Raw genomic sequence first — 440,046 nt, 5'->3', positions numbered from 1 at the left:
CAAATCAGGGAAAAATGCAGCCTCCTCGAATAAATCTCACCACAATGCTGAGAAAAGTCCCCAGCGCGCCCTCGGAAAAAAGCAGGAAAAACCTGGTTTCTTTCTGCCCAAAGTGTCTCTCCAAAAGGCAGAAATAGAAAACATTTTAGATAAAAGCAAGCAGGCAGCCCCCCCACGCACACACCCCTCCCTCGCTGAAAAGGACCTCACACCAAGACAGGGTGTAATTCTGACCAGAAAACTGCTTTATTTACCCGGGAAGGGAAAAGAAAAAAAAAAACACTTAGACAACAAGTGGTGAGTGCGAGCTAGAAACTTTTTGCTATTTTCTGCTCGGCCATCAAAAATGTACACCAAGATAAATTGACATTTTAAAAAATATATACATTACAAATAAATAAAATGTACTGTAACATATTCAATTTATTTATTCCTTAATAAATATAGAATTTCATGCCGGTGCCCCTTCAAATGACTCTAAGGAGCCACTTTGGAATCAAAACTTCCTGTTATCTTGGCCGTGCCCTCTGACTCACTTTTAAATCACATTACATGGGCTCCACACGCTCTCTCCTGTGTGACCCCCCCCCCCCCTCCCCCGGCCCCAATCGGGCCCCCAAAAACACACTCAAACATCAAGCTACCGTTTATCAGTGACCTTAATTCATGTTTCCAATCCGCATGATGTCTTTGAAGTGAACACACAAGTTACCCCCCACAGCTGCACCGGGAAGAAGAAAAACATGAAAGAGGGAGACTTGACCTGACCGGAATTCACCGCGAATAAATCGTTCTTCATACGAGAGCCGCGCCGCCTTGTTCAGGGACGGGATTATCCCGGATGAAGCAGGAAAGATTTCCCCCTGCTTAAGATACGGAGGAATGCCCCACTCAGGACAAGGTGAAGGGAAGTGAGAGGGACCAAAGAAGTGCACTTTATTCCTCCTTTTGTGCACCAATTACGAGGAAAGAAATAGCTTGTGTTTCCGCTTTCCTCTTGCTAGGAGATCCATCTTAGAAAACAAGAAGGAGCTGCTCAACGGATATTCAATAGTAATGGAATTTGTTGACACTAAACATAAATCTCAGTATGGACACTTGTTGCTTGGCAGAATTGGCGGGGCACAATCATTTGTGCCCCCAAAGCCGAGAAAACACTTTTGGATTTTTTCCTTGGCAAGTTGTGACGGAAGAAAAGAACAGGGAGAGGTGGCAGATTTACTGACGTTTTGTGAGCAACACTGAAGTCTCTCAAGTCTCATAAATTCAAGTCTCGCGAGATTTGCATATGCCCACCCACAGACTGGGCCATGCTGGCAGCCATGTCAAAACTCTGCAATCACACTCGCTAACTGCAGCCAACTCCCTTTCAGTAGTGTGTGTGTGTGTGTGTGTGTGGGGTTCATGTGTTACGTTACCTTCGTGTGCACTTTGGCCCACCCCGATCACAGCGGCACGCTCCAAACCTCCTCGCGTGGATTGTTTGCTTTCACATCCACGGACTGACAGGGAATGTTTACACACAAACACCATTATTGTTGATATATTCTGTGATTGCTGGACCACAATGAACAACCCAAACCACTGCATTGTTGAGGTTTTGATGATAGCAGATATATGACTCTTCACTTGGCCTCCGTGCGTGCACGTTGAGCGTTTTTATTGGGATTAAAATGACAGCAGTGTTTACATCAGTTGGCAAGCTGTGTTGGATTTTCCAGTGTTTTTCGTAGGAGTCCAAACAGGTGCTTGCCAACATGACGAGACCAGAAGGCTCCCATTTAGGGCACTTTTTCACAGGTACAATACTGACATCTTATGGTCATACGCAGGTGGTGCATATAATTACTATTGCTGACCAGTAATGAAGTGCTTTTTCCAAGCACTTTTTTAACAAGGCGATGAAATGGCGACACCCCTTGGCAGCATTGAGTTACTATCTTACAAGACCGTCAAGCGTTATATTATATATAGACACACTGTCGTCGTTTCGCCACAAGAGGGCGCACTAGACAAGTCAATAATAAGAACATTGGCCAGTGTTTGTTACGCTTGATATAAAATGACTTTTCAGATGCTGATTTTACACAGTACAATGGACCCCCGCATACTCGCGCTTCAGCATCCACATATTCACCTATTTGTGGATTTCTTTTCATTTTTTTCAGATTGTTTCATTTATGTAAATATTTTGCATTTTTGCAAGTCAAATGAGTGTGGCTGCCACATTTCTTTATTGGTTCAAGCACAGTGAAGTGCCTGGTGGGATGTTCTTTATCGAGCAACACATGACACCACACAGCACTCATGTGTCTTGATGCGATCCCACTGTCATCTATCATCTACTCTGGTCACATGACCTCAGGCATGGTTTAAGGATGGGTGACATCATCCTCAGCTATCATTCGTGTCCCTCCCATCCCCCTGGGACTCAGTCGGAATTCGAACATTGACAATGGGATGAGTTTAGAAATAGATGGCCCACACAACTGAATAGTGTTGCTAAATATAAAACATTGTAAGAGCTAATTTGGTACGCGGTGTTACTACTAGCCATTGTATCCTAATATATATATATATATATATATATATATATAATGAATATAGACTACACATAATAACTCCAGGATTCACACATGTAGTGCGAAGGACAGCTGATAAAGAAGATACAGGTGCAGCACCGCCCTGTGACCCCAATGCTGGTTTAACCTCAGCACCCCCCTTCACTCCCAATAGTGTCCAGACTTCTTTGAACGGCAGCTGCACTGTGTTTGTTGTCCCTGCCGGCATATGACTTGACAGCTGCTGTCACTCGGAGGCTTCCCACCCTACACTGGGAAAGACCACCCTCTGCATGGGGGTCTAACTCGGGAGTCAATGCTCTTCTCAAGGGTGTCACATTTTACAACATGGGATTTAGATGAAGAAGCATACAGCATTGTCTGGACAGCCAGCAACGAATCTGGTGAGTTGTCTGGAAAACAAACAGTAATTTTGAGGGAAATGGCTCCCCTCAATCACAAATGTAATATAAATAAATTGTGTTCTTGATTAAAAAGACTAAAAACTCACAAAACAATTGTATACAAGATGTTTTTATTGGACAGTGATGATATTTTATACTTTTATTTTATATTTTGTACGTTTTGTGCAAAAACTTCTGTGCTTTTTGTAGGATTTTGTACAAGTCTTATTCTCTAGTAACAGATCCAATAGGTTGTACGTTGAATAGGATTTTGTACGACTTTGTAGGATATAAGTGTAAAAAATAATTTTTTGAGGCGTTTTTTTTCTGTCATAGCGCAACTCTTCAAAATAGAAAATAAAACATACATGCATTATAAACTTAAGATCTAAAGATGATGTCCTCATCATGTTGAGCATCGTCTTGCTCCTCCTCCTCCTCGTCCTTGCTCCTTTTTTTTTTTTCCTTTTTTAAATTTCACGTGCAGCGCGTTCCCGCCTCACTCAGACATGCTGTCGCCAGTGGCGTGACGTCATGTGCAGCAAGCGCCTCCGCGCCCCCGAGAGAAACTAGTTCCCCTCAACTCCATGCAGTGAACTCCTAAGAAGTATTGCAACGTTTTTCTTTTATCACCAAGCATCATTTAAAAAAATAACTTTAATTTTTTAGTTAGAACTTTTATATGCTGATGCACCCCATCCGCTGCATTTTGCCCTTTCACAAAGACAATAAGATATTTTTGATGCACACAGGACAACCATAAGTAATAATGTTAAGTTATATTATATTTGATTGAAGAAAACAAGAACAATATGTCAAATAAGGTTAGAAAATGTACATGTCTGGCTTGATTTGGCTCATTTCCAAGGCAGGCGGACAAATTCAGGCTGCTTGGCTCTCCTACCCAGGCTGATTTTCTTGCATTTGCCTGCATTATTAATGAGATGCTTTGAAATGTCCTGCTCTTGATAGCGAAGGATTATTATCCAGACTTTATGACAATCCAGTGTATGTGAATATGAATAAAGAAGACTGTTCTTTGCACATATTTAATCTCGCACACTGATCAACACATTTTTACAAATTGCGACGGACATCCTGCACCAAAATCCATCATAATTCAAATTTCATATTCTACTGATCCAGCCCGTTGAATGTCCATTGAAAGACAAGATCAATAAAAGATGATGCACATCACATATCAATTTTAGGAATGCTCTTTGCATTGTTTTTATTCCCATGCGAGCTCGAAAATGAGTGAAAACATGAGACAACCACAGGCGCATCCCACATTTAAATTTATGTTTTTAAAACGGTGACTAACCGCGAAACAGGGAGGAGTGAAAAGACTCCAAAACTGGGCCAACCACTTCAAACTTGGCCACGAGACAGAGCCACAGTTGCATAACTTGCACGATGTGAATGAATGAGACGACGACAAGCTTTCGAGTTGCGTATGGAAAAAAAGTAGGTCTTGTTATTGTCGGAGGCGGCCCGGCGGCGTGATACTGGCGCCGGGGCGGAGGGTGATGAGGCCCCGCGACTGGCTGACGCCAGGCCGAATCACGCCGCCGCGAGGAGCTCCTGCGAGTGGAGGAGACGATAAGCCCGCCGCATCAACACTGGCACAAGGTAACGTCAACTTTCTTTTAAATGCTTTTGTGCAAACTAAAATGCTCGTATTTTTCGGTGTTCTCTTTTCCCCGTCGTTTGTGCTGCAATTGTGTACGAGAGTAGCGCGTTAACGGTTCCCACTCGAAACTTTTCCCTCTTCCCCGCCTCCATAGTTGCACGTTTATCCCCATTTCAAAGTGAATTAAAGTGACATTTTGAGACAGTAACATCAATAACAGTGAGTCTTCTACTGTGTGTAAAGTCATTTGCGTACCTGCCAGCAACACTCCAATGTATCAAAACACCTTTAAACCACACTCAAGTCAGCTCACACGGTATTTACTTTTAGTTTTACACTTATAACCTTTCTAGACAGGTTGCTTTAATTATCTATTTATAACGCACGTCTGTGTCTTATTTATGATTGGAAATCCTTATTTATGGAATAGCAAACCCCTTTAGCGTAGACAAAATGGATGCTCACGTGAAAGGTAATCAATCATTATGATTCATATACAAAATGGATGCCAACATGGATCATTGTCAATTCTATCTATCTATCTATCTATCTATCTATCTATCTATCTATCTATCTATCTATCTATCTGTCTGTCTGTCTGTCTGTCTGTCTGTCTGTCTGTCTGTCTGTGATAAGAAAAAGATTAAATTTTGTGCCATTTTCCGGTCTTAATTAGAATTTAGTGCACATTTTTTACACACGTCCATGCTTGTGCGTGTTCATCATGTGTCAGGGAATTAGTGTGCGAGCACTGACATCATTGAAGGTGACATATCAGATTACTGAAAGAACCTACATTTTGACCTTCCATCACCGAATTGTTGTCCTTTGTGGTCGAAATCGCCTTCAATTGTCTTGGAATACCTGAAACGAAAGATTTGGAAATGTACTCCAGTGCGAATGCAGGTTTGTGGCATTCCGGCATGGAGAGAGGCAGTCACAACATTTGCTAGACGACATTGTACGCCGGCCGCCATGTGTCGCGTTGAGGTGTCCTTCCTAAGGATGCTAACTCCCGTGACGAGTGCCAAGCGTGGTTGGAATAGCTAGCTTGATAGACACCGTCGTCGTGTCGTAGAGGTTTGTGGGTTGATCCCAAAGTCAATGCTGCTAATGTTCTGATCATTATTAGGATAGTTTTCCTAATGTGTGAAAAACGACTCATTGTAGTTCAGTCATGACTTTCTTCTACTTTTTATTTTAGGGGTGTATCTACATGCATTCGCCGCACGACGCTGCCCCCAAGAGGCCAAGGCGAACACAGCAGAAACAGCAGGTATTGATTTGAATATATCCATCTTCATTGCTATTATTTGAACATATTCTTATTTTACTTGTTACTGATTCATTTTCTGGTTGTTCTTTGTAAGTTTTGGCACTGAGTTTTGAAATCAAGGAAGGATAGTTTTTATTAATCGTAATTTCAATATCAATCGATTATTTTCCACAATCGCCCAGCTGTAGCTCGAAGGATCTTTATGGCCGAGATCAGTAGCGATCCCCGCTTAGTGCGTAAGATGTGTGTCATTACTGTCACTTTTGCTTAACGCCGACATAAAAGCTCTTCTGCCGCCATCGCTCTCTCTTCCTGCACTCCAGTGACCCCCTTAAGCGGGGGGCTAATGGATGCCCAGTCCAGGACCCTGCTGATAAATAATGTAGCTTCTTTATAATGCGCCTCCCCTTCCTCCCCCTTCCTTGGAGGACGGCTGGAAAGCATCATTAGTGGCTCATCGTCCCGCGCAGGGCCGGGCCTAAATTGATTAACGGACACTGGAGCGGCGCAAAGCGATCCTCGGGGCTCGCGCGCCGCCGCCCGTGTTGCTGTGGCCAATGTCGGAGTGTTTTTTACGAGACTGTGGCGTAAACGTAAACTTTTATAAGGAAGGCCACGGCTGCCGTTGGCATGTGCTTAACATTTACTCACATGCCGCAGGCAAACCTGAGCTATTTAATTGACAGTATGCTAATTGTTGTGGTTGTGGTTTGGAGTCAGTTTTGGCTCCACAACCTGTATGCATTTAGCGGAACAGCTCCTGTATGAGTTTGAGGTACCAGAGGAAGGAAAAGCAAAAAGCAGGTTTTTTTTTTTCTGTGTTACACGCTCTGCAGCAAATGACCAAGCGCACCTTTCTAAAAATAGAACAGGAGGAAAATGCCGTATTTACATTTCAAATAGCTTTCAGATAACACTGGCGAACACATATCAGGGCCTGCAAGAGCCCAAGGGCGGGTGGAGATGTATGGGGCGGCCAGCTGCAGCGGCAACACAATAGAGGACGCGGAAGCGTGCTGCAGATGTTACACTGCGGCCCTTTGTTGGAATCTTCAAACGTGCGCAGAAACAAATGTGCTTACCTCAGCACTTTTTGTTTTTGCCACCGTCCCATAGGGTTAAAAGTTCCACTTTGTAAGTCACTTGATTGTTGGACAGAGTTGCTTATTCTGTGTGATAAGAGGAATGCTGGAAATGTCCATGTTTTACTGTACCGCTTGTGAAGTTTAGCAACAACGCTAACAAATTCTTACTAAATTACGTGGCCCCCCCACACAGGTCACCCCGCACCTGTGGAAAAAAAGCTGCACTGCTCAGCAAAAAAAAAAAAAACAACCTTGTTGTGATGGTGCTGACAGACGCGAAGACACAACCACGGCATCTGTTTCCTGTTGCTCCACCCGCGGCGGTGCTGATAGTCTCGTCCCACATGGCCCGCGAGCAATTTTTTTCCCGACTTTTCCCAACACGTTCGGCATCTGTTCAGAATCGGCTCGAGGCAAAAAAACACCCCTGACGCACATTCTCCTCGCGAATTTGCGCAGCATCACTCCGTTAGACAAGACAGTCATTTCGGAAGCCGAGCTAAACGTAGCTCCAACGTTCCTGTCAGGATGGTCGTTTTTTAGCAAGTGACCAACGCACCCTGTAAAAAGCACCTGCTCCCGCCATATTTAACCCCCCCACGTTTGTCATTACCGCCTCGTCTACACGCGTGCCGCCCGACAAAGATAGCAATCGGAATTTAATCCCATAATCTGACGGGACCGAGAATAACTAAGGGGGCATTCTTAATCATCCTGCCGGTGGGAAATACAATATAGCGCCGGCTTTACTGTCAGTGATGCGCTCTGAGCCGTGAGTCACTCGCTGCGCATTTATCAACACGCTTGCGGTGGCAGAAAATGTAAAAAGATGACAAAGAGCTTCGCACCGTCTTCTCTTTTAAGAGCTGTGCTCTCTGCGCCCCGCCCGCCCCCTCCCTCCCTCGCTAGCGAATGACTCCCTCGGGAGTCAAACGAATGGACAGATTTAACCGCGCGCTTCCTCCTTATTCTCCTACTCGGGCCGAGTGTTTGCCGGTCGGCGGTGGGGTCGCTCATATTTTCCTCGGCGGACCGCTCGCTGGATTTCCTTTGATAGCTCCGAAGCATTCTTTTGCTATCTCAATGAGATACAGTAGAAGCAAAAAAATTTGGCCTTCACCCAAAATAACTCGAGTCGGTAGGGTGAAAAAGAATCCACGTGGCATATTTGCAGCTGTCGCTCACAAGATTTCTATGTGGCGTCGCCATCCGTTCATAGTCGATACACCGTTTTCGTCTCGTTTTGAGATACTGATCTTGATGATGTGTTCTTGCAGAAAATCTGAGGACTATCTCCCCCAGTGATTCTCTCCTGAAGGATCTCCCCCTCCCCCTGCCGCTCCACCCGGAGAAGGCGGGCGCGAGGGTCGCCCCGTCCATCATGAACGTCACTTCACTCTTCTCCTTCACCAGCCCGGCCGTCAAGCGTCTGCTGGGCTGGAAGCAAGGCGACGAGGAGGAGAAGTGGGCCGAGAAGGCGGTGGACGCCCTGGTGAAGAAGCTGAAGAAGAAGAAGGGCGCCATGGAGGAGCTGGAGCGGGCGCTCAGTTGCCCCGGTCAGCCCAGCAGCTGCGTCACCATCCCCCGCTCCCTGGACGGCCGTCTGCAGGTGTCCCACAGGAAAGGGCTACCTCACGTCATCTACTGCCGCGTGTGGCGCTGGCCCGACTTGCAGTCCCACCACGAGCTCAAGGCGCTGGAGTGCTGCGAGTATCCCTTCGGCTCCAAGCAGAAGGACGTCTGCATCAACCCGTACCACTACAAACGGGTGGACAGCCCAGGTCAGTACGCTCAAACTCACTTTTTGGAACGAGTGACGCACGCATATAGCGGGCTAGCTGCTGGCAAGTGCTAAGCGCTCAACTTGGTGTCCCAGTTTGGACACAGGGGACAATTATGTAGATGTCAAGAAGATGGAGTTTGGTGTATAAACAAGTGGCAAAATGGCTGCTTCTCATCTTCCAGTAAATCCGCCGTTTCATTCGCTCTAATAGCTTTAGCGTATGTTGAGTTGTTTCCATGACTTTGGCGATTAAAACCCACACAGTTAACCTTAGCCACATTCTTTTGTTTCGATAATTGACCTTATCTGTGCGACAAATCAAACCTTGTTTGATCCTTGAACACAAACATAGGGTTGTGTATTTCTTTCCTTCTTCTTTTGGAGAATGCTTGGAGCGGAAAGTCCACCACCGTCCCCGGACAATTGCAGGAAAGACTTGCAGCCTGCCTCGCACACTTTTTGTTTTAGCAGCAGACGCCGTTCAAACCCACAGCCACCTGTCTGTGCACATGACCCCCCCACACACAGACACGCGCTTACATACACACTTCCAGTCGATCAATTTGACGTTCACGTCCCATCTCAACTGCGTTGACCGTTTTGTCTGCAGTGCTGCCCCCTGTGTTGGTACCACGCAACAGCGAGTTCAACGCCAAGCACACGATGCTGCCTCGCTTCCGCAACCCACTGCAGCAGAACGAGCCACACATGCCCCAGAACGCCACCTTCCCCGAGTCCTTCGCTCAGGCCAACCCCGTGCCCTTCCCCCACTCGCCCGGAAACAGCAGCAACGCCACTTTCCCGCATTCGCCGTCCAGCTCCGACCCCGGCAGCCCCTTCCAGATGCCAGGTGAGTCCTTCGCCGCCGCTTTGCCTCCTTTCCCTCCTTTCCCTCCACATGGCATCGAACTGTTTTTTTTTGCCGCTGCAGAGACGCCCCCTCCTGCCTACATGCCCCCGGAGGAGCAGATGACTCAAGACTGCCCCCTGCCGATGGACACCAACCTCATGGTGCCACCTTTGCCGATCGAGGCTAACAACCGGGGAGGTGATTGTAGCCACAACGACATCAAAAGTTGTCATTTCATTTGTTTTATTTAGTTAGGGTTTGATCGTTTTTCTTAATTTTAGTTACTTCGAAAATGCAAGCAGTACGAACTCAAGTAACTCCAAAAAAATTATTTTGAAAACAATTTAAAAACAATTGACAAAAACAGTCCACAGACTTTCAAGTACAGTAAGTGCAGTGCATAACACTTCTTCTGACATTAGATGAGTCACAACTCGTCTTTCTTATGTTCCGAGAGTGTGCCTGCGCATGACCTCTGCTCGTGTTCCCCGCAGTGGATGTGCAGCCCGTGGCCTACGAGGAGCCCAAGCACTGGTGCTCCATCGTTTACTACGAGCTCAACAACCGCGTCGGCGAGGCCTTCCAGGCCTCGTCCACCAGCGTGCTGGTCGACGGCTTCACCGATCCCTCCAACAACCGCAACCGCTTTTGCCTGGGTCTGCTCTCCAACGTCAACCGCAACTCCACCATCGAGAACACCCGGCGGCACATCGGCAAAGGTGCGGGACGCAACATGCCGCTCCAGCGGCCGTAATGAGACCAAATCCATCGACTTAACCGCTCTGATTCCTGCGCACCGCTCAGGCGTCCACTTGTATTACGTCGGCGGCGAGGTCTACGCCGAGTGCCTGAGCGACAGCAGCATCTTCGTCCAGAGCCGCAACTGCAACTTCCACCACGGCTTCCATCCCACCACCGTCTGCAAGATCCCCAGCGGCTGCAGCCTGAAGATCTTCAACAACCAGGAGTTCGCCGAGCTGCTGGCCCAGTCGGTCAACCACGGCTTCGAGGCTGTCTACGAGCTCACCAAGATGTGCACCATCCGCATGAGCTTCGTCAAGGTCGGTACTCGCGCTCAAAATAATCTTATCGCCAGGAAGTCAGTCATTGAAAGAGATTCTAACTTGATTCAGGGCTGGGGTGCCGAGTACCACCGCCAGGATGTGACCAGCACCCCCTGCTGGATCGAGATCCACCTCCACGGTCCCCTGCAGTGGTTGGACAAGGTGCTAACGCAGATGGGCTCCCCCCACAACCCCATATCGTCCGTGTCCTAGACCTTCCTCGGGGTCAGCCCGGCCGTTTTCGCCCAGGTGGCAAGACGAGCAGATCCCAGACCAGTCGACACCCCATTGCCTCGCTTCGATAAAGTGTCTGATTGAAGCACAAGCGGCTGCTCTGGGATCTGCCGAGGAGGCCGGTTGTCTCCCTGGGTTTTCTACTTGAAGGACTTGTGGGCACATAACCCAAACTGGGAGAGGAGCGAGCAGAGAGCATCATGCAACTGGAAGAAACTTGATCTTTGTGACCAACACTAATAATCCAAGCGTCACACTCTTTCTTGGTGAGCGCAGGCGTCCTCCCCAAACTCGTCTCCTTTTTTCGTCGTTGCTTGCATGCCCCCCCCCCCCGTACACGTATTCCCTCCTTTTCAAAGCGGTTAACGCCAAGCTTGGCTTTGCCGTTGTCAAGTTGTGACAGTGTGGTATGACGCCCCGACGAAATGCTGGATTCCCTTCACAGCTGCCGTTTGTTCCTGTTAAAGACAAGTTGCGCAACGTGGCCAAAGGCTCCACGTGCACTATATTGTACTGTATGATTTTTATTAACAGCTAAGGACAAACATGAAAACGGATGCGGGCGAGAATGAAGACTGCAAGTTTCGCTGTTTCATCCACAGGTACATTTGAATGCATAAGAATAGTTAAGTGTTGTAAAACAAGTGCTAGTAGAGTGCGTAAACAGATTCTGACGCTGGCTCAAGACAATGCTAAATACCGAAAATGCCGTCCATACTGCTTCTTTCAAACAAAATCCTCTTTTACACAGAGGTCCCGTCCAAGCCTGGCATTCACCCTACTTTGCCTTTCACACAGAACCCAGCCAAGCAGGTTATGGCTGACACACACCAACTGGACAAATACAACATTTTGGACAGCTACAATTGCTCTCTTCACAAAAAGGCCAGCTCAGGGTTTACTGCTCCTAAACTGAACCGTCCTGCATGGTGGAACTGCGTTTCCACGCACGCGTTGTTACTAGTGTTTTATTTTTGTGCGACATTCCAGGTCACTGGAATTGCAGTCGGATGCTACAATGCAAAGACATTGATGTAGAATTTCCTTCTGTCCTGTAAGGAGACTCAAAGGATGACCAGTGTGAAATTTCAAGCATTTCCTCAAGAGAATATTAGGGACATTTAGGGGCTGGGGGCATTGCACGAAAAAGGCATTTCCGCTATTAAATAAATGTTGCTCATGTTTTATTCTTGTGGTTTCCCCCATGGACTTAGGTTTAAATAGTGTTTCTAGATATCTTCATCTTTAGACAATGGTGCTGTGTTGTCTGGTTTGGCCATGCGTAATTTGGTTAGTGTATTACTAGACGGCGCATTGACGTGGCCAAGGATGGACTGTATTCAACAAAACTAAAGACACATCATGGATGGATGTTTTCAAGGACTGTTAACATGAAAATATTCTAATTGAAATCATTTCACAAAAGGCCCACCCATATCATTTTTTTTTTTAAAATAAAATATGCTGTTCTTACTTTCTTTGATAGGTGTTATACTCCATACATTCTTGTTGGTTTTTTCCGCACTTTTCACGTGTTTCCTCTTCCTTTCATGTTGCTGTTTTTCCACTTTTTTGGCCTGGTCAAACTCCCAGAAAAGCAGTTTTATTCCATGAATATCAAGACTCTACTGGAGTATTAAAATAAGTGTGTTTCAGTATTTAGTATTGTCTTTATTTATGCATCAGTATATGTGTATAGTACAGTATACGTATATGGAGTCCAAAAGAAAAATGGGCCTCTGCTGCCATCTATTGGTGTAAAATGTCACCGTTTCGCAATTTTGCTGTGAGGCGGACGTGCTAAACAGTGCGCCACCGAGCCAATTATGACAATTGTGAGGGCAAAATGTCAGCGTATTCCGTGTCAATTGATGACATGAAAACCTCGGTTAATAGTGCCCCTACTAAGATGGCCGCCAATTGCGCACGTCGCTTGGTCATGTTGATCGAACGCTGGAATTATACTCGATATGTTAGCTATTTATAAAATGTACAATCAATATCATGTTTGATTCTGAATATATGCATATATTTATTGTATTTATTTCTAATACTGAAAATTATAAAACGACCAAAAACAATTGTCGAAGGCGGTATCTACGTCACCGGAAACAGAAAGCGACACCTCCGGAACCAGGAAGCAGGTGAGCCAATCATTTCCACGAAGCTCCCCTCGAGGTCAGCGTTATATTGAGTGTGGCACTTAGTTTATATATTTTAGCCACTAACGAATTTGACATTTTACTAACTAACCGGTAGCAGTCTATGCCACATTGTTGTTACGTTACGTATGCCGTTTTAAAGCTTGAAAACATACCACAGCTTTCGATAGTTTATTCATATTGTGACGCCGTACATTGCCCGGTAATTCCACTTTGCATGTCGTATGTACATTTAAAGGCTGTGTTGTGTTTAATGTCTGTTTTTCTAGAAATTCACTGACTGCCTTCTCTTTTAGGTAAAATGAGACTTCTGCACTGCCCGCTCTTCCGCCACATTACTGCTACCCACTGTTGCCTTTGTCACCCCAAGACTGTGTCCAAGTCCTTATGCAGACCATGGCGGGCTGTGAGCACAGCCTTGAACCAACACATTCATGACCTCAGCGGGCCCGAGCAGAGGTTGCTGAATAAACTCTACACGGGCCTGATCGGAGGTCAGCGAGCTTCTCTGGCCGAGTCCATCACGTTGGTGGAGACGCAACATCCGCGGAAGAAGGAGTTGGCCCAGGTGCTGCTACAGAGGGTGCTGGCCTACAGGGGGGAGCAGGAGAGCCGCAATGGTGGCAAGCCGGTTGCCTTCAGAGTAGGTTCGTGGCTGCTTCATTTTTCTATTGTGGTATATTGGTACCTCAACTTAAGAGTGACACAGTTCTTCAAGATAAATGCTATTGATATATTTTTATTTATTATGCATTCTTCTCAATTTTCAAAGGTCTCTCAGGTCCTCCGGGAGCCGGGAAGTCGACGTTCATCGAAGTGGTGGGCAAAATGCTGACGGGACGTGGACATAAAGTGTCAGTGCTGGCAGTTGACCCGTCGTCCTGCACAACAGGAGGTAACGTCTCAGCCTCACATTTCAAAGGCAATAATTGATGAGTTGTCGATTATCGATTGCACTTCTGATTAAAAAGAATGATACGAGTACATTTTATGAGACTACCTTCCTACTTTCAGGTTCCCTCATGGGTGATAAGACCCGCATGACCGAGCTCTCCCGTGACATGAACGCCTTCATCCGGCCATCGCCCACGTCGGGGACACTCGGCGGTGTCACCAGGACAACCAACGAAGCCGTAGTCCTCTGCGAGGGGGCCGGTTACGACATCGTCCTCGTGGAGACTGTGGGTACGATGTGCAGTCTACAAACAGTCGACGCAATCGGTTGCTTCTCTGTTTATCTTCCCAGAGTTCACTCAAAATGTACATATGTTTATTTTCAGGTGTCGGCCAGTCAGAATTTGCAGTGGCGGACATGGTTGACATGTTTGTGTTGCTAATTCCGCCAGCAGGGGGCGACGAACTGCAGGTAATGTCCTAACGTTACCCGGAGCTTGCACTGCTCGACAGTATTTACGGAACTAAATGATCGTTCAATATGAAGGGCATCAAGAGGGGCATCATCGAAAGGGCTGACCTGGTGATCGTGACCAAGTCCGATGGAGACCTAGTGGTACCAGCCAGGAGGATCCAGGCCGAATACACCAGCGCTATGAAGCTGCTCCGGCGGCAGTCCAAGTCCTGGAACCCCAAGGTCAGTGGTACATATTTGTATTCCGAGTTCACACCCCAAACATTAGGGAAGGGACAGGATGTGGAATTGTCATACGGCCGTCTTATTTGCAAACAAATACAGTGCAGCTCAACCTCTGACCCACAGTCATATCTCCCCTTTTTGTTGGGAAACCGGTGTTTTTGGTGAAACTAATCCATGTTATGATCTAGTCTTTTGTTCTGTGGTTGTTGCGCAAAACACAATATTCTGTGGGCCTTGAAAAATCATTCTATTCGCTAGCGGGAATTCTCACAAGGCGCAACACTTTGGCAAAGAATTTTGGTATCAGCTTTGATTTCACGCCCCACTCCCACTCATATCGTCAGGTGGTCCGCGCGTCCTCGCACAGCATTGAGGGGATCTCGGAGGTCTGGGCCATAATGGAGTCGTACCGGCAGGCCATGTTGGCCAGCGGCGAGTTGCAGGCCCACCGACGGGCCCAGCAAAAGGTGTGGATGTGGACCTTGATCCAGGAGAATGTCCTGGCCCACTTCAAACATCACCCCGCTGTCCGGGAGGCCCTGCCTCACCTGGAGGAGACTGTCAGCCGGGGGGACATCTCGCCCGGCCTGGCCTCGGACCTGCTCCTCAAGGCCTTTCTGTCATCGTCCCCGTAGTCAGTGAGGGCTTCGTCCAGTAGAGGGCGCTTGTGCAATGGATGCTTTCAAGACTTGACAGCCTATCCAAATGGAGGACGTGCGTATTTGTAGACTGAAACTTGGACAATCTTACGACACGAATCACTTTTGGGATGAACCTAAACTTCTTTAGGGCTCATCTTAAATAGACAACTTGCTCTCCAACAAGGATTTGAGCGACAAAATACACTACTAGGCATGGGTCAATATTCCATTTTGATGGTATGATAACTGTGAGCAAAAGTCTTGCGCTATCACCGTAATAAAATTGCAGTGTCTATCGAACACAAGCTATTTTACTTTTATTCTTCTCATGAAGTCGCTGTGTGCCATCACCAGTGAGCTAATTTTAGAACACAACCGTGGGCTACTCATGTTGTCCTTGGGGCTAACTAGTACCTGCTGGTGGTGTTTTTGTATGGCCTTAATTGACAGAAAAAGTTAGTTTCCCTAGCCTCGTCCTTACAACCCCCCACCCCTCCCCTCTCAAAGTCTTAAGTTAAACCGGTTGGGAACTACAACTTTTGCGGGTGCACATTCTTTTGTACTGATGGCCCTCCTGTTTGGTTAGTGATTTTTTTATGGGCTGTATTTTATGCAGAATTTTAAAAAGCCCACCTCCTTCAAATTTAAGTACACATCCCAACTGGCCAACAACACACTGCATCTACTGATGTATGGCATTTCACTCTCCTATCTTTTTGCCACTAGAGGTCGCCCTAGTTCCACTCTCGCCTAAATGGATCCCACGTCCTGGAGCCTCCATGACGCCCATCTTCCAGCAATCCTTCTATTTGGGTCAGTCAGAGGTGAAAACATATAATCAATCACTCTTATGCTTTATCCTTGTCTTTCTACAAGCGCTTACCTTGTCTGGAAATTCACAACCACCCCCCAACGTCTTGAACGGACTCCTGTGGGTTGACGCCGGCGCGCGTTGACCAGGATGCCTGCTGAATGCAGATGGAGTCATTAGACCCGGCGACTCATCTCTGCCATTACCGTGGCACAAAGGCACCTTTTTTTTTTTTAAGCCACTTGTGCAGCTGTGAACCTGCCTGTTAAAAGTTAAAGTCCCAATGATCGTCACGCACACATCTGGGTGTGGGGAAATTTGTCCTCTGCATTCAACCCATCCCCGTGTGATTTTGATCCATCCCCTGAGGGAGAGGGGAGCAGTGAGCAGCAGCCGTGTCGCGCCCGGGAATCATTTGGTGACCTAACGCCCTATTTCCACCCCTTCCACTGAGTGCCAAGCAGGGAGGAAATGGCTCCCATTTTTATAGTCTTGACCTACAGGGTTTGAACCCACGACCTTCCAGTCTCAGGGCGGACTCTACCACTAGGCCACTGAGCCGGTACATGCATTCTGGATGCGAAAGTGTAAAAAGGAGACCAGAACTTTAAAATCTAATGTGTAAAGCCTTTTGAAATGACAAGTTCTGCTGACGGACCGGGCATCAGGATGCCGCGTGCATTCGCTAATTCTGTTGCGATGACGACGCTGCAGGGAGCCAGCAGTCGTACTGCTGTTTGTTGCGCGTAATTTAGCGGGGCTGTCCCTTCGGCAAGAAGGCGCGTACCGAGCCTCGACGCCGGTAATTGGACTTGAGAACTGATTGGGGAGCTTGCCTGACCCCCGGTAATGGATTTGAGTGTATAATTATTTGTAGTTATGGTTACGAGATGATATCGAGGTGGACGGCGGTGGCTCACCCCTGCCGCCAACGCTGCCAGCGCTCAATTAATGAAATCCAGCTGCTCGGGCGCCACGAAAGTCTGCTCGGCTTGGGCGCCATCCCAATACTTCCCTTTTGTGCCACTGGCAAGTCTGTCACAATAGTTATTATAAAATCTTGGTTACAAGACATTAAGCTTGATGATGTGTGTCGCCATTACTTTTGAACACCCTGCGGCGTCGCTGGTGGCGGCCTGGCAGCAGTCATTTTAACAACGGCGCTCGTGGTAGCGGGGGCAGCGCCTCCGCAGGACACGAAAGGCAATCACGTCTTAATCCGCAGCTTTAATTGGCGGCCAAGACCCCCGTTCCGCCGATAACCCGGGCGGCGAAGCAAACGTTTGGTGAACATTGCACTTTATTTCACCTCTTTTGGAAAGTCAACCCTCGAAGCCAGTTACTCCTGGCAACGTGAAATTTGGTAGACATGTTTAGCATGAGTAGATCAGCGGAAAAAGAACAAACATTTTAAATTTGGAGATTTTTGACAGAGGAAACCACCATTTCGGTTGATTTTTGTCCGATTCCAAGAGTCCTTCAAAAGCTAACTTGTCTTTGAGATTTCGTCCGATTGCTCCCAAATCTGAACCTGGTGTATCCGACCGATCCGCCGCACCAAATTGTGAAACATTTTCCTTTTTGTCACTGCTAAAGTGCCATCAAAACTGAATCCTTGCCAGAAAAGGGGGACTTATAATCAGTCATCCCGCCAAGGTCAAAGCTTGAGCAAACGTCTGGGAGCTTTGTTTCTGCTACTAAGTCTTGGCAAGCCTTGCTCTCTTCCCGTCATGAGTCCCTTGGAGCCCCCTCCCCCCTTCCTCCTTCGCCATCCCCACCTCCTCTTCCGCTGATGTGCGTGACCCCTCGTTGCCCTCTTGCCAGTCTCTATTATTTCTGGCTGCCCAGTGGCCTGCTTACACTGGTGCCTGTTATGACAGGTAACACTGAGCCATACACTCTCCAGCTAATGTGTGGCTCTGCCTGTCAGCCCCCTCCCAACCTCAGATGGAGTCCAAAGCCACGTTTCCATCAGGCAACATTGTTCATCAGCCAAATGTTGATCTGGTTTACATTTTCTCCGCGACAAAAATTGTGCGCTATCATAACAGCGCGGTTGTCTCGGTGAAGGTGCCGGCTATCGATTAGCGGTCGACTTGCTAATAACCTCGCGCAGCTTGCTGCGCTGACAGGAAATATATCACACAGGAAATATGTGTTTGTCCTCCGAGTCAATTTGCTTTGACCTCTTTTTAAACACGGCGAGATGCAAAGTTGAATTGATTTCAATCATCTCAACCACCTCTGCCGTGCTTGCAACTGTTACACTTTGCTAAATTTGACCCTCAGCATAACAGGAGGGTTTAAGTTTGCGCTCGGATGGCCTACAGCAGCAATCCCCGGAAAAATCAGATAGGGTTCAAGAACCATTTCTGACCAGACCTCACTGAGAGACTCAACAAAAAAATATTTGATTAATCATCAGTTTGAAAAAAAGTGAGGGCTATGCTAAGGCATCTGTCAAGCTAATTGCTCGCTATGTTGTCCAGTCGTCCTTTTAGGCCAGAACAAGATGTATCGCCTCGGTAGTCCAACGCAGGTTGCTCGCGTGCCCGGCTCTCTGTTTGATCCCGGGCAGCTGCCAGCAGCGCCGCGAGAAGGGCGCCGGGGCCAGCGTGGGTTTTGTCACAGCCGAGCGACATTTCGGAGGCGCTCTGCCAGGGCGGCGCCGCACATTTCTGTCCTCGCCGGACAAGCCGGGGCAGCGGCGAACGGCAACGGGCAGATGGGCGAGTTGTCTGCGCCAGACGCTCCGAAAGCAGGCGCGCCGCTGGCCCCGCCAACTGTCGGCCAGACGTTGGCCTTGGCTGGCACGACTGTGGGGAAGCACAGGTGTCGTCTGTTGGCCGTGTGAACTCCTCTCCTGGAGCTGTAGGATGATATCTTAAGTACGACGCTGTCGTTTTAACAACTCGGGGCTGGGAATCACACAGCGACGCAGATCTTGTAGCTGATTTTCACTTAACCAACTAGTTGTCCAAAAAAGCCACGGATGGACGGCGTTTAATTTGCGTGAGCGAGCCTCTTCTTCAAATGAGGACGGATGAAGGGATTCCTGATTGGAAGATGGATGGCTGTGCGGCTTTTGCTTTAATTGATGGAAGATGGCTGATTCACTTAACGTTAATGAAATCATTAGAAGGCTCATCAGGCGCAGCAGTGCCGCGTAGCCGCCGTAAAACTCGTCTCTTCTGGAGTTTTCTTGGAAGATTTAGGGGGCACGTTGATAAGTAATTCCGTTTGCTTTGTGATTGGCCGCCTTGGGTTGTGAGTAGTCGCGGTGGGTGCGGGAGGGAGGGGCAGGTCAGCCGGGGGAGTCGGCATTCTACTTCATTAGTCAGCGCGGGAAAATGAGAAGCTTGATTAGTTTGGTCTTGACCTCGTAGTCTTCCCTTAATCTCTCCTGGAAGTTCTTGGGCTGGGCCCAGTCGTCTTGGGGATTTTCCTGCGTGTCATCTACTTGAAGAAATTAAATCCTCCCTCAAATAGATGCCTACATTTTTCCCATCAAGCCATAAATAGTGTACTATAGGTACTAGAAAGGTATTTGTATTGTCTGTCATTGGTGGATATCCCAGAGGTGCGCCATCTATGAACTTTTTTTTTATGAAGTTTTTTTAATTATCGTAGTTCATAAAAAGTGGAGGTTCACCAAACCCAATCAAAGAAATTGTCTTCAAGGGGAGAAAAAGTCACCCGGTGACTCATTCATCTGAACAAAAATGCCTCCATCTTGTCACCAATAAAAAAGTTACAGTGGTGACTTGAGATATGACTTGAAATTGTTTCGTGAGCACGCCTCTAAGTCATAACGCTTTCGTCTCAAGTCATCTATTCCTTTGGAAACGAATAAAAGTGACAAGACGCTGGCTGTAAAATGTTCCCGTCTCAAGCCTCCGCCCCAGGTAGTTGGTTTGTTGTTGCTTTTTACAGTTTAAAACTATTTCCTTCTGCCACGTTTATTTAAGGTGTAATTCCATGATCAACCGCTAGAAGGAGCCTTTAACGCTCATGCTGTTGTGTATAAAGCTAATTGTTACTATTCATTTGTATATTTATTCGTCAACGAGACTGCCATTTTGTATTCACTACAATTATTATATACAGTTATATTAATATACAGTTATTAAGTCGACCTGGTAATTTTCCACCTAGGTAGTATAGGCAGTAGCTCCCCTTCCGTTGTGTGGACAGCAATTCTCATTTTTGTTGTTTTATACGTATGTCTCAACAGATACTCCAGATAGATGCAGCAATATCACACAGGCTCCACAAGGAAATGTGGAATCTTACGGCTCCAGCTCGGCAATTTTGCAGAGTCTCTGTGTGAAAGCAGTGATGGGAGAAAAAAAAGAGGAGATAGACACGTGGAAGTGAGCGCGCAGTGGAGCAACAACAAAAAAAAAAAAAAACGGCGAGAGAGGGTTTGCTGGGAGCTCCCGCCGACGCGAGCTCGTGTCTAAGCAGCTTTCCTCAGTCGGCTGGGTCGCGACGGGTCACAGTGGGATTACACTTTTGGCAAACAAGCGGGAGCTCCTGTCTCTCTCAGACTCCCCCGTGACGGCACATAACCGTAATAAAGCCACGCACCTGCTAACAAAAAAATCTAACGCGCAATCGATCCACGCCGGCCGAGATGCTGTCGAAAAGGCTCCTTTGTGCAGACCTGAGATGAGAAAATTTAGCGGAGAAATTTCTCAATTAGTCGCCACCTCTGACGGACAGGATATTGAGTTATAGCTAACCAAAAAAAAAAAAAAAAATTCCATCCATCCATAAATACATTTCCTATACAAAATAATAAAAATGTAAACAAATTTTTTTTTCTAAAATTAATTATATAGCCCTTCATTTTCTTTATTTGTGTAATGTCTTACAGATAAACTAATACAAAAATCTTTATTGATTTATTGTCGATTAATCGATTAATTTTGACACCTCCAAATAAAATTGCACCAAAACCACGAATGGCAACATTTCTGAGTCCGAGTCGTTGGGTGCAAATGGCCTTATTAGTATTCCATTCAAAAAAAAAAACGTGGAGCTGTCTCAAGAGTCGTCCTCCGTGTAGCTAACACGCATGTTTTTAGAATATGTTGGGACAGCATAGCGCCCAAGGAAACATTCGCCTAGCGGGAAAGCTAATGTGAATGAACCCGCTGCAAAGGAAGCAAGCGCTCCTGTCCAAGGTGTTCCATAGCCGCAGGGGCTAACGCTGATGAATGACTCCCTTAATGTCGCCAAACACTTTATCTCTGCTTCATCTGTTTTCATTAGGCAGTGCTGACCTTTGGCTGGCCAGGAACGTGCTAGTGTTGGCTCATGAGTGAACGATTCGTTCAAAAGAACAAATGTTTTCAGTGAACGAGAGTGAACAAATACCTTCCTAAAGTGATTCGTTCTTTTTCCAGGTCATATGACTTCAACCAGTAGGTGTCGGTAATACGCATGGAAGCTGGTGCCACCTCGCCGTAAAACAAAACGAAGAAGAAAATGACATCACTTCCCGTTCACCATCAACTGAACGGATCTGTGAGTGAACGAGTCAGTGAGTGAGGGATTTGCATTTCCAGTTCATCGCGAGAACGGATCAGTGAGGAAACGAGTTAATGGATGAACTGCCTTCCTTCCCCCCGTGCATCAACGGATCAGTCAGTGAACGTGTTGCGTCTCCCTCCTGGCGTGAACTATGTAAGCCAGAATGTCGATTGACGATTTGCCAAGGAAAGAAAGAACAGTGCACTCACACCACTTCTTTTATGCACGTTTTCTCCAAGCTAACGGCTAACTATTGCATGAAGGGATGTGCCGTTATGCAAAAACGGGGAGATTATGCTTCTCTTTGGGTAATCTTTATTTTATGACACTTAAAATAACGTGGATGCATATATACGCCTAAATATTGTTATCCAATATATCAACTGCAGTTTCACATTAGATTGCTGGTTTGAAATTTACTTTTATTATTATTATTTTAATAAACATTAAAACCTGTTAAAACTTGTCTGGTTTTTATTCCTTGTTTTTATTTTTTTGTGCATGAAAACAGAAATCTGACATTTGGGTAACTGCTTTGTATGACAATATGTATATGTGTTTTACGTTGTGTAATATGTGTTGGTGTCCCCCAAAATAAAGAGCAAATACACATTCTTGACATGTACAAAAAATGCCTAAAGTTATTAGGTACACCTGAAAATGGTGGTGTACCTAATGGAGCGTCCGTGTGACGTCACAGATCAACCAGCCAATCAGGAGGTGGGGGTGAGGGCGGGTGTGGCACTTTTCACTTTCAGTTCAACTTCGACCATTATATTTCCCTAATAAAGTGGCCTGTGATTAGGTACACTTGAAAATGGCGGTGTACCTAATGGAGTGTCCAAGTGACGTCACAGATCAACCAGCCAATCAGAAAGTGGGGGTGAGGGAATCTTGGAAAACATGTTGGAATGTGGCCCCGAGGACGAGAGCTTGACACCTGTGACCTTTGACCATGATATTTCCCTAATAAAGTGGCCTGTTATGAGGTACACTTGAAAATGGCAGTGTACCTAATGGAGTGTCCATGTGATTCCCTCGTTAAGTGCACCTGCGTGAAAAGTTTAAGCTCCTGCAGAACGTGAAAGGAGCTAAAAGTTTTCACGCAGGTGCACTTAACGAGGGAATGTTGGAAAACATGTTGGAATGCGGCCCTGAGGACTAGAGCTTGACACCTGACCTTTGACCATGATATTTCCCTAATAAAGTGGCCTGTGATTGGGTACACTTGAAAATGGCAGTGTACCTAATGGAGTGTCTGTGGGATTCCCTCGTTAAGTGCACCTGCGTGAAAAGTTTTAGCTCCTGCAGAACGTGAAAGGAGCTAAAACTTTTCACGCAGGTGCGCTTAACGAGGGTCACTTGGAAAACATGTTGGAATGCGGCCCTGAGGACTAGAGCTTGACACCTGTGACCTTTGACCATGATATTTCCCTAATAAAGTGGCCTGAGATTGGGTACACTTGAAAATGGCAGTGTACCTAATGGAGTGTCCGTGTGATTCCCTCGTTAAGTGCACCTGCGTGAAAACTTTTAGCTCCTGCAGAACGTGAAAGGAGCTAAAACTTTTCACGCAGGTGCGCTTAACGAGGGTCACTTGGAAAACATGTTGGAATGCGGCCCTGAGGACTAGAGCTTGACACCTGACCTTTGACCATGATATTTCCCTAATAAAGTGGCCTGTGATTGGGTACACTTGAAAATGGCAGTGTACCTAATGGAGTGTCTGTGGGATTCCCTCGTTAAGTGCACCTGCGTGAAAAGTTTTAGCTCCTGCAGAACGTGAAAGGAGCTAAAACTTTTCACGCAGGTGCGCTTAACGAGGGTCACTTGGAAAACATGTTGGAATGCGGCCCTGAGGACTAGAGCTTGACACCTGTGACCTTTGACCATGATATTTCCCTAATAAAGTGGCCTGAGATTGGGTACACTTGAAAATGGCAGTGTACCTAATGGAGTGTCCGTGTGATTCCCTCGTTAAGTGCACCTGCGTGAAAACTTTTAGCTCCTGCAGAACGTGAAAGGAGCTAAAACCTTTCACGCAGGTGCGCTTAACGAGGGTCACTTGGAAAACATGTTGGAATGCGGCCCTGAGGACTAGAGCTTGACACCTGACCTTTGACCATGATATTTCCCTAATAAAGTGGCCTGTGATTGGGTACACTTGAAAATGGCAGTGTACCTAATGGAGTGTCTGTGGGATTCCCTCGTTAAGTGCACCTGCGTGAAAACTTTTAGCTCCTGCAGAACGTGAAAGGAGCTAAAACTTTTCACGCAGGTGCGCTTAACGAGGGTCACTTGGAAAACATGTTGGAATGCGGCCCTGAGGACTAGAGCTTGACACCTGTGACCTTTGACCATGATATTTCCCTAATAAAGTGGCCTGAGATTGGGTACACTTGAAAATGGCAGTGTACCTAATGGAGTGTCCGTGTGATTCCCTCGTTAAGTGCACCTGCGTGAAAACTTTTAGCTCCTGCAGAACGTGAAAGGAGCTAAAACTTTTCACGCAGGTGCGCTTAACGAGGGTCACTTGGAAAACATGTTGGAATGCGGCCCTGAGGACTAGAGCTTGACACCTGACCTTTGACCATGATATTTCCCTAATAAAGTGGCCTGTGATTGGGTACACTTGAAAATGGCAGTGTACCTAATGGAGTGTCTGTGGGATTCCCTCGTTAAGTGCACCTGCGTGAAAAGTTTTAGCTCCTGCAGAACGTGAAAGGAGCTAAAACTTTTCACGCAGGTGCGCTTAACGAGGGTCACTTGGAAAACATGTTGGAATGCGGCCCTGAGGACTAGAGCTTGACACCTGTGACCTTTGACCATGATATTTCCCTAATAAAGTGGCCTGAGATTGGGTACACTTGAAAATGGCAGTGTACCTAATGGAGTGTCCGTGTGATTCCCTCGTTAAGTGCACCTGCGTGAAAACTTTTAGCTCCTGCAGAACGTGAAAGGAGCTAAAACTTTTCACGCAGGTGCGCTTAACGAGGGTCACTTGGAAAACATGTTGGAATGCGGCCCTGAGGACTAGAGCTTGACACCTGACCTTTGACCATGATATTTCCCTAATAAAGTGGCCTGTGATTGGGTACACTTGAAAATGGCAGTGTACCTAATGGAGTGTCTGTGGGATTCCCTCGTTAAGTGCACCTGCGTGAAAAGTTTTAGCTCCTGCAGAACGTGAAAGGAGCTAAAACTTTTCACGCAGGTGCGCTTAACGAGGGTCACTTGGAAAACATGTTGGAATGCGGCCCTGAGGACTAGAGCTTGACACCTGTGACCTTTGACCATGATATTTCCCTAATAAAGTGGCCTGAGATTGGGTACACTTGAAAATGGCAGTGTACCTAATGGAGTGTCCGTGTGATTCCCTCGTTAAGTGCACCTGCGTGAAAACTTTTAGCTCCTGCAGAACGTGAAAGGAGCTAAAACCTTTCACGCAGGTGCGCTTAACGAGGGTCACTTGGAAAACATGTTGGAATGCGGCCCTGAGGACTAGAGCTTGACACCTGACCTTTGACCATGATATTTCCCTAATAAAGTGGCCTGTGATTGGGTACACTTGAAAATGGCAGTGTACCTAATGGAGTGTCTGTGGGATTCCCTCGTTAAGTGCACCTGCGTGAAAAGTTTTAGCTCCTGCAGAACGTGAAAGGAGCTAAAACTTTTCACGCAGGTGCGCTTAACGAGGGTCACTTGGAAAACATGTTGGAATGCGGCCCTGAGGACTAGAGCTTGACACCTGTGACCTTTGACCATGATATTTCCCTAATAAAGTGGCCTGAGATTGGGTACACTTGAAAATGGCAGTGTACCTAATGGAGTGTCCGTGTGATTCCCTCGTTAAGTGCACCTGCGTGAAAACTTTTAGCTCCTGCAGAACGTGAAAGGAGCTAAAACTTTTCACGCAGGTGCGCTTAACGAGGGTCACTTGGAAAACATGTTGGAATGCGGCCCTGAGGACTAGAGCTTGACACCTGACCTTTGACCATGATATTTCCCTAATAAAGTGGCCTGTGATTGGGTACACTTGAAAATGGCAGTGTACCTAATGGAGTGTCTGTGGGATTCCCTCGTTAAGTGCACCTGCGTGAAAAGTTTTAGCTCCTGCAGAACGTGAAAGGAGCTAAAACTTTTCACGCAGGTGCGCTTAACGAGGGTCACTTGGAAAACATGTTGGAATGCGGCCCTGAGGACTAGAGCTTGACACCTGTGACCTTTGACCATGATATTTCCCTAATAAAGTGGCCTGAGATTGGGTACACTTGAAAATGGCAGTGTACCTAATGGAGTGTCCGTGTGATTCCCTCGTTAAGTGCACCTGCGTGAAAACTTTTAGCTCCTGCAGAACGTGAAAGGAGCTAAAACTTTTCACGCAGGTGCGCTTAACGAGGGTCACTTGGAAAACATGTTGGAATGCGGCCCTGAGGACTAGAGCTTGACACCTGACCTTTGACCATGATATTTCCCTAATAAAGTGGCCTATTAGGTACACTTGAAAATGGCGGTGTACCTAATGGAGTGTCTGTGATTCCCTCGTTAAGTGCACCTGCGGGAAAAGTTTTAGCTCCGGTAGAAGTGAAAATTACCAAAAACTTTTCACGCAGGTGCACTTAACGAGGGAATGTTGGAAAACATGTTGGAATGCGGCCCTGAGGACTAGAGCTTGACACCTGACCTTTGACCATGGTATTTCCCTAATAAAGTGGCCTGTTATTAGGTACACTTGAAAATGGCGGTGTACCTAATGGAGTGTCTGTGATTCCCTCGTTAAGTGCACCTGCGTGAAAACTTATAGCTCCTGCAGAACGTGAAAGGAGCTAAAAGTTTTCACGCAGGTGCGCTTAACGAGGGTCACTTGGAAAACATGTTGGAATGCGGCCCTGAGGACTAGAGCTTGACACCTGTGACCTTTGACCATGATATTTCCCTAATAAAGTGGCCTGTGAATGGGTACACTTGAAAATGGCAGTGTACCTAATGGAGTGTCCGTGTGATTCCCTCGTTAAGTGCACCTGCTGAAAACTTTTAGCTCCTGCAGAACGTGAAAGGAGCTAAAACTTTTCACGCAGGTGCGCTTAACGAGGGTCACTTGGAAAACATGTTGGAATGCGGCCCTGAGGACTAGAGCTTGACACCTGACCTTTGACCATGGTATTTCCCTAATAAAGTGGCCTGTTATTAGGTACACTTGAAAATGGCGGTGTACCTAATGGAGTGTCTAAGTGACATCACAGATCAAACAGCCAATCAGAAAGTGGGGGTGAGGGCGGGTGTGGCACTTTTCATTTTCATTTAATCTTTGACCATGGTTTTTTCCCTAATGAAGTGGCCTGTTATTATGAACACCTGAAAATGGTGGTGTACCTAATAGAGTGTCCGAGTGACATCACAGATCAAACAGCCAATCAGAAAGTGGGGGTGAGGGCGGGTGTGGCACTTTTCACTTTCCGTGAAGCTTTGACCATGATTTTTGATTATTTGATTTATAAAAACCATGATTTTTGATTATTTGATTTATAAAAAAAATTCTATCACTGCCTTTTTCATTTATTCATCATCCTTGAATTGATTTTTAAAAAAGTCTAAAGTGGACCACCAAAAACTCTGACAGGTGGGCCTGAGTGTCCACATTGCGTCATACTCTGGACCCACAAAATATGGAAATGTAATTTTAATTTGACACCTAAGACACAATTGGGCCCAACAATAATGTTAAGTGACTGAAGGTAATTGTAGGATGTCAAGAAAGTGTGATAAAACAAAAGACAAGACAATAGGACAATATTTGATGTAAGCTTTACTTTGAAATCCTGTTACATTTAGATCCGGCATGTTGAACATAAAAAGAATACCAAAGAAAACAAATACAAAAAAAAAGTACAAATGATCTATTTACCAGTTATCGTCACAACCCTGTACAGCCTTAACCATGGAGTAATAATAATAATAATAATCAGGTATAAAAAAAAAAGCTTTGTACAGCATATACCAATTGTTACCAAAGCAGATGCGGTGGGTTGAGCCTTTTTTTTTGTCTCGATCGTAAAAACGCTGCTAACCAAGAAGATGCTAACTCGGGGACTGAATGTTGAGATGTCATGCTAACAGCAGGGGAGTGCAAAGTAAGCAAACCAAAATTGATGAGGCAATGCTCAAAGAAATACTTATTATTATTATTACTGTGTTTTTTTTAAGGAGGGGGGGGGGGGGCTTGACTGAATTGCAACTAGCGGCTAAAAATAAATGACACTGATAGAGAGTTGGCAAAACAAAACAGGACGTGACGGATTGCATCCTAACATCACGTCCTGCGGCTACGTACGTTTTGGTCGAAAACATTTCTCTCGTCCAATCTGGCATAATTTAAAGTAGAAAAAGCAAAACAAACGATTGAAAATGGACAAAAAAAAAGGAAGAGGAGGAGGATTCCCTTTAAAGACAAGGGATCGAGGCTTTGAAGGCCACATGATGATGTCCAGTAAAAAACATGTAGCTCCATATTTTAAGATATTTGGGGATTTTTTTTCTCCTTTTAAATTTAGAACTTTTGTCCATTAAATAAATTGCTGATAGCTTTTATCCATTTTTGAAAACATCTATTTTTTTAGTATGTTAATGATCAAATTTAGAAAAAAAAAGCTAAACCAAAACTGTTATGTAATTACAAGAAAATCACAAAATGTGGAGATACATGTTTTCACTCAGCAATGAGTAACTTAACTGCTAAAGCTTTTCAAAAATCAAATTGAATTTTAAGTAAAAAGCTCTGCCGCCCTATTCTAGTCAGAACACGTCTATCGAGTCTCATTGTGAAATAAAAGTGCAGCGTTGTGCAAAAGAAACAAAACCCACAAATTTAGCCTGGGGTCCCTTTTAGCTCCCAGGATGACTCTGTGACTCTCTGATTCACACAATTTAATGATAGTATCCGCATGGGCGGAGCTTAATGGTGTCTTGATTGACTTGTTTTCTTTGCCAGCACGTTTGAAGCTTTTTAAGTGCTTTTTTTCTTAGACGTGTTAACGAATGTAAGTGCAAAGTTGATGTTTTAAGGGATGGGGCGAATTTGTGACTATAAGTGATAGGCATGATAATCGATTACAGTCGGTTTACAACAGTTCAGACATTCTTTCCTGATAGCCTTCGCTGTGGTCAGACTTGCTTACAAATTCGGGTTTTGTCATTGCGTACAAAAACAAAATTGAGGTCCTTGGTTTACAACGGTTGCACCATAGGATGTTTGGTGGCACGCTTAGTTAGTGGCGTACTTAATGTTTATCATTTGAAGGTTTTACGTTCTGATTGAGGCAGAAATAGAGTGCAATACTTGACTGTGATGTCAGCTCATCCCTATCTATCATTATTATGGCATTGCAACAGGAGTTCAGAACACTTGGAAAAAAAAGACAAGATTGTTAAATTCTGATTGAATTATGCCCATGCCGTAGTTAGTGTGTCTGCTGGAACTGGATCTGCGGATGTTAGTAAAAATGTATTCCATGACAAAGGCTCAGTAAAAAGAAACAGAAAAAAAACATAAAAAGTAAAAAAAGGCATTTTTCCATCTGTTTACCAGCCCATCCGTCCGTCCCTGTTCACACTTTTTTTTTTACATCAACAAAAATACATTCATTCAAGTCATTTTGGAACTTTTTTTTTTTTCTAGTTATTTAGCTTCTTTTTTGTACATAAAAATTACAAAAGCTTCAAAAAGCACCATTTGAATCGGCTCTGCGGCGACCAACCAAACTCCAGCCGGCCGCCTCTGCTAACCCGTTAGCACGGTATAGATAATTTTATCGTTGGGGATCGGGTTAGTGCAAAAATGATCTTCAATCGGGATGTCAAATTTTTCGTTTTCATTCTCATAGCTTAGCAGAAAAAAGAAGTGACGTCAGGCAGCAGCTAAGCACAACATGGTTTGACCATCGTACAAAAGAAAATGAAAAAAATGTAAAAAGATGGACCAGGGGCTACAAAACTATGTACAAGATTGATAAATAAGTGCGCGGTTTGAGGCGTCTGCTTTGGAAACGAGCCTTTGTCCGTTTCATTGGTTCCGTCCGTCTGTGTTGCACCCGACCAAAAACTCAATGTCAGCTTCCTAAGCTAGCTTGAAACACAGAAAGAGGCATGCTATCTCGATGCAGCTTGAAAACGAGCTGGAGCTAAGCGCTTGTCCAAAATGAAATTCAATCAACTTGGGAGAAGAAAAAAAAAAAAAAGCAGCTTTTGGATATAAATGTTTTTTTTCTGTTAGCATGTACAACTCTTAGAAATGTTTGTGGTGGTCTGATTGAAAAGAAAAGGCAAGTCAAACAGTCTCAGCCCTCTCCGTGAGTCCCAGGTAGGCCATGAAGGAGTGTTTGTGGGAGGCTGGAAAGGGGGCGACGGCGGGGAGGGGCGGGGGGTGGAATGTGAAACTGTGGGTGAAGAGGGTGGTGAGGGGGATCAGGTGCGCTCGCTCGCAGTTCCTGTACGGGTCCGTGTCGCCGCCCGACGGGGGCCGGGCAAGGCGAGGCCCGCCGCCGAGGGTGCGGGTCAAGGCGACGGAGCGCAGCGCCCGGGACGCGGCGAGTCGGCCCGGTGTCTCCCGGCCCGCCCCGCCGCCTCCTTCCTCCGCTGGGGGGGCGGGCGGTGCGTGCTTGAGCCTCTTGTGCAGGTTGAGGTTGTCCTTGCGCTTGCAGCGGTACGGACAGCGGTCGCAGTGGAACGGCCGCTCGCCCGTGTGCACGCGCACGTGCTCGATGAGCTTGTTGGCCGTCTTGGACAGGTAGCCGCAGCGCTCGCAGCGGTAGTGGTTGCCCAGGCGGTGGGCGCGCGCGTGGGCCTCCAGGGAGAGGCGGTCGGGCCACAGTCCCTGGCAGATGCGACAGCGGTGCTCCGTCTGGAGGTGCGTCTTCAGGTGGCACTCCATGGCCGCCGGACGACCGCTGGAGTAGATGCAGAAGGGGCACCTGCAAGAAAGGGGGAGGGATGCACACGAGAACAGTTGAAGGCGGCGCGACCACCGGAGACGTCGACGGAAATCGATAGTGATGGACAGGAGGGGCGTGGGTGAGGAATGTAGCGGCACTTACATTTTTAAATAGCACCTTTCATCTGCTCTGGGCCCCAAAGCGCCTCACAAACCCTGCAGAACAGAATCACAGGGTTTTTCCCGCGTATGAAATTTAGAGGCAGCCATCTCCGCCTACTTTCAGGCCGCCTCCGGTTCGAAAACAGAACATATCTTACTATTTGATCGAACTGGCACTAAATTGGGTTGTCATTTTTAACTGCAGGTGGGAGCTGCTCCAAAGAAGACCGCCAAGAGCAAGATGACAATGATGAAGATAGAGGAAAATTACAATAAAAAGAAGACAGTGAAAAAGATCATTTATATTAAGAAAATAAATAAAGCCTTGCTATACATGGTCATTTAAAAAAAAAGCTGTCCTTTGGTTTTTTTTTCCTTCTTTTAAATAAATTTTTTAATAAAAAGAATTGCTATACATGGAGTGTCTTTTTAAAAAAATAAAAATAAAAAGCATTGCCTTACATGGAGTGCCCTGAGGCAACCCACACTGGAATGGGAAGATGATGCAAATTCCACACAGGAAGGCCACAACCAGAATCAAACCCACAACCTCCGTGCTGGGAGGTAGACATGCAAACCAGTCGACCACTATTCCGCCGCTATCCATTGTTATTTTTAAAAGCCTTATATACATGGGAATTTGTTTTAAAAGCCTGATATGGTCATTTAAAAAAAAAAAAAAAAAAACATTCCGTTAGCGTTCAAAAGCTCTTAACGATCCCTTCCATAGTAGGTAAACATATTGGTATGGTAACACATTGTTCGAGGTAGCATTTTAGCACGGATTAGATGGCGCAATGGTTAGAGCAGATAGTGTGTGTGCGAGCTCACACATGCGAGGCGCTGGTTCAAATCCTGCCACAGGCATGCTTCTTTATCCCTAGTTTGAAATTCTACTTGGAAACCGAAACTCTAAGTTGAAAGATTTAGGGTCTCCAACAAGTACTTAAACTTAAGGCAATGATGCAAATTTGTTGCATTTTTTTTGACACACAACTTGGAGTTCATAAGAGTCCCTAATTAAATACTGAGCGTCATTATCCTGTGGGCTCCCCCTACTGGTGTAAAGCATCATTGACATGTTTGTACTGCACACGATTGTGAATAGCAATTAGCATTGATGCTAGCTTTGTTCATGAGTTCAAACGTGTGTGTGTGATGAGTGAGGGAGGGAGGGAGGGGGGAGGACGGGCGGAGTTTAGGAAAGGTGTGACTGTACTTGCTTTCCTTACTTGAGTCCTCCGGTGGGGACGCTGTGACACTTCTTGTGCTCCAGCAGTTGCTCGGGCGTCTTCAGGAACTTGTGGCACACGTCGCACTCGAACATGCGGGTGATGAGGTGGATCTGCAGGTGGCGCTCATACATGCTGCGCGTCTTGCACACAAATGTGCAGAACACACACTCGAAGCCTGAGCACAGCGATGTCAAAGTTAGCGAGTGGGACTGCTGACAATTCAGACTTTCTTTTACCTTTATCGGCGGATTTGTCCTCCGAGCCCGAGCGGCTCCCGGAGCTGGATTGGCTGCCGGCGGAAGAGGGCGGGGCTAGTAGACTTTTGAGTTCTTCGCCGCCGCTGTGCGTGAGGTCGCCGCCCTCCGAGCTGTTGAGCGAGTCGCTGAGCGCCGAGAGGGAGGACGACGTGCTCTTGGTTTCGCTCAGGGGACTCCTCGAGTTCGGGCCTGGAAGAGATGACAATGGGGACAAGCCAGATCAGAAAACTTAGCAACAAAGATGCAGATGATTTTGAGTCGTCAGATGGTACCAAAATGAACCCTGCAAAATATGCCACTTGGCTCAATAAAGGTTGGGAAGATAAAAAAAACAGTCATTGTGCTGAGCGTTTTATTGTGGCATGCACAACGTCGTTGTCATCCGACAGCGACCCGTAGCCATAACCTCACATTTATCCGTTATGTAGACACACACACACACACATCTGTGATTGAGGCCCCCGCTTTGCTGGCAGACCAATCAAGAAGCAGCATGCTATTATCGATCCACATCTTTCATTCACCAGGAAGCGAGAGCGAGGGAATTAGAAGTGTGGGGGGGGAGGCGTGGAGGAACAGAGAGGGTCACGGCCAAAGATGGCAGAGGCGCGCCTCAACAAAGGGTTTTTGCCAAAGACGTCAGCCATGGGGAAGTGGTCCGCCTTCCCCGCTGAGTCGGGTGGCGTACGCTAGAGTTTGGACTCCGCGGGGGATCGAGCTCCTTGAACTGCAGACGCGGCGCTGAGCTCGGCCGTTCGGATCCACGCACGTAGGCGACGTGGCGCAAACGACTAGAAGGGGGCGTGAAAATCAAGATTTGCACTCTGTATTGTTTCCGTCGCTGCACGTCCAGATGGATCGTGATTTCAAAACTGGACAGATGGACCAAGTCATTAGTACATATATTAAAAAATATATATCTATTTTTTTTAAATGATTTATTATTTTATATATAAGAAATAGTTACCACTCGTGTTTTATGGTCCAAAAAACATCCATTTCATATCCTCCGTATGGACTTTGCATTGCACAGCGCCACCAAAAGAGCTGTTTTTGTCGACACCGGCAAAATCACCCGACAGACGTTTTGAAATACGGGGTACAGGATTTGAAAGAGATGTACCTGCGTGGCCGGTGCTTATGTGACTCTTCATGTCGCCTTCCTCCATGCACACAAAGTCGCAGACGCTGCAGCAGAGCGAGAACATCCACTGCTCCTTGTCCACATGGAGTGACATGTGGCCCACGAACTGGGCGTTGAGCTCCGTCTGGAAGCCGCAAACGTGGCAGCTGCGAGAGAAGAGCGAGAGGGAGACGCCACGTGTCAAGCCAAGCCAGCGCGCATTTGCTAAGTGGCACAGCTTGGCTTCTTTTGAGAGCTTCCATGCAGATCAGGCCAACGATGGATTCGGCAGAAATCATTTCACTTGAAAAAAGCCAGTCACGACACCTGTCTTTACGCTAAGCTATGTCTCTTGGAAATAGAGAAGTGAGCAGAACGTGTACCGATGGCTAAATTATTTTAGTCCTGACAAATCGAGCACTTTATTAATTGGTTTACAGCCAGAACATAAGGATTAAGATCTTTTCATTTGAATGTTTTGGGCCAAATTTTGCACAGCGTCTCCCAACACAGCCAAGACTGAACTCAATTTTCTATCATTTATTGTTAAATAAGTCAAGAGACCTAACGGCCGTTGACGATCACCTGTAATAGTAGGCGCAGTTCTTGCGCTCGGCGCCGTCGTTGACAGCGGCGCTGACGATCTGCTCGGCGTCCGTGTTGACCAGCTTGACGGAGTGGATGGTCAGGTGCTGATTGAGGTTAGCCCTGCACTTGGCGGCGTAGGGGCACAGATGACACTTGTACTTCCTCTCCTCTGCCGCAACAACATACACAAACCTTGTGTCATGTATTAACATAGCGGCACATGATTGCTTTGTTGAAGCACGTACACACTCCATTTGCCCGAAGGACACCAAGCCAGGCAACCTTTATGTCGCTGGGAGACCAAAAAGACCACCACGGTGACATATGCCCTGACTTCTGCTCTCTGTGGTGTGGCCAAGCTGCTCGCGGCCAACACACTCAGATGGTGTGTGTGTGTGTGTGTGTGTGTGTGCGTGTCCAATTGTGTCGGAGGGCATTTTCTACACGGGTCTCAATTTGTGCTTTCTTTGATTAGAAGCGCTAAGCTAACCCGACAGCAGCCCTCTTTTAAAGTGAAATTCGGCAAGCGCGACGAGAAGACGCAACGACTGGTGGATTTGGGAAGTTAAGAATTCTGGCGTGTGTGGATGCATCCTTCAAGAAGGTAATGAGACTAATGACGGTTGTAATCTCTTTAAAGGGAGGCTAATCTAGTCTAGTCACCCTCATTTACCGATGTTCGCACCGGTGCGTGTGCGTATGAATAAAGCGCTTTGCCGATGAACCGTGATGCTCGTTGCAATACCGTTTTTAACGTTTGTGACTATTTTGGTGCGTTGAAACGTCTTGTTACCTGTGTGTAGGGCAAGGTGGCGCGATAACGTCTGTTGCCTCCCAAAGACTTTGCCGCACACAGGGCACGGGTAGAGCTGCTCGTTGAGCCGCCACTTGGCGATGCCGTTGCCCGGTTCGCCGTCTTCCTTTTCGGAGTCTACAACACATACAAAAGGACTGATGCCACCTACAGTCGGAGGACGGCACTGCAATGATTGTGATTTTAGGACCATATTATTTGTGTATCTTTCAGGAATTTGTTTTGCAATTTCAAAAAAATATTTTTTTATACGCATATTTTTCCCCACTGGCGCCAAGTGTTTAGTAGCAGCCAGACACTATTTGATACAATGCAGCATTTTTATGAAAAAGTGTTGAAATGTACGCGGTAAGACAAGTGGAATGAACAAGCGCGAGTGTGTTCACACAAAGAGCTGATAACGACTTAAAAGAGTGGAGTTAAGGGGAGCGAGCGGCACAAGTTCAAACGCACAAGGGAAAATGTGTGTGTGTGTGTGTGTGTGTGTAGGGGGGGTTGAATTAACTTTCAGGCCACTCTTTGACACCCAGGAGCCAATCAGATTTCCATTAACTGGCAGAGGGACAGGTAAAGCTGGCACAGGCTAATTAACCTCTGGACCGCCGGCAGCCACAGGAACGGAGACCGGGGGCGACGCCCCGGGCGAGGGGGGGCACGGAGCCCAAAGGCTCGTTTGAGATCTAAGCGGCGAGCCGGAGCTTGACACAGTGTTGTTAATTGAGATGTGTGTGTGTGTGTGGAAATGCCTTTGTCTTTTCCTGTGTTTTGTGTGTGTAATGGTGTCTGTGTGTGGTACCGTTGAAAGGCGGCCGGGTGGAGGAGCCGGCCTCTGCGGGGGAGGAGCTTTTGGAGCGCGAGTTGAAGGGTGATTGTCGAAAGCACTCGTCCAAGAACGGACTGGAAAAGACGCGGAGGAGACCAAAGCGGCGTTTTACAGCAAGCACTTTTTTTTTTTTGGTTTTGTTTTTCCCAGTCATTGACTCACCTGTTAATTCCCACCATGTTGCCGTCTTTGTGGTTGTTGGCTTTGCTCACTTTTTCTGAAAAAATGAAAACGAGCACATTTAAGAAGGTTACACATGACGATGATCGGGCTAATTTGTCGAGGGAAAAGAAGCCACACGTGCCACTTTCAAGGAGACTAGGAGCATCTTCAAATGCGACGCAGCGTACCCCCCCCCTCGCCGACCTTGCCACCGACGCATCTCTGAGGTCTTCCCGCGGCGGGTAATTCATATTGATTGCTCATTGTGTGACAGCCTTGCAGCAAGACCCCCGCACCCACCCTGCACCATTTCCCTTTGCAGCCAGATCCTCCTTTGTGGCAGTCGTCGCAGTTTGCCAGGCCCCAGAGATGCCCCGGCCTCCCTGGGTGGCACTACCCCCCCCCCACCCAGTTTTGTCACACCGCTCGCCAAGGACAGAGGTCTCCTTTTCACGTTGCCATGGCGATGCGGCACGGGAGAAATGTAAAGGCGGCAGGGAGGGAGGGCGGCGGGCGGGCGGCGCAGGGATGGGGAAGTGTGTGCAGCCAAGTGTGCTTGAGCCGCCATGTCTGAAAACGAGTCAAGGGAGACAGAAGGAGAGGAGAAGAAGCGAAGGATCGGTGCGGACATTTGTACATGCCCGCCGGAGAGCGTGTAAAGGTGGGCGTGTATGCAAGACCACGCGCGTGAATATTGTGGAAAGGAGTCCGGCCAGACGGAGAAATACAAACAAGTCAGCTGAGGGGCCACTTGTGACTTTGGACATGATGGAAACGGAAGGAAAGGCCCATTTTAGTGACTGATGTCCAGGTTTATCAAGACTCAATGTCAGCCGTGTGGTCATACGTCGCGTCCTTGACTTTACGACGGCGCCGCCAAAGGACGGAAATGGAAGGTTTTACAGCTCACGCACACACACAGACAGACAGCCGTCCTTGGTTGCTCAAAACACACCTGACAATTTGAAGAGGAGCTCGGAGGCCATTTTGACCGAGATGTCTTGGGAGAAGAGGTCCTTTTGGGGGCGCGCCAGATGCTCCGGGGGCTCAGGCTTCTCGCGTGGCCCTAAAGTGCCGAAAGGCAGCAGGTGAGCAGGGGGAGGAGCGGGCGACGAGACTTCGGCAGGGGCCGGGTCCACCTCCATGGGCTCCGCTTTGACCTTCACCTTCTGGAAGTGGCCGTCTTTGTTGTTCTCTGTGCGGGAAGGAGACATTTGCTATTCAGGCTTTGAGCACAAAACGGTATTCCGTCGCACAACTAGCGATGCTAACCGTTAGCATGTCAGTGGCATCAAACAGCTTGACACCTCTTTTTTTGATGAGTTCAATATTTGCCAAACTGCTTTTGAATTTGAAACTGTGGTGACTCAAACAAGACTCATCTTTTGTCAAATGATAAATGCAGATAGCTGTCCACCTCCAGTTTGGTAACATCTGCATTAAGACCACAACACACAGCAGCTGTCTTTAAATAGTTTCAAGTCCCTACCGACTCGCATTTAACCTCGGCGAGTCAGTCGCCGGGGACATTCCTAACAGATGCCACATCTCCCTTAACTATTTTTAGCGCGCCTGCTTCTCGTCACCTTTTCAAGTCGACTCGCTCAGCCAATCAAGCCCGTTTGCGCTCAGTCAAGCTAATCGTTGACGTCACGGCTATCGTAAACATTTTGGCCGCCGGGTTCACGCCGAGTGTTTCGCTATTTGGCGTCGGCGGCCCCCTGACAGCTCTGAGCCGCCCTCTTCCCGTCAGACGGCGGCGTGACCTCCCGGTGGCCTCTTGCCCCAATAAACGCACAGCGCCACGCTAAATGGCTAAGCCCGGCTATTTGGACTGCTCCTTGGATTTCCTTTTTTTTTTAAGCTCATTCATTCTCTGGAAAAATCTCCCGCAGGAGCAGGTTTGATTTACTTCTGCTGATACGATTGACAGAGCAGAGAGAGAAGTTCGGACGTACGCAAGGAATCTGTACGATGAATCACATTGTTGTTACGCAGGAATACTAATGTGTGAATATTGCGATGATCATTTGGTTCAAGGCCAAAAAAGCTTCCGCACATTTGACGGCAATTAATTTTGATAGGCTGAATTGGATTTGGTGGCAAACAGATTGCAACAGTTAGACGTGTTAATGAATACACGCCGTGCTTTTTAATTACGTTCTTTTCTGATGGTTTGAGGTTCCTATAGGAGGTCATGAAATGTTTGCCTATAGCAGGATTGTATACAAATGTTTTTGTCATTATAGTACTTTAAGTAACATTTTGTACAAAAACAAGCATCTTTTTTTAAATTAAACTTCACAATTTTTTCAAATTTCCAACTGTAATTAAAAAAAAATCCATATTTTCCAACAATTAATTTGTAAATTTTTGTTTGCAAAGACATTATTATCCCCAAATATCTCAGCAATTTTATTGTATATTATGTAAATTTCCAATTATTTTTAAAATAATTTAAAAATGACCATCTAATGTAAAATTCTGTAAAACTGAAATGACAATGCTCTAACCAATCTGTGCTTAGGCCATAACAAAGCTATAAAGCAACCTATAAAAAAAAAAATTACATTTTTATGCTGGCATCAAACAAACAAAGGCACAAAAAAACCCTTGTGGGGTTCATAAAAGTCCAGGTGTCAGTTTGATTAGAGAGCAGGACAAAGAGAAGAGCCACAGACAAGCATCAAACCCCTCTAATCCCTTAATCAGGTGGTCGTGTTGGTGTAGGAGATGCGGCGGTGGGAGGGGGCCGTGCAGGCTTTAAGGGGGCATGAGGGGTCAACCAGGGGACGCTTGAGCATCCGTCACTGGATCGCCACCCTTAACAACTAGGAGGGGGAAAAAAACAACCCGCTAAATGTCACGGCCGCGAACTCCCACACTTGGCTGACACAAACATGTTTAGCGGCGTTACCCGGCGATGGCACGGTGGGAGCTATCTGCTGGGGAACACCCGTATTCCAAAGTCCACCTGTCATCACATAAAACGAAAACATATGGCTTCACTCCTACGCCCATGACACTTTTTCCGCTGCCATAAAAAGAAGTCCATTGCAAAATACAGTCTAACCCCCAAAATGGTACAATTCGGGAAAAAAAGGAACTCGAATTTGCACATGGCACTTTTTGCTTAGTTCAAGTGAGAGACTCACCTTAGCTTTTATAACACGCACAGGAGTTACAGAGTTGTAAAACATCACTTTTCTGTCCCTTTTGTTAAAGTCAAGTGTTGGAACATTTTAGCGAGAATGCTATAAAATATTGCAAGTCTTCCGAGAGACAAGACTAATTGCAACAGCACGTTATGAAGCTTTTAAAAAGCAAGAAATGTGCTCCCGTCGGGACTGCTAAACATCCCTCGCATAAAAATTTGTTTAATTAATGCGACATAATTTCTGGCGTTTTTTGTCGTCCTTGATTTTGAAGCCACTTGATGCTTTTCTTCGTCGTTTAACCTGTAAACGGGTCCAAGCATTTTCTAGTGTGAAGGTGGCTTGTCGTTGAATGAATATGGAAAAAGGGAAAGAAAAAAACCCCCCGTAATATACAAAATTCTGATCGCAATTAATAAACGATTGATGTAAAAAAAAAAAAAAACTCTATACAGAATAAATAATACAAGAAATAATGAATTAAAATAACTTTTGAGTTCACTTAATGAAAGACAGAAATTAATTACAGGCGGCTAATTTTTTTTTTATTATTTCTGTCTTATATTGAATATATTAATGTGTAAAAAAACCCATAAATCTTTACTAATTGGTTTTGGTTTGGTTGCGGACAGAGTCTGCTGTGCTTCCACTATCAAGTACGAAAAATGAAAAGTTTATAGAACTGTAGGTGGAAACGCAAGTTAAAAAAAAAAAAGGCCCCATTCAATATATTACACATAAATTAGGAATAAATTACCAGTCATTTGTGGTAAAACTAAGTCAGAAAGCGCTGGAGGTTATTATGTTTTGAAGCGATAAACTCTTGACTTGCCATGTCAACAACAAGAGCGCACGTACACTGACGGCAAAACAAAGTCACGGCATTAATAACCAAAATCCGTATCGTCCCAATTTGACGCCTCGGTATGAAAAACCGGGCCGCCGAGTCGGCGTAGGAGTAGACGGAAGGCTAAAGAGAGGGGAAACATTGTCAAGCGGTGCCAGAAAAAGAACACCTGGGGGTAGCGGAGGGGGAGACGGCTCGATTCAAAGTGACAACCCCCTCCCCTACTTGGTACATCCGAGTCTACCCCTGTCCTTGCTCTGTTATTCCGCATCCCTCCCTCCCACCCCCACAAGCACATCTCCTTCCTCCACTCTTCTCTTCTCTCCAACCTGCTCCTCAGACATGGGGTGAGGAGTTCACGCTGCTTCAAAGGGCTGCAGTATGGAGACGGCGTGTCATGTGGGAGCCTGTAGACTTCACACACATCTGCTGCAGCTAACATTGATCGCCAAGCGAAGCAGCCCGCGCCGAGCTTGCGCCCGGCCATAAACACAAGTCACCAAATAAGGTCAAAGCGACAAAAAATGATAGAGAGGGGAAAAAGGGCGGGGGGGCAGGACTTCAGAGATAAGGGGACAGTATGGGGGCGGGTCAGTGAACGGCCACACACTGAAGGGGGCACGGCGAGGACAGCCGCCCAAAGCTAAGCGCAGCTTACGTGTGATGCCAGATTACGTCATTGTTGACGATTGACATGGACGGATGCGAATCATTAAAAAAAAAAGAAGAGGATGAAGTACGTATGAATGTGCAGGCAGGTCAATGGTACTCGAAGTTCCTCAATGCTCGGACTGGCTTTTAATTTGCCCGCTAACGAGCGCCAGTTAAAAATCCTCAGAAGACGACGCGCCCCGTTCCTAAGGGGCGAGCACAACGTGTGATGTCACAGCGATGGCAAGTGACGGCTGTTACCCGCATTGATGCCACTCACCTGGGGCGTATACCAGCCTTGCCCCGCAAACGCCCGTGCCCATCTGCTGGCACGCTTTTAGCCGTCGGCGCCGGGGACTGTTTAGCCCAGCATAATTAGCCCCCAGACACTGCCAGTCTGTTTTTTGTTTTTTTAAGCAGATGTGGAAGACTGCATGAACAATGTTTGATAGAAAAAAAAAAAAGCGAGGAGCGATGGATTGTAGGAAGATGAGGGGGGGGGGGTAGAAGAAGAGGTGACCTAGTTAAAAACGGGATGATGCAACTCACGTTACCGCACAATGTGCAGTAATGATGACAGCATGTCTCGTGTTGATTGGAACCCCTGCTACTATATCGCCGCTGATCTTTTGTGCCAACGCTTTTCAAGCTCTTGTGAATGTCGTCGTTACCGCAGACATGACCAAAGCCAGAAACCAGGTGGGCTGTGATTGGTCGTAACCTGAGCTGAACCGTGATGTCATTTTCAGTCAACGGTGGTGGCAAAATGGCTGTGCCCTGAGATGGATCAAATAAAACTGGGAGGAACAGCTACGAAGGACTAAAAGTTTTAAATGTGTTTGACGCACAGGGGGAGGGGCCGAAACACAACGAGCGTGGATTTTGGAACATAACTCAGCGAGAAATGTGGAAGCGCTGTAACGATGACAACGTGGGCTGCATTGATTTCCCGCACACAGCTAAGACTAACCCCGCTCGGACTCGCCTCCCCTGCCCTCCCCTCCCTCTCGATCTGATTTGCGTATTATGCATCCTTATTGCATTACGGCTGCGCTGCCGCTGACCTTTCCGCAGTGGACACAGAGAGGAGGCGATTGTGCGGACGCCCTTGAACCTCATGACTGTAATCACATGTGACTGTGAACGCGCTGACCTTTCCGTGGCCCCCTTTCTCCTCATCCTCACCCCTCCCCCACCCACCCCGGGGTCACTCCAGGGTCCAGACTCTTGTCAAGGCTGTCACTCTTCCCCAATCCTCTCCGTCTCCTCTCCCCTCGACCGCCCGTTGCCGTGGCAACCAGACACTGCGCTCCGAGGACAGAGAGCGAAGCGTCGGATGAACGTTTCGATATCTCTCGCCTAACCCGGGTCAACCGAGCTGCGGCGCAGACAATCTGACACGAGAGGAAAATAACATGAAAGATACATCATCACAAAGCAAGCCTAACTACCGCCGAAGGTGGTCAACAATTTACTTTTGTGACCGAGAGCAGCTTACAGAAAGTCCGCCTCGCACCAGCGGAATACAAAGGTTGTCTGCTTGCAACATCTTATTACCGAGTTCATTATAAACATGCCACCCGGAACGTTTGTATTTTATTCGGACGTTTTCCAAATACCAAACGGACGCTGAACTTAGCCTCTTTGGCACACGGTTGACATTTTTAAATTGCCTGAGAGTCACTTCGCAGCGGTAGACAAACAACGCACTCCAACTAGAGCCGACATTCGCGGCAGCTCATTTTGGATTAAAACAAGCGGCGGCCCGAGCGATTTAGCAATGACGCATCGGTGTCCGGAGGCAAAATCACTTTGCTCCATTAGCACGTAACCGGCGAGGGGAAGTCTTGGTTGGGTTAAAACGAGCATCTCATTTTCTAATTGTTGGCCTCGCTTAAGAAATGAAAGCAGTCGCAAGTACGTTTTTGGAGGTTGTCGGCAAAACAGTACAAACAATCTGGAACAGACCAGATTCACACTAATTATATAATTTAGATTGCTTTGCTCTCAAGTGGTGTTTGTTTTTCACATCAGCGTGGGGGGAAAAAAAAGCCCCAAAATTATTTTGTTCCTTACATTTATCTTTAAATTAATTTAATTAATTGATTATTAGACTTGTCTGCATTTATCCGAATCTAAAAAAATAAGGAAAAAAAAAAGAATCAACCTACCACAGAAAGAAGAAGAATGCCCTTTTTGCCATTTTTTTTGTTAGTGTGTTACTCGAGGACACGGTCACCTACTCTACCACTGAGCCGTGAGCCTTACAAAATGTTTTAGCCCGGCGGAGTACAACCAAGAATCGAACTTGCTGATCGGCCAAACTCGCGGAACACCACAGTAAAAAATATCAATAGTAGTGCGTGACCTGGAAGCGTCTCGACGAATTCTCTCGGTAAACGCGAGCGTTTAAAGGGATACCTCCACCGAGGAGGTCATGTTGTTGTCAGACGATTTATACACAAACGACTGGCTGGAGGTTGACGTGTGGGTCAAGGAGGATTTTGATCGTTTAACAAAGGACTGGAGATATATTTTATTATGCTTGAAGCGAGCAACAGACTGTAATAAGAATTATTTAAGTCGCATCTTTGATAGCAATCAAGTTCCAAGACCAAATGATGGGATCTTAACGCGGGTTTTTTTTATCCTACCTGATAGCTTGATCAGCAACTCGGAGGCCACTTTCATGTTGATGTCTTGGCTCAATAAGCTGTTGGTAGTCGGGGGGCTCCCTTCCCTCGGTTTGAGGGACCCCGGACGTTCCAAAGCCGCCGACCCCGTGATAGCGTCCTGGCAGAATGTCCCGGGGAAGCTCGACGGGATTTGACACTGGGAGGCCGGTCTAGGACTCAAGGCTTCCTCGGTTTTGGGTTCTTCCTTCACGTGGAAGGGCGACTTCAGTGCCTCCCTCTGGTTGGCCGCTGCGGAGGATAAGAAGTTGTAAATCAGCAATCTGAATTGCGTACATCTTGAAATATTGAGTGAACATTTTTTTTTTTAATTTGTGTTTGAAAGTGGGAAGTCCAAGTTTTGATTCCTTCTGAATAGTTTTACGGTTTTCTGGCTGAGAACATCGTCTGTGCTACTTAGGATTTAGGAAACTAATCCCCAACTGACAATATTGAGTTTGTTGACTTTATTCTCAACTTGCGGCCTCCTACGAGTCTGTGATCCAGTTCCATAACGCCATCCACAAGCAACACCGATGTGAATCACGGCGTCGTCGTCCTTATCTCGCAATCTCTGTAGGAGCTTCTGGAGAAAGCTGTCACACCGTCGCCGCCGCTTTTCAGACGCCTTCAACAGAATCTGGGCCACATCTAATCCGCCTTTAGATGAATAATTAATAATTAGCCACGGAGAAACTTCTAATACAAGTCCTCTTTGTATCACACGTCGCATCTCATTACACAGTGCCGCTGCAACGCAAGACAACTAGCTTCAAAATTTAGCGAACAATGTTTTCGTTCACACAGAATCCCTCTTCGGGGAACATCGCTCACCATCAAACGCTTGTCTGTCCACCGGAGCAGGAATCTGGACCATCTCACCTAACATCTTTAAACAACCAAAGGCCCGCCAACCCCTTCATCCCGCCTCATCCATCTGCGGCGACTCGGGGCCTCTCTGATTAATGGCCCTCATGCCATCGGGGTGGAAGGGTCAGCAAAAAAGGGGGGGACAGGTGCTGGTGTTCCAGGCCACCCGTACGGTGAGCGATGCCACACCATGGCAAGCTGGGATTGTGTGTGCGCTACATGTGAGAGGAGTGAGCAAAAAAAAAAAAGGGGGGGGAGGGGGCTGGTGGCATGGCGACCTTCAAGTTCACGGGCAGTGGCGTGGGGGTCACAGCCTGTACCAGCTGGAAATGTCACGTCGTCGGATGTCGGCGGACAAGCTAAGTATAACCTGGTCGGCACCTGGAAGGACGTCCTCTAATTAGAAGTGTGTCGGGCCATGTTGGATCAGACTGGGGTACAGGACATTTGCACCCCCACTTTACAAAACACCTAAGAAAAAAAACCATGAGCCCATACACACGCTCGGAGGAAAACTGAAGACAAATTAAAGGTGCAAGCAGAAACAAAGAGGCCATTGCTCCCATTCCATTTGTCACAGCCATTGTGTACAGTATAGACCACTGGTATCAAACATATGGCACGGGGAAGGTTTTCTGGCCCCATCGATGACTTGACATCCAAGTTGAATACTATTGCAACTCCGCCACATTTTTTTAAGGAAAGGATATCCTGAGACCCCTGATGGACAGTTCAGACCCTTGCAGATAATAAAGACTATGTGACTGAGTACTGTTAAATTTAATGTCTAAAAGTGCCATTTGTATTAAAATATCAGTTGCTTAAAATTACTCAACGAATCGATGGAGTAACCAATAGTATAATCTAGGGATGCACCGAAATAAAAATTCTTGGCCGAAACCGAAAACCAAAAATGAGGAAACCAAGGCCGAAAACCGAAAGAAATGATTATGTCAGTTATTAGAACCACAGCATTTATGGCTACATGTGTACTAACCTCACTAAAATCAAGGCATTGCAATAAACCAGTTACAAAAGTATGAGAATATTTATTTAGCACTGACATTACAACAATGCACAATATAAATGAAAATTCAAAAATAAAATAAAAATAAAATGTTTAACTTGACCCCACTCGTGTACATTAAATAATAATTTACAGGCTTATAACTGACTGGCCTGCTGAAAGACTGTAAAATTAAATATGTTCTCTTATAAAAACACAAAGTGCATAAGTCAAGTGCCTTTTACATTTTGTTCTGTGTGTACAACATAAAAGTGTATCAAAACAATGGTTACCATAGCCTTTATCAACAACAAATCCACCAAGAATTGTGGATGCACAAACTTAACTTGCCTTTTCAAAAACGTCCGCCACAGACGGAGTGGGCGTGCTCGGTGTCAGTTTCCTTTTCTGTGTCGCCTTCTTCTCATATTCAGAATGGCGATCGGGATGTTTGGATTTCAGGTGATGAATTAAACCCGACGTGGAGAAACTTTTTGCAGATTGAAATTTCAGCATTGCATGTTTTGCAAATCGCTATCCGTGGGTCTTTCTCTGAGCTAGTGAAATCAGTCCACACCGCAGACATGCTGGCTCTTATCCCGTTTTCCCGCGTGCTGGCTGCGCTGTTTGCTCACGTCATCACAAGTTTCGGCCGTGTTGTTTCGGTGATTTAGGTCTTTCGGCCAAAAACCGAAAATGCACTTTTGGGTCATTTTCGGCCGAAAATTTTCGGTGGCCGAATTTTCGGTGCATCCCTAGTATAATCGATTAGTTTGTGACTACCCTAGTTGTGAAAGAAATATGCATTATGGGTCTTTTCTTTCTTAAATTTTTAACGATACTTGCTGACTCAGTAACGGACTTGAAATGTTGGTTATATTGTACTTCCTTACAGCTTGTTTCTAACTTTTAACACCCTTCGAACAAGCAACAATTTCATCCCGACAAAGCTGAGTGAGCTCACACTGCAGCCTTTTGTCTGTCGGAATCTCACCAACACAACACGGGGACGAGCGTCCAGTTTTTCTCGCATGTCATCTTGCGAATCGAGCCGAGAAGCAGAAGGAGGGCACGTTTCTTCGCGACTCGTCATCTCGAGTTCTCGAGTAAGATCTTTTTTTTTTTTTATACGAGTTTGAATGAACATGATGTAAAAACTATTTGATTCTTTTTGCCATTTCTAAATATTTCGATAAGGTATAAAAGTGCCTCTTATGTCAAGGCACCAAGGTAAACGGGACTTTGAGCCAAAATAACAGGACTCCGAATCACATAAACACATCAAGGAGAAGAGCATCGAGTTTTTCCTCGCATGTCACCTTGCGAGGTGAGCCGAGAAGCATCTTTCTGGGTGACTGGCCATCTCCAGTTCCCGAGTCAGCTCCCTTTCTGCCGCCGCCGCGGCGCTATCAGTTTGTCTGCGTGTTATCACAGCCTTGTGACACCTGCCAGCGACGCTACATACATCGGCGTTCTTTTCGCCCGCGCCTCCCACCCCCCTCGGCCGCCTCCTGCTTTTCTCGCCTCGCGCCTCATCCGTCTAGCTGCCAGCCGCTTGTCCGCCGCGCCTCACCTCTCGCTCTGCGGCCAGGCCCGCCGTCAAATAACTTCATTAGCTTTCCACCTCTGTCACGCTGGCCTGCTCTTCCTCTGACAATTGGCTGCTGTTTTATACCGGTGGAAGAAGAAGAAGAAGGAGGAGGAGGGGAAAAAAAAAAAGCGCAGGGCTGCGTCGGGCGGGTTTGAGAACCCAACAGGAGCTGACGGCGTGCAAGACGGCGGCGGACAGCGATGCTGATGGCTGCAGAGGAGATGTATGGACAAGAGAGGTCACGCTCAAAGGGCCTTCCTGTGCATGTGCACTCAGGTGGAAGAAGAAATGGGAAGGCTATTCAGATCCACCACGTATTATATGGACAGCGACAAAGCAGACAAGGACTCCAAATATATCAAGTACAATGTCAGCAAGGACAGACTGTTTTCATTATATCCGTCGCACGCCCACTCCGTTGCACTCGCCCACTCCATTGCACTCGCCCACTCCATTATGAATATTTGTCCAATGCGTTTTGACCTTTTTGTCGACTCGCGTGCGACGCTTTTTAGGTCACCGAACAGACTTGAGCATTCCCAACCTCGTGATTAAACATGCCTTGACTTGCAAGTTTACTTTCATTGGTTCCGTTAGATTTTCTGTAAAGGACTTTTCACGTGATCCAGACACTTTTTAACGATTTGAAATTGTGTTACATAAAATCGACTGGTTTCTCTCCTTTAAGGTTTCGAGCTGTTCTTCATGTGGATGATTAGCTAAGGAGGTCAATTAACTGAATCGTTACTAGCAATTAGGTCCAAATTGATGATGTTCAAATACAAAGCTGCTTCTGTTCTAGATGTGCTGGACGGTGTTAGTTTTCTGCCTGTGTTGCGAGGAGAGAATAATATGCACAGTATTCTCCTGGGGGCAACAATCATAAGAGCGACAACACCTCCCACAATGCCCCGCGTGGCAATTACTCACACCCAGCCAAGGTCGTGCTCACAGTGCCTATGTCAGAGCGGCTGGGGGGGGAGTGGGTGATGTCTGGAGGATGCCCACATGATTAGCTCTGGTCCACTGGGCAAGGGGAAGGGAGGGGGGGAGCGGCGTGGCTTTCATCTCAAAATCAAAATGTGGATCACGCCGGACGGCCGACGGCTGTGTCAGCATGCCGTCGTGCAAAATCAAAGTGGATCGCCGCAATGCTCAATAGAAAGTCCCCTCCAAAATATGCTGCTACTGTTTTTCAAAATGGTGTCAGAAGTAGGATCCATGACACCCTCCCCCTCCCAATATTATGTCATGGTTCAGGGGGAGTTCACTGGCTTGGGGGAAGTGGATGCAACTCCTCGTTTTAACATCTCTGGCTTGCTCAGATGTCACTTCATCTGTCTGGTCTTTATATCTTTCACCCGCCGCCTCCCTTGCTTGGCCTTGGGGGACCGAGGCGAGGCGGGGAACCGGGGGTGTAAAAAGTAGGAGGAATGAGCTACCCGTGAACACACTCAATCTGGCTTGCCAGGGAGAAGTGGAGTCCCGAGAGGAAGTCCCTCACCTTCCCTTCGCTCCCACCGATATTTTAAAAAGATCTGAGCCCTCGTTTCTTCTAAGTAGCCATTTTTTTGGACAAAAGAGATACTTTGTGATCAAAGGGGCGGTATTCATTAAAGTCCATAATCATCTGGACTTCATCTTTTATATCCGCCCACATTCACCTTGAATGACGGCCTCAACGTAAGATGTCCGCCGCCTGACACTGCGCTGACATTGGAAGAAGTCACCGCTGGCTCCTCCCTGGAGGAGCCCGGGCTTGATTGCGCAGTCTGGAAGTGAAGTGCAACTGCCATTTGGAGTCGGGGGCACAAAAGGGGGGGGGGGGGGGGGCGTGGCGGAGTGGGGGGCAGTTAGTTAACCGAGTCCTCCTAGTTCCCCCGGCGCATACTGGCTGGGTCACAGGATGGTGAGCCAAGGGCGCTAATCATTTCAAATTATAAATTCCTTTTTAATTATGAATTATGCATACATTTTTAATTAATCTAATGTTCCTGTTTTTTTTCCCGAAGATCTCAATCTAATTACGCAGCATTAAGCGCGAGATTGGCAGCCGTAGCCTCGACCCCGGCGCCGAACCTCACCTGACCTTTTTCCATCAATCTTGCTGACGTCTCTGAGTGGCTCTTTTTATATTCTGCAACACTACAAAATGCCTCTAAACAGCATCACGGGATAAACATTCCCAAAGAACGACGTGTTTGTCACGTTGGTACAAACTATCTTTGGTTCTTTTAAAACTCAATGGCGATAAAAAAAAAACAATCTCAACCTGAATGGCAGCTGATTATGAAACGTGGAGTCCCAGATTAAACTATTTATATTTTTACACATAAGCCAGGGTTGAAAAGTTTAGGTTCTTTTCTTATGCTCAGATTGCATCTGAAACTGAGAATTCCCCGCTGGTCTCGTAACCTCCGCATGGCATGCTATGAATTTGTCTTCATGCAAAGAATGTTTCACGGTTCAGTGTGAAGGTCTTCAGAAAACAACGATAGATGTGAACTCGGTGTATTTTTTCAGATGGAGTGGAGCTTCACGACGCTCAACAATTTGAAATATTTGTCCGTTGATGCTAATCAATTAGTTGTATGCTAACAATGAGAGCCCAGATGGAAGCGCCTTGATCCACCTGACAATACATGTCAATAGCACTGCGTACTAACCTGATAGCTTCATAAGCAGGTCAGTGGCTGTCTTGGTGGTGATGTCCGGGCTGAAGAGGGAGGCCGTGGTTGGACCACTTGGGCTGGAGTGCACCCCGCCGCCTGCGCCCGGCAGGTCCAAGGAGTTGGCGCTGCTCCTAGGTCGCTCCCTGCCCATGCTAAATGGCGACAGGACAGACAGGTCCCGCTCCAGCGGCTCCTCCTTGACGTTGACGTGATTGGACGACGCCTCGCCCGGCGGGGACGACTGCAGCCGGGCGTCCGGATGCAGAGGGGACAGCCGGTTGCCCCTCGAGTCGGCTGGGCCGCCGGCGTCGCCCATCAGGGAGCCCTCGCCTTCGGTGTCGGTGGTGAGCTCCTCTTTCACCTTGACGTCGGTGCGGGGAAAGTGCTGGTGGCAGCGCATGTGGAGCTTCAGGCTGAAGTGACGGGAGGAAGTGAAGGGGCAGAGTTCGCACTGGAACGTCTCACCCCGGTCTTGGTGCTGATGGACCTGGGAGAAGGAGCCCAGGCGTCAAATTGATTTAGTTAGTTAGTTTAGAAGATTTTGTATTTTCTTTACACGCGAGATCAGATTCGGAAATTTTCAGGGTTTATCGAATAGAGACGGCGACTCACCTTCATGTGGGACTTAAGATTGTCTTTGCGGGCGCAGCGGAAGGGACACAGCGGACATTGGTGGCTTTTCAAGCCGGTGTGGATGACCATGTGTCTCTTCCAGTAGCTCTTGCGCTTGATGACCAGACCGCACACAGGACACTGGAACGGTTTGCCGCCGTCTTCCGGTGAGCCTTGAGGGAAGAGACGGCACGTTTAGAAGTGACATTTACAAAAGCCCAATTAAAAGCAGCCTTTTTATGTACTGTGTGATAATGCTGCAGCTTTGTTCCTGTTAAGAAAATCAAATGGAAAGCCTTTTCAGCGTGAGGCAGGTTGGCAAGAAAATTGAACAAAGACCACTGCGGGAAATGTCAGCTGGAAACACCGGCAAAAACCTGAGGTGTTTTTTTTTTTTTTTTAACGTCTCGATTATTGTTGTTGGCTTTATATCCGGCATCCATTACGGCTTAATTGGTCTTATTAGAAGGAGACATGATGGCATTACAAATTCTACGCGGGGCTGTCAGGACGGCTTCATGAGTATTCCGGCCGTGTTCCTCGGTAAAAAACATCTGGTAATCAGTGTTTGGCGAAATGACTGCGCTCAGCCATTCATTGACCTGAGGTGTAAAAGCTCGAGACTGCCTATTTGCAACAATAAATGGCCATCTGCAGCCAGAGCGGAGAGGCAGGGCGGGATGGGGGCGGGGCGGGGGGACATTAAGCTTCTCGGGTGAAGCAAAAAAGGTACCTCGAGACATTCTAAGATTCCGATGCTAACCTAGCGAGCTAACGTAAGATGAACAAGAAAATGGTGTAGTATGCTAACATGCTTTAGCGACGATTCCCAAGACTAGCATGAAAGGCAGAGTACAAATAAAGAACCCAGAGTGACGTCATTGCGCAATTACGCCTTCAATCTCCAGCGCATTGTTGATTAACACAAGTGCCTTGAAGGGCTTTTGCCGACAGCGGCCCGAGAGTTCGCTGTCTACCACCCGCACTTAAATTGTGTCTTAATAGCTCCACTTCAAAGGTATACGTCTGTGTACGATACATCATGTGCTAGTGTACAACCTTTTAAAGCGCTCACTGGCGCAGTGACCGCCGCAGCCTTCGGAAAATGTACAGAATTAAATCAACGCCTCCGGGCCACAGTGAAAATGAGTATTTATTGCACGGGGTCATTTTTGATGGTGAAGGGCTTTTCCGTATGGCTCCGTTTAGCCCAGGCCATCACTTTGAATTGTGCCGTTGCGAAGATGCATATGCAAATTGTAGCACGTTTGCTTTATGCCGTTAAATCAGTGGACAAACAGATGAAACACCGGCGTGGCGGCGACGCTATTTGGTGTCGCTTTACGTGTGTCGTTTTCCATTTGTTGTTACACCTCAAATGTCTTCTATTAAAAATAATTAGGCAGCAGTCAGTAGACTTTTTGGTCTATTTTATATATTTTTTCTTATAATAATGACAATGTTCCTTGTAGAATTTCTGAGCACTGAGTCATTAAATAGATGAATTTAGACATGTGGAGGTCGACTTTATTATTTTCGAGGAAGAGTGAATTCTCTCACATGATGATTTTCTTCTCCGAAAACCCTTTTCCTCTGCCTTTTCTTCTCGTATTAGCATCCGTTTCAACTTTTATATCCACTTAAACTTCTTTCTTGTCATCACTACTCAATCAATGATTCAAAAAATCCTTCGCTTTTGTCAAATCAACCTGGGAGTTAATTATTTATCTTTGCGGAAGTGCGAGCCCGGAGCGCCAAACAACAGCGGGATGACCGCGAGTAAAATCCAGTGAAGGAAAACCAAAATGGAGTTGGGAGCGCTAAATGGAAAAAAAAGAAGCAGACGGAATGAGCACTAAATGGGCTTTACGGTGCGAGTAGCGCGGGGAAGCTAATAAAAAAACAAGGCATGGCCGTCAATAATCAAGGTCACATTTTTCAGTCTGGCGACCAAACAACATACCTGCATTTTTACAGCAGCAGCGCTCGACCTTGACGGCTCGCCGGGTTACAGCAACCCCCGCCTCCCCCCTTAGCCCCTCTTTCAGCACCACCTTTTTAACATGCAGATCACACAATATTACATCGGCCGCCACATCCGTCTCAAGTCAATTTCATCCCGCCATTTTAGATTTGCTCAGGGCTGCGACACAATCCTTCAAAAAGTGCCCATCCGTCTCTTTGAAAACATTCTGTTCTCCCCTAAAGGTTACTTAGTCTCGCCGTCTCTTCTCTTTCCCCCTGTTTGGGTTACACGTGCGCGTTTTCCAGAATAAACGGCGCGCGGGCGGGCGGCGAATGTACACACATCTGTATCCAGTCAGGGGAAAGGATGACGCGCTCGGCCTTAAGGTCTGCCCTCCCGATCAGCCTACCGACGGCTCCGGCGGACTTGGTACCGCGCGAGGGAGGGCTTCCACCCGCTGCTTATTTGGCAGCCCCCCCTGAGCGCCATCGAGCCCGGCGAGGTCTCGGTCGGGAGCCCCCCCGTGGAGCTCGCCCTGGCCTTTTGCGAGACTTGCTTGGTTGGCTGGCTGATGCTTCAGTGTCTTTTTATGAAGGTAATTAAGACTGCGGCGGCTGAAACAAGTTTCAAGGAGTGTTAGGGCCACACTGTGAAGAAGGGCATTCATGATGCCAAAAGTCCTTGAGGATAAAGTCGTCATATCAAGTTTTTTGTATATTATTTAACTTTTTGAAATAATTGTCTGACCCTATTACTATCTGTCCATCTATCTATGCCGATGACATATAGTGACAGGCAGAACAATTAAATATATTATAAATCTATTTGATATTTTTAAATATTAAATATATTTAAATATTATTTGCATTGTGGTGAAATTATCCCAACAGCAATTGCTGCGTTGGCTCCAAGGTTGGGAAACACTGCAGTAGAAGATACCAATTACCTGCTTGGTTGTTGGGTTTCCCTCTTCCTTTGGGTGTGGAGGGCAACAACAGGTCCAGGCCCTGGTTGGGTGTTGACGGCGTGGAGGTTTTGTGGTTCTTGTCCAGCAGGGGCTTGACATCCTCTTGGAGGATGCCGCCGCCACCGCCCGGCAGGGGGGAGCCTTCCTTCTTCTCGGTGAGCAGGTTCCCCGCCGCCCTGGCCGCCACCTCTTTGAGCAAGGCGGCCGACGAGGTCATGGACACGAACGACAGGAAGGACGTCGCAGAGTTCTGCTGGTCGGCGGGCGCAGCGGGCGCCGACGAACCGTGGCTCCTCTCGCTGACTTTCTTGGAAAGCGCGGCCAAAGTGGAGCTGGCCGACTGCGGGCTGAACGGAGAGTTAAAGGCATCGAAACGCACCACGTCGTCGCCCCGGGCACCGGCCCCTCCGAGGGGCGGCACGACGGACGAAGCGTTGGTGGAGGAGGTGGTGGTGGCGGCCGACACGGCGTTCTTGTCTTGAAGCACCGCGTTAGCCGCCGCTTTTAGCTTCTGGATGGCGGAGTCCGGGGAGAGGCTGGACCCGCTGGGCGTGGAGCGGCCGGTGGGTGGCCACTTGTCGGCGACTCCTGCCCATACAAAGCTACCGCCGTTGCTCTGGGAGTTGAAGTGGTCCAGCGGCTCTTGTTTAACGTTGGTGAGCGAGGGCGCCAACGAGGCCGGCGAGGCGGAGCCGCTGTTGTTGTTGGCCAGCTTGCGAGCCAGCGCGCTGAGCTGTTGAGCGTGGTGTGAAGATGGGGAAAGGGTGAGGGGCGATGCAAGCCCTATGGGCGGGGACTCGCCTCCCCGGGACGCCCGCCCCAGAAGGTCCCCCGCGTCCAGCTTCAGCGACCCTGCCTCCAGGAGGCGACGCAGGTTGCTGCTGAGGGGCTTCCCGAGGGCGCGGGACGCCGCCTCGCCGTACAGCGATGACACCACCGACGAGACGGTGTCCTGCGGTGAGAAGGCGCCGCCGCCCAGTCCCAGGAGTTCCAAGGAGGCGCGGTGGACCGGCGTGGGGCAGCCCGTGGGACTCTCGTGGTTGGCGTCCGGGGACGATCCCCTCGGCAGGAAGAGCTCGTCCTGGGTGTCGCCGTAGGACGAAGACTCCGAGCGCGTGTCGGATGCATTCCCGAACCAGCCTTCGTCCTCCGCAGCGCCGCCGTCAGGCCCTCCTTCGTCATTGCTGTCCACATCTACAGGGGGAGAAACGAAGATTAGACATACGCCCTTATCCTTGCTGCTGTTTTGGTTAGCAACATGAGTGATGAATGCATTCACAGGCTTTTGTCCGTGAACTGAGGTTATCACGGTTATGGGGAGAGTCTGTGAAAAGAATTGGGCCAATGAAAATGACCGCCATTACCTTGCTTAAAATGAGCAACCATTTTGAACATTCACGACACAATTACCACTTTATGTCAAAATTCAACGACCATTTCTCATTCAATTTTTTCCGACATAACCTGCACTCTCTGCAAGAGGCTTGGGAGATGTTTTAAGTAATTTTGAGGTCTCTGACATTATTTTTTTTTAAATTCTTCCCACTCTTGGTCTCAAGGAGTAACGACGTTACCATGACAACCCAATCCATCTGGGAGGCTAGACAGCAAAGATTAGGGTAATGGAGGTTATGGAACCCCATTAATATTCATGAGCCCGCAAGATACCAACAGGGAGCCAATAAGGATAGGGTTAAGTTCACCCGGGGTCATTAATATACACTTTGTGTATCAGTATTCATAAGCAAAATATTACAGCTTGCCAGACAAGGGCGAACAAAAGAGGAGTGAGCATTCCTGATACATATTAACAAAACGGACAAGGAACTGTTTCCCGCCTTTGTATGTTACTGGATGACCCAAAAAAAAAAAATTCGATCCACCCGATTGAGAAAAAGCAATTGTTAAAACATGTCTTCACCTTTCACAGGCCCAGCGGCCGCTCTGTGTTTACAGGCTAAAGCAAAACAGTTGCCAGGAAACGCAGCCCCGGCAGCGGCTGGGATCATTAGAGTTGGCTCGTGATCGGACCCGGAACGATGCGCCGTGGTCGTCAAAAGGTGAGCACAGTCACCGGCTCGCCTCAAAGGGCCCTCCGAAAACTGCAAGTTCCGTTTTGTGACACTTAGTTGAACTTCCAAAATTCCCAATCGGCAATCACGCAAGATCCCAACCAAAGTCACACAAGGGTAGACAATACTCAAAGCTAACTGACTAGCCTAGCATAGCACCATTTTACAATATCGTCTTTTCGGTTACTCGGCAATTCCCACTTCCCAGGATGTCAACGGAAAAGCTGCATCCAAAGGTTACTTTGCAACCCGAGTCGGGTTGACCAGCATTGAGAGAAAGTCGCAGAGAAAAGAGTCAGTGTGAGTCATGCGGGGCAGGACTCGACCCATTTCTACGTGACATGCGGAAAAGCGGCGAGGGCCGCTAATGGCTGTAATGTGGTTAGCGGCAAATCACTAGATTGCTGACCTGAGGCGTCTCAAGCTTTGAGGGTGGGGAAGCATCGCAGCTCCGGCGCCAATCCGGCTTTTTGCGGCTACCCTTTGTGCCCCCCCCCCCCTCACAAGTCAGTCTCATGAACAATAAACCAAACAGGCCAGAGTACCAGGCCAAAAACCGCGAGGCTGACTTGCTTGCCATTACTCGCCCGCGCTAGCCCAGTACATACATTAAAGTCCAAATCACGACACGGACAAGGTTTTCATTTGGCACGAGCTCATCCCTGGGAGCACAGCACACGGAGCCGGAGAGATGATTTAAAGCGGATCGCACACTCGCGACAGCTAGAACTGCTTAGCCTGCGGTCCGGCGAATGGTCCCGCTGCTGACAGAGTGGCGGCGACACGGGTTGCGGCAGCTAGCATCTGCCACAGAAAAGGTTGTGGAGGGAGGGAGAGGGGGTGTTTAGCGTTTTGTCGAGGAAAACGGCCTGCAGGGCGCAGTGGTCCGGACATGTTATAGCTCACGATTCAGCAGCAGCACGGCGGCCAGGAACATTCTCACCCGGGTCGCACGGCCGTTAGAACTGGCACATTGTAGACAAAGTGGGAGCCTTAAGGAGTCAAAGTGCAAACGCCGGCTGCGCAAATAGTGACTCGGTAATATGGGAGACGTAGTGCGGGCCGCAGAGTGCCGTGTTTGCTGTATTAACCTTTCACGAGCCAAGCAGCGGGGAGTCAAAGCCTGGAAATTCAGCTAAAAGGGCCGCTTGCCGTATCACACTCTCTATTTGTGGATTTGGCAACATCATTTCGATGATTTGAGGTCAGCGGGGTGGCATCAGTCAAGGTCATGTCCACAAAAACATGTGTAGCCTGTTTTTTTTCCCTTTTTTTTACTATTTCTGCTCGGTATAAATGGTACAACCTGAAAATTTCCCGCCTTTGGAGGCGCTGCATTTGGGGACCGCTGAAAGAGCAAGTGGAGGGGGAATTCCACAGGGGTGTGAAGTTTAATGCCAATCACTCAATTCTTTGGCCATGTTGAGCTGAAAGCAAGTGTAGCGCACACATTTCATGTACAATGCAGTTGCTGGAATAGAAATCGCCTGCGATCCGCCGGAATGCCCAACGAGGTCGCCAAAAACTAGACCTTAACTAAACTTGCATCGGAACAAAAATGAAGGTGCGCCACTTTTTACGCTGAGCAAAAATCAGAGCCCGTGATGTTAGCTCATAACAGTGAAAGTTAAAGTCAGGAGAGAAAAGGGGGAGAAAAAAAAAAGCAAGGAGTGGACTAAAGGTAGGTCGAGTTGGGGGGGGGGGGGGGTCACCCGCCATATGACTTGTGTTAGGCTGCACACACACACACGCACTCACACACACACACAGATACAAAGCCATTCTGTCACTTAGCCAGGCATGAAAATTGGCCTCACTGACCTCAGGCCCCGAAGAGCGCAGAGGGAGGAGACGGCAAGGCGAAAGGGACGGATGGAAGAATGAGAAAGGGGAGGGCAGGAAAGAAGAGGAGGCCATTAGCCGATTAACGGGGGGAGAGGGGTGCGCATCAATACAGCGGCTATGTCAAAAGGAGAGAGACGTGTCCGAGAGTGAATACAGTGCAGAGGAGGTCGAGGAGGAGGGCGGCAAATGCTGACATCAGAGGATAAGCTAACGTGCCGTTCCGCAGGCTATCCCCCGTCGGCGGCCATTTCGAGAAATACAATTCGACGACCAAACAATTGTTCATTTTTATCAGACTTCATCAAAGGATGGCTTCGACCTAAATGAGGGGAAAACTGGCAGTATGTGTGATTAGCACCTGTTGCTAATAAAAACAGCAGCACCGCCCAAAGCACTTTAGTCTCCATAGTCAAGCAGTAGCACGATGATTATCCTAAATTATGCAATGCGGGTTTAAATTGAAGTGGTTTTTGTGGAATCTGTTTTTCAGCCTCCGGAATCAACTCTCGCAAAGAACTTGACGCACGGCAGGTTAACACTTAACACTAGCCGGCGGTGAGTCACACTTACACCACTGACGAATATGCCACCCATGCTGTTACTTAGATACTTCTTCTTTTTTTAGCCTGACACTGTTATACAGGACAAGTGACAATATTTGTCAAAATGAATGTCGCTCTGCATAAATAGGAGGATGAATTGCATCGGGGCAACAATGTAAATTAGGCTCTGACCCGCTTTAACGGCCATTTTCATTTAAATGTCTGCCTGGATGCACAAAATGGAGGCATTGTGGAATTTACTATTACTGCTGGCGACGCAGTGTGCATATAAACAGCTTGGATTCATATTAACAACTAGCGCACCCTTTTTTTCTTTATTTATAGACATCACCACATGTCTAACACTTGCTCTAGTCGCAAAAAGATGTGCAGGTTTTCAATTTCAATCGTAAGGGAGCACCGCAGAGCGCCATCAAACACTGTCATGTAATTATTATTAATTATAATCCTTGTTTGTAAGATACGCTACTCCTTCAAATCACAATAAAGTTGGCGAATCACATTTTACGTCTCCAACCTCGATGGAAATGATGTGAGAGGGCGTGTGATTATGACACCAGACTGACATTCCACTTCACACTGTCAAGTTGGTGCACCCCCGTCCACTACACTCACCCTGGGGGAAAAGAAAAAAAGTCACGTGTAATTGTTAGACCAGATCTTGGACTCTCAAGTTGCACCCCCAGTTTTAGAATCCCTGTTTTCAAGTCATGCGCACCTTTCCATACAATGACAGATTTGGCGCACCTTTATGTCCCAATTGCACCTCGGGGAAATAAAGCATCTGAGTTGCTAATTACTTAACCAGACGAATTTTGACGGGTGCTTGCACCAGTTTTGGAGGCCTTGCCCTAACTGGATGATTTAACACCATTACTTGATCTATTGTATATTTGGTCAAGTTTTCAAACGCCCCCTCTCTCCATCATTTTAGGCTTGTTGACTCAATGACACATCTAAGGCTATACGAGTGAGTGTACGCTGTGTTTTTCCTCTCCCCGTAACGTGAGATGCCAAAAAATGTAGGAGAAAAATAAACGGGTGGGGGTAAAGTGCACTTGGTCTGCAATGAGGAATTTCAGAGGTCTGGCTGTTTTTTGGGGGACTTTTTTTTAGGGGGGGGGGGGTCTCGGTCCTCTTATTCCCTTCCAAGAACACTTCTCCTTCCTGTTTCACCTCTGGCGCAACGCCCGACGTCGCCACAGACCGCAGAGGCCAAGGCCAAAAATACACAGATGGTAATTTGCGCTACATTTCAATCCAAGTCAAGGACTCAATCGGACTGTCCTATATGGACACAATGCTTACTGTACTTGCTATCATTTCAAGTTACCTTCAAGCCATGTTTTATGTCCATTTAGCTTGACTTGCCCATTTTGAGACGCAACCTACAAGAAGGGTTGCCTCGAATGCAGCGCTCCCAGTTAGCTTCTGCGGATCATGGTGACATTAAAAAGAGCTAGAGAACTAAAGCGAAGGATTCCTCGGCGAAGCCGTTCGGATCCGCCATGTGCCAATTAATAGAATTACCTTCCACCTCGGGAGGAGCGTTATTCATTTGGCGAGACTCGGCGGGCGCCGGCGGAGCGTCTCTCCTACCATATTGTCCGGCGAGCGCTAATAAGGCAGTCCTGACCACCGGGCGCGCTCATTAGCATAGCCCGCAGCCGTAGCAACCCCTGCCAGGGCCCAGCCGGACACTTAATTACTGCCACAGCTCCTTCTTCACGACATCCATACTCGCTGCCTTCCTTCCTGCGTTCTCACCCCCTTGCCCTGACCTTCTTAACCCACAAGCAAGAAAGACGCCACTTCGGGGAAGATGTGTGCTGAAGCATTTTTTCGATGTGAGGGCTTTAGTTAAGTATCTGCTGGTGGTCAAGGGTGAGGAACCTAGGGGTCGTGGGCCATAATGGGGCCGGCCTTGAAATTGCTTTGTTGCTAGCATCATTTTAGATTAGCGTTGCGAGTCCACAGGTGGTGGCTATACTTGAATGTAAAAAGCTGTCAAGATCAGGTTGTGTCTGTGCTTGTTAGCTTTTTGTTGCATCGTTGATCAGGATTAATTGATTCCAACCTAAGTCAAACTAACTGCAGCTTTTACAGTGTCCCAATTATTTCGACATCATGTCATAAGAGACTACAAAAAATAAAAAATTGTACAGTACGTATCCATCTCCAACTGAAATACGGATGGGCAGCAATAAGCGCAAAATGTCCCTTTTTTGCCACTACGGCGATTTACAAACAATACATGGACGCCTCACATACTCCCACCTTCCACCCTCCTACTCGCTCTCACTTTTCTAGCACACACACACACGCATTCGGACACAAACACACACACACAAGCACACAATCACCTCTGTGAGCTGCTTCGGCATGCCAGAAAACTACACAGCAGGGTGATGGCCTGTTCTTTTCACACTTTCCTTGCCCAAAAGAATCGCAGGCTGTCTTTTCGAGATTGCCACTTTGACACTTTCCCGCGTCTGCTGCGAATGAATTAAAACGCCTTTTCATCAGCGGCGGCCGAGTCTTTTTTCGGAGTCGTCACGAGATACGATGTGCCAGTTGAGTGGCATGTTAAGGTAAGTGTAAAAAAAAAAAAGAAAAAATCATTTGGACTTGAAACGAACAACCGCTTGTTTTTATCCGCCGTCTCCGCATGAACGCACTCCCAACGCTTGTCTCTCAGCATCCCCCGCAATCAGCAGAGGAGCCAAGAGGATGAGCGAGGAGGGAAAACCGGGCCGCTATTGGTTTGACATCCGTTTGGCCGGGGCGCCGCTCAAGGACGACGAGAACACTAATCAGGATTTGTCCCGGTCCCTGCTCCTACTAGCACTCCGCAGCCTAAAAAGGCAAGCGAGAGAAAAAAAACAACGAGAGGAGCTAACGGCTAATTTACATGCAGGTCCAGGGAGGATGAGGCAAGTGGGTGGAGGTGTTGTTCTGTTTTCAATCTCCATGTGAAACCAGGACAGCGGATGGGAACGAGAGACATTGTTACGTCCGCACCCGCCTCGCTTTTCCAACATGGAGACGCACGGGCGACGATGCGCTTGTTTACTCGGCTCCGCACCAGGTTGCGACCTCAGGCTGCCGCATTCAAAGGCATCCTTCACTCGCCCGAGCAGGCTCGGTGGCATAATGATCGCTATGACAACCGTCACTTAGAGCCGCGGGTAGGTGGAGGAGACGCGTCAGCTTCTTGTCTCCGCGATGATGATCTCATTTCTGCCTGCCGGATACGACAAGGTCAAAGCGCTCAAAGTGCGGATGCCCGTCACATGCTCAGGACGCAACGGCGTTAGCAAACATTTACGCGGTTCTGGTGATCGGGTGGGAAGACGGAATGCGGTGGGCGGGACTTTATCACGGCACTGGAAGTTGGTTTTGATTGATTGATTGAATATTTATTGATCCCCAGGGGTGGGGAAATTCAGGCCCCAGCAGTATCCATACCACAGAGTGGGTATACAAAAGACACACAGACGGCATGAGCACAACTCAATAGGCTCTCATAAGGCTGCCACAAAGAAAGTCAGAAAGTGCACAAGATAAAAGTCATCAAAGCAAAAACAAAGCTAAAAGACAAAGGAAAAAAAGTAACAGCGGCCAACCAGCACCCCTCAATACAAGAGAACACCCCAAAACACACAAAATAGCCTCCACGGGGTCCATAGACAGGTGTAAGGGCAGTCCAGTTCAACGCCGCCCAATGGACCGTGGTCGTGAATCGGTGAAAAACATCACAAAGCAGGCAAGCGTGTGAGCAGCGTCCTGGGCACCCAGTCGGGTGCACGTGCAGATGGTCACCACGGGGCTAGCATGGCGAAAGTCGTTGGTTCCGACGAGCACGAGGGAGCGGACTCCCCACAGGGGTCGCGGCTGCAAGGCCAAGGATATCACTGGCCGGATAAGCAGGAAGCCGTCGTAGAGTTACGCCGGCCTCGACCGATGATCCCGGTCCCACGAAGAAAAAAAATAAAGAAAAAACATCCGATCCGAAGAGATACCGAGGTGCGGTAGAAGGCACCAGCATCGCCGAATGGACAAAAAGACAGAAAGAAAAAGGAGAAAAGAAGGAAATAAAGAGGAAAAGAGAGAACACTGCTGGGAGGCAGCCACTTACGGCGCCATACCGGAAGAAGAATTTTTACCGAGTAACGCAGATTTCCCAAACTTTTAAAGTCACCTCCTTAATAGAAAATGCTGCATCCCTGTCAACCCATCCCAAAACACGCTATCGCCAAAACGATAGTAACTTCTCTGGATTTTTGCCGGCGGCCAAACACTTTGTCTTTTTATCCAGCATATGTATTTATCGAGGTGATATAGTGTTTCGCCAGAGCGCTACTAATGCGAGTCGATAAAATAAACTAAAAAAACTCCATGCCTGCTCTATGCACTGTCCCCGTTTAACAGCATCACACGGGCAGATGTTAGCAGACCTGGTTAAAAGACATTAGCCCCATGGCTTCCTCTTGACTGCAATGTGAAAACACACTAAGAGGAAAGAGCGAGAAGAGGGTGGCGGCGGCGTAGCCTGGCTAGTGCATTAAAGGCTAAATAGAGGCAGGCCGTGCACGAGATGCCTCCCGCACTCGTCTACCCACACAGGAAGTGAGGTCACAGCACAGTGCCGCGCCAAGCGGAATGCGTTCGTTTGGCAAGAGCGGAGAGGTGGGGGGCAAAAGATCATCGTGTTGGCCTGCAGCCATTTTAAGGAGCCGGCAAATATACGGAATAATATACATCTGCTGATAAGCACTACTTAAGACTTAGATTTTCTGCCACTTTAGTAAGCAGCTCTTGATTAAGTGCACAGCCTTGGTTGCAAGTCGCAACATAACGTGGCGTAGTTGGTGTGGCATCACAAAAAAAAAAAGCTCAGGAAAAAAACAAATCGAGTTTGGGTCATTTTTTTTGTCATTGCCACTTAACTAGGTTAGGATTTGATTGGCGATATTGATTGCTCGTTTGCAACGATTTGAGCCACAAACTTTCCAGTTCCACGCGCCGGTTAGGCAATGTGCATGTTCCGCATTGGCGAAATGGCTCCTCTCAGATGATATAAGCATTTTTTTTTTCTTCCCCCTTACAAAGTCATTTAGCGGCTTTCTAGGAGCGAAACGTGAGCGCCGGGCGATAAATCAGCACACTGTTTAGAGCGGGCGTCTGGCACAGAACACCACCACCACCACCACCTCCTCTACTTCCTCCCCCTCCTCCTCTTATGCTCTCCATCCCTCATGCCTGTTAAAGGCTTGTCCTGCAGGGCCTGGATGCACTTGTGTGGTACAACAACAACAGAGAAACCGCCCAAAGCTCTTAGCGGCTCTTCCTCTCCACTTCGCCGCCACCCCCCCAATCTATCTATTGCGCACTCTCTCCGCCACCAGCAGCATGCTCCATCGCTCTGTCTTTCCCAGCTGCACCGGCGAGCTGTTCCGTGTGTAACGCTGCCAGCTAAAAGCCTCGCTACTCCTGCGAGATTGCCTCTACTCGCCAAAACGGGCAGCTCCGTGAGCTGTGGATCTACATGTTGCGATTTGTCAACATAGGACGGGCGTCATTCGGGGTTCTGTCCGAATGTACGCACTATTCCTTATTTCGTGCACTATTAAGGGGTGACGCCATTAAGTAGGGGTGTCCAAATGTCGGACCTGTCCAAATACTCCCTGCTGCGCTATTTGCGGCCTCTGCGCAGCTCATGCGCAGAAGCTTGCTAATGGACGGCAACTATACTAGGACAAAACAGGTAGGTGACCTAAAAATACGTAAGAGTTTGCAAAGTTGATTCAATTGTAAACGTAATACCATAGAATGTGATATTAGAACTGCAAAGATTTGAAAGTGTGAATATTTGGACAGAGCCTCCAGGGAGTATAAATGTAGGGCACTTACCCACAATGCACTTGGAAAAAAGTAGTGACCATCGATGTTGGCCCGCAAACGAATAGTTTAGATAAGTGAGGAGAATCATTTTCCAAGCCATAAATGCTTGGTACATATAAATATTGCCCAACAGGGTCCAATAAAAGTTGTCATCTATACTCGAACGCTGGACAGCAACAAGATCGACAAAAGTGAAAAAATATGACATAGTTGAACGCGTGAAGTGCACTTTCAAAGTTCAGGAACAAAAGCGGCCGACTTGTCTTGGTGCACTCTCATTTGTCTCCAGCTGCAAATAAGGTTAACATTTATGTGTCGCCATCGATCCAAACATAGGGGCCTTGCTACTTTGGTGAAACCGGGCCCATTAAACCTTACCCTGCTAACTGTTAATCCTCATCAGCCTCAGTGATTTCAGGTACTATCAAACGAAACACACACAAACACACACACGCAGTAGCCGCCTGTGACAGCGCGTGGTGAATTCATTTCCCAGTTCAAGCTTGTGTATCATTATTCGCTTGAGCTCCGATCGACCGACACAGCCAGAGACCCCGATGACCATCCATCTGAGGAGGGGAAGGTGTGGGGGGGTGGTGATAGTGAGGGAAAGGGGGATTCTAGCCAGAAATTCCCCCTTACATTTTATGCCAAGGGTGAAATGGAAACCTGCTCTCGTTTTCCTTTTCTCTTAATCCAACGTTTTCAACTCCAGGCCGCAGCAAGGTCATCATAATCATAGTGAGTGGAAGGCAGCCAGAGAGCCGCCCGGCGTGCCGCTGAGCTGGATAGCGAGAGCAAAGCAGAATTGGTGAGAATTCAACCCGACAACACAATGAGCCCTTCTAAAAAGTCACCAAAGCTCGAACGTACTTCCTGTCTGACCGCCTTCGCACGGACTCAAGACCGGTCCACTTTCCGACCTCAACCGCACACGACGCACTTCCCGCTACATCCTTTGAGATTCAAGACGATGAAAACAAATGATGACCTCGTGGATGATTTATTGAAAACTATTTGGTAGGCATCAAAAGAGTCCGGGAAACTTTTGGTTCCAGGAACAACCGGAACCAAGAACGGCAGATGTGATCGTGTGAAACTACAGCTCCTAATTGTCACGATGCCTTATAAGGCCACACTCTACTGCGAGGCAGTGCCCTTCCCACTTGCGCTTGGTGACAAACAATACTCGGTGGCGGCGGCGTCCTTGTATGATGCGTCCCTCGCGGAATTTACAGACGAGCGAGTAATAACGAAGTAAAAACGACACAAATAAAAAGAGCCCCGCAAGGTCACGGAAGAAGACGAAGAGTGCTTTTCACGGAGGCAACAAAGGTCATGTTTACTTGTCAAGAGTGACGGCGCCATACTGTACCGTGACCTCCGTAGCTGGCTTATGGACTCACACACACATGCTCATCTTTCCAGGCTGTGCACACAGACACACACTTGGGTGAAAAATCTCTCACAAGTTTTACGATACAAAGAAACAGAGAAAACGTACTTACACTCCCATTTGTTTGTTATAAACAAAGTTCTGGGTGATGTTTGTTTGTGGAATATAAATCAAATGAGCAAAATCCACTTGTTTTTAATCCATCACAGGGGGCGGCCATTTTGCCACTTGCTGTCGACTGATAATGACGTCACAGTTGACAGTTTTCACAACCAATCACGGCTCACCAGTTTTCTGAAGATGAGCTGTGATTGGTTGTGACCTTATGACCTAGCTACTGTGATGTCATTTTCAGTCGACAGCAAGTGGCAAAATGGCTGCCCCTTGAGCAGGTACTTCCACAAATGTAATATTAATCAGAACGTGTTTAGACTAGTGGGGGCACATACAAAATATTATTAAGACGTTTTGGGGGATATCTTCCCCTTTAATAAAACAAATGATCCAAACTGAATTTGCATTCATTCCTCCCACAACATGCAAACTCAAAACTGCGTTCCTGGTTAGCTTATCAGCTTCTACATCTGTTTGCTTGCGCAAACCCTGAGTAAATCCAGCCCTAAGTCAACAACAACAATGTAAAACAAAGACGGGGTGGGGAAAAATAGACATGAGGGCAAACATCTGTATGACAGCAGTTTTGCACAATCATCCTGCACATACTCCACAAGCAGCCCCTCACTCCGCACCCAAGAAGGTGACAACGAGTCTGACAAGGACAACCTCTCGTTGTCTGCCACACGTGTGAAATGACAACACGGCTTCTTCCTTTCGCATTGTCCGCCATTCATGTGTGAAAACCGACTTTACGTGACGAGAACACGGCAGGACTCGCAAACAGAAGGACTCAAATTCACCCTACCAGCCACAGAAGCTCCATATTAAAGTCCTTCCACCCACCTTCTTTGAATTAATTCGGGTTCGGGCCCAGCAGTGGCTGGGAATCAAACCCATGTCATGTACCACAACACTACCAGAGCACAAAACGGAGAACGCTAATTTGAGCTGGGGTGGCCGCCACATTGGAAGCCAGCGAGTGCACAATGCAGGGGGACGGGAGGGAAGAACTGAGAAAAAAAAAAAACCTCAGCTCAGGTGCCAATACTTCACGTACTCCCCTCATCCTGTAAACATAAAACATACACCAAAAAATAATAAACAAGACTTTTGAAAAGTATTATGACTAGAAAAGAAGCCATGCTAACTGCTAAACTATCGCAAAACAATCGCCAGAATAAGAGATGGGCAAAAAGCGATTATTTAAAAAAAAGGGGCCAATTAATTCATTTATTTTTACAAAGCCAACAAATTCTAATTGAAAATAAAATAGAGGAAATAACACAGGTGAATTGGATGAACAGGAGCGTGACGCAATTTTGCACCGGTGCTTGTAATTGGTTATACGAGAAAGACGCATCACTTCCATTTTTTTGTGGTGATTCAACCCACGCAGTCCGCAAGTATGTTGCCAGTCGATGCCAAGCAACGATATACAACAAATGTTCTGTACAATAGCAGCGCCCGGGTTTGCCGGATCCTTACACAATTACGACACATGTATCGGCAACTTTTACCCAACCTGCAGCATTCAGACTAATCTTTAAAATTTTACTGTGAAAGATTTGAATAACAAATTCTTGAATTTCATCGAAATGCAACTTAGAGATTCAAACACCAAACCTCACAACTGTGAGACATACATAGTAACCACCGCAGGCCATTTTGTCCCCCAAACTTCGTGCATATTACCTTACAGGTTCTGGGTTAGAATCCCGGCTCAGTGTGAGCCTCTTCAAACTTCCTTTACCCAAAAGTCGGAACCCAAAACAAAGCAGCGCTACACTTCACATGTAACATAACACACACAGTGCAGCATCATAACAATACAAGGAACCGAAAAAGCCTCTCCAGTCATTGCTCCACCATGAACCCATAGCGACCCGAGTGTGCGACCGCAGCCTCCCCTTTCCTCCCTGCCTGTGCCGATCCAAACATATGATGGTGGGTCAAATTTGAAGAGACAAAGTAGGGAGCTCGCTAAAAGAAGAAAAGGGGTGTGGGGAGGGGGGATGGTGTTATTATTAAAAAGAGGGCTACTGCGGCACGACATTGGCATTTGTGTCGCTTCCCCCCTCGTCTAACCGCGTTATTGATCCGATCTGTCTGCAATGAATGCCTGCGAAGGGGAAGAAGAGGAAGGAGGAAGATGAAGAGGAGCAGAAGGGGGGGGGGGGGGACCATGAACTTCAGGTGACCGATCATGGCCACTCTTGACAGGCGAGAAACTAGAAAATGGTGGGGGGAAAAATCTTTTCATACTTTCTTATTTTAAGGAATGAAGTGGAGGTGCTAGCTAATGCTAACCAGGCTTCGGTGGGGGGGAGCAAGTCGAGCCAGACTCGGGCTTGTCTGATCCGGCTGACCCTTCGTTTTATTGCGGCCACACTCCCCGGGTCCTCCCGGAGAAGCCACCTAAGCAGGCGGACATGTTAGCAAAAACACCGCGGTGGCGTTCTCTCTCTCCCCCCCAGCTTGCCTTCGTCTTCTTCGTGCTCCTCTTCCTCCTCCTCTGCTCCCCGCACACATAGAACCCGCAACCTTTGGCGAGCTGTTTTTTTTTTTTTTTTGAGGAGGAAGAAAAATCGATTATGAACGTCTCGCTCGCTTACGGTTCCTCCCGCTGCTCTCGGGGGCTGGCTAAAGCGTCGCCAACAACATGGCTGCCTCGCTCGGACCCGCAAAAAAAAGAAGAACCCGGGGAGGAATATAACCTAGCCTCTTTTGTCTCTTTCACCTCTTTAACCCCACCGAGAATGGCGCACACAAGCCGCGAGACTTACGTGAAGGCAGGCGCTTGGGTTGCTCCTGCTTCCTCCTTGGCATTTTCCTCCCCAAAACGCTTGTTTTTAAATCACATTCTCGTCCTGGCGCGGGGAGACGGAAGAAAAGAGGCTCGCTCCCATTTGAAGGAGACCGGAGGGGACGGACGGACGGCGGGCGGGCGGGCAGGCAGGAGGGCGGGCTGCCGCTGCTCCTCGCTCGGTCTTGCACCTGGCTGGCTTCGCTCGCTTCAGAGCGGGACCGTCGGTCGAAGGGGGAGACGAGAGATAGAGAGAGGCGAGAGGGGGGAAAATAGGGGAGCCCGGGCCGCGGAGGAGGGGGCGCCGCCTGGGCCGCTTTGCCTTGCTCGCTCGGCTGTCTTGACTGCTGTGCGCCTCGGAGCCCCCCTAACTAACACTAATGCGGGGGATCAAAGGGCAGCAACAGCAGAGCAGACGGGCGCGCGCGCGCACGCTCGCTCACACGCGCGCACGCCGTACTGGCTTGCCCGCGCGCGCGCACACACACGCGGCGAGTGGCTGAGGTGCTCGCCCCCGCGACAAGCAAGGTGCCCCCCAAAAGCTTTGTAGTGTACGTACTGTATTGACAACAACAGCCTACTTCCTCACCATATTGTCATCTGCACATCCAATTGGATGAATTGTAATTCAGCACTCCATTTTATTTCACTGTCAAATAATATTATACTTTTCACTTTGTTCAAATATTACTGAGCTATCTATGTATTATAGTTTATTTCGTACTTATTCAACATCATCTTTCTGTCTGTCTGTCTAGTTGTTTTAGCACATCACCTTCCCACTGGTGCATTTCATGAAGCATGTTTTATTACTGCAGTACGACGCTCCACACAGTCTCCACTTTGACGCAGGGCTGCCTGCCCTTAGTCTCCTTTTGTATCAAATCCGTCTTCGATCAAGTAAGCACAGGAGACCCTTGTCCTGTGTTGTTGTTGGCTCGTGTGCCTCCTTACAACTGGCGAGGTCAATCTAGTATTAAGCACCACAGTCTCCACTTTGCTCTAGAGCTGCCCTCAGTCTCCTTGAGGATATTCCATCTTGACTAAAACAAAGTTAATACAGAAGGCCTTTGTTGATGCTCAGCGCTGTTGTTTGTCGTCACGTCTCCTCTCGACTGGTGCATCCAACAAGGCGCTTTTGTCCCGCAGTTTTCCCCACGACTACTGAACCTCCCTTCTAGATAAGTTTCAACTGACCTTGCGTCTATGAGAAATAGAGACTGGCATTCATCACATCTTATTCATACGCCCCATCTTTTCCTCATTAGTCGTGTTTGTCTTCCAGCTGGGAAATCTGAGAGCTGTCAATGGTTACATATCCCTGGAGTGGTGATTAATGACCTTTAGGTGTGCGCCCCCAACAAGGTCGTGGCCACGTTACCATGGCGACTATCAGTGCGCCCTCAAACTGCTGGCGAGCTTTGTCAGAATAGAGCGAAAACAGACTGCAACCTACACAAGAGAGCCAAACTTAAGTAGATGGAAAATGAAAAGTGGTCGTGAATGCCATGGTGATCATAGCAATGTTTGTAAGAGATTAGATCCAGATTAATGTAAAATACGATGAATAGTGATCGGGTTCCCCTGGTGCTTGGAACAGTTTGTCCAGAGAATCGTCTGTTGTAAAAAGTGCAACAAGTGCAAGGCCTTTAAAACCATATTTATCTTGACACTTTTAGTCAAATTCCCAATTTTATGTTCATGGACAAATAAAAAGAACAACAAACATTTTTGGCCGCAGTGGTTTTGAACTATGGCTGACATGTGTTGCTGTCTTTATAACACATCAAAGCAGATGTGGCATCTGGAGAGATGAAATTGAGTTTACTTTAGTAATTTTTGCTTCTGGAGTTTGGAGAGAAAGACAACGAGATAGATCCAGGATTCTCCCAAAGATAGATCGATATTAGGGGTGTGATAATTCATCGATTTAATCAATTTGTCTGCCCTGCAATCCAGGTACATCAATGCACATTGGACTTAACAAAAGTATTCATTTACTTATTTTTACACTTGAATGCCATGCGAGTTAAGAAATAACCTGTCCCATCACATCCTGCTCAGCCCCCGTCTAATCATGTTGTTCTGTTTCCCAATTAGCAGAAAACCCAACGTGTCTTTGTCACCTACAGGCGGCCAAGAGGGTTAATTTGAGTTTTTCCCACTAATTGCCACGGTAACGAGCCTCCTGCGCCGGGCGGGGGAGGCAGGGTGTGAGGTTGAGGCATGGCGGGACGCAAGGAAGGAGGGAAAAGATGGATGGAGGGATGTACAAGAAGGCCGAGGTGTGAACACACGCGGCAGGGCGAGGAGGAGGCGGCCCAGAGGAGTCCAATGGCGACTAGCCTAGTGGGGGGGGTTACATCCTGAGCTGTGAAAAAATACCCCTTTAAAAAAAAAAAAAACAGACCACTCTGATCAGGAAATGAGACGGGATAATTGCTGGACATCTTTATGACACCTCTATTTGTAGCCGTGTGATTTAGGTCTGCCTCCCACATTCTCTTTACCTTGTTAGTTGCTCTTTAAAACGACACTTTTCAGATGGAACTCAGGAGGCAGTCGATACATTAATGGAGGGAGGCCTGCCGTGTATAATAGAGACTATGCGCTGACATTGACAATGGCGACATAATGATAACGTGATGTACAGTAGATGTACGCTTACAGTGAAGCCTCAGTTATGGCTTGGGATACTTTTTATAGGCAGGGCATGCAAGGACACTATACAAATGATTCATAAAAAAAAAAAAAAACTCCTATGAGAAAATTTGAAAAAAAAAAAAGAAAATTGTTACTATGTTTTGATTTAATTAAAAATAAATGTAATTAATTTTCAAACTACATTTATTAAGTTTAAAATTTACATTTAATGTCCAGTTATTTAAAAATGATTAAATTCCTATTCTAAAATAATACATTCAATTTTCAAACTTTAAAAAAAAAAAAAATTGAAATTGAAGAGACAAGCTTTTCAATGGACACCTTCAAAGCACTTTTCATGACCTCACCGTTCACATCTTACCGGAGATAACCTTGCTCAATCATACAGTCAAAGTCTGTGCAAACCACTTCCTCCCTCCTCCTCACTGACACCAGCGTGACAGAGGCAGGTGGCCAACTTCCTGCCCTTTGACCTTCAATGGCTTCTCTCTTCAACACACACACACACAGAGGAGGAGCCTAGGTTGCCCCGGGTGAACTGGGCCAGAGGTCTTGTGAAAGGCCCCCGGAGGGAAGTGAAGGTCCTGTGACACGAGGACGAGTTATTTTAAAGCTTGTAAACAAGGACATATATCATACATACAGTTATATAAAGTTAGCCGGTATATCATATACAATTTGGTCAGTCATTTCTAAAAGCTTCTGCTGAGGACAAACTGTATTTGTTTGTTGGCCTGTTTGTTGCTAAGCAGACTACTTCCTGGTTGATGGTGAACGACAAACAAACGGGTTGCACCATCGTGAATGATTGCAGTGGCGCGATAGTCGAGACTTTCATCATCTCCCTTCTTGAACAAGTGTAAGGAAAAAAAAAAAAAAAAGAATGTTTACTGTGAAATGGACAGATACAAAAGATAATTCAAAATTAAACGGCAAAATGATCAATGTAAATAACAGGATAAACGATTATTCAAATAATTGTTATTTGCGGCCTTACTTTGCTGCATAACTGCTGCAAGTAATGAAGGACAACATGAAGGATGCTTTTAAGGAGGGCTTGGAAGATTTTTTTTTTTTTATATTATCATTATTATCAGCAGGCTGCATGAGAGTATGCAGAAGAGAGCTGTTGCCTCTATTGCTCCCCCAAGCCCCGCCCCCTCCCAGGCAGCCCTCCAATGGGAGCACCTTCAGGTGCTGACCTTATCCAGAGGAGGTCAAAGCCAGGTCAGGGATCTGTCGCTAGGCAACCGTCAGATAAGCGGCGAGGCGGGCCGTTGTCATAATCTGGTTGGTTTGCGGACAGGAACACGGGCTATTGGGGTGGTTGTGTGGGCTGGGGCGGGGGGGCAATTGAAATATTAAAAGCGGCCACGCTGAGCTCCTGGCAGCGCAGCTTGGCAAAGGCGCCGGTTTGACACCCGTGCCAACTGTCACGCAGTAACATGAACCCCTTCGGCGCTTTTGCGTGGCAGCCTCTCTGTTTGTTGTCGGGTCGCTGGAGTGTTTTATTATGATCAAGCTACACTGACGTTATCTACAAAGTAGGACTCACAAAAGTATTTCATGAATTTTAGATGGTTCGGCTTTGAGTTTTGGCTGTTAAGGAAGGTGCCAAGATTTTATTCAACCGATGTCAGAATGAAGTGCCTCAAAGGAAAATTGTTGAGCGCCTGCCCCGAGTCTTCCAGTCCCCATGCTTTATACCCAGCGACTCTTGACCCCATGGCTTTGCCTAACAGCTGCGGGTCGAGCCCCAACTCGCTTGTTCGTCCAGCAGCCCCTATACGGTCACCCTCTCGTTCTTTTCTGGTCACAACCAACTGGCTGTTCTATATTCCGTCGTCGGTAACTATACATTCCTGAAACCAAACCCCGATATCCCGCACAAACAGGTCACTGCCTGACCTGGTACCGTAATTTTCGGACTATAAGTCGCGGTTTTTTTCATAGTTTGGGTGGGGGGGGCGACTTATACTCAGGAGCGACTTATATATGTTTTTTTTCACAAATTTTTACTTGATCATTAACACATCACTTACTTACAAGTATAGTTGACCACTTCACATGTTATTTTTAGTATAGTTGATCACTTCACATGCTTTGATATCTTTATCTTGAACATATTCAAAACATGAAAAATAGAGAGAAAAAATCAGATAAAGTAATTAACACTTTAAAGCGCGATATCCTCTGGACATGACCTCTGTCACCAGGATGACATAAAGGACGAGAAATTTGATCGATGGATTTAATGATTTGGAGTGACACAAAGGGTTTGATAATATTGTTGTTTATGTGATAGTTATTTAAAATATAGTTTATATATCGTTGTATGGGCCTGTGGAATAATTTGAACTGCGGCGCGGCACACGGCATTGTTGACAAAGGACGATCGATAAAAGACGAGAAATTTGATCGATGGATTTAATGATTTGGAGTGACGCAAATGGTTTGATAATATTGTTGTTTATGTGATAGTTATTTAAAATATAGTTTATATATCGTTGTATGGGCCTGTGGAATAATTTGAACTGCGGCGCGGCACACGGCATTGTTGACAAAGGACGATCGATGGATTTAATGAATTGGAGTGACACAGATGGTTTTATAAACGTGTTATTTATGTAATAGTTTTTTTTAAATAACTGAATGTTACGTCAGGCCCGTTCTCAGCTCCTCGTTTGTGTTTGTCACGTTAGCATACCGTATCGTTTAGCCTGTTGTTGCTCGTTCATGTCTGTTCTTGGTGTTGGATTTTGTCGAATAAATTGCCCCCCAAAATGCGACTTATACTCCGGAGCGACTTATATATGTTATTTTTCACATTTTTGGGCATTTTATGGCTGGTGCGACTTATACTCCGGTGCGACTTATAGTCCGAAAATTACGGTACATGACCCCGGCCTTATGAGGGAAACATACAAGAATAGAAGCAGAATTAAAATATACTACGTGTGTGTGTGTGTGTGTATACATACATTTTAGAACTGAGTCGTACCGTATCAAATTGAATAATAAAGCCAGGGAACCGAATGACTCATTCCCTGTTAGAATGTGCTGCCCTTGAATCGTATCTCAGTCCATGTATCAAGATACTGATCAGATTTGCACAGCCCGAGTAGCTTTGCAATTCAAACGTTTGTCCACTTCAGGAAATATTGCGTATTTGGCATTTCCATGATGTACATTAGGAATGTACAGTAGCTATTGGGGGTTTGGGGTCGGAAGGCAACTCGGGGTCTGCTAGCCTTCGACCTTTAAATACAGAACAAAGACTGTTTGACCAGAGATCGGAAGAAGAAGAAGAAGAAGAAGAAGGAGGAAGGGAGGGAGGGGGCTGCGAGAGGCAGACAGATAGAGAGAGAGAGTTGTTGCATCTTCACACAAACATGGTCTGTTCTCCCACTCTGCCATTCCGCCACCTGGACCCAGCTATGTGGGAGCGACACCAAACACGACCATTTTGTGTTTCACGCCGCGCTCCAAGACGATTCTGGCATGGCATCTGTGCGTCGCATCTCGGCTTACTCGTTCTTTTTTTTTTTTCTTTCCCACTACATTCTGTCAGCATGGACCTGCTCGAGAAGTGGACGTCTGAGGCCGTGTATGGACACTCGGATGACGAGGCTTTATATAGGCCCGCAGTAAATAGCAGAAGTCGTATATGTGCGAGTAAGTAAATATGTCAATATCTCAGGTCTTCAGATTCAACTTTTAGGAAAGTCCCAAGTTAGTGGGGGGAAATAAAAACGAAATGTCAAGCAGGTCAAGTTGCAGTAATTACAAAGTAAAAAAAATCTGAAAAATCTCCATCCGTCCGTCCATCCATCCATCCATCCATCCATCCATCCATCCATCCATCCATCCATCCATCCATCCATCCATCCATCCATCCATCCATCCCTCTGGATCTCTGCCGCTATATTGGCGCATTGTGAAAAAGCGCTTCTCCGCCATCTGGATGGCAGCCAGCTGACATTCCGCAGAGACAAATTGAGAGAGAGCGGCGCTCGGGCAGATTTATCGGGCCATTGGCTCGCCTTAGGAATTCGCTTGTAACATGGCACTCCTGCGAAAAGGGATGAGGGAATTAGTGTAAAACATACCCCCCTACCGTCCCCGCCATCGTGCCCACCCCTCTCGCACCATTTTAAAGATCTTCTATTACTTCCATATATCCCCCCCCCCCTCCCACTCCCTGAACGCTTTATATCAGCGCAGATGGATACAAGACGGATGGGTCGTAAGTTTCTTCGATAGCAATGAATATTCAAGAGGCGAGGAAAGATTGCTGTACTGTACTCTGGAGTTCTATTTGGCACTCAAATTCTGTCATGAAATTTGGACTCAAATGTTCTGATTTGTATCTGCTCATGTTAAATTTGTCAGGCAATTACAAGACTGGAAAATGTGGACTTTTGTTCCACTTGCTTAGGTGTCAGCATGGATGGATGGAGGGATGAGAGACGGCCGGATCCTAGCTTATTTTGCTATCCATGAATATTCAAGAGGGTCTGGCGAAGGAAGATTGCTGTACTGTATCCCGGCTGTTGAGTCACAGTTCCACTTGTGGTCAAAAGATGGAGGGGAGAGATGCATGTGTGTGGGCTATGAAAGGAGCTGCTCCCGGCTGTCTCTCAGTTATTCTTCTCTGGCGTGATGTTTGGACAAAAGAAAAGAAAACGGAAAGGAGATGTCTATAGTGTCTATCAAGCAACAAAATAAACGACTTGGTAGCGTTCCACTCAGGGTTATTGGGAATTTTCATTGTCAATTTTTGTTTCAATTCAGATTATTATTATTATTATTTTTTTAAATTAGTTAATTCTAATTAGTTTTAATAAGCTGTGTTAGGTTTAATGAGTTGCATTTATTTCCAAAAATGCTTAGTTTTAGTTTGGTGTCTATTATTATTATTATTTTAAATCTGTATATTTGCTTTGTGTAATTTTATAAAAAGGACATAGAGCAATAGATAGCTAGAGCAATAGCTAGCTAGCGTGCTAGTCAACTAGTGTGATACCTAGCTAGCTAGTGTCGATACAATTGCAGCGTTTAATGAGATCCAGTGCAAGAGCCCTATTAAAATTTCAGCCTTTAACACAACATGGGGACAAAGAAAAGTGAGGGAGATTTTCTCCGTCTTAAATGAGAACACGGGGGGCATTCTTCTTCACGCGGTGGTCTATGAATGTGGGAACACGCCTCCACCCCCGACCCGCCGGCGATCAATAGAGTAATGTAACGGCCTTCACCTCCAAACTGTCTGGAGAACGCCGTCGTCTTCATCGGAGCAGACACGGCACAGCCCATTAATTACTTGTCTTAGCGTCCATTTTGGGAAATAACGTGGGCCGGGGTTTTGCATGCGCGTCATCTGTCAGCGTCTAGAGGTTATCTGCCAACTTGATGAACAGAGAGATTGGCTATGAAACACAAGGTGGGACAGTATGGCAATATGTTATAGTACGCCGGCACAGCTCATCAGGAAAGAGAGGACGAGTGGCTTTGTTCCAAATGTCACCATGCATATTTATGGGCGCGCTGGAGTGGCTTCTTGTATAAGCACCATTCACCATCCATCAAGCAAAAAAAAAAAAAATCCCAACAGCGTCACTCTGACAACTTGGTAGCAGAGTGACAAAGTGGAAAAACGTGCAGGGGAGGGCGGGTTCTATTTGGCGCGCTACACAAATTTGGGGATCATGTAAAGTGCTTTTTGATATTTTCCCGATGAATAATTATGTTGAAATGTTATTTATGATATCTCCATTGGCTGGTACAAAATGAGGTGATGTGAAGAAAGGTGGGGAGAAGAACCTCAAGAGTGTCACGTCTGTGCTCTGTAGCGCAGGCCGGCCAGTCAGACTGTCTGCTCGCGTCGTTCCTCGGGGGACGGAACTCGGCTCCGAGCGGAGCTGCCGGGACCCCCCCCGGGGGAACGAGCATCAAACGGAATTGTCTACGTCACTATTCGGGTCTTGGTTGGGAAGCTACGTATGTTAGCTAACGGTTGGTTTATTTTGATTCAACACAAAGATACCATTCCTGCTTTCATGGTGGACTCCAGAAATCAGAGGTTGAAAATTCCGAGGATTTGGACAAATTTTAATCAAACAAGGTCTGTGAGTTTGAAACTGGAATGCTCCCACATTTTCACTGTCTACAGTAGAAACAGTTGGTCTGTCTTTAAAAATGATCATAGGGGACTCTTGAAACAGGACTAGAGTCCAAGCCTCGGGTACTATATGCGTTTTATTTTTTTTCATGGGACAGCGGGGACGGATTGCTTCCACGGGGGGGTGTTTAAAATAGTCCCTAGAACTGGGTGTGTGTTTCCACCACAATTGCAGCAAAACACACCTGTTGTTCCCTTTATGAGGGACATTTTAGAAAAGAACATGACAATGATCACAAAAACTAAGCAGAAGGAAAATAAGGCATAAACAGAAGTGACCCAGAATAAAATGAAGGTTGTGCCCAGCCTTGCATGGCCCCTCAAGGCCTGTCAGCAGCCAGTTGTCAGAAGCCAGTCAGTCATGGGAAGGGGTGCCATGCGTCATTGGCATGCCAATAATCAGGAGCAAAGCCCAAGGGGGAGGGTAGCATGTGGGGTTCTACGCAGACTGACCGTAACATGTTACATAACCTAAAGCCAACCCGCCTGTAAACATTGACATTGTATCGCTCTATTTAAACGATACAGACTGAGAATGGTCAATCTACCGACTTTGCTAGTCGCATCACAGATTAATTCCCCAATATTCAATTTTAATGATAAATATTGCAAACAATCAAGAGACATTTGGACCATCCTGGGCTATTACAATCCAGTAAAGAGATTTGATAGAAGCAAGTATTCTACTGAGTCTCTTCCAATCCACATATCTGTTTTGATATGAAAAGACCCCCAAGCTTTTCCATTATCCTCCCCATATCAAGTTTCACCTCCAGAGAAAACGTGGCCTCGACGGGGTCACGGCGGTCCAGACGATCGCCTCATCTTGCGCCGACACCAAGCCCCACCTGTGGCCTGCTTATTGCTTTAGGATACACGGCGCCCCAGCCCGGCTCCGCCCCTCCCAACCAGTGCCTTCTCCTTCCTCCCAGCCCTCCACACCGCTGCAATTTCTCCATTTCCAACCTACAATGGAATCTCCGTTCGGCGTAATCTTTCTATTTCACAAGGCACTTTCTTGGGGTTAAGGGGCTGAGAGATGGAGCAAGGATTTGTCGCGCAATTGATAGCGCTGCCTGGCGCTTTCTGTCAAACAGGTCTTATCCGAGGTGGCGAGCAACGGTACACAATATTTTTGTTCCCTAATCATTACGAAGCCTGTACAATCACGTATCACGATGAAAAAAAATAATAAAAAATTCATTTTCAGTTTTATACACAGTAGTTTAGATGTAAATTTGATTTTAAAACTGATTACTAATCCGGCTCGAATAGAAATGTAATGTTTTGGGAAACAAAAAACAGTTTTAGAGGTCATTTAAGAAGAATCTATTTGTTATTTTTCTTCAATAAAAGGTAAAGCACTGAAAGCAGTCGCGAGAGAAATAAAAAACATTGAATATTCATGAGCGCTACCTGTACATGGCTCTCACCCACGAGTGTTTATGACTTAAGGACTTGCTGCGGTGACCCAAGTTGAACGCAGCGACAGATAGCGAATTAACCTCTCGCCTCGCCGGCGCTAGCCATGCCCTGCTAACAAGGAACCTGTCCGAATCCATTCTCTCGCTCTGTGTTTGAACACAAACTCGCACGTCCGTCCTCCTGTATATTTTCGCCCTATTTCCTTCCTGTGACATCGTTTTTCATGTAGCACCCAAGCTGTGCGCCATTTGGGTCACGCACTCCAGTCGACCGCGGCGGCCGCAATCAGATGCGACACCATCTCTTAACCTTTGTCCGACAACCTGGACGACGCAGCAATAACAATGGCAGTAAAAACAGTATATATAAGAAAATACATAATGAAACATCAACATCATGCATTTTTTTCTCAATTCAAAACTGTCCCCAGGTGTCTTAACCTTTGCTTTTAACAGTGATTTTTTTTTCATGTACCCATAGCATGTGCCAGATAAATTTGGTTAATGGCTTCTGTTCCTTATGTAAAATAATTTCCATGTTGTTTTACACTTTAGTTTCGAGATTGTAATCCTTCATAGACCAACAGGTGCATTTGTCTGCAGGAACTTATAAAATCATAGTGGTAAAATAAACAGGTCATGGAACTGGTTGAAATGATCCCAAGAACACTGTCCCCATTGTCTCACGGTCCGGGAAATATATAAATTTAAATTATTATGTTTAAAATTGTATAAATTATAAATATTAATTGCAGGGAAATATAATTGAGCATTATGCTTTCTTCCTCACACTTTGCGCTTTCGTCTATATTGCTCCCGCTCGTCTTCCGTACCATACTCGTATCTGATTGGTCAAACAGATACTGGTCCAGTGCTACGTTCGCATCGTCTACACAACGTTTGAAAGGTACAGTGGGATTTTATCACTAACATGTTATTCAGATGATGCTTAAAAATACAAACTACTGCATGCGCTCTGCAGTATTTAAATTCATTTACACATTATACATATTCACCTAGTCCTCAAGTTGTCCTAACTAATTCGATTAGCCTGTTAGCTGCTAATTAGCAAGCGCTATCTACAGGCATTGAATCCCACCAGTCAAGGCGGTTAGCTTCTACATGCTAATGTCGTGGTACGATGCAAAATTGAGTAAACACGTTATGGCTAACGGTGTAGATATCAACGTCAGTGTAGCAGCCTGTTTGGTTAGCCCAGCTAGCGACTAACGTGGCGAGCAGCTCGTGTGGCTAACCGAGAAAAGACGCTAACGTGTTCAAGTGGAGTTTGTTTAAATGTATACCCTTTTAGGTGAAGTCAATAAATTCTAGAAGTAATTATTAGTCCTCAAATTCAATATATTGCCAATATTTCGATTAGATTATTTTAAATGGATTAAATTAGCTTTTAAAATAATTGTATATTATTTGTATTTAATTCAGTGATTTAGTTTTTGTACTAAAAGAGCTAACCTGACCCATTCTCCTTGTAGCTATCTAACGCTGAGCCAGGATGAGTCTCAGAAAGCAGACACCCAGTGACTTCCTGAAGCAAATCATCGGCAGACCGGTGGTAGTCAAGCTGAACTCGGGCGTCGATTACCGAGGTCAACTAAGCTATTCAACCTCCATCCCTGATTAGTTTTGAGAAGTCTGTGAGCTAATTACTTAAATAATATTGATCCGTGTTTATAGGTGTCCTCGCCTGCCTGGATGGTTACATGAACATCGCCATTGAGCAGACTGAGGAGTATGTCAACGGGCAGCTCAAGAACAAGTACGGTGATGCCTTTCTAAGAGGAAACAATGGTAAGAGTCGCATTACGTTCTCTAACTCATTATTTTTGCCAAGATGTTGCGTAATAATAATAATGATTTATGTCTCCACAGTTCTTTATATCAGCACACAGAAGAGGAAAGTCTAGTGATGCTCTCTTTTTTTTTTTGGGTGCCATTTTGGATTGTTTCTTGTGGCTGTTATTTTAGTTTGACTGCAACACGAGTACTGAAGAATCTTTTGTAAATGTTGAATTGTGAATAAATCCTGAGTTTTGAGTTACATCCTGAGTTTGGAGCCTTGTTTTCATTCTATTTTGTGGGCTTTATGAAAATACATTCATTAACCACACAGGCGGTGTTTTAAATAACATTTAAATAGTCATTGGTGGTACTTGGCGTAATAAGTTGGAGAACTGCTTCCTTTGATAAAACGCCTTAATATCTTGTTGCCGGTGGCAACCTAATGAAGCAATCATTCAGTTTATCCCTGAAGCAAGCAATAAAAAGACTGAATACTGTTTAAAACCGCGTTTCTTCTAGAAGCTAATAATATTGAACTAATTGCTCTCAATGACAGAAACGCATAAGGAATAATATTTTTTTTTTTTTAGGGTGGGGGGCAGAAAATATAACGGCTAGGGACAAATTGGAGATGCACAGTGGTCACGTAGTCTTGACGCCTGTTCACGTGCCGCAAAGTGCGGCGGAAATCCGTCACTTAGACGGCCATTCAAAAATCCATTACTGCTTCTGGCGCGTTAGGAGCGCGACTGCGGGACGCATATAACATGTCAACTTCCACAAGCATTTACGTAGCTGCCGGGGTCAGTTATTGTCTTAACTGCAGAGAGGAACAAGCGTCGATTAGATTAGATACAGTGGAAGCATAAAAATCCGCAAATTGACGCTTGATTGTAATTGATGTAAAAAAAAAGACGACTGAATATTTGCTATGGATTATTTTTTGTCCCCTCAAACTATACAATTTTCTCATTGTCATGTTTGATTTCCCTTGTTTGTCCCGATGTAAAACGAGGCGCCTTATTTGGAGAGGTGCGCAATTTTTATTTATTTTTTTTGTCAAGGCCATTACACTTTGTAAATTGAATACTGTATATCAGGCGGCTATTTTGTAACTTAGTCGCTGTTATGGCCTCATTAAACTCGGACCTCTTTCATGTGATTCATGAGGCTGCATGGTCATCGAGGGAAAAGCATTTTCTCAAGAGGGAGGTGTTTTTTTTTTTATTTTTTACTCCTTTATGTTTTTTCCCTCCTGTTTTACAACCTGTACATGCGTGCTCCGGCCTCTCGGCAGGAGACAAAAGGCTGCCAAGGTCAGCAAGGCCCAGCTTGACAATGAAGGACACATTATTGATCAAACCGTGTGGAGCTACAGCTGTAAAGAAAAAACAAGAGTGCAGGGGTGGAGGGAGGCGGGGGAGGGTTGGGAGGGGAGGGGGGGTATACAGGAAGATGTAGGCATTGACTAATGTGGACACGCATAGAAATGCATTGCGCAGTCCTGAGAGCCATAATGGCGCCTGGTGATAGTGTGAGGCAAATATTTACCCACTGGAGCTATAGCCGAGTGTGACCCCGCGGTGAACCTTTCTAATTAAAAACATTGCACACACGTGACATGACATCATGTGCAGGGGGAAAAAAAAAAGAAAAAGAAAAGACAAGCAAACAGATGCTCTCCCACTCGGGTGTGCGCAATTATACTGTATATGCATCCTTTTTGTTTTTTTTTGTCTTTAGCTGTATTATACATCTTGCTCTGATTTGGTGATTTTGAATGGTTATTAAATGGCAATTCCACACATACTTTGATACGAGGGATCCGATTTTAACGCGGAACGATTCGCTTTGGTTCCATTTAGTGGTATTCCAATCGTAGAAGGTACGAAGGCTCAGTTGGAGAGGTATAATGCAATTATGAGTTTCTGGCTGAAAGCAGACCATTTTTCAATATGGATTAACTTGTCAGTCCAGTGAATGTGGCATGTATAAAAAACGATTCTATGATTCAAATCCGTTTTCATTACACCCCTAATGGTTATGTGTTAGCGGATTGGGGCTGAGCCGAGCAGCGAATAGCAAAAACCGGTGTCATGTTAAAAAAACTTCGACTTCTGGTTGTTTTAATCAAACGTGAGCATGATTATGTTTGTACTGGAAGTCATTAGATTGGCATCCTATGTTTTTTTCTGGAACAAATTTGATCGATGGAGGCGAAAGGACAAAGGCGACTGGTGTTAGGTGGCCACTTTGGAATTGTGTGAGGGGAATGCAATGCTGGGAGCACCACCATCTGTCTAAACCGCAGCACTACACCAATGGATTTGTATGCTATGTGACTCAACAGCTACTACAAAGCTTGAAGTCTGTTGCTAACCAAAACAGCAGCAGCCACTAAAGTATCTAAGAGCCATTTCCTTCCACGTCTTCTTTCTACATTTTGGATTAAAATCATTCCAACTTAAACTGTTATCTCATTCAAGACATTTACCATGTTACTACTTTGCTATTGGTTAGCATATGTACTGCTAGCCTAGCATATCAGCTCGTCATTAGAGATCATAAACCTATCAAATGCTTGCGTTTGTTGCGATTCGAATTGCGTGCGAGGGCCGGAGCGGGTTCTTTATTTAGCAGGAAGGACGGTCGACCTTCAGCAAAAATGCAACCTTCGCCCTTCTTAACGCGGGGAGGGAGTTAGGCCCGCCACGCGTGCCAGCTTCCCCTGTGCCGCCTTGGCCATGCTAGCGGAGACGGGATGCAGATGGCGAGGGTCAGAGGGTGCGTGACCGGCAGGCGGCCTTCGGGGGGCCCGAGAACAAACAATATCCGTACCCTCGCTGCGCCGTCATATGTTGTTGGCTAGTTAGCACGAGCCAGAGCGAGACAAACAGGCAGGAGAACAACTGTTCCGTAGGATATTGTACCAAAACAATTATTTTGTTTGAGGAAAATCGAATAAACAGCAGCTAGCTTGTCCTGATTGTATTGCATAACAGGATTGTTATAATGCGACCAAATAGCATGGAATCAATGTTTAAAAACAGTGGCTTTTTTTTTTTTTTTCTTTCTCCTTGCTAATGGCTATTCGTGCTCTCATCCAGGTTGGCCTGCAATCTGTGTTTGAAACGCAAACTAAGCCAGCACTCAAGCAATTAGCCTCCATTACTCTGGCACCTCAATTGCCAATTTGTCTGCGGTGCGAGGTAATCCACGGCTTGTCTGGCAAGCACCCAAAACTTTAATATGTTTGTACGGTGGGGGGAAAACGAAGGGGGAAAAAAAAGAATAATTTGTTGTGGCTTTCTCGCCAAGATAGATGCCGCAAGCTGCTGCTGTGTCATCGTGCATGAAATGTTGAGGAAGTGTTATAGTACCAACACACCCACCACACGTTAAGTGTCCTAGTGTTCAGATATCCCGTTTCCCCATCCCAGATCCGTCCACAAGAGAAAATTCGAAAGACTAATGAGACTATGATACAATAACATGGGTTTTGTTATATTTGTAACATTAAAGTCGATACTGTACAAAACAGCGGATGAGTCACAAGGTCAAGATTGGAGATTTATGACTGCATGCACATGCAATTTGGATATGAGCCAGTTTTTGTGTGTGTGTGTGCGTGACATCACATTTTATGAACATGTGTGTGGCAATATATTCCGATGCAAACATTCTGTAAGCCAGCTGCTATTTATTTATTTCATTAATGATGGATCATTTATTTACTTGTCATTATTTAAAAAATATTTAAAATAATTAAAAATAATAGAATAAAATAATTTTGAAAGAAGATATTTATCTTTTGGCAAATAAATGTATATTATGTGCCTGTACTTTTTTTTGGTCAAATCTTTTTGGAGCGCTTGAATCTCTATTTTCAGCACCGACCCTATTGCGCTATCTAGCGGCTAATATTGGCATTGCATCAGCCGCTTCCCTTCCACATATTTCTTTCACTGAGGTCTCTTGAATCCTCCTGCCAATTGACCTCGATTTTCCGCCTTTTTTTACGCTGTCACCAAACAGTAAAGAGCCACCAGGAGATGCCAAATTGCTGTCAACGTCTCCCCACGGCTATTTGCTGACACAACCACCATCCCACCCCCCCAAAATAATAATATTAATAATAATAATAAAGATAATGACAAAAAGTGGGTCCCTTTTTCATGAGAAATCTCGTTTGAAGCCACTCGGAAATGAAAAATTTAAAAGACCTGGCTGCTTCAATGCCTCTGCCATGAATAATTAAGAAATACGCATTCCCGGATAATGGAGAAGTGGGACTTTCAAACGCGAGGATGTAAATTCATTGAGGAGGCACATATTTATCTGCGTGTGTGCGCTGCGTGCGCTGTGTGTGTGTGTGTTTGGTTGGTTGTCTGGAGACTAGACTGTAAAACAGTCAGTTCCAGTTTGTCTCAGTGATAAACTTATTATAGAGGACAAAAACGCAAGAGCAGTTTAAAAAAGTAATAAATCAAAATGAGTTACTCAACTGCAGCCGTGGGTGGGCATCTAAGATGGAGGGATTCATCTGTTTATTCTTTTGGTTATTCTTCGGCATTTGCAAATTTTTATGGGGGTGCACCTATTCGTCAAAAAACTCATCTGAATGCTCTTTTTATACTCAGGCCAAAACGATTGGGTTGGTGCTGCTGTTTTGGTTAGCAACAGAGCTCAAAAGGGGCTCCAGTAATTGGCTTTTTGCACAAGGGTCCAATCGTAGATATAAGCTCCACATGGTTGCTGCGTAAATGATGAAGATGTAGCGCATCACCAAGCGCCGTCCCCTCCCGCGCGCTCTAGCGGGCCACATAAAAATCCTCTTTAAGTATGAGTTCTGGCCCGCCGCCTCGTTGGCTTTATTCGCCTCCCTGCTTTGCTCGCAGGCCCCCCTCCTCATCCCTCCCTTGAATCACGAGTCCTCCTTTAACGCGTAGTGACTCACCCACGTCTCAGCTCCTCCACTGTAAAGTCCGCGGACAGCTTTACGAGCATTGAGTGCGTGTGTGCGTCCGGGGCCGAAGAGAAGTGAAAGCTCAGGGCTGTTAAATCAGGACAATGTGCTTTTTGTGTCACTACACTGATGCTCTGACCACATTCTTCGACTGTGTCCTTGTTCCCTCTCTCTTTTGCCTGCTTAAGTGTCCCCTATCTATCTCTCCTTCCCCTCCTCCTCCCTCTGTCCTTCTCACAGTCACTACCACATCCCAAAATAAACGGCAGCCTCCCAAGTGCATGGTCAAGGCCAGGCGAGTTGGCGGCCCGACTGGTAATATTTGCTCTTTAGCCCCCCCTGGCTCTCAATTTATTGAATTCTTTCAAGCGCGGACGAATGGCGTGCAGTGCAGTGCAGCGCCACTAGGGGTCAGGCTGACACCAAATATAATCAAATACCGCAGCACTTCACTTTGTACTGTGACATATTAAAGATCAGGATATTGTATAATTTAATTTAAAAATAAAGAAAGCAATAATATAATATGGCTTTGAAGATGTAATAAATAATAATTTAATACGATTTTTATATTAAAAATAATAATAGGCTTTTTTATGCAATGCAAGACATTAAACATTTGTATTTTTAAAAAAATCAATTTTTGCCTTGTTTATCTTAAATCTTTCCCACTTGAATGCTTATAAAAAGGGGTTTCCGCAAACTTCCTATTTACTATTGATTTGATTTATATTGGTTATTTCTTTCCTCAGATAGTTTACTTAGAAACTCAAGCTGTGACCTACTTATTCAAAATATTTATGTTGTTTAAACCGCATACACTCACTGGACATTTTACATGACATTTAAGTTTTAACCATATCAGAAAAACACAAATAATATCAAGACAAAAAGTCCAATTATTCATATATAGGTCATCTTTTCACCTATCCATGTCAGGGTTCCTTTTGCTCCGTGTATGGCCCACGGGCCGCAGGTTGCCCTCCCCTGCTAGTGACACCTTCCAATGCACTAACAAAGCCCCTTTGTGGTTCACACACAAGATGGTCTCTTCCCCTCTAGTTTTCACTGGCAGCCGGCTAACGGTGTTGTTGCTTAATGGCCGTGCAGGTAGATCGGCCCCTCTGGGCAAAAACACATTAACCTATATGGAGGGCGTGAATTTGTGATGGTGTTATTAGCGGAACACTTGGAGCACCTCCAGCTTGTATGCTCAGCGACGCGTGTGAAGGATCTTTGCACGATCCGTCGGCCTTTTTTCTGGCAAACGGAGCCGGGGTTCAACTTCATTTTCACGAGAGAGGGAGGGGGGGAAGCAATTAAGCTGATGCCATCCAACAACTCCATCCAATTAGCCAATTAAGGCTAATTACAGTTTGAGCGTTTGGCACTTCCCATAATGAGCCATTTATCACAAGGCTTATTCTGCAGAGGACACCCAGACACAAGAAAAAAGGAAGCGGCAAACTCCCACCTCGACGTCCTCTAAATGCCTACTTGAAATTAGCCGAGCAAGGGGGCGGAGCCTGGGGCGAGCGTGGACATTGCCCAAAGAAAAGTGTAACCAAACAAGTTGAATTGTGATTGTCAAGATCTTGACAACTTGACAAAAATTTAGATTGTTTTTCTGATTTTTCTTAATTTTTTCTAAAGTTTAAATTCACATTCTTAGGTTTTCTTTTTTTTGTAACAAATATGTCGCTCACGTCAAGCACAAACCTTTCACCTCCATAATCGTCACTTTTCAGCAGACCCCCAAAATGGCATGTTTGTTCCAAAACTGACTTTTGGACCAAAATGATGTCCAAAAAAATATAGGATGACATTTCTGTTGGCATTTTAACTCAAATATTTATGTGTTTGAACTTTTCAACTTTTGGATCACATTTTTGCTGAAATCTGCAGGTCAGAATTCCAAGTCGTTCCACCTTTGGACCCGATATTGCATCAGAGTTGCAAATTGTTCAACTTTTGGACTGTAGAAAGTCAGAGTGGCAAACATGGGGTCACCAGCAACTCAACTCACAGCACCCCGATTGTACTTTGGCACACAAACTACCTGGAGTCCTCCAGTTTCACCGGTGTAAGTGAATTTCCGTCACCGTGTGCATTATTCAAGCGGCGGGAATTATTTATCCGACGTTCATTATTTATATTTAGACAAGTTAGCTTGTCCGCGGGGAGCAGGTCTCATTTTCAGGCTGCTATTTTGTAAACAGGCAGTCACACGGGCGACAGTTCCTCTGATTTAAAGAGACAGGCCTACTTACGCAGAGTGATGCCTACCTTGAATTCAAATGGAAAGCCCATCAATTTTTCATCGTCCTCTTCCGTGCGACGTTTGCGTCGTCGTGCTGTGCGCGCTCTCTCTTTTGCATCCCCCCCATAATCTGGACAATGGGGGACGGGGAGGTGAGCTGGAAAGGCCACAAGTGAGGGAGGGGCAAAATGGTTTAATTTCTCAGAATATGAAAAGTTACTTAAAAATTAAACCGATGCAATTTTATTTGATTCAAAGCTTAGTAGCACTTGATTTAAACTGTCTGAACGTCTTTTAGAAATCAGGAACTTTTGGAAGACTTTTACGTGTGGTTGTTGTTTTGAGGGGGGACAAGGTTTTTAAAATGCTTATGAAAATTCAACAGTCAGAATTCTAAGATTTTCAAATTTTGGGCCCTGACCTTGGCAGAAGAAAATGTAATCATTTATATCAAGGAAGATTTGTGCAAAAAAACAAAAACACAAATCCAACTGAATTTTTCATAATAATTTGGTCCAAAAGTAGGAAAACGTATAACCTAAAAATTGGCCTAAATGAATAAATAAATTGACAAACTGAAAAAACATTCTGCCAAAAGTTCCATGTAAATATATATATTAAAAAACATACAAACTTATGACATTTTGATTTTTTTGGGTCACATGGACATACATTTTCTTTCCAAAATTTCACCCATTTCCACAAAAAGTAGGAAATATAACTAACATTTCTTAAAAAACGACTCCCCTCAAGATTAACCTCAAAGGGTACTTTCAAAAAGTTCTCATGGACCAAGTGGAGGTCTGCATGTTGGTCCACATTGCAGCTAAGCGGCGGAGTAGAAAGACGGGCCGCATGGTCGGACCAGACAAGCGTGCGCGTGTTTGCTCGCCGAACAAAATGGCTTTTCAAAGAGAATAACGTAGAACAACATCTTGTCAGCTTTGAGACGCGCTTCTATATTTCTTTTCGGGTTGGCATTAATTTTGAAAGGGGGCGTTTTTTTTCCTCTCTTTTTTTTTTTTTAAGAGGAGGCAAAAAAAAAGAAAAAGGCAAACGTCTCCAAAAAAGAAAAGCACGGAAGACACGAAGCGGCGCGAGTGTCAAAATGGCGGTGAAGAATTGATGAGGACAGAGCGCGTCTTTGGGCGTCTGAGAGGACAAGCGCCGCTCAAAAAGGAAAAAGAAGTTCCACACAGATAAATTTTAATGCCCCCCTCGCCCGACTCTTGACAATTCTTTGTCACCCTTCTTCCCTCTTTTCTTTGTCTTCTTCTGCAATGACATCCAAACAGTCACATGTGGCGTGTACACACGGAGAAGAAAGATGATGGAGGAAGACTTGGGCGGGGGTCGGGGCTCTTTATAAAAGATTCATCACAAATGTCTCTAATCCACGACTGCATTGTCAAGAAGATGTTATAAAGCACACATTGTAAATGGATTCTTCCGTCACTGACTAAAGTCGTTTCAGTGCAGACACGGGAGGGGGGGTAACCGGGACAATTGAGGGGGGGGGGGGGGGCAGAAGACGAGTGCGAGCAGATGAGCAGCACTCCGCGTCGGGACGGATTCCGCATTATATGACGTCCCGTCCCCAAGCGCATTCCTGCTAATGTACGAGCTGGCCTTGCTCCCGCTTGGCGAGGTGGGCAGTGCCCCCTTCCCACTCTGGAAAGTAGATTGTTAGCGAGAAATTCAACGTTGTTTGACTTTTGGACTAAATTGTGGCTCAAATTTGTACTCTGAGTTTGAAAATTTAGGCCGGAATTTTTTTGGGGGGTTTTTTTGTTCAAATTTTGAAAAGTTTTGATGAAAATCCTAAATTTGGACTTGCCTGTGTCGTAAAAAAAACAAAGCAAACACTTCATGCTTTGGATGATTTATAACAAACTCAAAGTGTGGTTGTTCCCACTGTGTGGCCGAGCCAAGCGGTCGCTTTGACATCTTCGTGGCCCGCTTCGAAAGCTGAGACCTTTCGGCGCCGCTCGCCCATTTATTGGCCACCGCGGGCAACGGCAGGTAAAACAATATGGATGCTTGATAATGTAAGCTTTGGCTGCGGGCACCCGGCCATCAATATCACACATCCTCTGCTGGAGGACACCAAATTTGAGCAGCAAGGTCCGCGCCGCGCCGCCTTTCATCTCGCATCAAAATCAGGCGCCGTCGTCCCGCAGCGACGTGACACAAAGCCTCTCGTGCTTTTAGTGGCACTTTGGAAGATAAGACCTCAGCGGAGCAAAGAATAATCACGCCTTTCTACTCTCTACTCGTGCCCTCTCGATCGCATTCCATATCACGTATGATTTATTCATTCCTTCGTGGGAGAGATGTGGAAAAAAAGGCAAAGAAGTCACAGCAAAGGTGGTCCCCCCCCACCAATAGGTAATGAACCGGAACGAAAATACAAATATGAAAACACTTGATTGACAAAAGCATTACTTCAAAATCATATTCAAAATGAAGGCAAATTTAAATCGATAATACATGAAACAAATCTGACCTAAAAGTTTAACAAATTTGGAATTCCTTGCAACTCTGAACTAAACTTGAAAAAAAACTTTGGTCAAACAATAAAACTGGGAATTATGATCTAAAATTTGGTCCAAAAATCAAGCAACTGCGAATTCCAACCTGAAAATCGAAACCGACTTCCCCCCCAAAAAATATAAACTAAAATCTTAACTAAACTTGGGTCCTAAAGTCAAACAACTCAGAATTAAATTTGATCCAAAAGTAAAACAACTTTTGGGTAACAAACCTAAAATGTGACTTTCTGTAACCGTAACAAAAAGTGAAAATGCACTTTCATATCCACATCATTGTTTGACTCCTCACCAAACAGGATTTTTGATTTGAAGAACTGCCACAGATCTACAAAGTTTTACAAAAGCATCTTTTTGTATCATTTCTCTATGACTTGTAACTCTTGTCGTGTCCACGTAAGAACCACTTAAGAGCGCCGATCTCCGCCACCCTTCGTCACATCTGTGCCCGCATCTGCGTCCCCAACTGGTGCAATTAAAAACACATGAACTCGGCGCAAGTTAGTTTACGGCGAGGATAATGCAGTTTGTGTGTCACCGTCGATCCGGGGCGCGACGCCCAAACTTTCAAAGCGCATATGAATAATTGGAGAGGAGCGCTAAAAAAAAAAAGGGGGACGAGAGGTTGTCGGCGGGGCTGCGTCGAAGACGAAAAGGAGAAGTGTATGTGAGAAAATGACATTGTTATTCATGCGAGTCTTTGTCACATGTCGAGAGGCGGCGATGCGTTCCCCCAAGGCGGGCTTTGACACGCTGACGTTCAAACAAAGTCAACAACTGTTTTACTCTGATGCTCACTTTCAGTCTTGCTGGAGGCGAGGTTTGCCTGCCTGCCGTACATTTGCCTGGAACTTGAACATCTCCTGCCAGCATAGCGACTTTGCGGTATTTACAGTACATGAAAGGAGCAGGACCTCCGGGGAGAGGGTGTTTAACGTTGGAGGCGTACATCATTGCGGCGTTAACACCGTTACACATTTAATGGTGTCAATAACGTGGAGGGTTGAGTTCACGCCGCTAAAGTTAGCTGATGTTCACTGAGAAAAGTTTACCCGACAACAAGCACCATTCGGAAGAAACATGAGGGTCCAAATTTAAAATGTTCTTGAAGATTAAAAGTTATCATTTTAAGTTGTATCATTTTGAAGAGAGTCAAATGGTTTGGAAAAAAAAGAATCTGGTCCAATAGGAGCGCAAGCTACACATTAAAAAGGACACAATAAATAACACGTAGCTGTAAAATGAACCTATTTTCCTTATTTTTCACTTTCAAATGCAAATTGGCTGCTGCTTCATTAGAACGCGTGGCAAAATTTCATTAGACACATTGATTTTCGGGCGGCAGGCCCCGTGGGCGCAAAGGTTTGTCTCCGTGCTAACTAACGTTAGTCGCGGCTCGGGGCTAGCGCTATGCGAGCGCTATTTGGCACATCTGGAGAGGTAACATTTACATAAGCTTCTCTTTGTAAACGGGAACCTTCATTAGCATCGTGGCGCTTTGAACTGGAGAGAAGGCCGCGAGAGAGGCGCTACGGCGAATTAGCGAGCCGCGCTACCGTTTTCTCGCATCCTGTTTACGACGAGTGTTCCGGGAAGGCGGTGGAGTTTCACCAGTAAAGCAGATACTGATTTTCAATCTATTTTTTTCAATATATATTTTTTCAACAGCTTTCAAGAAATTAAAGCGATAGCGACCTAGCTTTTATGATAACAGACTAGCTGGCTTGACAGCTAGCTGAGATAAGTAAACTAGATTGTTGGCTAAGTTGAAGCTAGCCAGTAAGTTAGAAATTAGAAAGAGAAATATCACATTCGGTAGCAAGATAGCAATGTGGGTTTCACCTACAACCAGTAAACACGTTTTACCTGAGGTCATCCCACCAGTAAAGTTTAATTATTCAACACTTTATGCATGATAGGGCACAAAATCACATTTCCCTCCTTCAGTACGGTCGCTTCATTTCTGCTTTTATTTTTATCTCCATCTCACCAGTGATCGTTTCTCACGTCAAAAGGTCACGACCCGAAGCGTTGGAAATTTAGGCCTGAATCTCTCTCTGAAAAATTGACAGATTGGAAAATGAAGTGAAAGGTTTTCTTTTGGGGATGCTTGCACTCAGTGCATGTGTGTTTGTTGCTTAACGCAGTCTGCTGTACATTTTTAAAAAGCAACACACACCACAAGACACATGGTGAGTAAATTATTGAAATTTTCTTGTCTAAAACCTGTCTAGCTCTTGTAAACAAGTGTAATTCGGTGCACGGTGAGCGCAAATACCGCATGTCCGTGTGTAATTTAGACATCATTTATTTATCCGGCCGCCTCCTGATGGGCTGACAGAGGTGAGAGATGCAATGCGGGATTTTACGCTCTAGGTCCAACACGTGTAATTATAATTTAGGAAGAATATCTTTTTTTTTTTTTCCTGAAAATCTGAGGTATAAAGAGACCAAAGCATCATGTTTCACTGTATTTCAGATTTTTTTTTTTTCTATTTGAGCATGTACCAAATTCAAACATGGAACATGTCGGGTAAGGGACAGGCAGAACGACTATATCGAACCTCTTGTCAAAATGTCGACCTCAGGGCTCAGGATCAAAACGTCCGGGAAAACCCGAAGCTGTTGTTTTAAATCGGATGCTGCGCGACCCTTTCTTACCCAGCCCCAAGCGGAACGATGACAAGCAACCATCCGATTTCCTCCTTCGTCTCCCCTAAAAAACCTCCGGACTCACCCCCTCACCGGCTCCACATATGATTAAGGGTCAAGCGTGCCACCTCATCTCCAGGCACTCATTAAAAAAAAAAGTGGGGTGGGTTGGACAGAGGGGTGTGATCGGCGACAGGGAAGAGAAAGCGAGGCCGGGACGTCTACCCTGGCACACGGGCGCTAATGAAAGCCATGAATCACCGTGTGCTCTTTTTTAAAAGAACATATTAGCGGCATCATTAACTCTGCACAAAGGCCAATAGACAGGTCGCCCCACCAGCAGGCTCCCTGCCCCACCCACTCAGAGCGTTCTTTGCCTTTCATATCCCCTGGAGCCACCCCTCATTAGGGGGACCAGTTTGACTGTGTCCCCCCGGATGGATTTGACTGAGATCTAAGGCATTAGCGCCATGCGCGACATGTTTAATTATATCTATGGAAACGTTAGCAAAAAAAATAAAAACAAAACAAAAAAAACTAAATAGACAGCTAAAGGTATTGGGAACTATAGTTAGCGTGAAAGAGAAGTAGCTAGTTAGCCAGAGAGCGCAAAACGGCGAAGTTGAAGGGCAGCTACAGACAAACATAGCAAAGAGAACTGCTTAGCTAATGAGCTAGCAACTAAAAGCTAACACAAACTGTCCCAACACGTTTGATTATCGTGCAAGTAACTTTTGCAGGGAAACGGTCAGCGTTAGCTATTTGATTTCTCAAAACCCATTTTGGCCGACACGCTCCCGTTAACCTGCCACTTCCTGTTTGCACCAAAACAAGCCCCCCCCTTCCCCCCTGCAGACGCCCTACAGCGCCTGCCTGTGGTGAGTCTTCAGGGGCAGTGACCTTTTCACACAGCCTCAGGACAAAGTGGCTTGCCCTGGAGCGACAACCACCACTTTTTACACCCACCCCCTTTCCCAAATCCAAGTCAACCTCAGCTACTCCAGGACCTGTTGTTATCGCCCCCCCCTTCCAACGTACATTGGGGAGCAGACCCGGGCCTCATTAGGAGCACCATGATGAAACGAGCTGAAAGTCCTGAGCGCTGACTTGAATCACAGCAGCATGAACCGGCAGGGCTCATCTCATCGGCATTAAATCATAGATAACCTTTCTCCCCGCTATCTTCTAACCATCGACCCCCCCCCTTCCCTCGTCTCATTTTTCCAACCCCTTATTCCCCGCTTCCTTCTGCTGCGCCTATTACCGCTACGTCGCACAATTGTTACTCTTACCGCTCGGCTGGCAAAGAGGCATCAAAGTTTAACGCCGACAACTCGCCGCAGTTCTCGGTCGCATTGCGTGGAGTTGGGATTGTCTGAGATTTTCATCATGCGGTGCGATTCCATTTCTTATTCTTAACTTTCCCGCCAAGTAACACGCAACTTTGACGCTAATATGGCGCGTAGGAGCCATATTGCTGCTGCCCCGTGAAATTCACGTACAGGGGAGCTAAAGAAAACGGAATAAAAAAATAAAAAAAAGTTAAAATGAAAATCAAACTCACCACAATGACAAGTCCAAAACTATTATACCCGTTTGTCCACAAACCTGACTAGGTTGTGTGACTGTTTCACTCCTCCGCCCATACAATCTTTATTTTATTTTGGGGGCAAATAATTAATTAGGTCCCTCAAAGAAAAATCAACATTCTGTAAATAGATTTGTCCTGCTCAGCAATATAAATAATTAGTACAAAAAAAAAAAAGAAAAATTCTATATATTTATGCCATTATTATTCTGCATTTTAAGTGTCTTTTTCTTTCTTCCCCCAGTGCTCCTTTGGCTTCTTTAATGTCGCTGCACTTTTTTTTTGCGGGTCGATTATCATATACCCGCTCTTCCATCTTAGGGCTTATTAACCTTTTTGTTGGAATATCTGGAGCATAAAGGGCTCATTAAACATTTAAACACACACTCACCAGTATGAAAAATTAAGAAAGCCAAAGTTTTATTAACCTGTCGTCATACTACCAATAATAATAATCTGCTCCTGTGTCTTTTTTTTTTTGCACATTAAAGGATTTGCGCTGCATAATAAAGTATCTCGTCTTGCACTGATTAACTCCGCTTTAATATAACATTAGGTTTTCCCCCTTAAACTGGCTTTGTCGTAGAATTATGCTTTTAATACAAGGTGCAAACTTAGCAATGCGCGTTGCCCGCGGAAATACAGATTTCTAATTATCAGCCGCAGCTGCACCAATTTTTATGAATAGATTAAGAACGGCAGCCGTCTTGACCCCTGCATAGGTGCAGTTGATCCACGACACTCTGGCATTCCAAAAGCGGCTTTCAATAATTTAAAGGTATAGTCGGTATAACGCTCACGGTCGTTACGCCTCGCTGCTCGCTGATGACATTTTTAGACTTTTGGGCACTTAAACGTGTCGCTGCCGTCTAAAGAAAATCAACCCCCCCCTCCTACCCCGTTCCCGCTCGCTCTGATGGCATATCAAACCAGAGAGGTGTCGCTTTGATTTTTTGGGGCGGTTTGCGTGCCGAGCAGACTGGGAAGGAAGGATGGATACCTGCGGGCGTGTACACCTGCGTGTCAACGCGTGGGAGATATGCTTGTTGGGGGTGGGGAAGCATATGGATGGCAGGGATGGGATGGAGGATTGGGATGGAACAGGCGTGGCTTTAATAGGACAAAAGTTTTGAAGAAATATTTTAGGATTAGGGTTTAGTTAGGGATTATTATTCTCAGGGACTGCCATAACAAATATGTAAAGTAATTATCAGTCAAGTCAGAAAAATAAAAACTAAGCTCTATAAATATGGCAAAGTATGCAAAGTTATGCTGATCTAGTGTGGATACAAATGTACAAAAATATTGGCACCAAAATAATCATAAAAAATAAAATCCTATATTTTAAATTGCATGCAAATGCAAATATTTAAATTGCAAATAAATGAATCCGTGATACAATATAAAAATCAGATCCAGAAATCCATTAAAAGACCATTTATGACATGATTTTTTTCCCATTCATATAAAATAACTTTAATTTTAACCTAATATCATCATGTGAACAATTGAATAGCCATCCACGATGCTCCAGCCAACTCATCAAATCAGACATTTCCATTTTCCCAACTAAAAGCACAGAGCAAAATAAAGCCCAAGAAATGGCCGTCCGGCGGGACGTGTGGGCAAAGCCGAATGTCATTCTCCTTTAAGTCATCTTCCGCCATGAGGCTGCGTTGAAAGCCCCCCAGCCGCCCCCCCACCGTCCCAAGTGCGGCATACAGTATAGCTTGCTTCCTTAATTAACACTCACTCTGTGGTGTAGCGTTGCAATAGCCAATGAATATTTCAGGCCCCCCACGCCGCCGCCATTTTGAATAGGTCTTTAATCGAGACATTCCCGTCGACCGCTCGAGCATGAAAAATGCACCAGCCACTTAAAAGCAATGGCCAGTCGCAAGGAGACACTCCGACACCCCCTCAAGACCCGCCGTCACTCAGTCTCAGATGATGAGGAACTGCGTTTTCATCACACGCGTCCAGCTGGCGAGATTAGCCTAAAATGGTTTGATGGTGAAACATTAACTCCCTTTAAATCTCGCGCCCACCCGGCATTTTTCAAAACGGAACGCCGGGTTAATAATTCAAGCCGGGCACATTCGCCTCCGAAGCCGTATTAATCGTCGTGGCGACCCGACGCTCCTTTTGACGTATTTCAACTGTTATCTTGGGGATGAGCTCATTACCCACAGACAGAGACAAGACGGGCAAATGTGAGCGGGGTCTTAATGGAAAAAAAAAAAAAGAAATTAGCCCGGACACCCAAATTGCTTTAAAATTAAAGTCAAAATATTCAATGGCAGAAAATTTTACTGTATCTCCATGCGGCAAATGATAGCATGTTTGTGCCAAAAAAATTATATTTTCTTTTTTCAAATTTTAAAATAGATTTTTACAATGCATTTGCCTATCTTGCAAAAAATACCTTTGAAAATAAGGGGCTAGCTAGTAGGCAAAATAGCTAGTAGGCAGCTAATACTAGCGGCTAATGTTAGCGGTAAACCGGACTTTACTAGGTATCTTTTTAGCTTCGAAATGTGTATAGGAAATATTTAAAAGTTGAGAGTGACCTCTAGAAACGTCTTGATTTGTTTTAACGTTGGCTTTGTTGAAATAAGGTAAACACTAGTGTCTTCTTTGTCGCTCACATTCTTTTTTTAAAGGCAAGTCAATGTCTCTCACGCTCTACTTTGACCTCCTAAGTCATGTTTGACTTACTGTCAGCTTTAATATTGAAGCGTCTACGCATGCAGGCCTCGTCACATGCTTTAAACATGTCATGTCGCTGTAAACATGCTTGTATGTTGCGACACCTCCTCCTCAGCATTCTGGACTCATCAAAGAGACGTTGCAGTATCTAAAGAGAAGTGCTTTACTGACAAAGGTTGGTGAGGGTAAAAGTCAAACGGAGTTAACAACGCAAAGCTAATGAGGATTTCATAAATGTCAGGAGAAATGGTCACTTTTATGAAGTGGCATTTTGGGGACTGATGAATTCCACATCGCAGTTAGTTAGCCTGTATTGATTTTTGTTGGTTATTCCCATATTTTGCATGCAGCGGCGGCCTGACTTAGAAGTTATATATTTAAAAAATATTTATATTTGGGGTTGTAAAAAAAAAAAAAAGAAAAATTGCCCTATGAGCAGTGTTACATTGACTGTCTACATGTGCTGCTGCACTGTGTGTGTTCAAATCCCCACCATTCACTTTAAAGGTTTATTCTGCATCGATTGATTCATCTATGGCGTTTTGCATTGCGTGTTATCATGACAAAGTACCAACAGGTGTCCTTCTTTACGACCAGCAAGCTATAAAAAAAAAGAGGCAATAAAGCAAACCTTGTTGTTGAAATATAAATAAACCTTAGACATCCCTTAATGAGCGTTGCCTCTTCAGCCTTTTCGCAATCACATCTGGTCCAACGCGTGTTAACACGCGGCGACCCTGCATTAAGGCCTCCCCCCCAAGGTCCGCAACACACGTCCCCCTTTTGTCTCTAATGGACTAGTCGACTGCGACGACGCCAACAAACGGCGACGAGAGTGATAAGACGGGGAGAAGTGAAAGTGATGTGGGTGGGAGGGGGGGGAGTCGGTGGCTGAGACAACAACTGACATCTCAGGGAATTTCACGGCGCCGGCTAATCCAATGTGATCGGCGGAAGATTTTAATATTTAAATAGGCCAGCAGAGGCACCAGAAGTTGCTAATTAAATTATAACTCATGCTTGAAAAGCAAAAGTGCATGTGTTGTGGGAGCCTGAATTATTCACGCCCGCCCTATATCTCGTCTTTCTGTTAACCTGCAGACAAATGGCACTTGCGACGGGGGCTTTTTAGATCTCTCGTTCCCTCTATTTATGTATAGGGTGTGTGTGTGTGTGTGTGGTGGCACTGTCAGATACAAGAGCAAGGCGGCCTTGTTAAAGGTGGGGCTCAGCCATCAGGGCCCAAATCCAAACAGACTGGCCCCTCGATTGAACAAGCTAGGAATTAATGCTGTGCGCTTAATTGATTCCCTATTGCGCAGCAGTGTTATAAAAGTAATTACAGTAACTACAGTAGTGTAGGGGATTACTTATTAAAAGGTGCAATCTCGGTAATATTACTTAAAGATCACAAAAGAATTATGAAAAAAGGAGAAAGAAAAATGCAAATTATACATAAGTATATTGTTCACTAATTGTGATGATCCAGACAGATGAATCATATTTTTCCATATTTATAAAAAGTTGAATATGTCAATAAAACATCATCTCTTGTATAACTGATAAATCCAAAATGTGTTATTTTATCATTTTGTTATGAAAGTAAAAGGCCTAACTGACGATATTTTAAATGTCTCTTCACTTTCAATAGTTATTTGTTTAGATTTTAACCAAGTTGAATGCCTGTAAAAAAATATTTTAATCATGCAGTGTACTATTTTGTCAATGGAAACAATCCCAAAAATGATCTTTATCTTTTCTCCTATTATTGGGTCTTTTTCCAGTGGCTATTGTGCCATTACAGTCATTTTAATAAATCACATAAACATGTCATATTTACCGTATATTAATTTTGCGAATCCCTCAACCCAACATTGCCACATTATAAATAACATGACACGAGTCCGTGTGTTAATAAGGTGCCAGTAAAAATACATTCCAGCGCACTACATCATCCTCCTCCTCACCTGCTTATTAAATCTCCAAAAAGTATCAGAAAAAAAAAGTTTATTAATGAATATGCCCTTGAAGGATGTATGAGACGCTCACAATATCTACGAGAAGTGTGAAATATTAAGCGCGGCCGGCATTCATATTAATGGCAAGATTACACATACGTCGGAGGGATTCAATTAGAAGCGGGAGCCGCCATTGATGGCGTGTTCGTGTCAAGCATATAAATGTACTTATGGCTCCGGGTTACAAGATTTTCATTCATTATTTCATAGATATTTATATATATTTTGTCCTCGGCCAGGTATGTTCGCTTTGGGCTACTCGGCCCCGGCGGCGTTATTCCCGGAAAAAAAAAAAAAAGGAATTACATTTTTGATGGGAACTAATTAGACGGACCCTGAAAATCCTCCAGACTGTTGCGTCTTCCTGAGCCTATCACTTATTGAGGGGTGCTGGCTGTTCTTCCCGGGCCGCCGCCAGTGTGCTACGCATCAGTGGTAAATAAAGACAGAAAAAGTTTGGAATGGCTGTTTGGTTGCAGTCTCTTGAAGCAACGAATCGCGTATGACCTCAAACTTTTCAAAAATATAACAGGACGCAGGAAAAAGTCTTAAAATCACAAGTCAGGAATTGAACAGGCCATTTTAGTTTGGAGGAGGCCTGTTGAGGGCAAATTAAAAGAGAAACGGAGGGGGGAAATTTAGAATAAAAAACAAATTTCTGTTTTACAGATGGAGCTGAAATTGTGTGGCCATGTCTATCATAAAAAAATTAAGACCAATTAAGTGGGCCGTTTTGGTTTGTTGGTGGAAACTTTGACCAAAAAGGGGCTTTGAAATGTAGAAATTTTTTTTTCTCTTAAATTTTACAATTCATGGCTCTCCGGCTTGATAGCTGACATGGAAAAACATTTTATGTTAGCACCCTTCTCAATTTATTTGTCCGATTTTGATGGATCATTTTTTTTTTAGACGTTGATCAAGTCTGACTGATGTCTGGAATAAAAGTTAAACTTGAGAATGTTTATTTGAAAACTTTTGAGGACACGGCAACAAAAGACTTTTGGGTTCTATTGTAGTATCCGAGCAGCCTTTAGCCTCTGTCTCCTCAAATAGAAAATGTGCCCCGCCCTCCCTCGCCTCGGGCACGACAGAAACAAATAAACGTACTCAAATAATCGCCTTTAAGTTTGTAATTGTTGTGATCATAAAGCAACAACTTCTCAAGGAGCTGGCGCCGTTCTTGATTAAAGGCGGCGAGCTACTTGGGTGACAAGGAGGCATGATTAATTGATGGCAAACAGTGGAATTTGTGCGTGTTGCTTTGAATAATGTTCAAAAAGCGGCGGGCTGTAATAAAAGCGCGGCAAGAAATTCCAGCTCATTAACATTTCATGGCTAAATTCTCTTTCATATGAAAGAGCCAATATAGGCTGTCACAATCCATCAGGTGTCCAGAGAAAGTGAGATGACACGCTGAAAGGATGGGGAATATGTCAACTGCGGCGCTCTTTCCACTTGTCACTTTGCCCGTGTTTGCCTTTAAGCCGACGCTGTTAGGAAATGTGGCGGCTTTCAAACACTTGGTGGGGCGGAGGAAAATAAAAAAAGTGGTTTTGCCATCACAGAACCTTTGGCTGACAGGAGCCACGGGAGGCGCACAAAGTCGACATCGCTTGTGATTTATTTCCCGTCAGCTGCTCGTTAACATTCGCCATCGGAGAATCGTCCCGAAACGAGACAATCGGCCGACGACCGTGCCTAATCCGAAAAAAGCGACTGGAATTTGCCAAACTGCCACAAAACGATGATATCTTGTGGCGAGCACTTTGGCTCAAAGTTTATAAAACAAACATTTGCGCTAAGTGAGAAAGAAAAGTACATCGCAGGTGCTGCGTTTCCTGACAGACTTGTGGACTTATGTTTTCGTTTTCAGCAATGTCCAATGCGACTTTTTTTTTGCAAACTTTAGAAGAATATGTAATTTCCGATGAGAATCAATGACGCAATCACACGGCCGTTATAATTTAACGAGAGAGCTCGGTCAGCAGAGAGGCCGAAGCGGAACGAGAAGGCTCCATTACAACACTAATGGCAGCGCACGGCTCTCTAATGGCGCTCGGACGGAGTGGAAAGGAGAAAATAAGGTAATCTTCGAAAATGCTGACCCCGGAAATGAGCCGCTTTGTCATTTTCGACTGTTTGCACCTGCTCGGAGTTCCCGCGAAGGCTATTCCGGTGGACTTCAATGCAGAACCGGTTTGGCTACGACCCAAAAAATGGCAACGCCGACCTCATGGAGTCTGTTTCTGACCGGTTTGGCAGAATTTGTAGAGCGGCTTTGTTGCTGATCTTGCTACGTTACTACACCAAACCCGAAACGCCCCCCCCCCCCCCCCCCCCCGAAAGTTGTTGTAACCTTGTCGCTAACATGCTGTGACCCATTGCCTCCATCACACCCCTCCAGCCATTACCTCTGTCACGCTGCGGCCGCGGGGAATAGCTTGCATTAGTAGGGGGAAAAAGTGTGTAGTAGGTGTGATATGGATGGTCCTCACTTTTAGAACAGTAGGGGGCCGGTAAAGCCACACGAGGGTGATTGGACAACGGACAATCCAAATATTGGCTTTTCATCGTGAGGGAGTTATTATTGCATTCGCCTCATCAACGTTATGACAGTGAAACACATTTTCTTCCTATCAGATAACTCATTTTGAAGTGAACCTCATGGTGGCGTCAAAGCACTACCTTTACATTCGCCATAGCTTTGATTTGACCACAAATACAGCAAAAAAAAAATAATTAGATGAAGGACAGATCCTTCAATTGCGAACACACGTCGGTTGACTGGATTTGAAAATACGATACCGATATATCTGTTTGGATGCTACGGAGAAAAACAATAAATATGCGCAACATCACGCCGGCCTCCACCACACGCAGATAGCGGCACGCTGATTAAGAGCGACTCGTACCTCATCAAGCCTCCTCTCTCCGGAGACGAGAGGGCCTCATTACGACAGACAACAATGACACCGTGACTCTCGTGCTAATGGAGTCGCAAAAGTTGCGTCGCCGCCCCGGACCGAGAGCTCGCGCGAGCGTGAAAGCCGACGCGATGGCAATGCCTCGTGGGCAAGTATTATTCTGACTGTATATCATTAGCGGGAGTGCGTTTTCTAATTAGCGACGGGGCGGAATAATGAATACGGCTCCATTAATCAAAAGGTAATATATGTAAAAGTAGTGTTTCGTGGCCTCGGGGAGGAAAGTGAAAGGTAGGAAAGAGAAGAAGGGGGGGCGGTGTGAAAACAGCAACGGTGACGAGAACATTGCTTTTAATATCCATTTACACGTATTCTTTTTTTCTATTTACGCTCTTCGGGGGCCAAGCGGTAGAAATTTACAAGGCCTTGTGTGCTTTCTCTTCAGATTACGCCACAAATTGTCATTGTTGTGTACTGTGTGTGAATTCCCTCGCTTGGACGTCCCGGAAGGTCCTTAGCGGTCCAAGTCCGGGTTTTTAATTATCCACAGGCTATTCATAAGATGAGGTCCCCGGCGATGTAATCATTAATTAACAGCTTTGTGTTGCCTTGCCTGTGACTTCATCATTGGTGAAAGAGCACTTTGGCTCCATATTTCGGGACTTTTTCTTTTTTATTCAATGGACAAAGAGTTTTAAATTGATAGAAAAATAGCTCCACTTAACTAATTATTATCATTATTATTATTAATTATTATTATTATTTTAATTTAAAAAAATCCATTTAATTTAAGACATTTGACAATAAAGCAGACTTTGACTTTGGCTTATTCCTTACAAAGCCATAATAATTGAATTTGGTGAGATGGAAATGAGTGATTTCTTACTTGCGGTAGATGCAGAGGAGGCTTCACAACAACATCTATTCTAAGTGATTTCCCGGCCTTGGAAGAAGCCTCTTTTCAAACATTTGCACCTCGCGGCCGAAAGTGAGCCCAGCCGTCTCTTCGTGACAGTGGCGGCTTTTCGCCGCATCCTCGGATATAAATAATCTGCAAATGCATAAATCTGTAAAAAGGCAAGATGGGGAGTCAATCCCTTTTGAAATATACATTCGTTTTTCACAGAAAAAGACAGCTGGGGGGAACACAGAAGTCAACTTTGATCACCTCAAGCGACGCGACACGGTTTGTTAGCGTTTCAAATGTATCAACACCTCCCTGACTGTAAAAATGTGACACCGTGTCATTTTATGACATCATTTTCTTCAAAAGCGGCCTCCGCTCCAATTGTCCGCTTGGAGAAATAAAGGCCTCGCCTTGCATAAACAACACACAGCTGGGTGGCCATTTTTCATTCCTAACAACCTTGCTAATTAGCTAACGCGCTAACTAGCCACCTATCTACAGGACTGGAGCAACCAGTTTAAACTCAGATTGAAATGTTTAGCGTGGCGTTGAAGAAGAAGAAGAAGAAGAAGAAAAAGAAGAAGGGCTGAAGCAACAGACAAAAGAATAAACTTTTGCTGGATAATTCTGAAACTGGTCAAATTGGGCGTTAACACATCTTCCAAGGAAGAAGTCAGTATTACAAAATATGCACCAAACTTTATTCTTTGTAGTTTTTAGTTGATTAGTTCGGAAATAGCGGATTTTCCAGTTTAAGTTAGTTCGCAGGGTTACAATTCAACTAAATATAACGTGAAATGAAAATGTTTGCAGAACTGTTTCTTGTGTTAGTATGTATTATATGTAAGATTAATCATAATTATGAATAATGTCACTAAGTTTAATGAATCTGCAAATTAGGAGTTTCACTTTTTGAATTCAACTGCTGACATGTTCCACAAATTGGCTTTTTTTTTTGAGAGGCACCTGTAAACGCCCAAACCCCCTTTCAGCGCACTGTCGGAACAAAAATCCCCCAAATTTAGCCCTCCCCATCACCACCAGATGGCGCTTTTGGCCTTCACATGGCGCTCATGCAAAGCGGCGTTGCCATGAATGAAGTGATCAGGTATCAGGCCCATATGGGAAGATCCGGCGTGATGTTCCCGCACTCCTCGAGGTCCATTATTCATAAGGATGCCTCACGGATGCTAATGAATTCTTTCTGCAATTATTAGCATTCTGTCAAATATTTAGCATTATAGTTTATTCATCCGACACGCTGTAGCCATTCGCTGTCGTGCGTGAATTATGCATACGTCTGCTTTAATGCAGCGTGCGCGTTGACACCGGCAAACTCTCCAGTCAAAATACATCGCATCCTTGTTAGCTGTTTGAATGTAAAGCATTTGTTTTTCTGGAGTATCGGGCGCGCGCGGAGAGCAAGGCTCAAGGAAGCGCCACTTCATGGGGCCCCGATTCCCAGTGGTGGTGATCTGGACACCGACTTCATTACTTGTACTCAAACAGAAGACAGGATAGAACCAGTGATATACAAATATTGTACTTTGTTACGATAATGCTAAGGTGACAGCGATAAAAAGATTCTAAATATCCATCCATTTTTTTAATCACTTATCATTGCTAAGGTCGCATATTGTCTGATTCGCTCTCTCTTATGTGTATACTCTCTCTCTCTCTCCCTCTTGTGTGTACTGTATATACTCTCTTTCTCTCTCTCTTTCTTTCTGGCTCTGTTTCTCTGTCTCTCTCTCTCAAACGTTGGAGATTAATTGAATTTATGATAAGTGATATCATAAGTATAGGTTGTGAGTCGTTCTGCAATGTCTGTGCAAAATGCCAGAGTTGCGACGCAAACAAATGGAATGTCGCGAGCCCACGGCTGCAGCCCTTCACGCTCCCGCGCTCATTGCTAGGCCACCCCGAGGGAGCCGTGTCCTTCACGGGACTTCCACCTTGAGCTGCCCTGTTAGCGCCTTTTGCTACCTGCCTTGACGAGCATTGGAAACAGGAAAAAGGCACAAGGCAGGAGTCGCTAACTCAAATGACGCATGCTTGCCCTCGAGAGGAAAGCAAACGTGTTTTCAGGAACATTTCAAGGGAGTGGAAATTTGGCAATTATTTTTTTCTCCTCCAATTTTAAAATGTTTCATAAAAAACGTAATCGTACAAATAAAATGCTTCTGTGTGCCCGAGCATCGAATGAGCAAACAGTTGTGTTGCTTGCAGAGGCTCAGAGCAGTCTGCCCTCACTCTACCTCCCGAGAGGAGGTCACGGCTCACGTGGCCGACACCAAGGACCACCACAGAGGAGTGCTAATTACGACAATAATGAAGCTGGATCGCGAGTCCTCGTAGGCTACATCTGCGCGTGCTAGCTACCGTCGTGCATTTCGCCTGTTGTTCCAGATTAGCTCGGAGCCGTACCCTGGACGCCACCTCGGAGAGTGTCAAAAAGCAAACGAGCGCTAGCCTGACTTGGCTAGCCCTTAATGAGCAGACGTTAGCGTAAACACACAACAACGCTGTGGGGAAACAGGGAGGGGAGGGTCAGGGAAGTGATGTTAGCGGTAGGGTAGCTAGCAGACCGGAGCTAGGGGTTCCTGATTAGTGCGCATAAATAATGCAACGGACGACGCTGGCGGGAGGAGGTGATTGGATGGGTGCGGTGTCATGATGATGGGGGGGGGGGGGGGGGGGGGGGGGGGGGTCGTAGCTTTTAAGTCAATTAAAAAAAACCTGAGCATGACTACTTTGTGTTAATAAACCAAAGGTTTGACAACCCTGGGAAATGAAGGTTTGGCCTTTCCGGTATTTGCTATGCCTTCATTATGTTTCTTAGCATTTTTAATGAAGACTAATTAACTAATCTGAATGTATTTTGTGTTTGTAATCCAAGTTGAAGCAACTTTTGTCAACTCCGCTTCTTACCTCACATCTTTTGATTGATTAAGCAAAGACTCTCAAAACTGTCAAATGCAAAGACATATATGAAAATGTACTTTGCCCCTATAGCCTCTAGCATTAGCCTCACCTGTCCACTCTGAGAGGACACGGCAGCGCCTCATTGCTTATTAACCCTTGCGTGGCTGCAGGCCGCCGTCACAAACGGGGATGCCGGTCTGCTTGAGAGACAGGGTTCAAAGGTCAAACCCATTACAGAGAATTGAGAGACTTTCTGTTTTTGGTGGGAGGACATGTCAAATGTTGCTATGGAAACACGGACTATGTACTCTGGCCTCTGTGAACTTCAGTCGAGACTGGTGGACTAAAGTAGAGCGAGACACGGATTGGTTGTGGGAGCACTCAATCAATTTGGACAAAAGTAGTTAATGCGTGAGGAGGACAACATGGGCAGTCAGTTGTCACCACAATGCAGAGTTCAGATTGCCTAGCCGAGCTTTCTTTCTCATGCTTTGAGGACCACCTGCTCAAGATTTTGTCCAACAGACTAGCAAAAGCTAATTTGCCAGATTTCTGAACAAATTTCCAACAAACTTCAATATGGAAGAAGAGCAAACTGTGACATTTGTGACAAATCCAAATTCAAATCAATTTTTAAATCCACTGCACAGGTCTGCGCCCTCAAGCTAGAGAGTGCTAGAGGGCCCGGACCTCCGCCGAGGCCAAAATGTCACTTAAGTCTATTTTTTTTTTTTTAAACAAACAAATGAATAAATAAAAACAGGTGAAGGCCGGTACTCTCTTGAGTGGTGTTGTCCAACTATAGTTTTGTTTACACAAGCTCCATACATGTCAATGTAACGATTCAAAAATATATGAATTTTTGTCATATGCATTTTCTCCAAGAGGAGACAAAGGGCAAACAGGAAAGAAAGTGAAACTATAACCTGGGATGGATGATCCGTTTGCAAATTTGAAGGCACAGTTTATGGACAAAGCAACTAAAGATGAAACAACACCAGCAATTGCCAACCAAACGCCGATACAGCCTTTTCCCTGCGTGGGCACACACAATGACAGCCGAGAGTCAAGTCCAGATGAGGGCATGCATCTGTAACCGAGAGCGAATCCATATTACATGTGTAGCGCTCTGTCTGTCTGGGTCCCGGCCATCAATTATGAATAGAAATATACAGCCTGCACAAGGCAGAGGCCCTGGTGTCAGGCCACTTGTAAAGGATTTCATAAAAGGGGCGACAGACACGAGATTTTGTCATTCACATGCAAGCCAGGTGACTTAAGAGACAACCGCCGAAGGTTTTTCCCCATTCCGTACACGATCGATGCCCGGGGAAACTTTCTGTTGCTTTTGTACTAACTGCTCCCCTGTTGTGTCCGGCTTAAATCGGACACTGACGTATACTACATGGACACAAGTCGTGGGACTATGGGAATGATGTTCTGTAGTTGAATGACATTCATTTAAAGTCACAACAAACAGTGGGGAGGAATTTAGAGTGGCATCCCTCAGGGAAGTTCAATAGAGCCAATTGTTTTCTACAGACGATTTAGGTATTTTTATCAATAATAAGATTTATTAATAATAATAATAATAATAATAATAATAATAATAATAATACAGTGCAAGGCTGTTAATCTGCATAAATGAAAACAAAAATGACTCCATTTTGTAGGTGTTGCCAGAAGGTGGTTGGAAAATTCACATTTTGTCCCATTTTACTTTACATACTGTACTTCTTACCTGTCCTGAAACTTTTGTCAATATAGTGTAGTTTGCATACATGATTTTGCACGATGATGGCTCAAACATCTATCCAAAGTAACAACAATAGAACGACAATCATTTTAGAACGGCGTTCCTCAGGGAACTGCACTAGATCCATTTATTTTCTAAAAAGATGGAGCTCCTCCTTTAAAATATAGTACGACGATCACTATCAACACGCTTGAGGGTCTTGCAGCAGTTTCACAAATGTTGTACTGGGAAAAAAAAAGAAGCAGGTACCAACCTTGTACAAACACCACATTTTCTCCAATTTTCAATGAAGTTCAATCAGATGGCGGCTGCAATGACAAGACAACAAAATCCAGTTTTAGTCAAATAACAAACACTTTACCTGGTTGTTTAATTTCACACTTGGTGGGTGGAGGGCCACTCCAAAACCCCAACTATTTATATACTAGCCATTAAAAAGTCAACTATTCTTACTACGTCCCCTTTAACGCTGCCTACGCCGCGTATTGTGCCATTTTGTTCAGACGAAACAACAACAGCATCCAACGAGCTTTGTAGACGAGTCATTAATCAAAACAGTGAACCTCCCGGATGCTCGGCAAGAAAAATAAAACACCCCAAAAATTAAACAAAACACTCCACCTTTGAGAGTGTTTATGTACAAAACACTCAAGTAGAGTAACATGGCGCTTGTCGCCGGCGAAAAACAAATTTGCAATTCTCCTTGTCTTATTCCCAAAGCGCCCCGGTGTACGACACCAGGGGCCCCCGCCGGAGACAGAACAAACAGTGGCTAAGATGTTTAAAAAGCCCTCTGCTGTCTTAACATACCTGTGCTGCTGAATACCAATAGACTGCTCTTACGTCAAGAGGATGAGCAAAAGGGGAGGGGGGGGGGGGGGGTGACAAGCAGCTAGCGAGTGGAACGCTAACTCCTCCGGGTTTCCTCAAGGGCAAAAATGCGCTTAAATGAAAAAAAAATGTCTTTGTGTGGCGGTGTATAAAAAAAAAGTGTGTGTGTGTGTGCGCACTGTGATAACTGGCAAGGCCCCACAAGTGAGACGTATCCCACTGATTTCGAAAAGGTCACTGTCATTATTGTTGCCTGGCAACCAGCCATGGGAAGCCATCGAGGTACAGTAACTTCGTGTGGGTGCGTGCGCGTGTGTGAATTGTAATTAAACATTTGGGAAATTTGGGTTTAAAGGGGAGGCTAAACCTCAACATTTTCAAAGCAGCAATTCAGAGATAATACGGACATTTGTAATCAGAAGAACAATTACGCAGCAAGTTTGAAGACATCGCTGATGCTAATTAGATGATATTGATATGGTCAAATTAATTTCAATTTTTTTTTGGTCCAGGTCTGTTTCATGTCTTTGTTTTTTTCTAAATTATTCTGTTTAAAATCCTGGAAAGTCTTCCCCCATCCTTGTAAAAGAAGTGGTACGGCCCAACCAGCACAATGTGATTTTTACACTTGAGACCCCCAAGAATTGAGCAAAAAATGGTACGATCCAGTCACCAGGATGTAAACACAAGGTAAACCCAGATTTGCCAAGCCGACGCCCCCGAGAGGAGGTGCAGTGCGGCGTTAAAGCCGCACCTCGCCGTGTACACAAGCGCGTTGATGTCTGAGTCATGTCCTATTTGTGGAGCGTGATGGATTTCCCCCCCTCGCTAGCCCGCCTCAGCTCAGCGGGGAGAAGGCCGGGGCCTTATAAGGTGATTTATCTGCCGCCTTTCTGCTGGCCGTAATGGATGACACAACCACCTGAACGCTGAAACTTCATCATCTCACCCATTACACACCTGCACCCCCCCCACCTCCGCCTCGCTCCCGCAGAGAGAGAAATGAAACACACATGTAAGGAAATACAACACCCAAACTTTTTTCCCCTTAACATAAAAAGGAATCAGAAATGATCATGAATTGATATCAAGTCCTCTGCAATATATAAAATATAGATTTTATATATATAAAATTAAAACATAGATTTTATATTTCCTCCAAATCATCATCAATGACAGATGATGGGACAGAAATATTGCTGTCAGGTGCGTGAACATGTCAAATGAAAACATTTTATGCTCAATTTGAAATAAATGAATTGTATATTGAATCGTATTTTTTAATTTCATTATTTTTATTGTACTGGATTTTATTTGAATGATTAACTTATCATTCAAAATCAAATCCAATACAAGTGCATCCATAGCTGTTTATGATTTTCTTTTTCTTTTACAGCGCAGAGAGGGTATCAATTAACCTCGCCGCTGTGCTTCAACGCCTCGGGCCGTCGCCAATGTTTTAACGGGGGAGTGATTGAAGAAGGCGGGAGCAAGGGGAGGGGGGGAGGCGATCAATATCAGATCAAAGTGCGATAGCTCACCTCGCTGCGGAGAGAGACACTCTTGTTTACCGGCCATTGTCAAGAGGAGTTATCATCCTAAATAAAGGATACAAATGATCATACATCAGAGCCGTGGCGGCCTTTCGTGGCGTCTTGGCTTTTCTTTTCTGTCTTTGACTCTCGTGGAAGAATTTCACCATTTCTGTTGCGGGCACGAGAAAAGTAACAACGGCGATGGTGTTACGAAAATTACGTGGAAAATGACACAAGCTCTCCACTGATGGGAGCATTACAATAATTATTATCAATGAATTTATCTTTGATGGTCCAGGAGAAGAACATCTGGACACGCCGTCTCGGCTGTCCTTGTGTGTGCCAAAGGAAACATCTGGCTGAGTGACATTGACCCATGACACCAAGCTCTCCCACATCCTCCGAGCTGTAAAAAGCATGTCTGGAACACGGGCGAGTGGGTGGGTGGGGGAGGGGGTGGGGAAGGTGAAGTGGAAGAGAGGATGAGGAGGAAGGGTGTTATGCTGAGTGTCCGCGGAGGAAAAACCAAAGTGCTAAGATTAGCCGATGATTCAGGACGCTTGTTTTATCCCGGTCGTCATCATCGCAACCTTCGTTTTATCACGTTTGCTTTCGTCGAACCCGACCGCCGGAACCGAGCAGACGGGCGGGACCGTGGCCGTGATTGAGCAAACAAGCGCCCAATCAATGATGCGCCCGAGCGTGTAACACGTGCCAGTCAAAAGCGATTACGTTCAAACTGCCCTCTTCTACTTCCACTCCACTAGCTGCCAGTGGACGGCCACACGGCAACCCCGCCCCCCCTTAGGTGCCAAGTCACCTCAAGGAGACTGACTGGGCTGTCAGAAAAGGCTCCTCTTGATAAAGACATCTTGAGCTTCAGCAAAAGGAATGGGCTTCTCATTTGGGAACTGTCAGATGCTCAAAATATTGTGATGAAAGTGAAAGTCTCAAAAGTTGGGTTTCAAAGTCTCGAGAGCTTAGGACCAAATCTGAACCGCAACACTTAACAAAAATATAGACTTTTGATTGGCTCTCATATTTACGAACGGGCAATGTAAACAAATGCCTAGTTCTCTCAAATATCCTATCGAAATCTCTGCAAGCGATTCTTTCCTCTGCATCCGCCTCAGCACGCTGATCGTACAGGTGCGCCTCAGGTGAATTTGCGAACACGCAGCACGAAAACAGTCGAGCGCCGGTTGGGAAACACACAAAGACGCCCGCGTGTGCGCACGCACGCACAGGAGGCAGGCTGCGAGCGCGCCGGGTTTGCGTGTAGCGCGCCACATGCGAATGAGGCTAAAAGAAGTGAAAGGCGGGCTTTGAGTCAAAGACGAGCTCGGGGCGCGCCGCGGGCGCCGAGCGCGCTCGGCTTGGCAAGCAAAGGCGCCTTCTGTCCGCCGCGGCTTCCGCTCGGCATCTAATGGCGGGCCGCCTTTGCTTTTTGGAGGCTGCCTCTCAGCGTAGTTTTTCATGAGTCGAGTCGCTCGTTCCGATTCAATCGAATCCATCCCCGTTCAAAAGGAGCCATTCCCATTCGCGATACTCCCAAACGAAGAAACCGTTTGCAAATGGTATTTATTTCTTCCTTCCGCATTTCCCGACCGATGCCGACCATTTCGACTTGTGATTCATCCCCGTGTGCAAAATGCCAAAACAAAACTTTGAAATAAAGAGACACTTTCCCTCCTCTTCGCCGAATGGCTTGACCGATTCAAACCATTCCAACGATTCATTTCATTCAAGACCTATTCGGAGTGAGTCCCATTCAAAACATTTATGCCTTTTCAAAATAACCTTTACCTTTAACATTTCGTTTCAATTCATTCCACGGCATTTCACTTCAGCGGTCACATTATTATTATTACTTTTTTTATTATTATTTTCATCACTATTTTCTTCATTATTATTATTATTATGGCTAACATTGTCCCTCTTTTTCCTGTCACAGTATGCGCAAGATTGTTTTTTTCCCCGTTCCTTGCAAGGAAACTTCTTTTGTTTCTGTTCAGAGTTTGAAAACAGGGGCTGCTTCTCAGCGCCGATGCCTTGGAGACTGAGGAGTTTTTTCTTTTTTTCCTCCCCTGCCTTTTTTTCTTTTTAGAAGGAGTTTTATGTATTCTTTATGATGTGATATACAGCCCGGGAGAGAGAACATTGGGTAACAACATCGCCACGCCAGTTTTCATTCTTGGCATGATGCGAGGGATGAAAATAATGCAAGACGACGACGAGCGTGTCCGTCTGTCGGTACCTGAGGTTTTATCTTGAAGCGTGGCCAAGGTTGCGCTATTTTTTTCTTCTTCGTTTTTTTCTTACAAAAGAGTTAATGCAGATCACTGTGGAAACAAGAGGAACTCTCAATACGATTTTAAAGAAGGCTACGCAGACAGCTAGCTTAGATACAGTAGATAGCTTTGATACATAATAATCGTAATAAATTGACATTTCTAGAAATCTAAAATTAATTTACAGGCATTCTTAATTGTTCACTTCCGCTACTACACAATCAAAAATAATATCAAAAAAATAATAAAATGGATTGATTACAAATCTGGCACTATATTGGATTTTTTTTTTTTTCATGATACGGAAACCGATTTGTTCCCGATAAACCAAAAATAACGCCGAGCCACTTCAAAAATGTTGGTACGGGCACCAGTTAGAAGGCACAAAGTAGTTGTAGCGATCTTTCAGGCAGACCTTCTAACAAGTGATTATAGCCAACACTCTGCACTACCTCGTCTCCCGCCTTCCTTTCGCCCCCGGGGGGGAAGGCGACAAGAAAGCGGCGGGCTGGCAACCTCCGTAAACGTGTGTGTGTGCGTGTGTGTGTGCATGTACCCTGCCTGCTTCAGCATATTGTGGCCCTCCAACACAAAAAGATGATTAGGGGGGATTTTCTCCGGGGCTGAACAGCATGCCTTTAAGACCCAGACAGCTGGTAAAAGATGTTCAAAAAGAAAGAGACATTATACACTTGCAGGAAATAGAATTTTAAAAAAAGGAACTGTTTGCCAAGGCTATAGAAACAGCTTTACGCAATGAATCGATTAATCGACAACGCATCGATTATCGGAAACTCGATCCAGGTCAAAGTCGTTTTCTTTGCAAGGAAAATCTTTATAAAAGGTAATTGGATGTCTTTTTTGCTTGCGAGTCCATCCTGCTGCTAATCTCCTGACTTGGACTATTAAGTGCAGGGTGAAGGTGGACCCCCTCTTGAAACGCACATATCGACTTCAATCAAAATAAACTCCTACCCCAATATTAAAACGCCGTCTCGGAGCTCATATGAAGCCCGCCAACAATATCTATGTATTCCTTTATGCAATCTGCCTTTAATAAACATAGTGTCAGAGGGAAACCAAATCACGGGCGGCTGAGAGCATGTAAAAAAATCAATTAAAACCAAGTCAGCGAGCTGGCTGCCCAATTGTCTGTGGCACTTATTTGATATAATATGGTTAATACCACTGGCTGGCTAAATTAACACAATTTCGTCATCGCTCGTGTGCGTGTGTGGGTGAAACGGGGAGGGGGAGGGCACTTGGCTCCAAGGGGACCTCTGGGAGTGAGATTAATGCAACACTTGAAGTCAACAATAGGCCTGACCAGAGAGGAGTTCAGATCTACCAATTGCGGATTTGCAGTTTCCTTATATCACAAAAGATCATTTTAGTGATCAAAAGTGTATTCAATAAAACTGTAAATTAACAAGGATTTTAGCCAAACTGGAAATAAATCAAAAGGAGGACGAGGCGCCCTGGGCATATTTTCCTGAAAATGGTGGCTTAGTTGCTAAATGGCTGACTTCCTATTTGAACTTTCATGGGGCCTTTAATGCTAATGTTATGCTAACAGTGACTACCAGCAGACTGGAGAATCTCTGGTGAACTATTTCACAGATGCCAGGAAGATCAAGACATGAGCCCTTTTCTGCCAGATATTTGTGCCAAAATGGTTATTTGATTACCTTGGCTGGTTTCAACCGGTAGGTGTGCAAAGGTTACACAATAGCCTGACTCAAGTCAACGTATATGCGAAAGAATCCAACAATAGTTTTGACATTTTAAGACCCATTTTTAACGAAAATTAGGGACCTTTGGGGAATTCCTTCATTTTACCACATGGCAAAACAGGAAACAAATTGTCCAAAGTGCCAAAGTGGCTGACAAGCCACACCAATGGTGACACTCCATCTTGACTGTGTTTTAACACTCCCCAGCCACGTGGCTGGTCATTGTTGGTGGTGCAGTATGTGTGTGTGTGTGCACGCAGTGATGCATGGGCTTCACCGGATCGTTTGTATGGTGTTGCAGAGCAATTGATTCCAAAAGGGGCAGGGGCGGTGGGATGAGGTGGGGAGAGTGGAGGGTCCAGCATCCAGCACCTCTACCTCTGGAGGCCTGCTGGGAGTTGGAGCTGCAGGGTGGTACTGACAGAGGGTCACAAGGCATTGTTCACCACCCCCGCCCTACTCCTCTCATGCCGTCTGGAAGCTGTCACACACTTGTAATGGATGGTGAAAGAAACACCGGGAGGGGGGGGTGGGAGAAAGCGATGTGCTTTTGGGAGTTTTTCCTACTCGGCGATGTTGACGAATGGATGATCAATAGGATGGCAGAGATGCCACAGTGTCATAGCCGACCGAAAAAAGATGGCAATTTTAGTTGAATTACACCTAGATAAGCTTAAATGAGGAATTTTGGGCCAATAATATGACACGAATGTTCTGTGGCAGTAGAGTGATGGTTTGGGGCTGCTCTGTTCCTTCAGGACCTGGACGGCTTGCTGAAAATGATGAAACTGCTGCTTTTTCATCAGAAATCAGTTTGTGACCTCAAGCTGAAGCGCAGTCCGCTTTCAGTACAAAACGTCATGTAAACACCCCCGCCTCATGCATACTTGGGGGGGGGGGGACACTGAAATCAAACAAAGCGCCAATGAGGCTTAATGAAGACGCTTAAGCGCGCGATCACAGCCGACAGATGGCTTTCTGTCGCGCGTCCAGCTCGGGACACCTCGCCGAGTTGAAAGCAAGTGCCAAAGGCGGCGCTGCCGGTGGGCTTCCATCCTCGGTGAGGGTCAGCCACAATAAAAGGAGAATCCCAAAGTCGGGGGTAGCTGTGTGAGATCTCAAATTTGAGACTTAGTAAAGCTTTCCTTGCTATCGTCACTGTAAAGAGCTCAAAGACAGCGAGGTGTAGTCACATTTCCAGCAGGCCCTGGGATCAGAGGATTATGTAAACCGGGTGCCGGCTCCGAGCGAAGAGCTCCTCGGAGGTGCGATTTGACAATCCTCATGTCAAAGCATGGCCCCGGCCCGAGCTACTGTACTACGCAAGATGGGCGGACGGCGGCGTTCACATATCCAGAGGGGGCAGCAGGAGAGCAAAGCGATATTTTTCTGGTGTTTACTCGCCCTGTTTGCTCTCCTTGCCGCCGCTGCCGCTCTGTTTGCTGCTTTTGCAATCGGGCTGAAAGGGAAAGAGGACGGATGGAAGGAGACAGGGAAAAGGGGATTTTGTCGTGTCGTTGTACAATTTCAAGCGTTTTAATCGTAAAAATACACCAGCGGTATTCGGGCGGGCTACATGACTAAAACATCATTTTAATGTTTATTCTAAACAACAAAAATATAAACAACTCCATAATAGAACTTTCTGTACTTGTTTTTAGCTTGCAAAGGACAAAGAAATAAAAAATAATGGCTGAGCTATTTGTTCTCTGGTGTTTGAAGTCACTTGTTGCTAGGCAGTGTTTAAAAAATATGAACTTCTTAAAACCCTATTCTTCATTTACCAATTCTATTGTATGTTTTGAACATATATATGTATGTATTCATTTGCTTGAGTTTTCATTTAACTATTTTAAAAACATTAAAATACAGGCTTTTTAATAATATAGTTTGAAGTTCATTATATCGTTCAACAAAACACTTTCAAATATTTATTGGAAATTGTTCTGTGTTGCATGTTAACAAATAAAATGCAAATATGTATGACCTTTCCAACACGTTAGCTATTATGCTAGCTTATCTTGCATAAGTAGCATACATGCAACAAGTGCACACGCGCGCATCGAATCACACAATGACAATGGCCCGTTTGAACTTGTGGCATGGTTGGGAATCAAGCAGCGTCCGTTCTTTTGAAACAACAACAATAAAACAACAAAAAAACAAAAGCTAAAGGTACGCCGCGGCGTGGACTATTCCCGACCGCTGCGTCGCTGTCAACCCAAACGCGTCTCTTCCTGCTGGTCATTTTTAATCCTTTGCCAACAACTGCTGATAAACTTGCTTGAAACGTCCTCGGAATTTGCAATGAATTGCCCAGGGGCGAAATTGTTTCGCTCCCTCCACTCTCCACCCGCCTATACGCAGAAGAAACAAACAAATAGGGAGAATCACAATAAATGAGGATTTTTTTTTTTTTTACCCTTCTTTCATCGAATTTATCCGTCTGGGGGGGTGGCGCTGGGGGTCTTTATGGCAAGGCAGCACTTGTTAGAGAGAGGTAATATCAGGGTATAAATAAATCCTGCGTATCACAGATGTGTGAGGTGGAGCGGGTGGGGGGTGCGGTGGGGGGTGGAAGCATAAAGAGAGCCATCCATCAGTCTCCCAGGGGAGCGGGACAAATTAAAGCCCATAAAAGGGCCTCATTACTGGGGGCAGCTCTCTCCTGTCTCGGCCTCCCCTCATCCTTCCACATCAGCTCGCTTTCTCGCAATCGCTCTCTCTCATTTCTTTCGCTCACACGCACGCACGCACGCACGCACGCACTAAACGTCCTACTATCAGGAGCAAATTATCCACATAAAACAAGGAAGGAATCCAGAGATGCTGCTAATACGGCCGGATGACAATGTCCACAGGCGCACACTGCATTAAGCGCATATATATATATATACATATATATAGTATATATATATATTTTTTATTTGTATATATATATATATATATAAAATTATTTTCATTTATTTATTTATTTTCTGAGAGGCAGGTCAAGGGTGAAGAATAACAAATTGTCCATGAAATTAGCCAGGAGTGTGAGTGCAAATTCCACAATAAGCCTCCTGTAAATAAAAGCAATTCTCCGTCCAATTGGACAAAAGTATCCGCTCAATCCCGCGCAGATCCTGCACATGAATTATTGAAGCGTCGAGGGAAGCGCAGAGCAGTCGAAGCTCCAAAGCACCCGAGGGAAAGCACATTTCATATCTTTTTTTTTTCTTTCTTTCTTATTTTCTGTGTGATGTGTGGAGCCGCCAATCAAGCTATGATTTGGTTCAAGTATCACTTTTGACATATGGCGAGGTAAGAAGCCAAACATCAGGGCCAGGCTACAAATTTTACGTAAATAGTCACGGCAGCCATTGTTGGGTGTTTCTATTTTCTATTTAGGAGATCTTTCCGGAATCCCAGTTGGGTCGTCATTGGTCCAAAATGGTGAAATTTTGGTGCGACAAGTAGCGATTATCTTTACGTCGGTGGGAGGGGCTAAGTAGCTTTGACACATTCCGAAGGTTGAACCGAGAAAGAACGGCGGGATGTAAACCGACGGAAAGTTGACGAGCTGGTGCAGACCTCGTGGGGATTTCCCGGCAGGCACGCGGGCCCCGCGGAGACGCCGGAAAAGAGGCCCCGCGTAACATCTCACTTTATTTTCCTCGACGCAACGCCAAGGCCCCTGCGCTTTCATACTTTTGTCTTAGCAGCTCCAAAAACCCGCGCGTCAAAGCGCATAGGCGATGATTATTTGCATTAAATTATTAATATGCGCATGGTAACCCAGCTGGGCTTTGGAGTCGGCGCAAAAAAATAAAAAATAACGGCGAGCGCATTCTTTTCATGATGAGCACGGCGAGGAGCAACTTCAGAGCCGGTAGCCCCTCATTTAAATCAAGTCAGAGAAAGACGAAGACGGTATTGATTCCACGCTCTCACCCACACACATGCCTTTCCAAAACAGTTTTTTTTTTTAATTCAAGGAGGGGGTGCGCGTGGGGGGGTCCCCATAGAGCTCCAAACAAAGAGGACAGACTTGTTTGAGGGTAATACTCTAGCGCACAGAGTACACTAACAAGAACGAACAGATTGAAGGAAAGGGGGAGGGGGGGGTGCAAACTTCTTCCACTGTACATCTCTGCCCGACAACATTCGTGGTAGAAATGTTTGGATTTTAGGGGTTCTCAACATGAATGCTCCAAAAGTTATTCATAGGTGCCATCATTGATTTTACCAACCGACACTGAATTAGGTGGACCATAATAGGATGCACAAAAAAGTCTCAAGGGCACATAGACAAAGTTCAACAGGAAGTCGGCCATTTTGGTTTTGAAGCAACCATTTTGGGGCGAGGGCCTGGAAAGATTTAAAAAATTATTTTTCATTAACAGGTTAATATTAACATAGAATTGGGTGGACGCACAAAAAAGTCTAAAGGACCAACGTACAAAAATGAACACTAAGTCTGCCATTTTGGTTCTAAGCAGCCATTTTGGGAAGATTTAAAAAAAAAAAAAAAATCACCAGTTTCACAGATCAATATGAAATCTGGTAGACATGTTTAACATCACAGGATGCACCAAAAAGTCTCAAGACGTCATTGAGAAAGTTGAACTGGATTGAAAAGTTCTTTCTATGGTCATAATCTGCTTGTTTGTTAGCCACCAAGATCAAGTCAAGTTTTTGTCAACTCGCGACACGGTGTCCACCATGTGCGCACTCGTTATGAGAGTGGCAGCCTTCCGAGGACTCGGGGCTTATTATTGATGATTTGACGCAGTTTGATGTGCACACTCAAAGCCCCGTTGCAGTGGCTTTGCGAGCGAGGCTTTGTTTATGGATCGCCTGATCAAAGTGCTCGGCGTGTCTCTTTGTTTGTTTCATGTGTACGCAAGCCACAGTTGGGCTCTTTCACCAAGCACAAGGCTGGAGCAAAACAAACCCCCCCCCAAAAAAAGCAATTTTCAGGTCATTTAGAGAATGCTGAACATTTATGAGTGGACTTATGATGACTTTATAAAGCGGAGATTCAGGAGGGAAACTCAGAAAGAAAGTAGAGTTTTAAATTTATCAACCGGACCGTTAATTGTCATTAAAGACTATTTATGGGCTGTAGTAGGTTCTGCTGTTTTGGTTAGCAAAAAAATGATTGTAAATATGAACCTGAGAGTTCCAATGAGATCAGGAGTTAAATAATAAATAATGTAAGTCGCCTGTGTAGAATATTAATTTTTGAATTGCATTTTTGTTCCGTTTACACAGTCAAGCAAGTCAATAACAAAAGGGGTGACGGGATCAAAAGTCTACACACCCCTGAGAAAATGGCACATTTTTATGGTGTACAAAAAAAGAGAGCAGGATAAATCTTCAAACTTTTTTTTCCCCTAAAACAACTGCGATAACATGATTGCAAAAGTGCACACGCCCTGACGCAATCTCAACTAAACTGACTCAAACTCAACTGGAGTCGTTTCATTTTTCTTTGCAGGCTTGCTTTCTTTTTCACGCGTTTTGATTTGTGTTCCACAAGATGCAATAAAACAAATTGACCGGTCGGAATGAATGAGTGCAACCTTTTCCACAAATACGTCTGAGCTGTCGCTTTTAAAAGTCACCGGGTCACACCAGGCGTTTTGATCGTTTTAATTCCGCTCCAAGTGAACACAAGAAGCAATAAATAACCAATTCATCCTGTCGCAGCAACACTTGTTTTTCCGACCTAATGATCTTTTCCGTACACAGCAGACTGACGACAGAAGGAAATGTCACACGTGTATTACCTAGAAAACTATGACAATAGTCCCTTCCCTTCAACATCTACAGAGCTTAAGAAATGTATTCAGTTTGAACATAAAGTATGGTTGATGCCACTGTTAAATATATAAATAAATGAGTAGATAAATATATATATAAATAAATAAATATAAAATAAACAAATAAAATTACCTAAAATTAAATAAATATAAATAAATAAATGGTAATACCTAAAAATTCCAGAATATTAGTTTTCCAAATCATTAAGCCCAAAAATTCGTAGGATGAGCAACACATGTCATAACTACAGGAAAGTTGAAGCCGTTTTTTTTTTTTTTCCTGGAATGAAACATAAAGAGCTCCAGTAAGTGGACACCTAAAAGATAGCAATTAGCATCCAAGGGCCAAATTTCCAAACTTGCTCAATGGGCTTTTTTTGACAAGAGCTTGGGAAGCTGAAATCAGCAGCGCATGCACAAAAATAATATATAGATAGATAGAAATAAAGTAAAAGGGGGAAAAAATCTGGCTGAAACTACACAAGAAAGCGAGTGTGTCTTTTAATGAAGCAACCGTGGTCCTCGGTCGTAATTTTCAAAGAAGCAAGCCCAAGATTAAAGTCAAAGGAGTCTCCCAATGGCTTCAACTCGGCGCTGCTTTGAAAAATACCCCCAGTGTACAAAAATCCCCCCCCACGCCACGCCACTCCACCCCTCCCCTCCCCACCACCTCTTCACCCAGCCCATCATCATCATCATCTTTTCCCTCGTCTTGCTTTCTTTTGGCGCTTGAGCCACCAATTCTCGCCCCCTGATCCCATCATTAAAAAGGCTCAGGCAGAACAAGGGGGCCTCTTTTTTTTTTTTTTTCTGCCAGGCGAGGTGGCGCCCGCCTCTTTAAGTGCAACAGACACCTCCACCTCGGCGACGAAACGCACAACGGCATGAATAATGGATGGGCCCGGGGCTTGACGCGTTAAGAACAGAGGAGGCGTGCCAGTAGCGTTTCACTTCAAATTTGTATTGTCTTTAGTCTCCGCCAGCCATCTACATTTCTAACACCTGCCTCAGTCAGATGTGCGCCGGTGCACTAGCCCCGGAACTACCTTTCATCTGCAGCGCACCGTTGGCGGGGAGAGAGAGCGGCAGGGGGAAAAACACACACTTTCAAGTGATCATTATCGAGTAGGGAAACCAGGACACAAGTTTGCCTCTTTTCCTTTGTAACCTTTTGTTAGATCGCTGCCGTACCTGCAACAGGAAACACGCCAAGCGCTCGACTAAGGTTGACTTTTAAGACGATACGCCGGCGGCTTGACTTGAGTTTAGATCGGCCGCCGGATTGGCTGATCTGGGCCTTCCCGGTGAATTCCCGCTGGGCAGAGTTAATGTAAAATGCTATTAAAATATTCAAATGTCACAGTTAAACAGGTGTGGTAAATAGTGTCTAACGTCCGACTAACTAGCCCCTAAAATGTGAACCCGCCTTTAAATGTACACCGAGTAGCGAGAAGTTTTCTCCCGAAAAGTTCCTCCGAGCTCCTCGACTTGGCCGCCAAGCTTCTTCATCACTACGTAATGTTTTCATGCATTATGAAGTCTTGGCCAGGAATGAAAACGGCAGTCAAAACAACAAGTGATCAAATATCCCGACTTAACTAGCTTGACAGACGCCACGGCTTGACCATAAACACGCCTTCCCTCCCCCCCACAAACTCCCCCGGTGGAACGCGCACCACAACTTCCAGAGTGGGTAAACATTGCTGTAATATTTAACACAGGCAATGCCGAAGGCCTTCCAAAAAAAAAAAAAGTTTGCTACCCGCCACTGCGGTTTTGGGATGTTTTGCCCGCGGTCGGTCGTCATCCCACCATTATGACATCACTCAGGACCCTGCGCAGGAGGACTTATCAAAGGCGTTCATCAATGGCAAAATATTCAGACCCGCCCTCGCCACCCCGAGAAGGGAAGCGTCTCCTTTTTTGCAACGGGGGCGGTCCACTGGCAACACATGAAAAAGTTACAAAACATCAAATGAAGCGCTGAGGGAGAAAAACGGGCATAAAAAAATGATTAAAAATACAAAAACGTCGAGCTTGAAAGGAAGGAAAAGGGAGGAAAAAATTTTGCGTAAAAAGAAGAAATAAATTGTGAAAAAGACGCGATGATTGAGCAGAACTTGATTAATCAGCTTTCGCTTTCCTGGCTAACTGTTCAACATTACTTTTGATTTAACGCGGCGGCGATCAATAGAAAGAGCTGCGGGTGATGTTTTTAATTAAGGTAATTCATGGTCGCACTGATTTGGTAAATTGCGAATGGCTTTGCACATGGAGAGAGCACATTAGGTGGAACCCTAACACCTTTGGAATGGATGTAGATGTTACTTCCTATTTTTTAAGTGTCCACATGATTGCATTTAGTTGGGCAAATATACGAAAAAACTTACCTTAAGTTTGGATCAATATGTTATTTTTTGAGTTCAGTAAATAAACACGCACTGACAAAAATGTCAACATTTGAGGTTCAAATTAATCCATTTATCAATTTCAATTAGTCATATGATAAGAAATAAAATAATAAAACATCACAATATGATTAAATGAAAAATTAATACAATTTTGGTACTTGTCACATGAAAAGATAACACTTTACCTTTACATTTTCATTTTTAGGTAAAAAAACAGGTAAAATCTTACCTTTAAATTTTCCATTCTTTGTACATCCATTATGTAAACCATTTGTGAGCCGGTTTGTTCACTAAAAAGACGAGAGTTCTTTGTTACAGATGTTTACTGTGATCTTGATTCTTTGACATCACAGCCACACCGTCGAACTGGTGAGATAACATATCAAATAAGCTTAGATTTACAAACATACACATCAAATTCAAAAGTAACAGTAAAAGATACATACCACTTTGGCCTGCAAGTGAACAACTGGGTACTTTAATTAACTTATTCAACTTATTAACTTACCGATGTCGCGTCGTAGGTCGGCCGTTAGCTATAGCGCTGTAGCATGACGTCGTCTTCCCGCTTCGTTCTCAGAAACAGGAAGTGCCTTTGAAGTCGGATTTACTTTTCTTTCTATTGTAACTTAACATTAATAAGACACTCCTACAAATTATATACAAACATCAACAAATAAAAATAAATTCAAATAAAAATAATTTGCACACCATGCAAAACTTGAAGCTTCGCCAGAGCCGCAACAGCTCCGCCCAGCGGCGAAAGACACAACTGCTCCGACTTCGGCAGTTACAATGTGTGTACAAACCTATCAGTCATATATATATATATATATCAAAATTGCCATTTAGAAATGAATTTAACAAATGATACACAGATTCAAACTAAAAAGCAACAAATATTTTTCTATTCCAATCTTGGAACCACATTAGCCTGGGTAGAGTTCATTCTCCAAGCTAGGCCTTTCCAGCTAACCGCACAAAAGGCAAATATTTATCGTGACAACCATCCCGCCTGAGTATCTTGCGATTGCTATGAGTCCATTCCATCTCGCCATTACCGAGAAGCGTGTTTGATGCTTTATTACTGGAGAGAAATGCTTTCAATATCTCCCCGCAAGCGGCCTCATCAGCCTGCAAGCGTCGCTACTCGTTGCCGTTCCCCCAAGCGACTGCAAATCACGCTGCTTAGCGTATGTGGAGGCCCGTGATCCGCGCCGAGCGTCAGGAATATGAAATGGCATGTTCTCAAAGTAACAAGGTAGGTTAAGTGGCAAAGAGCGGCGAGGGGAGTGACAGCCGAGCCGCTGCGCTTGCATGCTTATGCCAGCAGAAATGGCTTAAATACACCCGCATGAATATGCAATGACGCGAGGAAGAGTTTGACAACAAAGGAAGCCGGCGCATTGTTTTTGATGAGGCCACATTGCTATGCTTGTGTGTGCCAGGTTCTACCTTTCTAACCTACTTACATGTGTCATCATGTCCAATTAAGCCAAGAGAAGATGTCTGAACTCTATTGTCGACTATTTTTACTTTTGGTATATTATTGACTGAAAATTTTGATTGTATTATTGTCCGAAAATGTGTCTTGGGTGCTTTAAGTTTCTCCGTTTGTGACGTTGAAGTTTGCCAGGGTAAAGATGCTCAATTTTCGAGCGTTATTGTGTCAAAACCAATGAGGTAAGCAAAGCCAGCGGGTTGTTGGAAGCCCATACGTATTAGCAGCATTTGCTAGTAGCTAGCTTAATACAAGATAGCTCTTTCCTAAAATGTGTCTGTGAGTTTTGCTAATTTGAATAATCCCCCCCACACATTTATCCGCCCATAACTTGAAAGGGAGGCTCGTTGAAAATATATATAATATAATATATAATATTTTCAAGAATTTGAAATTAAATTTCAATTCAAATTTGAATTCTGTCCAGAAACCAGTATGACTGCCTTGTTTTGAAAACCATAATAAAAAACAATTACTCCCAATATTGGGTCAAATCAAATGGCCTCCCTTCTTGAGGTGAGGCGTGACAATTAGCATGCCACAATTAGCCTGCTAGCTCCCCATCGGTTGCCTCATACACAGATTGAACCGGCCGCACCATCAATGCCTGACCCCCCCTTTCCTCCCTCTGCCGGAGATTGGCTGCCGTAATTGGTTCGTGCTCTGGAACGCTCACATTCCATCACACTTTATTAACGCCCGTCATGCTGTCCCGGGCTAATCTTTTATTCTGTTTTGCAATTATTGCAAAGTGGCGAGGCTTTTAAATAACGAGGAGGAGGTGGAGGAAGAGGAGGAGGAGATAATGAAATTAACTTCCCTTAACTTAGAGCAATTCTCTGTGGCGCAACAATCACATATTCTCCGAGTCCGGGGAAATGTATGCTAATTTTATGCATCTATCGTCGCCTATTACCACTGCGGCAACATAAAACCCTGTTTTCCGCAACAATTAGACTTAAAACGCCGCATGTTAATCAGGCCGGGGATGCGCGGCTGAGACGTAATTGACAAAGTGTGAAGTGTTGACAAGCGTCTGACAGGTTGTTTACACCCCCGCCGAGTTGGTGTTGCCTTTCAAAAGAGTAGCGCGCTAATACCTGCGAGCTACCTTGGGGAATACTCCAGGGCATTTTCTTTCGTCTGTCTATTGTTGGTATATCAGCATTGTTTTGTTCTTTTTCTGCGTGTTTGTTTCATGGGTGTTTTGTTGTTTGTTGCTTGTTTTTATATTTTTTTTGGAGGGGGTGTTTTTACAATGGGGACGATCATGTCGACCTAAGGCCTCTATTTTGCGAACGGGCATCTTTCAAGAAAACCTGCTTTCAATTGAGGATCAATGGGTTGAAATTCCCTTCTAAGAATTTGTTAAAAAGCACGTTCTGGAATGTGCTACCAAAAGTCTGCTCCAAACCAAAATGGCCGACTTTTCAGCAGGCAACAAAAAATGTAGCGTTTTTGGGCATGATGAGAGATTTTCCCTAAAAAAAAATTCAGGCATGTTTTTCATTGGGCAGAAATGATTTGTGACTGTGATTAATCATGATTGATCTTTGCAAATTGGTCAGTCAATAACACAAATCAGTTGTAATCAGATGTAGGGGCGATTATGTAACATCTTCATTTTAGCAAAGTCAACATTTTTTGCCTTCTTTTTAGGAAAGCGCAACACCAACAGCATGAGCTATCCTGCTACAAAACCACAAATGCAATTTATTATTATTTTTGGTTCATGGATTACCAAAAGCATATCACGAGCCACGACTTTTGTTAGCCAGAATCTGAGCTGCACTGCATTTGTTTACACAACCGCCGTATCTTCCTCATAGAAACATTGGTGGCAAAACGGTTCTAATTAGATATTAGCCGCTCCGTTTCGCCGCAAATTAGCTGGGATTTGCTTAACTAATGACCTCGGCACTCAATAACCGACCTGTCCTCTCGGACCCCTGCGCCCTCTCGCCCCCACCCCCGGCTCATCAGTCACCTCGGGCGGTCGCTCCCTTAACATCCCCCTCCGCCCCCCCCACACCGCTAATGGTTGTTTGATGACCCTCATAAAAGCAGTCAATGTATTGACGGAGCCCTTCGAGGACGCACCTAATTTGGATGAGGATCAATTCACGACAGGGGGAAGAAAAAGGGAGGGAGGGAGGCGGGGCCCGTTCGGGGGTCTGACAGGCACCTGTGACCACGCTTGAAAATATGCTTTAATGGCACTCGGTTGTGTCGCCATTAAATAATTGAATGCCCCCTTTCGAATCCGATTATCACATCAGGAGGACTCGGCGTTGTGGTCGCGGCTCTGCTGTTTGGTTCTGCCACAATAATCCAGGCAAAACGGAAAAAGAAGTTCCAGAAAGGAGCGGTCAGCTTGAATCAGGCGCTGGCGTTCGGGTTCGATCCCTCCAGATATTTTCCCGGGGAAGAATAATCAACGTCTGGCCTCTGCTTGGCTAATGAGACCCCGACGATGAAAGTGGGGGCGCCGTCCTTATCATTTGCATGAGCAGGAATCACTTACGTTGTCCACAGAGACAGAAAGAAGCGAGGTACGAGGAAAAAAAAGAAAAAAAAAAACTCGAGTTGTCTTTTTCAAGTGGTGCAAAAGCGGAACGTGAGAAATAAGGCTCGCCATTGACGGTTGCCAGTGTCGGGTGAAGAAAAGGAGATAAAGATAAAGAAGGTGGTAATTTTTGGGAATGGGATTCAATGACAGGTCTTGATGTTTTTTTTTTTTTGCCCCCCCCTCCCGCCAGTGTCGGCATCTTGTCCAGAAGAGGACGTGATGAGACTGCATGACTAATGAGGCAGCGCTTCCACTCTTGACTCCGCTGAGAGAGCCCCTGCCTTTTCTTATTCCCATTCATCATTTATTCAGCAACGTTGATCATTTCATTAGGACTCTTCTTTTTCTTTCTTCCTTTTACGGCACGTTTTCCAAAGAGCCATCATCAATAAATGATGGCTGACGGACCGCGGGCTGCCCCGACTTAGCTAAACACACTCTAAACTCTTTTCAGTCAGCCTAATGTGTGTGTGTGTGTGTGTGTGTGTGTGTGTGTGTGTGTGTGTGTGTGTGTGTGTGTGTGTGTGTGTGTGTGTGTGTGTGAACACGATGCAGCCATTCATATAGCATGAAGACATTTTTTTTTCTTCAAGGGAATTCAGCGTAAAACTATGTATTAATAATCACTTAAATTATAGTAATACACAGTAACCTGGATTTAACGGACTCATGTTAGCTAGGTGCTAACATGGCTATCACAACGACGCAATTTAGCCAGTAATTTTCAGTGATTCAAGCTAATAAGCATTTTGATCCAAAAGACTCATAATAAAACTAAAAGTACAAGAATTTCTGTTTACTTTTGTTTAATACTAATTATTATTTTTTCATTTTATTATCTGAAAATGAAGTGTACATTACGAAAGATATAGCACCAGAATAGACTCCACTGCAATAGTTGCAATTTGTGATGTCATAAGTAAATAAACCATTATCTAATACACACACTCACACACACAGACAGACACACACACGAGCAGGCGCAGCTCTGAGGGGCAGGATCCAGGGATTACTCTAACCACATTTATTTATTAACTCTCAATTAAATGTAGCTGTCCCAGGGCTTACTAGTGGCTTAGCGAGGAAAGCGATGACAGTCAAGCCCCACCCTCCTTCCTTCCTCCCTCCCTGATCTCACTTCCCTCCATTTTGCTGATTAAATAGAAGCGTTTCATGTGCGGACACAATGCTATTAATTAAATCATTAGACGAGCGCTTCGCTTATGAGCGTTGGGAGCAGCGAGGAGGCACATGAGAAGCTCGTTGCAATAACTACTGAAATATTCATTAATAATGTAAGAAAAAAAATGCCTAAATTCATCGACAAGGATTACATGTGTAGAGACTTTCACTGGGGGTCCCTTTTGGATGACGACGTGAGGGGGATCGAACAGGCGGCCCACACACACACACGCATACAAGGGCGCAAACCTAAAATATTAAGATTTTTGCATTTGAAATGGTTGTTTAATGAAATATGATAGTGGAGTTGTAATGCTGAATTATAAAAGCAAACATAGCGGAAAATATAAACACTGAACTCCAGCAGAACCTCCAAAGCAAAGAAGTAGAAGAAGGAGAAGAAGAAGGAGGAGAAGAAGAAGACATAATGGCAAGAATGGTCCAATCAACTTTATGCCATTCAGGCTAACTCAAGGAACGCAAATGGATCCAGTACGATTCCCTGAGGAACACCACAAAAAATGATTCAGTCTTTGTTTGCTATATAGAGAAAGCTTTTGAGACAGGTGAAGATTCCACCAACAGGAAGTGAAAACAAAGTTGGAAGGGTACAATTGTCCAAAATGGCCAACTCAGGTGAAGAGTTAAGGTTCAGGATTCCAGTCTACAGACCCAGATGGAGTCTGCTGTTGAGCAGGTGTTGAATTACACACCCGGGGTGCTAAAGGCCACGCAGTCAGCATGGCGGCGGCCGCAGCTGCTAGCAGTAGCCACGGCGAAAGCCAAAGCAGGAAACGCCGAAATCCGACAAGCGCCAATAGAGTTGACTGCCAGAGACGCCGGCACGCCAAGGCAACAAAAGCAGAAGAGACGGCTCGATAGAGACGCCGCCGCGCTTTCCAGCATCTGCCGCTTCGCCACCCATCGGGGAGCCTCGGTGGGCTCTTCAAACACCCCGTGTGGGTCCTCCTCTTTTTGATGCTCCTGGAGAGGACGAGCTGGGGTGGAATGGCGGTGCTTGGGTGGAGGGAGGGGGGGAGCGATTCTCCACCATCAGCACGGATGGATAAAACAAGAAAGAAGAGGAAACTGTGAGGAAAAAGATGGGGAATAGGAACAAAAATAGGCAGCAGGAAGATTGTGCCTGAGTGAAGCTGAAATGCTGTCAAGTCACCAAAAATAAAAACAGCAGCAAAGTCTTATTTTTATTAACAGCGACTTGCTTTTAATGGTACAATAGTACTTTTCTTTAATTAGATGAAATTATATTCAGCTAACATTATTTTTTGGGAATTTCTTTTTCTTACTGGATGATTTCAGGCATATCCTATATTATATATATTTTCATTTTCAATATTATTTCCATGGCAATACAACTGAATGGGAGTGAGCTGATTGACCAAAGTGTGAGATGTGAAATGAACCCGCGAGTCTTTTTGGCATCAAACGCCATAAAAGCTACGACCAAAAAAATTACAACAGCGATCAGTTAAACGGACGACAAACCGTCTCCAACGGCAACCGCTCGACTGACGGCTGAGACTGAAAGGTAAACTACGGAGACCGGCCGTCAAACGGACAAAAGGAGAACATCTTACGCCGTGTGATCCTCGGAAAGACGAGACAAGCGGTGTCGGGAGTGCTTTTCAAAAAGTCATTTTTGGCGAGGAGCCACGCTCAGTAGTGACAACATAACAAGTGGCGAGGGACGCCCGTTAAAGGCCTACGTGTCAATAGTCAACACTGAAAAGAGGAACTGATTACAAAACAAAAGTGTTACAATATCAAAGGGGGATGGAGAATATTCAACCTTACTCACGATGACGGTGAGAAAAAGAGCGGCGGGGGCCCCGTCCGGTGAGCGATGGACGCTGTGGGCGAGACATGAATCATGTGTCTGGGAATTATGTCGGCCACATTTAATATAGCCGCCGCGTATTCCTGTTGGGTCGCGCGAGGGGCCCGTGGGCGAGGCGAAAAACAAGTGCGTAATGGGCTGGCAATTGAATCAGGTGTCCGCTCCTCTTAAGGAAATTAAGTTGGGGCTGGAGCGACGCCACTTAATGAGAGGCGGCCTCGCCGACAGTGACGAATGACGACTGACACGGGCGGCCCAGGCCAGATCTGCATTTGCGGCCGGGATGATTTTTCATCTCCGAGACCCCCGAACGTACCCCTCCTCTCGCCCCGTTTCCTCTCACACACACTTTGTCTGGGGGGACGCATTTGTGCCCCGTGTGGTGCCGGCCATTTATTTGCACATATGTTCCCGGAGAATGATGACAGCTAATAAAGAGGGGCATCTTCTTTGCGTGTGTTTCCGCTTTTGACGGTGGCCATTATGTGATGTTGATGGATGCTAATGTGCTATTGTCACGGGAAGCCACGCAGAGCACGGCCCTTCCCATCCAGGATGTGCGACTGGCACTATGAAGCCATATTTTAATATCAACGTTATGGTGTGTTATGCTAAGCTAAGCTAACACACCAAAAGCTGATCAACGTTATGTTACGTTATGCTAAGCTAACACACCAAAAGCTGCCTTAGATATACATTTAATATTGCCAAGTTTAGATAAATTTGGATAGGATAGCATGGGTTAGCTTAGCTTAATGTAGAAAGATCGAAAGATTAAATATATTCAACATAAACAGAAGGAATAAACACTCAAATCTGGCATCTGACAAATCAACATTTATATTTTGGATAGCATAGCATACTTTAGCTTATTGTAGTTTGGTAGTATTGTAGTGCACCAAAAGTGAAAAGCTAGCATAGCCTGGTTTAGCATAGCATAGTTTTGCATACCTTAATGCATCATCGATTTGTTTTTAACAATTTCATATTTAAAGGTGATTAGCCTCTTTTTATACTATATATAGGCAAAGAATGGTTTGACTTGATCTGAGGTGAGTTACATGTGCCGCTGCTGTTTTGGTTAGCAACAGATGTCAAATGGGCACCACATTTAACAGATGGTTGGATAGGTAAGGAAATCCATGTAGTGAGGATTGTTCAAGTTACTCCTCTGCCTGGTGCAACTTTTCTCACACATGGACTTCCGCATCAAAATCTCCTCAACGTAACACGCATGTTCCTCTAGTTGGAGCGAGTGTCTGCAAACTCCACGCCAGTGAACTTTCCCTACTTGTCACATTTCACTCTCCCGCCTTCTTGTATTTGATAACTCCTGCCTCCCATACCCCCCCCAAAAAAATCCATCCAATCCACAAGAGAATCTTTAAAGAAGTCCGTTCTGGCAAGCGGACGGTTCCTGCCTACTGCCAAGCAGATCTGCCACATGAAGCGTGGACGGCTGGAGAAGTGGATCACAGCGCAGGCCATTAAAGATGAAGGACGGGTGGAGGGAGGACACCGAGGCGGGAGTGCGGGCGCTCGTAGCCTCACAAAACCGGGTGGACGCTTCCCCCGGTAATGAGCCAGTGCCCGGAATCCGGGGGTCAATTATTCATAGTCAGTCAGATACGAGCGATGAGGGGCAGAGGGAAGACTACTGATGCCTACACAGCGCCTGCAACTACACAACTTTAAAAGGCATACGTGAGTGACCACCAAATCAAGTGGACGTCCACACAGAGCAAAAATGAACGCTTCCTGATTCAGCCGCCACAAATTCTCCACACCGGTGCGGCCAACTCGGAGAGCTCAAGGGTGTGCAAAAAGTTTGGTGTGAGAAAATATGAGCCAGTCAAATCAACACAGTGATTATTTTAAATAGTAAACAATTTACATTTTTCTACTTCTACTTGATTGGAAATTTACAGCAATGCTAATTTTCAGTAGCAGGTCTATGACGTTTTTCCATTCTATAGTAGCATTAAGCTAGCGGACATACGCAAATGTGAATTGTGTGGATACAAAAAACTTGTCTCACACACTTTCCGGCATCACACGTGGAGGAACAAAAACCTTCGAGCGGCACAAAAACGAACTACAGCATCTTTTTTTTTTTTTTAAATCATGTGTGGAGGAAGGCGCTTATCAGAGCTATTCCTGGTTGCTGCTGAGATTTTGTTGGGAATTTTGCCGAGCTGTCACAGTTATCTCCCCGAGACATTGTTTGAACTGGGAGTGTAAGCGCTGCTGAAAACGGCAGAGCTGGCATATTTACACCCCCGGTCGGCATAGGAAGGAGGGGAGAAGCATTCTTGGGGCTTCTGTCACCTGCTTGACAGAATCATCTCACCACATTGTTTTGCCCCACGCCTCATTAGAGAGGCCGCGGTTAATTGTTTTCTCAAAATGATGCCGGGGAGGGGACAACCTTTGTTTATTCAACATGACCCAAAAGTTGGGGAAAAACAGTTGATCTGAATTTTTTTTTTTCATATGAAGAAGTACCAACTTTGCCTCCTGCACGTAATTGTGTAAATATGTCAGGCAAACAGAGACGATCTCTCCCTCTCACGTTTTTCATCTCCAGTCCTCAGGAGCGTGCCGCGAGCTTTGTGTTATTCCCACACCCTCCTCCTTCCTTTCCCGCCTTCCCTCCTTCCATTCAGCAGGCCCGCGCCGCCGTGTTTTGTTTGGGTTTTTCATCAAGTGCAATTGCATCTCCATCAACTCACTCGTGTCTCACTTTCACGTCTAGCCGGATTAAGACGAGGAGTCTTTTGTGAGGAGTCCTTCCCTCTCGTGAAGGAAGCGGAGAGCCTCTCCTCGTAATTGGAGAGTAAATAGCAAACTAAACGTCAGAGTTCTGCTTTTGAGGTGAAAGCAAAGAAAGAAAGAGGATGGGTGCTAAAAGGGAAATGAAAGCCTCTTTAAACTGTGTTCACAACACTTTTTTACACTGCACACAAGCTCATCCTTTGAAGCTTTTCAAGAAATGAACGTTTCTTATGTATATTATTTCCCATTGCAATGAATGGATGTATGAAGATATATATGGAAAAAATATAATATATAACATAATGAGAAAAATATATAACATACAAAACATAATGAAACAAAATAAAAAAATTGTTTTTAACAGTTTTCATTCCGTACTGGCAAGCCAGCTCCTCTCTCAGCTTTTCAGTACAGCAGTAATATTAGTCATTCTTTGCAGAGGATAAAGAATATATGCCTGTAAATAATAACTGAATGATTTTGTCTTGAATGTGTAGGCCCGTCATATTTATGGGTGAACCGTGGCGGGAACATAATGAAAGAGTAGACGCAATAAAATTACAATAAAACCGAGTCGTAATGCTATGGGCAATTAAAAGGACGGGGGCACGAAAACCCCTCATCCATATGCATGGGAGAAATCCATAGGAATTGCTCAGTCATGCGCCGTGTGTCTAAGGCATCGACACACAATGGCACTTTTATCATATGCTTATCGGCGGCTCTTGTGGAGCTCGATCTCTTGGCCCCCCTCAATCACGGAGCATATTACTCCTCTGTCAGAGCAAAGCACTTCCTAACGACAGCCGGGCCAGCTGGGACCGAGCAGAGGGCAGGAGGCACATGCATTAACATAATAATCCAAGCGCGCTCCCACAGGCCCCGCGGCCAGACAGCATATTAGGTGGAGGAACCCCTCGCGCATGCTTCTCAGCCGCCGGCCGGCCCGCCCGCACGATTCCTCGTGGAGGTCATCGGAGAACCTGCGTGGCGAGAGTGTCAACCTGTGGCGAGGCCCTCGTGATGTGGCCCTTGATGTTGACTGAAGGAAAATCAATGCCAGAGACAAATTGAGTAAATAAATAAATAAAAAAATCGAATGCATTATAATAATATTCACAAATATACGTAATAATAAAAGACCAAGCCAAATGCTATTATGAAAATAAAATATGATTGATTAAAAAACGGACTACAAACAGAATCAAGGGAATTCATGTGAGATCTGTAAGAATTTCACATCTCACCGATGTCAGGAACTCTTTCCAAAGAGCTGCAAACTTGCCGCCATGCTAGCAGTTGCTACGCTAACGTACAGAAGGACGCAGTACTGCCAACGCATTGCAACAACACAAGTCAACACAAATATAGGAAGCATCTCCTCGTCTCACAGCTCATCGGCTTTGAGGACAAGACAGAACAAGGGGTTGGGGGGGTAGGAGGGAGGTTTTGGGGGTCCTTCTTCCCTGTGGCATTAGCTCAGGCCTGTGATCTTTTACACTACCAGTCCCATGCTGCCAAGCTCGGCCGATGAAATCTCATGAGAGCCTTGGTCTTGTTGTTATAATAAGGCAAAAATAGTTTAAAAAAAAAAAGTCATGCAGCTATGTCGCACTGCTCATGCCCGGAGACAAGACAACAAAAAGCACAACGCAACAGCGACAACAAAACAAGCCACAAGAAAGTATCCTCTATTGGAGAATTGTTTCATGCTAAGATGCTAACAAATTGGAGGCTAATGTAGCATGCTGAATGCACTTGATGGTGGAAAAGGTTTTGCAAGGAATTTTAGTTTTGTTTTTTTGTTTTTTTAAATCACAAAAACCTGGCATTTGAACAGGGGTGTGTAGACTTTTTATATCAACTCTATAGGTTAGCCAGGCAGTGAACAGGAGAAGGCCTTGGAGGGTCCATCACAGAGACAGAAAGCAGTCATAATTCTCACTCCAGTAAAAATCACTATAATGCTGTTTAATTGTGTGGGCAAAAGAAGATTTTTTTTTCTTTCAAAAAGAGCATGGTAATTTTAACCTGTTCAATTATTCAGCAGACATTAATAAAAGTCTCGGTGCAGGCTGGAGTTGAGGAAATCTTACCGAGGAAGAGAAAATACAATCTTTTGGCCTATAAACATGACGGGATGCACAGTGTACGGACAATATATGGACACAAAAAAATATATGCTAAGATGTCTCTTTTTTTTTTTTTTTAAATCGGCCAAGTAGACTCACACACAAAAAAAAGGAGGAAAAGGTCACCCGGGGGATGCGATGAAGGGCAGCGTTAACTATGAACTTAAAGAGACGGCGCGCTCAAAAAGAGCAATGCAAATGAGCATTAGCGTGAACTGTGCACGAGGAAAAGGTAATATGCATAATTGGAGAATATGGGGAGTCGTGAAGCAACACTTTGCCTACTTCGAAATGCACTGGAATGTGCCACATAAGATCCTACTACATGTATGTTATTATTTTGGCCATTTTTGTTTCAACTTCAAAATCAGGTCAAAGCGTAAAACGCGTGGGAGATGCGGAAAAAGTCCCGATTAAACCAAAATCTGCTGACGCCTCGTGTGTTTGTTTGTTTACGAAGGGGCAAAGTCAGGAGGTGTTTAAAGCTGATGCTGCTCCTTCAAAGCCGCCATCACCGCCGCCGCATCCGACTTCCTGTTGTTGACGTCCTACAGCGGCCGCCGAAAGAAAGGAGTTAATTAGAAATACAAATTCTCCCAGATTGTTATTAATGGGAAGTGTAGAGTAAGCAAGGCAGTTTTTTTTTTTTTTAGCGCCCGGGAGTAAATTCTCAGGTAGCTTTGATGTGCGGCCCGCGGCGGGTTCGCTCGCTTCTGGGACGTTGCCAGCGTCAGACATCTGGCTACTTTGTTGTCATTGGCTGACGGAGCTCCCGGGGGAGCACTCTGGTGACACATCGGGTCCTGGCAAAGGCTGGATGCTCAGCACATTCGGGGAGTGGATTAGAGCTCAAAGTCTCAAATCTCGACGGGAGGCCGAGGGGGCGGGGCGGCTCGCCTGGGAGTTCCTCAGGGTTCTGTGGTGACCCCACTGTTGATTTGCTATCATTCCGGTTGGCATTTGGAGCATCGTCCGACGCAAAAGAGCTCTGCACGACACCCTGGATTGGTCGCTACTCAATCTCAGGGCATATATAGCGACTACACTGTCATATATATTGTTTTTTATTTTCACTGACTGATGCACTTTTGCCGCTTCCATTCCCATTCATCGCACTTTAGCCTTAAGCGCTCCCGCACTGTCGCTCACTTTTAAAGCGAGACTTCCACCTCAAAAGCTCGCCTGTCATTCCTTCATCCAAAACAGTTGTTTAGAGGTCACAGACAAGAACGCTGCCTAAGCAGCAGAAGCAGCGGCGGCGGCTTCGGCGGAAGGGCGGGAAGCAGCCGCGACATGACAGCGTGAACCTTATTTATGGGATTGATTGAGGTATCCGTGTCTTTTGCCTCGCTTTTTTTCCCTCTCTCTCCCGGCGTTTCCATTTGTGAATACAAAGCTGTGGTGACCCATAAATATTACATGGTGTGGAGATGCAAAGCAGGAATTAATGACTGGGGCGTGCGTGCATGTGTGTGTGTGAGAGGGAAAGAGCGTGGCAGATCCCAGCGGGATTGTGCTTAGACAGGCGGGCATGGTTAAGGGTTTGGTCACACACACATGTGCACACACACACACACTATTGGGAGGGTGCTAACCTGCTTGTCTCTATATGTTCATTCTTTTACTTATCTCTTGAGCAAGGCAGCAGTACAGCTGAATGTGAAATCACTACAACAAATATAACAAAATTTAATCGGGTGATTCAATTCAAAATATATAAAAATGACTTTTCTGGTTTTTTTCTATGCTTTGATTGATTTTAATGAACATTTTGGGACGTTTGCTCCTTGCTTACGTTTCTAGTATTCAAGATTTTATGACGTTTGTCCAAGCCCTGCACACGTCTATAAATAGCAATGTTAGCAACAATGCTAATGGAAACGCATGAGGAGAAGCTAGCAAAATCAACCGATATGACATTGTGACATTATCTGCTCTTCATTCATGAGCACTAGCACAAATCTTAGAAGCAGCGTTAGCATTGCTGCTAATGATAAAATGATCATTTGCATTCTGGCTGGTCCAGTATGGAAGCCTATGAATTCGGATATTTCTTTAATGAAAAAATTGTGACCAGTATGTGATGACATCATGGTGATGCAACACCGAGTATTTACAGTGAAGATGGCGTAAAAAAAATCCTCTTTAGCTTTCTACTTAGCGAGATGAATGATTTGAGGAGGGCCCACTTGACACCTGTCAACCGACCAACCATGCACCATTACCTCTTGGAGGGGAGGACACAAGAGGATCATGGAGGGGAGTTATGGGGGGAGTGACTCGTTCTCAGTGAACCAGCAGAGCGTTTGAACAACATTAGCGTTACAGACCTGCGTTTTCATGGCCCTGTCCAACCTCCTGAACGACTCACTTTGATCACTGCGTGTCATCACCGCTGGCTCTATGCCACTTACATCAAGATAACGTTACATTCACATAGTCGGCAGGTAGCTAGCGTTGTCATCATGTTAGCATGCTAAGGTCGCAGAGAAGTAGAGGTAAGGAAAATGAAAGAAAATGTGGAATTGGTCACGCCTATACAGCTATAATTTGATTTTGAAGGACAGTTTCGATCCAGTACATTTCCCTGAGGGATTCCACTCAAAATGATTTACTTATTTTGGTAGGTCAACTTCATTCAAAACCGTATCTATTGAGACAAGTGAATCCTTATCAATTATATCCTTTCCAAGAAAGAAAAATGCTTCGGAACCTTTTATAAAAAATAAATGGATCTAGTAAAGTTCCCTGAGGAACGCCACCTGAAAAATCCCCCTCCTCATAGGGGCAAGAGGGGTACATTTTTTCCAATGCCTTTCCTGTGGATTTTTACTATTTGCAGACCGGCCTGGTTCCTATTCCTCCGCAAGGATTTGCTCCCACATTTCTGGAAAGGAAAAGCTGCCATTATGCATAAGCTATTTGAGTCGTATGTTTCCCACCGGTCGATTTCTAAATCGCACAACCTCTGGGACCTCCGGATGAATGTAAATGGACAGAAAACTAGCTTTCGATCGTGTCGGGTTAACAACGCTTCATCATCTTTGATAGACAATAAACAAACGCAGGTGAGAGTGACGATGAACAGCGGCGACGCTCGGCTGTGCAATACACACACTCGCACACACACGCTGGCTTGCGGTGGAAGAAAACTGATCATTATAGCTGATGAGGCGGCGATGACAGCGTGACAGGCGAGAGCTTTTTAATTTGTCAGATCACATCGTGACACGCGCCATCACACGGCGGAGGAAATCTTTTCATTTGTGCAGAAGAAAGGGGGAAAGGAGGTCAATTAGCATCACGCCGCTGACAAGCAATGTATTACCGCGCGGGACAGTCAAACTAATGAGGGATGTTCGCCCCGGTCTCAGCTTCACTCCTGCGCGGCATTAATCACTTTGCATGGCACTTGACATGCTTTATGTGTGAGAAGGTGTGACTCGAGTGTCGACGTACGAGGTCAGGTTCACTCAAAGGAACATGTAATGCCTCGTTTGCCCGCGCCTTTAAATGCGCTTCACGGCATGACGTGCTCGACGGTGCGAACGAGCGTTTTTTACGGATTTCCCGGTGGCCACCACGCCCTGTTAGCAACAATGCTTTGTTTGAGCAGAGCTATCAAAATACGAATCCAAACAACTTAAATGTTAGAGACACCCGGGATAAAAAAAATAATAATTCAGAAAATAATATAATGCATTCACTGCCATTGACGCATATAGACGTCAAAGTTCTATTTTAACTTGGCTGCAAGCGAATGTGTTAAGACTGTAACTTCATTTCAGGGGCAGAATTGATTCATCTGTTTAATTAACAAGCAGATGAGAATAATTTTGTCAAGATATGTCTCGGGCGAATCTTTCATAAAACACGTTTCTATCGGTTATTTAAATAGTGTTCATGTCATCAAGCAGACACGTGTGCTATCATATTGTTCGGTGACTTCCATATCTCACAAAGGCAATATGATGGCCACCAGAAGCAGGGAAAGAAAAGATTTCATTTCATTTTTTTTTTTGTCTGCCAGAGAGGTTTTTATTTGAGTGTCCGTCAGGTATTATACGCCTTCATATTGATCCATACTACCTACAGCTATGTGGCACTATTATGAGACTTGACCTTCTCATCTGCTGCCCCAGCAGCCTGTAGGCACGTGGCGCACCGGACGCGGGGAAATCTCAGGCCGCAGAAATACGAGCAACCGACCCACACGATCCCAAAAGGTTGCTTGCTGTTTTGTGGTTTTCTTCCACCACTAGACAGTCGTGTTATCAACAAAACACTAGTATACAGTTAGCATGTTAATTCAGCCACCGTCAAAATGCTGGACTACGAGAATCCGACCATTGCGACCAATTTTTTGACGAAAGAACAAATAAACAAAAAATACATAAAAAATCATACCTAAATCAAAATCTAATAATGCTAAAAGTTTAGATACAAATGACGCAAAAATGTGTGCTAAAAAGTTAAACACAACTGAACTGTACTTCGACTGCAATTCCTTCTCATACCACTAGAGGGAGCCAGCGTGTCACAACATTTGCCGCAAAGATTGAAAAAGATCTTTTTTGACTTACTGCAACTATGACTACCCATCTCCGCCGCATTTTTCCAGCCGTTAGTAGTGATTTGCTACATCATTATCCACTCAAGAGGGGCCCGGCGCCACTTAAGCAATCCCTTCTTTTGGCCCAATGCATTTAAACAACACATTAAAGCCTCGGAGGCATTATCGCCGTCCCAGGTACGGAACAGACGATCAAATATAAATAAAGCCTCCGTTTCCTGACCTCTCGCTTGTAAGAGTTGGGAGGAGGGAGCTCAGAAGCAGTCGGGAGACTTCATTTACTTCTCCCTCTCTCTTCCTCGGTGAGCAGAGCGGAGATTCGGTAATAAAAACAGCTGTCTCGGGTGGTCTCGTGTGTAATTGGGATTGTTAACATGGAGAGCTCCTGGGGGACGATGATGATGGTGGGGGCAGGGGGGGGGAGTGGAGTAGCAGTCGGCGAATCTCTTTGTGTAACGCGGTGAGAGAGTAGAAGAAGCAAAAAAAAAAAAAAGCAAACAAGTCACCTGAGTTGTAGAAGCTTTGCTGCTTGCGCTCGCTCTGTTTTACTTTTATTTTCATACGCTGCACTTTTGCGCTGCCAGAGAGCCTTGAAGTCAACGCTGTGTACTTTTCTTCTTATTTCTCCGAGCGGAACTCCACCGAGGTTTGACTTTTTTAAAAAATGTTTTTTTTTTTTCAACTAAGGTAAGACTGCACACCTCGCAGCCCCTAAAAACTACAAAAAATTTGACTTTCAATTACTGTACGCGTGTGACGGCGCCTGGAAGATGTGAAGGAACAACTGCACCGGGTGTTTTTCAGCTCGGCTTTCCTGGAGGCCTTCTTGGAGTTATTTGAATTTAGCTGAAGCAATCAGAGATTATCATATCTTTATTAACCCCCAATAAATTCATTGAAATAATGTAACTATGTTACAATTTAATGACAAATAATTTGTTTTTAAATAAATACATGCATTGAAATAATGTATATTTTTCTTCTTTCCAGCTTGCATTCAGATCAGTTGTATGTTTACTTTTTAAATGTGAAGTTAATAGAAAGAACTTGACGCAGAATATCAAATAGTCTAAGAAGAGCACATCCGTGTGAAAATGACTAAATTGATTATTATAATATTGAAAATTTTCCGCTAGGTGTGGGAGTGGCTAGTGAGTGCCAAGGGTTGACTGCGGCCACCCCAAGCCACCACCTAGCTCCGCCCCTGATCCATCGTAAACCTACTAAATTTGCTGTGAAGCTGCTCAGATTTTGCCGGAATTCTGCTTTTACAATCATAAAACATCTAATTTTGTATTGACCATTTTTGTGTGTTGGGGGGGGGCATAAAATCTTATTAAATCTGACTGGAATATGCTATATAGTGCTCTGTATTATTGTCAACAACTGCCTTAAATGATATTGCCATTGATCCATTTTCTGACTCCTCACCAGGGTCAAGGTGTTTTATTTTAATAAAATTCATGCATTTTTTTTTTTTTTACAAAATCCAGCCTCATGGGAAAGGTCCAAGCTGATGTGCAGGACAAGACAAATCCCGTACACGCCATATTGTTTTCATAACAGCCATTCATTACAAGATGATGTCTTTTCAAGTCTGTTTTCTACAAATCGACCCTTTTTGTGCAAAATCCTACAAAATCCTTTTGGGAATCGTCTCCATGCTGTTATGTTTTATTCAAGATAATTCCTGTGTTAGCGATATTATTAAATTGTGACATCTAGTCATTATCAGGTGTGTTTTCAAATTTGGACAATTGACTTTTGCACCAAAAAACATTGTTTGGCAAAGTCCTACTAAATCCTTTTGGGAATTGACTCTGTAGTTTTATTGTCATTGAGATATTTAATTTGTGTACTAGCTACATGATATATGATAAAAAGATATTAATATATTCATAACCGCTGCACATTCTCCTTCACCTCATTTCTTTGGTAAAAAGCTAATTGATACTCATAATTATAAATATAAAACAAGATTTATTTGACATATAGGTAGGGATTTTTTTTTCCCTTCCCGGCTCACCCGTGTATGAAAATTTCATATGGGGCGATTTAGCGTGGTGAAATATGAATGCTTTCTTGAAAATTTTATCGGGGGGGGCAGGCGTACATATACGTACATACATGCGAGCAGACACTGATTGGCGTGACGTCACTCATGAAAGCGTTCACTCGCTCCTGAGAGTGGCGAGGGGAGGGGGGGGGAATATGCCTGCAGCGCCCCCTGCCGCACTGGGGGAGGTAACATGGCACCCATAAATTAAACAAATGAGCCGCCTGTTAATTCCATCATTGTTTGACGTTTTAATGCAAAATGACAACCTGCTGTCACATGCATTTTTATTCAACGCTTTTTATTTTTGTTAAAAGCTCTAAGTGTTCACTTGGTTTTTGGATTTGTGAATAAGTGATCATTCTACACCTACTACAAAACATTTTTATTTTTCATTTGTTTCTAAAGACCTTCCAGACGATTTTTTATTTTATTTTACAGTATATTCTATTTTACAATCTATCGTGCCAAATTATTACACAACCTTTGTTCTTAAATATTTACTTAATTGTTTACTTAATAATTGCATTTTTTTTTTTACAGGAGTTTATGATTTTAAAAAACGAATTTCGACAATTAAATAACAGTTGGACTAAATTGTAATGCATTAGAACGATATTAGAAGTTCATAGCTTTTGAGGTGAAAAAGATTGTAGCAAAACAGAGGTACGGTCAAATTGCGCGGAGTCCCCCCTGCGGCGCCAACGATGCGGCGCCTAATGAAGAATAATAAATCATGAAAAAGGGGGGGCTGGAGCAGGTGTGTGTGTGTTACGCGCGTGTGTGTGTGATGGCGAGAGAGAGAGTGTGTGTGAGGGAGGGAGAGAGAGAGAAAGGGGGCGGGGACCGCAGAGTCAGTCTGCCCTCCGCCTCAGAGCGTCGCCACTTGGAGTCCCAGCAGCATTCGGCATTGTGGCGGAGCCTCGGAAGCCAACCTGCGGCCACCTGGAAACTTTCTCTTCCATTAAAAAATCATCCTGGCTAACTCCGATTTTTTTTTTTACGGCTATTTTTTGACATTCTTGACGTCAACAAGGACTCATCTAAAAAGCTTCATTTGATTTGGGGATTTTTTTTCGCGCATGGAAAAAACGAGCTGCATTCGTTTTGAAAAAAACTCGACGTGTACTAACTTTTTTCCCTTCCCTGCATTGATTGAAATCCCAAGAAAGTAGAAGACGAGGTGGAGGCGGAGTCACCCCTTTCCTCCCCAGATTTTTTTTCATTTTTTTTTGTTAAAAAGGGGAGTACGGCCGCTTGCTCGGACCCGCCGCCAACATGATGATGATGTCTCTGAGCAGCAAGCAGCCCTTCGCCATGGCGCACGCCAGCCTGGCCGAAGCCAAGTATGCATCGCTGCACTCCGGCGCCAACATCTCCACCTCGTCCAATTCGTCTTCCGCCACTTCTAACGCGGTATCCTCCTCGTCGGCTTCCTCCTCGGCCTCCTCGTGTGCCTCCTCCCGCCACAGCAGCAGCATCATCACCAGCTCGGAGGCGATGCGACGCGCCTGTCTCCCCACGCCGCCGGTATGTAGCCATATTCTCGCCACTATATCGCGGTTGCGCGTTTAAACTCCCGTTTGCCCCCACCCCCTCCCTATAATGAATTTTTATGACCTTTTTTTTGGGTGGAAATGTGGAAATGGAAGAAGGGGGTTGCCAATTCCCAGCTGAGAGCCGTCATGAGCGCGTTCCATTTGCAATTGCAGAGCAATATATTCGGCGGCTTGGACGAGAGTCTGCTGGCCCGGGCTGAGGCGCTGGCCGCGGTGGACATCGTGACGCAGAGCAAGAGCCACCTCCACCACCATCACCACCACCCGCCGCCGCACCACAGCCCCTTCAAGCCGGACGCCACCTACCACACCATGAACACGCTGCCCTGCACCTCCTCGTCGTCATCGTCCGCCTCCTCGGTGCCCATCTCGCACCCGTCGGCGCTGGGAGGAGGAGGCGGCGGAGGAGGAGGGGGCGGCGGCAACGGCCACCATCACCACCACCATCACCACCACCACCACCAGCCGCACCAGGCCCTGGAGGGCGACCTCCTGGAGCACATCACGCCGGGCCTGGCACTGGGGGCCATGGCGGGGCCGGACGGCTCGGTGGTGTCCACGCCGGGACACCCGGCGCACATGGCGGGCATGAACCACATGCACCAGGCGCTGAGCATGGCGCACGCGCACGGGCTGCCGCCGCACATGGGCATGAGCGACGTGGACGCGGACCCGCGCGACTTGGAGGCCTTCGCCGAGCGCTTCAAGCAGCGGCGCATCAAGCTGGGCGTGACGCAGGCGGACGTGGGCTCGGCGCTGGCCTCGCTCAAGATCCCCGGCGTGGGCTCGCTGAGCCAGAGCACCATCTGCAGGTTCGAGTCGCTGACGCTGTCCCACAACAACATGATCGCGCTCAAGCCCATCCTGCAGGCGTGGCTGGAGGAAGCCGAGAAGTCGCACCGCGAGAAGCTCAACAAGCCCGAGCTCTTCAACGGCGCCGAGAAAAAACGCAAGCGCACGTCCATCGCCGCGCCGGAGAAGCGCTCGCTCGAGGCCTACTTCGCCATCCAGCCGCGGCCCTCGTCGGAGAAGATCGCCGCCATCGCCGAGAAGCTGGACCTCAAGAAGAACGTGGTGCGCGTGTGGTTTTGCAACCAGCGGCAGAAACAGAAACGGATGAAGTACTCGGCGTGCGTTTAAACGCCACGCGCAACCTTTTCCAACTGGACGCTTTGTATCATATAAGTTCCTATTTGAAAACAAACAAAACACTCCTTTTTCATGTCCTTGTGCATAAGAAGAAGAAAAAAAAAAGACAGCGCGTGGGGGGAGAAGGAGTCCCGAAGAGCGTGCAAGTAAGACTTCAAAATTCCACTCATCTTTTGAATTTCACACAAAAAAAAAAAAAAGTGAACGGGGACAGAACGCGGAACAACTGAGAGCACTTGGGAGTCACTGCAGGGTCCACGAGAAATTTAACAATAATAATAATGATAACGAAGACTGCCAAATATTCATCTTTGTAAATGTATCCTTTACACCTTCGTTTTCGTGTCTAAACGTGCAATTTATTCGTATTAATTCCACTTATTGTGTGCGTGTGTGTGTGGGTTGGGGGGGTTGGCAAAATTCATCAGGGATGGGCAGATTTGATCAAATCATCCCCAATGTTTTGTTTTTACAGTCCAGCGTGGGCCTGCTGCTCCTTATGAACTATTTATGGAGTGAGGTCATGTTTACTTCATTACATATTTAGTGGGATTCCCCCCCACACCCTTCACCGCCCCCCCCCCTTCTTCTTCTTGTTTTTGAACGAATTCTCACGTTTTCCACGAACATTTAAGGTGGTACAATCGCTATAAATAGACAGTATATATATAAATAGATATTATTTCCACCCCTTCCCCGCTATTTATTTATTTGTACAAATATATGCGTCGTTTTGCTTGTACGAATCACCTCGTTTGATGAGTTTCGATTGATCGCTTCGTGGAAGCGGGAGAGCGAAATGTAAATAATGTCATCGATTGCACATTTATTCCAATTTTTTTCCCTGTATTTGCTGTTTTAGCTGAGGTATTTTCTGTATGGTGTATGTTGATTTATTTCAAACGAACAAAAACTCCCGGTTAAATTAGTATTAATATTCCCCACCCTCCTCCCCGCTTATAATTTATTCATGGACTTTTATTTAACAATTGCAATGTGTGTTTCATGAGAGAACAAACTTTGCCATTTGGAAGGAGGGGGAAAATCCAACCAGACATGCTAGTGTTATTTTGTATTTATGAATTCATCTGTTTATTTATTGATAAGGTAGGAGGGGAAAACGCTTTATAGCAACACAGCAGTGTGTGCATGCACAACTCCTAATATCAAATAAATAAATTGGGCTACCTATCACACGCTGCGATTTTTGTTGTTAAAATGCAACTTGGATTATGATTTTTTTAAAAGGTGTCACGTGACTGGCGGCAGCCCCATGCACAGCTTACGCTTACCTGAGAGCAAATGCTAATATTCTATTAGAGGCTTAATCAGGGGCTCTACGGAGGCCTGGAAGGCTCCCTGGAGCGGTTCGGGGGGGGGGGGGGGGGGGGAGCTGGGCGGGGGCTCTTGCCAGATGTCAGCCTGCCAGAAAAACAGCTCGCCTGCCAACAAGCCCCCCCCCCGCCCCATTACCCTCTCCCCAAAAATACCTATCTGTGTTTAAATCCGTCCTTTGGAGGATCTGCATGAAGATTATGGAGAGTTTCAACATGCGCGCGCGGGGAGAGCGTCCGACCGAACGTGTCCTTCGAAAGCCATACCGGACACAATCCTAGGTACACCTGATCACATGACGTCAACGCCAGAGGGTGGCAATATTAGAAACACTTCGTGCCATACACCTGCAGGAGATATACTGTGATTTGACATTTGAGAATTTTTCCATTATTTAATCAAGGATATTTGTTTTCTATTTGTAATGCAGTCACAACATTAGGTACATTAAACGGTGTTTTTTTTTTTACTTAAATAATTTCTTCAGAAATGTTTTTTTTATATTGTATAGGTATTTGTGTTTATATATATATATATATATATATATATATATATATATATATATATATATATATATATATATATATATATATATATGCATGCTTGTGTACACACACACACACACACACACACACTAACACTCACGCATACACACACACACATACATTATGTGTATCAGCGTCTAGTTATAATAACATTAAGATCATTTACTATACAATTGGGGTTTTATACCATATGTCTATGTCAAGTGGCTGCTTCTTGGGGCAGAATTGGAAAAATGCGGTTCTCTAGTCTTGAAATGTATTTTAAATGCACAGCACTCACAATCTAGTACCAATGGCTGTCGCCCAAATTCTGCCTTTGAAAACAAAATTATGGTCATCTAAGAAATTGCTCCAAAAATTCAAGTGCTTTGTAAAATAGTCAAGACAACCAAAATATTTTTTTAAAGAAAAAAACAAATGGAGTGTCCCTCAACAACAAACACATGACTGAATTCATACTCATTATTATCATCATCTTTGCAATGGCAAAATTAGATATTTGGTTGTCTTCCTAATAAACACATTGACTGATGTCATCAAGAAGCTCTTTTGTTGCAGACAGCCATCAATTAAAAGATGCTCCCGGTACACCACCCACCTCCACCCCCCTCTCCTAAATGAGCCATTCACTTAATACGCTAATAAGGGCGGAATTATTAAATTACACATGGAATTATGAAAAGAAGATCATTATGAAGCGCCACTTAAGGAGTCATTAGCTTAATTACTGCTGGTCAGGGAGAGCCGAGGAGTGTGTGTGTGAGAAAGAGGGTCTCTTCGGGACGTGAAATTAACAATGATGACAAGCTGCACGCTTGCTGCTTTGGCACCCACGTGAGGGGCGCGAATCGATGATACACAAGCGCACACGCACGCAATATTGTGAAAAACAAAAACTGGAAGAAAATATCAACATCACAGCATACACACATCATGTAATATTTACAGACACCGCTATTTGCGGGAAAAGGACCAAGCCGGTCCGCGAATCGCAAAAATCCGCCTAAATTTGACGTCCTTTGAAAAGTATTGGAAGGAAAAAATGTTAACCCGAATAATTATTTCCCAAAATGTTGATAAACATTCAATACATGTTTGAATACACAAAATAAGACTAGTAAACGATTAGTAAATTGAAGACAAGCTATGAAATTGCAACACATGCAAAAGTCAGGGTGTTCTCAGTCTGCTCCTCGACAAATTAATTTCCAGCAACTGACAACTGCCCACTTCTTTCTCACTCCACCCAAAATAATGCAATACTTAATAAATTTCAAAACAAAATTCCAGATTTATTTCTAAGGGATTTCTCTTCTATGCATGCACATAAGTACCGTGCATTGAAAAATAAAATAAATAAAAATTAAAACAAAGGGCAGCAGTCATCATGACAACCTTTTTTGCTTCTTTTTTTGGTGTATTATTATTATTTATTTTTTATTATTATTACTATTATTATATGACTCTTTTGGTCACAATATATATCCCACTCTATCACTCCTTCTCGCACAACCCCCCCACACGCACGCGCGCGCGCACGCACGCACGCACGCACACAGACACACCCACACACACACGTACACACACACACACACACACACACACACTGAGGGGCTAGTGATGAAATTTTAATGAAGTCAGGGACTGTCGGAGCTCCGCCTGGGGACCCACGAGTGGAATATTTTAACTGTACATTTACGCCAAGTGTCTGCCTTTCAAAAAAAAAAACTGAAAGGAGACGTCGCACAAATTCGACGTCACTGTAATCAAACAAAACAAAAATTTGATTTGTCAACGTGAACATGTGGCCTCTGCAGTTGTTGTTATTTTCTGTGGTGAAATATTAATATCAGAGTTAATATTAATGCATCCGTTAGTGTTTTAGGTGTTTATTTTATACCCCTCACACATACAAACGAATCAGCTATGATTTTTTTTTAGGGGGGGACTACAAGATAGCTTAATATAGACAGTTGTCCTCACTTACGACTGCTAAAGATAATGGTTATCCTATTTTATTTTTTATTCAGACAGAAATTATTAAGTAAATATTTTTACATTAAATTGTAAAATCTATGTGGCGCATTCCCAATGAGAAAGCTAGAAGCTAATTTGGCTAAAGTACTGAACGTATATTTTTAATAAATTATTAACATTTATTTCAATTCTTAAATCCCTAAAACATTCTTTAAAAATTTTAAAAAATAAACAACGTATATGTGACCACCTGCTCACACATGCGTAGACGAGACTTGACGCCTCTGCATTAAACATTTATGACTTCAATGCTTTTAAACACATGAAAGAAATCACACGAGGAAGGCTTTTCCAGTTTAATATAAAAAAAATTGCAGTGAGAGAGAGAAGCTAACAAGAGAGAGAGAAAGTAAAAGCGAGAGCAAGAGAGAGAATGATTAGGATTCTTATTAAATTGTTCATAAGTTAATGAGCCAAAGATTCGAGGTTACAGAAATACAGTGACGTCACCGCTAACACATTTGATTAGAGCACAATATAAAAACATTTGCTTTTCCCATAAGCCTATGTAGCTCTTTGGTTTAATACGCACACAAAAAATGTAATTCTTAGTAATAGTCTTTTTTTTGGTAAAAGAATAATAATTTTCTTATTAGCTGCAGCTAAAAAATAAAGACGAATGAAATTTTAACCTCAATAAAAAAAAAGTAAATAACGGCTACAAAAAACAACAATTTCGTGGCTAGTCGCGTTAGCCTAGCATGAGCTCTGACAGCAACATGGCCGACGCGTTGGGTCAGGCGGGCTGCCATGTGACCTCGCCCACATTAAAGATGGCGTCAAAAAAGCGCCTCTTGGCTATCAAATATTTAACGGAAAAGGGGCCTCGCTCATCAGGCGCCAAACCCCCACTCGCCATGTTTGGGGTGTGTGTGTGTGTTAATGGTGACCCGGACAGGCAGGTTCTGTTGCCAATCTATTAATCATCAGCACAGTGAGTGCTGTATTCACTCTCTTTCTCACACGCATGCACGTGCACACACATCGAGTGGGATCATTTACATAAAGTCCTTAAGGCAAATAACTGTTGGGGGCTCTAATTTATATCTGATCGAAAATTAGCCGTCATTATGCGCGCCATTAGCTGTGTCTTTAATGTGCTTCTAAGTGCCATTTGTCAAGCGGCTTGTTAATATCCTTCAAGTCTTTAAAGTTGAGAGCTCATTAAAAAAGCTGCAGTGCTCCCGTCGTCACGCCATTTCATACGAGGACGAAAAATAGATACAGCTGGGGAGAGGAGAGTCTTTCGAAATGCTTGTTATGAAATTTTGTTCAAGAAATGTCAGAAATACCTTGTATTGTCAAGGTCTACCTTGAGTGTGAGCAATAGAAGACGAGCGATAAATTTCATCCAGAAATGGACCAAAACACGATTAAAGAAGATTGTTTTATCCTCATAGGTGCAAAGACAAAATTGAAGCAGTGTTATATAACAGGATTGGTCCCAGAAATGGGACGACACAAAATATTTCACCCAAAAATAGACTGAAATACATCTGAAAGAAAAGGAAGAAACCAAATATGGTTCTGAATAAAACTGTTATTATAGCAGAAATATTTTGTCAAAAAAATGGGTGAAAACAAAGAAAAATCAAGCTGCAAAATTTTGTTGAAAATAAGCAAAAGTGTAACAACAGCAAAATATTAAAAAGGCAAGTAAATGAAATGTCACCAAAATAAAAAAAATAAAAAAAAAAGGGCACAAAACATATACATAAAATCAGAATGTGGACAGACAGATAAATAAATAAATAAATAAATGTGCCTAAACTCGATTGAAGCAAAACATTTACTTTATAATGGACTAAAATGAAATGGAAGGTTCACTGGCAAGCCATGTCGTCCTTTTTACATCTTCGGTTTTGTGGCTCTGATATTGGTTACAACCCCCCCCCCCCCCCCCCACTCCATTTTACTCCCCCTCCCCTCAACTCGCCTCCCCTTGGTGTAACAGCTTCCTCCGGGGCAAAGCAATAAAGGGAGTAATTAGAATGCTAAAGACAGATGTAAATAAAGGGAATGAGACAGTGGTGAGCGATGAGGCGTTGAGGTCACACACTCGCGTGATCTCATCATCAAAAAAACAGAAAAAAAAAGCCCCACGGCTATGACGAGACACACGCGCTGCTCAAGTTCAACCCGTCAATCAAATTACAAAAGAGCCTATAGGCTACGCGCTCGTGTGACGTCACTTGATCTACTACAGTCGTTTTTCCGCCTTGTGACTTAGAAGCTAGGCTAGATGAAGATGTGCCACTTTCAAGCAGGACTTCACAAACCAAAAGGTAAGCAGAGCTGCAGTATAGTTTATAATAAGCCGCATGTAGCTACTTGAATGTTTACCTGAATTATTTTAATACAAAAAGTCACTTTTGCATAATACGAGACCTTGGAAGAGATGATCTCACCATTTTCTATGGCGAGAAAAAAAAAAAAAATCTCAATCTGTAAAACACGAAGAGTATATGTGCGTGTACAAACGTCACATTAAATATCGCACTCTTGAGATTACACATGCAGCCAGAGAGGCTGTGCGGGAGCGCGGGAGCTGAGGAGGGGGTCTGGGGCTAATTAAAATATTAGCATGATTAAAAATACATCAACGACGAGCGCGCGGTCACATTTAACAAGGCGGGACGTTGGTAAACGACTCAACTTTTGCTAATGACATAAGCGGCGTACGTCGTCAACGCTGGGCTTTGAGGGATAAAGACGGCGTCAAAGTCAGTAAACCGTGTTGGCACCTGTAATGAAGAACTTTGGGAGATCTCAAATGCTTACGTTTGATTTAGTTTGATTATTCATGAGTGTCTCTATAATCCAGTTTTATTAGCCGATACGATTTTCCGATTTGTATTAGCACGAGCATAGATGCTAATAGGACAATTTTTTTAACAATAGTGGTGCCTTTTTTTGTTAGCTGCCTTTGTATTAGCACTAGCATAGATGCCATTTTTTTGTTAGCTGGCTAGATTGTCAGAACTAATTAGAAGTAAACAAAACAAGCTAATAATAATTGTCTGATGTTTGAATAATTGACTGTGTTCAGTTGGGAGAGGGTGCGGAGGTCTTGGGCTGTCAACCTTTGCATATGCTCATGAACAATACATGCGCAAACACGCAATGCTGGAGTTGAGGTCAGTGCCACTTGTATTCCTTTGGGCTGGATAGCCGAATAGCAACACACTTGATGGGAGCCCCCCCCCCTCCCGGCCCCAAGTCCACGATACATTATTCACGATGGTGAGGTGGATGTCTTTGGGCCGCGAACCACCTGCTGGCTTTTATTAGCTAATTAATGGTGATTTATCAGAGCGGCTAAATTGAGCGGAGCTGCTTTGCCTTCAGGTGTGCATGAACGGCACGTGAATTCTGATTGGGAGCGAGAAAAAAGGACGGGCGGTTTGCTCAGACTGAAAAAATTGGAAGAGGGTTTGCAGAATGGACGAGCAGGTGATAAAGCAGCAGAAAGAAACGGAACAAAGATGACTGGGTCGGATGAGATTAGACAGCAGGACAGGAAAAAATAGACAGCATAGGACATTGACCTGTTAAGACAGGATTGGACAGGACAGGGCAGGGCAGGGCAGGAAATGACAAACTGGGGCAGGACAACAAAGGACAGGACAGGGTAAAGTATAGGACTGGCATGATAAAACTAAGGACCAATTAAGACAGGATTGGATAGGATAGGATAGGGTAGGACTGAGAAGGATGGTACAGGAAAGTAAGGGCTAGGACAGCACAGGACAGACTAGGAAAGATAGGATAAAACCAGGTAGGACAGGAAGGGACAATGCAAGACATGATAGGAAAGGTTAAGACAGGACAGGACAGTATAGGACAAGACCGGATAGGATAGGACATGACAGGAGCCAGGTAAGGCTACCAAGGTAAGGCTACCAGTATGTGGGTTGGTTATCCTAACCCTAACCCTAACCCAACTAACCCCAAGTAGGACTAGGATCTGGTATAAATCTGTCAGTGTGTAATACTGTATGATTGGCAGTCACAGGATTGTCCCTATCTACAAGTCACCCCAAAGCAGTTATGTAAAACCACCGGCACCCCAAAGCCTTCATTATCAACACGACACCGAGTGCAAGACTGCGCGAGGCATCAGAGGGCGCTGCCTTCACCCAAGGGAGTCGAAAAAAGAAAAAAAGCAGGTTCGTCCCGGCAGGCAAAAATGTCAGCGTGGCGTCATTAAAGCATCTCTGCAAAACTGGTGAAACGCGGCAGCAGGTTAAAACATCTCTGCCATCCTTTCTTTTTTTTTCCTTCCAGATATCTTTTCATCCCAGCTCAACTAAGAATTCAAAACGGCGGGTAAACGGCGGAATCACACGCCGCCTCCAGCGACGCGTGCCTTGAAAGGGGAGCTTGTTGTGCGAGGTGACGTGTTTGCTCAGCGGGGATGGGATGCATTCAAGGCGTACGCTTTAAAACGCAGCGCAGGTGGAGCTACGAGCGTGCACATCAAAATTACGGAAGCGGGATTGCGCAAAAGCCACCTGGCATTGCGCAATCTCAAGACAAGACAAGACAGGATCCGTTTGAGGCTACGAGCTAATTTAGCTACACGGTTCATTCTTTGATTTATTTTTTTTAAAGTGTTGTCAGTGAGATCATATTGTTGTCAATATATCATAACTATTATTAAAACTAAATCATTCACTTGACACGGCTTTGAGAGTCAATTAGGACGTCAGTCAAGCTGTCTCATCAAAAGCCTCGCATGTCTGTGATTCTAACACTGACCCACAGAGGTCACAGTGTGAGTGTTTGTGTTGGGGGGGGTGAACATACTGAGGACCACCGGTGTCCCAACTCCCCCCCCCACCCTCGGGGGGATGAAAAAGAAGCAGCCCTGAATTATACACACACGTGAACTACAAACTCTGTCAAGGTGTGATGGGTAAAAAATGGAAATGAAGCGCCTCGGTCGGTGCCATTATTTCATTTGACGACCATGGGAAAATGCTCCGGGGACGTCGGGGCAATGAGTCGAGCGTCGGCTGAATTAATGTTGTAATTCTTTATCAAGACGAGTCGCGGCATTACCTTGAACCGGGGCGCCTTCGCTTTTATGCAAAACGCTTGCCGAGCCCTGCTTACTTTAATGATGGTCCTAATTTGTTGGCTCACTCTAAATTATTAATCTCTTTTTTATTCACGCCGTTATTACGTGTCATATATCTACGGGAGAGTAGGGGGATTTAATCGTAGATACTGGACCTTAGGAAAAAAAAAAGGGGGGGGGGGAGCCAGTGCGGGAATGCTATTAAAGATTAATAATGGGCCAAATATTTGCTTCGACACCTGCTTAAGTGACTCGGGAACGGCGGGAGTGGTCACGCCGTCGGCAAACGTTGCCAAGTGGGTTATTTACAGTGATTACAAAATTATATTGTCAGCCTCTAGTGTGATGTAGAAAAATATCATTCGAGATTAATAATTAGATCATAAAAGTACGGCGCCATAACTTGCTTGAAAGTTAGGATTGCTTTCAATAATTGGGCAGAGAAGTGACAAGATCAGGTGTGAAATTCATACCGACTCAGCATTGCGGGGCACAAGGACACCTCGCCCCACCTAATTCCGCATTGTTGCTAACAGCTACCTGGAAAAAATGGCCGACTTTGACAGGTGGCGTATAGGGGGGCTTAAGCCGCTGTCCATCAAATCACCACCACCGAACCATCTGTCAGCACCCCTCCCTACTTCTACCACCCATGGGTGCACCCCCTCCACTAGAAGAGGCCTGAGGTGCTAACATCAACCTCAGCGGCGCGAGGCTAACTGATGTAGCGCACTACCTCATGTCTGGGAGGGGGCGTTAAAAAGAAAAAGATTGTGTGGCGAGTTGGTGGTTTGAGGCGTTATCAGAGCATATTTGTGTTTGTCCAATAAAAGGTGCGCTCTGGCGCTTCACACGCGACACAATTCAATTAATGCTCCACTGCAATCTATTCATTGGAGGCGCCCGTTGAGGAAGCCAGTGGGAGAGTATTGATTAGGCCCGTGTCATATGTGCAGGCGAGAGAGGAGAGGGCTGCCTAATGGAGTGAAATAAAGGAGGTGGGAAAGGCCTGTAATGAGGGGCCACCCCCTACAGGCAGAGGGAGAAAAAAAGAAAACAGCAGCTGGAAAAGACGCCATTTTTACGCTTTTTGTCCGGGTCGCTGTTTGCTGTAAACCGTTTCCTCACAGGGGTTGAAACAATGGAAGGATACAACGACCCAGTTGACATTCTCCGACTTTAATTTAACTGATCCATGAGAGATGATTTAATCGGCGAATATTAGCGCTTTAGAAATCAGAAAATCGGCAAATTTCTTGCTAAAAGTTTGGATCATTTTTAAAAAAAAGTCATGAATACATTACAACCTAAAACATAAATAATGACATTCAGTTTTATGTCAAAAATAAATCACAATAAATAAAGGCCGAAAAGAAAAATCGCCTGATATTTCCCGATTTTTCTCTCAATGCCGGAAAGGCTGGAAGTATGACATTTAAATCTGCCAGAAATCACCAATTTTTGTTTAAAAGGCAAAATCGAATCTTCTATCGCAAGTCTAACGTGCCAAATGAAAGCGTTAAAAGCTATTTTATACATTACAGCAGACACTTGTGATGACATCATCTAATCAGGTGCTTGCGTCATGCAGTGACTGCGCGTGAAATTGCTACGAAGACGTTTCGGACTAATCTGCAGTCTCGGCGCTTCACATTTGAATGGCCTTTGCCTTATTTCTCGGTCGCCTTCAAGCACGTGTCACGGGCGCCGGCCGTAATGATGGCGCCATCAAAGCCCAGCTTGGCTGTCAATCATCCAGTCAACGGTTAAAGGGGGGGGGGGGGCGGTCGGGGTGCTTGGGGCACAGGGCGCACTTCTCCGGCCCGGGCTAATGACTTGTAGTCCAAACCGGCAAATTCCAGAGACTCTCAGGTGGTTTCGTCTTCCTCCTCGGCCCGTGCGGGCTCTGTCAGGATGATGAAAAGCGGGAGATAAAATAAACTGACACTTGCAACTCTTCGCGAGGAGCCGACAGCTACTCCAGCATGTGCTGAGACCCCCAAACCTCCCCCCCCTACTCCTTTTTCACCTCTCAACCTACAGTACTGTACAGCATTACAGAGCTAGTTGAGTGATCCCAAAGTTTACAATCAGAACCGCTGCAGAAATCCAATTTTGGACAATGGATTTTTACAGACAGTGGGAAAGATCCAGAAAAATGGCTCCATTAGTGCCGGAAGAGGAGCTATTTTGCTGCAGAGCCCAGAGATGAGGAAGACAGGAGATTGTTGTCACTAAACAGCCACTACTTGCTAGAAGTTCCTGCAACGGCTTACAATCAAACTTCCAACAGGTCAGGAGGTGCCCACTAGAACTCAGTCGGACTTTTCACAGCTCACCAATTTTCTGGATTTGGTCCCGTGACATTCACAATGCGAGGCTGAGAGCAGTTTGATGTCAATTTTAGTTGCCAGCAGAGGGCGGTATAATGCCATAATGGAAGCCCCCTAAAATAGATTGAAAAGGATAAAATAATCTTCTTAATTATCATTTCACAAATGTACTATTAACCAGAGTACTTTGTTTAGACTAGCAGGAGTTCATAGATTGACAATTCTGAATTTTGAGTTAAAGCAGTAGCTAGCTAAAAAATCCTTGTTATGGTTCAGAATGTTGTTTTCCAAACACATACTGGAGTCAAAGCTGCCATCTTTGAAGGGAGCAAAGGGAAGAGCAGCGGCGACTTCCTCCACGGTATCGGATCACTGAGCATGTCGCTTCCACTCGAGTCGCAACATCGAGGTACCCGTACGCAATTTACGCTAGCTTGCGACAACCGGGTGCCATGCTAACAATATAAAAAAGCTTTAAGTTTATAATTCCACCGTCATAAAAAATAATCATATCCATAGTTTGCAAATGTCTAGTACCCATTAAAACCGCCCAAGACCAAATTTTGCTGTTCAACTAAAATTTCTACTGCAGCCTGTTTATACAGCAAAGCAGCTTGGCCTGAATGATTTGCACCCTCTGCTGGTTGCTTACAAATTTCATGACCGATCGCTTCGTACCCACAAGAGAGCGAAACCTCAGCAATCAATAAACAAAACAAAACGATTCCATCACGCCCGTTGTAGCGCCGGCTAGCGCTTTACGCTAGCGAATGGAGGCTCCACTCTTATGCAGACTACACAATATTAAATATGAATGGTGTTTGGGTGCCGCTTCATTTGCCTCCCAGTCCGTCCGTCCGTCTCCACGTGCCAATCCTTCTAAGTGGATGTAATACCGAACCTTCTCGGATACACGTAAGACAAACAGCGGTTGTAACCTTGACCCCTCTCACACGACGCCCTCAAGCCAACCATTCCCGGGGAATGGAAAGAAAAGGAAAAGCCGGAGAGGAGTAAAATGGTGTGTGTCGAACACACACGGGCGAGACGCGAGTTTGATAGAGTTATTACACGCGGCTGCTTCCAGCATTTGTGCGCCTGAATCTATTATCCGCCCGGGCTAAGCTGGGATTCTGCCGGGACGACTCATCGCCTCGGTGTCACGGGTCAGGTAATTGCAGCAGCCACTGTGTGCTTTTCATTACTAAACTACAAACTTTAAAGGAGTCTTGGTTTTTTTTCCCCCGTCTTTCCCGAGACAGGCTGGTGTTGACTTTAGCAGCCATTAAGGTGTTATTATTTCAAACCGCGCCTCTCAAAATGAAATCCTACAGGCCGCCGTTTGTACTACAAACACAGACGGACAGACGTGCGTGTATTTACTTGGCCTCATTTTGATTTTTCCGCAAAGAAACACGACTATATAAAAAAATCTGTGTCAAAATTGGAAAAGAATCAGATGGGTTATGATGAATTTAACGGTTTATCTGAACACCAATCAAGCCGCCATAATAAAAAAAATAATAATAATAATAAATAAAAAAATAAATAAAAAGAATAAAAATAAATAACAATAAAGAAATAAAAATCTATATTTATCCGCCATGTGTGGAGAGCGTGCACATCCGCCAGGGAGTGAAAATAAGATGCTGGTTATCAGCGAAGCCGCCTCCCCTGACAACTGTCCAATTATGTATATGACGCCGGGCCGTACTGTTTGCATTGCCAGTAATCAATAAAGGATGTGGCTGAGTGCACATAGATTTGGGCAAAATCACTCGCCGGTGAACAAGCCGAGGGTGGCGTCGGAGGTGGAGGGGGGGGCAAGAGTTTGATGGCAGTCTCAAATGGAAAGGGTGACAGGTGGAAGTGGGGATGAAAAAAGGTGGTTTCATGAATAAATGTAAACACAGAGGCATGCAATTACCGCCGCCGGTCAAGTCCTGTAAGGTGCCTTTTCTAATGAAAACACGCAGCTTACTGGGGCGTTTAATTGTATATTTATATACACACTTCACAGCCTGTTGAACGTAAAAAAAAAAAAAAACGCAGCTGGAAAATGGGATTGGATTGGAAGAGGCAGCGTTTGGGTTATCGATCTGGAAGATCATCGTACGGATTGCTGCCCAGTGGAATAACTTCCAAGATGGTTCAGATTTAGAACATGGGCAGATTTAAAAATGACACAAAAGTTGCAGAGTCAGCAAATCTCAGAGCAGCTTGCTAAAATACCGAAAAATTCAAAAGTGTCTTTATATGTATTTTTAATTTAAAGCATAATGACCGCAAGGTAAGTATTGTGGGACAGTTATCATCGAGCCTTATAAATTCTGCCTAGCAACAAGTGATCATGCACAAACAAAACAAAAAAGCTTGAGAGTTGAAATGTATAGGTTTGAATAGGTTTAAAATTTTTAGGGATTTTTAGGTGTTACAGCACTTCAGAATTCTTCTAAAATGATTGTTAAACAGTTATCGTTGAGGCTTATAAATTCTGCCTAGCAACAAGTAATCATGTACAAACAAACAAAAAAAAGCTTGACTGTTAAAATTTCAATCGGTTTAAAATTTGTAAGGATTTTTACGTGCGACAGCGCTTCAGAATTGTTCTAAAACTGTTGAGAAGAAAAAAGTGCGACTTCCTCACCCGCGTGATGTCACAGCGCAAAACGGCACGCCGTCTGAATTTATAGCCCCACTTGATGTTCTCATCTGCATGCATAATATGCCCGCCTTCCCACTGATCCACTGCAGAAGAGGCAGGTCAAAAGCACGCTACAGTTATATCTTTTCTATTACCCGGGATAATCAATAATTCATGGGTCACAATAGCAGGCGGTGCGAGCTGGGGGAGGCAAGTAAATGGGGGGGGGGGGGCGCTTTCCCAAAACAGGAAGAGGAAATCAAAGCTTCTCTCATCTGTCGCAGAATGTCGGCCATATTCGCAAACGTGACGACAACCTGCCGTTTTCCCTCCCTTGTGCTGTTGGAGCATTAATCACACGGGGGAAGGCCTCAATGGCGGGACAGGCGGGCGGCCGTTATGGGCTCCTCGCGTTTCTCGCATAAAAAACACTTAGGCTCGGCGAGATGTTAGCGCATGGTGCATGAAGAAAGCTTTTTGATAGGGTGCTAATCTGCGCCATTACTGTGTGGGGTGATTTACAATCACTTAGACGCCACGCGTGAATGCACGCGTGCACATGCATGCACGCCGGCTGGCAGGCAGGCAGGCTGGCTGGCTGGCTGGCTGGCTGGCTGGCTGGTGGGGCGGATAATAAAGATGCTGGCACATGTGGATCATTAGAGAGCTTAGAGTGTGTGCGTGTGGACTGGATGCGGTGGCATTTGGCTTAATTAGGAAGCGATTTTAACATGAAAGAGACAAAGAGAAGACAACGAGGCGACAGCATGTGCCTGTTCAAAAAAAAAATTTAAAAAAAAGGTGACCAGTGAGCACACTTGCAATTGAAAATTGAAGGACGGATGTGGAAATACGATATGTATTCATTTGTAAAATAAATAAATAAACACATATCTAATAATATGGATTTGTACAAATAAATATGAAATTGACCAAATCACCAACGATCGACTCGAACCGATTCAAATCGTTTCACTTTAAATGATACTGAAATACTTATTAGATCGTCATCTCTTTGGGAGCTAGATTTTTAAAGGAAACATTTACATTTCATTCATACTTGTATGTAAAAGGACAACAAGACACGTCAAACCATCTCGACTGAGACATACGACTTTGAATCGAAACATTCGCATGATTCCACTTTAGAATCAAACCGTCTTTGAATCACGCCATGTATCGAATCATGTTTTCCTATACACTTACATATATACTGTGCAATAGAACACGTAGCCTCCCCTCATAGCCCCAGAAGGTCGAGTAGCGGCGCTTACATGAAACTACATCGGGTGCCCACCTGAGCAGTGATTTGGTTGACACTCCCCACGAGCGGGCATCATGGATGCCCACCCGGTGTTACACCTCGTTTCTTTATACCGTCGTTTCCTCTACGTGTTAAGCCGAGGGAAATTGCATCAATATTTCATGGCGGGGCCGCTCCGATGCAACGGGCCAGGCGATAAACAGTCGGACATTAATAATGCAGCGCGGTGACACTGACCTTATTTTGCGCCTTTCAACCTGCCGTTGCTGATATTTGGGGATGCGCACCGCCCTCCAGTACACACAAGAGGCGGAGCTCTTTTGTTCAAAGTCTGCAAAGAAGAAGAAGAAGGGGGGGTTGAAAAAAAAAACTTGCAGTTCGACAGAGGTTACATTGCATTAACAGAGCGCAGAAGCATATCTTCATTTTCACACCAACGACGCTCGACAAGTGCCGCTGACAGGCGAGCACATGCCTCCGAGGTAGAGCGGGAGAGGCTTTGACGGGAAATGGAATAAAGACAAGGCGCTATACTTCAGGGATGCTCCTTCCAAAGTAGAAAATACCTGGTCCAGGGTGAGGCCTCGTGTGCACAGAAAAGCATCAAAGAATACAATTATTGAGAGAAAGAAAAAACCATTTTGAATATAAAAAAAAAAGGAATTTCTGCTGCCTGTCTGAAAAGCTAGCAAACCCACAGAAATGAATTTCAATAAAAATAGAGTACATTTAACACCGTTCTGCTGCTAGAACGGATTAATTGCCTTTCCATTTGTTTTAATTGGAAACATTGCTTCAGTTTGCGAACTGTTTGCCTCTCGGGGCAAATTAAATTTGGAACATGAGATTCCACTAGCTGTGTTTTCTTGGGACGGCACTAAGAGGCTCGTTTGTACAATAGTGTCGAGCCATATTCATATCTAAACATGAAAATGTCCACATTTCATTTTTCCTTCCTGGTGTCATGTGATGTCGGATGCGAATGGGAAGCAGGTGTGTTAAATTTGCTGCTGTTGCGATCACGCTCTTACCAACAGGTCACTTGAAGTTCAAAATGGCTGAAACAATCCTAAACAATGGCTTGCTGTATTATAAAAAAAAAATGTTTTGTTTTATAAATGTGAATATTACAGACATCAAGAACAAAGTTTTAATGCTATGCAAATTTTAGGGAGAATAAAAAGCCACTCCGGATATCAGGAACCTATTTATGGCGAGACTCCCGTGAATCAGGCTAATCCCATCTAATCCGCGCCAGGTTGCGAGTCCGAGCTCTTTGCAGATGTTCCCGTCCGTCCGTCTATCCATAATTGATGCAACAGGGAGGTCGCGTGTAACGGCCGCTAATAAATGCTTATTGACCAAACAAGCCAGCGTGGCGGCGAGGCGAGGCCAAGAGAAGAGCGAGGAGGCGTCACCAGGAGAGGAGAGGAGGGAGGGAGGGAGAGAGAGGCGGGGATAAGGAGGACTGCGAGGTGAGCGTCGGAGTGCGCCGAGTGCACTGGGCCAGCTGTCCGCTCTCCTTTCATCTGCGAGCTTCACGTCAGATACAATCTACCTCGCTGTCAAGCATCGGCAAACATCTCGTATGCCCCCCCCCACCCTCCTGCTCCCTCTAGCCCACTAGCTCCCCTCTCTCCTCACCTTGCGTACCCCCCCCCCACCACCACCACCATCCATCCATCTCTCTGGTGGCCTTCCTCATTCTCCTTCAGCTGCATCCTCTGACTTTAATGTCTCTCTGTTCATAGCCCCAAAAAAACACCATCTTGCTATTGTATTGGATTCGCTATATCTATAATACGTGCTCTTTACATTTCGTACATTTTTCAATGCATGTGGAACCCGACATAAAAGCTGCAAAGCACAGAACAAAATAGTGCAGTTTTTTAATTTTTTTTAATTGAATATATTTCCACAAAAATCAACTAGTTTTTTTTTTTTTTTATATTACAGAGGTGATACGTTTGTCTTGCGCAACATTCCAAATTGCCAAATAATATATTGGTCCTACTCACATTATAATACAGGGTAAGATCTAGATATGTCCGCCATCTAGTGGTGATTGGTGATATTACACCATAAATCGAGCTCTGCCTTGTTGCAGATTATGTGTATTAACAGATTTTTCTTTCTATTTTCACATTTTGGATATTTTCATCTTTTTAAATTATTATTTTTTTCCGTGGAGAACATATAATGAATGCTTAACAGCATCCGCGTTTTCAAATAAGTAAAAATAAAAAAGTAGAGCAAATACAGTAGATTTTAGAGTTAACTTTTAATGGTCAACACAAGCTAATGATGTCACAAGCGTCTCATTTCTAAGAATGAGCTCGGGAAAAAGGCAAAGAGGACAACGTGTTTCTTTTTTTAGTCCTGATGAAGGAAAAAATAAAAGAGCGAAGCAGTTTTAGGCACAAAAAAGCCTTACACACAAAAAAAAAATCTGGAAGTGAGCTAGTTGATGGCGTCGCCTTCGCCGCCACTTAATTACCGCGCACTGTCATGAATATTTCAGGCGTATGCGTTCCCACTTTGTCATTGGAGTTCGGAACTAAGAGAAACAAGTTCATATGCATATTAATAAGGGGTGAGGAGGGAAGGAAAAGGGAGGGAGGGAGAGAGGAGGGAGGGTGACAGCAGGAGGAAATGGCACTGGTTCCCCGGCAGCTGCTCTTTTTAGATCCCCCCTCAGAGGGAAGTGCCCGAGGAGGGCCTCCACCACAAAGGGGATAAAGGAGATGAGGGCTCTTGATGGAAAAGAGGCAAACAACCACTGGGACCCCCCCCCCCCCTTCATTGCATGCAGACCCCCCCCCCACTTCACACCACCCCACGCCCGCACTTAGCCGGGCCTCGGAGGAGTCGTGGCAGGGCCCTCGTTAGCATTTCTCCGCTAACGCCGAGCTAACGGGCGGCGCTGGAATGACAGACTGGAGGCGATGAAGCGGGGGAGGCGTCGGAGACCTCTTCTGGTGGAAGCAGGGACACACCTTGATTACTTTTTTTTTTTTTTGCGCTCAGGCCAAAGCAATAAAATTGTCACCATCTCGGGGAATATTTGTGTTAATTTTTTGAGGTTTTAAAACTGCGACAATGAATCGATTAATCAACGACTAATTGGTGTTGGAGTGTTGGATTCTGCATTATTCAAATTTTTTTTACCGCAAATAAATATTGGCTCTAAATATTGCTTTACTAATAACCAATATGACCCTTGAAAAAAAAAAGTATGTAGGGGAATAAAGGTATTACAAGAATTAAAATGCTAGCTTGGTCACGTTGCAAAAATGAGCTATTAGCTTGCAGAGCGGAGTTCAAACCTTGGCAACAACTCTTTAAAATGGCTGACCGGACATTGCACCCTCAGTCATGTGCATAATGACACTTGTAGGGCGGGAGGGGGGCACTAAACTGTCTAATTGAATTCCCAGGCCTTTAAAAGCCGCCACTTAGCAGCCAGTGAAGCGTAATGACGCGCTTTATTTAACATATGTAAACAAAGCGCATGAGACGCCATTGTGTCTGTTTAATGAAGCAGTGCGTGTTCTCTTTGACCACATCGTTTTACAAATAAAAGCCTCATCTTGCAAAAATAAAAGCGAAAGTATCCTCTTTCGAGCTAATTACGCCGTTTTTAGCTCGCTCGATTAATTTCACCTCTGTCACATCTTTTGTGCGACTTTTAGTGGCGGGTTCAAGCGGCGCGCTAATTAGTTTGACCTTAGCCGCCACGATTAGCGCGCCTCCCGCCGAACAAAAGCGCAAACGCCGCTGCGGTGCCTTTTATTGAAGCTGTCGGACAACGCAAAATTGCTCACTGGCTCAGGGATAAATAAATAAAAATGACAAAAACACTATTGAAATTAAGCGTTTTCCCTAGAAATAAATAAAATAAATCTGATTTATTAAAATTAACAGAAAAAAAATGGCAATGGAAAATCTTGTTGCCTGCAGTATGAACTTTCTACCAATAGAGGGTGCTAACAAACAGGAAAGTTCATGAAGAATGGGCGTTGTATGTGGCCTGGAAATGGACATTTCGAGTCGACTTCATTTCGTAGTTGACTTTTTTTCCCAGCGCTCTGTTTTATGAGGTCATTAAAATGATAGATGAAGACTTTTGAAAATGTTTGAATAAACCACTAATTCAATACACACCAAGGGAAACTTTCCAAGCGTCACCATCACCGATCACCGTAATCCCGTATTCTTAACATCAACATTCTGGTTTGTTTTTCTTCTACGAGAACAAGACAGAGAAGAACAGCTTTTGTTTTGGTGTCTCTGTGTCTTCACCCCCATCACTCACACATGCACACACACACACGCACACACACACACATGCTGGTTCCCTCTGTGGGGATCTGGTGTGATTATTACACTTTCAGTGGAGGATTTAACCACGGGCCAGTTGGGCCATCGCCTCAGGGAGGCCCCCCAATTTCAATGCGCGTGTGCTACTTTCTCCCCCACTTTATTGCTTCGCCTTTTATTCCGCCAGGCAGTCCCACTGACATCAGGGGGCTCTTAGAATAACTTGCCCGAGGCCATCGGATCCCCGCAAACCTTAAATCAGTCACCGCTACGCCTTCCACATCTGGAAACGGACGCGTCCGACTCGACGGGAAAAGCCACGTTAACGAGGATTTTTTTTCCATATCTTTTTTACCCCGATATTCCAATTTGAAAAAAAAAAAATCTCCATTTTAATTTTTTCAAAATACATACAAGTGATGGACATTTCTAATATTTTGAATTTAGTATTGAGAGACTCTTTGCCACATAAAGAGGTGGCAAGTGTGGTGGGAAGACATTTAGTGAAGGTGGCAGCAGCCCCCCTTGGCCACCCTGTAAAACCGCCTATGCGCGAGGGTCAATCGCTGACTTCTTTTTTTTTTTTTTTCCGCACAACTGTCCAGTTCAGTCGCTCAACAGTCCAAAAGCTAACTCCAAGTTAGTTACTCAACCAGCAAGGCAATGGAAGAGAATCACTTGTGTTTTGAGTTCTTTTGTTCCACTTTCTGTGTTGTTGGATGAATGAGACGTGTCATGGAGCTCTTCTTCATCTTCCTTTTTTTTTTGTTATTTACTTAGATGAACTCATCAAACCTCCACTTTGATGAAAAAGAAAAGGACTCCCTCCAACTGGTGTGAACGGACATGTGCTCCAAAAAAGCAAAGTGATGCAAAAAGGTGAAATCAGCTTTTGGTTGATTCTTAGCTTCTTCCTCACTTACTCCTCCTCCTCCTCCTTTTCTTCGTCTTCTCCGTCGTCCTCGTCACTCTCCATCAGGCTCGCCTGCCAGCGTGTTTGCCTTCTCACATGTGATGTGAGCGCCGTATTCTCTTTCAGACTGCGGCTTTGTGGCGCCCCTGCTGCTGCCCGCCTGCGCTAAAATGCTATTTTACACACCGCCACTTGTATTAAAATTGCAGCCGGGGCCCCCTTTAAGTCGTTTTCATGCGATGTATGTTTTAGAGGGTGTGTCAATTCTTAAAGACGCCCTCGGCTTTTAAGAACGAAGGCCCTATTTTGCTTGCATAAAGCGCATATAACATCTTAAAATTTGCCACTTGAACAGATACGATTGAAAAAGCCATGACGACGCTGCCGGCGCCCCCTACGGTCCAATATTAGCGCCATCGTTTCAACAGTTGAGTCAATGTTTGCGCTGATGACTTTGAAAGACTTTTCCATTCGTTATCTGGTGAGACGACGCAACTTTTGCCTTTAACTTCTTATTATTGACCATTTGATGGAATTTTTGCGTTTTGTGAACCTCAAATCGTATTTTACAAAAATGTTTCATTCGTTTTTGGGGGGGAAAGTGTATAGATTGTGTTGGACCGTCAACATTTCACTTTATATTGTTAAACAAGGGTCAATCAAAAGTGAGCAATAATATATTTGTCGAGGCCAGAATTTTTGCTGCGGGATCTCATTAGCTTGCACAGGTGTAGCTAGCGCTAGTGGAAAATTAATTAGGTTGATACATGGCTGCGGGTGCTCTTGGGGTAATGCAGCATGTCATGATCCCCCCAGCTAAGGGGGGCGAAAAACACGTTTGCATTACAGCTACACTAATTATTTTTAACTATGGCAATTCTGCCCCCGTGTTATAAAACACTATTTTTTTTTTTTTTGAGTGTTCATCCGACACGGCCCGCGGCCATCGAAGACCAGCCGATGCTTTGTTTTATTAACGTCTGTCCGTCAAGCCTCCGGACGGATCTCGCAGTTCGAAATCAAAGTTAGCCAGAAACGTATTTAAAAATCCATCTTTGAATCATATGTAAAGATCCAGCGGCGGCACTTTTCATTGTTTTCAGCTTTAACTAACAAACCTTGCCCCCAGTTTGCAAGGCTGATCCGTAGAGATGGAGGTCAAAAAGTGATGTTGATAATCTGACACGCGAGATAATTACCGTGAATAGATTAAATTGAGATGATTTGATTAGAAGATATTCGAAATTCAGTTTACTATGAGGGAGGCACACTTCTAAGACCTGTTGACACGAATAACTAACTGACTCAACAAAGTCGGCCATCTTGTTTTGTCTCCATACCACGACAGTCGGCCTAATATGCCCTACATCCATCCCATAATAGTCACAACTGTTTGTCTCCATTGTCTTGTCAGTCATGCCTGAAGAACACACACTTGAGCGGTTTTTGATCACACACACATACACACACATGGGGGCAAGGCTTTCCTTTTCATATTCAAATGAGAACATTAACATTAGCCATCAGGCACGGCGCGGTCCCTCTCCGTTAGCGTCTCATTTGAATATCTCATATCTCGGAGACACGACACCACTTGTGACGAGCGAGTCATCTGGGCCTTTATTTTTTGGGGTCCCCGACGTGGGGCGACAAACGCGAACGTGCCACCTCCAGCGTCAGTTCCCTCCGTCTGGTAATTTGTCGCAGGATGAGGATGAAGGGGCTAACGAGCTGTCAAGGTTGTAATGGTGAGCGTAAACACGGCTAATTAATTAGCGGGCGGGTGAGGAAGGGTCAGGGGCCCACGTGCCCCCCCCCCCTTCCACACTCACACGCACACACACCTCCCCTGCTGCATAATTAGCTCATATGTCACATATATAAATAAATGCATCCATATTTTGTATCAAGGGGGAGACCACCTGTAGCAATCACAAAGAAGGTGCGCTTTCCGCATACAAAAAGGCCAGCCATCTTGCATTAGAGATGAAGAAGAGATGCGTGCTAGGTGGCATTGACGAAAGAGTTCGCATTAAGCACATCTTGTGTATCCAAATGGGATATAATGGATGATGTTAAAAGTATTTTCATAAAGTACAAATAATTTCATGATGTTAATGAACTCCAGGAACTCTGGTACTTGTGGAGTGGAACATGTGCATTTGGAAATAATTTTAAAATCACGACAATTCAAAATACTACAAAAAATAAAAATATTTAATTTTTTAGTTATATTTGGTCAAATAAAAAAGTTTTTTTTAAATCCATACATATGACAGCAATAATTAAATAGTAATTTTAGAGGACTCTTGTTATTTTCTGTTGCTATTCCTGTTGTAAACATTTTATATTTTTCCAACGAATTAAAAAACAACAACAACTTGTCGGCATCCATTCTTCTGCTTGGCCATGTCTGGCTTCCGTTATCGCACCGCTCTCCGGTCAAGCAAAACTAAGACGGTTTCCGCACCAGTCATTCAGTGTCACTGATTGGCCTGCAATGTCACTCAGTGAGGGAGGAGGCCTGGTTCTTCCTTGAGGGCTTGGGGAATGAGGTCCCGAGGTAGGGAGGGGGTCTTCTGCCACCATATGGCTGACCCAGGCCCTGCGGCCTCCTCCCGGAGGGTGGGGGGGTATTGTGCCTGGATCAGGGAACGCAAACGAGGACCTACGCACGCTGATCCGTGTTATTTAACCCCATGCAACATCTAAATACAGATGTGTTTAGTGGTAGAGCATACGACAAGAAGTACCACCATGTAAAGAATCCTGTCGAAAAGATAATAGGGGGGTTCCTGTTCCTGCTGACCCCGCCAAAGGGCACAGTGTCATCTGCCCCTATGCTCCATAAAAAATAGTGTATAGTAAATAAAGAGACATTATTCATGCCGTTAAAACAAAAAAAAAAAAATCACACAGTAAACCATAAAATGAAGTTGTAATAAATTCGCCTCTAATTGTTTACTTCACAACACAATAAGGAAAAGTTTCGAAGCTGTTTCAAGCCAGTTAAGTAAAAAAAGGCAGTCGGTTTTTCTAAGTGTGCAGCGGCACCTGTTGGTCAAATGACAGTATTACAGCAACTTGTATGCATGCTGCAGGATGGAAATGCCCCGTCGCTTTTAATACGTTCATTAACACGATTATAACAAACATGAGACTTGTCATACATAATAGATAGCAATTAGGGTGCAAGCGCTCTTCATCTTCTTTTTTAAGACTAAAAAAAATAAAAATAAAAAGTCAGGGGGGTGTTTTTGGACTGTGAAGCAGTCACACACACACACAGACGCACACAGCGAGCAGTCAAGTCAGCCTGTTAGGAATAAAAACAGTGCTTCCTTAGGACATACTAATGAATCATGTATTAAAGATAATCATTATTGGTTTATAAAGCGCCGCTTTTTTTTCTTGCCTAGCGAATCCCTGGTTGTGCAACAACGGGTAATGTTGTAATTAAAAGGGGAAACATGGGAACATTTAAAAAAAATATATATATATATATAATGTTTTTTATTTTATTAGTGTTTTTTTAGTTGCTAATTTTTGTTTCATATTTTTATGATGTACGCATATACAAATAGAATTAAAATTAGGAATCCGTTTTTACTCTTGTGTTCAAATGTGTTAAAAACTTCTTGCAAAGTTTTTAAAATATTTTTCAACCTATCCTGTTGAAGTGAACTGAGTAGCTTCATTAAGATAAAAGTAGTCCTATGATGCCACCCGCATGCAAACTTTTTTTTCGTCACTCAGTCGCAAACTTTCACTCTCGGCAATTTCCTACTTAAGATTTCGGAATATTCGCTTTCTTGGCTCGATGATTCTCCAGCGCATGTTTGTGTCATGACCCAGCAATAGAAACTCATTCCGTAGTGCCAAAAAACGAACACGAGTACGTACAACGGCCCTGGCGCGGAGCGATGTAATTAGCCTCATTAACTCGCTCTACAGATGTATTAGATAAGTGAAATGACTGAAAAGAAGTCATTAACGTTCAACAGGTGCGCCTTGCTCACCCGCCCGCCACACGCGGGTTCTTCGACGTTCACCTTTTCATCCAGCAGCCACCTTTGAACGATCGTGCGCGTATGTGTACGATAAATGGAATAATTCATGACGGCGTCATTAAAAATGAAAACTTTCTTTTCCGTGCACTTGCGACGGCGTTTTGAAATTATACATAATGGACCCGCCGACGTTGTGAAGTTCTCCGAACCTCCTCCAGCTACGGCGCCGACGAATACCGCCCCCACCTCGCGTTTCACCCGGCAGGAGACGAAGGGGGTAACGACCGGGGCTTTAATTATGCGCCGTGCTCGGGGATCATTAGCATGGATGGAGGTGCCGAGTCTCTCCAGTCAAGGCACTGTTCTCGCCCTGGTGTCGCTGACAGCCTTGTTCCTCAAGTGCAGGTTAATAAGCACCTGATGTGAATCCAAGCGCCAGTGCAAGGCCTTGGACTTTTTGACACAAATAAGTACAGGCGAATTTTAGTTCTGGCTCCTTTGCTGACAAGCTGAGTCATTAACCATAATGCCCATACGGAAAAATTAAACACGATATAGCCATGGCTAAAGTACGATTTTGCCGTAATAAATATAATGAATGTATTTGCAGTTGTGATTATCAATGAACAAAACAGTCAGGGTTCCACAATCATGTTCTCTTAAATTGAAAAGAAAAATGGGCACTTCCTTTCACCAATGTCCGACATGCCAAACTCTTTCCACCTGAGATAAACTTACTTTTTAAAAATTAACTAAACTTTTTTTTTTTTAGTATGGTGACCCCTCATCAGACGCTTGATTTCTGTACCATCATCCATTACGAACAAATCTCTCGCAGGAGCAAACTGTCTTGCAACTACTTTATGAATTTAAATTTAAAATGAAGCTGGGCGTTTTTTGTTCTGCACCCCCCTCCCGTTCCGCTCTGTAGCCTCACAAAGCCAACCGTCCCCCCGGCTTTTATTAGACACAACTGACAACGCAATTAACGCGCAAAAACAACTTCATGTGCGCCAAAAAGTGTTTTTATTTGTCTTGAATCACGTACGCATGTGTCTGCCTTGCAGGTAGGTTTAAATTTCATGAGGCAACCGGGGAGTCATTATCATTAGTACAACCGCTCCTATTCAAACTAAAAAAAGAAATTAGAATCGGATTTTCAATGTAGAAAACATGACAATTTCATTCTAAAAACTTACATCCTTAAAATACATTCTACGTTCATATTTGGTCCCCATGATAAGAGTGTGTGTGAACAGTGTTTGTCCCCACAAACACATAAATACAAGAACAGATCAAACCATGTTGAATGGTCCAAAAAAACAACCTCAGCTAACTTCAGAAAAGTTCCCACATTCAAGATTTTTTTGTTCCCACATCACAAACTAAATGTGTCCCTATAATGCTTTATTACAAGAACAGCGATACACACTGAAGATAGGACTGTGTAACTGGACTAAGTCCACACAAAGGTATAAATATCAGAATATATACACTGACCTGGACAAATAACTTTGGACTAGCTCCTGCGTTTTTGTGTCACTGCACCGCATTGACAAACGTGTGTCGACAAACTGTTGTCCCACTAGTAGGAAATACCAGTACACATCAACACACACATTCAAAATCACGTTGAAGTTGAGGCTCAACTCAGCAAGTGACTTTCTTTTATTCTATTTTCATTGAAAGAGTTAATATCCATATCATGATTTCATAATGCCACCGTATAGAAATATTTTCCTTCCCCCCAACCACGAGAAAAGACAACATTTCCTGGTAAACTCCACTTTTTACAAATTCCTTTGACTCCGCCATACACAATTTATAATTCATCTCGGTCTTCTGTATTACAAATGGTCTCGCGATTAGGACAACTCGGGCTTCCTCCAAACAATCAGGAGGGAGATGTTCCTTTTTATTGCTTTTTTTTTGGTATTTTTTTCCCTCGTATGAGACGAGTCAGCTGAGAGGCGGTGGCCCCACGGAGGGGCCCCTCCGACGACGCCTGAATGTCACGGGAGAGGGAGAGAAAAAAAACTATCACTCTGTTCCACTTGAGACAAACACAATTTCATATTAATGAATAATTGAGAAAGTTTCTCAACTAGGTTGGCGTGAACGCGCACCAGCGTCACATCTATCTGTGTCAAGGCTGATTGTGAGGGTGTGTACTGTGTTTGCATGTTTGTGTGTGGTTGTGAGGACTTGGTGACTCTTCCTACAAGGGTCACGACATTAAAACTCATGAAATATGATTTTAGAATTGAGAAGGTTTTACTCTGTCTTATATTCCAGATAAACCCAACAAATTTTATTCAAAGAATTAAATTTTTCAGAATTTATATATATTGCATGAAATGTGCTTAATTCTTACTAATTGTATGGAATTTCAGACAGAATCCAGCTAATTTGTTTTTAGATTTTTGTGTAAAATAATTTGATTTTAAAGAATGATTTAAAATAAATACCGTAATTTTCGGACTATAAGTCGCGGTTTTTTTCATAGTTTGGGTGGGGGGGCGACTTATACTCAGGAGCGACTTATATACATATATATGGTTTTTTTCACTTTTTTGGGCATTTTATGGCTGGTGCGACTTATACTCCGGTGCGACTTATAGTCCGAAAATTACGGTATTAGAAATTTCATACATAATTACACTAACATGCCATTGACACGTTCATGTAAAAGTCTGTGCAGGATCTTACTAAATTCTCAGTTTTGTATAACATTGCACACAAAATCCCACTAAACTCTACGGTTACTTTTCATCAAAAATATAAACGATAAATCTTGTTGGATTATCACAAATGCAGCGTGCTACAATGAAGCAATGTTTCCAAATGACCCTTCTTGTGTGTATGCTAATGCTAGCCTAGCCTGGCGATGCCTCCTTGACCACCTGTTGGGCCGTTCCGCTAAATATTTCACGGCCCCTCTTGCGTTTCCTCGCCGTGCTTTTGATGTTTTTGTTGCTCGTTCTCTGCGCTCGGTGGGGATTGCCACAAAATTATCCAACAGCTTCCCTTTCATGGACAGAAAACTTTGCATTGCATTCGGACGTGGGGGCCGGAGAAGGCCCTTTCCTCCCCCCTCTCCCTTCCCTATGTACGTCTTTGATAAAAGCAACGGGGCTGAAGAGGTACTGCTGGATGCCTTCTAAAGGTCTCTGGGAGGCTGATTAGCATCGGGGAGCCGGCGCGCGGCGGCTTCTTGCTAATGAGCAGAAATGCTGCTTGGCTGCTATTCGACGGCTCGGTCAAGACTTATTACAGCCGACGTTTTCATCGCGCCGCCGCCGCCGCCTGTGCCAAGTAACTTGAAAGCTTCGCTCTTCTGGAGCGATTTTGGCGTAGGACACTTTTGCTCGCCTTTGGGGGGGCAGCTCACATGTGGCTTCACATGTGCGGATGGATGGATGGATGGCAGCTGGCGTCCTGATGTTTACAAGTCCTGTGACCATTATTCTGATTCTCATTTTGTACAAAAGCTTATTTGTAAAATAATTAAAAATAATAATAAATCCCATGAAATATATTCTTAGTTTTTGTCTTATTTTTCCAATTAATAGAAATGGCCGACAAAACTTTCCTAATTAGTTTTTATTTGCAGGTTTGTGTTATTGGAGAAAATGTAAAAAAAAAAATACATGCTAAATGCAAGATTCTTACTAAAAAAATAGTACTAAATTGTGTAATCAGTTTGTGCTGAGGTCTGATGACTCCACATTTGTAATTGTTTTTGGAAATTATGGACATCCAAAGAGTGAAAAGACGATCCAGATTGTTATCAACAAAAAGTTCGCAAAGTGCCATAGTATGAGGTGCAGGTTGCCAATTAAAAAACGGCAAAAAATTAGACAAAAAATAAAAATTATTTAAAATTGTTTTTTTCATAAAACCCAAATTTCAATTCTATCTGCTGCTTCTTGTGAAATTTGCATAAAGTTTATTCCTTGAGGCCTTAGTGAAAGTTCATCCGAGTTTACTCGAGCCTTTTTCTTTGGAGCAACAACGTACAAAAAAAAGCAACTTAATGAAATTCCGAGTCTTGTGCCCCGGTGTCAGGCTTGGCTCAACGACGCCGTACAACGGTACTATTTTTTCCTTTTGTGTCTTTTCCCCTGTTAGCGAATAAAAAAAAAAAAAAGGCGAGAAAGATCTAAAAGCTTTTTTCTTTTCGAGTGAATTTACATCTTCCCCTCATTTCTCCCGCGTTGGAGAATTCTAATGAAGGGCAGAGTGGGATATCTACAGGGATGCGAGAGGACCTGGAGACAGGAGAGGATGCAGCCACGGATGGCGAGGAATTTCCATCAAAAGTACAATCAGGTTGGAATTTTAAAAGTGAATGTTTAAGTAGTCTATGAGACGGGCTTTGATTCGCACTCTGATCAAACCCGAGACGTCTCATTCGGAGAATAATGATTTTCCACCCTTAATTTCTGCGCCTTTTCCGTACAGGTAGAGGGAGAAGCAAAGCCCAGTGGTATTGTGCTCCCTACCCCACCTCACCCCACCCACCGAAGTACGTGAGAGAACGCCAGCCTTTCTTCTGCCACATTAGACACGGGCAAAAAGAATGAGAAATAAGAGCGCACTTCATAGACAACAAAAGTGAAAAAAAAAAAAATCCAAAAAAAAAAAAATTTCAATCATTTGTGATTCAAATATGGATTATATTTTTAAAAAGTGCTTATCTTTTTAGATTTTCTTAGATTGTTTACAGTACAAGCTTTTCAGTGAATTATAATTAAAACTATTCATCGTGATTGTTTTATTATTTCATTTTTCCTCGTTTATTCAAATTTAATTTGATATAAGTATTCTTATGTTATACATTTTAAACTATTTTAATCCCAACTAACATTTATATATGTACAGTATTTTAAGAAAAAGTACAGATTTTTAACATCAACTTTTATGTAGTTATTTTACTTTTATATATTCTTGTTTCACATTTTTTATTATTTTATTCCCAATTAACATTTATATAATATTTATGTACAGTATTTTAAGAAAAAAAAAATACTGACCACTTAGGCCGACTATACTACTGTATGTTAACGGTCGGCATTTGTTTACGTGGGACTTGAGCTGCTAAAAAAGAAAAAAAGGTTCCATTTTGCCCAATTTGGATGAAAGCTCATGGTGATATTTTTTAAGCTTTAACGCACTTGTATACTATCAATAAAGTCCTCTAATTGGACTACCTCCACCTTATAATTGAGCAGTTGAGGAGGCGGAGCCAAGGCCATGCTACTTTCCATCCCCAAAAACTTTTGTCATGTTAGTTTTCACGGAACGTGGCATCTATACGTTCTTTGCTTTCAAAATGCGATCTGTCAGACACGCGCGTTTTGGCTGCGAGCGATTGCGCTTTCATGGCCTCCTTTTGTGTGTGTAGAAGGTTTCTGACCAATTATTTTCAGACAGATGCAGGGATGCAGAATGACTCGAAGCATCAGCTCGTTTTTTTCAACTGGCTGCCTAAGGTAAGGGGAACATGGCCGGAGGCTACGGCAGCCCCCGAGGGACACGTGCGTTTTTTCAAATCAGTTTTTTTAATAGAAACTGTGAAACTGACATCACTAATCTATGACTTGCGCTAAGTAAAACTTTAAAAACATTGACGGCTCTTCTCCTCGAGCTTGGCGCCTGAATGTGTGTTAAGCATTTTATGAATTTCAAGTATTGACTTTTTACGGCAAATAATCAGCGATCCAGGGACCGTTCTTTTGATGTATTCGGCTTGGCAAAATCAATACGGGATGGAACCTATTTTATTCCGTCAGTATATTTATTTCCCTATGAAAAAGGTGCTTTTTTTTTTTTACATATGATTCTCTTTAAATAAAAAAAATTAAAAAAAAGCCTTGCGGGTTGCCTCCAGAAATGTTCCCTTGGTAACGCGGAGGCCTCGTCACGAGGTCACCACGTTTTGAAGGCTGTCACCTCCACTTAGCGTAGCCGCAAACTCATGCGCCACACACGACAGCAACATTCCCACAAGAGCAAATAGGAAATCAAATTAAATAGTATGTGATCCACAAATTGGAGGATTGATGGACAGGCTCGACACTCTTTGACGGGTTTTACGCCAGCCGAATGATAACATGAAGCGCGACGGTTGCTGGGGGTGTAACGACGAGGCGCAATGTGGTTCCAACCATTAAGAAAATGATCAATTCTTTTAAGGTCACTTGTGTATCTAGGACTATGTTTGTCATTAGGGCACCATGAATAATTGAATGTACCCCACGGTATTTGCAGAGTCCAAAGTAAGGCACAAAAACGGGACAATGCCATTTCCCAGTAGACCCGACAAGGCCTCGGGTTCCAGTTGCCAGTTCTTCCAACTTGGACGACCATCAATCGCCATCCCCTATCCTTTATTTTTTCCCAGCCCAACCACTTGAAGACTTCACATAACTTAAACACACTTCAGAAGACCAAATTGACCTCAAGAGTGACTCTCACGAGACCTAATCCATTCTGCTTCTCTCGATACCTCCATTCAAGAAAATGCCCTGAAGGATCACTTGACATGATGATCATCCATGAAGATATGTGGCACAAAGATAAAGGCTTTGACAACATGAGCATTGTTAAGCGTAACAAAAACATACATAGGCAGGCTGATCTAAAGGATAAACTTCAAAACCAAGGAGTCCCTCAAGGCTCCCGTTTAAGTCCCCTTTTTTTGGTTTTGCTAATTCAATACTAAAAATCACACACATGCATGCTATTGCATATTGTTGCCCTGTCTGATGCCCAAAGTACCCCTTGTCCATTTTTTCTAAGTTATTAAAATGCCAGACAAACTCCAAAGCTTGATGAATCTAAGATCGTACATATCGCGGGCGGTGCGCGCGAGACGCTAACAATCGCGGACAGCCAAGTTCAGTGCGGAAAACCAAATCAATATTGGAGCTTCCGCCGATCCGCGAGTAGACGTCGCCTCTTAACAACCCATGCTAATTAGTCCCCGTCTAGTATCGCAGCTAGCTCGAAGGCATCCTGATTTGATTTTCACCTGACAAAATGAATAAAAGATCCTCATGAAAGAAGCATCTCACAGTCGCTCCCGTTGTTTGCCGGAACCGTTTGTTCTAACTTTGGATACTAAACTATTCCCCGATACCTGCCAGCGTGTTCCTGGCCTGTTGCTACTTGTTAGCGCTTTGCTCTTGTACAGCCAAAGAATTTTTGGAGCACATGTTGCACAACAACATTTCACGTGATCTAATCATCCGTTGATACACTTATTGAAAGATTTTAGTGACCACTGATACAACCTGAGGAAGAAGACGGTATGTTTTTTTTTTCTGGCCTTTGGCTGCCTCGCCGTCACTCGGGTCCTCAAAGGCTGACGTTATTGTCTCTGTCAGCCGAGAGGCGGTGCTTTTCCGCCGGCGCCGCTCGCTCACTCGCTCGCTGTCACCCCTCCTGTCAGGCCGTGACCGATAACGCTCGTGCCGGTGCCAATCTCCCTTCTTCAACTCTGCTGGCTGTTCCTGGACTCCATTTCGCCACTAATTAGCTCTTCAGAGATTTCTCCTCATAGAGGCAGGGGGTTGGATGAATGTGGGGGGGGGGGGGGTTGTTGAGAGGGTTATCGGGGGCTTGAGGCACGGTGTGGGGTGGGTGGGGTAAGGAGAGAAGAGGAAAGAGGGAATGTGTGTGGGGGAGCGAATATTATTGGATGTTGTGTCTGCAGTGACAACCCGTTCAGCCCTGACTGGGCTGGCACAAATGAAAGGTCAAAAGGATGGACGGACGGACAGAAAGAAGCATGGTTGGACGGGTGGGGCAGACATGGATGAAGGATGTCCAAGGATGGATGGACAAAACTGTAAAATAAAGAGACTGATGGATAACAAAGGAATGGACGGATGAGACTGCTGAACAGAAAGAAGGTTGTTAGACAGATGGGCGGACGGATATCAGGGGTGTCAAATCAATGAATAACTAGTTTTCAAATCTGAAACAAGTAAAAAAATATTCAAATATTTTGAAAAGATAGATCTAGTTTTTCAAAAGTGAAGACAATTTGCAATTTTAGTACTGACATGAATTTGATTTGTCCTGGCGGGCCACATAAAAGGATGTATCTGGCCCCCGGGCCTTGAGTTTGACACCTGGGGAGTAGATGAAATGGACGTCTTGTTATTTTCAGTCATCCAGGTTATGTTAATCCACAAAAGTCGAATCAACTCTTTTCCAAAAACCTTCACGATTGACTTTTACACTTTGACACAAACTATACGGACGGACCGATGTTACTCGGCTCCCTTGGTCTTTAAGCGGCGTCCGGCCCTCATGTCAAGCGGCCCCCTACCAGGCGATTAACATGTGGACACGGGGGGTACTCGGCACATGAAAAGCCGGCCCTGCTTCTTTGTCTTGCGCCGTGTAAATATCGCGCCGGCGGAATATGAAAGTAGCGCAACGCTGCGCTACAAAAAAACACGGGGAAAAAAAAAGATCAAGAGCGGGTCTCGCATCAAGGAGGACCCCGAGGATGTCTTTGTTGTCAACTTCACAAGCGGCAGATGAGGAAACTGGCAGAAGGGGGAAAGATGCCAGAGAGGAGCTCAAAGGGATCGCGGGCGCCCGGGCGAGGTGATCGGTATTCCTCGGCAGTCTGCCTCCTGGCTCAGATCAGCGGGAGTAAGCTGGCAGCCAAGCCAGAGGGCATAACAGCACAAACACACCTTCAACAGTAGAAGGTAAGGAAGGGGGGGGGGTGTTGGACGAGGGACCAGGTGAATTACCGCCTGGTGAATACGTGCCAGGACTCAACACCGCCCCCTGCGGGACCTCGGCGGTGGTCACGGGTCGGGCAGGACACAACTGTCTTCTGAGCCGTAGACACGGTCCCCGGATGGGTGGGCAGGATGCGCGCTAAGTGTTGTGACGGCTAGCAGATGTTCTGGCAGAGGTCGGCTGCCATCGCGGCCAATCGGTTCGCACGCGCCAGCAACACCTGCCACGCAGCAAGGTGACCAAGCGGATTGCCCAACAAGTTATTAGACGTTTACATGAGTGTGTATGCATGTTAATTGAGACTAATTAAAATGCAGGGTACCTAGGACGGAGCCCTGTGGCGAAAAGCAAAAAAAGTGCTTTTGTGTTTGACGTTTCGGTTCCCCCTCGTTCCCTGGAAAGAATCCAATGATATATGATAGTTTAACATATTTTAACCCGGCCGATGGACATGTTTGCATTAAGTCAAACCAAAGGATTTTTGAAAAATTATTATTATTATTTACAGTGCAAGTGCTGGAAAGCAGATGGAGTAGATGACAAGGAAAAAAATGAATAATGCAAAACTTAAATATTCCAAAATAATAATGCATTTATACTTTGTGTTTATCAAACTTTAATTGAGTGAGTCCTCTTCATGTTATTTTAGACAGAAAATGAAATGAAATGTTTTATGATATAAAAGAAAAAAACACTTTCGAAGTTTGATAATTACATCTTAAACTATGAGGATAAAAGAATAATATATATTACTATTCATATTCATCATTGCATTTGTTTGCCAATATTTTCTCAAGCTGCACTAATAAATGTATGTTTGCCTCGAATAAAATATAAATTAGAATTGCCTATTCCAATCACAAAGTCCTTGAGTTTATGCGAAGGGCCAACTAATTGAACACAATTTATTTTTCATGCTTTAAAAAAAAAAAAAAATCCATTAAGCGTTAATGATATATGATAATATTCACGGTTATTCGGCGTAATGTAACGGATCAATAAGATGATGAGATGAACCTTTAGCGGCGGGCCCGTGGAGACAAACTAACTCGCTTCAAGGCTGTGCTGAGGTCAAACACTGCGTGTCTGATACAATATGAAATTAATAAATTTCATAAACATACATAAGTCATGCCTACAGAGAGGAAATGTGTTTTTTTTTTTTTTCTCCTTCAACGGTCCTAATGAGAGTTTTCCCCTCGTGTCTTCTCTCCGGCTGGAGGTCAAAGCGCTCAGATGATAATATGGATCCGATACATAAATGCAAAGAAGAAGAAAAACAATTACCCATGCATCAATAGCGCGATCAATAACACTGTTGGTAATTATCACTTTTGGGATCGGGGAGATGCTCTTCCCCTCATCGATGAGGCCTAATTCGCAGGTATGACCCGAGGGCTGAAGGAATAAATCAAAACACATCAAGGTAAAGCGCGCACACACACACACACATACGCTCAATTCCTTTATGCCAAGTGTGAATCATTAAATATTATTGCCTGCAAACGTCAAATATAAAAAGTTTAACTTTTTCACGCGTGTGTGTTTCATCTTTCCTGCTTTTATTAGCTCAGTTAGATATAACAGATCGCATGATAGAGGACGGCGAAATTGTCAACGTATTTTAAAAGATTGAAAAATAAATCATGAAATTAAATCACGATCATAAATAGTCAAATGTGTCAAATTACGGTCAATGCAGAAACACACACACACAGAAACCCTAACCCTAACCCACACACACAGTGTCAGACTGTCACTCAAAGTGACGACACACACCCGGACTCACACTCAATCAAATTGTTACGGACACGCAACGTCAAACACACATTCTGACGATAAACGATCAAATGTGACTCAAACGCAGCTTGGCCGGCTGAAAAAACGGATTATCATGACCCCACTTTGACCCTTTTATATACCTGAGCACCATTCAAGCCCGCGCCTCTTGTTGTATTAGTGATGCCGATTGGAGGAGACAATTCAGAAGGTCTTCGCGCGCACACGGATGAGTGAAGGCCCCCATCATCCTCACGTCTGGCGAATGGCTCCATTGATTTTTCGAAAGCAGGCCCGGTTCCTTTCCTTTCCTCCCCTTCTGCTCTCTCGTCTCCTTTTGATGATTAATTCACAGAAGCAAAAGAGCAGTGGCCATTGCTTTGAAATCCTAACTGCTCACTCAAGAACCATCTGAGCATGAGAAGGAGAAGAAGACGATGACTAACGGCGGGAGGGAAGGTGGGGGGGGGGCGCTTAGTAACACGGAGGTCCACTCATCGGCGTGGCTTTCGGATGACTACAATACGTGTTCTGATTAACAGAATCGATAAGTATCGGACTGGTCTCACTTTCGGGAAAAAAAGATGATGATGATGAAATCCGAGCGTAAGTGGACGGAAAATATTGGCTGCCTATGAGGAAATTGACCAACTTGTAGGATTTGCTTTTTTCCCCCGGATGAGTTAAAGATGTAGTAAAGAGATGAAGTAAAAAAAGGGGAGTGGTTTGTGCAATGGCAAAACCAAAAAACTTTTGCGTTGAGCTCGACTCAGCTGATGATACAGGTGTACTAATATTGCGGCCGCTTAGTGTCACTTCCATATTTGGTCGTTAGAGGGAGCAATTACAAAGGTCAAATGACTAAAGTTCACCGTAGTGATATTTCTGGGGCACTTTTAATATTTTCAATGTCGACGAAATTATTATATAAGCTAGAGTTGATTACTTTTACTACATTTATTAATTGTTTGGCAATTTTTGGCCCAAAAAAATGTAATAATCGTAGCTTTACTGCATGATTTGCAATTGAACAGGAAGCGAGCCAATTTGGTTTGCAGCTGACATTTTGCAAAGGAATTCCATTAAAAATGGTTCCAGAAAAGAAAAAAGAAGCCCCCAACAGCAGGCAGTAGCACCAAACTGTTGATGCTCCTCGCAGCAAACTTTGCGAGTAAATCAACTTCGGGCCTGGGTCCAATCCGAGCGCACCAGCTCGCGTTTGATCCCGCTGACTGGATCGTGTTTGTTTGGCCCGCCGAGAGAAACGTTGGGCTCATAAAAGGGTCGTCGGGAAGCTCTCGGGGGTCGCTCCTCGTTCAATTTTTCAACGTGCGATTAAACATATTGATGAATATTAACAATTAGCCGCCCGTCTTATTTAATCCGGCGCCAGATCCAGGCGCTGTTTTTACCCACAAGCCCCGCTCTCCCCCTCCCCTCCCCTTTCCCGAACCTCACTTCCATCTCTTGTTTGAAAGCTCTCTTCCCCACCACCACCAGCAGCATCACATTCAAAGACATGATACAATATACATGCTCCATCTGGTCAAACTTGGTGAACTTAAAGATACCTGTCAAGAGCAACTTTAAAGTGCTAGCTCGGGCCTAATCCACCAAGGCCTTCATTAAAAGGCAAAGCCCCACTTTTCTTTTTCCCCGTCTAAATGAAGAGGGGGGTTTCGCACAGGCTGGCGGGCTGCGAGGCAGACGAGGAGCCGGGGGTCTTCGCTAGTGGGACCCCGGCTCGTGGCTTTCATCACTCACTGCGCTCCTCGGCTGTGAAGTTGCACGGAGAGGCATCTGTCTCGCTCCGAGTGGGAGCCAAAGGACATCACAGCCTGCTTTTGTTCTGACTCTTAACTCATTTATAGACTCGCTCCCCGGCAATCATTTCCACTTTGACGCTTTTTTGGAACTATTTTCGGGTCCAAACGGTGATTGGGAAAAACTTGTTTGTTACCGCCAGTAGTCGAGTTAATGAGATAAAAACATAAAGGAAGTACGTCAATGTTTGATTGCATGCAAAAAAGGAAGAATGCATGGACCGGATAGGTGTTTATCGCGGCACAATTAAATGAAAGCAGAAAGAGGCAGAACTGGCCGAAAAACGGTGCAATGCTGACATCTAGTGTTGCTTTCCAGAAGCGCACATTACATGACAAGCACACATTCATTTTATGCTGTCTATCAATTAGTATATATTTACATGAATTGCAAAAATTATATATGCTATATATTATTTTGCTCAATACGTAAAAGTTAATTAAAATAATATAAGTTATATCATAAGTTCTAAAAAGTTTAAATATTTTATTTATTACATCCTAAATTCCACAGATTTTAAATATTAGACAGCATGGCAAGATAATTATAAAACATAATGCATGTACTTTATTTCATTACTTAAAAATATATTTTAGTGTTATTGCTTGACAGTAAACTATTTTTAGAAGTTGAATTAAGTATGTAAATATACTTTTTAATTATTAATAATTAATCAGCATTACTGAATATTTTTTACTTTACATATTTAGATAGCAAACTGGCCAAGGAACATTTTAGCTACTGGTTAACTGTTGTCCATCCTGCTGTTAAAATCAAACCAATGACATATTTACAGACTATTTTCGACTGCTGTCAAAACATTACACGCTGACGCGCCGAGTGATTCACAAGAAAACAAACTTCATTGCAAAACTTACTCCGTTATGAACGCCGATGAGCGTTTGTTTACAACCACAGTTGAATCGGGGATGACTTCCTGCCATTAATTGTTTATTTTCTCTTTTTTTGCATTGATATTCTAGGCACTGAGCCAAGGCCTGGCTGAACTCTGCAAGCAGTCACAAATTTCCCACGCTAAACTCCAAGTCATTTATAGCCGTTAAATATATAGACAAAACACTGGAAGCCCCCATAAGAGAGTACACTGGGGGAAAAAAAGGTTTCAAGTTGGGCAATCCAACTAAATATTCCCCAGTTATGAAAATTGCTTTCATAAAAAAGTAATAAGAGCTTACAGAATATTTGTACCGCAACTTAAAAATACTTTAGGGTGATTTTTGGTTTTGGGTGGCATTTAAAAAAATATATATAAACCTCAGCAGCTAGGGGGTGCTACAGACCCATTTTATTAACACAAGTCCATTAGCTTAATGCTAGCACACAATGCAAAACGCCATAGACAGACTACAAAAACTAGCATAATGCTACTGCTAGCATGGTTTAATGGCGTTTCCATTAGGCAATGAGCGGTCACGGTACTAATTAAACTCAAGACACCACACCGCATAGCCCTAATTGAAACATCTTCCATGTAAGTGCCCCTCGCGCTGCGGTTTAACTCCGACAGCGGCGCAAAAAGGGAAGCAAAGCTCGAGCGCAAAACACGCAGCAACCCACACACAAACAGGGTGTGTTTTCCTAGCCTAATTAAATCATCCCTTGCTGCGTCTCCCCGGAGAGCCTGCCGAGGCCCCACGCTGACATGACATTCCCCCGCAGGTCAGCAGGGTGCATGTTTTCCTTGGACACGTTTCGTGAGACCTTTACAGGACAACTCCAATTCTCCGGGAACACGGAGCAGTTGTCCGGCTCGGACTCGAACGAGCAACATGGTGGCCTGGCGCCAGGGGTCTCATATGAGGGTCTTTTCATGTGTGCCCCGCTGATATATTCTTTATGAGACTGGTAATGACGTCGTCACGTTTGGATTGACGGCACACATTGCTTTTGGAGAGTTAGAGTAGTTCAGAATTTGGTATGAACAAGAACGTCAACAGAGGAGGAGGAGTCAAAGCGCAGAGATGGCTTTAGATGCTCCTTGAACGAGGATCAATGGAATCTCATTGTCTTCACTACAACAACATGTAACATGAGAGACCTGACGAGGTTTGCTCGTAAGCTCGTCAGGCCACAGAAGGTCCGAAGTGAGGCAAACCTCAGAGAACGACTCTTTACTAAGAGTTCGAGTCCTGCCGGCAAACAATACGATAAGTCCCCCACCCCCCCTGGCCAGGAGTGTTTCTTCAAGCTTCCTGGATTTAATTGTCAACACAGGTGGGCCCCTTAAGTTCCTTTGGCCCTCAGGGTGGAATAAGTTTCCCATTAAGAGGGTCAAAGGTCGCAACCAATCGGAGGGGCGCTTAGATATGCATATGCCGCCAATTGTGGCTAATCAGCGCCATGACGTCCAGCAAAGGTTTTATCTTTTGCTTGGAGTGCGACGGATTTGGTTTGAGTGTTTGGAGACTCGATGGTTTTGTTTGTGTGATCGCAAAAAGTCACCCAGAGTAGAAATTCTCAGTCCAGACGGTTACGGTCTTATCCCAGAATACACACAGACGACATGTCACGTTTGATAAATTAGCTCTTTATCAAAGACTTAACCGCGGCCACATGCTTTTGTGTTTTGTTTCGGCTAACCTTTGACATCTCCCGCTTACTCGCGATAAAGGAGGCCTCGTTCGTGGATCTCCGAAAGAGCCTTTACATCCCAAAAACATTCTCGCCTTTGGTACTCGCGATGAAATACAAACCAAGCATGAAGGTCTGGCGGTACTTTGAAGAACTTTCCCAACTATGCTTTTAATCAACGCCAAAGACAAAACGAGGCGTGGAAAATTGCACCAAGATGCGATTAATCGAGTCAAGATATCGACAGCTAACCACACGGTGAAGCAATCAAATGTCAGCTTTTCCCTTCCCCAAGACAACCGCAATCCCTTTGGTGGGTCTGTGGCGACCAGTCAATGGACCGCCAGGGGTCGCACATCCAGATTTAAGACCACCTAAAGTCAATGTATTTTCAAAATACAGAACCAAATTATCCTATACAATGTTAATATTAATAATTAATAGTTATTAAACCACCCAAAGTTAGCAAAAGAAAAAGGCTAGCGGGGACGACGATAAAATAAAATAAAATAAACGATAGCAGATTTGTAACTGAATAAATAAATTTAAATAAATTAATATATATTATATGAAGATATAATAATAAATATATTATAAATTAATACATTAATAATATAATAAATTTAAAATGAATAATAATTTTCAATAAATACATTTTCATAAATTTGTAACTAAAAACTAAACCCAAACTATTGTGAACGTGTTTCGAGTCTGGCTTCTCGATCTAACACGGTCCAAAGTGACGGCAATAAAAGAAGCCACACACACAGCGTGTTAAAAGGTTGCGGCTGGCACAGATGACTCAGCCTTTAAACACAATGACTTGACGCTAAAAGCCGAGCTGAAAAACAACACCGGCGGCAATCGAGAGGAATAAGTGGAGGGATTAAGTGATCTGCAGGGAGGCCCAGGCGGGGGACCAGTCCAGGAGGTTTGGACCAATTAAAAGAGCAACTGGCTTTGATGGAGACTTGGGAACAGGTTGCAGGAAAGATTGTCGACCGAGTTTATAACCAAAGATAGCCTGCCAGAATTTGGAATTGGCAAGCAACCCACGTCTTAAAAAACATCTTGATTGTTTTTTTTTTTTTAATTTGACTTCATTTTCTGCAGTCACAAAACACCAATTTGCTACGTGGCAATCAGTCACTTCTTGAATCCAAGTCTGTTATTGTCGGTTCTCGCAGCTGTGTTTACAAAAAACACAAATTGTCTGCAGATGGTTTTTTCTTTTCACCAAAACCCGACACGACCAAAGTAAGGACCTTGACCTCAACGACAGGGCCATTTTTTCTTTGATGACATGGACAAATATATTTGAGAAAAAAACGACTTCAAGTTCTGCGTATTCCATGACGTTCTGTTCAAATGATGTCTCAGATAGTCCAAATATGTATTCACAGGCTTTCTGACAAGGGCAGGAAATCTTTTAAAGCGTCAGTCCAACAAGAGCCAGATTGTAAACAAGAATGCGTCCAAGCTGAACGAGTCATGTTAGAGCCTCACTATCAGCACGTCTGTGTTTAGCCTGTGGACACGTCAACGACGCAAGACTGAAGATATCGAGATAATGAAAACGTATGCCCGAGTGAGGACGCAACAATGGAAAGCTTTGCTTAGGATCATGTTACAGAGATTATTTGCTTGTAGTTAGACTTTTGTTTTGTAATCTCAAAGTGCTAGTAACTGAGAATGATATTTACATTGCATAGTGACATTTAAATATATACTTAAAAATATTACAAATATATTTATATATCCATATATACATATAAAAAATGTTATATAATACAGTATATATGTAATATTATATCGTTAGTTACTTTCAAAAGTTACTTTTAAGAGTCAAATGACTATTTGAACGTTTGAGATGAGTTTCCCCAAAATGTAACCAAAAAAAACGCAACTAGCTGTTTTACGTCCGATATCGTCATTAATACTAGCTTGTGGCCTCCCGGCCTCCTAATTAAAGCGGTTTCGTTAGTATATTGATATTTATCTGGAAAAAGTCCGACAAAGATAAAACGACAAGCCGCCGCTCTTGTGTGCGTTATAACTTTTGTTTGCGCCACTCTTATGCCCCAAATTAATGACGCCTGGCAAGATATTAAAATGTCTTCCTTCTGTCACAGGCTGTCACAGTAGAATTGGCCTCAAACCTCCTTCCCTTCTGCCTTTCTCTTGCTGTACTGTTATGTTTTTTTTTGTTTTTGTTTTTTTTTCCTTTTCCCCTTCTTGCAAGTGTCCCAGTTAAGAAATTGCTTACATCCTCTCCAGTCTGGGGCCGGCTTGAAATTTCCCATCGGGCATGTACCGATATGCAGAGAAAGCGAAGGGAGCACGCTTCGACAGATGCCATCAGAGAACAAGCGTGTGAATTACCAGGCAGGCTGCCATCTTGGAGTTCACACGGAATGCCATTAATACCCGATTAGCATCCAAACAACAACAACAACATGAAAGCTGCTGCGGCGCCGGCGTCGACGGGGGACCAGGTAAAGGTTTCATCATTTATATATTAATGGCTTTACTAACAAAGGCTCTGTCGCTAAAAGTTGAAATGTCACAGCAATCAGGGGACTTTGGAGAATTTTTTATTTATTTATTTATTTTTATAAAGGGAAGTGGTGGGCTGCAACTCGCATCCCGATGAATTAAATATTCGCCACTGATGACCATGACTTATTAAGCAGGCACGGCGTATTCATGAGTACAATTAAAGACGACACGATCCTGTTCATTTTGAATGCCGGTAAATATTGGCATTACCCAATTGAGTCACATCGGACGACGGCAGAAGAGCCTGCAAGTGAACCATGAACAAAAGTAAAAAGTTACAACCGATAAAAATAAATAAAGAAGTATATAAAATCATTTCGGTGTTGTAATGCTCTCACACGTGGGCAAGCCACAGTCGCAAGGAGCTGCTGAAGACCACAACTCACGCCGTAACGCTCACATGCAGATTAACCGACCAATCAGACTCCAGCTGCTGATGTCATTAAATAGGCCACACCCCTTAAAAGGTAAATAACACAAAAGTTACAGCATCTAATTACACTTGATGAAATCTGCTTTTGTGTAAGGGGGTACCGTTAATTTTTAACTTAAATCATAGAATTTGAACAGGGGTGTGTAGACTTTTTATAACCGCTATATATATATTTAATCTGCATGATTTTTTTTTTTTTTTTTAATAATGGCACCGAGGGAATATTTCATCTCTTCCGCTTGTTGTAAAAGGTGGACTTTGCCTATTGCCCTCTTCCTGCTCTCAGTACACGTCACAATAAACGGTCCATTTCTAAATCCATAATGGACCTCGAAGCACTTTTCCTCCCTGTGCTACCTTCCATTAAAATGTCTCAGCAGTTCACTCGGTCCATCCGTCATGGCTGAGAGCATCATTTGTCCAGATTCTGGTTTTCGCTTATTTGTATAATTTAGTTTTGCTTTCTCCAAATAGTGAAAAGGTTTTAGGTATAAGATATATATCTTTTTTTAAATCCAGCTGCAATTTGAGTAGACTAGAGGGTTTGCTTCCAAAGGGGGGCCTGCTCTGTTACCAGAGGGAGGTGGAGATTTACTATCCCACCCAGTCAACGTGTCTCACTGGTGCTCACACACACACACACACATAGACCAGAGAGCACACACACTCCACAGGAAACAGTGAGCCATAATGCGACGGTACCTCGGAGCAGACGGCCGCCTTTGCTCAAACCAAGAGGGGATCCGGCTGCGGCTTTGATAGCGCGTTAATTACTCATGTGATGTGATACAGATGTCTGGGGGCTTCAGCTGAAAGTTTGCCTGACGCTTTCCGAGGGGGCCGGGCGGCAGACAATTTTATAAGAAGCGGTAGGTGGAAGAAAAAAAAAAAAGCAAAAACTGTATTTATTATTGATGCGCAGATCAGTTTGCGTGCTGTCACGGGTCCCGGCGGACACGGCGCTGATGCTAAACTGTGATGCTACTTGAAGGGCTGGCTGCTAAATAGTTCTTTGTGTACTTGGTGACAGGCGGGACTTTGAAACAGGAACGACTCGGGGGCGAAGGAGACGCGACATGATGCAAAGGGCTTTAGCAGTCAAGCTGACAGCTTTTGAAAACTTTACCTACTCTTTTCACGTGACAAATGGGAAAGTCTGTCGCCTTTTCTCCCCCCCCCCGCCCCCATGTGGACGCGCTGAATTGATTTGAACAGGAAATAGAGTCATCAGGAAAATGGCTTTTTAGCTTAAGTTTTTAGTGTTTGTTATAGACTGTTGACAGGGCATCAGTCCGGTATAAATTTCATATAAAATAAGAACAATTTTACTGTTTATAAGTTTATGAAATATAAGTTTGTGTTTTATTTCTGTTTGATTGTGTTTCACTATTACATACAAAATTGCTCCTTCGGGACAATAAAGTCAAATGAATTGATAATTATTTCTGACAATCAATTAATCGTTTAGATACTTGTCGTAATATACAATTGCCCAAAATGGGAGGGATTTTAAATTTTCAACAGTAAATATTTGATTGTTGCAGTCCTGAATAGCTTTGTGTTCAATCGAGGGATGGGCGAGTACTGATACCCGGTATCGGGCCGATACTTATGTTGCAAAATTAGTACTCGCGCCTGCCCTCTTGTGGCCGTTTTACGATCTAGAACTAAATTCATGTCTGACAAAGTATGTATATGTACAGAAATAAATGGTTCTTTTTAAGTATCCATACTTGGTATCGGTGTCACTGACGACTCAACCGTTCAGTACTTGTATCGGTCTGAAAAAGAATCAGAGGGATCATTATCATCCTTAATGTTCTGGCAGCATGCAGATGCACAATTCTTCAACTCCTAAACAAACAAACTTTTCTCTTCTTTAGTGATAACCGGGGAGCGGAATCAAAGCGCAGACGACGTTCCATAATGGGGGACGCGGCCTTGCGTGTGTTGCTGCTAATGGTCTGCGTGGCAGCCAGAGGAATGTGTCAGATAAACGGCGCCGCAGCTGAGGAGCCGGGCTATCTCCAGCAATCCTCCACCCTCCGGCCCAGCCCGGGGCCCGCGACCCACCCGGAAGAAGCGGCGGTGGTGGCGTCCAACGCGACGGTGGAAAGGCACCCCGTACCGCCGCCCATGTGCTTGGTGAGGACTTCCATCAACAACTACTTCAAGTACATCAACACGGTGTTCTCCGTGCTGGTGTTTGTGGTGGGCCTGGTGGGCAACGCCACCCTGCTGAGGATCATCTACCAGCACAAGTGCATGAGGAACGGACCCAACGCCCTCATTGCCAGCCTGGCCTTGGGGGACCTCATCTACATAGTCATCGACATTCCCATCAACGTATATAAGGTAGAGTCGCCGTCACATTTTTCCGCGACAGTGTTAGAATGGCGAAACACACAAAAAAATCTGATTATTGCTTTTTTTAGCCTATCCGTAAGATTCCATGAAAAACCGACTCGCTGTTTTTGATCCGAAACTAATTTACTAAAAGTATTGTCTCGTCCCACCCAACAAGAGTAAAATACACAAAGTAAATTTAAAAAAAAAGTACAGACTGGAATGGCCCGGGGTAGGGCGCAAATAGACGGGAAAGCGCAATCAGTTGTGCCGTCGTTATCTTGTCCCCGCCCCCCTCGTGTGGCTACACGGGTGATGAGAGGTGCTGGGATACGCTCGGCTAAAATAAACATGAGAATCCGAGATTTGGCCGCACATGCGTGTTGCCTCTGGCTGACCCGGGACGTTAGTCACTATCCTTATCTGGAGGCCTTGTGAAAATAACCACTCCAGCAAGATAAATCATTTTTTTTAAAGAAAGACAAGGAAAAAAAAGAGGAATGGTTTGTTGATCCCTCAAGCCTTGTTTGATTTAACTATACGTTCTGCTAGTTAGGAACACTCAAGTGTCATTTTTTGTTAAATTCACATTTGTTTCTTGGTACTTTAACAGCTTCAAGTGTTTAGCTAACATCAGTTCTTGATATTAGTATCATGTCTATTCACTTTTTTTTCCAAAAGTGCAAGTTGGAAAAGAAACGTCCCATGAAATTGATGCTAGTTTTGTTAGCTCATCTATGATGTTTTGTATTGCGTGTTAGCATTAAGCTAGCCAATCCCATTCACATATAGTTTTTTTTAAATGTTCAAGTTGGAAAAGTTCCCATGAGATTAAAGCTAGTTTTGTTAGCTCATCTATGATGTTTTGTATTGTGTGTTAGCATTAAGCTAGTCGAGTCCATTCACATATTTTTTTCAAATGTGCAGGTCGGGAAAGTAACTTCCCATCCGATTGATGCTAGTTTTATTAGCTCATCTATGATGTTTTGTATTGTGTGATAGCATTAAGCTAGACGTTGGAAATAACACTTTAAATGATAAAGGCACCGTTTAGTGCGAGGCAACAAAAGGAAGCAGACAATGCTCAAACAATGGCGACGGCACTACTTTAAAGCCTCTTCTACGTCCTCTTCCTTAGAACTGTAATGACGAAGCCCAAAATAATCAAGGCACTCGTGAAGTAAAAACAGTGACGCGAGTGCCTTTCCTCTAGCCTGTGGGAAAACGTAAACACCTGGCGTAAACAATAGGAGGATCCGGGAAGCCGCAACGTGGGGTTCTTCCCTTATCTCGTATCCCCTTGAAGGGAAAGTGCCAAGACGACATCCAGTACGCATCTCCGTAGCCTTCACTCGCTAACTGTGATGGGCTTTGAGAGCGCCAAGTGATTTTGGAACAGTAAAACAGGATGCGTAGGCTATCAAATGAGACATTAAAAGTGGGCTCGGTAATGGGCGAAGCCACGGGGAAGCAATTATGCTCGCAGGAAGGGCCAAGAGAGGGAAATAGGTCGCTGGGTTAAAGTGGTTTGGGAGTTGGCGTTATAGTTCATTTTTTATTTCATTTTAACTCGTTTTCAGTGCAAATTATTTGGGATTACTTTTTTTTTCGTTAGTTTTTATTAGTTTTTAATCTTTCAAAAACGATTCGTCAGTTTTGTTTTTATTACATTTAGTTGTTTTTTTTTGATGATGCGTGTTTATCAAGTACAGGATGCAAAAAAAGCTCACTAAATATTGCGTAATAAAGTCAAATAAAATACAATTTGCAAACGACTGACCTTCCTTTTAAGATGAACAATTCAACACCGATTACAGTTAATTAACATCAATTTACCGATTACACGGTTCGTCCCAGGATTTAAAGTTATTTTTGCGATTCGTCTTTTTCTTCTGCAGCTACTGGCAACAGACTGGCCATTTTACGACAGCAACTTTGGCTTGTTCCTCTGCAAGCTGGTTCCCTTCCTGCAGAAGGCCTCAGTGGGCATCACCGTCCTGAACCTGTGTGCCCTCAGCGTTGACAGGTCAGTTTAACAAAAGAAGAAAATTATTATATTTAAATATTTTCTTCAATTTTTAACAGGTCAATTTCAGTCTGTGGAGTTTTAAAGAGGGGAGCAATCGTGATTTTTTATTTATTTATGTGGAGGTCATCACTTTTCAGGAACCTCGGACTAATTGTACATTATCATGTGGAGGATGATTCATGATCGTTTTGTTTTCATTGGAAACTTCCATTACTGATTAATGGCAGGCTATTTTTGCAACATTAAGTACATGAAAATTGCATATCGGATGTAACGTATAGCGTCCAAAGCGGTCTTAAGAGCGCATACGGTGAGGTTCCACTCTGCTCGTGGTCGTTAATAGAAATAAGCCGATGGAAACAATAATGACGGCCGAGTGCGGCAGACACAACGGGCGAGATAAGAGGCTCTCTGAGGCTCTCGTTTAACGACCTTCTATTATGGGAAACAGAGAGGACGCGTTTGAGAGCTTGTTTTTGCAAAAATTGGTTCGATAAAAAACGATGGAGGGAGGGTTAGTTTAAGGTCATGGTTATTGGAAGTCCCCAGGAAATTAAAGATGGAGTCGATATAATTGGAACACACACACTGAGCAGAATTTTCAGATATCTGTACTTGAGTATTTTTCTGTGTGCTTCGACTTTCTTTTTATCTTTCAAATATAAATATGTGTAGTTGTATATTTCAATATTAGAGGATGATGAGGAAAAAAGGGACGGATTCATTTAGCGTGTCGTAAAATATACATGGTGCCATGTTGTCGAACAGCGAGATTCAAACGCGCCATGAAAAATATATTGTTTTGTCCATGAAATCTTGATGTGTGATTTTACTAAAACATTTTCGACAAGCGCGTTTCTATTAATGAAACAAACAAGCAAACAAGCCGACGGGCGTCTCCGCCAAAGATGGAGGCCGGGGTCTGTTCGGCGGCGGCACGTAAATAAATATTAGATATTTTAAATAAACAATTGATCATCTCTCCGCATGGATTCTTGAAAGTTTGATGGGGCCGTGCTGACTCGACAGTTTATGGTGCTGCTGCTTGGTGCGCTGCCGTTTATAGAGACAGAGAGAGCGAGAGAAATATAGAAGGATATAGATGTGGAGAGTTATGGCTTGATAAGAATATCCTGTAGATAGATATTGATATACAGCTGATAAGGAAATAATATGGATTCAGATAGACAGCACTGTAGTTAGCAAAATAGCTAAAGCAACAGCTTTTTCTTTAGCTAGCTTAATAGTTAGCACAATCGTTATCTACTGTTGTAGCTCAAGAGATAGCTAGCTTACGTTATCGCTAGCTTCAAGGATAGCAAGCACAAAAGAAAAAAAAAAGCTATGTCTGATATCCATTGAAATGCGCAGACTAGCTTCAGGACATATTTGGACAGGAAGCTAAAATCAGATCCTTGTTTCTTCTCATGTGGCAGGTACAGAGCCGTGGCGTCTTGGAGTCGGGTGCAAGGTGTCGGGATCCCACTCTTAACCGTTATGGAGATCCTCTCCATTTGGGTCCTGTCGATGGTGCTGGCCATCCCCGAAGCCGTCGGCTTTGACATAGTCCACTCCGACTACCGCAATAAGACCTTGCACACCTGCATGCTGCAGCCCAAGTCGGACTTCATGGTGGTAAGACGTCATCCCGCGTTTATCATTTGCACTGTTTGGCTTTGACTCGGGGTGAAGACGTGCTTCGTCATATGGAAAGTGTCCCAAAACTTTTGTTTTGACTAGAATTTTAAAAGAAGATAAGAGGCACACCTGCTTGTATGTTTGGATTGGGGGGTCCACATACTATGTTTAGTTTTTGAGTTGATTGCAGGTTGTTGATTTTTCCTCCCAAGGACATAATTGATTACAGGCCAAGTCCTGAAACCTGAAGCCACAAAAAAACTGAGGCCAGGTGCAGATTTAATCCACATGCAGCCTAATGGAGCAATCACTCTTAGACAGTACAAACAACAAACCGGCATCAAAAGTAAAAAAAAAGATAAAGGAAAGGAACAAGCCTTAGAGCTGACTGCTGCAGTGCTAAAGTACAAAAACTTTCTGTACTGAAGTCGAGTTCATATTTACTCCCTACTGTACACTGGATTCCTTTCTCTGTCAATGTTAAAAAGTACAGAGTGTGATCATTTGTGCCTCCTTTAGCAGTACGACAATGACTAATAATAGTTTCCCCAACGGTAGCCCATAACTAAGACGAATGTTTCTTTCCAGGTCTACAGGGATGCGAAAGACTGGTGGCTGTTCGGTTTCTACTTCTGCGTCCCGCTGACCTGCACGGCCATCTTCTATGCGCTGATGACCTGCGAAATGCTCAACAACAGGAACGGCAGCCTGCGGATCGCCCTGACCGAGCACCTCAAACAGGTGGGACCGATTCATTCCAGAACCTTCTTTCTGACCCTTTGACTTTTGCTAACTCCGCTCCAGAGATTCGTTTACTTCATACAAGGTGAAAATAAGATAATCTAAGCAAACCAAAATGCGTCAAGGGAGTGCGAGAATGTAAACAGGAAGAAGGTGTTGGTGTACACAGAGAAAGTAGATAGCACGCAAGATGGGTGGCTTCAGAAATAGCTAGCTCGCAATATAGTTAGCTCGGTAGATCGTAAGATTGATACCAAGATATGTCGGTTGAGCGATGGCTTTCAAAATAGCATTAGCATGGTAGTTCAATATGTCAAGACACAATAAATTAGTGGCAAGATAAATACAGTGGATATCTTGTGAGATAAACAACAAGCGATAAGTTGTGGGATAGCGATCTTGATAGCTAGCTACAGTACCAAGATAAGATAAATAAATGTTAAGCCAAAGTAAAATCAAAAAAGGTGGTGAGCTAACATACGCTATTAAATAAACATCTTGGTAGGGCAAAGCTTTGGATCGTCAAAGCACCGGAGTGTTTCAACGCAGAACTCTTAATGGACCATTTGCTCGTCTCTCGCTAGCTTCTTTGCTATTAAGACACCTCTCCGCTCTAATGGAAAACGTCACGATATTTTTTTTTTCCCCCTCGCTGCAGAGAAGGGAAGTGGCCAAGGCCGTCTTCTGCCTGGTCCTAATATTCGCCCTCTGCTGGTTCCCGCTCCACCTCAGCAGAATCCTGAAGAAGACTGTGTACTCCCAGTATGACCAGACGCGTTGCGAGCTGTTCAAGTAAGTCGGAGAAGTTCACAATATACTCTTGACTTGCAAGTGAAAACTTCTACTGACGGCGTTTTACTATTATTCCAGCTTCCTTTTGGTAATGGACTACCTAAGCATCAACCTCGCAACAATCAATTCCTGCATCAACCCAATCATCCTCTACTTTGTTAGCAAAAAGTTCAAAAATTGCTTTAAGGTAACGTACTTCCTCCGACATACAGTAAACGGCAAACGTATGTGTTTTGTTTGACACAGCGCTAACGACATATGCGCTACTTTCTCCACATGTTCCTCGCAGTCGTGTTTGTGCTGCTGGTGCTACTCAGATAGCCAGCTAAGCAGCATCGGAGCAATGAACGGCACCAGCGTCCAGTGCAAAAGCCCCGAGCCCAACAACCTGCTCCCCGACCGCAGCCTACGGAAAGACAGCGACTGAACGTTCGGCGCTCAAACAGTATTAGCCTTGCAAAATATATGCATCATTATCAGACTTTTTCAGAAATATACCAGGACTACCGACACGGCCTTGCATGAAACTGGTAGAGGCACCAAGGAAAGAAGGTTTCAAAGGAACGGGCAAGTTGCCTGAAGGACTTCGAGTCACCGGATGCATTTGAACTGCGAATTAGCGTCACGGTTCCAGTGAAAAAATAAAAATTAGCATGACGACGCGACACAATGGAAAAGAAGACAACCAGCTGTCAGAGGAAATGACGGGAGACGAGCGCTCGCGTCCATCCCGGGAGTCGGAAAACAGGAAAGCGTGTTAGTGACGATTAATTCTCCATCGAACACGCCCGTGGATGTACTCATTATTCATTTAGCCTCATTGTGTCAACTTTTGAGCTTAAAGTGGCTCGGCATCGTGAATATTTCAAAAACAAACGGTCACAGAAAGTACATAGGAAAGATTTCCTCTCCGAACCAAGCGACGCTGAAAGTATATCAACGATATTTATGATCACGTAATCCACAAAACATGTACATCTAGTATGTCCACTTTTATAAAGTGGCATTATTAGTAAATATTAATCAATGACAAAGGCAGATGTACAGTGGCAGTATTAGTAAATATTAATCAACGACAAAGGCAGATGAACAGTGAAAGTCGTAATAATTCTTATCTTTTTTTTTTTTTTTAATAAGGGCTTACTTATTCATGAATGAGCACATTATCGATTTGTTGACTTGAAGTTACAAGGTTGTACTTATTCGGTGAGGATAGAGTAAACATCGTGGTAATCTAGTTTAGCCTCACAACTAAAACCAACTAGTTGAGCTCTGTCCAACTATCAAATTGTAATACAAATGAAAACATTTCTTTAAAAAATAATATAAAAAATAAAATAACAAATAATAACCCTAAATGCCCGCTAATGAGCTATTATGCTAAGGTAGCAGCTAGCTAGCTGTGACATACAGAAAGCTAATGTCTACTTCTTGGCATGTATTCCCCCATTGCATCACCATTTGCTACCAAAGAAGTATTCTTGCCTTGTATTAAGAGTAAATATACGTTATAATTGAACTTTAGTGTCTCGAAAGATCTAAACGCACCCGTCCAATTGTTCAATGTTTGGTTCTTGTTTGCACTTTTTAGCGAAGGTCAAATTCAGTTCTTTTGTGAAAATTATTTTCTAAAACATTTTTTGGTGAGATTTTTTGTAAGAGTGTTTTACATGTGTATCTTAAGTTGAAGTGTTTTTCAAAGTTTACAGAAGGACCGTCCAAATATGTACAGACGCTGCCATTGCTAACATCGTTAGCATCACTTTTTCTCTCAATAAAGGCAGGTCCTGCAACGCGAGTTTATTTCCCCAGCCTGTGCTAATATAGGTTCCTCGGGGGGAGTCACAAGGAGGGCTCGTTTCCCCGTTTGGAATGTGTGAGAAAAAGACGTCTGGGAGTGATTGCAAGCACACCATGACCCGCTGTGACCGCCGAGGCCCTAAGGCTTCCTGATCTCCGTTCGCAGAGGATGTGGGAATTTGAGACTCGTAACTCAATTGTCACATGTGTTGCCAAAAGCAGGATCAATGGGGAGATTTTAAGATCTTGTCCTTTCTCAGCGCGACGTGGCGGGAATGTTTGCTTCGTAAACATTATCTTTATGGTCAGAAAGAAAACGTGAAATGCAACCTTGGGAAAAGCTCAAGGCTCGATCGACTTGCATCTAACTCGATAGAAGAGAAAGACAATCGTTGCCGCGATACTGTGCACAATATTTTTGTTAAATGAAATTCAACTGAGTACTATAGATCGGTAAAATAATAGTATTGAACAGCTCTAGAATTATTCTCAGCGCTCCTGTGAGAGACACTTTGCATGAAAAGAAAAAAAATCTGGATGGACGCCACATCCTTTAAGCTAAAACACCTTTCGGCTGTGATTAAACGTGACATATGTTTATCCACACTAACCCCGGTGGCTTTCCCCTGCCCGAGCGTCCCTCGGAGGCATCCATTCGCTCGAGTGACTCGTGGCAAAGACAATGTCTTATTCATAAAAAGCCAAAAGGAGAAAGTCAAACATTCATGAACAATCTGTCTGGAAACAACCGAGTGGGTGGGTGCGAAGGGAAGAAAAAGTTCTGACTCTCGTGAAGACAAACATGCTGCACGCAGTAAGAACCTTGAAAGTCGTACAATTCGTAATAGACAAACATTTGGGGGTGAGAAATGCAGGATTATCAGTGGTGTTAAGTTTTAATGACATTTATGATCAAACAGGATAATTTTTACCCTGGTGTGGCAGGTAAAGGGTGTCAACATTTAACCCAAACACTATTTTAATTAAATTATGACTACAAAAGCATTTTAAGATGATTTAGTCTCCTCCTTGGAAAGCAGATGCTTGCATTATCATCAATTTGGTCATCAAAAGGTTCAGAATAAATCTGGTAGTTATTAAGTAGAAAGGAACATGAGATTTATTTATTTTTTTATCTCCAAGATGTTCATTTCCAAAGCCAAAAGCAAACTCCCTGTACTGATTAGCAAATGTTAATGAACATCGCCATCTAGTGGCGAGCGCGCATCACAATCAAACTATCCAAAGCCTCCTGTAAAACGCTCTTCACCGATTGGCCTACAGAAACAATGCAACCAATCACACCTTAGCTTGTAAGGGAGCTAAACCCGGAAGCGGAAAAGTGGCCAACAGAAGGAAACAAGTAAACTTTGAGGCTTGCCACCAAAGAAAAGCAACAGAGTTAAGATGATTTAAATGAGCTCAATTTGGATTGTTTTGAGGATAGCGTTTCACAATGTGCTAAAGACCAAGAGGCTTTCAACCGGCTATTATAATACGGGCACGCACGTCATTTGTTTACATGGCAAAACTACTAGCGAGCTAACACTAGCCTAGCCACTCGGCTGGGGTAAATTTAAATCACGAGTTGACAATTAACATGTCTTCGTAACGAAAACAACGACTTTTACTCACCTGGGTACAAGGAAGCTTTTGGTAACTTGTCTTTATGTCACAATGCCTTGTTCTTGCGGGAATTGGAGAAGATGGATTCGTCCCCTGGTGGTTTTGTTGTATATTTTATTGCTTCTTGTGGTCCTGCCGCTGTGCGTTTGGGAACTTCAGAAGTCGGAGGTGAGTCCCTCATTACCTGAGCGCTGCATTATGGGGCATTTCACACGTGTAAAACAAATATACTGATTGGTTCATTTGAAAAAAACGATTGCTATATGTCATTGTAATGTTAAATATTTGTAATTGTCATGAAACAAAGTTTTTATTACATATGGTGTATTTTAAAGGGGTTTAAAATGAATGGCATTTTTGTCACCTGTTCTGATTGTTTTAAACATTATTTGGGTACCATACTGGTACAGTATTGGGCTTTTCAGAGGAGTAATTATTATTTTTATTTGCATTACTGTAGGTTGGCACTCATAACAAGGCGTGGTTCATAGCCGGGATATTTGTCTTCATGACTATCCCCATATCATTATGGGGCATTCTGCAGCATCTGGTTCATTACACTCAACCTGAGCTTCAAAAACCTATCATCAGGTAAAGAAGCAGTTTAACATTGTCCTTGAAATACTTTTTAACTCTTCCCTGATTTGTTTCTAGAATACTGTGGATGGTGCCAATCTACAGCTTGGACAGTGTAAGTTATTAAAGTACTAGTTAAGTAGCAGTCAAAAAGATAACACGTCATATTATTTTCTAAAACCTCTGCAGTGGATTGCCCTGAAATATCCCCACATCGCTATTTATGTGGACACGTGTCGCGAGTGCTATGAGGCCTACGTGATCTACAACTTCATGACCTTCCTGCTCAACTACCTGGAGAATCAGTACCCCAGCTTGGTCATGATGCTGGAGGTCCAAGAGCAGCAGAAGCATCTCCCGCCTCTCTGCTGCTGCCCACCCTGGCCCATGGGAGAGTGAGTTGACTTTAGCTTAGCGGCTAACATTTCAATTTACAGATGTGTTTTCTTTCCTCCAAAGAGTTTTGCTATTAAGATGCAAGCTGGGAGTTTTGCAGTACACGGTGGTTCGACCTGTCACGACAGTTATTGCACTGTAAGCGATGCGTCTATATTTTTTAAAATATATTATTTGTTGGTTTTAAAGCTTCTATTTATCCTCGGTAGCATCTGTCAACTATGCAAAGTGTACGACGAAGGCAACTTCAGCTCCACTAACGCTTGGACCTACCTGGTTATTGTCAACAACATGTCACAGCTGGTACTTTTAATATTTTTTGTATGAATCATTCCTATATATTATATCATGAGTCATTTGTAGATGATGTCAATCTTGTGTCTATCCAGTTTGCCATGTACTGCCTGGTGCTGTTCTACAGGGCCCTACGAGAGGAGCTGCGTCCCATCAAGCCGGTGGGCAAGTTCCTGTGTGTTAAAATGGTGGTGTTCGTCTCCTTTTGGTGAATACTTTCAAGAGTTTTTCAAGCTTAACATCATTTTATTCAGGGTGCTGTCGCAACAGTGTTTTTTAACGAACATTTTGCAGGCAAGCTGTGCTCATCGCCTTACTGGTGAAGGTGGGCATCATCTCAGAGAAACGCACGTGGGACTGGCAAACCGTGGAGGCCGTAGCCACCGGGCTACAGGTGAACATATCAAGATACTTTTTCTCCATTGTTGTCGGTTAAAGTGGTTTATCGCTTCGATTGTTTGTTCCCGCGACTGTTTGGCCTAACGCTTTTCCTCTCTCAGGACTTTGTGATCTGTGTGGAGATGTTCCTGGCGGCCATAGCTCATCACGTAAGCTTCACGTACAAGCCTTACATCCAGGAGGCCGAGGAGGGCTCCTGCTTTGACTCCTTCATGGCCATGTGGGACGTCTCCGACGTCAGGGCCGACATCTCGGAACAAGTCCGCAACGTCGGTCAGTTAGTCTCGTAACGTAGTCATTGTTGTTATGAAGTCAGTTAACATGACAGTCAGTTTGCTTGTCTATTGCTGATTATTATTATTCGACAGGCCGGACAGTAATGGGTCGCCCCCGGAAGCCGTACTTCGGCGAGGCGCAGAGCTCCGGCGAGCGCTCTGGCCTCCTCTCGACCTCGGCTTCCCAGGACGCCATCGGCGAGGTGGCATCTGATCCGCCGTCGCCCGGGGGGCATTACCAGGGCATGGGGCAGACACCCCACTCTGCGTCGGCTCCCGCCGGCCTCGGACAAGAAGTCAGAAGTGACGCGAGCGATGATGACGCGAGTGATGATGACGCGGGCGGTGACGGCGGAGCCAAAGAGCCAGCCCAAGCGGATCTGATCGTCATCACTTAGAAGAGTCATCGCTAATGAATGGGCGGGACCCAATTACATTGCTAACTGTGGCAATCAATAACATGACAGCTCTAAGAATGTTCTGTGAGGAAATGACACTTAACTTCATCTTATGTTGGATCGCAGTGGACTTGCATCTCATGAAGAGACTTTCTAGTCACATTCTCAAGCAATAGCGCCTTAGCCGGTTAGCCTCATTTGCAGGGATACGCACACATATAGTGTCAAATTACTGGTTGTTATGTTTGAAACGTCATGTAAGAATGTTGAAGGGCCAACCTGAGAAGGCACACTAATAATGACACTACAAAAATGAAGGCGGAATGTTATGAGAAATCTTTTTTTTTTTTCTTTCTTTCAAATATATTTTCTTGGAGTAGGCAAGGCAAAAATAATGAGAAAATAAGACTTGACAATGAACTATGATAATTAAAAAATCATTTTAAAAAATAGGGCTGTTCATATATGATACCAGTTTCAGGTTTTTTTTCTCTTTAAGAATATATTTTAAAATTACATTTACTGAAAAAAGCAACTTTGTTGCAAACCAAGTTTTTTTTTTTTAAATTAAAAACTACAATCCTGGGGGGTGAAAGACAAATATTTTGACAAAAAAGTTCTCATAAGATTCTAACTGCTTGAAAAAATACATGTATGTCTAAAACATTCTTGCCTTTTTGAGTGTGGCCATTAATTCTAATGCCTTCCACAGCTTTCTTTTTTTTCTCTCAATAAAACCAACAATAAAGCACTAATTGTGGTTTGTTTCTAATAAGACAGTAATGTTGATATTTTCCCTTCTGTATTTATTATTAAAATGTAGATTTTTGTTGCTGGTTTTAAACAAGGACGTGACATTAAAAGGCCAAACGGCACTATTTAAAAACAGTCAACCTACCAGATAACACTGGTCATGGCCACACTGTTGGAACATCACTCGTCTTTTCGCACCTCTATGGAGATGCTGCTGTTGCGGAGCCTGACGGTGAGCCGGACTCTCTCCCCAGCTGCCACCAAGTGGGGGCGCTGCAAGACCACGGCGGCCTGCTTCCAGTGAGAGTTTGGAGCCAGTGTGCTGACTCGAGTATCTTCGTCCAGGTGGATGTCGTACCAGAAGGGCACTGCAGTGATTCTGCCCGATGACGTTACCTGGACCTGGAGAGAGCAGTCACATTGTCAAGTTTCGATAAATAAAAAAAACTTTGAATTGGCTCTTATTCGTCTGGACTTTATTCTATGTCTTTATTTTTGTATGATTATTTTTTCATTAAATCCAAAATCTTTTTTGGGTCACGGTAATAATTTAGCTTCTTGCGCTAGCTGCCAGCTAAGCGGGTACTATATTATATTTTGTTTACACGGAGGGATTTGAAAAACAACACCTTCCAGAACCTTGTTTGGAACCCACCTGGATTTCTCTGACCTCATAGTTAGCGTTAGCATCCATGAGGTCTAGAACAAAGAGCTCTGTCGGTTCACTGAGGTGTCGACACGCCAACGTGGAGAAATCCAGGAACACGTGGACCGGCACCTGAAACACAACACATTATTGATTGATTGGCTTGTACAGAATTGGATTTTCTGGCTACTCACAGTGAATTGGTTGATGAACGGCGCGATGTTGAAGCCGAGCGTGGCTTCGCGGCCCTGGACGGCGCTCTCCAGCAGCAGCGTGTCTGATTCCACCAACACACCAAGCACCACCATTTTGTGCGGGAAGACGCGACCGCCGTGCTCCAGCAGACATCTTTGGAAATACAAATATGGAAATTCAACCAAAGATTTGCATATATGCACACCTGAGTCGGACTTTTCGTTTTGCCTCACCTGGCCAGAGACGCCTTCTCCATCAGCTTCTGCCTGACGAGCCCACACGTCTCCACGCAATCCAAGAAGATGGCGCTCCAAAGTTTCTCACGCGAGGGTCTCTGCAGCGCCCCCTGCTCGTCCTCGCCGTGGTTAAGCCAGAACTCTAAACTCCCCTCGGGAACGTGATTGGCGCGCGCCAGGCGTTCCAGCACGTCCTGCTGCTTGCGCTTCTCCACCGAGCTGTAGGCCTTCACTCCGCCGTGGCTGGCAGCGATGAGGGACAGCATGGAGAAGCCTTCCGACACGTCCAAAACGTACAGAGGGTCCGCGGGGCAGGGTTCCTACACATTTGGACATAAATATTACTCAACCTGGAATCTCACCAAATCAAATTCCATACCTTCAAGACATCAGCGGAGGCCTCCAGGTTTTGAGATTGGGCCTTCAAGCGGCTGATGAGCTTAGACAAGGCGGCGGCAAAGCTCCGATGGTAGTCGGAATTGTTCAAGAGCGCCATTTCCGAGCACTCCAGCATGCAGACGTCTTGGTTTTGCCGTGTTTGGAGTGACGCCAGGGCACTGCACAGTTCCGCTTCCGCATTGGGGGCAAAGTCGCCGGCGTCGCGAGGGTCCGGAAACATGCTCAGAGATATTTCCTGACCGCCTCGTAGGACAGCCACGCTGCAAAGCCTCAGGTAGGCGTCCAGGCAGGACACTTCTACGATCAGTTCATCGCCGCTTTTTAGGACAAAACCTGACAGGGGAAAAAAAACCTCAATTAGAGTTATAATATTACAGTTAGTGGTATGATAAAAAGTATAATAAAAAAAAGTTCAACATCAAGCTCAAGTGTTGACTGAGGTGATGATGGAATTGTAAATGAAACGGGAGCGGAAGGAGAGCGATGAGAGTCAAAGGCACAGGGGGGCGGGGGACTCCTTCAGGAGTAACATCTGTTCACGTCTTCATGTCAAGTGGAGAGCAAAATGCATATTTCATGATCGCTAAAGAGTGTCAAAGCCGATCACGGAGCACAGATAACAGCGGACGGAAAGAAGCGGATGGAGCTGACGGACGTGGATGTTGACGGATTCCCGTGACAGCAGCGACGACAATCGAGTCAGCCGCCGTCTGGAGGATGACGAGCTGCGTGTCTGACTCGATTAGCGCCGTTGTGTTCTAAGCGTCATAAGTGATGAAACGGCGCCCTCTAGTGATTACATGTGGAAATGCTTGGCGGATAGAAAACCAGCAATTTATTAGCGCTAATATCGATCGAACTGATGTGAGACACCCCTTGGCGCGATCCTCTGCCCCTTGGAGTTCTTCCCTCACTTATCTTATAATTCGACACTGTGCACTGAATACATTTTTGTCTTACCCTTGCTCGTGTGTTCGGGGTAGATGGCCTGCTCCCAGCAGGTGTCCTCGTGGGGTCCCGTTGACAAGCTGTTTTCTTCATCCAGGTGCAACTGGAACCACACAGCCAGCGCATCCAACTCGCCGTCCCGTACCACCGGCAGGTGCACCCGCTGCACCGGCCTGGAGCTCAGCCCCTCCAGCTCCTGCCGAAAGCAGACAATATTCTTATTTATGACAAAAATATAATTTCATAAAATCTAATTCAATTCAAAGCATTTCGTAAATTGTACTGATGAAGCTACGTCTAGGTTTAGTTTTCCGAACTGAAGTTTCACCGACCAAAAAAACAACTTCACTCTAATTTATTCCTTCTATATCCCCTCTCAAACAAGTTATGTGCGTGACAAGGATCTGAATAAATTAGCTTGGCTTGTCTGCAGTCCAATTGCCCGGCAACGACGGCGTCTGCGCTTGCCTGCTTGCATGATAAACTTGTTAATAATAAAGTCGGGTAGGAGCTAATGAGTGAGGCAATCCCTTCAGGCCGCCTATGATGCAAAATGTTTTGCTTCCAGGAGACCAACGGCAGAGAATTAATTACGGTTTTGATTATTAACCGGTGGAGTCGTTAGATCCTTGGCTCCGGGAGAGACAGGGCAGAAAACAAAAGAGCTCACGGGGACTTATTAAGCATCGTCACCTGTAAAATCAATGAGTGAATTTAGTGTTCAAATCTCAGCTCGCCTGCACGTGGTTGAAGTCGATGTGGAGCACGGTGAGCGGCTCGGTGAGGGCCGAGTAGCCTCCGGGCAGCCTGCTGAGTCGTTCGGTGGTGTACGGTTCCATGGAGTCGTCCGGTTCGGTGCTGCAGCTCACCGGACTGCGCAGGTGCTCAGCTGCCGCCAATGAAAGACCGCCGACGTCGGACACGCAAAGCCTGAATGAAAACAAACAAAAATGGTTGTATTTATCAGCATTTGCGGCCATTATTGTCCATAGAGAGAAAGTCTATGTGTTTAAAGCCGTAAAACCAACATACTTATTATGTCGCCGGATCTCCAGGCACTCCACAGCCATGGCGAATACAGTAGCACTGGCGGGGATGACCCGCCCAGTCGCAGAAGGGTCTCGGGATGCAGCCTCACCCCTCTATGCAAAAAAAAAAAAAAAAAAAACGTGACTCGATGCTACATTGCAAAGTGGCAGCCATTACTGTCCTTCCATGACTGTTTTTGTTGTTACCTGCGGAGGCAGCAGCAGGTGGCGCCAGGCATGGATGAGGCTCTCGATGATGCCTTCTCCAAACAAGCCGGCGTCTACCGTCTCCGTCACCACCAGCGAAACCCTGGCAGGTCAACAAAGAAAATGGAGTGCTGCGATTTAGGAGGGAGCGATTCTTATTTTATTTATTTATTTATTTAAATTTAGTTTTCCTATACTGAGATACGAATTCTCCTATTAGCTGGTGATGCGCAGCTAAAGTAAGCGACAAAATGGCCGCCCCCGTGAGATAGATGGCCATCCTGGCGTGAACTCCCCTGCGTGTACCTATGCGGGATGTCCTTTGGCACTTCCATTTCCAAGGACTTCATGTGGAGGATGCGGATGCCTCCGTCCATCCCATTGGCGGCCACCACCTCGCAAGCCAGCTCGTACATGGTCTTGGAAAGCTCGCAAGCGTAAACCTCGGCGGCCCCCGCCTTCTTAGCGCACATGCTAACAATGAAGACACGTTAGCGATAAGGAAAGACGACGTCACACAAAGCAGACAACAGCGTCCATTTCTCACCCGAGGATCCCCGTGCCGGTACCTATGTCCAGCACGGTGGTGCAACCGCCACGCACCGCCTTCTGGATGGCCTGCTGGTACTTGCGGTTGCGGCCGTGGTCGTTGAGCATCAGGAAGTGCCAACGCTCCACCAGCCAGTTGGCCACACGGTAGAAGTTTTCCCTGGCCTCTGAGAAGTCCGGCTTCAGCTTCAGGGCTTTGAAGAAATGGCCCGCCGCTTCATCTCGGAAGCCCATTCTGGAAAAAAAAATAATAATAATGAAAACACATAACTTTGACTGGGAGCGGCATTAAGCCCCAATTTCACATCATGCGAGATTTCAGGCAATCGTTTATTTTCCAAGTGCACCAATTAACTTTTTTTTTTTAACATGCAGGTTAAGGGTGTTAAGTTGGTACGTTGCATGGACATTCAAATGGAGAGCATACCTGAAGAGGTGCTCGCCCATGCTGTTTAGAATGACCTCATCTGCAGGGAAGAGCTCCAGCGCTTGCTCGTAGCAGCCGAACAGGTCCTGAATGCGGCCTGCCGAGTCCAGCTCCTCGGCCCACTTAAAGAGTGTGAAGCGAAAGGACTCCTGCAAGAAAACCAAGCGAGACATTTTATTTAGAAAATCTATGATTTTTTTTTTTAGCAGAGCGCTCAGAGACATTACCTTAGCAAAGTCCTTGAACTCTGGTGCCAGGTTGAGGACCAAGAGGTAGTGCACAAATGCGGGCCCATAGTCTTGACTGAAGAGGCACTGCTGGGCGCTTTCCAGCGAGCTGGACACCAGTTGATTCCTTGCCGGGTCCTCTCGGCGCCGTCTTCGGGTCCTCCTGCCACCGTGCTTTGGCCTTGCGCTGGCATTAGGCATCCCCTGTAAACAAATCGAAATGATAGTTTTGATTTTCTGAAAAAATGTTGCATCTAGCAATCCTAATATTTCTATCTTGTTAATAAAATGAACAATAATTTTGTAAATTTTTCTCATAATTTCCCCATTTTATTCTCGTAATACTATTAACTATTTTGCTGTTCATCTTGTAAACATCACTTATATTCTCAGGATGGAAAAGTTTTTTTTTTTTTTAAATATTTTAACCATATAATTTCTTGCTGTTTGTTTAGTAAAATCGTGAGAATATGAACATTATGAATTATTTTCTCAAGACATTTCAACTTAATACTTGCAATTCATTGTTTATTTTTTCACTTTATTAGGTAACTTTTTTGTCTTAGTATTCATCCAGTGATATAGTATTCCTCTAGATGTTTATTCTTGCAATATTAAGAATCGGGCAGACAATACATTAGAACACACTGCAATGCTGCTGTTTTGTTTAAAATATCATTATTTCGTAATTTTTCCGAGTGCAACACTCTGGCGTGGACAGACTGCAAAAATGAGATGCTGTAAAGAACAAGTAATGTTTTGATGACAAATTATGTGAATTATTCGTCATGCCCATTAATTAATTTAAAAAAAATCTCGCCACGCGTCACTATTGCTGACATACCGTTAAAGGTTAGATCACAGCAAGATGATCTCAGGAACGACGTACTTGTTTGTTGTCGTTTGGAAAAAAAATTAAACCATTCAAATGACGTTTTAGGTGACGTTACAGATACACTTCATGTCAAAATGTCTTTAATAATAAACCTCCGGAAGATTCTTCTTCTCCAAGAGGTCATCTCGCAGTCGGCTTAAAACAAGCGGAACGAAAGCATCACTACGTAAGATTTTACCGAAATAATAATAAACTGGCTACGTAAATCGGAGCTAAACTGAGCTCTTTGGGTCCTACGATAAAACAGCTCGGGTTTGAAACACACTGGTGAATTTTGTTCCGCATCAACATGTTTTTTTTCTTTCTAAACTATTGTGTGGATTTTAATTCAATATGTTCAATGACTTTAATTTACTCTATTGGAGTGCATTAAGACCTTAAATACCCTCTTCTAAAAATCAATCAATATTTTTTTTATTCCTTGTCCAGAAATGGCAAAATTATGTAATCTGGTGAGCGACATATAAAATAAATTCTAGTCTGAATTCTATTTCTAGTCAAAACCCATTTTATCAACTAAATGACAAGGAACGTTAAAAAGTATACCAATAATAATTATTATTTTAACTATAATAACGAACAAAAAGTATAATTTTCTTGGGTCTGGCTGTATTTGATACGATTCAACCATACAAAACTCCACAAACAATTAAAGTTGTTATTGTTTATTCCATAAACAAACAAACAATCCAGGTGAAGGATAAATCGGGGCAAATTTGGATTCTCCAAAGCTGTTCGACCAGATCAAGAGGCTTCCCCAAACTTTTATCACGATGTCGCATTAGCGAGCTCGTGAGACAACAAGGCTATTTGAACAAGTGACTTAGGTTAGAAGCTTCAACATTAATAACATTAGGACTCTCTTTCTTTCGTAATTTTTTAAGTCGCGTCATGTCTTAATGTTTTGAACTAGTAATTTATTGAGTTGCCGTGCAAAATCGGAAGTGACAAGCGAATACTTTTTCAGCTTGTTGATAAATCTTTGGGCGAAGTCCTCCCGCCTCCTTCTCCCCTACACGCACGCAGATGTCAGCAGAGTTTCTCAATCTGTCACTTTGCTAGGTGGGGTGCGTCTATTGAGGGCAAAGCAAACATGTACGCGGCAACTTTCTGACAACCGCCCTGGTGTGGACCTTATTCTACCGTATTCACCTCGTTTCTTAACAACACAGCACCTCGCTTTTGCCAGCTCCTCTTTGCCCTTAAAATTTGACAACTGAAGAGCAAGACTCGCGCGCGTCATACGAGTAGTGAACCATGCTAACCCACGTTAGCCGCTTCTAGGCTAACTCGTTATGCTGCCCGCCGGCGATTTGTCCTCAAAAGCTTAGGTTTTTATCCCAGAAGTGACTTTTTTCCCCCTTACTTCCAAAAGTTGAGAACCATACGGAGACATGGGACTTCACCCGCTGGAATTCAGCGAATGCTATCTGGACAGCCCCAGTTTCAGGGAGAAGATTAAGGCTCACGAAGCGGAGCTGGACAAAACCAACAGGTTCATTAAGGAGCTGTACAAAGATGGAAAGAACCTCATCAACGCCACCAAACGTGAGTCTACTCCGTAGGGATCAGCTGCACTCGTTTTAATGAACTGTTTGTTGGTGGTGTTGCTTGGTTTTGAACGAGGCTTGCAGAACCACCACCCCCTTTCATACCTGTGCAATTTGTTTGGCTAATATGCAACTTTTTTCTGTGTTTTGCATGAAAAACAATTGACTAGGAATCTGGTGACAAAGTCAACCTGTCAATTTTGTGCCTACCTAGGCAGTTTTTGGAGCCTTACAGGTGATATAATACCTATGTGTAAAGGGAAAGGTGGAAGTCTTGCAGGACATGTCTGGAAAGTGTCCAGGATCTCTACTGTGAAAAGGCTGGGCATGCACATTTTTTAATTGGCTTTCAATGCAGGAGGTGTAAACTCTTGAGACAGCATAAAATGCATTTGTCATGCCCCGTCTGCTCTGAAATTCGTACCAAAATTTAACAAAGTAACAAAACGATCCAAAAAAAGGACCACGGTGTTCTCGAAAGCACCGGCTCTGGAGATTCTTTCCTGAGCCCCTATCCAGCCAGACTGAAGCCAAACCGAAACACTAATAAAAGAATAATCCAACTTTTAAGGAAGATTAAAATGCCACTGACAGAAGAAGCCCAGAATGTCCTGGAATGTCCATATAAAGGCAAATTAGACCCAGCAACATTTATAAACTCATAAAAAAAGAAGCTGACAAGGGTTCTTTTGATATCTTTATCACACAATCTTGGTAAGAATCAAAATAGTCACATGTTTTTATTTTTTTGTGTCTTTTAGTGAGCCATCACTTTTGGACATTGGTTGTATGTGACTTCACTTCCACTTCTGTTGTCCGAGTACCCAGGGACTCACTAGGAGCCCCTTCTCTTCTCCAGTTGATTTAACTTTTTATGCTAAGGATTTCCCAAATCTCTGTGTTGTTAAAACTTGGAAGAAACAAAGTCGATATAAATTTGCCTTTGCGGGCCGCAAAAAAATGATGCAGTGGGTCGGCTCTGGCCCCCATGCCTTAAGTTTGACACCGCTGGTCTACAATAAGCCTCGCATCTTTTGGATATCCTCTCTTGCTTGTGTTGCAGTTAAAAAAAAAAAAAGATGCTCACGTTTTGACCTCGGAACGATGCGTTGTTGTCGTTATGTGACATCTCTCTCCTAGCAACTCCCTTCCACTCCCACAGCTGGGAGGATGTCCCGCTACGGAAAGTCCTTGGGTTCGGAGAGGAAACTTGAAGCGGGGCTGCCGGAGGCCAAAAGAGCGGTGACATGGAAGTGTCTACTAGAAGAGCAACAAGCAGATGGGCTTCTGTTCCTCGGGCTTTCCTCCTCAGGAACCGTGTCCCGTCTCTAACTGTTGTCCTTAGGAAACGCGTTGCTGGAATTACCTGGGAGTTGAAAATCCCAACGTCATTTCCGCAGCCGGACGTCCTCGCGCCACTCGCCGCTCTCCCCTAGGAACGCGTCGGCTTCGCAAGGGTCTGGGTTTTAAGACTAACCGGCCTCCGTGTGTTTTGGCCCGCTCTGCCGCTCGCTGTAATCACATTACGACTTCTGCCAAAAAGCCACATCACAGCCTTTCATTAAACTCGCATTAGCTCCACATTTGAGGTTTTCGTCTCGTACTGGAGAAAACAACAAGACTAAAGAATTGTACTTAGGGGCAAGCCACCGAAAAAAGAGATTCACATCTGCGACCGGCCGCATGGTCATTGTTGCCTTCCAACATGACCTCACTCTCCAGACTTGTTTGGACAACCAGGAAGTGTCAGATGAAGTAATGCGTCCTCGGTAGGCAAGGGGACAACGGCGGGGTCGTGACCTCTTAGCAAGGCTGCGGTGAGGGCAAACGCCGGAGTGGGGGGGGGGAGTGGACTGGAACAGATAGGGGAGCGTGAAACAGGAAGGGGCTGTGGAAAAGCATGCTGCTCTTTGAACGTCCGGCGAGGGCGAGCTGCGACCGATGGGAGCCCAGCAAGCAAAACAAACAGGCCATGTCGAGCAGATACACGGGAGGACATCTTCAGCGCTGAAACTTCGAAACGAACTGAAGATGAATGAAGGAAACCAAACTCAATGGTTTTCATTTGAGTCTCCTGCAATGGATTTGGAAAAAACCCAAAAAATTTCCATCCACACCTCTTTCTCTGAATAGGGGCACACACGTGTTTACGTGACACCACCGGGCCTGTTTATTTCCATGTTTTCAGCCCGGTCGCAGAAAAGAAAAGCTTGCTTGTAACATCAGATGACGGCAAGGTGGAGTCAACTCATGACTCATCGCCTTGAGCCGGAGAAGCCGAGGTCTCTTACTTGTGGCGGAGAAACCAGCCAAGTTTGACACTTCCCAGGTTTGCTCCAAAAAGAAAGAATAAAAAACAATTCTGTCTTGTTGGTCGAAAGACAGCTTCTGGGCAAACTTGACATTTTTTTTTGTATCAAGGACACAAAATCACGTTTGCTTCTCCAAATGGCGCCTGTTGTTGATTAATGCCGGCATCTCGTGTTCATTCCTTGGGTTTGATGTAATGAAGTCCGCACAGCTTGTCCTCATAATGGCCCGCCTGAACCATCCGCCCTTCGCGCTACTCGACACGCACGAGTGAGCCTTGCGTCATCGCGTCCAGCGCACTTGCAAAGATGCCGCCCGTCTTCTTTCAATCTCCAATATTGGTTTTGGAACATCTTATCTACAATTGATTAAATAATTACTCGGGACTCGCTATTGAGGCAGATAATTTGCTAACTAGCATGGCTCACACCAATTAGCTTTAGCTTAATTTGCTAACTAGCATAGCTAACGCCAATTAGCTTTAGCTTTTACGTTACGTCAAAAACCAGAGAACAAAGTATTTAGCTACTCGAATCAAATTTGGTTTGGTGACGATTTGAGGTCAGCAGTCAGGTCATTAAAAATGGTGGATGTATCCCGTTGTGAGTTTTGCGCTTTGCTAGCTTTCCGTTCCAAAATGGCGGTATGGTCCGCAAAGTGACACGTTGACTTTGCAGTGTCACCTTACTTCAAGTTGAGTTTCCGCTTTGTTCAGGCGTGTCAGGGTTCCTTGTTATGTTGTGAAAACACATTTGTGGTATCGGTGCGAGCTGATGAAGTCTCCAAACTGGTTGCAAGAGGTTGAATCAGACAAAGTCAAGCTGGACCATTAAAAAAAAAAAAAAGAACAAGTTGTCCTCCCATGAGACAGATGATGAGTTTAGCATGTTTTTTTGTGTTCCTACTTTCTTAGGGACTCCACCTTGTCGTATGTAATGTTTGACAAGGTGCTAATAAAAACGTTGCGCAACATTTTACAGGAGTTGGTTAGAAAAAGAGAAATCATGAAGTTTCAAACGAGTTGGGGTGCAAGATGGCAGATTTCACTGACGGTTACCATTGGCAACCAAACTGCAGTCATTCCAAGTTGTGCAAAATAAGAGTGTGGCGAGCTCCATGACAAGAGTCACCTTTTATGGACTTGCACACCCTGCTCTGGATTCCAGCACGGTGTGCGCTTCACATTTTGTTTCCAGATGAACAATCAGTCCGTTCAAAGTCAATCTCACTGATCTGTATACGCCACGGTATCTTACGCTGCCAAAACATTTTGCTGACCTGTCGCGGTTACCGTTGGCTGATAGCTGCTACCGATCACTTCACAACATAATGAAATCATTTCTTCTTTTTTTGACGTGAACTTCAAGCCTACGAATTCCAGAGTAGTTAAACACGGCACAAAGTGCATCTACCGTTTTGTCACTTTGGGTTTAAAGCCTTATAAACAATACCCGTAAGCGCTAACGTTGACAATTATCCTAGCATAAAAAATTCTATTGACCGTTTGGTCGCCAAAATGTTTTAAAGTGAAATCCAAAAATGTTTTTTCTAAAATGTATTTTGTGCTGTGTTCTTATTGTTTTTTTGTTTTTTTTTGTGTGTGATATGGATTCTCTTTTTTTTTTAAATTTTATTTAAAGCATTGCCACGGTGTCACAGTGCGGAAACCTCGCTAGTAGTCATGATTGCACCACAATTTTCTTGTATGTCTCGTTCCATTTCCTCCGACTCGCATTTATGTCAACCGCATGTGTTTCTTCTACTTAGATCTGAAGATGATTCCAAAAGTTGTTCATTGGCGGCGTTGACCCCCCCCCCCCCCCCCCCCCCCTCCTTTGTGCTCACGTGTTCCTTAAGGCCAGACTTGAATGCTAATCCACAGCATGTGTTTGCAAATTATCCAAAGAACCTTAAGACTGAAAAGTGACCGCAACGTTTTGTTTGATACTCGGACAGAAAGACACTTTGTATGTTGCCATTGGATTGTTTTCATCGGAGACACGCCAACGTTTCCTTACACTGTGCAGCTCCAGTCTTAAAATACCCTCTTCGGATGCTTCCCAAGGGGGAGGGGGCGAGCACTGGCGTGGTATACATGCCAAGTCAGGGGAATCTCTGGAAATAGGCTAGCTTTGCCCTCCTTGCATGTGAATGCTATTTGCAGAGTGATTTTTTTTTTGGAGCGTGAGCCCACCACTTGACGCGAGTTTTGACTTGCAGCCGGTTGCCCGAGGCCTGCAAGACAAACAGGATGTTTGCATAGACCGCAAAAGCCCTGGCGGCTGATTTATGTTATGCCACTCGAGAGAAATGACGTGGCGTTTTCTGTTCAACATACCCAAGGCAGGGAGAAAAGCGATGATGACCTCAGAACCGTAAAACAGATTGCATTGAAGTCGTCTGGCACACATTGCGGAGAATGATGTCATGGCAATGATTCCAATTTTAGTTTCACCACCAAAAATACAATAACATGCTTATACATTGTCTGATATATTTTTCAGAGTTGGGGATGGCCCAGCGAAAGTTCGCCCAGTGCCTGGGAGAGTTTCAGTTCGAGTACATCGGCGACGCCAAGACGGACGACGAGCGCTGCATCGGTAAGTGCGGCACTCAAAATAAAAACATTTGTCTTCCCTACTCATTTCACGTTCAGTTTAAATCGAATCGCGCTTGAGTGACTCGACAGCAAAGCACGCCGATTTAATTTCGGCCCAAATGTTTTGAATGCTTCTCCCGTGTCAAAACGGAAAAAAAAAAGTCCAAATGATGCCTCGTATCTTGAAAAACTGGCCTCCTCACAAAATATCTGCTTTTATGGACTTTCTTCTCCCCCTTCTTTTCCTTTTTTTGCATCGTTATCAGAAATCATTAAACTCATGTTTTCCAGATGAGTCACTGCAGGAGTTCTCCTCGTTCCTCAGAAACCTGGAAGACCAAAGAGAGCTGATGGTGAGCGCGACCCGTTTGAGCCTGCTTGAAAAAGTCTGGGAAATACCTGCAACCTCTTGCCGCCGCGTATTAATGTCCATATTTGGTACTCGTCCTGCAAGAGTTCCCGGGAGGCGAATTTCATTTTCTCCAGCAGCAGAAAAATGGGGAGGGCTGCTTGGTTGGGGACATGAATGCTGATAGTGTGGTGATTCCTGCCTGCCTGTCTAAGGGTCACTGGCGCTGCACCTTGATGGGAGCGGCTCTATGTGCGCTTTTAAACATAATCCTGCTCGCTATGAGGTCATCCTCATCGTAATTAGAAGACAGACAGAAGCTCGTGACTCGGAGATGACAGCCGATTTGTGGCCGCTGTTGCTCGAGCACCCCTGCGGGAATTAGGGAAAATATGTTGATTGGTTGGATCTCCAAAGGTCATGATGTTTGACCCCCCCACAAAAATGCACACAATGTAGCGTAATTCATAAACGCCTTCATTGGCTAAAGAGTGCCAGTGCTACACTAAAATAAAAATAAAATACACTATGAGATACTTAACTTTTTATTTTTATTTTGGAGCATCTATAATTTTGCCTGTAATAAATTTGATAACTGAATTGAAAAACACATTTTGTCGGCAGAAAATAAAAATAAAATAGAAATAAAAATAAAATACAGTGCTGCACTAAAATAAAAAAAATAAAACACCATGAGATACTTAACTTTTTTTTTAATTTTGAGCAGCTATAATTTTGTCTAATAAATTTGACAACTAAATTGAAAACCACATTTTGTGGACGGAAAATAACATGGGCTCGGGTAACAACCAATTAGAAATTTTTATGAGCTGATTGTGGTCATTCAATGAGCAATAACATGTTATTAAAGGCGTTATTGAGTTTTGTATTTTTGTCTGGGCCTCCTTGTCTAGATGAGAAACATCACAGAAACCCTCATGAAACCCCTGGAGAAGTTCAGGAAAGAGCAACTCGGCACAGTCAGGGTACGTTATGACGACTAATTGCCTCTTCTTTTTTTCCCCCCCCAACATTTGCTTTGTTTCGCCTTCCGCTGACATTTACACGGCTCTTCTCGGTGCAGGCGGAGAGGAAAAAGTATGAGAAAGAGACGGAGAAATACTACAGCTCGCTGGAGAAGCTTCTCAACATGTCTGCCAAGAAAAAGGAGCCCCAGCTACAAGAGGTATTTGGAAAAGCACATTCAATTCATGTTCCCAAAATATTGAGGTGGCAACTAGTGATATTCATAAAACAAACGTGAGGTAATAAGTTGGACCAAATCTCGCGAATAAAAGGTGTGATTTTGAAAATGTCATTGTTTTAAATCACACATAGTAATTCTTTTACATGGTCACTTGTTGCTATGCAGAATTCTAAGGTGGAAAAAATAACCCCATCCCCAAAAACAAATAGAATTAGTTAATTCTAACTAAATTGTAAAAGCTTTATTTTTCATGCTTTAGAGAATGTAAATATTTTCTATTTTAATGACAAATCTAACAACCTCTGTAGTCGTTTAGCCTCCGAGCGTTTTTTGTCTTTTTCTTGTTTGGGTTGCGGTGTTCCGCCGCCAAGCCCCGCCGGACCACTCGAGGCTCCCGGTGACGCACCTCCCAGCGACAATTTTTTTCCTGGCTGCTTGGCAGAGGAAGCATGCACTCTGTGTGACCGTAACACCGAGGTCAACTGCGGCCGCCGCGATCCATAGCGCCATCTGAACGGAGACCCCAGGCCACCTCTCGCTAGCTTGTTTTTGTCGTCCCGTGTGTCCATGTAAGGTGATAAGAGAGGACACTTGAAACTGTTGACGTTGTCTAAACTTTGTGGCAAACGGGTACAAGTCTGCACAGCGGCGTATTTCAAAAGATAAAAATGAATTAAAGCTTTGGCGTTCTTATATGCAAATGAGCTCCGTGTTATGTCATAGCAACATTCAAGCTTGACGCAATTTGGCAGCTAACAAAAGATTTCCTCGGTTGTTTGATTGCAAACTTGATGGCTGGGCTGGCTGTTTTTTTTGTTTCAAGACAATTAAAAAGCCATTTTGACATGTCGTATCCCTTTTTTTTTTTTTTCCGATTGAAGCAAAGCCCAGAAAATGAGGAAATCCTCCCGAAAGCTTTTTATTATTGTTGCTTCATTGACGTGTAAACGGAATTTTACTGCTGATGATAGTCTTCTGCTGTTAGGATCATAACATATAATTATGGAGATTATCTTGTTGGGATTTCCTTCAGTTGCAGGAACATACACAATTGTTACCCAGAGAGGAGAGTCCTTCGGTTTTTCTTTGCTCATATTTTCGTCCACTAATGACACTGGTTGAGTTTATCGCCCTGAGTCAAACCGAATGATTCAGACTCTCCCTGGATCATCGTTTGTTCCCTTCAAGCGTTCCCCTCAGCTCCTTCCAGCTTGTTCTTTGCGGTTATTTCAGCTCAAATTTCAACCTTTTTGATCGAGCGACGACAAGAGGACGCGTTAAGTCGTAACGCCCGCCGCAACATATTCCAGGCTGCGTCTTGATCACGTGATCTTCGCCACGTGTGTGTTCCCTCCAGGCAGACGTCCAGGTGGAAACCATGAGGCAGCACTTCCAGGAGGAGTCGCTGGACTACGTGTGCAAGTTGCAGGAGATCCAGGAGAGGAAGAAATTTGAGTGCGTCGAGCCGGTGAGTGCCCAGCCACGCATGGAAATACTGCTAAGTAAATTTTCGGTGTAAAATGCCAATGTTTCGGAGCAAAAAAAAAAAAACTAAGCTCATTCACTAACGGATATAGACGTCAAAGATCAATTTTAAGATCCATTTTAATCCACTTTACATTTTGTCAACTTGGCAAACAAAAGATCTAACTAAACTCAACATTAAAACAAATCAAATGCAAGAAAAACGAAAATTCCAAAACAACTCTAACCCCGAAAATGTGTCGCACGATGTCCTCATGTAGGTGTGGTCTTCTTTTTGCAGATGCTGGCCTTCTTTCAGACGGTCTTCACTTTTTATCACCAAGGTTTCGAGCTCGCCAAGGACTTCGACCATTACAAACGCGCGCTACAGATCAACATTCAAAATGTAAACATAAAAAAAAAAACATTTTCAATATGAACTCAACCTGAAATTAGATTTTAGAATTGGAGCCATCTGTGCCCACCTGTTTTCTTCTAATTGCAAATGTCACACTTTTCCTCTCCCAGACGAGGAGTCGATTCGAGGGCACGCGTTCGGAGGTCAACGAGCTCATGAAAAGGATCCGAGAGGCGCCTCAAGAGTACCGACAGACGAGCCCCATCAGCTGCGAGGGTTACCTTTACGTCCAGGAAAAACGTACCCATTTGCGTTCCACTTCAATATGCAAATATTTCAAATCCACTTGCAGCATCAGCATCATCTTCTGTTGCTTTTTCAGGACCCCCACCTTTTGGGTCCAGTTGGGTAAAACGCTACTGCACGTTTGTCAAAGAGCAGAAGATCCTACATATGGTGACTTTTGACCACCGATCCGGCGGAAGGAGCGTGAGTCCGCATTTGTACAAACCGGACATGTTAAACTTTCAGAACCTATCGGCAATCGTCTCGTTTTCACCTCCAGGGCGAGACGGAGTCGGTCACGCTCAAGTCCTGCCTCCGCAAAACGACAGATGTGCTGGACAGGAGGTTCTGCCTGGAGCTCGACATTACCGATCGGTAAGTTTGGTTATCTTCGAAATGGCAGCTCGCCTTATCGTGTTTCCACGAGCCTCTATTTGATGAAATGCGCCGTCTTCATCAGGCCCGGCACAGCCCTCACAGTGCAGGCTCTCTCGGAGGGTGACCACAAATTCTGGATGCTGGCCATGGGTGGGAAGGACCTGGTGAGTCAAACAGCTTTGCACTTTGTCATCATCCGCAGCTCACACCAAAGTGACTCCTACGCTCACCTGTGGCCTCGTCGCTTTGCCACACGAACAAAATATGTCTCATTGCAGATTGGACGATATCTTGGGAGAACGTATTCTAAAGAAAGAGGCAGTAAGTGTTGGGATTATGTATTCTTTTTTTTATGAGCCAAAAAGTAGTGGGTCCAATTTATTTTTATTTGATTAAATATACGTTGTTCTCTTGCAGTCGACGCTCAGCTGGATGATGTGGGTCTAACTTTTGTGAAGAACTCTATCAGCGCCATCGAGACACGAGGTGAGCATAATCATGCAGAAAATGTTCCAACTTTATTCACCATTAAGCCTGATGCTACTAAACCGAGAGAGAGAACAAAACCAAGGTGGAGGAACTACTTTGTTGCAGTGTCCGTGTCTGTCCGCCAGGGGACAGGCGTGAGCCACTTTTGGGTCCCGTTAATGTATTTCCTTGCATTTGACAACTTGTCTTACACTTATTTGATGTTTTCTGCTCGTTCTCGTGCCACCAAAGCCTCTGCAATGCCACTCAAGCAACATTTTATGATTATTGCACAGGTATAAACGACCAAGGCTTGTACAGAGTCGTGGGAGTCAGCTCCAAGGTTCAGAAGCTCGTCTCGTTAATGATTGGTAAGATTTTTTTTCTTTTTGTGTGTGTGTGTGTTACACAATTCATAACAGTTCCCAGGTGTCCTAAAGCGGTGTGTGACATGGTTTCTTCAAAATAGGCCAAGGTTAGAGTTTGGCTGTCACTCAAGAGTGCACACACGCACACACGCATTTGTTCGTCTTTGGCCCTCCATATCCTTCCTCAGCCTTCATTTGCCTCGTCGCGTCCCCCCTTCCTCGCCTGCTCTGGCAGACGCGAGACTCACTTTTCCAGCGCTGCATTGAGCATGACAACAAACCCAGGCAGTGGGAGCGGCCCGGCCTGTCTCGTCTTCCCCAAAGCTGCACGCTCACGCTCTCCCATGAGCTGATACTCTACCCAGATTCAATACAAGAAATGTGCCCTTAGAAAGAGAATGATGCTCACTTGTCAGATCAGCAGATACAAATGACTACTTTCCTATTCGCTTTAAATGCTCATTTGTGGCATTTTTTTAAATTATTTAAAAAAAAAAAAGAGAATCGTTTTTACAGAAAAAAAACACCCCGCCCCAAACTTGGTTAAATGGCCAACATTTGTCCAAACTAATCAAATCTGTATCGAAAGGTGTCTGGGTCTGCCCAGCAAAGACTTGCCCCTGAGGCAAAGAAGAAATAAGCGGGATAAAGCATCCAGGAAACGGTGTCGGGCAAAAATAGATGAGGAACGTTCCCCGCGTCTGACGTATGACGCGGCACGCTTGTGCGACTTCCCATTCCCAGCCCGACAAGTCTCCAGAGTACTGGCACAGCCTCTGAAGTAGTGAGGGATTAATTAATCTTGTAATGAGTGCAGAAGTGCTAACTTCCTTTCACATCCGCCGGGACCGAAAGGCCTCCCAGACGCAGCGCTTTTATCGCCTGGTGCGTCTTGTTACAATTTTCACTCTATATATTTATTTTCGCCTCGCTAAGAAAAAGTCCCAATTTGTTCTTAGTACTGATTCAAATCCTTTCCCTAAACACAGTCCTCCTTTTTAAAAAAAATAAAATAATTTTGTCTATTTTAAGTTCATGCTCTCATTAAAAAATATATATATACGTATGTATGTATGTGTGTGTATATATATATATATATATAAAATATTTTAAAAAAAATTATACTATATACTATAGTGAGTATTTTTATTTTCTGCACAATTTCATGTTCCTAAATTTGTTCTAGATGAAAAGAGCAACGACGTGGACCTGTGCACCTCCGAGGAATGGGACGTGAAAACCATAACCAGCGCACTCAAGTTGTACCTCAGGCAAGTTTTTTTTATTTTTATTTTTTTTATGAGCATATACTGACCTCTACCATAGTTCATGTTCAATTTGGATGCCATTTTTTTTCTTGTTGGAAATGGAAATGATGTGTTCTGTAGTCAAAGTATGTCGTAAACCTTTATGAGTGAAAACTTGTGAAATCTTGCAGATTATTATTTTTTTTAGCTATTTTCAGTTGTCGACTGAAAATCTCCACCGTTGACTTTTTTTGTGCTCAGGCCAACGCAATACGATTGTTACTTCGGAATCTTGGCTTTGTGTTTGGTTATTCAACTTAAATCCTCCATTATGTAATACCGTGAATCGAAACGCATGTAATATATTTGCCAATTTTTTTTAAAAGAACTCTCCAGTTCATTTCTTTTCTAAAGTCGATTACTTGGAAGTCTTGCGCTTGACTTGTCTACTTTGTGTCCGGCTTGCTGGGATAAGACCAATGTCCTCAGTTTCCTCCAAGTCTTAAAGTGCCGCTGGATCGCGTCCAACTCGCCAGTGAAAGTACCTTCAGATGAACTTGGTTATCTCAACACGTGCGCCATCTAATTCCCCCGGCCCGGCCCGCATTAATCATGACTGTGCACACACCCCATAAAACAGTTAGGGCTGCTATTTCTGTCCCCCCCCTCCCTCCTCTCCCCCCTCCCTCACTTATTTCGACTTTACTTCTGCCCGTGCAGGAGCCTTCCCGAGCCACTGATGACCTACGGACTTTACAAAGAATTCATCAGCCCGGCGAGTAAGTCCCACCAACACCGCTACCGATCGTGTTTTGCATGTTATGCTAGCATTCGAGAAAACTTTCATTAGATAAAATGATTTGGTTTGGTTAAAATATTGGCCATCAAATATATCATTTTGAATTCTCATTTCTCATATGTCAGTTTTACAGTAAACTGGGCGTGACAGACGGCACACTGTGCGTCTAATTTTAAAATTGTGAATTTAAAGTGAATTCTGACTTAAAATATATATTTTTTTAAAATCAGAAATTATTTTGTATATTTGTATATAAAATTTTTATTTTTTATTTATTATATATTTTTTAATATAAAAGTTGGGATTTGTTGCATAAAATAGCCGCCATTCCTAAAGAGTACTAGCACTTCACCTGAAACTGGATTGGTTGACTTGCAGCGTTCCTCAAAAGTGCTTCCAACACCTCCACTGACTCAGCTGAGCTTTTCTTAACTTTTTCTCACTCGCTTTCCTTTCAGTTTTTTTGTTTTTGTTTTTTTCTTGACACTTGTGAGAGTTGCGCGTCAATGTAGAGTGGCATTCATGAGCCACTCAACTGCGGAACACTCGTGCCTGCCTGTGTGTGTGACTTTACATTTAATCTCACTTTTATTTATTTTTTTAGCCCGCTGTTTCATTTACCTCCAAATGTTCCCTCTGACCTTGAATGGCAACCATCCTCATGATGTTGTTTTTAATTAAATCTGATTGAAAACCAGCGCTTATAATTGGATGAGATTTGACATTTTTATCAGGCGCTCGCAATGAGAGGAGAAGCAGGGTTGAAAAGTGGATTAGAGCCGATTTGTATTTATTTCTTTGACAGATGACGCCATCCTTTTTTCCCTCCCCACATCGACGTTCCCATAGTAATGCTACCCGGCGTGGGCGCTCAGATGCCCATGTGTGAGGAGATATTTAAGCCATTCTTTTTTTTTTTTAATGTAAATCTGTCTCCTCTGCCAGCCCCCCCCCTCCCCATTTTTTCTCCACAGCCAAATTCCAGCAGGCCGTATATTACCATTACACCTCTTAAATGGAAAAGCATCATCCCCTTGCCCTTAACCGCCCCCCCCCCCTCCATCCTGGTAGTTTATTGCCCTCCGATGATTGCGTCCTTAAAGATCTGCTAACTTTTTATTTTTCGGAATGTGTCCTATTAGGCGCTTCGGGCCCGTAAGTGGAATTGATAGGATGATTGCAATCTCTGCTCTTGGCCTTCTGCCACTTGCTTATTCGATTTTTTTTTTTTTGTGTGTGTGTGTTACAGAGGGCGGCAGTCCAGAGTCTCGCATCCAGGCCGTCCACTGCCTTGTCCATAAGCTACCGGAGAAGAATCGACAAGTCCTCGGGCTGTTTATGAAGCATCTGGCCAAGTGAGTGATGGCCGTCCCCACAGTGGTCATAGTTCATGCAATCTGCAGCCTCCCCAGCTCGGAACTGGCTCGGTCCCGCCCGCCTGTCCGTCTCCTCATTCTCACTCCACATGCTTCTTCTTCTTCTCCTTCTCCCTCACTCCCACTCTTCAGTCTTCACTCCCCCTTCCCTGCTGTCACTCCATCTCTTTCCTCGCCACCGATGCCGCCAGCAGCCTCGCTTGTGTTAGCGCGTTTCTTTCGCCTTTTCGTGTATTTTAACAAATAACCGCCAAGGGGTTGTCAATTTGCTCAACTGCAAATGGGAGGGGGAGGCATCTGTTGAGGGAACTGACTATTCGGCAGAAGTTGTAAGACATATTTTGGAAGATCATTAAGCAATAGTGTTTGTAAATTTGACTCTACTGCTTTGTGCTATGATGCGCCTTATATAAAGACCTTTTCAAAAAAATGGACCTATTCTTTAGAAAAATGCCTTATGGTCCAAAAAACACGATGGTGCAAAGAACATATCGTAAAAAAAGGTTTGACTTGACTTCCCCTTTAAAGCCAAAAGCATTTTAATTAATGGAGGCAGTGCGTATGCAAATTAGCTGTGACATCATCACAAACAGGCAAATCTTTTCTATACTAGCAATTAATAAAAAAGGCCCATTTTAATAATTATTTATGAATATATTTGTCAAATAATATCAATTCCCCATACTCGAACGTCCCTGCTCCTGACTTGCCCAACTGCGGGTGATCAACAGTTGCGCGTCACTTTTTATCAGCGAGATTAGATCAGCAAGAAATAACGTTAGCCAACATTACAAGGTTTTACCTCTGCAAGCTTTTTATAAACTTAATATGAGCAAATTGAGGATAAGTAAATAATCCCACTCCTCCCCGCGGCGGCGAAAGTCTGCCGGTTCTTATTTCATAGAATCCCACTGCGAGATCGGGCTCTTGTTGGAGAGGGAAGAAGAAGAAAAAAAAAAAAAGCCAGCGCTATTGAAATTGAATTTGGATTATCCGCCGTGAAATTCTCCAGACTGGAGAGAGTCTGAATATATCTATTTTTTTTTTTCTCTCTTTCCTGAAGTTGGCGCGTGTGCATGTCCTGCAGGGGAAAGGAAGCAGAGCCAAAATTTCACACTCCTATCTGAAATGGTTTCAGAGATGTTATAAATGCGAGTTGTCACCGGCGTTTTTGTCTTCAAAGGAATCATCGGGAGCTATTTAAGAAGCAGTTTTTCCCCTGCAGATGCGCCGCACCGCACTGCAGCAGAATTTCACTGTGAAATCCCTTCACCTGTCTTTTAAAAAAAAAAGAAAAAAAAAAAAAAAAGTCTTCAAAACGGAGCTCTTCCTTCAGTTTTCCACCTCCCAACTCTAAAATGCTCCAATTTTATATAAAACTATTTCACGTCTTTACTATATCCTTTGTAAAAGCAATATTAAAAAGTAATGGCCACCTGTTAGGAAATTGTCCGATTTACTTTTTTCCATGTCTTGACATTTTCGGCCGTGTTTCTACAGCGTGGCTGCGCACAGCAAGCAGAATCTGATGACAGTGGCCAACCTGGGCGTGGTCTTCGGCCCAACGCTGATGAGGCCGCAAGAGGACACGGTGGCCGCCATCATGGACCTCAAGTTCCAAAATATCGTGGTTGAGATCCTCATTGAGCACCAAGAAAAGGTAGCAACTCTCAAAGGGACCAAACTCGGAAGCGTGTTGAAAACAGTTTTATGATTTATTCAATTTTATTCATTTTTTATTGTTTATTTAGTTTGTCTGTTTATTTATTTGTTTATTTATTGAGTTCTTTTGTCGATTTATTTATTCTTTTCTTTATTTTGTTATTTTGCCGTTTAGTTATTTTTTTATTTATGTATTTATTTTTTTATTTGGCTAGTTTTACACTTAACTGTACTTTCAAAGAAAATTGCTACCTTGAATATGTAGGTCTTTATTTAAAATTATCTTTTGTCTTTTTTGGGGGGTGGGTTCAGTTTAAAAATAGTGATATCGAGACTTGATATCGGTATCGTTGACAACTCAAGACATGAGTGATCATACTGGCATCGGTCTGACAAAAAGTGATATCGAACGTCCCTAGTTGAAATTATTGTGCTGAAATCCATTCATCTTGTGCATTTGACATTAATTGACAAAAGTCTTAACGATCCACAATCAATAACACTGCCTTGTGCCCACTCCGGTGAGGGCCTTTTTTGGAAGCCCGAGCGCAGCAACATTTTTGGACTGACGTAGCGACTGCCAGACAGAAACTTTCCACACAGCCAGAGTCCAACTGGAGACTGTCAATCCCCTCCCGATAGCAGAGCAGCCGCGTTTTACATTCACCTCCATCTGCCCACAGAGAGGCAGCCCAAAGTCTCAGCCATATCAGATTTCTCACTTTCTCGCTCTCTCTCCTTGTCTGCCTTGCTCCAACAAACTTTCTCTCTCATGCCATCCTCCCGTGCGTCTGCCTCGCTTTTTCACACTCGCGTTTTCTCTGCCACTTTCTCTCGCCTCGACTACCCCCCCCCCCCTCCCCCTTCATATTCCTCGCACCACCACCATCATCCTCCTCATCTCTGTGATCCTCTCTCAGTGCTCTTCCGTTCTCCTCAGCACACCTATTCTCTTTAAACTCCGCTTCTGAAGTCTGTATGTAAACACTGCTCGGGACAAAGTTTGTTTTATTCTATCACAGACCGAGGCTAGTTTCCCCGTAAGACGATAACGTACTTTAGTTACGTTTTTGGGTTGGGGAGGAGAGTGCTTTTATTTTCCCAACTACGGTGTCTCTCGACATCATCAAATTGTGCTTCACTCGAGATATGCACCTCCCTGCTTATTCCTGAAGTTTCATGCATTATTCAAAAACCAAGCAAAAACCGATGTTGGCAAAAGTTTGAAGAAAAAAATAATAATTTTTTTTAGGAAGTGTGAACACAACAGGTAGACGCATGCCGGCCAGTTGTTTTCAGCTCATCTTCGCATCATGCATTCAGATCTTCACCGATGCTCCCGAGTCGTGCCTTCTCTCACCCGCCGCCCCGACCGTCTCCGCCCCCACGCGGCAGTCCAAGAAGATGAATCGACAAAGCCGTCCGCTGGCCGTCTACAACCCCCAAGTCATGGACATACCGACTGGTAAGAGACGCCGCCCATCTTTCCGTCCGTAGATGGTCGAGCGGCTCATCTGGATGACATCACGTCGATTCATAGCGTCATGCCAATGGCATATTCATTTTAATTCAAATCAAACAAAAACTAGGTTCCAATTTGCTAGGCCAGTCGAACACTGATTCTAAACCCAAAAACTGCGCTCTTGGATTCGCCGCAGTGTGGACACACGGACTTGATCCCATCCATTATTGACACCACAACCTTCCGGAATACTGCGGGAGATGTTCGCCGCCACGTTTTGCTGACAGGTGGCTATTTTTAAAACCGCATTAATGACCAAACTGTAGAGGCTCTCTCGTCTCTAGTTAATGAAAACATTTTTATGTACGGTAACACCATCTCGTTTTGAGGGTTCTCGCTTTCTGTGCAATCATGAAAAGGGACTGGACCAGTTTAAATCTTCGCATTGGCAAATTTTAATATCTGGGCTGGCCGTGGTAATCCCCTTTTAAGCTTTTTAAGCAGCCGCTGATAATGGATTTAGTCTAGGTTGTCTCATCCGGTCGTTGGCTGGTTGAGGGAAATTTAAGGCGGATAAAAAAAAGAGAAAGTGCGACGCTACATGTGTCCGATATCGCCGACTTGAGAAAAAAAAATCTCCTAGATCCTAATGTACACTTGTGATGTCACTGCTAATTAATCAGCTTTGATATGCGAGACTGTTGATTAAGAAATTCTTAACCATCCGTGTCATCATCAGCCTGCGACTCCTCCAACCTCGCCACGGACGAAACGTCAATGGGCAGCAACGAGTCGGTGTCGTCGCAGTCCTCGTCCGCTTCGGCTTCCGAGGCGGCCACGCCGGAGAGGAGCGAGCGTTTGCCTCTCAGCGTCGGCCTCTCCTCGGGCACCAGCAACTCCAGGTGAGTCACACACACACACACACACACACACACACACACACACACACACACACACACACGCGCGCACAGAGCAGCAGCACGGGCCCGTGAATGTCGTCCTGAATGTCGATGCGGCGGATGAATTGTGGCTTCACGCTTCACATCCTTCTTGTGCTGCTGTGTCATGTCTATGAATTCACCTTGAAATCTTTCCCTCGCTCGCCCTTCGCCGACTCCCATCAGCGGCTGACAGAGGGGAAGATTATGCCGCTTCCTCTTTCATTCCGACCCTTCCGCGAGTCCTTCCTCAAGTTATTATGCGATACATGCCCCCCCCTCCCTCTCTCTCTCTCTCTCATTTTGCATAGTAGACACTATGGATGCCAAAAAAGGACTTTCATTTCAATTGTGAATCAAGTCTGGAATTACAGTCCACAAAACATTTTCATACGTAGAAGGCCGCAACAAGCCGGGACGAGATCATAAATCTTCTGGCTTATTTGCTCGGCGGACAGGTGGCCGCGCTTTGGCCGTGTAAATCGTATTGACGTCGGCCAGATATTCATCTTGTTTACCCCCTCGTCGCCGCCCGTCCCCCGTCCCTTCATGAAGACTTCCGCCATATGTCACCGGGTGTCATCCCGACTTTGTTCGCTCATAAATTGAGATGGCGGGCACCCCGGAGCTCCAGCTTCGGCCCGATCCCAAAAAGAAGTGGAATCTGTTCCGTTGCCCTCATGAATGTCACAAAGGGGACTTTGCAAAGGCACAGTCTGACTCAGTCGAATACATTAACTTTTTTTTTTTTTTTAATGACATGATAGATTCCTCGATTATTCACCCTCAGTTGTCATTCGAGTGGTTTTTTTTGTCTTATTTTTATTTTGGTACACTGCATTCAACGAGTTTCATTGTCAGCACTCCACCAACCTTTTTTTTTTTCAAATTGAAAAGGATTAATATCCTCGGCAAGATCACGATCTTAGCAATAGCAATTCTAATTAATCATTTTTTTTAATTAAACCCTCCAAAATCCTGAAAATATTCTCCATCAAATGTTCAACTGAGCTTTTATATCTCCCATCTCTTAATTCTAATACGTTATGCGATCTGAGATACTTGAAGTGTCCGGGTTCAAAGTGTAACATTGCGCGAGTTTTCCACACTAATAATCAGCTTTAGCTTCACAGTTTTGCTAGCAGCGTTTCACAGTGGCATCGTTACTCTTCCTCCTCTTCTACTCCAACACCACTCGTCCTTCCACATGCCGCTGGCGGGCAAACTAGTGCGAATCACAACACGGTGGCTCGCAACTTATATTCCCCGCACACCCAAACCCATCGCGCTTGCCACGACGAGCTCAACTTCTCAGCTTTAGCCCCTTTCTACCAGAAATCCCATCGCTAGCCTTTTTTTTTTTTTTTTTTTCCCCGTTAGCGGAATGACACTCGATCGCCCTCCTCATCCTGTTACTTGGAGCTGCGTGCCGGGATGAAAAAGCCTCGGCTGGTGCGGGGCAGGTTTCCCGTCGTCTTAACGAGAAGCGGCGGTTCTTGTCAGCCGATAAATTCTCGACTGCCGCTAATCTTGACAACTGCGGGACCGTACCGCGACCCAGATCCAAAATCTCAGTTGATATTCAAACCTACCGCAGACATTGACGCAGGAGTAACGACCATGTCTCATTTGAGAGACTAAAATCTTTTTTATATAAGGGAGGAGCCAATTTTAGCCTGGGTTGTTAGCGGAAGATCCAAAAAGTGTTGACGGCATTTGCCGTTACCGGCGCTCAGTGTTCCGGTTCTCGTTGACGTCATATCACATCAGCGGTGCTCAAAGAGTTAAAGTAGTATTAAATATTTTGAAAATGTCAATTCTCTCCATGTCGTCTAAGTGATATCTGTCTATACTTGTAAATATTCCCCACAAGGCCCAAATTGCAAAGTCCCCATTTAAATCGTTTAATCATGTTTACCGAAAAGGCTTAGCTCTCTCGCTGATGGAGGAAAACAACAGATGAGCTCCTGGGGAGAAGAAAAAAAAAAAAACATTGCTATTTTTTGCCACCACAGCGACGGGAATGAGTGATTTCCCTCGCTTTGGCTTAGCCGTAATTGTGAGCGCAATTTTCTTTTTCCGGATGAATCCATTTTACCTCGTCCGCATCGAACGCCTTTCTAGGACGACTACGTGTCCGCTAGTTTGTAATCGCCTAAGCGTCGATTTATTTCAATGCTTTTAATCGTCGTAGATAAACGTCTGTGACTTTCCCCTCATCTGATCCTCTCGACTGCGACGAGGGCAAACAGCGGTTGCGCCGAGGTCCGGGTTAATGAGTGGATTTGCTGCGCGCCGGCGCTCCGTCCCCCACCCCCGTGGCGATGTGATGCAGCTGAGCCCCGCAGTGGGCCAGCGCCGCTGCGGAGCTATAAATCACCCTCAAGCGGGGTCCCAACAGAGCATCCACCGCTGGGTATGGACAAGTTGGGGAAAGGTTTGCAGTATCTCTCATCCTCGTGACCTCCAGCATCCCCCCCCCCCCTCCCCTCTCTGGCTATTCCCTCTAATTCCCTTGATTAGCGTCTCTATGGGAGCGGCAGCTAGGCAGCAATTTGCCCATTTTGTGATGTATTAGCGCTGGCCCTCGGGCAGGCATGCAACGCAGAGGGACGTCTGGCTTCCACTCCCACTCTCCTTTGCATTCACCCGGACCCCCTGTCCGGACCTGGACATTCACGCCCAAGAAATCGGCAGTTCTGACAGCGGGTGATGTAAAGCACAGCCGTAGCCGCTGATGCCCCGGATTAGCCGTGAAGCGGTTTACCGATAAACCGTGATATGATTTGGGACGCTTAGCATTAGCCGTTCAAATTGTAACTATGGTTACAGATGTATTTTGAGAAAGTTGGCTTTTTAACAACAAGACGCACTCGGTGGAAAATGTCAGCGCGACTCGGCTTCACAAATCACGACACAAGGATTTGTTCATCCTAGCAACGAGTCCGGAGTCGAGCACCGCGTGACTTACATGTGCTCATTGATTCCGAGGAAGCGGTTGGTCAAATCGATGGAGTCCATGCGGTCCGATTGCTGGCGGCCTCCATGCTGTTTGAACGTGCAACACACTTGCTTATAGTCAAGTCGAGTGAGGCTCAGTGGAAGGTTCATGCGTGTCGCCATGACAACGGGGCGTCTGCTGTTCTTTGCCATCACTACCGCTGGCTCATGAAATCCCTTATGTCACTTTTTCACAAAAAGACAAACTCTGTAGCCAAAGTATGTTTTTTTTTTTATATATATATATTTTATATATACATATATATTTTGATGTTAAGCTGTCATGTTTTGTTCCGCAGAGCGTCCATGGCAGCAGCCACCTGGTTAGGAGAATGCCAGCATGTCTGCACACCTGACAAAGAAAAGCCACTTGAGAGGTAAAAAAATAAATAAAAATGTCCCCTTCCACTCTTGCTCCTGAACATGATCCTTAATTTGTCATTTGCCCATTTGACTTAAATGCTTCGACCTTTTTTCTGGCCAGGCTGTTAATGTAGAAACAACACAACAAATGTAGAAAATGTGATCGCAAGCCTGTTGCTTTTTTTTTTTCTTTTTTTCCCTCAAACATCTTATCCTCCTTCCTCGCGTGTTGTTGTTGCGGCTCTGCAAGAAAAGAATATGAAATATTTATCGATCGCGGCGCGCGCGCTGGAAGCGCTCGGCGCCTACCTGGCAATGCTGCTGGCTCGGAGATAACACTTTGCGATGGCAGGCAAAACAGTCAAATGTTGTTGTTTTTTTTAATCATTTCCCAGGAATGAACAGCTTTCCTCTATCTCTGTTTTTGCACAAACCAAAATCTGGGCTCCCTATTTTAATTATTTCGACTCAAAGCGTGTGATATGAAGGATTGAAATGACGCAGTTGTTTACGGGAAAATGCGTCAACGGCAGATTAAAGAGAGGAAAAAAAAAAAAAAAAGAATCGGAAATCCTCAAACGCAAAACCAAGATTAAAATGAAATGATAGAATTTCCACTAACAACCCAGGCTAAACTTAGCCCAACATTCAAATCTTATTTCTCAGTCGTCGTGATGTAACACTTCAACTTACTTCTTTGACGCCAATGTACTACTTTCCTACTAGGCAGGGCTTTGGTGGCATCATGTGGCATCTTAGGGCCTTTCAGAAGGAGCACAAAAAACAGGAATAGGTGAGTTTTTCAGCAAGGATCAGGGAGAAATAAAAATGGTGAATTAGCAAGTCACTGTTGTAATCATGAAACCAAAGTGATGCTCATTTCCATCGTGAAAAATAAAAAAAAATACTTGTCAGTTTGCAAACCATAAAATAGTGTCCATCGTGGCCAGTGATGTGATATGAAAGGTTCGGTAAAGGCTCCCCGCCAACTAAGTCCTAAGTTAGATTCAGAGCCAGGAGGATCACGTATTAGGTCTCAATGGAAGCGCTGTCTAATCCGCCAAGCGCACGGCAGCCCCGCTCACTGATTGCCTCCATTTTTCAGCGTCATAGGCAGGAAAGCCAAGGCGGTGTACCCGTGCGAGGCCGAGCACGACTCGGAGCTCTCCTTCCAGATCGGCGCAATTTTCAACGCCGGTAAGTGCATATTGGATCGGGAGGAAAAACGAACTCCCGATCTGATCTTCCGTCTAACACTGAGATAAGACCAAAGAGGGAGGGCAAGGGGATGGCCAGGGTGGGGGGGGGGGTTTCGGATTTCCGACGGAGCCTTAATCACTCCTACAGGAAATGAGAATCTGGGTGTCGTCCTCTTGCTCCAGTCTTAATTGTGACAAATCCCATAACGCCAATCACCTGTCATGTTTGCGTACCACAATGAAATAACTGAAAGAATGAAATGCCGGTTCCATATTGTTCCTAAAGTCCGACGTTTGACATCCTTACATCTCCAAATATCAAAAATATTGTCATAATATCCCCAGCATCATATTAAAGTATGTTAGATTTGGCCTCATTACACTTTTGGAGATCAAAAAAAATATCTTAAAACAGAAATCATAACGCCGACTCCCTTGGTCATATTTACTGGATCATCACGTGTGTTCAAAATGATAAAAATAATTGCGGTCATATTCAGTCGAAATGTTCTTACGAAGAGCAATTCCAGGTGAACTTTTTTGCTGAGATCCAAAAAAAACAAAACGTAGCAGTGCAGTTGCTCACACTCACTTGATTCCCCTCTGCTGTCTTACTCCCGTCCCCCTGAACACCTTACCCCTAAACGCCCTACCACCACCACCACTTCCTTCTGCAGTGACCCAGTCCAGAGAGCCGGGCTGGCTGGAGGGGGAACTGGAGGGCAAGCGGGGCCTCATTCCTGAGAACTATGTGGAGATGCTGTAGCCTCCAAAAATGGACACAATGATGGAATTATCTTACGCTTTCGCCTCACCTGTTGTGTTCTCTCAAGCCATGGACCTATTTGTTTTTCTTCCGCCCATTTATACATGGTATCCATGAGACACCCACCCTCCCCTCACCTTTGCCCCCCTCCCACCGACGTGCCTTGTCGAGCCCTGAATGTAAACGGGTATGTATGGCCATAAATCATGGACAGGGCTTTGCTTGCATATTGTGCACGTTCCAAACGTGGCTTTTGGACTTTCAAAAAAAAAAAAAAAAAAAAAAACGCGTTTTATACAATCGATGCACTCTTTGGCTTTCTTTCAGCAGACATCCAAATATCACGGCCCTCTGCCAATTGTGCCTTTTTAATGCTGGATGACTTTTTTTTTGTCAGCATGAGGACCTAACTATCTATTGAGATTATTTTTTATTATTATCGGAACCAAGTGTTTTTATCCTTAGTATTTTTTTGGCGGGGTTGGTGGTATTTTTTTTAGTTTATTTTTAAAGCAGACACTCCTAAACAATGTCTTGATTTATTATGATTTTATTTCTAAACCAAAAAAAACGAATTTTATGGTAAATATCCTAAAATGCAGTCTTTTAATTAGTGCATTTTGTGTCTTGGTGAGGTTGTTTCACGAGGTTTGATGGTGGAAGCACGTCACTTCAGTTTATGCCACCAGAGGTTGCAATATTTTCAAATGCTGATTTGTGGTGTTATGGTTGTTTGTAAAAGGGTCCTGGATTCATTTTTATACACATTTGATAGGGGCACACTCTCAAGCAATGTTCAATAAGTGTTATTGCGGTGAAATAAATGTTCAAATTGATAACTTTTCAAAGGACTTGTACTAAAATGGTTGTTTCTCGCTCCGGTTACTTCATCAAATACAGTATAAATGGTGATCATTTTTTAATAATAAAACAATCGAGACACGCCATTCTTGCTTTATGGAATATGAGTTAAGTCGTAAACTCAGGCGGCGGCCATTTTGCCACTTGTTGTCGACTGAAAATGACATCACGGTTGTCATCTCCGGTATCAACCAATCACGGCTCAGCTTCAGAAAACTGGTGTAAAAATAATCCTAGCGTGAAGTAGCACTTTGGTGCTTTGGGTGACTTGAGTGTGTTTACACTGTGTACTGTAGCTGTGCTGTGTCATTACGTATAAAAAGTAAGCTAGCGCTAATGAGGTGGGTGACATTTTTTTCCCCCTCCATCACTGTCACCATCCACCCACTGGGCCCTTCATCGCCTATCCCCCTCTCTCTCGGAAATAGTGCTGAATCATAACGGCGACACCAGCCAGACTGTCTGTCAACTCTGCGCCTCCTCCTCCTTGTCCTCTCCAACACTATCTGACTCATGAATACATTCCGACTTTCGTCTCCTCAATGATTTTTCCGCTGATTATTTAATACTTATGCTTGTACATGAAAATACCAAATTATTTTTCATGACAAGATTCGTAGGGTCGCCTTTGTTGCGTTAATATCGGCAATGACTGAAATGTTTGTTTGGATGAAGAGCGGACACGGGCTCGGAAAGTTAAAACCGGACATCTTGGTTTCTCCTTCCTCAACGCTTCCTGGCGGTGTTCCAGCCACGCTTTGATGCAGTGTCCTTCATCCTTCCTCGGCGACCATCGTCACCTCCCATCCATTTTCCCCACTCCATGACTCAGCGGCGTTTACGTCAATGTGCCAGATTCATGGTGACAAAGGTATTCTCATTCTCATTCCGTACAGCTACTTGAGTAAAACAAAAATATTGATAAAAGTCTCAACAAACATCCACGTTTTATTGGAAAGACTGGAGAAAATGGAGGGAGGTGGATTGGTGGCAGGGAAAGTGAGCCAAAGACGCTGCCGCCATGTGCGCGGGCGCAGCCGTGAAATCGGCCTGATCCAATAGATTCTGTTTATCTGGCACGGCAACAAGTGAAAGCGATTGAAAATCTGGGGGAGATTTGGAGAGGGCTTGCGCATTTCAATGGGGAGGAGGCTGGGAAACTACAGAGAAAAATAAAGCAAAACAGTCTGATGCCTTTGCAGATTGGGAGGTCAACGGTGAACCCGTTCTACCTTTTGTCTTGTTGGCTTCCGAGTCGGGCGACGTGGCGCCGCTGCAGCTGGTTTGAATTCAGCCAAAGCTGAATTGAGTTTGGGATTGTGCTCGTCGATTCGACCGAGCAAAACGTGGTCAATGAATGTCACATGACCGCCCCCCAAAAATTTTTTTTGATGTTTTTAAAATTGAATATGAATGCAATACAAAAAAATGCTGAGGCATATAGTTTTATTATGAAATTATGATTGTTTTTATTTCTAGGTTTTAAATAAATAAAGAAAAGAATATATTTTTTAAAAAAAAATCTGTAAATAGGTGAATCAGCGTGTGCCAAATCGTGAGTATGTGGGGGTCCACTGAAAACTTAACTCGCCCAATAAATACATTTTAAATATCTAAATAAATAAATAAACACAAGACCAACAAGGTGTGGTGACTTGTTGATTTTTATTGTGGTGCTGGTCACCAATCGCGCCTTGGATTAGGAAATCATCTCAACAGCAACAACTCGTAAAAACAAAAAAAAAAATGCTATCCATCACTTAACACATTTTGTTACAAAATAAGAAATATTTGTTGTTTTAATTACACGAACATTGATGAGAGAAAAAAAGTAACAAAAAATTGGAGGGAAAAAAGATTCTAGATGTCTTCTGTCTCACATTCAGGTCGTAAGTCTGTCACAATGCAAATCATACATTCATTTCTCCTTCCAACACAGAAAAGTGGGGGTTAAACACATCATTCCGTAAAAATCCTTGACACTCAACAGAACAAGAAGCATTTTTGTCCTATGTACAATAGTGTTAAACTGTAAATTGAGTGCGATTTAAAAAAAGGCACAGGTTTCCCTTTTTTCCTTCTTTCTTTTGTTTCTTAAATACAATGTAAACATCTCGCCCTCGTCATCAAAACGCATGCATTTATTTATCAACATCTTACAAAAAAAAGAAGTTTGCGTTTTTGTTGTTGGTTTTTTTTTTACACAAAAGTACTTAAATATTATTTTCCACCAAAATATAGTTCTCTCAAAAATACTTTCATTCAACCATATTTAGCGTGGGTTCCTTACAAAGGACAAACAAATAGGCGGGATTTGGGTTAGCTTGGGGATGCTCCCTTCCTTTTTTTTTTTTTTCTTTTTTTAAAATACAGTGGAACCTTTTCTTTGGCTTTTTATTCTCAATTTCTTTCAGATTTCAAACATTTACAGTTATAGTACCTAGCGACTCAAGCTAACGTCACCTTGTTTACAATTCACTCGAGGTGGGTTGGTTTTGTAATGCGAGGCTACGATCCAATCTTGCTAGCATTTTTAAAACCGCAACTGTTTCTCATAATCATAAAATGCCACAAGGGTCCGACTGTCTTCCTGTTTCCTCACATTGGATGACTTCAAAATTTGATTAGTCTCACATTTCACAATATTCCTAAATAGGGCATAGCTAATTCTGCCCTATCAATCCTGCCTAGCAACAAGCAAGACCTATTTCTTTCTTACGGGGCCAAAAAAGCCAGTTGAAATTTCGGCAGGATGGGGGTTCCACTGTATTCAAAATGAGCGCCGTCAAGAAGGAATATCCCGATTCCTTAATAGGCTATATCGAAATTGCCCGAGGACAGCGCCCGCTAGCTGTTTCTCAACCATACGTCCTTTGTGCAAAAAAATGAAGCAAATAGGATATGGCTAGTCCAGCAACCAACACTCACATACAGTTTTCACACTGTCAAATTTGGGAAAGTAGTAGTTGGGGGGGGGTCGTGGGGGGTTGCGCTGTTAACGCTTCTCAGTAGCATCACGGTTTTTGGGAAATATACGTAAAGTCCACAAGTGTACAAAATCATACCATGACCGCCCAACTTTACAATAGCTCTCGCTAGTTAGTAGCTGTACATTAAGCACTGCAGATTAAGTCTCCTTGTAAATCAACTGTACAGTGTGTTTTGCGTGCGTGTGTGTTCTCGCTATTCAATGAAAAGCATCAATGTCCACATTTTGTGAGTTCTAACCCCAAGCACAAGTAATAACAGTCGGGTTTTTTTTTTTTTTTGTGGGAGGAATCAAATTAAAAAAAGAAACTAATTATGGATTCATGTTTAAATTCAATTTAAGGCGTTAATATTAGTACTAATAAGTAATGTGCTTATAATTCTAAAAATCAAAATTGCATACAGTTGTTTTTGCTACAATTCTTTTGAGGACTCTTAACTAAAAAAAAAAAAATTTGGTGGGGCTCTAGATAACTCACAAAATTGGGACATCATTGTAGTTGGAGGGTGATTGCGCAAGCATTGTTCATTTAAGGTCACTATACAAATCTTTCGCCCGGCGTGGGTAACAAATGAAGCACCTTAATGAGCGGATTGTTCGGAAAAAAAATAAAATAGACAACTCTTATAAAATGCTTTATTAATTGTGGGAAGAGTCGGGTCACAAAGGGCTGGCTTTGCTTGTGAGTAAAAACAGACGGCAACCGGACTGCTGCTCTGGATAGAACACAAACGAGCGACTCCCATTACCGCCCAGCCGGCCAATTCATTAGTGGCATTTTGTAGTTTTGTTTCTTTTTTTTTTTTTACAAACTGAATCACTCAAAATTCTTGTCTTGATTGTACACCCTCCGTTTACCTTTTTGCATATTTACTTTGCATCGTTTCACTGCACATCTGAACTGCAAAAATGAGCCCAAAATCATTCAAAACAGCCTTCTCCAAATCTTCAACTCGAGTCATGTGATTGGATATTTTTCCAAAACATTGACGTTTTCCCTTCTCTCCCTCCTGCATATTCAAACACATCAAAATTCATGAATCATTTTGGAATTTTCTAACACCAATTGAATTGGAGAGTGAGCTCACGGTGAAGCATGTAAATATGTTATACTTGTACTGTAGCCCTTGGAATATATTCTACTAGACCTTTGGCCGTATAGTCAAGCGTGATTTTTTTTTTTTTGTATTTTCCTGCCCCGTTGTCCTGCTGTAGATGCGCTGCAAAGCAATGTCTATTAGCATAGTATATACTGTATATTGATTTATGGATGTGAAAGACTGCATAAGCCACACTTAATTTGAGTGATTTTGTTTTTTTTTTAGAGGGGGGGGGATTTTTAGTGCATCTGTGTCATGTGTTAGTGTGAATGTAGCACTAGCACATCCTAGGAAATGTATGGCTTTATCTCCATTGAAAAGATAGTGTCTTTGGGGTGCAAAAAGGGTTATGGGAGGGAGGGGGCAGCATGGCAGAGGGAGTATGTTCCCGACTCCGACCCGACAATTCCGGTTCTTTATTTTCCTCCAGCGCGTTCCGGTGCCGCGCTATGGGTGCTCGCTCGCTCGCGGCGCTTCCCCACCTTGCCGTTGCTCCGAGTTCTCGGTCAAGCGTTTTTGAAGGTTTTTGTTGTTGTTGAGTTTTTTGCCCCCTGTCACTTCTTGTGGAAGTAGATGGTGTGGGTGAGGCCCGACTCCACCTTTGGTATCTGGTCGCTGATGATCTCCACCAGCATGTCGGGGAACGCCACTTTCAGGGCCTGCGACTCGCGGAAGGTGTAGAAGCAGAAGTCCAGCAGGTTGGCCACCAGCTGCCGCAAAAACAAAACAAAAGGGAGGGGGAAAAACTTTTTAATTCCATACAGATGAATTTCATTCAGTTTTTTTTATTTATATATTAAATATATTATTATGGTATTAAATATAAATATATTTATTTATATATCTTCATTTTTATTTTTTGTAGGCACAGATGATTCTGCTTTTATGCAGAACACCCAAAACGGACTTTGACTGTACCCTTGTTTATGCAGCGGAATGGACTTTGACCCATTTCCAGTTCGATTTACCTCACCACAAGGGGGCACTTTGGATTTCAGCATCTATGATGCATTAACCCCATTCATCCACTCATTAATGTTGGTGAATTTTGGCAAGCGTGGCGCATTACGGTGACCACAGCTCATTGTGATCCAGAAAACTGTCAGTTGGCATCGATCACCCTTCTGTTCTGGTCTGATTGGGATGCAGTAATCCCTATTTGGAGCTACTGCATCAGCCAACCGCTAAGTATGATCCAAATCCACTCTGCTGCTATTCCAGAAAGCAAAAAAAAGTCAGATGATAATCAGTTGGCCAAAGTTGCCAGCTAACACCTCCCTGCATGCTGCCAAAGGAGGGGCGGTACCATTTGAGGTGGCGGCTGGCGAGGGCGGGGTGGGGGGGGGGATACTTACACCATGCATGGCGTCCAGTAGCTTGGTGAGCTGGAAGAAACGCTGCCAGGTCTGGCCGGAGTTGTTGGTGGCTTTGCCCACAGAGCGGCGGAGCTCCTTGATGTAATTAACTCGCATCTCCTCAAACACCGCCTGGCTCTTCAGACCCTCTTTGGGAACTGCGAAAAAAGCGAGCAGACAACCGGGATGCTTTTAAGTCTAAAATAGAATCGCAAATAGTATTTTTTTTTAAAAAAAAATGACTTTTTGAAATTCAGCAACGGTTTGAAGAGCAAGCAGTGTCGATGGAACGGCTCACCCGTCGGCCACTTTCTGTCAGTTAGCATCGCGTCTGTTTCGAGAAATGTCCGAGGTCAATGTCTCGCGCTTGCGTATTCGTACGATCATTTTCGCCTCTTTCTGCATAAATGAGCAAATATCTCGAGGCACGGCGCACACCAAGAAGATCCAAAACCAGATTGGTGCAGGGAGCCTGCGAGTCGGGCAGTACTAATTTCATGGCTGACATGATGAGAATTTGCTAATACCCAAAAGATGTGTTTAGACCTTTTGTTGTTGTTTTTTTGCTCTCTCTCTCTCTCTTCCTGTTGACCTACATATGCCCTGAATAGAAACTGACCTGGCATTTCGGAGCAGTACAGAGGATACAATCCCCCAAACAGATCATATCACCATAATTGTTTTCAGAGATGTTTTTTTTTTGCTGCAGGTAACGCAGCCTATTCGAAAAGCATGAAACTTTATTTAAAAGTCACTCCGTAGTGACCCCCTAGGAAAACTTTGAAGATATCACAAGAATCCTTACAAAATGCTCCGAGTCCGGAACATTTCAAGCGTTGACTCATTTGCGGTATCATATCTGTACAGAGGTGAGGCGAAAGCGCTCGCCTCGCCGATACCCAACCAGGGTCATCGGACACCGCGGGCTGGCTTGAAACCTAAGCCCAAGGTCAGAGCGCATTAGCAGCTCCTCTCTCGTCCTTTTTATCCCCTCGCGCTTTGGTCGCTTCCAAGCCAGAGGCGCTCATCGTACGGCGACGAGCTCTGACAACTACTACGTAAACACTCCCCTCCCTTTCAGCCAGCTTGCTCTCTGAATGGCTGCGACCGACGCAAAAGTCGCCTAGGAGATGGCGCGCTGGCTTGTGAAAATGACTCACAAGCACTTCCCCCCCACCGGGGCTTCCAAATGCTACAGTCGCACTTTCAATTGAACCTTACCCCCGACCACTTCATTCTTGAATATGACACGTCGAAGTCGATTAGGATCAGTCGGAAACTCACCTAAGCCTGACTCGAAAGCTCGCTCGAACTTGAATCCTGATCTTACACTATTTGGTACCCTGCTCTAGCCAAAACTAAAGTGGCGTCCAAAATGGTGCTGTGCATTGGGGATCTTTTGTGCGCAGCCTTCCTTTCCTAAATGACGTAGAAGTCGAGAAAGAGGAAAATTGCAGGTCTTGGCAGTGCGCGGTGGCAAAGGTCCAGGCAAGCAGCGAGCACCGGAGAGAAAGGCCACGGCAACAGAAGGCCCGCCGCTGACCCCCCTTCGACTCTCCTTTTGTCTTTGTTTTTCCAAGATTGCTTCCCTTTTTGTCCTTAAATGTCCCCTCGGCTCAGATCGGAAGAGTAAGTCTAACAAAATATATCCATTCTACTTCTTGATCCAAACTTGAGTTTGGTAGCTTCTTTACTCATTGGTGTTCTCTCAAAATACATTTTGTCCAATCAGAAGGTCTGGAAAAATCTGTGTCATCTAACTTTTCGGTGCATGCCGCCATCTCCATAAATATTTCCACTGATTGGCACCGGTCTTGGTGGTTCAAAGACGTCTAGCCAGCCTGCAGACTTCTCAAACTTTGCCACCGCGCCGCTTAATCTCGCCGGCTTCTCGTTCCACCACCGCCAGCATGTAAAATGCATGAAGTGCACATCCCCAGTTGGCTTTTGAGTTATTTCGCAGTGTTTAATAGCCGCTGAAGGCTGCGAGCGGTCTGTAGAGGTGACTGCTGAGGAATTCACTCTCTCTGTCCGTCTTACTTGTGCTAAGAAGCAGCAGGACCTTCATGGAGAGGAACTCGTCGTAGGTGAGCTGCAGTCGAACAAACTCCTGGCTCACTTGCCTCATGCCCAGACAAAGGCTGTACATGGCCGACTGTTGCATCCGCTCCCTGGAAATGGGCGAGAAGGACGATCATGGGTTTGGAAATTCTCATCTTTGTGATCATTGTCCTAAAACATCAGTGTCAAACTAAAGGCCCGGGGGCCAGATACGGCCCGTCACATCATTTGATGTGGCCCGTGAAGACAAATTTTGCATCGACTTTGTTTTTGCTAGCAACTTCTATTACCTTTCATCTTTTTAAACTATTTCAGTTTTTACTCGTCTATGATTTCAAAACTAGTTATTCATCAGTTTGTGTCGTGTAGCCTATACCGTCAATAATATAAGGCGTTGACAGTCATAATGGGGAAACTAAGACTATAATGCGGCCCGCGACAAAAATGAGTTTGACACCCCTGTCCGATAATCGACAATATCCGGCAAAGCCAGAAATTAGCTTCCATATCACCTACTCGTTGAAGATGAGGTCCGGGGCGAAGTAGAGCAGCTGTCCGTTGGTGTGTTTGTAGGAGCGCCAACCGAGACAAAAAGAGGACAGACACATCCACGAGTACTGGATCAACGTAATTTGGTCCTCGATGGGCAGGCCCCGAAAACCTGCGGAAAAAAAAAAACACAGCGTCAGTTCTGTTATCACCACTGCTCATTTATAATCCGCACGTCAGAGCGCATCTTCCGGTAATGTGAAAAAAAATAATAATATCCCGGCGAGGATTCCAGTTATGATGCCGCGCGAGGGCCCTCCCGAAATAGAAGCAGGAATGGGAACGGTGCCAAACTCTCAATCAATGCCTGGCGAGGAGCTCCGCATGCGCCACATAACACAAAAAACGCCAAGTGAGGACAGACAAGCGACTTATCCGCCAGGCGCTGGGACTATTTGCGTCTGCGGGGATGTCGCCTTGTTCCTTTTCAAACGAGGCGCTGGCATTCTGTAATACGATACCCCCGTGCCTCAACTTGAGAGCTCCATTGGCACACTTGTAACTCAAAACACTTGGAAAGCATTTTCTTCCACCATTGAAGTGAACCCAAATGCCAAATCTTGATTCTTTTTTTTTTTCTTCTTATCTTCGATTTGACCGGCAATATAAGACGACGGGCTTGAATCCGCCTCTGACTTTCAAGCTAATTGCTTGATATCACCCCACGGAACATCTTTATCTCATCTAACTGCACTTTAATGAGACGCAGCAGAGGCAACATCTGGCCAGAGCATTGATGTAAATGCCTTCACTCTTATAAATCCCCGTTTCTATTTAATGCTCAAATAGGATTTCATTGGTAATCTTCTGGACGATTTGCGCAATGGTTCCCAGGGCCCGAAAGGAAAGGAAAGAAAAGCGGGAGGCCTGTCAGACAACGCGAGCGAGGATGAAAATCGTCTTCATTAAAATATGGAATTGCATTACAAGAGGCTTTTCATTAGCATTTTATTGGACTCGCATTTAGTAGATAGTGGAAGGTTCAACATGTGCCCTGATGGAGTGAATTGCTTGAGGCACTTTAACAAGTGTCAAAAGATGCCTTATGACTAAGAAAAATAAAAATACTTACTCGAGTATGTATACTCTAAATTCATTTTAAATGAAAAAAAACCCACCCTCAAAATAACCGCACCAACCTGGAAGTACTTTGGCCCACTTGACCAGGCGCACCATCTGCTTGCCGGCCAGGCAGTTGAGGCTGGACAGCAGGTGGTCGGTGGTGTCGGGCTGCGTGTTGTCGAAGCCCGAGTACACTTCTTCGGGCTCGATGAGCTCCAGCACGCTGCAGATGGACGGCGGCAGGAAAGGTGTGACCACGCTGGCCCCTCGGGGCACCAGGGCGGCTTTGGTGGCGTTCAACTCCTTCTCCGACGACAGGAAGTCCACGCCGGCCGCCGCCTGGCTTTCCTTGGCTGCCTGCGAGTCATCGCCGATACTCTTTAACTTGCCCAACTTCTTGGATTTACGAGCTGTTGGGAGGAATGCATTGTTAGTCATAGCCGAGTAGGTAATTGGGGCAGAAAACTCAACAGAGGCGAGAAAGTTTTTTTTTTGTTGCAATAATCTAACCTGGAGAAAATTAGAGCATGGATCAGTTTTTCAATCAGGTCTCATATATTTTATTTTGGCTGTAGACTTTTTTGCGCTCAAATTTTTGGCCAAAAAAGCACATAAACAAAATCTAATGGGGCTCAACATTGAACCTTGCGGTGTGCCACAGGCAAGTGTAGAAGTGAGTGAGCAGTGGATCCCGATAGTGACGCAAACATTTGCAAATATCATTGCATCTGGCAACTCCTCACCTCCGAGGTTCATCCCGGCCTGGAGGCACTTGCGTACGCGGCACGCCGGGCAGTTTTTCCGTCGGATCTTGTCGATGATGCAGTCGTTCCTTCCGGCGCAAAGGTAATTGTGCTGACCTATCGGAAGAAATTCCGTGTATGATTTAGCATTTGGGGCAAAGTAGTGCTGCGCCCCACCTGAACCAGCAGAGGGCAGAATTTCAGCTCTTGTGACTGTACATGGCTGAATCTCTGACCCAAACAATGATGACCTTAGTCGGTGATAAAAGTGTCATCATATCAATAAAATGATTTGACACAAGATCTGAGAAAAAAACACAATTTCTAGAAGAACTCACGATGAAGTAGCCATTGCCGTATAAATCACCAAGATATAAATCCCCCAGACTTTATTGCAGCCATAAAACTTGCAATCACTCCTGCAGAATGAAAACAGAGTTAACCCACTCTAGTTGCCACCTAACGTGCTAGTCTCCATCTTCAAACAAATACACTCGGAAATACCGTCCATCGTGCCAAATATGAAAAGCGGACGTTGCCACCTTCCAAAATAAAGCAGTGTACTATTGAATGTCACGTGGAAAGCCAAAGCCTCCAAGGAGAAGCAGGCCGGCGTAACCGTGATGCTTACACGCCTAACGTCTGGCCCTCAGCTACAACCAGTCCGCTCGTTTTTTTCCCTCGTCTATTTATCCATCCATCCATCCATCCCTCGCTCCTTCTTGACTCGGAGGGCCATACGCCTACACATGTATACGCGCACACACACTTACATAGTCCATGCCGCTCCACTTGACGATTTGACAAGAGAAAAAAAAAACACACAATCTTGTATTTCGCCTGTCCAACACTCACACACATAGTTTTTAGTTTTCACATGCACTGTTTTGTACGCCCTGGCGTCAAGCGCGTTTGGCCGTGTGTGTGTATGTGTGTGTGTGCGCGTTTGCCAAAAGCCAAGGAGGCGAGCTGCAGGAGGAGAGGCAGCAGCTGTAGCCCCGCTTCACTATTTCTGGCAAAGTCACATGACTGTTACATAAGCTCATTTTTCCCGCTCTAAAAAGCTGTAAACTGCGACACAGGAAACACATAGCAGGAAGGAGCGGCCAGTGGGCCCAAGACAAAAAAAAAAAAAATCCTTACATGCACACACACGCGCACACAGCGTTGCAACTCTTGACCGTTGGGCTCGTTCCCCAGAGTCGGGTTAATGATTGTGAAGTTGTCACATGGGCAGAAGTCAGTAAATGCGCATGTGTTAGGCCACTATCAGACCAATGCAAGAATGACTAAAATGTCACTTAGCATCAATTATGTAACAATTAGGTGCAACCAATTATTATTTTTTAGCTCAATGCCATTTCTGATATTTGGTGGAATAGCCAATTGCGTTTATTATTATTATTATCAATATTAATATTAACATTATTTAAAAATAATATGTGACAAATATTTTGGAGTATTTTGTTGCCTTCAGTACAAGAAAGATGTCTTAGATACTTTGTCAGGTAGTATTTAACTTAAGAGAGAAAAATTGGCAAGCAATGGACTCTAAAATTAATTAAAAAAATACCCCCAAAAATTGCAAAGAAGCTGACATGCGGGAATTTCTGGCAAGTACTGGCTGCTTAGTTGACCAGTGACAAAAAAATCTCCCTTCTTCTTCCAAGCCTGACTGCATTTTTCAAAAATACACTTGAAGTGGAAAAAGCTGACTTATAAAATGTACAAATATTTTTTTCATTATTTGTAAACGCCTGTAATATTTATATATTTTTTGTGATGATTTATTTCTGTATTTTCATATACCCAAAATATATTGCGAATTATGTAATGTTGCTCTTAGTAATCACCCACTCTTGTGTATCGCTGCATCCTGTTACATCACTGAAAGGGAAACACACACTTAAAAAAAAAATACACTATGCGCACAGACTTTTTGAAGTAAAGCCAAGCTGACATTTTATTTTTAAAGACACAGCAACGTTTGAAGCCTCGAGGAAACAAGGGGCTGCCCCTGACTCTATAGTACAAGAGACGCCATTCAACGCCGCCCCTTTTATCACCCCACGTGCTAAAATCATCAACAACCTGATGATGCATTAATCAATTGACATAAAAAGTGTCAATTGACCGAGGCGGACGACCAACCTCTTTGAAAAGAATGACTTCAGTCATGAGTTGTCCTTTTCACTTTGAACAGATGTGTTCAGGCCTTCCTCGTAAAATGTAGCATATTAGCTTAGCTTCTTTGGTGTAAAACTGTAGGGGGCGCCCTGGAGCTGAACCCATACATGCTTACAGTCTATTTTCCAAGCTGCATTGAACAGAGCCTGCTGCCTCTAACCCAAATACCTTCCAACAATGTGGGTCACACACACACACACGCTTACAGTATCGTTACTCCTGCAACACACACTTGCCTGAACACGAATGTGTGCAAGCGTCTGGATCCTTCGCGATTACGACTTGTATGTTGCTAGACGTGTTGGCGAGGTGGCTGCGCTCCAGCTGTTGTTACATAACCACCCCCCCCCTCCAAACACACACACACACAACCTGAGCCATTCAGTTCCGTGGGAGGCCCCGTCCCGAGCTGGGAAAAAAGGAGCGATTGGACGCCCCGACAGCGCAAGCCAGCGTCCTCGCCTGACCTCTCTTTTTTGCCAGTGGGAGACGTAAGCGGACTGGCAAGCGCTGGTTTTTTAGCAAGGCGGCGGGGCTGTTGCCGTTCGTAAATCTTTGCGCTTCAATAAGAGTGACTGGCAAAAACAAGCCAGGCGGGCTAAAAGGGGAATATTATTGCCGACGCGCCAAGCCGCTGATGACATGTGAATAATGCGCTGGCGTCCCGACGCCGATGCGCAGCGCCGCATGGAGCTGTTTATTGGGCGCAGCTGTTCTTTATTAAAATACAGAGAGAAAAAACTCAACAGGAGAAGCGTTTGGCTGTTTCCGCAGTTCATTAACAACAACGATGCGAGTTTTTTTTAACGTGTCATGCTGTGAAAGAAATGCCAGATGATGGGCAGAAGTTAAAATGGAAAGGCTGCTTCAATTAGAAATCCAGAATGTTTGATTTGGGTTCTTGAGACTCTTCCGTGCCTATTCTATTGATAAACACGTCCACCAAATTTCGTCTGAATTGGCGAGACCGGTAAGAGGGACTTTGACTTTCTTTTCCTGGCCCCTTTTCATGGAGTTGGCTCCAAAATGCCTGCCCCAACCCCAATGACCAATTTCCTGTTTAATTTCGGGCATGGGTCCTAGAGACTTTGATGGACATGACCACCAAATTTTGTGTGGATTGGTGAAACTGGTGATGGAAGCTAATTATTTTTCCTGCGTCCTTTTTCGTGTTATTCACCACAAAAATGCCTGCTTCAAAGAAAAAAGAAAAAAAAATCTAGACCCCATTTTTATAGCTTTACTCTGAAATTGCTACTTCAAAACAAAATGGCCGACAACCGCAGAATTAGGTTTCCTTGGTAGTGACACAATATGGCAAAATAATGCGAGTCCCGCATTTGCCGTTGAAGTTCCGAGGACTCATTATGGGGAAAAAAAATCTCCCGACGTGTTTTGGTCCAGCTTTCGTCGTTTACCCGCCGCAGTCAGACGAGTGCAACCGTTGAATGCTAATTACTTTTGCAGTTATGAGTCGGCTATTCGTCGCACCCCCTCCGGGCAGGAAGTGCTGAAAGAAATCAAACTGAGGGTCAGAGTCTTCTCTGTTCCCCTTGTACACATGCCCGCTCTCTGCTGTTCATCTCCATTGGCCAGTCAGAGGGGGAAATAGTGCAATAAAAAAGGGGTGGGCGGGGCGGGGCGGGATGTCACGGTGCTGACGCATGGCTTCCCATCCCTCTCAATTCCCCCCGCCTCGTTATCTGTCTGACTTTTCCTTCGTCCTTCCTCAACGCTGCCTGGCTGTCCTCTGTCTCTCCTCGCTTGGCCGCATCGCTTCCTCTCTCTATACACTTCGGGCTGCAGATGACGGGAGGGGTCAGGCGAGTTGCGATGGCCGGCAACCTTCACCGAGTGCCCTCATAACGGCGGCTGTCGAGAAACAGCCATCATTTTTGCCGTTGTTATTTTCGGAAGGTGTAGGACGGGGAGTCGGTCTCCCTGGCGACGGTGTGTAAACATCATCAGGCTTAAATGGGCATTTGATTTGGAAAGGGCGCAATTGCTCTTGTTGAAATTGTCAGGAAAACACCCCAAGGCGGCCGACCGTCACAGCGGCTCTGCTTTTTATTCATCAAATGAAAAAAAATAACCACTTAAATGTTAAGAGAACAAATTTAACCTGACCTCACATCGCCCTTTTTCACAGTGAATCTTTTTTTTGGGTGTAAGCAAAACAACAGCAATGAAAAGCTCTCTAGTACAGTAGCCACCCCTCAAGGGATAATAAAATAAAAAACCTGAACAAGCTTCATGTAAGCAAATCAGTCTGGGGTTCATCGTTTTTCCTTCCTAACCTTTTTTTCTTTTAAATAGAATTAGGTCCCAAAATGGCTTCTTCCAACCAAAAACTTTCCGTTCAATTTCACACGTGACCTTGTGACTTTTCCTGTCATGATAGACATGTACACTCAATTTCAAATCGATTTGTCTTTTTTTTTTTTCTAATCTCCTAAAACCCAGAAAAAAATGAAAACTGCCACGATGCATCGTTAATATACCAGACCAAGACGCCACTTGTAATCTTGCGCCCCCTTTTTCAAGCTCCCGACAAAATTAGCGCAACAGTTTTATCCGTACGATACAAGCTTAGCATCCTACCTTCCACGGCTCTTTTGAAGAAGACTTTGCAGCTGCCACACGTCACCACGCCGTAATGGCAGCCCGACGCTTCGTCCCCGCACACTAGGCACACCTTGGCTGTCGAGGAAGGTTGCCTGAGCGGCGAGCTGCAAGGACATAACACAAATACATCAGACATTGGTGAGTCACCAGCATGTTAAAAATCCCCCAAATGAACGCCGGCCGCAACCCGACCAGGCAGTTTGCAGAGTGCCTGCTAGTTCCTGTTAGCCACCGCTACCCAACCAGGCAACTTCTAGTTTCTTCATTGTGCGTTTTGCACCCCAAAAAATATAACCTCATTTTCTGGGATGGCTGATTTTCAAGCATTTCGCCCAGTGCCCTTTAAATGGGATACTCGAATAACCCGCACGAACGTTGCGTGCAGACACACGCACACATGTAGATGGGTACGCACCGATGAGAACACCTTGTATCAAAACATCCAAAGTGGCCTCAGCTTCCCTCTCCTTTGCTGTACTAATTGCCCCTCTAGCATCTAAATCAATGAGATGCAAGGTGATTGTCTGGTTAACATTCTCCTTCCATCCTTCATCAAGGCAGCTGCCAACCTCTCTCTCTCTCTCTCTCTCTCTCGCTCGCATTTCCTCCAAGCTGGGAAGGGCTCCGGCGTCGGCGGCGCACTCGCTTGCAATCAGGAGCGCTGATCTAATTCCCCCTCGTCCATCTACACACACATTCAATTTGTTAGGACGCTTAGAGGAGTCTCTGGTGAGGTGTTTGTCTGACTCCCTGGCACGGGGCCGTGTCATTCCCCATAATGTCAGTGTGTGTGTGCAAATCCAATCCATGTCCAGCCATGTTTTTCAGCATGTTAATCTACAGAACACACATGCAAGCCATACGCCGGGCCGGGCCGGGCCTTATCACACAGTCGCGGGCGTTGACATCACAATCAATCGCTCTGCACTGTGACGAAAGGCAAACACACGCACGACACGTGCGTCTAAAGAGCCAGCCGGTCTGCCCGTCCAGCAGCAAGGTGACTTTCCCTCCCCCAGAGGAGTATATAGGTCAGTCACTGCGCGCTTACGAAAGCAGAGCTGATAGAACAGGCTGCAGTGACTGTGCACAAACAAACCAAAAAAAAACAAATAAATGCTCCAAACTAAACACCAGCCGCTACCTGACTAAGCAGCTGGTGTGAATGTTGCTCGGTTCGAAATCGATCCAAATGATACAAACAAGCAAGATAAGGAAATAAAGAAAAACCTTTTCTGGTTGTAGTCACGTGACATCCGCAAGGTGAGCTGTGATTGGTCGTTGAGTAGATGATGCTATCAAATGAATTATGGAGATAATGTGAACTTTTTAGTGCTGAACATTGAGACAAGTTGGCGCGAAAAAAATTTCACACAGCATTTGTTTTCTCCTGCTGCACATATGCTAGAAAGCGCCGAGGTTCGAATCCCGGAAAATGTCCTTTTCATCATGTCGTGCGACCATGCCACCCTCCGATGTTGTGAACTGGGATCTTTCCACCCAGACCCTCGTCATGTCTCTATTCCCAACGCGTTTCACTCAATGGGACCAACTGCACGGATCAAAAGGTCTCATTCTTTGCTCCGCTTGCTTTTTTTCTTCTCCCTCTTGTTTTCCTTTTATTTTCTTCCTTCCCCGCAGAAAGCCCAGGGCGGCCGCTTCATTGTTTTCTGCGTCCTTTCATCTCTTAAAGATAACACACAAAGAGAGCTAACTGGTGTTGCTGATGTTTATTTCCCCCGACCGGCGCGGGTACACAAGGCCTCCGGTTCTTCTTAGACCGGCGAGGGGGGGGCTGCTTACACGCAGGATAAGAATAGAAGTTAAGGCCCACTGTAACACACGACGATGTTTGGGCCGAGACTTATCCTCTAGCTTTTCCTCAAGTAATCTGCACGCTGGAAGAAAAAAAAAAAAAAAAGGCCTTGCAGCAGGGAAGTCCCGAAAGTGATTCATCACAGCTTCCACTCAAAGCCACTCCATCATGGACGTTACAGTAACTTACAGCCTGGCAACATGGCTGCAAAAGCTGCCTTGCGGATGCTAGAGGCTTCTTTTTTTTTTTTTGTCATTGCTGCCTTGCCTGTTCTACACTGTCCGATATATAATAATAAAATAATGATAGGAGCTGCCTGGACGGGTTGCGGTGGCTAACGCTAGTACTGAAATGGGGTACACAGGTCAAGCTTAGTAATTGGACGTGCAAGGAAATTCTCCAAATTCAACATAAATGTTTAGTTGGAAGAAGTCATTTTGGGAGACATTTCCATAAAAAAGAGGCCTGTAAATAATAAATAATTCAATCAATAAATACACAAATTTAAAAATAAATAAATAATTGCCCCTGACACCAGTTTCATCCATCAGTCTGAAATTTGATCTATCAAAAAAAAAGACTAAAACGTCAGAGGGACCCATGAGAGAAATTGAGCAGGAAGGTGGCCATTTTGGAAATGAAATCCACATTACTTGTAAATTAATACTAATATTAATAATAAATTAGAATTGAGAAATCGGCCTGGCCTGGAAATGTGGCCACTCTGCGAACGGCTGGCCGACGTGCGCAATGAATTCACTGTTGTTCTGCACGACTTCTTCTGTACATTAGTGTGTGTGCGTGTGTGTGTTTGTGCACTTTAGCTGTTTGTTTACGGACGCGGCGGACTCGCTAATGTGCTTATGTGGGTCAGCGGGGTTCGTCGGAACCACGTGAGCCCTGCCGACCTCCGCCGCCACCTCACGGCTCATTATTGGGCCCTAACAATGTTATCTCGCCGACGTCGCCACCATCGCCGTGACTTTGACTTGCCGCGCATCTGTTTGCTGAGATTAATCCGGCTCGTCCTTGCTCTGCCTTTTTAGCGCTTTCATTCGTCATTCGGACATTGGGAATAGTACGACACATACAATTGGAAGCAAGGACGATAAAGGGATAGATAAATAAGCAGATAGATGAATAAACAGATAGATAAATAGCTAGCCAGCTAGCGAGATAGATAGATAGATAGATAGATAGATAGATAGATAGATAGATAGATAGATAGATAGATAGATAGATAGATAGATAGATAGATAGATAGATAGATAGATAGATAGATAGATAGATAGATAGATAGATAGATAGATAGACTATATTTCCGCATGAAATATGCAGACTTTGAAATATCAGATGTGTCAACTGTACATGCTTAGTCACTCATCCTTGACTTTACACACCCAAGCAGACCTCAAAATCTATTTATACCGCCCTCGACTTTGCATATTGACAAAGTGAACATAGCAAAACTAAAGGGGGGGGGTAGTGGACGAGAGGAAGAGAGGGAGGGAGGGAGCTTACATAAGACCGTCTAAACATTTAGGTTGACCCCCATTCGGCAGAGGAGAACAGAGAGAGACAGAGAGAGAGGGCACAGGAGAGCCTAAGGGGATTGGGTTACCTTCGCCAAGGTGACCCTGGCATCGCGCTGGCTGGCCCGCCCGCCCGCCCGGCCGACTGGCACCCGGTTCGACCGAAAGGCGAGACTTCCCCTTTGTGACTTTGCTACTTCATTGCGCTCTCAAGGTGGATGCCAACTTTACTCATTTGCATTTTTCCCTTCTATATGGGCCTCGGAATTATTTTGATGGCACACCAACATGCCATATGTCTCCTGATTTTTGTGGGATGTCATTTTAATGTGACACGTGATGTCATTATTGCCACCTACCAGCCACGTTTATGCACGCAAACTCCGAGTGACCTTTCCCAAAATCATGATCATCACTCTCATGAACAAAGACAAGACTGTTTGGAGCGTAAACAAAAGCAAGCTCCCGGGGGAGCTGGTTCAGGCCGCGGGCAGCGAGACGCTCAAGAGCCACAACAAACTAAAAGTGACCCTTATCTTACATTTAAAATCCGTCTCGAACTTAAATGCCAACTCTACGCATGCGTTTCAGGCCAGAGGGGGCGCCAGAGGGCATCAGAAGCCATTTTTAATATCTTCCACATTTAGTGTTACCTCCAAAAAATAAACTGAACTCATTACTTGATTTTAAAAGTAACTTAGTTGTATCATAATCGTTAGTTTGGCATATTGTAGTCCAATGCCTTTTTCTACTTCCTCAGTAACCCAGGCAAAAGGAAATAATTACTGAAAAAGATAAATTACCCTCTATTAAAACAATAGCGCTATTCATCCGCGCAACTCTTTCGCCGCCTCATTGAGCCATCCCCAACGGCACAGATTTTTTTTTTTTTTTTTTTAAATATCTTTAGCAGCGCCAAGGGGTCGGTGCTTCACGTGCGCCTCACGTGCGCTCATCTGCTATTGATCCCTGGCCACGGCTGTTTTTAGCTGGCCGTTTAAAACGGAAGCAAACAGCCGCACGGAGGGTGGCGCGGTCTCCTCGGAAACAATGGAAACTGGCAAAATGATTAACACGTGTTGGAATGTCCATGATAAGAAGACAAAGATCCCTACTTGTCGGCCAAAATCTCCCAAAATAGGCACGTAGCATAAACACCGCGCTTCAAAGCTGCACTGGGTCGGCGTGGATCAACTCCAGACTTTGATTTTGAAGCCAGCCGCACACCTCACTTGCCGAGAAGGAACCGGACAATTGCAAACAAATTACAGTTGGCCCCGAGCCGCTCTTGCATTTTTGAGTGTTAGCGTTAGCATGCCACTAATTCTGATTGCAACGACATCTCAGCCAAATTAATTACAGAAGGTCGGCAAGTCGTGAAAACTAGCCGGTGTGTGTCCGGCTTTAATGCTTACGTCGCTTTCTCCCGCACGGCGCATGACTGATTGGGTCCGGGCAACAGGTGACCTCCGAGAGCTTAGAGGTCCCCGGCGGGACAAATCCCTGGAGAGGAAGATTATGTTGAAAGGGATCAGCCTTGACCTGAGCCACCTCGACACCGCGCATGCACGCGCACACAAAAGCGCACTCCTCGTGCACTGCTCTCCAAATTTGCCCTGTCACAACGAAATGCATTTTTCTTCCCACCATTCAAAACAGTTTCCAGGTAATAATTAAGTCTGACATTCATTTGCTAAAATAGGATAAAAAATTACAGTGTACTTTACACAACCCAGTTATTGTGTTGTTGAAATTAGCTTGTTTTGAGTTAGCTTGTGTTTACCTATCTTCTTCAAATGAAAGGGCTTTTAGAAGGACTAGCACCATGGACTGATGTGATAACAACCACTTCACTGCGTGCCCTGCTTTTACTGCTAAAAGTCAGCTGGAATAGGCACAAGCTCACCAGCAACTCTAACAAAAACAGAAAATGGATGGTTGGTTGATAGATACCTCAACATCAAAAAAGCAAGTGGGCAAAGTCAAAGTGAACATGCCAAAAAGCATCCCTTTCAAACGGCGACCTTTCCATCTCACATGTGACAAGAGGGAAAAAAGGCCTGTCGCCAAATGTGGGTTAACGTCGGCTGACACATGTTACCAGCGAGCCTGTGCAGTCACTGTCACATGTCATCATTCTCTATTGCCACCGGTCATTTAGCATCCCGACGTGGTTTGAGCAGACCTTAGACTTTGTGGGTTTTACACACACACACACACTCAGACCGACTAAATGACGGCTAAATTTAGCCACGTCGGGGGTGTTTATTGTTTGTCCACTTAACAGCCGAGCGGCCGGCTGAAGTCGGACGGCTGCAAAAACCTCCAAGACCAAAAAGAAGTGGGCTGTAAGCAGCTGGCTCCCGTCCAGGCGGTTAGCACCGCCATTGCACATTCTGCACGTCGGCTCGAGAAGTGCTCGCTCGTCAGCGCCTGGGAAGTAACTGACGGCACGCAGTCAGCAAAGAAATATGCGTGGAGACAGAGATGGACGTGATTGACTTGCATCGTTTTAGCCGTGCGTCCATGTGACTTTGTGTGACTGCCATTTTGATTTATCAGCAGATTGTGTCATGCTGTTTATCCCCCTCAAAAACAAAATCACTAAAGGTTGTATGGATGGCTGATTCCTGTCAATTTTGAAATAGCCACCATTTGGTTTGTCAATACTAACGCTAAGCTAATGCTAACTGAGTCACAGTTTACAGCCACATTTTGATCAAATTCAAAAATTGAATGATGACATTTTGATACGGAGAGAGCACGAAACGGAAGGACAGGATTACAGGAAGTAGACATCACTTTTATAAAATGTCAACATTACGCTAAGATTGCGACCTGGTAAGCTAGCACAACATACGCTAGGAAAAGAAAGTTGTAGGGTAAAAAACACACACACACACACACACACACACTCACATGGGAGTGGTGTGGTTAAGCTAAAAGTGTCTGCGCAGTGACCTTTTTCAAATTCAGTTTGTTCACCTCCGAAGGATTACGGGCCCAGATGGCCGACGGATGAACAATGCAGCACCTGCTGAGGGACATAACGCTATTAGCTTTGACTGAAAAAATACCGCAAAAAGCGAAAACCGCTGTCCGCGCATATGGACAGAATGTCCTCACGAGAGTTTACTTGGAAATGGTACAAAAGGATGAGCACTAATTGCATTCAGAACCTTTTACCGCAATATGAGCGGGCTAACCGAAGGCTCAATAAAAGCTAGGATTTGCCACACAAAAAAACCCCACCATGTTTGACCGTAATTTTTAGCACCTTAGTTATTTTCATAGCATTCAGAAGTTGTATTTCTACGTTTAGCCGGTTAGCTAAGTTTAGCCAGAAATTGGGAAAAACGCCTATTAAGTACGAACAACCAAATATTTCTAAAAAAAACAAACAAACCCATCCAAAACGGCAAAGTTCCAAACATCAAATTTATCCAAAGTATCTGTGACAAGTCAGCAAATGAGAATGTAAAGTCGGCTAGCTTTCAATTGGCTAATCATTAGCCACTCCGCGTGTTCAGTGACGGAATCACATATGACCCTCAGAATGTGCTTGGATTTATTCTATTTCGTTATCATCTGTGCAATCAAGTACACAAACAGCTTTGTCTATTTTCCTCTGAGACTAACAAACCACTTGCGGAAAGAATTGCAATTCATTCGGCCTAGCAGTGCTCGGCTATATGCTATTAGCTAACAATTTATTTAACCTCAGTAAATTGGCAAATTAGAAGACGGGATGCCCGAAACATTAATGATTAGTTGACTTCAAGCTTTTAACGCAAAGTCGTAAAGTCGACTCGTCGATTAGTCAACGACTCGCTTTTCAAAGCAAATAGGTAGAAAGCCAACACGGGTCATGTCGGGGTGACCTTGACTCAGGTGAAAGCTGCCTCACACTTTTGTGATGTATATTTAATAAGGCGCGGCATTTGCAGTGGTGCATGTGGATGCCCTTTTCCACAGTCTCCCTGCAGGTCTGCAGGGGATTTCGGGATTGAAGGACATGTCGGGCAAGACTGAAAAAGTACCGTCTGAAATAACATTACATTAAGAAGTCCCAGTGTCGTCCCACCACGACTATTTAATCATTTAGGTTTCTTAAAACCTTTGGACGGACGTTGCAATTCTCAAACTGAACTCTCTTCGGCCAGACTTAGCATTAGTGCTAACGTAGCACGTAAGGTTACTCGCATACGTTTGGATGGAAGGCGAGCGTGTTGGAAATGCAACCTTACGCGCTCGCTGTCATCTGACCCGAGCGTCCTTGGCCTCTCGCCCGAAGCTGCCACAGTCATGTGTTAAGCTCGTGTTTCGCCGGCACAGACGTGCATGTATGAACTTCTCTCCACAAACTTGTCATTTATTCCCCCGGCCCCGCCCCTTTTAATTAATCATCAAATCTGGCTTTGGCACAAAGACGCCGTTCAAACGCAGTTATCGCCCAAGCTAACACTCCTCTGGCTGGGAATTACGCCACGTTTCCACGGAAAGGAAAACTGTTGAGTCATTCACTTGCTTCTTTGCTCTTTTGCGTTTTTACTTCTTTATGGGATGTGTGAAAATGTTTATTTTTGAATTTGCACAAAAACTCTAGTTTGGCCCTGAACTGCAAAATCTGTCTTTAAAGTCACAGAAAGGATCAAGATCAAGTGGGCGTGCAAACCTCATCATATGAGCGTGTACATTTTCTGTATTTCCTCTCATTGCATTTGCTATTTTTAAAACAAAGTCATTCCACTGTCACAAGGGTCTCATCGTGAGCATAATAGGATTATGGCGCAATGCATAAACAACTATGAGACGCAAAAAATTAGCTTCAGTATGATGAGAAGTATCATCAAGACGTGTAAATACATTTTGGAAGATACGTGCGCCGCCGTTTGCACATTGAGTCCCACGCAAATGAATAACAAGTCTGTGAGCGCCAAAATGGCTTTTGGCTCTTCATTGTGTATTAATGTCCAGATGGTTGGCCGTAATCTGCCCGACTTCCTGTTTACAGACAGGTAGGGTTATAAAGTGTCTAAATATAACGAGGGCTTTATTGAAAAGGCTGTAGACGCTGATAAACGCGCCGGCGGAGGCTAACAAGGATGGCTGGAACCAATGCTAGCTTTATTTGCTGATTTATTACTGATTCATTTTCATGACTTGGTCAGTTCAAATGTGTCAATGCCAAGAGACGTCATTAATTACGACTGATTTATCACAATTGTAATCCTACTTCCATCGATCATGAATTTGTTTAGGTCTTCTTAGGAGAAACTGTCAAGTTAGCAAACAAGCTAACCACCATGTTGGCTAATAAGTTAGCATGACTTGAAAATAGCATGCAAAATGTTTCTCAGAAGCAAACAGTGCATAAGGAGAATTATAGAAATATTGAATTTATACAGTATATTATACATATATGGGAATGTTCTAGGTCTCAAAAGTCAACAAATTAGCGCTAAATCTGGCCAAAATATTTGGGAAAACACACTTTAACGTTGCACAAAACCTAAAGTAGTGTTTCAGAAAAATACAAAATGTTTCAAAACCAGGCCAATAGGCTTCCAGAGCTACATAAAACCTTTTTTATAAGTACTTGGCAATTTTTCTTTACCATTCACATTTGCCAGCGTGATGCTAGCCAGGGATAAATAACACTGTGGCGTGTCAAATTTAGAAGACATTATTTTCATTTTACAGGGATTTTAATAACACTTATTTACTGAACTTTAAGTATCACTCATCTAATACTTTAAATCTCTGAATCTTGTCAAATGACGCAGTAAGTAGCTCACACAACTACTACACTGTATGCAGTCCCATTATGAAAATCAGACTTGCACTGTGAGTGCAGCTGCACAGGCAGCGTTTTCTAGGTCAAGCGCGTACACATCGCCAGTCGTGCATATTTCCAAGCAGCAGAGTGCAATTTGCCAAGAGAACCTGCTTGCCTCCAATATTCCTTCAAACTTTTTGTCAGGTTAGCATGAGGGGGGGGAGGCTGTCGATAGAAACGTCTCACGGGGATCGACATGCTACGTCGGTCCCGCGCGCTCCATGTCACTCCGTTTTAGCATCACGGAGATTATGTCAGCGCCAAGCCGCCCGCCCCCGCTCCCCTTTTCCCTTCTACCCCACCTCTGAAAGTCTTCGAACATCCTTTTGGATTGTGAGGCTTACATGTCATTCCGGTGCTATCGCTGCCTTTCACATTAAGCGCCTTAAACGTGGTGTCAATGCATAAATGTGGGCCAATGAGTGGGCCCCCCGCTCAATCCAATTAGCCGTAATGAAGGCGGGGGATCTCTGAAGCGACACTTTCTAATCGTTTTTCGCCACATGACTTATAGAAAAATACTCCGTCTTTAAATAGCAGGTTTTTAGTCAAGCATTGGACCGTTGCCATTACAGTCAAACCCCACATGTCGTTACAACTTTACGTTTTTCATTTCCTGGACCGAGTTATGGCGCTTTTGGAAACAAGATGGCGACGAAGCGTTCCTAATAGGAAACTAGTAATTGTGTCAAGAACATTTTATTTAAATAATACAGCTTTGTATGTCACGAAGGAGATAAGTTAAGCCTGGATGCTTAAAAAATAACTTACATAGACAGCAATGCGAACCCAATTTGGTTTGTCGATCATCAAGCTACGCTAATACAAAAACAAGCGGTTGCTTGTTTGTTTGTAGATGTATTTCCTAGAATACATGGTTCAAATTCAGTGGCAACCGCAAAAAAAGTCCCCAGGATTCCTAGAAATACTGTCGCCGATTTGACCTTAAAAGTGGCAGCTTCAAACCAAAACGTCTATTATGTTTTTGGGCATGACTCCATGTGACTGTTTTTGTGGGTCTACTCATAATGGACAAATTTCATGTTGCTAAATTTAACGGGCTTCGGGGGCTGATTTTTTGTTTCTCGCGCCTACTTCAAAGTATTCTCGAAAAACTGTGAACGACAAGAAATCGTGAAAAAAGCAAATTAAATTCACAATTTTTAATAGCCTGCTTGCATCGAGGCTAACTGGGGGCAGTGACCCATGCCGAAGTTCATTCTCATATTTAATAAAGTGACTCATTTTTGCTGTTTCATAGAATCCTCATCTTTATTTATGACAAAGCAGTATTCATAAAAACATAATAATATCAGTTCTGGTCATGAGTTTATTTACTGATACATTCAGCACTAAAATATGCCCCTGTTTTTTATTTTCTGTAAATGTCAATTTTCAATGCGAAATCTCTGAAATGAATAGCAAATCAGTGGAAAAGATTTAGCGACACTCATAAACTTAGTTTCCGTCTCAGCCGTCAATTATTTTCCTCCCGCCGATGAATTAGGCTCGCATTTCATCAATAAATCATCCGAAGTCAACTTTTAAATGGAACGTTGTAAAACGAGAAGAAGTCCCGCACATTGGCATCGACACAGCTGTTGTTTACAAAATGTCACCAAGCTCACGTAAGCCCGTGTGGATCCACAAGTCCCCGGCAAATCTGAGACCTCCATCTGGGAAGCAAAGCCCACTTTTGCTGCCCTTACTTATCATCTGCTGGCTTAATAACAGAGTAAGTCAGGAAGAAACTGAGAGATGTAAAATGATCCCAAACTATTTATCACGCATTATTTTCATTGGTTTCCAATCACTGCAAAATGCTACAATATACAAATCTACAATCTTTTTTTCAAACATCCACAAACGGCCATCATCCCCTAGATTTCATCATAAAAGGTGCGAGAGGTTTTTGTGGACTGGACTTCAAATGACCTGACCCGTGATGAGACATTCAGTACATTGTCCAGATTCTCCTTAGGACACCTCAACCGCCAGCAAAGACGTTCATAACGAACTGTTGACAAGTCAGAATGTTCCTGGGTGTCCACGGTGTCTGGCGTCACGACCCCCGTCGCCTTGAAATAGAAGGCAGGCCTTCTAAAAAAAGAAGCCGCATGCATTTTGCGTTTGGACGCCTCCCGTGTTTGTAGGCACGCTCCTTCATCCAAGTTCTCAAAATGTTATTGTGACATCGCAACGCCGAGCAGTCATTAAGTTGTTCCCGAAAGTCAACAAAGAAGTTAGAAGTTTGGGGAGTTTTCAAAATGTCATTTTCATGTTGATAATACTTTTTTAAATATTCAAGGAAGCTAACAAAATAATTGCCAGGAAAGGTGTGATGCTAACCATAGAACAAGTTCGCATTGTCCTATTTGATTATCATAATTCAATCATTTTTTTATATTGCATGCTTATTTAAAATACAAGGAAATGTCATATTTACATCAATGTTTTATATAATTTTTGTGATTACTGGAAAAGTATCAAACATGTAGAAACGCATTTAACTGTTATATTGCAATTTAAAAAAAAAAGTGAGTTAATGAATTGAATTATGATTCAAATCTTCATATCTTTTTATCTTAATTCCAGATTTCAATACCATATTTTAAGAAAAAATAAAACAGGTGCAAATAGATTGAACTGCTCTAATAGCATGTGGCTAATTGCTAACATCAAGCCTTAGAAATTACAGTTGACATTGACATTTGTCAACCAAAAGCCAAAAAAAAAAAAAAATGGTAGCATTCCTCTAAGGTCAAACCACGTCCTATCGCTGGATGGTAAATTAAGATCATAAAATGATATGACGGCAAATGAGAAGCCGCATCGGAATGCCAGCATGCCCACATCGCAGCTGGGTTTGTTTACAAGTATGAGTGTATGTGTGTGTGTGTGTGTGTGTGTGCTGGCCACATGGGGACCCAAAGCAAAGGGAGCCCTCTGAGGGGAATCACTCAACCACTCATCCATATCGCAGATGTCCAATAAATTCCATCATGGCAAAAGTATCGGAAACATTCCGGCATTTTCTTTTTTAAATAGAGGCGCATCCTGTTGTGTTATTGTTACCTGAGCGACCCTGATAAGACTAAATCCCCCTCTTAGTAAAACACAAAAACATCCACAGTAATAAATTATCATCTCATGAAATGAAAGAAAAAAGAGCTTGCTAGCTCTGACGAACCACCGCGGCTACAAAAACCCGCCGCTGTCAATGTGACCTCGTTTTGAACCTGATAATCTCGAAGCAGAAAAAAAAACGTGCGAACTTTTCCATATAATCGACATGAGAAGGAACACATGAACAAACGAAAAGCGATCCAAACCACATCAACAAAAATCCGTCATGACATCGTTAAGTGGTTTCACGACTCATAAAAGGGCGCTGGTCGGCTTTCAGGTGACTTTTTTGGAAGAATCTAAAATGCACTATGACCTTTATGTCCTGCAATTTTGTCCACCGGCTACCACATTTAAACTCCACGTACCAGACAGATGCATTATTCATAAATTTGTGTATTTTTATTATTTTATTCCACCCTGGAGGAACGACTCGATTCATACTTGACCGTTCGCCGCAGCCGTGGTTGTCCGGGCATATTTTAAAATAAAATCTAGATTTGACATGCAACATGGACCTTTTCTAGCCATGTCTATCATGACTCTCAAAGTCAGGAATTTAGCTTTTGACCTCACTCACAGCTCATGAAAGAAAAACTATTATAATAAAGTACCGGGAGTGATTCACTCCTTGTCATTACTGATTCAAGTCAATCGTGAAAGGTCAAAAAAAAGACACATCATTTTCAAACCACTTATCATGTCCATCGCCCTGCTTGCGGGTTGTGTAATTACTGTCGCATGACGTGCAACATACTCCAACAAGTAGTTTTATGCAAATCTGTAAGGTGAACCTGTTGACCACTGCAGCATGAAAGAGAAAAAAAATGCTACAGTAACACAATATTTCCGTCTCTCGCTAGCTGCTAGCTAAACGTAGAGCGACTGTTAGCATCATTGAGTAATATTTATTTAAAAAAAATGTAATTTAGTTGATGTTTTTTATAGTTCCCCATTTCAATGTCAGTGTATTAATATTCTTGAGGAATTAAAATTGATTTTTTTTCAGAAAAATAATTTACATTAAATATTATATCAGAGGCGGCTCGGTGGGGCACTGGGTAGCACGTCCGCCTCACAGTTAGGAGGGTGCGGGTTCAATTCCACCTCCGGCCCTCCCTGTGCGGAGTTTGCATGTTCTCCCCGGGCCCGCGTGGGTTTTCTCCGGGCACTCCGGTTTCCTCCCACATCCCAAAAACATGCTTGGTAGGCCGATTGAAGACTCCAGATTGTCCCTAGGTGTGAGTGCGAGTGCAAATGGTTGTTTGTCTCTGTGTGCCCTGCGATTGGCTGGCAACCGGTTCAGGGTGTCCCCCGCCTACTGCCCGTTGACGGCTGGGATAGGCTCCAGCACGCCCGCGACCCCCGTGGGGACTAAGCGGTTCGGAAAATGGATGGATGAATATTATATCAGTGGCACAAATCAAATGATACATTTGTCATAGCATTTATTGTGAAAGTTTCTGGGAGAATATATATGGTCCTAAAAAAAAAAAAAAACATTGTGTGAAGGGCCCGTCCATTTTTCACTTTTTGAAACAGTAACTAAAAAAATCAATAGATCAGCAGATTGAGATTTGAACTGTAGAACTACAGAAGTTGGAAAGACGGCCCTGAAACGTTTAGCCGCTCACCATCTCTGGCCGGCGTCCAACATAAACATTGCGCCGATAAGCTTATCCACCTGGGCAAGAATCTAGTTCAACTCTGAAAAACCGGTTCTCCCGTGACGGAGGGCCCTGGAGCCACAAGATTTGCTTGCGGTGCAACGCTCGGCAGGCGACTCGTAACTGAAGCGCCTGATGCCTCCTTGTCTCTGTGATCACACCAAACGTGAGCTTTAATTTTTCCCCTGAGACAAGAAAAAGGGCAAGGCGGGCGAAGCAAGATGATGCCATGATTAAATATTTAGGCCGAGGGGGATTATGTAACATTGAACTTTAGTGAGACATTCCTTTCAAAGCTTGGCGAGCTGAAAAATCCCATTTAGGATTTCTTTGCTCGCCCTCCCGTCAGATTCTCCCAAGCGTCAAATGTTTATTATTCATAAATAATGCTGCTCGGGGGAATTTAAGAGTGGATTCAAAGTTAGCATCAAAGTTAGCATGTTGCAGCCATGGCTAAAATTTTACATTTGAATTATTCTTTATGAAAATTTCAGTTTCATTTAGCAATATAAAGTTTGGTAGACATTTCTATTGCAGGCGTTACCCGAGGTGTTTGTCGTTTCTAGACAGCTAGCTACGTGCTTAGCATACTCGTCTGCCTCAGCCATATGCTAAGCTAGTGTTTATAAGAACTCCATTGCAAATATTTGTCTGAGTATTTTAAGCAGCAGGAGATCCTGAACGATCTCTTTTCTGTCGCCAACTGATATGACGTGAGTTCACCTCCAAGGCATCAGTGGTACAGGTGGACCAGAAACCTCCCCATCTAATTTGTTAGCTAAAATACGCCCATGGGCCGAGTATACGTAATATTAGCGTGCGTGAGTACGATTACTCCCGTAATTAATCTCATCAAAGGGCGTTCGGTTTGTCATAAAAGATTTTGACTGTGCTGCGTTCAAGACCGAAAACCTCGATAGCGAAGCAGCCAGCAGGCATTTGGAAGTTTGTGTGAAGCGGCGAAAACAAAAAGCAGGAAATGGGCAGTGTTGCTAATTACCTTGAAAAAGTAACCTAATTACTTTGCTGATTCATTGAATTTCTTCTAGATGAAGTATCGGATCCTGGTATCACAGCACCCTTAAATACCCCCCAACTTGAAAATAGGCCTTTTATCTGCCCCCTACTTGGTATTAAAGCTCGCTAATTCCTTGTTTCCCACTAAGACATTCCAAAACTCCCTCAAAAGTTTGGCGGTGTCACTGAAGCTCAATCAAATCCAATTTTGGCTGGTGATTCAAAGAAAGGCCGCCTGCTGCAAGCTTGGGTGTGTTGGGGAGAGTCCAGACTACCTTTTGATTTGTCTTTAATTGCAACGGTTTCTTGCAGATTGCAATGGCACGATGAGTCATTTTGTGATCTCATGCTTAACCCCTGTGTCAGTAAAGCAAAACCTGGAGCTGCCATCTGATCCTCACACGCCTCTTTTTTTTTTTTTTAAACCTGCTGGGTCAGTGTGTCATGCCGGCTGCCTTTAAAGTCATTCTCCGGAAAACCATTTAGCAGGTCGCTAGCTACGTATAAATAAATGATATGTAATGTGCAGTTTTTGCAATTTTTCTTTCAATGATTTGCCTCAAACCAAAAAAAAAAAATTCGCTGCTCTGTAAGAAACCATCACGCTTTATTTCAATAAGCCTTAAAAAAAATTAAAAACAATAATATTGGGTTTGTTGTGTGCTCCATTTCCACGAGTCACAACATGACATGACACAAAATACTGAAAACGTTAAAAAACACAATGACTTCATTTGTCTGTGTGACTAAAGTCAACTTTGTCTAGCGCACTTCAAAAAAACTAAACAAAACCACAGCCGTAAGTGGTGTGATGTACATAATAAATCAACTAATAAAACCAGCAACCCAATAAAATAACTAATAAAGCCAGTAAAATAAAAAAGACAATATTGTATTAGATCACAATTTCCTTTTTGTAATTCCTTCTCCAAAGATCTGTGTTACTTTGTATTATTGAACCGCCAAATCATTCTTCATTTTTTCCAATAATTGATGCTAACATTAGCTAGCTTACTAGCTTAGCCCGTTAAAAAAAAAACGTTAAAGACGCACATAATCAAAGACGCCAAAAGGCCAACCTAGGTTGGTGCCATTAAGGACGCCTTGGATTATTAATTCACACCTACATCCCATTTATTTTATTTTTGCCACCACAAATGAACACCTACTGCTTATTCAGGTATTTTAATGGCGCTAATTGAATGGCATCATGGACTAATGATACTTTGAATGGCCGTGACATTTCCGTGAAACGCTTTTACCCAAAGTGACGTCCCAAGGCGAAAACAGCGACAGAGCGACGCCGAGTCAACAATTAAACGCTAAACAATGATCGAAGGTGTGGTCAATCACACAGGACCTTTGTCTTTATGTCAAAAGCAGATTGAATGATGGACTTTTTTTCTCTAAAACAATATCCGAACGGCGCCAAGCTGGCGCAATCACAAAAACATTAACCGTAATTTCATGAGCTGTCACACAAGCGTGGGCAGTAAATTATCGGAATAATTTGTGAATGAATGGGTTAAAAATGATCAACCGTTCTTTGCACACTTGTGGCATTGTTTTCCACACTTGAATGAGTCTTGGTAAAAAGTTTCTGCCATTCTTTTGTCGAAACATACCAAAGATATTCGACACCGCACAAGAATATGACATTATTTATTTTAGATTTCAACACAAATAAATACATTTAAAAAAATGGATGCACTCACATATTAAATAAAAACTGATTTTTTTAATCGAAATCCGTTTTCGTTAGTATGACTGAAAACATTTATAATATATTATTATTTATAATTATTGAGTAGAAGTAACCTTGTTTTTAGAATTTCTCAAACAAAAACAAACATCAACGGAAAAGTCTCTAACTTGAAAACAACAAAACAGAGCAAAAGCAGCACCAGCCTGTCAACAATCATTTTCATCCTTTGAGGAAACCAGTGACTTGAAAGTCAATAAACGCATTTCACGTCACCAAAGTGGGCCGATGGGGTTAAAAGTGCAACTCTGGCTCCGAACTGGCATGAAAAGCCGGTCCTCTTGTCACTGGGCCGTATTTTTAGGGAACGGCCCCTTCCCCCGGCCCCTTCCGAGCACACCCCAGCCAACAGCGTCACACTTTTATTGGGGTCCGGCCTGCGTTGTGTGAATGTTAACGTGACTTCTTCTTTTAGCTTTCAGTATGTGCACAATGGTGGCAGCTATAGTAGCACTCACTCCAAAAAAAAAAATTTAAATCTTGTGTTACAAGCTGCAATTGGGTGACCTCGTAAAAAAAAACTTATTTTACTGTATACCTATTTTCTTATGAATGACAATTACTACCTGATGAATGAAACGACTTGAAGTTTTTTTTTTTGTGTAGCTCTGCAACAACAAAGACAGGCTAATGCATTTCGACATCAATGACAATGGCGGCGTACGTCTCCCAACACGTGAACGATGGTGAATATTGCCAGAAGGGGAATGATTCATTTGTTCAGTAGTTTGCTTAGCCAGTGGGAAATGCGTCACGGCTGTCGGCGAGGAAGAAAAAAATATATTTTCATTCCAAAAAGAGTCTTCAATGCGACAAGCGTCGGGCTTTCGTTGAGCGTTACCGGACCGGTGCGCTAACTATTCATGAGCTCTAGGTGAACGCTTCCATAGAGGGAAGACCGGAGGCGGGACGGGGTGAGGCGTGGTGGGTCGGCGGGGAATAACCTCATTCTTGCTTGCAGCCAGAGTGATTTATTCATGCGCTCGCCCCAACGCAGAACAAGACATCTTCAGAATATTTTTGCTAACTCGGGGAAAAGATACTGAAAAAGTCTACCAATGTCACTCTTATGAATGGTAGCGACTTGCGCAAAAGCCTTGGGGAACGCCAGAATAAATTGGAACCCGGCGTGCAACAGATGAATGGCAAAAAAAAAATTAGGCCTTTCGTCCATCATTTTAATTCATGTGATTGGATTTATCACGTCCGGTGTTCCTCAAGGCTCTGTCTTTAGCCCACCAAAGTATTAGGTGTTCCTCAAGGCTCTGTCCTAAGCCCACCAAAGTGTTATTCTAATATATAATGAAAATAATTCAAAACCTCACTTTCTCAGTATTTCAAAATATATTTCGGCCAAACCTTAAGTGTCTGTACCATACGACTCTACGATTTGCTATGTTTCGTTATACCGCCTTGCACATGAATAGAAAGCAATTTAATTGACTTTCATTTTACTTTAATGAAGAAAAAAAACGACAATTAAAAACAAAATAAATAAAAAGAAAACTTAATTCTATTACAATTGTCATAAACATAACCCGGTGAGGATAAACTAGTTGCAAATAACAAGCACTACAGAAATATTACGCCATTAAAAACAACGGGCAGGAGGCCACAATGCATCGGGAGTCCGCTTGTGCACGCGCAAGCTTTAATTGGCAATTTAGTATCCAGCTGTGTCTGGATTCATCAAATCATTTGCATCCATTGATTTAGCGGAGGAACATACAATTAAAGGCTCATTAAGACGCTCTCTGGAGTACGCCTTTTCGGCCGCTTCGTAGAACATTGAGGGTTGGACGGCGTCCAGTGCGAGTCGTTCGCCTTGCTTGTCGGCGACATCGATACTTCCATCTTAATACAAAGTGGGCGTCTTTGAAATACGCGCCATTCAAGTCATGTAAACTTGATTTTACAGCGTGTGATATTAGCGTCAAACAAGAGAAAGATCCTCCTCTCCTGGGGATGGCGAGTTAAAACGCAAAGAATGCTCAGATGAAAAGCCATCTTTAATTAAAACCACTTTGAGCGGAAACCAATAGTGAAAGAGAGGAACAAGGGGAGCCAGGGGATTTTTGCTGTTATCCAAAGCTCTCTGCGGATCAAAGTTTGTAGGGATGTTGAATGGTTATGTAATTTTTTTTTTTTTTTCATTCCTAGGAAATATAAGGCCTTGAATACAGTAGCGAAAATTTCTCTGTCTGTCTGCTCGGACCATGTAGGCCAACTCGTTTACTGACGTCGTGTCTGCCCGCAAGGCTAAGCTGGATGTCATTAGGACTTAATGTGGCAGTGATCCTGTCAGCGTGGATACGAGCCAAAGTACGAACCTTGGAATTTGCGCCTAAAATTGCTACTTCAAACCAAAATGGCTAACTTCCGTTTCAATTTTGACCATGGCAACCGGAAAGATTTTGATAAATATGTCCGCCCAATTTTATATTATCAGCGAAACTGGGGTCAGGGTTCAAAAGTTTCTAACTTTTTTTCCGATGATGCTTCATTTTGGTGAGTTCCAAAGAAGGAGTTGGTCAAAGAATTCACCAAATGCTTCAAATCAAAATGGCCGCCTTCCTGTTCAGTTTCAAGCTCCAGACTTTTTGGTGAATCCCCGTAACGGCAGACATGCCAGCCCAATTTCGTGTTCATCGGTGACACTTTAGTGAACCAAACCTATAAGTCCAAGTATTCCCCAAAAAATCAAATTCATCAAAATGTTGGAAACACAGCTTTGCCGTAGCGCTTGTTGCTATTGAGTTGTTTAGAGTGGTTTCCTTTGGCCTGTTTGCCCAGTTCCACAATACACTCCAACCCCCGAGCACTCGTAATTGTTTATTTCGTCAGTCTGGCAATAAAAGCTCGTCATCAATCATTCATAATTCATGACGCTGCTGACACGCTGGCCCATTAAACCGCATTTTTGCTTCCAGTGAGCGCCGCTGTGCTAACGCTGCCATACAGTAGAACAACACACAGTACAGTCAAGTGCGCGTCATTGCTTTCATTTCATTTTTAGCCTGCCTGGTGTAATGACCCCACATGACTACAACAAAGCGCCCTGCTTGCTGCAAATACAGTCCAATGATTCTCCATATAAGGCCAGGGAACTTAATGCATAGCAAAAGTAATGGGGAAAAAAACAAGTATCAGAATGCACTCAACTAACGGCTGTCGTGAGAATAAATTTAGACTTTTATGTGAATAAAATGAATATGAGGAAAGAAAGTCATCATTTTGTAAGAATAAAGTTATATAATTAGTTTGTATCAAAGTCAAATTTCTCGTAGTCAAAATACAAAAAAATGAATGTCATGAGAATAAAGTTGTAATTTAATTTTTTTATCTGAACAAAAAGTTTTCAACATGTGAAAAAGTAATTTTATGTGAATTAAGTCAAAATATGACAAAAACAGTCCAAATTCTTGATTGGAAAATGTCTGAAAAACTTTTACACGATAATATTATGCATGAGAATCATCATGCAAGAGCACGACCACCCAAAAATTGTTCCCCAGTAAGTTCAACCAAAAGCTTCAATCCATCGCTTACCTCGCCATGCCGTCACCGATGCAGTTCTGACCCGGGTATCCGTCGCCCCGGGCTGACAGCGAGCCCTGCGGCATGCCCGGCCGCGACTTCCACGACTCCATTAACGCCGCCACGGGCGAAATGAGATTCAACAAAGGGTTGGACTGGTCCCGGGCGTCGTGCCGCCCGAACGACATTGTTCCCTGCGTGCCGATCTGGTAATGGAATGAGTGTCCGCTGGAATTAACTCCAACAATGGCCGAGGTGGGCACGCCGTTGCTCTCATGGTAGTAGTCGCTCTCGTTGGACTCTTGCTTGACCCCTTTGGACAGTACGTCGTTGGCGAACACGTCGGGGTCGTAGTTCCCGTTGAGAGACACCGGGGGTCCTAAGATTCCGGAGAGGCTGTATTCGTCAATGTTATTCCGCAGGGACAAGTAGGTGGTCTCGGCCGCGGGGAAGAGGCCGAGCGGCGGCGACTGTCGGCCGTAGGACTGCGGGTTCATGCACCCGGCGTTTCTGTCAGGTTCGTTTTTGATTTGCGTGATAAACGGCACACCGGAGGTGTTGCATTTGGAGCCCCCCGAGCACATGCTCCGAAAATCAGTCCCTGGTTCGTTCTTGATGAACTTCACCATGCCCATCTGGTCCAAACCCACATTGAACACCTCGCCGTCCACCATCTCCACCTTGGGGAACTCAAAGGGCTTGAAATCCGGCTCGTCGGTCAGACCCGCCCTTTCGGGGCTACGGGTGTCGCCACGCGCCAAACCCAATTCACCGGTAGGACTAGACGCCAGGAAGCCTCCCGAAGAAGGGTTCTGCGGGCTTCCTATGGCCATGGCCGGACTGCAGGCGGGGGGCCGGACCGCGTTGGGGCTGGAGACGGATGACCTGACGCTGCAGGATGGCGGGGACCTCACGCTAGTCATACTCCGCGGGCTGGACATGGGGGACCTCATGAGGGGCGGCGAGCATACCGTGCTGGACTCCACGGGGCTGCACGCCGACAAATTCCGCCGCCTGACTCCGGCTAGGGCCGGGTGGCTTACGGGGGAGCAGGCTGGGCCGAAGCCCACCGGGGGGCTGGTGGTGGTGGATGACACCATGTTGTTGCCGCCCCCCGGGCTGGGAGTTTGGGGACTGCCGGACAGCGATGAGGCCAGCAAGGAAGCGGAGCTCACCGGGGCGCCGGCGGTGCCGTCCCCACCGGTCGACTGCGAGAACGCAAACCCTTTCAGCTTGGGGCTCTTGGCGGTGATGCACTGGCTTTCCTCAAGAGTCCGCCCGCATACCGGGTACGGCATTTTCCCAGGGCTGGCCGAGCCCCCGTGCTGGCCAAAGGCAAAGTCCGCCTCCCTGGCAGCGTTCATGTAAAGCCCCATGGACTCTGCCACGGTTTTGGAAAGCTCCTTGGAGTCCATTTCCGTCTTAGGGCCGTGGAGGGAGCTGTTGCCGATGTGCGGTAGGCCCGAGTGCTGGTTCGGCCCGGGACGAAGCAACGGCTGCTCCGGCTTCTTGCCGCCACCCTCTTTGGGGTCGGCGACGTTGGCGATGTCCATCAGAACATCGCCTCCGCCCAGGCTGGAGTCTTCAGGGGCACAGCAGAACTCCATGGTAGCGGGGATCTGAGACCACCTGTTCTCCGCGTCGCTTCCCTCAAAGAGACTTTGGTATCGTTTGGTCTCCATCGCTGTCTCATGGAGTCACCTTGCAAAAAACAAAACAAAAATTCGAGAATGTCAAAACTTACTTAATGTTTCGATACTACGTGAATACAGGAATGCTTTTTGAAGAAATCATGAGATAAATTCATCATTACAATTTTTTTTTCATATTGTCGGATGGAATCGTTCATGAACGTTCTCCTGTTTGCACTTATCGGTCAAAGAAACTTATTCAACTGCGCCTCCGGAGGTCACAGCAGTATTGCACTCTCCATTCAAAGACGCAATCAATCATTGGTGATGAATTGTCATGCTACAAAGGCACGTCTCCAGTCATCCTTGACTTTTTCAAATGTATATTAATGCAAATATTTGTTTGATTTCTGTACTTTGTAGACTAATAAACAGCTTGACAGGTGGTAGGTGCCTCGCAAGAGTTAACGAGTCGACGTGACGTCTCCTGGGCTACAGTAAAAAGCCAGCCCCAGGCCGCGCTCCTATTGGACGAGCGCACTGAAAGGTCTCGCGTTGATTGGCTCGCAGTGCCTGTCCATCAAAAAGTTGCAAGCCTCGGCGGCCACAACAGTGCTGCGACACAAAGTTGGAACGCTTTGTTTTGGTTCCGAAAGCAAGACATACCCGCGCGTTACGTGTAGAAACAGCTCAAAATAACGGTCAAACGTGTGATTTTATAGTTTTAGGTTAAAAGCCTTCGCGGCACGTGCACGACGAGTACACACCCCCTTTTCAAAAATAAATTCGAGCTGCGTGTTTTTGCATAAATACTATAAATGCCATTTTTTATTACACATCCGTCATTGTGAACGGTTGAGTTGGACGAGCTGGCAAACAGGCGCGGGTGCATGAAAATAAATAAATAGCAATAAGACATTAAACTTGCAGCACACTGGTGTTTTTTTGTTTTTTATAAAATGCCGGGCGTCGTTAAGAAAGTTATTAAACACCTTTGAAGCTGCTCCACGCATGTACTAATCGTTAAAAAATATTGCCTTCTTATTTTTGGGCTGTTTTGCTCACCTTAAAGACGACATTCGGTGGGTGCTTGTCAGGTGTTTGCATCCAGAAGAGCGTCAAGAAAAGCAAATAGAAAAACTAAATGATCATAAAAAGGAGTCACGACGGAGAGCGCGGTGCATAGTTGCGCCAGTTTTTCGTTCTGCACAGCTCGCCTTGCCTTAATAATAATTGGAGGGGGGAAAATCCTCAGCGAGCTTTGCAGCAAAAGCGCAAGCGGGGTAGGACAGTATACCGCTCCGCGTACTGCTCTCCTCGCTCGCTCGCTGGAGTGGAAGTGGAAGGAGGAGGAGGAGGAGGAGAGGTGCGGGCTGGGAGGGAGGGAGAGAGAGAGAGAGAGAGAGAGCGAGAGAGAGCTGAGAAACGGAGGGTGGGGGTGCAAACGTCTCACATGGTGTCCCAAGCCAATTGCTGGATTGTCCGTCTCCATCTAATAATGAAAGGAAGCGTGATCAAAATCGGTTGCGCGTGCGCACCGTAGGTGTTTCGGTCGTCAGGCAGTATTGAGGTTATCATTGGCGCTAGTCACTTTGGCTTTATTTCTTATCGTCGCGAGTGCGTCACGTAACCTTGCCCTTACTTTGTGGAAACTCCTTCGGCGAGCCATGTGCTGCACGAGCCTCCACCAGGTGGCGCGCTATTGCTTTTGCAACTTCTCCCAAACCCGACAGTACAGATTATTCCCTTACCTGATTTAGAAATATAATACTAATAATATGCATTTTAGGCAAAGAAAAAGCGTCAAACAAGATAACGATGCTTCATTCAGGATGAGTGGTTCCACTTTTTGTCTGAGAGCTCAGCTGCTGGGAGGCCTCATGGGAGAGAGAGAGGGGGGGGGGGGGGGCACAGGTGAACTGGAGCGTGTTAACTCTCAGACAAGCGCCCTCCCTCATCGACCCTACATTGCAAGATGTCTGCAGGAGGCAGTCATGAATTTGCAACGTGACGAGGACCGAGGAGCAGAATGGAGGATTTGCCATGTACGTTAAAGTACACTTGCACTAACCGGAACTTAATTGCTAATCTTTTTTTCATGAATGGAGAAGTCCATTCATTCCTTTTGTGTCCTCTTTAGGGCTGGTCAAATACTTGCTGTATTTTTGCAGGCCTGTTTTTGAACCTGGTGGGGCACTGCCCCAAAATCCAAATCAATCAGCCGTAAACAGATGCAAGCAAGTATAAAACTGAGTTTTGCGTTGACACAGTCACCTTAAGATGCCCCGTTCGAGGACGTCGAAACGCTCGATGAAATGTGTCGACTCGCTTCCGCCATGCTACGCAACGCGCCACCTGGGGTTTGTACACCCACCCCGCCCACCACACGGGTTACAGGCTGCTAAATGGAATAACATGTTTACCCCGCCGGAGACATACATACATACATATTCAGTGGGAACACTGGCTTTATAGCTTGCCGCCAGACTCTGGATCAGACCATTAACATGCGGGGAATTATCACTAAATAATAACGTTCGACATAACTGTGTCAAGTCGATTAGAAATTGATATTTTGGCTTGTAAACATGATTTCTGTGGCGCACATTTAGATGCTAACGTGCTGAAAATTTTAAAAAGTATGAATGTTGCCAAATACAAATTAGAGATACAGACATGCCATGTAGATTTCTGATCGGGAATTAACATGATAATTTGAGCGAATGCTAACTTTATTATCCAAAATGTACAACATTTTTAAATCTATGGGGCAATTTGGAGTCCCAACTTTCACAAATAAGCACATCTAGGGTACTAATTTGGTAGCAAGTAGTTTAAGAGAAATTTGCTAAGGTGTAGGTTTCCAACCACTGGTGTGCGGCCCACAACTGGACCGCAGGCCATTTTCTTTTTTTTTTCCAATTCTCTTCAGGAGATGCTATTATGTGGGTTTTGGGGTTACATCCGAGTTCTTTTTTATTAATCTTAGTCCACCACCCCCAAAAGACAATATAGTCAGCAATTTCATTACGGGCATCCCTCCTGACCAAGTTACATTTGTCACATCAATTATGCCACACTCAGCCGCACTTTGTCGCCGTGGTTTCATCTCATCTATTTGTAATCGTGAACCAACATTACTCGTGCAGCTGGGTTGACTGCGAGCGCTTTCCAGTACAGCGCCGGCCGGGTATATAAATAGACCGGAAGACCCACAAGACACTTTCTACAGACGTTAAAGCCTCGTTACACATGAAATAGTTCATTATTTCCCATCCGGCTCCCTGGAGTCCAAACAGATAACAAACAACGTCCTGTCCTGCTAATTATCAAACAATCCCCCCCCCCCCCTCCGCTTTCTCATGTGCGCCACCTTGTGTCCGATATTAAGCTTTATTTTTGTGCACTTCTTAGTTTCGTCGGCTGCTGAACACCCAAGGGGGAGGGGGGGGGGACCTGAAATGTGACGCCTGTGTCATGATTAATTTCACAAGTGAACAGGCTCTGCGATGTCAGTGGTAATTAGGCATCACCCATTGCATAACACACCATGTGTCCGTGTGTGCGCGCGCGCGCGTTCATGTGGATGAAGGGACAAGGGAGATATGGTTCATGAAAACCAACAAGAGTTTGGACTTTCCGCTCACAAGCTCAAGATTAGCTCTTGCGGAGTAAAAATGCTGATAGCTTTATTCTACGACAATTGTACCCTTTAAATTCTGCCTGGCAACAAGTGACCAGGAGGAAGAACATTGTATATACAAATTAATTAGACAATCTTCTGTTATCAAGTAGGTTGCTGTTGAAAGAAAAAAAACAATCGAACATGCGGATTAAACCATGATTATTGGACAACTTCCTGAATAGTCGATCGTGTTTTTGAACGAGCTCCACGTTTAGCGGATCCACAAATCCCCTCAAAGGCAAAGTCTCGATTGTCTTCCCGTTATATAAAAGCTTGATTTCCCCGGCTTAGATACATCTAATTTTCAGCACTGACCCGCAGCGCACCTGGCAAGCTGCGAAAAAATAACTTTCAAACTTGAAAGCCAGCGATTTAAGCGCAAGAGCATTTATTAATCCGCCGAAAACAAACAATGGCCCTCGTATCAGTCAAATTAACGCAGATTGGGATTTGATGCGCGCCGCAGACAGATGGCCTAGCTCGCTTGCCCGTCTCATTCGCCCGTGGTGGCAGCTGAGGACGAGAGCACTTCCAGAGCGGATTTCAGGGAATCTAGGCCAACGAGAGTGGCCCGCCAGTGCTGTCATGTTGTAGCGCACACTTCTTGTTTGAGGAGGACGCCGCAACTTGTTTTGTGTGCGTCGTGTGTGTGGCGTGTGTGTGGAGTGTTGCAAACAAGCTTGTGGGAGAGATCAATTGCAGCTTTCTGGGATTTTTTTTTCCTTATAATCACATTTGGTGAGAGAGTTTAAGTAGGAAAGCGTACAAAAAAAGTCAGTGCATGCATTTTTTTTTTTCACCCGCAACTGAATTTTCCAGCAGCATCTGTTCCTTCACAATATTTGGGTGGGCACAAAACTCGCTTGCACCCCACAAAAAAAAAACAGCAGCACTTGCTACAGTTAGTTTTTGCACATGAAATATGCCAAACTTGATTTATTTATTTTTGAGGGGGGGGGGCGAGCTGCTGTTGTCATTTATTTGCAGTCTGGAATCGGAGGAGTGAAAATTGCCTTATTTGTTGCTAGTTTCTTTCAGTTGGAAAAGTTGTTCCACCACTGGTCGTCATGGCAACCAAAATGTGCACTGCATTTGCATAAAACACAACCTCCCCAAAAGCAAACTATTTCAATCAGATGTGCCACAATTTTATTTTTTGACTGAATATCGGGGAGTTTTTATTAAGACACAAACTTCTTCAGTTCAAAATGTCAAATCAGCATCCTTGCTAGTGATTCAGTATAACTCGAAGCGGCAACATAAATCGCAGAGTGTAAAGTCAGTGAAACGTAAGCGCAGGTGAGATGCAAAATTGCTCGCTTTGCAAACGCCGCGTAGACATTCCCATGCAACTTTCTTTCCTCCCCACTTAGTGACTCATTATTCAGATGCCGAGCGTCCATCTGGAAAGCGGCGAGGTTTGGCCGCCGTCGCAGCGTCGCCGTCGAGGGAAAAGTGTGCGAAATTGCGAGGACTGGCGACACTTCGGCAAAAAGGTGTCAATTTGTCTGGCTTTGATGACCATTTTCTTCGCCGCCGCCACCGCCATCCTTTTTTTTACACCAAGGAGGAAAGGGTACAGAAAACTTTTAGCAGGTCGGGAACACTAGGGAGTGTTTTTTGTCGAAATGGGGAGAGCAGGCGAGGAAGATGGGACTAAAAATATGAAAATACTCCTTTTAGCTGTCCGTCATCTTCAAATATGACACTCACCAAGAAGACATATTTGCTCAATATTCCGTCTAAGGCTTTGACTGATTGATTTTTTTTTAGGCCGATACTTGACAGGACAAAATTCCGAAAACTAAAACTTCCCTGTGAAAAACGTTTGGCGTTAGTTAAAAAAAGTCATGCCACGTAGCTAATATGCTAATGCTAGGTTAATATCACCAGCATTGTCGCAATTGGGCCCCTTGGCATGCTTGTGTTTATCTTCTTTTTTTGTACTTTTCGTTTTTGCCGGAAAGGCCTGGAAAATAGTAAATGCGACGGGTCGTCAAGCAAATGCTGAAAAACAGAAAAACCCGCGTGTGAACGGCCTCCAACAACACATTCATATAATTTACAAACTGGCAAAGTTGTCGATGGAAGTGCACGCTGAACGCCAGCAGTGTGTGTCTAAGTGTGTGTGTGAATGGCCCGGAGTGCCAGACAGCACCTTCTGTTTGGATCGATGGCCATCAGCATGCTCCCCCCTCTCCCTCCCCCGCCATCTTTACACCAGTTCTGCTGTAGCCCACAAGGCTGGAGGAGGAGGAGGAAGTCGGCCGCTCTTGCAAAACAACTTTTTCTTTCTTTACGCTACTCATTATCTTCGCGTTCGGATGCTGGCGGCACGACACGTCGTAAGGGTTGGAGATTAAAACTAAGTGGGAAAAAAAAATAACACCAGCAAGCAAATAGCACAATATGGCCTTTGTAGTAGAACAAGTAAAAGAGTATTTGTGTCTTAATTAGTCAGATGGAGTCAACACGAGTGTTTACTTTCCTATAGCGCACTTTATTTAAATATCATCCCACGCTACGTGACATTTGCTTCATTGATCAAGGTGCAAAATTTCTGACATTCATTCCTTCATGTAGTACCACTTAAACAGTAGAAATAATATAAGAGATAAATCCCACTTTTGAGTTAAGAACTGAAAGCATAATAAGTATTTGTAAAGCATTAAGTGTCTTAAAGAAGTTGGCAGCAAAAAAACAATGAAGGCAAATTTAGTTGAGAAAGATATCCAAAGTAAATATATTCGGGTGGGCTTTAGATTGCCAATTTATTAAGATTAAATCAACACCATCCCTGCTAGTAGCAGCAAAGCAGTGCCCACCATTTGGCCTCAATCCATTCACACAAAAGTAACAATGAATTTTTCAGAATCAACCAAATTGTCTAGCTTCAAAAAAGAGGCTAAAATCAATACAATGCAATAAATGGCCTGTGATGACTTGAAAATTAATAAATCATTTGATTTGTTTTGTACACTCGTATAATATATATAATCTATACTCTATAATATGTTTAATAATATAATTTTATGCACAAGGAGCACTGGGAACATTTGTTGTAATTAAAAACTAAATTGTGCTTTTAAAAAAAATGACTACCTCCTAAAACAAAATGAAGACATCCTAATCATGTACAGTGCTTGTTTGTTTTCAAAACGTCTCTACTGTTATTGACCGTCTCGTCTGCTACGTAATCTTGATGGAAAACGTGTGTAACTGCTAGCCGGCCCCTGGAGTCGTATTGATCCACAAGGTTTCCTGGCAACCCGCAGACACATATCAGAACTTGCTGTTTTTACACTCTGGATGCTAAAAGAAACAAGAACAACAACCAGCTTGTGCCCTAACCCTAAACACTCAGCTAACCTACTTTATGCTAAGCTAAACGCTAGCTAAATACGCGCAATCAAGGTTAATTTTGCCTTTTTTCATTCCAGTTGGGTTTCTTGTTTGTGTGAATGGTTAGGTGTGGTTTAAACTTCTCTGGCTGGCCGAATGGAAATTCTGGAGACTTCTTTGGCCCCGTGAATGATTTGTGGAAAATGTTTACCAGATTTCTAAAACCGTGCCCCGCAGATAATTTGATGTTGTGCGCACCAAGTAAAGAACTTTCACTGCCTGAGAATGTTTGATGTTTTGGACGCTGGGCAAGTGCTACACTTTGGTTGGTTTGTTTTCATTTTTGTCTTTCTTTTTGTTTCCACTGTATGAAAGTGATTCCAGCTCACCAGTCTCTATCTTGGTGCTTCGGGCCAATTGATTGTGTTCCGAGTTGCGGTATAGCAAGAATAGAGACAACTTTGTCTTAATTGAACTGGTTACGGTCACCATGACCTGGAGTCAAACCATACAATATTGTTGCTTTTAAGTCCTGTCTGATTCAGAAGTGCACAGGAACCGTTAGCATATTTATTTTCATGCAGCACAGACACTTTTAAGGGTGTAGATTTACAGTGGCACATCCAATCTTCCTCATGAGCCTGTGTAGGAGGACGTTTACGGTAAAGCCGATCGCAGACGTCCTCCGATGACATGACGCCGAAAGTCGTAAATCGCCCCCGACGCCCGACGCTTGTCATTTGTTCTGCCACCGAGGTCGCGTTTCATCAGCTCTATTTCATTCCGGCTGTCAGTTTGATGCTGTTCTACTCCAGTGCTGCAGGTGGCGGTAAAGCGCATTGGCCCAATCCAAACCACCAGAACAGTCCAGTTGCAATTGATTCGTTGTCCTCGGAACAAAATGTGTAAAAAAGGACAAATGTTTCGTGTAGGACGAATAAAAGTGGGACGTGCGGAATTGTTCACCCCCTTTTCTCTCAGCGCAGCCGACTGCTGTTTAAAGCAGGATTATGATTTCTCACCATTTAACAAACATTAAACCATTTCTCTCGGGACGTAATGACAAAAGAGTCCACTTTGCTTTGGGGGGGGAAATAAAGCAGCACTAAGCAATACCCGGGAACTTATATGAGCGATTAAAGCCATTTCCAAAGCTCTCCCAAAATTCATAGCTGAGTTTAGCAAAGCGCTGCCGCCGCCGCTCTTGCTGCTGCTGCCCGCGCTAACCTTTTGATAAGGCCCGCAGACAGTGTAAATTAAAGGCATTAAATCATGATTTGCCGGCCGCGCCGAGACATCCCCTTCACACTCGGCTGCTCGGCCCGCGCTGGTCAGAGCAGACAGGTCATCCGGCCGCGGTGACGAATGGCTTTCATCAAGGAGCCGGCGGGCTCCCGCGCCAGGGAAGCTAATATTTATCTAGCAGCAGCCCACGACGGTGGCGGGACGGGCGGCGATAGAGTTCAGGGGTGCTCGTCACAGATGAAAAGATGCCATTGAACGCTTTGCACCGGTTGAGCGCAGAAAGTTGACTGCGCTAGTTTCAGTGACGTGACGGCTAATTTCTTCTTTATCTTTAAATGTCACTTTGGGAAAAGTTGGAACAAATCACAAAAGATGAACAACCGCAGATGCGGTGGCAAGTTTTCACGAGGACTTTGCTAACGTTCGTTACAGCCCAGTTGTTAAAAGATTATTATTATTTTCGGGGCGGTCAAATTAAGGATCCCGGTTACAGAATAGTCATTCAAATAAATAAATAAATGGATAAATACCAAATAAATAAATTGATAGATACTAAATAGATCAATACCTAAATAAATACCCAAATAATACCCAAATAAATACCCAAATAAATAAATAAATAAGATGACTTTTTATGCATTTATTTTTTGTGCCTCATTTCACTTCAATACTGTCAATGCAGTATCTCCGATAATTACATGCAACGTCTCTTGCTGCTAAATTTAGCCCCCCTAATTAGTAACAAATAAAGAAGTAATTAATGTTCCCGTGCCGGCCGTGAAATTGTCACCGTAGAGGAAATGTGGCGAGTCCAAAGCAGATGAATAATGGAACGTTAATGAATGGCACCTAGGTTAATGAGACATTTACAGCTGCACAACCAATGCCAGTTTTAAAAAAAAAAAAAGGGAGTAACACGTGTATGGCTAGCCTCCCATTAGATTAGCTGTTATCTGTTAGCTTCATTCTTCAAAACTTTTGTAATTACAAAGTTCTGCAAGAGTGAGAACTTCCTGAAAGTCGCTGGAGGTTTGGGAATTTGTCTTCTAAGTCGCAATGAAATATTTATCAAGTGTAAAAAGCTCCTGGAATAACGGGAGGCCCTGAAAATAATTCCGAACTGTTACTTTTAACGGTTTGATCTAATTGTGTGTTATTTTACAGCACTTACATCCTGTAAATGTTGGGAGAGTAAATCTTCACAGGGTTTGGGTAAAAATCCAACTCTAAAAATGTAATTATGTCGGAAAAAACATGACGACACCGTAAAGCACAATATGCATCCGGGCCTATGATGCATGTGACACTTTATGGCCGGCGAAGACATTAAAACCATCTTTCTGCGTAATGGAGGGCAATCTGCATAATTACCAGTCAACCTGCTTTACATCAAAGCCAGATGACTGCGTTGACTCGGATCCAAAAGACCCAATTGGAGCGACCGGAGGAGGAGGAGAAGTGAGTCGGCCGCCGGCCATTGTTAATTTGCGCGTCTCGGGTCATCCCGGTCGGGATTGGATTCGCGGCGTTAAATCACCAGTCCGACTTCATGTCTTGTCAGCAGGCAACTCAGAATGAAGAATTATGCATTTGTGGTGTAGTACCGCATTGTGCCACAATTGGCAGCACTGAGCTGCATGAGCACTACAGCTAGCTAAGACTTTTGGAGTTTAAACGACACAACTTGATTGATAAGGAAGGATTCTAGGCCTTAGCCAGGACTAAGTCGTGTGTCATGACGCCACCACTGTGCAGACAGGCCCAATCGGGCCATAGAATCCATCCAGCACTTAGTTTGTACAATCACCTCCACACTGCAGCAGGCTGCTCGTCGCTCACTTCACACACTCTATTACTTGAATTATTCAAATCACGCCAGGCTAAGACGCACTTCTTGGAACGGCGGCGCGGGAATTTGTTCCGAAGGTTGTTATGGGAAAAGTGCCTGAAGACAAATTAAAGTGATTTGAGGAGTCAAATGTAATTGGACATGTTGGGTTGGGTTTCTATCGTGGATCTATCGTGTTTCCTCACAGAATACTCTTGTTTGAATCAAAAACTCAAAGCACTGATGACAATTGTGTCAGCCAATGAAAAGGCCATAATATTACGAAGCTCCCTCAATGCTTCTTCAGCATTAAACTCAAGTGCAGAGGGTCAGAAGGCGAAAAAGTACTTCACTCTGTGACGCTAGCGCGGCCGTCGCCTTGCGGGAGCCTGCGTCGTAGCGTTAATGCATCACAGCGAGGAATGCAGCCGGAGCCGCTCCGATTTGAAATATTCAAGCCGCTGCTCTCCGCTCTCTATTAATATTTACTTCTACAAGCTCCGCACACATTCTGCACAAACTTGGCTCGACAGCTTGCTGTTTCGTTTTGCAGACAAGATGGCGGCTAAAATGGTAACTTTTAAAGTCGTGATGCTAAAAGATGCATTGGAATCTGTCGTTGCCCTGGTGACCCTTGTCGAGACTGTTGGTGGACACTTTTTATGCCAAAGCTAATCTTGTTGTTTGAAATATTAGCCGTCACTAATGACTTTTATGCTCTTAGCATTAGCCTTAGCGCTAACAAGATTGTTTCTGTGCATCTCACACTACAAAATATTTGGAAATTTTAAAATGGAGGTGTGTTAGCATTTAGCTCCTTGATTCATTAATGAATCAAAATTTGTTTGAAATGGAATATAATTAGATTGAAGGTGAATTTTAGTCATCTATAAATTGCAAAACTGTCCACAGAAGCAATTGTACAGCAACATGAACAAGGCTTGATATTTAAACTGTGCTACCGACATTACATTCTATTCAATTTCATTCACCATGACTCTATCTTATTTCAAATGCATTGGCTTCACAACGTCGCTCTCGTGACAAAACCCTCATTTAGAAGGAATCAAATGAACAAATTCTTGCATGCCGAAAGCTTCACAAGATGCGAGGCTTCGCCCGGGCCAACGTGAAACGGGAACCAAATGGAAAAATGAGCAACAGATGGCATCGAGCGCGATGAGGAGACGAAAACCACACCGCCGACTCGAGCCCGGAGAGGTTTTTGGAGGCAGATCTCGCCTAAAACATTGAATTTGTATGCGAGCGAGGTAGCGTCTGCTAATGATTTGTTATTCTCATTTGTATCTACTATCTAAACTAGCATATCCTTAAGTAAAGTTACTTTTGACCATTTTCCTTAACATTCTCATTTGTATTTTGCAGAGCGGTCCTTGGCGTCATTTTTTTTTTTAATCCTTTTGTAGCATTCCTCAACACAGTACATAAATACTCATGTAAATTGTTACATGTTCAGTCCACTACCAAGTGTGCGATTCACAGAGAGCAGCAGCAAAGCATCACTTCCTGTCGTCTCCACGCCAAAGACCACAATGGGGGAGCTGTTGCCAGGCAACGGATGCGAGGTGTAACGTCCACGAACAGGACGGGCCCATGTCAACTACCAATCAGTCGCTGTGTGTATACAATTGCTATGCACACACACACCACGCACAAACGTGACTCCCGGATCCATTTTTTCGCCGAAAGTTGATAGCTGTCAGTCTTACAGTCGTGCAGTTCTCCAAAGCATCCAATTCACATTTCCATTTGGACACGGCGAGTGTTGCACTGCTGAGTCCCTGAAGGATTGAGACTGACATGGCTCCAGGTGCTCTCGGCCAGAAAGTCTGAGGAAGTTGGGGAAAACTTTCTTACAGGAAAGGAGGCAGTCGGTACTGTACAGTAAGAGGCCTGTCAAACAGCGCCATCTACTGACTAATCGAAACCAGACAGCTTTGTTCGGTTGAGTTGTCTGAAAAATCAAAATGACACAAAGTTAACTTAAAAACATTGCTTTAAAAATACTATAAAAATTATCACAAATTCAATTAAAATATGGTAATGGAACCTATAAATGAAACAAAGAAATTCATTTTGCACCTGAAGGCATCATCATATCATATTTAATATATTTTACTTTATACTCATTTAACCTCATTGTTTCAGTTTAGAGCCTTGTTGCTCAATACACAGCCTTATATGACAATATTTTGAATTCCACGGGCAACGTCATCACCCGTGCGTGGTGCTATCAGGTGCATCTGCACATTCTCATGAGCTCAGCCAATGAGAACGCCCAGCGACTCTGACGTCAGGCAAGTTAACCTGCCAGCTGGTTTTGTTGGTATGCACCGTGAAAGACAACCGTCAGCGCCCCAACTGCTCGCCATGCTAATGTTTTGACACATTTAATGTGAAAGATGATCTATGCATCATAGTTCATTTTTGCTAATCGTGGAGGTGCAAAATCACACGCCTAATACTGACGTCAATTATGAGTGCACGAATGGTCATGCTCATGCTACAGAATCAATTATTCATTTTGGATATAACAGCAAAAGGAGCACCGATGAAAGAGCTGTTATTCGCTCAAAAGAAAAAAAAAATAGCTCGGTTTTCACTGTTTTTGCGCTTTTTGAAACATTCTTACACGCCACAAGATGGCGCCAAATACCCGCTTAAACCAAACTTATTTCTTGTGCTAGACTTTAATTGACAATCTCCGCTGAAGTTTCCGGGAAAACTACCATAAAATAAATTAAACCACATAACTTTGCTGAAACTAAGTTATCAAAATAATGTAATTTTCATGTTACATATTTTATATTTTTCATATAAGAATAAAACTACTTTTTTTCTTGTACAAGAAATTCTTGTGAGTGCTATATTCACATTTGACTGTATAGTTTCCTTCTGGCAATGTCTTAAAATAGACACTAGAGGGCGCTAGAGGATTTGCTTTGGGAGTCACAATTTCTGCTCAGACGGATGACGCATAAACGATAAGCACGAGTCTCTCGAGGCAAATTTTCAATGTGAATGGGCGGAATGAGAACAGCAGTCTCGAGGCAACTTTAAATATAAAAAGCAGTGACGCAGCAGCAGGCAAAACAACCAGTATGCTACGGATGTTAATCAAGTGACAAACGTCACACTAAATTTGCGTTTGACCGAAATGTTTTTCCTGATTGCGAAATATTAACACAATCCAGCGTTCCATGCAGCATGTGCTTGTTGTTTATAGAGGAGATTGGGACGCTTGTCATCCTGCAGTACAGGATATCCTGTTGCCTGGCTGCAGGAAAAGTGCGCCAATTTGCTTTCTGCGCACTGCGCTGCGCTGCGCGCTCACTTCCTTCCGACACAGCTGCTTTCGGACGGGAAGAATTCCGGCTGCGTCCTTGGAAGTTCATGGGTGGTATGTATAGTAACTTCATTCACTGAAAGGTCTAATTATTTGTATTATGTATTGCAGTCCTAAAAGGTTTGACTATAAATATACAACTTTACACCCATAACATTTCTGGATTTAAAGGATTATTATTTGGAGAATAAAGGTATAAATTATAATCAGGCCTATTTCGAGGAATAAAAGTTGCACTTCCCAAGAAAGAAATATCCCCATGGATACTTCTAATTTTGTTTTGCTTTATTTTGTTTGTCTAAAAGCCCTACTTGGGAAGGCGCTTTTTAGAAATTAGCTTTAGCTATAAATGTTGTGATAAATGTGTTAGCAATCTGATTTAGTTGTCCTTTTGATCAAATGAACGTAACAAAAAAATAAATAAAAATACTTGGAGGAGGAGAGCGTATACACACACGCGCACACACACTACGGAAGGTAAAGAGACGGGCTTTAGGGCCCTGCGTCGTGTGAGCTTCCGGGCTTCCCTCCCTCACGCTTGCGCCCTCCATCCATTCATTTGACACAATTGGGCGCTCGCTGTCCGCAGAGGAACCAAAGCAAGCGGATGGAGTTCTTCCCGAGCCTCGTTCAAGTTTTTCTTTAACCAACTTTGTGATCTTCAGGACAACTAAGATGTTGAAACGATTCATTTTGAACGCGTTTGGACTCGTTTTGTAGGAAAGTTCTGGATCTCCGGCCGTTCAAGTAAAGTTGCTTTTTATTGAGAAACACTGGACGCCAAGAAGACAACATGTCGCTGAGCCGGAGCTTGGAATTGGAGCACTTCGAAGAACGCGACAGCAAGCCTCATCGGACGCCGAAGGCTCCGGGCTCCCACGCCGGCGTGGGAAGCTCCTTCCGGCTCCTAACAGCCAGCCCGGCGCACAGCGCGCACTGCAGCTTCTACCGGACTCGAACCTTGCAGTCGCTCACGTCTGAGAAGAAGGCCAAGAAAGTCCGCTTCTACAGAAATGGAGACAAGTACTTCAAGGGTCTGGTGTACGCGGTGTCCTCCGACCGGTTCCGTTCCATGGACGCGCTCCTCATGGAGCTGACGCGCTCGCTGTCGGACAACGTCAACCTGCCGCAGGGGGTCCGGACTCTGTACGCCCTGGACGGGGGCAGGAAGATCAGCAGCTTAGACGAGCTTGTGGAGGGTAAGGTGGGGAGACCCCCAGAAAGAATAAGCAATGACGTCTCGAGGCTAACATATTTGTCTGACTGGCCCTGGTAAAAAAAATATGGAATCACCAGGTTCAGAGGATGTTCATGCAGTTGTTTGCATCTGTAGAAGAAGAAAAAAAACATCACAGACATGTGGCAAAACTTTTCAAACTTTGAATGTTTCTGGTTGTGTGAGTTTCGTGTCATCTGTTTTTTTCTTCTTCTCCAAAATCAAACAACTGAATGAATAGACTGGTCCATATTTTTTTGCCAGGGGTGAGTTGAGTCTGGCGTTTTTTGGAATTGTCCAATTTTCATGGATTTTCGCAATTCCTTTCAGCCAAGAATTGCAGGGCTCTAATGTATATGTATACCTATTTTTCAATCCATCCATCTAATATGCCCATCAACATTTGCTGGTGGCTCGCCAAGGCCTAGTCATTGGCGCATCGAGCTCTAATCAGCCGTAATTCTGTTTGGCAAGTAATTTGTTTGGCTATAAAATGTTATTTCCCAAGCGCATTTAAACATCCATCAGCTCAGTGCTTCCGCCATAGAAAAAGTTTTTATCCCCCTTTATAGGCTCAACTCACTTTTATGATCAGGATTAAAGTACACTGTAGACCTCTGGACTGCAATAAAAAACAGAGCTTTCGAGATATCCAAAGGAGTTCAAATAAGCCGAGCACCGGGCTCTTGTCATCTTTCAGGCCGCGTGAGTCGACATTTTTTGCACCCCTTGGCACTTTGCAGCTCTGGATTGAGGCCCCTCAACATCCCTTGTGTGTGCAAACCAGCGAGTGGGTGGGATTACCGAGCGGGACCTCGCTGCTGTGCTAAAAAAAAAAGGTGGCACGGGGGTATTGTGCTAACGGTTGTTACGGTAACCAAAGCCCTACTCAGCATTCTCATTTATGGCAATGGGATCCAGTGTGAGGAACACCTTTAGCTTCTATGGATGCTTGGAACGATTCCTGGACTGACCGCATCTGTCATCCACATGAGGACAGCAGTCCCTGATGTAGGCTTCCCTTTTGCTGCACCTGAGATCCCCCCCCCCTCAGGGGACTGGACTTGTCACTAGTCGTTCCAGCGGCTTCGTCACAACATTGCGGGATGATCCAAAAGGCCCCCGACAGTCAAATGACAGCTGCGTAATAGTCGGCGGCCTCCTTCTGTGGCCTCGCTATATAATTAGCAAGCTGAATAAAGCCAAGTATCAAGGGAGCCAGGCGTTGTCACCCAGAAGCCTCTCTTCCTTCCTCTTGACACACATTAGTGTGGATTTCATGTTCTCGCCGGCATTTGGGTTTGAAGGGCTTATTTTGTGTGCTGCTTTCCTCCCACATGCACGTCACCTGATCACTGCCGGATCGATGTGCTGCGCTTTAGGCGAGCCGAGCTATGCAGCGTCACATTTTGTCCTGGCTCCGAGAGGGAAATATTTGTGTGTCCACTCCCCAACTGGAATGCTAGCGGATACATTTTGTCTTGGATGAAGGCCAGCTTAACGGCTCAGCGGGCTAATGTTGAAAAGTCCGATTTGTCCTTTAGTTGACTTGCTTCCACACTTGGGCTTTGCATGACGAACATGTTAGTGAATATGTGACCTCCTGATTTGAGCATCTCTTGTTTATTAGCAAGTTTATTTGGTCAAGTATAGGCAGCTAGCTAAGTGTTAGTATCAAATATTTTGAAATTAGATGAATGGATTCCATTGATGAATTGAATAATCTGGTACGATTTTATTGGCATCAAAGTGTATTCAAAACATTTTCCCAGATTACAGTTTATTATTTTTGCTTCTTTGGGATGATTCAGTGAACAATTAGTCGATTATAAAAAATACGAGGCGATTAATTTGAGAATCGATTAATCGATTTGTTCTGACACCTCTAGTAAAGCACCCAACAGCACAATAATTCAACAACCGCAATTGCTTTTTTTCCCCCCTGCAGGGGAAAGCTACGTGTGCGCCTCCAACGAGCCTTTCCGCCGCGTGGACTACGCCAAGAACGTCAACCCCAACTGGGCCGTGAGCTGCAAGACGGGCACGTCGCGCTCGCTGTCGTCGCTGGTCTCGCCGCGGGGCGAGCACCAACGCCAGCAACCCAAAGATTTCATCAAGCCCAAACTGGTGACGGTGGTCCGTAGCGGGGTCAAACCGCGCAAGGCCGTGCGCGTCCTGCTCAACAGGAAGACGGCGCACTCCTTCGAGCAGGTGCTCACCGACATCACGGACGCCATCAAGCTGGACTCGGGCGCCGTCAAAAGGCTGTACACGCTGCAAGGCAAGCAGGTACTTTGAATCCATCAACTTTGAACTCTTCTTTCCATGCCAGTGTGGAGCAGAATTGTGTCCAGAATCGATAAGTTGCACTCATTGAATGTAGGTCAGCCGTCCTTCGTCTGACTCGAGTGACGCATCAGCGCTTCTGTTGGTCGCAGCCGAGTATAGAGGACTCCGTTTTGTGCACTTTAGTAGCAGATTGCTATACTTTTAGCTCGCCAAAAAAAAAATCCTCACAGTGATTTATTGGCTTCAGGGGTGTCGGGACTCCTGGTAATTATAAGGCATTTAATTACGGCGCGCACGCAAGTTCCACGCCACGATCACGTCAACAAGGCTTAAGTAAATGCACATTTGACGTGCGCAAAATCAATTCACGCCCACCTCGTTCCACTCGGCCCCTCTCGTCCATTTATCTCGTCTGGTGCGGTGAGTGCTTGAGCACATGGGACCACCCCACCCACCAACTCATTTATTTTAACTACAAAAAGCCTTAGTACATAGTCATTTATTTTTACAAAACAAGTCTGACTACACGCTGTCATTTATTTTTTTTTTTTCCCCTACAAGCCTAAATGGTATTGAGTGAGGATCGATCACACACCAGTTAAGCGAGGCATGCACACAACACACCCTCTGAGGGCCGACGCCCCCCAGCTGCAGCCCGCCATCTGCTCCCCAAACACACAAACAGTCGCAGGGTGTCACACACGTGCCAATGTGACCCCCCCACTCACTATTTACAGGGGCTCCATGCCACCACCGGATAATTAGACCAATCGGCTGGAAGAGCGCACCCAAGCTCAGCTGTCAGGTGTCGTGTGTGTGTTTGTGTGTGTGTCTGTGTGTGTGTGTGCATGCACAATGCAGCTCTGTCTTAACTTGAAAGTTGATTCTGCCCCTTGTCATTTATCTTCAGCCTCTGCTTTCAAGAGCTCTTTTTTTTTTAACTTCAATTTAATGTTAATGACTCCATTTTTGATCCAAGTCTCAATTCCAACTGTTTCACCACCCATAAAGTCCATCCCCGCCTGGAAGTTCTCACTATCTCCAACTGAGAATGTAAACAAGTCGGCAAACTGAGCAACGGCAGAGGAAATGAGCCCGAGCAGAGATAATTGCAACATCTGCGTCTCTCTCTCTCTCTCTCTCTCTCTCTCCTTTTGAGATACGGTCAGTCTCTTGTAGATGGTTGTCTTTGTTTCTCGTCCTTCTGACGGTTCCTCACGCTCGGCGCCGGCGGCCTCGGACAGATTAGCGAGGCCAGCGTGGCACGAGGCTGCCATCTGATAGTTTTCAGGGCCAAGTGTGGATTAAAGCGGCAGCATTTAGGTCAGCGGCCCAGAAATCTGCAATGTCTTAGTTATTGAGCGTTTTAAAAAAGCATCGCTAAATGTTTGGGTAGGCAAAAGTGTTGACGGCACAAAGTAGACACAAAAGTCCGGCAGGCGACAAAGAGACGGTTTTGTTTTGGCGGGTAAGGATAAGGGAGTGGTGGGGGGGGGAGTGCAAAGGGTGGAGGTCGAGAACTGGGGACGGCGTCTATTGTGTGCCTTTGTGTGATGTCGACAAGCTCTCCGGCGTTCTTTTCAGGCCCGGTTGGCATCATGCTGGTGTAGCGGAACCGCCGCCGCCACGCAACTGTATTCAGCAGCTTTCAAAGACAAAAGTACAGATTTGTATTTGCGCCTCCAAACACGCCGTGGTTAATTCCCGCTGACAAAGATGGCCTCCTTTTGATCCGCTTCCAACCTCCAACTGTCTTGTCCATGCAGCTCGCGCGGTGATGCGCTCATCTCCCGCCCGTCGCTGACGCTAACGACCCGAGACGTCGGGTCTCCGCCGCGTACAATGGATGGGTCGTGTCCTCGATTTTTTTTTTTTGCGTTTGGGCGCATGTTGCGTTTAATGGGCAGGAATTTGACATCATTGTCGCCCGCGTGATGGCTTGCGCCGCCGCCTCCACCAGTCGCCCTTCAGGGATGGTTGCCCTACATCCGAGCGGCAACTCAGCTAGCGCAAGATGGCTCAAGTTAGCCAAAATCACTTTGTTGGAGGTGCTGAAAGTTGGCATTTCAGAAATTTCTGTCTCAAGCCTTCTTGGCCATTTTGATGACCCAATCGTTTTTGAGGACTTTGGTTGCCACGGCAACTGTAACATTTGTGGCCTCGGCTGGCACATTCCGACACACATTCACGCCGCCCGGCCCAAGAATGTCAAAGATATCATTGTTTGCTGTGCTGACATGCTCAAGATTGGATTACAACGTTTTGTCAAGGCTTTTGATTTGTCGTGCTTTTGGCCTGTTTTGTAGCATTGATGGATGCCTCGGCTCTTGCCGCTGCTGCCCACACGAGCTATTTCAGTCCTCTCAGTCCCGCTGCTGCTCTCCGAGTGGAATTTCCTTTTTCAGGACCCCTCACACCCACACCAACATCCTCCCACGAAGACGACGTGCCAGGGTGGATCAGCAGTTACAAGAACAATCTGCAATCACCTTCCAAAAAATGGCACTTATTCACTCAGCAGGGTGTTAATTGACAAAAAAAAAAAGACATTGCACCAAAAATTTGGTGGACACGTCAAACACATACCCCAAAATATGAAAAGCAAGAAAAAATAATAATCCGGAAAATGCTCAATGTTGCCGCGGTTTCGTTCCAGATCACGTGCCTGCAGGACTTCTTCGGCGATGACGACGTGTTCATCGCCTGCGGGCCGGAGAAGTTCCGCTACGCCCATGACGACTTTGCGTTGGATCACAGCGGTAAGGCGTCCGCAGCAGCCTTTATGAGCGGTAGGCCCTCCACCACTTACTACAAAAGTGTCTTGTTGTGGTGTGTGGCCCACAAAGCATGCCGTGGGTGTGTGTGTGTGTGTGTTTCCCGTCTTTGTTTTGGTGCTGGACTTTTGTTTTCATGCAGCACAGATGTGATGAACGTAAAGAGGCAGGCATTGATCGAAGCTAGCAACGGAAGACGCACAACCGTTGCTGCAGTCCGAGACAATGCCGCATTCACTTATGTAAACAAACATCCATGAAAAAGTGAAGCCAGGAAGTCATCAATGAGATGACCACATTTGGACAAACGCTTCTTCCGCTTTCATGTCGAAGCATCTGAGCACGTCTCATTATTTGTGAGAACTGCTTTGAGATTCAGATTGCAATATTCTTGCATGGGCAGAGTGCAAAGTGCTGAAGTCGTCCTCCGGTCGTTCCGTCACTCCCAACCGGAGGAGTAAGAGTCCGGCACCTTCGCGGCGCAGCAAGTCTCCCGCTGCAGGTAAAAGACCACACGGCGAGATCTTGTTCTCTTCTCCAGAGCAACATTTTTTTGCTTTCAGCGAGGCGTGCAACGCGCTACTCCACCAGTCAGTCTCCTGCCAAATTTCCAGGTGAGTTGAGGACATTTGCTGATGTTAGCGTTTTTTTTTTTACTTCAAATGTGCTCTACTTTTGTCACACAGTAAACGGTCACGTGGCTGGGCTGAGGTCCGGCAAGTTGTCAGCGCCGTCGCCCAGCAGCTCCCAAAGTCTCTCTGCTCTCAAGGTAGAAGCTGCATCAAACCAGTATCGCTCTTGACCTACTTAAAAAATTGTTTCATAAAAATCAACATTGAGTATTTTCTGGAGCTAATGCTAAATGCTAATCTGGTTTATCGGCGGATTATTACCGGTTGCAGTGGACTCAGAGTCTGGATTTGAGACATGGAAGAGGTGATTCAGCCAATTGGCAAAGCCGGCGGCGCCCTTCGTAGGCCAAGTCAAGAATTACCAACGGATTTTAGGATTTAGTGACACGGGAGAGGCCGACTTGATATGAGCTCAAGTCACTACACGTGCCATTCAAATCGTACAAGTGAAAGGGATGGGCAGATTACTGTCGCCATGGTGACCGTAGCACTGATTTGATTGGAATACAAACATGATGATTTATGTTTCTTTTCGGGCTTCCGTAGTTGGTTCCGTCACATCACAGTTCAAATTCAAACGTCAGCGGCTCGCTCAGCAACCACCAGGGGGAGACAACCAGTCCAGAGGGTATGTCCAAGTCGTTCTCTCTCTCTCTCTCTCTCTCTCTCTGTCTCTCTGTCTCTCTGTCTCTCTGTCTCTCTGTCTCTCTCTCTCTCTCTCTCTCTCTCTCTCTCTCTCTCTCTCTCTCTCTCTCTCTCTCTCTCTCTCTCTCTCTCTCCTGTCGAAACAAACTGCTGCGTTGACACTGTGCTTAAAATTAACAGTTAACGGTAACCATAGCGACCAGACCTCCCCCGCCATCCTGGAGAAATACATCATCGGGAAAGTCATCGGAGATGGCAACTTTGCTGTGGTGAAAGAGTGCGTGGAGAGGTACGTTCACCTCACAACACTAAAGTTTACGGACTTCATTGTTTGACCGCCATATCCACTTCACACCAATAGGGGGTGCTAATAAACTGAAACTTTGAGACTGCGCGTTAAGGTGGTCTTAAACCGCAACAACTGATGCTAACCGTTAGTGTGTAAATAGTGTTTTCAATAGGGGTGTAAATCGCGGGTTTTGTAACGATACGATATCATATCGATACAAAGAAACACGATCGATATAGAACACTATATCGTGATTTATAACAATTCATACGCAAAATCAACAAGGTACTGCAAACTCTTTATTTAGGAAATTAGGGTTTCTAACTAGGCTTTCAAAACTAGGGTTAGGGTTAGAGTTACAGTTAGGGTTAGGGTTAGGGTTAGAGTTAGAGTTAGAGTTAGAGTTAGAGTTAGAGTTAGAGTTAGTTAGAGTTAGGGTTAGGGTTACTAACTAGGCTTTCAAAACTAGAGTTAGGGTTAGGGTTACTAACTAGGCTTTCAAAACTAGAGTTAGGGTTAGGGTTAGGGTTTCTAACTAGGCTTTCAAAACTAGGGTTAGGGTTTCCGACTAGGGTTTCGAAGGAGTTTCGCCATCGCTAATTAGGGTTTCAAACTAGGCTCAGGGTTTCCGACTAGGGTTTTAAACCAAGGTTAGGGTTTCAAACTAGGTTTTAAAGCTAGGGTTAGGGTTTCCAACGAGGATTTCAAACTACTTTTAGGGTTTCTAAGATTAGGGTTTCTAACTAGGCTTTCAAAACAAGGGTTAGGGTTTTCGACTAGGGTTTCCAAAGTTAGGGTTAGGATTAGGGTTGGGGTTAGGGTTTCTAACTAGGCTTTCAAAACTAGGGTTAGGGTTAGAGTTAGAGTTAGAGTTAGGGTTAGGGTTAGAGTTAGGGTTAGGGTTAGGGTTAGGGTTAGGGTTAGAGTTAGGGTTAGGGTTAGGGTTAGGGTTAGGGTTAGAGTTAGTGTTAGGGTTAGAGTTAGGGTTACTAACTAGGCTTTCAAAACTAGAGTTAGGGTTAGGGTTTCTAACTAGGCTTTCAAAACTAGGGTTAGGGTTTTCGACTAGGGTTTCCAAAGTTAGGGTTAGGGTTAGGATTAGGGTTGGGGTTAGGGTTTCTAACTAGGCTTTCAAAACTAGGGTTAGGGTTAGAGTTAGGGTTAGGGTTAGAGTTAGAGTTAGGGTTAGGGTTAGGGTTAGGGTTAGAGTTAGAGTTAGGGTTAGGGTTAGGGTTAGGGTTACTAACTAGGCTTACAAAACTAGGGTTAGGGTTTCTAACTAGGCTTTCAAAACTAGCGTTAGGGTTTCCGACTAGGGTTTCCAAGGAGTTTTGCCATCGCTAATTAGGGTTTCAAACTAGGCTCAGGGTTTCCGACTAGGGTTTTAAACCAAGGTTAGGGTGTCAAACTAGGTTTTAAAGCTACGGTTAGGGTTTCCAACAAGGGTTTCAAACTACTTTTAGAGTTTCTAAGATTAGGGTTTCTAACTAGGCTTTCAAAACGAGGGTTAGGGTTTCCGACCAGGGTTTCCAAGGAGTTTTGCCATTGCTATTTAGGGTTTCAAACTAGGGTTAGGGTTTCCGACTAGGGTTTTAAACAAAGGTTAGGGTTACAAACTTGATTTTAATGCTGGGGTTAGGGTTTCCAACGAGGGTTTCAAACTACTTTTATGGTTTCTAAGATCAGGGTTTCTAACTAGGCTTTCAAAACTAGGGTTAGGGTTTCCGACCAGGGTTTCCAAGGAGTTTTGCCATTGCTAATTAGGGTTTCAAACTAGGGTTAGGGTTTCCGACTAGGGTTTTAAACCAAGGTTAGGGTTTCAAACTAGGTTTTAAAGCTAGGGTTAGGGTTTCCAACGAGGGTTTCAAACTACTTTTAGAGTTTCTAAGATTAGGGTTTCTAACTAGGCTTTCAAAACTAGGGTTAGGGTTTCCGACCAGGGTTTCCAAGGAGTTTTGCCATTGCTAATTAGGGTTTCAAACTAGGGTTAGGGTTTCCGACTAGGGTTTTAAACCAAGGTTAGGGTTTCAAACTAGGTTTTAAAGCTAGGGTTAGGGTTTCCAACGAGGGTTTCAAACTACTTTTAGAGTTTCTAAGATTAGGGTTTCTAACTAGGCTTTCAAAACAAGGGTTAGGGTTTTCGACTAGGGTTTCCAAAGTTAGGGTTAGGGTTAGGATTAGGGTTGGGGTTAGGGTTTCTAACTAGGCTTTCAAAACTAGGGTTAGGGTTAGAGTTAGAGTTAGGGTTAGGGTTAGGGTTAGGGTTAGGGTTAGGGTTAGAGTTAGAGTTAGAGTTAGAGTTAGAGTTAGTGTTAGGGTTAGGGTTAGGGTTAGGGTTAGAGTTAGAGTTAGAGTTAGAGTTAGGGTTAGGGTTACTAACTAGGCTTTCAAAACTAGAGTTAGGGTTAGGGTTAGGGTTTCTAACTAGGCTTTCAAAACTAGGGTTAGGGTTTTCGACTAGGGTTTCCAAAGTTAGGGTTAGGGTTAGGATTAGGGTTGGGGTTAGGGTTTCTAACTAGGCTTTCAAAACTAGGGTTAGGGTTAGAGTTAGGGTTAGAGTTAGAGTTAGAGTTAGAGTTAGAGTTAGAGTTAGGGTTAGGGTTAGGGTTAGGGTTAGGGTTAGGGTTAGAGTTAGGGTTAGGGTTAGGGTTACTAACTAGGCTTACAAAACTAGGGTTAGGGTTTCTAACTAGGCTTTCAAAACTAGGGTTAGGGTTTCCGACTAGGGTTTCCAAGGAGTTTTGCCATCGCTAATTAGGGTTTCAAACTAGGCTCAGGGTTTCCGACTAGGGTTTTAAACCAAGGTTAGGGTGTCAAACTAGGTTTTAAAGCTAGGGTTAGGGTTTCCAACAAGGGTTTCAAACTACTTTTAGAGTTTCTAAGATTAGGGTTTCTAACTAGGCTTTCAAAACGAGGGTTAGGGTTTCCGACCAGGGTTTCCAAGGAGTTTTGCCATTGCTATTTAGGGTTTCAAACTAGGGTTAGGGTTTCCGACTAGGGTTTTAAACAAAGGTTAGGGTTACAAACTTGATTTTAATGCTGGGGTTAGGGTTTCCAACGAGGGTTTCAAACTACTTTTATGGTTTCTAAGATCAGGGTTTCTAACTAGGCTTTCAAAACTAGGGTTAGGGTTTCCGACCAGGGTTTCCAAGGAGTTTTGCCATTGCTAATTAGGGTTTCAAACTAGGGTTAGGGTTTCCGACTAGGGTTTTAAACCAAGGTTAGGGTTTCAAACTAGGTTTTATAGCTAGGGTTAGGGTTTCCAACGAGGGTTTCAAACTACTTTTAGAGTTTCTAAGATTAGGGTTTCTAACTAGGCTTTCAAAACTAGGGTTAGGGTTTCCGACCAGGGTTTCCAAGGAGTTTTGCCATTGCTAATTAGGGTTTCAAACTAGGGTTAGGGTTTCCGACTAGGGTTTTAAACCAAGGTTAGGGTTTCAAACTAGGTTTTAAAGCTAGGGTTAGGGTTTCCAACGAGGGTTTCAAACTACTTTTAGAGTTTCTAAGATTAGGGTTTCTAACTAGGCTTTCAAAACGAGGGTTAGGGTTTCCGACCAGGGTTTCCAAGGAGTTTTGCCATTGCTATTTAGGGTTTCAAACTAGGGTTAGGGTTTCCGACTAGGGTTTTAAACAAAGGTTAGGGTTACAAACTTGATTTTAATGCGAGGGTTAGGGTTTCCAACGAGGGTTTCAAACTACTTTTATGGTTTCTAAGATCAGGGTTTCTAACTAGGCTTTCAAAACTAGGGTTAGGGTTTCCGACCAGGGTTTCCACGGAGTTTTGCCATTGCTAATTAGGGTTTCAAACTAGGGTTAGGGTTTCCGACTAGGGTTTTAAACCAAGGTTAGGGTTTCAAACTAGGTTTTAAAGCTAGGGTTAGGGTTTCCAACGAGGGTTTCAAACTACTTTTAGAGTTTCTAAGATTAGGGTTTCTAACTAGGCTTTCAAAACTAGGGTTAGGGTTTCCGACCAGGGTTTCCAAGGAGTTTTGCCATTGCTATTTAGGGTTTCAAACTAGGGTTAGGGTTTCCGACTAGGGTTTTAAACAAAGGTTAGGGTTACAAACTTGATTTTAATGCGAGGGTTAGGGTTTCCAACGAGGGTTTCAAACTACTTTTATGGTTTCTAAGATCAGGGTTTCTAACTAGGCTTTCAAAACTAGGGTTAGGGTTTCCGACCAGGGTTTCCAAGGAGTTTTGCCATTGCTAATTAGGGTTTCAAACTAGGGTTAGGGTTTCCGACTAGGGTTTTAAACCAAGGTTAGGGTTTCAAACTAGGTTTTAAAGCTAGGGTTAGGGTTTCCAACGAGGGTTTCAAACTACTTTTAGAGTTTCTAAGATTAGGGTTTCTAACTAGGCTTTCAAAACGAGGGTTAGGGTTTCCGACCAGGGTTTCCAAGGAGTTTTGCCATTGCTATTTAGGGTTTCAAACTAGGGTTAGGGTTTCCGACTAGGGTTTTAAACAAAGGTTAGGGTTACAAACTTGATTTTAATGCGAGGGTTAGGGTTTCCAACGAGGGTTTCAAACTAGTTTTATGGTTTCTAAGATCAGGGTTTCTAACTAGGCTTTCAAAACTAGGGTTAGGGTTTCCGACCAGGGTTTCCAAGGAGTTTTGCCATCGCTAATTAAAGTTTCAAACAAGGGGTAGGGTTTCCGACTAGGGTTTTAAACCAAGCTTAGGGTTACAAACTAGGTTTTAAAGCTAAGGTTAGGGTTTCCAACGAGGGTTTCAAACTACTTTTAGGGTTTCTAAGATTAGGGTTTCTAACTAGGCTTTCAAAACTAGGGTTAGGGTTTCCGACCAGGGTTTCCAAGGAGTTTTGCCATTGCTAATTAGGGTTTCAAGCTAGGGTTAGGGTTTCCGACTAGGGTTTTAAATCAAGGTTAGGGTTACAAACTAGGGGTGTAAATCGTGGGTTTTGTAACGATACGATATTTGCCGATATCTTAAAGCCTGCTGTGATTCATTCACGATACATCACGCTATAGTGCTCTACGATCGATATAGAACAATATCCTGATTTATAACAATTCATACGCAAAATCAACAAGGTACTGCAAACTCTTTATTTAGGAAATTACAAAGTGCTTCCAAACGAATGACTTGAAGCCCAAAGGGGAGCGAATTTCCTCGTCTTCTTGGACACTAGCCATAGCACCAGCCCAGGAGCCGCGTAGTTGTCGGCTCCCCTTTCACGTGCCTGCTCTGCTCACAACACAACACGCCGCGCACTGCTCCCGGAAAGAGGAAGCAAGCAACAATGAACAGGATTTCAAAATAAAGTCGCATCTAATGTCCGAGGTCAAAAACGGGCGATATAGATCGATGTTTACGTTTAGCATCGATGCCAACAAATCGTAGAGCATTATATCGATTAATCGATGTGTATCGATGAATCGTTACACCCCTAGTTTTCAATGATATATTAGCATTAAGCTAAATGGTCTCTGGTAGGACATCGTTGTTTTGCATGACACTGCTCGAAGCCTCGTTTCTGATGACGTTCGCCAAACTGCTGCTGTTTGTGGAGTGAGCCAGACTTAGCGATAGTGCAATGCCGTGAATTTCCCCTTAAGGCACAATTAGATTCTCCGAGCTCTTTGCTGAGTCTCTGCATTAAGTCGGTGAATTCTTCTATCGCTCTATTAACTTTCACTTTGCTCCCCGGTGAGCTCTTTACGTGCTTTTCTTTTTACGGTTATGGCCGCCGCCATTTAAATTGCGGCGGCATCTCTGCTCAGGTCCACGGGAAGAGAGTTTGCCCTCAAGATCATCGACAAGGCCAAGTGCCGCGGCAAGGTAGTCACTCATTTTCATTTCAATTCCCTCTAGCGCCTGTCATTAATCCAAATGTGGTCTGACAGGAGCACCTGATCGAGAACGAGGTGTCCGTGCTCAGGCGGGTCAAGCACCCCAACATCATCATGTTAGTGGAGGAGGTGGACACGCCTTCGCAGCTGTGTCTCGTCATGGAGTTGGTCAAGGTACACGTTTGACGCTCACGTCTACAGGACTATCCTCTGTTTTAGGTGTGTGTCGCCATCTTGTGGTATACATGTGCAATTACAAGCCATTTATAATTGTTGGTGTGGGCCAGGCTAATTTTTCATCTTCTCTGACTCTCTAAACATCATTGTGGGGAAGTCGGTTTTAGTCTCCACAACTTTGAGTAACTGGTGTGTTTCGCAGGGTGGCGACCTATTTGACGCCATCACGTCCTCGGCCAAGTACACAGAGAGGAGCGCCTGCGTCATGGTGTACAACCTGGCCGCCGCCTTGCAGTACCTTCATGACATGAACATAGTGCACAGAGACATCAAGCCGGAAAACTTACTGGTCAGTCTGATTTTGTCCACCGCCCCGGCCGCACGCCAGCTCGTAACCGATGCGGCGGACCCACCCATCAGGTGTTTGAGAAGCCAGACGGCACCAAGTCGCTCAAGCTCGGGGACTTCGGCCTGGCGACGGTGGTGGAAGGACCTTTGTACACCGTGTGCGGAACGCCCACCTACGTGGCGCCGGAGATCATTGCAGAGTCTGGGTGAGATGCTTCATCTTGGGATCGGGCTCATTTGCAAAAAACAAGCAGAGGAAAGTCGAACATTCAAAACATTGTGGTTTGTTTGCAGTTACGGCGTCAAGGTGGACATCTGGGCGGCGGGCGTGATCACGTACATCCTGCTGTGCGGCTTCCCTCCTTTTCGGAGGTGCGTCCTGACGGGATGAGGCGCCTCAATTGAGCCAATTTGCAACCATCATTTGGCTTGCTGCTGTGTTATAGTGAGAGCAACCAGCAGGAGGAGCTGTTTGAACAAATCCTACTGGGCCGACTGGACTATCCCAGCCCTTACTGGGACAACATCAGCGACGCAGCCAAGGTTAGGCTAGGCTAACAACATTTGAATTTATGATTTTTTTTGTTTGTTATTCACTTATTGTTTTAGCTATTAATGTTTGAGTTGCACTTGTGCCGCGTGGCCCTGCAGGAGCTCATCGGCAAGATGCTGCTGGTGGACGCGGAAGCTCGCTACTCGGCGTGGGACGTCCAGGCGCACCCTTGGGTGACGGTAGCGCACTCGCTCGCACCCGCACTTTCTTTTGTGCACGAGGCGCCGCTGGCTCACGCGATGCTGACGGGATGTCCTTTTTGCAGGAGGATGTCAACGCTGAGAACAACATGAAGGCCGAGGTGACGGGGAAGCTGAGGACGCACTTCAGCTCGTCGGCCAAGCAAGGCAACGCCACCGCCGCCGTCTCTCTCATTATGGTAAGCAATTACAAAACATTCTTCCTCACACTTGCAAAAGTCTGACTGTGAAGGTCAGCAAGGGGATTTAATAGGAATTTGCGGCTCATACTTGTTGGGAATTGGACGTAAGCGTCCTAGTCATCTTTCTGTTAAAATCCCCAAAACATGTCTGCTGAGCTTTTCAGAGGATGACTTGACTTTCTGCCATCGTCTCTTGTTCATCATCATCATCATCATCATCACACTCACTTGCCTTTCAAATGTTGGTCGTCCTGCTGTGCAGGAATTGGAAAGGTTTTTAAGCATAAAGTCAATAAACAAAAGCTGGCCTTATCTAGTGGGAAAAAGGTTAAAGCTAGGGTTTAGTGCCATCTAGTGGAGAAAAAGAGATGTTTTTTAAAATGCTTTTAAAAACAGTAGTACAGTGTCAAACACAAGTTCCATATTGACAATGTAAAACTTCCTGGGACTTGCTCTCGTGTCTTTTACCAGAAGACAGCCCTCGATAAGGAGAGCCTCCAGCTCGCCGCCGACCCGCCGCCATCACCGGACCCTCCCAAATCCCAGGATGCTTCTCCAAATGCCCCGATCTCGTCGTTGTCGTCCTCGTCCTCCCCCGAATGTCCCGTCAAGCACGTCGTCTTCCTACCGCTGTCGTTCCCCTCGCCCCCGTCGACGCCACCCTTATCCTCCGCTTCGCCCCCGTCACCGCCCAACATTGCCGCCATTGAGGGGACAGGAATCACCCACGAGCTAGTGGAGGGGGTTTGAAAAAACAAAACAACAAACACGACAAGGTCGTGCACTGCGCTAAACAAGACTTGTTTGTATTTATTGAGGAAGGACTTAAGAGGATGTAATTGACTGAATGTTGCCGTCATCACATTCTTGCAAAGCAGGATTCATTTTCATACGTGACACTTTTCAGATTTTGCTTCAGAATTGTGACACTGTATGTGTTTATACTGACTATATAATGCCTTGCTTCAATTCAGTCATATTCACAAATGTGGGAGGATTTAATTCTACCTTTAAAATTCTGCTATAAAGTGGAAAGTTTTCTTAATAAATTAGCAGTAATTTATAAAAAAAAAAAAAAAGTTCCCTTTACTATGCAGTCCAGCTATTTCTGTGCTTATTTTTTTCTATTGACTGTATATTCATCTTTGTTGTGTAATGTTGATGGCAGGCAGTATGAAGAAGCTAGCAAGAAGTCATTACAACGTCTAGAGTTAGCTAGTGTCGCCCTTATATTCCGCCCAGCAGTATTTAGGGACGCTGTTGTAATACTGCTATTGGCCACAAGAGAGCAGCAAGCGCATGTCTCGAACAGATTTCAGTATACTGTAGTGTTGGCTCGTGAGTGAACGATTCGTTCAAAAGAACGAATCTTGTCAGTGAACGAGAGTAAACGAATGACTTCCTAAAGTGATTCGTTCTTTTTTCAGTTCATATGACTTCAACCAGTAGGTGTCGGTAATGCGCATTGAAGCTGGTGCCACCTCGCTGTAAAACAAAACGAAGAAAATGACGTCACTTCCCCGCTCACCAACGAACGAATCTGTGAGTGAGTGATTATTATTTTAATAAACATTAAAACCTGTTCAAACTTGTCTGGTGTTTTATTATGTGTTGGTGTCCCCCAAAATAAAGAGCAAGTAGTCAAATACACATTCTTGACACGTACAAAAAAATGCATAAAATTATTAGGTACACCTGAAAATGGTGGTGTACCTAATGGAGTGTCCGTGTGACGTCACAGAGCAACCAGCCAATCAGGAGGTGGGGGTGAGGGCGGGTGTGGCACTTTTCACTTTCAGTTCAGCTTTGGCCATGATTTTTCCCTAATGAAGTGGCCTATTATTAGGTACACCTGAAAATGGCGGCGTACCTAAAGGAGTGTCCGTGTGACATCACAGATCAAACAGCCAATCAGAAAGTGGGGGTGAGGGCGGGTGTGGCACTTTTCACTTAAACCAGGGGTGTCGACCTCCAGTCTTCGAGGGGCCGCGTTCCAACATGTTTTCCAAGTGACCCTCGTTAAGCGCACCTGCGTGAAAACTTTTAGCTTCTTTCACGTTCTGCAGGAGCTAAAAGTTTTCACGCAGGTGCACTTAACGAGGGAATCACACGGACACTCCATTAGGTACACCGCCATTTTCAAGTGTACCTAATAGGCCACTTTATTAGGGAAATATCATGGTCAAAGGTGTCAAGCTCTAGTCCTCGGGGCCGCGTTCCAACATATTTTCCAAGTGACCCTCGTTAAGCGCACCTGCGTGAAAACTTTTAGCTTCTTTCACGTTCTGCAGGAGCTAAAAGTTTTCACGCAGGTGCACTTAACGAGGGAATCACACGGACACTCCATTAGGTACACCGCCATTTTCAAGTGTACCTAATAACAGGCCACTTTATTAGGGAAATATCATGGTCAAAGGTCGCAGGTTTCAAGCTCTAGTCCTCGGGGCCGCGTTCCAACATGTTTTCCAAGTGACCCTCGTTAAGCGCACCTGCGTGAAAAGTTTTAGCTTCTTTCACGTTCTGCAGGAGCTAAAAGTTTTCACGCAGGTGCACTTAACGAGGGAATCACACGGACACTCCATTAGGTACACCGCCATTTTCAAGTGTACCTAATAACAGGCCACTTTATTAGGGAAATATCATGGTCAAAGGTGTCAAGCTCTAGTCCTCGGGGCCGCGTTCCAACATGTTTTCCAAGTGACCCTCGTTAAGCGCACCTGCGTGAAAACTTTTAGCTTCTTTCACGTTCTGCAGGAGCTAAAAGTTTTCACGCAGGTGCACTTAACGAGGGAATCACACGGACACTCCATTAGGTACACCGCTATTTTCAAGTGTACCTAATAACAGGCCACTTTATTAGGGAAATATCATGGTCAAAGGTCACAGGTGTCATGCTCTAGTCCTCGGGGCCGCGTTCCAACATGTTTTCCAAGTGACCCTCGTTAAGCGCACCTGCGTGAAAACTTTTAGCTCCTTTCACGTTCTGCAGGAGCTAAAACTTTTCCCGCAGGTGCATTTAACGAGGGAATCACACGGACACTCCATTAGGTACACCGCCATTTTCAAGTGTACCTAATAACAGGCCACTTTATTAGGGAAATATCATGGTCAAAGGTCGCATGTTTCAAGCTCTAGTCCTCGGGGCCGCGTTCCAATATGTTTTCCAAGTGACCCTCGTTAAGCGCACCTGCGTGAAAAGTTTTAGCTCCTTTCACGTTCTGCAGGAGCTAAAAGTTTTCACGCAGGTGCACTTAACGAGGGAATCACACGGACACTCCATTAGGTACACCGCCATTTTCAAGTGTACCTAATAACCTGTACCTTGATTATTTGATTTATAAAAATCATGATTTTTGATTATTTGATTTATTAAAAAAAAAAAAAAACGAGTGCCAACCGCTTAACTTGCTATACCATATATATATTTATATAATATTTATATAATTTCCTCTGCTACATGCCTGTGTTTCATTTTGAAATAAAAGGTTGAAATGCATTTTCAGAATTTGTGCGTGTTTAGTAAATAACCAGTCAGTTCATAAGTTGATGTTAGAAAATTCCATTTATTTGTCAGGATTCTTCACGCACACACACACAAAAAACATGTAAGGAAACAGTCAGATGGATGTCAGTTTAATAAAGTCACCCTCGTGATGATTGGTTGGACGTAATCATGTGACAGAAAAGTGGAAAAATCTTCCTGTTCTGCCTAACATTATCTGTTGAGCTTTTTACGTGTCTTGTCTGCTCAGTCATTTACGGGAAAAAAAAAAGAAAAAAAAAATTGTACGAAGATGATGATGCTCAGATGGATATTTTTAAATATGGAAGATAACCGCAAAACTATATCTATACATATAGATATTTACATATTTGTATAAATCCCCTTCAATTATCAATTAGCAGAAATTTTGCAACTTCATAATTAAACCCCAAACACACACACGCAAAGTACAACATTCACCCTAAAGCACGCAGAAAATATTTGCATTGTTACACCTGAAGACAAAAAGCAAAATAGACTTAAAAAATAGATTTTTTTTAAACCACAAGATAACCACTCGTTCCACCCTCAACCAAGCTGATATGAAAAGTTTCTTCATTGTTGTCTACAAAATATATATATATATATATATATATATATATCTCCGTTCCTTCTGTGGTGGTTTTGAAAAATAACTTCTCATTGCCAGGATACATTCAGCGTGGACTCAACACAGCGCCGCCAAGTGGACATTATTTGCATCACATGCGGTTTTGGTTGGTTGCTTAGTCGGGTCTTGGTCAGTATCTGGTCTGGTACTCGTGGTGCCACCTGTTGAAGTCATTGTAGAAGAGCACGATGCTGCCCGACGCCATGCCCGTGATGATGCACCTGTGTCACACAAACCACACGGCTCAGACATTTTGGGTGATGAATAAAGAATACAATTCTAAAGTGAAACTGGCCGCGTAGCCTGTATGGTAGTTTGGTTACCTTTGGTCATGTGACATGGCCATGGAGCGGATGCCGGCATCGCAGCCCGGGTAGGTGAACAACATCTTGAGGTCGTGAACCCGAAGGATGGAGATGACGCCACCGTCGCCGCCTGTAAGCAGATACTGACCATCGCGGCTCAGCAGCATCGCCTAAATAGAGTACAGAAAAATAAAGAAATTGCAGTTTTAAACTTTTAGCATAATATTGTGTTTTGTTAGAATCCAACGTTACGACTCCTTAGCGTGTACTTCTTAAGTGATTTTGACTTTTTTGGACCACAATTTGCTTTTTTTTTTTAGAGCGCCAAACAAAAATCACAGCTTCTGTGTTTGCGATTGAAAAGAAACTCGTAAAGTATGTCTAAAATATGGACGCAACATGGTCCTCCCGCCAGCGTGTCGCCGCAACGACGCGCTCCCCGCCGCGAGGCTGACATTTACTCGTCTTTTCCCGCTCGCCTACGCGCCGCAAGGCCGGGAAGCACACAAATCACCGGTCGGCCGCCGCCGGCTTACGGACGACGCGTTTCTTTCCTCGCAGGTGGCTTGGCCATGACTCAGCAGATAAAAAAAAGGCCAACACGTGTGTTGAATCAAAATCACATTAAAGTCAAAAGTGAAACTTAAACCGTCGGTTTTGAGGAATTTGTGCGAGTCACAAATGACGGCAGCCTAAATCAGAGCGGTGTTGTGTTTGTGTGTCATTTCCCGAACGCGGAATCGGGAGTTCTGGTTTCCATCAAGCGGGGGCGGGCTTAATTGCCGCCGTTCAACATGGCCGCTGATCACCAGGCAACGGTTCATATTTCGGCTTCCTCATGGTTCTGTTTTTCGCCCACTACTGTTTTATAAAACATACCAAATGTGGTCCAAACCTTTTCATTTGATATTTCTTATATGGCATAAGTATTTTTTTTCCACACATTTACTTCCCACGCAAAGCGAGTAAAACCACATGTAAAGGACTTTCCTTTGTTGCAAGACGTCCTACAAGGTGTAGAAAATGTGGAAGTCATCCCCCTCCTGCCCCAAGCCGCCCGCTGTTCCAGACTGGCTACAAAGATGCGCCCCCCGCTGTGAGGCTGACATTTACTCTGCTTTGCTTGCTCGCTGCAACGCAGCACGGCTGGAAGTACACAAATCAACGACGACGCTCGACGTGGCGCATTTCGTTCCTTGCAGGTGGCTTAAGCAGATAAAAAAATGTAGCGTTCGCATCCAACAACACCGCAGCTCTGCTTCATGTTATGGCTCTTTGGGGCTTTTTTTACGTGGAAAAGCAGCAAATTAGTGTTTCAATTTTCCATCTTTTGGATTCAAAATGACTTCGCGAGGTCAAAGGTCAGCGTTCTGACACGACTAATCTTCTAGGAGTTACTACACAGCGTTTCTGGTTTTATTATGAATGTATTTTGGAGACCGCGACCTCGCCGCCGCCCAGCAGGAGGCGCCGCGCCAGCAGAAGAGGCAGACCGCCGACGCTCGCTCGTAAATCTGCGAGCGCTCAAGGCAAACGTCCCGTCGCCCGGCGGGAAGTAAGATGGCCTCGCTGGCTCGTATGACTCCACGAGAAACCAACGCTCAAATGTTTTCAACTTCTGGCAGGTAACGAGGGGAGCGAAAAAAAGTCGAGATTTACGGCGCCGTTAAGGTCCCCCCCGTTGAAACGAGGGCTTCTCAAACTTTCTGGGTTGGAGGGACCCCTCACTGGGGAAACGTTTTTCCAAGGACCGCCTCTTGATCCCAATGCCAATTAAACACAACTACCATGTGAAAATGCAACAAGAATTAAAAAATTAAGCTGACTTTGGCGGTTAAAAAAAAAAAAATGTCTTTGGACGTTCGCAATGACATATGTCAGCTGCCATGTTTGCAGCGCCGCGCCGAACACGTTTAAGGGCCGACAATCAGCAGAGGCTCCTAATGGGAAACAGACGTGTGCGCGCCCGGCGTACATTTACATTTCCCAGGCCAGAGCGGAAACAACGGGTCGGGCCGGGCCAAGGCGGTAGCTGCCATCTCCTGTCATTTTAGCCAAGAAGGGAGGAAGTCTGAGAACGGAGGGAGGGGGGAGTTAATGGCGTAGGTGTCCGAGCCCGACGGCAAGTGTGGAATGTTGCCCCGTGCCCAATGCGAGTTGACAACGAGCGGCGCCCATCAAAAGTAGCTTTTCCTCTCTGTGTGAAAGGGCCCCGAGGCCTTTCCTTTAATCAGGGAGACTTCCAGCTAAAGCCCCCCCCCACTCCTGTTGGCCTCAGGAAGTGACATAATACAAATCGTATGGCACGTACACGGAGCGATGGAAAGGAAGTGACCTCACTACTGTAATGTAATGATTGTAACGATTGGCATGTCGGCTGATCGATAGAGAGGCGGCAAATTGCCACCTTTATGTTTACTTATGTTTTTTTGTTGATAAATTGCACTTGTCAGAGTAGTTTTAATTTGGAGCAATTAATCGGTATAATTTCCAGTAATGGCTCGTTGAAAAAAAATTCAACATCATCTTTGTCTTATGATGTCATGTGTTAATGTGAACAAAGTGCGCCGACCAACCTTAATGCTGTCGTCCACCTGCAAGTGTCTCAGCAGCTTCCCGTTGACACTGAACACTCCGAATTGTCCTTTGTCATAGTAGATGACGCAGTGGCCCTCGGCCGAGGCCTGGATGAGGCGTGGCCGCGAGCAGCCCTCCGGGCCCTCCAGGGTACGCAGTAGGTCCCCGTTCATGGAATGGATCAGGCACGGACCCTCTGCGTGAAGGGAGGGGGGCATTCAAAAGGAGCTTGGCTAAAGAGATTGCGCAACGTGGCTGACCTTTGCATCCGCTGATGACCAGGCCCAACTCGGCGCATACGCACGAGCACGTCACTTCGCAGTCGTGACCTGTCAGGATGGCTCGAGGTGTGGTGATGCCCGCTGAGGAGAGGGAGGGACGGCATCATCACATTTCGTCCATTTCTCAAGTGAATGATGTAAAAAGAAATAATATAAAAGGGAATCCATATTGTTGCTTTTTCGAGCGGTAATTGAAAACCGGTGTCATTGGCAGCCATTTTTAAATGCTGTCATCTCTTTGATGCCTCCCCATTTGCTGGCTGCAGATGTGTCTGTCGGAGAGCACATGTTGCACGCAGACGATGAAGAAGACCAAGCATTTATTGCCGTTTGTTTTGGCTCGAGCTGAAAGGAGCCCTACCAAAAAAAAAAACTGAAACAAAGAAACCCTCATTTCCTCTGAGCTAAATTTGGACTTGACTGACATTTGTAATCATTCACGTCGTATATTTACATTGAGGACATCCAGTCATCAAGTGCAATCTAAGACTTTTCGTGTGCCAATACTGGAATTTGAGCCTTTGCCACATTTGAGCTTTTTCTTTTGTTATAACACACTAAAATGCAACAGTCAAGTGTCATTTCCATGTATGACCAGTCGATGGCGACGTTGTCTGACGGATCGCTGCAGGCCGCAATTCAGCCAATCAGGCGCCTCGGTGTCAACATCATCAAGTGTTCGTGATGCGCCGCGAGAGACGTTTGTGTACATTTGCATGAGCGGTTCAGCTGACATGAAGCCAAAGTGAGGCATTACGAGCCCGAGCGTGTTTCACTGCGGTCGGTCTGTTGGAATGAGGCATATAGTATATGAAAATAATGGAACATGTCAAAAAATGTCAACTAAACAATACAAACAAAACATTCACACGGATATTTCAATAAATGTGATGTCATCCATATTCAACGAGTGCATTTGTAACATCACTTTGCGTGTTCGTCAGGCAACCTAGCCTCGGGTGATTCACGTGCGCGCTATGCTTTCATGGCAGCTAATCCCACATGTTCTGCAGAGAAGCCGCTAAAGTGACATTTTTCACTTTTATCGACCGTGTGACCCCCCTCCACCTCTTCTCGGGCGGTGCTGAACTTTCATGTGCCAAACGGCGACCCCCCCCTTCCTCTCCCCACCAGAACGTCACGTTTTGAACGTCTCTAAGTGGCCCTCACTTTCACTCCGCGCGCACACACACACACACACACACACACACATTGCGGAAACTCAATCTGTGTGCAACCACCCCTCCCCTTCCCCTCCCCAGTCACATGAAACTAGTTGTTACTTCACAGAGAGAAAAACCGCAAATCACGACATCAGTTGGGACTCAGTAGCAAGGGCAGTGCCCCACCAGATGGCGCTATTCTTTCCATGGAGTAGATGTTTGATTGCGGTAATAGTAATAGACATTGCTAGCAATATCTGTCGTTTTTAAAAGTGACGCCAATTTGAAATTTTAGTATTGACACATGAAGTCCATCCACAATTTGTCTTTGCGGGCCACATAAAATGATGCGATGGGCCGCATCTGGCCCCCGGGCCTTGAGTTTGACACCTATGAACTCGATGAATTCATGCGCGTGTCTGCGCGTCGTCCACTTACTGGCGGGGCTCTCGCCGATGCTGCTGAGCTTGCCGTTCCAGTACCACAGCAGCAGGGTGGCGTCGCGCGAGCCCGACAGCACGTAGCAGTCGCCGCCGATGTACGACTCGGAGCGGGCCAGACACGTCACCACGTCGCGGTGACCGAACACGATCTGAGTCAGTTTGCCTGCACACAAAACAAAGAAAACAGTTTGCCTTGACAGGGTCCGAAAGTGAGGTGTCCCTAATGTTATGGCACGTGAGCGTCAGCCCGTGATGAGATAATAGCGGGACGTCACGGCGGCTATGTTTGCACTTTGTCACGGTCTGTCTGCTCGCTGCGCAACATCAACACGAGCGCTCCGACTTGCGCGAGAATAAATATTTGTCCCGCGTCTGCGCGTGCGAGCGAGGGGCTAATTGCTGTCAGATTTCAGACCCCTCCATCGACCGCGGCTCCGCCGTCTAATCCTCATTACGGGCGACCTCGGCCCGTCAAACTCTCTCTTGACATTTGCGCCGGCCCAAAAAAAAAAAAAAAAGTCGGCCTAATTGAGTTGTATCAGCGTGAAAAGACGAGTGTTATTAAAGAGGGCGGCCTTGAAAGCAAGCAGATAAAATGTTTGACATCTTGATAAACACCAAGGTGACGCCATTGAACGCACACGCACACACTTTAGACACTTGCTCTCTCACTCATACTTCACTCACTCACTCTCACTGACACACAAACACGCGCAGACGCACACACACACGCGAGATTGAATGCGGGAGCCTCCATGTAGCAATCAGCTCTGTGTAATTGTTAACCCTCCTGTTGTGGAACACGTAGGGGGGGGGGGTCCCCCTTTTGGCGTCAGCTGTTGAGCGTGTGCGATTAAACTGTGTTCCACTTGTACACCCCCCGTGGCAGTCGCACAATAGAGCCATCCTCACGCACACGCCACCTCTATTAAACATGCGAGGAGGGGGAGCATGGCCTGCTGAAATTGATTCCGAGACGCTTTGCGGAGGATTGCGAGTGCAAACAAGTAGAAGAAGAGATGAAGCCCGGCCGGGACAGTTTCATTTAGGACCCCTGACCTCATTCCTGATGGCTGTATTGGCCAGAACCAACGGTAGGCAAAAGATTAGGAGCAGCGCTCCATGGAATGCACTACTAGTGCAAGGATGAAAAATGATCTCGTTCACCGAAATTAGGTCAGCAAAACATTCGGTTAGTTTGAATAAAATATCAAAAGGCGCACGTCTTGTGCTTGATCATTCCGCGCTGTTGGGTGTGACCTGAGGATGGCGCACATTTGCGCCATTTTGCCGCCGCGTTTGAGTCAGCCTACCTGTGTCGGTGGAGTAGACGCGGAAGCTCTTATCCCAGAAGCCGCAGAGCAGGATGAAGCGATTGTCGGCTGTCACGATAAAACACTGCGAGCTGATCTGGATGCTCTGGTCCAGGAGGTCCGAGATCTGCCGCCGGTGGCTGCCCATGTTGCTGGCTGAGGAGGAGGACGCAAAACCCATCAACACAACAACATTCATAGTTCCACATCTAATCACTTTTCTGTACATATTGTATCTTTAGCGCATTAGCATCCTTGCTAGCCCCGCGGCTCGCCTCACTTAGCGATTTAACGCTTTAGCTAAATTTGCTATCGAGCGCAATACACAAAGATGACTACCTGATCATTGCAGCATTAAAATTATACACGAATGAGGGTCACATTCCGAGGCGGTTGAAATCTAGTTTGTTGTCACGGCGATTCAAGAAAGAAAAGATAAACCACGCCGACGGTGGTGTAAACGGCCGCTAGAGGGCATCCGGGACCTCACACGAATGACATCATCATTACGTAGCCGGAAGTAAATCGTCGACGGTAGAACTGCACATGATTAAACACTGAAGCAGAAGCTAATTCGGCTGCATCAGGTAAACACGCAACTTATGTGAGGAATCGTAAACATTAGCTACACTACAACGACGAAAGAGGTAGGTTACGACTGTGGACCTAAGTTATCACGTTCGCACCGTTGTTTGTAGTACTGCTTGGTTACACTACAGACCTGCGACACGCTGCTTTTAGCATGGTAGCTACCACAGTGCTACCCTTGTGATATTTAGCTTGATTATCCTCGACGAATGTTCGATCTCAAATGAGCCAACATCACATGCTGGTTCTTGCCTGTACCGAGAGTAATACTGTACTGTGGAAATACTCAAAATCGAGGATTAGTTGTGATGATTGGAGGGAGGCCTGCTCCCGATTTTAAATCTCAATGCCTTTGTGCACTCTACCAGAAGAATAACACACATTTGCAAAAACAGGTCCGATCTACATGAAATGTCGTTTCGCGTATTGGCTCGCTTTAAGTTCACGTTGTAAACAACACAAGTTCATTTGACCCCAATGTATGCCTCCTATTTTCATTCTGTTAGTAATTCCTAGTGAAGTGGGAGAAATCGTTGAAAAAGTGTTGTGATTGTTGAAATAATTAGATGGTGGAGCTCCTGTCGGCTCCTACATTCATACTGGTCGTCTTCTCCTCTTTGTTTCAGTGTGTGAATTAATGTCTGTTGCCCCTTCGACCTGACAGTGATTGCAGCGAGAAAATGTTTGCAAGGACCACAGCAAAGTACGTGGAGGGAAAGGACGGTAGTCGTCAACGACTGGAAGCTCTTCGGCTGCAGCCTTATGTTGTGTTACGCAGAGCAGGTTAGTACACGTCTTACTGAGGAAAAAACGATTTTCTATTATGAATCCTCTTCCAGTGTTTATTTTTCGTGGAATCCTATCAAAATCATGTGTGATAGGCAGAATCAAGAAGTCCTTGTATAGGTTTTACCAGTTTCTCCAACTGTAACTTTCATTGTTAATATACATTGATATGATGTGTGTTTGTCTTGCTTTGCAGACATCAGTGAAGCTATCCATCCTAAGCAGCAGGAGCCAGAGCGACTTCACATTAAAGAGGAAGGTGTGGGCAAAGAGCTCCATCGCTTCAATGAACAAATGGAGCAGAGGTTTCTTTGCACCATAAAAGAGGAGAAAGAACTGGAGCAGCCTTGTAATAAAGAGGAGGGAGAGGACTCCTGCGACATGAAAACAGAGGTAGAAGACACCTATGACGTCAAAAAGGAGGAGGAGGAGGATGCCTGCAAGATGCCTTTCAAGAGTTTAGAAGAGGGTCAACATGAGGTGAGCAAAGGGGCGGAGCCTCCAAGCTGCAGCTCAAGTCAACAAATGACCAGAGAAGGTGATGGAGACCACTGTGGAGGATCACAAGCAGCTCCACCATCAGAGAGTCCTGACGTGTCATCACATGTTCCTGGTCCTGCTGAGTCTCAAAACAAACAATGGCAATGTTCCCAGTGTGGATTGTTTTATGCTAATAGCAAAGGTTTGAAACGACACACAAAGAAGAAGTTTTCCTGCTCACTTTGTGGCCAAATATTCTGTCAGAAGAGAACCTTAACAAAGCACTCAAGAACTCACACTGGCGAGAAACGCTTTTCATGCTCAGATTGTGGGAAAAGATTTTCAGCGAAGCAAAGCTTAAAATACCATACAAGAACTCACACCGGTGAGAAACCTTTTTCATGCTCAGTTTGTGGGCAAAGATTTTCAATGAAGAAACCCTTAAAAATTCATACAAGAATCCACACTGGTGAGAAACCTTATTCCTGCTCAGTTTGCGGCCAAGCATTCTCTGTGAATGCACATTTAAAAATTCATACAAGAATCCACACTGGTGAGAAACCTTATTCCTGCTCAGTTTGCGGCCAAAGATTCTCTGTGAATACACATTTAAAAACCCACATAAGAAACCACACTGGTGAGAAACCTTTTTCATGCTCAGATTGTGGGAAAAGATTTTCAGCGAAGGAAAGCTTAAAAGTTCATACAAAATTTCACACTGGCGAGAAACCTTTTTCATGCTCAGTTTGTGACAAAAGATTTTCACGTAAGGGAAGCTTGACAATTCATACAACAATCCACACTGGTGAGAAACTTTTTTCATGCTCAGATTGTGGGAAAAGATTTTCAGCGAAGGAAAGCTTAAAATTTCATACAAGAACCCACACTGGTGAGAAACCTTTTTCATGCTCAGTTTGTGGGCAAAGATTTTCAGCGAAGAAAACCTTACAAACTCACACAAGAACCCACACTGGTGAGAAACCTTTTTCATGCTCAGATTGTGGGAAAAGATTTTCAGTGAACATAAGGTTAAAATTTCATGCAAGAACTCACACTGGCGAGAAACCTTTTTCATGCTCAGTTTGTGGCAAAGGATTTTCACAAAAGGGAAGCTTGACAATTCATACAAAAATCCACACTGGTGAGAAACCTTTTTCATGCTCAGTTTGTGGCAAAGGATTTTCACAAAAGGATCGCTTAGAAGGGCACAAAAGAACCCACACTGGTGAGAAACCTTTTTCATGCTCGGTTTGTGGCAAAAGATGTTCACTGAAGTCAAACTTGAAAGTTCATACAAGAATCCACACTGGTGAAAAACCTTTTACATGCTCACTTTGTGGTCAAGCATTCTCTCACAGGGTAAGCTTAATCAGGCACACAGGTACCCACACCTAACCCTCAGTCAGTTGCCAAAAAGTCTCTATTGAGAATTCCGAGTGTGTTGGGGAGATGAGCAACGATCCATGAAGTTCTCACCTTCTATTTGAGCAGACTTTTATGCATCAATGATAATTCTATTGTATGTACCTTTTGATTGCGATGCTGAACTCCTTTCTTTTACTACAGTGAGAAGTTCATGTTTTAACTTTAGAAATGAATTTGAAAATATAGTTAACCGGCCTCGGCATGATCATAGTTTTGTATTTTGCATTATACTTGATGTTTATTTTGTTTTGAGTTGTGATTTTTTTTAACTGTAATTGGTTTTAATTCATATTCAGGGCTAGTTGCTTAGTTTTTATTAGTGTTAAGGGTTTTGTTGTACTTTTCATGTTCATGTGGATCAATAAAATGAAAATTAAATTCTTTTTAAATATGATCCTAATTTAAGACATTAGATCTTCTGTCATTTGTTGTTTTAGTCTCTATTTCTGTTCTTGCAAAGTGATGTCCAGAGCTCTGAGCTGCTTGAGGAAACCGTGGTTGGGCAGGACGCAATGGCGTTGTTTCACAGCTCCTCTCAATGGAAAAACAATGTGTCATTATCCAACGAACTTTATGCTATTAACATCTATTCGAGTCGGGGTTTTGCAGCCCGGGCGCCGAGAGGCTGAGTAACGACGCAGACTTCACTTCTCGCACTTTGCTGACACGCTCTCAACCTTAAGAGGAATCTTTGGATTTATATTATGTGACGGATGAGTCCATTTGGAATGTGGGGGTGTCAAAAAACACGAGAGAGCAGGTGTTAGGAGCGCCTCCAAAAAAGTGAGAAAGGCCAGCGGCACCTGTAGCGAAGGCTTGATTGTTGTGAGGATTCGCAGGGCCGCTTTTCGGAATGCGCCATGTGTAAATGCTGAGAAGCGCGAGATGGGTAATTGAGTACAAGTAGACTTGAACCATTTTGCTAATGCCACAACATTTAGCGTGACTTTGTTTTGGGAACATTGCACTTCTCGATAAAGTTCACATTATTTTTTGATGCATTTGATTTTAGCATTTACATTTTTTAAAAGTGTGTTGATGTGATTAAAAGGTGTCCCTAATAAAGTGACTGATGCGTGTCCGCAATGTGAGGAGAGTCTCCCACACATGATTGCGGCCCATCTCTACCGCTCCTCCTCCCCCTCCGCATCATCATCAACAAGTCGTGAAGGATGAGAGGCGGCCATATTTGTCCTGACAGCCCGTCGTGGGCGCGTTCTCAATCACGCATTATTACCGCATTCGTATTCATTGCGGCTGACACGCGTCCTTTTCCCGGCGCCCAAATTAAAGCAAAGAGGATGCATTGGAAGGGGGAGGGGGGGAGGGAGGGGTTATGGAAAAGGAGAAAGGACGGTGGCGGTGCTTGATGATGAAATGCCAGGCCGAGGCCACAGCTCATTGCATTCCAATTTGCATGCAAATGGCGGCGCACGCGCGAGAGCGGGGCCTATATCACGCAAAGACGAGCGTCTGCGCTCGTGAAAATCATTTCATGCACGTATGAGCTCGTGCGGCGTTGGCGCTTTTGAGAAAAGAGAAAAAAAAAAGGGAAGCATACCGACGAGAGGGTCGATTTCCACAGGAAGTTGGTACTGCTGCTCCGCCGGCTGCTGCGCCGTCGAACTGGGATGACCTGGAAGGGAAACGAGACATTATTAGTTAGGTCAGATGCCAAACGGGCCGCTTGACTTCATCGGATTAGCCTTCACTTTCACAAATTTAGGAATATCAAATTTGATATTCTTCTCGCAGTGTGGGACGACCCGGGGAAGGAATCCGTCTCAGCTGATGCGTGGAGGTGGACGTTTGGCCAAATGAAGGCTGCTATGAGTGTCACATTTGATCCATTTGCACGCAGTCAACTGTCGGCTAAATCAAAGGTCATCCTTCACCTCGCCGCAAGAAGATGAACGGGAGGACGGCCAACAATTATTCTGTGGTCGCGGAGCTTGGGAACGACGATGGCGGCGGGAATCCCGGTAATCGATAAAGACAACAATGGAAACGACTGGCAACTCAATCAAAAAATATTGTTGGAATGTGGAAATAAATCAAATAAAAATATAATAAAATAAATAAATATCTCAAAGACACCTGTCAGGCCGTGCCACTTGTTGACGGCGAAGACGCGGCTGGCGGTGACGGTGATAACGGCGGGCGCCGCCTGGCCCGGCTGCGTGTTGGCGGCCACGTGGCTCACGGGCGAGTTGGACGGGAACTTGAGCACCATGATGACGTCCTGCTGCATCGGCTCCGTGAACATCATCGGCGTCTGCAGGAGAAGATACTGTTCAGGTGGCCCCCGCCCCCCCAACAAAACAGAGGGATGGTGGCGACATGCGGATATGATGACAATGGAAAATGTCGTTTTTATGGAGAAAAAGAGAAAAAGAAAGAGCGTTAGGATAGAAGGATAGAAATAGTCAGCAAGAAACAAAACTTTGAATTGGGTCAAAGGACCAACAACCAAAATCACACAGGAAGTCGGTCGGCCATTTTGGTTTGAAGCAGCATTTAGCTCCCTCGCCAGGAGGAATTAGACCCGTGTTGAACATGAAAGAAAATCCACTTGATGCGCCTGATAGCCAAGCAGGCACACTGACAGCGCCATTAGCGAGCGCTCACATGCCGACACTCTTTACAACACACTCAAAGGGGCCAGGTTAAAAGACTCGAGAAGGGAAACAATCTTGACTTTGCAAACATCTCCTTTGAATTAGCTCTTGTGTGAAGCGCTGAGTGTGACGTGTGTGTGTGTGTGTTTGTGGTGGTCGGCGGGCAGCTGTCAGCACCACAGGGACACCGCGCTAATAAGGACTCAAGGGGGTTCGGGGCCCATCACAGGCAGCCGGCCCCATTTTTGGCCCTTAAAAGGCGGCCGCACTTGACGCTTTTTTTTTTTGCTGCTGTGTTGCAACTCGGGCGGTGGGAAATTGGCAAGGTGGGAAAAGACCATTAAAAGGCAAGTTAGATCCACTTCATCATCATTTTGACGTACCGTGACTGCTTTCCCACGTTTGAAATTTGAATTCGACCCTCTTTACGTACGTTACATATACTGCATCTATTGCTGATGTAATACGAAAAACAAGATTTCACGTGGACCAGTGAAACTCTTTCTTTGTGAAACTTTCTTTTGGAGCATTTGGAAGCATAATAAAGATTGCAAAAGAAGTCAATCCAGTCGAGCCAAAGGAGTTTTCGTTATTGCTGCAAACACACTTACCACTTGCATAGCCGAGCTTCGGGGGGTGTGCGGCTCGATGAGCAGCTGGCAGGGGGTCTGCCCGAAACTTTGGATTTGAGACTCGACAGCCTGGAAAGACACGGCGAGCATGTATACGGTCAGCATTTTCGCTACACACACATCAATTTCATCCTACACGCGTGGGAAAGCGGAGGGCGGCGGCGTGCAGGCTGCTTAGGTGGCGCTAATGAAGAGGTATAGGACCATAAATGTCAGAGTCGACGCCGGCCCAGCGGCCTCTGGACATCATCATGGCGCTCAGTTTCAAATTCAAACGCAGAATCACTGCAATGCGTGGAAGCGATTCCTCGCAGCCACTCTCGATTGCGGTGACGTTTACGAGGTCTCCGCCGCAGGTCAGCGCGTTCCCGTCTCACGCGCAGGTGATTATGCGGTGCAGACTCGGGGGCCCCGTCGCCGAGGCCAATCTCTTTTGAGGGCGCTGGCCCGTGTCTGATGAGGCTTTTCTATATTCTATACATTTAAATGGCGGCGACGCCCTTTGACGACGCCGACGTGGTCGCTTGATTTACGCTGCCACTCGACAAGACGGATCGGCGTGTCAAACATGACAAATTTATGCTAATCTGGGCCAACAACACAAAGAGGTAATAAAAAGATGGGGGATTTCAAGTGAGAAATAAATAAATATAGATTCAGACCAATTTTTTTTTTTTATTAAAGCTGATTTGAATATTTGCGTCTAAATGGAGAAAGTCACCAGCTACAATTTTGTTTATTGGCAATGCAATTTATTATGGTCTCTTTTGCATGATGTCATAAGTATGATTTGATTTTGTTCTCCCACATTATTGTCTTATACTTCTAATTTATTTTTACTTTTTATACTTTTCATTGATTTAAAAAAATAATTTAAAAACTTTAAAACATTTAGAAACATCATCTTAAATGTTATTTTTAATCATAAATACATTTGTGATTTGACTATTATTTTATTTCATTTTTATTTTACTCATTAAATAAAGAAACATGAATCATTACATTTGACAAATACTTCAAGCTAATTTAAAGTTTGATAATTAATAAATGACAATAACAAATAAAAGAACCTTAAAATCACGGTGCTAATTTGTTTAACTGACTTTGCCATTATCAATATAATTGTAATTTAAAAAAGGGAAAATTATTTCAATTCAGCCCAAGTACGTTTAATAAATTAAAAAAGGCAAATTACTAAAAGCTAACTAAAACTACTTTTATATTTAAATATTTTGAATAACCAAGATAAAATGTATGACTGCCTTTCATTTGACGGCCTGTGGCCATTCTGCTGTCGCCTCAGACATGGGCTGCCAGACTGCTGCTAAATATGACTTCATCAAACAGTGAGATTTACTGTAAACTACCCAAAGACTAAATAAACAACCCGGGATATATATATTTTTTTCATTTCCCTGCAACCCTGCCGAATTCCGCCGAGTGCGCGCAATTGCGACGAGGGTGCGCTTGGTGAGAAGTTGCAGGATTTTCCCGTAATCACGAGCGAAAGAGGGGGAAGCCCTGCGCGGCCGTGAGAAGGCGACATCATCGACTGCGTGCTTCTCTTTATTTGGGCAGAGGCAACACAGATGTGCATTAATGCGTGCGTGTGTGTGTGTGTGCGCGCACGCAGACTCGAAGCAGAGGCACGACAGGAAGTAATCATGCTTCTGCAGCGGTCTCGGCAACATTCCCTAAACTGTGCTGAGATATTCCAAACTCCATGAGCGATGGAAAACACACACAATCCTGTCCGTTTATGTCCATGCGTTTATAAACATGCAAGTGTATGAGCCAATCGAGAGTGTGTGCGTGTATATCTCGATAAGGACCAATGTGACTTTGAAAACATTTCTGTCTCTCTGAGGAACGTTTTGCATCTTTGACTAGCTTACGCAATCAAGGCATCACCAAACGTCCTTGTGTTTGAATTGGGCCAGATGGGACCTGGCAGCAGGCAAAAAAAAACATAGCCAAACCAAACGGAGCCACCGGGATCACGCGAGCCACTTCCTCGGTCAATTACTTCTTCCTAGCAAACACAAATGTGCGTCTCGTCGCCGTGACAAAGACCAGCCTCCGAGAGAAACCGCAAGCGGGGCTCAAAGCTAGCTTGTCGTCGGTCGGGTAACGGCCGACCCGCCCTTTGTTGCCTGTTTGACAAGGCGCAGGCCCCCGCGACGCCACTTCCGCCCGTAAGGTCGAGCTTAAGAGCGCAAGGTTGGGCCGGCCCGACGGCATGACAAGCTGTGCGTTTATTTTACTAATTAAGGCGCTCAGGCTAAGGACGAAAAAGTGACACGTGAAGGCTCGCAGAGACGTGCTAGGCTAAGACTGGGCTAACTTTTGTAATGGAATGTAAAAAAAAAAAAAAATCTAAACATAATGAAAAAATAAAAGAAAATGATTGAAATATGAAATCCATTTTTGGCAAAATGTTTGACCAAAGCAAAAACTCCATTAAAAAAAGAGAAAAAAACAGAGGGCTATCTGAAAGTATGCTAACACCACCATCTGACGCCCAAGCTCTTTTTCGACTAAATAACACGCACCAGCCGCTTGACGCTACCTCAAACGTGTGTGCATGTATTTATGATCCGCAAAAATAATGAAGAAGCACTCATCCATTACCGGGGACTGTGTGTAAACCAAAAGTGTGTGTAATGGGCTTGGACCGTGCATGTGTGTGTGTGTGTGTGTAAATGACCGCCACGGCACGGTCATGAATCTGCATGCCTGTGTGTGTGTGTATGGGGCGCTATAAGGCCAAAGCACATCTGGATGGGAATTGGGGTGAATGAGGTGATAAATCAAAGATGCACCCCTGGTGCCCGTGAAGCTGCACTCACTGAGCATGAAGGGCATCTGAAGACGTGCGCCATCTCCTTGTAAAGCCGCAAACTCATCTGCATCTTGCTCAAAAAGAGCGTCGCTTGAATTATTAGTCGTGCTGCTTTAGTGCAATTGCAAATGTAATTGTGCTTAATATAATTTGCCTAGCTTTTTCTGATAAGCATAATCAGTTAACGTTTACAATTTTGGGAACGTTAAACACGATGTTAGTTGAAGTTATTACGGCATTAATAAGCCATTTAAATGCATTATTTATTTATTTATAAATGAAATAATCCATTATCCATTTTTTGCTGTTCGCGGTGGGGCTGGGTCCATATTTTAATTCTGTAAATATGTTTGCATAAAAAGGTTCTCCGGGTTGAAGGAATATTTCACAAAGATTCTCCATCCCACCAAAAAGAGCTAACCATGCCCGCAAGATGATTTGCCGGCTGCCGGCACGCCGCCTTTTTAACTCGCATCGGATTGGTAAACTAAAGTTTTTTTTTCTTTCAGCGTTTGGTGTGCTTCGCTTTCGGACTTGGAACGCAGGCCATGAATAATGAATGAGCGCCACGGCGGAGGCTGGAAGCCGTTGGAGAGGAAGACTCGGTGGCAGAGTGCTTGGCTCAGCGAATCTCGCATTGTTCATGCTTGCAACCCATTTAGCGGTGCAACTAATGGCATCTCCATGAAGTTCCGACGCAGCGAAGGGACACATGCTTTTATAATAATCACATTGTGCATCCATTTGCTCTAATGCGACTGACTCAGCGGGATCTTCTACAGATTGTAACGCAAGACTTTATCAAGGAAGGTTGCTTGGCTGGTGTACCTTCTGACATGAGTTGATATTTTTCTTTTCATACAAAACGTGAATATTTTAATTCACAAAACACATGGTGGGAAGCAAATAGGGTCTCACCTCTCTCAGCATGGGGTCGGTGATGGAGCTGAGGTTGACGGCGCCTTCGTAGGTGAGATAGTAGAAGACGTTGAGGGCTCGGGCGGCTTCGGGTCCCTGCTGCTTGTAGCCGAAGATCAGGTCGATCCACTGGTGCAGCTGGCATGACACAAACTCGCTCTCCAGAGCCTGCAAGGCAACATTGGCAGATCTCAAACACGTGCAGCTGTTTAGGTTAGCATTACGCTAGGTTAGCAGACTAGCATCAGATGGAATTATTTGGTTTGATTTGATGTTTAAAAATACAATAATTATTTCCCTTCTGATTTGAGTGTCAGTTTTAGAATTTACTTTGACTAAGCGTGACCGTTAGCTTGAAGCAAGCACTCTTGGCCTCTTGTTTGGATGATTTGTGTGAAAATAAGCACTTAAGGGGACGTTAAAAAGTGTTTTTTTAATCAGTTTAAATGTTTTTAATGTGTTTGGTTTCTCTATATTTCACTGGTGAGTTCTGGAAGTGAAATCAGGACGGTTTCACCGCACACGTCTTGATGGCATTGCGATGATGACGCGACAGATGCGCACCATCGTCCCTAAACACGTTGATCATGTCATTAGCGACGAGCGGTAATTCCTTAAATGTCGTCAAGTCCTCGGAGAGCGCCGGTGAACCGTTCCTGCCGCGCAACCTGCCAATAATTTCTCTAACGAGCAAAAAGCACCACGCGCCCATATCTGATCATAAGTGGGGGGGGGGGGGGGTCGTGCCATTAAAGGAACTCTTGTCGTTCATTAGGGAGGCATTGCGAGGCGGCCGTCTTTGTTCTCGCCTTTACCGAGCACGCTGCAAAACAGTGAGACGTTTGCCGCTTTGCCTCCTCATTAGCTAGGCAAGGAGGGGAAAAAAACATTTATGGCGGTCCTCGTAAAAAGAAGGCAATTGTGTTAATTTGTGTAAAGCTGTCGGCGCCACAAAAGCCCCTCTAAGCACGACCAAATTAGAATGAGACAGCCCTTGATTGTCATTGCTGCCTTGTGTCACATTAATTTGCGGCAAAACATTAGCCGGCGTTGCACTTAAACGGCAATTTATATCATTTAAATTTTTACGGCCAAGCCGCAGCGCATCCCTCACTTAAATGTGACTTTGTGACAGCTCATTCCGTCGCTAATTCGTCCCCAATCTCTTAATTACTTGCTCGCAATCACATAAGAAACCGCGGGGAGAAAACAGGAGAGCAACTCTGGCGCAGACCACTTTTTTTTTTTTTTTAAAGTATGTGCGCTATTTTGTTCTTAAATCACTTTCAAGAACTAGTTGAAAAGAAATTCCTTAAAGTAATTCTTAATACGAGACGGGAATGCTTAATGTAATCAACTTTACACTCAATTTTTTTCAACCATAGTTTAATCGATTTATGCTTCTCAAAGTTAGAAACAAAGCCAAAAAAGAGGAATTGTTTAGTCGAAAGTATTGCGCAGCAAATGAAGAAATGGTTTGAGTGTGTGCCAGGTTGGGTGTGTTGCGTTGAAGGAGCAGAAGGTCTGGGCCAGATAGCGGATTCCTGAGGTGGGATGGAGTGGCCCCTTCACCAGAAAGCAGGCGGGATTATTGATGGGCCAATTAGCATCCAGTTTGTGTGCCACCCTCATCCGCAGGGGCTGCTGAGATAATTAATGAATAATTTAGCTGCCTTTATGTAAATTATGAAAGGGGCCGAGGGGGCGTTGGAAGTCGCCGCGATCCCACTTTACTATTGTTTCATATTTGACAAAGTGCACGGATGGGAATCGAATTCGTCATCAGCGGGGCGATTACCTTCACAAACAAACATCAATATACAGCGTATGCATGATGAGCTCATTAATTGCAAAACATTTGGTCATATGTTAGAACAAACTGCCAAATAAAAGAAAGAAATATGTGACTGACATCGGTGGTTATTTTTTGTTGTTGCTCGGGTAAACCGGCTTTGAGGGCTGAATTTGTTTGAAAATCCCACAGGATGCTACAGAGACAAAATGGCCACTTGACACCAAAATGGCCACTTGACACCAAAATGGCCGACTTCCTGCGTCTTTAGGTTGAATGGCCTTCAAAATGGCACTTTACTTGGCCCATGAAAAAGGATGACAAAGAATTTCGAGAGTTCAATTTCAAGCATTTGCCACTATTTGTAAAAAGCTCTGGGTCCACACGGGTCCGGGCTCCTCGTATTGAAGACCCCTGCTCTTTAGATCAGTCGTATCTTTTTTCAAAATCTCAAGTGTTTTTTCCTTCCAGTCGCGGAACAGGGCCGTCTCCCAAATGCCAATGAAAATACACCCAAAAAACGAACATGCCCAGACTGTGTCAGATTACTCGAATTATTTTCCCCTTTGAAACATAAAGCATGTCGCCGGACCCAAAAAAGAAAACCCCAAGAGACGTCTGCAGACGGACACTTTGACTGAGTCGCTGTCAAAGGCCGACACTTTACAGACACCATATTTTCATTTTTTTTTTCTCAAGACACGAGATCCTTCCCATAGATGCCAAGATACTAAGTGACCAGTTAAGCAGCTGGCTGACACTTAGTTTTTCTTGATCATGATCTCAAAAACGTCACCTTAGAAGGCTTTTTTTTTTTTTTCTGTTATGAGAGACCGTGATCCTTATTTTCCTTCTCAAAAAGTCTGAAAGGCCACCAAAGGATCTTTGTGTGATGTGTCTGAGCCTCATTGTGGTTTGTGGCTTTGCCGAGTGGGATTTATCTTTAGAAGGTGAGTCATTAAGTCAGGCCGAAGGACTGTCAAATAGAAAAAGAGCAAATAGAAACAATTATAAACCAATTACACATTCCGTAAATAACAAAAGATGAGTTTACAAAAGTACACTGTACTTAAATTCAAATCATTTCTCACTATTAATATAACCGGCCCCTTTTAACTTTTCCTTCCAGGTCAGCCTTCATATTTCCCCACCCCCCACCTTTCTGCTATTTCTTCCAGAAATCCGATCTTCGGGATCAACTCCGTGGACTCGCCCCGGCCCGAAGGTTGACAAGCGCTCTGATTAAAGGCCTTATTAAGTCGCTGTAAATGAGAAGCCGACTGTCAACCGAGAAGCCTGGACCGAGGGGCCCGCCTCGACACGGACGTAAGGAGGGAGAACCTCGGAGCGGTTGTTTCCGTTCTTCGCATGCGAGGACCGCGGATTTGGTCTTCAGGTCACCTTCCAACCCGCTTAGCTAATTAGACGGGTCACAACTGCAAGAGTTGTGGCGGTGGGTCAACGGCGGCAAACTGAAACCTGAAACCTTCCACCGGCTTCTTCCAGTTGAAGAGAAGCCTCACGAGGAAAAGAATCCCAATGAGCGGTGATTGGGCCGGTATCTCGTCAAAACAAAGACGGCGCGTCAGGACAGGGTGAGCTAAGTGGTCCAATTAACGGCAAAGGGCAAGAAGGTAAACATCGCTGATTGGGAAGTAAATGGGCCGAACCAACGGCAGTGACTCAAGTTTGCGGTAACCAACACCGATTTTATACTTCTCCAACAAACTATATCAACATTTGCAAGAGAGTTATGATCTCATGGAGGCGGCATAACCAAAACTGCAACAGCGTATTTTTCCTTTTCCAAACTTCATTCTGTCGCTAAACTGTGCTAACACTCCAGCTACTGCTTAGCTTTCACCTTTGACGTTCTTGACGGACTAAAAAGTTCAACAGAAGCCACTAACACGACTTGTCCGTTGAACAGACGTCCAGATAAGGACAAAGACGTAAGAGAAGAAGAAGAAAGGAGTTTATCGGGGAGGATTGAAGAGAAGGACAACATTAGCGAGCCGGCATGTCAGCGGCAGTAGATCAGCGCATTTCTCAGGCTCTCCCTCCGTGATGTCACCGCAGAAGACGAGTGAAATATCGGGAAGGGGGAGGTGGAGGGGGCTCGTAAAAGGCGGTAAACATGTCCTCCCCTGCCGTCGGACGATCCTCCTCCGGCGAGCGCCGTCTGACATTAGCCAGAGCACGGCCAGCGCCTCGCCACACCGGCCCGTTCCCATCCCGCTGTGGTGACGCGCGGATTAGCGTGAAGCTAACGGGGAGGGCGACTGACACTCACTCACTCCGTCAGCGCATAAGTACGTCTTGCGGTGGTTTACCTCAGCGGACACGTGGGGAGCGCCGAGAAACTGCCGGGAATGACATTTATGCGCAAGCTTGGATAAAAGAGCAACGTAAACAGATGTCACATGACGCTTCATTATGGATGGCCGCCGCTGTGAGCGAGCGCTGCTCGGGGAAGTGTGGGAAGAAATGCGGGAGCTACTTTCCCTTTCTGTGAAAAAAAAAACTAGGCCCACTTACACAGTGTAATCTTTTTTTTCCTTCATATTTAGAGAGAGTTGACAGTAAATGTACATCAAACTCCAACCTGGATTGGTTTCCAGTCAATCACGGACAGACAACCTTTCACACTCACGTCGACAACGAGTGAGAATTGAAGCCACAGAAGTTTGGTGGTGGGACAGGGCTGCCATTTAAAAGTATGGAAATGTGCTTTGAGTCATATTAATAGGACATGCGTCCCGTGACGCTCCAGAACGGTCTTTGCGGTTTCGACAGCTGTGAGGTGCACCGAATGCCCCCCCAAAGGAGAAACATCATTCCAAGCATGAGATAGGAAATATTGTTTCGATACTCAGGTAGCAAGCGCACGTACAGATGCTCCTCAGCGTCAGAGCCATCACTCACTTGTCTTGACCCTTCAACACCAGCAAAAGGCTCTCCTTCCGAAGGCGCAAGGCATGATTTACAAAGCGTGCAATTTATATTGCAATACCCTGGCGTATTTGTACCCTGTGTGCGGTTTGTTGGTCTGTCAGCACCAGGACAAGAGCACAATGTGCCTTCAAGAGGCCAAATATGAACGAGGGAGCAGCAAATTTGGGATGTGTAGAGTTTGACTATTTTTGACAGGAATGGTAAGACTTCTTTTCCCCTGGGAATATGTTTGGAATTATTATCAATCAGTGTCTGGTTTAAATGACCCAGAAATAGATTACAAATACATACTTAAATGATCTTTCTCCACTTGATCAAACGTGAAGTCATAACAAAACAGAATGTTTGTGGTTGCTTAAAGGTTAAAGTTCAACTCTCGATGCTAGCCGTTAGCATTCCCTTTAGCATGCTAGTGTGGGGGGCTCCTGTTAAGGCAACAATGGCCGCTTTGCTGCTGTGTGTTTCCATACAGAAGAATAACAAGAGACATGCGCGGCGTATCCGTTCCAGCAGTCATAACTTACGTTGGATTACTTTTATTACCCGGCGAGAAGCGCTCGCGGCTACGAAAACAAGCTGCCGTTTGGCATGCCCGCGACGGCGACACTACGCGCAATCCTTTACTCTGAGAGCCTTTTAATGGCCTCTCCAGATTGGACCTTAATTAGCTGTTAATCATCTCGGGCTCATAACCGCGAGTGGAAGACGGCGAACTGGAGTGTGTATATGTGTGTGTGACTAAATCCTTGTTGCGGTGAGGCCATTAGCGCGCCTGGCAGCCAAAGTGAACCAAAGAGCCCATTAAGTCCTTCACTCTTGCGTCTCTCCTCAGTGCCACGCTCATCCCTCTCGCGACTGTGCCAGCTGACACCCTCAAATGCCAGCGATCCGTCACCGCGCCGAGGCTGTCCACCCACGCAGCCGTACCTCGACCTCATCCTCTGCCATCATTTGGCCTTTCTTTCAACCGGGCCATCATCATCGAGGGTCCCTCTCACAATGCTACGAGGGTCGAAGTTTTAGTACCGTGCAAGCGCTTTGGCGCTTTGAGGCATGAAAAAATACAACACAAAAAGCATGCAGATGGACACACCCCCCCCCCGCCCCCGAGAAAAAAAAAAAAGACATTGCATGATTAATGATTGGGGTCTGGTCATATTAACCGGCTGGTTAGCAGGTCCCAGTGGCCGCAGACACTGAGAAGGCTGAAGTACCCACAATGTAGCCCGTCAGGAAATAACAATGTCGTTTTGAGTTACTATTGAATTCATTCTAATTATGTTCCTCGGCGAGGCTTACCTGCCGATTGAGGCGCACAAACTCCTCGGGGGTCTTGGCCCAGGGGGGCAGCTCCACGTCCGACACGGCCGTGCCGTCTTCCATCACTCCCAGGTTGTACGAGTTGGTGTTGACGAACATCTCAGGGAGGTAGTAGAACTCTGGAATCAGCTCCTGCGCAGGGAACAAAAAAAAATAGGTTTGTTTTATTTGCCCTGTCTCAAACAACACAACATATTCCCCACATGTACGACGGCGAGACGCAATCCGGTTATGACAGCAATACACGAGCCCTTCCCAAACGCTAACAAAGCGGAACTTGTAGCATAATGAGTGTAAACAAACGCAGACAAAGCCGCCCTCGGGGTTCCGAGCTGGTGTTATTGTTAGAGCCCATGCGTCTTCAATTAAGACGCCGCGACGTACCCCGACGTGTAAACAAGTGGATGATTAAGGTGGAAGTTATACACAACTATGCGGTGAACTGTGAACGTTAAAATAGTTTACATTTTGCTTTTATTGTCTTGGAATAGCTAAGCTCGTTTTAAGGCAATGCTACTACAGACAGCGGTCACATCAGAACAAAAAAAACGGACACAAACATGATGAAAAAATTCATTTCAATATTTGGAAGAAAAAAAAAACATGAAAATGATTTCCATTTTTGGAGAGAAAAAAAGTGTTTAGATAACTACATATTTGTGCGTTTGAAGTTTTAGAAAACCACTGGAGGAAAAATTAGGAAACGTGAGACGATGCCTGCCAAACAGAAAATAGAACTCTCGCTTATACTTTCGGGTTCCAAAAAGCGGCAGCGAGACTTCCAAGCAACACAAACAAATGTCGATGTAGTGCAAAGAGCTCATCAAACGAGCAAGCAAACACAAGGGCTCTAAAAACAACACGGCCGCTTCCTCTCACTTGCGAAATGACTTCACTGCGCAAGAAGACGACCTCCGACTAAAAAAGAGCCCGGGGGGCTGCTGTAAAAAGTGCTACACGCACGTAGAGCAGAAAAGGCCGGAGGGTTGCCTCGCACGCAGCGTAATGTGCAGTGGCCCCTGGTCAGAGGCCAGCCCCTCTGATCCCCAATCCTGTCCTGTCATGGGTCACTGCCCCAAGCACCCCCCCCCCCCCTCCCCTGCAACCACTGTTGCAGGTTTCTCTGATGCCTCTAGGCTGAGGCGAGGGGTCAAGGGATTGGGAGGTCATGCTAGCGTCACCCAGGCTAGAGACACATTCAATCGGGGTGTTGTAGCCTATTATCGCCCCCTTCTCTTTCTCTCTCTCTTTTTTTAAGAGAAGAAATAACACACGGGAGCTTTTTGGCCTCTGGGAGGGATGTTGGACTTCCATGAATGGCTGGAACGCTAAAGCTAAAAGGTATACTTGGCAAGCTAAATTGAAATGTCTCTTTGCTAATTCCTCTTTTGCGTCGGGAGTGAATGGGTGTGTCCGAGTGGAAAAAGACGGCGGACGTGTATTGAAAAGAAAAGAAAAACAACACAAAAACGTTTGGTGCTCTAGGTTCGATCCAGCTTAAGTTGAAGACGTTTAATGGAAGTTGGTTTCGCTTTTATTGAAGAAAAAAAAAAAGCAAAGCTTTTTTTATTGGAGAGCGACGATTTAGCATTTTTTTTTGTAGTTATTCAAAAAACTGCAAAAAATAAAATTGTTTGGGTTTCATATTAAAAGAAAAACAAACTATGTGGAGAAATCGGATTTTGATTGGCCAATCGTCTTATGTTGTGATGCGGTCCAGATTGGCTTGTTGTTTTGATGTGACTTTGAGCCCGGTCGCTCTGATCCGCTTTGACGGGTCTGGACGGCGGGAGCAAAAACGGCCGCTTTCGCAATCAAGCGTCGGCAACTACGCTGTAACGCGATCCACATGTTTTATCGCCGGGGTGAAGGGGGAGAAGGGGGGGGGTACTCGAGCGCAATCAAGCGTCAAAACCCCTCGACGCCCCACCGGCCCCCCGATTCGGTGACCCGGTGCCAAGAGACCCTGAGCTTGCTTTGACATGCAATGTCGGACTGTAAATGTTTTAGGGGAGCAGTTAAAAGTGTGCGAAGTCGACCCGGGCTGTTTTGGGGGGCAAATCCAACAGCGCAGCAGAGATTTGGAGAGAGAGAAGGGGGGGTGCTGGGGAAGATTGAAGTCCAGGTTATAGCCCGGCTGAATGGGAGACAGATGAGGATTAGTCTTTGGCTTTGATCGCAGGACCGGGAAGCTTTCATTGCCACGGGACAGTAATTGCAAGTGACTGGCCATCGCGATTCCTCTTTTGCACTGCCGCTCTTCCGTGTCTATCGGAATATTGTTCATAGGGTGCAGCGGAACCTTCCTCGGCTCCACTTGGGATTCTATCGCACTGCGATTTCGCCTTTGGAATTTTTTTCCATCACTGCATGGCTCGCTTGTTTGTTGGTGTACCTTGACATCCGACGTGTCTCTCTGGCAGTTCCTCCAGGCGCGGGACACCGATGAGAACGTGCGATCGGCGTGGTCGAACTTGCCTCCTTGGAAGTTGAGGAAGAACGTGGTAAAGGGTTCCTGAGGATGACAAAAAAATTCGTAATATTTGAATAACCTCTGCAGCTCTTTTGCAGCCAATATTACAATTTTTGCAGATGCATTGAGTCATATTGTGGCTTCTAACAAACATTGCGTTGAGGGGTGGGAGGGGGTGAGTAACCCCAGTGAGCCTCCAAAGCCAATAAAGCCATGCCACTGATGCATTTCTAATCATGTATAATCTTGTTAGGGCAGATCAATCGTGCTCTCACTGGCCCGAGACCCCCAAGTGAAACGCCCGCCATATACCTGAAGACCGCCGCCGCCGCCAACCGCTATGCTAACAAATAATTTGGACAATATATGAGAGGGTCACGTGTGGGACATTAATAGGCATTGGAGAGTTTTAACACCAGGCTCAAGCGGTAAAGCGGCCTAAGCATAAGCCGGCTAATGATGCTCGTGGATCAATGCTGCGGCCCTTCTGGGACTCGCTGACAATGGTGAGCTAGTGGCGCAATAACATACAAAGGGGGGGAGAAGAGGCAAAAAAAAAAAAAAAACTTAGTAACCTCCCGATCCCTGGAGGGCAGTATGGCCAGATTGATGGCATCCACTCAACAGAGACAATATTGCAGTGTGCACTGAGTCTATGAAAATAATCTCAACCAGAAGCCTTGTTTGATTGCAGTGCGGGGGTCTTTGAGGACAGTGCGATTCGGCGACAACCTATTAAATGAGCAACAATGAATGAGAAGAAACTATTTTTATATATTAGCTTTTCATTATATATTTATGTTTTTCTTGGTGGTTTGGAATAATAATGCTTGCATTGTACAACTTGGTATTTTTGTTGTTTGTTTTGCTTCCATCCAAAATGGATAAAGAATATATGCAGAGTTTATTTCCTTTATGCTGTCAGTTCATGTGTTGCTGCTGTTTATGTTTGTTCAAAGAAACGGTTTCAATGACCGAAACATGAACGCTAGTTTGGCTAACCCGTCTAATCTGCTTTGCAATGTATGTTAGCATTAACCTAGCAGACAAAATTAAGTGGTTCTAATACACAATGTGTAATACACAGCTAGCATTTAGCTAACACACATAGCATTCTTTTGTTTTTTAGCTGCTTGTTATGACGTTTGCCACTTACCATGCGCAGCAGCCACATGAGGGTGAAGCTCGAGGTGGAGTAATGCGTGCCGTAGTGGAACTTTGGTACCTGGTCGTCGTCCCACGAATCGTAGCGGTCGGAAAAGAAGGCGGCCCGCTTGGGGTTCAGAGCACCGATGGGCTGCGGAGGGATTTCAATATTACTTTGCATTAATGGCTGAATAATAGCACTTGAGTAACCCCGGATAGTGTCGAAAAAATGATTAAGTCATATTAAGTTGACATCAGTCTGAGAATAAGCAGCAGCCCTTTGTCTGGAGGCTGTTATTTAAATCCCCATTTATAGAAATCACTTTCAGGACGCTTCGATTTTTATTAGTCCTCTGCCGGTCGCGCCTCATTTTCCCGGCCGCCGCCTTAATCCATCACATGCACACAAACATAGCGGATCGATGCTAATGGAATGATGGCCTTTTGAGGATGAGGGTCTGGCGAGGTGTGGATCAATGGCATCTCTTTCATATCATAGGCCGCCTGTCACTGGGAGACTCGCGCCGGACCGGGAGTATTGATTTTGCGCTTGGGCTACTGCTGTGTGCGGATGTGATGGGGCGTGTGCGGTGGTGTTGGTGCAATGTTTGGTAAAAATCTATCCCTTATTTATTTTTTCTCTCTCCGGCGGTGAGCAGCAGCAACAAGCGGTAAAACTACAAGCAGATTTTTTTTCTTATATCTGCAATTTATATTTCTATTATATATTTTGTTTTTCTTGAAAGTGATGACAATAGCCACAGTGGCAATAAGGCAACAATACACGACAATATGAAATGTGCCTGAGTGTGTGTTTGCGTGGATTTACGCAGTGCCGTGCAGCTCCGAGTTGACAGTGATACACTGCGGCTTCCTCGGGGGTGGGGGTCCGCCGGGGTAAGGGGTGAGTACACATGGTGAATTATACATCACAGCCATTGCTCTGATTTATAACCCTAATAACAGCCGACTCATTAAAAAAAGAAAAGGCTTGAAGGAGGCATATAAAATAAGAAATAGTGAAAGCGCCGCGGCGACATCGCGCAAGTGCACGTGCACGGGTCGGCCTGACGTCGTTAATGCTGTAAATTATAGCGGGGGAGGGGGGGGGGGCACTTACAGTACGTACAGCGACGAGGTGCTCGGCGAGGGGCGGACAGCGGATTCTGCGGGCTACAAATTGGCCCAATATGTCACCGGGACCGAGACGAGAGGTTCAGATAAACGAGCCAATAGCAGAGTTCTAATTAGACCGGAGAGTTAGCCAACGCATGCTAACACACTGCAGCCGTAATGAGACAAACATCTGCGAATTCATCTCGGATTAATCCGGAAAGAATTAGTTGGGGTAATTAAAAGGAAGAAACGATTCCCGGGAGTGTCCACAATGCGGCACAGTGGCTATTTTGTAGACCACAAATTACTTTTACTTTAAAAATATTGCACGCAAGTAACATCAGATTATTTGATCATTCTTCAAGGCCACATGAATCAAATTCAAGACTGTGATTATTATGAACGAATGAAGCGGAAACCACAACACGTCCAAAAATATGTTACAGGTGAAGAATTTTCTTCTCCAAAATATGTGACCTTGTGACATCACTTCAAGCAAAATGGCCGACGGAATTCAGGGTGGGGGTTCTTCAGAATCTTTTTTAACGTGTTTCTGTATATTGCAGTTTTTGCAACGGTGAAAATGGTTGTAGGGGAGGCGCCTGGGGGATAAACATATGGGCCACGCATGGCTCAAAAATCAATACGCCATTAGCCTACACGGCTACGAGAAGTCCGCTGCGCTCGATAACGCTTCGCTACTTCTGTTACAACGCCATCACAAAAAAAAAAAATATATATATACACATGAAGTCAGTTCCAGCGCGTGCTTATCGAGACTACAACGTTATCTCGAGGACGGGGGGGGGGGGGGGGGGGGGGGGGGGGGGCAGCGTTTGATGTCAGCTGGAGGTTAGAGTTTATGATAAGAAAGCCCCCCGGGGTCACGGCAGGCGAGGGGGGGCATAAATTGCGTGTGGCCTCTTTTGCGCCGGCGGACGATGACATCGCGTGACGTGTGGAGGAGCGCGTTCACGCCACTTTGGCTTCTCAATGTCACGGCGGGAGCGCCTGTCACATAATTCGTTTTCTCGACAAAACCGCTGTACAGTACAGTAGCGTAATAGGCCTAAGTGTTAAATCCCAAACCTTTATTCCTTAAACGTGTATGTAACTTTAATGTAATGTAATCTGAGTTGACGATTATGGATGGATAGATTTCTTCTATTTTCATGTGTGTGTTTCAGTATAAGCAAAGAAAAAAAAAATGCTAGCAGACATTGCAATAAAGAAGAAACGAGCGCCTGGATGAGCTTTGAAATGTAACAACGATAAAAAGGTAACACGGAGGAACACATGACTGCCAGAGCAAAAGTGTGTGGGGGAGGGTGGGGGAGGCTTGATTGAGGGGGGGGGGGGGCTGCGTTGGCCTTTTGCACACATGGCAGTCTGCTACGCTCCAGCGATCCTACACTGATACCACATGTATGTCAACAGCATGAATAAAACACAAGTCATACACATCTATTACCACTCCGCTCGAGTGCCGCGCACTGCCGTTGTTTTGTCACATTTCAGCCTCTGCCGGGTAATGTGACGCCGCAGAACGGAATCATGCAAAGGCTGGAGTCGAAGATGAAGAGGGTGGGGGCAGATTGAAAGCGAGGAATGTGGCGAGGAGACGAGGCGTCCGCCGCTTTAGCCGTAACACAGGCTGGACATGATGTCATGTGTTCAACAATTAATTCCTTCAAGTACCTTGGACAGATCTCGAAAGTTGCTCGGCAGAGTCAGGTCCAGTTGATCTGCTTCATAGTTGGTGATGATCCAGGGGAAGACGGGGTACTGGTTCAGATCGTTGTAGGTCCGTCCTGGTGGAAGACGGGAAGATGAGGACGGGGGATACGGGGACAAAAAGGCAAACTGGGACACGTCCTTACCGGAGATGGTGTTGAGGAAGATGAGGTACTCGAAATTGGAGATCTCGCGACGCTGCCAACGTTGCGTCATGTTGGAGGCCTTGAACAGCTGCTTTGGCGTGGCCAGGGAGATACGCCTGAAAAATAAAAGAAGGGAAATTTGTGCTACAGTGCTAAAGAATATTGACATGGTAGCTAACATGCTAAGCAATGCTAACAAGCTAGCAATCTCTATTTGACATCATGTGAGAAATATGCAAAGCTTTACTAGTTCAAGACAAATACGCAATACATTTGGCCGAAGGTGCACACTTACTGACGTACACACGCATGCACACACACACAGACACACAAATCTGCAGTGTGCAAAGTACTACATGTGGCAGGACAAAAACAAATGAGTCCCAATCCAATTAAAACAAAGGGGAATGATGGAATTAATCACTGTCAACACGGTGATTACTGTCATTAGGGCTTCTTAAAAGTGAAAATATGGACCCGTTTGTAGCAGACCTTTTTTTTCATTTTATAATCAAGGAATCATGGATATCCCAGCTTACTTTTTTCCCTTTTTTTTTGCATTTCCTTCAACATATGTTGAAAAGAGGATGCAATGGAAGCAATATTGCGCATGTGAATGTGCATTGCTGTCCTAGAGAGCGCCTGTCGAAAGTCAATGAGGCAAAGTGACCCGGCTCGGTCTGCAAACTAACCTGATTAATGGACTTGAACACACACACACGCACACACATTACTACGGCTACCACGACCACACTCAATCATCACTCGATGCACTCTTGTTCATTGAATAATTACACAGCGTGAATGTATTAATAACTTTTTTTCTTTCCTGCGCCATATGTTGTGGTTTAAAAAAGGTACAGCAAGATACAAAAAAAAAGCAAGCGTTGAATGTTTTTTTTTAGTGTACATTTCTTTGTTTTAGTCAACATTGTGATCATTTTTAAAAACAAAAAATGAATAATAAATAAAAATAATAAAATAAATACGAAATAACTATTATTTTGTACTCCAATATATTGTGTAAATATTAGTCATATTACGAGATTTAAAAATAAAACTGGGAAATGAATGGACACAAACTTAAAAAAATGGAATTGATGGAGGTCTAACCTGGTTTGTGGGAGGCCAAAGTTGGTGCCGAGGCCCACGCGGGGAAGACTGTGGACCACCTTCTTGGCGGTGGCGGCATCGGGAAAGTTGAACATGACGGCGGCTGTGGTGAGATTTGAGGAAATATTGCGTGATTCAACGTTTCCCATGTTTAAATGAATGCGGTGGCACCTCGACGTTCTTGTTCATTTCAAGGCGTACACTTGATTTGAGTTACATGTAATTAGAGTTATTGCACATTGTCAGGGAACCCATTCAGCTGGGGAGTCGAGGTACCACTGTAGCATGTCGCCGCCTTACTTCTGTTAGCCATGAAGATCTCCAGGGCCGTGTTCTGCAAGAGGTAACGTCTGGAGAAGATGGCCCGGATCTCCGCGAACAGCCATTTGCCATGAAGACCTTCTGTGTATGCCAAAATCTGCAACAAAATAAACAAAAATAAAATAAAAAATAAAATGAAATACAAGACAGCTTTACAATTGTATCCCAAAGTCGAAATAAATATTCTAAAGCTAGCGGAAGGGTCACGCCAGTTCATTTTTCACCTTCCAGCCCGGGGAGCACGATTAATGTCTTTTATTGATCAGCCTCCATGAAAAAGGGATTCCTTTAGCGCTAAAATGGCAGCTATTTAGCACGCTGAGAGGTGACTTATGGCGGCTGAAGAACAAGGATCACCTGCGTGGTAGAAGGAAATACGATAAGCGCTACAATCGGCATATTGATACAAGACAAACTTGTAAGTCGGGTCGCTCGTATCTCAAAGCACCTCTTGACAGTGTTTCTTTTATGTCCAAAAACAGCATTATATTGATATTTTCTGGGAGGAGAGTATGAATAGGGCAGAGAGAAGCTGCTGTTTCTGCTTGTGTTGTCTCGGGCAGCTTGTCCCAGCCACTAATCCACATTTAATTGAACTCCAGAGACTTTGAAGTGAGTCTCTCGTATTCCTCGGAGAGAAAGCCCAAGCGGTGGCTGTCCTCAGCTGGTCCCCTCCGCCTCGGCCAGCCTTCTAATGAGCTCCTCTCAACTCAACAGCCAGCCTCGCATTTAAATATGTGCGATGAATAATAACGCTCGAGGAGAAGAAGCGTTTCGTGATGGCGAGTGTCTTTTTTTTTTTTTTTACTGTTGCAGAAACCTTTGAAGCAAAAAGACCTTGTTAACAAAGCAGCGCTAAGTAGAGGAGTAGCACGTCTAAATGCTGGAATTAGCAGCAGCGAGGAGGGGGTCGAGTCAGCCGCGCTGACAGCACATCAGAAATTGTTACGCTCGCACCCGTCGCGCTTTGACCTGAACCTAAAGGAGCTCAAATTATTTCCAGGGGAAGAGTCAATCAATCTAGACACAGAAATAAATTTGATTTTTTTTTTTTTACCGTGTCAAGAAGATGCGTACAACTGATGGAGTCCGACAAATATATTTTACCAGCATGTGACACTCACACAATCTCAATGACCCCTTAAATCGTCCCCCCCCCCCCCCCCCCACCCCCGGCGTCTTCATCTTTTTACTTTGCAGATGAAAAAGCGGAGCAAGTGACAAGCAGCCTGACAAACTATCGACGCCGTAATGTGACCACGTCCGGGATAAATGGACACGCCGTGGAGGTTACTGTCCGTGCGGGAATTATTACACATCCAGTGATAAATAGTTAGGCTAGAAGCGGATCACTCATTTTTAACTCATTCACTGCCATGGACGGCTATAGACGTCAAAGATCCATTTTTACTTGGATGGCAGTGAAGGTCTGAAATAAAGCACAATACAAAATACACAAAAAATGCTCCTCACCAGATGATTTTTCTATTCCATATAAATCATGCAATATAAAAACATAATGCAGTTGTTGCTTTGTTAAACCTTTAACAAATCTTTATAAATGATCTGCTTCCTATTTGACCATAAAAAAAATTCCTGTTTCAAAACACACGTAAGAGTTTTGATTAAGAACCCCGATAGAGAGCATTTGTAAAGAAGAAAATGAAATGAAGGTCAAAACCAAATCAAGTCTCGGCGGGGCACACTTCTATCGACGTTTCATTCCGAGCGAAACGGCGCATTCGGGTCGGCTGCGCCGGCAGATCAATTTGAAGGCGTCACGCCGCAGAGAGAAAACAAAGGAACGCCGCTGATTGCCAAGCTCTGCGCGCCTATTTCAACCTGTTTGGAGCGGCCTGCCGGGGCCAGGCTGCCGTGGCTGCTGCTCATTTCTGCGCCGCTGTCGTTTGTCACTGTCAGACGCCCAAAAGGCTGAAGAATGAAGAGGGACACATGAAGGAAGGAAGGACGGAAGGGGGCTGTGGAAATGGAAAGCACCGAGCACGCCACGCTAGAACCTTACGATGCCTTTTTTCAAGCCGCCATCTTGTTAGAAAGATGACTTGAATCCCATCGTTGCCCTTTTGGAATTTGGAAATGACAAAGTGGTTGTAGGCTAGCCTCCACGAGCGTGTTTTTGGCCTGATATGACGACGCCGGCGCTAATTAGCGCAACAATCTGTTTTAGTGGCAGCGTTGTAAGGTAAACACACGTGAGGCAAATATGTAAAAGTGCCGAATAACTCGCAGCGTCGATTGGATGGAGGCGTGAGGGAGGGGGGGGGGAAACGAGGTGATTGAAGTTCAATTTGTTGCCTGTTATTAAGTGTTTCCGCGCGGCTGCCTCGGTTAAAGGATAATGGATGAGGGATTTATCATTACCTTTTTTTTTGGGTGGAATCAAGTGCTGTGTGGGAGATAAGGTGATGAAATTAATGAGCGGGAGGAAGAGAGGTGATCCATCAACATCAAAACAGCAAAGCGGGGAGAGAAGACCGAGCGCAGAGAAAATTCATAAAAGAACCTGTAATACTCGTTGAGGGTCGCAAATTGCTTTTTAATCAAGCAAAATATGTTTTAAATTCATACACGTGCTCACGTAGTTAGAAAAGCAAAAGTTTGCTTTGGTACGGTGACAAAATATGGCTGATTCGAACTTTTATAGCTAAGTTTGGACTGTGTATTTGGTTAGCATCTCTTGTGTAGCTACCCAAAAGATTAGCGATGTAATCGCACTGTAAATCGCAATAGTGAGGGGGGGGGGGGGGGGGGCAGCAATTAGATTGGTTTTAAAAATCGTTCAGGTCTTGTCCCCGCACGCAGGCAAGCCAGGCCTTGTCAGCCGGCTCGTCAGCCAATGAGTTCATCGTACTAACGAGCGAGCAAAAGCCCCTCGCCGACCCGACTCTCTAACAAGGGGGTCTGTTGGCTGTCTGAGCCCGCCGACCAATCGGGACACCTCGTCAGCGTTGACACAAAAGCCTCCTCCGGCCCTCTGGAGCCAATTAAGACGGATTTTGATTTTGAGATTGAGTGATAGGCAGGGGAGGCGAAAAGAAATAGTGAAGGCTGGATTGCATAAGCACAAGGATGGCGTTAAGGAGAGAAGGAAGGTTCGAGGAGGTGCCAAGGCAAAAACAATGGCGGCTAATGAGGAAAAACCCGCAGCCACATGACCGGACTTTCACACTTGGCTGCTTATCCAGCAGCCATCGTGTCTCCGAGGCTTGAACCGGTGGAGCGTGATGCAATCATCTGCTCATTTTCTCAACTGTTTACGATTTAGAAAGAAATTTACGGAATTGACTTTACAGGTGAACTCTAATCAAAAAGGCCTAAAATGTTTTATGTTTCCTGACCAGTCTAAACATGCTAGAAATCCACGTTATTATCCAGCTCGAGGCGGCCATTTTGTCTCGCATGCTATTCACTAAAAATGGCATCACGATGCGTTTTTTTTTTTGTTTTACAAAATTCTGTACAAAATCACATTAAAATTCGCACACTGTATCACCTTCATTTTTCTGTTGTATGTTTCCACCAAATTAAAGCAACGCCCCATTCTCCAAACACTTTTTGATGACGGCAATTACAAGACAAGCTTCAAAAAGACGGCTGCTGTTTACCGACGACTGACGGACACAATTGTTCCGGCGACGCGACTAATTCAGGATGTAATCACCACTCGCACATACAAAAAAAAAACAGAAGAAAAGTTCCTTTCCCCTCAAGGGAAGTCAAACAAACTAGCAGCAGGCAAGAAAAAATAAACTGGAGGAAAAAGGCTGCGGTGGTGTGCGATTTAAGAGGAGAATGAAAGGAAAATAAACAAGCCCAGCGTGCAGTCAGCGTCATTCTGAAGCACAACCCCAAAAAAAAAAAAAAAAAAGGCCTCAAAGCATTCAAGTCCCCAAACGCCGAGTCTGAAAAGTCCCTTTTGAAAGCGTCTTAGGGGCCACTTAGTCTGAATTTAGCCTATTAAGGATTAAAGCCTCTTTTCACTGTTTGCTAACTGGTTAGCCTTTTCTGCTGCCCTTTCTCTTCCTTGGCTGCTTAGCCTTTTTGAAGTGACCCGAATAGAAAAAAAAAAAAGTGGATTTAGGAAAACGCTGCAGCGCTCTTAGGGGTTAATTGATAGAAGGAGTGTGCATTAAAAATTATTCAGCCGTGAGGCAAAAAGGTCAGTGAGATGATCCAGACATCGGAGACTTTCAAAATGGACTAATTCAATTTGGAATGAAATCATCAAGAATAATAATTGATATATTTTTATGGTTTGCTGTTTCCCATAATTTCCTTTGTATTCTTTTCTGAATTATTTTTATAATATACATCATGTAATTTTCATTTTTTTAAGATATTTTTTTTCATAAAATGAGAGCTTTATTGAAAACTATAATTCCTTTCTGTTGCAAAGCCTTTTTTGTGTAAGTGATGACGAATAAAGCTTTTATTTTTTAAATCTATAAAATGGATCCAACACATTTATTTGCTTTGCGCTGATATCTTAAAAAAAAATCGAGGAGCGCTTCAGAATGCACGGAAGCAAACAGCGGCTGTCAATTTGACATTTTTGTGGCGGTTTGGTGACAGCTTGGCGTCAAAAGCTGCCTGCGCCGGAGTAAATTCTTTCCTAATCCCACTATTGTGGTTGGCTTAAGTTGGTGCGGGGTGAAAAGGAGACCCCTCTCAGGGAATTTCAGGCTGGGTATCCAAAGTGGGCTTTTGAAAGACCAGGCAAAGAGTAGGACTTAAATTTATATATAATGGACATCTAAAGTTCAACTGCCCTGTGGTTGTCCTGCCGAATAGAGCATGTATTTCACAAAACGCTTCGAAAAAATATTCTGTGCACTGAAGAGAAAAGTTGAACTTTTTGGAAGATTCTGCAGCTCGCTACATATGGCATAATAAAAATAAAATAAAAAAAACAGCATTTGATAAAAGAAACATCATGTCAACAGTCAAACAGTCATAATGGTCCGGGGCTGCTATGCCACTTCAGGACCTGGACGACTTGCTGTAATGAATAAAATTTCTGAAACGACTCTTTAAAATTTGTCTTGTGAAATATTAAACCGCATGAACAAATTGTTATTGGTGTTGTTTGCGTTTGCGACGACCGAGTCTCGGGGTGGCTGTGTAATGTGCCGTAACAACCCAACGGATGCCCTATTTCAAGCAGACGGCATGGATCATTAACCCTAATGGCAACTGAGGAGTGACAATTTGGCGCGGTGTTCCTTTTGCCACAAATCTTAAACCAGCAAACATGGCCAAAAATCAAACTTGTATTCATGAGGCTTCCTAGCGTTAAGTATGCAGATGCTTGCCCGTCTCAAGTCCATTTACAATTCCACGCCGGCGTACGCCTCGGCCCGGACAATCGATCTTTCAATTCCCGCTGACCCGGATCCGATCGTGAGCGAACAGCAGGTACACAGGTGCTGATTGTAATATCAGCGGCTTACCAGGCACGCTGGCATCCGCGAGCCGGCCCATCCATCAGGCGGCGGTGTCGCCTTTGACACGGGGTGTCGACAGCAGCCGAGGGGAATAAATGATGGAGCGAGGGGATCAATCAAAAAGGGGGGTGGGGGGGGCACCGTCCCAGTCAAGCCCACAGACAAGGCATGATGGAGGGGCTTGGCTCAGGTGCGAGCAAAGAGTGGGCGGGGGGAGGGGGGGGGAGGCCTGGTGGTTAGAATTTGAGCGTGCGGTCGCAAACCGAGTCGAGTCAATGCTGTTTACGGGTGAAGCACTCGAAGGGAGACATTAGTTATCATTAGGAGGCAAGATGGCCACGAAGAGAAGAAGGCTTTCGTGCACAATCGCCTTCACGTGGACTGTCCTGCCTGCTTACGGCTCGGTCAAGTGATTTTTATCAGCCTGCTTTTGGAGCTTTCTAGTCTAAAGCTGGAGAAAATAAAGAACCAAAAAAAAAACAACACTATAGCTACATTAAAGGGCGGAAGAATTAATTGAATTCCAATCGACAGCAATGTGGTCAATGCAACTTTTGAATTGCACAGCCTGCAACTTGAGGAGGGGGGGCAAAATACAAGCAATGCTTCATTTCAGTTGAGAGAGCGAGCGAGAGAGAGAGTTACCTCAGGCTCATTGATAATGACGTACCTGCGCGGCCTGTCCGTTAGCCCGATAGCACAAACTACTTAGGCGCTAACTGGAAAATCAATAGGCTGCTCGCTCAGAGCCCATGCCTCTTTGTGATTGGCAGCCGCGGGGCGGGTGGGGGAGGGGTCACCGAGGGGAAGAGCGCTCCCGCTTTCGGGTAACGATCGGCTCGCTCCTTTTCCGAAACACTCGGCTGATTTTCTCCGAGCGAGCGAGCATCAATCCAGACGGCGCGGCTTACCCCGGGTAGCCGTCACCGCCCCGCTAATTAGGCTTAGCAATGTCTTCTCAATGGGGGGGCCCTTCTCACTGGATGCTGACCTTCAAGGAAATGTACAACACTGGCAGGGTTGTAGAAGAAAAAGAAAAAAATGGACGGTTTGTCGTTTTTGCATGAAACACTTTTTGTGTTGTCTCGGTAGTTTTATTCCTTGCAAGTAAAAACATTTTGGATCAAATGGAATTACACCATTTTTAAATTGCAAGTGAATAAACTCCGTTAAGTATTGAATCCAGATTTTCCCCAAGAAATTGCTAGTTTGCCATTTGTCAAATTTCACGACCCAATTTGGTGACAGAATGCTTCACAATATCCCCCCCCCCCCAACTTCAAGCAGCGTTTACATCATACAGAATATCTTGACAAAACGTTGGGCCGCCCGTCCTCACTTCCTCATTCAGTCGGTATTAGAAAGCTCAAAGCGCGGCTCTGCAACAACACATGCAATATTGATGCCTTGCGTTGAAAACGCCGAGAGTGCTGCCGCTGCTGAACGCGCGCGCGCACACACTCAAGCATCTCTCTGCCGAGCAGATGCTTCGCCGCCGTCCGCCAATTAGTCGCCTGCGATGATTTTTCTTTTTGGGAGCGAGCAGCTGCCGCGAGAGAAGGAACATCGCTAACACTTGGCGGCGAGGAAGTCTGTTTACATATCTGATGCGTTTGTATTCGTAGCTCATGGGAGCAAAGGGGGGGTGGGGGGTTACCCCCCCCACACACATAATTGTAGTCATAACACTAACACGATGTTCTCTAGATGATATCTTGTGTATGTTTTGGGAACAAATCTGGCCTTGGAGGAGGTTCTAGTCATCGCAAATGTATACACGGTAGCTTGATGACCACCTGGGGGGGGAAATGGAGTGCAAAATGGAGACATGGCAAAAATACTTTTGAAAAAAATTAAAAACAGATTTTAACATATTCGTTTTTTGCGCTAGCATATTTTAGATCAACCTTATTACTTCTTTCGTTGTTTTTCAATGCAGACAGATCGCACACGTAGCATATCTGGACTAGCGGCAAAAGCCAACAGGGACCAGAACAGATCCGTTATGTCTTTATAGAAGCCCCCCGGCTTTGTGTCATCATATATTACGTGAAGCTACAGTTAGCATGTCCTTCATAATATTTGGACACTTCCTCTCCACCCTGCGCCGATTTATTCCTCCGGAGCTCCGTGCGAGATAATAAACAGTCGCACACCCACGCGATCCCCCCCCCCCATCCCAGAGTATTCATAATCCTCCATTTTACTGTCCAACACCACATTAGGACACCGAGTTGCTACTCTGAACAAGAATGGAGTTAAAATTATCGCCAAGAGACACCATCTTATGTGGTCTCAGGAAAAAAAAGAAATTGTGACGATAGCCATAGAAAAGGAAGTTTGGCTGCCCGGCATAAAAGTAAATGCTCTTCCACTGCCTGGAGCCTTACGGCATTATTTGAATAAAAAAAATGATGAAGTGCAGAGTGTGTGTAGCAAAAGAGAACTAATTAATCTTTGGCTTTTTTCTGACATTTCCGCGGCTTTAAGTGGAGAAAGCGCTCTCACAGCTGGCCACTCGCTCGCCCGCGATACTCTGCTTCATCTTGCCACTATTCTTAGATCTGGTCAGCAAACGCAGTCATGCGTTGTCAAAAAAATAAGCACGTGAAAATAAAGAAAGCATAACATTACGGTATATTTTTCCCCCTCGACCGCCATCGTCAGTGTTGTAGGCTGCGAAAGCTCATAATGACATTTTCCACACGGCAAAAACAGAAGGGCAGCTGTTGGCTCTTGACCTATATTGAATAGTTCAATCGGAATAATTGCGTGGTTTTCGTCAAATTGTTGGAGGGAAGTCCCTCCCTGCAAGGTAGCGCCGCTACTTTCTTCATAAAGCGTCACAAATCATCATTGCAAATCAAATTTGAAATGCAAATAGTTGGTAAAAGTAAATGTTTAATGGGTTCTCAGAGGACTCAGAGGTAAGTGGAAAAAAAAAAAATCAAAATTAAATCAGAATAAAATTTTCAATATACAACCAAAGATATTAGAATTAAGTTTGTAGTCTAATTAAAACATGTTCAATTCAGGACAGTATGTTTTTTTTACGTTTAAACATTTCCATGCCAATTATGTTTTTAATTTTGGTTAATTTTCTTTTTTTTTTTAATTAAACCCGAGCCTCGTTTTTTATGAACACTTGGGCCTTCTATGCTACTGTATTTCAGTGTTCATTATGAGGGTGCTTGGATGGACAGGCTAAATATTTTTCGGGAGCAATCACATTACATATTTTTTTAAATTGCTAATATGTGACAAAGTCAGGCAAACGTTTTTGCTTTTATATAAAGCCACAGCAAAATTATACCTAATCATATCTTTTTGCTGTCCCCCGCCAGCGTTTTTATTAATATAGGGTATAAAAAAAAAAGATCGCTAACCTTTTTTTTTTTTTATTGGAGGTGGGACACCAATGCGTAAAGGTGCATGTGTGGACCACTCGCGTTTATGTAGTGTGTGTGTGTGCGTGTATCAATCGCTCTCTCTCGCGCGCTCTCTCTCTCTCTCTCTCTTTCTGTCGCGCGCCCCCCTCCAGCCGCTTCGGCAGCCGCTGATTGGCTGCGCGGGGCCGGGCAGCCTTCACTCCTGCCGGAGGAGCAAGCCGGACCTCCTTCACTCTCGCTCCGGTGCGCCATTCATAAAAGTGCGCCGAAGCGAACGGGCAGGACCATGAGCGAGCCGCAGCGTCCAGGTCGGACTTTGTAGAGCCGAGAAGCAGGAGTAAGAACTTTTTGGGTTTGGGCTATCTAATCTTTTTTTTTTTTTTTTTTGGAGCTGCGTTTTGTGTTCCCCTCACCCACCCCACCGGTAAGCGTTGGATCCGTCAGCCTATTGCGACTCCCCGGCGTACGGCCCGGACCTGTGCCCCAACATGATCGCCACCCAGGCCAAGCTGGTGTACCAGCTCAACAAGTACCACGGCGAGCGGTGCCAGGCGCGCAAGGCCGCCATCGCCAAGACCATCCGCGAGGTGTGCAAGGTGGTCTCGGACGTGCTGAAGGAGGTGGAGGTGCAGGAGCCGCGCTTCATCAGCTCGCTGAGCGAGATCGACGCGCGCTACGAGGGCATGGAGGTCACGTCGCCCAACGAGTTCGAGGTGGTGCTCTACCTCAACCAGATGGGCGTGTTCAACTTCGTGGACGACGGCTCGCTGCCCGGCTGCGCCGTGCTCAAGCTGAGCGACGGCCGCAAGCGCAGCATGTCGCTGTGGGTGGAGTTCATCACCGCCTCGGGCTACCTGTCGGCGCGCAAGATCCGCTCGCGCTTCCAGACGCTGGTGGCGCAGGCGGTGGACAAGTGCAGCTACCGCGACGTGGTCAAGATGGTGGCGGACACCAGCGAGGTGCGGCTGCGCATCCGCGAGCGCTACGTGGTGCAGATCACGCCGGCCTTCAAGTGCACGGGCATCTGGCCGCGCAGCGCGGCGCAGTGGCCGGCGGCGCACATTCCCTGGCCGGGCCCCAACCGCGTGGCCGAAGTCAAGGCGGAGGGCTTCAACCTGCTCTCCAAGGAGTGCTACTCGCTCACCGGCAAGCAGAGCTCGGCCGAGAGCGACGCCTGGGTGCTGCAGTTCAGCGAGGCCGAGAACCGGCTGCTGATGGCCGGCTGCCGCAAGAAGTGCCTGTCGGTGCTCAAGACCCTGCGCGACCGCCACCTGGAGCTGCCCGGCCAGCCGCTCAACAGCTACCACATGAAGACGCTGCTGCTGTACGAGTGCGAGAAGCACCCGCGCGAGGCCGACTGGGACGAGGCGTGCCTGGGAGACCGGCTCAACGGAATCCTGCTGCAGCTCATCTCCTGCCTGCAATGCCGACGCTGCCCGCACTACTTCCTGCCGAACCTGGACCTCTTTCAGGGCAAGCCGCACTCGGCCCTGGAGGCGGCCGCCAAGCAGACGTGGAGGCTGGCCAGGGAGATCCTTACCAACGCCAAGAGCTTGGACAAATTATAAAAGAAAAAGAAAAAAAAACCACGCAAACTCCCGGCTCGTATTTTTTTGTTTTGTTTTTCTTTTGCGACTCGACCGTGATGTTAAAAAAAAAAAAAAAAAGACAGTTTGGGGGTTTTGGAGCTGAAGAAGGAAAAGGACGAGAAGGTATTTGTTTTCCTTTTTAAATGTTCTCACCAAGTGAAGGAACTTTTATTTAAAAATGCAATGAAAGCATCGTGCCAAGGTGGTTTTCTTTTGGTGGGGGCAAGAAATGTGAATAAAATGTTGCAAGTGTACAATTTAGGCCTCGTGGCGTGACTTAAATTTATTTTTTGGGGGGGGGGTGGCAGAAAAACACAAAGAATGCATTTAAATGCACTCACTCATTTCTGGCGCAGTGAAATGTCCAAAAAATGAAATGTGCTTGAATGCACGCTCCCTGTTTGCAGACGTAAAATCGTCCCACTGCTTTATTTCGAACGTTACTATGCCACGTGTGAACAACATTCAGATGAATCCATTCCTATTTTACTCAAGTTCGGCATTGCCCTCAAAATATATTTGAAAGCAGGCGACTGCACAGAGAAACGAAAAGGAGCCACCTGTAGCTCCACAAAAGTGACATTTCAAATTCAAGTCATGCCATCTTTTAAATTGAATATTTATTTGTTGTTGTTTTTAATCAGCACCAGCGCTACTATTTTTGCTTTCTCGTTTTACTTTTAATTATTAAAACGACAACACTAGTGTTGTCGTTAAATTATGTAAATGTGAGTAATGTGCGTGCCTGCAACTTTGTTTCGTTTCAAAAGAAAAAACGCTTGAAAAGATTCCGGTTTACCTTTGGGTCTATGGTCTTGAAGGCCGGCTCGTCCTCGTCCACCTCGAAGTAGAGCTCGGAGGAGGTGATGGACAGGGTGCCTCGCACCACCGCGGCCGGAGCCACCAGCTGGGCCGCCGTGCTCACGTTGACCGGGCCTGCCGGTGCAGCGGGGGAATGCGCGTGCACGCGCACAGAAGGATAGTCAGGAAGGGACCATTTAAATAAGGACAAAATATCTCTTGTTAATTAAAGGACGATGGAATCGTACAAAGGAATATATTTAATCCCGTGAAAGCCTTAAGGCAATTATTAAATTGAAGGAGGAACGACTAATAAATTAAAATAGACCGATAGAAATGATTAAAAAATGCATCGGATCCCCTGCAATTTTTTTCTAGATTGTCCACGTGCAAAAGAAGCTCGGATTTGCAAAAATTGCAGTGACTCAATGTGACAATTGTTAAAACACACACGCACACTTATGACTTGACATAAATACATAATAGTTTAAATCAAGTGGAATTCTTAAAAATGCTAATGCATTCTCACTCTACGTTATTTTAATAGAGCCAGTATAAAGGGATTACCCTATACAATCGGATTGCCAGACTATAATATTTAACAGTATTTTGATTCCAATGGGCAGCAAAGTAGATTGGATTTGGTGTATATTAATATTTTTTAATTTAATACAGTGCAAATATCTAAAAGCTCTCTGCATGTAGAAATGTATCCCAAAAATGTGCATTTATATTTTTCCCTCTTTTTTGTATCAATTTCATGTAATTAATTCTCCGGTAACATATAGCCTCTCATGCAGCTAGCATGAATTATTACAAATAGTTGTTTTCAGTGAGCGGCTCGATGACCGAGTCAGTATATTAGGAACAGCTCTGGATACAACCCTGATACTAAACTAAAGTCGTAAACTTGAAGTAGATACGGTATGTTAAGAGAGCAATGGAGTCATACTGGGCACCCTCCAGTTTCTGTTATGGCACTGTGAGGCTTTTGAATATTTTGCTTGCCTTGTGGAGTGACATTAGGAGCAGCTCTCCAATTAACTGAAGCGTATGACGACAGAAAGCCACCACATAATGACACCCTCCATTTCTACATATATGATATTCTGTGTGAGCTTGTCAGAATATTAGGAACACCTGTCATAATAAAAAGACTAAAACTTGAAATCCATGCACAGGGATAGACAGACAGTCAGCATTTAACCCTGGTAAAAAAACAACTTGTATTTGTTTTGGGATAAAATGGTCATTTATAGAGCTTTAAAATCGAAATTATTGACATTTATGGCAACAGTGTTTTTTAGATCAACGAAAGAAGCATGTTTGCGTGCTCCAAAAGAATTTGCTGACTTTTCACTTATAGCTTTAAATTTTAGGATGAGACAAGGGACAAGTGTTGTAAACTTCTTTGTTGAAAATTTTACCATTAGCAAAACATCATATTTTGCTTTATTACCCAATTTAAATTTTTACAAACGTTTGTTGCCTTTTTGAGCTGTCCCCACTTTTATTTTACTTTTTCAAAATGTTATTTCATGTGAAAAGAACCACCAGATAACCCCACCGGGTTACCACCAATTGTTTTGTTTTTCTTTTCGTACCGGTAAAGTTTTCAAGATCTTTCTCCTCCAGAGACGACAGTGTGTCGTCGTCGACGTCCAGCGAGGCGTCGCTCTCAGAGTTCTGGTGAGCCACAGCCTGACTCTTGATGGAGCGCTTGCCTTTCAGCACATCGTCTTCTGACACTGCATGACACACAAGAGGACATCCAGGAATGCAGCATGCTTCAATACCCTCCAACTTTTTACACCACCTTAAAAATATTCATTTTATATATATATTTCAAATTCTGATCTCTTTTGGAATACACATCCGAAGCACCTCGTGGTTGCAGCTTAAAATGCGAGCATGTGCTCCAAGTCGCTAATCTCTGCTCAGAAAACAAAACGGATCAGTTGTAAACATGTCGCCGGTGACGCGGCCACTCTGAGCTAGCAAAGAATTCGAGGCCCAAAACGTTGCCAACAGTTCACGACAAGCTGGCACAAGGCATGATGGAGGTGAAATGACAAGGTGGAAAATGACAAACTAATGAGAGAATTAGCAGAGCTGTTGTGACAGGCTGCCAACTCGCACACACCGACTCTTTGCTCGTAGCATATGATGGGACTGTTAACTTCACATATTTGGCATCAAAAGGTAAACATTGTTGGAGGAGTTAGGGAAATAGATCACGTGCTTCACTGTTCCCATGTTGAACAATTCGAATTTGCCCAAACACAATTCAAACTCAGAAAACCAAAATGGAATTCGGTTGGTGTTTGACATGCGACAACTTTAAAATTAAATTAAAACTGAATTCTAAAACATATGACATATAGAAAATGTTATAGAGAGTGAATGCAAAAGAAAAAACTCAATATTAACACAAATTCAAATTGATGACAAAATAAATCAAAACTAAATGTAAGGACTAACACCAGTATCATAAAAATAGAAGTACATAGAAAAAAAATAAGAATAAGAAATACCAAAATATTTAAGTAAAAAAGTACAATAAAAATTCAATTTAAATTTTGAACAATAAAACACAAACAAAATCACAACCAAACAGTTTTGCAAATTTAAGTAAAGGAAAGAATCATCAGAAACACTTGAAATGGCGGCAGGTGTGTGCTGATTTCCATTTCAAACATCAGTTTCAAAGTGATGGGTCAATACTACACCCCCCACTTGTAAGTAGGGGTGTGTACACTTGTGCAACCACATTATCTCAATACAGGTTATCGGTGACAATGTGGGAAGTTTTCAAATGACAATTTGGTCTTATTTAGCAAATCACAAAAACCCGGCATTTGAACAAGAGTGTGTGTGTGTGTGTGCGCGTACACGTGTAATCCCTTTTAATCCAGTCAGTCAGCAAACATTGTTGTGTTGCCTTCTATCAACACCCCAAGGTAGATCAAGTCGGGGCAAAGGGAAAAACAAAACACGCACAGCTGCGACGTGAGTCTTTGAAGAGTTGGGGGCCCGTGAAAAAAAGAAAAAAAAAAAAGTCTTGTCATGGAAAATATGCAGCCGGCTGATATTTAGAATGCTCTTCCTGTAATTAGGCCTCCCTGGAGAATTAGTTAGCTGTGCTGAAATTACTACCAGTGCCCCCCCCCCCACCCCCTTGTCTTAATACGTACCACATGACTGTGTTCACACCAGGCCGGTGGGCATGAAAGATTGGGGGGGACTCCAAAACCGAGATGGATTTCAAATTTGACACTTTTCACTTGGAAACGCAGCCCTGCGCTAAACAACTGCATGCTACCAGGCAATATGCAACATTTTCATACAAAAGCGCTGGATTGCGACAAATATATTTATATGAAAGTATTCAGATTAAGTCATTTCCTAGATTGCAAGGCTGTTCCGTCAACATTTTAAGATGCCAATTTACAGTATTATTCCATTAATTAATATAAATATTAAAATTGCCCGTATTGAAATCTACCGAGCTGTTTTCGTGTTGAGTTTCAATAAAAACAAAAGCAACTAACATTGAATCGCAACATTTGAAATGAATAAATCTCACAATAAAAAAAATGTAATCAGTGTCAAAAATGAGTCCCTCGATGAACAGAGACATTAGTCATCAGGACCCCTCCCCCCCCTTCCCGGCCGTGGCGAGGTGGTAATTTCCAGACGTAAACAGTCGACCCCGATTTACCGGCAGTCTTGCGACCATCTTGGCATGCCATGAATGACGACAGTTGTTCGTAACGCGGATATCCCGCAAAAAAAAAAATCTGAATTGAGGGCCATCCCTGTCCCCTGATGGGAAGCGAGAGGGTGCGTTTCTTTTTGCCACCCCTCCCCTCCCCTCCCCTTCCCCGCCGTCCTCTGCGTGTGATGAACATAATTACAGCCAGATATGACCTTTGCGCTCTACGCTCGGCAAGCAGGGCCCGACGTTCTCATCTCCAGTTGCGCTTCCGCAACAAATGTCGGGTCGGCGAAAACAAGACGAAAGATTACAAAGGAGAAAAAAAAAGTCAAGAGTTATTTTAATGATATATTCCCAGGATGGGAGGCAGCATACTTTGACTCCTGCCATGTTGTGCTATGAAGAAAAGGTGACAAAAAAGAAGCTAGCCATATTTTGCGATCTTCTTGACAGAAATCGTATGGCGGAGCTAACACCTGCCTTGAATGAGTCCGCGATGCCATCTTTATTTATTTTTTTTTTTAAACAGGAAGTCTGTGGAGCCTTAAATGCTGGACTATGAGGGCATTTCGAAAAGTTTAATTTGTTGCGTTCCTGCCGCCTTCCCATGTCCTTTTTCTGCCTTTTGCGGCGTGACAACCGATTTCAACAAATATAGTGAAGTGTTTTACAGAAAGGTAATTGCTGCATGTACCAAATTGCCAATGTGTAATTTGGCGGTTTGCTGTTGACGTTCTTCTTCCATTTGCCCTGGCTCACTTGTACAAAACCTGTTTGTTATCCTTTGCGTATTTTCACAAAAGCATCCCACAAACACGTCATTAGAACAAGAGTCTACATTTAAAAAATAAAATTAAAAAAAAGCACAATGTCTCCTTCAACACAATTGTACTCAAAACCGCTGTACCTTTGAGCCACGCTATTCCCATATGAATATTCAGAAAGTAAAAAGGGAATGAAAATGTTACTTACCATTGATACCGGCCACTGTTGTGCAGCAAAGAAACAGAAAAATAAACAATGTAAAACCAGTTGCGGCTCAAGTGAATCCAATCGGGCACCTGCCGCTAACAGCTAGCAGCTAACATCGAGGTGACTCACCATGCTCGGCGGCGGCCTTGAGCGTGGCCTCCGAGTGGGTGGATCCAAAGGGGTTCCTGACAAAGCGCCGTCGCCGTCTTAAGTCGTCCTCCCAGTAGTCCAGGCGCCAGAACTCCCTGGGCCGGCTGCAGCGAGACAGCGAGAGGTACGAGCACACGTGTTAGCAATTACCTAGCCAGCGTGCTACGGCCGGGCCGGAGCGCTAATGCCCCATAAAGCTGCCATTGTGTGTCATTTTTGGTGAAAAACTTGGGAACAGTGGTCGCCCATCCGGCTGAGAACCGGTACCCATCTGTGGGACATTTGGTACTGGCTCGTAGAACTTTTGATAAGAGTCTGGAAAAAGATTTATTTTGATAATCAGGTGCATCTGCTGTGTCTTTGAAAGCGGTAGTAAAAAAATAAGTCTATAAATTTGCAGAGTTCTACAAAAACTACTTTCAAATAAAAGATATTTCATTTTTAAGAATTATTGTCAGACATTTAGAAAAATATTGGAGTCTTTATAATGTTGAAACTACATAAAATAATATTAGTGATATTGGATAAACTTTTGTATTCCAACAAATGTTCATCTAATATCAAAGGTTGCTTCATTTTGGTTGAGTTAAATAAACTACAGGAACAAGACGTTTGAATTAATTAATTTTTTTTTTACACTAGCATGAAATTGAATAATGCTAAAAAAAAATGGACTCATCCCCGCCGTCTACATTTTTTAGCTACGATGAATTGAAAACACGCATGGCAAATCAGTCACGTGTGCTATCGGTTTACAGGGGGACACGGTTTATAGTTTTAGCGGCGCGGCGGCTGAGGGAAGAACCCCGGCGTGCTTTATGCTCCAGCTGGGGGCGCCTCACAAATCTTCCTCTCTAATGGCAACGATCACACTGCGGCCTTTAAAAGAGCTTTGCGGGAGAAAATGACGACAATTCCTCCAAAACGGGCCTCTTAAAGCCTTGATGTCTGTTTGGGAGGAAAACCAAAAAAAAGAGAAACTTAAAAGGCATCACCCTTAAGATTAAGGATAAAACTATTAAGACCTCTGCCAAGGGCAGACTGGTAACTATAATTACTAGTATGGAATCCAAGTAGCTTTATAAGAGATTAGACTCGTTCCTTCATTCGTTCTGTGAGCATCCTTGTACAGTATTTCAAATAAAGGCTGGGGCAAAAAAATGGCGGCCATTCATTAGTTTTGCGCGCAAGTGCTAAGATGCTAATGGTGTCCTCGCATTGTTTGTTAGCATGAAGCTATGCGGAATCGGTTTTTAAAAATACACCACATGTAATACTCTTAGTTTTATGTTTAGTTTGATAGTCAAATTGAACTGGAAGTGGCAGGAAGCAGCTAAAAGCCTCTTTTTTGCAAAACTGTTTGCTACGGTGCCGCCATTTTGTTCACTGCCACCCTGCAGTTCGCGCACATTGTAAAAACTATGTCCGCTCGTATCTCAAGGTGACAAAGTAACTAGCAACCAGTCCAGGTTGTCTCTCGTCGCTGACTATTTTGTGTCTTGAACCTTTCAAGTCCCCGCAGTGTGTTTGTCCGCGATAGTGCGCGCACTTCATCATTCTGCCCGCGATGGGATTCATGTAAGGAAAATAATTATTGAGCTCCGGATCAGGACACAACATGTCTCTCATCTCCCGAAAGAAGGTCGGGGGGTGTCCTATTTGCGCCTCGCACAATGCACATTAATCCATCAGGAGTGGTGAGCCGGAGTAATTAGTCATAGGACGGATGGTAACGTACGGTGGGGGTGGGCACGGGACAACCTCTGCCAGTGTCGGGAGGGAAGGGGGTGACAATGGGGGTCCTAATGACGACGGAGCGTGAAAGATACCTCGACCGCTTGCGCTTCCGCAAAGGCCATAAATTATTCAGCGCTCGTTCATCCCCGCTCGGGGCCGTGTCCTTGGCACGATTTACTGCCGCGCCGTTGCTGCCGCCGCGCTTCAAAATAACAACAATTAAAATAACAAAAGGGGGGGCGACGTGAGGTGGATCGCGCCGACCACTTTTGTGTAATTACTAATTAGTGCCCTCGTAAAAAGGCATCTGGACAGCCTTCTCGTTAAGTCACTCAAGAAATACAGCGGAGAGGCGGGTTTATACACTTTTAGCAATGATGTTAACAGGACACATAATTAAAAAGTTGAGGTTCACCAAATGCTACCACAGAACGAGTGATAATGGCTCTTGTCCCTATCCCTGTTCAGATTTAATCAATAATGCAAAGAGATAAGAATTACAACCGGATAGGACATGGTGTGCCGGATGTGGCAAAGCGGCCCCAGAACATAACCTTTGTGATCACAAAACAAAACTGCCCTTCAAAAAAAGCACCACAACACCTTCATTTCCAGCAGAAAAGATTCAATTAGGTTCAGGATATAGCCATTAAAATTAAAAAAAAAAAAAACTTCCTGGTTAACTGTTGTGATGAAACAATGACAAAGAATTTCTTGCCAAAATGGCTGCTTCAAAACAAAATGGCCGACATCCGTCTTCCCAATATAAGACCAGCAAATTTCATTTTGACAGGTCAGAATGGTGTCCGTTATTTTCTTTTCTTTTTCTCTTTACTCGCAATTGAAGTTGCTCTTTTTTTTCTCTCAATGAAAAATAGCTGGCCTTAAACACAAAACGCTCCTTCAACGTCCTCCCGTGGCCTTTGCTGTGCGTTTAAGACAAATTATTTGCCATCTACGATCGGCCGTTTTAAACGCAATGGAATCTTTTTCCTCCCGTCTGCGAACGTTTGAGCGAGTACGGCAAATGTCGTCGCTATGTAAATGATACGAGATGACCTTTCTGGCAGCGAGCGAGCGAAGCCGCTTTCATATATCACCGCAAGTGACTGCACTTGGGCACAAACAGTCATACATAACCTTTTCCACTAAATTAATTTGGGTGTACGGTCAACGAGAGGCGCCGATTCCCCGGCCCTCGCTTATTTGACATTAATGCCGCTCGCTATTGGCGGGCCCCCCCCTCCCCTTCAAATTGCTCAAATGCGAGGGGATCTTTTTTTTTTTTTTTTGCCGCCATTTGCATATAGGGCAGAAATGGTGAGATTGAGGATTTGTCATGCGGGGCGATCACTGCCAGGCTTTTTTGACAAAGAGCCGGCGCTCCGGCGAGTCGTCGCCAAGAGTCAAATTAAAAAAATAGAGGGGCAAACACCTTCCCGCCCGAGATTGTTTGCTGTGATTAAGTCCCAGCCGGGTGATTTCCCTTCCCGGACCTTTAAAGAGAGCATCTACATGTGTGTATGTTAATTCACCTTGGCTAATGTTTGGGGGGGGAGAGGTAATGTTGGGTCACGGAATACGATAGCGGCTAGCCAACGACACCATTTGCTGCAAATTAGGAAAAGGCTCTTACTTGTTTAATAACATTTATTGCCGTTTCTGCGACTAGCGCGTCTAATCGCAGTGGTTAGCCGTGTAAAACGGTAAAAAGCGCCCTTATTTCTTTTATTTTGAAAGTAGAATTGCTTTTCAGACGCGAGACTTTTATGGTGTGATGTCTTTCCACCATGTCGCGTAAAGCTGTCCTTCAAAACTCATTTATGTGCTAAAACTAAAGAAGAAGAAAACCCAATCGCCTTTATTTTGTTTTAATTTAAACCTTTACTGTTGTTTCTGGTACTGAAGGTGTCCAAGAATAGTAGTTGTGGTGTGTTTTTAGCGACGACATACTTTGATTTGTTTGAATGTTTACTTGCATTTTTTGGGGTTGCGTAATGTCAGTGGTTTGTGGCGCGTTTTTATGAAATACGCCAGTGTAAAACTGTCCATCAAAGCAGAGACATTAGCCAAAGCAGCTGACTTGTGTTTTACAAACTGAAATTTCAGCATGTACTTAGATGTTAACTCATTCACTGCCAACCCAGTTAATATCTTTGACGTTTAAAACCGTCAATGGCACTGAATGAGTTAAAGGGCAAGATAATCACACAAACTTTTTTGTATATATATTTTGGACAAAATGTTTTGTATTTTCCACCTAAAATAAATTAAATATCTCACAGAGGAGGCTTACTAATGATTTGACATGCCAATTACCACCGATTCAATTCAAGAGCTTTCAAAAAGCACTCTGGACTAAACCAAGACGCGGCGATGCTGCATGCGAGCGATCAAAGCGCTCCCCGGGGTGGGCGGGAGGCTCCCCGGTACCCCGCCACTAAATGAAAGCATGCAAATTGAGCCCTAATTATCAGCGGCTTCATGCGCGCCTTTGCAATTAGCAGTAATTACCCTCGTAAAAATCCAGCGGAAAAAAAAAAGGTGGACAATTACGCAATAATTATGACTATTTTCTCAAGAATCTACAACTACGACGTTTAAGACATTAAGTTGTAAATAATAATCAAACGTGATAGTGTGAAGAAAGGCGACAGTTTGTAAATACACGGCGAAGCTGAAGTGGCCCCATCTGTATTTTTGATGAAGCGTCACATTTTTCCTTGGTGTTTTTGACAACAGGCCGTTATGGCCATTATCAGCGCCGCTGGCCGGGTAATGAGGGGCATCCGTCGGACCCGGGTTGCATAAATTCCGCCATTACTGGCCCATTTTAAATAATCCCCTGACCTCCAGCTTTCAGAGATGCTCATTGAACGGAGGTGACAAATCTGACGGCTCAGCCCCGCGTGTCCCGTCACACCCCGAAAAGTAAGACAAAAAAATAAAATGGCGGAGGAGGAGCTCAGGTTAGATGGGGATAAATAACTGAGAGGGGGATAAAACTAGAAATATACAACCATCGTTTAGAATAAGTAAAGTAGTCTTTGAAGGACAACAAAAATGTTTGATCCAAGCCAGACATCATTAAAAAGATGATGATGATTTTTTTTTTTTAAACTTGGCAGAGTGAAGTTCTAAAGGAGCTTGTTTTTGTGACAACACTGTTTAGCGATGCCTGCTATTTGGATCATATCAAAAACAGCCGAATAAAAACACGGAGGCTCATCCTCCGTTTGCTCCTCAGCGCTGCTAGCAGGAACTGCTGGATTCCCAAGATAAAGGCCATATTTGGGAAGGAGGAGGTGGGGGGGGGGGGGGGGCAAAAGTGGCAAAATAAATGGCCTGTTGGCGCCCGGGCGTAATTACAGCTGCGGTTTGAGTGTACCTATCTATCAGGAGCAAGAGGAGGTGCTGAAGGTGTTAGTCAAAGGAGATAGCCTTTGACTAACTACTGGCCCCTGACAATCGATACACGCCACATATTGCACCTGGCGAGAAAGTGTTAGGAGAAGGGAGGGGTGGGGGGCGACGACGCCTCAATGGTTTTTCATTCAGATATTGATCAGCCTAGCTTTTATCGTGACCTTGGCTATATACTTTCTTAAGGGTATATGAAAGTCATAAATCTGAGAGTTGCAACAAAAGTGCAGCCGAGAGCGGCCATCTTTCATTCCCGGCGCTGTTAAGACTCGACTTACGACGACCTCGGTCGGCCGCCCATTATTCTAACTTCCTTTGAGAAATGTTTAGTTTGAGTGCAACTCGGTAGATTTAATTTGATTTGACTTTTATGACAAACATCTGCTTGGAGTGTTTTTCCTCATAAACATGTAAAATAATTGAAAATGGATGGTGCCGCTGCGCAAGATTTCAAACCGACCTAAATTTGGGAATATTTATTCGGCTCGCAGCTGTTCCGGAAGCGGCCGGCAAACACCGTCAACCTTTTTTTTTTTTACATGCGGCAAAAGGATGTTGTCTTTATCTCTGCTAGATGAATCTTTTCACTCTGCCTTTAACACGTCTTCCTGCCCGTTTGGTGTCACGCATTTCCGAGGGTGCGTGTAAGCTAAACGCTGATGATCTCCATTGACGTGCACAAGTCCTATTTCCTTTTCCAGCCCTCCGCCGGTAGCAGAAAAAAAAAAAAATTTGCACGCGAAGGGGGCGACGTAGACGCAGTGCAGGCCTCGACTTGAACGCGTGCGATACATTGACAATTATGTATCATAATTGTGATTTAGGTCTGGAAAGGAGAAGCGTCCCGGGAGAGATTCATCAAGCTGCCTCGGCTTCTCCTGCGCGCATTTGTCTTGTGGCGTGTCCTCGCCGTGGCGTGTGCGCCGTCTATAGGAAGCTCGCCAGAAGCGGGGTGAAGCTCTTGTTCCGAGTCAATTTCATGGTCAAGTCTCAAAACAAGTAGCAACCTTGACATTAGAGGGCAGAGGCAAATAAGGTCAGGATAGAATTTGGGTGAATTTCGAGTGAGTTGATTTTTGTGAAAAAAAAAAATAAAAATTTAAATAAAGGCAAAAATAAAGCAACTTGATGTTGCTTTGCTGCAATTCAAACATTTATTTGTATTTTTTATTTTTTTCTAGTATTTTACTTGCTTTATTATTTTTGGGTGCATATCTGATGATGTCTGATATTTGTGTTCAAGGCAAAAGAACAAAAAAATTCATCCAAATGGCTCTGAATCCAGTTTGTTGTATATTTGAGTGTGTACTGCTACTTTCTCCAGGTGGCCAAAAAAAATGACACAGCACAGTATGATCCAGTAATGCCAATATCAATAGTTTGTCCATTACAGGTCAGCTAACTGTCCGGCCAAACGGTTACAAAGCCGTCCGTTTCCCATCTCGCGATCAATACGGCCCATACTGTTTAAATTTTGCCCGTATTGATTTCCTCGGCGGCGCGCCGACCTCGCCGAGCATTCGTCTTTTTTTTCTGAAGCGGCGGAAGATTTGATTTAGTGGGGAAAAATTGGAGTGCATATCACAAAGATTTTTCGCCGGGGCGGGCGGGCGAGAGTGTGACAAGCCAAAAAGATGGATGTCCCTCGGCTGGGAAGCCTCTAGCCTAAGGGTGTCCATTAGAGCGCCTCTGCTGCAGAAAATGAGCTGCTCGTATGAGGGAGAGGAAAAGAAGGGGGGGGGGGGGGGGCTAGAATAAAGCCAGAATAAAAAGGGATGCTGATGCAGCCATAAAAAAAAGACGGTCTACAAACACCAGCGATATGGGTTGTATCCCTACGGGCACTTCTCAAATTGTTCCGGACATAATGTGGATCATAAAAAGAAAATTGCTCATTAAAACAATCGACTTTTATTTGTGTGTCCTCGATTGCTCCAATCTGCACCGCTCTGATTGGTTGACGTCACGCTATCGACCCCTGCTGAGTAGGGACTAAAAATAGTACCTGCTGGTATGGTTCTGTATTCCAATTTTTGGTCAGCTTCCATCATATCGGCCGACAGATCGTGACCCGAATAAACACGGCGTGCATCGACTGCGTCAAAGCGTGCAATGTTCGGAAATGGGACAGGCGGACGAGAAGGGATGAACAGGTGCGCTTTCCGGGGCGTGACAGACGAGAGCGTGAAAACGACGGATTCTGCCTTTTGTCTGGCGGGCGGCAATCCTCGGTGGACGCCAAGCGCACAAACATGAAGACGGAGGAGGGGAAAAAAATTACAGCTCACATAACGCCCGTTTCCTCGAGAGGCCGCGGCTGCCAGGAAGCTGGATATTAAGACACAAATTGCGTTCAGGCGGGTCACGATGATATTAGACGGCGGCGACAATTCCCAGCAGTCGGCCGGGAGATAATATTTTCATTCCCCGACTCTTTATTGAAGGGAAACTTTGGGGAATACGCCTTTTTTTTTTTTTTTTTTTTTAAATGGTGTGTGCGTGTAACAAAACTGTTGTAACTGCTGCAGCATATTGCCTTTGTTTGATTCGAAAAACGTCTTCCTCGAGAATGCTCGTGTTCAATTTAATTTTTTCGCAGAGCACATTTGTCAATTGCTTCCATCCGTTCCATTGGTGTATATTTTTTTAGCTAATATTGTACTTTATATCTCTATGTTGTGCATTTTTTCTATCCATTCTATTTGGTCTATCAGCCAAAATAAATGTCATATTTTTCATTTAATTTTTATACTTTGCACAAGTATATAATTAGAGATGTTTATTTCTTTATTAAATGTGCATTTTGTGTCACGTGCTCCTTTTCTTCTTCTCAGTTTGTTTTTTATTTCTGTTTTTAAAGTATTAACGTATTTCTCGCAACAATTTATTTATGTATATTTTATTTGTTAAAAAAAAAAATAAACGACGACATCAATCCAAAATAATTGAGTAATATTTATACACTGTGCATTTTTTCTCAGATTCTATTTCTGTCGAAAGATTGCATTACATACTGTTTTTTTTTTATTCTTTAGTATATGAAAACATTTCTCACGTGGGGCTGCAGGTGTTCTTTTTTTTACGATTTCTCCGAGCCAGATGTTCCCGCAATGAGAGCCTCGGCCGCTGTGGTGCGAAAGTCGCGCCGCCTGACCTTCGCAGTAATTGACCGAAAATATTGACGTAACGGCACCGAACTGATTGTGATTTATGAAAAGAGAGCCGGCTCTGCGAGGCCCCGCGCCAATGACTCGGCGCGGCCATCGGCGGCCATTAGGAAAAGCATCAATAGCGGCCATGTCGGTAATGGGAGACTTTGTGGAGAACGCCGGCTTCCATTTGAATCGGAACGGCCTTTGTGTGAGTACGCTACAAGAAGAAAAGGAGAAGAGGAAAGAGAGAGACTTGGACATGGAAGTACATGACGATAAAATGGATGGGGAGACAAAAGGGGATCCAAATGGCGTCTGTCTGGAGATTGCAGCAGCCTAACAAGCGTCATCCCATGAGCGGGATGCATGAGGAGAAAATTTGTCATAATCTGTGATATTTATGGCTGTTAATCTGCATTTCTTTGTCGTCTTAAATTTAATATTTTGTATTTGCATATGTGTATTATTTAAGTCTTATATATTTTTTAAATTGTGTCTTCTATTTTGAAATTATGTCCACTTTTGTTTTTATGCAAGTTTTGCTTTATTCTTTTTATTTTTTAGCACTTCTTTTTTCTAATGTTTCTGATATTTTATAAATATCTTTAAAGATTAAAATAGAATGAAATAAGGAACAAAATGAAAATAATGTTTGAAAAAATACCTTAACTGATTTAAAAAAAGAAAAGAAGAATGGTGTGGCCATGTGACCTCTCCCAACCAATCAGCAGAGGAAGAAGTCAATGACGACCTACCTGCCAGAAGAAGCTCCCCAGGGTCCGTGTTTGTCGGTGAGGATGTTGACGATCTTCTGGATGAGCTGCGTGGCCATCACGTGGTCTCGGTACTTAGCGGCCCGGATCAGGTGATCGCACATTTTCTCCTCGTCGCGCTTCTCAGCTGAGTACTGAGCGCAGTGGGACTGCAGGAAAGAAAGTTCCAAAACAATCAAACGGTGCTATTCGCTATATTTTTCTGTGCAATTTCTCAACAAAAATGCACAAAGTTGCAGTGAGTGAGTGAAGGCGGCAAAAAAAAAAAAAAAAAAAAAAAAGGAGTAGTGTTGGTAATTTCAGTGCTGGTGTCAAGTTGATTAATAACAGTGGACACATGGCTACTTGTGCCCCGCGGCACAGCCAATCACACCATAGCCGGGACATTTTTCTCTGCCGGAATATGTTATCGGGATCGAGTCTTTCCTGTTTGGAACCGATTCACGACTCCAGTGTCGACTTTGCTGTAAGAAAATTAGTCTTATGAGACAATGATACATGGCAGCTGGTTAAAAACGCATTTCCTCCCCAAAAGTTCACTTCATAAATTGCTTCCTCTTCATATCTGACAGAAGATCCATAGAGATAAATCACATTAGAGGAGGCTTTTTCTGCCGGCGTAAGCGCCTTAATTATCAATCTATGTCTCTTTGTGCACCACGGCGGCGGGCCTTGACCCCGCGCGGCAAGCGTGATTAAGAACGAGAGGAAAAGATGGCTCGGTAAACGGCCACAAAATGGTGGCTGCCGGTGTCATGCGACCAGCATGATGATGCCAGCGCGTCGACCGGCGATGGTAAAATTTCCATTCCGCTTGTCTGGGATTTGCCAAAGGTAAAGCGGGAGCATAAACACTCCATTGAGCAAAGGCGAGGTAGGAATGGTTCCGATTCAAAACCCCCCCCGCTCCGCCCCTCCCCCATCCAAAACACATGGCAAGCACCGTGAAACCACACCGTTAGGCTTGTTTATAAGCGGGGAGACGAAATAGCAGTTAACTACCCGGGGTCACTCCCATAAAGTGGACTTGAAAATGTTAATGAAGGTGGGTCAACGTGACGGAAAGGACAAACGCGCCAGTCTTTTCGGTGGCGGGGATGTTGAAGCCAGCGCGCAAACTCAATTAAAGTTCCGGGTGGCTTGGCAAACTCGCGGACCGATTTCTTGTTGATCTGTCAAATTGGTGTTGGGAGCATATTTTTTCTAACAGAGTGAAGACTCACAAATTTGTCAGTTTGGGCATGTCGAGGTCTCCCCCGAACGAATTGCTCGACAGAATGATAATAAACAGCATGTGGGCCTATGCTGACATTTAGCAAAAGCGAGTACGATTTAGCCGTGACACCTGGCGACACTTTAATAGCGGGCAGCACCTTCCTCGGCCCGGCCTGGCCCGGCAGACGACGTCTCGGCCGAGACCAAAGCAAAACAGTTGGCGTTAATCGAGTCAATTACGCAGATGCGCGTCTCCCGCAATTCCTTCAGCGCTCAAATAAATAACAGTGGATGTATTTTGGAAAGGAGAGGGGAGGGGTGGGGGCTCCGGGAAGTGACTGTGAGGTGGAAAGAACAGGGAGCACCTCCAAAAAACACCTCAGTGGCCACATGGAGTGTGCTGAAGCCGACAGTCCAAGGTTACTTTTGGACAAAGATGGCGGCAAATGCAGAGTGATGGAGTTGCGGGGAGGAGATGAAGAAGCTGCCATCCAAGCGCGCTGACCGTTCCATTAAAGACGAGGCGAGACGAAGAAGAGGAGGAGGAGGAAGATACTTTGTGCTGTGTTAACCTTGATGGCCGCTAGCCGGAATCTCTTTCGACTGGATTAGATTTTTTTTTTTTAAGCCCCAAGAGAGGGAGGGAGGAAAAAAAAAAATCAATAGTGGGTAGCGGCGGGATGACAGCAGCATCATTCCAGAATTGAAGCGGCTGTCAGCCATTGTCATTTGCTGACTTTTGTTCGCCATTGTTCTTTTAAACCCTCATTTTTCTCGGGGCCCATTGTCGGAATTCCCCGGTGATGTTTTATGTTGCAATTTGGAAACTCCGGGGCGAGGGGGGGGGGAGATCAAGTGCGAGACGGTCTTTTGTTTTTGTGAAAAAAAAAATAACGATTGGCTGACCTAAACCCCCCCACCCCCCTCCCCTTTTGTGTTTTGGCCATGTATTTTGCATTCTGGGCAATCAGAAAAAGGCTGCTTTCCCCGCCACGTTCCGGACCGCGTTTGTTGTAAAGCAAACCCCGCGGGAGGACTTGTCAACGCACGTGAGAAATTGGAGACCCTCGCGGAGCGACGGCCCGGCGGATGTGCCGCCGAGCGTCAAGAGATTGCAAATCAAGCATGCTCGTGTCTTCAAACACGGCCTTAAAGCTCGTCTCCACTGTTTTCGTCTGCGGCAACCTTCCTCTGTCACTCTAATTGATAAACAGAGGGCTGATAGGGCGTAATGAGCCTGTGTTCTCCTGCCAATTATGCCGGTTAACCCTCCCAACCCAGCGAGAGGAGGAGAAGGAGGCGTCGTGTGACAAGTGCAGCATTTGGATAATGATGAGAGGGAGAACTGGCGCTCCCTCTTCATTCGCATGCTGTGTGTGACGCTTATGGCGACAAGGTGACCTGAAAAGTTAGAAAATAGAAACAAGAACGGTTTACATTCCTGACATCGAAGCGGGTGGACCTGTCTATCATGGCAAAAAAAAAAAAAAAAAAAGAGCAGTTTGGTTGTCAGGCAAACGAATACAATTGGCTCATATTTGAGAATTGCCCTCTTCCAATTTAATTTGGATGTTTCTATGTGTTGGCAAAAGCGCCGTTTGATCTTTCAGTCGGACTTGCCCAATGAAAGAAGCGGCAGAGGAGGTACCGGGAGACTTCATTACGCTGACAAGACAGCGGGATGGAGACAGTTGTGTTCCCCCGACGGTCTTCGGCTGATGCAGTCTGCCGGGAAATGCTCGCTCAGCGCAAAAGAGACGGCTAAAAGCGCTATTTTGGGAAATGAATTGACTATAAAGTCGGCGTTTAGTGTTAAGAACAATATTGCACTTCAATGGCCACTGCTAAACTAGCTTTGTGGTGTCTGGACATGAGATTTTGGTTTTCTTTTTTTTAACGGCGTCAAAGTTTGTACGTTACATCTTGCGCTCAGTCGGTGGCAGTTTATTTTCCTTTTTTTTTTTTCACATTTGGTATTTTACTTGCAAATATATTTATTTATTTTTATTTATTTTTTCTTGCACATTTGCTTAATTTATGCCATTATTTCTGTAGTTAATATTTGCGGGTAAAAAAATCTTAATTAAGTTTAGGAAATCTCTGAGTTTTAAAATTAAATGAATTTTAAATAGAAAAAAATTTTCTTTGATGCTTTTAGCAGCAGCGGAATAATACGCCGCAAGAATCATCAGCTCAATGTTAATGTCGTTAATTTGTGGCGGGAGGGCCGGGCTCATTTTACAAGCTCAGCGGAGGGCGGACAATGACGGCAAACATTAATTAGCGTGCTATCGTCTGGCTCTCATTGTATCTCTCCGAGCGCCGATTCAATTACTCCATCTCACAGCGGGAGGATAAATCCAGGGAGTGTAAAAGAAAAAAAAAAAAGTGAAGGGGAAAAAAAAAAAAAAAGGATGAGAAAGAATCGAAATGACACGGGTCTTGCTCACGCTTCCCTATCTGGACCTTCTTATCTGCCCTTGTGGCCTTGAGAGCACCACATTTCATCCCTAATGAACAGCCCCATAAAAAGAGAGACTTCGATCCCCCCCCCGTTGTTCTGTTTTCCTATCTCTCCAACCCCTTCCTCCCTCTTTTCCGGTTCCCCGGCGAGATATCGCCGTCTATCATTTGTTGTGTTGCGATCTGCAGATTCCCTTCACATTAAGGATCCTATTAGATAAAGAACCTTAAAAGGTAATTGGATTTCCCCACCTCACCGGCCCCCGTGTCAAGTTATCTTCATCGCTAGTTCGCTTTGAGAGCTTGGTAATAACTCAAGTCCCTGCTTTGAGGATTACTCCGGTTCCGTCCCGCGGAGTTCCACGCGACGTGTCACAGAGTTCACGAGAAGAACTAAGATGTGTTTTGTCTCAGAAGCACAAGGGGATCAGAAGAAAAAAAAATTCCAAACACCTCCAGCTGGGCAGGGAGGTGTGCGGGGCATGTTTCATTGCTCCGTTATTTTTATTATAGCGTGGACTCCATCAGGCTGAAACAGAGCTTGCAAAAAATCAATAGCGTAATATCAGAGCGCGACTTATCAGGGGCTCTCACTTCTTGTCGGGGGTCACTGAGGAGCAACCCGCATTTAGGGTGGGGTGGGGAGTTCAATTGTAAAAAAAAAAAAAAAATAGTTTTAGGAATGGACAACAGGCGCTGTCAATTAAAGACAAGTTACGGCTTTCTATTACTCGTCATTATGATGGGACCGGTGCGTGCGGCTGATAGTGCAGCTTGGCTGGAAATCATAAGCAACCCTGGAGGACAGAAACAAACAATGGCTAGCAAGTCTTTGTCTATCATGCTAGCTGCACAAACCATCTAGTCCCGTATGGACTGCCTGCTTTTCGTCTTAGCTCAAAAAGCAGTCAACGTTTGACCTACTTTTAATACCTGAACACGTGTGGACTACAACCGGCCTCCAGGTCATTAAGTGGAATTTAAAAAAGTGCCAATAACAGCATTTAAAAAAAATAAATAAAAAAAACTATTAAATGGGAACGTATGAGGGGAAAATGACCATGGAGCGAGAAATAACTTTCAGATTTGACAGTGTTGGGTGGTGCCAAGGCCTGCAGTCAACCCTCCAGGCTAGAACCTCTCAGGTCTGTCTGCAGCTTTTAACGGCAGGCCGGGTCCAGAGGAAAGGCGAGGACGCCGTATTCCTGTCGCGGGGCTAAAATACACCGCCGGCGGGAGGATAATGGACAGTACAGGAAATGATTGCGAGCAGATCTAGAAAGCAGAGGGCGGGGATGGAAGAAAGGTGGAGCGGGTTGGGAAAGAGTTCCCGGTGAATGGCCACGTTTGTGCTTTAGCGGACGGGGGTGTGACGGCTACGCCACATTAGCGCAATGTTTGCTTAGCAACATGCGCCCGTCCGCCACCAGCTTGTTTGGGACGGACCCGACTTGACGGGCCACGCCGAGTCAGCTCCTCGGAGATGCCGAGTTCTTCTTGCTTTTCACGGCTGGTGTTTTTTTCGCACAGCAGAAAGATATGAAGTGTCAGGCCCGTTTCCTCAACTGGACATTAGAGTCATGGTTTCCTTGTTTGAAGTGTTTCATCAGATTCCAAAGTTCCCAAAAAAATGCTACGTCAACACTTATGCTAAGTCAAAATACTAAGTCAAAATAAACTTGACTTACTGCTCAGGCAACACTTATGCTAAGCTAAAAATGCTAAGTCAAAATAAACAAACTAGATACTGTCATATATTTGTGTGTCCGCGTATAAATCACAGCGCGTTAGTATTTCGTAATCTCCAGTCTTACCTCGAAATCGGCATGTTTGTGGATGTCCTCGGCCCTCTGCCTGCTGAGGATGAACTCGGCTTCGTTGGCCACGCGGACCAGGTGGTCCTTCATGGTGTGACTCAGCAGCCTGCAGCGAGAGGAACATTTAGAAGGTACTGGAAACAGCCGTGCAACAGCCGTAAAACGAGGGGTGAATATAAGCGCAGAAAATGGGCAGAAAATCGAATTTGCACGTTGAGAGTGAGACGTCGGCATCCCGGGGTGCGGGCGATAATTGATTTGTTAATGAGATGCGTCCGACAGGAAGGGCGGCGAGTGTCCCGCCCTATCGGCGCTTATCTCTGCTAATCAAACACGCATGTTGTGGGCGAGGAAAAGAAAAAAAAAACCTGGCCGCGTGGACCCGAGAGGTCAGCGGTGTGCAAAGTGGAACAATAACAGACGAAGGGCCGGAGAGGAGGGACGGCACGGGGGTTGGAGGGAGGCGGGCGGGCGGGCGGGGGTCCGACTGTAACCCAAGCCTGCTGTTTCAGCGCAGGGCAGCAGGGGAGCGGAGGCGCTGGGGCCACGGCAGCCTCTTTGGCCCTGACCCGGCCCGCTATCAATAACCACCGTGATGCGAGCACACGCAACACATTTCGCCGCTTCTCAGGGAAGAAATCAACTTTTTAACAGTGTTTAAGGTTTTTTTTTTTCTTCAATACTTCTACTCAAAGAGTCTCAGTTCATCAAGCATGAATTTTCCATATTATAATTAGATATTATTATATGTATAAAATAATAATTATTTAATATATAATATATTTATATAATTACATTTAATAATTGTATAAATTATATATATATATCATTAATATATTGTATATAATCATATAAATAATTGTCATAATATATAATAATTATAAATATATTATATTACATTTTGACCCTAGAAGATATTTCTTTGTATAATAATAATACATTTTGACCTTAGAAGATATTTCTTTGTTTCTGATTCCTTACCTGCCTTCGTTGACCAGCTCGATAAAGGCCAGTCCGGCGTTCTTCTGGATGGAGTTTTGCCATTCCTGCAAGCACAGCATAAAAAAAAGTCAACATTATTCCTTTGGATGGTATTCAGTAAAGCCAAAATACGTAAAAGAGGTTATGCTGAAATCATCCACTGCTGAAACATTGGATGAGATGGAAACGCTAACATGTTACGTTGGCGTGAGAAGTAATGGGCAAGATTGAAAGAGCCGAGCTCAAAGTGCATCCATCATTCAAAACAACATACAAATTCCCTCGTCTCTTTGACCGGCGTTTTGCTTTGGAGGTGTCAGTCCAAACAACCCCAGACCCGCCATCGGGGGACGGTGAGACGAGGGATGGGGGGGGCTGAGGCGGTCGGCGTGACTCTCATGTTCTGTTCCAACATTTCAACACCTTTCGACGCGAGCGTCAAAAGAATAATAAAGCAACAAGGTTACAGGGGGCCGGTCTGAAGCCGGCCTGGCTTTTTTTTTTTCCCCCTCCTCTTTTCCCTCACTTCCTCTCCAGGGAGTTGGAGAAGTATGCATGAAAAACCTCATGTGAAAGAGTTAACGACTCAACTACTTTTGAAGAAAAAAAAAGACGTGCCCCTCCAAGCGGCTGCACTACATATTCCACATCACTTAATACAAATGAGCCGTGTTTTGACGGGACATTTTATTGGACTCTGAAGGTCATTCTGTTAACTGCATAGACTTGTTTCTGAAGTCTTTCAACTGTCGAGACATAAAGACAGGACTTCTGAGGATCCGCTTATTTTTCCCTCAAAGCAGTGATCAGAAAGCATTTTTGGTAAAGGTTTGAACTCCTGGCAAAATTACCGCAAAATGTCTGCGTCAAAACAAAATGGCGGACTTCCAATGAAGGCATAGCATAATTTCTTGAGAATAAATTTGAATGACAATTAAATTTAGCTTAAATTTAGCTTTAGTCAGCTATCTAGTACATGTGGTTAAAATGTCACCGCAATTGGACCCCAAAAATAAAATGGCCGCCTTAAACCAAATTGGCAGACATCTTGCATTCTTGCATCAACTCTGCTGTCATCATGTCGCTAGCTAACAGAGGAAACCGTTTCTTTGGACCGAGCGGCCCTTCGGTAAACCTAAGAAGTCCGCGGGGACGAGGGGGGGGGTCGGAAGGAAAGATCCATTTACAAAACCTCCCCGTATAAACCCCGACGCCTTTCGTGCTGATTTGTGAAGAAACGCGTGCGAGCCGAAGCCATCACGGCCAATCAATCGGGCGCAAAACGGCCTGCGCGCCGTCACTCGTGCGGCCGACAACACCCGCCGCACTTAACCTCAAACTCAGAGCTGCTTTTTGTCCTGAAGGATCCGATTGGCATTGACCGTGTTTACCGTGCGCTCCAAACAAAACGGGTGCATCGGGGAATAAGAGGCCCGGCAAGAAAAGAAGTCTCGGCGGCCTCAAAGGTTGAAGGGCGTTAAACTAGGTTGGCTGCGGCCGTGGGGATATTCCAGACCGGGCCGGGCCGGGCCGGGTTCTCCCTCAGCAAGCCGGATTTCAAATAAACACCACAGGAAGTCAGGCCATAAATAGAGTCTCTAGAGGAGCAAACGTTACATTTCCTTCTGAGATTTCTTGTAAACACTCGGCAGACGTTTGGTACAAAAACTGCGGCTGGCTTTGGGCCGGGCCAAGTGATGTCATTGCGTCAACGGAATTTGGCGACGGATGAAGTACACGCGCGCGTCTACCCTAAACAATGCGCCCACCTTAATAAAAAACACCGGGGCTGGATCGGAACGACTGCCAAAGCGGAATGGCGTCCTCGATTAAATGTTAAACAGGTCCGGTTCGGGGAAAATGCTTTCGACTCAATCCTACTGTACAACACGGAGACGTATTATGGGAAAAGTCGCTCGGAGTTTTCAAACTTCTGCGCTTGAGAGCTGACAAATGTGATTTTTTTTAAGGTCACGTTTTGTTAAAAAAAAATAAAAAATTTAATTTGAACATTTATGGCAAATTCACTCACTGGCTGCAAACTGGACTAGTTAACTGCATGCGGCCACTAGTTAGTAGCGAGCAGAATAAAGCACAACAAAGCGTCCGTTCGCTAGACTCGAAAACGAGCTTTGACCAACGCCATCGGCATTTGGGGGACACAAGACTAATGGTGTCATTACTGGCTACGAGGTGGCTACTCTAGTGGAATTAAAAAAGCGATGACCCCGATCTGAGGAGCCAGCTCGCTGATGGAATATTGGATTTTTGTCTGTCCGGCGGCTTTTATGGCTTCAATTGGTGGGGGGGCGGGTATGACCACCAGTGCCCCTGATGAGAGGATACAAGCAGCCATTTGTGAACTCTCACCTTTAACCCGACCTGCCGACAGACGATAGGGTCGAGAGCGTGGGCCGCCCCCTTGATCCCGATTGGACGCCGCGGGGAAATTTGGCGACGTGGCTGAAGCGAGCCGAAAAACTGAACGGCGCTCGGCTTGTTGTGTGTTCCGCGGCCACGACGTTGAGTCTAAGCACACATGCCACGCACTTCCGTCATTACAGCTGATTATCCATAATCAACATCCAAATATACCGCCGCCGAGGCTGAGGAAAAGCAGGCCTCCAGAGCAGAGCGAGCGCGGCTTTCAAAATCAAGATCGGAGGAAAAAAAAAAAAAAAAAAGAAATCATGTCTTTGCTGCCCCAAAACAACAAGTCATTTGTGCTGTTTGGTGGCATTGCTCATAATCACAAGTACTTGCGTATTTGCAAGGCCGAGGAAGGAATGAAGGAAGGAAACAAGGAAGGGGGGAAGCAAGGAAGGAAGGAAACAAGGGAGAGTTGAAGCAAGGAAACAAGGAAGGGGGAAGCAAGGAAGGAAGGAAGGCATTAACTAATAAAACAATCTTCACATTTTGTATCTTTGATTTTGACACAGGGTAAAGATTTGACTGCGTTTTAATGACGATAAAACACAACCGATATTTGATGAGCTCAACGTTGACGTTAGCTACGTACGAAAGCTAAACTGTAAATGTCCCAATAAAGCGGTGACGAAAGGTGCGAGGCAAAGTTCAAGGGTGAAACATTTGCTTCGCGGTAATTGTTTCCTCATGTTTGGTCCAGAACCCTTTCAAAGGAGGGGACCCGACGCTCACTAAAAGGCGTAATAGCCGTCCAGGGTGCGACAACTTTTGAGGCCCCGGCCGGCGCTGGGGAGTGACAAGAGTGAACTCTCCTTTTTGAACTATCAATCACGGCCGAGATGTTAACGAGCCTTTGCGTCTCCGTCTTATCCGAAGGCTCCCGAACACGTTTTTTACCAGCGGGGCGCTCGGCCCAGCAGCGGGGGATGAACATAAGAAAAGATTCCAAGGTCTTGGGCCCAGGCGACCCGCCAGGTAAGAAAACATCACTCAGAGGCGGACGGGCCGGCTCGTCGAGGCACGTCGCTCGACCGAAACGCAATTTCACAGCGCGCTCGTCGGAACAACAAAGGCGAGTCGAATTAAAAGCTTTCGAGGAGACGTGCTTTTTCAAAACGATTTGCAGGTGCTTCCAGCATGGGTGAATAAAAATGAACTTTGGCGACACGTCTGACGACTGCTTGCAAAAAAGCTTGCGACTATTTTGCAAAACCTGTGAGCAAAACAATTAGCAACAATGGAAAAGTGCATCTGTCGCACAAGCTTTGATTAAGTTACATTTTCCGTCACGCGTCCATCTGTCCATCCGTCCGTCCCCTTGAAGGACTCTCTCATCTGATTCTCGACTTGCCTTCCTGCCAGGAAGCCCGCCCCCCCTTCCCCCCCCCCCCGCCGCCCGCATATCTGGCAGAATTAAGTGCCAGTTGGTGTTAGTGTGTTTTCTCTGCATCTCGCTTTTCCACGACGTGACCCTCTGAAGTGGAGAATGACGGCGGGGGGGGTACGCAGCGCCGCGTGGCACGACCGTGAGGGAGGGGGGGGGTGCAAGAATAACACTTTGACTCGCACCGGGCTTGAACTTTTCGCTCGGCCGCTTGAGCGCACGGCGGGGTGCGCCTTCTGACAGACGGAGGGGAAAATGATGGGCCGAAAAGTATTTTTGTCCCCCGAATTCAGCGCATTCCTCGCCACTTCTCTCACCTCTCCGCCCGGGCTCCCCGAGCGGTCGGCGCAACGTGGTCTGCGACTGATCCATCAAAGCCCCGCTCGGAGGAAATATGACCGCCGAACTTGATTTATTGCTATTCGGAGGCCGCGTTCCACTTGAAACAACTTAGACTTGCAAGTAAGACGTCATAAGAAAATTTACAAGAATCATTTAGATTTTTTTTTTTTGTGCCTTTTTTTTTGATAGGCCAGGTTTGTCCATTTTCTAATAATTCACATTTGCTACATTTCGTGAAGGAATGCTTCACGTCGACTAGGCTGCTTTTCGCCGACTCGGGATTTTCTTGCCCTCAAAGTTGGCAAGCGCTTCCTGGTTTTGGGACGGCCGAGTGGACCGAGGCTGTGAACTTCTTTCTGGTCGCTAACCTGGAGGTCAACGGGTGAAAGGGTCAGGAGGAGCCAAGTGTTTGGGGAAGTCAACGTCTGTCTCCCCGCAGGCCGACCCGAGCGCTGCCCATCTGTTAAACGGGTTAACGCTGACCGGAGCCACTGGGAACAAATGATCATGTGCCCTAAGTGGATTACTGGAGAATTACGGTCACCGCTAATTGTAGGTTATTTATAGTTCTTTCGGTCCTTTTTAGATTTAGGATGGATGGCCGAGTCAAGTGGCCCTGCGCTACGTTTCCTTCCCTATTACTTCCTTCCTTCCTTCCTTGCCACTCATGTCTCGAACGCATTTCTGATAAATGGTGGAAGGATGGATGAGCTGACAGAGGTCCGGACAATAACGGCTGATCTACAGGACACAAACGCAGCTACTGGGGAGATTTATGGGCCTCTGCGCACACGCTGCTCGACCGGTACGGCAACCCGTGAGACGATTTCTCATATCGGCGCCGGACCGAGGGGGAAGAGCGCCATCCTTGGTGCCTGAAACGTTATTTATTCATTTGAGGCTTTAAAGAAAGAGAGCGAGTCGGATTTAAATCTGACAAAGATTGGGAGGAAGTCAAGTCGGCCATTTTGGATGGAGGGCCATCGTATGCGGGGAATCAATATCAACAGTTAATGTCCGCTCAAAATGGGCCTTTAATTGGAAAGGCCGTTGTTGCTGCTCAGAAAAGAGTCGGCCATCAAAGAGCGGTTTACCATCGCCTCCTCAATAGTGCCATGATGCGGCGGCCTCTCGGGGGTCCCTGATTAAAAACTGCTCTGGAGTCCCTCGCCTCCCGACCCTTCACCCCGGCTCCACTCCATCTCGACGTGCGGGAAATTAATTAAAATTTCACACAGAAAGAGTGCGATCGCATCGACGATGAGGTGGGCTTGGGAATCAATCATAAACATCAACCCCCCCCTCTCCTGTTCGCTCAAGATGGCCGCCCGGGCGCTTCCTGTGGGAGGAGCGGGCACTTCCTGCGCTCTGGCGGGGAGGGGCCGGCTAAATGACATCATCAATCACACACAAGAGAACAAACACGCGCAAATGATTACATGCAGTAATTTAGCCCGGAGGAAAGTCTGTCCCTGCGTTCGCCTTTTTCTTGCTCACAATAAAATTACATTTGCATTAGCTGTGAAAGAATTTGGCCCAGATGATTTATGGAAGCAATCAACACTGTGCGAGCCAATCCCAGTGATTCCCTAGAAAAGTGTGTGTGTGCGTGTGTGTGTAGATTAGGTGGGAATGGCTCGGCGCAAAAGGAGCATAGCCAGACCAAAAAAAAAAAAGGGGGGGGGTGGAGTGTTGGAAGCAGTCGGGCCTGGCTGGAACAATCACAGAGATTCGGCCTTTGATTAGATTAGCATTAAACAACACTCTGACAGATATGACAAATAGCGGCATTAGAGCCTGTCATTCTCGCCTCTATCTCGCCGTACTCTCCGCCGTTAAGACGGAGGCCGACGGCGCGGGAAGGGGTTAAAAAGCGGGAGACGCGCATACGGCCAGATGGCAGCTACTATTTATTTGGCAAATTAAAGCTGATAAAATAAAAAAGGAAAGCGTGGTTTCCAGTGATGTGCCATTAATCAGATGTGGGATTTTTTTTTTTTTTTTTTGTATCACTGTGCAGTAAATTGAGAAAAACTATCAGGTTTTTATCAGCGATCCTTGTGGCTTGAATATAAATACACTATTCCCTTAAATAAATAAATGTAATCCTCAGCGATATATCAGTTTTTTCAGTTCAGATCGTTTTATATTCCAAGTATTGCAGCGAATGGTCACAACAGCCATATTGGATTCAGATTGACAGCAGTATAGGAGCGGCGTGATGCTAATCGGCTATCCCGCAATGACGCTATCGACAGCGGCCGTCATCGATCCGCCCGTGGCTGCTTATGATCCCGGAATTAGTATTCATGAATGTGGCGGCACGCTAAATAAACTTGGCAACGCCAGCGCCCGGGAGACAAAGGGCCAATCAATGCAAAGCACTATCAAATCGACATCATCCCGCCTCGGCGCTTCGGGGCCGAGGTCAAAGGGGAGTCGAGCGGGTCGCCCACCCTTGACCCGTGCGGCCGATATCAGCGATCAGAGGTGCCTTCGATCCGGTTTCTCGGTCCTCGTTGGGGGGGGGGGGGGGGGACCGGAGCAGGAATGGAGAGATAAGTGAGCGGATGTACTCAGAGTCCCGACTCTGTTGTTGTTGTGGATTTCGTGGACTCGAGGTGAGGCTGATAAATCAAAACTACTGCAAAGGGCATCTGAGAGAGGAGATAAAGATGAGACTTGCCTGTGAACACAGCAGCATGACGAGCTCCACCACTGAGCTGCTGGACTTTATGCACACCAGGCCTGGGAGGGGGGGGGGGGGGTTGGGGGGGAAACACCGAAACAGAGTGGCTGTTACAAAAAAAAAAAAAAAACGGGTGTGGTTCCGGCAAGCATCGATATGACTAATGAGCTGACATGCTGCGAATGTAAACTAATACATATTTGAGCTTTGTATTACAGGTCCGACATATGTCCCCTATTGATCCCTAATGCCCAACCGTGGGGACATTTGAAGAGATCAAGGAGTGTCCGGCCGCCCAGACCAAAAAGATGGGACATGGATATGTACAAACACACACCTCCCCCTGCTACATAGTGAACCACCCCCCCCTCCCCCACCGCAACTATCAATCAACTTTCCATTTTGTTTGGTGGCAGCAGACATCCCAAACACCGCTATTAGGGGCCTGGCCTCTGACCCGGGCCCCTGGAAACCTTCAAGCGCTGCTACCGGCTCATCACGCAAGGAGGGACGAGATCGAAGGTGTCTTTACCGAAACCTCAACGGTTGGGAAAAAATGAAGAATGGAACTATCTTTCAACAAATAAAACAAAATCCCACAAGCTCATATTTGGGGGGTTCGCATTTGACCCGAATGCCTTAAAGTCAGATAAGTTCCTCACTGGTGCCCTCGATGAGGAGCTCCTGTCCGTGACTGCCCAACAGGGTCCGGGAGAGGAACGGTGCAAAGTCCACAAAGATCTCCCTGAGGAGCGGGGCGGCCTTCTCCAGGGCATGTTCCAGACGCTCAGAGATGCTAGAAAATAATCATGGAGAAGACACCGTGCGCAAGAAGTCAGGCAACTCCAGGTCAAGGTCATGTTTTTTTTTTTAAACGGGGACCACTTGAATCAATACAAAAGGTATGTACATGAATGTGTGAGTGTAAAGGCTGGTTAAAAGAAAAAAAAAAAAAGATGAATCACCTCATATTGGGGGCTGTGTGCTGGGTCACAGGGGAGAGCGGGGGGACAGATGGCAAGCTAGCGCTAGCTGGAAGCTGGCCGCCTGCTGCAGGGGGAAACCACACAACTCTGTTATTAGTCTGGACTCTCACTCAGAAACGCACGCACACACACACACACACACACACACACTGGAGGCAATACATTATAGCGGCCAGCGAAGCGCCATAAACGGGCCTGGAAACATGCCTCTTATGAAATCATACAATGGCTTCCATTCAAATGTTGGGAGGGAGCGATTTATGGTGGAGTAGGGCAAGTGGGGGTACAAGTATCATTTTTATGGTTAAGATAGCGGATGATGTACTCCGGGCACAATACGTCTTCCTTATCAATTTACAATTCAGAGCTTTTCATGATGGAGGCCTCTAAATGACATACTTAGGGCCCGGTAATGTTTCACTGTCACTCGCTTAGCACGCCCCTCCCGCATCCCCTGCGCCGAGAAATAGGCTTGTACAATTTGGAAAGTGACCTCAATGAAAAGTATCAGGGTTTGATTGGTTTTTAAGTGGCACATTGGCTACTATGGGGTTATTTATTGCAAAAGAAAAAAATTGAATAGGCACAAATCACAGAAAAGGAATTTAAAGCCGGGTTTGTGGGAGCAAAGTGAAGCTGTCGGGCTCGTGCGAATTGCATGCTGTGCCGTAGCGGCGTCGGCGCTAAAAGGGAATCTGTTCTAGCAGCTAGCGGAAAAATTGCGCCGACTCGTAAATCATGGAAAGTGAACTTATCGCGACGTAGCTGGGACAAAACAAAACTAGCCTCGTCGCTCTCAATGCTGCTTGATGACGTCATTGCGCATCGAGGTAGGGCGGCTACATTTGATTGATCAGCCAGTAAATGGGCCTCATCGCGCCTCGTAAATAAGATTATGCACCAGGAGGATTACACTCCTTGCTTGTTTTTCCAGTCTCCGAGAAGGGAGAAGTCCTCGGGAGTGATGTGTGTGATGTGGCTTGGGATGAATGCGTGTGTGTGGTGTGATGAAGTATCGCTGATCGAAAACAAAAATGAATGTCCTCTGCTTCACGATTGGATTTTCTTTCTCATGCACTCAAACAATATATTTTTAAATCCACAAAACTAATATGAGAAAATATATTTTGCTGATATTTTCTAAATTTAATTTGAGCTGCAGTTTTATGTGATTAAGCGTCTCACTGGCGAGCGTAGTGAGGCTTTACGTAAGCAAGTTATTTTGCACGAGGCACACAGAAGAGTAGCATTGTTGAATAAATATTGATTTCTTGCAGAGCCAAGTAATTCAGTTTGAGTCGTTCATGTGCGTGTGTGTCTGCTGACCGTCTGCAGAGCTGCTGGTCTGTGATGCATCTCCAGAAGAAACCACGGCCACGCCATCAGCGGGCGACACGGCGGGGGCAGCGGCGGCGGTCGGCACCGGAGATGTCGCGCCGGCTTTCTTGGGAGCAAGGACGACACTCCTGCGCCACAAAAGTTTGGAATTCAAAATGATGCATTTGCAAAAGCTTAGCGCATGATTGATGGTCTTCTAAATTCTGGTGAAAAATACACTTCTAGATGTTGTGGCACAAAGTGGATTTTGGATTAACTGGTTCATCTTTTTCTGTGATGTGTTTTTTCTTTCCTGGTACCCCAAAAGTGTCCCTCCAGATGAGAGTGAAGTAATGTGGTTTGAGCGAGCGCGGTGGAAACGGCAGGGCGAGCGCCGCGCTGCAGATAAGCCGTCAGTCTGGAGCAGGGGCTCTGACAGAGCGCTGGCCGTATCAAAGCGAGGCCGGCCCTGCTTATCAGTGCTGACACAGGGGAAGCAGAACCTAATCGCTGACTGCTGTTGCTGCTGCTGCTGCTGACACACACACGCGAGCACGCACACGCTTGCAGACGTACGGTCAAACATGCAACGCACATGTTTAAGTACAGTGAAAGCAGAAAGAGACCAAAGGCTAACACAGTCTTAAAAGAGTTGACGTATGATGTGCATACGTAGCCAAGTGGCTAGCCAGATTAGCACAGTAGGTAGAAAGTATAGAAAATCACGAGTACAGTCCTTCAGTGTGATTTGATTCCATTCTTCACAAAATTCTATTTTCCACCATTTACTTAATTTGTTGATAAACAGTTGAAATCAATCAGTTTTGCCGACTGGACGCAGGCCGGAGAGACTTTATCAGCTAACTTTAGCTTCTGTTCAGATAACCACAACGCAGGACGTGCCTATCAGGATCTGAAGAAGAGCGCCGCAAACGTACACACTGTTAAAACACACACAAACTCACAAGTGCATAAATAGTGTGTTTGCGTGGAGCCTTCCATCTGGTTGTAAAGGAACGGCTAAATTATTCAGCAGGTCATTAGCCACACTTATCATGTCACCCCAGACGATTAATCAGACATCAGCAACGGCGACTAGCCACAACGCAGGAGGCCTAACGTGCGTGTGTGTGTCTGTTTCAGGTAGAGTGAGCTTAATATTTGTTACTGAAAGTCCTCATTATTATCCTCAATTGTACTCATGTCAATCATATACAGTCCTCCATTTTGTGACGTTTGTCATTTACAGTCGGCCATTTTGAAGGGCGTTTTTGAGAACTTCTCCTCGCCGCTGTTTGTTTCGGACATGCCGAGCTTCCTCCCGAGCGCTCCATTAACAACACTTCAGCGCGGACACGAGTCTTCTGTACACGCACGTCAGGAATGCAAACAAGCGCGCTACGTGTATATCCCCGCCGTCCAACGCTCGCACATTCTGCTGATCTAAATCAGCGGCTTGTACAATGACACTGTTTGGTTCTGGTTCGTGTCAGCAAATATTTGCAGACTGCCTGTCATAACAGGGGCACGGCTGAGAAATGGATGGGAGAAATCCACCAGGTCTGTGCTAGTAAATAAATCAACCCAGGAGGGGGGGGGGGGGATACACTTCACCCTCTGACCCACATTCAGTTTTTATCAGGATTTCTTGCCCCCCCCTCCCTTATGTCACTCTCGTAAATCCAAGCGTCTGGACGAGACGAGAGGTGTCGTGTTTTGGCAAGCGCGTCCGTGTAGAATGTCAACTCGTCTCGTTGTCGCGGTTTGCTTGTAGATGCCTGAAGTGATGGACGCGGGAGGTGATAAACAACTTCTACAAATCTACAACTTTCAGATTTCGCCTTATCAATGTCCTATCTCATCACCCGTACCACAAATTTAAAAAAACGTACGAGTGCCCTCATTTTGTAATTATTTACAGATTAATAATACTTCAACGATTGGGGCGGGAAAAGAATCATACTAATTATGTTAGCCTGGTACCACTGTATTCATTTTCATTTTATCAAGTGGCAGGCTTCATCTGCCCCATGGTGAGTGTTTACGTTAAAGCCTCTTTCCAGGCCCTGCTGAAAGAAGGTGTCTGGCTGTGAACTGGGCCTTGCAGGAGGAGACTCCCCGAGCTGTTGCTCTATGATTTCCAGCGCTCCTTCCCCGTAAAAGCGGCCGGCGTGCTCAGCGGGCAGGAGCCAGTCTAATCCCCCTGATATGAGAAGCACCCGCAGACCTGACAAAGCATTCCTCAGATAAAGACACACGCCGTCATCGCGGAGATGCTGCGGAATTCCCACCGTCGGGGGTTGGACTCGCTGACCGACGGGGAGGAGGTGTTTTCTTCAAATTGTGAGAACCTCGACTTTGTCGATCTCCCCCCGTGGAGGAGTCTCTAAAGTCCAAATGTAAAACAGACTTGAGAAAGCATCCTTCTCACCTGGGCCTGTCTGCGGATTCACCACATGAGCGTTTCCCCCTCTCCCGCCCCCCCGCGGGGTTACCAAGCATTTATAGCGGACAGAGTCACGATCCCTCGGTTCAAAGAGGATTCGGTTACAAAATGTTCCTCTGGATCCTCCGGAGGAACCGCGCAGAGACGTTTTCAAGGTCAGCAGCTTTTGTCAGATATGAAACTGTCAAGTTTGAAAAGGAATCACCATATGGAGTCACCAGGGAAACCAGCGTTTGTTCGCCCACCAACACGCAGGAGAAAAGTGAAAAAGCAGTATTTGACATATATCACCGCCCACGGGTGAAAACGCTGTACGTCCATTTTATGACCACTTGGCATGCGATTTGAACATTCAAAACCACTGACAGCTCCATCAAACACGCAAGACAAAAGCTGACGAGTGTTCATTTGTTTTTAAAAAAATTGCCAACAAGTCTCTTGAATGAGTTAAAGGGGTTGTTTTATAAATTGTAAAGCTGTTTATTTCTATTTTCGTGGCAAGAGTTGCGCTCACCTGTCAAAAGATCGAATCTGCAGGGAATCCCTGGGAACGTCCCCCACGCCCGCCACGCTTCCCAGAAAAGCGGGTGGCAGCAGGCCGGCGTCCACCATGATGTCATCAGCCGGCGCGCTGACCAGGCTGCGCAGGATGTCCTTCACGTTCTTGCCCTTGGCGTCGACGGGTCTGACCTCGGAGGACAGTGTGGACAGGGCCTCCGAGACGGCGTCGGGGCCGTGAGCCGTGCTGCCAGAGGACGCGTCTGCCTCGCCGGCTGCGGCGACGGAGGCGTGCTCGTCGCCGAGGCCGGAGTCGTAGCGGCGGAGGGATACCCCGTTCTCCGCCTCGGGCCCGGCGGACAGCGCACTGCTGTCTATACAGAACGTGAACGTGCTGATTAAAAATGACAGTAATTTAAAAAAAAAAAATCTTTCAAGCCCGCGTTAAGGTTTCAAGTGAGGGTCAGTCAGCGTTTCAAAACGGGACCTTCTATACCTGTGCTGCGGGCCGACTGCGTTCGCTGGGGATGCTTGTTGTCCTTGTGGGGCTCCAAAATGTCTCGGTACTTGGACACCATGAGCACGGAGATGAAGTAGACCACGGCCAGAGCCAAGAACTGAGCCTGCTTACTGTCCTCCTGGAACAAAACAAAACATACTAAACAACATCTGCGTTGACTTGTATTCATTTTCAAAAATCAGTCAGGACACATTTTCAAATTTTTTCAACTCGGGGTTTAATGCGTGTGCGTGCTTTCCACAACTCACAATATCACGGAAGACGACGGCCCTGAGGCGGTTGATGTCCATGTCCTGCAGTAGCCTCTCAAAATCCCGTACGGGAGACATCCCGCCTGACACGGCATCCACGGGAATCTGTGCCAATCAAAGAGACATTTGATTTGTTCGACCAGACGCAAACGAGTCGAGGGGGGGGGGCTCGGGTTCCCCCCGGCGGGACGGCGGCGTCCTTAACGTAATGGCTTTTGTATAGAGCGGGCTGCATTATAGATGAGGTTTAACACGCACGGCGGTGGCGGTTCAGGGAAAGAGCGGCGTGACTTTTACTGGAAGTCGCTGGATCAGATCAACAAAACAACAATGACGAAGTTGGGGGTGTGATACAATAAGCCGCGAGGTAATGCAATAAAGCCTGGCGCTCGGTCGGTGGTCAGTCGGGAGGGAAGGGCAGAGCTTTAATCTGGTCTGGAAGTCACCACAAGGGTGAAATTAAAAAAAAAAAAAAAAAAAGGACACCGTAGGTTAGACTTGCCTGTGCGGACGCAGATTTGCCGGGAATGGCGGCGTTTGCTTCTTTGCTGAACTTGGATTGCGCCTGCTGACACTCCAGGCAGTTTCTCACCGCCATTGCGCAAACTGCAAAGAAGAGAAAGGGATGCTATTTAAAAGAAATAAAATGAAATCACAATGTATTGTATACAAAGTATATTTCAGGATGACAGGAAATGAACGTGTGTGACAAGGTGGTGTCAGCCTGGTTCAGCGTGTCTGCTCCAAGGTCACACAGTGCAAGGTGTGCTCTTGAATCACCAAAGTAATCACGCGCTTCCCGACTTGCGCGCCGAGTCGGCAGCGAGAGACGCTTTTGCGGCAAATAACGTCTTGCTACTTCACTCGGCACACTTGTAATCTCATGTCATCTCGTGTCATCTATTGTAATCCGCAACCCCCCCACACTCACCGCCGCCGCCGCTGCTTGACAACTGACAAATCTCGGCCATTTGGAAAGCCAAGGAGGGAATTATTCCGTCTGGAAATGGCCTGGCTTTTTCCATTAGGACCACTCTCTCATACGGCCATTTATAAAAAAAAAAAAGAAAAAAAAGAGGAGACGTAGGGGAGGCGGGGGAGGAGGGCCGCTAGACGCTAAAACCTTGTTACACTCTGCCCAAATCGGATTAGGCGCCTTCAATGGGAAGCGCATACCTCATCAAATATTCATTTTATAACAAATGCGGCTATGTGTCTCATGGCTTGTTGCTTTTGTCGGGAGAAGCTTTGATTGCAATTTGGCTTTTCAATTTGAGTTTCAACTGAGGGTGTGGACTTAACGTTTGGTAGGAAGGGTTTTCAAATTCGGGTTCAAGACGAGGTTAGGGTTCGATATTTGTGTCTAGCGTATTCAACAGCCTGGAATAAAAAATATGAAAATGGCCCGAGGGTGGTTTGGCTTTTTCACTCTACGCAGCGGCACAGCCGACCGAAGCCATTATGGCCAAATCACTACATCACGATAGCGACCATTTTACGACCATTGCCATGCGGTGGGGGTTATAATAACAAGATAAGGGACGGCGAGCGGAGAGAAGACACACAAAGGCAATGCTTCAAAACGAGAAAAAACTAGAACGTGACACTACCGAGGCGGAGGCACTGTCGCAGGATGCCGCCCGACGACATGTTCTTCTCCGACTCGATCTCGGCGAAGTTGAGCGAGCTGGCGAAGACCAGAATGTCCATGAGGTTGACGAGGCGCTGCAGGAAGGCCACCGAGGAGTCCAGCGTCAGGCCTTGAGAAGGCTCGATGTTCTCCAGCTCGTGCTGGAAGCGCAACAGACATCGCAGACGTGAAGGCAGAAGATGGAGACTCCAATGTGTTTGCAAAAAAAGGGGGAAAATGTGGACGCTGTTGCAAATGTAGTTAGAAACAATAAATCTGAAAACCCGAGACGCATAGAAGCACGGCAAGCCATAAAAGGGAGGTCAGACGAGACAAGCTAACGATGTTAGAGAAGCGGCTAACGGCAGGCTAACGCGACTGGCAAAAGGTCAATGCAGATGGATAACGGTTCTCGTGTCACTGGCCCGGAGACTTGCCGAAGAGGAGGTGGCGGCGGACAGGAGAGGCAGGATGCCGCCGCACGCCATGACCAGGTTGTCCACCACCTGCGAGATGAGGTGCACGCTGTTGTGCACAAACACCACGTTGTCGCTGCTGTTCACAAAATCCAGGACCGTCTTGGTGGAGTGACTGAACGGACGGAAAAAGACACCACATTCCAGTTTTATACAAGTTATGACTTCAGGTTTTCAAATTAGGGTTCTCCTGGAGTAGAGTTTCAAGTCAGGCTCAGTTCCTATCAAGAGAAAGCTGGCCTACCTCCTCCAGGTTTGCACGTCCGTCTCAATGGCGAAGAGCAGGTCTGTGAGGAGGCGCTGGTGCATGTGAGACCAGCGGAACTCCGGGATGCGGAACATGGGGGAACGCGGCACCGAGTTTTCGTTTTCTTTCGGCTGGGCCGAGGCGGAACCGCTGGCTGCTGTTGTCGCCGTTTGGCTCGTCTCCTGTAGATACGAGTGTGAAATTAAACCATGCGATCGCACCGGAACATTTATGACATAAAAAATGAGAATACATACTGTTGAGTGTGCCTCCCTCAGTTCCAGTCTCTCGGTGTCCAACGCTACATTGGCCACATCCAAACGAGCTATTTTGATTTCTTTGGTCTTCTGGCCAGAAGTGCTTGTGACTGTGCCACTCGAAGGGGATTGCTCCTCGGAGGCGCTTCCATCTTGACCGGCGGCTAGGTCTGACTCCTGTCCTGTAGAGGGCGCTGTGGCCTGCTGCTCCGCAGCAGTGGCTTCCGCCTCTGATGGGTTTGTCGCATCCTCATCATGTGCTTCAAGGCTCTCTGGTGCCTGGGAGGTCTCTGCACTCTCCGGTTCCACGTCATGTCGGATTTCTTCATTGTTTTCTTCTACAGCAACTTCCTGCGTTTCACCAACTTCCAGCTTCGTATCACGGCCGTCGTACGACGACTCCTGGCTGTCATCGATCGGATCGCTGATGGAGGAAACGTCCACCGAGTCTTCATTGAGGACCGAGGTGCCACCCGGCAAACTGTTGTCCAGAGGGGCCAAAGGTTCCGGAGATGCCTGCTCATTTTTGGGATCATCTTTGACAGTTCCTTCATCGTTCGAGTCTTCATCTTTAGCAACTTGTCCCTCAACCTCGACAGGATCTTCACTCTGAGGTGCTTCTGGTAGATGAGCTGCCTTCTCAAGCTCAATGGCTGGTTCCTGTTGGTCTGCTTTTCCAACCTGTTCTTCTAAGTTGTTGGTTGGAATCCCAGCATCTTCTTTGGAAGCCTCTTGAGACAGCGTCTGTTCATCCTCCGCCACTTCGGACGCGATAACAGACGCCTCCGGTGGGTCAGATGAAACAACCGAGGGTTGGTCCACTGTGAGCTCGATGACAGTCGAGGGGGGGCCGTTGGTAGCGTCGGCGCTCTCTGCGCTCTGGCTGACTCCGGAGACGGTTCGGATTGTGCCGAGAGAGCCGGTGGATTCCTGACGCTGGTACTGGCGGAACATGCGGGACAGGTGCTCCTTGTGCTGTTCGTAGGTGACCTGTAAAGACGCATTTGATTTTATTAACATTATTTTGTTACATTTTCCTTCTTTTCTTTTAGGATTGACCCAAGAATCTTTACAAAATTAATTTCAGGAAGCATCACTCTACTGAGTAGCATTCCAGTATTGATTAGATAGCATTTGAGGCTAACTGCGCCATGTTAAAAAGCCTCCTGTCTCTTGTACTTAAGACCGATTAACCCCTATCAGTCTGGCTCGCATCAGATAGCGCTGGATGGAGGAGACTGCTCGTCCGTAACCGCAACGCTCGGTGCCGAGGCCGTACTTGTAAGCGCTCATAGATTAGCGGCAGATGCTATTAGCCAGCCGTGCCGAGTGCGTGTCCGCCATTGGCAAATCCTCCCACGCCTAATACAAGACCTCGCATTAATCACTGGGGCGGCAGGACAGAAAGTCAAAGATGGTGGAAATGGGTTGGGGGGCTTGAGTGAAATTAGACCCACTTTCCAGCTTTTTTTTTTTTTTTTTTTTTACCTGGGGCTATTTGAACAGCAGGGAAGGCGAGAGGGTCGGGGGCCTAAAAACCCCAAAATGACTAAAAGCGGAAACAGAGGAGAAGAAAGAAGGTGAGTAATTGGAATGAGAAGAAAGTGAAGCTGGGAAGAAAGCGCGGCTGATTGTTTGTAATTAATTAGGCGTTATTGTTCTAAATTAGCCCGCTACAAGCTTGCTCATTAATCTTCTGGAGTGGGAAGCAGTGACTGCTAATCCATAGCTGCCTCCAGAGTGCAGCAGCAGTTGTTGTTGTTGCTGCTGCTCCTCCAGCCCCCCCCCCCCCCCCTCCTCCTCCCTCACCCCACCCCTCGTCATTTTCTCCCGGACTTCTGAGCCGCCACGCCATCAGTTTGGCCTTAATTGGATGTTAGGCAGGTCTCGCAATTAGTAGGCTGCTTTCCAGTTGCCGTGGAAATGGTGCGGTCGGGCCGAGTGGGACATCACATCAGTACACAAATATGCTGTTGGGGTGGTTGGTTTTTAAAATTGTAACCAGACAAAGGAGGCGGGGCCAAACCGGACAACGTGGTCCAATACGATAACGAAAAAGCCCGAACCCGAACCTGCTAGTGAAGACTCGAGTGTGCGTGCCTGTTAAGGTCAATGAACGGAACGAAAGCACAAAGCGACTTTCCTCCAGCGTGGCTGTGATCCAATTAACCAGACGCAACTCCTCCACCAAAATCAATCCCTTCAAGTACCGCAGCGGTAATTTGACAGATGCCGGATGGTTTTGTGATACATCGTCTAAAAAACACACAAAAAATTATCTTCTACAGTCAACGGGAGATTGTTAGGGTAATTTGGGTATATAGGAGATGGACGAGGGGTTATCAAATGAAAATGGCCCAAAAGTCATTTTTTTTAATCATATTGATAATCGGGTCTTTGATGTCAAATGATATAAAAATGCTCACATTTAGCTCGGTTGCCGGCGGGGGTGGTGGGGGGTAGTCCGACAAAATCGAGACAAATATGCATCAGACGAACAAAAGAGGCTCGTGGTAAACACACCTCGGGACGGGTTGCCTCCAATTTGTAGCGCTTTTGACGCGAAAGAAACGGAATCATGAAGTGGGAACATATTTGCCAAGGCGCGTACGCTCTCGGGAGGATGGCTCGTATTTATGAGCCCTCGTTCCTCCGGCGGGCGCCGCGCCGCTCAGATGAATATTCAATGGGCTCGGAGAGGAGAAGGGCTTCCTCGAGAGGGAAAAGGCGAGGACGTGCGCCTAGCGACTCGTTTTCAAAGACACACACACACACACGCAGACGCAGCCCTGCAGCAGTGGGAGGAAAGAGCAACAGTGACAAACAGCTCCGGCGCTACAAAGGTGGCAGGAAATCTATCAAACGGGACAATAAAATTGCAATTGAGTTTCTTTAGCTTTTTTTTATAGCGCATGCATGTATCTTTTGTGGCGAATCACAGCACTTGGAAGTGTGTGTTTGTGGGGCTGGAATCTCACAAAAGCTAGATAGGTAGGGCGACACACACAAAAAAATACATAGTATTAAGCTTTGTGGAAAAAGAAAATTAAGGGTTAAGGGAAATTTTCTTAGCCAATAAACAGTGAGGTATATGACAATGTCGTGACAATATTTAATATATCTAAATAGGAATGAAAGGGTTTGCAGTATTAGAAAGGTATATCTTTACAACTATAGAAAAAAAATACTGAAAATAATTATTTTAAAAATACCAGATTTCCAAAACTATATATTGTTATGTACAATAATTTTCTACCAATTCATTTAGTGGAATTAGATCAAATAGAATAGAATCTCTTTAAAGATATTATAGTCCTGATCATACATAAAGTAAAATATATATTGGAAAAAAAAAAAAAAAAAAATCACTAAATTGGGGGGGGAAGAAAAACATTACAAATACATTATTGTAAAAAGTACAAGACTATTTTAATCATAATATTGTATATATCTACTCTAAAATGTATCAAGTGAAGAGGCATACTACATTTAATTCCTAATATCTGAATAAAATTAATACATACTTTAATTATAATGTAGCCAAGATGGTGTATATCTAAAAAAAATATACATTTTACATTTTACTCACTTGGGAAAAAAAAAAAAAAATCACTGACTATCTGTTTACAGTCGCTGAATCAAATAATTCAAATATTAGTTACATTATAAGTTATATTGATGTAAGACACCAGTCACTTGTGCATGCATTCCATCATACGCACTTTATTTTGGTTCTAAGGCCCTTTGAAAGCACACACACACGCACATAGCCTACTTGCGCCCCCTTCAGACTACCAAGAATCCCTGCACCCACATTGTGTCAAGTGGGTGCCTCCCATCACAAGCACATCTTTAACTCACCCTTCACTCTGCTGAGGCTTTTAACCCCCCCCATCCACCCAGACCACAACTCCACACCGTCCCACGGTTACTTTGCCGTTTTGGAACAGACGGACGTAACGCGATAGCCACAATGACTTTCTTCAAGCGCTAAACGGCGCTTTTTGCAAATGAGAAGTGCCAGCGGTTGATTTTCATCTGTGAAGGAAAGCCGGTCTATATGTAAATAAAGAGGCCAGATTGACTGGTCGCACTGCATTTTTGGCTTTGATGCTACTATAATGGGACGGCTTCGGTTAGAACAGAAGGTGTACTAATTTTGTGGGCCCGCGTGATGCTAATGTTGCCGCCAACAGTGACTGGGCGTGTCTTGAAAACTGTAGACGGGAAAACAAACCCTCATCGGTGTAGGAAATAATGACAAAGACGAATAAAGCGGAGTGTGACCTGCAATGGTGTGTGTGTGTGAGCGTGCCATAATGAGCTCTCTGACCTTGGCGTGGGTGATGGACAGGGTGTCCACCCAAACGCGCCATCCGCCCCATTCGTACTTGATGGCGTGGTAGAGCAGGATGCGGAAGACGGCGTACACCATCTCGGTGACTTTCTGCTCCTCGCTGTTGCGCGGGCTGGTGAAGCAGAGCGACAGCATCCACTCCTGCCACACGGAGCACTGCAGCAGGCTCCTGGGGGGGGGGCACACGGCGGCGTCAGGAGTGTGTGAGCGTGTGTGTGCATGTGTACGCGTTACCTGCGGTTGTCTCGGCTGTTGTTGAACAGCTTGATCATGTCCGACAAGAAGACCTTGCGCACCTCCATGCTCTCTGGCGACAGTGTAGAGGTCTTCAGTAAGGCTGCTATGACCTTCAGAATCTCTGGAAAAAAAAAAAAAATATGTGTTTTTAGAATATTGTTAAAGATTTTAAAAAGAGGGGACAAGACTTGTTTTCTAGACAAAAAATAAATTTACTGAAATAAAATTGTATATATTTTTTAAAATGTTTTATTCATCATGGGAAAAGTCGAGAGTACAACATTAAATTTCAGGTTTTTTGGCCTTATTTTCTTTATATAACAAAAAAAATGGCCTGTCGTTACTAGATTGGACATGACGTGCAAATCCCTCTGTCACGATGCCAACTCTGGAAAATGGCGGGGCGAAGAGAAAATTGCACGTGTAGATGGCTATCTTACAGTAATGCTTAAGGTATTGCCGGGGCCCCCGTGGAAGCTTCGGTTCCAGTTAGTAGATGAATTATAGAGACAACGTCAGTGCTCGTTGGGGTTTGGGTTACACTCGTCTCTTCAGACCTCGGCGCTAACCGTCCCCCCCCCCTTTTAGCTGCGTCGTAGTTCCTACGACTAAAGTCGTGCAAATTACGAGTTGCTGCTGAACCTTCACTGCCAGAAAATTACCCCGGCAAGAAGACGGAGGCATGGCGTAACGTTCCCGTCTTGTTTGTCCAAGTTAATTTGAGGGAAACGGCATTTCCTCGGTGCAGTTTGATTGGCTCTGGCGTTCCTAAAGATGGCAATCAGAAGGCCGTTTTGAGACTTTGTCACAGATTAAAATCAAGAAGTGGTGAGGGAGGGGCCGGGGGAAGCAGACCGCCACTCGTACAAAGTGATCTGGCCGGCCGTGGCTGCACATAATCAGCGTGGGACTGCAGCCGGACCTTGTCACATTAGAGAAGTTGGCTTGAGCTCGTGCCAGAGCCTTTTTGAAAACAAAAAAATGGACTGACTGACTGCATGTGTTCCAGTGTAGGAATAGAAACGGAGGAGGGATCCCGCAAAACAAAGGCGCATCTGAGCCAGAGCGGAACACAGGGGGTCCTTTATTTAAGATGGCGTGTATTTTATTTTGTTTTTTTAAAGAAAAAGAAAAACACCCTAGGGTAGCAAATTTATGTGTTGGGGGGGTGATGATTTAATGACAGGGACTTACGTGGGTTGACGATTTTAACAGTAGAGTCGGGGTCCGGATGCTGTTTATGGATCACTTGTGTGCCGATCTGCTCTGCGAGGATCTGAAGCCGGATTGGAGGAAAAATTCATAGACAATACATTCACATATCATTCTATGATGTCACTGAAGGTAAGCCGACCTCAAAGAGCACATTGTAGGTGGTCATGGAAAACTGGGCCGAGTGGAGCATCAGCCGCTCCGTTAGCAAGGAAAAGAGACTGTGACTCAGCATGACCTCAGACTTCCTCCTGATATAAAAAAAGAAAAGAAAAATAGATGCCTGGCAGTTTTCATTTGCGCAAATGGTGTATATTGACATCTTAAATGTCTTTTGCATTGTGCTTACTTGGGTGGCAAATGTTTGAGGAAGTACCCCAAGACTTTGAGCGTCTGCACTCTGATACCTTCGCTTTTGGATGCTAGAAGCTTGTAAATCACACTGCGGCAGAGAACAAGAACGAAACCAAATTTCACACAAAGCCATCCAGGGGCTATATTAACACAACGGCATGTGTACAATAATACCGGATGCCGTTGCGCTGGTCAAAGGCCTGCACCATGGAGCCGGGATGTTCGGACATCAGTGCCACCAGCAATTGCAGCACATCCATGAGGTTGTCATCCTGTTAGGGGTACAAAGACGAGTCATACGTCACATATTTTAAGATTGTACCAAGGAGTGAAATATTTACAAAGATGCATTTAGGATTTTGTTTGCAGCAGCAGCAAGAAACAAAGTGTTGAACAATGGCGCCATCTAGTGGCGAATTTGTACACTCACCTCATGCATGGTGAGGAGATAGTTGAGGATGCTCTGGAGCTCATCTTCTTTCACACCGTTGTCCTGAAACAACATTGTCACATTACATCACATTGGTATGTCAAATGCTCAAAAGTGTCCACCAGCTAGCTTACCTTCATTATGAGTTGCTTGACAAACAAAAGCAGAAAGGCCCTCAACGCCAGCATTTCCTTTGGCCTTGGACCATCTGGGAAACAAGCAGATCGTTAGTCCACTGTGTGGCGTGAACGCCGGGCACTCAATCACGTAGCGGCCGGTCTCTTACCGAGGCCTTTGGGCACGACGCCGCTTCGGTCCTGCGGGTTGACCACCCAGTAGTAGTACTTGAGCGTGTGCATGACCTGCAGCACGGTACCCACCCGGCGGATGGCGTTGTAGATGGTGACGGTGCTGATGAACTCGGTGGACAGGTACGTGTACAGAGTCACTTGCACCTGTGAGAGACCATCCGAGGGAATGAAGACAACCTCGGTGCACGTTGCATTTCAAGCAATATGAAGCCTTTGCCCAAAATACAAATACTGAATGAATATTTCACATTTGCTTATTTTTATTGCAGTATTTTACACCACTTGTATAGTATGCCAATATGTTGCTAGTATTTCTAAATGTATGTAATTATTTTAAATGGATACAAATTTGAGTCAAATTGTTACAATCAAAAAAATATTTTTAGCATAGTTGCATATTATTGTCATTCTGTAGTGATTTCTAATTCTAATTCAGATCTTTCTAAATTAACAGTACTTGAGTAGAAAGTTTGGCTACTTTAGCTAGCTACAGTCCCGTTTGAGTCCTGAGCAAGCATATTTGCCATATGGCGTCGTTACCTTGGTCGGGGCATGGATCCAGATGGCCGGGTTGAACAGAATGTGGTCGCACAGCTGCTTGAGCAGCAGGATGCCGTTCTGCAAGTTGCTCAGGTACCTGGAGAAGGCCAGCACGATGTCCAGGACGGGCCGGGTCACGTGCACCTTAGACGACTGCAAATAGAAAATACACAAAAGAGGAAGGGGAGGGGTGATGATGTGTGTGAAGAATTGGGCAAGCACACAAACACAGCTGTGACCTTCAGATAGGGGGGAAAAATGCAGAATAAAGTCGGAGTGACTGGGAATCAAAGTGGAGTTAACGCTGAGTTTATTGGACCAACCTTCTCCAAAGTGTATCCAATGACCAGGAAGCCTTTGCAGGCCAGGACCTGCTCTTGCATGGCCACCGAGTTCTTCAGCAGCTCCATCACAAAAGACAGCAGCGTGCAACTAGGAGGCAAACGCACAAAGGGACAAAAAGAGTCACAACAGTGACAGACAGAAACAATAATCTGCGTGAGCTGCTGCTGACAAAGCCTGCGGTGCGAAGGCGGCCGCACACGACATGTGATGTGATTGAATGAGGGTGTCGCGTCCTCGTCGGAGCACACGGTGTCGCCTCGAGAAGGACGGAAGGGAGACGAGAGCGAAAAGGCATGCAGGTAATCGGTGCAAAGCTCACATGGGGGGGAAAAAAAAATAAATAAGTGGTGAAACTCAGCAGTGCCTTCTGGAAAGTTAGGAAAAAAAATAGCACCATTGATACTAAATTGTGTGGACATGTCCGACGTAAGAGAATTCACAAAAAAAAAAAAAAGTCCCAGGGAGATTAAAAATAAGTTGGCCATTTTGGTTTGAGGTTTTCATTTTGGGGGAAATGCCATGAAATGGGACAGGAAGTTGTTTGTTTAGGGTTAAAGCATCCATTTTGCGGTTAATTCAATGAAAAAGGGGCAAATAATAAAAAAATCATGTCTTAAATGTGTCAGGCTGGCACATAGTTTGTGTTGACACACTGTGCTACTGTACTCATCTTCTTCTATATGTGAAGAGTATGAGCGTTTCCATAGTTACCAGACAGAGGTGTCCAGTTCTTGGCTGGAGGGCTGGCAGAAGTCCAGCTGTGCAAAGAGGGGGAAGAGGACCTGCACGCCACCGATGGAGTGAATGCCGCTCTGAACCGAGTGAGTCACCACCGCTTTCACGTCCTGCACAAACACACAATTAAGTTACACGAGTCGACGAAGATCTCCTATCAGATTATAAATAAGTCGGTGACTAAAATATTTCATAAAAAAAAAAAAATGATTGGCCGAGTGTTTGCGTTGGCTTGCGAGCAAAAAGATAGGAGAGCGATTTACAACAAGCAACACTTTGACCGATATAAAGTGGACGGGGGGGGGTGATTCTTACCTGCAGCATGAGCGCGTGCGGGGAATGCACGAAAATGGAGGCGTTGTCCTTGGGCGAGGACTCGAGGCAGAGTTGGGCATCGGTGGCGCGGGGGTTGTACGCAAAAGCGATGGCGGCAGACAGCTTGCCGTCGTACAGCAGCATCTTGTGGTGCTCGGCAAACAGCAAGTCGCTTTCGGCCTTGTACTTGAACGTGCCCTGAGGAGCAACCAGGAGACAAGATGAGGAAAAAGAAAAGAAGGGGGGGGGGGGGGGGACGACAAGAGGCCTCAGAGCAAAGTGACAGCTGTCTGTCATTCCGTTGTGGCCCTCGGGTGCCTGAATAAATAGCACTGCTGAATATAAAACATACAGCTGCAACACAAAGTGATCTTCATTTTGTTGATATTTTGTGTGCTATACTCAATCACGTTTACTACCGAGTGCTATTTTTGTCATTAAAAAACACGATACAATATTTTTTGTGGGGGATTAAGGGGAAGCTGTAACGGATTAATTACATTTCCATTCATTTCAATGGGGAAAGATGATTTGGGTGTAAGCACCAATGTACAGTATGTTGAGTAAGACATTTTGTTTTTTTTGCAGATTTGCCGTGTCACCTGGTAGCCTGGCCCCAGCTGGTAGATGGCCAGGATCTGCGCAGCATTGAGCCCTTCTCCGAATAAGTAGACGGCGCCCATCTGGCCACAGAAGACCCGGTTGGCGTCGGCCGTTTCGGACGATCCGAGGAAGCACTTGTCGAACGTCTGCGGGACAAAAGCATCTGTTCTGTCACTACAAGAAATATTTTAAAGATAGAACGAAAAGATATTAAGATATGATGATGAAAAGAGATAAAAATAGCAGCAAAGATATGAGGACAATGTGCTATAAATATCCTCAATGCCAGCCTTGCTTCGCGTTCGCCGCCAGTTCTTTTGTGAACGTGATTGCAATCCTTCATGCTGTGACACCGGTGCATGCGTTGATTTGTGAGTGATCGGCAGAAGGGAGGGGGGGTGAATGTTTGGCGCCATTCCGCAAAAAAAAAAAATCCTAGATTGTTTTCAAGTCGTGGCACAGACTTTTGTCGACTTTTAAAGCCACGCCCCTTCCCCAACACGATGCTGCAGTTGAGTCACCCCATAATGGGCCCCAAGGGGTGCGGCACATTTTGAGCACACCTGCTTTAAACCAATTAGCGAGGCTCGAGCGAAGGTTTTTTTTACTCACGTCGCTGGTGTTGACAAACCAGGCGATCTCTCCGAAGGACGCCAGCTCGCCGTTGACGTAGCAGCTAATTTCGCTGTTTTTCCAGCGGTTGTAGACGTGCACCAGAGTCACCATGTACCACTGAAGTGGAAGAAATGTCGCATTTTGTAATCACATTAACAAGAAAAAAAAAGTGATTATCTGAGAACTCGGAGTTCTTGGTTGCCATCTTACCTTCTGAGGTTTGAAGTCGTACTTGACACAGTGCTGGAATCCTTTGCCCTTGGTTTTCAGCGAGGTCACTATCAAACAACCGCCCACAAAATGCGCCGAGTAGCCGAGGCCTTTACTGGTGCGGAAACTGAAAGGAAAAATAAAGAGGATAGCGGGTAAGAAGGTTTCAAGGGACGATGATGTGCCATGGCGAACTGACCAGTAGAGGTAAGGCTTGTCTTTATCCACATTGATGTTGTTGAGAGGGTCCATGCGGAGCCACGTGTGGAACGTAAAGCCATTCTGGTACGGCCATTTTGCTATGGGTGGAAGCGCTATCGCCTGTTGGTAAGCAAGACCAAATTATTATTTTTGTTTTTTTTGTGGGGCATGCTACGATATCGATGTGAACTTACGGCTGCGTTTTTGCCAGGAAAGCTGAAGAAGGAATCTGGGCCGTTCCTGTGAGCCATGTACTTCAACACCGACAGAAGCTTCACGGCGTGTCGAGGCTGAAAGATTAAAAAAAATAATAATAACAATCAAGTTCTTGCATAACCTAGGTCATCCTCAAGTTCACATTGGCACTTAATTGACCAATGTGGGTATGTAGATTTTATTAGCAAGATCGCTAGGATAGCTAAGTGAGCTAGTTCGCTTGGTTGTCAGTCATTCAGTCAGTTGAGGTAGGTAGCTTAGACAGGTTGCCAAGAGGTTTTTCTATTAGCAGCGTCCACACTTAGCAGCATCCAAAAGCACCACCGACGACAAACTCTGGACCAACATCAAGAGCCATCACATCTGTGTGACAAGGACATTAATGCGGTGGGGCGGGGGAGGTCTGGGGAGGGCGGGGGTGAGGGCTTGATGCCTTCCAAGTACATTCTTCACATGTATGCTCGAGACAACAACCACCTCTGACTCACCCACTGGCCTTTCTCTCCTTGCAGCTTGCTGAAGAACAGCTTCAGCTCTTTGACTGTGATGCTGTAGCTGGCTAGCACACCGAGCATGTCCACAAGCAAGTCTGAAAGAACAAGAAAAAGTCACAGTAGTTCAACACGATATTCAAATGTTTTTTTACCATGAATTCATGAACTTTAAATGATTGCGTATCAGAGGAACGATGTCAAAAGATGGAACATTTCCACTCGAGTTAACATCTACTTTCCCCTCACTTGACTGCACTGTTGCTGGAGGCCTGCGCTGTTTTCGCCGGCGAGAAGGGCACTGATGCAAACCCCGTCAGAAGAGATCCCAGTAATCTTAGCAATTTGCCTAGGCAGAGTCGTTGCAAAGCCTTATTCCCGGCACCACAAGCCCAGCAAAGTATACAAAAACAAGAATTGAGGCTGTCAACAAATAAAACCTTTTTGGGCTACATTTTAGACTCTCTTAAAATACAAATGAGTAAAGCTTTTATTTGTTCGGGTGGCCCACAAATAAACACTGTGGTATTTGGCTTCGAGTTTGATTTCCGTGTTTTTCCTGCTGAAGTACAAATGTCTGAAATCCAATTATGGTATGGAATGTTTAGTATTGGCCTTGTGTACCAGCGATCATGCTGTCCGTGTTGGAGACGCGCTGCAGCACCAGCTGAATGAGGCCCACGTCGGTGCACGCTTGCAGGTTGCGCACGCTCTTCTTCAGGATGGCGGTGAAGATGCTCCACACCTCCGCCTGGCAGGTGGGCTCGCACTTGTCCAGGAGCTCCACCATGCACACGATGCTCTCGGGCTCTTGGATGATGAAGTTCATCTCCAGGTCAAACTGGCCGCCCACCAGCTGGGAGAACAAGAGAAAGAAATGTTTTTTTTTAGTTGACTCCCTCTTTAAAGTTCAAAAAAAAAAAAAAAGACATCCATCTGCTGGCCTTATTTTTTTTTTGTTTTTATTCATGAGACTGGCAAATAAATGTTGTCGGCAGCCATAAAAGTCACAATATCTCATTTCCAAATAGCAGCCGTGGCGTTTTTATTATCGAAGCCGGCCTCATCGAAAGGAGATAAGGAGAGTAACAAGATAGACGTCAAAATTAATTTCGGCGGTGAGGCTCGTCATATTCCCGATCAAAGGCGTAAAATGAACACATGATGTACGAGGCGGCCATTACGTGGATGGCGGCGAGGACCGGAGGCTGTCCAATTAGAGCGAGGTGAGATTACGTGCTTGCGTGTTCCGCGAGAGATAAAGATGGCACAAAACAACATTTGTCGTTTAACCTCGCCCCAGGATATGACATCATCCATCTCGTCAAAAAAAAAAAATATCGTGGAATTACTGTTTCGCCGCTGTAGCTTGACAAATAATCTCCAAAGAAAATGACAGCACGTTAGGATACATACATAGGTGATCGGGATAAGTGATGGAATGTGCCTGGCTTTGAAATGATGCCGAGCATTCTTTAACGATCACATTAAAAGGGAAGAAATAATGAATTTCCAGGTCACAGTGGCCTTGGCAGCATAAAAAAATAATAATAATAAAAACCACAATGCAAAAAAATCTAATTATTTTCCACACGTTTGTACCAAGAGCAGAAAAAAAGATATCAATTTGGTTGGCCAAATATGTCAAGCTGAAAATTTCACAAGATGGAAAACGTCTATTTTAACAAGCACACCAGTAAAAAAAAAAAAAAAAATTTACAAGGCATAAACACACATGCTGACACGCTCACTGTCTTTTACAACTGTAAGAATGAAATGCATAGTGGATGTACAGGGAATATAAAAATGCCAGGTTTTATACAAAAATGAGATTAAGATAAATCATTTATAACTTTTTCTACCGTCTTGTACCTTTACTACTACTACTCTACTGTGCCTCCAATAAACTCATCAACTCGTCTTCTGTTAATTGTCGAGAAGAAAAAAAAAACAAAAATTCTTCAAAGAGGCAACTGTAAGCAGTCAATCATTTTAGGCCCTGCTTGGACGTCCCCACAAAAAAAAGAGCTCAATAGCGGTGAGAGCCATTTTTGAAATTTAGTTTTTTTTAAAACCACTGTAAACCGTCAAACCGGTAAGCCTAAAGAGCGGTAAATCTTCCCCTCCCTACTTTTCAATAGGCTGACTTCTTTTTCAAAACCAAACAATGACATGGGGTTCAGGTACGAGTTGAGTGCAGCTGGGTCCAGATGCGCCATTAGCCTTTCCCGGGGCGCCATTTTCTCCTCCCAAAGTTCTGATTTATGAGTCTGCCACTCAGGGCGACTCATCCATCCATCATTGCTGACGGACGGCGAAGAGAAACTACGAAGACGCTAACGCGGACACGCTCGGCATTAATTACGGGGCGAAATTAGTCCCCGCTTTGATTCCGTGATGGAGCCAATCATCATCTGGACGTGTTATGTCACGCTGAGATCTTAAATTAATATGATCTTCAGCAAGACCCCCTTCCTTTGTGGAGTTGTTTTACTTCAGCTGTGTGACAGCAAGCTTCACATTCGAATTGCGGCTGAACGGATGAATTCACAGTGACACACACACACACACACACACACAGCGTTTGGCCTGTTCCATCATTAGCATACAGTCGCTATATCAGGAGCAAGCACTGTGGTTGCCAGCTGCAGCCCGGACCCGAGTGTCTCTGAGCACCTAAACACTGTCGCCTTGTGGCAACCAGATCCCCCCCCCCCGGCTTGGTAACCCAGCCCGGGCTCTTCTCCGCCGTCCTCACCATCCCCCCGAGGCCTACCTGAATTAATCATGGCCGAGCAGCCGCAAGACAAAGTACGTTCTCGATGGTCACCATGGAGAAGAACACGTGAGCGCGGTAGGGAAAGGTAGACCGAGTTTGGTTATCGTTTCGGGTCTCGCCGGAGCGGAGGAATCGGCACATTTTTTCGTCTAATCGAGAAATAACCACGGCCGTGTCCTCGGCCACCTGTGTCACGCCGGTCTGCCATTTTTGCCGTATTCAATCATTTGCCCGGTTCACCGTTCTCGCCTGACTGCCGCTCACAATTTCAAATAGCCACTCAGCCCAAAAAGAAACGCATCACTGCTGTACTCCAACTGGAGATTCTTTATTTCAAAAGCCCGATCAAGGGCAAACACAAACAAAACACCGGCTGTCAAGTTCCACATGACAACATCCGATTCACGAGTAGCGATATCAACCTTTCCGACAAGAGCGAGGCCGAAAAACACTCAAACGAGCTGTCAGAGCGACGAGGCGCCGGTGGCCTACTTTTTTTTTTTGTCTCCCCCCCCTAACAGCCCTTTAAACGCATCCTCTTTTTAACGAGCCATCTCATCAAACCAAAGGCGCTTGGATGAGCGCATTGGTCCATGAGAGCGACGTTGGTCACGGACAGATCACACGTGAGCCATTTTGGCGCCGGCGGGAGGTCAGGCAAATAATCTGATCTGAGCGACGCTTAAAGAGGAAGGGGGGGGGTTCCTGTTTGCGGGACCTTACATAAAAATTTTTTTTATAGAAAAGCATTCTTGCAATAATATTTAGTAATAATAACAACTTTAGCAGAAGTAATTAAGAAAGTGTTAAGTGGAATTCCGCACTTAACACCTTTCGTTGATATCCAATTTATTATTTCACAAATAATGTGATCTGCCATATCCATTTCCTTCTCATACCAAATTTGACTCAGAAAATTGTGTGCAGCCACACACACACATACACACACACGTGCTAACGGCAACTCCCAGGACTAATTTATACCACACTGACCTTATTATGCTTCATCACTCTCATTACAGTTCCCAGCAGAAGCGTTAGCACTTATGATACGTTTCACACAGGAAGGCACTCGAACGCGCCGCTTCATTTTCTCCGATCTGCTAGTCAAAACAAACCATGCGGCCACTTGATGAACGTTATCCAGGAGTGGCAGAAAACAATGACCTTGAATAGAGTGGCCCACAAAGTGGAATAAATCCATTACAAAGTTCAAATCATTGGACTCAGAAGCATTTGGATATTCAGATGGGGAGATTTGACACCCAAATAATAAAGTGTGTTGATGAACGGCGGAGGGGGAAAAAAAACTAAGAGAAATGGTCCGTTAAAAAAACATTTTTCAGTATTTTTCTAAGAATATCTTCAAAAGAGCTTCAATGGCAGCTTGGGATGGTTCCACCACTTGAGGATCCGTTCCGCATCAGAGAAGCGAGAAGGGAAATGGCTTTTCAGGAAGGGAGTCTTAATACTCGACTAATTTTGCCCCAACAAAATCATCACATCTTTGCGGATAAGATGCTCAAACTTAAAACGCTTGGCATTCGTCAGGGTCATGCTGAAGAATGCGAGAGCGGCCAAGAGGCGGGGACGGAAAGGAGGCGATTGGATCTGAAAACAAACAAAGAATTTCCTTGTTTGGTACACGCCGTGAGCTGACCACCACGTTTGGTGGAGTGGCATTTGCAAAATTTGAGAAACAGGCATGGATGAGACGCACGCGCCAGTCAGTCCGACTCAACCTCTTTTTTCTGTTTGCTCTAAAACCAGTATTGCAGGTATTGCCTTTTGTAATCGACGCCCTCATTATGACTTTGGATGGCAGTTAGGAACCGGAACCGATCTACACGTTTTGTGTTGGCAAGAAAAAGTGCTCCATTAAAAAGAAAAACGTTGTGGTGTATTGTAAGCGGTGTCTGTCCGACGATTATTTACGAACGTGATGGATGGATGGAAGTGTGGATGATTTCCTTGAGGGGGAAAATCCTGGAGGGGGAATCTGGAGCATGCTCGGAACGTGACTGCTGCATGCAATCGTCACTACATTTTTAAAATCGTTTTAGTGCAGAATACAATTTGTCGTCAGTAATAACTGACCCCAGAATATAGAATACGTTTATCTCTTGGATCAGTCAAGTTAATGGAGAGCTAATGAAAATTCAGAGGGCGGAAAACTAATTATTCGCCAGTGACAACATACAGTAAGACTCAAAACAACTTGACTTGGCTGAAAATGACCGATACTAGCTCAGAATGTCTGAAACGTTTCCAGATTGGTTATTATCCAATCACTGTGCTCATCCAGTACAAAGTAGCACCTTACGCTAACTAGCACGCTAGCACAAAACATTGTGACATCACACCATAGATACTTTAATGTCTGTTTGGGGTACATAAAATTCACTTTATAGTTCCTGAGCGCCCAGATGACCATAAAGCAATACTGGAGCAGCAAATAGGTGAGTTTTTCATGGCCCCCCCATGGGTAAGTGAAATGCAGTCTGTTGAATGGTGCAATGGGAAGCAAGAGTGAAGATGTTTGCAGCGTGACCTTGCCTTCAGGTAAAACCACATTCCAGACCAATAACTCGTCAAACTCCAGCGGATCAGCCGGGAGTCCGGCTGTCAGGCCAGCTGTCTGTCCTTCACTTGAACCAAACCGACTCGCCGTTGCCTCAAAGTGACATCGGTTGCTGATGCTAAAGACTAAACCGTTTTTCACCCTTTTAGAGTATTAGTTTTTAAACTTTCTCTCAAAATCATCGGCCTAACCTTAAAAAATGAACATCTTTTTATCTCAACCAAAAAAAACACTTTTTTTTCTTTTCATTATAATAATCTGGACCTCTGTCCGAGACCAACTGTGTTCCCATGGTCATCCCAGCTTCACCTGCAGTACATCGTAAGAGTCAGAAAGACACACAAGCTATGACCTTACTAAAAAAATAAAACAACTTCCCGATTGAAAAAGAGAGTCAAACATTTACTAGCCATTTTCCCAGGAGGTGTCGAGACAAAGTTGACCTTTGGACAGCTAACAAAGAGTCAAAAGGTTCTGCTTCATTTGAGTTGGACAAAGCCAGTTCCCAAGGTGCCTACGTAAACACGCGCCTGAAATTTTATTCATATCATACAGATTTGAAGTTTAAGTTATCGTCTTCTCATTAGCGATATAATGCTAACATCATGCCGATGAGCGTCTTCTAAAAATAGCTTACCGGTGATTGGACATTGTGATTTCCTTGTAATGTTGTCAAAGTGATCGTAATAAATTGCAGATTCTAAGAATCCATCACCTGATAAGATCTTTCTATGTATGTACTTTGTATGACGTGTTTTTTAACATACGGTATGTACGGAATAGTAATTTTTTTTATGGGATGGTACAGTATGTTTTATTGGCACTTGTTTGTTTGTAATCTGCCAGTGTGTCTAATCTATCGAGCGCAGACTAGTAATAATGAGCTTTGGTGAGCGAGAAAGCGACGGCGCAAACCACAAAACGGGTTAACGGTGATCGAAAGCCGCGTGGCTCGGAAGTAGGCCAGTGACTCACACCGGGCCCGATACTCTTCTTGTCTCCATTGGTCTTTTGTGTTCTCACAGGAGGACGTCAACGTGTGAGCAATTAACGTAAAGCCTTAGACAGAGGTTAAAATCATTTATGTATGACAGGATGCAAATTCTTGCCTATATTTACAGTATGCAAAAATTATGTGTTTTGTAAGCTTCACTACCCGTAGATAACCGCACACACACTGCAGTTGATGGCGGGGGGGCAAACAATTTCTTTTGCTGACTTCTAAAAGCATAAAACGAGCGAATATGTTTTGATGACAGTTTCACCGTAGGTCACACAAAGACTACATGAGCGATCTAGTAAAAAGGCTATTTTTGGAATCTTGCTCCAAAATGCGACAACATGGTATCTACGCCCTGACTAATAGGAAAGTAGTAATTAGTGTCAAGGAAATATCGTGCTTCAGGGAGGAGAGAAGCAGAAACGTACTTTCAGTTTCACTTTTCACTGTACGTGAGGTGCATTGAAAAAAAAAAAAAAAAAAAAACACACCAACAAAACAGGACATCAATCGATGAATTAAAAATTATGATTCCACCATCTGCAGATATTTGCATTCTGAAAAAACTGTAAAAACTGAACAAATGATCAACGCTCAGCATCCCAGAATCAATTCCAAGCTACTAAGGCTCCCGATATTTTGAATTCCTACAAGCTTCTTCTCAGGCGTGACAACAGATTGTACCGTAGCATACGATAAACTATTGCCACTGTGACAAAGCAGTTTTGCAGGTTCTCCCTTCACCACCGCCGCCACCCCATCCCCCGTCCTGCCACCAAACCGGCCCAGCTCCAGTTGCATATCGCCCTTCACCCTTTTCCGGTTTTGTCGCCCTCTCCGGGGAAAAACTTCCAATTTGAGAATCCTGTCAGGACGCCACCAGACGAAGTAAGATAAGGACAGATAGAGGTGGACAAGAGGTTGTACGCAAACAAACACACCATCACTGACCTGGATATGTCACAAGCCCATGTGCTCCTGGCAATGAGGATCCTGACACCGGTCATCACGTCGCATTCGATTTACCACTTGCACATTTTAGTTTCTGTGTGCGTCAACGCTAATAATTACTCACTGTGCTATCTGTCCCTTAATACAACTGACACAGAGCACAACGGCAGCTTATTTAATAGGGAGAGTGATTCCCAGCGTAGTGATGGATCAGCACAATAGTCAGAGAAAAATCAACAAAATGCAACAATCTCAACATTATTAATTGCTCGACATTTTAAAATTCACTATTTGCTTTCACGGGCTATATAGAATGATGTGGTGGCCCAGATCTGGCCCCCAGGCCTTGATTTAGACACCAGTGTTCTAGAATTGACCCAAAGATGAAATGCAAATTCATCAATTCAAAGACACTGCTTGGCGAGCAGCTGATGGGCTTTGACAGTGAAAAGCAGCATGACAGAAGTGTGTATTCGTGTGTGTACAGTGTTAACAAGACATATCACTCTCTCCCCCAACATGTCACGATGATCCATCCCAGCATGAAGGTGCTACCTGGGGCCTATTCTGAGCGCGCATAATCAGCTTACCAGGTTGAACACTGTCTCCACGACGTCTCGGTTGGAAACTTCCCCAACTTCCATGAGGCCGCCCAGCACGGCGAATTTCATCCGGATACCTCGGATGGGTACAGCGGGGTTGAGCGGCAAATTGCCCGGCGTGACCTCCTCGCTCGCCATTGCTCAAGGTGGGAGGGCAGGTGGCGTCCACAGGTAAAGCCACCTGTTCGCCTCCAATGGCGGAGGTGCTCAGTCAAAGGCGGAAAGGGAGCGAAAGGCTCGCTTTAATGTCCCTCCGGAGTTGTTGGCGGTAGTCTAAAGGCACATAAGCAAGAGTAGCTTCCTCGCCATTCGATATAAATAAAGTCAAAGTACAAAGAGTGCCGCTCCGTTGTTCGAAATGCCTCCACGAACTATTCCTCTTCGAGTCCGTAACTTGATAGCCCACAGGCGGATTAATGCCGTCCAAAGAAGAAGCCTGGGGTGAGGTAATGGTCGGGGGTGGCAGGTAGAACCACGGCTTGCCCTTCCCCGACGCTCGCTTCCTTGGAAAGCCTCCAAAAAAGAGCCACTGTACAACCGGCGGAAGTTGCTATTGTCCGTACACTTGACAGGTAGCGGCGCCAAACTCTCAAAGCTCGCTTACACGCCGAATGAACCACCGTGTACGCAAGAGGAGAGGTGGGGAGGGTGGTGTCCGGTCGTCTCGTCGAGCCGGGAAAGTCCACTCAAGCCCGGCTGAAGAGAGTGAAGCGTTCACCCAGCTGCTCGCTGCGTCCGCCCTTCGCTTCCTGATATGCTCCCCGGTAGCTTTCAGACCGTCACCGCCATGACAGTAGAAGCCCGCGAGTGAGGAAGTATGCGCATGCGCGCCGAGGAGTAGTCAGTCGGAACGGGCTGGTTCCGCTCAAGAGGTGGCGAGCGCGGCAGGTGTGCGGCTCAGGTGTCGCCAGAATTAAACGTCAAAGTTTTTTATTTTTTATTTCTGTAGTCCTCCATGAAAGCATAATCCCAGTTTTGTATCTAATCAAAACATTTCCAAGCATCTGCTTTTGCTTTGTATATCGAGAAATAATATTTTACTAGTTTTACTCACAAACCAGTAATCATCATTTTGTCAGCGCATTTCCTGCGGTGTTAATTTGTATTCATTTCCTGTTTTTGAATATATTGTTACATAACAAAAATTTGATGGATTAATCCATTATTAGATAAAAGGTGGTGAAAGGTGGGTTTTTTGGGGGGGGGCGGTGCTATCAAGGTAAATTGCAGGTTGCCACTTTATTTCATGTTCTGTATTAATAGGACGTACTTTGACGTTAACCAAAAATTAAATCTCATGAAAACCGTACCAAGTTGTGATTTATCTTCAATCTACATTCATGCATTACCTTTGATGGAAACATTGCCCCCACCAATGTGGCCGTCGTAGGCACGTCGCTGGGCCAGCACAGCGCTCTCGAGTAGGCATCGCGAGAGGACAAATGAGCCTCGATCTCGTTCTCTTGAATTCTCGCGCGATTTCTTCTTCTCCTCCTCTTTCACTCCCTGTAGCCAACATGGCAGTCGGCAAGAATAAGAGGCTGACTAAAGGCGGCAAAAAGGGTGCCAAAAAGAAGATGTAAGTACGAAATTCACCCAGCGGAGTATCAGTGAATCTGCACACTTCAGATTATTACACAAAACGTAATAAAAGAAGGGCGGATGAACGGGATATTTAGCGGATAACATGGGCTACTGTCGTCGACGCAGGCCTGCGTCGGTCGAGCGTTGGCCTCAGCCATTACAATATCATTCTCGTTGATGTATTTGATTTAATTGTAGGTTTATGCCGTAATTAACTTTAATATTAACCGCCTAGTGATAACCAGAAGTCTATTCAATCGTCTTGGAGGTTTGACAAGCTTTTCGCGTTTCCCGGAGCTAATGCATGTTAGCACGGAGTTAGTCGGCGTCACGTTTACTACCGTATTAACTCTTCGAATGCGGTGCTCGTTCTGTACACTTGGGTGATAGTGTCACGATAGAGCTGCAAATGCTGTTGAATTTATGTAGCGACTCAAAGTTTGAATTAGTTGTGAGCAAAAGAGTCACAAGTGTTTAGCTTATTTTAGTTAGCAAAGATGCAGTCCACCGTGTTTGGAATTGTAAATGTTATATTCTCTATAGAGGTAATGTTTTTTTTCCCTGGCATCCTTTAAATCTTAACTTAAAACGTGTTATTTCTTCCAGTGTGGATCCCTTCTCCAAAAAAGACTGGTATGATGTCAAGGCGCCGGCCATGTTCATCATCCGCAATCTTGGCAAGACGTTGGTCACCAGGACTCAGGGAACCAGTAAGTTTAATATTGTAGAACAGCTTGGGGTTCATCAGATGGGCTGTATAACTGAATGGTGATTTCCTGACTGCTCGTTGGCACCTAAATGACCTCAAACATTTTGTATCTTCTTTGCTCCCAGGAATCGCCTCAGACGGTCTGAAGGGTCGCGTGTTCGAAGTGAGCCTCGCTGACCTGCAGAACGACGAGGTAGCCTTCCGCAAGTTCAAGCTGATCACGGAGGATGTTCAGGGCAAGAACTGCCTCACCAACTTCCACGGCATGGACCTAACCCGTGACAAGATGTGCTCCATGGTCAAGAAGTGGCAGGTAACACAAACTGTGGCCAGAACAAACACACCCAACTCTCCACATTGTTTTGAAGTTTTATCCGATTAGCGGATGGCACCAAAATCGATTCGCCGATCAAAATACTGGATCGTTGCAGCTCTGCTATAGTGCCTAAACCTGCGGTGGTTCCCAATGTTTCCCCAGACCATGATCGAGGCCCATGTGGACGTGAAGACCACAGATGCTTACCTGCTGCGTCTCTTCTGCGTGGGCTTCACCAAGAAGCGCACCAACCAGATCCGCAAGACCTCGTACGCCCAGCACCAGCAAGTGCGCCAGATCCGCAAGAAGATGGTAGAGATCATGACCCGTGAGGTGCAGACCAATGACCTGAAGGAGGTCGTTAACAAGCTGTGAGTAGCGTGCAGTCAGAGGTTTCGGCCGTTGGTGTCCTTTCTGATTATATTGACGTTTTGGTATTTGGGGTTTTCTTTCAGGATCCCTGACAGCATTGGCAAGGACATCGAGAAGGCCTGCCAGTCCATCTACCCCCTGCACGATGTCTACGTCCGCAAAGTCAAAATGTTGAAGAAGCCCAAGTTTGAACGTAAGCCGCAATTGATCAAACTCAGATGTCCATCGGCTGGGTGATAAAATCTAAACTCTGCCTTTAGGTTAAATATTAAAAATAAGAATTATATGAATTGATGTTTTGTCCATCCTGGCTGTTAAATACATTGCCTGTGTTTCTTCCACAGTGGGCAAATTGATGGAGCTCCATGGCGAAGGCAGTTCAGGCAGCGCTGCCAAAACAGCCGGAGACGACACCGGAGCCAAGGTGGAGAGGGCAGACGGTTACGAGCCCCCCATCCAGGAGTCTGTCTAGAAATAAAAGCCCTGACAGATTTAATAATAAAAAAATGTAAATGACCAATTTTGGACTTGTCTTTTTGTCATTGCTGTTCAATTAAAAGCACAAGCCCCTGCAATGCTTGTAAAATTATAAATTGTCTTCTTTTTTTAATACAATGGTTCCAATGCAGAGATAAACCACTAGATGGTGCTAGTGCACAGCTATTTTATTTACAGAATTAGTTGTCAAAGAACACAGTTAGAAATGTAATGCAGCAGAAAATATTCGCTAATGTCAAATACTGCATTGTACAACAATTGGCTGAGGTGTGGGTCAATATATCAGAGCACTTGAATGTAATTTTTAGGCACTAGGGCCCGTTTGCCTCTCAAGTCACCCAGGAACCATTCGTCATCCATGGACTCCAGGTCAGTGATGATGTCACCGACCTGCAAAGCAATTAAGTGCAAAATGTCAGGATGCTGCTAATGCTTTAACACATATTTGAAAAATATCCTTGAAAAAATGACCTGCAGAGATAGCTCCTCGTCGCAGTCGGAAGTGAAGTCGTACATGGCCCTTCCCTTCATTCCTTCAGGGGGTGACGTTGGACCAGCTCATCATAAAATAAAAATAAAAAACCTTAACACACACTGATGAGCACGACACTGCCACCTACTGTAGTGGATGTGCAATTACACTTTATTCTAGCAGTCCAGCCTAGAGTCTAACTGGAAAAACTGGAATCTCTAACAACCGTCATGTGTGGACGTCATACCTGTGCGACTCTCCACAAAAGCCTTAGGAAAGATTCCTTCTTTGCCGTTGAGTCTTCCGCAGCTCCACTCGTCATCGATGTGCTTGCTCACGAGGATGCAGTCGCCTCGCTTGAAGGAGAGCTCGTCCTCCGCCTTGCCGTCAAAGTCGTGTCGAGCCTGCGCCCATTCCACCGATGACTGAGGGGGCAACACGATAAAAGATTTGACAGCTCAGATATCGAAAAACCCAGAAATTGGGTCACCGTCATTATAAATGTGGGCTACCTGAGCCGGCTTGACAGCTTCTGGCTGATTACTGACCATGCCTGTGAATAAAGAGGCGCACAATTTAAAGTACCAGATATGCTCTGAATAATACGCTATAATAATAATATTTTAAATCAACAAGTTAGACTGAGGATATTACTCAAAATGTTAGTTCAACTGAATGTTGGGTGTATGTCTTCTTACCTGGCAATGCGACCTTGTTGACAGTAGCCCGACTTTGCTGCCTAGCGGGCGCTGGCGGCAGATCTTCCACAACTTCTACTAAGTTGAGAGGGAAAATTCCAGATGTGGCGCCCAACTGGCCGCGGGCCCACTCGTTGCCCTCGTAGGCCTGCAGCTGGATCACGTCGCCCTCCGCGAACGACAACTCCTCGCCGCTCTCACTGGCAAAATCAAAGCGGGCCACGCATCTTGGACCACTTCAGACATCAAAAAGACATGCAAGAAGTAAAATAAAAAAACACTGGATTAAAAAAAATGGTGGAAAAAAAAGGAGTGCACAACAATTGTTTAAGGAAAACGGACCTGACTTTAGCAGAAAGTGGTTTTGGTTTCTTCACCGAGACACGTTTGGGTGGTGCACCTGACTAAATAGAGAAAGAACACAAAATAAACACTTTTTTTTTTACACTATTTTTTTTGTCTCTTACTTACCTTCACTTTGACAAAGTTAACTGGGAAGTAACCAGTGGATCCTTTACAAGTCCCCTTGCACCATTCACCATCCACACGCTCCACCATGGTGATGATGTCACCCGCCTTCAAGCCCAGCTCTCCTGGACCCTCTAACGAAACCACAAAAAAAAAAAATCTCCATGAAATTAAAAAAAATCACTAGAATTACATTTAACCAGAGCGCATTTCAGTGACATTTAGGAGCAAGCAAATTTGTAGTATTTTCATCTGTGGTGTATTTTTGCAATGCCATCCAACAAAAAAACAAAAATGAGGTCACCTGAAGGAAAGTCATGTAAGGCTTGAACGATTTGTCCATTTTCTTTCTTGCCAGTGGGAGCTGCATCCTGCACAAACAAGCGCAAGGTCTCCAAGGTTTTAGGAACTTCAGGGACACTGACTTTAATTAGCCAATGGGTAGGTTGTTAGCAAGCGCTACCAATCCTGCCTAGCAACATGCGACTTGACAATTTGACTCCTATTCAATAAAAAGCCCATCTGACCCCCCGGAATGATGGTTCTCCTGTCGAGTCTGGAGCGGCGGATCCGTGTGGAAGCTTTGGGAAGGACACACAAATTAAAAATGCAGTCATGGGAACAGGGAGGTGCTTTCGGGGATCTCCTCACTGTGCATTTGTCGTAGAGACGATGACCCTGGACAGGTCTGGGAGGGAGAAGGAAACCTTTGGAGGGCTTGGCGGCCTGCACGCTTGGCGGCGGCGGTCGTCCCGGACCGGGTTTTGCTGGAGGTGGGTGCGATGGGAGCGGTTTTTTTATGCTCTGTTGCCTGAAGACAAATAACAAAATGGCGTCACGTCAATTGTGAAATAGAATTTTTTTTCAAAAAGGGAGATTTTCACTTCTACTCACCGATTTGGCAGTGACGGAGCCCGCTTGACACTTAACGGCGGTCCCTGCTGAGAAACACGACAAGTATTCACGCTCTGTTTAGTTTTTGTGCTCGTAAAAAAAATCCATACCTGTGTTGAGATGCTGGGTAAGGACTTCTGCTTGGGCACGGCTGCCGTGTTTAGGGGTGGCCGACCTGGAAGTGGAGGAGGATTGCCCACAGGTACTCGAGCTGGAAGAGGAGGAGGATCGCCGACAGGTGTCCGAACTGGAAGCGGAGGAGGATTGTCCTGAAGACTCTCTGTGGCTGATGGGACATAGCAGCTGTTATTTTTCATCCCACTTTGCTTCATCATGCTTTGTATTTTTTTTAACTAAGCGAGGCTCACAGATTTGTCGGGGGACTCGAATAGTGGTGGGCCTTCTTGTTACAGTCGGTCTCGCTTTGACAGGAGCGGGATCTGAGGTCACAGAGCAAGAAATATGAATGGTTTTAAATCGTAAAATAGCTAATTGTCGTTAGCATTTTAGTCTAGTTTTGATAGCAATGGCTATGCTTGTTGTGCTGACCTTTAGCACTTTCAGCTAACCTTTAATCTTTGAGGTTTCTTTAAAATGCAAAGTGCATTATGAATAAAATGTATTATTATTATTAGTATTCAAATTCTACATTCACTGCTCGAGCTGATGGCGACATTAGATTGAATTATTTTGTGATTGAAACTGAACCATAATTTGACTTACTTGCCGGAGTGACGGCATCGTCGCTATCTCTGAGAATAGCGGTGGAGTTGTGGTTGTTGATGTTGTGGTTGGCCTTCAGCGGTTCCTTGGTCTGCTCCGCCGGCCGCCTCGGCGGCAAAGGCGGCTCCTCGTCGTGGATGCTGTAGTCTCTTATCAACGATGGCGGGCGCGAGCGGAAGCCGGGTCCCCCCTTTGTGAGCATGGTCTCCAATTCTTCTCGCACGGGATTTCCGGCGGGTTTCTGAGATGCCAGGGGAGGTTTAGCGGACACCGGTGGCCCCACAGCTTTTCTGGGTGGAGGCTGCGGTCTGATCGGTTCTGAGGCACTCGCGTGCTCAGGGGCGAGCTGGCTCTCGAAGGCCTGGATCTTGGACTGGATGTTCTGATGACTGTTCATCTCGCCATGAACTTGTTCCTCCTGATTTTCTTGGTCTCCGTTGGGACTAAAGACCTCCAGCAGCTGCTTCAGATACCTATTTGAGTCTCCAGCATCTACCAGGAGATCATCATCTTCAACTTTGAACAATGTCTGAAAGTTATCTTCTGTCTGTTTTCTGGATTTTATGCGAGGACGCGGGACAGGTCTTGGCTCTAAGCTGGGAACAGAAAAAGGCGTTGGGTCCGGTTGCACGGTGGTCTCCCAGTGGACGGTGACCGATCTGTTCCACTGATCGCTTGAGTCCCGTCTTTCTTGCGACCTTTGTGGACCACTTTCCCAAGGACTTTCAGGTCCGGGCAAGGATGGTTTTGGAGGTTTTTGCGGCTTTTTACCTGAAGAAGAATCACACTCAGAGAGGAACGAAATTCAATAAAAAATTCTCGGTGCATCATCCAATGGTTTTTACCGGCTGGTTTCTCCTTGACGGGGTCAGTCTGTGTGTAGCAGGTCGTGGCAGTACAGTAAAAAGCACGTCGGGGGGCAGCAGTGGGCTGAACAATGTGCTCCTCTCTGGTCTTTTCTTGAATCACCTGGTCATAGGACGGTGGGGGCTGAGTTGTGGAAAACAGAAACTTTAGCAAGATGATTTCTAAACTTTGAATCCTAGAGAATCAACAGTTCCAAAGTGGCTCCAAAATTTGGCATCTCCCTCACATGAACTTAACAACCAAGCTCGAGCAAACCTGGATGCCTGAGGACCAGATGGATTGAGGGGGTGAAGAAAAGAACTCGGAAAATGCGTTTGAGAACCAGTTGTCGTCATCCAGAGGTTCCGCTGAGATGATCTCCGGTCGCCTTTGAAAACACAACACACCGTTTAGAATGCCAAAATCCACAAAGCATCATTTAAATAAAAAGTAGCGACTGCTTTGTCAAACAAAGGACTTTAAAGATATGCGACTAGGATAAATCATCACAACTTACCAGTGTTGGAAAAGGTCTGCTTTGTTTCTGTCAAGACGATCTGTGAAAATGAACAGAAGGTTGCCATTTTAATGAATAGTGTGTTGCCAGGTAAGAATCCTGTGACTAGCTAGCTGCTACAATGAAACGCCAGCAATGCAAGTGAACGTGAAAGTCTGGATCTCATAATGTGAAAACCAAAAATTTAAACTATTCACTTTAATGATAAGGTGCAAAGTACAAGCCCTGGATTTTGTTCAAATATCTACTTCAAACAAAATGGCTGCCTTCCTGTTTTATTTCATCACCAATAATGTTTATTTTTAAAACCGTTGGCATTTGTGTTTGTAAATATTTTTTCTTGTGTTGTTTCTATTGACAGATTGTTGAATAAGTATTTTTTAAAAAGTTAAGTCATTGAGATTAAAAATGAACCCACCTAATTACTATCTACAAAAATGAATGGAGAAAATACAAAAGGTCAAAATCAAAGCCCTCATTTGATTTCAAGCGAATACAATCATTTTGGTTAATGGAATCTCAATATGAAGCACCTATCACATCTGTTACTTGTTTGCTATTTTTCTTATCATTTGTTTTTAGCCTGACATAGCTTTCAAACTACCGCCACTTCCTTGTTTCAAACAAGAAGACAAGAGAGCTCTTTTGACACGCTCCTTACCTTCTGAGGAGCTTTCTGGAGGATGTCAAGTCCACTATTAACAGTTGCTTTCAATTTGAATTCTCTCCGATGGATGAATTAGTAAGACTGAATGTCTTTATACCGACCGGTGTGTGTGACAAAACCAAAAAAAACATTAAAGGCACACACCCACAATCACCATGTTCAAATCAGGTGGAATGCTGTCAGTCAAGAAGTGGAGCCCGAGCCACACAACAATGCTCAGGTGGAAAAAAAAAACCATCAAAAAGGAAGGAAGTACATCAAAGATATCATCATAAAAAAATAAAATGATAATCTTAATGATAATAAAAAAAAATCACTGGCAAGTCATTCAAGTAAAAGTATACAAACATCTGACAAAAAGTAAATAAGAATGAAAAAACAAAATAAATAAACAATTGCACAATTGGTTAACGTGAACGACATTGTATACTGTATTGTCTCGTGATGTTTATGTGTGAGTGGACACGAGTGAAGCTGCTGAGGTCAGCGAAATACTTTCCCCCTCCCCATCACAGCTGTGTCTGTGCCACTCCAACACATGCTGACATTGACTCCATGCTTTGGACCACAACAGCCGCACACACACCACAACAGCCGCACAACAAACCATCTGCCTGCCTCTTTAAACTCACAAATCAGGTTATTAAAGGGGCCTTGAGATGCCAAACAATTTATTCCATGACCACACTCGTAACTACAAATCGATTGTATCGCAAATCATCTTCCCCCATTGAAATGAATGGAAAAGTCATTAATCCATACCAGAATGTTTTGATAAGAAAAATATTTTACAGCCATCACACAGCGCTTGTAGTATTTTATGTTTGATCTAGCATAAAAAGTTAAATCATCTAAATGATGGTTTAATATTCATATACCAACACGCTATTGTGTGTCTGCGCACTAAAACAGTCAATTTGACTTTTATTTTGCATTGTAAACTAATCTACCTGTTGCTTGGTTGATGGCATGGTGAATTTCAGTATGGTCCTCTTCTTCCCCGCGCCTCACTTCAGCCATGATCAAAACAATGAAGAGTAACAAATCACAAAAAGATGATAATAGTGATTAATACGTGTTGCCTTGAGAATGTGTGTGCATATGATGATGTGTCCACGGCTGTCACGGTGGTCCTGCCAACTGCGGTAATTTGTGTGGGTGGGACCCCTGCAACAGGGTGGACCCCACCTCCCCACTAAAATGATGGGCGACTACGGGATTAACGCAATAATTTTGGCTCATATCATTTAAACCCAAATACAATCAAACACCTACTGTTGCTGTAATAATACACTGTACATTAAATGATAATACTTTATCACGCCATATCATAGAATTACATACAATTGTTTTCGAACCTTTGACACTAGAGGGAACCAGAGTACAATTAATAGTGCATGAGCTTTGTATAGTGCGTGTATCACAATTATCGAAATACTTCTCAAAGCTCTTCAGGTAAATTGGGGCAGTTCCTTTACAGCGTTAACTAAGTAGACGGCCAGCATTATTTATTACAGAATTTATTTTCTTACGTAGTAACGTCTTTGTCCAGCAGAGGGAGACAAATTACAACTTCTGTACTGTATTACGTTACATCTCTTTGGCGAGCTCTTCACTTTATGGTTCGTAGTGATGCCATAAAAGCTCTAGACAATGACACATTTCGGAAAAACAAAGCTGAAATCAGCGAATTTATATAACTTTGTGTCTTTTTAAAGGCAAAGCTAAGAGACGCTTTGACGCGACAGTACGTCAATCATCCGAGTGGGCGGGGCTAAGCGGTTCGGCTCTTTCCTCCCTTCACCTTTGCAGTCAAATCGCCTCCTTGGCTTTCCTCCACACCTCTTTATTTCTCCACCACGTCAAGACCTCTTTAAACCTTGGGATTTAAAGGATTTAAACTGCGTTGTGGAAGTGGCTTAGTGTCTGCGGGGAGCACACGGTAAGAAAAGAAAGAAAAGTATGCCGTATGGCTTGTGTTTCCCCCCCCCCCCCCCTCTTTCTAAATGTTGACACTCGATGCGACTTTTCCAGTTTGGCTTCACCGTGCGTGTTGCGTGTGTGAGCTGTTGCGCATGCGCGGCTCTGATTGACACACGCATGTGTGGGAGCAAGTTACCTACGTTTACGATTACCAACATCACAAATGTTTTTATCACTATCGTTACCAAAGTAACACTCGATGTTACCACTCCCCCCCCCCCCCACCGCCCACAGAAATGGTCGTCGTTTTAAAATACTTTGGATAGTCTTCTCTGATGACAAAATTCGTGGGACACTCCCTAAAATTCTTACAAATACCAAAAAAAACTTCCATTTCCTTGCCTGTTGATGTTTTACTGTTTTTTGGTGTAACGCTTTCCTAGCTACACGCCCAAAAGAACGTCTACTCTATGTAGAGTGATTTGAAGGCTCAAATATCAGGTGTGATGCAGGTGTTGCGTTACCTGCTGACGTCACACCGATTGACATTCCATTACACTCGAGACTATGCTACAAATGTCATGCTGTTTTATATTATAACGTCGATATTATCAGCAAAGTTGCGTCATCAGCATTTATTACGAGGTCATCGTGAATGACTAGAATGGTGAATCACATGATGCATCGCATTGACTTCTTTGGAAGAATAGCTCAGGTCCCACTAATGTGATTACATGTCAGAAGTCACAGGTTCACGAGTGTTTCATAAAAACCAACAGCGAAATAAACTCACCAGGGGAAAAAAGGTATTTACAGTGATGTATTCAGAGTAAATATAGCATTTGCTAAAGTATGTTTACAAAGTGCCATCAAGCAAGTGCAAATAACAAAAGTGCAAAAACAATGCAGATTTTGTTCAATTGTGTAACCATGTAAATGCCTTTTTGTTTATAAAGGTTTCAAAACAAAGTGCAGATTCATTATTGGATTATGTTTGAAAATTAAAAATATCACGCAACATTGTTGAGCAGATGTCACCGACCGGCTCAGCTGTTTCCCGAGTTTGGGATTAGCCTCCAACTCTCTCTCTTCTATGCTTTTTGACTGCTTGCGTAAGCTTACAATTTTTTTTTTTTTTTTTTATATTTCCTATGACGTGTCATTTTTAACCCCTTATTGATAAATATTATTTTCAAAAGACATTAAAAATTACAGAAAGAAAAAGGTTAGAAAAGGTTTGCATTTGTAAGATCAAAATCAGCTTGAACCACCAGCGATATCCGACATATATTACATATTTTGCATTATGTACACACAAAGGTTGCGTAATCAATTAGCACACAGGCCTCCACCAAGGCCAAACAATCAACCGGTTCTTCACAGTTTCATGAAAAGAAGTTAAATAGTCTAAGATTGGATAAACAAAGAAATCTGGTTCCTTTTTAAACAAAGTAAAGCAAATATTTGACACCGTTGAATCAACATTTGACTCACTTCCACATGTCGAACGCCATTTTTTTTTTAAACCTGTGAGTAAGACATGACGGGAGCCTATTGTACACCCGGCTGGCCGGCCGGCCGGCCTCATAGATAGATAAAGGTCTGGGTGATGTCATCGCATGCCTGCATTGTGTTCATACAATATGTCAATTTAGCTTTTGCCGCCGCGTGAGTGTCAAGATAGCAAGCTCACAGTTTCAATGGGCTTGTCTGTTATCGTCCTTGAAATAAGGTCGGAATCTTCTTGACCTAGCAAATTACTGGATGACGAACAGACGCCATCTTGAGACCGGGAGGGTAAAAGAATATTAAAAGATTATGGACATTCATATGCTAACATATAGCATTTGCCTTCCCGCTGTGTTGCTGACCGGTTGCCCTGCAGCAACTTCACGTGTGGCTTTAAATATTTGATCAGCCGCTATCGCCTCGGTCGCCCTGCGTGTGTCACCATGGCAACTGCCTAGAAACTCTTCAATGCTTCCTCTGATTAGAGATAAATGATAAGTCAACAGAAAGATAGTTTTGTAAGAATATTATGGGTGTGTCCTTTTCTTCCTTGCCGGGAGCTTTTTGAGCACAGCACACCTGTGCAAGTGAAAGCTTGTCGAAGTGCTGACAGCAGCGTTGGCCTTTTGTTTGTTTAGAGCTTGTCTGCATTTTTTTTTTTTTTTTTTTTTTTTGCTTTGACTCTGCAAACAAACCTGGCAGGTGACTCAACTCACACAATTTTAATTTAAGCAAACTATCAAAACTAATGTAATGAATGCACATGCAATATAAAGGATTTGAAGCAACCCAAAAAAGGCGCCGATTACAATTTCCAAGACACAGCCGTCCGGTCGCCGCTAACCCAGTTGTCGTCTTATTTATTTTACCACTCATTTGACATGGACGCGAACGACACATGACACAATTCCCACGATGACCCCCACGACCCCATCCCCCTCTCAGTAACAACTTGGCGCTAACAGTCCAGGACAATGCTCTTATTGTCTTCCCGGCCTGGAATGTTGAGGACTTCCTTAAAGGAATGCGGTGATGAGAAAGTGCTGACGTTGCCATTTCTTTTTTTTTTGGTTGAAATTTTTACTGGCCAGACGCTCCGCCCACTGCACATGTGGAAGTCGTCATCTTTCACTGTGGACTTTCTCTCACCCGTTTGTGTGGAGTCTCCTCCCCTAGCGTCCACGTGCTTCTCGGAGCATCTTACTCACGTCCAGTCATTTCCCAGCACGCTTCGCCTCCCACACTCCTCACGCAAAACCATTCCCAAGCTCTCTCTCTGTTTTTGTTTAGCCGGCGTGGCGCGAGGACGTCTTGTTCGGCCGAGCTCAGCGTTTCTACTTGAAGATGCTCCGACCAAGGTAAGACCACAACAACATTCCTTTCGTGGAATTCCAACCAGATGGGAAAGATTAGAACACCCTTGGTGGGAATTCAAAATGGGACGCTGTGATTGGACAAGAGGGGCATTTAGAAATTTGCTATGGCGATGTCAAAAGGAGGCCTGGGCTACTCCAAAAAACAATTTTGACAGCTCGGCCACCAAACGGGCTCCTCGGCCCAGTCATGTGACTTTGCGTGTTATTGTTCCCGCATGCCTAGCATAGCTTGCATAGCGACAGCGTGGCGGGAGAACAACGCACGGCGTTGTTCTTCAAGGCAAAATCCTCCACTGAGAATTTTTGTTTTTGCAGGTCCTCACCGGTTTGTCAGTCTTCCGCAGTGACAGCGTTTGGGGATGCTCTTCTATGACATGGTGAAAAAGTCATAAAGAGCGGTCGCCGCCATGACCTCTATGGTCGCCAACGGAAACCAAGATGGGCCGTCGTCGGTGGCGATCCGAGGGGCGGATCCTGAGACGTGCATGATTGTGTTCAAGAACCACTGGGCTCAGGTAAATGTCAGCAACATCTACTGCACAATGTAAAAAAGAAGTTCAACGTCGCTATGAGCAAAAACAAAATATTCAAATATCGAGGATAGTTTTTATAAACATTTTTCAAATTTTGAGGCTTTTTTTCTAAATTTGTTTTGCTTGTTTTCTTTTTTTTTTTTCACAATTTCTTCCCCACTTCTTTTTTTTACCTGGGACAATATTCAGTCAATTTATTTCCACGCTTATCGTCACTGAACCTTTCTGAAAACCTCTTTCCAATTTGAGCTCTATTTTCCTCTCTTTCTACTTCACAGCATTTGATTTTCAAAGAACCACAACAGTCCGTTAGCGTGCCAAAAACAACAACTCGGCTTTTGACTCTTCAACGTCTTGACAATGAACATAAAAAAAGGATTCCGTCCTCAACTCCCACAGTCTCTAGTCTGCGTTGACATCATGAGAATAATTGTTGCTTTTGAATCTTTTTGGGGAGGTTCAAGTAACGCTGCCTAGTCATTAAGGCGAGGCCCGGTGAAAAGTATTTGTCGCTCCGGTGACGGCACAAAGTGCTCCGGCCGTGTCCCGGCAACACTTACGTGCTGCGGGATTCTCCTGCCAGTGGAATTTTGGCAGTGCGGCCATGTCTGTCTCAGCTCGCCCGCCCCTGTGGGACACGCTAACGGCGCTACGCCCACATCAACGTATTGACATGTTACTTTGAATCGAAAAAAATAGATCTATTTTGCACGCCTGATGTTCTTCTTGCATGTAACTTGTATCTTTTCCAACGAGCTTGGAAATTTACAAGGGGGAACGCCCGCAAATTCGAACAATTTGACTTTTGGCATGAACATTTTCATTCCAGATGTGGAAGTTGAACGCTGCTCAATGTTGATGCCGGCGCGACTAGAAACATTTTGTTCTGTGTCTTTTAGATATGTACTGTATGCTATATTTCATATAGTTAAATATTAGAATAAAGCAAAAGAAAAACAAATTTCTTGATGTAAACATTTTGTAGTCGCTTTATTCCCCGGCCGGGGCTCAGCTCCCAGCAGGCTCCCGTTTCCATCGACCCACTTGCGTTTGTTGCCACAGCAAAAGGTAGAGGAGGAAAAAGGCGGAGTCTATTGAGTGGCGTCCATAAAGCACGCAAGGGAAGGAAACGGTGCAGGCACAAAAGACAGCTCAATTGCTAGCTTACAGTTAGCAAATCATGTTTGATTATTAACCTGTCAGCATGACAAGCGATTTACAGCTTCACCTTTGATGATGAGATAAAAGGTAATTGTTGTTTAAACAAAGCTGCTTTCTGTTTTTGTTACGAACAATGTCAATGTCACTCTGCTCTTCTGGAGTTACTCGACAGTGGAAAAGTTTTTGAAACATGTTACTGCGACGTTAGGGAGCGTTTTAGTGGATTTAATCGTTTATACAGGAGTTAACTTCAATATTAAAAGTACATTCACAGATTGTTTAGGTCACATTGTACATGAACACTTAGGCCTACTACGCAACTGTATTTTAAGGTTGGTTATTTTAATTGAAGTATATTTTGAGGTGGTACGAGATGTAAAAAGTACACTATCGACCAGACCAAATGTACAACATAAGATTTGAAGTTTCATACCTCAATTCTGGTTTCTTCTTCTTCGCAGGTGGTGAAGATCCTGGAAAAACACGACCCGTTGCGCAGCGGCGCCTCGGCCTCTGCGGCCTCGCTGGGCCTGGCCGGCGGACCGCGCTTCGGCCCCGTGCCAGTGGACGAGGCCAGCGCGGTGCAGAACTACGTGGAGCATATGCTCTTCTTGCTGATGGAAGAGGATTGCGGGAAGGCTGGCGCCATGGGCCCCATCCTGGAGTTCGTGGTGATGGAGAACGTCATGGAGCGCCTGTTCGTCTGGAGCCTGCGCCGAGAGTTCACAGACACCATGAAGCTGGAGCAGCTGAAGATGTACGAAATGCTGGTGTGCCAGTCTCGCCAGCCCCTCCTGCACCACAAGCCGGTGCTGCGGCCGCTCATGATGCTCCTGTCGGCGTGCTCGGGCCCGGGGGGTACGCCCGACGTGGAGGCCCAGCTTGTGCTCCTCCTCCACCAGCTCTGCTGCGTCCTAGCCAAGGACCCGTCCGTGCTGGAGCTGTTCTTCCACACCAGCGAGGACCAAGGCGCCGCCAACTTCCTCATCTTCTCGCTGCTCATCCCCTTCATCCACCGCGAGGGGGCCGTGGGGCAGCAGGCGCGAGACGCGCTGCTGCTCGTCATGTCCTTATCGGCGGAGAACCAGCGGGTGGCCCAACACGTGGTGGAGAACACCTTCTTCTGTCCGGTCAGTGCAACGATTAATTTGACTCGTGTTTGTTTAATTATGCTAATCCCACATCCGCAATGCTAAGCCTCAGTCGTGGCACAATAGAAAAAAAATATAAGCAGCTTTTAACAATGGCTATCCCTGAATGACATGGGCTTGTCTTAGCTGGTCATACAAGGATAATCACACTGAGGATAAACTGCCAGTGATGCTGTTGTTTCTGTTCTCTTAATACACTGAATGAATTAACCAGAGAGCGCAAAGAAATCCAATTCATGCTGGTTCAGGTCACGCAAACACCACATGCTGTGTCGCTAACTGCCAACAACTCACTTTAGCTGTTAGTGTAAATTGATTATTGCTTTTTTTGTTACTATCCTAATCACTCAAGTGGACCTTTGTAATGAGAAACATGAAATAATCATCTTACCTTTGACCTCAGGTTCTTGCCACGGGCCTCAGCGGTCTGTATTCGTCTCTTCCCACCAAGCTGGAGGCCTCCAGTGATGAATGGCACTGTCTGCAAAGAGACGACTGGCTCCGCATGCCCTCATTGGTCCAATTCCTCAACTCCCTGGAATTCTGCAATGCTGTCATTCAGGTAAAAAAAAAAAGTCAAACATTAAAAGTCAAATATCGCTAACTCCTCTTTCAACTTCCCAGGTGGCCCACCCTGATATCAGAGACCAGTTGTTGGGCTACATCTACAACGGCTTCCTCGTGCCTGTACTTGCTCCCGCTCTGCACAAGGTTCATACCAAATTTTTTATTGTTGCTTTTTTTTTGTTTTGTTTGGAGTTAATGTCACGTATTTTGGGGTGTTTGGTGGCGCAGCTGACCCTGGAGGAGGTGATGACCACCACGGCTTACCTGGACCTGTTCCTGAGAAGCATCAGCGAGCCGGCCCTGCTGCAGACCTTCCTGTCCTTCATCTTGCTGCACCGCCACGAGAACGTCCACATTTTGGACACTCTGGTCAGCCGTATCAACACACCCTTCCAGGTATGCCCTCCATGCATAAAATCAAATTTCACTTAATTGTTGTGAGGAAAAAATATTTATTTCTGAGACTCACCACACACCTGAAATGTTTTCCTCCAGTTGGGCATCGTGTCGCTGGCACTTTTCCGCACGCTCATCGGTTTGCACTGTGAAGATGTCATGCTGCAACTCATCCTCAGGTAAACTTCTGGCTCACAAAAAAAAAAAAACCTCAGAGTGTTGTTGACATCATACCACGTGCAGGTACCTGATCCCGTGCAATCACATGATGCTAAGTCAGCGGCGCGTGGTGCGGGAGCGCGACTTCTACTCGGCGTCGGCGGCCAAGATCCTGGCCTTGACGCCGTCCTGCTGCTCGCCCGAGCGCAGCCCGCCGCCACTCCGACAGTTGGAGTCCATACTATTCTCCAAAGGTCAGTCCTTTATACTTCAAGACTGATAGAAGACTATTCCATTCAACATGTCCGTCTTTCCCAAAGTTGAAAAAGACGGCGTCTCGGTTGAGGGCGACCCCGCCGGCAACTCCTCCTGCACCATCGGCTCCGAGATCTACTTGGACGTCAGCTACCTCCACTACCTGGACGACGCCCACGAGCGCATCGCCGCCTGCATGCGGGCGTGCCGGGTGTGGTCGGCGGCGTACGACGGCGAAGACCCTCCTCCGGAGAAATACCAGCCGGGCGTCCTGGAGGAGCCGGCGTCTGGGATGAGAGTTCTACGGACGGCGCAGCAGCATCCTCGGACCGGGCTACCGGCCAACCAGTTGGAGCTGGAGTGGGACGACAGTTACGATGCGTGCTCGCCAGGAACTGCCCAACCCAAAGATGCGCCTATGTCGCCGCCGCTTTCCGCCGAGCACCCCAGACACATCGAGGAGATGAGAAAGTCGGCCATTTTGCTGGTGAAGGGCTCCTACATCGAGGAGAACGAGTTCCAGGATGACGTCAAGGTCTACGATCTGGTAGCTAAAAAAGACACAGCAGCTGCTGAGGAGGCGCCCCGGAAGAACGGACTCACCCAGAAGCGCCTGGCCGAGAATGGCAAAAGTCCCACCGACTCGGGCGTGGACCTCCTGGCTCAGTACGAGGAGCTCATCCGGACGTTTGATGGCGACACGGGCGCTAAAGCTGCAAAAGAGGCAAAGAGTGCCGACGTGGCAGAAGACGAGGAAATGGACTTCACTTCCTTCTCCGCAGAGACGCCAGACCCAGAGAAGCTGCAGGCACCGTTTGGGTCGGCGTTCCGTGGCTCCGCCAAGAGTCACTCGGCACCTTTTACAGGTTAGTTGCTTGATCTCGATCGTTGCCGATAGATGCGGTCTTGATCATTAACGCTGCCGGAACGTCGGCAGGTCCGTTCGTCAGCGTCCTGTTGTCACGTCTGGAGAATATGCTGTCCAACTCGGTGCACGTCAACCTGTTGCTGACGGGCATCCTGGCTCAGCTGGCCGCGTACCCTCAACCTCTGCTGCGCTCCTTCCTCCTCAACACCAACTTGGTCTTCCAGCCCACCGTCCGCTCGCTCTACCAGGTGACGCGCATCCCAGCCGCACCCGAGGTTCAGTTTGATTTGGCACGCTTTATTCCTGGATTGATTTTCTCGACAGGTTCTGGCCACGGTGAAGAACCAGATCGAGCAGCTGGCTGCGAGCAGTAAGGACTTTCCTGAGATGATTGTCGCCGCCCAACATTGGCTCCTGACCAGGGACACTCTGTATGGAGAAGCAGGTGAAGGAGGTTTTTGTTTTTTGTGTGTCAGATAAAACAATGGCAAAATTAGAGGTAAATATTCAAAGATTTTGTACAGATTTTTTAGATACAAATGTGAAGTTCATCACAGGCATGGAAATATATTTATCCTCTACAAAAAATAATATTTCAGCATCCTTGTGAGCCGCTTAATATGGTCGCAGTTGTACTAATTCTTATACAGTACTGCCTCCTAGTGGCCAACGTGGGAACACCACAAACTGTTCAATTCCATTTCAATTTTCATTTATATTTAGTTCTCTAAATTGTATGTAATCTTATATTTACTCTTTTTAAGCTACAATATCATTATATCGAAAATTCTTTATTTATTTTTAATTGCTTGCATCCACAATAGGATTAAAAACTAAATTCATTCAAGTGTAGAAATAACATGGGAGATATTTTTCAAGTGTGACAATCTTACCTGTGCAAAATAAATATTTTGCTGTGTACCGTTCGGGCGTACACGGACCTAAGCATATTGTTTTCATCCCACTCAGACAAAAACAATCGAGTGCGAGGCGGCGGCATCCTGAAGAGCTCGCCGCCGCCGCAGCAGCCCAGGACCATCCCTGCTGAGCGGACCGACGTGTTCGCCACCGTCCTCTTCAGCGAGTTCCTGAAAGAACTGGCCGCCCTGGCCCAGGAGCACTCCATCTTGTCTTACATTCCCATGGAAGAGTAATTCAACTCCTTATGTGAAATCTTTATTTTTCTATCATCTTTTTAGGCCACCAACCAAAGATATAAAAGATATGTATGGCCCTTTAATTCAATTGTCTCAGGGTGGGCGGCCATTTTGGACTCTGGCCAGACCTAGCGTTAGCGACATTAGCATCAGCAAGCACAATCCAGCTGTAGTGTGGACTGTCTTCTTCGGAGCAATGGCGTGGTCATTTTCAAAACCTCGCAAATTGCCGTTTCTATTAATATTATTATTTCTTATATCTCAGTCTATGATTGAAGCCATGTTTCCTCTACTTTCGGTCACTCCGGCCTATTTGATGACTTGTATGTATTGTAAGGATTCACTATGCAAAATAATCCGAATGATAAGCAATATTGTCATGTAAGGTGGTTGGGTAATTGAAATGTTCCTGATTTGTGGTTTATTGTGTTTTATTTATCATGACACCAGTTGGCACTGTCTGTTACAAAGCGGTCTTTTCGCAAGCGCCTTTTAAAAGAGACTTTTGGCATTTGTTTCCTATTTTAAAATAGTCTCCAGGTATCTTGATACCGTCTTGCAAAGATGTCTTTTTGTAGGGGCAAGCAATAAAAGATGCAACAGTTTCAATGTTGTGCTTTTGTTAATGTCATTTTGATGCTCAGTATAAATATATATATTTGACTACTTCATAGAATATAAATCAAGACTTTATTAATTATGGACAAATAAATAATTTGTTCCTTATATACATGAATTCAATCGATATGGATGACCCAATCCCCTCACACCCTTTTTGAAATCTTGTCCAGCAGAATCTCACGCACCGTAATCGGGTCGGCTCGGCCTTTGGTCTCCTTTTGAACAGACCCCATCAGCTTGTTCAGAACTTTTTGGTTGCCTGCTTGGAAGGCCTGCACCTAAATGCAACAAGGGAAAAAAAAAAATTAAAATACATTTTGGGTGTTGGCGAGGGGCATAAATATACGCCATAGAAAATAATAGTAAGTGATTATTTCTTGATCATTAAAATGGACAAGATGTGTCAGCGACTCCCGACCTCGTGCGGATGCGAGTCCACGACCTTGGCGCAGACCTCGTGCAGCTGCTCCACATCATTAACGAGACTCAAGTCCAACTCACTGACGATCTCAACCGCCGTCTTGGCACCCGAGTGCCTCCACATCTCCTGGAACACCTGACACATATGCGCACACACACTCAATGAGGAATCCTAACCCTCGTGTGTCCATGCTGTGTCTAAGTTAATGTGTACTGACCTGCTTGGCCACTGAAGAGGAGATGCGCCTCGTTTCCAGGAGTTCCAGCAACTGGGCCATGGAGGATGGAGACACGGGACTGAAATCACAACCAGGGCAATTGTCGCATCATCACACTCTTTTCATCTTCACTGGAAGTTGTCACCTTTGGCTGACGTTCAAGTCTCGCTGTTTGAGGAGTGCCAGCAGCTCGTTGGTCACCCAGCCAATCACCTTCCTGGGCTCCCGGCTGGTGGCCTTCAGCACACGCTCAAAGTAGTCCACCAGGCCGTCCTCGTTCTGCAACACAATTTTTCCGCTTCCAATAAAGCCATTTTATGTCAACAAAGTTTGAGCGTGACTGACCAGGAGGGTGAGGCTGTGCTCGGGCAGGATGCCGTACGTCTTCACCAGCCTCTCTCTCCTCACAGCGGGCAACTCGGGAAGCTCGGCCTTCAGACTCTGCACCACCACCGCCTGTTGGACGTCGGCGCCCGACGGAACCGAGGCGGGGTCTTCGTACACCACCAACGGCGGAAGGTTGGGCTCGGGCATGAACCTGAAGTGGGGCGGACGCGCGTCACGTGACGGAGACTACCTGACCAATTACCTGATTAACTGACTAAGGTTTCACCTGTAGTCCTGGAGACCCTCTTTGTCCCTCATGGGCACTGTCGTCCTAAAAATAAAATACTATTATGCACAAAGAATGTTTGTCAAAGTGTCTCATTGTCAAGAAGTGCAAGGTGGTCCTAACTCGCCATTGGTCCCGCTCTTACCCAGATTTGGAATCGTAGGAGCGGGTCTCGTTGTGTACGCTGGCTCCGCGCCGCAGGACGTCCATCTGTCTCTGGATCTCGTAGTCTGGCCGTGACACAAAAGAAAACGCAGCAGTTTGGGGAATTGGCGAACCCGTGGCCACTTTGAGGTCAATTCCAGTCGACGCGACGCACTTACCGATAGCCTTGGCCAGGTAGCGGACGCTGTTGATGTTCTTCACCTCCGTCCTGACTCCGAGCGGCTCGCCGGGTCCGTGCACCGACACGTTGGCGTCCACCCTCAGCTGGCCCTCTGTGGAGACCATTCGTTTTGGTGAACTCAAATATTCCCCCAGTAGTGGTCAGCAAAATTCCAATCGGTTCAGCATCTGTTGTGATTTCTAATACCGAGTGACAACAAGCGCGTCCTACCCGACATGTTTCCTTGACAGGTGCCGAGGGCCTGCAAGATGAGCTGAAGCTCCCTGACGGCCGCCGCCGCTTCCTCGCCGCACGTCATGTCGGGCTCCATCACCAGCTCCATTAGGCCCACGCCTGACCGTGACATCACAAGGCTTCAATGTCACTTTGCTCCGAGAGGGGGGGGGGGGGATGGCGAAGGGGGCTCTCACCCGCTCGGTTGAGGTCGATGAGCGTCTGTGCACGGGCGTCATCGTGCAAGCTCTTGCCGCTGTCTTGCTCCAGCTGGATCTGCTTAATGCGGACGTTCTTCCGGACCACTTGGTTCCCTTTCTTGCCGCCCAGGAGGCTGTAGTTGAGCACGCCGTCCACCGCCACGGGACGCCGCTGCTGCGTGATCTGGTAGCCCGCCTGACGGTAAACCAGGTATTGTAATTTTAGGTATCGGGCTACTCGTAGAAGTTGTCGCTTTTTTTCTCTTGAAAATCTTCAGAAATGCGCACTTTCTGCCACTAGGGGGCAGTCAAACCAAACTGGAAAGACTCGTGCTGACACGCAGCATTAGCAAGATAAGGTTGGTGAATTCAAATGAAATTGGCAGAAGTAAAAATGATTCTTATTTCTCTCCTTCGTGGCATAAATCGAACACCAACTCCCATTCGTGCTCTTCTACATCGGAAGTTGGGAGACATTTGCCGCAGAATAATGAGCACCAGTTTAACGTCACAGCCTTAAAACCACTCCGTTTTAATATTATGCTAAAAAAAAAAAAAAAGAAAGAAAAGAATTGTGAATTCCGAAAAAAACAACTATTATAGGCTGGCTGCACCCGTTCATTAAAATGCAGCGGGCGTCTTGTTGCTTTTTCACTCTCAAGGTTTCTTCTTTTTTTTCTTCCTGAAAAGCACGAGAATAATAAATATTTCATCCGCTTCCCGTATTTCAAGCGCTGCCCCCTCGGTACGTACGAGCTGCCCGTGTTGCCGTGGCAACTGTATCGTATAACGTGACTCATGCTCCACGAGCAAGGTGGTAGTGAAGCGCAGTGGTGGGATTTCACAAACACAACGGCCTCAGCGGAAAGGAAAAAAAGAAAATGTGAATTTTCCAGATTGGAAGGAAAAAAATAACCCCACCGATCAACAGGAAATTGGAATCAGAGATGACTTGTTACACATGGCTTCATACTAAATGTATAGTTGATGCTGACCGAAGGTTCTGAAGTGGTCTACCAAACATGAAGTAAGGAAATGACGTTTTGGACCGAAAACTCACAGGAAGATCGGCGTAGAAATAGTGCTTCCTGTCAAAAAGCGACTTCCTGTTGATGCGGCAGTTGAGAGCCAAAGCCGTCATCACGGCTGCCTCCACGCATCGTTTGTTCAGGACCTGGCGGGACCAAAACGCCGCTAATGATTATTGATGGACCAGAAATGAGTTTGTGATGCTTAGGACTGTTCTTACAGGTAACGTGCCAGGTAAGGAGGCATCGAAGAAGGACACGAGAGCATTTGGAGGCGATTGGAAGTGGACTGCTGAGCCGGAGAACATTTTAGTCTTTGAATGAATCTGGGCGTGAATCTCCAAGCCGACCACGCCTTCCAGCTGCATGGGAACTCTGCAAAGTGAACACAACAATCAAAATATTAATAGAAATGTCGAACTCAGCACACTTCAATCAGTGCATAATTTAAACTCGCAGTTATCGCGTGATGTACGACAAAAGATGAGCAAGTTGCCAATCACGGCAAACTAGCCACTGCATAAAAAGTAACAGTGCAGCTAGCTTCTAAAGTAGTTAGCACGTTAGCCACAACTCGAGCGCAATTTACTCCATTTTATCATCTTCACAAACCTTTTAGTCCTGCTCTGCACCTGACATTCATATCGCGAAGATTCTACGTTTAATCTCCGGACTGTAAAGGACATATTGGGACCCCATAACAATCTTTTCAGCATTTTGTAGCGAACTCTTGATGTAGAGGAGGAGGCTGCCATGTTGGTTTGTGAAGCGCGGTGACAGATGGGAATTGTAGTTTTTCAACGCGCGTAACCCACGCGAAAGACTACAAATTCCAGGTCTTTAAAAATGACGTATTTCCGGTTGGTCGTTTGGCGGGAGTCGGACGAAGAAGACGAGTCCATACCTTTGAAACACGTTGCTTCAACATGATGGCCACAAACGGAAAGACATTCGACAATGGTCCAGTCAATGGAACCGCGCCGCACGCCGGTACCTTGCCGGAGGACCACTTCACTTTCAGCCCGGGACCGAGCGTGGAGGACATCCGTCGCATGCAGGCAGAGTTCACCGAGGAGCGCGACTGGAACAAGTTCCACCAGCCTCGCAATCTCCTCTTGGCCATGGTGGGCGAGGTCGGGGAGGTCTCGGAGCTCTTCCAGTGGAAGGGCGAGGTGGCAGAGGGCCTGCCCGACTGGAGCGATTCGGAGAGGGAGCAGCTCGCGCATGAGCTCAGCGACGTCTTCATCTATCTGGTGGAGCTGGCCGAGAAGTGCCGCGTGGACCTGCCCCAAGCCGTCCTCCGCAAAATGGCCCTGAACAGACTGAAGTATCCCGCAAGCAAAGTGCACGGCTCGGCGAAAAAGTACACGGAATACAAGGACTGACTTTTTTATTTTTTATTTTTTTTTATTTTGTGGGACTTTGGTGGCATTCAGATAGTTGTCGATGGTTTTAAATCGATCTTCATTCAATCATCTTTTGAAAATAGTACACATTATGGAATATATAAGATCATATTGTGACAACAGGCATGTAAACAAGCCACTCATTTTTTGTTTTACATGTGCCAAAGTGTTCTTTAACTTTGAATTAAAGAATTCACTTAATTTTGCAAGAGTCATTCATCTAGCAACCCTAAGCTACCAGACAGTGAACCAAGTCATTTAGTATATTAAATAGAAAATACAGTAAATTATAAATACTCAGATGAAAAATACCATTATATGTAGTGAAACCAAATTTCAAGGAAAGTACGCCATTCTGTAGCCATCTGTATTAAGACACCACATTCCATCATAAAATTGACTTTTGACTGACAGCGAGGTGTTTATTACGGTTTGCCTCAACACTGATCAGTGTCGAATACGTGAACTTTGCATGGCTCAGCTCCAAATGAGAAAAAAAAAAATCAGAAGAATGAAAAGCTTTTTCCTCGCCTCCTCCACCAGGCCGCCGGCGTCCATTTGGCGTGCGAAAACGACGGATAGCCGGCGGTGACGTCCCGACACAACTCGCTATTGACTGATCAAAGCGGGGCTGCAGGAATTGGACTCAAGAAAAGCTTTTCTACACTGTCTGCTCACATTTTGCACGCACAACTGATGAGGGGAAAAGTTCAATTAGGGAGTGTTAAATTCTTTCTCTTCATTAAAAAGAAAAATCTAGTTTGACGCCTTTTGCTCTCAGACACCTTATTAGGGACACCTGGACTCATCTTATGCTCATGATGTGCATCTGTTAGGAAGCATAATAATGCACATTCAGTTTAAAATATTAAAATATATTTGGAGAAACAAACATGTTTCCTAATTGCAATATTTTTACTCACATACTTTTCACTGGATATGAAAACATGTATGAATGACATGCAAACGGAAATAAAAGTATAGTCTGAAAGGCTCCAAACAAATTTACTGGGAGATAAATTGTGAGCGTTTTGGTCCTTGAGATGGTGAATGGTGATAGTGGCGTGCATTGTACTTCAAATCTACTCTGTGAATGGCCTCCAAGGCTGTCCTCCATCAAAGAGACTGTTGCTACGAAGCACTGTTGCTATGGAGGAGGCGGCGACGGATGCGTGCACGCACAAACACGGACGAACCAAAGGGGGGAGCCCTTCACTGACAACCCCAAAAAGTCTTCACCCCCCTCGTGTGTTTCATTCCAGTATGCTGATGGGCACTGCCAGAAAGTCTAACCTTGCCTGAGTGATCAAGTGTTCAGCAGAAGCCAACTTGCCCTGGGCGCCTTTGTCCACGAAGCCGTTTGTCTCGCAGCAGTTCTGCTCCTTTTTTTTTTTTTTAACTTCCCGGGTCATCACACGGTCGCGCCACTTCTCTCTTCTTCTCCGTTTCTTCCCAGCCAAGGAATAGAGGAGCCTCGTTTTGCATCGCATCACTGTTGAGAGGAAAAGACAAAATGTCAGAAATAAAAAAGGATAAATCAATAACTTATACTATTACGATAACATTAACTGTAAAATGCTCACAAGTCAACAAAAGGTATTTTTACATTTATGTCCAATAGGGTCACACTGGGAATCATTTGTTTAAAAAAATATTTTTAAAAAAATATGAAAAAATGACATACAAGAGTCTTACATTTTGTGCTTTGAATATTGCTGATATATATTTTTCCAATAGATATCAATAGATAATATGAATGTATTAAGTTTCCTTCTACAGAAAATTAGAAAAACAAAATGTATTTGTATACATTTATGAAAAATACCAACATATTCCTTTTTTCACATAAATGTACAATTAACTGTAACTTGCATTAAACAATATGTAGATGAAGTGGCTCCTAATTAAAATTATTTTTTTCAATCATTGTGTGTGTCAGGTTACATTGTCCATTGACAGGTTCCGCCTCTCATCCACTTGAGAGCCCCCCCCCCCCCCCCCATCCACACACAATAACACCAAGGGGAGGTTTGTATGGCGGCGTGACAAAGGGGGCCCCACACGACTATTGGTGGAGATAAATCAGCCCCTCATCAGGGACTAAAGCTCGGCGTGACGTGTGTTTGTGGCTGTTTTGGTCCAGTGGCTGTTTAAGGGAGGGGTTGGGCGAGCAACATCCCACCATCTACAGGGAGGCCTGTTTAATTATTGTACACACCACTCGTCTCATATTACCAAATAATTGCTTTTCTCTGGCGCCGCGCGACGAGGAAATTGAGTTAGGGATCGATGCTTTCGCCACATATTTCATCAGTGGCAGGAAGAAAAACAAAACATCTACAAAGGTGAAACATTTTCACGGTGGGTGATAGCAGCGTCGCTTCTTAAAGGATTTAAACACTATCAGAGAACAAAATGAGCGTCTCGTTCAGGGATGTGTGCTATTCATTTTTTCATTGGGAGTGTGAAAATGGGCAATTTGGGGATTCTTTGGCATAATAGCAACAAGTGGCAGCTGCTCCATAGATGGCGCTGTCTCATTGTGCACGTGAAGAAGAAGAAGAAAATTCAATCAATCAATAAAAAGGAAAATCAAATATGAAAAGTGGAATATAGCTATTTTAGATGAGCCAGATAAACAGTATATGGATTTATTTATTTATTTATTTATTTATTAAGCTGCACAAAGTAATCACATTTTCTCATTTAAACTTAAATGAATGCATGTTTTTCCGTTATGCGAGCGTGTAACTTCCAAGGTGGGGGTGGGGGGGGGTCTTGGCACTCTTGCCAAGATACGCACCCCCCTCTATTCAGTACGTGCCACTGAAGCGGTCCGTTCCCACCGCCAAACACAGGCCAGATGGGACGGGAAAGGCCCAAAGTGCTTCTATTGTCCTTCACGGTGTTTTTTGTTGTTGTTTTTGTTTTTCTCCAAACTACTTCAACCCTTTTACAAGCTCCCCTGAATAATCCCATTAGCCAGAGTTTTTTTTTTTTCCCCAATAAGAAATCAAGGAAAAAGCATTAATGGATCAAACCATAGAGTGAATTGGAAGGACTGAGCGACAAGACTGAAATTTACCCCAAAATGGCAAACTCCAACCAAAATGGCTAACTAATGACATTTCAATGCAAATAAAATTATCGCAAGTAAAGCCGATGATGTGAAAAGTCACGGGGGGGGGGCTGGGGGGGTGAAACGCAATCTTGCCGCATAATAAGGTGACAAAATATCCCGACAACACACTCGGATGGGAAAGTGTTGAAATTAGACTAACAGTCCCGGCGCGTTGGCGCTTTTAGCATAATTTTTGCATTTTTTTGCACATTTTAAGGAAAATTGGGTCGCAGCCACTCTGCGTAAAATGTTTGGATGAATAGGCGATTAGCAGCCTTTTTGGGCTGGTCCCGAAAGACCCTGCTTGCATTTATTTCACTCTGCTTGGATTTCTTGTTTATTTCGCACACGGCCTAGAAAATAAATACAGAGCGTTTATGCTAACTAGCAAAGCGTGACGTAAATCTCAACTCCAACATATTTCCTCGCCGCACGAAAAAGTCAAGAATAGCTCCCTCCCGAAATTACGTTCAAGGTTGTGACCCAACAATGAACTTGTCATCACGCATACCGGATGAATGAGCGGCAAGGAGCCCCCCCTCTGCCCCTCCCTCGTTAATGGCGGCCATCTTCCCTGGACCGGCTCCATTAATTCAGGACGGAGGAGGGTGACATTGTATCCGTAATGGCCGCTTTTATGTACGACAATAAAAGGCTAAATGCACCTCCTTTTTTTTTTTTTTTAGGGATGTTGTTTTCAGTCACCCAACATGTGATTCATTGCACAGACAGACATGCTTCCATTTGTCGAAAATGGTGAGAACCGAGCACTCACATTTTCTCTACGGGAAATTAGCATTCCGTACACACAGCAAGAATTCATTTATCTTTCTTTTTGTGTGGGATTACTGAGAACCCGAAAGTGCTATTTGAATACACGAAGTGCGTAGGGTGAATGTTGTAAAAAAAAAAATCATCAAAAACATGCAAGACGTCGGATTCTTCCATTGCGATTTTATCCACAGCATGTGGGAGTTGCTGTGTTTGGATGGGTTAACCAGCATTCTAGTTTTGAATTTTCCATTTGGGCCTCATGGAATTTTCTAGCGAATTTCAATTTTCAGTTATCTGCCTGGCGCCGCTTTCAATAACGGCGCCTGGCCTCCGGGACGTCATTAGGATGCACCTCAATCATGCGAGCTGAGCACCGGCGAAGAGGCGGAGGGACCAATCAATTCAGGCGCAGATGGAACGATCCGACTTTGACCACGTATAACGTCTTTTCAATGGCGGGTGGGGGCGGGGCGGGGCGGGCGAGCTGGGGGTGGAGATTAAGCATTCTGGGAAGGACGTTTATTGTGCGGTCACCTATTTGGGAACCCCTAAAGACTGAAATTGAAGTCGGCGTGTGAGTCATGTAGCCTGGACGCACACATACACAATCAGGCGGAGACACACACAGACGGACACACACCGTCAACTACGTACAAAGACAAACGACGAGGATGACATATAAAAACAGGGTCACAAAAAAGCAGTCTGCAATCACGCACGGTGTAGCAGTGGGCATAATTAAAACATGAGGCAGCGACATTTTCTTGTCTAGTGGGCGAATAAATTACAGCAAGTGTTAAAGCTGACCTCATCTGAAATTTATTGGGAACGCTCCTAGCGATGATTTGTAACGTTTACACAAGTCCACAGTTGGTCTTGGCAAAACTTTTATTTTGAATGATCACTTCCTGTCATGAGCCCGGTTAGCCACCAAACCCATCATTCTGCTGCAGATGTTTCCTTGCTTTTATACTGTTTTTATATTTAATTGTGTATACTATTTTATCTCTGTAAGGTGACCTTGAGTGCCTTGAAAGGCGCCTTACAAATAAAACGCATTATTATTATTATGACTCACTTCCTGTCGCCTATCGGAAGGTCATATTTTGCCAAGTCTCAAAACATTACGACTCATCAAATCGTTTACTGATAACATTATGATTTTCATCTTCCTTTTTATTGTTGTATTTTAGTTGTCTTGCCAAAACAACACCAATAGAATGCGGCATTTACATCAAGTTGTTGTTCCAACCGATATGCCGCAGCTTTTTTCTGACACTTTAACGACGCGTTTCAAAAGAAGAAGAAACTCATCGTGAAGCAGCCAGCATATTCTTTAAAAAATAAAAGAAATTATTACCGGCCCACGGCCGAGTTTGACAGCTCTATGAGGGTAATTCCGGCCCCCCTGCAGATGGAATTCTTTGAATTCAGGGAGGTGCCAATAAGAGCCAAATAAATCATACAGTCGCATAAACAAACCCTGCTGCGCAACACCACAATTTACTTGGAAACAAGTCCGATTTTCTTCAGAATAAACTTCACCAATGGCGCAAACAATAGTATAAAGAGGGTATAAAAAGTCTACACACCCCACTACAAATGTCATTTCACAATGACACAAATGCATTTTTTTCTTGACTGGTGTGAATATTACTTTGGAACAACTTGTAGTCCGAAAAGTACGGTACAAGGTTTTTGTTAGTTTGCTTTCCAAAACTAACTAGCCAACTACCGACACGTCAAATAATTTAAAAACTATAACATTTTTGCATTTTTGTAGTTGCAATTACTTTTTTTCTTCTATTTGACGACATTATTTTTTCAACTTTAGTTTTAGTAATTTAATTAATGTGAATAATTTTTGGGGAGAAATTCACTCATTTTCCACACCCCAACTACGCAAACAAAAATGTGAGCTAACGTAGCAACTAATCAGCTAGCGACCAAACAGTGATTTCTCATTATGGGCTTTTCGCATCACACCAAAATCTCCTTTTTAGGGTGAAACAAGCCTCAGAACATTTTGTGGCCCGTCGCTGAATGAAAGAAAGCGGCGGGACAAACAATCTGTCATTGTTTGGCCGTGCCGCCAGATTGCTTGTCTATGATTTACACGCTGCTGTAAAACAAAAGACGTGTGCGGTATGGAGGTAGAAGCGCGCGTTTCTATCGTCAAAAATATAGCTCGGCGTCCCAATCAATAAAAAGCAGGTTCCGATTGAAACCCCACGCTGTCAGCGTCGCCCCTCATTACGCTCGGCCTCTCCGGCGTGCAAATGTCACAACACCCCCGCGAGGTCTTAATTAGCATTCTCAATCATGGCGGCACCTTGCAACACTTTTGGCATTTAATTGCGGTACATAACGATACACGGGAAGGAACCATGCGGGATTTTAGCGTACTTATAGTTGCGTTCATTCGTTAACACACCCCGGCAGAATTTGTGATATATTGGCATTTTTCCCCCCAATGTTTTTAAATGAATACCTCATTCATGATGATTAAATTGATTTAAAAATATACCTGAATTAATCAATATTTTGATCAAAATAAACTATTTTATATATGTATACAATTTTTATTTTTTATGACTTAACTAGTTAAGTGCAATTGCAAGTGTATAAATATTGGAGACAGATTTCGTTTGAGTTATTTTGTTGCATTCCGAGACAGGGACCGCCTATAAACGTCACATTTGCAAAGATTGACGTGTGCGATACGCTAATTAAGATGCTTTTCTGCTGCACTTAACACATTAGACACCTTTTCCATGCAGGTGAAGATAATGGCGGTGATGTTGGAAAGAAACAAATCATACCCATTTAGAAAAACAAGGCAACAGCTCTCACGGCTTATCTTGAGACGCATTAAAACGAGGATGGAATGATAACAGAGTTTGCTTTAAGACCAGCGAGTGGGCTGACTTGCAAGCAGATGGGCTTTATTGTTTAATGATTTGATTTCCGAAAATTCCGAGGTATGGCATATTCCACGGCTGACGAGCTTTTGAGTACGCTTCACAGTGTGAGAGGGGGAAAAACTAATAACAGCCAGCTTTATGTGCTGTGAAATTGAATGTAACTAATAGCTGAGTGTATGTACATAAAAGTGAGTCACCGCTGATTCGCGATTCACCGTTCAAAACACTCGGTGCCTTGACTTAACTCTTAGTTCATTCGGTGACAGTGCTAAAAAAAGTTCATATCTCAAATCACCTTCTCGATTTGAAATGAGTGGAAATGGTATCAATTGGTTCCAGTCCCTTAAGAAAAAAATGTAATATATTTTTATATTTGTGAAAAAAAAACAGCACTTCATGACATTATTTTTTTTTTTTTTATAAAAACATTTAGTAACAAATTTAAATAGAATGTAAAGAATTAAACAGTTTGCGTACAATGAAAATTCAAAAGGCATCGTGCAGCACATTTCATAATTCACGATTCATGTCAATGTCCTCTACGAATAATATTTGACTTTGTTTTTTGGTTCTTATTTAATATTTTGTTCATGAAGGAGCATATATACCATGTTTATGCTGGGACCGCAAGATATTTGTTGTTCCCCCTGCTGTGCTGAGAGTCCTCGTTAGTTAGTTAGGTAGAAAAGTAATTAGATGTCTGCCTGTGAAGTGTAGCAAAGCGCCCTCGGCGGCATCTCTCATCCTCACTTTTTTTTTTGCCCTTGCTTTGCTTTTCCAAGTAGTTGCCGAATGAGTGGAGGATGAAGGCGGCTTGCATTTTTAGGAATGTGCAACGTACATATACACTCAGGCCCCTCAATCCCTAAAACAAATAAAAGCTGAAATGACTTGTTTTGGCTTTCCCTCTCATTTTCAGGAACTCTGAGGAGTTAGCGAGCTGTGACCTAACAGGTTAACATCTTGTCAGGAGCCTATGGAGCGGCAAAAAAGGCAGAATGCCACTTCCCTTTCCGTCCGTCACCTTTAAAGGTGAGTGGTTCCCATGAATAATGCACTCGCTGTTGTATCACGGGGGAAACTTTTGCGAATCCACTTGAAAGTCTTATGCGTTCATTTAACCTCAGGCCTCTTAATCCTCAACGTCTGATGATGTCATTCTAAAGCAAATCATATGTCACTCTCCGGGGGTCCCGTCTTAACTTTGGCGTACGACCGTGGGGAGGCCTCCGACTTTGTGTTGTACCCTTGCAGAACATAAAAGCCTGATTCATCCCAACCTGCGCAAGCTAACGAATGCTTTGCCAAAAGAAGAAGAAAAAAAAAAAGCCTCCCCATCTATCATTATTACAGAGACGGAGGTGAAAATGTGTTTATCTCGCAGCCGAGGGCGGGAACACCCTTCATCATCCTCGAGGTGTCATTAGGACATTTTTCAAACTTTGTTTACTCATCTTTGAGACATTAAGACATCTTGTAATTTACGGCTAATACTGGTTGAAATGTTATGCTAGTTATGACGATGCTACATCATTCTATAATTATTCTTTAGGACAGCCAGTGGCGGACATGACGGAGAAGCCCAGCAGATGTCAAGATGAGGAAACCATCATTCTAGTGTGAGGAATAATGATGTATGTTAGCGTGGAAGAAGAAAAAAAAAAGCCCTTCAGACGACAAGCGCGTAGGAGGAGCAGCTTGGAGATGAAGACGATATTCATGTGCCAGCTATTCACAAAGGCCGCTGTGATTACGTCTTTTTTACTACCACAGGCCTCCTATTTCAATCGGCCGAGTCATCTGATTGTGTTTATATATGCTACATTGAAAGCTGCCACTCGAGCTAACATCTCATCTTGGCGCCGGCCAGCTCGGGGGATTTGCGGGAAGAATAAAAAAAGATCAAATTCATCCATACAATTCCAACAATATTGATGTTCACTCTGAGCTGGAAAGAGGAATAAAAGATGACAGTATTTGGCTCCTAAATTGCCTTAGAATGGAAATGTTTACCTGCTAACTGTTGCTATGCTAGCTTAGCGCAAGCAAGCTACATTTGAAGTACTTTTAAGTACATGGAACCAGTGCACCTCTGCGGAGACATGGCCGTCATTAGTCTTGATTGGAGCATCAGAGGCCTAATTAAGAAGCTCCTATTCTGAACACGCCACCGACGGGGCAGGAACGCTATCCTGGGGTGTCGCCTGCATTGTGAGGAAAAGGAGGAGGGCTAGGAACAAGTGGAGCTCGCTGATTAATGTGGAACATAAAACGGAATTTGCCTCATCAAAGCGCCAACGCTTTATTAGGCGACTCGCTTCTTAGCATGCTAACATTTGCTAAGCTAGCCCAGTGTTATTCAATCAGCGACCCGCGGGCCACATCCAGCCACGAACTCATCTCAAGGCATGTTTGTATTTTTTTTTATCGTCAAAAAGGGTGCCTTTAAAAACCTCCAAACAGGAACGGTGTACTTCTACAGCCCCTCCCTCCTCTTCTCCATCTCAGCATGATGAGATGATTCATCACAGCAGACAGTTTCCTGAGAGCCAGATGAGATGAGAGTGGGGACGCTGTCATTTTCTATCTCCCGACAAAACACACAGAGATAGCGAGAGAGAGAGCGAGAGAGGTTCCGAGTAGCTCGCCTCGCCGCCGGAGGCCGATAGAACACAAAGGCATGATGGCTGAACCCCCACAGCCGACATTTGTTCGGCACTTGTAATTAAAGGGGCCGCGCTCCCCTGCCTGGAAGAGGACCTCCGCTCAACATTAGACACACTTGAGGGATGACTGACGGGGCTTAAATGACTCTTGTTGCTTCTGAGCTACAATCCAATAACATGTAACAAAATCACATTGATTTTTTTCAAAGGATGCAAATGATAGTTAAAAAAAAAAAAAAGTTTCCCCACAAGTTTCGAAAGAGGACAATCGTCTGAAAATAAACTGCAAGTCCAGGAGCTAGCAAAGCTACTTTTTGTTTTGTACTTTCGCCGATAATTTCAAATGAAGTCGTCGACGGTGCCCTCTGGTGTGTCCCCAACGCATTTAATCCCCCCCCCCCCCCTCCTTTGTCGTGCCGTCTTTGAGAGGATTTTGGCTCGGGCTGCATTTCGCCGAACCCAAAAAGCCGCAATAATGACTTTGCTCATTTGCAGCCAAACAGATAAGACGGCCTTTTCGCGGGAGTCGCTAATGTGGCTGCGAGCGGCCAAAGTGATTTAAAGCCCATTTCACACTCGGCTTCAAAAGAAAAGTAATGGGCCCAAACAGCGCCAACATCACTAGTGTGGAACCTTGGAGAAGTGTGTTTTCTTTTATTGCAGAATAAATGACAATGGACAATTCTTACAATTTGGCTTGTTAGGGTTGAATATTTTTTAGAATGGATTATTCCATCGATTAATCGGATGAAATCGTATTTTGCATTAGCGTATGGCAAAACCTGTTTTCGTCATTACAGTAAATAAATCCGTTTTAAATTCACTCTTAGCATTTTGCAACTTCTTTTAATTTATTATTGTCTGTCAAATTTTTTTGCTGAATTTATGCGACCATGACTTGTTTTTCCTCCGATTTTTCTCCGCATGAGGCTTAGCAGTCATGGGTCACATAGTCGTTGTTTGAGTTTCCATGAACGTTGGCTGTTTCTCTCCTGACAGAGTTGAGAAATGAGAAATAAATAGAATAGAAATAAATCCCTTCATCCGCGTGGGCGAGATCGGGGAATTTTTCCACGGTACGCGTGGCGTACGTTACAGCCGTTAGCCGGGTGAAAAGGGCCGAAATGTGTCATTTCGGGAAACTTCCAAGTTTCAAATTATATTGCTGTGTTTTTTTACGCCGTTTTAATAAGTGCTTGCGCCGCTCGCCTTTCCCGCTAACTTCTATATTTATCCCTTTGACAGGAAAAGAAGCAGTCGGGAAGTGCCTTTCCGTTCAATTAGAGCTTCTCGGTTCCCACGCGGCTGCCACAGCTGCCAACATGACTGCGGCTCAAACCGGCGCCCGTACAGACCCAATTTATTCCACACGGACTTTAATAACAATTGAAAGTGTTTACATATCAGCACAATACATATTTGACCATTTTTTCTTTCCTTGGAACAATTTAAATCTCAGAAAAATTACGACAATTTTTTTTGTTTCGACTTTTCTCCAATAATATTAAGACTTGATCTCACAATTATATATCTTTGTCCAAACTAACTATGCCATTATTCTTGCAACATAATTTTTTTTTTTACTCGGATGTTACAACTTTTTTCAATCATAACTTTATTGACACAAATTTACGATTCAAAATTTTGTTTCACTCGTATCATAACTTTATTGACACAAATTTACAATTCAAAATGGTTTTCTTTCACTTGTACAATACAACTTTTGTTTTTCAATCGTAACTTTATTGACACAAATTTACGATTGTTTTTGAGTCGCATTCCAATAGAGTCCCTCATATTGACTATATGTAATATGATTGTATGTAAAATGTATTTTTCAAGATGACATCAGAGCAGCTAGCTGATGCTCCAAGAGCCAGTCGTCTCCCAGGTGGCAAAAACATGAGCCTCAAATCTGCCACTGGGCCTCTAATGACAAAACCTCCTTTATCAGCGACGTCGGCACCTATGCCGATAATCCGACCGGCTTCTCCATCCGAGACATAAATGAGATAAACGCAATCGGACAGGTCGGGCGAGCTCGGTCGCCGTCAAACTCCCAGAAGACTCGTCCGCGAGTTGGCAGGCCGATGCAATTAACGGCATCCCGCACAGGTCAAAAAAAGCCTTATTGATCCACAGGGTGAGTTATTGATCCGATGAGTAATGTCTTGACTTAATGATGCATCATGAGTGATTGGCCTGATTCGTTATGACGGCTACTTTTGTGATGCGACGCACTCTACGGTGGGTGGAAGCTTCCACCATAAGCTTTTGGAAGACGGTAAAAGATGCCCTGAGATATAAAGACAAAGAAGAGTTTAATAATAATTATGCTATTTTTTTTACTAATTTGACTAACCAAGAAAATCACCAGTGAACAAACAACCCAAACAATTGAACCCCCCCAAAAGAAATCAATCAACAAAATGATCCATTTAGCCAATTAATTAACCAACCAACAATAACCAACAACCTAATTGACCGACAGCCTAAGATAACGTGCGAGTGGTTCGGATGCCGCAAACAACAACGGCGATAGACGGCCGCTGCTCATAGAGCCAGAAAAGCCTCGTTCTGCTCTGCTTGCTCCAACTTCACTTCAGCACCCAGTGGAGTGCGGAGCTCATTTCTTCAACTTTCATGAGCACGCTTTCCTGCATCACGCTATCTATCGCCTGTGAGGGAAAATAAACGCCCCAAGATATACACAAAGGTGCTACATATTGATTCAGCATGGTCAACCTTCTTTTAGAGAGTGGAAAATTCCACTTGCTGTTAGCGGAAAACTTGAATACTCTCATTGTGTCTAACTTTACATACAGTTCCACTCCTGACCTGTAGGTGGCTGTAATGCACATTACGCATAAAAGCTTTGTTTTCCAGTCACTGAGAAGATCCGACATTCTTTGTGACCTTCAGTGTGCATAACACAATGAACGTGGCACACACACCAACAGCGTGGCCTCGGCAGGTGCGTGGCGCTGACGCCAACACATTGTGAGAGGTGAGCGAGGAGACGCGGAGGGCCAGGTCTATTTTTACGCCGTGCGGAATTACCTTGTTGTCTGCTGACTATGCTAATTCACTTAGTTGCAAAGTTGGCCAATGATGTCAAGACAGCGCCTCGGGGCGACAACGGGTTCACTGTCATAAGACGTTTTATTAAGACGTGATGAGTGCAAAAGAATTATGCAAATGAGCTCATAGCATGGATTTAATAATAGACGATTTAGGAAGATGTGATTACGTCGCGGCGTTGCTTTGCAGTGATTGTTTCTATTTGTTATCCATTTCTTCCACATGTTCATTTAAGCACACAACACACACACACACAGCCAATTCAGTGGTCTATATCAGTGTGAAATAGAGCAGGCACTCACTCTGTGTCCATCCCGCCCCTTCAGCTTATCCGTCTTCTTGGCTTCTTAGCCGAGCGGCAGAAAAGCTCCCACCTCCACAGGAAGCATTAGAGCTCGTCCCAAAGCAATTACAAGTTGCAGCTAAACACACGACTGCCGCCGCCGCCGCTTGAAATTGTTACGCGACGCTCTCTCGATATCGTCCAAAGAACTTGCAAACTTTTGTTCTGAAAGTTAAGTCTCCAGGTTGGAAATGATAAACACTGAGAGGGAGTTCATAGAATTATGGTGGAAGTGCTTACGGCCCCCAAAAGAGATTTGCATGATGGATTTGCGGCGTGACATGTTGCCACATTTTACAACACTAAAAATGATTTTGTGTTGTGTCACATGCTCAAACATCAGAGGTGTCGCTAGGCCCGCTTTTCATTCCGCAGTGAAAATTTAAAGTGAGGCCAAGGTCAGCCGGCATCACCTTCTTGGCTAAATAACAAGCCAAGCGCTTGCATGTCAGCAAAACACAAGGCAGCCCACCCCAGCTGGCACCAGTATGAAAATGGAGGTGACAGGATAAGGATGGGGAAGAAAAAAAACCCCCCCACACATTTGGAATTCCACTGCGCCTGCGGGAAATCAAAAGTGTGAGCTGCCACTCGGCTCATCCTTCACCGGACGCGCTCACGCCAACCACGACACACGGAAACATCCATCTGTCTGAGATCGCTATAGCTAACAAAAACGAAATTCCTAAAATTAAAAAGACATTTAAAATAACAATAGAATAAAAATGCTTTTTTAAAAAAAAAATGAAAACTAACATCTGGCATTTATAGAACAAATTAATTTTATAATTCTTCGAGAGCTATTTTTTTTGGCTTTCCCTTTGAATGTTTCTAAGATGCTTTTAGGTGTGTGTACGAAATTAAACTGGCCTTGCTTAATGTAAACATTTTCCCATTCACATACACACGACACAAAGTTCCATTTGCCCATTCACATCAGAAACAAGTTTGTCCATTCCCGACATCGGCTAGTTCATTCCCCTAAATCGTAAATATGTATTTTTATACGCAGCGGCGTCAAACAAACATACTGCTGACTCGTACCGGTGCCGTCACTCACTTTGCACGTCGCCTCGGCCGCTCTGAAGGATTTGGATGACATGCACGACTTCTCCGCCGCTTGCGCCGCCGACCTGCAGTCAATAAAGGAGGAACAAGTCGAGTGTGGAAATGAGAAGCAGTTGAGAAGAAGCCACACGGGTACAAAAAAAAAAAAAATGGATGCATATATTCAGCATAAGTGCTTGCGTGCCATTGTCACTCAGTTCATCTCCCTGCCTCCTCTCTCATTGCACTGTTTGGTGGACCATTAAACTTGAAGCAATTCCAATGTGAGGCTGCCCCCGTTTATGGAAGTCGAATCGTTTGCCCTCAAGTTGTAAATAATACAAATAAAACCATGAACACAACTGTATTAGCGTGTGTATACACAAGGAGGGACAGACAACATGTTATTTCTATAACACTGTCCATTGTGTGTCTCCATGGTAACGCAAGACCGTTCTGGGAATAGTTGGCCGGCTAACTAGCTAGCAACAGACAACGACAGTTTTCAAACTTGAGAGACCTGAGAGACAAACTAGCTTAGCGCTAGCTAGGATGAGGCTAGTACTTTGTAGATGGATTTAAAGTACAGCACCGAAATACTATGACATCCACCACGTATATCGTCAGAGCGCAGAACTTTTCTGCCTGTGCCAAATTCACCAAAATCATGTGACACTACCTGCGCCACAACTTAGACCTCCTTTTATCTGGCTCAAAAATTTCCAAACAAGCTAAACGAGACTTTCGGATGTTGAAACTAGTTTTTTGTTGAGCACTCAAAAGTATAAGTGTTAAGGGACCAAAAAAAGAAATTATTTTACACATTTGACTTTTTGTTTTAATTAATTGGACGATTAAAACTTCTTTGTCGTTCGGCCACATTCCCACACCAAATTCCTCATTTGAGTCTCGAGCAGAAGACGTTTGGGGAAACGCGATAGGTTTGAATGTTATCAGTCGGAATGTTTGAAAAAGGGCTTTCGGTTGACACGTTTGCATTCTCTCTCAAGGTTAATGCTCACTGGTCGTGCTTGCACTCTGCGCTGACCTTCCGAGGCGGCCGCTAATCTTCCATCACCATTTATTCATTGACCGCTGCAGATGAGATCACAATGCAAGTCCCAATACTTTTGTTCTATACAGGAGGATAAGAAAAAAAGTAAATTAACGTGTGCATAGAAATGGAGCCGAACAGACGTCATCCGACATAGCGTGACGGTGGTTTTTGCTATCTATCTCTCCCGGCTGGCTCGCTGTCCTTGGCGAATATGTGAGGCTTCAAGGTCGCTCCTGCCTATCAGAGTGATGGACAAACAATAAAAGGAGCTGCGAGTGAGAAGAGACACGACGTGATTTGTTTGACGGCGGCGTGCCGAAAGCCCGATGGACCGAAGCAGAAGGCGCCGTAAACAGCAGCGGCAGTAACAAGGCTACTTGAACTCAAAGTAGTGCTTCCGGCGCTACTTTATCGATTATGAATGGCACTCAAGGCACTGTTACGTTAGAGAAATAACTGCAACAATAATGACGCAACATAATACAAGAGAATGTAACGAAATAAATCAGTTTTATTAAGTCTTATTTCTGAGAGATGTTTGATACCACTTTTGTATGACTCCTAAGTGATACCGATACCAAGCACCGATACCAAAATAAAAATCCCCAAAACGATGACAAATTGTCCTTAAAATTGCACGGAATTAATAACTATTTTCTATTCTTCTAATTTCCAATAGAGGTGATGTGGAGTCCCACAAGGGTCAACCCTTGGCCCTCTCTTGTTAAATACGATTCGATATTTCTCGACACAAGGGGTGAAGTACAATTCAGTTTAATCAAAACAATTTTGATGTCAGAAAATGGAATCGGGTCGGCATGTAAACACAAATTTCACACTCAAATTATACTTTATATTTTCCCATGAATTAGAATCCAACAAATATTCAACTTCTTACGATTTAATTTTTAGCATAAAATCCTTCGAAACAGGGCGGCAAACATTTATTATATCGATTTCTAGATCCAGAACAACTTTAAAGAAGGATCATTTCAATGAGGTCAGCATATTTGACATTATGAGCTATTTACTATGCATTTTAAATCATAGCAGCGCGAGACTTCTTCTTATTTCACGTCCATATTTCAAGTGGGGGCAGAATGTTTCATTTGTCTCGTTAATCACTCGTTTCCGTGATCAATAGCGCTGAAGAATCTTTGCATGCATACAAGATGACTCAGCAAATAAGAGTTCAAATTTAAGACTTACAAATTTTGGTTAAAAAAAAAAAAAAAGGCTAGAGTGAGTGCTAAATACTATATACAATATTTGATGACAATATAGATTAAGTTGATTTGACATTTAGGACATACGACCTTTACATGTAAGTGTTTTAATCGGACAACATGCTCGTAAACATGTCGCCCGAGTCATTCGCATCAATACACAGCAACACACACAAGTACACACACACACACGTTCACGCAGGTGAAATGAAAGAAAGCAGCTGGAGGTCTTCTTCCTCAGGAGACAGACAGATGGTACAACATTAATTAAGCGGAACGACACCGAGGAGTTGGACCGCCTCACAAAGTGTGTGTATGTGTGTGTACGCCCTAATGTACAAACCTTTGTCAAGAAAACACCCACAGCAGCCTCCTATGGAGACAAAGAAGAACCTTCCTTAATTGCACTCAAGAGTCCAACTTACTGTTCTGTACTTATAACGCCTGCTGCATGATGCTTAGAGACTACAAATTGTCTTCTCTTGCGGTTTCCACACACATCGAATGTATAAAAGAAGATTTTCCACCTGTAGAGATCCAAAACCTCTTGCACGTGGCAACCTTTGCTGACTTCCTCGCATTGCGTCTGTTAAATGCCACCAAATGTCACGTGAAGGACTCTCACGTCTCTCTCCACGTCATGCCACAAATATGATTAACAACCAGAGGGGCCGCCGATGCCGTGTCAATCTCAGGCCCCTTGCCGACAACAATTAGGTGGCCAGCCATTGATGGGAACGGAAAGTAGGGCAGGTTTTGTGTGTGTGTGAGGGGGGGGGGGGGGGTGGACTCAATAGCCAAAAGTCATTTCACGCTGGGGTGCAAAGCAAAGACGATTACATTGGAGAGTGGCGAGGTAAATAAGAGTCACTTGCACTGACTCACAAGTACCGATATCAGTCATGACACCTTTGATGAAAAACTTTTAAATAAAATTTAAAACAAACTCTGAAATGTATTTCAATGCAAACGTAATAAGGCAAAAATAAATCTTGAAGTTCAGTCCCACATATTTACATATTTACTTTTGCTTAGTAATTGCCCATAACGGCCACAAGATGGCAGCAAAGCAGTTTTTTTATATTAGATAAGGCTATGGCCGGATGAAGTGAAACCTGCAACAATATGCCACCAGATGGCACCAAAGAGACATATTTTCGTATTAGACATGGTTCTGGCCTGAGCACAAATTTAGCAAATAGGAGAAATGTATCGCCACCTCATTTATATGTAAATATTATTTTGCTACAGAATTGGCACAAAGTATGAAAAGAACGGAAGCTATTAGCAAGAAACATCAGGCAGACTGTCAACTTTATCTGCTTTTACGTCACGTCTGACGTCTGTTTTCAAATGTAAGTAATAAAAGTCAAAAGATGTGAGCAAAATAAAGACTCAAGTACAAGTAGACTGAAAAGCCCACTCAAGAACAGTCACGTATTTGTACTTCCCACAACCCCTATTGACACATACCCGTACACAGCGACACGTTATACACGCTAATTGAACGACTTGACAAATAGTCCGATCTCGCATTCATTCGATGCAAAAACACCTTTTTATATGGAAAGTCCCGAGTAAAAAAAAAAAACCCGACGTCTATTCACGGTCTTCTCAGCAATGTGTTGACGCTGCGCCAAGGATCGGTCGGGAATAGCAAGTACTCATGAAACGGCCTTTGACTGACAACGTTTTGTCCTTGCGTCGGTTTGCATTTAAAGGCAAAACAAACCCGCCTGGCGCCTGAAACTTTTTTTCCAGCTATACAAGTTTGACTTCTATTGACGCCGTCCACTTAACTCTATGGCTGAAAGCTCTTCATTCGAGGCTAGAAAGACGTCCAAGCGCTTGGCTCTGTAACAAGTGCAGCAAAGAGGCAGACACAGCATGTCAGCAGAGAAGCCACCACGCGGGAACCAAGCATCGATTGGAATGCGTATTAAGTAAGACATCTCTTTGGGGATTGGGGGGAAAGTGAGACAGCAACATAAACACAGGGCGGGCAACCATGAGGTCCCATTAGCACCCGGATACTTTGCTTGTCTAATCTTCAACTGAAGCGGATTAGTCGGCTAATGAAGTCACGCGTCGATGGATGGATGGATGGATGGATGGATGGATGGATGGATGGATGGATGGATGCATGGACGGACGGACGGACGGACGGACGGATGGATGGATGGATGGACGGACGGATGGATGGAATTGGGTGGATGGAATTGGGTGGATGTAATTGGGTGGGTGGATGGATGGTGGAATGATGGATGGTGGAATGATGGATGGATGGATGGAATGATGCATGGATGGATGGATGGATGGATGGATGGATGGATGGATGGATGGATGGATGGATGGATGGATGGATGGATGGATGGATGGATGCATGGACGGACGGACGGACGGACGGACGGACGGACGGACGGACGGATGGATGGATGGATGGATGGACGGACGGATGGATGGAATTGGGTGGATGGAATTGGGTGGATGTAATTGGGTGGATGTAATTGGGTGGGTGGATGGATGGTGGAATGATGGATGGTGGAATGATGGATGGATGGAATGATGCATGGATGGATGGATGGATGGATGGATGGATGGATGCATGGACGGACGGACGGACGGACGGACGGACGGACGGACGGATGGATGGATGGATGGACGGATGGATGGAATTGGGTGGATGGAATTGGGTGGATGGAATTGGGTGGGTGGATGGATGGTGGAATGATGGATGGTGGAATGATGGATGGATGGATGGAATGATGCATGGATGGATGGATGATGGATGGATGGATGGATGGATGGATGGATGGATGGATGGATGGATGGCAACTGCCATGTCAAGATGATACGGATAACTTGCTGTTGGATGGGTTGTTTATCTAAAGGCCAAAAATAAGTCTGATAA

General features: G+C 44.9%; 19 protein-coding genes across 37 annotated transcripts; 13 read left to right on the top strand and 6 right to left on the bottom strand.

The window, feature by feature from the left end:
• The first annotated feature begins 4,489 nt into the window (after positions 1-4,489).
• Positions 4,490-12,548, top strand: smad1 (SMAD family member 1). The gene is made up of 8 exons (XM_037261381.1): positions 4,490-4,597; positions 5,803-5,874; positions 8,237-8,740; positions 9,353-9,592; positions 9,674-9,790; positions 10,087-10,311; positions 10,397-10,653; positions 10,726-12,548. Exons 1-8 carry the CDS (start codon positions 4,495-4,497, stop codon positions 10,867-10,869), a joined length of 1,662 nt encoding a protein of 553 aa, XP_037117276.1. The 5' UTR covers positions 4,490-4,494; the 3' UTR covers positions 10,870-12,548.
• A 468-nt stretch (positions 12,549-13,016) lies between these two features.
• On the top strand, positions 13,017-15,592 carry mmaa (metabolism of cobalamin associated A). 4 transcript variants are annotated; one of them, XM_037263070.1, is made up of 7 exons: positions 13,017-13,068; positions 13,349-13,699; positions 13,825-13,947; positions 14,067-14,237; positions 14,333-14,418; positions 14,494-14,643; positions 14,991-15,592. In XM_037263070.1, the coding sequence occupies exons 2-7, from the start codon at positions 13,354-13,356 to the stop codon at positions 15,279-15,281; spliced, it is 1,167 nt and encodes a 388-aa protein (XP_037118965.1). In that variant the 5' UTR covers positions 13,017-13,068; positions 13,349-13,353; the 3' UTR covers positions 15,282-15,592. The 4 variants fall into 4 exon arrangements, with proteins under 4 accessions (XP_037118965.1, XP_037119151.1, XP_037119067.1 ...); XM_037263256.1 differs by having other exon boundaries at positions 13,020-13,034; XM_037263172.1 differs by lacking the exon at positions 13,017-13,068 and adding an exon at positions 13,088-13,254.
• A 13,055-nt stretch (positions 15,593-28,647) lies between these two features.
• Positions 28,648-67,875, bottom strand: znf827 (zinc finger protein 827). 3 transcript variants are annotated; one of them, XM_037255039.1, is made up of 15 exons: positions 67,416-67,873; positions 52,715-53,929; positions 49,803-49,975; positions 49,185-49,677; positions 43,034-43,303; positions 36,682-36,921; positions 35,727-35,781; positions 35,538-35,638; positions 34,721-34,858; positions 33,925-34,096; positions 33,340-33,506; positions 32,196-32,405; positions 31,957-32,134; positions 30,726-30,778; positions 30,462-30,602 (listed from the first exon to the last, which is right to left on the bottom strand). In XM_037255039.1, exons 1-14 carry the CDS (start codon positions 67,456-67,458, stop codon positions 30,730-30,732), a joined length of 3,504 nt encoding a protein of 1,167 aa, XP_037110934.1. In that variant the 5' UTR covers positions 67,459-67,873; the 3' UTR covers positions 30,462-30,602; positions 30,726-30,729. The 3 variants fall into 3 exon arrangements, with proteins under 3 accessions (XP_037110850.1, XP_037110934.1, XP_037111014.1); XM_037254955.1 differs by lacking the exon at positions 30,726-30,778 and having other exon boundaries at positions 28,648-30,602; positions 67,416-67,875; XM_037255119.1 differs by lacking the exon at positions 30,462-30,602 and having other exon boundaries at positions 31,948-32,134.
• Positions 67,876-78,527: 10,652 nt separating this feature from the next.
• On the top strand, positions 78,528-79,771 carry lsm6 (LSM6 homolog, U6 small nuclear RNA and mRNA degradation associated). Its single transcript, XM_037267657.1, has 4 exons — positions 78,528-78,611; positions 79,198-79,311; positions 79,400-79,513; positions 79,595-79,771. Exons 2-4 carry the CDS (start codon positions 79,218-79,220, stop codon positions 79,627-79,629), a joined length of 243 nt encoding a protein of 80 aa, XP_037123552.1. The 5' UTR covers positions 78,528-78,611; positions 79,198-79,217; the 3' UTR covers positions 79,630-79,771.
• A 61,105-nt stretch (positions 79,772-140,876) lies between these two features.
• On the top strand, positions 140,877-143,914 carry pou4f2 (POU class 4 homeobox 2). Its single transcript, XM_037262949.1, has 2 exons — positions 140,877-141,542; positions 141,725-143,914. The coding sequence occupies exons 1-2, from the start codon at positions 141,291-141,293 to the stop codon at positions 142,709-142,711; spliced, it is 1,239 nt and encodes a 412-aa protein (XP_037118844.1). The 5' UTR covers positions 140,877-141,290; the 3' UTR covers positions 142,712-143,914.
• Positions 143,915-185,810: 41,896 nt separating this feature from the next.
• Positions 185,811-194,504, top strand: ednraa (endothelin receptor type Aa). The gene is made up of 8 exons (XM_037262663.1): positions 185,811-186,029; positions 187,044-187,515; positions 189,405-189,532; positions 190,972-191,170; positions 191,762-191,914; positions 192,573-192,706; positions 192,785-192,893; positions 192,996-194,504. Exons 2-8 carry the CDS (start codon positions 187,087-187,089, stop codon positions 193,131-193,133), a joined length of 1,290 nt encoding a protein of 429 aa, XP_037118558.1. The 5' UTR covers positions 185,811-186,029; positions 187,044-187,086; the 3' UTR covers positions 193,134-194,504.
• Positions 194,505-195,825: 1,321 nt separating this feature from the next.
• tmem184c (transmembrane protein 184C) lies at positions 195,826-199,221 on the top strand. The gene is made up of 10 exons (XM_037262533.1): positions 195,826-196,300; positions 196,593-196,723; positions 196,787-196,823; positions 196,898-197,103; positions 197,168-197,242; positions 197,314-197,407; positions 197,494-197,606; positions 197,693-197,792; positions 197,899-198,070; positions 198,166-199,221. Exons 1-10 carry the CDS (start codon positions 196,184-196,186, stop codon positions 198,468-198,470), a joined length of 1,350 nt encoding a protein of 449 aa, XP_037118428.1. The 5' UTR covers positions 195,826-196,183; the 3' UTR covers positions 198,471-199,221.
• On the bottom strand, positions 199,140-205,217 carry prmt9 (protein arginine methyltransferase 9). The gene is made up of 14 exons (XM_037258815.1): positions 204,930-205,217; positions 204,086-204,289; positions 203,859-204,007; positions 203,430-203,666; positions 203,189-203,356; positions 202,883-202,985; positions 202,680-202,789; positions 202,385-202,577; positions 201,660-201,843; positions 200,680-201,032; positions 200,298-200,620; positions 200,064-200,217; positions 199,879-200,001; positions 199,140-199,625 (listed from the first exon to the last, which is right to left on the bottom strand). The coding sequence occupies exons 2-14, from the start codon at positions 204,284-204,286 to the stop codon at positions 199,404-199,406; spliced, it is 2,520 nt and encodes an 839-aa protein (XP_037114710.1). The 5' UTR covers positions 204,287-204,289; positions 204,930-205,217; the 3' UTR covers positions 199,140-199,403.
• Positions 205,218-205,997: 780 nt separating this feature from the next.
• arhgap10 (Rho GTPase activating protein 10) lies at positions 205,998-229,976 on the top strand. Of its 2 annotated transcripts, none has more exons than XM_037260056.1 (23): positions 205,998-206,528; positions 211,345-211,440; positions 211,731-211,792; positions 212,703-212,774; positions 212,873-212,974; positions 214,353-214,463; positions 214,761-214,865; positions 214,988-215,117; positions 215,200-215,306; positions 215,383-215,477; positions 215,563-215,644; positions 215,759-215,801; positions 215,898-215,966; positions 216,245-216,319; positions 217,503-217,587; positions 218,284-218,342; positions 219,612-219,717; positions 221,239-221,398; positions 222,724-222,865; positions 223,602-223,764; positions 227,100-227,165; positions 228,269-228,360; positions 229,040-229,976. In XM_037260056.1, exons 1-23 carry the CDS (start codon positions 206,375-206,377, stop codon positions 229,126-229,128), a joined length of 2,265 nt encoding a protein of 754 aa, XP_037115951.1. In that variant the 5' UTR covers positions 205,998-206,374; the 3' UTR covers positions 229,129-229,976. The 2 variants fall into 2 exon arrangements, with proteins under 2 accessions (XP_037115951.1, XP_037115919.1); XM_037260024.1 differs by having other exon boundaries at positions 205,999-206,528; positions 227,100-227,177.
• A 1,663-nt stretch (positions 229,977-231,639) lies between these two features.
• nr3c2 (nuclear receptor subfamily 3, group C, member 2) lies at positions 231,640-267,958 on the bottom strand. The gene is made up of 9 exons (XM_037256661.1): positions 267,653-267,958; positions 264,969-266,657; positions 244,637-244,764; positions 239,849-239,965; positions 239,183-239,515; positions 238,011-238,155; positions 237,474-237,604; positions 235,434-235,591; positions 231,640-234,788 (listed from the first exon to the last, which is right to left on the bottom strand). The coding sequence occupies exons 2-9, from the start codon at positions 266,636-266,638 to the stop codon at positions 234,633-234,635; spliced, it is 2,838 nt and encodes a 945-aa protein (XP_037112556.1). The 5' UTR covers positions 266,639-266,657; positions 267,653-267,958; the 3' UTR covers positions 231,640-234,632.
• Positions 267,959-279,983: 12,025 nt separating this feature from the next.
• Positions 279,984-296,578, top strand: dclk2a (doublecortin-like kinase 2a). 6 transcript variants are annotated; one of them, XM_037259579.1, is made up of 18 exons: positions 280,481-281,253; positions 283,219-283,559; positions 286,216-286,348; positions 286,737-286,835; positions 286,897-286,947; positions 287,020-287,102; positions 287,512-287,593; positions 287,791-287,899; positions 293,643-293,700; positions 293,766-293,885; positions 294,091-294,237; positions 294,309-294,442; positions 294,531-294,608; positions 294,683-294,779; positions 294,888-294,968; positions 295,055-295,168; positions 295,643-295,923; positions 295,963-296,578. In XM_037259579.1, the coding sequence occupies exons 1-17, from the start codon at positions 280,848-280,850 to the stop codon at positions 295,919-295,921; spliced, it is 2,412 nt and encodes an 803-aa protein (XP_037115474.1). In that variant the 5' UTR covers positions 280,481-280,847; the 3' UTR covers positions 295,922-295,923; positions 295,963-296,578. The 6 variants fall into 6 exon arrangements, with proteins under 6 accessions (XP_037115797.1, XP_037115542.1, XP_037115625.1 ...); XM_037259902.1 differs by lacking the exon at positions 280,481-281,253 and adding an exon at positions 279,984-280,108 and having other exon boundaries at positions 295,643-296,578; XM_037259647.1 differs by having other exon boundaries at positions 280,474-281,253; positions 295,646-296,578.
• Positions 296,579-298,714: 2,136 nt separating this feature from the next.
• lrba (LPS responsive beige-like anchor protein) lies at positions 298,715-396,830 on the bottom strand. 5 transcript variants are annotated; one of them, XM_037253277.1, is made up of 57 exons: positions 396,001-396,830; positions 388,724-388,955; positions 388,097-388,197; positions 387,587-387,682; positions 387,391-387,512; positions 387,192-387,318; positions 386,979-387,098; positions 386,366-386,512; positions 385,764-385,961; positions 385,425-385,558; positions 384,692-384,800; positions 384,369-384,521; positions 383,804-383,972; positions 383,652-383,725; positions 383,518-383,580; positions 383,262-383,359; positions 383,083-383,175; positions 382,876-382,984; positions 382,716-382,797; positions 381,519-381,642; positions 381,261-381,453; positions 376,928-377,917; positions 376,668-376,852; positions 376,385-376,538; positions 375,928-376,108; positions 374,820-374,923; positions 374,315-374,422; positions 374,043-374,184; positions 373,563-373,920; positions 370,612-370,751; positions 369,265-369,349; positions 368,962-369,095; positions 368,297-368,358; positions 361,458-361,522; positions 360,474-360,582; positions 354,964-355,130; positions 345,876-346,000; positions 345,747-345,761; positions 342,661-342,804; positions 341,055-341,191; positions 329,792-329,909; positions 329,492-329,594; positions 328,379-328,494; positions 328,197-328,309; positions 325,393-325,533; positions 324,159-324,278; positions 321,743-321,895; positions 315,697-315,864; positions 311,916-312,005; positions 310,784-310,976; positions 310,248-310,322; positions 305,408-305,563; positions 304,090-304,257; positions 302,468-302,569; positions 302,207-302,403; positions 299,649-299,800; positions 298,715-299,546 (listed from the first exon to the last, which is right to left on the bottom strand). In XM_037253277.1, exons 1-57 carry the CDS (start codon positions 396,148-396,150, stop codon positions 299,456-299,458), a joined length of 8,355 nt encoding a protein of 2,784 aa, XP_037109172.1. In that variant the 5' UTR covers positions 396,151-396,830; the 3' UTR covers positions 298,715-299,455. The 5 variants fall into 5 exon arrangements, with proteins under 5 accessions (XP_037109172.1, XP_037109343.1, XP_037109259.1 ...); XM_037253448.1 differs by having other exon boundaries at positions 310,784-310,961; XM_037253364.1 differs by having other exon boundaries at positions 374,043-374,181.
• LOC119128369 (gastrula zinc finger protein XlCGF57.1-like) lies at positions 305,924-309,086 on the top strand. Of its 3 annotated transcripts, XM_037260917.1 has the most exons (4): positions 305,924-306,054; positions 306,669-306,778; positions 306,978-308,258; positions 308,595-309,086. In XM_037260917.1, exons 2-4 carry the CDS (start codon positions 306,676-306,678, stop codon positions 308,654-308,656), a joined length of 1,446 nt encoding a protein of 481 aa, XP_037116812.1. In that variant the 5' UTR covers positions 305,924-306,054; positions 306,669-306,675; the 3' UTR covers positions 308,657-309,086. The 3 variants fall into 3 exon arrangements, with proteins under 3 accessions (XP_037116812.1, XP_037116653.1, XP_037116723.1); XM_037260758.1 differs by having other exon boundaries at positions 305,925-306,054; positions 306,978-309,086; XM_037260828.1 differs by lacking the exon at positions 306,669-306,778 and having other exon boundaries at positions 305,927-306,054; positions 306,978-309,086.
• mab21l2 (mab-21-like 2) lies at positions 338,814-340,242 on the top strand. The gene has a single exon (XM_037264402.1). It carries the CDS (start codon positions 339,155-339,157, stop codon positions 340,232-340,234), a length of 1,080 nt encoding a protein of 359 aa, XP_037120297.1. The 5' UTR covers positions 338,814-339,154; the 3' UTR covers positions 340,235-340,242.
• A 636-nt stretch (positions 396,831-397,466) lies between the features above and the next one.
• On the top strand, positions 397,467-399,513 carry rps3a (ribosomal protein S3A). Its single transcript, XM_037265836.1, has 6 exons — positions 397,467-397,591; positions 398,203-398,306; positions 398,431-398,618; positions 398,784-398,992; positions 399,077-399,186; positions 399,338-399,513. The coding sequence occupies exons 1-6, from the start codon at positions 397,530-397,532 to the stop codon at positions 399,463-399,465; spliced, it is 801 nt and encodes a 266-aa protein (XP_037121731.1). The 5' UTR covers positions 397,467-397,529; the 3' UTR covers positions 399,466-399,513.
• Positions 399,514-399,640: 127 nt separating this feature from the next.
• Positions 399,641-404,147, bottom strand: sh3d19 (SH3 domain containing 19). The gene is made up of 17 exons (XM_037260525.1): positions 404,110-404,147; positions 403,869-403,980; positions 403,592-403,736; positions 402,747-403,517; positions 402,392-402,463; positions 402,134-402,309; positions 402,024-402,070; positions 401,781-401,940; positions 401,660-401,710; positions 401,434-401,500; positions 401,133-401,263; positions 401,004-401,065; positions 400,662-400,897; positions 400,476-400,516; positions 400,211-400,388; positions 399,963-400,048; positions 399,641-399,881 (listed from the first exon to the last, which is right to left on the bottom strand). The coding sequence occupies exons 4-17, from the start codon at positions 403,141-403,143 to the stop codon at positions 399,774-399,776; spliced, it is 1,812 nt and encodes a 603-aa protein (XP_037116420.1). The 5' UTR covers positions 403,144-403,517; positions 403,592-403,736; positions 403,869-403,980; positions 404,110-404,147; the 3' UTR covers positions 399,641-399,773.
• A 2,408-nt stretch (positions 404,148-406,555) lies between these two features.
• fam160a1a (family with sequence similarity 160 member A1a) lies at positions 406,556-416,440 on the top strand. 2 transcript variants are annotated; one of them, XM_037256986.1, is made up of 13 exons: positions 406,556-406,718; positions 409,499-409,566; positions 409,918-410,099; positions 411,740-412,408; positions 412,833-412,991; positions 413,054-413,140; positions 413,225-413,392; positions 413,492-413,571; positions 413,636-413,805; positions 413,872-414,672; positions 414,744-414,922; positions 414,999-415,119; positions 415,644-416,440. In XM_037256986.1, the coding sequence occupies exons 3-13, from the start codon at positions 409,992-409,994 to the stop codon at positions 415,826-415,828; spliced, it is 2,727 nt and encodes a 908-aa protein (XP_037112881.1). In that variant the 5' UTR covers positions 406,556-406,718; positions 409,499-409,566; positions 409,918-409,991; the 3' UTR covers positions 415,829-416,440. The 2 variants fall into 2 exon arrangements, with proteins under 2 accessions (XP_037112881.1, XP_037112807.1); XM_037256912.1 differs by having other exon boundaries at positions 409,900-410,099.
• Positions 416,441-416,505: 65 nt separating this feature from the next.
• Positions 416,506-420,262, bottom strand: gatb (glutamyl-tRNA(Gln) amidotransferase, subunit B). Its single transcript, XM_037261505.1, has 13 exons — positions 420,103-420,262; positions 419,712-419,865; positions 419,523-419,636; positions 418,460-418,658; positions 418,260-418,382; positions 418,027-418,140; positions 417,849-417,933; positions 417,704-417,748; positions 417,436-417,628; positions 417,236-417,369; positions 417,091-417,169; positions 416,871-417,008; positions 416,506-416,730 (listed from the first exon to the last, which is right to left on the bottom strand). The coding sequence occupies exons 1-13, from the start codon at positions 420,243-420,245 to the stop codon at positions 416,596-416,598; spliced, it is 1,656 nt and encodes a 551-aa protein (XP_037117400.1). The 5' UTR covers positions 420,246-420,262; the 3' UTR covers positions 416,506-416,595.
• Positions 420,263-420,325: 63 nt separating this feature from the next.
• Positions 420,326-421,095, top strand: dctpp1 (dCTP pyrophosphatase 1). The gene has a single exon (XM_037267534.1). It carries the CDS (start codon positions 420,417-420,419, stop codon positions 420,873-420,875), a length of 459 nt encoding a protein of 152 aa, XP_037123429.1. The 5' UTR covers positions 420,326-420,416; the 3' UTR covers positions 420,876-421,095.
• The last annotated feature ends 18,951 nt before the right edge of the window (positions 421,096-440,046 follow it).

Source organism: Syngnathus acus, chromosome 1, assembly GCF_901709675.1.
Source record: "Syngnathus acus chromosome 1, fSynAcu1.2, whole genome shotgun sequence".
NCBI classification, from domain to species: Eukaryota; Metazoa; Chordata; class Actinopteri; order Syngnathiformes; family Syngnathidae; genus Syngnathus; species Syngnathus acus.
Note: the sequence above shows the minus strand (reverse complement) of the source record. Positions and strands in the feature narration are given on the sequence as shown.

Coding starts and splice junctions, on each gene's coding strand:
- nr3c2 (XM_037256661.1), bottom strand. CDS start 266,638: ATGGAGACCAAACGATACCAAAGTCTCTTTGAGGGAAGCGACGCGGAG. Junction 239,516..239,848: donor GGCCGGGATGAACCTCGGAG/GTGAGGAGTTGC, acceptor TCCTCCCAACAG/CTCGTAAATCCAAGAAGTTG. Junction 238,156..239,182: donor GTGGGCCAAAGTACTTCCAG/GTTGGTGCGGTT, acceptor TTTTTTCCGCAG/GTTTTCGGGGCCTGCCCATC.
- fam160a1a (XM_037256986.1), top strand. CDS start 409,992: ATGACCTCTATGGTCGCCAACGGAAACCAAGATGGGCCGTCGTCGGTG. Junction 413,141..413,224: donor TTGCTCCCGCTCTGCACAAG/GTTCATACCAAA, acceptor TTGGTGGCGCAG/CTGACCCTGGAGGAGGTGAT. Junction 414,673..414,743: donor TCACTCGGCACCTTTTACAG/GTTAGTTGCTTG, acceptor GAACGTCGGCAG/GTCCGTTCGTCAGCGTCCTG.
- dctpp1 (XM_037267534.1), top strand. CDS start 420,417: ATGATGGCCACAAACGGAAAGACATTCGACAATGGTCCAGTCAATGGA.
- smad1 (XM_037261381.1), top strand. CDS start 4,495: ATGAGGCCCCGCGACTGGCTGACGCCAGGCCGAATCACGCCGCCGCGA. Junction 5,875..8,236: donor GAACACAGCAGAAACAGCAG/GTATTGATTTGA, acceptor GTGTTCTTGCAG/AAAATCTGAGGACTATCTCC. Junction 10,654..10,725: donor TCCGCATGAGCTTCGTCAAG/GTCGGTACTCGC, acceptor AACTTGATTCAG/GGCTGGGGTGCCGAGTACCA.
- pou4f2 (XM_037262949.1), top strand. CDS start 141,291: ATGATGATGATGTCTCTGAGCAGCAAGCAGCCCTTCGCCATGGCGCAC. Junction 141,543..141,724: donor CCTGTCTCCCCACGCCGCCG/GTATGTAGCCAT, acceptor TTGCAATTGCAG/AGCAATATATTCGGCGGCTT.
- prmt9 (XM_037258815.1), bottom strand. CDS start 204,286: ATGCCTAATGCCAGCGCAAGGCCAAAGCACGGTGGCAGGAGGACCCGA. Junction 204,008..204,085: donor AGTTCAAGGACTTTGCTAAG/GTAATGTCTCTG, acceptor GTTTTCTTGCAG/GAGTCCTTTCGCTTCACACT. Junction 200,002..200,063: donor CGTTCATCAACCAATTCACT/GTGAGTAGCCAG, acceptor GTTGTGTTTCAG/GTGCCGGTCCACGTGTTCCT.
- mab21l2 (XM_037264402.1), top strand. CDS start 339,155: ATGATCGCCACCCAGGCCAAGCTGGTGTACCAGCTCAACAAGTACCAC.
- arhgap10 (XM_037260024.1), top strand. CDS start 206,375: ATGGGACTTCACCCGCTGGAATTCAGCGAATGCTATCTGGACAGCCCC. Junction 214,866..214,987: donor TACAGATCAACATTCAAAAT/GTAAACATAAAA, acceptor TTCCTCTCCCAG/ACGAGGAGTCGATTCGAGGG. Junction 228,361..229,039: donor CGGCGCAATTTTCAACGCCG/GTAAGTGCATAT, acceptor TTCCTTCTGCAG/TGACCCAGTCCAGAGAGCCG.
- gatb (XM_037261505.1), bottom strand. CDS start 420,245: ATGGCAGCCTCCTCCTCTACATCAAGAGTTCGCTACAAAATGCTGAAA. Junction 419,866..420,102: donor GTGCAGAGCAGGACTAAAAG/GTTTGTGAAGAT, acceptor TTCACTTTGCAG/AGTTCCCATGCAGCTGGAAG. Junction 419,637..419,711: donor CCTTACCTGGCACGTTACCT/GTAAGAACAGTC, acceptor TGGTCCCGCCAG/GTCCTGAACAAACGATGCGT.
- mmaa (XM_037263070.1), top strand. CDS start 13,354: ATGAGACTTCTGCACTGCCCGCTCTTCCGCCACATTACTGCTACCCAC. Junction 13,948..14,066: donor GTCGTCCTGCACAACAGGAG/GTAACGTCTCAG, acceptor TCCTACTTTCAG/GTTCCCTCATGGGTGATAAG. Junction 14,419..14,493: donor CAGGGGGCGACGAACTGCAG/GTAATGTCCTAA, acceptor TTCAATATGAAG/GGCATCAAGAGGGGCATCAT.
- LOC119128369 (XM_037260758.1), top strand. CDS start 306,676: ATGTTTGCAAGGACCACAGCAAAGTACGTGGAGGGAAAGGACGGTAGT. Junction 306,779..306,977: donor TGTTGTGTTACGCAGAGCAG/GTTAGTACACGT, acceptor CTTGCTTTGCAG/ACATCAGTGAAGCTATCCAT.
- lsm6 (XM_037267657.1), top strand. CDS start 79,218: ATGAGTCTCAGAAAGCAGACACCCAGTGACTTCCTGAAGCAAATCATC. Junction 79,312..79,399: donor CTCGGGCGTCGATTACCGAG/GTCAACTAAGCT, acceptor CCGTGTTTATAG/GTGTCCTCGCCTGCCTGGAT. Junction 79,514..79,594: donor CTTTCTAAGAGGAAACAATG/GTAAGAGTCGCA, acceptor ATGTCTCCACAG/TTCTTTATATCAGCACACAG.
- lrba (XM_037253277.1), bottom strand. CDS start 396,150: ATGGCGAGCGAGGAGGTCACGCCGGGCAATTTGCCGCTCAACCCCGCT. Junction 310,323..310,783: donor CAAGTGGCACGGCCTGACAG/GTGTCTTTGAGA, acceptor TTTCCCTTCCAG/GTCATCCCAGTTCGACGGCG. Junction 304,258..305,407: donor CGTCTACTCCACCGACACAG/GTAGGCTGACTC, acceptor TTTTGTGTGCAG/GCAAACTGACTCAGATCGTG.
- rps3a (XM_037265836.1), top strand. CDS start 397,530: ATGGCAGTCGGCAAGAATAAGAGGCTGACTAAAGGCGGCAAAAAGGGT. Junction 397,592..398,202: donor AAGGGTGCCAAAAAGAAGAT/GTAAGTACGAAA, acceptor TATTTCTTCCAG/TGTGGATCCCTTCTCCAAAA. Junction 398,307..398,430: donor CACCAGGACTCAGGGAACCA/GTAAGTTTAATA, acceptor CTTTGCTCCCAG/GAATCGCCTCAGACGGTCTG.
- ednraa (XM_037262663.1), top strand. CDS start 187,087: ATGGGGGACGCGGCCTTGCGTGTGTTGCTGCTAATGGTCTGCGTGGCA. Junction 187,516..189,404: donor TTCCCATCAACGTATATAAG/GTAGAGTCGCCG, acceptor TTTCTTCTGCAG/CTACTGGCAACAGACTGGCC. Junction 191,915..192,572: donor TGACCGAGCACCTCAAACAG/GTGGGACCGATT, acceptor CCCTCGCTGCAG/AGAAGGGAAGTGGCCAAGGC.
- sh3d19 (XM_037260525.1), bottom strand. CDS start 403,143: ATGAACAGTCATCAGAACATCCAGTCCAAGATCCAGGCCTTCGAGAGC. Junction 402,464..402,746: donor CGATGCCGTCACTCCGGCAA/GTAAGTCAAATT, acceptor CTGTGACCTCAG/ATCCCGCTCCTGTCAAAGCG. Junction 400,049..400,210: donor TTTTGTGGAGAGTCGCACAG/GTATGACGTCCA, acceptor TTTTATGATGAG/CTGGTCCAACGTCACCCCCT.
- dclk2a (XM_037259579.1), top strand. CDS start 280,848: ATGTCGCTGAGCCGGAGCTTGGAATTGGAGCACTTCGAAGAACGCGAC. Junction 287,103..287,511: donor AAAGTCTCTCTGCTCTCAAG/GTAGAAGCTGCA, acceptor GGGCTTCCGTAG/TTGGTTCCGTCACATCACAG. Junction 294,443..294,530: donor GAGATCATTGCAGAGTCTGG/GTGAGATGCTTC, acceptor GTTTGTTTGCAG/TTACGGCGTCAAGGTGGACA.
- tmem184c (XM_037262533.1), top strand. CDS start 196,184: ATGCCTTGTTCTTGCGGGAATTGGAGAAGATGGATTCGTCCCCTGGTG. Junction 196,724..196,786: donor CTTCAAAAACCTATCATCAG/GTAAAGAAGCAG, acceptor ATTTGTTTCTAG/AATACTGTGGATGGTGCCAA. Junction 197,408..197,493: donor TCAACAACATGTCACAGCTG/GTACTTTTAATA, acceptor GTGTCTATCCAG/TTTGCCATGTACTGCCTGGT.
- znf827 (XM_037254955.1), bottom strand. CDS start 67,458: ATGCCAAGGAGGAAGCAGGAGCAACCCAAGCGCCTGCCTTCAC. Junction 36,922..43,033: donor GTTGCTGATCAAGCTATCAG/GTAGGATAAAAA, acceptor CTTCCCGCACAG/AGAACAACAAAGACGGCCAC. Junction 32,406..33,339: donor CATAAGCACCGGCCACGCAG/GTACATCTCTTT, acceptor CATCTCTTCCAG/GCCCGAACTCGAGGAGTCCC.